The sequence below is a fragment of the Mauremys reevesii genome, linkage group 5 (genome assembly GCF_016161935.1).
Source record: "Mauremys reevesii isolate NIE-2019 linkage group 5, ASM1616193v1, whole genome shotgun sequence".
NCBI lineage: Eukaryota > Metazoa > Chordata > Testudines > Geoemydidae > Mauremys > Mauremys reevesii.
This window is the reverse complement of record NC_052627.1, coordinates 8,118,713-8,695,428: the sequence shown is the minus strand read 5'-3', so window position 1 is coordinate 8,695,428 and position 576,716 is coordinate 8,118,713. Positions and strand designations below refer to the sequence as shown.

Sequence of the window (576,716 nt, the reverse complement as noted above, 5' to 3'; positions counted from 1 at the left end):
GAGGTATATATTGTGATCAAATTTGAAATAGTTGTGTATGAGGATAAAGGCACAGAGCTCAGCAACCAGTTGTGCTGTGGCATCATCAGGGATATTGTTCCTGACAGCTTGTATTTCATTTGTGTGTGGGATGTTTGTGTAGAAAGCCTCTACATCCATGGTGGCTAGGATGGTGTTTTCTGGAAGGTCACCAATGCATTGTAGTTTCCTCAGGAAATCAGTGGTGTCACGGAGATAGGTGGGAGTGCTGGTTGCATAGGGTCTGAGTAGAAAGTCCACGTATGCAGACAGTCCTTCAGTGAGAGTGCCTATGCCCGAGATGATGGGGTGTCCAGGATTTCCAGGTTTGTGGATCTTGGGTAGTAGATAGAATAACCCTGGTCAGGGCTCTAAGGGTATGTTGATTTGTTCCGGTGTGAGTGTAGGGAGTGGCCTGTGTAGATGGTGCAGTTTCTTAGTGTATTCCTCAGTGGGATCTGAGGGAAGTGGCCTGTAGAATTTGGTGTTGGAGAGTTGTCTGGTGGCCTCCTTTTGGTAGTCAGACCTGTTCATGATGACAACATCACCTCCTTTCTCAGCCTCTTTGATTATAATGTCAGGGTGGCTTCTGAGGCTGTGGATGGCATTGCGTTCTGCACGACTTAGGTTATGAGGCAATCGATGTTGTTTTCCCACAATTTCTGCCTGTGCACGTCAGCGGAAGCATTCTATGTATAGGTCCAGACTGTCATTTCGACCCTCAGGAGGAATCCATGTGGAGTTTTTCTTCTTGTGCTGTTGGTGGGAGGGTAACTGTGTATCAGTGGGCTGTTCAGTGTTATCGAAAGTATTCTTTAAGTCAGAGACAGCGAAAAGACGGTTACTCACCGTTGTAACTGTTGTTCTTCGAGATGTGTTGCTCATATCCATTCCAGTTAGGTGTGCGTGCGCCACGTGCACGCTCGTCGGAAGATTTTTACCCTAGCAACACTCGGTGGGTCGGCTGGGTGCCCCCTGGAGTGGCGCCGCTATAGCGCTAGATATATACCCCAGCCGACCCATCCGCTCCTCAGTTCCTTCTTGCCGGCTACTCCGACAGTGGGGAAGGAGGGCGGGTCTGGAATGGTTATGAGCAACACATCTCGAAGAACAACAGTTACAACGGTGAGTAACCGTCTTTTCTTCTTCGAGTGATTGCTCCTATGCATTCCAGTTAGGTCATTCCCAAGCCTTACCTAGGCGGTGGGGTTGGAGTGAGACGTGGCAGAATGCAAGACTGCTGAGCCAAAGGCTGCATCGTCTCTGGATTGTTGCACCAATGCGTAGTGGGAAGCAAAGGTGTGAATTGACGACCAGGTCGCCGCCCGACAGATGTCCTGAATGGGGACATGGGCCAGGAAGGCGGCAGAAGAGGCTTGCGCTCTTGTAGAGTGAGCGGAGAGATGACCAGCCGGGACCTGAGCAAGCTCGTAGCATGTCCTGATACATGACGTCACCCAGGCCGAAATCCGCTGGGAAGAGACTGGCATGCCCTTCATGCGATCTGCTACCGCCACAAAGAGCTGGGGCAAACGGCGGAAAGGCTTCGTTCGCTCTATGTAAAAAGCGAGGGCCCTATGCACGTCGAGGCTATGAAGCTGTTGTTCCTTACGGGATGCATGCGGCTTCGGGAAGAAGACCGGGAGGAAGATGTCCTGGTTCACATGGAAAGCCGACACCACCTTAGGCAGGAAGGCGGGGTGTGGCCGAAGCTGCACTTTGTCCTTATGGAAGATAGTATACAGCGGGTCAGCCGTTAGGGCACGAAGCTCAGAGACTCGTCTCGCCGAAGTAATAGCGACGAGGAAGGCCGTTTTCCAGGACAAGTAGAGAAGGGAACACATGGCCAAGGGCTCAAAGGGGGCTCCCATAAGCTTGGCTAAGACCAAGTTCAAATCCCAGGTAGGAGTTGGGCGTTCCCCTATGCTGGGCCTAAAGGTGGAAATTGCCGCCAGGTGCACTTTCAAGGAGGAGATTGCGAGGCCTTGTTCCTCGAGGGACCAGAGATAGTCCAGGATCTTGGGAATAGGTATCAGGAGAGGGTTGAGACCTTTCTGATCGCACCAGTGTGTGAAACGTTTCCACTTGGCGAGGTAAGTCGACCGAGTGGAAGGCTTCCTGCTCTCCAGCAGCACCTGCTGCACTGCAGCGGAACAGTCCCGCTCCGCTCGGGTTAGCCACGCAGGAGCCAAGCCGTCAGGTGGAGGGACTGCAGGTCCTGGTGGCGAAGCCTGCCGAAGTCCTGCGTTATGAGGTCCGGCCATAACGGGAGGGGAATAGGATCCGCTACTGAGACATCGAACAGCAGGGTGTACCAGTGCTGTCTCGGCCACGCTGGGGCAATGAGAATGCGGCGGGCCCTATCCCTCCGGAGCTTGAGCAGGACCCGATGTACGAGGGGGAATGTAGGGAAGGCATACAGTAGGTGATCCGTCCATGGGAGGAGGAATGCGTCCGAGAGGGAGCCCTGGGAGCTGCCCTGGTAAGAGTAGAACAGATGGCATTTCCTGTTCTCTCTGGAGGCAAAGAGGTCTATTCGGGAAAAGCCCCACCTCTGGAAAATTGTGTGGACCACATCGGGACGAATCGACCACTCGTGGGAGAGGAAAGACCTGCTGAGACGGTCTGCCAGCGTGTTCTGCACTCCCGGGAGAAATGATGCTACTATGTGTATGGAGTGGGCTATGCAAAATTCCCACAGTTTCATCGCTTCCATGCAAAGCAGGGAGGAACGTGCACCGCCCTGCTTGTTGATGTAGAACATCGCTGTCATGTTGTCTGTGAAGACGGACACTCAGCGACCTTGGAGGTGGGAGCGAAAGGTTTGGCACGCCAAGCGAACCGCTCGCAGTTCCCTGACGTTGATGTGGAGGGTCAGCTCGCGGGGTGACCAAAGGCCCTGGGTGTGTAGGCTGCCGAGGTGTGCACCCCACCCCATGGCCGAGGCGTCCATAGTTAGAGTGATGGAAGGGTGAGGGGGGCGGAACGGGACCCCGGCACACACTACCCCTGGGTCCAACCACCAGTTGAGCGACTCGAGGGCCAATTTCGGGATCGTGACCACCGTGTCTATAGGGTCCCTGTGCGGGCAGTAAACCAATGCCAGCCAAGTTTGAAAAGTGCGAAGGCAGAGCTTCGCGTATAGGGTCATGAAAGTTGACGCTGCCATGTGGCCTAGGAGCCTGAGGCAGGTGTGCACCATTGTCATCGGGAAGGACTGCAGGCTTCAGATGATGGAAGCCATGGCCTGGTGCCGAGGCAGAGGGAAGCAGGCCCTGGCTAGATTGGAGTCCAGGACCGCGCCGATGAATTCTATCCTCTGCGTTGGAGTCAAGGTAGACTTCTCGGCGTTGATCATAAGGCCTAGGTGTTGAAACAGGCCTATGACCTCGGCCATTTGTTGTGCTACGAGCTGCTGGGATGTTCCGCGGACCAGCCAGTCGTCGAGATACGGGTAAACATGTATCCAATGATGGCGAAGGGTCGCGGCGACCACTGCCATGCACTTGGTGAAGACCCTCGGTGCCGTGGAGAGGCCGAAGGGGAGCACCGTAAACTGGTAGTGCTGGTGGTTAACGACAAAGCGCAGGTAGCGTCGATGAGGCGGGTAAATCGTGATATGGAAATACGCGTCCTTCATGTCGAGGGCGGCAAACCAGTCTCCCAGATCCAGGGAGGGAATAATGGTCCCCAGGGTCACCATGCGGAACTTGAGCTTGACCAGAAATCTGTTGAGCTCTCGGAGGTCCAGGATTGGTCACAGACCTCCTTTTGCCTTGGGGATTAGGAAACATCGGGAATAAAACCTCCTGCCCCGCATGCCGTCTGACACCTCCTCTATCGCACCCAAACTCAACAAAGTCTCGACCTCTTGCAAGAGGAATTGCTCGTGAGAGGGGTCCCTGAAGAGGGACGGGTAGGGTGGGTGGGGGGGAGAAACAAATTGGAGGCGGTAACCAGACTCCACCGTGCGAAGTACCCAGCTGTTGGATGTTATCTGGGACCAAGCCGGTAGGAATTGGGAGAGATGGTTGGAAAACAACAGGGAAGGATCCGGTAATGAAACTGGTGGTCCATCCTCGGGCGTCCCATCAAAAGTTCTGTTTGGGCCCTGAAGTAAGCTTCGAGGGAGGTTGGGACTGGTTTCCCTGATTGCCCGACTGTCTGCGCCGGTTCACTCTGCCCCGGCGTCTGTTATCCGGCTGCGGTCTGGGCTGGTTGTACGGGCAGTATGGCTGTGGCCGGAAGGACCTCCTCTGGGTAACCGCCGTGTTCATGCCCAGGGAGCGAATCGTGACGCGACCATCCTTAAGGGTCTGCAACCTTGAGTCTGTCTTCTCAGAGAAGAGACCCTGGCCATCAAAGGGCAAGTCCTGGATGGTGTGTTGGACCTCCGGCGGCAGCGTCGAGGCCTGAAGCCACAAAATTCGCCTCATGGTCACCCCAGAGGCCAAGGTCCTGGCTCCCAAATCTGCGGAGTCCAGAGAGGCTTGGAGGGCCGACCGGGACGCTTTCTTACCCTCCTCAACAAGGGCCGTGAACTCAGGCCGGGAGTCCGGTGGCACAAGCTCCGAGAATTTTGACAGCGACACCAAGGTGTTATAGGTGTACCTGCTGAGGAGAGCCAGTTGGTTGGCCACCCGTAACTGCAGGCCCCCGGCCGAGTAGACCTTGCGGCCCAAAAGGTCCATGCGCCGCGCTTCCTTGGATTTAGGCGCTGGTGCTTGTTGGCCATGTCGCTCACAGTCGTTAACCGACTGGACCACCAATGAGCATGGAGCAGGGTGAGTATAGAGGTACTCGTATCCCTTGGATGGGACCGAGTACTTCCTTTCCACTCCCCGGGTGGTCGGAGGGATGGAAGCTGGTGACTGCCAGATGGTGTCCGCATTCCGCTGGATCGTGCGGATAAACGGCAGGGCCACTCGAAGAGGCGCATCCGCCGAGATGATATTGACGATGGGGTCGTCGTCTTCCGCCACCTCCTCAACTGGCAGGTTTATGTTTTGGGCCACCTGTCGCAACAAGTCCTGATGGGCCCGAAGGTCAATCGGAGGAGGGCCCGAGGCGGACGCCCCTGCCACCGCCTCATCTGGGGAGGAAGAGGATGACAGGCCCGGGACCAGAGTGTCCTGCGGGGGTTCAGCGAGCTGCTGCGGGGCCTCGTCGACGGGGGGATGCTCCGCATCGATGGATGCCAGCAGCCCCTCTTCCACGGCTGTGGGAGTAGGCCTGCTGACTGTGGTCTCACGCGCCCTGTGGTCGGAGGGCCTGGAGCACTGAGTGGGAAAGGGGGCTCCTTGCGCCTCATGGTACGCCCATGGAGTCCAGAAGACCCATTGAGGAGGACCCTGGTCTTGGCCTTGAGGCTCGGTGCGCTGGTCAGCTGCGCTATCAGCCTGGGAGGAGACAGATGGCTGCCTCGAAGGCCACGGCGGTGCTGAAAGACGTTGTGACTGCGCCATCGATGCCGCCGGTCTGTCCCTGGACAGTGCCGGGGAACGGTGCCGGTCTTCGCGGTGCCGGGAATGAGACTGGGACCATCTACCGCACCGGTGCCAGGAGGTCGACCGGGATCTCGAGTCCCGACAGTGGGAATGGCTGCGTGAGGACCGGTGCCGGGAATGGTACCGAGAGCCGGATCGGTGCCGATAGCGCCTGTCAGGAGACCGGGGCCGGGATCATCTCTGCGAGTACGCCCGGTACCGCAATGGAGAGCGGTACCAGGACTGCGACCGGTGCCGAGATCTGGAGCGGCGAGAACGGGAACGTCTCCGGGACCGGGACCTGGAGTAACGCCTGTCCTGCCTGTCAGGGGAAGGAGGCCTCATTATAGCCGGCTTGCCCACTGACTTAATAACCCGCACCGGCGGTGCCGGGGGTTGAGGATGCGTTGGCTCCATCAACGCTATCAGCTCTCTCGCCGTCGAAAAGGTCTCAGGCGTCGACGGGAGAGCGAGCTCGACTGCGGTGCGCACCGGGGAGCAAGGAGGTACCGGACTCGACAGCCCTTGCGGCGCTGGAGTCAACGGTACAGCGCATGGTTGATGCGCCGTCGGTGTCAGTGCCGGTGGTGCCGGTGCCGGTGCCGGAGGCCGGGCGACAGGTCCAGGGGCAGAGACCTTGGAGGAAGTCTGTGCCGTCTTCCGTTTCCTCGATGGAGAGAGGGAACGGTGCCGGGGGGCCGGTGCCGGCTGCTGCTTCTTCGAGGCCTCGGTACCGGAACGGACGGGAACCGCTGGAGCGCTCCATACCGAAGGTGTCTGTGGAGCGGCTGGTGCCGGTGCCGCAGGGCTAAGTGCCGACTCCATTAGGAGCTGCTTCAAACGAAAGTCCCGCTCCTTCTTTGTCCTTGGCTTGAAGGACTTGCAAATGCGGCACTTATCTGTAAGGTGAGACTCTCCTAAGCACCGCAGGCACGAATCGTGAGGGTCTCCAATCGGCATCGGCCTCTGGCAGGCCGAGCACGGCTTAAATCCCGGTGCCTTGGGCATGAGCCCGCACCGGGTTGGGAAAAAGAAGGGCTAGCCCCTCAATTTCCCCTAAGTAACTAACCACTAACTACAACAAACTAGTAAACTAATCTAACTATATTCTATGAACTATATACAACAACTATGAGAAACAACAAGTGAGAAGCTAGGGCTGTGGAGGTCAGCAATGCCGCACTCCACTGTTCCAACGACCGTCACGGGCGGTAAGAAGGAACTGAGGAGCGGACGGGTCGGCAGGGGTATATATCTAGCGCTATAGAGGCGCCACTCCAGGGGGTGCCCAGCCGACCCACTGAGTGTTGCTAGGGTAAAAATCTTCCGACGAGCGTGCACGCGGCGCGCGCACACCTAACTGGAATGCATATGAGCAATCACTCGAAGAAGAAAGTAGGCTTCCAGATCACCGCAGGACTGTATCATGTTAGTGGGGGTGGCAGGGCAGAGAGAGAGTCCCCGAGATAGGACAGACTTTTCTTCTGGGCTGAGTGTGTGGTTGGATAGATTGACGATTTTGCTAGGTGGGTTAGGGGTACCATAGTTGTGGCCCCATGTGGCAGGTAGGAGTTTAGACAGCTTACAGTTCTTTTTCCTTTGTAGAGAGGTGAAGTAAGTAATGTAGATCTCCTGTCTTATTTTAGTGAAGTCCGTTTGTATGGAAGTTTGGTTATTTATGAGAGTCTTCAGGTTGGAGAGCTCTTTTTTGATGTTTTCCTGTTTGCTGTATAGGATGCTGATCAGGTGGTTCCTCAGATTCTTTGATAGAGTATGGCATAATCTCTCACTGTGGTCTGTGTAGTATGTAGATAGCAGTGGATTTTTTACCTTTAGTCCATTTGGTATGATGTCCATCCGTTTGCATTTGGAAAGGAAGATGATATCTGTCTGTATTTGTGCAAGTTTCTTCATGAGGTTGATAGATTTCCACTCCATACGGCTAAAGGGTATCTTTAAGGCTTGGCAGATGTCATGTCAGAGAAACCCATGGACCCACAGAGCCTGAATTTCAGCTGAATCTCCTGACCTGCTCTCCAAGTCCACCTCCTTCTCTGGTTAGGCAGAAGCTAGCTAGCACTACCAAATGCCGGAGGCCTGGCATCTGCCTTGGTGCCTATTCCACAGCCACCCTGCCCTGCCCATCAGAGCTATAGAAACCTATGTTATACTGGGTGAATGTCACCTTAGGTGTACTCTGCTTGACATTGAGTTAAGGGCAGAGACATGATATGTGACCTGTGCTGCTTTACTCTGCGTCCCCTCAAGTGAGAGAGAATTTCAGTTTTTTCCTATTCAGCAATTTTTCCACTCACACTCAGCTGGATGGTATTTCACAAGGGTCCAGAAATGAAATAAGTACTGCACTAAAATGCACTCCAAAAAGTAGATGTTGGCAAAATCGGCAGGTATGACAAAATGAGCAGAAGTGGTTTGTTGTTCTCCCTTATTTGGAGAAGGGGGGTGGACAGTGAGGAGGCAAAATAGTGACTAGTACCAAATAATTCCCATAGGAAAGACTGTGAGGAACTCCAGAGGGACTGAACAAAGCGAGACAACCAGGCAACGGGATGGCCGAGGGAATCCAGTGAAGACAAGAGCTAGGTTCTGCATGTTGGAAGGAATGATTTGAAGCCCTCATACAGCTCATTTGGAAGTCATCTCTGAGTAACGGGGAAAAAGACTGAGGAATCCATGTGAACAACTCAGTACAAACTTCGGCAGTGGTGCAGCAGCAGTCGTGAAAACAAATGGGATGTATTCAGAACCAGAGCCACAAAAATGAAGGAAATATTGTTTAAATCCATGGTATGGCCTCTTAACTGGAAAGCTGCATTCAGTGTCTATAAAAGGATATAGGAGGAATGAGGAAGGCCCAGAGAAGGCAATGAAACTGGAGAGAGGCCTGGACAGACTTTCATATGGGGAGAGATTGCAAAGAGGAAGAATATTTACTTTAGAGAGGAGATGACAAAGAGGGGACACGACAGGAGTTTTATTGCTGGAGCCTCCTGCAAGGCTGTCTGAGTGCTTCCAGCCAGATGGCTTATCACATTCCCAATCTTTTGCCTTTGGCTCTGGCGTAAATGGCCCAGGCCAGGCACTGGGGATCAGGGTTCCTGGGAGGTTCTGAGTGGGATTTTCAGAAGCACCTAATGATCTAGGAATAGAACTGGTCAGAATGCGAGAGAGAGGGAAGGCGCATGGAAAGTTTTGACTTTTTGTCAAAAACCCAGAAATTGCAGGTTTTGGCCCACACCGTCTTGGTTTTCAGGTATTTGGGGTGTTTTTCAGCAGAAAGTGGCCATTTTCCATGATTGTTTTGTGTCTAATCGCAAAGTCAATTTTCCATCAAAACCTGTTTTGACTGAAAACTTGCAGGCTCCCCTAGTGAGGCGCCTACCTCCTATTGACGTTCAGTGGGACGTGTGTGCCTATGTCATTTAGGTGCTTCCGGAAATCCTGCCCTGTGCTCCCCAAGCAGGAATACCCTGTGAGGATACTGGAGAAGGAGCTTCTACGGGCATCCTGCTTGCAGCTAGGCTCCCGTGGGAGCTTCAGAGAGCCTCTCTGCTGCATGGAGAGGGGATGCCAGGCTGCTCTGTTTTCAACAGGACAGGAGGGAGTTGGAGCTCAAAGCCCCAGTACCCCTTTTGTCTGTGCCTCGCCCTGCTCCACATCCCTCCCCTAACCCACCCCCAAGGCGGTGCATGCAGGATACCCAGAGCCACCCCCAATGGCAGAGGTGTGGTCAATGGTGGATGCCTTCCCTTTCCTTCTGGGTATCTTGGGGGCAGGGGAAAAGCTCGCTGGCCCTACCATGGCAGCTGCTGGCCTTCCTGGCCCCTGCTGCCACCAAGAAAGAGCCCTAGGGGGTCCATCTCAGCCAAAGGCAGGGCTCCTTGCTGCCACACGGAAACTCTCCCCGGAGCCGCCACCCAATGTGATCGATCCCCGCTGGAAAGTCAGTGCTCCTAACACTCGTGTTTTCCTTGTCAAGCAAGTGCCTACCTTCCCCAACCCACCGATTCTTCTTTATTTATTTTATTAGCTGGTAGTTTTATTTTTTTATCTTTATTTTTTTGGGGGGCTGATCCTCTTTTTCATTGTTTGCTCTTTCCTGAGCTAGTAGACATATTTTATGAATTGGTTTTGTGATCATGTTAGGCCTTGCCAGGCCTCACCGCACAAAGCAAACCTCTCAGGAGGAGGCAACAGCAGATGCACAGTGGAGAAAGAGAAGCACAGATGAACACAGGTATCGCCTGTTCCAGGTGTGCCACTCAAGCAATGCCTGTCTCACCTGCCTTCCTGACTCCTCCCATGGCTTGCCTGTTTGTGTTTGATCAGACAGGGACGTCCTGAGCTCAGCGATGCCATAAGGCACAGCAGTCAAAAGATGATGGGGAAGGTCACGTTGCCTGTGGAAGCTCTTGGAGCTACGTCAGTCGAGCTGAAACTTTTTTCTTCTTTTCAGTTTTGCCACTGAACTGAAAAACTGGTTATTCTCAGAGCTCTACTCCAAACACGCCTGTGGTTGTCAGGTTTCTGAAGGCCACTGAATAAGTCTGGTCTGATCAAAAGTGGGTGATGGTTGGCCTGAGGTTCATCTGCTATGAACAAGCCTGGTGACACTGGAGCCAATGCTGATCTAGACTGTGGCCACAATGCTAAGCTGTATCCCACCCGCAGAAAGAAAGGGGGAGTGGGATCAGGAAGGAATGTTTGGAGCATAAATTAACGTCTATCGCTAGTCAGCATCTGCCCATGTGTAGTCACAAAGGACTAGTCTGGCTTCATGCGTGTTGTTGTTTTTATCTTTCACATCTGTCAGCTAAATCAGGGATCCAAATGCAAAATGGAGCATGCGGGAAAATTATGTGTGTTTGTGACACTCCCTGGAGGGCTTTGGGTCCATAAAGCAATGAATGGATTATAATGAGGCATAAATATAGTACTTTCATCTGTAACAAATAGAATCTTGTGCTGCTATTCATGTAATGTATGCCCATTTTCTCCAGCCCAGTAATCTGGAATTTCAAAGGGGAAAAGAAAGGGGAGGGAGGAGCATCCCTAAGCATGAACAAGCCGAGAAATATATGAGACAATGAATTTGGTACCATCTTTGAAAACTTCAGATTCTTCCGATGAGAAAAATGGGTGCAGTTGTTTTTGGAATTATCCTCAATTCGGTGTGCAAACGAATACACCAGAATGGAAACAACTGATTCAAAACAGGAGATGAAGATACAGTGTTCAATGTGATCGCTCTTCATTTTACTGTGTAGCATGTTTTGCTTTATTATAACCACATGCAGAGTTTTCATATGTGCAGCGTTTTCAGACCTGGTACATTACAGCTTGTGTCTCTACCTAGCCACGTTCAGATCAGCTCAGATGAACACTGCTTCTCACACAGCTCTGATTCATCTTCATTATTCTGAGTGATTATCCTGGGAACTGGGGCTGTATTTGCATTATCTACTCATCTTCAAAACTACCGCTGTCTGCCTACCTGCTTCAGCTGATGCCATCAGCTACTGTTACTTCTGTGCTATATTCAGCAGAGATCTTTCCCATCCAAACTGGTCCCCAGATTTACAGGCAATCTGCTGTGCTTTGTGTCTCATGGAGCTGGAGGCATTTGGATAAACCAGATGCCCCCACCCTCTGAAAGCAAACCCACAGCAGTGAGCTCACATGGCAACTTTGCATGGGTGCAGTGGAACTACTGACACTCCTGATCTGGAGTATTTTGGGAGGCATCTTTCTTTGCCCACTTTTGTTTTGCTCTAAAGGGGTGACTGGACCCCATAGCTGTCTGCTCAGTGGCACCATACAAGACCCTTTTCCTTCTCTGGGCAGAGCGAAATCCTGGCATCTTTGCGCACAGAGCTGCCCTATCCTGACACACTTGTGGAAATTCCATAGCATCATCTCTGCAGCCATGCTGAGAAGGAGGGATTGCTCAGTGGTTTGAGCATTGGCTTGCTCAACCCAGAGTTGTGAGTTCAATCCTTGAGGGGGCCATTTAGGGAACTGGGGCAAAAATCTGTCTGGGGATTGGTCCAGCTTTGAGCAGGGGGTTGGACTAGATGATCTTCTGAGGTCCCTTCCAACCCTGAGATTCTATGCCCAGAGGCAAATAAAGAATGACACCCCCAATGCTTGCTTGCTGTGCCATTTGCAAGCTGCAACAGCCAGCCAGAAGAGAGCAAAGGACTGCAGGGTGGAGAGGTCTGGACACTTCACAAGGAAAGTGCCCAGAGACCCAGGCTCAGATTGCACTGCAAGAGGGACAGAGGGGGTGGAGAACTCTGCAGGGATCCACTAACTGAGTTCCTCCCACATTTTTATTTTAGGTGGGTGGGCTGGACCTGCCCCCGCCCCCAGAATAGGCTGGGAGGCCTCCCTAAAACCCTTCTCTTTGCATGAGCCGGGCGGGGGGGTGTCTTCCCTGTCCTTGGCAGAGCAGTTTCACAGGAGCTGTGCAACCTGGAACTCCTCTGGCCCCACTGCAGAAGGATCACAGCAGAAGAGGTAACACAGCTCCAGGAATGTTCACGTGGGCCCATGGGGTGGGGGGAGAGGGGCCCCAAGAACATTCTGCCAGCCCGCTCTGCCCCACAGCCCTCCAAATCCATGCCTGCTCCCCCCGTGGAGCTCCCCCTACCTGACGGGCCCCTCTGAGTCTGCTCAGAAAGATACGTGAGGGGATGCATTGTTCGAAACATGTATTATGCTGGCCACGTAGCGTTCAAAAAATGCAGGGTGTCCATGTGTGTCAACTTACCCCCCCCAGGGCCGGAGGCATGTTTGATAACAGACGTGCGTCAGTTTGAGCACCGGAGTACTGCCGTTGAACCACAGCCAATCGGGCGTATGTCTACACCGCGTTCTGAAACCGGCAGCAGCGAGCCTCAGAGCCTGGCTCTACAGATGTGGGCTCCTGGGGCTTCCCGTGTAACGCTAAAACCAGCTGTGCAGACACTGTCGCTCAGCTCTGAAACCTGCCTCTCCCCAGGCTTCAGAGGCTGAGCTCCAGCCTCCCTTGGTTTAGCACCTAACACAAGCCCCAGTCTGTAGACCCAAACGCGAAGGGTTTTAAAATACAGTGTAGACATATCCTTAGGGGCTTGATCCAAAATCCATTAGTGTCAATAGAGTCAAAGTCGACCTCCAGGGCCTTTGGGTCAGGCCTCTGAGGTGCACCTGATGCGCAGAATGTAAAGAAGAGTTCTGCTCCAATGACAGAACCAAAAAACATGAGATATTAGCATATGTATTGTGCCCATGTGACTTTGGGCTGCATCTGAATTGCCCTAATGAGTGTGAACTTTGAGCAGAGAGAATTATGCAAGGATGTTAATGCAGTCGTGATTACCAAGGTTAGCAAGGAAACTCCCTGTCTTGACCTTTTTCTCAGTCATTGACAAGTTTCCTGTAGCCTGGTGCACAAAACAAATGCATTGGTGAGTCTGTATGCAGAAATTATCCAGCCAAGCTGACTGGCTGAAGTGGAGCCGTATTTGGGGACTGGCTTAGATAAGGAGATACGAGGTTGATCAGTGAAAAGCAGCATCCAGGATTGTCAAAAACAGGTGCCCACCATAAAGTTGGGTTTTGCATCAAGAGGAGCTGCTGAGTGCCCAACAAAATTGAAAATCAAGCTACTTATTTCAATGCTTAGATGTGGACTTTGGGGTGGGGGATGATTAACAAATTCCCACATTAACTTCTTTGCGAGAGAAAATTAGGTTTTAGACTAAAATGAAAATTTTCATGGAAAATGAGCAAAAAATAATTTTTTTTTCCACATGAAAATTTTCAGGTTTTGGCAGTTTCCAGCTGAAACTGGTTTGGATTTTAGCCAAAACTTTGAATTTTGAAGTTGGTGGATGTTTCTTTGTTTTTTGTTTTTTGTTTTTTTTGAAGAAAAGTCAAAATTTTCTATGGAAAGAAAGTTCTGCACAGCTTAGGAGCCGACCTTTAGACTCTCATTTTTATGATTTTAGCCTATATATTGTAACAAATTGATAGCATTCCCATGTGCCAATATCTGGAAGCAGATCATAATTGTTGTGATAGCTCCTCAATTTCTACAGCTGGCGTTTTCAAAAGAGCCTATGGGAGTTGGGTACCTAACCCCCTTAAGTAGTTGGGCAGTAGTTGAGTGCTTAATTCTCTTAAGCACCTTTGAGAATCCCAGCCTGGATGGATAGAAGAAACAGTTCTGCAGAAATGTAGAATTGTGCTCTACCAATGAGCTCCTTAAATAGCAATCACCACCAGGGCCCTGGTTCAGCAAGATACTTGAGCACGTGTTTAAGTACATAACTAATCTCACTGACTTCATTGGGACTGCTCTGATGCTTGAAGTTAGGCACTTGCATAATAAATAATAATAATAATAACGATGATAATAATAAAAATAACTAGTTCTTATATAGTGTTTTTAACCCATAGCTCTCAAAGTACTTTACAAAGGAGGTCAATAACATTATCCCCCTTTACAGATGGGGAAAGTGAGGCACAGACTGGGAAAGTGACTAGCCCAAGGTTGCCAGGCAGGTCAGTGGCAGTGCTGAATGAGGGTTGAGGAGCATTAGTTATCTGCCTACTCTTATAACGATTAATGACGGGGGATTCCGTTCATAAGAACATTTATGAAATTTAATCTATTTCCCTGGTATCCCTTTGTTGTATCTGGATTCTAACCCGTTGACTAATCTTCATTCAGCCCCTGTGCCATCGCATGAAAGATAACTAAGGAGATGAGAAGAAGTATATTTACACAGCTAAGGAGGGATTTACATAGCTGGTTCCTTAGGAGCTTTTACCATGTACTGGATCAAAAATCAATTTGAAAGAAATTGCCTAAATAAATACATATTTGCCTGATAGAGTGTAATAGCTGATTCTGAGCCCTGACGGTGCAGTGACACAATAAAACGCATTCCCAGACTTGAATACAAGCCGCTAACATCTCCAGGCATGTGGGCCATCCATTGACCACAACGGGAGTTCCGACTGCAGACGGCTTTGCTTGGTCCACAAAACTGACCCAAGTTAGGAAATGAAGCCACTTGTGGCACTGCAGTTCTTACCTCGGCCTGTGGCCCTTTTCATTTATACATTGTTTCCCCACCGCCAGGTGAGCTGTGGGTTGTCTGCAGACATTAACTTGGAATTTTCAGTGTTAAAGCTATGACCACACTATTTACATGCAGTTTGCTTTGTGTTTCATCTATTTTCTCTGGAATAAATAAGCTCCTAAGGTGCTGGGAAAACACCAATGGCATGTGTGTACTGAAAAGCTGAAGGCTCCCTTCTCTCCAAGCAATAGGGTGCTCAGATCGCTATAATCCACTTTCCTTTTCTATAATAGAAAGGCCCTGTTTATCTAAGATTCATTTCATCCTCCATTGTCACATGATAAAATTTACTTTGTCATTGCAAATGAAGTTGTGTCAGTCCCCTGCACTTCTGGACAATGAGAAAGTAGCAGGCTGAGCAGCAAATGTCTGTTCTTGGCATGACATTTGCTTTCCATTTCCTTTAATATGCACTGGTGCGATATTACTGAATGTTGTAGTTTTGGCAGAGTCGATACCATAGAGCTTTCTGTCTCTTTAATTATTCTTTGGTTGGGATTTTTTTTGCTGATTATCTTTAAATGGATTGTTTTATTTTTGTCTCTAAAGGATTTGGCATATTTTCATCTCTGTGTATAGCAGACGTGCCCAAATAGCCTCCTATTAGCACTATGGGAGTTGTTTGACTAAAGCTCCCAATAAATTCTTCTCTTTTCTGCCTCTGTGTCCTGGTTCTCCTTTGCCTTCAGCCCAGTGGGTCAAAGGCTTTGTTGCTTGCACCTTGTGTAGTTGCTTAAACCAGTGCAATGTGTGTAAAGTGGGTGTAAAATGCTATCAACTCATAATGGCAACAATTTGCAATCAGTTTGCACTGGTGTGAATGACTACACCAGGTGCAGGGCACTGGAGAATCTGCCCTCTGTAATTCCCTATACCTCTGTTTCGTGGGTATAAGATACCAAATTAACATTCACTATTCACTTATGTCAGTAATGGCACTTTACATCCTCTTTGCACTGGTTTCAAGGACTACACAAGGTGCAGGGTAACAGAGAATCAGACCACAGTCTTTTTTACACATGAGGTATTTATTAAAGAAAATATCTACACTACAGATGCAAATAAGTAGGTCTCAACACAGCTCCAGTTCTAATTGTGTTTGGGATTCTACATAGCATGCAGGGACAGCTAGTGGCTGCAGAATATGCGGTTAGTAAACATATCACATAAATGACTACACAAGGTTCAAGGAAAGAGAGAGTCAGGCCTCTAGTGGATAATCTACAACTCCCATGGTTTTGAAACCAGCTCAGCCCACCTGAAGCCTACTTTATACTACAACTCAAAACAAATTTTTAACCAATTAACAGTGGGTGGCGGCAGCATGTGTGTAATTTTCCCCATGTTTAACTAGGCCGCCGAATCAAGCTGACATCTGGCATCAAGGCAAGTCAATAAACTACATATTTTTTTTCTGAAATCCCCCATCTTTTATCAAGGAGGTAATAAGAGGCAGGGTTTTCTCTTTGGTCACACTGTACATTGTGGCTCCATTTACAGATAGTTTATAAAGCGTTAATACATGATGAATAGACTATAAAATTTTGTCACTACTAGTAGTCTCTTGTACAGGCAAAACAAATTGATCAGAAGGACAATAAAACTGTAAATCACCCTCATAAGATCTTGTTGTCATGCTCTACTCTGTATTTTCTCAAGGCTATGAATGCACTTGTTTATAATGGACTGATGTTCTTTACAGAGAATGTTCTCATTTTCTCATTATTCCATCACCTGAAAGGCAGCTCAGTTAAAATGGCTAAAAGGAAGCAGTTTTTCCACACAGTGAACAAACCACCCATGGGGCTTAGCAGGATTCATATGAGAATCGGACATTTGCAGCCAGTAGGAATGATTAAAAACCAAACAACAGTTAGAGGAGCAATATAAACCCTCATGCTTCGGGGCATAAGACAGGCTGAAATTAGTGATGGGGGCCATGCGATCCAGTGGCTGGGGTGTTAACCTGGGACTCAGGAGACGGGGGTTCTAATTCTGACTGATACGGACGTGCTGAGGAACTTCTCTTGAGAGTGTGAGCTCTTTGGAGCAGGGACTCTCTCTCACGATGTGGTTGTACAGCGCCTTGTACGTTGGGGCCCTGGACTGGGGATGATCAACCCCCATACTGAGCACAGGTAGAAGGGAGAGACGAGTCTTCTCTGCTTACAGTCAGGCAGGCTGAGCACACACCAGCACAGCTGCCAGAACTGCCAATGGCAGAGGCACGCACCCACCGCTGGGCCCAATAAGGAAAACAAGCCCAGCTATAAAGGCAGGAGAACAGAGAAAGACCAGGAGGCAGAAAGACCTGGGACAGCAGAGGGAGAAGAACCCCCACACCAGGCTGCCTGTAAGAAACTGACAAGGAGACAAAGGTCTGGTCTACACTAGAGACCTAGGTCGGGATAAGTACATCACCCGGGGGTGTGAAAAATCCACATCTCTAAGCGACGCAGTTATACCAACCTAACACCCCCCCTACCCAGGTGGACAGCACTATGTCAGCGGAAGAGCGTCTCCCACTGACAAAACTCGGGGAGGTGGATTAAGTACGCCAGCAGGAGAGCTCTCTCCCTTCAGCGAAAAGTGTCTTCATTAAAGTGCTGCAGCTGCATGAGTGCAGCTGTGCCAATGCAGTGTTTTAAGTGTAGACTTGCCCAGAGGAAGCCCGCAAGCCCTGGAGTGTAAGAACTGATTGACTCATTTTAGGTCAAGTTGATGGACTGGGCTTATTGGAGATGAATAGAGGAAGGCCAGGTGAGAAAATCTGAGACCTCTAAAGAGCCTGCCCCAAGAGCAGTTGGCCTGCCCTGGATCTCAGTAGATGCCTCTAGATGCTACTGTAATACAAGTAATAATACGAATGGGTGTTAGGAGAGGATTCCCCTGAGGACTAGCTCTTCCATAATAGCTGTTGGACAGATTTTTCCTCTGAAGTAGCTGGTACTGGTTGCTGTTAGAAACAGGATACTGCGTTAGATGGACCATTGGTCTGATACAGCGTGGCATTCCCTATGTTTTTACTGCATTCAAGATGGGCAGCACATTTCTCCCATATATATAGTGACAAGTCCAATTATTGCTTAAGCTTGAGTTGACAGCCTTCGATCCGTGGTTTTGGGTACAATCAAATACAACCAACATGTGCTCCCCTCTGGTCTCCTTTTAATCCATGTGGGGATGAGACCATGTAGAGGGAAATGGGAGCAGAGGTACAGAAGACATGAGAGAGAGAGAGGAAATATCTATACTCCCCCATGATCTTTCTGTTTTTTACACCTTAGCAAAATAAATCAATGATTCTTCCCCTGTTGAGCCGACTGTGTTGTGTGTCAGGGAAAATAAGATTTAAAATGGATGAGCAGTATTGAATTTTCTTCATGGAAGACATCAGTATTTCAGTATTAACCCATCTATCTCAGAAAGAAATGCTGTGCCACTGGTCTTCTTCTTTCCCCAGAGAGACATTCTATAAGGGGAAATGCATTTGTTTGTATCCTTTCATTGATTATGAAATAGAGGAATGAAAACAAATTTGCATACCAGGTGATCTGTGAATCATTGGCTTGCTGCAGTTATTTCACTTGAGATAAAAAGCAGTATTTGCTGGGGTACCACAGACTGGCAGCTCTGGCTACTAGAATTCCAGAGCTATCTCTTAACACGCCAGGGACTAAATGTGGAAAGCAATGTGTGAGAAAGACCCCCAAAGAGGGGCCACATCAAAAGCATTTTGCTTCTCTTAGGGACATATCTGGCCCCATTACTCCAGTATCTACGCACCTCAAAGTTTGTAATAAAGTTAGCCTGTGAGTTAGGGGATTGCTATGTCCCCATTATACAGATGGGAAATGAAAGGCCAGAGAGGCTAAGTGATTTGCCCAATGAAGTCTAGCAGAATAGGGACTTGAATCCAGGTCTCCCAAATCCTAGGCCGGTGCCTTAAGCACTGGGTCACCCCGCCTCTCTATGTAGTTGTGCCCTTCTTATTCATGCTGGAAACTTAGAATATCAGGGGATTGCTTGGTGTAAGTCATGTTTTCTATCACTTCAGTGCCCTGATTCTTTATTTCTGAGGTAAATCATTTGTAACAATTAAAGTGGGAGGGCATCAAACTGGGGTGGGACGTCTGTAACTTTGGGAATTAAATGAACGACATCCCCTGAGAAAGTAGGACGTGGGAGAGGCACGCCTTCAGGGAAGTGAAGGGATAGCTGTGCTCCCTCACCCTGCCCCCTGGCTGGAAGGGACCATGACAAGAGAGAAGGAGCATCATTTGATCTCCATGCCACCTCAGTCCTGAGCTTCTGTCCTGAAAGTGGTGACAGTGCTGCCCCTTTTGAAGATGGTTTTTGCTCTAGGGACTCATTTGTCCACTGATATGTGTTGGTGGTGGATAGGGTAGCTAACAAATCGTGGGGTGGTCTCTCTAGTAAATTTGTTGCTATTAGTTCCTGGAGAACGATTGCGTACTATTCTGTGTTGCTGTTTGTGTCGCAGAGTTGGCCAACAAATACTATTGCTACAGTTTCCTGGCAGCAGTGGTAGGCATCTCCCTCCATTCACAGATGGCGCAGGAGATCATCGCTTGATGCTGTGTTGTGCAGTCTGGGTTGGAGATAACAACAACAACAACAACAACAGACGTTTACCCAGAAGCCTCCTGCTGCAAGACAAGTCCAAGAAAGAAACCAACAGAACTCCACTGGCCATCACCTACAGTCCTCAGCTAAAACCTCTCCAACACATCATCAGGGATCTACAACCCATCCTGGACAATGACCCCTTGCTTTCACAGGCCTTGGGTGGCAGGCCAGTCCTCGCCCACAGACAACCCGCCAACCTTAAGCATAGTCTCACCAACAACCACACACCACACCATTGTAACTAACTCAGGAACCAATCCATGCAACAAACCTCGATGCCAACTCTGCCCACATATCTACACCAGTGACACCATCACAGGACCTAACCAGATCAGCCACACCATCACCGGTTCATTCACCTGCACGTCCACCAATGTAATATACACCATCGTGTGCCAGCAATACCCCTCTGCTATGTACATCAGCCAAACTGGACAATCCCTATGTAAAAGGATTAACGGACACAAGTCAGATATTAGGAATGGCAATATACAAAAACCTGTAGGAGAACATTTCAACCTCACTGGAAACACAATAGCAGATTTAAAGGTAGCCATCCTGCAGCAAAAAAACTTCAGGACGAGACTCCAAAGAGAAACTGCTAAACTTCAGTTCATCTGCAAATTTGACACCATCAGCTCAGGATTAAACAAAGACTGTGAGTGGCTAGCCAACTACAAAACCAGTTTCTCCTCCCTTGGTGTTCACACCTCATCTGCTAGAAGAGGGCCTCATCCTCCCTGATTGAACTAACCTCGTTATCTCTAGCCTGATTCTTGCCTGCATATTTATATCTGCCTCTGGAAATTTCCACCACATGCATTTGACGAAGTGGGTATTCACCCACGAAAGCTCATGCTCCAATACTTCTGTTAGTCTATAAGGTGCCACAGGACTCTTTGTCACTAACAACAACGGTAGCTGCAAATATTCTTTGTGTGAATTAGGTGAGGAATATGGGGGCGGTGTTTGGATGCACAGTTCCATCTGCATTCTCCTTTCACGGTTTGGCTCTGAGAGTGCTCAGGGTGATGGACTGTCAGCACAGGGCGGGCGGTGGACTGGTGATGGGGGATGGAGGATCATTATTAGTGTTACAGGAGCATTTGGAGGTCTCAGCTGAGATCACAGCCCCATTGGGCTAATCATTGTTCATGCTCAGTGAGAGGACCTCCCCAAAAGAGCTTATACACAGAGAAAGGGGGCAGGAGGGAAAGAGAAGAGCCTGCTGAGGCTACCCCCTCTCTGCAACATGCCTGCAGTCCCAAAATTGTGCAAGGGAGACATCCCCTTTGAGGCCAGCTGGTCTCATGTAGTCCTACCCATCCCCCCACTCATGGCAGCTTGGGTAAGGGAAACACCCCAAGTAGGAGTCACACAGGCATGGAAGCAGGTAGGAGCAGCTGGAATAAGAGATCACAGGAACCCCTAAAAAAGTGCCTTTATCCTGCTTCTGCCAGACCTAAGTTTTGATTGTGTGCCTCAGTTTCCCCATCTATCAACCCAGGGAGGTAACATTTACTTTCTTTTCTGACAACACATGGCTGTTGACATCTTTGTTCCTGTATCTTGTGGTAGAAACACTCAGGTCATGACTTCTGGGCTAGGTGCTGGGATCGTCAATGGCCTCTGACAGGCTAGAACATTGCTGAGTACAGGGTGGTTGCAGCCATATTGGTCTCAGGATATTAAAGAGACAAAGTGGGTGAAGTACTATTGTTTACTGGACCAACTTCTGTTGGAGAGAGAGAGAGAGAGAGAGAGAGAGACTTTCAAGCTACACAGACCTGGAGGAGAACTCTGTGTGGCTAAAAAGCTTGTGTCTCTCACCCACAGAATTTGGTCCAATAAAAGATATCACCTCCCCCACCTTGTCCGTCTAGAACGTTATCAGCCATGTATGTGCCTGCTGTGAATGACTCTGAGGGCAGGGCATGCTCCATGCAGCTCTGTGCAAGTGACACAATTATCCAATATTGTGGAGATCCCCTGGCTGGAAAGGAAGGGCTGGACGTGTGCCAGTCTACATGGGCTCAGGGTGGTGGCTCTTACAGCTCCCAGAGCAAAGTTCTGGGACTGGAGTAGCACCTTACAGACAGAAATCAATAGGACTATGCCTATAGTGTGTCAAAGAGGAAAGATGGGCCAGTAATTAAGGACTAGGTCAGCACATGGAAAACTCAAGTTTAAGCCCTTGTTCGGCCACAGACTTGTGTGATTTTAGATAAGTCACATAGTCTCTCCGGCCCAGATCCACAAAGGGGTTTAGGCTCCTAAACTGAGCTGAAATTAATGGAAATTTGTGGCTCTGGGCCCCTGGGCTTTTGTAGTCAGAGACTATGGCTACACTGGACAACTTACAGCAGCGCAGCTTCGCTGCTGCAGCTGCTCCACTGTAAACTCTCGCTGTAGCTGTTCTAAGCCGATGGGACAGCGCTCGCCCGTCAGCTTAACTACTCCAGCCCTGGCAAGCAGTGCTAGCTATGTTGGCAGGAGAAGCTCTGCCCCGACCCAGCGCTGTCCACCCCGGCACTTAAATTGGTATAAATTATGTCGCTTGGGGGCATAGCTAATTCACACCCCTGAGCGACATAATTTATGTCTACTTAAGCTGTAGTGTAGCCATAGCAATAGGATTTACCACACTCAGAGTGTTGGGAAGATACATTATGAGGCGTGAGACAGATGCATATTCTTACCTCAGAGTCCTTCTCAGTCTTAGGAGTTGGATGTCAGGTTCAATAGTATAACCCATACCTCTGTCATTGTATCATGGACCAGTGCAGAAGTAATCTAAGGGTTAATTGGTTGGCTTATTTCATTGTAACAAAAAATAAAATAAGCTGGTATAAGAAGTAGTTTATTGGAAAATCTAATCATATCAGGTGCAAGACACATTTTTAAGTGGTCATAGATAATGCAAAGAAGCATTAAAATAAGGGCTATGGAGCAGCGCTGTACTAAGCCTGGTGTTGACATTATCTCTGATCTGGGAGTTAAATGCAATAAACTACTCATTTTACTTTTTAAGGATTCAATCGCTCGACAGTGGAACAACAAAAGAAATACATTTTTAATGAACTCTTCCCTACAGAGCGAAATACGGCAGAGAGCGGAACCCAAAATAACTAACAATGCTAGCAGGAATAAATTATTCAATTTAATAAAAAGGCAGTTGTGCAAAAGCTTGTTTGGCCATAATGGGAAAATTGCTGTGTTTTGTTTTCTTTTCATATTAGTTATACAAAATAAGGGTAAACAATGCCATGCTTCAAAGCTGGTCATGCAAAGAGTCAAGAAGAAAATACCCCCATAAAGAGTATTGAAAACTTGGCAAAGTGAATTGAAGAGCAAGAACACCTTCCTCTGAGTTTTCTATTGCAGTTACGGTGCCTGATCCTGCTTCACTAAGCTTTACCATGCACTTCAAAGGGTGCAGGACCATGCTCATTATAATCATTCAGGTGACAATAGTATTCATATTATAGTAGCACATAGAAATCTCCTCCAAGATGTTCTTGTCTAGCTGTACATATAAATAATACCTGGCTCTTATCAGAGAATGTCAAAGAACTTTACAAAGGAGGTAGCTTCACTGTCCCCATTTTAAATAGCAGGAGACCCACCCTACCTCAAAGAGATTACAATGGAAACAGATGAGAGGTAGAAAGGCAAACAGAGTGGAAGTGACTTGTCTAATGTGACAAAGCAGATCAATAGCAACACCAACAATAGAACCCAGATTGCTAATCCAGCACATTAGTCATTGGACCATCCAACCTCTCCAGACCAGAACCGTTAATGTGATAGACAAATGGTCTGATCTAATACGGCAAATCCCATATTCCTATTTGTTTGAAAAAGGTATTCTATTTTCCTCCCCTCACCCCCAAATCCTGATCTCTTGCTATCATGATCCCCCAGAAACAATAGCATTGGATAAATCATGCAAAGAAAAATATGCACCAATATGCATTGGCATTTTTTAGATCATAAGAACGGCCACACTGGGTCAGACCAAAGGTCCATCTAGCCCAGTATCCTGTCTTCTGATAGTGGCCAGTGCCAGGTGCTTTAGAGGGAATGAACAGAACAGGTAATCGTCAAGTGATCCATCCCCTGTCATCCACTCCCATCTTCTGGCAAACAGAGGCGAGGGACATTTCAGAGCATGGTTTTACATCTGTGCCCATCCTGGCTAATAGCCATTGATAGACCAATCCTCTACGAATTTATCTAGTTCTTTTTTGAACCCTATTATAGTCTTGGCCTTCACAACATCCTCTGGCAAGGAGTTCCACAGACTGTCTGTGCACTCGCTGAAGAAATACTTTCTTTTGTTTGTTTTAAACCTGCTGCCTATTAATTTCATTTGATGACCCCTAGTTCTTGTGTTATGAGAAGTAAATAACACTTCGTTATTCATTTTCTTCAAACCAGTCATGATTTTACAGATCTCTATCATATCCCACCTTAGTTGTCTCTTTTTTCAAGCTGAAAAGTCCCAGACTTATTAATCTCTCCTCACATGAAAGCTGTTCCATATCCCTAATCATTTTTGTTGCCCTTTTCTGAACCTCTTGCAAGTCCAATATATCTTTTTTGAGATAGGACGACCATATCTGCACGCAATATTCAAGGTGTGGGCGTACCATGGATTTATAGAGAGGCAATATGATATTTTCTGTCTTATTACCTATCCTTTTCCTCATGATTCCCATCCTTCTGTTCACTTTTTTGACTGCTGCTGCACAACGAATGGATGGATTTGTTTTTTCTATATTAACTTCCCTTTCATGTGTGCTTTCTGAAAACATTTGAATGATTGAGTTTTTCTGGCAAAGATATTCACCAAAACCAAATTTTAAATTCATACAAACCAGTATTTGCACAAGATGTATTTGTGCACGTATCCAATCAGGGAGCAGAGACAATACTAAGTGACTTTTCTGACCAGTCACAACAAAGCTCCATAGCTGAGATTTAGTTATGATTCCATGGAATCAAATAATAAAAAAGTGAAAATTTATCACATACATTTGAATAACAAATCAGATTGTGGAACTCTTTGCAAGCAGAAAAAGGCTAAACTCCTTGAATAAATTATTTATTGCAAATTATTCATTCAGCTCTAATAAATAGGTGTCTCTTTCTGGCTGAAAATGTTCTGTAATGTTCCTCAAAAGCCAAAAGGAAATTCAAGAATATGATTGTGATGTTGCACTCCATATGCTTTATGAAAATATGCTTATGAATATGATATAACTGGAATATGCTTTATGCAAAAGGTCTCTTGTAAGCTATCGTTACAAATCCTGTAATCTACTGAGTGTGTTCATCCTATATGTTTGCATGTATTATTTCTGTGTCTGAAGTTAGGAGAATAAGATATAAACTTGTATTACTGAAGTAAACATATTAAGTGGAAGCCATTAAGGGACCTTCAGAATCAGTGACCTGTAAATGGCTCCGTTTACTTGCAGATCTTCCTGTGCACCTGTGGGCCAGCCCAGGAAGAATGGAGGCTGGGGTCTCACAGGACATGTGACCATGTCACCTGATACTGGAATCCATCTTAAATCTGGTACTTTTCCATGTAGAAGGAGGGCTGGGGACCCAGAGAGACAAAAGATTCCCACCTTGTGCCAAAGCTATAACAGGGGGTGGAGCAGGACAAAGGGGGCCAGTCATGAGAAAACCCCTGCTTACCACCTAAGAAGTCTACTGGAGCTAACAAGAACTGTACCAGTGGAAAGGATGGGGCCCAGACTAGGAAGGAGTCTAGTCTGTGAAAGAAGCTTATTGGAACATCTCTGAGGGTGAGATATTACCTGTAATCAGTTTCTTAATGTATTAGGCTTAGACTTGCATGTTTTGTTTTATTTTGCTTGGTGACTTACTTTGTTCTGTCTGTTATTACTTGAAACCACTTAAATACTACTTTTTATACTTAATAAAATTACTTTGGCTTATTAATTAACCCAAGTGATTAATACCTGGGGGAGCAAACAGCTGTGCATCTCTCTCTATCAGTGTTATAGAGGGCGGACAATTTATGAGTTTACCCTGCATAAGCTTATGCAGAGTAAAATGGATTTCTTTGGGGTTTGGATCCCATTGGGAGCTCGGTGTCTGGGTGCTGGAGATAGGTGACCTGCTCAGCAGTTTTCGGTTAAAGTCTGAAGCTTTGGGGGCGTGGTCCAGACCCTGGGTCTGTGTTGCAGCAGGCTAGCATGTCTGGCTCAACAAGGCAGGGTTCTGAAGTCCCAAGCTGGCAGGGAGAGTGGGCTCAGAGGTAATTTCAGCACATCCGGTGACTGTCCCAAGGGGATCTCTGTGTGACCAAACCCATCACAACAATTTACACTGAAGAACAGAAAGGATTATTCACAGGGTGCTCAAAACAACCTATGCAACCGACAAAGAATACATTGTGCTTTTGAACAGCCAGATTCTCAAAAAGGCTCCACACCCAGTAGCCACTGAGGACAATGGAAGCTGCCAGGTTCCTGAGCTGTTTTGAAAACCAAACATCTTCGATGAGGTGCCTCAATGGAGCTGAGCTCCTTTGAAAATCTGCCCCTGGATTCTTTGCTTATGCACTATAGATTTTACACTTCACCGTAAGCGCTGCTATCCACTCACTCATAGCATGATGCTGTCTTTGCTTGGAGTGTCATTAACGGGTGGAGGGGAAAGGCAACCTGGAGTACAGTCAAACGTAGCGCTCTGTGGAGAGTGAAAAAAGAAACCTCCTGCATCCTTTCTGCCTCTCCGCCTTCCTTTCCAGGTTCCCCAGCTGGAGCCAAGCAGTCGTCATCAGACACATCTGAGTGCCTGGTGAGGCTGAAGTAGCAAGGCCCAGCCGTACACTTTATGCTTTAATAAAGCTGTCAGGGTTGACATGCCAGTATCCACCACTTCTCCCTTTTTCTCCATCTCAAGCAGGATGGAGGGATTATGCAGATGAGCCGCTACATTGTGTCTGGCTGGGAAACATTGTCCTGCATGCTTGGCATAGCCTGAATTTGTTTCTATACCCCTGAATGCCCACAGCTATGAACCGTCTTGAAGGGATAAACACCTTAACAAAGCTGTTTAGCAGATGCACTAAATGGTTCTGGCAGGCACAGACGTTTCACTGGATGGGAGAATGTGCACTTGCTCTTTTTTTCCACCCCCTCTGCCTTCAAACCTTTGAAGTTTTATTCATGCTGTGTGCAAAAATAAGACGCTTGATTAGAGCTCATGGTCTCTTAAAGCTACACTGCTCCTCTCATGCAAGCAACTGATTTCAGGCCTTGGAAAGCCAAATCTCCCATTTGCCAATGACATAATGAATCATTGCGCTTTACGCCTCTCGTTTGTCTCAGTGTGAGCACGTAGGAAAAAAGAAAAATAGACGTGCTTTGTAGCCGGGTTCAGTATGGCAGCTCCGTTCTGCTGGGCGGAGGACTCGTCTGGCCCTCTCTGCAAAACCCCTTGAATTTAGCGCTCTCTCAGTGCATTGTGTCAGGGCACATCGTTCGAGCTAGACTGGCTGACACCAACGTAACCCAACACAGAGAGAGGAAAAATCTCATTCAGTGGATGCAGCATGTCAGCTTCTTGTTTGAGATGGTCTGAACATCAGTCCAGCACTAGGAACCTGCAGTTTGGGGCCTTTCTCTCACCTCAGGTCTGATCAGGCCAATGGACAAAAAGGCTCACACCAGACATGTTAACAGAGGAGGGCAGCATCAGAGAGTGGCTAGTATTTCCCCTGTCTGAATAATGAGTGCAGAATGGGCCCTTGAAATAGTAATAGTCTTTAGCACTTATCTAGTGTTTTTCATCTGTCGCTCTCAAAGCGAGTCAAGTATCATTATTCCCATTTTACAGATGGGGAAACTGAGGCACATAGTGGCAAATGGGGCCAGGTTGTCTTTTGTTGATGGCACTTAGCCTTTGGTGACAGCACCTGCAGTCAGTTTTCCAGAATCTTTACCTTAAACACTAGAGGACAAATTCTGCTTCCAGCCCTGTTACCTATGGGCCACTCCAGCAGTGTACAGTGACTGACACTGTGCCACAGAGAGGTGGGATAGGACTGCCCTAGTGCAGGCACAGCAGAGTGCTGAGGTAAGCAGGCATGAACAGGTCCTCTTGCAAGCCTCAGTGCCAGGAGCTTGCTGGAGGTGGGTCTGAGAACAGGAGAAGGTGTTTTAGGCTGGGTGGAGGAGTCTCCCTTACCCTGTGCTGGGTGGAGATTCTGGACTGCTTCCAACGCTGAAGCGGCCCTTAGATAGCCATTGGGAAGCTGCCATAAATCAGAGCAATCCCAAGGCTGCTCTAATTGACACTAGGGGCTGTTTTAGCCCCAAGAGTATCCCCCAGAATACTGAAAGCTCCAAGGAGTGACACAAACTTCTTTACCCATCTGAGACAGTTACCTTGAGATGATTACAAGTGTAGTCAGGGGAAAGTCCTGAAAACACATACCGATAGTTCTTCCACCCGTGACTAGCTTTTATTCAGCTGAGAAGTCTCTTTGACTAGGGGCTAGGCTGTGACCAAGAGGTGGTGTGTCAGGCACTCTCGCATAGGAATAGCTCTGGGAAACTTCACGTCTCAGATGTCCAGGAATGAGACTTTTTTTTATTTTAAATTTTTTTTACAATGATTTTTACAACACTTACTAACTTTTACTGAACTATTTTTTGGAATTTATAAACAAATGAAAACATTGGGGCAAACGTATACATATTTTGGGATAAAACTACAGCAGCACGATACAAACTGTCATCTAAATACAGTTCACGCAGGAACACTACGGCCCATATTCTGCAAACGTTTACACATCTGAGGAGCTTTACCCTGCTGTGCAGGCCCATTGAACTCAACGGTGCTGCATTAGTCTGGTGCAGAAGGCTGTTCATGTAGATAAGTATGTATCAGATCTGGGTCTTAAACTGCTGCAGGTCATCTCCATTTAAACAGGCTTAGCCTTGCCATCACCTGAATAATACAAATGCAGTGGGAAATAAATCAAATCTCTAAATGATCACCAACAAGCAGCCATTATATGGTAGTGTGGCCATGTGCACCAGGCACTGGCTTGAGACATGGGAGACTTGGGGTCTAGTCCCAGCTCTGCCAATGACCTACTCGGTTACCTTGGGCAAGTCACTTCATCTCAGTTTCCCCTCCTATCTTTCGTGTGTCTGGGCTACTTAGACCATAGATTCTTCAGGACAGATACTGATTCTCACTATGTATTTCCATGGTCCCTAGCACAATGGAGTCCGGGTTTCACTAGAGAATTACACATCATTATGCTTGGGAGGATTCAATTTTTATCAGTAAATGTTGGTGAACGACAATGTCACTGTACTCACACAAACCGATGGAAAAAATATTTCCATTGATAATAATCAAAATTCACAGATAGGCAAGGGAAGAAAAATATTGCTGGAATAGATCTTAGAGTTTGATTTAAGGATATTAATTTTACATATTTTTATGTGCGGTGATGACACTGTGTTTTAACAGCTACAGAGCTTTAACTTTTTGAATCTCAGCGTCTACTGCCATTAAATAATGATTGTCTGACCCCCCCACACCCATACTGATTGGAACAAACTGATAAATTAAACAATATTAAGTTACCAGGGCCAGATGGTATCACCCAACAGTTCTGAAGGAACTCAAATGTGAAATTGCAGAACTACTAAGTGTGGTATATAACCTATCGCTTAAATCAGCTTCTGTATCAGATGGCTGGAGGATAGCTAATGTGATACCAATTTTTAAAAAAAAAGGCTCCAGAGGCGATCCTGGCAATAACAGGCCAGTAAGCCTAACTTCAGTACTGGCAAATTGGTTGAAATGATAGTACAGAAAAGAATTATCAGACACATAGATGAACATGATTTGTTGAGGAAGATTCAAACACGGCTTTTCTAAAGGCTTTTCATGCCTTACCAATCTGTTAGAATTCTTTGAGGAGGTCAACAAACATGTGGACAAGGGTTATCCAGTGGATAAAGTGTACTTGGACTTTCAGAAAGCTTTTGAAAAGGTCCCTCATCAAAGGCTCTTAAGCAAAGTAAGCAGTTATGGAATAAAATAAAAGTTCCTCTCATGGATCGGTAACTGATTAAAAGACAGGAAACAAATGGTAGGAATAAATACTTTTCAGAATGAAGAGAGTTTAATAGTGGTGTCCTCCAGGGATCTGAATTGGGACCAGTGCTGTTCAACATATGCATAACTGTTCTGGGAAAAGGGGTAAACAGTGAAGTGGGAAAATTTGCAGGTGACATAAAACTGCTCAAGATAGTTAAGTCCAAAGCAGACTGTGGAGAATTACAAAGAGATCTCACAAAACTGGGTGACTGAGCAACAAAATGGCTGATGAAATTCTATTTTGATAAATACAAAGCAATGCACATTGGAAAACATAATCCCAACTATACATATAAAATGATGGGGTCTAAATTAGCTGTTACCACTCAAGAAAGATCTTGGAGTCATCATGGATAGTTCTATGAAAACATCTGTTGAACATGCAGCAGCAGTCAAAAAAACAAACAGAATATCAGGAATCATTAGGAAAGGCAGAAAAATATCATGATGTCATTAAATAAATCCATGGTATGACCACACTTTGAATACTGTATGCATTTCTGGTCACTCCTTCTAAATATATATATATATTAGAATTGGAAAAGTTACAGAGAAGGGTAACAAAAATGATAAAGTGTATAGAACGGCTTTCACATGAGGAAAGATTAAAAGGACTGGGACTTTTCAAATACGAAAAGAGACGACTAAGAAGGTCTATAAAATCAAGAATGGTGTGGAGAAAGTGAATAAGGAAATGTTATTTTCTCCTTTGCATAACACAAGAACCTGGGGTCTCCCAATGAAATCAATAGGTAGCAAATTTAAAAACAAAAAAAAGGAAGTATTTCTTCACACAATGCACAGTCAACTTGGAGTTCATTGCCACAAGCTGTTATGAAGGCCAAAACTATAACTGGGTCCAAAAAAAGAATTAGGTATGTTCCTGGAGGACAGGTCCATCAATGGCTATTAACCAAGATGGTCAGGGATGCAACCCCATGCTCTGGGTTTCCCTAGCCTCTGACTGCCAGAAGCTGAGAGTAGACCAGTGGTTCTCGACTAGGGGTACGTGTACCCCTGGGGGTACGCAGAGAGTGTATCAACTCATCTAGATATTTGCCTAGATTTACAACACGTTACATAAAAAGCACTCGAGAAGCCAGTACAACCTAAAATTTCATACTGAGTGACTTGTTTACACTGCTCTACGCTGAAATGTAAGTACAATAGCTACATTCCAATTGATTTATTTTATAATTATATGGTGAAAATGAGAATGTCAGCAATTTTTCAGTAATAGTGTGTTGTGACACTTGTGTATTTTTATGTCTGATTTTGTAAGCAAGTAGTTTTTAAATGAGGTAAAAGTTGGGATACATGAGACAAATCAGACTTGTGAAAGGGGTACAGTGCTTGGGAAAGTTTGAGAGCCATTGGAGTAGACGACAGGGGATGAATCATGAGATAATTGCCTGTACAGTTCATTCCCTTTGAAGCACATGGTGGCAGCCACTGTCGGAAGACAGAATACTGGTCTGGATGGACCATTGGTCTGATCCAATATGGCTGTTCTTCTTATGCTCTTCCCTCATAATTTTTCACAACTGAAAAAATGTAAAATCAATAAAAATAGGGAAAAAATGCTTAAAATCCATAATTTTGCACAACTGTGAAAATTTAAATAAGTAAAAATTTTAAAATGCTTAAAAATAAACATTGGTATTATCCATCAAAATTAGATTAAAAATCCTAATTCTGCTGATCCTACACATAATTAATAATAAGGTATAAATATATATGATAACTATTATAACTGCTTAGCTTCATTTCCTTTTTTCTGTACTACTTGAAGATCAGAAAAAGTATATGTTCTTCTCTGGTCTCTAAATTAAGCTGTTTAATCATAAAATATCAGGGTTGGAAGGGACCTCAGGAGGTATCTAGTCCAACCCCCTGCTCAAAGCAGGACCAATCCCCAGACAGATTTTTGCCCCAGATCCCTAAATGGCCCCCTCAAGGATTGAATTCACAACCCTGGGTTTAGCAGGCCAATGTTCAAATCACTGAGCTATCCCTGCCCCACAATGACTTGTAATTTATTTTCAAACCCCTTGTATGGAACAGTTATAGAGAAAGAAATGACACAGATTTACCTACTGTAATTGTTCTGTGAAACTGTACAAACAATTCTATACTATCCACCTTCTTTATAAGTCAAGTCCTGCCCCTGCTATAGTTTGCCGGGGTGTATATTTTTCTTATCCAGACCCAGGCTTTGTCTGTACCATATTCTAGTACAATGTGGGTTTTGTGAAACTGAGGTTTGGTGCATTGTAATTTCACTGCAGCTAGTAAGGGGCTGCCAAGGGAACACATCTTCTACTGATCTTTGTAAAGCAAGCAGGGACCTAGTGTACCTGAACTGTTAACTAAGTAGCCATGCTATCAGAAAAGCTAGGGCAAGATCATGCCGGACTAGACTAGAACTAGACACGCCAGACTGAATTTGTATCAATGTACCTTGATTTCTCTTCTGCATTAGGAATATTCATGTTGATTACAATGAATCCAAACTATGTGGACCACTTAAAAAAAAGTCTTTGCAGTTTTGATTGCAGGTCTGGCATCTGTATTCTCTCTCTTTTGAATGTATTTGCAGAGAGAAGAATATGAAGTAATAATACATCAAAATAGACGGCTTTAAATATCACACTAAATGCACGGCCTTGTCTTCTATCTATTGTTAGTGTTTTGAGGATGAATAGGTAGATATGACAAGACAAATATCAAAAGAATGTGAAACAATATCAGAGCCATAGCATCTAATCAAGACAGATTATACCACCAGCCTGGGAGAGGAGAAAACGCTGTGCATAGGCAGGTGGTCTGAATACCAAAACTCAAAAGAAAGGGGTGTAGCGTAAGGTCTTATAGCTGTTTTTAGAGAAAGTGTTTCATCGTATGGCTCAGCCTATCAAAGATCCAGAAAAGTTCCTTCCCCTAGGCTTAGCTTTCCTTTTTCAGGAAGGCCCCTGACTTGATCAGGGTCTATAGCCCTGTGTTTAAACAGGCACAGTTGTGACTGATGGCACAGCTTTGTCATGCTAGGCATGAAGGCAAAAGACCAATATCTGCAATACATCTGAAGCAACAACGACTATTCATAGTACACTGCCCTTACTCCAATTATAAAATAGCCTGGGATCTGTTTTATCTTAACTTTGGTTTATGACTCGTTAGCTTACTTAATTTAGTTTATTACACAAACAAAAGCGCAAGGATGGGGAGGTGCAGAGCTTTCTGAGTCAGTAGCCTGTTTCTTGTAAGGGTGCCTTAGAAGTGCCCAAGATGCAGTGACGTGGTCAGTGGTGTTTCCAAATAAATCTCTCATTGTTTCTTGGTGTGCTTGGTTTTATTATGGATTTACTCTGGTAAGCATAGCAAGGAAAGGAAAGGTGGGTGAGGGTAGAGAGAGAAGGCCACTGGCTCAGTTTCTGATGGGCTGCTCCTGGGTCAGTAAATGGAGGTCATCAGATCACTAGGTCCCTGTCTCAGGAAAGCACATATGCGTGTGTTTAACTCCAAGCCCCACTGTTGTACTTAAATCCCACCGACATGCTTAAGTGCTCTCCTCAACAGGGATGCTTGGCTGAGTTGGGGCCATGGTGCCCATTTCCTGACTGCCTCCCTGTTTCCCATTCCCCTCTGTGGCATCTCTCCATCCTTCTGTCAACCTCTTTCTATTTTCCCCAGCCGTCTCCTTTTAGCCTCTGTTTTCTACTTTTCCCTCCTCAGTCAGTCAGGATCTACATTATTCTTTCTCCTCCTATATCCTTATGATCCCTCCCTCTAATGACCCATACCCACCCTCTTTCCTCTCCCATATCCCCCATAAATCCTCCTGCACCTGTACCTCCTCCCCCAGCCCCCCAGTACAGCCACATCTTTGCCTCCCTCCCTCTCAGCATCTCCATCTGGGCCACCTCCCCTAGGCTGCCTTCTGTCAGAGCCCTCCTCCCCCTTAGAATACCTCTCTCTGACTCCCTGTCCCAGTATCCTCCTCTGGGCCAACACCTTCATTTGCATGTCCCTTACCCAATAGGTTGATGAAATTGTCTAGAAACCAATGGCTCTGGTTTTTAGACAGCACCCTTTCAGGTAGTTGAAAGCAACTATCAAATCCCCCCTCATTCTTCTCTTCTGCAGGCTAAACAATCCCAGTTCCCTCAGCCTCTCCTCATAAATCATGTGCTCCAGCCCCCTAATAATTTTTGTTGCCCTCTGCTGGACTCTTTCCAATTTTTCCACATCCTTCTTGTATTGTGGGGCCCAAAACTGGACACAGTACTCCAGATGAGGCCTCACCAATGCTGACTACAGGGGAATGATCATGTCCCTCACTCTGCTGACTGCACCTATACAGTCCAAAATGCTGTTAACCTTCTTGGCAACAAGGGCACATTGACAACTCGTATCCAGCTTTTTGTCCACTGTAACCCCTAGGTCCTTTTCTGCAGAACTGCTGCCTAACCACTCGGTTCCTAGTCTGTAGAAGTGCATGGGATTCTTCTGTCCTAAGTGCAGGACTCTGCACTTGTCCTTGTTGAACCTCATCAGATTTCTTTTGGCCCAATCCTCCAATTTGTCTAGGTCCCTCTGTATCCTATCCCTACCCTCCAGCGTATCTACCACTCCTCCCAGTTTAGTGTCATCTGAAAACTTGCTGAGGGTGCAATCCACGCCATCCTCCAGATCATTAATGAAGATATTGAATAAAACTGGCCCCAGGACCGACCCTTGGGGCACTCCACTTGTTCTTAAAAGCCTCCCATGGCAAGGATCCTCTATGGACATCCAGGATCCACTCTGCTGGCTGGGTGTTGTTTTGGAGGCTTACTTAAAGAGCACATATTTTTGTCTGTTAAGTAAGCCTCCAAATCAACACCCAGCCAGCAGAGTGACTAGTTTCCTTAATGTTCTAAGAGGAATGCAGATTTCCTCCCTTAGGCATCAGGTCAGGGGAAGACCCACTTTACCTAGTTCATAAGGCCCTTAGCTTAAAGTCCTGAACCAGAACAACCCTCCTTCCAGTTAGAAAAACAGACTCTCTAAGGCCCAGGTTAGGCTAGCAACCTGAGGCCTGGAACCTGTAGCAGCCAACATGGCTTCTGGTCCCCCTTGCTCAGTCAGCTTCCTTTTTCCCATTTCTATAGCCTAGCCCAACAGTGTGGCAGGGCTCCCAGGCTGTTACAGCCATAAGCTCCAGACTACCCCTTAAAAGGACACTTCAGGCTAGGATGGAATCCAGTTTCATCTGGACGAGGGCATAGTCTATGTTCAACTCTCCTAACTGCTTGCCTGTCTTTTTATTGTTCCTTGTTTTTAGTCCCCATGCAGGTTAATAATATGCCAAATGAGGAGGGTTTAATTGGAAGGTCATTCTGAAACATTACATATGCTAAACAATTCCTACAAGATTAAATCTGACTAAGCAGAATTCAGGACTTGTTACCTGCCTAGCACTTTAACATGTAATTTAGCTCTAAGTGCATAGGAAATTATTCCTTCAGGCAGATTAGTCCTTAAACAAGCATTTATTTCAGCAGGATTCACCGCCTTCTTCTAAACCTGAAGATATTAGGGTTTGACTAAGGGATATATTCTTTACTATAGTCCCACAAGGTGGTCTTTATTTCAGTGCGCTTTACTGCATGGGGGACTGGAAAGCAGGTTTTACAGCTTAGCAGTAGTTAGTTCTGACAGTATTGGCAAAAATCCATTATTTAACATTTAATGAACATTGCTTAAAAGTCAGAAACTCTCTCACAGCTTTCTCCCGGGGCTGGATTTACCCATCTCCAAAATAGTTGATTGAACCTGGGTTTGTATTTTTCACATTGTCTTTCAGTAATTTCTGCCATTGCAGCGTGCGGGAGTTGAATCCGGAAGCAGAGATGCCTATCAAAAAGAGTTGCCGTTTTCTATGCGCTATCGTGTCCCTCCTCTTGATTTCCATAAAATCCCTGTACCTACTGGGTTTCTGGGAAATGCCTTCCCCAGAGTAGAAGGTTTCAAGGCTGGGGCAGGAGAAACAAAGCTGCAAAGGGAGATGGGCGGGGCAGGCAAACAAACCGAAGCTGGGGGGGGGGGGCGGCAAAGGCTACGAGGGGCGAACGGGGCAGGCAACAAGGGGCAAAGCCAGGGGGCTTGTTGCAGAGGGGAAGGGGTCAGTCCGGGGAAGGGGGGGGTGCGTGCACCCACGAGCACTTGTGCAAAGTCAATGGCTGGCTGGCTGCTGCCGGAGGCCCAAACGGTGGCAATAGGGCATGGCAGGCCAGGCGAGCAGCTGAGTCCCAGAGGCAGGAACCGAGGCAGATGGTAAGTGGCCTGCGGGGGTGGTGGAGGGGGCAGCGGTGGTGGTGGGGGTTGGGTGGGGGACACAGATGGACCAGGGGGCAGGCTCCACGCCACACCCCCTGTGTCCCCACAAACACAGTCTAAACCCCCACCACTAGAGCACAGTTGTCTTCAGAGTTCTGTGCACTCCCCAGCAGCTGGTGGTCTTCTCAGTCCTCTTCTTCCTCCTCCAGAGTAGAGCAGCTCTCCGGGACAAACACAGCTCCAGCAGCAGCAGCTCCTCCGCCAGCAGCCCTGGTGGTCAGGCAGGAAGGACCCCCCACAGGTGGTAGTTGTAGTGGTGGTGGTGGGGTCCTGGCTTCTGTCTCCAGAGATGGGGGAGTGGGGGCTGGCCAGCAAACCCCCCCCACCCCTCACTCACTCGCTCAGCAGCAGTCCAGGGAAGGAGCACTCCAGCCAGCAGCAGCCCAAGAAGGGAGAAGGGGCTCCAGCCAGCAAGGCAGCTAGAGAAGGGGGAGCACTCCAGCCAGCAGGGCAGCCCAAGCAGACAGAGCGGTCCTGGTAGTAGTGGGACCCCTGCTCCTGCCCTGAGGGGTTTAAAAAGCGGCCTGGGAGGGCTTGAAAGCTGCAGCTCTAAAAGCTGGGCTGATTGGGGAAGCAGCCACAGCTGGGCCACACCCCATCAGGCCACAGCTGGCCTGTATAAAAAGGCAGTGAGCCAGGAGCCCAAACAGTCTCCCTCTGCCTGTAGAGGGAGAAGGGCCTGGCTGTGTAGATGCTAGAGACAAGGTGCCTAGAGTGGTGCTAGGCTGTGGCCTTGATAAAGGCCAGGACAGGTACTGGGGCTATAGAGGGGTAGCCAAGAGTAGGCAAAGGCAGCAGGTCCAAACCCCTTTTTGCCAGTGATGAATGGTGTGTATACTGCAGTCTGCCCCAGGGAGCGGGGGCTAGATGGTGACTGGCAGTACCCATATTCTGAGGGGAAGTGGGGATAGTGGGTTGGGGGTTCCCCAGGGAGGGGAGACCCAGATTGGTGGGGTACTGCCAGGGGGCAGCACCCCAGTTAAAAAGTGCCAGGGAGGGACACGGGGGCCAAGAGGACAGGTGGATTACCAGCCTGCAGAGGGCGCTCCTGGCTAGATAAAGAGAGCTAATTCCCAGGAGTCACCAGCAGGAGGCACCACAGGGGTGAGTCCACAGGTCTACAATCCCTATGAGCACTTCTGCGTGTGATGGCTTGTTCAACAAACACTCAGTAGATTCAGATTATCCAAGAAAGAGTCCAAATAGCACAGGTTGAAGGAAGCTATGCCCCCTCTGCTGTGCATTTACTGTGTAATGCAATGATGGGTAACCAGTTCTTTAGCTATATAGTAATTCTTGATGGTCTGCATTTCTTTTTCCAGAAAAGGGCAGGTTCTTTCCACTGTGTGTTACATTGTTAAAGCATTGGAAGTGTTTTAAAAAATGAAAAATTGAGTGGGCAGCGATAGAAGAAGCAGCAGCAGATAAAAATGAAAAGATCTAGAGCCAGGTATCTATTTTAAGGATAGGAGAATTTTCATCTTATTTGTTGCTTGCAGGGATGATAAAGGACACATTTACATTTACGATAAGCATCTACTCCATTTCAACCCCGTTAGCTCCCATATTCATTCTGCAATGACATTTGCCTTATAAAATAATTACCACAGGATGCTGCATTAGTGTCCCCAAAGCACTGCAGGCCAAATTCTGTTCATTTACACTGGGATAAATCTGGAGTCACTAGTGGACTTTCCTTAACTGTACGGTGCTGTAAATGAGATCAGAATCTGGCCTGATACGTTACATAGCACCACAACAACTTTCTGGGTTATTACTGTACCCAGGACTTGTCGAGAAGGGTGGAGGATGCCCTGATCCCTCAAGGTAGATATGTGTGTAGCTCCAATTGAAATCAATAGGAATTAGGTGCCTGTAAAGGGCTCCACTCACCGCAGGTGCACCTCCTTGTGGCTAGGTTTGGGAATTAGTTTTCACCCCATCTGGCGCTTCCTATCATCGTGGGCTCACGCTGCGGTCCCTCTCTCTTTTTACGACTCACAATGTTCCCTCTTCGTGATTCAACCTTCTGGCCAGGTCACTATACAGTCCCCCTTTGCAGGGTATCAAAGTCCCCCCAGACAAGCTGCCCAGAGGCCATCTCACATGGTCTGTTTCACCTCAAGGTCCTGTGCCACCTCCCAGGGGCTGGTAGGGGAAACTGGTCCAACCCAGAACTCATGGTTCCAGACTAGGGCCTCTATGATTAGCAAACCACGTCTGTTCAGTCTCAGTCCCTGTTGCTGTTTCCCTCGTCACCTCCTTGCATTACTTCTCTGCCTCCTGGTCCATCTCTGGGTTCGTCACCAAAGCTTCCTCTGCTCCCCATGGCTACTTCACCCCTCTCGGCCGATTGTCAGACTCCCTAGTCCAGGGCAGGATCCCTGGACTTACTCTCCCCCTAGGCTTCCCCCTTGTCCCTGATCTACTCCCTTTCCCTCTGGAGAGTGACTCCAAACCCCTTCCCCGCAGCCTTCTCCTGTTCTCATGTCCTAGCTTTATAATCCTATCCCAGCCCCTCCCCGAGCTGGGCTTCATATGCAGCTTGGTTTTATCAATCCCTGGCTTCCCTCCAGGTGTGGCATATAAGGTTAATTAGCTGCTTCTGGCCCATATTAACCCCCTCTGGATTTGTGTGGCACGAACACCCCATCACGGTGCCTAAACACCATTGTGGATCCTATTTCTCCATTGCCCTGCCCTTTGTATAGTAGTGGGTATAACCATACTTCCAAATCAGAAAAGAGAATTTTACACCTACTTTGCTCTCAGTTTTCCTTGTGTAGAAAATGACTACACAAGGTACAAAGCAATGGAGAATTAGGCACCTAATATTTGAATGTGGGGGCCTAAGTTGCAACACAAATATTTGACCTTGACCCGTAAAGAACCTTTTTTGCATGATAAATGGATAATTAGCATATTTTGTCAAAATGTCATACATTTTCAAAAATGTTTTGTTTAAAAAAAAAATAGTCCCCCTTTTTCAGGTGGCTGTAGAAATGTGGGTGTAGGTACAATGCAAAACCAGGACTTGTAAAAGTTTGAATGTTTTAACTAATTCTAGCAATGTGGACTGGCACAGCTCTTCCTGGGCTGTTTCCCTACAAGCAGGGGCAGATGTTGAAAAGGCCAACATGCTGGGTACACGTCGGGTGTTGAGTTTGGTGAAATATGGAGTTTTGCCAAAGCTGAAACAATTTTTGGAGACATACTGATTTTGACTAAGTTTCTGACTAGAAGGTTTCTGAGTCCAGGGCACTCTGGTCACATCTGACCAGAGGGAGAGAGAGACCCAACTCAAAAACTTGAGCTTATCAGACTGACAATTGCTGTTTTGACTCAATTCTGTTTTGAAAGGTTTGGGATTTAGTCCAATGTGAAATGGAAACTAATTTCAAACCCTCCAAAGTTGTCGTGAAATGGAATTCTTATCCTGGACAGCTGTAGTGCTCAGCTCCTTTCACTATTTGGCTACTGATTTTAGGGCCTAAACAGGAGCTGAGCTCTGTTACAGTTTTCCATAGAATATTTCAAAATTAATCAAAATAAACATTTTTGTTTTGAGGTGACACTTCTAAATGAAAAATCAATTTGACTCAAAATATGGGTTTGATTTTTGGAAAACCAAAACATTTTGATTTCTCCTTGAATTTTCCCCTTTCTCTACCTTTGTTTTACTCCAACCTCTTTTTACCTTCTGGGAAATAGTTGGAAAATAGGGAGAACTGAGCATTTGCACCCCCATTTTTAAGTCAAAATGAACATTTAAGTTCACTTGGAATTTTCCAGTTGGAAAATTGAAAGCTTTCATTGGAACTGATATTTTCACATGGAAAATTTCAACAAAACTACATTTTCCAACAAGAATTTTTTTTCTTTGAAATATTTCAATGACTTCTGAAGCATAGCTGCATGTATGGGTGCTAACCACTAGGAACTGCTGGCTCTACATATACAGGGAATAGTTCTCTAACCAGTGAATTCTTTCAGTGCTCTACACTTGCAAATTTGGGTGGTGAAATGTAGACGACACCACCTGAATTTTGGCTTTTTATTAAAGGAACCATCTGAAATGTTGACTCTTGTTTTGTCCAGCAGCTCTATTACCAATTTTACCAGTAAACTGGCAAGCTCAGAGTGATCGGAAAGGGAACATCACATGGTTTAAATGCACTTCTATCTTTTCTCTACAAAACATTGTGACCTAAGACTGACTCAGAAAATGGGACAATGAATAAAACCAAATTGAGCCTCCCTCACTCCCAAACAAAACAAGCAAGAATTGGTACGGCAAAGTCTTGGCCCCTGTGAGATCAATAACAAAAGTTCCCATTGCCTCCATTGCCCACGAAAGCAGAAAGTAAGTAGTTAGATTGTGATTTTTAAAGGGGTCTATGGGAGCTGGGCATCCATCTCGCACTGAATTTCAGTTCCTTTGAAAATCTCAGCCACAATGGTTGTAACTCACAACTTCCATCCCTGCTCTGGTATTGATTTCAGCAGAAATACAAATCCACTCTCTCTTGGAGTATTCTACCCACCAAGGGCTGTGCATGGGCTAGTCTGGATCCAGTTAGTATGATAACAACTGCAGTTAAAACAATGTGGGTGAATGAGGGTCCATATTGGGCTTGTATTACCCATGCTAAAGTCCATGCTGTGCTGTCTTCATTGTTATTGTTATCTCATAGACTTTAAGGTCAGAAGGGACCATTATGATCATCTAGTCTGACCTCCTGCACAACGCAGGGCACAGAATCTCACCCACCCACTCCTGTAACAAACCCCTAACCTATGTCTGAGTTATTGAAGTCCTCAAATTGTGGTTTGAAGACCTCAAGCTGCAGAGAATCCTCCAGCAAGTGACCCGTGCCCCATGCTGCAGAGGAACGTGAAAAACCTCCAAGGGCCTCTGCCAATCTGCCCTGGAGGAAAATTCCTTCCCAACCCCAAATATGGTTATCAGCTAAACCCTGAGCATGTGGGCAAGACTCACCAGCCAGACACCCAGAAAAGAATTCTCTGTAGTAACTCAGAGCCCACCCCATCTAACATCCTATCATAGACCATTGGACATATTTACCGCTAATAATCAAAGATCAATTTGCCAAAATTAGGCTATCCCATCATACCATCCCGTCCATAAACTTATCAAGATTAGTCTTGAAGCCAGATATGTCTTTTGACCCCACTACTCCCCTTGGAAGGCTGTTCAAGAACTTCACTCCTCTGATGGTTAGAAACCTTTGTCTAATTTCAAGTTTAAATTTCCTAATGTCCAGTTTATATCCATTTGTTCTTGTGTCCACATTGGTACTGAGCTTAAATAATTCCTCTCCCTCCCTAATATTTATCCCTCTGATATATTTATAGAGAGCAATCATATCTCCCCTTGGCCTTCTTTTGGTTAGGCTAAACAAGCCAAGCTCTTTGAGTCTCCTTTCATAAGACAGGTTTTCCATTCCTCGGATCATCCTAGTAGCCCTTCTCTGTACCTGTTCGAGTTTGAATTCATCCTTCTTAAACATGGGAGACCAGAACTGTACACAATATTCCAGATGAGGTCTCACCAGTGCCTTGTATAACGGTACTAACACCTCCTTATCTTTACTGGAAATACCTCTCCTGATGCATCCCAAGACCACATTAGCTTTTTTAACGGCCATATCACATTGGTGGCTCATAGTCATCCTGTGATCAACCAATACTCCGAGGTCCTTCTCCTCCTCTGTTACTTCCAACTGATGCATCCCCAGTTTATAACAAAAATTCTTATTAATCTAAATGCATGACCTTGCACTTTTCACTATTAAATTTCATCCTATTACTATTACTCTAGTTTACAAGGTCATCCAGATCTTCCTGTATGATATACCAGTCCTTCTCTATATTGGCAATACCTCCCAGCTTTGTGTCATCCACAAACTTTATTAGCACATTTCCACTTTTTGTGCCAAGGTCAGTAATAAAAAGATTAAACAAGATTGGTCCCAAAACTGATCCCCGAGGAACTCCACTAGTAACCTCTTTCCAGCCTGACAGTTCACCTTTCAATATGACCCGTTGTAGTCTCCCCTTTAACCAGTTCCTTATCCACCTTTCAATTTTCATATTGATCCCCATCTTTTCCAATTTAGCTAATAATTCCCCATGTGGAACAGTATCAAATGTCTTACTGAAATCGAGGTTAATTAGATCCATTGTGTTTCCTTTGTCTAAAAAATCTATTACCTTCTCAAAGAAGGAGATCAGGATGGTTTGGCACGATCTACCTTTGGTAAAACCATGTTGTATTTTGTCCCAATTACCGTTAACCTCAATGTCCTTAACTACTTTCTCCTTCAAATTTTTTTTTAAGACCTTCAATACTACAGTTGTCAAACTAACAGGCCTATAGTTACCTGGATCACTTTTTTCCCCTTTCTTAAAAATAGGAACTATGTTAGCAATTCTCCAGTCATACAGTACAACCCCTGAGTTACAGATTCATTAAAAATTCTTGCTAATGGGCTTGCAATTTCATGTGCCAGTTCCTTTAATATTTTTGGATGAAGATTATCTGGGCCCCCCGACTTAGTCCCATTAAGCTGTTTGAGTTTGGCTTCGACCTCGGATGTGGTAATATCTACCTCCATATCCTCATTCCCATTTGTCATCCTACCATTATCCCTAAGCTCCTCATTAGCCTCATTAAAGACTGAGGCAAAGTATTTGTTTAGATATTGGGCCATGCCTAGATTATCCTTAACCTCCACTCCATCCTCAGTGTTTAGCGGTCCACTTCTTCTTTCTCTGTTTTCTTCTTATTTATATGGCTATAGAACCTTTTACTACTGGTTTTAATTCACTTTGCAAGGTCCAACTCTACATGGCTTTTGGCCTTTCTCACTTTATCCCTACATGTTCTGACCTCACTAAGGTAGCTTTCCTTGCTGATCCCTCCCATCTTCCACTCCTTGCAGGCTTTCTGCCTTTTCTTTATCACCTCTCTGAGATGCTTGCTTATCCAGCTTGGTCTACACCTCCTGCCTGTGGATTTTTTCCCCTTTCTTGGGATGCAGGCTTCTGATAGTTTCTGCAACTTTGACTTGAAGTAATTCCAGGCCTCCTCGGCCCAAGTTCTTCAGTCCAATCCACTTCCCTAACTAATTTCCTTAATTCTTTAAAGTTAGACCTTTTGAAATAAAAAACCCTAGTCCCAGATCTATTTTTGTTTATCCTTCCATCTAGTTTGAACTGAATTAGCTCATGATAACTCGAACCAAGGTTGTCCCCTACAACCATTTCTTCTATGAGGTCCTCACTACTCACCAAAACTAAATCTAAAATGGCATCCCCTCTTATTGGTTCTTCAACTACTTGGAGAAGGAATCCATAAAATATCACATCCAGTAAAATCTGAGCCCTATTATTATTACTAGCACTTGTCCTCCAGTCTATATCTGGGAAGTTAAAGTCTCCTGTGATCTCACAATACCCATTCGTGTTTACTTCATTAAAAACATTCATATCCATATCCAAATCAGATCCCAGTGGTCTATAGCTCACCCTAAGCACTATTTCAGGGGCGGCTCTAGTAGCTTTCTTTCCCAATGTGATTTTTCACAGACAGACTCTGTCTTATCCATTCCATCACCTCTTATTTCTTTACAGTTAACCTCATCATTGACATACAGTGCTACTCCACCACCTTTGCCTTTATTTCTGTCTTTCCTAAACAGCACATACCCTTCTATACCTGTATTCCAGTCATGATTACTATTCCACCATGTTTCTGTTATCCCTATAATATCTGGTTTCACTTCCTGCACCAGTAGCTCTAATTCCTCCATTTTGTTACCTAGGCTCCTCACATTAGTGTACAAACATCTTAATTTTTGACGTTTGGCTTCACTGACATTCTTTACCCAGTTAGGCACAGACATTCTACCACCAGTATCACCTATTAGACTGGTATCTACACTACCCTTCCTCCTTATGTCCATTCTCATACCCACGGCTGTATCTTTTCTTACTTTGTTTTCTTCCCTCTCAGTGTTAAATTCCAGCGTGGAGATTACCTGGACATCTCCCAACCATCTCTCCCAAATTCCTAGTTTAAAGCTCTCTGAGTCCGTTGTGCCAGCCTCCATCCCAGAAGTCTATTTCTCTCCTTATTCAGGTGAAGTCCATCCTGAGAGAACAGTCAGAGTTCTTTGGTCCTGCTTCCATCTGCAAGTCGGAGCTTTTCCCTTCAGCCTCCTCATGTCTTTGCTCCATCATCTGCTCGAACACCCTTCTAAACTCAGAGTTTCCACCTGCATCTCCAGTCCTCGGATCTTTTCTTCCATCAGCTCTATCAAGCGGCACTTCATGCAGATGAAACTCTTTTCAGGTACCCCCTCCAGGATCATGTACATGCCGCAGCTTCCACATCCAGTCATCCTCATTGTGTCTTCCACTGCTGCCTTTGTATCGGTCACAGCCTTCCCACCTACAACCTGTTAGTCTGGGAAACACAAACCAAACCAAAACGCCACCCACAGCAAAACAACCCCCCAACGGGCACCAGAACACTGGAAGAACAGTGGTTTCAAGCTAGTTTAGGTATGCCAGTTCAGGGATGCTCCCTTTTGCCCAGCTTTTTGCTGTATAGACATTCCCTACAATACTGGCTCGAGTTTGCATTTTGCTGGGTAGCAGGAGCAATACTGACAAATGTTTGCTAATATTTGCCAGTGTTTGCTCATACAGCTGTTTTTTTTTATTCCCCCTTCCTCTTGGTATCCATTTTAGATTATTGCTGCCAGGTTTCTCTGATCCCATTGGGCTGATGACCGAAATTAACAATCTGCCCATCAGTCCTGAGTTTCATACAAAATGTGCACGGAGTACAGAGGCTTAGGCAGTGTTGTTTCAGATGTGGCTGTAAAAATCAGATCTAGATTAAATTTAGTGTTAGACATTTGCTGCCTATAAAATGCCAGCTACAAACTCCTACCTGTAATTTCTACAGTCTCCCCACTGTGAGATTATGCATGAATTCTAATGTGCCACAGGTTGAAAAGGGCAGATATTTTGGTTGATTTCCATTGTTTTTGCCTCACCATTTTAGAAGCTAGCAAATAACATGTCTCCCTGCCAGTATTTCTTTTCCCATTTGGCAAACATTGCTTATTTCCACCCTACTGTATTTTCATCTGAGCCAAAATTAAGATGGCATTGCAACTGCTTGTTTTTGATTACTTTCTTGTTTCTGTATTAGCAGAGTCCATATCAGCAGAGCCCTGGGAACATGGCTAAACTTGAATAGCTATCTGATGGCTCATTGGCGTGACAGCCGTGTAAAAATTGTGTTACTCACAGGCAATTTTTGAAATAATTTTTTTGATGAGTGGAGGATGTAACTGGGGATGGGCCAACCTTTCTGGTGAAAGTCCAAGACAGATACGTTTTAGTTCATAGGACTGAACCCAGAAGTCTGTGAACTTCGTTTTGGCAGACATAATATTCCAACATTCCATTACAGTGGGACTGTCGCCTTGCACTGCACGCAGAGACCCCACCCAAGCATGCAGGCTTAGCTAGTGTTTCTACTTTAAATTTCTTTTCCCCAAGCAAAATCACCACATCAAAATGTTGCAACACAACTCTGGGGCCTGAATCTAGTCCCTTTGGATTCAAAGCCTGGACACCCATCTCCTGCCTAAGCCCCAGAGCAATTCACAAACCGGGGAGACAGGTATTCAGCTGTTCAAGTCGTGTGCAGGGCCTGATCCGGTAGGCGCCCCTTGGGCCGGTCTGCTGGGTTGGGCCCCTCAGGCAAGTTCACACAAAGCAGCCTGGGTGCGAGGGGGTAAGGATGTGGAAGACCCTGGGTTCAAGTCCCCCCTCTGCCTGAGGAGGAGGCTATAAGTTAGGAGGGAGAGCCTCCTCCCCCAGCCTCTTAGTTACACAGCATCGGCGCCTAACACCAAAGAGGGATCACGGCCAAGAATTTCTAGCTGCGCAAGGCACCTCCCCGGCCTGGACTTACGCACCTAGCTGAGTCAGAGGAGTGGGGCTTAGTACACCCATCTCTGGTCAGCATCTCCCGTCGGCTAGCTTAGCCGGGAAGCTGCCTAGGGTAGCGGTGGTTGGGAATCGCAGTCTAAGGCAGTGTTTCTCAAATGCCACGACCATGAGCTTTTCTTGTGGCCACAGCTCCTGGGTAGTGATGGGGGCGGTGGGGGGGGGGCGGGAGAGGGGGACACAAAGAATTGGTCCCTTCCTGAGGGCAACCAGCAGGGGTTGGACCCTGCCCCACTCTGGAGAGACAAATGCTGGAGGAGCAGGCAGCTAGTGCGTTCCCCACCTTCCTGGGGATGGAGAGGGGCAGGCTCCAGCCCTGGCGTGGTGGGCAGCAGGCTCTAGCCACGGGGCTCCAACCCTTGGCTGGGGGGTTCACCCCCCCATTGCCCCTGGCTCCCACTGCCTCCACCAGCCCGTCATGCATCCCCCACTTTCCCCTACCGTCCTCCCCATCCAAGGCTTAATGTGTCCCCAGGTTTGCCAGGACTGAGTAAATCTGCTGCTGTGAAAAGTGATATTTGTATGTTTGTTAATATCACTTTTCCCAGCAGCAGACTTACTAGCTCACAAGTCTTTTTTAAAAAAGCAACCAAAAAAGCAAAAGAAGCAACAACAAAAAAAGACAAGAACTTGCAGAGCTCCTTATTTGTGCTTCTATGCTGTTTAGGTCCAGTAAAGAAGAGAGACAACTGTACGTTATTTTTATTATTGAGTCTGCAAAAAGATTCAATAAATAACGATTTGCACATGTGTATGTGCATATTTATTTGTTTTTTCCTAAAGTTAATTAACTATTTTAGGAAAACTTGTCAGCATGGCCACCAGCAAGAGTTGGTGGCCGCACTTCGAGGCCACCAAAAAATGTATTGTGAGAACCACTGCCTGGTCTAAGGTGCCTGTTTCTCCCCATTCATTGTACAGGGAGCCTAAGCACCAAACTCTGGCTTTGTGACTCGCCGTGAGGTGCCTACAGGTTGGGTGCTGAGATGCCCAGTATTGCCATGCCTGACGCTTTGAATGCACTCAGGCCTGAGTGCCCAGTTTTAGGCACTCTCTAAGGCCAGCCTAAGCCCCTGCTGCCCCATTGACACCTCCTACTTGGCTTGGTCCGGCTGTTTGTACAATACTTTTAACTGAATTGGATTTCGAGCTGTTATTCAGAGCCCCAACTGTCTCACTGAGGTGGGGATGAAGACAGGATAGGGCGCATCTTATAGATATTAGCGATACAGATTATTGAGCATCAGACCCAACCAAAATCTGGGCACTGTCCAGCCACATAAGAGAGAGGCCCTGCCCTGTAGCGTTTGCTATTGGAATAGACCAGCCTGCTAAAGGAAGCTGTATTATGCCCACTTTAGCAATGGGGAACTGAGGTACAGAGCTTTGCCTGCAGTCACATAAGGAGTTTGCAACAGAGCTAAGAACGGAGCCCACCGCTCTCAGTTTTAATGCCTCGCTCACATGGTCCTGTCTGAGTTGGCTGCTTTTAATTCTTCAAGGTGCAAATTAGTCACCAATCAGCCAGCACAGAGGAAGAGGGATTGCAATTTCCTTGCAGGTTCCAAGCGATTCTCCTTAAAGACTTGCAAGCAATAGACACCTGTGATTTATCTATTCAGAAACTGCTTATCCAAGTGCTTGGCTAGAAGAAGTGTGTGTTCACATGAATTCCAGGACACTCTCATTCAAGTTTCCACTAGGGAGGGAAAGCAATGAAAAATCCTGGAAAACAGTCAATACATCACTCGAGACAACAATAAACCTGCACCGTAATCTATCTCCTTATCTCTCTGTTTTACACACAGGCAGGGAGTAGGATGTCCAGACATCCCAGATTGACCGTGACAGTAATGGACTTGTAAAGTCTGCAAGGAAACATAAAAATCCCATTATTATTGTAACCCAGCCCAGTGCCCACCATGTTGTTCAGCTTTAAGTACGTATTGACCTCAGGATCCTCTGGGTTGGAGAATCACCATGTACTTGCCCAGGGCCAAAATTCCCAAGCTGTTACCTCAATCCTATGTCCATCACCTTTAAGATTAAAGGTCCTTCTCCCCTTTCTCTCAAGAGTGCCTTCACTCCATCAGTGCTCCCAGCCTTTAAAAACTATGTCTTCAAACACCTCAGCCCTTTCTCCCATGCTGCCCCATATACATAAGAAAAACTCCCCCAACATGTATAAAGCCACAACCTTATCCTCTTCTGCTGCGAGGTTTACCAATCCTGCCAACTGACCAGAATTAGGCAGGTATTGATCTGTGACTACTACCTACTTTGCAAAACTTGCACAGTTCACCATTGCGTCATGCCCCTTACTTTTCCATTACATGCCATTGTTTCATCCACTTGTTATGTCTAGTCATGAACCAAGATTGCAAGTTCTTTGCAGGGAGGAGAGGAGGGCAAAAACAGTCTTTGGGCCAGTTTGTCCAAAAGTGCTCAGCACCCACAACAGGGGGCCAGTTTTCCAAAGAGCTCAGTTCTGATTTAGACACTTGCATGAAACGGCTTGATTTTCAAAGTCCTTAGCAGATGCTAGTGTTTTCAGTGGGAGCTGATGGGGTGCTGGAATTTTTTTTCATATCTGGGCCTAAACAGGAGCTGTTGGGTGCTGACCCCTTTTGAAAACCTGGATCTTAAAGTGTTTCCTCCATGTGACACCTGTGTTTAAATTATGACATGATAGAGGCGTCTCACTGATTGTTCTAGTCGAGTGGTTTACTTCTGGTTCTTTCCCGCTGGTTTACTGATTGGTAAAGCTCAATGAAAATTGGAATATACATCCTCTGGGAAATTCTAATATTTCTGCATTTGTTTCCATCCCTAATTGAGAGAAAAAGTTGAAATATCAATTTTTCACAGAACAAAAAGTTTGCAAACATTTGATTTGGAAATATCATTTTTTTGACATTTTCAATGAAAATGAGATATTTCAACATTCCTGCATAAAAAAAAATTAATTTCAGTTTGTTAAACCAAACAGACATTTCAAGTCAGTCCAACTGCATCTGTCTCTAGTACCATGATGTGCCTACAGGGAGATATAATTCAGATGCCTCATGGCCTCATTTTTCTAAATGACTTGGCCTCTCTGGCTAGAGTATATCTCCCATAATGCACCTGCAGTCATCTGACTCCCATGATGCACCATGCAGGTCATTTATAGGGGAGATCCTGGTGCATCATGGGAGATGTAGTCTGTCCAGGGCACCAGCCCATAGAGGAGAATGTGGAAATGAAGCTCCTGAACTACAACTCCCATGAAGCATCTTAGACAGCTGCCGCCTAAAGTCAAACTGATTTTAAATAAAATGTTTCAGCTCGGTTCAACAAACCAAAATATTCTGATTCAGATCAAACTGACCTGAAATGAAATATTTTGTTTCAATTTTCCCAATGAGCAATCTAAAAATGTCTGTAAAATTGAAATTTTCCCATAGAAAACTTTTTGCAGAAACTGCTTTTTCCAACTGAAAGTTCCCAACCAGCTCTGCCGGTTTGTGTTAAATTGTATGATCTCATTGGCTGTATCTGGCCATCAGAAACTCACTTATAAGATCATCCATGCATCGTGTCCCTTTGTTCCTCTTGGGAGATAATGATTTGTTAAGATAGGAATAAAAATATCCCCTTATTTCCAGGTGGTCATACAGAACACTGGGTCAAACTCCTCCAGGACTTAGAGAGCTGAAAGAGTTCATATGGGGCCCGATCCAAAGCCTAGTGAAGGACATTTGTGCCCTTCCTCCCCTACCAAGCAATTCATTAGTATGTTCAAAACCCACCTCAGCATTTGGCTGCTTCCAAAGCACAGGGGCCAGGCAGCTAATGCAGCCAGCAGCATGCACCAAAGAGAAGTGCGGATGGGCAGGGAGGGGGTGTCACACAGTCATAGAGTTTAAGGCTAGAAGGGACCGCCAGATCATCCAGTCTGACCCCCTGCATATCACAGGCCACCAACGCCACCTGCGCACTAATAACCAACAACTGCAATGAGACCAAAGCGAATGAGACCCGCAGGAGACTCGGTTATTCTGTGCCACAGGCAGTGAATAAATGGGACCGAGGTGCACTGGTGCTTGAATCCATCACGATGACAGGGAAATGATCAAATGAGATATACCCAAGTAATCCTGGGAAGTGACCCTCACCCACCCACTGCAGAGAAGGTGACCTCTTCCCCGCCCCCTAGGTCACTGCCAATCTGACCTCCATCTCTCCATGCTCTGAACAGCACTGAAAGGGCTGTGCTGGGACCAGGACCGGCTCCAGACCCCAGCGCGGCAAGCACGCGTGTGGGGCGGCCCTTTCCCGGGGGGGGCGGCAGGCTGGGCCAGCGGACCTGCCGCAGTCATGCCTGCGGGAGGTCCACCGGAGCCCCGGGACGACCGGACATGCCGCAGGCATGACTGCGGACGGTTTGCTGGTTCCGCGGCTCGGCTGGACCTCCCGCAGGTGTGCCTGCGGCAGCTCAAGCAGAACCGCCGGACCTGCGAACCGTCCGCAGCCGCGGGAGGTCCAGCCGAGCCGCGGAACCAGCGAACCGTCCGCAGTCATGCCCGCGGGAGGTCCGCTGCTCCCGCGGCTCCGGGGCGCCTCCCGCGTATGACTGCTTGGGGCGGCCAAAAAGGTAGAGCCGCCCCTGGCTGGGACAGTAAGTGTAGGAAGTTTTGCAGGTGAGCACGGCCATCCTGTCCGCTGCTGTGCCCTCACTAGCACTCACCCTGCCCCGTGCAGCCATAAGAGGCAGGGAAGTTCTAAGTCCTCAGCGTAGGCCTAACCCTGTTCCCATGGAAATTGGTGGGAGTTTCACCGCTGACTCCAATGGCAGCAGAGTTAGGCCCACCCAGAGCACTTTGGAAAATCCTACCCAGTACTTCCAGGCATGTAGGCCACACACCTCCAACCCCCACCCCAGCGCTGCTCTGGCTGTAAAAGCCTCGAATTGGCCACAGAGCAATCACTGCAGCAAGCGTGGCCACAATTGAATTAGTCTCTCTAATCCACATGAAAGTCCTTTTATTAAAACAAAATCAAATCTTGTAATCTTGTTTCGCTCAGGCCCCTCTCCCCCGACTGGTTTTGTTTGAAAGGGCATGAGTATTAGATCTTAGAACGTTTAGTATTACAGAACAGCATGGATGTTGGCTACATTCTGGAAGGGGGAAAGGGTCCCAAACCTACGTAACACTCTCCCAATACAGATAGGACAGATTCCCCAGTGGTGTGAATCAGCAGTGTCCTTTAAGTCAATGGGCCGGATCCCTCACTGGGGAAAATTGCTGTAGCTGTAATAAAGTAAATAGAGTTATTCCATTTTACATCAGCTGGAAGTTGGAACTACAGAAACAAATTCCCTTTGATTTTTCCAAACAGGCAAATCGCCGAAGGGGATAAAGACACATATTCCTACTTTGTCCATTAAAATAACATCCAGAGGGTGACGAGCTGATCCTTCCATCAAATGCTCGTTGCTCCTCCGCTACACATGGGTTTACCGCGCCTGTATAACTGATTCTAATGCGGATGTCACAAGAAACCTAGCTAGCTAACCAGCTATGTATATACTTACACGGTTCCCATCTGTGGGGAATCTGAGCACCTCATTAACCCCTAAATAGCTGTGGTAAGTGATGAAGCTGTGTTGCCCTTGGGAGCTACCATTCCATGGCACATCTGTTGTCTGCCCCTGTTTATTGTAACATATAAATATTAAGGGTCAGGTTTGAGAAGCGCTCAGCATCCAGCAGTTCCCCAGTGTTTCTAGCTTGACCTACTCTCCACACAGGGGAATGAAAGGGCACGAGATTCTCTACTGTCATGCTAGGGCTGGTCCAAACACATCCACCAACCTTCGGTTTTGGCAGGTATTTGGGGTTTCCACTAAACAGAGCTGTGCACAGAAAACGTCTGATTTCTGTGTGTGTCGGGGGGGGGGAGTGGGAAGAGGGAGTCAATTTTTTGTTTGAAAACTGAAAATCTTCTGCGAAAATTGGAACTTCATCAGTTTTGGACCAAACAATATGTACCTGGGGGGGAGAGGGGGACAGGCAGTTTTTGGCTGAAAATTTAGTGGTTTTGGTTGCTGAAAAAAATGTCAGTTTGTCGGTGTGGGGGATTTAAAAAAAGGGTCAAAGTTTCCCACTGATGGGGGAGGAGGGGGGAGAAAACTGACCAGCGCTAGGTAATGCCCTTGCAGGGGCTCTTCTACATTTCTGCCAGGCAGCTACTCCCACACAGAGAGGCAGGTGGGCAGGGAATGGGTGGAGCTTTGATTCCACCCCCCACACCAATGCCGTGGCTAGCGGGGCTCAGCTGGCTCGGAGCGGGAAGCAAGCTACTGGTCAGGGGAGCTGCTGCTAGGTGAGGGGACTGTTGTACTCAGCCTCCTGCTCTGTTCCTGGGGCAGTGAAGCTACACAAAGCCCTTTGTGAAGCACTAGACCAGGCCTGCACAATTCGTAAAGCGGCGAGGGCCATATTACTCCAAAGAAAACAGCTGAGGGCCAAAACCCCCTGCCCCGCCGAAACACCCTCCCAGCACCGCCCAACCCCGCCGAAACACCCTCCCAGCACCGCCCAACCCCGCCGAAACACCCTCCCAGCACCGCCCAACCCCGCCGAAACACCCCCCAGTGCCGCCTAGCCCAGCTGAAACACCCTCCCAGCACCGCCCAACCCCCAAACACCACCCCCAGCCCCGCCGAAACACCCTCCCAGCACCGCCCAACCCCGCCAAACACCCTCCCAGCACCGCCCAACCCCAAAACACCCCCAGTGCCGCCAACCCCAGCTGAAACACCACCACCTCCAGCCCCGCCCAACCCCACCGAAACACCACCCCTCAGCCCCCAAACACCACCATCCCCAGCCCCGCCAACCCCACCAAACACCACCCCCAGCCCCGAAACACCACCATCCCCAGTGCCGCCCAGCCCCGCCAAAACACCATCACCCCAGCCCCGCCCAACCCCACCAAAACACCACCACCCCAGCCCCGCCCAACCCCACCAAACACCACCCCTAGCCCCGAAACACCATCACCCCCAGCTCCGCCCAACCCCACCGAAACACCCCCAGTGCCGCCTAGCCCAGCTGAAACACCACCACCTCCAGCCCCGCCCAACCCCACCAAACACCACCCCCAGCCCCGCAAAACACCACCACCCCAGCCCCGCCCAACCCCACCAAACACCACCCCTCAGCCCCCGAACACCACCATCCCCAGCCCCGCCCAACCCCACCAAACACCACCCCCAGCCCCGCCAAAACACCACCACCCCAGCCCCGCCCAACCCCACCAAACACCACCCCCAGCCCCGCCAAACACCACCACCCCAGCCCCGCCCAACCCCACCGAAACACCACCCCAGCCCCGCCCAACCCCACCGAAACACCACCCCCAGCCCCGCCAAAACACCACCACCCCAGCCCCGCCCAACCCCACCAAACACCACCACCCCAGCCCCGCCTAACCCCACCAAACACCACACCCCAGCCCCGCCAAACACCATCACCCCAGCCCCGCCTAACCCCACCAAACACCACCCCAGCCCCGAAACACCACCACCCCAGCCCCGCCAAAACACCACCACCCCAGCCCCGCCAACCCCACCAAACACCACCCCCAGCCCCACCAAAACACCACCACCCCAGCCCCGCCCAACCCCACCGAAACACCACCCCCAGCCCCCAAACACCACCATCCCCAGTGCCGCCCAGCCCCGCCAAAACACCATCACCCCCAGCCCCGCCAAACCACCATCACCCCCGCCCCGCCAACCCCCCGAAACACATCCCCCGCCCAACATGAACACAAGGGCCGCAGGGAGCCTGGAGCAGGGGCAGTGTGATAGGGGCTGGGGAGAGGGAAGGTCCCTGGACCAGGGAAGGGGGCAGCAGTGGAGACAGGGCAGGTGCAACACACACACACACACACACACACACACACCCCTCCCCCCAGGGATTTCCTGGCTGCCCACAGACAGTTCAAATACCCCCCCACTCCCCAAATCACTACGGAGGCCACCCTGGGACCAACCAGCACAGTAGCTGCTCCGCCTCCAACTGAAGGGGAGGTTTGGGGGGGGTCTCGTCGCAGTCCCCCCCCTCCCTGAGCTGCAGCTTGAGCCCAGGCAGGGTGCCCCTCCCCTCGCTCGGCACTTACCGGCTCTGCCCCGTGCCCAGCGCTTCCCGCCTCAGTGGGCCCGGAAGTGACGCACCCGCTGTATGGCAGGTGGGGGCAGCGGGAGACGGAGACATGTGCGGTTCTGGCCATTAGGGCGGTTGGAGCCCAGCGCGTGCGGGGCTGTGAGGCGGGGCCCCCCCTGGGCAGGGGGTGAACCCAGCAGCCCTACCCTGCCGCTTGCCTGCAGGCCGCACAGTGAGCCCACACAGGTTGCATGTTGTGCAGGCCTGCACTAGAAGAAAGGTGACAGGCAAGCTGGTGGGGGGGAACAGGAGCACCCCCATCCGACTCCCCTCAGCATAAGTGCCTATGCATCCCCTTGGCCTTCCCTTCCCCAGCAGGTACCTTTTTGTCCCAGCCCTCCAAGTGTTTCTTGCAACTCAGCTCCAGGCTGATTCTGCAATTAGCAGTGTTAGTGCAATAATATGTCACCCAAACACATCATGCAGTGAGCACAGTAATCATAAAGATATTATATTTCGCATTGCCTTACAAGTGCTATTAAATCTTCACAAGATACATTTCTCTGACTCAGGGTAACCACAAAATACACTATTTAAATTGCAAATTGCACCCTTTTACAGCATTGGAAAGCCTGAACTTTGCACACACTACATTATTTCTATCTAATTGCCAAAGAGATTAAAGTATTTAAAAATAAATTTTCTCAAGAACCTTTCCCATTAGGATTAGCTGGAAATGAACTATCACCAAACGAATAGATCTCCTCTATCATTAAAATGTGAGATCAATACAATGAAGATGAATATCTTACCAGTGTTGAATTATCTTTTTCATGTCTCCCCATTAGAAGCTATTCCAAACAGAGAATATGGATGTTTCTTTCTCGCTATACAGAGGGCTCCATAATCACGAAATGCATTAGGTGAAATCAGAAGACGATTGTATGATTCCCTGTCTATGAATGAAAGGGCTTGTGCAATAAATGGAGGTGAATCATGAGGATGGCTTGATATGCAGTCAGACAAGGTGTATGATTAAAAAGAGGGAGGGAAAATTTCAATATTTTCCCTTGTTTTTTGGCATTCAAATTTTTCATCATTTTGAAGAAATGTTGACCCATTCCGTAATGTGTTGAAAAACCAGAGGGAAAAAAAATCATGCCAGTTTTGTCAAAAAAAATTCACATTTTCAGCCCCAAATATTGACATTTCTAAAAATGTCAAGATATAAAAAAATCCAACTAGTTCTAGATGGGAGTTATCCTAGGGCTTGTGTGCATCACCTGCCATGAATGAGGCATGAGAGAGAGGAGATTGTTGGGCTGCTAAGTAGTGGCCAAAAAGACTACAGCAGATGGAACCAGTTATCAGAGTTCTCTGGCTGGAGCCACCTGTCTGTCTGAAACCGGTGTCATGCTATTCACTTCTACAGCGCTACTCACTCTTGATTCAGAGAGGTGACTCAGACTCACTGGGTGAGCATCCAGCTCATCGCTCCAGGTGAGTCTCAAACTCAGTACTTGTGGGGTGTAGAACATACCTCCATGTCAGTCCCCTCTAGCCAGTCCAAAGGAACTGTACTAAGTCTGATACATTGCATGTCTTAAAGGTGAAGAAAGGGTGTGGATCCCAGGAATTTCAAAGAACATCAAAGAAAATAAGCAAGGAGGTTAACATGAAATTTTCTAAGGCCGAGATTGCTGATAATGTGACCATAGTTAGGCTGCTGGTGTGGAGATACCACTGCCTATCATGCTGACCAATGTGGTCTCATTGTTTGCTTGTATTCCCTCATTCCTTCCATTGTCTCTTGTTTTATACTGAGATTGTAAGCCCCTTGGGGCTGGGACCATCTTTGCGTTCTGTGTTTGTGCAGCACCTGGCACAATGGGGTCCTGGTGCATAGCTAGGGCTCCTAGCTACAATAGTATCAACAACAAATACAAATAATGAATCATGGGCATCTAGTCCAACACTCAGTAGGGTCAAAGGCAAGTTCATAAAGTGTGCCCTGAAGAGGAGAGTTGTCTCAGGACTTTGGATGCTTTGTCCTTCAAACTGGAGGCAGGAACTCCAGGATGAATGCTGTTTTGCCACATGCAACTAGAGCATGTATAAGGTCCTTTCTGCTTATCTAGGGAGCCCTTGTGACCCTGGCTGACCATCTGCTCAGCAGACTAGAGGGGTGCAAAGCACCCTCTCGCTCCCTGGAATGGGCGACTGCCCAGAAGGTAGGTGGGGAGTGGCCAGAGATTTGTCTCTGCCCACCCCACCCCACAACATGCTGGCTGCTGATGCTGGGAAGACAGGAAGGCAATCTGTGCCCGCTATAGTCCTGGTGCGCAGTGCTTACATTGGGAGCAAGAGTGGAACCGAGTGTGGTTCCCCAAGTCACAATCTGGTCCCTGCTCTGCTCCTGGGGCAGCTCAGCTGTGCGCTGCCCCTTAACTCAGTGCTTTTGGCAAAACCACAACTGAGCCCTTAATGGGTACCCAGTAATACAAGTGCACAGACAGGAAACTGGCTCACACCTTCTCCCCTGACCCCCCTCCACCTGCCCTGCAGCAAACAAAAAACCTTGACGGTTCTCTGACTCTGAAGTCTTTCATTACTGGACAGCAGCACAGAGAAAGCCAGGGCATCACTGAATAAAACAGCCTGTTGCTTTTCTATTGGGCAACTGGGGGTCGGTTCCGAAAGTTGGGCCCTAGGTGGCTGCCTATTCTTTAGAGAAGGCTTATTATAAAAGTGAGTAACCTGTAAAGAAAACCCACTGTCCAAACACCAGCTGCGCACTTCCAAACCAAAACTGAATCCACGAATAGAGCACCTCTCACCTACCTTTTCCCCTTCTCTGACGAAGTCACAACTAATAAGCTTCTTGCTGTGATCCCAACGCCTGGTGAAAAATCAAAGGCAAATCCCTTCAAGAGGATGCAGCTTGGTATAAAAGACCTTCTAATAATGAACTGACACTGAAAATGTAAAGCTTTCATTCCCTGCGGGGTGACCACTGGAAGGGAGCAGTCATGTATTCTCTAAATGTTAAAGTCGTTCCTTTTTGTTCAGAGACATGGTCTCAGCAGAGCGGCGAGGCAACTGGAAAATGAGGTTTCCTCGCAGTCCAAATATAACAAACAATGAGGGAGTCCCATTAGCTCGAAAACTCAGCCAGCGGCATAAGATAAGTGATGTTGGAGCACTGGGAAAGTCAGTGGTGTTCAAACAGTCCCCAGAATGCTTAGCGGTCATTATTCCCGAAGTAGGTAGCTGCAACAGTTCCTTTCTATCACTAATATAGCCATGATGTCTCGCATTTATAGAGCTCCTTTCATGCAGAAGGACTGCAGAACCAGGTGCTTTTCCAGATTGCATGGAGCCGGCTAAACCAAGAGATAGCTGGAGAGGTGATAGAAAGAAATCAAGGGGAAATATAGACAGGTGAATGACTATTGTTATAAAAATAAGGAGAAAATCTGGAGAGGTCACATTCTCCTTTTCTTCATGTGCCTGTCTCTCCCCTTATATGTGGAGGTGAATGTGCATGGCCAGTCAGAATATCTCCCAAGTACACCAAAATTTACCTGTACTCTCTAGTCAGTCTGGAGGGGGAAAAAAATCATTCTAAGCAGTTGTCTACAGGCTTGTTTGCACCAATGTTTGCTGCACGGATGTAGCCAGGCCTGGGCGAGCCTGTGGGAAGATGCACTGCACTGGTGTGAGATCGGGTTTGTACTGGGGCTGTTTACCGTGGCAAGCTGGTCAGGCAAGCATGGCCGCCCATAGGATTCAGAGCACTTCGGCGGCAGGTCCTGCTTTGGTGGTAATTCAGCAGTTGGGGGCCCCCGCCACTGGTCTTCGGGGCACTTCGGTGGTGGGTCCGGGAGCGGACGGATCCCCGCCGCCGAATTACCGCCGAAGCGGGGGCCCCCCGCCGCCGAAGACCCGGAGCGGAAGAAGCTCCTGGGGCCCGGGCCCCGCGAGAGTTTTCCAGGGCCCTCAGAGCAAGTGAAGGACCCTGCTCCAGGGGCCCTGAAAAACTCTCATGAGGGCCCCTGCGGGGCCCGGAGCCTGGGGCAAATTGCCCCACTTGCCTCCCTCCCCCCCCAGGCGGCCCTGCAGGCAAGTCACATTTCGTAGCAGAGCAATGTGCCTACATCAGGGCATAGCTCAGATGAGTGTAGTTACACCAGTGCACATTTCCCTACTTTAGAGAAGGCCTGAGAGTTCCAGCTGGGTTTTCTGGCAATCAGACCGGGTTGTCTCAATTTTCTGCTATCTCATCCTACCACGTCATTTAAAATGAACTGTCATGGCTGCTGTGATTGTGCGAGGTCCCATGCTAGGCTGGCATCCCTGTAACTTATGCCATGGTGTAAGATCCCTCCATGACTTTATGCCAGTGGAGGATCAGGGCGTAGCACAACCTGCTAAATCACTCGAATCACCTTGCTTTCCCCATGGAGGTCAGCTAAGTGCTAACGAGACCTGCCGCTGCTTAATTGTAACATACAGGGAGATCACTGCCCAAGACAGCATAGCTACAGGAACTAGAGTGGCTCAGAATGAATGAGACTTACAAGTCAGGGGCTTCCCACTGCAAATGTTTGTTTTTAAATCTCTCTGCCCTCCTAGCAAGTGACTAGAATCCCTTTTATTTTTTTATAGGCTATCACAGCATCACGTTGCTCACGCAGTTTAAAAAAAATCCCTCCCCTTAGGTCAATAAGGCTCTTGTTTCTTTGCATCCCAGCTCCGTATTGCCTCACTGACATGCTTTATATGGCAGCACAGGGCTGTGAAATTCAGCGTGTTTTCTTCCTTTCAGGTTTGCCTTGTTTTATTTGCCAACAAATGGGGGATGGGTCAACCCCTCTCCCATGAGGTCTGTCCAAATATTGCTTTTCTTTGAGGCTTTCTAAAACCCTGCGGTTTCCTTTTGCAGCGCGTTGCACATGGCGGGGATTGTTCTGTGGTTGTAAAGCACCTAATTTGCAAAAGGAGGCTGTTGTGATTAGTGGTGTGAACTTCAAGCTGGGGATCAGCAGACTTCAGTTGTAAGCCCAGCTGTGCCACTGGTTTGCTGAGTGACCTGGTGTCAGTAACTTCTGCAAGCTGGATTCATCCATGTGGCCAGGAGAGGGACCGAGGAAAGGTGGCATGTTCCTCTCCTATTTTGGGGTTGGTTTGATCCCCTGAAGTCCTCAGGGCTCCCTTGTTCCATAGGGGCCTTGAGGAAACCAAGGTGTAGCAATGCCTGGCTGTGTCTCCTCCTGGCTTGATGCTGTCTGTCGGTGGCACGAGTCCTGTCCTTGAGGAGCACATGGGTGGTGCGGTCGCTGCAGCACAGGGTGAATTCTCTGAATGTTCTGCAGTTATCCCTCTATAAAAGTAGGAGAACCGTGCTTTCTTGGGTATGTACGGTACATTGAGGTCTGTGGATGGAATTGCTACATGCGTGCAAAGTCTTACTGATAATACTCTGCTGCAGCAAGACATCTCAGCTGTTGCTCTTCACCATTCTAAGCACCACTTTTAGGCTTCGAAGTCCTAAGTAAGAAAGCTGACTGAGGCTATGTCTACGTTGTAGCTTATGCCGCATATTTTATGTTGCTCAAGGGTGTGATTAAACCACACCCCAAAGCGACATAAATTATGCTAGCATAAATGCTCATGTATACGTTATGTCGGCAGGAGAGTGTCTCCTGCCGGTGTAGCTTCTGCCACTCATAGAGGTGTTGTTTTATGCCAGTCGGCCTAGAGCGTCTTCACCACCTGCGTTGCACTAGCACAACTGTACAGCGGTGGCAATGCTGGATGTATAGAACATGACTTAGCTGACCTTAGCTCAGTGGTTCTCAAACTAGGGCTGCCGCTAGTTCAGGGAAAGTCTCTGGTGGGCCGGGCCGGTGTGTTTACTTGCTGCATCCACGGGTTTGGCCAATCGCGGCTCCCACTGGTTCGCTGCTCCGGGCCAATGGGGGCTGCAGGAAGGGCGGCCAGCACGTCCCTCAGCCTGTGCCGCTTCCTGCAGCCCCCATTGGCCTGGAGCAGTGAACCGCGGCCAGTGGGAGCTGCGATTGGCCGAACCTGCAGACGTGGCAGGTAAACAAACCGGCCTGGCCCACCAGGGGCTTTCCCTGAACAAGTGACGGCCCTAGCTTGAGAGCCACTGTCTTAAATGATTTCCTTTGGTGAGCAGGCTGAGTCCATGTGACTCTCACCCTCTCTGAATGAAGCCCTGTCATATTATTCTCACCTACTACAGGTCATCACCACTAATGACGCCTCTTACTCCACTAACTGCTCTGTCCACAAGTCACGTTTAGCATACATGACATCATCCCTTGAGTAGTGTTACCTACCTATGCCAAATGGGTCATAGAGAAAGGGCTCAAAAAGTGCTTATTTCTGCCCCCCCCAAAAAAAAATTGGATGAAAAATTTTCTTTTGAACTTTTTATTTTTCACAGCAAAATTTCAAAACAAAATGAAAATTTTCATTATAATTTGTTTGAATTGAAGTGTTTGTTCTGATTTTTTAAACCCCAACTTTTGGGGGTTTTCAGAACCAAACAAATGAAAAATATCATTTGAATCCCAACACATTTTATTTTGCTTTAAAAATTTCCCATTGAACAAAACAAAAAAAAATAATAATGAAAAAGCCCAATTAATTGAAAATGCCTTTTTCTTGGACAAAAATTTAATTTTTGCCAAACCATTTTCCAGTGGGAAAATGTTTCACTTGAAAATGTTTGACTAATTCTAAAGTCATATAGATGCCTAGCCCAGAAGGGACCATTGTAATAATCCAGTCTGAAGTCCTGCTTAACACAGGCCAGAGAACTTCCCTGAATTAATTCCTGTGTATGAGCTAGCAGGTTCTCCCTTCAAGGCTCCTGTGTTCCCACAGCAGGTATTTGGGAATGGTAGGGTACCGTGACATTGCTCCACTCATGCAGGGTGTTGATAGCTGGAGAGGAAGAGAGTGAGATAGTGGTTGTTTAATCATGCTGCATAGTTGATGTTAAACTGACACATTTTTATGATATAAATATATTAAATTAAAGTACCATTACTTAATAGTAATGCACATGCCTTAGCATATTCAATTATGTGCTAAACAACCTTTCCCTCTTCTTCCATATTGGTGCTTAGAGGATTACTGGAGCTATGTATCAAACAGTCATTCATATTTTTGTGCCGGGCTCCAATAACATGTTATGCTTACAGAACACAAGAGGTAATAATAGTTGTATTCAGCCAGGTCTGAATACTCTCTTAATAGCTGTGCAATAGGCTTAGCGAGGCTGACAAAGTGGCCCCTTTTTCATGTCTGTTCAATTAGAGATAATAGTTGAAGGCATTAATCACACACATTTTCAACAAAACTTTCCTCGGCTAAAGACACCCTGCAAATGATGTGGTCCAATGCACATCCGCCCATTGCCGTTGCTATGGCTCTAGGGTGCCTGATCTGAAAGACAGGATACAATCAGAACCGAGACAATGAGTGGATTTTCATATTTAATGGGGTGGGTTTTCGGGTTGGCGCAGCAAACTCAATGGCACTGACCTTTGTCTGACCTTGCATTTTCCCCTCATGGCTGCAACTAGGGGGGGGAAGGAGGGGGCTTCCTCCCAGGAATCTTGGAAGCACGCCTGACAGTAAAAATAAGACCACGATGGGGCTTTTCTCAGCTGCCCTATTCATTACAAAGTAGATTAGATGGTTATAATTGATGTGGAATCGTCCCTTACTATTGATTCATCCCTGGTTCTTGAGACTGTATTTTTTGGACTGTTGAATCAGTTTGAACCTGGAATTTATTGAAACCTAGTCAGCAAAGTTTGGATGATTAGAACTTCTAAACACACGGGCAACCAAAAGCCAAGGGACAGTTCCACCTTCAGGCTCCACAAGGGAGACAATGAGGCCTAGACTGTCATGTTCAAATGAGCCTAAGGGAGTTAGGAACCTCGATTCCATTGAATTCCAATGGGATTTGGTTGCCTATTTCCCTTAGACTTCTTTGAGATCCACTCTAATGGTTAGATGAGGGGACTGAGAACCAGGGCAGAAGCCAGAGTTTTGTGTTCGATGCTCACCTTGGGCAATACACTCAAGCCAAAATGTTCAGAAAAAAGTCCCCTCACTGTGGCTGCCTCTCCTTTTCAGTGCCCAGCTTTGGGACAGCTTTCAAAGGCACCGAGCAAAGCTAGTCAGAAGCGTCTCATGCTGGGTATCCAAGAATAGAAGGACCCAATTGAGCAGATAGATTAAAAATTCAAGCCATGGCCTTTCTACCCCTCAGTTTACCCCACTGATAAAGCAAAGAGTATTACAATACAGGGAAGATCATTATAATGTACTTTGATGTGCCGAATAAGGCCCTGATCCAAAGCCAGCGTAAGCAATCCTATTGACTTCAACCTGTTTTGGATCAGGCCCTAACTGCAAGGCATTACAAGTGTTCAGCAGATGACCATCGCTATCCTGGAAGCCATGACTGCTACAGTGTCACACGAGCTATTGGTACTTCTGTGAGTGGTCAAACAATACAAGTGTAACCCTTCCAGAACCCACGTTTCCATTGTATTCACAGGGAGAATGGGGTGAGATACAGCTGGCACACAGCAGATGAGCAAATCAGATGTTTAGGACCTGATCCAAAGCCCTATGCAGTCAATGGAAAGATTCTCATTGTCTTCCATCGGCTTTGGTTCAGGTCCTCAAGTGACAATTTCCATTGGAGGTTCGAAGCACTTGATAACTAATTCCCCTTGCTATAGTTGCTATAGAAAAGGCTCCTTGGAAGGGTATTCGCTTAACTGCAGTGGAGATAATAGTTGTCTCTAGGTTAATGGTAGATGCCACCACACAGTTTGCTGTGGAATTTCAGAAATCTTCTAAGTGTCCAAACATCCTTTTACAGGATAGGAAAAGCCACTGGACTCATACCATTTCCTCAGGCAAAGCTGTTTTGTCTAGTATTGTACAACAGGTGATGTTAGGCACCAACCAGAAAACATTCTTAAGATAAGATGGGAGTAGGAGGAGGAAGAAGTGGGCAACTTCCATTGAAATCCTTGGGAACTTCCTGAAAGTTTCTCTGTAGTCAGATGAAAACTGACAGAATAACGCTGAACGTGACTTAATTGGGAAAGCATTTGTTACAAGCTGTCACCCATCGCATAAGAAATTATAAACACTGTGTGCCAAACAGGAACAGCCGCAGCGCTTACCACTGCATAGCAAGGTTACAGTTGTATCCTATATTACCTTCTGTCATTAGGACAGACCTTCATGAATTACAGAGTGTCTTTTCCTTCCTTAGCCCTACAGTAGTAACATGGCTTGCTAAGTACATTGTCATGGCAAAAAATGTTTGCTCTTCTTTTAGTTTTTAAATAGTTATTATAGCAGGCAACAGTTAAAGCTACAAAACCTCAGTGTTGTCAGCTCTCATGAATTTACAGCTGCTATTCATGATATCTGGAGATTTCATAAAGTCCCAGCTCCTGGACTCCATTGATTAAGGGAAAAATCTCAGCTTTCCTTAAAAAATAAAATAAAATAACCTTAGGTTTGCAGGTCTTGTGCCTACAAAGAAAAGTTTGAAAACATGACCTGAGTGTAACTTAGATGCTCAAAAAAAAAATAATAATCCAGAAGGTAAATTAATACTCAATATATTATTTTTCAAAAATTTCATGATTTTGAGGTTTCCAATTCATGATATTTCAAACAGTAATAATCTTACAGGTGTTACTACCGTTTTCAGGTATTCACAAAATTAGGAAACATTCCCCCGTTTTACTGAAATTTTCCATGGTGAAAAGTTTTTGGACAGTAAGCTCTTTTTAGGCTGTGTTATCACAGCACAATGGGGTCCATGACTAGAGCTTGTAGACTTTATGGTAGTCATTTTTTTTAATCAATGGGTGATGAAAGCACTTCTCCCGTTAGTAAAAAGCTTCTTGCAACTTTTGCTGAATAGTGATACACAGAAAAAGGCTGACGTCTGAAGATTGCCAGGTGGCTGAAAGACAGCCCTAACTCACAACTGATGCCTGGACAGGTTCTGGCTGAAAATGGTTTTGTTTAGATAAAGTTACAAACAGAGGCAAATCTCTTTGCTATCCAATCTGAGGAAAGGGCTGTTTGTTGCTGCATTGTAGCAGCCTGCATGGAACCAGCATAGGAGGAGCACAGGTTGCAAGAGGGAAGCCTTTGGAGGAAGCAACGATGGTCAGCCTGTGCGCACATGGTTGGAATGCCAGATGCAGTTGCAGCGTCTCTGTAAAGAGGTCTCATAAGCTACATCTACACTGCACATCACTTGCAGTGGTGTGTCGGATATGTGTAGCTACACTCCCCAGTGAAAAGTGGGCTGCATCCACACTATGATGTGTAGCTGCATGTCAGTGAAAGGCTCTGGCAGGGGGAGGCAGCGGGGAAAGGCTCCAACAGCTTCCCACTGCCAGAGCCTTTCACTGCAGCTAGGAAAGATTCTGGCAGGGGCAGAGGGGAGCTTCCGAAGCCATATACTGCTGCCACAGGGAAACACTCCAGCACAAGTGTAAATAGCAGTGTAGCTGGGGAAAGCACGACTTGGGCAAGCAAAGTACCGTGTAAGGGATACACCCGGATGCATACCCACAAGGTTCAGGCCTGTCTACACCGCTATTTATACGCGTGCTGGGAAGGGAGGTGGGTATGTACTCTGTGTGCTGCTGAAAGCAGCACGCAGTGTAGACTCACCTTTACTGAAGAGCCAGTTTAGTTTTTGAAACCTGGAGACCTCATGCTATGACCCAGCCTGTGGCATAGGAAGCACGCATTGCCTAAGGAGCAGGGACTCCCACACCAGCCCCTGCTTCCCCCCTTTACTCCAGGAGGGGAAGGAGAAGGGATCTGCACCAGCAAACAGCTGGAGCATTCTACCTTCCTTTGCTGTGCCAGCTCAGCTGGACGGGCTGCTGTGTTGCAGGAGGTGGAGTTCATGTTCCAACCACTCTCCACCTGCATGAGAGGGGAAGGGGCAAGCCAGGGGTGTCTACACTCCCACCCCACGCAGGCTCTTGTGACAGCAGCAGTCCATGCAGAGGAGCGAATCCTGCAGCTCATCCTAAAGGAGTGACAATAGAACCTTTATCCAGCCCCACACCATCATGTACTCGGCACATTACATACTAACTATTTGACAAGCTTTATGGACAGGCCCAAGGCCCTGATTTAAAACTATTTTAACGCCAGGTACCACATGTAAGAGTATCTGTCTAGGAGATTTTGACACATCTTTTGCATTAAACTCATAGACATTAAGGCCAGAAGAGACCATCATGATCATCTAGTCAGGCCACAGAACCTCACCCACCCACTCCTGTAATAGATGCCTAGCTGCTGGCTGAGTTACTGAGGTCCTCAAATCATGGTTTAAAGACATCAATTTACAGAGAAACCATCATTTACAGTAGTTTAAACTAGCAAGTGGCCTCTTTCACCAAACAAACTTGGTCCAAGAAAATATATTACCTTAACCGTTTCTTCTCTCTAAACTGAAACATGGACTTTTTCAGACTTTTTCTTTTGTCATGAACAATTTGGCGAAACTAACAGTTTTCATGTCACTGAATCTGCATTTTTTATTGAAAAATTTTATCCAGCTCTATTGTGAAGTAGTTCGTAACAGCCACTGGTGGAGATGGGATATTGTGTTAGAGGGACCACCGCTCTGATCCATAATGATAATTCCTATGTTCTTTTGACAGAGTGAGTTTATAGGGTTCTTTAAAAGCTTTTGGGATTTGTAAAAGCAGATCAAATTTCGATTCAAGTATTCCTGACAATGAAGATAATTTGTTAGGGAGATTAACCCTTTCTCAGCTTTCTAACAACTTCATATCAGATGGCTGGATGGGTTTTCAGTTGTCTGTTTGCCTCTTCCTAAAAGGGTTATCCTCTATCAAGACTCCAGTAAGACTTGTTGAGCTTTCATGATGCAAAGAAAAATCAGATATTTTTTCTTCTATGTTTTAATAGGCTCTTCTACAGAAGCCTTCTTAGTACTAAATGTCTGTCTCACTTTCAGTGATTCAAAACACAACACTAAAGTCTATAGCGAAAGGCTGTTAGAGGCACTTAGATAGAACAGAACAGAGAATTTATCTACGGACTCTTCTACGTTCATTGCTATTGTTATGGCCAAAGGAGAATTCAAGAGGCTGGATGAACTGAATAGTAGTGGCGAGGGGTGTGCGTGTGTGTGTAAACAAAACAGAATTTTTGTCCACTGGGTCAAATGAAAGATTTCATTTCAATGTGGAGCACTTTTTAAAATATTTTGCATTATTTAAAAATAAAATGGAAGGAAATTTCCAGATAAAATGTTGTTTTCAACTGAACATTGAAATGTTTAATTTTGAAACTGTCAAAATGAAGTACTTTGACTTTTCCAGATGCCCCCCCTTTCCCCAGCATGAACAATTTGGCAAAAGACACAAATTCACAACATGTTTCGGGGTTGCCAAATCTGCGTTTCCCCCCCAAAAAGGTCTGGGCCAAAAATTTCGACACATCTCTACTCAGCACCCTGGCCGTTGAGAACAGCGCAGATGTGGTGGGATGGTCACCCGCTCCGGCCCTGAAGGGAGTAAACCAGGCCGGGGAGGGGGCTGAGGCTGTGAGAGGGCTGCTGCTGGGGTAAGCGGAAACAGCCACAGCTGGGGCCAGGCCCCAATCAGGGCCCAGCTGGCCCTTCTAAGAGGGCAGTGGGCCAGGAGCTCAGAGTCAGAGTCTCTCTCTAGCTGTGGAGAGAGAGGGGCCTGGCAGCAGGGCGCTGAGCAAGGCACCTGGAGTGGAGCAGGGCTGGGGAAAGGCCAGAGGAGCCGGGGAGCTCCCACCTGGAAAGCCCCAGGCTGCAGGCCTTGACAAAGGCCGGAAGGGGTACTGGGGTTGCAGAGGTGCAGCCCTAGGGTCAGGCCTTCGGCGGCTTGCCTGCGGGAGGTCCCCGGTCCCGCGGATTTGGCGGCACGCCTGCAGGAGGTCCACCGAAGCTGCAGGACCAGCGGACCCTCCGCAGGCATGCCGCCGAAGGCAACCTGCCTGCCACCCTCGCGGCAACCGGCAGAGCGCCCCCTGTGGCTTGCCACCCCAGGCACGCGCTTGGCATGCTGGTGCCTGGAGCCGCCCCTGCCAAGGGTAGGCAGAGGCAGCGGGTCCAACCCTCCCTTGCCGATGATGAGCGGCTTGTACACTGCAGTCTGCCCCAGTGAGCAGGGGCAAGACGGTGACTGGCAGTAGCCCAAGACTGAGGTGAGGTGGGGATAGGGGGTTGGCGGTACCCCTGGGAGGAGAGACCCGGAGAGCTGAAGGGGTACTGCCAGGGGGCAGCACCCAAGGGAATGGGGCACCAGGGTCTGGGAGGGACATGGGGCCAGCGACAGGCGAGACTCAGGCCTGCAGAGGGCGCTCCAAAAGCTGGAGAGCTAATTCTTAGGATGACCAGCAGGAGGCGCCGCAGGGTGAGTCGTAGCCCCTTTACAGCAGAACTCTCCTGCCATCCTCCCCATTGAGTACAAGGATTCAGGACTTTTGAAAAAAAATCTAGCCTTTTATATAAAAATATTTAATGACATCGGCTATAAATAAGCTTAAAACTTAGATGATAAAAATAGAATAAAATGTGCACACTGTTCTCCCCAGCTACCTATTGCCCAATGTATCCTGTGCTCTGTGTACCTACATATTAGTGCTATTGCTATTCTGGGGAGGACGAGTCTTCGCTGGTTTGTATTTTACATTGACAAACACGTCAACAGCAACAGTCAAAATAAATTGATCAGACTATGTAATGCAAAAAATGAGCCGGCCAAGATTTTCCAGAAGTGACTAGTGATTTGGGGTGTCCAACTTGACATCCTGAATGGGTCCTATTTGCAGAGGCGGGATGCTCAACGCTTTATGAAAATCAAGCCCTTTTAAAGTGTCGCAAGTTGCACACCCCAAAATTAAGGTTTCTAAATTCACGCCACTTTTGAAAATCTTGGCAAATTATGCTGAATGAAATTCAGCTGGCAGCTGAAAAAGTAGCCCCTAACCTTGTGTCAGTCAATGCTGTTGCCCTGAGTTGGGAATACATCTGTGACTGACACATACACCAATGCCTTTTGGAATAAACTTGGAAGCTAGTTTCAGCCCTTTCTCCCCCACAAAGGGAACTTTCCTTTAGCATCATGTAGAAGCAGTGATTTCCCTCTGCAGTACATTTGCAGAAAATCCACTTGTTTAATTAAGCTTTGCGATGTGAGCCCTCTGTTCATTCATTTTAATAGAGAGATATACAAGTACAGTGTCTGCCGGTCTTATATTTCATGTCAGCAGGTTGTTGACTTCTTAACCAGACTACTAGTCGCAGTGGGTTTAGCAAGGGGCTAGTCAGGCCAAGTTAAAGGTGGCAAATCCAGTCTGTCTTTAGATAGAATGACAACAGCCTCATGTTTTTATTGAGCTGGGGAATCAAGCCACAGTAGTTTTCCCCCAAAGGGATGCCCTCGTGCATAGGGCTGGAGGAGACCTCAGATTACATCTATAGAAAGAAAATCCTAGCTCTCCATTCCAGTAACCCTTAACAGCAACAAGCCATCTCACTTACCCCAGCCTTAATATCCACTGCATCCAGCTGTGAGACATAGATAAACAGCAGTAGCTGAATGCTCCTTCCAAAGAATGCAAGTGAAAAAGTCAATATTGCAACATACGCCATCATTAGGTTTCAGAGTTAACAGTTTCATTGGAACGGTTCTTTTCAAATTGTCTACAGGCTCAGTCATTATATTATTGTATCACCTATTGTACTAGGAGTTATACAAACATGGCAATAAATCATCCCTAGCACAAAGAGTTCACAATCTAGCACACAAGACAAAAGCATGAAGTGACTTGCCCAAAGTCACACACAGCAGATCAATAGCAGAGCCAGGAATAGAAGCCAGTGTTGCATTCACTGGACCCCACTGCCTCACAGGAAGAGGCTACTGCTTTCATACCACACCATGACCAGACTGCCTCTCCAACTTATTTCAATTCTATTTTATTATTAAATATTAAATGAAGTTCTCTTTTAACTAAAGTACAAAAAAAGAGTTTTTTTCTTTTTTCTTTTTAACTTCAAGAACTGTTTGAAAAAAAAAAGTTGCCTACTTGCGACCCCATTATTTATGTCTCTGAATTAGGCTGTAACTCAGCTCTCACTTAGACTGTAAAGTCTATGGGGCAGAGACCATCTTTGTTTTGTGTTTGTACCACGCCTGTCACAATGGGATCCTGTCCCATAACTGGGGAATCGAGATGCTACAGCAACACAAATAATAATCAGGGGCTTCTAATGCAAGGAAACACTCAGCAGGGTCAAAGGCAAGTGAATAAAGTGCATGGTGAAGAGTAGTTTTGAATCAGGCTGATTCGTTCATGCAGTGACTGTACACGTCTGTTGTCAATCAGTTAAGCATGTCCCATTCGGTTAGCCATCATATCTCCCCTCCCCCAGCTGTGACTCAATAGTCCAAGAATATAAACAAAAAGCTTCAATTGCCCTAGTCCTAATCTTATAGGGGAGTTAACACCAATGGCCAAGTTTTTCTGTTTGTTTGTTTTAAGTCTAGGCCTCTTATCTCACTGGTCTTTGATCTGATCTAAGAGCCAGGCCGGCACTCATCACATTTACTATTCAATACCGGGAAATTGCCACTCTCTCATTCATTTAATGGTGACAATGAGCAATCACACACTAGCCATACAGGAAGAAAAAGAAACATAATTGCTCCATAATGCTGCAGAGAGAGACAAAGAGGATAATTAGCATTATAACACAGCTTCTGAGTAGCTGAGAGAACCTGATTGGTCACTAAGCGTCCCAAGCCATGCCATTGTCAGACAGCAATCCACACTATAGTCCTTTGTGTATGAAATGTCAAAGAAACGTATTATTATGTGTATCACACAGAGACCTCAACATTCACTGAGCTAGAATCACGCAGAACAAGAGCCAGCCCCTGTCTGCCAAGAGGTCACGATCTAAAGAGACATAGAAGCATTATTGCTCCTGTTTTGCACATGGGAAACTGAGGCACAGAATGAGTAAGCAACTTGCTTAAGTCTTAGAGAAAGCCTCTGGCAATGAGGATTGAATCCAGATCTCTGGATACTTTAAATCTGCCCTAAGAGCAGAGGTGAAAGTAAGCCAGTCCCCTCCGGTACGGCATACCGGCAAGAGCCAGTACGTGGTGCCGGACGGCACCGGCTTCCGTGGTGGGGATTTAAAGGGCTCTGGGCTCCCCACCGCAGCAGGCAGCCCAGAGCCCTTTGAATCCCGCCCGCGGCTTGGATGGCTGGGCTGGAGCCGGATTTAAAAGGCTCTGGGCTGCTGCGGCTGCAGTCAGCCCAGAGCCCTTTAACCCGCCCCTCCCAACGCCGCAGCTCCTGCGGCTGGGCTGGGGCCGGATTTAAAAGGCTCCGGGTTGCCATGGCTGCGGTCAGCCCAGAGCCCTTTAAAGCCCCCGCCCGCGGCTCCGGCGGCTGCGCTGGGGCCAGATTTAAAGGGCGCTGGGCTGCCGTGGCTGCGGTCAGCCCAGAGCCCTTTAAAGCCCCCGCCCGCGGCTCCGGCGGCTGCGCTGGGGCCAGATTTAAAGGGCGCTGGGCTGCTGCGGCTGCGGGCAGCCCAGAGCCCTTTAACACCCCCTCTCCCCTTCCCTCCCTCCACTGCCACAGCTCCGGCGGCTGGGCTGGGGCCGGATTTAAAGGGCTCTGGGTTGCTGCGGCTGCAGAAGCCCAGAGCCCTTTGAATCCCACCCGCGCCTCTGGCAACTGGAGCTGCGGTGGGGATTTAAAGGTTCTGGAGCTCCGCGGCGGCCAGAGCCCTGGGCTCTTTAATTTGCCCCTGCGCCCCGGGGGGCTCCCAGCCACCTCTGCAGCTGGGATCCCCGGGTTGATTTAAAGGCCCTGGGGCTCCGAGCCACAGTCAGTGCCCCAGGGCCTTTAAAGCTTGAGAGGCCACGCCTCTTCCGGTTGAGGCCACGCATCTTCCGGTTGAGGCCACACCTCCTTCAGGACTCTGGCAGTACCATTAAGTCCTGTAAGTTACTTTCACCCCTGCCTAAGAGAAAGAGAAACAAAGTGGGGGAGGTAATATCTTTTATTGAACCAACTTTAGTTGGTAAGAGACAAGTTTCCGAGCCACACAGAGCTCTTCTTCAGGTCTGGGAAATTTACTCTCAGCCTCACAGCAAATTCAAGGATGAACAGATAGTTTAGCATAAGCAGTTAGCACATGTTGTAAGGGACCATTCAAGATGGAGTGGCCCGTTAACATTTCTGCAGTCACAGGACAAAAGGAGGTGGTTAGTGGGTTACAGTTTGTTGTAATCAGCCAAAAATCCAGTGTTCCTGTTCAGTTCATGATTGTTGCGTCTAGTAGAGTTATTACTTCACCCACCTAGTCTCTCTAATATCCTGGGGCCATGACTAAATGACAGAGTTAAGTGGACGATCATAAACCGCTGTAATTCCACTGCTTGTAAATGTTTGCACAACGCTCCTTGTGTCGGAGCAGCACCTCCACAGTTGGTGCTCTTGCACTGACAGAGAGCAGTGCGCCATGGGTAGTTATCCCATTGTGCATATTGTCATCTTCTCCAGCTAGGAGTTTTGGGAATGGATCACAGTGCATCATGGGGGCAGAATCAGCTCCACCATTGCATCAACTATGTATCCTTCACCCACTGTAGGTGTAATTCTAGCAAGGAAAAAGAGCAAGCAAGTGATTCTGGCAAGATCGTGCAGACCGTCCTGTTTATTGCTCATGGTTTCATTATGCTGTAGTGGTGGCGGGTTTTTATTTGTTTGTTTAAAAGTAAATACTGTTACTATTTCTTCTGTAATTTTTATTAGGGAAAGCTTGAAAACCTGACCTAACTGTAACCTAAAGGCTCAAAACAGATGGTGAATTCCCCCACCCCTAAAAGATCTCAATTTATAAGCCACTCTAGATTTTGAGGGTCCTGAGTCATGAGTTTTCAAACAGTTTGCACAGTACCAACCTTCCGATTCTAACGACTGCTCTCAGATGTTCACAACTTTGGTAATCATTCCTGTTTTCCATGCTTCACCTTTCTTCCAAGCTTAAGTGTTTTGGGGACAGTTTGAACAAGATCCCTTAGACTGTAAGCTCTTTGCTTCTGCTTTGTGCTTGTACAGCACCTAGGGCTCTGGGCTTCTAAGTGGCGGTGCTACCACAGTACAAACTCTAAAACCTTCAAAACAAACAGAACAACAACAACAAAACCCTGTGTAACTATTAATCAAACACCTCCATCAAAATAACCTTGCAGGGATTGCTACACTGGATCTGGTCCATCTAGCTCAGATCCTGTCTCTGACAGCATCTAATACCATGTACTTTATAGGAAGATGCAAAATATTTAATGAGAGATAAATGGGATGACCTGGGGTAGGGGTATATACCCGGGATATGATAGAAGCCACTTCAAGCCAGGATGTGCAGCAGCACCCCCAGCACCCCTAGTTTCAGCACCTGGGGAAACTATAGGTCAATTAGCATGATATCGACCATGGGCAAAAAAAGAAAAAAAAGAAAAAAGAAAAAAAAGTCACAGAAAACAGATATGGGATGCAATTGGTAAAGAATTAATAGATGGTAGTGTAATTAATGGCAATCAGTTTTATAAAAAAGTAGAACTCACCAAACAAACTTATGGTGTTTGATGAAATCACAAGTTTGGTTAATAAAGGTTACTGCAGTGACTTCATATATTTACACTTCTGAAGGAGATTTGACTTAGTCCAACATAGTGTTCTGCTAAAAAAAAACTGAGCACTATACAAAAATCAATGCAGCCCATATTAAATGGATTAGAAACTGATTAGCTAATAGATAGCAAAAAAAGGAATCATAAAGAGGAATCATCATCTAGTGGGTTTGCTTATAGTGGGGACCTGCAAGGATCTGTTCTTGGCCCAGTGGAATTTGATCTTTCTAGCATTAGTAAAATTTATACTAACACAAAAATTGGTGGAAATGATAAATAATGATGGGTACAACCAACTATACAGACCAACCTGGATCACTTGGTAAGGTGGGCTTGTTTTAACATGTGTTTTAATACACCCAAATGCAAAGTCATATCCAGGAACCAAGACCATATAAAGCATGAACTTCTAAAATGGGGGTTATATACTGGAATGCTGTGATCCTGCAAAGGACTTAAGTGGTTATGGTAGTTAGCCAACTAAACATGAACTTCCAATGCAAAGTTAAGAGGATGAACACTAACCTTGGATTCATCAGATGGAAAAAACAAATAGGAGTAAGGAGATGGTATTAGTGAGACCATTCTGGAATACTGTGTCCAGTTCAGGTGTCCACACTTCTAGAAGGATGCTGAAAAATTGGAAAGGATTTGGAAGAGAGCTACAAGAACAAGTCACAGTCTGGAAAACCTGCTTTATAGTGAGAGACTAAAGAAGCTCAATCGATTTAGATTATCAAAGAGAAAATTAAGAGGTGACTTGACCATAGTTTACAAGTAACCACACGTGGAAAAGATTTCTGATAGTAGATGGCTCTTTAATCTAGCAGAAATAGATACAACAAGATCCAGTGGTTTGAAGTGGAAGCTAGACAAATTCAGTCTAGAAATAAAGGTATATATATATATTTAAACAGACAGTGTGGATAATTAACCATAGAAACAGCTTACCTTGGGATGTGGTAAATTCATTGTCATTCAAAATGTTTAAATTAAGACTTGGTATCTTTCTAAAAGATGTATTATAACTCAAACAGAAGTTATGGATTAACGTATAAAGTATTGGCTTAGGTTCTTTGCCCTATTTTATGGAAGAGAATAGATTAGAGGATCACAATAGTCTCTTCTGACCTTAAAACCCTGTGAATCTATGAAATCCTGCAGTTGACAGTTATGGGATAAAATATCCAAAAGGAAAGTTTCTGCCTAGCCCCCATTAGTTAGATCTTCAGGGCATGACCCAACTTCTAGATCCCTTCCAAAACTCCTGGGGTTTTAATCTTTACTGTTATAAAAGTTGTATTTGTAAACGGGGAAATCACCACCCAATGGGTGTGTGTGTGTGTGTGTGTGTCTGTCTCTAATTGATGCCTACAGGGATCTGTTCTTGGCCAAAGTGATTCAATATCTTTATCAATCATCTGGAAGAAAATATAAAATCATTGCTGGGAAAATTGGCACAAACAAAAAATGAGTGGTGTGGGAAACAACAATGGCATCAGGTCATCGCTACAAATTGACCTGCTTCCTTCATAAGGTGGGCTCATTTGAATAACATGTTTTAATACAGGAACAAGCAGGGTCATATTTCTAGGAACAAAGATTTGATAATGAATGCACTTATAAGATGGGGACTGTATCCTGGAATGCAGTGACCATGCAAAGGCCTTAAAGAGTAAAGATAGACCACTAACTAAACATGAGCTCCCAGTGCAATGCTGTAGATCCAAGAATCATGTTAGTCCTCTTAAATCTACAAGCAGGGAAATATCAAGTCAGAGTAGGGAGGTGGTATTACTTCTGCATACATCAATAGAGAGACTATTACTGGAATCCTGTGTTCAGGTCTAGTATCCACACTTCAAAAAGGATGTTTAAAAACTGGAAGGGGATTAAAAAAGAGCCACAGGAATGAGATGAGATCTGGAGAATATGACTTATACTGAAAGATTAAAGAAGCTCAATCTGTTTAGTTTATACAAGACAAGGTTTAAGGTGACAATCTCTTTCCCATGTAGTTACTTGTAGACTGAGATTTCTAATAGTAGATTGCTCTTTAATCTAGGCATAAAAGGTCATAATGTGATCCAATGGTTGGAAATGGAAGCTAGACAAATTCAGACTGGCAATAAGGTGCACATTTTTAACAATGAGGGAAATTAACCACTACAACAATTTACCTCAGGGTGTATTGTCCATCAAGGCTTGATACCTTTCTAAAATGATATGTTATAGCTCAAAAGGAAGTTTATTGGTTCATGCAGAAATTACAAGGTGAGGTTTTTGGGGCCCTATGATGCAGGAAGTCAGACTAGATCATACTGATCTCTTCTGGCCTCAAAACCTGTGAATCCATGAAATCCTGCAGTAGGCAGTTATAGAATAACCTGTCCTTTCTCATATGCTGCCAGTTTCTTGCCCTAAATTATATCCTGTGGCAATGAGTATCACAAGCTAATTGTGCATTATATGAAACATTGTTTTCAAGTTCACTCATCTCTCCTTTTTTCAAACACTTGTTTCTCCATTAGCGTTTTTCCAGTTGAATGACACCTCCCCAGTAGTCTCCAGTGTTACAAAAGGGATCACTAGGTTATTGGAGGTTTGTTTTACATGTCAGTAATTTGGTTCTGTCATTACAGGCCTTTCATGTTTGCGTTTCATGACTTGAATTCTTTCCTTGTAAAATATTAAGTAGTAATGTCAACCCTATTATAAAAAATCAATTACTTCAGGCTTATTCTTACAGTAAATTGTTATACATGATATTCCATAATTTTGTAGACCTGTCATACCTTTGTGCATTAGCAGGACCTGATCCTCAGCTCATGAAAATCACTGTACCTCCATCAAAATCAATAAATAGTGTCATTTAAGTCAATAGAGCTATACTGATTTATACCAGCTCAGGAATAGTCTTAGGAGTCAAATCCTCCTCACTTGACTCATCCAGAACCTTATCAAAAGCCCACTGAAGTCAACAGACAGCGCCATGAGATATGGAATTACAACCATTTCTAAACAAAAGAGCTTTGTTAAAGAAAATTGTGGAGAAAACAAAGAGGTTTTCACAGAGTTCGAGTTCCTTCTGTCCCCATCCCCCCCACAAATTGGCAGGCACAGGTCATCTCTGACCCAAAGAATCGTTTCATTTAGAGAAAGTGGAACAGCTTCCACCGAAGAGATTGAGAGAGACCCATCCTGTGTAACGAATGACCTGATGGTACAGGTGTTCCCCTAGGAGGTAGGGGATCTAAGTTAAAGTCTCCTGCTCCAAAAGAGGGCAGGGATTAGAAAATGAGTCCCCCTATCTATTGGGCTATACCGGGGTGAGAGCGGCTCTCTTTTTTGGTAGAAGGTGCCTAAGTCAGGTCAGCCTTTAACTACAAGAGAGGGTTCATGGCTCATAATCCCCTAGCAGAAGGGTTGGCTTCCATTCAGCCTGGAGTTAGGTGCCTAACTAACTATGAAGGGTGGGCTTAGGCATAGGTGCCAACTTCCCCTCTTTCCCATGGGTGCTCGATCTTCCCTCTGCCACCGGCCCTGCCCCCACCGCACCCCTTCCATGAGGCCTCGCCCCTACCTTGACCCCATTCCCACCCCTTCCCCAAAGTCTCCACCCCAACTCCGCCCCCTCCCTGCCTCTATTCCAACCCCTTCCCCAAATCCCCACCCCAGCCCCACCTCTTCCCTGCCTCCTCCCCTGAGCGTGCTACGTTCCCACTCCTCCCCCCATCCCTGGAGCATGCCATGTTCCTGCTCCTCCCCCGCTCCCCGGAGCGTGCTAATGCTGCCAAACAGCTTGCTGTCAATGGGTGCAGAGCACCCACTAATTTTTCCCCCATGGGTGCTCCAGTCCCAGAGCACCCACGGAGTCAGCGCCTATGGGCTTAGGCTCTTCTCCTTGACATTTCTAACTGCCTAGTTTAGGAGGCTCCCAATTCAGTTTCCTGGCTTCAGTTGAATACCCTTTCTGAAGTGTCTAATTCTCCCCATACAATGCACAGTAAGCTGGACTCTCATCTGGGGGCTGTGAATTCCCCTGCATGGTAGGGCACCAAAGAATTAAGTGTGAATTTAACCCTTAATAGTTCTATTGTTCAGTTTCACTGTCTGTAAAATGGGTATGAGAATATTGTTATGTTAAATAATGCTAATGGCTGCCATCAGGCAAGTCTGGGATCCCAAGACAATCACAGACCTTGTGAAAGCTCATGGGGGCCAAGCACTCCCTTTCAAGCTCAACAGAAGGAACAATGCCTTTATGTAATCAAGACAGCTGTAGAGGGTGGCCTCAGCAAGGTGCTAAACTGCATGGCAGGTTGCATCTAAACTGTGTGGATTCCAGAGTTTTCCTGCTTGCAAACACAAGATTGCAACCTGTGTGTGTTAGAGGAGAAATGCAAAAGGAGTTGTGTGCGCGTCACCCTGAGGGTAAGCAGAGAGCCAGCTTCTTGGGCACAGAGCTCACTGTAGCAAGAAACTTGGGGATTTCAGAGCAAGGAACCAGACCGCTGTCTGTTTTTACTAGAACTGGTCAAAACTTTTACAACTAAACAGTATTACATCAGCAAGTGCAGTTTCACTGAAATTAAAATATTTCCTGGGAACATATCAATTACAACTAAATTTTCAGTGGAAAAATTTCTAAATAATTTATTGACTTTCTTTGTTGAAGCATTTCATTTTGACTTTCAATTGTTTAATTTCATTTGAATTTATATTAGAATCTTCATTTATATACAGACACACTGAATATTAAATTACAATGCTTTGATGTTAACTAAATGGAATTATACCATCAAAGCATAAATGTTGTGAGGTTTCCAAATCAAATTTTTACAGAATTTCCATTATATTTTTTATCATATTAACTTTTTAAATCACTACTCCAGATGAACATTTATTGTGAAATGTCAGAATTTCCCATGGAACTGAAATTCCATTTCCCAACCAGCTCTGGTTTTACTGTATTCTGGCAACAAGGCCTTTTTTTATTGACAAAATGTACACAAAGATTACCCCAAGAATCTACTTGAATCATATCATTGATTTCCTATCCTAGTGGAAACAACCATGCAATGTCTCAAATACTGTCTAACTGCTCATTTCAAAATGGGCAAAAATGCTTATTCGCTTTACAATGCAGATTCTGAAACTCAATTCATTACTATTTCTAAAGTGCTTTGAAAGCCTTGTCTGGAAGATGGTACATAAATGGAAGTACAAAACCCCAGAACAATAGATTTGGCTATATTTGCTGCTAGAGCTGGTAGGGAATGGGTTTTTTTTCCCCCCGGAAAAAGAAAAAATCTTGTTTTTGCAAAAAGTGTTCAGGTTTCATGAAATACCAACAAATTTTGGTCATTTCATCAAAAATATGGTAGGCTGTTTTTTTTTTAATTGGGCTCTTGTGAAAATATTCATTTAATCAAAAAATAAAATTTCCAGCCACCGTTATGTGTTATGCATTTGTGTCAGTGCATCTGTTACTCACTCTGCTCCAGTGCTTTCATTCATGCTTTACCCTGACCATTGGCAGTGCTACACCACAATTTGTGTGCACTGGCTTTTTCCTGCCACCTGCCTTTAAGTAAGTGCTTGAGGCTGACTACATCTGACCCCTGTCTTTCAACAAGCTTGAATGGATTCCAGCATCCAGTCCCTTTTCTTCTTTTCAGAAAGGCTTGCAATATTTACCCTAGTAACAGTCCTTAAACCTAGGTCATCTTAGACAAAGCAATGCTTATGAGAAACTCAGCTGAGTGTCATCGGCCTAGATCGGCTTTACAAGTATTAGACTGTCTACCCTCTATCAGGGAAAGACCTTTATGTGACCTCTCCTTGGATGTTCATAGATCCACTTGGCCAGGGTCCTGTAGTGGAGTCGGTCCCTCGCTTACCTTGCTCTGTGACAGCCTCTTTCAAGCCACCTCTCTCTCTCATTGGCTAGTTTTCAGAAATAAAACCTTTTGGCAGAGTGGTGATACCCATCAAATCCATTTAGTTAGTGACTTCTATTTAGCCCGTGAATAAGCTCCTGTTTGTACCTCCTTTCCTTGAAAGTGGAAGCTAAGATTTATGCAAACTAGAGACTCAAAGTTAGGATACTAGGGTGGAATATTCAAAAGTGCCTAAATTTAGGAACACAAATCCCACCAGACGTTCATTTAGACTCCTCAAGACCTGATTTTAAAAACTGCTGAGCGCCCAATCTCACACTGTAGCAAGCGGGAACTGCTGGGCGCTCAGCACGTTTGAGAATCAGGTGAGTTACGTAGACACTGAAACATGAACTTGGATGCCAAATTTTTAGGCCCTTATTTCAACGTCTCAGCTGGAATCTTTAGCTGCAAGTTTAATAGCTTTCCTTTAGCACTATCGGGACTGTCTGCTCAACATCTCAGACGGGATTTTCGCCTGTGCACATATTGTGTTAGCCGCATGCTCCAATCGTCTCCAGTCCAAGTTTATATCGACGTTATATGGAAATACACAAGCACCACACAAAATTGCTCACTCATCTTAATACGACTTGCTAAAATGGACAGTAATTCAGACTATTACTTGTACGACTACGTATAGACACAGTAAAATGCAAACTACTAGGACACAGCAACATTTTAATTACATTTAAAAAAATGCCAAGAACTGCAACAGTTAAGTGGCCAGATCCTCAGCAAGCATACAGCTCTGTGGAAGTCAAAGGAGCTACGCCAATTTATACCAGCAAAAATCTGGCCCAGGATACAGCAACATGGTGTGTATATCATATTTCCGATTCCTTTTTTCTGGTGTCACTTAATACACTTCTCTTTGTGCCATAACACAGAGAACGTGCAACATGGCCCAATACGTGTTGACCGAGGAACCTTGATTTTTGCATTTCCTGACTTTATTTTAACGATTATTTTAAAAGTGCAACCAACCCGAGCGAAAACCACCACCACACTCAAGTTAAGGGTTTGTGGGTGTGGAGGGGGATTGCAGCTGGGGCCACACTCGTTAACTTTGCAGTGAAGACGAACCCTTCGCAGCTGTTAGATCGAGCTAGCTAACGTGATCGACCAGCACACCTAGCCTACACAAAGACTAAATGGAATGTAAGGCTTTAGAATAGGGTAGACAGTCTAATGGGACCTTTCCACAGAGTTTCAGCGGCATTTGATTCCCATCCTACTGGCACCACCAGAAAGCAGCTTGACCTCCTTCCACTCTTCTTCCTCCACTGACCCAATCAAACTGGTTTGGCCAGATCTTGTAACCAGAATAAATAATTATCAGCTTTACAGCTTTTCCTACTTGGAACATGAATTTTTAATCACTTAAGTGGAACTCGGCATAATGAGTGAACATATGCCTGCCTTTTGGAGGGAAAAAAAATGATTGGAATCATTGCTCCCAACAGGATTGTCTTTAGTAAAAAAATAAATAAATTAAAAATACACCCGCTCTAGTCTTGTAAGGATGGGAGCCATCCTAGCCAGCCACACAGAGTCAGGTGTTGCACTCAACTCTACAGGCAAAAAGACATGCAAGGAGTTACTGAGGTTACTGCAGGTAACAAACTTTCCTGTTTGCCTGATTCATTGATTGATTAATTGAATAAATCAATTGTAGAAAGGCATAGGCTGTATTGGTGCTGTGTGTTCTGCAATGGTTTTTGACAGAATACACTGTACTAAACCTCATGCCCCTAAGAGAGACTTTTAAAGTGGTCATGAAAGGAAGATTCAGCTGTCAAGTTCCAGCTGCCTTCCCCCACTATCTGTGGTAAGGTCAGGGGCTTGATTTTGAAGTTTTGCCTTGCGTGGATTCTTCACTGCTTTAAACCCATGACAACAATCCCTTTCTCTACCTCTCAGCAATTAGAATGGCTTCTGCTGCTCTGGCATTGTTGCATATGGTTCCAAGGAGCCAATTAGCTTCCTCTGTACAACAGATTTATACAAACATGTCATTGTATGTCCTTTGTCATCCATCGCAAATTGGGTTTCAGTCCGTTTTTTAAACGTTGCCGTCCTTTTGTCTGTGCTATCAAACGCCACGCTGATGAATTTGCTTCTGCTCAGCCCTTTATTAATTCTTGCATGCTAGAAAAGTTCTCACAGTTTCACACCTTCCCGTTCATTCATTATTGCCTGAAGTGACACATCCCAAGTGTTCTTTTACACAGGAGAAGCAGTTTTAGTCTGACAAGGTCTTTTTATCAAGCACCAATGTTTTTCTTCTCTTTTTCTTTTTTTTTTTTTTAAAAAGCATTCTAATTTAAACCATTATCATGGCCTATGGTTAGATGACATTATGTTGCTAATGGATCCACAGTGGAATATGACACGAGGTTGTGTCGTCTACTGGGACTTAGAGACACATAATACACATGTTTATTTCAACTCTAAAAGGCTATACTAATGGTTTCAGCACTTTTGTGTTAAGTAATTGACTTTGCCCCCCTTAGGTAGGGAATAGGTGTGTAATGCAATCCATGTTTTCCTGGGATAATGGGTTCTCTTTTCCTCCATCAGAGCTATGATGAAATTCCAGATTAGATTCCTGTGTTAGAAAAGGCAGTTAGATTTGCCTTTAGGTTTGTGTTTTTTGGGCAATTCCTGGAAGAATAAAACAGAGTTTTTTTCCTATTTTCCCCCCACACAATACTATTCTTCCTTTGTAGGATTGTGTCAGAGGATAAAGTCACAATGGGAATGCTTGGATTCCTGCAGAGATTGCATCTCCTCTTTATCAAAGCTACTGTAATGTATGAAAGTTCACTGCATTGGGGTGATAGCTATTTCAGATAGTAATGTTGCCCATGGTTCAGTCTACAATAGCTCAGTGGAAAACACTTCCAATGAATGATTAGGTTACATGCTACTTCTTGCAATGTACTGTTAAACTAGCACAGTATAAAAATGCAAATGATTATTTTAGCTACGATCTTGGTATTCCAACATACAACTACACATCTACTGATGAGGCTGAAGACGGTCCAGCAGAAAGTTCAGTGCTCTGTCTATTGGACCACATTGCTTAGGACTCAGGAGTAGAGCTGGGCAGGAAAAGATTTTCCTGTCTTGAGAAACTTTTCAAAGTTTTTCCGTTTTGTGCATGGAGATTAAATAGATTTTTAGACGTTTTTCTATGAAAAGCCAGAGAGAAAGGCCTCCTGCCCCATTCCCCAGAATGCCAATAACCTGGTAGTTAGGGCCTTCACCCGGGATGTGGAAGAACCATGTTTAAGTCCTTCCTCTACCCAATTCAGATTAGGGACCAAAACGGGATGCTTCCACATCCAGGTAAAGGCCCTGACAATCAGGTTAATGGCTATTCTGGCATATAGAACTTTCTGTTTTTGTGATACGCCATTGTGGACCTGAGAAGTATTTCCCAAAGGAAGATTTGTGGAGGTTAACATGTTCCTGAAGAAAGTTTTGCTTTCAGTGGAGTGACATTTACCAATAAAAAAAAAAAAAGTTCCACTGAAAGATTCCCAACCAGCTGTACCCAGGAGTTGTGGATTCTAACCCCAGATCTGCCAGTGACTTGCTGTGTGACCTTGGACAAGTTTGTCTACATTTTTTGGGTCTCCATTTCGGGGCTCACTCACCCTCAGAGTGCCCCCTTACATCAGTCCAGAAGGTTGCCCCTATCTTCGACTTCAAAGCCTCCTGCTGCCTGCCTCTGACTCCTGATCTTCTGTTCCTCAGCCCTCTGGCTAAGCCACAAAGCTCAAACCCCTTCTGGGGTATCATGGAGAAGTCCAAATGAATCTGAGTAATTCCTGTGGGCTACTGAAGTCTTCTCCTTGTACTTACACAAACCCTCTCTCAGGTTTTCCCTTGCAGGAGCCTAGGCTGCCCCTGTTACCTCTCAGTTACTAGAAACCTGTTCTTCTCTCAGCCAGAGACACCTGCCCCCTTTGCAATCTCTCCCCCAGCTGAGCTACCTCAGTCTACATCAGATGTGGGCAAACTACGGCCCGCGGGACCATCCTGTCCGGCCCCTAAGCACCTGGCCGAGGAGACTAGTCCCTGGCCCCTCCTCCCCGCCACCCCTCCCCCACATCTGGGCCGCGCTCTGACCCGCCACTCCTGCTGGACAGTGTGGGGAGCGCAGCTGGCTCTGGCCAGGTGTCACGGCTGCGAGCTCCTGCTGCTTGTAAGGGGGTGGGGAGCAGGGGGTCCTGGGGGACAATCAGGGAGCAGGGGGCAGTTGGATGGGGCAGAGGTTCTGGGAGGGCAGTCAGGGGATGGGGAACAGGGGGGTTGGATCCCGGGGGGGCAGTTAGGGGCGGGGGGTGACGGGAGGGGGCGGTCAGGGAACGAGGAGCAGAGGGTGGTTGGATAGAGGGTGGGAGTCCTGGGGGCTGTCAGGGGTGGGGATGTGGATAGGGTCGGGGGCTTGGAGAGGGTGCAGGGGTCCCAGGAGGGGGCGGTCAGGGGACGAGGAGCAGAGGGTGGTTGGATAGAGGGTGGGAGTCCTGGGGGGCTGTCAGGGGGTGGGGGTGTGGCTAGGGGTCGGGGCAGTTAGGGGACAGGGAGCAGGGGATTGGATAGGGGCGGGGTCCCAGGAGGGGGAGGTCAGGGGATGTGGAGCGGGGGGGTTGGATGGGTCAGGAGTTCTGAGGGGGGCAGTCAGGGGGTGGATAGGGGGTGGGGGCCAGGCTGTTTGGGGAGGCACAGCCTTCCCTACAATTGCGCAACCCCAATGTGGCCCTCGGGCCAAAAAAAAAAAAAAGTTTGCCCACCTCTGGTCTACATAGTACATCTTAGCTCCATCCCCTCTGGCCAGGAGCTAGTTAGCGCCTCATCTCCCCAGGTGCAGAGCAGGATTAATTGGTTGTATTCGCTACCCTTGCAGGCAATGGGGGTTGAACCTCATCACACCCTCCTACCCTTTGTCTTTTCTATTTATATTCTAAGATCTTCCAAGCAGAGGATGTACTTTGTGTTGCGCCTAGCATCTGGCCTAGCGAAGTTCTGATCTCAGCTGGCACTTCGAGGTGGTTCTGTAATACAAGTAATAGTCCAGGTGACACTGTTTCAGATCCAGGTGAACCCAGGATCTTTCTTGAGGACAGGCAGGCATACCAACATGTCAGCACGCCCACAGGTTTCCACATCCAGCAGACACCTGAGGATACCATCGTGGAGATCCTACAAGATGTGGCCAGGATCAACTCCTCCCTACTGGTACCACGGCAGAAGATCAACACCTTCCTGATCCCCTGTATCTCATTTGTCACGGGGATCTGCCGTGGAGAAGGCACCTCTGAACAAGGCAGACAGCACTATCAGGCAGCTAGTGAATAAGCGCATGTTTCTTCCCCAGAGAACCAGGAATGAACTGGTGTACATCTCGCACAAGCAGGATGGCGTCAACGTCCCTCAAATGGGTGATCTGTGTGACTCTGCAGTGATCACTCATGCCTTCCTCCTTCTGACGTGCCCAGGCGCCACGGTGAGGAACATTGCAGAAAGTGCTATGTAGGATGCCATCAAGAAGCAAATCGCCAGGATCCCCTCCAACCAAGATGTCACCACCTACCTGAGTGGCTCACTGGAAGGCAAATTTGGAAGAGACAGAGGAGACTTCACTTCACACTGGACTCATGCCTGCAATGCTACGCTGCAACTGGAGAAGTGTATCGGCTGCCGCTGGATGTGGTGTAAGGAATGCCAGGAGCTGGGAGTCCTGATGCCACAGGTGAAGAATGCAGAGCACACAGTCATCACTCCAAGAGCTAGAACCATGCTGGAAAGGATCCTGAAGGAAGCCATCCACTGCCATTATATGGAAAACCTGAAATGGAAAGTAGACCAAGGCAAGGTGTTCGAGGTGATGTGCAAGTGGGAAGCCAGCAACCACTTCCTCTCTGGGGGCAGCTTCACCCAATTTTCCAACTGGAGATTCATCCACACGGCCCGGCTCAACTGTGTTCCGCTGAACGGAGCCATCTGCCATGGAAATCGTGACAAGCGATGCAGGAAGTGCAGCTATGCCAACGAGATGCTACCCCATATCCTGTGTAGCTGTAAGCCCCATACCAGAGCCTGGCAGCTGAGACACAACACCATCCAAGACCAACTGGTCAGAGTCATCCCACCAGCCATGGGGAATGTTGTCATGAATTCCACCATCCCCGGAATGGATACCCAACTGCAATCAGACATCATCATCAATGAGGAATGGAAGAAGATCATGGTGGACGTCACGGTTCCCTTTGAAGAGAGGACCCCGGCCTTCTGCGATGCCTGAACTCGAAAGCTGGAGAAATACGTCCCTCTGGCTGACACCTTGAGAGCTAAGGGCTATGAGGTTCAAACTCACACACTGATCATCGGAGACCCTGGCACATGGGACCCCAGTAACAAGTGAGCATTGCAGGAATGCAGAATCGATCAACATTACACTTTGTATTCGTGAATAATCTAAGCACTATACCCAGATGTACAGAAACTCTTTTCTTAACCTGTGTATTATATACGTTAACATTAGCTTTAACAACATTTTTTAATTTGTTCTTATATAAAAAATAATGAACAATCCCAAACAAAGTGGGTAAGCTGATGATGCCTATCCATTGTTCCAGGGTAGGGAGTGTGAAAATCCTGAGACTAGATGCATTTTAACCCAGGTTAATAAGGAATCTAAAAATCAAATGCCTTTTTTAATTAACCTTATGCTATAAGTGTAACCTTTGACTTGTGACACTGACTCAACATCCTATCAGGCTCTGTTGATTGAAATGCAGAGCTGGCCAGAAAACATTTGCCAGAAATCCAACTCCCCATGGAACTAGACTTGGCTGGAAAGCAAAGCTTTCTACTTTGCTATATTCTATATTCTACTTTCCGGGGAGAGGGAGAATTCATTCCATGCCAAGGCGAATAGCAAAGAGATGAGTGGGAAGGAAGAATTCCTTTGCGGGACACCCAAAATAGGAGCAAGCCAGAAACATCTGACTGCCTGACTCCCCAGGCAGCTCCTGTCTCCCTCCCTACAGAGTTGGAGGCCTGGTGTGTCGGGGCATTCTCAGGAGGCATCTGCTTGAGATTCAGGGAACTGGTTTCCTGAGCAGCTGCTTTCCTGTACTGCCCAAATCCCTAGTGATCTGGCTGCCCAGGGAGCTGGGGAGCCCAGGCTGACAGGCACATAGCTTTGGGAATGCATGGAACTTGGTGGTCACCCTGCATGTAGTAACCAAGGCTGCTGGAGGTGTGACTGGGGTTAGAGTTGCTGGACCAGGGCTGCAGTTATGCACAGATGTGACTTGCATGCTTCTTGAGGATTGTGAAGGTCCCCGGCAGGGAGTTACAGTAGCAAAGCATTTGAGGCACTTGGGATTACGGTCAGACAGTGACAACCCTTCATTGGTCTGAATTGCACCCTAGAATTTACACCCAGTGTGACCTGCAGAAGAACATTGTGTAGCTAGAAAGCTTGTCTCCTTCATCTACAGAAGTTGCTTCAATCAAAGATATTGCCTCACCCACCTGGTCTCTCATGGGATCACCATGGCTACAACAACGTTGGCTGGTGAATTTTTGGCACTGAAGTCAGGAGGAGTTTTGCTATTGACCCGAAGGGGGCCTGGATTTCACCAGATGTGTTATTGGGTAACATGCATGTGATGTTTGCTCTCTTGGCCAGCACACTGGGGATTGAACCGAGAACCTCCAGAGCTACAAGCATGAGCTGCTACAGCTGGAGCTAGAGAACCAGGCCTACGTAGTGAGGGGCTGTAACAGCTCATATCTTTGTGGAATGGCTCTGAGGGGGACCTGTAACACACACTCACCAGTGGGATATGTGTGTGCATGTACACATAAACCCAGAGAAAAAGAATAGTTGCCTTTAGCTAAACATGTTGCTGAATTCCACAGAGCTCCTCATGAACCTGACACAACACAGCAAGTTGCAATCCTATACTGAGCACCATCTTGCAGAGTTTGACCAAAGCTGCAGTATACACAGACACTTATGTGCACTAACTTTCCATGAAGGATACGACAACTGAAGTTGGATGGGAAACCTACCTCCAGATCTGATACATGCTACATAAAAGTCCTGAATAATATCTAGATCAAACTGGTGACCAATCTAAGATAACAAAGGAGCCCATGCTGGATGAACAGAGTTTGGCATTGAAAGACGCTGGAAGGAATGTTCTCTCTCTCTCTCTGTGTCCCATAGAGCAGTCTATTGCCAAGTACTGGAATTTGCAGTTTTTCCTAGCTGCACCGTGATAGCATGTATGCCTAGTAGGCAGCTGGCATATGAAAGTCACCAAGTGACTATTACATAGCACAGGAGGAGCGGGAGTGTAATCCTATACTACTATTAATTAGATTCCAACCAAGGTAACTCCTACCAGGGATTTGTAAGATTTGTCAGCTTGTAACTAGTAACATTTCAGCACCGCCTAGGGATCAGAGCTACAGGCGGCTCAGTTTTCACCCCTAAGGTCACCTTTAGCTAAACATAATTGATGGGGGGTGGGAAGAAGCCCAAGTACAAAATGTAAGATTTAAATCAAAACATCTGATCAGGTAGGTGTCTCTTCCATTTTCGCTGGCTCAGATGAAGTGAGAGGGGTCTAATTTACATAGCTTTTTATTTTTGATGGGTATGAGGTGTCCAATTTAAACATCTCACATTTGATGTTTCCTATTTAGTAGCACGACGCTGCCACCTGGCCTGGAAGCTTCCAGCTGGCCAATCTTGATGAAGAATGACAGTATTAAATCTTACCACTGTCTGCTATTGGCGATGGGCATGGTCCAGCAGAGTGCTGAGGGCCTGTTGAAAGGTGCTGAGTGCCCATAATGTACTTTGGAGACAATGGGCCACATCAGCAGCATGGCTCCGTTGACTCCAATTTATACCAGCTGAGGATCTGCCCCACCGGCACTGAGCACCCACACAGGATCAGACCCGGACAATTTAACATCATAAAACGTAACAATTCACAGCCTCAGAACAAATGCTGCTTCAAATCCACATAAGCCATCTGCAATCCACACCAGCAGTCAAAGCAGAATGTAAATGATTTGATGCTTTTAACAGAATTAAGAAGCCTCGACAAAAGCAGGTCTATTTATTAGCTACAGATGTAGCTAAGCCTTTTCAAGCTTTAAAGGACTTGAAATGGTGATATAAAATAAAAATAGCACTAGTCGGGATTAAATATGGTGTTGGCAAAAGTAAAGCTACTACCTGGCTAAATAAGGGAGAGGAGAGTGCCATACATTATGCTTTGTTGCTTACGTGAAAAAGGTTATATATCCTTTGAAAGCATGGCAGTTACACTACAAAGCTATTAGCGATTCATAAATACTGCCTACTCGCAATGTGGTCTTACGAGCCATACATATCAAACTTCCAGGCGAAAATTTCATTCAATAGCTAAAAAAAATATCCTGTCAAAGCAGTGAGGTGCCTTCTGTGAACCATGTTCTCATCCCCTTTTCATAAAAGCAACAAGTGTTAGAAATCGGTTTAAACTTAGATGAAAACTGATAAGAGAGGAGAGACTAATGCCAAGCATCACGGAACTATTGTGCCAGCAGTTGGAATGGCATATGGAAAAACGCAGCCTACGTTCATAACCAGGATGGAGAAAAATCTGCCCGGAGAGTTATTTTTGTTGCATGTTCATGCCTTAATAAATTGCCTTAATTGGGTAAAAGAATGAGGAGTCAACCAAGAATGAATGTATTGTGTGGAGTATGGGGCATGGGAGAATAGAAAATCATGTTTCTAAACCATCTCTTGATGGAAATCCATTTCTCCCTCCCTTCTCCTATTCCTGGCCGGCAGGACAGAGGAAGAAAATAAGATGGAGAAGTGGAATGTGACTGTATTAAAATGTCTTTGGATTTCCACTAACTGAATGTCTGCATCAGAAAGCCACATCTTTTGTAGCTACCGCATTCTATGCAGCCTAGGCTGCGTTTTAGCAATGGAAACAGGCAGGAACTAGTATTTGAAAATAGGAATGTGAGGTAGATTCCATATTACCTGTTCACTCCAATTTTCAAATATTCTAGCCGTTTGCGCAAGGAGTAGATACTCCCAGACCTCACCCCACTGTCCCAAAGTTTCAGATGCACTGTGCTATACTCTGTTTTGGCAGACAATTCATTGGAAGCCCTGGGGGTCCCTTCCAGTTTATGTCTTATGTCCCTAAAGCTCATGCTTCAAGGCATCAACCAGTCACCTGCAGAGGTCAGGAAGGGATTCCTCCCCACCCCCCGCAGTGTCCTTTTTTTTTTTTTTTTGGGTCTCTCTTCTCTGAAGCATCAGGAATGACCACCGTTGGAGTCGGGGCACCAACTGAGGAGGAACAGTGCTCTGAGGTGGCACGGAGCATTCTCTCTCTTTCTCTCTCAGGTGTTCGGCTGGCTGGTTCTTTCTCACCTGCTCAGGGTCTAACTGATCATCATGTGGTGTCAAAGAAAATTTCCCCCAGGTCAGATTGGCAATGATCTTGGGTTTTTTTTTTCGCCTTCCTTTGCAGCATGGAGTGTGGGTGATTTGGCAGGATTATCTGGCTATATCTCAGATAACTCCTTGCCTTTGCAGGGGGGCTTGGGCACCGGGGCACCTCAGTCCCTCCTATTCTCTGTCTGGGAGACAGAACAGTTTAATCTCCTGAGGGCTGCACCATGTTGGTCTGATTTCAGTTGTTGGGTTTGGTGGTTGGGTGCTGGGTGGGGTTGGTGGCCTGGGATATACAGGAGGTCAAGCTAGATGATTTGGTGGTCTTTTCTAGCCCCAACTCCGACTGTAACACATGAAATTGTGCAACAAGTTGTAGAGGGGTTTTAACACCCATGTCAGCTGTCTGGAGCGGTTCATGACCACAAGCACCAACCCCATGGCAGACATCCCAAACTGGTTGTGTGTTCTCCCGTTAGATTTCACCAACCCAGTAACAAAGGTGAGCTCCTAACACACTGTAACAGTCTTACCATGGAATCACTAACAGTCTATCTTGCCACCCAGGCAAAATGGACTATGAGAGATGGTCACTTTTTACCCAAAAATCACAATAATATTCAGGTTAATCCCAGTCCCAAAGGACCAGTCACTAGCCCCAGATAAATTGTACTCAGATCTCAAACCAAAAGACAATGCAGCCAATCCTTTAACAAACAAAGGATTTATTAGCTACAACATGAAATGAGATTTAATTGCAAGGTTAAAAGGGGAAACACACACCCAAATGAGTTACAGTCTTAGATTTAAAATGGCGATATGAGCTTCTATAATAAGGTGCTCGCTCTATACGTCGTCTAGGGCTGACCCATGCCAAGCACCATAGGGATCTCTGGCTTATGTTTAGGAATTGTTATGCTCAGAGTCCAGACATCTGTGACCTAGTTTCTCCCTCTCAGGGGATTTTTTTATCCCCGCCACCCCAGAATCAAAGCCGATGGCATGAGTTTATGCGCTGGTTTCCCCTTCTTCGAGGGAGTTAGGAATGCAGTCAACAAGGTCTGTCCTTTGATGCTACACAATAGCCTCATTTGCCTTCAATTGGCCATCCTGTGTGCAGGACAAACACTTCACCTTAATTAACGCTTCTTTTCTTGTTTGGCGAGTTACACGATTACAGGGGTTTACAATGCAGACACTCAATGTAACTTCATACCAAGGGATACAGATATTACAAAGTAGGATTTGCATGCAGTTTCCTACAAGCATTCCAGGAAGTCTAAATACCAAACACATGCTTACAACCCTAATATCTACTTTACCGAGACTAACCCTTAGGTAAGCCTGACTAGTTTCCAGCTGTGCATTTCTCAGCATTCATTAAGGCCCAGGACATCGTCATGAGCTGGCACCTGCTCTGGCCGTATGAGAGCCCATTTGGGCTTTTCTTATGGAGAGAGAAGAGATACCAGGAGGAGAAAGTCAAACCAAAATGCTTTGCGTCTGTAGAATAAAAATCAAGACCTAGAAGTTTTGAAAGTGGCGATTCTGGATGCCTTCATCTTTAGGTATCAAATTTGAGATGCCTTAGAGACCTGATTTTCAGAAGGCAGGTGCACAGCACTTTCTGAAAATCAGACCCTTTTAAAGGTACCTCAGGCTGGACACACAAAGGAAAAAGAGTCACCAATCGATTTTGAAAATGCAGGCTCCTATGCGTTGCTGTTTGCCCATCTTTAACTTATATCTTCCAGAATTACCCAATCACTACTCTGGGAGAAAAGTATTGCCCTTGTTCTGTTCCTATTAGACGTCATTCTGGGGAATTTTTCTCTCATTATTAGAGAGAGGCCCCCTCCAAGAACATGCTGGGTGTGTCTTTCAGCACTTGTTGATCAGTTAGCTGCAGCCTGACCTGGTCCTATTTCCATTTAGAAATGTACAAACACTGATTTAACACGCTGGTGCCAAGATGCCATTTTCACCCAAACTTCCCTCTCTAATTATCATTCTCATTTAAAAAACAATGAAAGGGGCTTTCCCCTGACAAATGAAAAACAATTTGTTGATGCCCCTTTGAAGATCAATTCGAATTAAATTCACTGTATAATTCAAAACAACAACCCAGCTAAATGTACACACATAATTTACTTAACCCTCAACAGAGATTCAGGGAGCTTGCACTGGCCTGCGATAACAAGAGGACACAAAGTAGATTACGGATTAAATGGGGCTTTTAGTCACCATAATGATACAGGGCTGCTCAGTAACTGGCAGTTCTCTCCTCACAATCAGCAATCCAAAAACTCTTCCCCACCTTGTGTGTGTGTGTGTGTGTGTGTGTGTGTGTGAGAGAGAGAGAGAGAGAAATCCTGGTGACACTGAAGTCAATGGGAGTTTGGTATTCCTCACTCTGGGATCCCTTCTGCGTACATTACTGGAGTGTGAAGGAGAGCAGGGTTCAGAGATTGGATTGCTTACAGGGGTCTGAGGTCACTAACACATGATAATGTCAGTGCTGCAAACGCCAATCACTGGCACATTAATGACTAAAGCCAGGTGTCATTCATCAAGTGAGTTGGCCAAGATCTGACTCCTAATTCTGATTACTGCTACTGCTGTTGATGGCAGATCTGGTCTAGTCTCTGATTTTTCTCCACACCAGGATGCAGGTTGTTTAGTGATCTGGAAAAGGGGGTCAGCCATGAAATGGCAAACTTAGCAGAAGATGTAAAGTTATCAGGGTGGTCAAGACCAGAGAAGACCATGAGCAGCTTCAGAGGTAGGTGAATGGGCAACATGCTGGCGGATGAAAAAATTACAAATAGAAAGTAATGCACGTTGGAGGATAATTTGAAATAATCATATGACTTACTGGGTTCTAACTTACTGTATTAATTCAGAGAGAAGATGGGGCATTACTATGGACAGCTCCCTGACTCTGTCCTGTGTGTAGCAGCGATCAATAAAACACAATGTTTAAAGGTATAAAGAACGGAATTGAGAATAATGGCAAAGATAGCAAAGTGTTATACAGGTCTAAGGTACTCTCTCCACCGCAATCCTGGTGTTCAGTTCTGGTCACACCTGTCCAAAAAGATATAGCAGAAATAAAAGGGGTTCACAGATGGGGAATGAAAGTGATTAGGGGGCATGAAAAAATAAAAAACCTCATATGATGAGAGATTAAAAAAAGAAAGGGAAAAAAAGTGATCTGGGTAACTACAGGCCCCTTAGTTTGACATCTGTAGTATGTAAGGTCTTGGAAAAAAAATTGAAGGAGAAAGTAGTTAAGGACATTGAGGTCAATGATAATTGGGACAAAATACAACATGGTTTTACAAAAGGTAGATCGTGCCAAACCATCCTGATCTTCTTTGAGAAGGTAACAGATTTTTTAGACAAAGGAAATTCAGGGGATCTAATTTACCTCGATTTCAGTAAGGCATTTGATACAGTTCCACATGGGGAATTATTAGCTAAATTGGAAAAGATGGGGATCAATATGAAAATTGAAAGGTGGATAAGGAACTGGTTAAAGGGGAGACTACAACAGGTCATACTGAAAGGTGAACTGTCAGGCAGGAGGGAGGTTACTAGTGGAGCTCCTCAGGGGTTGGTTTGGGGACTAATCTTATTTAATCTTTTTATTACGGACCTTAGCACAAAAAATGGGAATGTGCTAATAAAGTTTGTGGATGACACAAAGCTGGGAGGTATTGCCAATACAGAGAAGGACTGGGATATCATACAGGAAGATATGGATGACCTTGTAAATTGGAGTAATAGTAATAGGATGAAATTGAATAATGAAAAGTGCAAGATCATGCATTTAGGGAGTAATAACAAGAATTTTTGTTATAAACTGGGGATGCATCAGTTGAAAGTAACAGAGGAGGAGAAGGACCTCGGGGTATTGGTTGATCACAGGATGACTATGAGCCGCCAATGTGATATGGCTGTTAAAAAAGCTAATGCGGTCTTGGGATGCATCAGGCGAGGTATTTCCAGTAGAGATAAGGAGGTGTTAGTACCGTTATATAAGCCACTGGTGAGACTTCATCTGGAATAGCGTGTACAGTTCTGGTCTCCCATGTTTAAGAAGAATGAATTCAAACTGGAACAGATTCAGAGAAGGGTGATGACCCCTAGGATGATCTGAGGAATGGAAACCCTGTCTTATGAAAGGAGACTCAAAGAGCTTGGCTTGTTTAGCCTAACCAAAAGAAGGCCAAGGGGAGATATGATTGCTCTCTATAAATATATCAGAGGGATAAATATCAGGGAGGGAGAGGAATTAATTAAGCTTAGTACCAATGTGGACACAAGAACAAATGCATATAAACTGGACACTAGGAAGTTTAGGCTTGAAAGTAGACGAAGGTTTCTAACCATCAGAGGAGTGAAGTTCTGGAATAGCCTTCCAAGGGGAGTAGTGGGGGCAAAAGACATATCTGGCTTCAACACTGAGCTTGATAAGTTTATGGAGGAGATGGTATGATGGGATAGCCAATGTCAATTAATTGATCTTTGATTATTAGCAGGTTAATGTTACCCAATGGCCTGTGATGGGATGTTAAATGGGGTGGGATCTGAGTTACTACACATAATTCTTTTCTGGGTGTCTGGCTGGTGAATCTTGCTCACATGCTCAGGGTTTAGCTGATCGCCATATTTGGGGTCGGGAAGGAATTTTCCTCCAGGGCAGATTGGCAGAGGCCCTGGGGGGTTTTCGCCTTCCTCTGCAGCATGGGGCACGGGTCATTTGCTGGAGGATTCTCTGCACCTTGAAGTCTTTAAACCATGATATGAGGACTTCAGTAGTTCAGCCATAGGTTAGGGTTTGTTACAGGAGTGGGTGGGTGAGATTCTGTGGCCTGCATTGTGCAGGAGGTCAGACTAGATAATCATAATGGTCCCTTCTGACCTTAAAGTCTATAAGTCTATGCCTCTATGAGAGATTAAAAAAAGACCATGACGGTTTACCATGGTGGGGAGACAAATGAAAAAGGACATGACAAAAATTGATACCGAAAGAGTAGATCAGGAATTTCTATGTACCCTCTCCCCACAATACAAGGGCTAGGGGCATTCCATGAAATCAAAAGATGGCAAATTCATAAAAGCTGATGAAACAACATACTTTCACACAATGGCCTGTGGAACTCATGGTCACAAGCTGATTGAGTCCAAGATTTGAGGACGGTTCTAGAAAGGATTAAACATTTATACAGTTCACAAAGACATTCAGAGTTTAGTAATTAGTAGCAAGAGAGTAACGTTTGGGAAGAGTTAGCCACCTGCTTAAACCAATCTCTAACAGAGATCAGGAGGATACACTCTGTGGCAGTAGCTTATCCCATAAATGTCTAAATCAGTTTTTCTTACACCTTCCTCTGATATGTGACAACAGGTGCTACACACATCATCGAGATACCACAGATTTCCCCTGCCCTAAGAACTACAAATAGAACAGCCCATTTGGGTAAAGGGTTCAGAAGCATTTGAGTGATTTGGGAGCTGAAGTCACATTGACTTTCAATTGGATTTAGGGCCAGTTTTCCAAAGGTACCAAAAGATGCAGATAAACAGCTAAGCAGGTTAGGTACCTAACTCTCAATGACTTCAATGGGAGTTTAGTTCTTGGGAGCTCTTGAAAAGCCTGTTTACATCTTTAAGTGCCTACAGACCTTTAAACATCTGCCCTTAAGTAACTTAAGAGCCTAAGTCCCATCCCAAGTCAAAAATGTCACTCCTAATTCCCTTAGGTCCCTTTGAAATTTCCAGTTGCTAATAGCATCTCAGATACTACTGTGTAGTAATTGTAGAGAAATGTTGACTTTTTAACAGTGGCTGCTATGTTCACCCTTCTTAACAGGAACTTGTAAATAAGATGCAACAGGATATTGATCAGTCTCATTTGTTAACTAACTATTTGTCATATCAAAAACTAATGGAATGGTCATAGCAGATTAATACTGGAAGGTGACCATATCTCCTGCTGACAGCAAGGTGTTACCAGTAACAAGCAATCTGCTCTGCTAATGACTTCTTCTATAACCTGGAGCGAGTCACTTATGGCCAGATTTCAAAAGAACTCAACACTTATTGTGGCATTTATAGGAAGTAGCTAGATTTTCAGAATTGTTCAGCTCCCATTTCCTCTCCTGGTTCCCAAAGGAGCTGCTGAGTGCTAAGCTCTTCTGAAAAAGCCAATCCTAATTGTGGGTGCTAAGCACTTTTGCAAGTCTGGCCCGGAGCTTCGGTGCCTCAGTCTCCCCATCTCCAAAATGGCAATACCTACTGTACCGGAGTGTTAGACTGAGTTGTTTTTGTGCTTTGACAGCTTTAAAATAAAAATTGTAGCTGTCGTACGTAGTTCATAACACACCAGTCCATAAAATGGGTACAATTCATCCTGAATGTAAACCCATTGACATCACTGGAGATACATTAGTGATGAATCTGACCCAACGAGTTTGTACAGTACTTATTAAAGACCACAGCAATCACCTTTTTAATTACTTAACTGAATGCATGAGAGACTGAGAAAAATCCTTTCTGAAGCTTGACTGTTCAGAAGCACGTGATGTTGTTGCTGCTGAAATTTCAACATTCGATTAAAAAAATGGGGAAAAAAGTGAGTTCACACTGCCTGGAATCTCAGTATTTGACACTTAAATCATTTCAGTGGTTTGCAGTAGAATTTAAATTCATTGCTTGCCTAGGTTTTGAACATGGTGCTAGGAAAAAAATGTCCATATGGTTAATAAAATGTGTATAGTTATTACTCCACTGGGAGGTTTTCTGATGCTAGCTAAATGTGCAGAACCAACACTCAAATAAAAAGAATGAAGACAGGGAGTCTTTGAACTGTCATTGAGGACTCTATAAAATGACCTTGAAAGGAACAGAATAATAGTAATACACAGCTTTTATGTAGCACTTTTCATCAGTAGATCTCAAAGGACTGTACTAAGGAGAATCATTGTCCCGTTTTATAGATGGGGAAATCGACACACAAACAGGTGAAGTGACTTGCCCAAGGTCACCCAGCAGGTCAGTGGCAGACTCAAACGGATCCCAGATCACCCTGAGTCCCAGTCCAGTGCTTTATCAATCAGGCCATGCCACCTTTCACTCTACATCACCACTGCCCAGTAGAGGCTGACACATTTTTCCTGACTTCTACTGTGCCTCCAGTTACAGCTGGAAGCAACCACAGCGCAAGAACTAGCACCACTATTCTATAGCCCAGTGCTAGGTTTCCTATTTGCAAATCCTAGAGAAATATTCCCATTTACGTGAGGACGGAGAGAATTCCCTGGCTTGTTTTCTAGCCATTAACCTGTCAAACAAGAGCTTGATAGAAATGTGGTCAGGTTCAGCCAACAAGATAATAAGAAGGTATCATCCAGTGGGAGGAAAAAACATGATGCATCTATAATGACTCATTGCACTAAGAACTTAAAAAATTATTTCTTAACAATAAAGGAAGACTTTCAATTAAAAAGATCAGTGAGATGAATTTCTAGGGCATCATATTACAGTGCAAAAATGCTCGGACCAGAGCGGTCACTGGGATTCTCTCTTCTAACCCTGCCGACCAGCAAAAATTGCAAAATCCCTTCTGGGGTGTGGTCTTCAGGGACAGAAGACCCTAGAGTATTTTATTTGCAGCTTTGAGAATGCTCCTCCCAGAGAGGGGAAACCTCAGAAGAACTGTGGCACAGAATGATGGGAAAGGACTAAATCTCTCCTCCCAGTGATCTTTTCAATCAGTGAGTTTTCGTTTCTCGTCAGCCAGGAAGACAGGGTAATGGAGGCACCGGAACAGATTTTTAAAGGAGGTCAGTTCCCACATAGGCACCTACATGAAGCAGCTGCATTTTCCAAAGTGCTCAGCACCCACCATCTCCCACTGAGAACAATGGGACCTGCTGGATGCCAAGTATTTGTGAAGGGAAAAAAATCTGGTAAGTTATTTAGGTTTTGATTCCTATTTCTGAACATCTTGACTGAGGCACCTCTAGGTACTCAGTCAGTAGAGCATCAGGCTTTTAATCTGAAGGAGCAGGATTCAAGTTCCTGTTTGGACAGCCGTGGCTTTTGGGAGTTAGAAGCAAACTTTCTCTGGAGTCCAATTAGCCTGTGACTGTCCACACTACCAGGGTGCCTGTTTCTGCCACCTGCTGGAGACAAACTGGCTGGGCCAGGCACTGGCTTGACCCAGAACACTCTGAAGAGGGTGCAGGATGACCAGCCTCGTATGTGATTAAGTGTTGTTCATAACTCTAAAAGATCTCACCCCTCTCCCCCCCCCCCCACAGTCCAGATTTTCACACAAGCTGTTACTGTGCCCAAAATGTGACAAACAATCTGTTACGGCGCTCACTTGAAAAAAAAGAAAACTTGAGAATTCGTTCTATTCCCATTAGGGAGAGTGGAAGCTGCCAATAACTCAGGGTTTTATTTTGAAGTGGGATTGGATTCTATTTCTGAGCGAGACCAGTAGAAAACTGAGCTTGTGAGCCCAGGAAATTAAAGAAAATATAGGCTCTTCTCCCTTGGAAATGTCTCCAAGGACATTAATTACACTCTCCGAAGGTTTACAAGCTTGGAGAGTTTGCTGGGGAGGCATATTTTACCAGTCTCTCGCAGTTATAGATTAAAGTAAAACAAAAGAGAAACCCAGAAATGAAGAATCTCTGATGCTTTGGTTCCATGCGACATGGAAGAGGAAATCCTTGCAAACAGTGCTATGCAGTTGTCCCCGTTACAAAGTCAATATTTTCCATAAGATTACATACAGTTGCCATAGCTGATTTAGTTGGGGATTGGTCCTGCTTTGAGCAGGGGGTTGGACTAGATGACCTCCTGAGGTCCCTTCCAACCTTGATATTCTATGATAGTTAGGTCTTGACTCCGAGTACGGTGAAAGCCATAGAATCTCAGATACCGACCACCCTGAGGTAACAGTCAGCATTTGCCCACAGTTCAGTGGGGACCTGGGTACTAACACATACAGTAGAGCTCATTTTTATTTTGTTCCAAGTTATTTTCTATTACAGAAGAGCCCCAACCAAGGTCCCGGCTAGGTGCTGTACAAACACATAGTGAGAGATAGTCTCTGCCCCTGACAGCCTACAATCTAAATAGACAAGGCAGACACACACACAGTGGGAGAGGGGAAATATCTTAGCTCCAGGGGCTGGGGCCTCCCCTATGTAGAAAGTGAGTGTGTGGGGAGGTGACATTTCTCAAGGCACCCTGGGCTGAGAGTCACGCTTTTCCTTCCTGCCTCCAGCACGAGGGAGTCTTGCCCATGCTAGCTGGGTGTTGTCTCCCTAACACAACCAGCCTGTCAGCCACTCAAGCCCTCTCCTCTGGGCTACACACCCCCTGCCAGTAGACCACAGAAGCACCCTAGTCTCATAGTCCCTTGAAAGTGTCCCCCTGAGGTAACCAGCCCCTGGTTATTGGACACCCAAAGAAACCCCAGATCCTCCATTCCCAGGGGACCAGTGTATAGCGCTTGAGTTCAAGTCCAGTAAAAAAAGGGAAATCTATTGTAAGACATGAAGATTCAAACGGAAACAGTGAGTGATGGAAACAAGTGGTTACATCCAAAACAAAAGTCATAAAACATGAGCTAGGTCCTACCCTTATTGATAGTTACCCTGTGTTAGCTAGGGTAATAGGGTAACAAGGCTGACTCAGGCTTGCAGGACCCAGGCTAAGGGGCTGTTTAATTGCAGTGTAGACATTTGGGCTTGGGCTGCAGCCTGGTCTTAGGACTTTGAGAGGTGGGAGAGGCCCAGAGCTTGGGCTGCAGGCTGATCATAGACATCTACACTACAATGAAACAGCCCCTTAGCACGAGCCAACTGGCAGCGGCCAGGCACGGGTGTCTAATTGCAGCGTAGACATACCCAACATCAGTGGTGGATTAATGCACAGCCTCATGCCCACATGGGCCCTGGGCAATTTGGGTGCCTGTGCAGAAGCACCGGAACCTGCGTAGAAGTGGGGGGAGCTACCGGTGTTGGAACTGTGGTCCCGCTCCCTGCTCCGCCTGTTTCCCCTGGGGCCCCTGACCCCTGGCCAGGCCATGGTAAGAGCTATCCAGGGGGCCTGGACTGCTGTGGGGAGCCCCAGACCCTCCACCTGCCCTGGACAGGGGGCCCGAGAGCAGCTCCTGGCTAGTGTCCCTAGCCCCCCCCCCGGGGTGCACAACCCAGGGCAGGTGGAGGATCCAGGGCTCCCCACGGTGGCCCAGGCTCCCTGGGTGGACCACCTGGGTGACTGTCCAGGGCACCATGGCCCAGGCGGGGGTGGGGCGTGCAGAGGTGTGACACACAGATACTGCTCACTCCTCCATTCCTCTGCACCCCCTAGAGGGCTCGGAGGAGAGGAGCGAGGCGCCACACCAGGGATCCCTGCATGCAGGGGCACCATTGCAGTGGGAGATCCTGGGAAGAAGTGTCCCTCAGGGACACAGCACTACCACCGAGCTCTCATATCGTGCTTTTCACCGGCAGAACTCAGCACTTCGGACAAAGGAGGAGGGTCTGATTTTACCCGGGGGAGGGGGGGACAGAGAACTGATGCAAGGTGAACCCAGGTCCTTGGAGTTGTAGTATAGTGCTCTATTCACTAGACCACACTGCCTGGCAAGGACACGACCTTGGGCCAATGCACCTACGTGCTGCCCTTTTACCAAGGCTGTGTCAGGCTAGTGCTCAGTGAGTTGTATAAATCATGCCAAGTTCAATGTATCAAATACATAGCTTTGGGGGATGGGGGATTTTTTTTTTTGGAGCAAAAATATTCTGATCTATTTTTCACATTCAGACATTTTTCACTTAATTGAAAAGTGACAACTCATTTTGCTCAAACTTAAAAAAAATCCACCCTTAGTGCTGAGGCAAGCATGAAAAATGTCAACCCAAAAATAATTTGTTTGGAAAAAACACACGGGGGGGGGGGGAGGAATGGGGGCTGGAAGGGACCTTGGAGCTCAACCGCAATTATCTTGAGCACTATTGAGCCCACTGCAATATAGGATATTTCACCCTGGTTTTCATGTACTATTGGTGACTGTTGTAATGACTGTTGCAGATGACACTAAGCTGGGGGGAGAGGTAGATATGCTGGAGGGTAGGGATAGGATACACAGGAACCTAGACAAATTGGAAGATTGGGCCAAAAGAAAACTGAGAAGATTCAACAAGGACAAGTGCAGAGTCCTGCACTTGGGACAAAAGAATCCCATGCACTGCTACAGACTAGGGACCGAGTGGCTAGGCAGCAGTTCTGCAGAAAAGGACCTGGGGGTTACAGTGGACGAGAAGCTGGATATGAGTCAACAGTGTGCCCTTGTTGCCAAGAAGGCTAATGGCATTTTGGGCTGTATAAGCAGAACCACTGCCAGCAGATTGAGGGACGTGATCATTCCCTGACTGGTCTGTAGTTCCCTGGATCCTCCTTCTTCCCTTTTTTAAAGATGGGAACTACATTAGCCCATTGTATTGTTACTTTTATTAGTAACAACAGCAGGTTGAAAATTTTCTGAGGCGATATCATTTCATTGGAAAACGCCAGTTTGTCAAAATCCAAACTGCATGTGGGAAGATGATGATATCAAAATAATTTTATTTTCCCCCTCTACCCCAAAAAAGGCATTTCCATGGGGTTGGCTCTGGACCATTTTGATGTTATCGGAAAGGAACATTTTTTTATTTCAAAGCAACTTTTGGTTTCAAATTTTTATCTTTGTTTTAAAGAAATATATTGAAACATTTCACTCTGATTTCAACTTTATCAAAATGGAACATCTTGGTTGACTGGAAATATTTGTTTTTGAAAGTTATTTAATGGGAAATTCCAATTTTTATGGGTTCTTTGGTTCCTATTTGGAATGAAAAGTTCTTAAAATGTCAGAATTTCCCCGGATCAGAAAGTCTGAGTTTCAACTGCTCTAGTAGTAATTCTAAAGAGCAGTTAAAGTTTTTGAACAACAATTTTTGTTCAAGATGGCATTTTTTCACAACTGGGACAGTTCGTTCCATCTAACACAGTTGACTGATTCTGATTCAGGCTTTCAGAGCGGAGCTGACATTACACACCTCCTTTTCAGATACAGTAGACTTGTGTATCTGAAAAAGTAACACGCTTTAGGGAGACTGACAGCATTGCAGAGCTACGTAATGGAACCTTCCATGGTCCAGCTGGGCTCCTTAGCTTTCATGTCTCTGGGGTAGAGACCCCCGTGTCTCTTTCTCCAGCTGCACAGTTCCCTTTCTACATTGCGTTATTCCCAGCAAGCAAGACTGCTAAAAGAGGCCAACATCTGCACTTTGCTCTCTCTTTAGAGGCTACAAACAGCATAATTACCATGGTTATAAGGTACTACCCAGCTCTTTCCAAACAAGCACATTTATTCTTAAGGGGAAAGCATTACAATGAAAATTATAAAAGAACTCACACTCATGCTATTAAGCATACTAGAGATGATCCCCTCCTCCCCACACATCCAATTCCAGCAGGGGCCCTGGTAGGAGTCATCCCTTCAAACCCCATCAACGGGTCTTTCTGTGGTTACAAGTTCATACCAGTTTAGCTCTGAACAAGCACACCCATGCATAGGTTAGTCTTTACTTTATGCAGCTTAGGCTGTTGATCTCCAGAGCTTGGGAACAGGTAACCAGAAGACAAAAGTCCTTTCCTTAGACCATCGCTTCCGAATGCTGGAGTTTTGCATAACTGGGGATGGAGACTTTGCATTCACCTCATAGATAATTAGGGTTGGAAGGGACCTCAAGAGATCATCTAGTCCAACCCCCTGCTCAAAGCAGGACCAATCCCCAAATGGCCCCCTCAAGGATTGAACTCACAACCCCGGGTTTAGCAGGCCAATGCTCAAACCACTGAGCTATCCCTCCCCCTAGATGCCTAACACGAACCCCTTCACACATACTGTCTTGTCTGCCACATTGAAAGACTATATTAAACAATCATCCAGATCCACAATAGTACATAATCTTTGCATTTAATGCAATGGACCCCAGAGATACGTCTACTTAATTCAATAAGCCTTGTCCAAGGATATTGCAGGGAATCACCACAGCTGTCACAGGCAGTATATCACTGAAGCAGCTGCTGAGTTCAGAGGTGGAAGATGTAGCTTCTGCGACAAATAGATGACTTTCTGTCAAGACAACGTGTTTGGACCCAAAATTAGAAGTGAAATCCTAGAGACGGGTTCACAACAAGATGGACTTGATTATCATATCTTAGTTATTTATATGGTTCCACATCACTGAAGTATCTCAGCACTCAAACAACTTCTCACGTAAATCCATAATTCCCCTGTGAGGAAGGCAAGTCCTATTATTCCTCTTTCACAGATGGAGAACAGACAGACTCAGTGATCTGCCCAAGGTCTCACAGGAAGTGAGGTCAGAGCCAAGAAATGAACTTTGGTGTCCCAAGTCCCAGACTATCACCCTACCCATAGCACCACCCTTCCTCACCTTATAAATATGCAGAAAATGAACTGTGTCCTCAAAGATTAACTGCTGTCATTTTTGGGAGGATAAACAAACTAAGGGAATGTGGTCTAGATTAAATTACTATAAGATGGGTGCACAATTGGTTGAAAGACTATACTCAGTGGTTATCAATGGTTCACTGTCATACTGGAAGGTGTGTCTGGGGAGATCCCACAGGGGGATGTCCTGGGTCCAGTATTACTCAGTATTTTCATTCATGACTTGGATAATGGAGGGGAGACTTCGCTTATAAAATTTGTGGATGACACCAAGCTAGAAAGGATCTGTGACGTTGCATTCCATAATGGTTTATATTTTCATGTATGATGTAACTGGAATATGCTTTATGCAAAAGGTCTCTTGTAAGGTATCATAACAAAGCTTATAATCTACTGAGTATGTTCATCCTATCTGTATGAATGTATCAGTCTTGTATCTGAAACTAGGAATATGAAGTATAACTCTGAGGTCCTATTGTAATTATGCAAAGCGTGGGCCATTAATGGTGGTTTGGAATCTTGATGGCTCCCACTGACTAGGACAATTGGTTGTAAATGGCTCTGTTTACCTGCAAACCTTCCTGTGTATGTGTCGGCCGGCCCAGCATGAATGGAGGCCGGGGGTCTCACGGGACATGTAACCATGTCACCTGATACTGGAATCCATCTTAAATCTGGTGCTTTTCCATTTAGAAGGAGGGGTGGGGACCCAGAGAGAAAAAAAAGATTCCCACCTTTTGCCAAAGCTATAAAAGGGGGTAGAACAGAATAAAGGGGGCTGCAGTCATGAGAACACCCCCGCTTACCATCTGAGATGTCTGCTGGAACTAACAAGGACTGTACCAGGGGAAAGGATGGGGCCCAGATTAGGAAGGAGTCTAGTCTGTGAAAGAAGCTTATTGGAACATCTCTGAGGGTGAGATTTTACCTGTAAACAGTTTCTTAATGTATTAGGCTTAGACTTGTGTGTTTTGTTTTATTTTGCTTGGTAACTTATTTTGTTCTGTCTGTTATTACTTGGAACCACTTAAATCCTACTTTTTATACTTAATAAAATCACTTTTGTTCATTAATTAACCCAGAGTAAGTGATTAATACCTGGGGGAGCAAACAGCTGTGCATATCTCTCTATCAGTGTTATAGAGGGTGAACAATTTATGAGTTTACCCTGTATACGCTTTATCAGAGTAAAACGGATTTATTTGGGGTTTGGATCCCATTGGTAGTTGGGTATCTGGGTGCTGGAGACACAGGACCTGCTGAGCAGTTTTTGGTAAACATCTGCAGCTTTGGGGGCGTGGACTGAGGCTGGGGGACCTGATATTAGTCTTCAGGTATGCTAAGGGCTGTTAAAAAGAGGACTGTGATCAGTTGTTCTCCATGTCCGCTGAAGGTAGGACAAGTAACGGGCTTCACCTGCAGCAAGGGACATTTAGGTTAGACAGTATGCAAAAATTTCTAAAGGAAAGGATAGTTAAGCTCTGGAATCAGTTTTCAAGGGAGGCTGTGGAATCCCCATCACCGTAAGGCTTTAAAAACAGGTTGGACAGACACCTGTCAGGGATGGTCTAGGTTCAATTGGTCCTGCCTCAGCGCAGGGAGCTGGGCTTCATGACTTTGAGGTCCCTTCCAGTCCCTCATTTCAATGATTCTGTGCAGTATCCCTCAAACCTAAAAGTGCAAAACTCACCTCAGCCCCTAATATGGATTTGCGCCAAGTGCCTCTAATGATTGAGGCGGCACCTAGAGGTCTCAACCGTCAAAACCACTGTAGAGATACGTAGCACCATGACTATCCACGCCCCTGAATCTCTCTGGGTTCCCCGGTCATTCCTGCATGTGTTGAACTTTGGTAATTTGCATTTTGCATAATCTGCATCCGTAATAATTTACAAAGAAATATTCCCATTGCTGAGCAGTGGGATGAGCCCAAAGATTTAATAGCAAAATGCTCTAGTGATGTCTCTGGGTACTAGTGTTTTTTTTACTTATCCAGATATATTACATTACATTTACTAGTAGTGCGCTATGAAGTATTGTCATAAATAACATAAACGACAATTGTCAAAACAAATGGGTGAAGTACATTTTGTGATGTACTGTCCTTGTTTGCATATGTGTGCCGCTTTGCTTGCTTGCTAATTTGCAGTAGCTAGTCACCGGCAGAAGGTTTCCTGGCCATTAATGTGAATTAGTGTGGTCCTACAGTATGTTATACTGTTGCAGTTTGCCATATCCTTGACAAATAGAATAAAACTGGATTTTTTATTTCACACTTCTATGCAAATCCTGGGCAGATGTCCAAGCAAGTAAGGAACGGCTAACAGAGTCATTCCAGGCCATACAAACTAAATTAAAAAACTGTTTTGGTCAGCAGCTGCAGCTATCACTGGGGCAAATCAATTTACTGCAGCTGTGATCCGCTATTTAAGGCTGGGGCCTTAAGCAGATTAATCGAGGAAGCATGTTAAAGGTTATAAAAGTCAGCGTCACTAAGTTCATGAATGGTTTTTTCTAGTGCAAATCCATAACGTTACATTCTGCAGCTCAAAACCTATCACATAAGCCTCTTCATTAAGCCAGGGTATGCCTATACCTTGGTATTTAAACCAGCATGAAGGTCCTAGCTCGTTACTTGAAGCCTCTCTTATGCTCTAATACAGTGGTTCCCAAACTGAGGTTCGCGAAATGTTACAGGGGTTTCTCGGGAAAAAATTCCCTAATGACGGACAAAGCTGTCCCTAGGGACCCCGGGCGTCACGGGGCCAGCAGCCCAGAGCCCCTGGACTTCCAAGAGCTAAGCAGATCAAAGCAAGCATCTCTATCACACTGAGGAGATTTAAACTTCAAGACTTCTTACGAGAAATGGAAAGGGAGGTGGATATTTTTTGCTGTTTTTTAAATTAAATAGGCAGCTAGTATTGTTTTTAAAATTATTATGAAGAACAAGTTGTTTGCCTGGACTGCTCAAGACCTGAATGCTTGTGTAGGAGGAGCTCTTTGAGTTGGCTTCTTAGATACCTTCATGCTGGTTCACATCTGATACTCCTTGATGAAACATAGGAGCCTTGTCTTATAACAGGCTTATTCAAAGTGATACAAGCTACGAAAGTGAGGTCTTGGAAGAGCGTTGCTGTTTTCATAATGTAATAAAAATACTGTAATGATAATTAATAGTAAATAGTGTGTAATAAGCATGCTTGTATAATTTATACTCAGGTAAAGGAGAAAATCCCTGGAAATATTCATTTTTAGGAGAGGGTTCGCGAGACTTGACATTGTAGTGAAAGGGGTTCACAGGTTGTTAAAGTTTGGGAACCACTGCTCTAATAAAACGTTTAAAGGGTGAAATGTCACAAAGGAGAAAAGAACGGTGCTATATTGATGAAGGAAACTTAGGAATTCCATCACGGGGTCTTTAACTGAGATGGTGACTTAAATCAAGAAGCTAATGCCGAACCAATATTCTCCCACCCAGCCAATCTGTAACTGTGAATCAGTTTGCTGTAATAAAAAAAGATTCCTGGGGTGCAGTATAACTCATCTCTATAGATCAGTCATGGCTGAATATTGATTGGTCCTAAGACTGGCTTTGGATAGAAGTAACCAACTGTGGATGCTGAGTTATTGGGCAATAACAAATAGGTTCTAATCCAGAGCTCATTGAAATCAGGCTCCCATTGACTTGGCTGTGATAGCCTAGCAGCATATTCAGCTGAAGTGGGAGGGAGGTGAAGACATTCTAGGAAGTATCAGGTGTATCCTTCATTGGGGAAAAAATAACTAAGAACATAAGAACAGCCGTACTGAGTCAGACCAAGGTCCATCTAGCCCAGTATCCTGTCTACCGACAGTGGCCAATGCCAGGAGCCCCAAAGGGAGTGGACCTAACAGGCAATGATCAAGTGATCTCTCTCCTGCCATCCATCTCCACCCTCTGACAAACAGAGGCTAGGGACACCATTCCTTACCCATCCTGGCTAATAGCCATTAATGGACTTAACCTCCATGAATTTATCCAGTTCTCTTTTAAATGCTGTTATAGTCAAATTAAATAACCCTTGGAAAAATGAATAAAAGTTTTGCCAAGGGCAAAAAAATGTGCTCTCCAAAATATTTTAGTGAGCTCCACAGCCATCATCTTTTGCAGATTGACTCAACCTACCTCTGTGTATTTCCCAATCAAAGACAGGGACAATCACACTGAACTGCCTTGGACTGGTGGCAGAATTGTAATGAAGGATTTAAAGAATTTTTAACTCATGATCCCTCTGCAATCCCATCACCGGAGTCCTTATCTAATTGAAACCAAACCACTTGGTTGGGTTTATAAAAAACGCTTCAGTGGGAAATCTCACAAGAAGAGGACCTTTTGCCAAGACTGCCATTTCTTCCTTCGTTCCTTACCCAGGTGAGAGATTCCTCAGGGCAGAAAGGTCTCTTCCCCATTTGCATTCCTCTGATGCTCAAGACCCACGTGTACCGTTTCTCAATATACTTTAATCAAACATGCATAAGGAGAAAGAAAATGGCCCTGTGACGAATCTTGGGATCCAGGAGACAAACCCACAGCTCCATTGTCCAAGGGTGACTGTGGCCAAGCCATTTTAGGCCAGATTTTTAAGAGGTATTTAGGCGCCTACTGAGAGCATCCAAACAAGTTGACCTTCGTTTAAAAAAAAAATATTACCCTTAGTCCTCTCCCTGCCTCAGTTGCCCGTCTCTAAAGTAAAACCTCCTTTCTCCTACCTTTATCTATTTAAATTCTTCAGCTCAGATGCTATTTCTTACTGTGCTTGTAATGCACCTAACACAGTGGGGTCCTGATTTTGGTCAGAGCCTGTGTGCTACAGTGATCCAAATGATTATTAGTATATTTCTAGGGAAATGAATCTGAGTTCTCTATGTTCTGCATTGTATAGATCAGATTTGAATAAGCAGCCATATATATTTTTGGCAGTCAATACACAATTGAGAAAAAGGTACCCTCTCCTGAAATATGCTCACCTAAGAAAAAGGGATCCGTTTGACAGGTAATTTCTAATCAAGAAGATAAACTGGGCATGGCACTGCTTCTGAGGCCAGCAGACAGTATTGTATTTAATTCATATCCCAGTGAATTGTCAGCACTTATTTTAGCCTCTGTGTAGTGCAGCTTTCAGCACTATTGATCATGAAATTTTAATATAATGCTTGGAAACGTATGCTGGTATTTCAAGAACAGCAGCAGATTGATTTAGATCTTAGCTGCCCGACAGGGACTAGTCCTTATTGTCTAGTGCATTCCCCCTCCCACTTCAGCCCAGCAGGCTACTGCACAGGGAAATGTTCCAAGCCTGAGTTTACTCAGAATCTATAGGCCATGCTGCCCTTTATGCTATTATCCATTACAGAACGTCAGCGTCTCTCAGCTGCTCTCCGTTGCGCTATAGATTTATTTTGCTTTTACCTCTTTTGATGCTGCCTACCCTGGGCTGCTGCTTCTTCCTCCAGCTCCGCTTGACGTCGAAAACTACATGTAATCAAGTCTCCCACAATTAAATGCACCGAAACTTGAAATTATGATGCTTAACCACCTAACCAGGCTCATAATTAACAGCCATTTCCATTTGCTTTTGACAGACACCTTTTTGATCAAATCTCAGCTTCCAGATTAATTTGGACCGGGGCTGGCCTTTTGAATCATACCCCATCGCCATCCCCCTCCCCGTCCCTCCCAGCTCCATCTCAGGAGTGCTGTCTGTCTGTGCTTGTGTTTGTCTCGTAATAAGATTGAAATCCTGGTTTGCACATTGATTTCTCTTCCCCCTCGCTCCCCCCCCCCAAACAACTTGATTACTGCAATTCCCTCTTAGCTGGCCTCTCTTCAGCTACTGTATCAAATTGCAATATGTGCAAAGCTAGGGCTGCTAGACGCCTGACCTACATCAGGTCACAGGGATATACCAGCCTTGCTCTGCTTTCATTCAGTTGGCTCTATGTCAAATTTCACATTTTGCTCGAGATTACTAGCGCACGCTATTAGAGCCTGCTCCAAAAGCCACTGAAATCAGTGGAAAGGCTTTGGATCAGGTCTTTAAAGCGTCACTTCATTTTGAGCCTTCACATTTGAGAAATGTATTTATTCCTTAGCCCCTGATTCCCAGTCCTCCTTACCAGATTGTGTCCAACAGAGAGCCACCGGAGCCATGCCAAACAGGCCCAGGTTAAAATTAGACTGAGCTAGCCTGTGAAATAGGTACCAAAGTTCCCTCGATTGGTCTCAAGACAGTGATGGAGCGCCCCAAGAAATTGATACTGGGACCAAGTGGAGTCTTTGAACCACAACATTCAAACAGAGATCACGGTGTTATCGGGAGATTTATGTGCTACGTTTATAGGGTGGATGATTTTTCAAAAGCACCGGAGGGTTTAAGGGGCAGGAGGCCCATGAAAAGTCAGTGGCTCTCCAGGCAAGAGGAAGGAGCTCTTCATGAGCACACAGAGTAAGGAAGAAAGCAGATTAATAAATCTAAAAGAGAAAAAGCAGAGGTCCTCAAACACACTAAAGGATTAGTCTGCAGAAGTGAGTGAGCACTGAATGCAGCCGGGAGACCGTCTGGAGACTCTGGAGTTTCACCAATAAAAGCCCTAGTATGGATGCAGCTATACTAGCATAAAAGGGCTTAACCTGGTGTCACTGCCTCCAGCCCAGAGGGGTTTTGCCACTTTAACGCCACTAGTATAAAGTGACAAAACGTTTAAGCGTAGAAAAGCCCTCGAGGAGTCTGGGTCTTATTTTTAAAAGGCTTCGGCACTAAGCAGCCTACATTTCTCGAAAACTCAGTGGGATGCCCGTGCTCCTAAGCCATGGAGGGCTGGATGTGTAAAAGTATTTAAATGCCTGAAGACGCAGATAGATGCAAAAGCATCGAGACACCCAACTCCCACTGAAACCTGGAGCTAGGGACGTAGGCTCAAAGAAACTCCGGTTCCTAAAGCACAAGTCCAGGAACCCCGCACTGGGCTGCGGCTCAGCACTGCAGGTGCAGAAACCTGCTCGGCACCTATTTGTTTGCTGTACAAGTCCCCCAGGCACCTAAGGTTCTGCCTCTGGGCATGTGCTTGGCTACCTCCCTGTTGGCACCTCTCAGAGTGACACCTAAGCTGCAGCGTGCTCTGAAGCCACGTGAAGAAAGGCATTCTCCCAGCTCTCTCACCTGCAGGCTCCCGTCCAGTTAGGCAAGCTGCAAGCATGCCTACCTCCACATGAAATGGCAGTGATGGAGGAATTTACCCCGCACATGGGAGACCCCAGTTCAATCCCTACCCCACTGGGAGAAAGGACCTGAATAGGGGTCTCCTACGTCTCAGGAGAGTGCACTCACCACTGGGCTGTAGGATACTCTGATGTGGGGTCTCTCTCAGTTTTGCCTGTCGCAGCTGTTCCACTTTGTATAAATAGGGCATGGTTATTCTGTTTGTGAAAGAACAGTGCTATAGAGTTACATTACAAATCTGGGTCTAACATTGCAAGTTAAAGACAAGGGTCTAACATGAGGCTCCTATGGCAAATTTTCAGATGTGTTCAACACCTGGTAGCTCCCACTGAGAACAATGAATGTTGAGCACACTTGAAAGTCTGGTTGCTTCCTTTAGGTGCCTAAATGGATGCTGAACACTTATGAAGATCTGGCTACTTACTTCAATGCCTAGACAGGGTCAGATTAAGGCTCCAGCCCCTGGAGTCACTCGATCAAACTCAGCTTGTCTTTTGACAAATGTGTTCCTAGCTATATGGATACACAGAAGACCTTGAGAACATGTTCCAAGTAAATTGATGCCTGCCTGAGTTTGAAGACAGCCTGATACAATAGCTCAAAGGCTGATCATCAAGGAGGGGAAATGCAGCATTCATGAGGCAAGATTGCCCGTGCCATTCCCCCACCTAAGCAAACATGCAGAGAGCCAGCCCTCATCTACACAATGTGGATTCTTCACCTTCACTGCCCCTCGGCCCTCTTCACAGATGTGCATTAGTAAGGACTGCTCGACTGTGCTCATTATCAACAAAACTGGGCCATTAAAGGCTTAGCTCAGACAAAGCAATACAAACAAGCCAGAGTCGATTACAGAGGGGGTGAGCAATTATCCCCATGGTGCAACTGCTGCCACTATCACCTCCCCACTGGGCCCTGATATAGGTATTGCAGTCCCAGGCACATGGCCTGCAAAGCGTCTGCTAGTCCCCATGCACCAGCTGGGCTCAGTGGCGTGACAGGCATGAATGGCTGGATTGTGCTTGGGCCGGCATAGGTATAGAGACGGGGAGAGAGGATTCCCGTCAGACAGGAGCAGCAGCTGGGCACAGACTTGTCATTGCACTGCCCGTAGCAGAGGGATTTCTGAGGCTGGTGCCCACAGCTCCCCCCCAGAAGGTTTGATGGATTTCTTGGGGACAGGGTGGGGGAGACTGCAGGGTTGAGAGAGGAGTGGAGAGCAAGGGAGTCCCTTGTTAAAATGTTGGCAGCACATCAATCACTGACACAGAAGTACAAAATACCCTCAGCAGCTTCCCCCTACTGCCCAGGCAGGCTGCCATGAGCAGCAGCAACCAAGCAGGAGACAGAGTCCCTGTCACAGCATAGGGGCACACGGCATTTTAAATATTCAAAGAGGTAAGTGCTCTATTTGCAAAGGAAAACGCCTGCCACCCTCAACAAACCACCGGCCAGCACTCCAGGGAGGACTAAGAACGCTCTCCTGAATCAGCTCTAGGATTACTCACAAGCCTTTAGGAAGTGAAGTAAAGCCCAAAGAAAGCCAGTTCCTGATGGATTATCCTTCAGAGAGGATCACCAGAAGTTCTCGTGCTTGCTCTGCTTTTCTGTAGAGTTCAGTTTTGTAAAATAACTGTTAATAATGGTAGAAGAGTGACTCACCGGCCAGCATGCATCTAGGTGAGGCACAGCAGACTGATCCACGCTGAGCTGCGATGGTCCTGGGGTGATGTGTGTGTCTCTCTTTCAGCCCCCCAGCTAGATCCATCACTTCCAGGGGGTATCAACGTTCCATACAAAGAACATCCCCCACAACTCTCATCAATAGGACATCTTCCAACCAGGCCGAGCACCTTGGCAGTCCCACTCCTTTCTCAGAGCAGCAGGTTCCCCACCCCAGTGTCCCCCAACAGTAGGGTGACCAGATGTGCCAATTTTATAGGGACAGTCCCGATTTTGGGGTCTTTTTCTTATATAGGCTCCTATTACCCCCCACCCCCTGTCCCGATTTTTCACATTTGCTGTCTGGTCACCCTACCCCACAGAATACAGAAAACCCCAAATGAAACAAACCCAACTTAAGCAACTTCTGCCTGTCTGGGCTTGAGCTTTCAGTCCCACTGGGATCTCCTCAGTAACTCGTTCATGCTGCCGAGCACCAACCCCCAAGGATACTCCCCTGGAGCCTGGCCCCTTTGCCAGAGTCAGCCACCAGGGTTGTTTCTTAATCTACAGCATCTCCACAGCTCCTTTCCCAGAGCAAGGGAATTCTAACCCTCTCTCTGTCCTGGGTCCTTGGCCTAGGATTTGCTCTGTAGTTTTCACTTCCTCCCCAGCTGGGTCTGATCACCCTCCCAGTGCAGCAAGGTGGGCTAAATGAGCTCTCAGGCTCCTGTTAATCTTTGATTCACCAACGCGGGGTTTGCACGCCATCACAGTGTTATTGAACAGGTTAGGTGCAAATACCCAGTATTACAGCTGGTGAGCAGAATTCAAAGGAAGCATTTTTTCATTGGACTTTTGCCAATTCATTGAAATCAAAACATTTCGCGGAGACTGTTCAATTTCAGCAGAGCTGGAAATCTGTCCTATTTCCTGCAGCCGGGCGGCCTTGCAGTTAGCGACCCTCGGGTCTCCACGCTCCATAGCACAAGGGCGTCCTGCCAGGCTCTCCTAGAGCCAGGGCTCCTTTTCCTTTTGCAGAACATTTTGGAATGTTTAGGTTTCATTCCATATCGGGATGAGCCCAAATTTTGAAATGCTTTGCAAAACAGCCCCAACCCCCTTGCTCTCCTCAGTACATTGCAGCTACCAAAAGGCCTTCATTCGTAGCTTTCCAGGTCAAAGGGACCATTCTCATGATTTAGTCTGACTTCCTGCCGGAAAATGTCACTCAGCAATTCCTGCCTCACACCCAGGAACATCTTGTGGTTGAGGTACAGCCTCAAAGCTTTCCCCTCAACAGCAAGAGGTGCCTTCTTTCAAAAAAATCCAACTAGGTCAAAGGTCCACAAATGGACTGGGTTTAGTGCCTAAGTCCCTTTGTGGATCTGGACCTAGACACTTATCTGCATCTTTAGGTGACTAAATACTTTCAAAAGTGTGGCCCCAACCAGGGCCGGCTCCAGGCATCAGCTTAGCAAGCAGGTGCTTGGGGCAGCCACTCCAGAGCGGAGCGGCACGTTCAGGTATTCGGTGGCAGTTCGGCGGAGAGTCCCTCACTCCTGCTCAGAGCAAAGGACCTCCCGCTGAATTGATGGAGATCGCGATCACGGCTTTTTTTTTTTTTGGCTGATTGAAGCGGCAAAAGCCCTGGCCCCAACGCCTGTTGTCTCTGTTAAAACCCCTCGCCCCTGCCTTAATGAATAGAACTGACCCTGTGCATTATTTGATGTAAGGATGTGTTTGGAGGCAGAAATTGACCTTTAAGTTTTTGGGAAAACTTAAGCATCTTTTCTGTAAAGAAGCTCCACCAGAATGTCTTTCCACGTACAGAAATGCACATAATCGTTAAAGCAAAAAATGTGGAATTAAAGCATCATCACAAAGATTCTCAGGTGAGTAAGCCAGCAGGGCTAATGACTTTTTAATATCCTTTTATGCCTTTAGGAAGTCTGCTAGCATATAAGGAGCATTATTTTGTTTTCAGGTTCTATTAATACATTTGTTTTTCTCTTTCATTCCACAGAGTCCCTCCAGAGCAACTACCCAGTTGGGCTTATTTTGTATTTGCTGAAACATATTCAGGTAAATCACAGATGTGTCTACTGGCTTAGTAACAGGGTTGAAAGTCAGTGAGTATAATCCCTTCCTATTCACGCAAAGCAGCTTTATCCTGACTAACCTGCTCTTTTTATGACTCAGAAGAAATTGTGTGATCATTGAGTTAATTTTCCTCCAGTAAAACCCCTCAAAATGAAATTAAGCTACAGGGAATTGCGTGAAATAAAATAAAAGCAGAGTAATATGCTCATTTTAAGTAACTATTTCTGCCTGTAACTGAGCAGAGTAAATTACCTTGTTCTTTTCATTCTTGCGGTTGAACATTAGAGGGATATTACAGCACTAGTTGGAAGAGTTCAGCATTGTTGTTTTTTTTAAATGGGAATATGCCTGAGTTTTGACACACCATTACCACCAAATATAAGAGGTACCTTTTTTACCTGTAGATTCACCTTTATTTTATTCTAACAATTTTTTAAAAATCATTGTTGCAGACACCAGACAAAACTTGTGCTATTGTAAAAGACACAAACTTGTGCTGATACAGAACAGTGAATGAATTGATGGGATTAGATGAATCCATTGGATTCAAAACTGTAAACCCTCCTAGACATTCCAGCAGGAGATTGCTCAGTATTATCTTGTATGAAAATATCCTTTTTTCATATGACAATCCCTGCATCATTGGACATGACAGGTATTCTAAAATGCCACACATTCAAGGGTGGATTACAGATATCTTGCAATGTAATGTCACCAAAGAATTGGGCTAAAAAATGAGCAATAACCAGGAAACATAAGCTTTGGAATCGCTGCTTGAATTCAGTGTTTTAAGGTGTTTATATTTCACTCCCTAAGTACAATGGTGCAGCCGCTAGCATGGAGTGGAAAATGGTTTTCCCAGCCCAGGATCATTTTCAAAATTTTTCCTCTCCCCCATCTCAACCACGAACCAGAAGTTTCAGATTGGGTCAAGTGAAACGTGGTGTCTGAGTGGCTCTGCTCCTGCGAGTCCCCTTCCAGCCCCACTCCATCCCACTCTCTGGCTGCAGGGCTCATCGCTGCAGGGCCATCTCTGTGTTGGCCTGTATCCAGTGGCTGCTGCAGCTCCCGCAAGGAGCCGTCCACCCTCATGCCATGCCCTATTCTCCTTCCTAGGCTCCCTCCTGCTTCAGGCTCCCCAAACAACCACCAACTCCTTTCCCAGGACAGATCCTTTCAAAGGGTCTCCCCCCCACCCCCCACCCAACTGGCCAAGAGAGGAACCTGAGTCTGATTTCCCCACTCCTGCTGACCCATCACCCTCTGGAAGTGGAAGGCGAATAGTGAATCTGCTGCACAATGGATTCTTCCCACCTGCCACCCATTGAGAAGCTGCTCTGTTTGGCACGGGACACTTCCGGCTTTGTGCTGGGTCCTAGCATCCCAGGACGGTTGGGCACAGCACGCAGACGCACTCCTGTTCCGTAAGCTTATGACGACGGCAGGGGGAAACGTTTATGTCAGAGGATTTCAAATGCGGGTGGCCCGACTTCTCTATTGCCCTGCACCTGGTTTAGCCATTTAAGCTGTGCAGAGTCGGTGTAAAATGCTTTGAATCAGAAGGACGTTGTTTTACACTCCCTCGGCACTCAGCTCACCCCGTGGTAAATAATTCCACAAGGTGCAAATCAAGAGAAAATAAGGCTCATTGTTCCAGTAGTCCCAGGCACCTGCCCGGCCCTGTTTTAAGGTGGGAGGGAAAGCCCCCCTGCCCCGATCATTATGGAAAATGATGTCAAAAGTAGGTACAATATTAAATTGTTTTGTCTTTAAAATGTTTCACTTCAAGTGCATTACAGATTTTATGGTTAGCATTTACTTTGATTAATTTTCTGAGGACGTGCCTGGGCCATCATTCCCTTCCATCTGAGTCTAGACCAGAGGTGGGCAAACTACAGCCCGCGGGACCATCCTGCCCGGTCCCTGAGCTCCTGGCCTGGGATGCTTGCCCCGGCCCCTCCCCCGCTGTCCTCCATCCCCTGCAGCCTCAGCTCTCTCGCTCTGCCACCGGTGCAATGCTCCAGGCGGCGGGGCTGTGAGCTCCTGGGGCAGCGCAGCTGCAGAGCCTGGCCTGCCCCACTCTCTGTGCTGCGTGGTGGCGGCGCTGTGACCCAACTCCAGCCGGGTAGCGCGGCTGTAGCATCGCCACCCACCGGTGCTCCAGGCAGCACGGTAAGGGGGCAAGGAATGGGGTGGGGTTGGGCAGAGGAGTTCAGGGTGGTGGTCGGGGGTGGATGGTGGCTGGGGGGGAAACAGGGGGGTTGAATGGGGGCAGGGGTCCTGGAGGGCAGTCAGGTAGGAGTGGGGTGTTGGATGGGGCAGCAGGGGGAAGTCAGGGAAAGGGGTTCCAGGGGCAGTTAGGGGACAGGGAGAAGGGGTGGTTGGATGGGGCAGGGGGGCGGTTATCAGGAATGAGAGGAGGGGTTGGATGGGATGGCAGGGGTCCAGGGGCGGTCAGAAGACAGGGAGAAGGAGTGGTTGGATGAGGCAGGGGTCCCGGGAGGCTATCAGGAATGAGAGGAGGGGTTAAATGGGGTGGCAGGAGTCCAGGGGTGGTCAGAGGAGAGGGAGAGGGGATGGTTGGATGAGGCAGGGGTCCCGGGGGGCCATCAGGAATGAGAGGAGGGGTTGGATGGGGCGGAGGGTGTCCGGGGGCGGTCAGGGGACAGGAAGTGGGGGTGTGTAGATGAGGCAGGGGTCCCAGAGGGGCCATCAGGGAACAGGGGGGGTTGGATGGGTCAGGAGTCCTGAGGGGAAAGATAGGAGGTGGAAGCCGAGCCACAACCCCCTCCCCTAACTAGCCCTCCATACAATTTACGAAACCCAATGCGGCCCTCAGGCCAAAAAGTTTGCCCGTCCCTGGTCTAGACATTATTTTTATGATGTGGCCAGCTCCTAAGTGTACTTACATTGCAACATGTTCTAGAAGAACCATCAATTCCAATTAGATTACCCTGTATTAGGAAGTAAAAGTCCCCAGTCTCGTCATTTTGTGATTTGGTGCAGTGATGAAAACACTGAGGGGGTGACATTAAAGAAAAATGACTTTGAGCTACCCTAATCTATAGCATAATGATCACATTACCACTAATAAGATTAATGCTCACTTTTAGATCTGTAGCCTCATAAACAGGGTCCTTACAATTTTCCAGCCACACACAAAGAATCCTCCAAGGCTACGAGAAAGGTGGAATGCATCCTACAAAAATCCTATTGCGGTCTCCTATACCTTTTAGTGTTTCTTTTTAAAAATGCTTTCACCTCCCCCCTGCAGAGTTTGCCAAAATAGCTGTGTAAATAGCATGCACCTCTAAAATTAGCTTCCGCCTCCATGATTTATTCAGCGATAATGTAAGCCAGGCACTGTCACAACTTGATCACCTCAGAGGTATTAAATCATGGCATTAGTGAAAAGTCTGGGTTGGGGCTGAAGGAAGGGACTAACTCTAGGGAAAGTTGCTTAGTGAGGAGGGATGGTCGAGTGGTTTGGACACTAACCTAGGACTTGGCTGAGTCACTTAGGACCAGATTTTTAAAGCTAAATAGGTTCCTAAAGAAGCAGTCAGCCACTTAGTGATATTTTCAAAAGCACCAGTTGCTGGCTGGGACCAGAAGGGAGACAGGTGCTGATGCCGTGGGTGCTCTGGGGCTGGAAAACCCACGGAAAAAAATTGTGGGTGCTCAGCATCTACCGATGGGCCCTGCTGATCAGCTCCCTCCCTCCCCCCACCGGGGAAATCAGAAAGCTGGCACCTATCCGAGGAAGGACTAAAAGGCTGTGAAACTCCACAGGTAAAGAGTCTGGGGAGAAACCCTGAAGAAACAGAGATAGGCTGGAGAAGTTCTACAGGCCTGGAGGGAGAGCCCTGACTAAAAGGAGGCCAAGACTGTTACAAGCTCTCCAGGCAATGAGGCCTGAGAGGGACCTGAAGAAACCAGGACAGAGACTGAGAAACTCTCCAGGCAAGGAGGCCTGGGAGAGACCCTGCTCTACCAGGGAACAGGCAGAGCAACCAGGAAGGTGATGGGACAGAGTGGGAAGCAGCCCAGGGAATGCAGCAGCAGCAGCAGCTATTAAAGAAAGCAGCACGGGGTTGCTATCTGTAGGGTTCCTGGGTGGGGATCCAGAGTAGTGGGCGGGCCGCTGGGGAAGAGGCCTAAGCCCCAAGAAGGGGAGAAGAGTCCGCACTAAGAGAAAGAGGCTAGAATGGAAATAGGCCCAGAGACGAGGCTGAAGACCCGGGCAAGGGCTGACCATTTGTTGGACTTTGTTATCCTGAAAGATTTTGTACGACTCAGCCGGTGGGCTGAGCCACTGAAGACCCGCCTGATGAGGGCAACAGCCGACAGGGGGCATCACAGAGAGAGAGAAAGTGTACAGCCTTGCACCCACCCAACGGGAGGCGCTCATGAGAGGTGAATGCACACCATCACACTGCATCTTTAGGTGACTCAATATCTTAAAACCTGGCTCTTAGCCTCTCTAGGCCTCAGTTTTCCATCTGTACAATGGGGAAAATAGCACTGCCCTGCCTCCGAGGAGTGTTGTGAGGATAAATACAATAAAGAAACCAGGTGAGGTGTGCAGATCCTACAGCACTGGGGGCCATCCAAGTAGGTTAGATCACTGTCCTACATAGACCATTCGTGAGAAGAGCAAACTGGTCGCCCTGAGTTGTGAAAAGCTGGGGTGTTCTCCAGAGATAGGTATGAAGGTCCCACGAGGCCTTGTCTGGTGCAACCAAGCTTTTAATTAACCTTGGCTTCTCGGGGGAGGGAGCAGGCCCATTGCTGCAGGGAGGTGAGTGGTGATGCCATCGGCTTCCTGCCTCCCCTGTCAGGTGGCTGCTCTGCCCTTTAGCAGTGCCGCCCGGAGACTGAAAGGCTGCAGTAAAGTGGCCATTTTTCTGATTTTCTCCAAGCAAAGATGTACGTGGCCTTGGCAAACCAGGGAAATGTTGGGCTGTTTGCACGGCCATTTAACCTGTGTGGACAGACCTTAGCTTTATTCCCAGCTCTACCACTGCCGGTGGTCACTCCGCAAGTCACCTCCCCTCTGTGTGCCGCTCTCCACTAGCTGTTAGGCTACAGGGGTGAAATTTCATGGCTTGGGCTCTAGAGGAGGCTAGGCCAGATGATCAAAATGGCCTCTTCTGCCCTGCAATGGGGTGTACAAACACTTCCCTGGAAAAGAAGGGGTTAAAGAGCGAGACTGGGCTCACCTGCAAAGCATGTAGGGCTGGAGGAGGAGCATAAAAGGACAGAACAGAACAGCTCAGCCAGAGGTGGAGATAAATATCCTAGCTCCTTAGAAGGAAGCACTGCTAAGGGTCCAGTTGCCCGGGACCTCTGGCTATTGGGATTCTACCAGATCTGTTGAAGGAAAAATGGACGCTTGACACTCTGAATGTATGAGATTAACCTTGGCCTCATTTTGTGTAATGTCTTCCCTTTGCCCTTTGGGAGCAGGGGGGCTGGTAGGAAGTAACCCAGGGAAGCAGCACCTTTGGGAACAGACCTTTGTCGTCTCTCCCATGGCCCTTGATTGGAACCTGGTGGAGAGGACAAGCTGGGTTCCCTTACACACACCGAGGGCCGTGAGCCCACCTTGTACAAGAGAATCTGAATGGAGAAAATCTCCCTAAAACAAAGGAAGCAGGAGCCTTGAGACATAGACTCAGAGGAGGCTCAGAGACCTCTTGACTGATCCAGGCTATTCACTGCAGCAATCTTTGCATATCCCAAGAGAGGTACATGACTCGCTTGTCAAGCCTCTGGAGCTAGCATCCTCCATGTGAGGCCCGAACCTGACAGCAGGCGACCAGCTCAGGGCAGACTCGTCACAGTGCTGCGTCCAGACTTCAGGGGGTGTGTTGCACTGGTTGTGATTGGCCTCCTACATGCCCTTAAAATCTAGGATTAAATATTCACGGTGGACCCCCAAACGCAACATCACAGCTAGTGTTCTTGGCGGGATTCTCTGCTGGGAGCTCAGGAGATGAGTGGATAGGCAGAATGAAAGGCCTTCCTCCTTTCAGGTTAGAATTGAGAGATACTTCGCTCCTTCTTCCCATATTGCACTGATTCTGTGGATACTTGAAAACTTCTTTCTCCAGGGCTCTTAATTCAGCACCTACAAATTTTACATTCAAATACTACCCATGGTGGAGGTATGTTGCTAACTATTACATTTTGAATCATTTAATATATAAATTGCTTACTGGGTCTGTTCGGTCCTCAGTCTGTGGCTGGTGTCTCTTCACCACTTTATCTAAGAGATGTTTTCAAATGTTCTAGCATGGGATTTTTTATTTTTTATTTTTTTTGGCACTAATATTTTTTTTCTGGCCTTGAGCCACAGACAGAAAGATATCCCTGCAACTAAAAGTTTTCTATTTTTTTGTGGTGTCAGTTTTCTATAGATAGTACTTGAGTAACTTTTGGAGACTGCAATTTATTTCTGCATGTGTGTGTGTGCGCGCATCACACATAATCTGCTAATGAGGTCTCAATATGGATTGTGTACTGAAATAGCTGGAAAGTGTACACATTTTCAAATGTGGTTGGTCTAAAAATTGTGCATGCAATGTGGAGCCTTTGCTCTGACATAAATCGGGTGTTAGTGTTTCTACACACGTATTCAGCTATTGATTTTCCATATGTGCATTTGCACTGCAGCAAATATAAGTTACCTTGCATATCTCAGAATTGCTTTTTTGCATTAGCAGCAGAGCACACTTGGCTGAGATTGTTCCGTGGTAGCATTTACTTCAGCAGAGTCCGTATTGTACTGGATTGAAGGGCAGGATATGAGGCATGTTTATTTGTTGCTACAGAAGGAAAAGATGTGGAGTGTCTCTTTCATTGAATTTTTTGAGTCTATGCAGCAGTGAGTATCTGCCCAATGGGTAGCTCTACTGTGTATAGATTGGCTTAGTTTTTAAAATCATTTTGAAGTGCAAAGACAGTTCTGGAAGAAGCAGAGAAGTGGACAAGAGGAATGGGCCAATGTAAGAGACATGAGCAGATCTGCAGGGAGAGGCAGAGCTGTGAAGGGCCTTGAAGGTGAGATCTGGAACGATGAGCAATGAAGACTCCTTTAATTTTTGGAGCCCTCACTCCCTTTACACCCTGCCACAGACAGCTGTCAAAACGCATTCCAAAGGCTAGGTTGGCTAAGGATTGCCTGAGAGTGCCACCAGCAGTGTCGAGCTACATTTATAGTGCCAGAGCCCTTCAGACATGCATCCGCCATGCATGCGCTCTTCCTCCCTCTCCATTCTCTTCACCCACACGTACTGCACATATGCCCTCCCTTCCGTGCTGCAGGGCAGAGGTGAGGCTGTTCTTTCTGTTGCTGTCACAACGCTCTAGCCTTGCAATCGGATGCACTGCTCCAGGGCTGGGAAGTGGAAGTGGATGTTGCAAATTGCTCCGGGAGCTGCGGGGAGTGGCATGGACCTAACCCTGACTCTACTCCACTGCTGGCCCAGTGCCTGGCTACTGCTCCCTGTCACAGGCCAAGACTACTGCAGCGAGATGGGAGGCAGCGGGGAAAGCAGGCTTGGTGGTGCGATGGGGAGGGGAGCAACAAGCGATGAATTGAGGGAGCAGGAGAAGGATGGTGGTATGGGGGGTGGGCTCATGCTAGCACAGTAAAAATAGCAGCGTGGATGTCATAGCATGGGCTAGCCAGCCGAGTCCATGCCCGTCCAGTCCCCTGGGCTGGCTTGGGCCACGGCCCATGTCACAACAGCCACGTGCTAGTTTTAGCACACGCCCTGGAGCTGAACTAGGGCGAGGCTGTCGACTGGCACTGGGGATCACACCTTCCCGCTGCACGGTGTACACAGACCCTGCGGCTCAGCAAACGACAAGGCAGAGCTGCCTGAGCGTAGCTCTCTGAAAGGCCAGAGCGTAGCCCCGTCCTGGATTTCAGGCGCTTGTGTGGTGGTCCGGACAGCTCTGGCAACACTCCGCCCCGGGGTGTGACTCCAGTGAAGCCACGCTGTTAGGGAGCCCGAGTGGTCCCAGAACCAAGGCAGAGGGAAAGGGCCTTTGATATTCCAAGAGAAGCAAGTTGTAGTTAATACAGCTCCTTGGAATTCAATGGGAGCTGGGTGCCTAACTCCCTTAGGTGCCTTGAAAAAGCCAAAAGCAGTGCTGCCCAGGTCGCTTGCTGTGTGGCTCGGAGTGTCAGGAACATGTCTTGCAATGCAAAGTGTATCGTTTTGTTTAAGAGTTGGATTCATTCTGCAGTTCTGGTTTTGGAAGCAGCAGCATGGGCTTTGCCCAGGTCATTGGAGTTGAGCTTGGTCAATAAGTTGGTAGATTATGTTCGTCTACAGGGACACCTGCAACTACTAAGGGATCAGGAACTTTAGAGGCATTTACAGCATGACTGCAGAGCCATAACCAGGGAAGTGACAATCAATCCACGGCCTATATGTATATTTGCACATATGGGGGACACTTCTCCCATTGCACCCCACCTCTGCAATCCTACTACAGAGCACAGGCACAGCTCCCCTCTCATGCTCCAGAGGCCACTAGTCACCTGAGGGGGGCCCAGCTGCACCACGGCACCTTCTGCACCCAGGCAAAGGATGGCAGAGCTGTCACAAGAGCATGCCTGCCCTGCTGCCCCCAGCGGAGATCTTAAAACATGCAGAGGGAGATTTTTTTTTTCAAAAGCACCTAAAAGATTTAGGTGCATAAATCCCATTGTAAGTCAGTGGGACTTGTGCTCCTAAATCCTATAGGTGCTTTTAAAAATCTGGCAAATATGAAACACCAGAAATGCACAAAGGATTCAGACTGTCATGAGGGCAGGGAGGTGCGTGGAGACTGACCAAGAAAGGCAGTCGTCTGTCGCCATTGTTCCATACGTAGAACACTGATGGGACCAATGCAAAATCCGGCGAAGTCACGGTAAAGATTCCCTTTGACTTGAATGGACATGGATCAGGCCCTAAAAGTGTAATAAAATGCTACAGATGGATGTCACTGTGGGACCAGTGCGGGGGTAGAATTTCTAAGGCAGCTAATAAAAAGCTCAGTAACATGCTCGGTAGGGCACCAGAAGGAGGCCATCCCTGTGTCTGTGCCTTTAATTTCCCTCTGAGGACACTCTGCTCAGCAGATCACCTACTAGCCTGATCTCTCACGTACTACTCCCTCTCTTCCAACACAGGAATAAACAGGACTTCCCAGAAACAGACCCCTGCTTTCATTCCTTTCTCTCATGTACAAAATGTAGGCTGAGCAAATTCCATTTTTTTCTTCCTGGACTGTCTCTCTTTTGAAAACATTCTGGGCTTTCTATGGAAAGTAAGTTTCATCCTTCTGCTAAACCAATCGAAACACTAGTACTCCACTGAGAAGCCTCCTCCCAGCTACATACTGCTCCAAACAATGATTTGTATTGGTTAGTAAGAGTATTATAGAAGCACCTACAGGCCAGGGCCAAGATCAGGGCCCCAGTTTTGCTGGCCACTGTCCATACATACAATACAAGAAAATTCTTGCCGTGTAGAGCTTACAATCTAAATAGACAATGGGTATGAGTGGTCCCATTGTCCCCATTTTTCAGATGGGAAACTGAGGCACAAAGAAACTAAGGCCCAGGTCCTCCAGTGGGCATTAGGCGTCCATGGGGATTCTGGATCTAAGTGACTTGCCTCAGGTCAGACAGGAAGTCTGTGGCAGAGCCAGGAAATGAATCAGATCTCAGAGTATCTGTCCTGTGCCTTGATCCATTCTCTCTCTCTGCCAAATACTGAGTGGGTGCTGGGCACTAGTCAAAAATGAAAACAGAGTCTGCACCAAAGAGTTTAGGATAAGGTTTTAAAAGAGACAATTGCTATGAGCTCTACATGGGGCTCCACCAAAAAACCACGGACAGGCTGAAGCTGGTGCAGAGTGCTGCAGCTTGCTAATGGAGCCTCTAGGACACAGAATACGGCATCCAGTTCTTCTCTTCCCATTGTTAAAAGGATGTCAGAGAACTGGAGGGTGCAGGAAAGAGTCACAGATGACTTGACGGCTGGAGAAAATGCCTTCCAGGGAGAGTCTTGAAGAGCTCAATCTGTTTAGCTTATCAAAAAACGATTGAGAGGTGACTTGATTACAGTGTACAAGAACTGTCCTGGGGAGAGTGGCAGGGGACTAAAGGTCTCTTTAATCTAGCGGGGAAAGACATAACAAGCCCCCGTGGCTGGATGCTGAAGCCAGACAAATTCAAATAAGAAATAAGGCGAGTGTTCTGAACAGCGAAAGTGATTAACCCTTGGTACAAACTACCAAGGAAAGTGGTAGATTCTCCATCTCTTCAGATCTTCAAATCAAGGCTGATTAAAGACTATCTTCCAGAAAGGCACCCAAACACAGTTGTTGGGCTCTAGCCGTGTTGGTCCTAGCATATTAGAGAGAGAAGGTGGTGAGGTAAATCTTTTATTGGACCAAGTTCTGCTGGTGAGAGAAACAAGCTTTTGGGCTTAAACAGAGCTCTCCTCCAGGTCTGCAAAGGTCACTCAGAGGGTCACAAGGTGGAACAAGATTATTTAGCATAAATAGTTAACATGTATTGTAAGAGACCATTCGAGGTGAAGTGGCCTGTGATATACAAGTGGTCAGACTAGATAATATAATGATGCCTTCTGGCCTTAAAATCTAGGAATCAGTGGGCATCTTAGGTCTCCTTAAAGTGTTGATTATGATCTATGATCTTCTCCTTGGGCTGCCACCTTGAAATGGTGTAAAAGCTTGTGTAAACTTAAGAGCCTAGGAACGATGCCGTCAGGAATCCGGTATGCCCAGTAGGGTCACCCATTGCGGTAAAGTCGAAGGCGAGGTACCAGACAAAGTGCAGCCAAATGCAACCCAACCCAGTATCAGACCTTAACAGCAGAGCAAGCAAACAAAGCAGGATCACCTCTCAACGACTGTGAAGGCGGATGGAGGCTACAGTGGAGGAGAACCCCACTGTCATCTCAGACCTCCTTGCCATCGGACACCAAGATTTACGTGGCTGATGGTGCGCAACAGCTCCCCCATGTGAAACTACTCACATGCGGGCTTCTCTCACAGGAAGAACTTTTTACCCACCCCTACCCATAAAAGTAATAATTGGAGATATGCCAATCTCCTAGAACTGGAAGGGACCTTGAAAGGTCATTGAGTCCAGCCCCCTGCCTTCACTAGCAGGACCAATTTTTGCCCCAGATCCCTAAGTGGCTCCCTCAAGGATTGAACTCACAACCCTGGGTTTAGCAGGCCAATGCTCAAACCACTGAGCTATCCCTCCCCCCATCCACTGAGCTATCCTGCAGTGATGGGTGAATGGTGAAGGGAATAGGTGAAGTGATCACCCGGAGTCCCTAGTCACAAACCCACACGCAGGCGGTGACTGCAAGATGGTCGTCATGCGCCCCTAGACTGGGGTAGGGGGGCATTTTCGGCTGCAGTGGTCACAACTGAGCAGATCTTTTTAGGAACCCTTCTGCTCACTGCAGATGAGGAAGGGGCTACAAAAGGTGTCCCAAATACAGACTATCTCACCATACCTGACTGGATAACCATGTCCAAAGGGATCACTCCCAATGCAGTCAAAAACCAAAACTGTCTCTTACAACTTGGCATGTCCGTACCCTATTAGACAACTCAAAAAGTAAAAGAACCAAAGGCAGAACAGCAATTGTTGCCCGGAAACTCTCGAGGTACAACATCGACATCGCTGCTCTCAGTGAGACAAGACGTGCTGATGAAGGCCACTTGCGGGAAGAGGGCGGCGGTTACACTTTCCTCTATTGTGGCCAAACCCGGACTTCTAACACCGCCTGCAATGTCTGCCAATGAGCCTGTGGCTCAAGGATCGGACTCTTCAGTCACCAAAGGACCCATAAAACATAAAACCTGTGAAAGAGATCGTCCTCGGTCTGGAGGGATTGCCAATGGTGATCTATGAATCCCTGAGGTTGGCCTATCTGAGGGACCACCTCACTCCCTGTGCCATTTTGCCCCACCTGTGGTCAGCAGGGGAGATCATGCTGGACCCCACTCAGTATTATACAAGAAGGTGTGGAGGCCAGCTGGTAGGGTGTTCTCTGTTAGGCTCAGACTCTGGCACTTGCTCCACCACCCCTTAGACCAAAATAACTGAATACAGTGATCTTCTCAGCACACTGCAATAACATCTCTTTGGTAGAGATGGCATGTGAACCACAACAATGACAGGGCTGAAGAGAGTCTCTGGAGGTAGGTGGCTGGCTGTGTTCCTACTGAAATGATTACTTCAGTGCTGCTGGGATTATGTTGTATTAATAATAGAAGATCAGGGTTGGAAGGAACCTCAGGAGGTCATCTAGTCCAACCCCCTGCTCAAAGCAGGACCAATCCCCAACTAAATCCCCAAATGGCCCCCTCAAGGATTGAGCTCACAACCCTGGGTTTAGCAGGCTAATGCTCAAACCACTGAGCTATCCTTCCCCCCCATCATTTAGGGGCACCTAGTGCATTGGATAGGCGTGTCTTTAAATCATTCTACATGTATAAGTAAATTTGGCTGACCAAATTTTGGTCCCTAGCTCTATTTAGGCTCTTTTGCAAATCGCAAGCACTACTGACTTCCATGAAAGCTGCTGCTGGGCACACAATGGCTAAATTTAGCTTATAACTAGGATTCCAGCACTCTTCCTACACCAGCTGAATCATAGCGATATTGACACCTCTGCATGCTTTAGTAATGCTGATTTTTTTCTTTAAACTGATGTGAATAGAAAGAGATTAACTGCCCTGGAGCACAATTAATCTTGGCAGCCAGACATCTTGTCTTTCTTTTTTAAACTTCAGTTTATAAAGGCTTAAAATTGTGATGAATGGCTTCCAAACAATAACGTTAATTCATAGGCTTGTCTGCATCTCTGCTTCTATTATACCACATAATGAGGACATCTTATTAAAGTGATTTAAGTAACATACCCAAATGCAATGTGGTGGTATGTAAGTGCCTTACACGTTACCATATATTTCTCTCGCTCACCACTCAACCTGATATGGTGTCAGTTTAAAAAAAAACAGGGTTTGCAGTGGTTTTTCATCTCTAATGTTTATACACTGCACATAGACAAATGGCACAATTCCACTAAAGATGGTCTTTAAATGATTCTAGTGGAAAACATTGAGTGAAAGCCTTGTAAATAATTTAACTTCATCGCATTAACCTTTTGGAGTAGTAGAAAATCATCTGCATGTGCTTACATTTAAGCATGCATGTAAGTGCTTTGCTGGATAAGGACAGCCTGCTGAATCGAGGCTATAATGAATCTGTCTCTTTAAGGCGGCTACATTCCAGCTGTTCCAGCATTCCATTACCATATGGGCAGTAGCTGCTGAGTTCAAGTACGAGATCTCTCCCTCCTGTAGTGTGTCATTGTCTCCTCAGTGGAATATGGGAATCTTCAGCACTATCAGACAGACCTTTGGAGATACTTAGGTGCCTAGAGATGCAGATCAGTGCCTAGGCCCAGATCCTCAAAGGGAGTTAGGAACCTAAATAGCTTTGAGGATCTTGGCCTTCATGGAATTTTAACCTGATTAGGTGCCTAACTCCCATTGAAACTCATTGCCTAACTCTTTGTAACTCCCACCAGGCACCTATCTGCGTCTTTACGTGCCTAAATTCTTTTCAAAATCTGGCCCTAGATCTCTCTTACTGGGTATCCATTCAAATAGCAAACAGTAAGGGATAAATACTCACCATTAATGATGATGATCTCTACAGATTAATGCCTGGCTGTGAATTAAGTACATCAGCTGAGGTCGTAAAACAGGCTTTCCACCGTGTAAACCCATTTTAATAAAGCTAAACTTTCCTCTTTGATGCCTACCAAAGTAAGAACAGCAATTGTGTGGTGAGGTTTTCCTCCTTAAAAGGCCTAACTACAAATAGAGAATCCCCAAGCAATAAGCACAATTGCATGGGACCTCATAAATTCACTAACAGTGCCATTGGGAGACAATGTGGTCTTTTGGTTTAAGCACTGCCTTATTAGCCAACTGACGTGGGTTTAAATCCTGACTCAGCCACACACAGTCTAGTAGAGAGGGTGGTGAAGCTGGAACATGGGCTCTAGCTCTGCCATTATCCTGCTGCAAGATCTTGGGCAACTATCTTCACCACCCACCTTTTGTTTGTCCAGTCTATTGAGACTGTAGGCTCTTTGGGGACTGTCTTACTATCAGCACCATGGGGTGCTGATCTTGGCTGGAGTTTACAGGTGCTTCTGTAATAGCCTGGAATATGAGTGATCCAAGCCCCCTCCAGACTTCAATAGGTGTGTCAGGGTTCCCTCCCAACTCTGGACTCTGGGGTACAGATGTGGGGACCTGCATGAAAGACCCCCTAAGCTTATTTCTACCAGCTTAGGCTAAAAATGTCCCCAAAGCACAAATCCTTCCTTGTCCTTGGATGGGTACTGCTGCCACCACCAAGTGAGTTAGACAAAGATTCAGGAAAGGACCACTTTGAGTTCCTGTTTCCCCAAAATATCCCCCCAAGCCTCTTCACCCCCTTTCCTGGGGAGGCTTGGGAATAATATACCAACCAAATAGATAACCAAGGTGAGTACAGACCAGACCCTTAGGTTTCTAGAACACTAAAAACCCAATCAGATTCTTTAAAAAAAAAACAAAAACAAAAACCCAAACCAGAACTTTATCAAGAAAAAAGTAAAAGAAGCACCTCTGTAAAATCAGGATGGAAGGTACCTTTACAGGGTAATAAGATTTAAACACAGAGGATTTCCCTCTAGGCAAAACTTTAAAGTTCCAAAAACAAACAAACAAATCAAACCAGAAATAAACCTCCCTCTTAGCACAGGAAAAATTCACAAGCTAAAATAAAAGATAATCTAACACATTTCCTTGCTATTACTTACTATTTCTGTAATATTAGATGTATCATTTCAGTAGGAGCTGGATTACTTGCTTGGTCTCTCTCTTTGTCCCAGAGAGAACATGCAACACCCACAGCACAAAGCAAAAACCTTCCCCCACAGATTTGAAAGTATCTTCTTCCCTTATTGGTCCTTTTAGTCAGGTGCCAACCAGGTTATTTGAGCTTCTTAACCCTTTACAGGTAAAGGAGGGATTTTATACTACCCTTAGCTGTATGTTCATGACAAGGTGTCTTTCCATTTCCTACCATGGCTATGCCTGGGGCCTTTACGTACTATGAAATGGGTGAGGGACATTCCGGGATCACTTCACCTAGCACTAGCGTGAAACATGACTGGTAGTAATTAGAGCTGTGCAAATAATTCACATCTGAGAATTTATTTGATCAATTTACTCTCTTTTCCCCCAGTTGTGAATTGTCTGGCGAAAGAGTGATTTTTCTCATTTATCCATTCCACACGATTCACTGATTAACCTCTGCAAATAATTCTTGGGCTGTAGTTTGGTTTTGATCAAAATCTGCTACCAGTGCTGTATTTGATGTTAAAAATGCAAGCAGTGCAATTAATTGCCAAAGTCATGGGGTACATCTTTGTTCCCTCTTTGGATTAGTGTCACTCTTGCAATCAGATTGATAGTGGGAACGCTCAGAGTAGGAAATTTAACATGAAATTCCCCCATATATTCTCCAATGCGACCCCCTATTTCTCTGACTGTTCCTCAGTTAATTTATCCTCTAAAGTTTTGTGCAATGTGAATATGAAGGGGGTGTGACACAATCCAATGAAGGGGGTGTTCACAGACTGGAACAGACATTTGAAAGACATTTTTTGAACTACATATTACGAAAGTCACAGCCAAGTTCAGGGCCCTATAGTATTAACCATTGTACAGCACATAGTAAGAGACAGTGCGGGGCCCAGATAGCTTACAGTATGAAAGATGGAGAAAATAAATATTATGAATCCCATTTTACAGAAGGGAAACTGAGGCACACAGATTCAGAGGTTTGCCCAATGAACTGAATCCAGATTTTCTGAGTCTGAGCCCAAGCCCAGGGTCTTAACTTTAATGATTAATTAACTAGTAGCTGAAAGCCCATGATGTCAGGGAGGTGTGGCAGTTGGACCAAGGAATCCACCAGCTGTGCAGTCTTCATACAACCAATTAAATTGGTGCATATAAATCAGCTGTCGAGCAAGGGTTGTGACCGGTTGAGTTAACTGACATCACAATAGCCTAGGATTCTAGGCATGCAATAGTAGATACATGCCTTACGTAGCTGTTCACCACACAGGTGTGATTTGTGAAGTCAAAATGGCTGAAAACTTAAAAATTGGATGATAGACCACAAAACCCAGTAATGATTTAACCTGGTGATATTCTAAATTAAGAGAGCTCTCAACCATTCTTGTAGTTGTTTCCATCACTTCACACGGACTCAGACATTTTAGGCTACAGTGTGACAATCCTAGTCTCTCATTATGTAGTTTTGTTTGCAGCATTTGCCAAGATCTACCAGTAAAATCATAGTCCACATTCTCCTACTCTAGAACTTCCTATCTCCTAAAGAATTGTGCTGCACTCTCAGTAGGTTGCTATCAGTGGCATCTGAACTATCTAAACATGCCGAGTACTTTCTTCATTCCTTGTCTCTTTCAGCTTCAGAGAGGCGAAAGGCATTGCTTCCTGTTTCTAAACTGGTGCCCAGAAACCACTGCAAAATATTTCTTTCCATTTGGTGAGCTATCTTGTGGGACTAATCCAGGGGCGGCTCTAGGGATTTTGCCGCCCCAAGCACAGAAGGCAGGCTGCCTCCGGCGGTTTGCCTGCAGAGGGTCCACTGGTCCCGTGGCTTCGAAGCCGCGAGACCAGCGGACCTTCTGCAGGCACGCCTGCGGGAGGTCCATCGAAGCCATGGGACCAGCGGACCCTCCACAGACAAGCCGCCGAGGGCAGCCTGCCTGCCACCCTCGCGGTGCTGGCAGAGCGCCCCCCGCGGCTTGCCGCCCCAAGCACACGCTTGGCGTCCTGGGGCCTGGAGCCGCCCCTGGACTAATCTAAATGTGATGACACTTTAGTTATCATAGAGATCAATGTTTTATTGAGAATCCAGTGAGGGATGGGAATAACCCTTCTGATGCAGTGAAGTGGTTAAGAAGGCCTCCCATTATTTAAGCTTCCAAGTGTACCTTTGGAACTTATTTGAAGTCATGAGCCAGTTGTAAGAGGCGTGACTCCAGATCAAGCCCACACACTGGACTAACTCTAGGCATAAGAGCTTTTCATATTCTTATGGAAGAGACACATTTGCCAGAAGAGACAGAACAATATTGTACTGTGTTAATGGTCAGCTTGGCTCTTTTTGGTGAGAACATAAACCATTCACCATAGAAAGGAAGAAATGAAGGTCAGACTAGATGATTATAATGGTCTCTTCTGGCCTTAAAATCTATTTTAAAAAAATTCAAAACATATGATTCCACTTATTTAAAGTTTTGCAAAAATAGAGAGGGTGGCTGGTTTTTGTTGCGGGCATGAGCCAGGTCTCCTTTTCAGAAGGAAAGGATATTATATTTTGCTGTAATTTGCTAACCAAAAAATGGATACATATTTTTTCACTTATTCCATTAATAACAGAAGCACTAAGAAGTGGTCTGAAGAACCCTGCTAAAACAGCAATAATTGAGCTATTATTTTGAAAATAGCCACACTTTCCAATTCCGTTTGGACTTTTGACATTAAAAAAAAAAAAAGTCAGTCAGTTGCCAATAAGTCCAAGGAAACCATGAGACCCAGTTGTTGTGCTCTGTTAATATCATGTTGCTGCTAACCAGCTGGCAGCTTTCAGTATTTTGGCTGTTTTATGAGTGTCATTCACAATGTATTTCAACAAATGCCTTACATGCTAGGTTGGGGGAAGTAAATGATATAGTGAAATCTAAAGCAGAATAGTCTCGACTTTAAACTTTTCCTCTTGGTATCTGGCATGCACTATGGCCCAGTGGTTAGGACAATAGCCTGGAATTCAGACTCAGTGTCAAGTCCCTGATTTGTCAGACTCCTTGTGTTAACTTGGGTGTCACTTAGGCTCAGATCCACAAAGGGATGCAGCGTTGTGTCACGGTGCCTGCAAAAATCACAGAAACAGCAGCGAGATCCAAGAAGCCTGAGTTAGGTGCCTCGGCTCTTGTACAATAAACGCAGAAAGATGAACACCTTGCAATAGGATCCACAAAAGCCAGATGCTTTTCAAGTCATTGGGCCAGAGAGAGAGTGAGAATAACCCTGTGGCCTGGTGAGATGCAGAGTCCAGTGCCTCTGCACCAGTGATTTTATTTCTACAAAGCAGAAGAGCTTCAATAGGAGAGAGCAAGGGAGCTGTGCGTCATGATGTTCCTTCCATAGCTTAGTGCTTGGAGCTCTCTTCTGAGAGGATTTGAACATAAGAACATAAGAACGGCCGTACCGAGTCAGACCAAACAGGGGCGGCTCTAGGTATTTTGCTGCCCCAAGCATGGCAGGCAGGCTGCCTTCGGTGGCTTGCTGCAGGAGGTCCCCATTCCTGCGGATTTGGCGGCAGCCTGTGGGAGGTCCGCCGAAGCCGCGGGACCAGCGGACCCTCCGCAGGCACGCCGCCGAAGGCACCCTGCCTGCTGCCCTCGCGGCGACCGGCAGAGCGCCCCCCGTGGCTTGCCACCCCAGGCACGCGCTTGGCGTGCTGGTGCCTGGAGCCGCCCCTGAGACCAAAGGTCCATCTAGCCCAGTATCTCTCTACTCACTCACTCATGCCCGTCACCCCAGTCGGGGTATGGGCCGCCAGCCACAGATCTCCAGAGTCCTCTATCCTGGGCCATTTGCTCTAACTGGTTCCAGGTATAGCCCATTTTTGTGCAATCAGCCTGAAGGTTGCGTCGCCAGGTGTTTCTTGGACGGCCTCTTTTCCGCTTGCCTTGGGGGTTCCACCGCAATGCCTGTCTGGTGATGTTGGTTGGCTGCTTGCGTTGTGTGTGTCCTATCCAGCCCCACCTTCTTCTTCTAATTTCTTCCTCTGCTGGAGGTATCTCTCTACTGACAGTGCCAATGCCAGGTGCCCCAGAGGGAGTGAACCTAACAGGCAATGATCAAGTGATCTCTCTCCTGCCATCCATCTCCATCCTCTGACAAACAGAGGCTAGGGACACCATTCCTTACCCATCCTGGCTAATAGCCATTTATGGACTTAACCACCATGAATTTATCCAGTCCTCTTTTAAACATTGTTATAGTCCTAGCCTTCACAACCTCCTCAGATAAGGAGTTCCACAAGTTGACTGTGCGCTGCGTGAAGAAGAACTTCCTTTTATTTGTTTTAAACCTGCTGCCTATTAATTTCATTTGGTGTCCCCTAGTTCTTGTATTATGGGAATAAGTAAATAACTTTTCCTTATCCACTTTTTCCACATCACTCATGATTTTATATACCTCTATCATGTCCCCCCTTAGTCTCCTCTTTTTGAACGGGTATCTCCCTCTTTCTCCCCCTCAGGCTGAAGCCTATGTCTCCCACTGCAAGATAAGTGAGGCACTCTAATACTGTGCTGACGGGGGTTGGGAGAATTTTGTATCTAGCTAGATACGAAGGGGAAGGTGACCCTGTGCTCAGGTTTCTTGGAGTTCTGCTTCCTGAGATGGGGAGAAAGGGCAGAGATGAAATTAACACTAAACTTCCAGTAACCATGAAGCACCAAGCCCCCTTCTTTGTGCAAGAGATATTGGGTGGGGATGAATGGAAGGGAAAGGCAAACGAGAAAAAGTCTCATAAGCAAATAGGAGTAATGTAGAAGTTACTGGGTGAGGTTCTATTGCTTGTGTTTTCCAGGAGGTCAGATCAGATTAGATCCCACCACTTGGGGTCTCAGAACCCAGGCTCCAGCCTGAGCCCAAACGTCTACACTGAAATTTTATAGGTCATAGAATCTCAGGGTTGGAAGGGACCTCAGGAGGTCATCTAGTCCAACCCCCTGCTCAAAGCAGGATCAAACCCAACTAAATCATCCCAGCCAGGGCTTTGTCAAGCCTGACCTTAAAAACCTCTAAGGAAGGAGATTCCACCACCTCCCTAGGTAACCCATTCCAGTGCTTCACCACCCTACTAGTGAAAAAGATTTTCCTAATGTCCAACCTAAACCTCCCCCTCTGCAACTTGAGACCATTACTCCTTGTTCTGTCATCTTCTACCACTGAGAACAGTCTAGATCCATCCTCTTTGGAACCCCCTTTCAGGTAGTTGAAAGCAGCTATCAAATCCCCCCTCATTCTTCTCTTCTGCAGACTAAACAATCCCACTTCCCTCAGCCTCTCCTCATAAGTCATGTGCTCCAGCCCCCTAAGCATTTTTGTTGCCCTCCGCAGGACTCTCTCCAATTTATCCACATCCTTCTTGTAGTGTGGGGCCCAAAACTGGACACAGTACTCCAAATGAGGCCTCACCAGTGCTGAATAGAGGGGAATGATCACATCCCTCGATCTGTTGGAAATGCCCCTATTTATACAACCCAAAATGCCATTAGCCTTCTTGGCAACAAGGGCACACTGTTGACTCATATTCAGCTTTTCGTCCACTGTAACCCCTAGGTCCCTTTCTGCAGAACTGCTGCCCAGCCATTCGGTCCCTAGTCTATAGCAGTGCACAGGTCCACAGCTTAAGCCCCACGAGCCCAAATCAGCCCACCCAGGCCAGCTGCGGGTCTTTTAAGGGTCTAGATGTGCCCATAATTGTCCCTTCTGGCCTTAAATCTATAAATAATGGATACATTCATATAAGGGAAAGCTGTGCTGATAATATTCAGTTTGGGGTCACATGCTATCACCTTGATTTGCACCACTCTGCACAAGAAGTCAGAGCAAGACACTACTCAAGATGAGTGAGTGTATGAGTGTCTGGCCATAGAATAAAGAATTTGTTCTCCCTTACTGGGGGAGGGGAGTGGTCTATCCTACTTATTGCCTGTACCAGAAATCTGTAAAAACTGCTCATAGTATCAAATAAAAAGGAAAGTAGTGGGAGAGAAACTCATGAAACAGATGAAGACTATTCATTTGTTTAGAAAAAACGATCTGTCTGCTCTTCACATGATATACTATGGACCAACTTCTGGCCTTTTGCAGCCAAGGCAACCATTGAGGCCTAAATTCAATGGACTTTCATATCTTAAAATGAAGAGAACATTTAGATTAACCCTGTGTGTGTAGATAAAATGAACTGGATTCTACACTCATTGAACACACAGGCCAAGATTTTTTTTTAAATGGGTGTCTAAAGTCACCCTGTTAAGATTATGCCCAGACACCTGAATAAGTGACCTGACTTTCAAAAGTATTAACTCTCACTGACTTGGGTAGGGCTGCTGGGTTCTCAGAACTTTTGAAAATCAGCCACTAAGTTTAGGCACCTGACTATTAGACTTAGGCAGGAAAAAAATCTGCAAAACAATCCAATGAGAACACTTCCAAAGGAATTTTTCAGATTTTTAGACACTTATTTTTAAAATTTTGGCCATATTAAATGGCCAGTCACATCCATAGAACTTACAGGTGGGATTTTCAAAAGCATACAGCATTGGTCAAATTCTGCTCCCATTGAAATCAACAAGAGCTTTACCATTGATTTCATTGGGAGCTGATGTAGGCCAATGCTGGATGCTTTTAAAATTCCCACCCCCCATTAGGTATATAATTATTAACAGACTAGCCAAGGTTGCAGTCGACATTTTTTTTAAAAGCAAGACAAAGGATAAACAGCAATATCTCTGCAATACAACATTAACGCCAGTGATTCATTCCAGCCTCAGATTTCATAACAGACCTATTAAATAGGAATGTGAACTGCTGTGTGAGCCCTTGCAGGATCTCATGAAATGTGTGAAGTGATCCCTTGCCTCCAGTGAACCACAGACCAACAGCAACGAAAACCAGGGAGAAGGAATACACAATAGCTGGTTTGAGGCCCTTCCAAAGATCTCTGATTGCCCACTCTTCAGGTTTATTATGAAAGTATGTTCCTTTGTGAAAATGAACTATTATTGCTTGGTTGTGCCAGCAATATACTGTCACTCTGACATTAGCTATAACATGATCTCCATTCCTCCTGTATAGCTATAGCACTTTGCATTGAAAAAATGTTTGTCCGAGCAACTGAAGAGGCATTATCTGAGACATGAAAATCACTGGCCCAGTCAAAAGACCTGGTGCAGTAAAACTAACATAACCTGATCTTCCTTACATTAAAAAAAAAAGATACTAATTTGTACCAACCAGTGGCTTGGTTTCCCTCTGCTACTCGTGAGCAATCCATTTGGGAAGTTATAAATGTCACATTGTCCATGGGTTTAATTTTTCATGCAAGATCATGTTCTGTTCTCTGTTTATAGAGTGCCAGCCATTCCAAAGTAAAGTGCTCCAGCAGAAAGCAGCAGTTTTATCCCTATTTAATGATGCAGGAGGGATTTACACTATCTCGGTGGGTGTTTAGACGAAGTTGTGTGTGGGATTAAGCCATTACAGAACAAGAATGTTAATTAGTTACAAAGAAATAAAAGGAGAGGCTGAGATAGAGGTATGGTATAATTCTATTATACATGCCCTGTCCCTGGGAAGGCTGGCCAGAAAGCAAGCAATTGTCATGAAATGGAACTGAGGTATCAGAATTTGGTTTTGTTCTGATGCAGAATGAAACCGACTTGCTGTAGAAATGGCTGAGAGACAGCCTGACCACCCCACCCCAGAACAGCAGTGGCCTTAGAAACCCATGCTCAAGTCCCTGCTCTAAATCAGATCCTGGGTCTCCTGTGTTCCAGGCCAGCCCCCTAACCATTGGGCTACAGTGTCAGTCTTTATTTAATGATGTAGACAAATGGAAGGTGACTAGGGCTCCGAGTTGGCATGTGGGAGACATATGGGCAAGTTCCTTATATGGAGCAGGGACTTGAACCTGTGTTGCCATTGTCCTAACCACTGTCTTACTAGCTGTTCAGGGCTGAATGTCTGAAATTGAAATTAGTACACTTTCATGAAATAAATGTATGGAGATGTACCTATCTCAGAGAACTGGAAGGGACCCTGAAAGGTCATTGAGTCCAGCCCCCTGCCTTCACTAGCAGGACCAAGTTCTGATTTTGCCCCAGATCCCTAAGTGGCCCCTCAAGGATTAAACTCACAACCCTGGGTTTAGCAGGCCAATGCTCAAACCACTGAGCTATCCCTGCCCCCAAGGAAACAGCTTTGTCTACAAGTTTTTGATGTGCTCTAGTCTGTGGGACTGATCGTGGCAGTTAGGTCGAGCCACGCCTGACGGGAGCTGTGCTGCAGAAGTAGTAGAGCCAGTTGATATATTTTCACCACTTATTTTTTAACAGAGATTTTTCACCAAAAGAACTTTTTCTCCCCAAAACATTAATTTTAGTCAACATTTTCCAGTTTATGTCCCCCCCCGTCCCAGTTTTTCAATGGAAAACCATTTTCTTCCAGCAAATATTTTCAGTTAAAATTCAGGTTTTTGTTTTCTAAAGTGATTTGTTAGTAAAAGTTCTTGAATTTTTACTGAAACATTTCCCAAAATGGAACTTTTTAGCAAAAGCCAACTTTTTAAAACTGAAAACAGGTTTCGAAAACCAAACACTCTGGGAGCTTTGTCAAAAAAACAAACAAACAAAAAAAAACCCTTGCACTTTTCATCTGAATTTTAAAAAAAAACCTAAGTTTTCAAAATTCCCCTTGTGAAATACGTGCCACTTTTTGACCAGCTCTTAGCAAGAGGCATTCTGCCTCGGACACAGAATGCCTCCCACAGCTCACCAGTCTGCAGGAGTCATCATATGTGTATTACTTTATAAACCTCACAGATTTTAACCCGGTCTCCTGCTTTTCATGGCGTCTCAGAGCCCAGGCTCTGGCCTGAGCACAAATGTCTATGCTGCAATTATATAGCCCCACCGGCCAAACCCTGTGAGCACAGGTGCTAGCACTAGGGGTGTGGGGGTTTCCATTGTACACAGGATTTACAGTTTGGTTCCATGACTCTTAGCACCCCCACTCCACAAATTGTTCCAGCACCCCTGCCTGTGAGCCCAAATCAGCTGACCTGGGCCAGCTGTGGGTTTTTTATCACAGTGTAGACTCACCGGTGTGGCTGAAATCAGCCAGCCAGTTGCTTGCTGTGATTCCAGTCCAGCACAGCACTTAAGGCCTTTACTTAAGAGAAAGCACACGGGTAGCCTCCTTTCAGCCAATGGGAGCACTCACATGCTTATGCAATGGCCACCATCTTGGCCGAAACCCAGGAATGAATTGGGGTTCTCCAGAGCTAAAAGCATGAGCTGTTATAGCCTGAGCTAAAGAGCAAGGCTTGCTAGCTGAGAGATGTAGCCCATTCGTGTCCTCTGTTGAGTGGGCGCAGAGGATGGCACCTTGCACACACTGACCAATGGGTTATGCTTACAGTTAAGAAAGTGCTTTGCAGGATATGGTGGGGGCTCTGGTCCACAAACACAATGCAAACATTTTTACTGACAAGGGAAAGGAAATAGTCAAACTTGGTCCCAGGCTTAAACGTTGTTTCAACCTGCGTGTGAGGTGACTCACAGCGTGCTTTGCAAAAGAGTATCTAGCCCCACTCCCATACAAAAGGTCATGAAAGGTAGGCTCAGTTCTGTTCGGAGAGGTACCGGCGAACGGGTGATAGGGGTGGGGACTTTCCAAAGCACTCAGAGTTGGTCCAACATGGCTCCCACTGAAATCAATGGTAAAGCTCCCACTGACTGCAATGAGAGCAGTGTTAGACCAATGCTGAGTGGTGTTGCAAATTCCCATTACATGTCCAAACCTCCCTGCAGCACTCCAGAAGACTCATTGCTTCTGGCCCTGTTCCCAGCTACTGGGTGCCCAGCACATGCTATTGAAGCTCTAGTAGAAAGGAATCCCATACATAACAGTAGCACAGAAGCAGAAAGTTGGGTATCCAAGGGATCACAAGGTATCCCCAGGGCAGCCCCTATCCTTCCCCACCCAAGGGTGATCTTCCTGTAATCTGGCCACCCCTAGAGAACAGAGTAAAGATCCACCCTTGAAATGCTAAACGTGATTTGATGAAGCAAAGCCATGCTTGCTGTCTGTCCCACGGATTTGTATTCTGTAGGCAGCAGGAGTTTTTTCCTTCAACCTTTCTAAAATAGCGAGTTATCTGACAAGATCTTTTATTTCAGCTGTTGAATAGGAGTTCTAAATACCAGACTGAATTACAAACACAAACATTGCCCCTGAAGGAATAGTTGGTGTAGTTGTAGTTCTTCATGATATACCTTCTGCACACATCTCTACCCTGTCTTATCTCCGGCCCTCATCTGTTTCTCACTTCATTCTCCCGCCCTCTGCTTCTCTAAGTGTCTCCTGGGGGAGGGAAAATCAATAGAGAGGTCATAACTGGAACAAAGCTTCACACGCCAATGCATGCAGACTGGGGCACTTAGGCACCAATTCAGTGTCTGAGACTTCCAAGCGTCCTTTTGAATACACTTGATTGTCACCTGTCACTATATCCACAGAGACTTTATTGCTGTGTGTAGGCGTGACAGCTATATTGGGAAATAGCTTGCTGAGAGTTAGCAAGCAATCAGTTTCCACTCACTTGCCTTGGAGAATGCCCCAATCTCCAAACTATACCAGAGCAGTGAAAGGCTGACCTTGCTGTTTGCAGGCCCCAAGGCAAGACGTGAGACACCGAAGAGACCTTTAAAATAACGGCAGACCCAACCAGCCATTTGTCTGGTTTGTGTTGCACACCTTCCCCTCTGATCACCCTGCCTGTGGCATATGGAAACCTGTTAAAACTACAAGCCAAGGCTTTAATTTATACAGGTTTACTGGTCCTGCTTGCAGGCAGGGGCCTCTGTAGGGGAACGTGCAGTGAAAGTCAGGCTGCAGAGATAGGGTGACCAGACAGCAAGTGTGAAAAATCGGGACAGGGGGTGGGGGGTGGGGTAACAGAAGCCTATATAAGAAAAAGATCCCAAGATCAGGAGTGTCCCTATAAAATCGGGACATCTGGTCACCCTATGCAGAAAGCCAATTTACAGGAAGATGGGTTGAGTTCTGCCAGATCTTAGGGAGCAGTCTGCTTTGTCTCTCTCTAGTTTGGGGTTTGTGTGTGTTATCAAGTCTAAGCAAAAAAGTCATGTTATGTTGCAATCTTCCAGCAAGAATATTTTAGATTTTATCAACTTCTTTGTGTATGCCCTGGGCATAACCCAGTCCCCTACCCTGGCAGTGTTGTGAGTTGCTGTGGATAATCAGCTCCCAACCTAGTGCCCCAAGTAATTGCTTGTCTTCCTTATGCTCCCAGAGGAGTTCAAGTTGAGTTGTCAGTGAATTCTGAAGGCCTTATTTTGACAGGCTGCTAGGTAAACTCCAAGGGAAAGCACACCAGGACCCTTCCTTCTTCCCCCATGGTGAACCATGCAAGGTCCTTTACAGTTGCACTCCCTGTCCACCAGTGTTCCTGAAGAAAGCCAGTTACCCCCGGGGGTAGGGAGAATGAAAAGCCTTGGCTGCACTGGGTGAGCAAGCTAAACATCTTGCTGGCTTCAACTAGCACAAACGGTGGATTCTCTGTAACGTGAAGTTAAATTATGATCTGAGAACTTCAGTAAATCAACCAGAGGCTAGGGGGCTATTTCAGGAAGGGATGGGTGAAGTTCTGTGGCCTGCGTTGTGCAGGAGGTCCGACTAGATGATCACAATGGTCCTTTCTGACCTTAAAGTCTGAGTCTGTGTCTATCTTCACGGACAGTAGAGCCAGCACCCTCCCTTTTCACATGGGGCCACTTGGAGAAGGATTTTCTTTTCACAGGCACAGTCCCCTCCCAAGTTCCTCAGAGGGGGATGTGGCTCTCAGTCACCCCTTACTAGGGCCACAGATGGCCCCTGCATTTTCTTGCTATTGCTGTAATTCTGCCAACCTTGGGCAATTGCTTTAAATTATTCCCTGATGGTTCCCAGTGCAATTTTGTTCATGCTGTCTTTAAAGACTGACCACTCACAACCTTTGCTAGTGCTTGGTCACTGAGGACAAAGTTCACTGTCTTGTCCAGGATGGATAAGCATAATCAGTCCTCATGTAAAGCAACCCACTGCTTGTTGGGATGATGGATATATTTCAGCACAGCAGTGTTACACGACACGCTTTCATTTCCCATGCCCTTCACTGCTAAATAGTGAGTCCCGATTCATAGATTGAAGGGCCGAAATCCATTATGATAATCTAGTCTGACCTCCTGTAGAATTCACAGCCATGAAAAACGCATCACAGACTGTGAAATCTGGTCTTTTGTGTGCTTTTACCCTATATGATACAGATTTCGCAGGGGAAACCAGCATTTCTCAAACTGGCCAAATTTTGGGTCAATTTCTCTTGACCCAAAAAGGAGTTGCCGGGAGGTCACAACATTATTTTAGGAGGGGCTGTAGTATTGCCACCCTTACTTCTGTGCCAGCAGCAGCGCAGAAGTAAGCGTGGCAATACCATCCCATGCCATCCTTACTTCTGCGCTGCTGCTGGCGGCAGCTCTGCCTGCAGAGCTGAGATCCCAGCCAACAGCCACTGCTCTCCAGCTGCCCAGCTATGAAGGCAGAGCCACCACCAGCAGCACAGAAGTAAGGGTAGCAGTATTAGCAGTACTACTGCACTCTGCAGCATGGTATGGGGAGGAGGTGACCAGCTCTCTGTGGAGAAAGAAGTAGTTTGGGACTATTTAGAAAAGCTGGACGAGCACAAGTCCATGGGGCTGGATGCGCTGCATCCGAGGGTGCTAAAGGAGTTGGCCGATGAGATTGCAGAGCCATTGGCCATTATCTTTGAAAAATCATGGCGATCGGGGGAGGTCCCAGATGACTGGAAAAAAGCTAATGTAGTGCCCATCTTTAAAAAAGGGAAGAAGGAAGATCCAGGGAACTACAGGCCAGTCAGTCTCACCTCAGTCCCTGGAAAAATCATGGAACAGGTCATCCATCTCCATCCTCTGACGAACAGAGCTAGGGACACCATTCTTACCCATCCTGGCTAATAGCCATTTATGGTTTTAAACCTGCTGCCTATTAATTTCATTTGGTGACCCTAGTTCTTGTATATGGGAATAAGTAAATAACTTTTCCTTATCCACTTTTCCACATCACTCATGATTTTATATAAACTGAAGAGTCCTAGCCTCTTTAATCTTTCCTCATATGGACCCTCTCCAAACCCCTAATCATTTTAGTTGCTCTTTTCTGAACCTTTCTAGTGCTAGAATATCTTTTATATTCTCAGTCTTATTCTCAATGATTCCTAACATCCTGTTTGCTCCAATGTGCATTACTTTACATTTATCCACATTAAATTTCATTTGCCATTTTGTTGCCCAATCACTTAGTTTTGTGAGATCTTTTGAGTTCTTCACAATCTGCTTTGGTCTTAACTATCTTGAGCAGTTTAGTATCATCTGCAAAGATCATTTATGAATAAATTGAATAGGATTGGTCCTAGGACTGACCCCTGGGGACACCACCAGTTACCCCCTCTCCATTCTGAGAAATTATATTAAATCCCTACCCTTTGTTCCTGTCCTACCCAGTTTTCTCAATCCATGAAAGTACTCCTTTTATCCCATGACAGCTTGTCCACATGTTTGTTGACCCTTCAAAGAACTCTAATAGATTAGTAAGACACGATTTCCCTTTACAGAAACCATGTTGACTATTGCTCAAGAGTTTATGTTTTTCTATGTGTCTGACAATTTTATTCTTTACTATTGTTTCAACTAATTTAGAGCCCTTTTTAAATAATGGCGTTACATTAGCTAACTTCCAGTCATTTTGAGTTCTTTCAGAACTCTTGGGTGAATGCCATCTGGGTCGTGACTTGTTAATAATGTTGTTTTATCAAATAATTCAAAACCTCCTCTAGTGACACTTCAATCTGTGACAGTTCCTCAGATTTGTCACCTACAAAGCCAGCTCAGGTTTGGGAATCTCCTAACATCCTCAGCCGTGAAGACTGAAGCAAAGAATCCATTTAGTTTCGCAGGCTTCTGCTTCTGATGTACTTAAAAACATTTAAACTCCTCTTTTTTTTTTTCTTATTACCTCTTTGCTTAAGTTGGCAGTGTTTGTGCTCCTTTCTATTTGCTCACTGGGATTGACTTCACTTTTAAAAGGAGTCTTTTTATCTCTCACTGCTTCTTTTACATGGTTGTTAAGTTCTTTTACTGTTTTTCTTAATTTGGGGTATACATTGAAGTTGGGCTCTATTATGGTGTCTTTAAAATTTCACTTTAGTCACTGTACTTTTTTTTTTCTTCTAACTACCCCCTCTTTTTTTGTATAGTCCCCCTTTTGAAATTAAAGGCCACAGTGTTGGGCAGTTGAGATGTTCTTCCATGTTGAATGCTATTGTATTATGGTCACTATTTCCCAGCGGTCCTGCATAGTTACCTCTTGGACCAGCCCAGATAGGGGAAATTGGAAATCCCCCACTATATTTGGGTTCTTAATTTTGATAGCCTCTCTAATTTCTGGTCAGTGGTCGATAATAGATCCCTACTGTTATATTTTTACTAGAGCATGAAATTTCTATCCAGATTTTTACTTCATTTGAATCTACACTGCCTGTTCTGTCCTTCTGATATATTTTGTACCCGTCCCGGAATGATTGTGTCCCATTTATTGGTCTCAGTCCACCAGGTTTCTGTGATGCCTATTATATCTATATCCTCCTTTGTCACAAGGCACTCTAGTTCACCCATCTTATTATTTAGACTTCTGGCATTTGTGTACAAGCACTTTAAAAACTCGTCCCTGTTTATTAGCCTGCCTTTTCTGATGTGCCAGATTCTTTTTTATGTGACTGTTTATCATCTGATCCGGCCCTTACATTATACTTCTCATTCCTCTGCTCCTGACTATAACCTGGAGATTCTCTATCATCAGACTCTCCCCTAAGAGAAGTCTGTGTCCGATCCACACGCTCCTCTGCAGCAGTCGGCTTTCCCCATCTCCTAGTTTAAAAACTGCTCTACAACCTTTTTAATGTTTAGTGCCAGCAGTCTGGTTCCACTTTCCCATCCCAGAAGTTTCCCAGTTCCTAATGAACGTGAACCCTCCTCTCTACACCATCGTCTCATCCACGCATTGAGACTCTGAAGCTCTGCCTGCCTACCTGGCCGGAACTGGGAGCATTTCTGAAAATGCCACCATAGAGGTCCTGGATTTCAGTCTCTTCCCTAGCAGCCTAAATTTGGCTTCCAGGACGTCTCTCCTACCCTTCCCTATGTCATTGGTACCTATGTACCACGACCACCGGCCCTCCCCAGCACTACACATAAGTCTATCTAGATGCCTCGAGAGATCGCACCAGGCAGGCAAGTCACCATACGGTTCTCCCGGTCATCACAGACCCAGCTAGCTACATTTCTAATAATCGAATCTCCCATTACTAACACCTGCCTTTTCCTAGAAACTGGAGTTCCTTCCAGCACCATCTGGAAGGAGGGTCCCAACTACGGGAAGGCTTCCTCTGCTCCCATTGACTGCTCTACTTTCCTGGGCCCTTCTTCCTCCTCAACAGCACAGGAGCTGTCTAAAGCCTCATCAACATACCTCTCTGCCTCTCTCAGCTCCTCCAGTTCCGCCACCCTGGCCTCCAAAGTCCGCCACCCGCCCACAGGGCAGGTAATCATACATGCGACACTCAGTGCAATAAACTGGATAGCCCCCACTCTGCTGCTGGGCTTCTGCCTGCATTGTCTCCTAGTTAGTGAAAGGGTGGTTTACGGAACATAGTTTTGGACTGTGGTTCGGTTTATAGGTTTTAGGGGAGGCCACGGGGAAGGGGTTAGGAGAGGTCCTCAAGGAATCAATTCTGAACCACTTAAAGGAGGGGAAAGTGATCAGGAACAGTCAGCATAGATTCACCAAGGGCAAGTCATGCCTGACTAACTTAATTGCCTTCTATGATGAGATAACCGGCTCTGTGGATGAGGAGAAAGCAGTGGATGTGCTATTTCTGGACTTTAGAAAAGCTTTTGATACAGTCTCCCACAGTATTCTTGCCAGCAAGTTAAAGAAGTCTGGGCTGGATGAATGGACGGTAAGGTGGATAAAAAACTGGCTAGATGGTCGGGCTCAACGGGTAGTGATCAATGGTTCCATGTCTAGTTGTCAGCCGGTATCAAGTGGAGTGCCCCAAGGATCGGTGCTGGGGCCAGTTTTGTTCAATATCTTCATTAACGATCTGGAGGATGGTGTGGACTGCACCCTTAGCAAGTTTGCAGATGACACTAAACTGGGAGGAGTGGTTGATATGCTGGAGGGTAGGGGTAGGATACAGAGGGACCTAGACAAATTGGAGGATTGGGCCAAAAGAAATATGATGAGGTTCAACAAGGACAAGTGCAGAGTCCTGCACATAGGACGGAAGAATCCCATGCACTGCTACAGACTAGGGACCTAATGGCTGGGCAGCAGTTCTGCAGAAAAGGACCTAGGGGTTACGGTGGATGAAAAGCTGAATATGAGTCAACAGTGTGCCCTTGTTGCCAAGAAGGCTAATGGCATTTTGGGTTGTATAAGTAGGGGCAGTTCCAACAGATTGAAGGATGTGATCATTCCCCTCTATTCAGCACTGGTGAGGCCTCATTTGGAGTACTGTGTCCAGTTTTGGGCCCCACACTACAAGAAGGATGTGGATAAATTGGAGAGAGTCCAGCGGAGGGCAACAAAAATGATTAGGGGGCTGGAGCACATGACTTATGAGGAGAGGCTGAGGGAACTGGGATTGTTTAGTCTGCAGAAGAGAAGAATGAGGGGGGATTTGATAGCTGCTTTCAACTACCTGAAAGGGGGTTCCAAAGAGGATGGATCTAGACTGTTCTCAGTGGTAGAAGATAACAGAACAAGGAGTAATGGTCTCAAGTTGCAGAGGGGGAGGTTTAGGTTGGACATTAGGAAAAACTTTTTCACTAGTAGGGTGGTGAAGCACTGGAATGGGTTACCTAGGGAGGTGGTGGAATCTCCTTCCTTAGAGGTTTTGGTCCAGGCTTGACAAAGCCCTGGCTGGGATGATTTAGTTGGGTTTGGTCCTGCTTTGAGCAGGGGGTTGGACTAGATGACCTCCTGAGGTCCCTTCCAACCCTGAGATTCTATGATTCTATGATACTGCAGCCCCCCTTACAATAACTATGCAACCCTCCCACAACTCCTTTTTGGGTCAGGACCCCTACAATTACAACACCATGAAATTTCAGATTTAAATAGCTGAAATCATGAATCTTTTAAAATCCTATGACTGTGAAATTGACCAAAATGGACCGTGAATTTGGTAAGGCCCTATGTATAGCACAGGTCAGAGAACCTCGCCCACTGATTCCGGCAACAAGCCCACAACACTGTGGGGAGCTAGAGCACCTCTACTAGAAAAAATATCTGGTCCAGTTCCACAGACTACCAGTGATGGAGACACCATCACATCGCTAGCTAAATTGCCCCAAGGGTGAAGGACCCTCACAGTTAGTGACTTTTTTTGTCCATCTTCAGCTTCCAACCCAAGGATCTCATTACAAAATCATAGAAATTGTGACAGGGTCAGGCCAGATGGCTACAGGAGAGTGCTAGAAGGCAGATATATTAGCCCCAGATTAAGTAGATCCCTTTTCCCTGGGTAAGGTAACACGGGCAGTTCCAGAACAAGGAGGAACTTGCTGGAACCAATTAAGGCAGGCAGGCTAATTAGGACACCTGGAGCCAATTAAGAAAAAAACTGCTAGAATAATCATAGAATCATAGAATCATAGAATTCAAGATCAGAAGGGACCATTATGATCATCTAGTCTGACCTCCTGCAAGATGCAGGCCACATAAGCCGATCCACCCACCCTCCAGGGCCACTGCCAATCTACCCTGGAGGAGCATGCGGGCAAGACTCTCCAGCCATACCCTCTGGAAAAGGCTAACAATATCCTATCATTGACCCATTGTACTAATTACCAGTGTGGCACTTAATTGACCTATTGACTAAGCCCGTTATCCTATCATACCATCTCCTCCATAAACTTATCTAGCTTAATCTTAAAGTCATGGAGGTCCTGGCTGTTCCAGAATTGCACTCCTCTGATGGTTAGAAACTAAATTTCCTGACTGACAATTTATATCCGTTTGTCCTCGTGTCTACATTAGCACTGAGCTGAAATAATTCCTCTCCTTCCCTGGTATTTATCCTCTGATATATTTAAAGAGTGCAATCATATCTCCTCTTATCCTTCTTTGGTTAAGGAAAAACAAACTGAGCTCCTCAAGTCTCCTTTCATACGACAGGCTTTCCATTCCTCGGATCATTCTAGTGGCCCTTCTTAGTTTGAATTCATCCTTCTTAAACATGGGAGACCAAAACTGCACACAATACTCCAAATGAGGTCTGACTAGCACCTCCTTATCCCTACTAGAATAATGCATCCCAAGACTGCATTAGCTTTCCACATCACATTGCCTACTCATAGTCATCCTACGATCAACCAGGACTCCTAGGTCCTTCTCCTCCTCCGTTACTTCCAACTGGTGCGTCCCCAGCTTATAACTAAAGTTCTTGTTAGTCATCCCTAAATGCATAACCTTACACTTCTCACTATTGAATTTCATCCTGTTTCTAATACTCCAGTTTACAAGGTCATCCAAATCTCCCTGGAGGATATCCCAATCCTTTTCCGAATTTGCAATACCTCCCAACTTGGTGTCATCCGCAGACTTTATCAGCCCACTCCTACTCTTGGTTCCCAGGTCAGCGATAATTCCCAGGTCAGCGATAAGGGTCCTGGATAATAAATTAGGCCAGGCTGGCTAATCAGGGCACCTGAGTTTAAAAAGAACCTCATTTCAGTTGCTGGAGGACTGAGGAGTACAAGCATTATCAGACACCAGGAGAAAGGTCCTGTGGTGAGGATAAAGAAGGTGTTTGGAGGAGGCCCTGGGGAAGTAGCCCAGGGAGTTGTAGCTGTTGCACAGCTGTACCAGGAGGCACTCTAGACAGCTGCAGTCCACAGGGTCCTGGGCTGGAACCCGGAGTAGAGGGTGGGCCCAGGTTCCCCCCAAACCTCCCTACTCCTGATCAAACACAGCAGGAATTGACCTGGACTGTGGGTTCTACCAGAGAGGAAGGTCTCTGGGCTGTTCCCTTACCCACATGGTGAATCTCTGAGGCGAACAAATCTGCCAGTAAGTGCAGGACCCACCAAGATAGAAGAGGAGCTTTGTCACAAAATGTATGGCTGGAAGGCACCCCAGGAACTCTTTGATGGGACCAAGTCCACCTAGACCATCCCTGACAGGTATTTGTCTAACCTGTTCTTAAAAACCTCTTGACGATGGGGATTCCATGATCTCCCTTGGAAGCCTATTCCAGTATTTAACTATCTTTATAGTTAGTTTGTCCTAATATCTAACTTAAATTTCCCTTATTGCTGATTGAGCCCATTAATGCTTGACCTACCTTCAGTAGACACAGACAACAACTGATCCCCGTCCTCTGTATAAAAGCATTTAACATATTTGCAGATTGAAATCAGCTTTCCACTTGGTCTTCTTTTCTCAAGACCAATTATGCTTCTTTCTGCAAATTAAAAAGCCTTCTACTACCAGAAATCTTTTTCTCATGTAGGTAGTTGTAGACCAGGATCAGGTCAACCTTCAACCTTTTCTTGAATAAACTGAACAGACTGAGCTTCCTAAACCTCTCATTATAAAGCACATTTCCCAGGCCTGGATTCATTGGTATAATTCTTTTCTGCACTGTTTTCAATGTTTCAGCATCCTTGCTTATGAAGAAAGTTACTATTTCAGTTATGAGGGCTGGGGAGGGGGAGGGCATGAGGAGAAAAGAGGACATATCTGGCCTTCAGTGCAGCTTCAAAGCAGCAGGAAGGGAGGGCTGGTGGATCCTCTTTTGATCTCAAGTATCAGAGGGGTAGCTGTGTTAGTCTGGATCTGTAAAAAGCAACAAAGAGTCCTGTGGCACCTTATAGACTAACAGGATCTCTGCACTCTTGGGTTGCTGTCCTGGGATGGGAGCTCTTCAGAGCAGCCAGCACCATTAGCCATAAACTTGTGCTTTGCGAATGACTTCAAAGTTCACTGAAAGAATCCCATTGACTTCAATGGTATCTGGATCAGGCCCTCTGCCTGTGGGACCCTTAAAACATGGAGCCCTGTGGAGTAGAAATTCCACATATGCCTTGGTCCAGCCCTGCTTCTTAGATATTCTAGCATTCTTGCCCCAGCACTAGCATTCATGTCTGAGCAGTTCCCATTCTTACTTAGTCCTTTCATTGCTTGTCCATGGGGCACTCAGTAATGACATGACTGATTTCCTACCCTCTGCAAAGTTACAATAAAAAAGCAGGTAGTCAAGGCTATAGTCAAGTGTGATTGTGCACAGCTCTTCTGGTGTCGAACTCATGATGTTTATAAATTAAATAAATTTAGTGCTGGGGGAAAGGCCTATTTATCTTCAGGCAGGGGAAAGCAGGCAAGACCCCTGAAAGACACCCCATCCAAAACTAACTGGGGCCATCCCTCAATTAAAGGGACCAAAACGAGTCAGATGGAAAAAGTGAGGAGGCAAAAGAACGAAAGGGGTGTGTCTGCCTGAAAACCTTAGACTAAGGAGTCTTCCAGCTGAGCACAGCAAAGGAAGCAATGATGCAAACCCTGCCAACTTGTCTCGGACTTGACCTTCAGAGGCTACTCCATTCCCATGCTGGTAGAGTCTTTGGCTTCCCTGCTGGCAGTGCCAACATGGGCAGTTCATGTAGAGGAGAACCCCATAGTCACCAGGAACTCACACGGGTTTACTGACTCAGGGCACGTATCCAGACCACCAGTGAGGCTTGTGGTTACTACCAGGCTTGATGTGTGTGAAGCCTATTACCAGTCCTCTGAGCCATCCCATCCCTCTGAAGAAACATTTGAGGGCCCTTGTGGAACCACTTTCATCTGAGCAATGTATAAGACCCATAAGCTTGCCTAGCAGCTCAGAAGCCACATTTCACAGCAGCTCTTCAGTGTTTTATTTCTGAATCCAGCTAAACAACAAGATGTTTCCTTGGATGAGAAGAAATAATACATTGTCCTAACAGTAAACATGAGTTGGTTACTTGAGGAATAAATAGAGCACAGGGAGGAAACAAGACAGATCAGATCTGTCTCAGCAAGCCCATGACTTCAGTGGAGCTATGCTGATTTACAGCAGCCAAAGACCCATGCTTGGAGCTATTGAGAGTCTCTTTTGATTGGCTACTTATGTTTTGCATTAATCCCTGTATATTGTAACTGTTACACTCAGCCCGAAGCCTGTGATAGGGAAGGGGGACAGGAGGTATCAAGGAAGGGAGTATTGTAGTGGAGAAGATGGGATCAGGGATGCAACAGGGAGCAGATTAAAAAGAAAGGAAGGGAAAAAAAGCCCTGTAACTAACAACACTTGAGTCAAGTTTCACTTCAGTCACTTTATTTGTACTCTGTGTACTTTCCCCCTGTCTTCTGCGTGGCTATGTGTACTAAGACAGAAAGCTCTTTGGATCAAAGACCACCCTCGTGAAATTGTAGCATACTGCCATTACTCAGGAGGCTTTTGGCCACTTGACAAAGAACAAATATGTATCATAACCATCGCATCCATCTATTACTCCAGTGACTTAAAAGTAGAGCTGGGCAGGAAATAGTTTTCCCATCCGAGGAAAACTGGAGACTTAAAAAAAAGTTCCCATCTCCAAAACCAGGACAAAATGTCACTCAATTTTTTGCAAACCAAGAAAGCCCTTCAATTCATTGAATCATTTTATTTTGATGAGTTCAAAGCCTTTTGATTTTGACCTCTACATTTTTACTATAATTTAAGTTAAAATTTGAAACAAAATTGTGGCAAACAACAACAAGAAGCAGCTTTTCATTTCAAGGATGTCAAAGCAGGACATTTCAACAATTTCAGAAGTTTTCTAAACAGGAAATTCATCAAAACTGATCCTTTTCTGCAAAAAATTTTGGACTCAACAAATCGATCCCTTGAGAAACATTTTCTCAAAATTCCCAACAACCTCCACTTAAGATATCCTAACACTGTAACTACAGGTTAAGGATTGCAAAAATAGAAAGCTGTACTTAGGATTCTAAAGCCTTATTTAGGTGTGTGAATTCACGGCCTGATTTGAGGTCAGTTGGAGCTGCTGAATGATAAGTATGTTCTAAAATCAGCTCTGTTTAAGTATAGAGCTAGATTAATTTTTTTGGCAAAAAAATGCAGGTTCATTGACACAAACATTTCATAATTAATGTAGTTTCACTGATTGGGTGCAGGGCAGTGCTGAGGAGGAGCCAGTGGTCATGTAGATGTAGGTACCAGTGACATAGGGAATGGTAAAAGAAAAGTCCTGGAGACCAAATTTAGACTGCCAGGTAAAATATTAGAATCCAAGACCTCCACGGGAGTATTCTCTGAAAAGCTTCCAGTTCCACCTGCAGGGCCAGTTAGACAAACAGAACTGCACCTGTGGTATGTAACCTATCACTTAAATCAGCCTCTGTACCCAATGACTGGCAGATAGCTAATGTGATACCAATTTTTTAAAAAAGCTCCAGAGGTGATCCTGGCAATTACAGGCCAGGAAGCCTAACTTCAGCACCAGGCAAATAGGTTGAAACTATAGTAAAGAACAGAATTATCAGAAAAATAGATGAATACGATATGTTGGGGGAGAGTCAACAAGGCTTTTGTAAAGGGAAATCACACCTCTGGAATCCATTAGAATTTTTTTAGGGGATCAACAAACATATGGACATGGGTAACCCAATGGATATAGTGTACTTGGACTTTCAAGAAGCCTTTGACAAGGTTCCTCATCAAAGGCTCTTAAGCAAAGTAAGCAATCATGGGATAAGAGAGAAGGTGCTGTCAGGGATCAGTAACTGGTTAAAAGCCAGGAAACAAAGAGCAGAAATAAACGGTCAGTTTTCACAGTGGAGAAAGATTAATAGCAGGGTCCCCCAAGGATTTGTACTGTGACCAGTGCTGCTCATCATACTCATAACTGATCTGGAAAAGGGGATAAACAGTGAGGTGGCAAATTTTGCAGAGTATACTAAAATGCTCAAGGATAACCAAATACAGAGCAGACTGCAAAGAGTTACAAAGGGATCTCACGTGACTGGATGACAAAATGGGAGATGAAACTCAAAGTTGATAGATGGAAAGCAATGCACATTGGAAAACATAATCCCAACAAAATGATGAGGTCTAAATTAGCTATTACCACCCTCCAAAAAAAGAGATTTTGGCATCGCTGTGGATAGTTCTCTGAAAACATCTGCTCAATGTGCAGCAGCAGTCGAACAAACAAAAAAACTAACATTAGGAACCATTAGGAAAGGAATAGGTAATAAGACAGAAAATATCATAATGTCACTATCTAAATCCTTGGTGTACCCACCCCTGGAATACTGCATTCATTTCTGGTCACCCCAGCTCAAAAAGAGTTATTAGAATTAGATACACAGAAAAGGGAACAAAAATGATTAGGGGTATGGAACACCTTTCATATGAAGAGAGGTTTAAAAAAACAGGACTTTTCAGCTTGGAAAAGAGACTACTAAGGGCATATGATAGAGGTCTGTAAAACCATAAATGATGTGGAGAAAGTGAATAAGGAAATGTTATTTTAACACAAGAACCATGGGTCTCCCAATGAAATGAACAGGCAGCAGGTTTAAAACAAACAAAAGAAAATACTTCTTCACACAATGCACAGTCAACCTATGGAACTCATTGCCAGAGGATGCTGTGAAGGCCAAAAGTACAACTGGGTTCAGAAAATAATGAGGTTCCTGGAGGACAGGTTCATTAATGGCTATTAGCCAAGATGGTCAGAGATGCAATTCCCTGCTCCGGTTGTCCCTAAGCCCCTGATTGCCAGAAGCTGGGATGGTTGGTAGGAGATGGACCACTCAATGATTGCCTTTTTTGTTCATTCTCTCTGAAGCATCTGGCACTGGCCACTATTGGAAGACAGGATTCTGGGCTAGATGGGTCATTGGTCTGACCCAATATGGCCCTTCCTATCTTCTTAAAACAAAATTCAGAAGGAAAAAAAAACTTAAATGGTTTGGTTTGATACTTTCTAAACATATTTCAATTTCTTCAGTTTAAAATGAAATTTCATTTCAAAATTTTCATCTTAATAATAACATTGTTCAAATTGAAAATGTTTTAACTAAGCAAAAATTTTCTTCCCCTTGATTTTTCAGAATTGCCAGTGAAGTGAAAATCCGTTATTCACACAGCTGTATTTAGGAGCCTAAAGAAGGATTTAGGGCCCCAGCTTTAGACTCTTATTACTGTTAATCTTGGCCTGGAAGGTCCCTTTGCAGGAATCCAGACCTGCAGCTCCGTTATCCTCACAGCTCTTGCCTGATTAAAGACTTGCTGCCATCTGAGGCCATACCTCTACAGACTCTTTTGAAGGGGGAAAAAATGAAATTCCCCAATTTTTTCTTCAGCCCACATCATATTTCAAGTTAATCTCCATTATCCACCTTGATTCGGCTGCCAATCCAACCTTGTTTCTATATTCCAGGGGAAAATGGGGTGGAATTGTGACATGATATCAACTCACTGTCTTGTAAAGATCTCAATGTCCAAGGACAGCTCTATTTAAAACAGAAAAGTGATGTAACACACACACACACACACATCCATCCTCAGGGCCGGTGCAAGGATGTTTTGCGCCCTAGGCAAAACTTCCACCTTGCGCCCTCCCACCACATGCCCCTGCCCCGAGGCGCCCCCCCCGCGGCAGCTCCCCCCCTCTGCCCTGAGGCGCCCCCCAGCTCCAACTCACCCCTGCTCTGCGCATGAGCACGAGCACCCCGAGCACGCCGTCACTGCTTCACCTCTCCTGCTTCCCAGGCTTGCAGTGCCAATCAGCTTAGGCGCCGTAAGCCTGGGAGGCAGGAGAAGTGAAGCGGCCAGGCGTACTCGGGGAGGAGGAGGGGCAGGGGTGAGCTGGGGCGGGGAGTTCCCCTGTGTGCCTCCCCCCCTTACTTGCTGCAGGCGGCCCTCCCCGCGCTCCCCTGCCCCAGCTCCTTCGCCTAAATGCCGGCGGCGACTGGGGCGGCCAAAGATCCGGCTGCCGCGGTTGCTTCAGAAGAAAATGCCGCCCTGCAAAACCTAGCGCCCTAGACGACCACCTAAATAGTTGCACCGGCCCTGCACATCCTCATTCTTATTTCCAGTCTGCACAGTGGACAGGTGCCTGCTACCACAGTTTAACATGAAAACCCAAAAAAGGGGCAGAAGAAAAACAAACAAAGTAAAGCCCACCTTGAAGAATTCATTGGCCAAATTTCTAGCCTACGACTGTCATCTTCCCATCCCTTACAAACTCATCCTGGCTTGAAATCAAGTTAACTGGTCTGCAAAACTAATTTGAACTCAAACGCAACTCTAATTCATCATATTCCTTACTAAGATCAGATCTCTTCTGCATTTTTCCCCCAAAAGTTTTCCAGCACAGTAAGTACTGTAGCTGCATGAAAAAAGCAGATTCATTTTTTTAGTTTATGGAAACCATCTTCATAAAGGCAAAATAACTGTGTTTATGAAGTTGTATTATGAAATTGAGTCTTTGTAGTGGCCATTGATATTCTCATCTGTTCTCACAAAAGCTGGCAAAAAAATGTATTCCCAGTAAGTCAGACATTGCTTGCATGATCTTGTTTTTAATGTTCTGAAATGACGAGACTGTTCAGTAGATGACAAGTTGCAGCAAGCAAGAGGACTATAATTTAATATATTAACACTTTGCTAAAGCTTGAAGATACTTGAAACATTGGCTGGTGTATTTGATGGGACCAGTGTGTTGATCAATGCACTGTTTCTGCAGTATTCTGAATTATTTTTGTCTCATTGTGGCTGACAGCCAAAAAGTAAAGCAGGAGAGGACCCAGGAAATTTGCCTCAGATGCTGCAATGTGTGAAATAAATTGTAATGCATCATAAATAGCCCTATGGCTCTTAGTGTGCTGATGTTTTAGGTCACAAGGCTCTGTCTCAGCCAATGGTTAGCTGCTCAGTATATCATCTTAGTTTTCAAAAGGCCTTAGAAGTTCATGGGATCCAGAATGTCTTTGGGGTACTTGTGCATTTGGATAGACATAGGGAATACGTGATGGAGTGGTGTGTTAAAGATTTTGTGTGGGATTTTCAAAAGTCTGAGTGAGTTGGGGGCCCTATTCCCATTGAATTTCAATGGGATTTTGGTGCCCAGGGCCAGCTCTAGACACCAGCATTCCAAGGATGTGCTTCGGGTGGCACTTTTCAAGGGGTGGCCTTTTGGCCTTTTGGGGGCAGCACTTTTCAACGGGTGGCACTCTGGCTTTTTTTTTTTTTGCTTTGGCAATAAACCTGGAGCCGACCCTGTTGGTGCCTAACTCCACTGATCCCCTTGGAAATCCCAGCCTGTATTAACACCAGACAGTGCTGCTAGTTGCCTGAGGTGAGGTTCTGGTACCTGGTACTCACTCTTGAGTCACTTAAATTCACTCATTGCACTGGTCTGGTACATTTGAAAAAGCACCAGCTTCTTTGCTATTTGCCAGTACAGTAACACTTATTGAAGTCTCACTTTTGCTGGCCTTGCACCAGAGATTTACCAAAAATCAGGCTGTGCTCCTATAACTACGAAGCAGCATGTTTTGCAAAAAGGCTTGTTCAGTTCAGTCTCCATTGCAAACACAGAAGGCTCTCTGATGGTATGTTTGCAACTCAGTGGTCAGAAGACAACAGAAGGGCTAATGCTGCCTCACTGAGCTGCTGCAGTACACCAAGTATGGGTGCTTATGTTTTCAACAGAGTAGATTTAAAACTCTTGGGAGGACAAAAGTGTGGGGCCCTGTAGCCATGTTGACCCTTTTATATGGTTTTGATATATTTTGTATAAAGTAGGCTGTGAGATATCATTTGAAAACTCATAATCTGCTGAACATCATTGTCCTGTTTAGATGCGTATAATAACACTGGGTAAAGCTATGAGATTTTACTGTACAATTGTTACTGAAATGTTGTAAGTCTGGGTGACATCCACAAACCACATTCCAGAGACAAAGAACACTGGCAAGCCCAGAGAGGTATCAACAAAAAGTCAAGTAGAGTATCAGACATTTTCCAACTGGGAGGGTTGTTATTAACAAGCAAATGACAATTCATCTGAAGGACAGTTTGGAGCTCATGTACACAATGGAACTGCCTGCTCCCATGACCCAGCAAGGATTTTTCCTAGCACAAAGTATGAGTATAAGAAAGGGGGAGGGGCAAATGTCTCTAGACATCTCTCTCTCCTCCTTTCATCTCTCTGCTCATGACAAGAAGGACTCTAAAAGAACTAAACAAAGGAGGGAGTAGTCCCAGGATGGAAATGTATTGCAGCTCTTGGTGAGAAAACCTTTTGCTTGTAAGCCTATTATCTTGGTCAGGTTAGGAATTAGCTTGCATTTTTACCTTTATTTCTTTTGTAACCAATTCTGACTTTTATGCCCTACCACTTATAAACACTTACAACCTCTCTCTCTAGTTAAACATGTTTTATTGTTTTATCTAAACCAGGGTGTTTTGATGTATTTGGGAAATCTCTACTTGGGTCAACAAGCCTGGTGCATAATCATTACTCATTGTTGGAATGACAAACTATATATGAGCTTGTATCATCTAGTGGGTTACTGAGCAGTACAAGAAGCACATTTCTGGGGAGCCAGGCTGGGGCTGAGGGATAGGCAGGTACCATCCTGTATCTATTCTTGGATGGCTGGGCACGGCATTCATGTATTCCGGTAGAAGTGACTTTGCAAGCTGGTGGCTGTGAGTGAGCAGAGCCTGGAGGGGCTGCTGCTTATCGGCCAAGCCCTGTAAAAAAGCATCCCCATCTGGAGAGCTAAGGGAGACAGCAGTCCTGCTTGCACCCTGGAGTATGTCACAAAAGGAAATGAGCCCATGGAATTGTGGGATTTTTTTTGAAAGACTCCCAGAACCTGAGTCAAGCAGGGCTGTGTCTACATTGTAAAGCAGTAGGGCTCAACCCCTGAGTTAAGGGTTGACCTGCGCTCAGAACCTGCAGCCCCACAGGGTCCTGGCACCCTAGGGCAGCACATATTTTTGTGTGGAAAGGGAGTTAGGCTTCAGCCTGAGCCAAGGCTTACACTTCAGGGTAGGCATACCTAGAGAGGCTAAACAAATTACTCAAAGTCATACAGGAAGTCTGTAGCAGAGCAGGGAGTTGAACCTGGGTCTTGAGTCCTAGGCTAGTACCCTAACCATTGAACAAACCCTGCCTCACTAGTATTGACTATTGAAATAAATATAACCTCACATCATTGTAAGGATGACAACATTTTTAGATCAAAAGATGATGTCAGCAAAAATAGACAAATCATTCGTCCCTCAGTAGCTAAATTATGAATCACTGATTGTTTCAGTGTCCAATTTCTTTTAGTCAAAGCATTTCCCTTTGTCCAGTCTTTAAAATTTGGAAGAATTGACATTTCAGAAGGTGAACAAACATGGAGAAATTGCATCTTGCTGTCTTATAACTAGGCGTTCCAAACTAGAGAAATGCAACCTAGATGGAGCTACTATAAGGTGGGTGCATAACTGGTTGGGAAACTGTTCCGAGAGAGTAGTTATCAGTGGTTCACAGTCATGCTGGAAGGGCGTAACAAGTAGGGTCCCGCAGGGATGAGTTCTGGGTCTGGTTCTGTTCAATATCTTCATCAATGATTTAGATAATGGCATAGAGAGTACACTTATAAAGTTTGTGGATGATACTAAGCTGGGAGGGTTTGCAAGCACTTTGGAGGACAGGCTTAAAATTCAAAATGATCTGGACAAACTGGAGAAATGGTCTGAAGTAAATAGCATGAAATTCAATCAGGACAAATGCAAAGTACTCCACTTCGGAAGGAACAATCAGTGACACACATACAAAAATGGGAAATGGCTGCCTAGGAAGGAGTACTGCAGAAAGGGATCTGGGGATCACCATGGACCATAAGCTAAATATGAGTCAATAGTGTAACGCTGTTGCCAAAAAAAGCAAACATCCTTCTGGGATGTATTAGCAGGAGTATTGTAAGCAGGACATGAGAAGTAATTCTTCCGCTCTGCACCGCGCTGATTAGGCCTCAGCTGGAGTATTGTGTCCAGTTCTGGGCATCACATTTCAGGAAAGATGTGGACAAATCGGAGAAAGTCCAGGGAAGAGCAACAAAAATGATTAAAGGTCTAGAAAACATGGCCTATGAGGGAAGTTTGAAAAACTTGGGTTTGTTTAGCCTGGAGAAGACAAGACACACAGGGGACATAACAGTTTTCAAGTACATAAAAATTGTTACAAGGAGGAGGGAGAAAAACTGTTGTTCTTAACCTCTGAGGACAGGACAAGAAGCAATGGGCTTAAATTGCAGCAAGGGCAGTTTAGGTTGGACATTAGGAAAAACTTCCTAACAGCCAGGGTGGTTAAGCACACGAATAAATTGCCCAGGGAGGTTGTGGAATCTCCATCACTGGAGATTTTTAAGATCAGGTTAGACAAACACCTGTCAGAGATGGTCTAGGTAATACTCGCTCCTGACATGAGTGTAGGGGACTGGACTAGATGACCTCTTGAGTTCCCTTCCAGTCCTATTTTTCTATAATCAGTTGCATTTCAGAGGGACAATAAGAAAGAAAGATAGGATGAGAGCCTTTTCTCCAGGTTTGTTGGCCAGTATGTTTTAGCTACTTATTGTATAGTTGAGATAATCACTATTTTAAATATTTTCAGAATGAATAAAATGCCTATTTCCAAGCAAATTGTACTGCAGAAGTAGATAATCCTGCAAAGATTAGGGAGAGAGCTGATGCTTAAATAGGAAATGCATTCATCCCACTCAGTCCAGGCAGGGAGCTCTTCCTCCAAAAGAAACGAGAGATTGCTCAGGGGACCACTACCAGGGTATCAGAATGAGTGATGTGAAGCTGTAAATAATCGATTCTCCCAAGCAGCGTGCCGTTCCAGCACAAGCCTCTCTTAGTGAAGCCCAGGGCTGCTATCCCTAGTGCAGCTGAGGGAGGAGTAACACTTGTAGACGGCAGGGTGGAGAATTGGAAGAGTAAAGGCATCTCCTCATAGCACATCATAAAGCCTTGCTCCCACTCCGGCTGAGTCCCGGTATTCCTGCTTGCTGGCTCCCCTGTCTGCCCTCAGTGAGAGGTAGTGTGCGGCTGCCCCAGGAGCAGAGACGTGAATGAAATGCGGCTCAGTGTCCCCAGTTGCTCCTTTGCTTCCGCCTTGCTGGATGGGGAGGGTAGAAGGGCAGTCAGTTACTTCTCTGGCCCCTTATTACCATACCCAAAACAGCTACGCTGGTGGATGTGTGGGGTGGAGGCAGAGATGAAGCTCCTGCCACCCCATACATGCCCACTGGCTCCAAGCAAGGAGAGTCAGATGGGTACCCCTTGATCTTCACCTTACAGAGCAGAGGGGTGAGCTTTAAGACCCAGATTCAAAAGGGTAGTTAGGCTCCTACCGTCCACTGATTTCAATGGAAGTTAGAAGTCTAAAAACCTTTGTGACTCTGGGCCCAACTGACTTCAGGGGGAGCAGCTGCATGCGGAGCCGTTAAAAACAAAATCACACTAGATATTTAGGTGTTTAACTTGAGGTTTCTGCTTTTGGAAATGTTGGCCCAAATGTGCTGCAATAATCTCTCTCCCCTCGAGGCGGGGGCATAGGCAGGACTGAATGGAAACACCAAGCCAATGTTAGTAATCAATAAGCCACTTTTATAAGAATTCTTTCTGGAAAGTTATTAAAGCCAGATGCCTACAATTTCCTGAAAGACATTCTGCTCAACATAAAACAAAACCTTAGTGGGTATAAATCAGTATAGCTTGGTGAACTTCAGAGGAGTGACCCAATATAGAGTGGGTGAAGATCTGGTCCCATAGAACAAAGTTATATCCCAATAACATGAACATTAATCCTACCTATGTTACTTATGTGGCCTGCATTCCTGTAGTGTCTGAGCACCTAACACTTAATGAGGTAGGGGGGTGCTGTTATCCCTGTTTTAATGATGGGGAGCGAGGCAAAGACTAAATTATTTGCCCAGGGTCACACAGAGAGTCTGGCGAAGCAGGAACTTGAATGCAGGTCTGAGTCCTAGACTAGTGCCCTAAGCAGGGGGCAATCCTTCACCGCGTAAGAAAAGCAGTTATTTTAGTTAGCCTGTCTGAGGAGGAGTGTAGGCTTAGCTCCCTTTGGGAGCTGGGGGGACAGGCCCTAAGACAGGCGACTAGGCTCCTATGGAACTTTACACACAAGCCTTTTTAAAAGGCCATGTTTCATACCCTTTTGGAACACAGTTAAAAGGTCGACAAAAGACTGACAGATCATGTTGCATGCTTGTTCAGCGGCAATGATCTGCATGCAGATCATGGGTTTGGACTGCAGATGTGAGAGTGCCCCATTCCTAACAGATGTATAATCTGATTAAATATGCAAGGCAATGATATTGTCAAAACCCATTAATCACTTGTTCAGGATACATTAGTGTAGGCTTTACTGACAGCTGTGCTGATTATATTGGCCATGCAGGTACTGTTGCTCTTCAAAGTTACCAGCAGGGTCTCAAAGAGAAAGAGCTACAGTATGGAAAATGTACGTAAAACGCATGGTGCAGATATTTGTCAGAGAGCCTATACATGACATACTTCTGCAGCCTGCACTGGGCTATCGGTCTGATTTTATTTTAACCCTCTCTACTTCATAGTTCTTTGTGCAGATACGTTGGGGCCAGTCAAAGTTTAGGGCTTGGAGATGATCCAAAAGCACAGATGCATAATGCATTAGAATACAGTCCATGAGTAACAACTTTAGGAACTCCCCAAAGAGTCTGCACACTTCCCATCTATTGAATTCAGGGGAACTGAGGGCTCTCAGCACCTCACAGCACTAGGTCTTAAACACACGGGCCAAGAGTTTCAAAAAATACCTAAAAGGTTGGACTCCTACAGCCATATTTAGATCCCTAAATAAGTGTTGAGAGCTTTCAACAGTGTTGAGAATCCATTGGCATTTATGGAAGCTGCTCGGTGCTCAGGATCTCTTGGTGGGTGAAGGAGGGAGGTGTCAGACCACTTAGATCTGACTGACTGCCAGAAGGGGAAGATGGTGTGGATCTCTCCAAAGCTACCTTGTTCTGTACACTCCTTCGGAAGCTCTGGAACTGGCCACTGCTGGAGACAGGATACTGGGCTAGATGGATCTTTGGTCTGGTGCAGATGGCAGTTCTTATCTAGGTGCCTAAATCTGGACTCTGGAAGAGCCTAGTTATAGGTACCTATTTTTGAAACTCTTTGGCCATAGCGTAATTGAGGCAGGAATTTTCAAAAAAAAGTGTTTAAATGACAAGTCCCACTGAAGGTCAGTGTTCTAGAAACTAAAATCTCACCCAACTCAGAGCTGGCGCTCTGGAGAGATCATTGAGAGCTTGCAAAGATCTGCAGAACAACACAACACTGTCATTAGTTGCTGATGTAGAAACAACTGGAAAGAGACATTGAGGACAACGACAATAAATTATTTCCTCTAGACAATGTTATCTCCTACAGTTATAAGCAAGACCTATGAGACTAATACATATTTTTCCATCTTTTCCCAATTTTGTCCATTTGTTAGCACTATGAATATTGTTACTTCCTATTTCTTCTCAGTGGCTCTTTACTGCTCATAAATCAGTTTCTCCTCTGATGGAAAGACTTCTGGGCAAAGTTTTTCCTCTGTAACTTTTTTCAGCAAACCATGTTTCTTCTGAGACACCCAAATGTTTTGCAAATTCAAATGTTTCACTCAACAGTTGATTTTGAAAACAAAACACCAGTCTGAAGATGCTAATATTGTTCTGACATTTTCTTAAGTGAAATATTTTGATCTGATTGATGTGACTTTTCAGTTTGAAATTTCCTTCAGTTTATTAAAAACCGGAAGTGTTCCATGCTCAGTTAAAATGAATAATTCCCGATGGCATGAAACACTTCGTTTGACCTGAAATATTTTTTCATCTTTTCAATTCACTGAAAATGTTAAAGAAATTATTTTCAGAAAACCCAAAACAGATTTCTGAAAATATGGGAATCACCAATGAACCAAATAAATAAGTGCATCAATAAATAAAAAATTCCGCTATTTGCTCATCTCTATTGTACTTATTAGATGATTAGAAAATCTTAATACCTAAGGGCATGTCTACGCGTACAGCGCTGCAGTACACCTGCAGTGCATCTGGTGAAGATGCTGTGTGCCACCGGGACAGAGCTCTCCCACCAACATAGCGCTTTCCCCACTGGTGCTTATCTCAGTGTAACTTATGCTGCTCGGGTGGTTCTTTATTCATACCCCCCCCCCCCCGAGCGACATAGCTTAAGGCTATGGCAGCGGAACTAAGTAAAACACACATTTTGTATCCTGGAACAAACATTTGGGACGGTCCACACTTATTTTTACAAGTTTATTTACTACCTGGAGTTAACAGGCAATCAGTTCATTCAAGGTAAGAGGGTGGGGATAGGTATTTGTACCTGGTGGTATAGGGGCCCCATTCAAGGGTCTTAGACACCATTTGACCCATCCTCTCTCCAGCTAATTTAGACTCAATTGAGAGTCTTGTTACATGTGGCAGCGCTGAAATCACTGATGCCTCGGTCTAAGTATTAGACCTACTTTGGAACAGTGTCTCTATTGCAAGAGACTGCCCAGTGTGCACTGGGAGTAAGGCTCCCCCACTAGCAGCAGAAATCACTGAGAGCCATGTTAAGTGTAGGGTGTGTGTGGGGTGGGGGGAGCCTGAAGACATCTTGGTGAGTGGGCAGCTGGTGGAGAGGCGTGGCAAGCAGCCAGCAGGGCGGCTGGTGTAGAGGCGTGGCAAGTGGCCAGCAGGGAAGCTGGGCCAGTTATTGTTTTGGGGCAAGGGAGGGATAGCTCAATGGTTTGAGCATTGGCCTGCTAAATCCAATGTTGTGAGTTCAATCCTTGAGGGGGCCAGTTAAGGATCTGGGGCAAAAATCTATCTGGGGATTGGTCCTACTTTGAGCTGGAGGCTGGACTAGATGACCTCTTGAGGTCCCTTCCAACCCTGATAGTCTAGTGCAGACAAATAGTAGTGTTACTCCAAGGGTGTGAGGTGCCACCCTAGAAGGCCTTGACCACTATTTGCAAACAGACTAATTGCTCTTCAGAATCTGAACTTTCATTAAAGTCTCTAGGTCAGTGGTTTTCAACCTGTGGTCCACAGACCCCTGGGGATCCACAGGTGAAAAAAGGTTGAAAACCACTGCTCTAGGTGCTAGGACTGCAAAGAAACATTCAGAGCACATGTTGGAGGTTAACTGATGCAGCAATGTCTGTGTTTGCAGAAAGCCTGAAACACAGAGGTGTGAGCTGCCCCACTTATGCAATGGGTGCTAACTCACTTGCCAATGATACTTTCAATGTCAACATGATTATCTATTTCACTGCTCACCAACGTGTTGAAGGAAGAGGAAGAATCTTACTATGAAGCTCTGCAGCAGCTTTTCCCAAAGGTGAGAAATAAAAGACTAAGGACCAGGCAGGGAGGCACAGGAGATGGAACAATTGTGATGTGTAGGTCTTTAATGCCACATGGCAGGAATGCGGTTTCATTTTGATGAAGGAGAGGCCTCACCTTTCAGGGGCATGAGAAACCCTGCCGTTAATATCAGAGCATCCCTTCAGAGTGCTCAATCCTGCTGTTTCCACAACATCGAGGGTAAAATCCTGGCCTCACTGAAGTCAGTGGGAGCTTTGTCATTGACTTCAGGGGGGCCAAGTTTTCACCCCAACTGTATTACTCTGGCATCCTCTCCCACCAGCTAACGTAATACCCACCCGTCACTCCCAGGGAGGTCAGCAACACCTTTGAGATTTATAGGAGAATATGTGTCAACCTAGACTGATCTAGACTCCTTTTGATTCCCACTAGCTGGACAGTAACTTATGATCCTTGTGCACCATCCCCTCTGATTCTGTCCCACTCAGTCTAAGCTACCTCTGTTCATTCATCAAGTCCACAAGAGAAGAGGATAGCAGGAAAAGGAATTAACAGGAGAAGGTATGAATGTGTAAATTAAAGTGCCCTTGCCTAGCTGATCATACGCCCTCTCGCCACTCTTTGGCATGTAAATGACACCAACATAGGTGCCCTTACACCAGTGGTCCCCAACATTTTTTGTCTGGTGGGCTCCAGACGACGAGCCACGGAGGACCATGGTGGCGGACAAGCATCCGTCGAAATGCCGCCAAGCAGCAACGTCAATAGGCGTCGCCGCCGAAATGCCGGTGACAAGCAGCGTCATCCAGAGGCGTTGCCGCTGAAATGCCAGCGGCATTGCCTCTGGATGCTGCTGCTTGTCAGTGGCATTTCGGTGGATGCTCGTCCACCGGTCAGTACGTGGGCGCACTTAGACGCCCCAGAGGGCGCCATGGCACCTGTGGGCACTGTGTTGGGGACCCCTGCCTTACACTGTGTACATACATCTAAGAGTATGTCTACATTGCAATAAAAAAGGTGCAATTTATAGCTCATGTAGACATACCTGAACTGGCTTTAGTCCAGCTATCTTGGGTCCTGGAGCAATGAAGCTGCATGTGATGGGGTAACACAGGGTTAATGTAGGCTCAGGTAGCCCTGCCCCATCACACCTGTGAGATGGCAGAATTGGAGGGAGGAGCTTAAAAGGGAGAAACTGGCTCAGTTGACAACAGACCTTCAGTCATCTGCTCCTGGAGCGAGGACCTGCTGAAGGGAGGAGCTCCTCGGACAACTGCTGCCCCTACCTGGAGGAAAGGAGGGCCAGTGCTGACTTCCCTTGAGAGGAGACTGTTCTTCTGGATTTGTGAGCTCAGTTGAGGGCCATAGCCTGATGCATGCCCCCTGAAGGAGGAGAGCCTTAACCCAGCATGGGGATGATTCCTGGGTGTTAAATTCTGTTCAACCACCCTGTCGGTGCAGCTCTCTGGGGCCCAGCCAGAGGGCTGAGCCTCTTAAGACTGAACTGGAGTGGGAAAGCCACCCAGACCTAGCAGAGCACCCACCTGTGAGAGTGCTAGGGCTCTATCCAGAGCCGAGGGGGTGCCCGGGGGAAGTAACTCTGGCGACATGTGGCACCACAGACTAGCTGCACGAGTAGTTACCCAGAGTTCGAACAACCTCTGTGGAAGCCACAATTTTACTGCTCCACTCCGCAAGCTAGTGCCATTAAAACGAGGGTGGAGCTGGCTAGGCAAGCTGCAAATCACACTGCATGATTGTAGTGGAGACATCCTGTGTGAATGATTAACGTACACCACCTACAAATCCCGATTTGGGCCCCGGTGCCACTAATTCACTTAGTATTCTTAGCCAACTGCTGCCAACAATCTCTCCCCTACGATGCATTATTTACCAGGGTGTACTTCTCAATCTGCCCATCATTTTCTTGAGAGAATTTAGTTGCTTTCAACCATGTTATACAGCTTCCTGGACCCTTAATTTACCTTGGCTCCCGTATAAGATGAATAGCTGCTCTCAGGTCCAGCAGCCATGAGGAATATCAGTAGGCGGCATCCATGGGTAATGCTTCCCCCAGAGAAAGAGGGAAAGCGCCTGTTGAGGGGAGTGCCTGAAACAGGCAGACATGCCTCAAAGTTGTGGAGAGTCTGAGGGTGGTTAGGTGCAAGAGAAAACAAGAAAAAAGCCAACACTCTTTCCTGCTAAGAGAGTGGAAGGTAGGTGTGTGGTGGGGGTGGGAGTGGGGGAGCTATAGTTGCTGGTTAGCACAAAGAGTGGCATATCTGATCTTTGAGGATCCTGGCATTGTATAGGGAAGGTATGCGGTAACGAATGGCAAGCAGAAAACCACAGCAACAGAGCCTGGTAAGTGTTCATGGGAAACTAAAGTGCACTAGGACAAGGATAAGAGTGCGCAGTATTTCTCCCACCCTTTGTCTTGGCTGGTTGGGGCCCTCTAGCTGCTACAATTCAAATGATAAATAACCAGAAGGGGGGAAAAAAGTGTTCAAATATTTGAGAAGTTATTAAAAAAAAGTCTGAGGTATTATGCAATGTGCTAAAACGAGTGTGAAAAATCCTAGAATGGCTCTTGGGTGAGGGGAAGGAGGTAATAAGGTGTTCAAGTGTATTCTAGAAAGTGTGCTGGAGATTTGGGTTTTATTATTGACACAGGTATGGGAGTTGTACAAAAAAGCAGCATCTGTATCTGTTTATAGTTAGCATCTACAAAGTCACTAAATAGAGGCGTAAGAATAATACTTCTATTCAGCCTACAAATTATGCAGGGCAAGTGGCTTCCTGGGTACAGCTCTTAACATGAGGGGCTGAGAACGAAAGGGACACTCCATTGTAGAATAGGTGGTGGTGGTGGAGTGGCTATATGGAGATGATCTCGAGTAGCGCAGAGGAGATGTTGTTCAGGGTGGAAAGCACCGATGGTTGTCACTTCCATTTAAAGCCCTGTCCAGGCATGGAGATTTCTATGGGGATCTCAATAACAGGAAGATTGGAGTCTGGGGCTCTAAACCTGCCTTTCTGAAAGAGTGAGCTAAACTGTGCTTTGTTCGCACAATTGCTGATCTTTGCAGAGATCAGGTTTTTTGTTGCAGGGGGAGGGGAGGGTTGTTGCTGAAAATCTGGCAGGTAAAATGACACCGCAACATAATGGGTGACCCCTTCCACATGCAAACCTATGCAATTACTGCACCACAAGTCCCAAACCATGGGAGGGTCCAATGCTAACAAACCTCCACTGGGATAAACCTTAACATCCATTTTGTGCTAAACTCATTTGATTTTTAAGTTCCTGTTTCCCTAGTTGTTAGGAATATTTTCTGGACTGCAGTTGAAAAAAAAAATCACCATAGAAACTGCTCCACAACATACTGTAGCCTGAGGAAATTATGAAGTGCCCTTCTTACTAAACTCTGCAAAGATGCTTTATAAAAACAAACTGAAATACAGCTACAGCAAGCAGCAGCTGTAAAAAAATCATTGAATAGGGCAGGCTGAAGAAATTGGAACAAAACATTTTCCTTTGGAAAAAGAGGCTTTGTTGAACTTTTTGGGGGAAGATCAGTTTTGGTGAATTTTACATTGGGAAAAATTGAAACAGATGATTTCATTTTGGCTTGGGCTATTAATCTGTCTGCATGAGCTTCTGCAGTGCCTCATGGGAGTTGTAATTTGGGTCCTTGTACTGCCATCCTCCCCCCGGACTACATCTCCCATCTCCACAATCACAACCTTGTACATGGTGTGGGGGAAAAAAAACAAACATACTTCCGTGTGCTACTAACAACTTATATTAATAAATCTGGGGCCCAACTTCTCCTCCTAATAGTACTGATTTAAATAAATACTGAAGAGGATGATGCATCTGCGATCAAGAGGGAGAGTTCTCCAGAGTCCTGGGCTGCATTAAATTCCAATTCAATAAGACGTCAGACCTGAATTCCACAAGAGGGATGCTGTCCACCAAAGTATTATTTTTTTTAAAACCTACTTTTGATTGATTGAATGCCTGTTTTTAGAACTTCCAAAAAATCAGTACAAATGCATCCCAAAAAGCAAATGTTACTCAGTCTTGGAGTAATGAAAGTGGGGCATTTATAATGGGTATTAATAAAGTCAAGTAGCTGCTTTTTGAATTAACTGGAGACTTTAAACAGAGGTCTGCAAAAGATGTATTCACAAGGAATGGTAGTAATTTAGCCTGGAGCTGAGAATATAAGGTAGGTGCAGGTGTCAAAACATCTTATGGCAAAACAACAATCCACCAATATTTCATATAGTAAAAATCTTTGTATTGATAGAAATCTGGAACTTGTGACAGCTAGGAATTCAAATCAACACTGGCGGTGTAAAGCAGGATGGGGAGTGGTGGTATGAACTTGTCAAAAGATTCAGATCAGTGAATTTGACAAGGTTGCTTTTACAGCTAGTAGGTGCTTTCACCTCAGCACATGGGATGGAAGCCAGATTATTATCGTTGTGTGTAGACAAAGAACAAACAGGCAGAAGGGGATGATACCATGCTGCTGCTGACTCGGACAAAACAAAATATGAGGCCAGATTTTCAAGGGTGTGCAGGACCCATGACTAGGGACAGATTTTCAGAAGTGCCAGTTCTCATGTAAAAAGAACGAGGAGTATTTGTGGCACCTTAGAGACTAACAAATTTATTTGGGCATAAGCTTCCATGGGCTAAAGCATCTGATAAAGTGGGCTTTAGCACACAAAAGCATATGCTCAAATAATTTGTTAGTCTCTAAGGTGCCACAAGTCCTCCTCGTTCTTTTTGCTGATACAGATGAACACGGCTACCACTCTGAAACCAGTTCTCATGTAGGCACTTAAATGATGTGCCCACATTTTCAGCCATGCTCAGCATGCATTGGAGATACTAAGTATTTTGCCTTTCTGAAAAATTGGCCCTTATATTTAGTCAATGCTCAGGAAAGATTCTACTTCCTTGGAACGTAGGTGATGGTCTTCATTTCTTGTTGGTATCTCGATTCTGCTGTAACACTACTGCTCTACTATTTGGACTGACTGAGAACGGGTGCTTAGGAAAAAGGTTTCTCCCAAGCTTAATAAAGCCGTTTAAGAAGTTTTCCACTGAACTTTTGATTGAAAAAAAGTGGCTTGGGGACCAAATGGAAGTTTTCCCAAGGAAGTTTCTATTTTTGTAGATTTTTTGGGGGGCAGGGGAAGGGAGATGTTATAGTGCAAAAAAACTTGACAAAATTCAGCGAAAATGTTGACCAAACAAACGTTTCCTTTGTTCTTCATGGGGAAAAATATTTCTCAACCAGCTCACATGACAGTCACAGAAAGTAAAATTTCCCCTTGTGTGTTGGGCAGAACATGTTTGATTTGTGTTTTGAATGCATATGGAAACAGTTAGGTAATCATATGGGGTGCTGTAGCCATTTTGGTCCCTAGCATTTGGCCAGATAAGGTTGGTGAGGGAACATCTTTTATTGAACCAACTTCTGTTGGAAAGAGAAGCTTTTGTGCTTACACAGAGCTTGTGCAGAGGTGAGAGGTGGTGGGGAATCAGTAGTATAGCCTAGTGGATAGAGCACTGTACTAGGACTCAGAAAACCTGAATTCTAGTCCCAGCATTGCAACTGACTTGCTGGGTGACCTTGGGCAAATCGTTTGCTTCTCTGCCTCAGTTCCCCATCTGTAGAACAGGGATAGTAATATTGACCTCATGTTGCAAAGCACTTTGAGAGCTAAAGATAAGACCTAGGTCTTACTACAAGTTACTACCGGCTTTGTCTCTCCATCCTGAGGGTTTACAGTGGGGCAGCTAAAGGGGGCTAACCCAGGGCACAGCCCCCATGTAGACAAGGCAAACAGCTTACAGCAAACAGAACCCAGAGAAGATTGAGACACAAGAGAAAATGTGGGCACCAAGTCACTAGAAAGTTTCCCCTCTTAGCACAACTGTCGTCCTCCTTGATCAGCAGCTATTCAGAGCATTGGTCTTAAACCGGTTCCATGAGAAGTTTCCGGAATGAGTGGATTTCCCAATGTAGAGTATCACAATTAGGTAAGATTTACTGAATTTTTTTACCACAATACCAAAAAAACCAAAACAGTTTCCATGATGTGATATTTTAATGCAATCGATACATGGAAAATATGAGACTGGGGCAGGCCTTATCGAAAGCCCATTGAAGTCAATGAAAAGATCCCCATTGACTTCAATAGACTTTGGCTCAGGATCAGAGGGAAGAGGAGGAGTCTTTACACCAAGTTTGCCTTCACAGCAGAGTCAAAAAATACTGAGTTCTCAATGTAATTTGTACAGTCTATACAAGTAAGTCTAAGTCTAGATTCGGGGGAGTAATGGGAAATTTATGCCATTCTCCAGGAAATAAAACACTTTACCTTTTTCTGCTAATACAAAGGAGATTGTATGTAACATGCTTGGTTCTTACTGTGTTGAAGCAGAGATGTTCTAGTCCTTTTAGAAAGAAGCTGAAGCAAAGAGCGGGTCAGCTCCAGAGCACAAGTCATTCATTAAGTGATCCAAAACAGATGAGGTGTTAAAGTTATGGAAAGTCCTTCAATCCAAATAGGCATTTCATTGTAATATATATGAGAGAGAGAGAGAGAGATTACACACACACCCACCCACACACACACACACCTACCTACCTATGCTACTTCAAAAATGGTGGAATATTTAAATGTATGAACCGAAAGCAATGGGATACTGATAGCATGTTGTAATTGGCAATTAGCAGCACTGTCTGACCCCAGAGGGAGATTTGATCTCCGTATTCACATCTATTGAATGGTACATTTGTTCACCTTTTTTAGGGCTTTCAGGCAAAAAAAAAAAAAAAAAGTTGAATGCGTGACATCCTAGAGTCCCAGTAGCAAGGCAGTTACTGTTCCCGCTAGTGGCCAGCCATGAACATTACTAGGCAGGTGATCCTGAAAGAGGGTGGGAAGTGAGAATTTTAGATCAGCTGTTCCTAAAGTTGTAACTTTTCCTCCAGCAGCATTTGGAGGGTTGGAAGGAGAGCGTCAGGTGGACCCAAACATCTAGAAGAGGGTAACATTTCTCGATTAAAGTTTCCAGCTTTCTTGTACGGCAGTGAGTCGTGGGCCCTGGGGAAGGCCGGAGAGTGATTATTGACATTTGATTCTCAATGCAGAGCAGCTGGGGAAAAAGACTACGTGGCAAAACAAGATGAGACTGAGAAAATGTGTAGCTGAACCTACCAGTTGCCTTCCTCACCAGTGGTTTGGTTATAGATGCTTCCTTAGAATGGACATGAGAAGGTAAGACCAATGAATGACAAAGCATGTTTCTCAAGGAAGGAATGCCGAGGTAATCACCTCCTCACCAAAGCTTCAGCGTCATAATAAGGTCCAAGGACTGAGACCGTCTAAGGATCTAGCAAGAGAACAATCCGGGTGGTGCTCAGTACTTGAGAAGGTTACGTCCCTTGGGATTTGCCTTGATGAGGAATGTTTTCAGCTGTTGGACAACAAATCGAGGCCCTATCTACATTAAGGAAATTCACAGTAGTGTGATTAATATTAAAGTCAGTGGGACAACTCACATGCTAGCACTTTGCTGGACCAGAGTTATGGTGCTCAGCACCTACATGAGGAAAAAATGGGTTTCCAGAATTGGATCCTCATTTATTGCAGGTAATCACTTGGGGCTAGATCCTACAAAGCTAAGAACATGCCTACTTTACACACATACACCTCTACCCCGATAGAACGCAACCCGATATAACACGAATTCGGATATAAAGCGGTAAAGCAGCGCTCCGGGGTGTGTGGGTGGGGTGGGGGGGTGCACTCCAGTGGATCAAAGCAAGTTTGATATAACACTTATAACGCGGTAAGATTTTTTTTAGCTCCCGAGGACAGCGTTATATCAGGGTAGAGGTGTACTTAGTTCCATTTTCTTCAATGGGACTGCTCACATGTGCAGAGTTAAGCACATGCATAAGCCTTTGCAGGATCAAAGTTGCATTTATGTTCATAAAACCAGGCAGCATTTTCTATTGAAAGAGTTGTGTTGGATTATTCTTCCAATTTCTTCTAATATCCCATTTCTGATTTTCGTGATCAATATCCTGAATAGTCAATTCAAGATATAAAGCCCTACAAACACTGCCAAATAGAACACCACATTTTTCATGCTTGTCAGTAAGATTTCTGTACACTTTTTTTTTATTGAAGCCCAAGATCGAATATCACCAAATATACTCATCAAGAAAGTTGGCTTTACTGTTAATTTTAATACTATATGGCATAAGAGATTTGCATTGGGGAAAAATAAGTCAATTGCCTGCTTTCAGTCAAAAAGTTTGGTAACAAGGAGTTCGAAAAGTATTGTTCCACATTTAAAGCCCTCTGAAGTGAATAGAAGCCTTTCCATTCGCATCAGAAATACCCATTGACTAAATTAGCCTCTGGATCAGGCTCTGTCAAAGCTATTTATTTAAATCGATCTCTGAAAGTTTCTCATTCCTCTGAGAGTATAGGAATATTCCATTCATATGTCAATTTCCCCTCTATCTGCAATTCTGTGGAAGGTACTCACTGTATAGAAATCCAGGAAAACAAAACCACTCTGGAGAGCCAGTGTTTCCTTCAGGCCTGTGTAAGATCAAGAAAAAGCAGGTTCTCTCCCTCCCCATCGCAAACATATTTCTTTCTTTCCACAGTCTAATGGTGCTGAGACTATTATAGTAGACGAATGGAGGAGACATGACAGACTGATCTGAGGTAATGAGCCTTTTTCTTAGGCATCCTAAAGCATTCAGTATGTGGAGGGGAAGATGACACTAAAGAGGATATAAAGAAAACTTTTATCCTTATTTCCCTTCTCCTCCAGATCTCCTTGGAAAGCCCCATACCCTGTCAGCAGCTTTTGACTAGTTTGTCAAAAAAATTATTTTTTTTCTATGTAGAAGCGTGTTGTCCTGTAAGAAGGATCTCAAACTCGAATCACCACAAGGGCCACATGAGGACTAGTACATTGGCTGAGGGCCGCATCACTGACACCTTTTCATATAAATGTACACCCCACCCCCACTCCCCTTCCATGAGGCCCCACCCCTTCCCTGCCCCCATTCCAACCCCTTCCCCAAATCTCTGCCCCGCCTCTTCTCCGCCTCCTCTCCTGAGCGCACGGCTTCCCGCTCCTCCCCCTCCCTCCTGGAAAACGCGAAGCGCCTGGAGGTGGGCAGAGAAGTGGGGATGCGGCACACTGGGGGGAAGAGGGAATGGGGGGAGGGGAGTTTGGCAGCCCTCAGGAAATAACTCGGGGGCCCATGTGTGTGAGACCCCTGTCCTATAAGGTAATCATATGGGGTGCTGTAGCCAGATAGTAACAAAGCCACCTGATAGCAGCCCCATAAGGTCTAAGCCCCATAGCAGTTCAGACAGCCAATAGTTTAACAATGCCAAGACAGATGCTGTGATCTGTCTCTTGGAGGAGATCAACCAGTGCAACTACAGTACCCAGGCTGACAAGGGATAAGGGAATCCAAATGCCAGGCTGCAAGGGGGGCGGGGTTCACTCCCTGTGCCCCATGAAGTATTGCCTCCAGGCACTCTGTCCCCTGGAAACAGGGACAGGTGGTGCGGCTTAGGAAAGCCACATATTCGGGTCTGAGACACTCATGTTTATTAATTGAAAACATTATTGGAACCAAAAGCATGCATTGCCATTACAGTTATTAAAGAAGGAAACGGATGCACAGAAAAAGAAAATGGCCAGATACTGTTCATAGGTGGATCATGCTGGATTTCTCCTGTGAAGCTCTATCTCCTCACATTAAGACGTATATACACCTCCAATTTACTAGCAGTCTTCCAATCACCATTAAGTTTCCTGAATATTATGCATCTTGTGCAATTCCTATAAAAGGCACGTGTGGGCTTCAGTTTACATAATATGAAAATAACTTGGACAGCAAAACTTCTCTCTTTTCTAATTGGTTTATTACCAACAACACACTGATCGTGCATTCTTGACCAGATCACTTTTACTCTTTACCACATGTTAGAGAAAAATGAAAGTCCTTACTTTCCCCTTAGCAACACATTGTGTGTATGTTGTCCTCCAACACTACACATGTCAAAGCTGAAGCCAACCAGGTCAATGTCATCTTAATCTGTCCAAACATTTGTTCTGAATGACCCATATTGACAATTCCCAATAGTGGGAAGATATAGAAAGGTTGGCCTGGAAGGGACATCAAGATCCAGCCCCCTGTACTGATGCAGAACTAAGTAAACCTGGACCATCCCTGAGAGGTATTTGTCCAACCTGTTCTTAACCTTGCACAACCTCCCTTAAAAGTCAATTCCAGAGCTTAACTAACCTTCTAGCTAGAAAGTTCCACCACTGAACCACTTTTCCAGTTACTCCCCATTTTGTAGTTGTGCATTTGATTTTTCCTTCTTAAATGAAGTACTTTGCACTTCTCCATATTGAATTTCATCCTGATTAATTCAGACCAATTCTCTAATTTGTTTTGGATTCTAATCCTGTCCTCCAAAGTGCTTGCAACCCCTCCTGGTTTGGCATCACCACCTACAAAAGTTTTATAAGCAGACTTTGTACTCCATTATCCAAAGTTATTAGTGAAAGTATTGACTAGTACTGGACCAGGACTGACCCCTGTGGGGCCCTACTGGATACACACTGCCAAACTGGGAGGGAACTATTGGTAACTACTTTGAGTATGGTCTTGCAACCAGGTGTTCACTCGCCTCATAGTAGTTTAATCTAGACTGCATTTCCCTAGTTTGTTTGTGACAATGTCATATGGGCCTATCAAAAACCGTACTTAAAAAAGATGTCTATTGTTTTCCCCTATCCACTAGGCCAGTAATCCTGTCAGAGAGAAATTAGGATGGTTTCACATGATTTGGCCTTGACAAATTTATACTGGCTATTCATTATAATCCTATTATCCTCTAGGCACTTACAAAATAGATTTTTGATACCTAGAAAAATACTAGAACAAGTTATTAAACTTAGGCTGATTGGTCTATATTTCCCCAAGTCCTCTTGCAACTTGTCTTTTAAAACGGGGAAACAATGTTTCCCCTTCTCTGATCCTCACCAGTCCTCATGAATTCTCAAAGTAATTGCTTCGGCAAAGTACCTTACAATGAATTTCCTCAGATCCCAATGACTTGGATACATCCAGCCCTATTTCAATATTCTTTAACCTGTTTTCCCTATTTTGGAATATTTTCTTTCCCGCTTGTAATTATGTTGAGTTGCTTGTCACCTAGGGTGACCAGACAGCAAGTGTGAAAAATTAGGATATCGGTGGGGGGTAATAGGAGCCTATATAAGAAAAAGACCCCAAAAATCGGGACTGTCCCTATAAAATCGGGACATCTGGTCACCCTATTGTCACCATTAACCTTTTCAGTGAAGACCGAAGCAAAATAAGCATTAAAACACCTCTGTCTTGATATCATCACTTATTAGTTCTCCTTCCCTGCTAAGTAGACAACCTACACTTTCTCTTGATCCGAAGAAAGATGGATCAGCTACCGCAGACCAGTGGCAAAAGTTCTCCCTCGAGTCTGGTGGTGGCTGCATCTCCCAGGGAGCTCAGAACAGCTGTACTGCTAGTCTGTAGGCAGAGGTGGGAATTCTGACCCTTCTCCTCACCCAGTCCCTCCACAGCCATGCCCATGCAGAGTTGCAGGATTTTAAGACAGCTATTATACTGCTGTAGTTTATTGGCTGACTTGAAATTTTCATTTTAATGTAGCATTTAGGGGATTGCGAGAACCATAAATGATGAGGCGTTCAGGAGAAAATATTCCTCAATTACCCCTCCCTGTCAACATGAATTATAAACCTCACTTTAATAGTCTATAATTCAAACTTCAGAGCTTCTCCCGAAATCGTCGCTAAGAACCAAATATTCCACGCTCCGTAATCGTGTCCCTTGTGAGATAGTTAAAAATTACATAAAAGCAGTGCAAGAGTTGGAAGAAAATGCATGTCAAGCGTTGGCACTGGTGGGATACTGTTTCCTGGAATAGCATGGCATAAGTAGAATTACTCACAAAGAATAACCTGGTTTAAACTGTCACTAAGCTGAAAGCCACTGAATCGCACAGCTTGGAGACAAGGAATCAGGCCCTTTGTGTGTGACTTTCAACAGCATCAGCTCCACACCTCCATAGAAGGAGCGTCATTTATAATTAGAAGCCAACTATCAAGCATGCTGATACAGAATCTTAGCGCTTCGGCAGCTCTTAATCAAAGATTGGAAAAAATGATCAGGTGATCCAGAGTGCATGCACTATGCTTGTGTCAAGAGGCTAATTGTGTGCCTCAAGCACATGCCTATCTTAGAACAGGAACACCGTAATCTGCACTTGAAGTGTCATTGCTGACAGCATCTGCAAGTATTTTGTGTTGCCTTATTTGCTACATATCCACCTGATTTCCCGGTTTCATGCCACTGCCCCCATCTCATCACCACATGAATTAGCTAGAGGACCTCTCTTAGCCCGCTTGAAATGAAAATTGTCATTTGCAGGAGAAAATAGCTGCTCTGAATATCGGCAAGGAGTGGAGGGGCTGATAGAGCCTCTATGTTTTCCTCCAGCATAAAGATTCATATATCAGAACTTAATTTTGTCTTATATTCATCACTGTCCACAGACGAGTCTTCCCATGAAAAGAGGGCATTCAAATCCCTAGGTTTTTTTATGCTTGCATTTAATTGTTTATGAACATAATACAGAAACAAACTCTGGATATCATGCAGGAAAAAGGTATTGCTGAAACAGAGCTGAAATTAACATTTGTTACAGAATCGGTGCCCCTAGATCAGTGTGATAGGGTGTGTTTAGATAAAAATGTAGTTTAGATGTGTAGCAGCTATATCAATGCTTCTTTGCTCCTACGAGCAATTATTCTAAGAATGCATTAAGACTAAGGCAGAATGCACAGCATACACTGGGAGTGGTAAATTCAATCCAAACTTGGAACAAGGGAGCTATTGAAAGAAGGAATATTATTGAAATGAAGACACGGCAGGTGAAAGAATTAGGAGTTTAATAGACCAGGTGGGAGGCCACAAATACAGAAGACGAGCAGTTCTCTCACTCCTGATAAATGTGAGCCCCCTGAAAAGGTTAGTTTAGAAAAGAGAGCTTCCAGTCCCTGCTAGAAAGACTGCTATGCCCTCATGATAGCAATATAGTGGTCAAAATGTAGCCTTTATTCTGAAATAAAGTTTCATGGATAGCTATGTTTTCTGGCTTTTCAACAAAAACTGGGAAAGGGCTGGAAACATTTCAGCTTTGGGAAAATCAAAGCATTGTTACTTTTGGAAATTTTCAAATAAAATGCTATTTTCTGACCACCGAATGCATTTGTCCCAAGGCAGTAGCTCTTCTGTAGGTAACTTGGGTGTTCATTATATGGGGGCCCTGTTAATACTGAGGGTGGATCACAGCTTAATGGAGAGACTGTCCTGTGGATGCTTCCCATCCCATATATTATTACCCTGGCCACTTCCCTTGGCATCCAGTCACACAACTCTCCTGTGAGAACTATTTTTCCATTTATGCAATTGCTGTCCCATAAAGGTCTGAATTTGTGCATGAAGGAGGGGGTAACAGGGCTGTGATGTGTCAGGCATTTCCTTGCTTCTCATTGGATGACCAATATGTCCATCAACCCAAATATTACTCCTTTGAATGTTAATATCACATAACCCGCCCTAACCTGAAAAGGAAGCTGATGAGAAGAGAGGAGAAAGTTAACATTTCAGCCAACAGAATTCTGAAGAGAAAAAAAGGAGGACCCAGAGAGGGAATTACAAGTGTTGGGACATTATCTGAGCTAAGCTCCTTGGAGGCCCAGTGAAGAGAAAAGCAGAAGGTTAGAAGAGTAGAGGCTAGAAAGTCTGTCAGCTAAGGGCCAACTTCACTTGCACCTGCAGTTGATGGGAGCAGCTCAAGTATTTGACCCTAATAATAATAATAATAAAGATGAAACAGCTTAAAGGCAAAAAAAAATGAGCCTAAACTGTATCTGTAACAAAGCCTGAGGTGTCAACTGGAGGATTAATGCCCCCTCATTTCAAATCTAGTGTAAGGCTTAAAGGGCCCTCTCCGCTTCTGGAAGAGTGGCCTTGCTGGAGCCTACTGTCTGAGAGACTCACTATCAAGCCTGCTCACCTTACAGACAAGCGTCAGAGATTATTCACATTACAGTAACACCTGAAAAGCCCCACGTGAGATCAGGGCCCCATTGTGCTTGTGCCGTACAAACACAGGAGAGATCCGTGCCCTGAGGAGCTAAACAGACAAGGCGGACAGAGTGTGGGAGGGGAAAACAGAAGTGAAGTGACGTGCCACAGGCTGAACTGGGAATAAAACATCTCTCTCCAGAACCCTAGTACAGTGGCCACTCCACTGGAGCGCATTGCCTCTCAAGCTACAGCCAAGCTCAGTTCTTTTCTTCATGCTCCATCATCAGTAATGATTTAAGCCCTCAGTCACACACCTGAGCAATGCTATTGTCCTCATGGGGTTGCCCAGGGGTAGCTCATTGGAAGCTAGTAGCCCATCTCATTGATTTAAATAAATAAATAAAACAAATAATTGGAGATATACCAATCTCCTAGAACTGGAAGGGACCTTGAAAGGTCATTGAGTCCAGCCCCCATAAGCAGGTCCTGTGTGGAAGATTAGAGAGAACAGCCCCAAACCGGGCCCACCTTCACTCAGGGGGATTTGGGGGCTTTAGCTCTCTCATGGGAGCTGGGTCCCAGCCAGCCCATCCTTTGGGAAGCTTGCACTCTCCCTCCCAACTGAGCTAACTCTTTCAACTGCTCCCTCCAAGCCTGACAGCTCTTGCAGGTGTAGCAGGGTGGGGCTGATTGTGTTCAGAGCAGTGTATTAGCCCTTCCTGGACCAGAGTGAGGTTTCTACATCCACCCCCCTCACAAAGCACAAGAATAGGACTTGGGCTTATTCCCAGCATTGCAGAGCAAACCCAGCTAGTGGGAGTCAAGGGCAGCAAGTCGTGTTTTTGGCATTCAAGTGAGTAGCGAGAAGGGATTAGCTCTGTTGGGTAAGAAGCAGCCATTTGTCAGAGTAGAACCACGCTTCACAGTTAATTGAAACAAGGGGGGCTGATTTTCAATTGCCTTGTGCAGTCACCGACACCTGTGGACACACACCCTCCAGGGCTTGCAATGAGCTCAAACTCATTTCAGGTACACCTCTGAGAAGCCATCAGAAAGCAATGACTTTCCTCACTGCTGATGTGACCTGGATTTGAACCAACCACCTTGATGCTCTTTACAGATTCCCAGGCACCAGAACAGATTCATATTTGGAGCAAGCAGAACAGCAGGTTCTGCAAAGCACTGGGAAACAGGAGGAGGGAAGAGTGAGGTCACTAAGTATATTGCAGTAGAGTAGACAATTCAGCTTTGGTGGCTGAATCTTTCCAGGTGGTCGGCAGTGTGCAGAGCCACAGAGGGGAGAGGTTAGCAAGCAAAAAGAATGAATTGGAGAATCAGAGAAGCTCTGAGAAATGTTTGGAAAATTCACAGATTGCAAAAAAATCCATTTCTTCATCCAGCTTCTACCCCGTTCTGAGTAGGAAGGTTATTTCTATTTGCTGGAGGAGAGGGGAACCATACAGCAGACTGCCAGACATGGGGTTTGCCCCTGGAGTCCCCATCACCAATTAGAGGAGCCTCCCAGCCAAGCCCAGAAGAAGGGGTGGATCACCCAGCACACCCAATCTGGGGAGAGAGGGTGTTCAAGCCTCTCACATGCCAGGCAAATTCTAGATACTGATCCCATAGCAAAGGCTAAGATTTTGTCATAGATATTTTTAGTAAAAGTCACGGACAGGTCATGGGCCAAAAAAGAAAAAATTCATGGAAGCCATGACCTGTCCGTGACCTTTACTAAAAATGTCTGGGAAAAATGGGGATCTGCAGGTCCTCACACCACCTGAAGAAGGACAGCTGCGCAGGGGCTAGGAGCTGCCTGCAGCAACTGGGAGCTGCTGGGTACACCTGCCACCTGCAGCTCTGGGGGTTCCCCCGCTGCCACTGGTGGATGGTAGCTCGGGGGTTCCCCTGCCACTGGCAGCTCCGGGGGCCCCTGCCGGCCGTGGCGGAGAGGAGCTGCGGAGGGCACCAGAGGGGATATGGGTACCTTGCAGCTCCCTGCCCCTGTGGGTGGTGGGGATCATGCAGCTCCTGATTAGCACATGCTGAAGTCATGGAGGTCGCTGGAAGTCACAGATTTCATGACTTCTGTAACTTCCATGCCCTCTATGATTAAGTCGTAGCCTTACCCATAGCCCATTCTTCTCCCCACTGGGGAAAGTATGCAGCAGCGCAACATGAAGCCATGACAATGAAAGTGGAACGCATCCTTCTGTTAAAGCAGAGGCTGGAGAGGCAACCTCTAAGATGCTATTACTCAGAGCAACTTTGTGGGAAAGCATGCAAAAAAATAAATCCTAAGGACATTTCAGGACAGGAGCATCTTTTTGTTGTGTTTCTACAGCATGAGTCCCATTGTGCTAGATGCATCTAGGTCCTACTCCAATGTCAGTCCTATTAGATATCACCACACTGTGTCAAGGAATTTAAAAGCTGTTACACTTGGGGTGATAGAACCACAAGAACTTAAAATGCTTCTCCAGGAAGGTATGTTTATCATCTACAGCTCTGATTCAGGAAAGCACTTCAGCACGTAGTTTAGGTCTGTCCATGTTCAGAAAAGCCCTGAGGCCCAGATACTCAAAAAGGTATTTTTGGCTCCTAGCTTGCATGGATTTCAATGCAAATTAGGAGCCTAATACCTTTGAGGATCTGGGCCTAAGAATGTGCTTAAAGTCAAGCACGTTTAAACTCTTTCCCAAGTAGGAATGGCTACTTGGGCTGCAGCCTGAGAAAGAAAGAAGATAAAGTAACTAGTTGTGGTGTTAGTCCTGCACTAACTCCTTACATGACTCCCATCTCCATCAATATCTTTATGGTGGGGCCCATGGGCCAATGGGGCTTATGCACCTAAATTCCTTGGGCACTTCTAAAAACCTCCCCCTGAATGCAATGAGGTCATTTTGCATATAGTTCAGATTAGGGAAACCATCTCCTGGAGGAATCTGGAAGGAGCCCTGGGACAGGGCAAAGTGAATCCTGCTGTTCTGTGACAAAGCATCCAGATATCAGAAAAGTTTGTTTCACCTGCTGGCACAACCAGGCCAACTCAGTCATGAGGCAGTAGACTAAATAGAGGAATAAACAGTTTTTTCCCCTATGATGGTGCAAGGGCTTTTCCTTAGAGTTCAGACCATTGGCGAACAGCTCACAGCAGCCTCCAAAGAGGAAAGATGTGTGAGCTGAAGCAGAATTTCCAATCTCTTAGGAGATATCACAGAGGATGGGAAAAGATATTATTATAATTTTTTTTCTTAACCGTTATCCCATTGGGGGGATATTGCTTGATTGCCTGTAATCCCTCTGCATTTGCCATTTCTGTTTATTAGCTCCCGATGTGTATTTAAAGATGTCCAGGTTTCAAATTGAATAGGGGAATTCAACTGACCAAATATCCTGTAGCTCTTTTAGTTTAATAACCTCACATGGGCAGATTATGCACTTATCACCCCTTCAGAAACTGATTTTTCATCATGCAGATGGTAACATTTCTCTTTAGGGGGTCAAGACTGAAGCTAATGCAAGTGACCATGTAACTTGAAGAAAATGGCTATTACTATGTAGCTGGAAGAGATCTATAATATTTTTAAAAAACAACTGCAGTTTGGTGTCTCAAATACAGCCCCGAGGAACCGAAATATTAATAAACTAGGAAATCCATAATAAAATGGTGTCAAATGCTCTATACAGTAACCAAGCAATTTATAAACAAGCTACATCCTGTCCCTTGCCATCTGACATACTCATAAGCCAACACCCCGCAAAAAGCCTCAACTCTGCCCCCTTAGTAACACCAGCCTATGATCTTCATTTATTTGTTCCGTCCTTCATTAGATCCTTGCTTTAAGAAGACATTGTTTGCACAATTAAGGAATTACATGATTCTTGCCCTGCCTTTAAAAATTTGGGTTTTTTTGGATCTAGTAATTTTTCCTGAAGTGTGGAAGACTAAGGCACTTGAGGTATTAGTAGAGAGAATATACCACTGCCATACTTCTATCTTCCTTCAGAGCTATGCTGAATTCCATTGGGGCCATAGCTAGCCAGAGGGCCGCTATACTACCCAGGGATTGCTGGAGCACAGGGACATTCCAGCTATCCCATGACCATGGGCCCAGTGCCAAAAGCTAGCAGAGGAGAGGGGCCCAGTATGCCAGACTTATACTGTGCAAGGTAGCGAGATGTAATTTAGATAAGAACAGTTCATGGTCCAAAGATGAATGTATTCTCCCACTAAATGTTATAAGCTAATGTTATTTTTTCCTTTTCAGACAGTATAAGTTACTACTTTATGTAACTGGTGCAGGTTACATAAAGTAGAAAGGTTTTTTTCCATCAGCGTTCCTGATTTAGTCCTGGTATTTAAACACTCCCCAGCTCTAATGATAGTGCATTGTTAAATACAGAAATAAAGTGAAGCACGAGGCTGACTCCATAAGACACTAGACTCATCCGACTGAGGGGAGTAAATATGTTAAGGGCATATGGAATTTTTTAAAAAAGAAATTAGGGGCTTAAAATATCTTCATCTCAATAAAATGCAATTCTGTCATTTAGACACCTTCCCACCAAATTTATATACGTACAAAATGTACAAAAATAAGGAAATTCCACTTTTTGGTATTAAACCAAAGATCTTTCTCTTTCCTGTTCATGTGGTTAGCACTTCATTTTACCTAGGGGCATGTGCATGCTTAACAAGTGTAGCCAGCTGAAAAGGTATACCCTGCTCATGCAAGCAAACTAGGACTACCAAAGAGAAAGCCCCATCGGGCATTGGTCATTAAAAATTGAATTAACAAGGCGTTCTGCAATCCTGCTGCCAAATTATTATTTTTTAAACGTAGGATTTAAAGGAAGCATAATGTTCCAAATCCAGTAAGAGGGAAGCTGCAGTGGTAAGCTTTCTAGAAGCACATCATGCCATAATAGGCAAACAGCAGACACCACCATTTGGTCAACCTCACGTACCTTCTTTACACACATGCACTTCATATATAAACTTGAAAGTGTCTGTCTACTTTGAGATGACAGTGTCACATCATAGCTCAAGTAGTGTTACCACCATAGGAATGGGCACAAACAATGACACTCTCAACATTTTAAAATGACCCCTTTGATATATTAAGGTTGGTTGGCTTAATGAGTAATTGAGACAAAATTAGATTTGTGACCTCCAAGCGTCACAATCATCTAAAGGGTAAAACAAAATTAATAAATTGGTCCAGGTTTCATTGAAAGGTAACAGGACTAGAGACGTTTCTAGTCAACATAGTCCTCTTGTTCATAGTATTGGTCTGAGAGCAGGTGGGTGACTACAATCTTCAGTGTGTACACAGTTCTGAAGACAGAGTTATTTGGATAGCAACCCCTACTGGTACAGGCACAGATAAGGTCTTGTAGAAGCTCAGATGCCACTGAAGAATCCAGGAAATAGTTCATCCACAATCCCAATCCATGCTGCAATGGTGACCCAATATCTGGTTTACCAATGTGCGAAGACATCCACGTCTTTCTTTGTAAAGATTCTCTTTCGACTTGCTTTTCGTAAGTGGCCTCACATGGGGGAGTTTGGCTGACAAACAAGGTAAAATACACTTTTTTCTTACATTAATGTATCTGAATATGGCTTAAAATTGGGAAGCTTTTTCTATCTTGAAAGCATTTCATATTTAATAACCACTTTAGTATTTAGTCCTTTTTGATGGCTACATTGAGATGCAAGCACTTCAGGTCTCGGCGGGTCTCCCTTCCTCGCGTGCTGTGGTCAGATTGCACTGCTACCAGCTTCTTTGCTGCAGACATGGCAGCCTGCCTTTTTGGAGCAGGATCACAAGCAGCAAGATCCCTTTGTTTTGACTGTCTCGTCCTGTTAACGTGTGTCCTGCAGGAAGTATGTTGCAGAAGTCAGGAATGGAGTGCATCACCAGTTGCATGCACATGTATGAAGCAACACTTGTCAGTTGTGCTGGTAAGGTGCCTGTTTCAGTCCATGTTATCTGTGTTCCATTTTTTGAAATTATGAAGCCACAAGGATCAAAACAGTTGCATCACATGACCTTTGACACCGAGGCCCAAAAGCTATATTGGCACATACAGCATGCAGAAACATCCTCATGCCAGCTTCCTCTTCAGTGCACTTGAATCATATATTCACAGGGGACTTTTACAAGTGAGTGCATGTTCCATCACCTGGTATGCCTTGCATCTAACTTCAGAGACTGTCCGGAGCTGTATTTCTGCAGTTTTCCCAATTGCTGTGGTCATATCTGTTAGAGAGACTGATCGCAGAATTCGCTTTGTCGAACCTTTTTAGGATTCCTCAAGTACTCAGCAACCAAACTGAATGGGTCGAATTGATCATACAGATAATGGCTGAAAACAGCCATGGCATCTCTGATGTGCGCTGTGGTTTCTTCGTTGGGTGCTCTTAGCTCATGGATTCATTCAGCCTGAGCTTCCAGCTGATGCCCAAATTCAGCCTTGTCTGGTCTTTCTCTTTCCACCAGCATGGAAAAGGGACATAGGCACAGGCTCCATTGGGTGACTGAGATCAGTTGCCACTAAAACATCTCTTTCATTAAGGACAGGGCTCTGAGGAACACAATTTCCGGACTGATTGCTGTTGTGATTGTCCCACCCTTGCCAGACTTAAGTTTGATCTTCCTGGCCATCTTAGCAAGTGTTTTGATCCCAGAAGAAGCTACTCTCCCACTTCCCCACCATCAGAATCAAGTGCATCTCGCAAATCTCTCCATTTGTTCTTCGCCAACATCTATTTTCAGTCAAGACTCTTGTATATCTGATGTTACATGTGGTCCAGTAGATTGTTGTAGGCACCTCCAAACGTGATTCAGGATCAAATGGGTTCCTCATATGGTTGAGAACCCTCTTCATCCCTCTACAGTGCAGAGGCAAAGACTTGTTTGTGGAGTTCATCTTCACCACTTCTCTCTCTCTCGTAGCTTTTGCAAATTCATAGTATGAAGCTGCATACTGTCATCTAACACTAATGCTGACCTATTCATAAGTGTCACTGAATCAGAAAGCTAGTTTTAGAATATTTCAAGGGCTGGTGCTGCATGCATAGAGAATAAAAAATTAAAACCTTCTGCCGGCAGACTGGATGCTACACTGTAAGCTTTTATACGTATAAATAGAGAAATGTTGCATAGCCAGTAGATATAAATGTACATGAATTCTGAATGTAGTACAATGTATAGACATGCAATCTAATGCTACTGGTGCACAACCTTCACTGGGAAACTGTCCTGGTCAGCAAATTTCTATTGAAAAATATAGGAAACTATCGCTTGATACATTGCATATTCTTAATTGTCGAGGTGAAAAGAATTCATGTTAGTATATTGCAAAGTGTTCAGATTTGCCATTTTTGCCACATGCCAAACAGCTTCATCATTTCTAAAAAAATTCTTGACCATGCAAAAAAAATGAAAATAAAAAAAGAGGCAATACAAATCTTTTAGCTTTGACCAATGAACACCACACTGAGGTGCTGAAATTAACTTAAATAGTAAGAACTGTGGTCAGTGATTTGCAGTGTTTCTGGAACTGTGCCAAAAAAAAAAAAGACTCTGGGTACCATTGATTCACTTTTCCTACAGCACCACTTGACAGATCCCTATCATTCCTCGTCTAAACATACATAAAATAAGGTTTCAAATGCTGTTTGATGTGTGTGTGTGTGGGGGGGTGGTAAGTGTGGCTACATTAAACTGCAAAGATATGGCCTTTTTTGGAGAATTGCCACACCTGTAAGTGTTAGACTAGCAACATGATGCAAGCACATTGAAGCAATCATGATCCTGCAGAGGTATTGGGGAAAGGTCAGAACTTTCATTATGCCTTTAGAATTCTCCATGCAAATTGGATATTAATTTGATCACTGACATATATTGAGTCTCCATTTTTGAACAGCCAAAGTGGCATTATACAGGAGGGAATTGCTTTCAGACACACTGCTAGCACCACGGGTGTACTCTGGTTCCCACACAATATGCATTAAAGGTGGAATCACTACTCAGTTTGGCAAAATGCTAGCTAGCAGCTCTGTGGATGATCTGAAACACTTTTTCCATAGGATGGAATACTTGAAACAGTACTGCTAAGACCTTGGGGTGATAGAGGCCAGTAAGTTAGACAGGAGTTTGTAGGGTGACATGACAACTTAAAAAATGTAGCCCAAAACTCAACTGAGAAGCCTGAAAAACAGGGCAATGAGGTAATCATCCCTCTTTCTATGGCTCTGGCATGAGCACACCTACAATACTGAGGTTCCCAGAAATGAATGCGTAACCCACAGAGGACTGTGTGCTACAGGTCCCTTCTCTGTGCCCAGTCCACCAAGGATACAAGTCTGTTACAGCCTCAGCTGTAGCAGCTAATACTTTTAACTTTAGAGATCCCGAGTTTCATGGGACCATGGCTCTGGAGCAGCCTGCTATGTGGACAGCCTTCGAGGTCAGGGAGACCAGGGTCCATAACTCCAAGACAGCCTGCCATGTGGCCTGCCCCAGTACCCAGGCTCTCTTCCCTTTCACAAGGAATTTTGAAGTTTTGGGAGTTTTGTTCCAAATCTGAACAGAACCAAATTGCTTCTCTTCTCTGTTATAATGAAGATACTGAAAATTGTGAGAGTTGGCCATACAGGTTGTGTTACCAGATGAGCAAAATTTACTTTTCTACCATCAGAAGAAAGACAGTCAATTGTTATTGAATAGAACATCTCAAAAGCACAAGAGGCATAAAAATACTGTCTTCTGGACAGTACCTTTGGTCTCAGAGAAATTTGTGTCGTGTGTTCTTGGAAAACATTTAATTGCTACATGTTGCTTGCTCCAGCAGAATATGGGGATGGACCCAAAGCCCATTGAAATCAATGGAAGTTGACTTCAGTGGAATTTGGACCAGCCCCAGGTAGTTCTTCAGTTGAGCTGGTCCGGTCCCTTTTTTCCTTTTTGTTCACTCCCAGCTGGAAACTGCCAAAGGAGCGGTGCTGGGAGTCAGAATGCTCCTTCTGGCTGGAAGACAGCTTGAAGCTGATGCTGTACAGTGTCTACTGTGCTTCCACCAGCATATCACGGTAGGACATACAAGTCCCCTCCCCATGAGGACTGTCCCCCTTTCAGTGGTTCATGCCTAGCTTACTCCATTATAGAAAGTCAATGGGACTTGGATCTTGCATCATTTAGGCCCAGATCCTTAAAGGTATTTAGACACCTAGGTGGGAGTTGGGCACCTAAATACCTTTCCGGGGGGCTGCAGAGCCCTGTGGCTGAAACCCGGTGCCCCGAGCCCCACTGCTGAAGCTGGGAGCGGCGCGGGGCTGAAGCCCCCCCGCCCTGCCCCAGGTGATAACGGTACGGGGCTGAAGCCAGCTGCCCCCCGCCCCAAAGCCGGAAGTGGTGAGGGGCTGAAGCCGGCAACCTCCCCCCCAAAAGCCAAGAGCCCCAGCATGCACACACACACACCCCAAGCTGGGAGCCCCCCCTCACCCATACACAATCTTTAACTACCCCCTGCCTGCACCCTGAGTTACCCCCCTCACTTCACACAGCCCCTAGTATCCCTCTTCCTCCACCCTGAGCTACCCCCTGCCTGCACACAGCCCCTAGCTACCCCCTGCCTGCACCCTGAGCTACCCCCCTCACTTCACAAAGCCACTAGCTACCCTGCCTGCACCCTGAGCTACCCCCTCCCTGCACACAGCCCCGAGTACCCCTCTTCCTCCATCCCGAGCTACCCCCCACCCGCACACAGCCCCAGCTACCCCCTCCTGCAGCCGGAGCTACCCCCTGCCCGCACACAGCCCCTAGATACCCCTGCCTGCACCCTCAGCTACCCCCTGCACACACAGCCCCAGCTACCCCCTCCTGCACCCTGAGCTACCCCTGCCCGCACACAGCCCCAGCTACCCCTGCCTGCAGCCTAAGCTACCCCCTGCCCGCACACAGCCCCAGCTACCCCTGCCTGCACCCTGAGCTACCCCTCCTGCACCCAGCCCCTAGTACCCCTCTTCCTCCATCCTGAGCTACCCCCCACCCGCACACAGCCCCAGCTACCCCCTGCCTGCAGCCGTAGCTACCCCCCACCCGCACACAGCCCCAGCTACCTCCTGCCTGCAGCCTTAGCTACCCCCCACCCGCACACAGCCCCAGCTACCCCCTCCCTGCAGCCTTAGCGACCCCCTGCCCGCACACAGCCCCAGCTACCCCCTGCCTGCACCCTGAGCTACCCCCCGGCCGGCACACAGCCCGAGCTACCCCTCCTGCACCCTGAGCTACCCCCTCCTGCACACAGCCCCAGCTACCCCTGCCTGCACCTGAGCTACCCCTCACTGCACACAGCCCTAGTATCCTCTTCCTCCACCCTGAGCTACCCCCGACCCGCACACAGCCCCAGCTACCCCTGCCTGCACCCTGAGCTAGCCCCCGGCCCGCCCACAGCCCCCGCTACCCCTGCCTGCACCTGAGCTACCCCTCACTTCACACAGCCCCTAGTATCCCTCTTCCTCCACCCTGAGCTACCCCCCACCTGCACACAGCCCCAGCTACCCCCTCCCTGCACCCTGAGCTACCCCCCACCCGCACACAGCCCCAGCTACCCCCTGCCTCCACCCTGAGCTACCCCCCTGCCCGCACACAGCCCTAACTACCCCCTCCCTGCACCCTAAGCTATCCCCCGGCCCGCACACAGCCCCAGCTACCCCTGCCTGCACCCTGACCTACCCCTGCCCACACACAGCCCCAGCTACCCCTGCCTGCAGCCAGAGCTACCCCCTGCCCGCACACAGCCCCTAGATACCCGCTGCCTGCACCTCAGCTACCCCCTGCACACACAGCCCCAGCTACCCCTGCCTGCATCCGGGCTACCCCTCCTGCACACAGCCCCTAGCTACCCGTGCCTGCACCTGAGCTACCCCCTGCCCGCACACAGCCCCAGCGACCCCTGCCTGCACCTGAGCTACCCCTGCCTGCACACAGCCCCAGCTACCCCTGCCTGCACACAGCCCCAGCTACCCCTGCCTGCACCTGAGCTACCCCCACCGCACACAGCCCCAGCTACCCCCTCCCTGCACCTGAGCTACCCCCTCCTGCACACAGCCCCAGCTACCCCTGCCTGCACCCTGAGCTACCCCCTCACTGCACACAGCCCCTAGTATCCCTCTTCCTCCACCTGAGCTACCCCGACCCGCACACAGCCCCAGCTATCCCCTGCCTGCACCCTGAGCTACCCCCCTGCCCGCACACAGCCCCAGCTACCCCCTGCCTGCACCCGGAGCTACCCCCGCCCCGCACACACCCCCAGCTACCCCTGCCTGCACCCTGAGCTACCCCTCACTTCACACAGCCCCAGCTACCCCATCCCTGCACCCTGAGATACCCCACCCGCAGAAAGCCCCAGCTACCACATCCCTGCACCCTGAGCTACCCCCTGCCTGCGCCCTGAGCTACCCCCTGCCCGCACACAGCCCCAGCTACCCCCACCCTGCCCCCAGAGCTACCCCTGCCTGCACCCTGAGCTACCCCTGCCCGCACAGCCCCAGCTACCCCTGCCTGCACCCTGAGCTACCCCTGCCTGCACACAGCCCCAGCTACCCTGCCTGCACCCTGAGCTACCCCTCCTGCACCCTGAGCTACCCCCACCCGCACACAGCCCCAGCTACCCCATCCCTGCACCTGAGCTACCCCTGCCTGCACCCTGAGCTACCCCTGCCCGCACACAGCCCCAGCTACCCCCTCCCTGCACCCTGAGGTACCCCTGCCCGCACACAGCCCCAGTTACCCCTGCCTGCACCCTGAGCTACCCCTCCTGCACACAGCCCAGTACCCCTCTTCCTCCATCCCGAGCTACCCCCACCGCACACAGCCCCAGCTACCCCTGCCTGCAGCCTTAGCTACCCCCTACCCGCACAAAGACCCAGCTACTCCTGCCTGCACCCTGAGCTACCCCCCTTCCCGCACACCGCCCCAGCTACCCCCTGCCTGCACCCTGAGCTTCCCCCTCACTGCACCAAGCCACTAGTATCCCTCTTCATCACCCCTGAGCTACCCCCGACACGCACACAGCCCCAGATAGCCCCTCCCTGCACCCTGAGCTACCCCCCACCCGCACACAGCCCCAGCTACCCCCTCCCTGCACCCTGAGCTACCCCCCTGCCCACACACAGCCCCAGCTACCCCCTGCCTGCAGCCTAAGCTATCCCCCTGCCCGCACACAGCCCCAGCTACCCCCTGCCTGCACCCTGAGCTACCCCCTCACTGCACACAGCCCCTAGTACCCCTCTTCCTCCACCCTGAGCTACCCCCCACCCGCACACAGCCCCAGCTACCCCCTGCCTGCAGCCTTAGCTACCCCCACCCGCACACAGCCCCAGCTACCTCCTGCCTGCAGCCTTAGCTACCCCCCACCCGCACACAGCCCCAGCTACCCTCCCTGCAGCCTTAGCTACCCCCTGCCCGCACACAGCCCCAGCTACCCCTGCCTGCACCCTGAGCTACCCCACCCGCACACAGCCCCAGCTACCCCTCCCTGCACCCTGAGCTACCCCCTCCTGCACACAGCCCCAGCTACCCCTGCCTGCACCCTGATCTACCCCCTCACTGGACCCATCCCCTAGTTTCCCTCTTCCTGCACCCTGAGCTACCCCCGACCCGCACACAGCCCCTGCTACCCCATGCCTGCACCCTGAGCTACCCCCCTGCCTGCACACAGCCCCAGCTACCCCCTGCCTGCACCCTGAGCTACCCCCTCACTTCACACAGCCCCTAGTATCCCTCTTCCTCCACCCTGAGCGACCCCCACCTGCACACAGCCCCAGCTACCCCCTCCTGCACCCTGAGCTACCCCCACCCGCACACAGCCCCAGCTACCCCATCCCTGCACCTGAGCTACCCCCTGCCTGCACACAGCCCTAGCTACCCCTCCCTGCACCCTGAGCTAACCCCCAGCCCGCACACACCCCCAGCAACCCCTGCCTGCACCCTGAGCTACCCCTGCCCACACACAGCCCCAGCTACTCCCTTCCTGCAGCCAGAGCTACCCCCCTGCCCGCACACAGCCCCTAGATACCCCCTGCCTGCACCCTCAGCTACCCCCCTGCACACACACAGCCCCAGCTACCCCCTGCCTGCATCCGGAGCTACCCCCTCCCTGCACACAGCCCCTAGCTACCCCGTGCCTGCACCCTGAGCTACCCCCCTGCCCGCACACAGCCCCAGCTACCCCATCCCTGCACCCTGAGCTACCCCCCTGCCCGCACACAGCCCCAGCTACCCCATCCCTGCACACAGCCCCAGCTACCCCCTCCCTGCACGCTGAGCTACCCCCAACCACACACAGCCCCTAGCTACCCCCTCCCTGCACCCTGTGCTACCCCCCCACCGCACACAGCCCCAGCTACCCCCTCCCTGCACCCTGAGCTACCCCCTCTCCCTGCACACAGCCCCTAGTATCCCTCTTCATCCAGCCTGAGCGACCCCAGTTCCGAACAGTGCCCCAGCTACCCCCTGCCTGCACCCTGAGCTACCCCCCTGCCTGCACACAGCCCCAGCTACCCCTGCCTGCACCCTGAGCTACCCCCTGCCCGCACACAGCCCCAACTACCCCTGCCTGCACCCTGAGCTACCCCCTCACTTCACACAGCCCCAGCTACCCCATCCCAGCACCCGGAGCGACCCCCCACCCGCCCACAGCCCCATCTACCTCCCTGCACCCTGAGCTACCCCCCCCCCGCACACAGCCCCAGCTGCCCCTGCCTGCACCCTGAGCTACCCCCTGCCTGCACCCTGAGCTACCCCCTGCCTGCACACAGCCGCCAGCTGCCCCTGCCTGCACCCTGAGATACCCCTCTCTGCACACAGACACAACTACCCCCGTCTGCACCCTGAGCTACCCCCTGCCTGCACACAGCCCCAGCTACCCCCTCCCTGCACACAGCCCCAGCTACCCCCAGCCTGCACCCAGAGCTACCCCCACCCAGCACACAGCCCCAGTACCTCTTCCTCCATCCCGAGCTACCCCCACCGCACACAGCCCCAGCTACCCCTGCCTGCAGCCTTAGCTACCCCCCACCCGCACACAGCCCCAGCTACTCCCTGCCTGCACCCTGAGCTACCCCCCTTCCCGCACACAGCCCCAGCTACCCCCTGCCTGCACCCTGAGCTACCCCCTCACTTCACAAAGCCCCTAGTATCCCTCTTCCTGCACCCTGAGCTACCCCCACCTGCACACAGCCCCAGCTACCCCCTCCTGCACCCTGAGCTACCCCCACCCCCACACAGCCCCCAGCTACCCCCTCCCTGCACCCTGAGCTACCCCCTGGCTGCACACAGCCCTAGCTACCCCTCCCTGCACCCTGAGCTAACCCCTGCCCGCACACAGCCCCAGCTACCCCTGCCTGCACCCTGAGCTACCCCCTGCCCACACACAGCCCCAGCTACCCCTGCCTGCAGCCAGAGCTACCCCTGCCCGCACACAGCCCTAGATACCCCTGCCTGCACCCTCAGCTACCCCCCTGCCCACACACAGCCCCAGCTACCCCCTGCCTGCACCCTGAGCTACCCCCTCCCTGCACACAGCCCCTAGCTACCCCCTGCCTGCACCCTGAGCTACCCCCCTGCCCGCACACAGCCCTAGCTACCCCCTCCCTGCACCCTGAGCTATCCCCCTGCCCGCACACAGCCCCAGCTACCCCTGCCTGCACACAGCCCCAGCTACCCCCTGCCTGCACCCTGAGCTACCCCCACCGCACACAGCCCCAGCTACCCCTCCCTCCACCTGAGCTACCCCCTCCTGCACACAGCCCCAGCTACCCCTGCCTGCACCCTGAGCTACCCCTCACTGCACACAGCCACTAGTATCCTCTTCCTCCACCCTGAGCTACCCCGACCCGCACACAGCCCCAGCTATCCCCTGCCTGCACCCTGAGCTACCCCTGCCCGCACACAGCCCCAGCTACCCCCTCCCTGCACCCAGAGCTACCCCCTGCCCGCACACAGCCCCAGCTACCCCTGCCTGCACCTGAGCTACCCCTCACTTCACACAGCCCCAGCTACCCCATCCCTGCACCCTGAGCTACCCCCACCCGCACACAGCCCCATCTACCCCCTCCTGCACCCTGAGCTACCCCCACCCGCACACAGCCCCAGCTACCCCATCCCTGCACCCTGAGCTACCCCTGCCTGCACCCTGAGCTACCCCCTGCCCGCACACAGCCCCAGCTACCCCTCCTGCACCCTGAGCTACCCCTGCCCGCACACAGCCCTAGCTAGCCCCTGCCTGCACCCTGAGCTACCCCCCTGCCCACACACTGCCCCAGCTACCCCCTCCCTGCACACAGCCCCAGCTACCCCCTGCCTGCACCCTGAGCTACCCTCCTGCACACAGCCCCAGTACCTCTTCCTCCATCCCGAGCTACCCCCACCCGCACACAGCCCCAGCTACCCCTGCCTGCAGCCTGAGCTACCCCCCTACCCGCACAAAGCCCCAGCTACGCCCTGCCTGCACCCTGAGCTACCCCCCTGCCCGCACAGCCCCAGCTACCCCTGCCTGCACCCTGAGCTACCCCCTCACTTCACAAAGCCCTAGTATCCTCTTCCTCCACCCTGAGCTACCCCCACCCGCACACAGCCCCAGCTACCCCTCCCTGCACCCTGAGCTACCCCCACCCGCACACAGCCCCAGCTACCCCATCCCTGTACCCTGAGCTACCCCCTGCACACACACAGCCCCAGCTACCCGCGGCCTGCACCCTGAGCTACCCCCCTGCCCGCCCACAGCCCCGAGATACCCCCGGCCGGCAGCCGGAGCTACCCCTCCTGCACACAGCCCCAGCTACCCCTGCCTGCACCCTGAGCTACCCCCTGCCCGCACACAGCCCCAGCTACCCCTCCTGAACCCTGAGCTACCCCCACCCGCACACAGCCCCAGCTACCCCCGCCCTGCACCCTGAGCGACCCCCCTCCCTGCACACAGCCCCAGCTACCCCCTCCCTGCACCCTGAGCTACCCCCCTGCCCCCACACAGCCCCAGCTACCCCCTCCCTGCACCCTGAGCTACCCCCCTGCCCGCACACGGCCCCTAGATACCCCCTCCCTGAACCCTGAGCTACCCCCCTGCCCGCACACAGCCCCTAGATACCCCCTGCCTGCAGCCTGAGCTACCCCCCTGCCCGCACACAGCCCCAGCTACCCCCTCCCTGCACCCTGAGCTACCCCCCTGCCCACACACAGCCCCAGCTACCCTCCTGAACCTGAGCTACCCCCTGCCTGCACACAGCCCCAGCTACCCCTCCCTGCACCCTGAACTACCCCCTGCCCCCACACAGCCCCAGCTACCCCTCCCTGCACCCTGACCTACCCCCAGCCTGCACACAGCCCCAGCTACCCCTGCCTGCACCCTGAGCTACCCCCCTGCCCACACACAGCCCCAGCTACCCCCTGCCTGCACCCTGAGCTACCTCCTCCCTGCACACAGCCCCAGTACTCCTCTTCCTCCATCCTGAGCTACCCCCACCCGCACACAGCCCCAGCTACCCCTGCCTGCAGCCTTAGCTACTCCCCTGCCCGCACACAGCCCCAGCTACCCCCTGCCTGCACCCTGAGCTACCCCCCTGCCCGCACACAGCCCCAGCAACCCCCTGCCTGCAGCCTGAGCTACCCCTGCCTGCACACAGCCCCAGCTACCCCCTGCCTGCACCCTGAGCTACCCCCACCCGCACACAGCCCCAGCTACCCCTGCCTGCACCCTGAGCTACCCCCACCCGCACACAGCCCCAGCTACCCCCTCCCTGCACCCTGAGCTACCCCCCACCCGCACACAGCCCCAGCTACCGCATCATTTATGACTTTGTGGAAGCACCAAAAATGCAGAATCAGGATCATGCATCATTTTGATGCTCTTGCCCAAGCAGGTCAAGTGACATCAGAAGTGAGCAAGTATGAAATGTAGGCATTTGGGGGGGGGGATTTTCCAGAGCACCTAAGCTCTTTAGGAGTGCCAGTCCCATTGATAGTCAGAGGGACTGGTGCTCCTGAACCCCCTAGGAATTATTGGAAGTCTCCCCTTTTGTGTGAAAATATTAGGCCTTCAATGGAGCTATGCCAGTTTACACCAGCTAGGGATCTGGCCCATTGGATCTTGAGCTTGAAATATGATGGCCCTGAATGTTAGACTCAGTCATTTCTACCAGCATTCTCCATTACGCAGTCGGGGATTTAGATTTAGCCTGGGTGCAGCTAGGGTTCCCACACTTCTAACGTGCTCGGTTTGTGTGATTTGTTTTGCATTTAGTTACAGTAATGAGATTGTTCCATTGATTTTAGCAACGATTAAGTAATTAATGATCCGTTTTTAGCATTTTATCGGCTATGTTCTGTTGGTGGGATGGGTTGTATCTTGGCTGAGTTCTAACAGAAAATTGAATAAATGATTAGTGGGGAAGTAGATTACATGGATCATGAATAACCCTTCATCATGGGGGCAGCAGGCCACAGCAATGGCAACTGAGAGACAAAGTCAACCTCCCTTTGGTATTTCTCTCTCATTATAGTATCTAGATGTTGAAAATGCAATTTTAAAAGGAAGACTGGGGGAGATGGGGAGCCAAGAGGGGGAAATGCAGGATTTGGTAAGTGAGGAGACAGGGACTGAGACAAGTAGGATGAAATAGGACTGGGCTGGGGACAGGACAGAAGGGGTGAGGCTTGGGGAAGAACAGGAGCAAAGGGGTTTGTGGCCACTGAAATACTCCCCTCCAGTGGCTGGAAGGGAACTCAAGATTCCTGTGTGACCCTTCTTCATCCGTCAGGAGATGTCTGTGAGCCACCCTGGCAGAGCACGCAGCTCATCCCTCTTCAGTGGCCGGTGCACATAGAGGATGGCAGCCTATTAGTGTTGGCAGTGACTCCATTAACTCAAGTGGCAGGTAGCCATGCTCTGGCTCTCATAAGTCCAACTCTTCTGGTAAGCCAGACAGTGGGATGTGTTTTCTCAGGTTGCTTGTTTTAAAAAGCTAGCAAATTCTACATGGAACTACGGTACAAGAACATGAAGGTTGCAAAGCCAAGCACTCAAGTTAAGGAGTGCCAGCATTAAGGCCACCCCTGCAATCTTAGTTCCACTCCCTTATGGGTCTGCATTACAATACGGTCTTTATTTGCAGGATTACATATACAACTCCCCTTGCCTCCAGTTACAGCAGGGAGTGCCCAGCATTTCCGCAAATCAGGCCCCATTTTACACCCCCATCCCCAAATCTTTTACACTACTACAGATGTCGTTTCTCTTCTTCAGGGAAGACACAAACGCAAGAAAATATTATGTTTACTACACTTTTGAGAGTGTTATATTTACCTTTATCTGTAAAATTGCTAGCGGCCTGGGGGCTGCCAATCTACCAGCATAACCATCATTTATCTGTGTCACAACCACATTTTGCTCCTTCGTGCATGTTACACATTTGCCCTGCAGAGTGGAGCCCAGAATCAAACCCTTGAAATGTAGCTCTCTCCTTTTAATCCTGAGAGCTGTAGGAATTGCGTGCACTATGCAGCAAGCCAGGATTCAGTTCCTTTTACTCTGCCTACAGTAATTATTCCTAATTAGATGCAAAATCCACTGCTAAAGGAACGACTGCCTGCAAGGATATATAGTGAGATGCACTACAGTTAGGATGCACCCTATCTGGTCCCAACCTTGCCCCCTCAGTGGGAGCCGAGTCAGAAACCAAGTGCCTGTCTCCTTACCTGTGGCAATGTAATTGTGTGATGTAGTTATGAATTAAACAGTCACTGTTATATCTATGCTGTAGTTTATGTAAGGATCATTTGTACTTCCAAGTGGGAAAAGGTTCTTGTTTTTCAAGCCAACAAGTGCCTTCAGAGTGCACTCATTGCCCACTGCATTGCTGGTCAATAACCCACAGTTTACACCATTATGTAATACAGGGCCAGCTCCAGGTACCAGTTTAGCAAGCAGGTGCTTGGGGCGGCCACTCCAGAGTGGGGCGGCACGTTCAGGTATTCGGCAGCAATTCGACGGAGGGTTCCTCACTTCCAATCGGAGCGAAGGACCTCCTGCTGAATTGCCGCAGACTGCGATCGTGGCTTTTTTTTTTTTGGCTGCTTGGGGCGGCAAAACCCCTGGATCCGGCCCTGATGTAATATCCAGAGACCATGGATTCTGCTGTTATGTCAATAATTCACAGATTAAACATCCTACTCCGAATACGCATCTTGACATGATAGTTTGAAGGAACCATTAGAGTTTATTGTGTCAATGTTATGAGATAAGAGGTTGATTGGAAGTTTAACTCTGACATGTTCCATGATGTTGTGCTTTGTATGGAAGACCAGCAAAAATGCCATCAGCATTCTACCTTGCTGTCAGCACTAGGGTTTTGATATGACTTTCATACGCGCTTTCCTTTGTGTAATATACAAAAATGAACGTAAGGGTCAGATGTTGACTGAAGCACAAGTCTCTGCTACCTCAGCGGGAAAGGAAGGATAGTTCAGTGATTAGGGTACTAGACTGAGACTGGAGTTGACTTCTCTACTCTGCACCACAGTTCCTTGACCAAGTCACACAGGCTGTGACTCAGTTTCCCCCTCTGTACAATTCACAGAATGGCACTGCCCTACGTCGCAGGGGTGTTGAGAGGGAACAGAGCATTGTGCCAAGGGAGGTGCTCACATATTATGGTGGTGGGGGGTCCAGATAATCCCTGAACAGACAGAAGGAAGCTGTTGCCTGCACAAACTTCATGTGCCTGGGGGACTATAATCTAGGCAGGGCTGGGCGGTGGACCTGCCGGATCATGCCCGCCGGGGGTCCACCCGAACATGGCGGACGACGCCGCGCGGCATGACTGCGGAGCGGGGCTGTGCCTCGGCGCGGCCTGGGCCTCCGCTCGCATGGCAGCGGCAGCCGGAGCCGGCCGCGGGCCCCGCGAACCCTCCGCCGCCGTCCGCGCGCCGCTGTTCCGGTCCCCGCGGTCCGTGCTCCTCCCGACGCCTGGCGGGCGGTTCACTGGGTCGTCCCCCGCCCCGGTGGACTCGAGCTCAACCGAGCCCCGGAGCAGCGGGGGGACGGCCGTGAGGAAGAAGGAAGAGGCGGCGGCGCAGCTGCCGCTGCCTGGGCTATTTTCTAGAGCCGCCCCTGGAAGGAAGTGGTTAGAGTTTCAAGAGGTATCTGAACCCAGCAGCTGCTGTTAGTCTCAGGCCTGCCTGGGAGGGCTGAGCACTTTTAAAAGATCTGATCTGTTCATCTTGGGGCACCTAGGACTACTATTTCCCTTCCCCCCCGCCCCCGCAGACACACCCCAGAAGGTAGGAACAGCAGCAGGGACTCTTCTACTGCTGGAAAGAGTAGCAGCTAGTGCAGATCAGCCAGGCACAAACTCAACCAACAGCCAAGACCAGGGGGCTAGGACGTGACATTGCATGAAAGACATGGCTGTTGCTCGAAAGACATGATGCTAGAAGTGCCCAGAGTCAGTTGCTCCTCCTGAGAACACTGGCATTAGGACATAGCTCCCTGTCAGATGGTACAGTGCTAGCAGCTGCCCTCTGAGCATGACAGAGCCCATGCAGCTAGCCAGCAGTTGAAAACAAAAACAAAACAAAAAAAAAACATACAACTGAGCAGGATGGAGCTATTTTTATAGCATCATTTTCCCACTGCAGATCCAGTGAGGAGTGGCTACATCCTCCTTTTATCTGAAGTGACCATGGGTGAAATCCTGGCAGGGGTGAAAGTAAGTCCTTTAAGTTACTGGTACTCCAGAGTCCTGCGGAGGGGGAGGGGCCTCAACTGGAAGAGGCGTGGCCTCTATCGGAAGAGGTGGGGCCTTTAAATCCTGGGGCTTTTAAATCAGGATTTAAAGGGCTCAGGGATTCAGCTGAAGCTAGGAGCCAGGCCCTTTAAATTAACCCCGGAGCTACCAGATGCAGAGGCGGCTGGGAGCCTTGGGGTTTGGGCAGGGGTGAAAGTAATTTACATTTCTTACCCATATGGTCCAATCGCAAGCAACCCACCCACCTCTCCTACGTACTTCATGGATCCCTCCCATTGCATGACATAGATAGAGAAAATAAAGCTACTATTACTACTACCAGTACTGTCTGTAATAAAACTTTACTATTGGAATAAGCCTGAAAAGGGATAGGATACAGAGGGACCTAGACAAATGAGAGGATTGGGCCAAAAGAAATCTGATGAGGTTCAACAAGGACAAGTGCAGAGTCCTGCACTTAGGACGGAAGAATCCCATGCACTGCTACAGACTAGGGACCGAATGGCTAGGCAGCAGTTCTATAGAAAAGGACCTAGGGGTTACGGTGGACGAAAAGCTGAATATGAGTCAACAGTGTACCCTTGTTGCCAAGAAGGCTAATGGAATTTTGGGTTGTATAAGTAGGGGCATTTCCAGGAGATCAAGGGATGTGATCATTCCCCTCTACTCAGCACTGGTGAGGCCTCATCTGGAGTACTGTGTCCAGTTTTGGGCCCCACACTACAAGAAGGATGTGGATAAACTGGAGAGAGTCCAGCGGAGGGCAACAAAAATGATTAGGGGTCTGGAACACATGACTTATGAGGAGAGGCTGAGGGAACTGAGATTGTTTAGCCTGCAGAAGAGAAGAATGAGGGGGGATTTGATGGTTGCTTTCAACTACCTGAAAGGGGGTTCCAAAGAGGATGGATCTAGACTGTTCTCAGTGGTAGAAGATGACAGAACAAGGAGTAATGGTCTCAAGTTGCAGAGGGGGAGGTTTAGGTTGGACATTAGGAAAAACTTTTTCACTCAGAAAGTGGTGAAGTACTGGAATGGGTTACCTAGGGAGGTGGTGGAATCTCCTTCCTTAGAGGTTTTTAAGGTCAGGCTTGACAAAGCCCTGGCTGGGATGATTTAGTTGGGTTTGGTCCTGCTTTGAGCAGGGGGTTGGACTAGATGACCTCCTGAGGTCCCTTCCAACCCTGAGATTCTATGATTCTATGATTCCCTCCTCCTCCTCCAGCCAGGCTGCCGAGGCTAGGCTCTGTGCTTTCTCCCTGCCTGGCACTCAGCAGCTGCTGCAGAGGCTTCCTTCTAGCTTGCTGCAGCGAGACTGCCTCCTGCATAAGAACAGTTTAAACTCAGTTGTTCCCTGATGGTTCAGCCCCCAGGGTTAAGAGAGGTTTCTGGCATCTTTGTTAATTTCACTCCCAGTTGTTGGGGAGGGGGGAGAGGGAAACTGTGTGTGACCATGGCAGGGGCAGTTCTTTTCTGCCCCCTGGATGAGGGGATCTCCAATACTACTAAAATACAGTAGTAGGGGCCGGTTGCTGGGGTCGGGGCAGTCGGCGGCAGGCTGCAGCTGCATTGTTTGTGACACACACATTCATACATACACATACATACTGTATGTATGTGTATGAATGTGTCACAAACAATGCAGCTGCAGCCTGCCACCGACCAGCAGCGACCCCAGCGACCAGCCCCTGTGGGCTGCTGCCTGCAGAGAGCCAGCAGGTGCCGCTGGGCTGGGTCTGCCAAGGAGTAACCAACCAAGGCAAAAGACACAGCCAGCCAGCCAGGGAGGGAGCCCGGGGGAGGGGGGGGGAGGAGGAGAGGAAGGGAAAGTCAGGGGTGAATGAAGGACCACTGGAATAGCCTTCATGAAATATACAAGATATTTAAAGAAAGTTTTATCAATTTCAGCCTCTGCACTCTGCAGGCAAGACAAAACAAAAAGAGATCTGAGATTGCACCCGCTGTCCTAAGGACATTTCAGGTGTTTAAATCAATATAGAAAGAGGGTGGATTGGAATGAAAACTACTATTTCTTTCAAAGGAGGCACAATAATTTTGCTGAATTTTCAGTTTTCCCCTCCAATCCCTTTGTGGTTTTGTCTATGGTGGCTATTTGCTTTCCCTGTAAATCTTTAGTTGCTTTAGCAAAATTGCTTTGCCCAAAATAAACCCTAATCATCATGACACATCTTTCCACCATGTTCTCCATGGTTTTTGTGTTTTTTTTTTAAACAGTAACATTTCAAAGAGGATCTGAAAGCAGTTTGGACATCACAACCATGATCCTCTGCTGGGGAGGGAATGGGATAGATTTGAACTTGGAAATGGTTCCTGATTTTGATTGTGTTTATGAGATCCCCTCATCCCAGGAGCAGAAAAGAACTGCCCCTGCCATGGTGACACACACCCAACAACAACTGGGAGTGAAATTAACAAGGATGCCAGAAAGGGCTCCTAACTCTGGGCACTGAACTGCACAGGGAACAGCTGAGTTTAAACTGTTCTTTTGCAGTCAGCAATAGCAGGCATCTCAGCCAGTCTACTACAAGCTAGAGCCTAGAGGAAAACCCCTGCTGGGGGGAATGGGGAGGAATTCAGAGCCTTGTCTGCAGCCTGGCTGGAGGACGGGGAGGGAGGAGATGAGAAACCAATGTGACAGTGAGTTTTCCCCTTCCACCTGCTTTTATTAGCTCAGGATTTAAGCTGTGCAGCTAAATGCTTGTATTTGTTGTGTATATTAGTAGGAGAGATCCCCTCATCCCCGGGGGCAGACAGGGACTGCCCCTGCCATGGTCAAACATACCCTCCCCTCAACCCCCTCCTCCCAGCTACTGTGAGTGAAATTAACAAGGAGTCCAGAAACCTAGCCCTGGAGGCTGAACCATCAGCGAACAGCTGAGTTTAAACTATTCTTATGCAGGGAGCAGGCTTCTCTTTCCCTCCCTCAGTCAGTCTCCTTTTCTTACTGGTCCTCCATACCAGCGCGTACCAGCTTAGTTTCACTTCTGAATCCTGGTCCTCTCAGAGTCAGTGACAAACCTCCCATTGACTTCTAGGGGGCCAAGACTTCACTCCATAGGAGTCAGCATTGTTGGACAGTCCTGATTTTCCATATGATGAAGTGGGATCCCAGGAACTTTGGAGACCTCTTGATGTTCTAGTTTTTAACTGAATCAATTCAAACAGACTGTAGTTACAAAATTGAGTTGTTTGTTCTGTATATAATCGCAAGATGTAATGGTGTATCCAGTAGAATCTGCTGTGTGGTTATTAACAACAAACTGTCCAGTGGCACAAGCCTTCAGTGTGATAAACAGTGTGTTGAGTAAGAAATTGGACACTCAGCTGTTTTGCTAAGAGGGAAGGTAAGATTCTCAGGCAGTGTTTTGTGATCACCTCATTCAGAACATAGACCCTGGCAAAGAGCTCTGGGCAAGCAAAGCCAGAGGGTTTGTGTGGGCCCAGAGACCTTCCCCCTTACATGGAGCTCATTGCAAGATCAGTACCTGAATTACAGGAAACTTCCTCCCTCATTCTATGGGAACAATGTATGGACCTGTCACTACTGCCAGCTTCTGACTCAGCAGCAACACCACCACACATTAAAAAGAGGGTAGTTGTGTCCTGTGTCTGATTTTTCAACCCTAAAGTGTTGCCACAAATGTCTCCTGATTTTTTATTTTGAAAATAGCACCCTGGTTGGTATTTTCAAAACCAAATGCAGGAGTTAAGCTCCAAATCCCTCCAATTCAATGGGAGCTGGAGCCTACATTTTCATAAATGCCTTGGGACAGATTTTGAAAGGTATCTATGCACCTAATGATGCAGATGAGGGCTTTTAAAAATTCTGCTATCTACGTCGGTGTCAAATACCCTTAAAAATCTGTCCTAGTGATTTTGGGTGTCCATGTTGAGACTCTGGGGGGAAAAAAAAAACCAGGCCCCCTTGAGGTGGCTAAAGTAAAATCCCAACTCAATGCTAAGCACTTACAGAGGCTGGAATTCAAAAGGAGTGAGGTGCTAACTCCCCAGGACAGCTCCCAGCCCTTGTCTCTGCCAGGGACATGGGGCGGAAAGTGAAAACACACAGCCACAGCAGCAGCCTGCTCCTGGGCTGCTGGGCCAGTCTTTTCATGCCAAGAGCAAGGACAGTGCCTCTCACACCACTGCAAGGCTTACCATGCAGCTACTGGAGAGCCAGAAGCACGAGTTCTGCAGCTCCTCGCTCTTCCACCAATGCTGGAGGACACTAGCTTTGGGGTACAAGTGCACTTTCTATGCCTGAATTTGAGAGCCCCTTAATATCAGCCTTTTCTAAGAGAGAGGTGCTTTGTGCTCCCCAGAGGGTTGGAGAGGGAATTAACAAGGAGACGGCGAACGCTGGGTGACATTCGCAGTACACCTGATCTCTGGGCCAGTGTGAATTCCCTACAGGCCCTGCTCAGTTGCCAGTGTTTCTGCAGCCTACCCCTCCTTCGGGGAGTGTTAGGCTAGTACCACTGCAGGGCCAATGCATGGTCCTGTTTTCATATGCGCCCACCCCCACAAAGGGCAAGATCATGGCACGTAGGCCACTGCCCCGCTGAGCTATGGATAGGCAGAAGGCATTTGCCTTCAGTGGTTTCTCCAGGCCTCTGTGGCCCCAGCAACACAAGTCAACAATGGTCTGTCTGCTTCTGATGTCACTGCTCCTCTTGTTCAGTCTGTTCCAGGCAGGAGTAGTGTGAAGCATGGGGTGACAGCACCACTATGACCTGAGGGACCCAGTGTCGGTCCAGTTGGGATAAAGAAGCCCTTAGACATCTAAGCACCCAGAGTTAACTCAACACCCCCTTACTTCACCTCCAGGCTGTCCCAGGCTCCTTGAGTGAGCATGGAGGCCAGTATAGTGGAGAGGAGTTGAGGGCTGGAACCAGAGGACTACCAAGGGCAAGGACACAGTTGTGAAGAGCTAAACCACAGTCCCCCTGCCACAAATCCAGAAGCAGCAGCCAGCCATGCAGCCCTTTAATAACAAAGGGCTCCAGCAACTGTCCCCTGAGCCCCTCGGAACTTGGCAGCTGTGGAAATAGCAAATAATGCTTCCTTAGGCCCAGCCTTTGTCATCGACGGAGTGCTTCATCCACCATCTCTCACCATTTCTCTGCAGCACCCACTGCAGCCCAGGGCCGCAACTGTAACAGCTAATAATGGAAGTCCACGGGAGTTTGGTCTGAGTAAGAATACAGGATTTGGTCCTTAATAGGTAATTAATTGAATTAAAGGTCTTGTGTTTAAATTTTCTATGCTGAGATGAAACATGATCGTATTAGTCGATAAAATACTCCTAGTGGAGGAAAATCAATCGCTCCCAGAACAGACAAGATGAGCGATGCTGTAGGATTCGAGCCTGCCTTCTACAGCTGTAGATCTAAAGTAAAGTTAATATATTGATTATTTTTCATTAGTGTAGCCATCTGGAAGCTGCTGATTGAAATAAGCCTGTTGCTGGGATGATTATGGAAGGTAATTGCAATTACACAGGCAAAGCATAATGGGCCAAAAACTTTTCAGAAGTGATTTTGCTTACTTGGATTCCTAAACGGCGACCTTTTCAAGAGGCCTGACTTTGAGGGTGGATGTTCAGCACTTCTTGGAGAGGAGAAAAAATAAAATAAAACCAGGCCCTTTATCTAATACGGACCCACTTACAGTTACATTTGAGTGCCTCACAACATCTGGGAGATGGAATCATGCTATTATCCCAATTTTAGAGATGGGAAACTGAGGCACAGAGAGGCTAAATGACTTGTCCAAGGTCACACAGGAACTCTGTTGCAGAGCAAGGACATTAGCCCAGGCCACTAGAGTCAGTGAAGGGTTCTAGTCCTTGGACAATCTTTCCTCATTATCTGAAAACGAGAGATTTTGGGTGTGTCAGTCTCAAGAATCTCAGCCAGAGCTTGTGTATTTGTCTTTCCAAATCCTTTATCAGGATCACAACCATAGGTACTGGAGCACCCACTGGAAGCTCCCCTATCAGTTCCCCCCACCCCACCCACAGTGCCTCCTGCTCACTGGTGGGCCCCACTGATCAGCACCTCCCCCTCTCTCCCCATGCCTCCTGCCATCAGCTGTTTAGCTGGGGGGGGGGGGAATGAGTGAGGACACACCACACTCAGGGGTGGGGGGGAAGAACGGGGCAGGAAGAGGCGGGGTGGGGGCAGGGCCTTAGGGAGAAGGGGGGATGGGGCAGGGCCAGGGGTCAAGCATCACCTGACACTTTGAAAAAAAGAAAAAAAAACAGTCAGCGTCTTTGTTCACAACCATGTTCAGGATATCCCGTGTACCTCGGTCCTCTGCAAGGCTCAGAGTGCAAGTGGATTGTTATGTACAGGTTTGCCCTGATGGGGTTTTACCTCGCAATCCTTGACTTCCAGTTCAGCACATTTCTCACACGTTTAGCCACTCTCGAAGAAACGCTCCCAAGGCCCTGCTCATTGAGTTGCATTTTGTGCCTAATTCTACATGGACACTGCCCTAAGAAGTCAAAGATTATATTCTCCATAGGCGCCAACTTTTCCTGGGGCTGGTGGGTGCTCGACCCTCCCCCATCCATCCCAACTCCACCCCCTCCCTGCCCCATTGGACTCCTTCCCCAAATCCCTACCTCTTCCCCGAGCGTGCCCCATTCCCTCTCATCCCCCCTCCCTCCAAGCGCTGGGAGGAAAGTGCTGGGAGCTAGAGGGAGAAGCGGGGATGCGGCACGCTCAGGGAGGAGGCAGAGCAGAAGCGGAGGTGAGCTGGAGCGGGGGGGCAGGGCAGGGAGCTGCCGGTGGGTGCAGATCATCCGCCAATTTTTCCCTGTGGGTGCTCGAACCCCAGAGCACCTACGGAGTCAGTGCCTATGATATTCTCACTCCCTTTGCAGCTGAGTCAAAAGGGCTGGAATGGAATAGGGAGAGAGTCTGAAAGCCCTGGACTGGGCCAGGAGAGGATGCACCCAGCTCAGGGACGGTGGAAGGATCCCACACTTAAGGCCTGGTCTACACTAGGAGGTTATGTCGAATTTAGCAGCGTTAAAACGAATTAACCCTACACCTGTCCACACAACAAAGCTATTTAGTTCGACATGCAGGTCGCTTTAGTTCGATTTCTGTACTCCTCCCCGACGAGGGAAATAGCGCTAAATTCGACATGGCCATGTGGTGTGGATGGAATTCGACGCTAATAGCTCCAGGAGCTATCCCACAGCGCACCACTCTGACGCTCTGGACAGCAGTCCAAGCTCGGATGCTCTGACCAGCCACACAGGAAATGCCCCAGGAAAATTTGAATTCCTTTTCCTGTCTGGCCAGTTTGAATCTCATTTCCTGTTTGGACATCGTGGCGAGCTCAGCAGCACTGGCAGCGATGCAGAGCTCTCCAGCAGAGGTGTCCATGCAATCTCAGAATAGAAAGAGGGCCCCAGCATGGACTGACCGGGAAGTCTTGGATCTGATCGCTGTGTGGGGCGATGAGTCTCTGCTTTCGGAGCTGCGCTCCAAAAAACAGAATGCGAAGATCTACGAGAAGATCTCCAAAGCCATTACAGAGAGCGGATACAGCCAGGATGCAACGCAGTGCCACGTGAAAATCAAGGACCTGAGACAAGGCTACCAGAAGACCAAAGCGGCAAACGGACGCTCCAGATCCCAGCCCCAGACATGCCGTTTCTACGAGGCACTGCATTCCATTCCAGGTGCGGCCGCCACCACTACCCCACCACTGACCGTGGACTCTGAGGATGGGATAGTGTCGACGGTCGGTTCCTCGGAGATGTTCGCGGACGGGGAAGATGAGGAAGGAGATGAGGAGGACGAGGCAGTCGACAGCGCTTACAACGCTGATTTCCCCGACAGCCAGGATCTCTTCATCACCCTCATGGAGATCCCCTACCAACCCTCCCCAGCCGTTAACCTGGACCCTGAATCAGGGGAAGGATCAGTCGGTAAGTGCTTTAAAGCTGTAAACATTTATTTTTAACAGAACAGGAATACTAACTATGTGAAAAGAAGGTCAATACGTATGGGGATAGAAAAGAAATCCTCCTGGGAGATCTCCACGAAGCTCTCCTGGAGCTAATTGAAAAGCCTCTGCATGAGGTTCCTGGGGAGAGCGGCCTTATTGCATCCTCCGTGGTAGCACACTTTTCCGCGCCAGGCTATCATCAGGTACTCGGGTATCATTGCCTCGCAGAGCATGGCGGCATAGGGCCCTGGTTTTTGCTGGCTTTCACACAGCATGCGGTCTTTATCTGTGTCACTGATCCTCATCAGGGTGATCTCGCTCATGGTGGCCTGCTTTGAATTAGGGGAATGTTAGTATTGGGACTGCTTGCCTGTTACTTTACATAACTGTAACCGGCGGTTTACAGCCATGCGGTGGAGGCGGGACAGGGGCAGCATACAGGGATCTTTCCCGTGGACAGCCGCGAGGGGGTGGGATAGGGGCAGAGTGCATGCTTTCCGGATTGCCGGCAGCAGGAACTTGCAAACGCTATGACCATTGCTTTGACCGTGAAAGGAGGGCACTGCTATAAATTAAGTTTTAAGCAGCCAAAAGTCTATGGCTTACCATGTGTGCCTGCTACACGAATTCTGCTGTCCTGCCCCGCTTGTCTGATCTCCAGTGCAAGACCCCAGGCACTGAATGCGAAGGCCGAAAAGTTTGCCTTGTCCTGAGTGCGCATGAGATAGGTGCTGTGCATGGTCTTGTTCAGAGACAGACTAGACTATGTTCATTGTTCGCAAAAATGTATCTTTGCAAGGAATTCACTCCCTTTTTCCCCCATCACACAGCTGCGACTGTCTCCCAACCTACCCCAGCATCCCCCTCAGAGGCTGGTGCAGATTAGGTGGCGAAAGAAAAGGACACGGGACGAGATGTTCTCAGAACTTATGGGCTGCTCCTGAGCCGAGGTGGCCCAGCAGAGCCAGTGGAGGGAGAACATGTCGCAGTACCAGCGCTCAAACAGCGAACAGGAGGACAGGTGGCAGCAGGAAGACCAGCAGGCGACTCAAACGCTGCTTGGACTAATGAGAGAGCAAACGGACACGTTCCGGCACCTTGTGGCAGGCAGGAGGACAGAGCCCCCCTTCAGTGTATCTGCAACCGCCCTCCCCCGCCACAAAGTCCCATACCCCCGTCACCCAAAGTACCAAGAAGGAGGGGCAGCAGGAGCCGTGAAAACTATCACTCCACCCCTGCAGAGTGCTCAAGTACAAGGCGGCTCTCATCAAAATTTTGGGAATAAGTCCTTTCCTTCCCTTCCCGCCTCACCCAAGCCCCCATCCCAGTTTCATCCCCTAACTGTCTAGGTGATAATAAAAAATACTTTTCTGTTAATTACTGTTTCTGTCATGTTCTTTTAGAAGAGACTGTGTTTGAAGGGGGGGAATGGGGTTGGTAATTGGACAGGACAGTCACCTTTACCAGGGTACAGACATGGGGGCAGGTTCAGCAGCAGGTCACACACACAGTGCAGTCACTAGGCACCCGGGTCAGTCTGGGAGGTGGTTTTCATGTTCGGGGGGGGGGGCTATGTGACTTTGTGGCAGGGGAGAGTGGTTAGAGATATTATGCTGCGGTCTTTATCCTGGATCACAGAGCCACGCAGCAGGGGATCTGTAACCGTCCTCCCCCGCCACAAAGTCACATAGCCCCCCCCCCAGAGTCCCAAAAAGGAGGGGTGGCAGGCTCCGTTGAAACAACCAGTCCGCCACTGCGGACCGCTCTAGGAGCAGGAGCCTGTCATTCCTCCAGTTTAGAAGCGGTCTTTACATCACTACACACCCTACCCACCACAGTCTGCGTCCCAGTTTCAACCCTTTACTGCGAAATCAGTAATAAAGAAAACGGTGTTAATTAACAAAGTTCCATGTATTTTATTTTTAAGCGTGCATTGGAAGGGGCGGGGGAATGGGGTATGTAACTGCAGAGGATAGTCAACATTAGCTGGGTAAAGAAACGGGGGCAGGTTCAACTTCTCTGTAAACAAACTTAATAGTCACAGGTTACCCTGCTCACTGAGGAACCTAGCTTTCAAAGCCTCCCGGATGCACAGCGCTTCCCGCTGGGATCTTCTAATAGCACGGCTGTCTGGCTGGGCGTAATCAGCAGCCAGGCTATTTGCCTCAACCTCCCATCCCGCCATAAAGGTCTCCCCCTTGCTCTCACAAAGATTGTGGAGCACACAGCAAGCTGCAATAACAATGGGGATATTGGTTTCGCTGAGATCTGAGCGAGTCAGTAAGCGTCTCCATCTCCCCTTGAGACGTCCAAAAGCACACTCCACCACCATTCTGCACTTGCTCAGCCGGTAGTTGAAGAGTTCTTTGTCACTGTCCATGGCGCCTGTATAGGGCTTCATGAGCCAGGGCATTAGTGGGTAGGCTGGGTCCCCGAGGATCACTATAGGCATCTCCACATCCCCAACAGTTATTTTGTGGTCCGGGAAGAAAATACCTTCCTGCAGGCGTCTAAACAGACCAGAGTTCCTGAAAACACGCGCGTCATGAACCTTGCCTGGCCATCCGACGTTGATGTTGGTAAAACGTCCCCTATGGTCCACCAGTGCTTGCAGCACCATTGAAAAGTAGCCCTTTCGGTTAATATACTGGCTGGCCTGGTGGGCCGGTCCCAGGATAGGGATGTGAGTCCCATCTATAGCCCCACTGCAGTTTGGGAATCCCATCGCGGCGAAGCCATCTATGATGACCTGAACGTTTCCGAGGGTCACTACCTTTGAGAGCAGTAGCTCAATGACTGCATTGGCTACTTGCATCACAGCAACCCCCACGGTAGATTTGCCCACGCCAAAGTGGTTCACTACTGACCGGTAACTGTCTGGTGTTGCAAGTTTCCAGAGGGCTATGGCCACTCGCTTCTGCACAGTCAGGACTCAGGGCTGCTCGCATCCGGGTGTCCTTGCGCTTCAGGGCAGGGGACAGCAACTCACACAGTTCAAGGAAAGTTCCCTTACGCATCCTAAAGTTTTGCAGCCACTGTGATTCATCCCAGACCTTCAGCACTATGCGGTCCCACCAGTCCGTGCTTGTTTCCCGGGCCCAGAATCGCCGTTCCACAGCATAAACATGACCCATTGCCACCATGATGTCCACAGCACGGGGTCCCGTGCTTTGTGAGAGGTCTGTGCCACTTTCAGACTTCATGTCCTCACCACGCTGCCATAGCCTCCTCGCCCGATTTCTCAGCATCTGACTGTGAAAAAGGTGGACGATAAGGTGCGAGGAGTTGACAACGGCCATAACTGCAGCGATGATCGCAGCGGGCTCTATGCTCGCAGTGCTGTGGCGTCCGCGCTGTCACTCACCAGAAAAGTGTGCGAATTGATTGCCCACCAGCGCTTTCAGGGAGGGAGGGCGGGAGTGACGGCTGAATGAGGACAGTTACCCAAAACCACCCTCGACACATTTTTTCCCTCAGCAGGCATTGGGGGCTCGACCCAGAATTCCAATGGGCAGCGGGGACTGCGGGAACTGTGGGATAGCTGCCCACAGTGCACCGCTTCCAATGTCTACGCTTGCCCCGTTAGTGTGGACTCACAAAGTCAAATTACTGTCCTTAGTGTGGATACACACGTTTGACTTTGTAATATCAGTTCCACAAATTCGATTTAAGTAGAATCGAACTACGCTGGTAGTGTAGACATACCCTTAGAGGGCATGCTAGGGGTGGGTCTGCAGCACAGTGCTGAGCATATTCCAGGCAGCAGTGTTTGCTCAGCAGCATATAGGCACAGGCTGATGCAACTTAAGCCCCCAAGGACTGCACCTAAAGAGATCTACGGACCGGCTTGCCCCAGTTGTCTTTTCTACAGGGCTTGATCCCTGTCCTCTGAGCACAGCCATGGATTGGGCCCTGCTGGGGAGATTGGTGGGATTCTCCAACTAGCCTGCCTCCCACCGGGGCTGGAGCTTGAGCTCAGGCGCCAAGCAGCTTGTTAGCTGTGCGGCATCACCAAGACTTAAACAGCTCTGTATGTGCCCACTGGTGGAAACGCCAGCACCCATGGGGAATTAGGCACCTACAGGATCAGGTTTTGAGAGTGACAGTAGTACCTAAAGGGACTTAGGGGCTGTCCAAACATTATGTGATGCTTTTCGGGTGATTTTCAAGACCCACTAACCTCTTAACACTGACACACTATTAAGGTCCTGCCCACCGCCTCATACATTACATAATTTATGGGCAGCCCTCGAGGTGCTGAAGTTTGCTATTGGTGACTCTAGCTCTGTGTCCCTGCATGGTGCACCCTGCAGGACCAGGCCCTTGGAGAGATCTGTTTGCTGCACCAGTACTCAAACTACACACTTGCTAACTACACAGAACAAGGAGTAATGGTCTCAAGTTGCAGCAGGGGAGGTTTAGGTTGGATATTAGGAAACACTATTTCACTAGTAGGGTGGTGAAGCACTGGAATGGGTTACCTAGGGAGGTGGTGGAATCTCCTTCCTTAGAGGTTTTTAAGGTCAGGCTTGACAAAGCCCTGGGGCTGGGATGATTTAGTTGGGGTTGGTCCTGCTTTGAGCAGGGGGTTGGACTAGATGACCTCCTGAGGTCCCTTCCAACCCTGAGATTCTATGATTCTACCTTGTGTCTGATTCTTCAGTGTCTCAAGTACATGGGTAAAATCCCAGCCACATTGAAATCAATAGCAAAACTCCCATTGAATTCAATAGGGGCAATATTTTCCTCCCAGGTTAGTGTGATTTAAAGAGGATTGGCAGGTCAGAGGTTTGTAGCACTATCCTCCCTCCAGAGGAATGGGCAAGTAGCATGGATTTGGTTCGATGCCAAGAATTTCTGGTCACCCTTAATATTAAGGGTCCATCATATGGAGCCTATAAAGGGTTAATAAGTCAATAGATGTTAATTGTTATTGAGGTCAGATTGCTTTTAAATTATGGTTTATAGCCATCTATATTACCTTCTACTGCTCTGCTTATCACAGCTACTCCTCATGTCCAACAGGCTTATACCATCTATTGATCATTTATTAACCCTTTATAAATGGTTAATATAAAGGTTTCATTTATAAAAAAAAAGTGTGATTATTTCCCCTGAAGGAACCCACATTGAATGCTTTAGGAGTGCCCTTGGCACGTCATTAGAAATGTAGACGTTAAAACAATAGTATTGTTCCTAGATTTTGTGTAGTCCGTGGGAAAAGAGAAAAAAAGACTGAGAATAATGTTCAGTGACTAACACAAACTCCAAAATTCAGAATGAGATGGAAGCTATTAACAGTTTCTATCACAGGAGAAAGTCTCTATAATCTTTGAAAATTAGTTTTAGTTGGAACTATAGAAGGGAACTGATCTTTCTCTAGTCTCATACCCATAGTTAAGAGGGGATTGAAATTGAGAGAGATACTATTCGGAAAGATGACAGGGTTTTCCCAATTCCTTTCAGGTTGGTGCTAATGCCAATTCACTCTGTATTAGCTGGCTTTAGTTTTTACATTAGAAAGAGTTTGGTAAGAAGGTTTATACATCCTCTTTTTAGTCTAGGGAAAGAAACAGCTATTTTATCCTAAAGAAAAATTCTCAACATAGCTGATACTCAAGGAGACTTGAGGAGCTCGGTTTGTTTTCCTTAACCAAAAGAAGGTTGAGAGGAGATACGATTGCTCTCTTTAAATATATCAGAGGGATAAATACCAGGGAGGGAGAGGAATTATTTCAGCTCAGTACTAATGTGGACACGAGAACAAATGGATATAAATTGGCAGTCAGGAAGTTTAGGCTTGAAATTAGACGAAGGTTTCTAATCATCAGGGGAGTGAAATTCTGGAACAGCCTACCGAGGGAAATAGTGGGGATGAAGGACCTCTCTGGCTTTATGATTAAGCTTGATAAGTTTATGGAGGGAATGGTTTGATAGGATAACGTGATTTAGTCAATAGGTCAATAACGTGCGACCACTGGTAATTAGTGCCGAGGGTCAATGTTGGGATATTGAAAGTCTTTTTCCTGAGTGTCTGGCTGGAGAGTCTTGCCCGCATGCTCGGGGTTCAGCGGATCGCCATATTTGGGGTCGGGAAGGAATTTTCCTCCAGGGTAGATTTGCAGTGGCCCTGGAGGTTTTTCGCCTTCCTCCGCAGCATGGGGCAGGGGTCGCTTGCTGGAGGATTATCTGCTACTTGAAGTCTTTAAAACAGGATTTGGGGACTTCAACAGCTGAGTCAAGGGAGAGAATTATTTCAGGAGTGGGTGGGTCAGCTTTTGTGGCCTGCATCTTGCGGGAGGTCAGACTAGATAATCATAATGGTCCCTTCTGATCTTAAGTTCTATGATACCAAGGCTGGATGTAAAATGGGAGTAGTTTAAAAAAAAAAAATCACATCTGGGTGCTACCGTAATGCTGAATGAAGAGTCAGATCAAGATTGCAGCCCCATGGTGATAGGCATGGTGCAACACACATAGTAAGAGATGGTCCCTGGTTCAAAGAAAGGATGGGAATGGAAATAGGCATGGGGAAGTGGCTTGTCCCAGGTCACATGGCGAAGTCTGTGGCAGAGCGAGGTATAGAACCTCAGACAGCTTGGGGTAAATTGACTCCCGTGAAGTTATGACTATTTACACCAGCTGAGGACTAGGACTCAACTGCTAAGTGAGTATCCTATGTACTGAACCCGCTGCCTCTCAGTTATGTCTACCACTAAGGTCTCCAGCTTGAGGAGACCTATCCGCCCTAGCTTTGGGGATGTCCAGACTACCCACTGGATCGGCGGGTAGCGATCAATTTATGGGGGATCGATATATCGTGTCTCCTCTAGACGTGATACATCGATCCCCAAATGCACTTCCATCGACTCTGGAACTCCACCTGGGCCAGCGACGGCAGCGGAGTCAACGAGGGAGCCGCAGCCGTCGATCCCGCACTGTGAGGACGGGAGGTAAGTCGAAATAACATATGTTGACTTCACCTATGCTATTCCCATAGCTGAAGTTGCATATATCTTACATCGACACACCCTCCCCAGTGTAGACCAGACCTTTGAACACACACACACACACACACACCCCATGGCCACCAGGGCATGATTGACATACTAGGGCGGCTACCCCCTCCCACAGCTCATGTTGCCATGATTATATTCTAATTTTTAGCATGATACTTAGACTAGAGTTAGCATGGGTATGTCTCCTTGAGCTAGGAATTCCTACCCATACAAAGTGTAGGCACGACCATAGCTGGTTAACAGCTTCCTGCTCAGTAATTACTATTAGAACTGTAGTTAGGGTAGGTCAGTGGGATAGAAAAATAGCTTGATCAGCTGGCAAGAGATGTAGTTGACTTTCACAGCTCCCACCTCATCCTCCGTGATTCTGCTCATTTTAGTCTAGCTCTCTACTGTATTCAGTGCCAGAAAGGTAATGTCTTCTTCTAGAAAGAAGAATGAAAGTATTGAGACCATAAAGAGGTTGTTACCTGGCACCTGAGTCACTACCTCTTAGTGTAAAGTGAACACATCACATCACATCTATTGGTCTCAGACTCAGGATCCTGATTCCATGAACAAACACAACTCACTTATCTTGCATAATGGAATGGTGTATTTTCCAGCTTGCCAACAGCCCAGCACATTTGGAGTTGTGGTAAGTAGTAATGCCTGCATTTTTACTGGCTATTGTTACACAGAGTGGCATCTGCCATCACCTTCAGATATACTCACCACTGCAACAGCATCTGTTCCATCATTGTTCGTAATTCTCTGTCTCACACACTGAGCTAGAGAGGAACAGATCTGTTCTATTTTAAAATAAAGATCTCAGTGTTTCAAAATGAGAGCTGTGTCATTAAGAGGCTCACAGCTTTTGCATACGTTTATTTTTAGGCCAGATCTTTAGAACGGGGCTATTTTACAGAAGTCCAAGCATATCAATTTTTAGTGCCAGAAGGGACTACTCTAGCCAACAAGTTCCGTGTGAGGTCAGACCTCACCCAATATCATCAAGCCCATTGTGACAGGTCAGACCCCCCTGGGCTGTCACCGGGTGTGCTGGGACGCCACTGAGGCAGACTGTTCTGCCAGCCTGGGCCCCCGTTTACCTTGTCTTTCTGGGCTAGGGTCCCCAGCTTTTCCAGCCAAGCACACAGGCAGGGCCACACCCAGCTGCACAGAGAGACAGGCAGCAAAGAGAACAAGGCAGATTACTAAGAAAATGAAACAGAGCTCGCAAACTAAGCTTAATACACTAAAGAAACTGGTTACATGCAAGTTCTCACCCTATATGCAGTTCTAATAATCTTCACATGCCAGACGCCCTTCCAGCCTGGGTCCAGTTCTTACCCCCAGTTCAGTCTTAGGAACGCCGTACACTGGAGAGCGCTCCCAGCGCTGGGGGCTTGCCAGCACACACGCTTTGCAGGTTTTCACACCCTGCTGCAGCACTGCAAATTTGCAAGTGTAGCCAAGGCCTTAGTTGTTTCCACCAGTCACCTTGGGTGGGGTAGCTGGGGAGAACTGATGACCTGGATTACCTCACTCCCCACCCTTAAATAAGATTTGCATAAGGCAAGAGTCCTTTGTTTCCTAGTTTGACCCCCCTTCCCTTACAGTGGAAAGTTACAAGTCACCCCACATAATGTTTTAGTATCAAGTGACAAGACAACTGACTCAGTAGGATCACAGCATCCAGGAGTCAGTGGCAATATGGAGCATCCACAGTAAGGCCAGAAATTTCACAGTCCATTGTCCTCACTGATGGGCCATCCGCCCTGTCTGGCTTGTCCATCGTTGTACCTGAAGTGTTAGCAGTGGGTGTCACCCAAAGTAATGTAGTTGAAATACAGATACATAGTCCATATTCCTAATTTCAGATACAGAAATGATACCTGCGTACAAATTGGATAATCATATTCAGTAAATCATAACCTTTCCAATGAGATCTCACATGAGCCATCTTGCATAAAGTATCTCAGTTATGTCATTCATATCATAAACATTTTCATAAATATGGAATGACATCTCACCCATCCTTATGGAAATCCAAGGATGTCATGTTTCATAATGCATTTTTTAGACTGCATTCAGAGCAGAGCATCAAGTTTTAGTCATCCTATTGGAGGCAAGGCATTAATGATAAACAGAATGGAGGGGCTTATGATAGGTCAATGGGAAACAAGTTTGTTTTGTTGCCAAAGAGGCCAATTAAGAGGCAACAAGACTGAAGTGTGAGCTCAAAGTTATTGCAAAAATTAAGACTGACCTAGTGGAGAGCTGACAACACAAATGCACAAGGGACCTGACATGTACAGTAGAGGCCTCAGTGAAGAGCAGAGTCCCAGTGTGCTATGTGCTAAGACCATCCATGCCCTGAAGACTCAATAGGCAAGACAGACAAAGTATTATCCCTAGTTTACAGATGGAGAACCGAGCCCCAAGAGATTGAGAAACCTACTCAAGATCACAGAGGGCACGGCACGCCTGTGGAAGAGTAAGGAACTGAATGCAGATCACCCAATCACAGGCCAATGGAAGAGCAGAATTGGATAATTAAATGGAATTTGCAACACTAAGGGCCATATTTTCCTCCGAGTCTCCCAGCAGCTCCCATTGTTCTCAGTGGAAGCCTGGCTGCTTTGTTTAGGAGCCTAACCTACTCTATATAGGTTTTGACCACTCATCCGAGCACTGGCAGCAATGCAGTAAGCAATGTGACTAGCATCTGTCCCATTTGTTCTCTCATCCTCTCCCTGGGGGAGCAGTGTGCAGGGGAGTGTTTTGGAATATTTTTAGAATACATACGTGTTGCTACCTTTTCACGTAGGAGAAGGCAGGGCCAAAGAAATGCACCTTGCCCTTACAGCGGAAGGTGGGGAGATTTGTGATAGTTCTTAACTCCTGTCATGGCCCAGCTCCCAAAGAGGACTTTGCCCTGCCTAGATGCGAGTAGAGCTTGTTTTAAGAGCCCAACTCAGAGGTAATGGGCAGCTTTTTGTGGGAGTAAGTAGCAGTTCTATGGTGGCCCAAAGGGATATTTTGTTGTCTGTGGATTTCCCCCTCAATATTAGCAATGGTTGGGGGGGAGGGGAGAGCAGGGGCGGAGGCACTAGAGTATGTTTGCCGGCTTCTTGCAAACAAATGGCCTTTTAAAATTCGTCTATTATATAGGTCTAGAAAGAGGTTCAGAAGCTTGAAGAGTTAGTGGTTTTAAACGTTAGATAGGCTAGAGATGTCATTTCCTGGAATCATTGGACAAGACAGCCTACTTCTGGTCACCACCACTGTGGCTAAATGCAGGCCTGATAACAAAACTGCAGCAATGTCACTACCCTGATTGGATAGGTAAGTCTCACTGTGGATGCAGAAGTGTTGATCCTGAAGCCTAGTGATGGTAGTTTGTCACTGTTAACTATTTCACTGCTGATTATTTCAGCAGAAACCACCAACAGACCCAAACCAATTCCTATATCTTTCCAGGCACCAAAAGCCTCAAGCATCTACACATCTACCCCTTCCAGTTCTGCCCAGTGAGCTCTGCAATGCAGCTATGTAGAATCATTCCTGGAGGAGTGGTAGATGAGGTTCAACAAGGACAAATGCAGAGTCCTGCATTTAGGACGGAAGAATCCCATGCACTGTTACAGACTAGGGACCGAATGGCTGGGCAGCAGTTCTGCAGAAAAAGGCCTAGGGGTTACAGTGGACGAGAAACTGGATATGAGTCAGTGTGCCTTTGTTGCCAAGAAGGCTAATGGCATTTTGGGCTGTATAAGTAGGGGCATTGCCAGCGGATCGAGGGATGTGATCATTCCCCTCTACTCAGCACTGGTGAGGCCTCATCTCGAGTACTGTGTCCAGTTTTGGGCCCCACACTACAAGAAGGATGTGGAAAAATTGGAAAGAGTCCAGTGGAGGGCAACAAAAATGATTAGGGGGCTGGAGCATATGACTTATGAGGAGAGGCTGAGGGAACTGAAATTGTTTAGCCTGCAGAAGAGAAGAATGAGGGGGGATTTGAAAGCTGCTTTCAACTACCTGAAAGGGGGTTCCAAAGAGGATGGATCTAGACTGTTCTCAGTGGTACCAGATGACAGAACAAGGAGTAATGGTCTCAAGTTGCAGTGGGGGAGGTTTAGGTTGGATATTAGGAAAAACTTATTCTGTGTGTCCACACACTGAGTTATAGCATAATTATACCAGTAGAGTTGTATTGCTGGTATAGGAATGCTGGTTATTTCCCCATGTAGACAAGATCAAAGGCCCAGATTTTCAAAGATAGTTAGGTATTGCTCTGCCTAACCCTAGCTTATTGCACAAGAGCTTCCCATGAAGCCCTAAAGTGTTTAAATAGAGACTCAGATTTGAGAATTTGTGCTATTAACTGGATGCCTCTGCTAAGATGATCTGCAATGAATGGTAAACAATGGCACGTATTGTCATTAGATTTCAGAATCACCACCCCCACCTTGAAATTGAATGGAGGGATTCATACCTCCTATGCAGCTATTGTCTGAAGCTGTTTGCACATTCAAGATAACATTAAAGTCAATAGCAATAGTCTCATTGCATCAGTGGAGCCAGGATTTCACCCTTTGTTTTAAATACTAAGCTTAGATATTGCAGCAATATAGCAAAAGGTGAACTCTGCAGCCAATTTTCTAGGGGGATGAGTCCTATACCATTTTAAGTGTCATGCACAGTTCGTGAATCCTTCATTTCAAATCTTTCACACATGTCCCAGATGCTACCTATGCCACTGAGGGCTAAATTTAAAAAAAAAGTCTTTTCTTTAGTTTTGTTCATTAGAGACAGTGATCTGTATAATCGAAGATGGTACAGGACTGTCGCTTTTTACAGATCCAGACTAACATGGCTACCCCTCTGATGAGTGATCTGTATAGCACATCATGTATTTCTAATAATGGTGAACCTTTTTGAACAGTTAAAAAACAACTTTAAAAAGGTTATTCCAACAGGTTTTGGAACTGGCTAGAGTAGAAAGATGTTGAGAAAAATACTGATGGCATCTATTCAATATGTAAATGGGGTGATTTGTATTTGAAAAGATGAGTGGTTATTTTAAACAAGTTTCACTGCAGAAAGGATCCTGTACAAGTCAGTGGACCCAAAATGGATTTAACTGTTTTAAATAAATGCTGAACAAGAAAATGTCTATGATGTGACCTGGACCAGAAACCCATTACAGATATAGACTAGATTTTGTCATCTGGTTGCCACTTCTTCCATATATTGTGCTTATGCCCGCATCTCCTTCACCTCTTGATTGAGTGAAATTGTAATCACCCACTCTTCTGTTTAGCTGGGGGGCAGAATTTTGAAAGGCAAGAAGAAGGATCAGCCTGAGCTGAAAGGTGTCTGTGTTGTACAGGAACAGGGCTGGTGCAAGGATGTTTTGCGCCCTAGGCTAAACTTCCACCTTGCACCCTCCCCTATCCCCGAGCCCCCACCCTGAGCTCCACCCCTGCAGCAGCTCCCCACCTTCTGCCCTGAGGGCCCCCGCCCCAGCTTACCCCTGCTCCACCTCCTCCCCGAGCACACCGTCGCTGCTTCACGCCTCCCAGGCTTGCAGCGCCAATCAGCTTAGGCGCCGCAAGCCTGGGAGGCAGGAGAAGTGAAGCAGCCACGGCGTGCTCGGGGAGGAGACGGGGCGGGGGTGAGCTGGGGCGGGGAGTTCCCCTGCGTGCCGCCCCCCCTTACTTGCTGCAGGCTGCCCTCCCCGTGCTCCCCTGCCCCAGCTTCCTCCACCTAAATGCTGGCAGCGACCAGGGCGGCCGAAGATCCGGCCGCCGCAGTCGCTGCCAAAGAAAATGCCGCCCCCCCAAATCCCAGCGCCCTAGGTGACTGCCTAGGTTACCTAAATGGTTGCACGGGCCCTGCACAGGAAGGAGAGATGTACAAAGAGGAAGAGCTGAAGGAGGCTGAACCTGAGAGATCTCAGCAGACGAAGTGATGTTTGGATGGCAAAGAAAAGCCAGAGGGAAACTACAAGAGGGGAGTTTAACCATTTAGATTTTCATCATCCAGATCATGTGCTTTACATATCACTGATCTAGAGCACAAAGTATATTTCACGGATGTCAAATGGCCAGTGTTCTCTCTAGTACCTGGGAAGTCCTATGCAGCGTCTGTATCAGAAGGGCAGGGGAGTGGGTGCTTTTTAACAATGTTGGCTATATCTACACTACAGGCACAGTTGTATCACTCTCCCATTGGCATAATTTAACCAAGGCCAATGAGTGGCAATGGCTGTGTCTCACCAATATAGGGCTGTCCACACCACTGCTTCTGTCGTGAAGCTTATGTAGGTCAAGGGGTTCCCCTCCGCGCACACACACACCCTGACTGACAAGTTCTACCGACGAGAGTGCCAGTGTAGACATAGCCTGTGTTTCCCTTCCAAACTTTGTCTCCATCTTTGAAACCCCAGGCTGTTAATACCACTCAAGCAAAAGAAAAAAAAAATAGACTGACACCACAAAGTTCTCGTTTAATCATGGAATGCTTCTGTGCCAAGATTTACCCCTGGGCTGTTTGTCCCAGGACATTTGGCCCAGATGTTAGCTTGTTAAACAACTGAGGGTGACAATGCATAGAGAAAACCCCAATATTTTATTCCCAAAGAACTTTCTGCATGAGTAGACACTGGAGTCACACACTGGAGTTAAGCACTTCCTTAAGTGTTTGGAAGACTGGGACTATCTAATAGTGTAATTTGAGCACTGCAGAGGAAGGAGAAAAGTTAAACATGCAACTGTCTTCAAAATGCAGGAGCAATCAACCAGACAGAAGTGACTCGGGGGCTATTGCAGCAACCCAGATGTCCCTTGACAAGAGCAAAGAGGAATGCAATTCCAGCGGCAAGTATGAGAGATACGAAGTGACTCACAATTCCGTGATTCAGTTAAGAAAGCACAATAGGGTGAATGACAGGCGAGCATCGGACATGCCCCCCTGAATGCGCTGGGAGAAGCCACACTGGAGTGCTGTCCACCACACACGAGGCATAGAAACTGGTGGGCCCAGAGTAGCAGCTGGTGGTTCCCATTAATAAAAATGGAGCTATCCAGGCAGACTGCTCTTAGCCTTAGTGACCTCAGTAAGAGGTTCAAAAGGGACCATCGCTCTGGACATTGACAGCAGAGATTGTGAAGTTATGATTGCATCGGCATCTTAAGAGTCAAGGACAAGAACTGACTGCCTGCTCACACCAGCAGCTGAAACTTAAGCACACTAAAAGCTTGAGCTACAGTGTGGAAAGAGTTACTGGACAGCAGAAAAACAGAGAGACTGTCCACGGGTTATGGCACTAGCCAACAGCTTGGGAGACATGGCTCAATTTTCAGCTCTGCCACTGATTCCATGTACAACTCTGGGAAAGTCACTTAGTCTCTGCACCCTGACGGCACCATCTGTAAAATGGGGGATAATCACACAACCTCACAGGGTTGCGAGGATGAAAACAGTGAAAGTCATGAGGTGTTCAGACACTAGTGACCAGGCCCGGTCACTACTTTAAAATGAGAAATCCAGATTAGCCACATTACTACACATGATCATATACATTTAGCCTTCACACTGTCTCCCATGCTGCTCCTTTTCCATGAGGGAGCTCCCCAAATTTACCTCATAGTCCTCTGCTAGGATGTCTACAAAAATCTCACCTTAATCAGGCAGCTGGCGTTCTGAGAGTGCTGCTTATCATACTGGCAAGCGATATTTCATTGTTGCTTTGGGCTCCCTACATGCATTTGCTGTATCCACCTGTTGTCATCTACTCTCATACTTGGATTAAGAGACTAATCTAGATTTTTATTTTTTTTTTAAATGGAAGCTACAATATGCCGAGCTCTTTGGGGCAGGGACTGTTTTATATTTCTACAATGCCTGGCACTGTAAGGCTCTGGACTTGAAGCGCTACCAGAATACAAACAGTGAGAATGCTGCCATCACCAAGTTGCCTTAGGGAATTAACTAGCAGGAGGACCAAGTGAGGATGACAAGATGGTCCCCAGCAAGCTGTGCCAGGCTGAAGTGTCACCCTACCTTCAAAGCATTCTCATTAAAACAGTCGTTTTCTACACAGTGGGCCAAAATTCCAAGAGAGCTTGGCTCTCAGTGAAGATCCTAAGTTAAGTGGTCAAGTTTTCAAAGCGTTTCAGCACCCACCACCTCCCACTGAAAATTCTGGCAGCTCATGTTCTCATGGGAATGCAACTATTTCCCATCCGTGCATTTCCACTAGGTACCCTTGTTTCTGTTCCCAAGTATTGTTTGCTTGGATCCTTTTTGCAGTCTTTGCCAAGGTGAATATCAAATATGCTGTACTCAGCAATGATTGACAGGGGTAATCGTTGCTATGCCTTGTCAGGCCAGAAGGGGGCACAACTGCACTGACAACTCCTTCCTCCTCAATACATAGTTACACTGGTGAAGATTTTCTCTAGCAGTTTGGGAGGAGGAAGGGTTTAAGATCATTTCAGTTTCCATTGGCCTAGCTGGATTTCCATTCTTTCTGAATCCCACTACGTACCAGATATTTGTGTTAACGCTAGAGGTTGCATTTTTGGAAGCTGACTGGAAAGAGACATTACAAAAACAAATACAATCGTGCCTTCGAATTATGGATGTGTACTGTGCAAATGTGGTCAAATACATCAGACCTCTGAGACAAACAGCAGATGCAAGCAGGAATCAGACAAGGGTCTTCATTCAATTTTAATATGCACTTGGCTCCTGGCCAAGTAATGACTTTTTTGAGGTGGTTGGGGCCTTAAGAAGGAACTAGAAAGAAAGGTAATGAAGCTAGATAAGGCAGTTTCTTGGGGTTCTCTAGTTAGTGTAATATTGTGACTGTTTAAGAAAAAGTTACAGATGGCAGGTGTGGAACTCCTTCTGTCATTAGTTTATAGCATGCCTATAACTATGACTGGATCAGGGCCTCTGTGGAGTGGAAGATGGCAGCCTTCACGGGGCCCACTCTGTTAAGTGAGAATTCACAACGAATGCCATCAACTCAGCGACCGAACATCGCTCTGCGATCTCCCGGTCATCAGAGCAGCTCAACAAATCCTAAAGTTCCTCCTCTGGGCCATACAACAGGACTCCCGAAGGAGCCATTTGGCTGGATCAACTTCAGGTGACATTGTAGTTGCTGCTCCCTCTATACCAGCCATACAAAAGAAGGGACTCTGTCCTATACATGCAATGAAAACAGGACTTCAATGGGCACAATGGTGGGAGGGCTAGCTCAGTGGTTTGAGCATTGGCCTGCTAAACCCAGGGTTGAGAGTTCAATCCTTGAAGGGACCATCTAGGGAGCTGAGGCAAAAAATCTGACTGGGGATGGGTCCTGCTTTGAGCAGGGGCTTGGACTAGATGACCTCCTGAGGTCCCTTCCACCCCTGATATTCTATAATCTGGTTAAATTTAAGTATATGCTTAATTATTTTGCTGATGGGACTTTAGTGGGGGGAGGGAGGAGGAGGAGATGCCACATCATTTAGATTTTAGTAAGGAATAATGGTAAAGGGCAATGTATCTAGTTGCAGAAGGCAGGTTACTGAAGGAATCTGCAAGGGTGAATCTTATTTAACATCCTAATCTGTCATCTGAATGGTGGAATAAACACATTAATAAAATTAACAGATGATACTGAAGAGTTAGGAGGAGTTGCTACCACCACCCAGGACATAGAAATAACACTGGAAACTAGAGAAAAGATGGCATGTGCAGAGAAATAAAGTGTAATTCAGCTTGGAACCCCCCACCACACACGCATGCTAACATAGCTAAGAAAAATAAACTGAAACATCAGCTCAATCAGAAGGAGACACTTGGTAAGTAGCAATACTGAAAGATCTGTCTAACGTGCTGTCTGTCACCTCATAGGAGTTGGCAGTGGCCCATGGTGCAAAAAAAGGCCAATCCAATTTCAGGCCTCAGACAAAGGTATCATGACAGAGCTGGGATGGGTTTGAGGCGACAGTAGGTAGAAATTTCTGCTCCATTCTGGCCAAGCATTACCAGAAAGACATTGGCAAGCTGGAGGGAGCATAGAGAACAGCAATCAATATAATCCAAGTCTGGAGGATTGACTTGTGAGAAAAGAGCTAAATATACTTAACTTGGCTAAGCAGTGACTAAGTGAGGATGTGATACTCTGCAAATTTGAGGGGCGTAACACCAAGGAAGGAGAGGAATTTGTGCGTGTGACCGTGCAGGACATAGCTGGGGTAATGGGAAGAAACGGAGAAAATAAAACATAGGTGGAATATCAGATGTGCCATGACTGCGAGATGAATTAGATGCATCAGTAGTATCAAGGGGAATTTTATAGCTGGTCTGGACAATACATTACAAAATATACTCCCTGGTTTTGCAGGGAGATAGGAGTCCCTCACCCTACTCCCTATCTGATCATCTGATTTCTCTGGCTTCTGTGATTCAGTCTGTTGAATTCGTCTCTGATTCTCAGCAGTGCTGTATGTTTTCTTTGAGAGCAGTGTTCATTCCTCATGTCAGGCTTAGGGATGCTGCTTTGTCTCAGGCAAGGGCAGCACTAAGAAAGGGCTGGTCCACACTAAGAAGCGGGGTCGAACTAGGGTACGCAAATTCAGCTACGTGAATAGCGTAGCTGAATTCGAAGTACCCTAGTTCGAACTACTCACCCATCCAGACGCCGCGGAATCGAAGTCCGCAGCTCCAAGGTCGACTCCGCCACCGCCGTTTGCAGTGTTGGAGTACCGGAGTCGACCGCGGCGCTTCCAGAGTTCGAACTATCGCGTCCACATTAGACGCGATACTTTGAACTCCGAGAAGTCGAACTCACCGCGCCGACCCGGCTGGTAAGTGTAGACTAGCCCTTAGAGACAGCAACAAAAGGTGCCTACTATATTAAGTAGCATCTAGAAGACAACCAGGGCCAGAGACTCATTGCACAAAACATCGCCCAAGCACATAGTGAGAGACAGTCCCTGCCTCAAAGAACTTACCCTCGAAGGGCTGGTCACTCTAGAGAGATCAACCTAGCTACATTCCTCTGGGGTGTGACAATCCACACCCCTGAGCAGCATAGCTCAGCAGACTTAAGTCTGCACATAGACAGTGCTACGTAAACAAAAGACTTCTTCTGTCAACCTAGCTACTACTTCTCAGGCAACTGGATTACCTACACCAGTGGGAGAACCTCACCAATCTGATTGCCTTCTATGATGAGATAACTGGCTCTGTAGATATGGGGAAAGCAGTGGCAGTGATCTATCTTGACTTTAGCAAAGCTTTTGATACGTCTCCCAGAATATTCTTGCCAGCAAGTTAAAAAAAGTATGGCTTGGATGAATGGACTATAACGTGGATAGAAAGCTGACTAGATCATCAGGCTTAACAGCTCATGATCTACAGCTAAATGTCAGCCAGTATCAAGCGGAGTGCCCCAGAGGTCGGTCCTGGGGCCGGTTTTGTTCAACATCTTCATTAATGATCTGGATGATGGCATGGACTGCACCCTCAGCAAGTTTGCAGATGACACTAAGCTGGGGGAGAGGTAGATACACTGGAGAGTAGGGATAAGGTCCAGAGTGACCTAGACAAATAGAGGATTGGGCCAAAAGAAATCTGATGAGGTTCAACAAGGACAAGTGCAGAGTCCTGCACTTAGGATGGACGAATCCCATGCACTGCTTACAGGCTGGGGATCGACCGGCTAAGCAGCAGTTCTGCAGAAAAGGACCTAGGGGCTACAGTGGACAAGAAGTTGGATACGAGTCAACTGTGTGCCCTTGTTGCCAAGAAGGCTAACGGCATACTGGGCTGCATTAGTAGGAGGATTGCCAGCAGATCAGGGACGTGATTATTCCCCCCTATTCGGCACTGGTGAGGCCACACCTGAAGTATTGCATCCAGTTTTGGGCCCCACACTACAGAAAGTGTGTGGACAAATTGGAAAGAGTCCAGCAGGAGGCAACAAAATGATCAGGGTGCTGGGGCACAACCTCCTTAGAGGCTGAGAGAACTAGGCTTGTTTAGTCTGCAGAAGAGAAGAGTGAGGGGGGATTTGATCACTGCCTTCAACCACAGGTGCCAACTTTCATTGTTACCAGTGGGTGCTTGTGCCCCCTGCACCCAGCCCTGCCCCCTGGCCCCACCCCAACTCACCCCCACCCTTCTCCATTGGACCCCTCCCTAAATCCCCACCCTTTCCCTGAGCACTCTGTGTTCCTCCTCCTCCTCCTCCCCCGCCCAGCATTTGCCATGTGAAACAGCTGTTTTTTAGTGTAAGTGCTCGGGGCAGTGGGGAGAAGCAGGATGCAGTGGCATGCTCAGGGGAGGAGGCGCAGCCAAGGGGGGAGGTGACCTGGGGGGGGAAGCTGCCGGTGGGTGCAGAGCACCCACGGAGTCGGCACCTATGCCTTCAACTACCTGAAGCGGGGTTCCAAAGAGACTGGAGCTCAGCTGTTCTTAGTGATAGCAGATGACAGAACAAGGAGCAATGGTCTCAAGTTGCAGTGGGGGAGGTTTAGGTTGGATATTAGGAAACACTATTTCACTAGTAGGGTGGTGAAGCACTGGAATGGGTTACCTAGGGAGGTGGTGGAATCTCTTTCTTTAGAGGTTTTTAAGGTCAGGCTTGACAAAGCCCTGGCTGGGATGATTTAGTTGGGGATTGGGTCCTGCTTTGAGTAGGGGGTTAGACTAGATGACTTCCTGAGGTCCCTTCTAACCCTCATAATCTAGGATTCTCCTAACCCCCTACCCCTGAAGGGTAGGTAGTGTCTACACTTGAAATGCTAGAGTGCTTCAAGTGTAGACAAGCCCTTAATTCACAAGGCAGATGGTGGGACGAGATGCAGCTAGCTTTACTGAGCAGATCAATGGCAAGTCTTCCAGTAGAACCATCAGAGTCTGCAGAATCCAAGTCTTGCACCCTTTTTACTAGGCCCCACGGCCTCTCAACCGAGCACCCGTGGAATAAGGGTGTGACTCCTCAAACGTGCCACGGGTGAGCTTTTTCTGAACACCATGCACTGAGGGTCAGTGCCAGCCTGTGAGAGGAGACTGGAGTCACTTTTCAAGTTTGGTCTCACGGAGTACGTCTACACTGCAGTTAAAAAACCCCAGCTGGCCCATGCCAGCAGGCACAGGCTCCCGGGGCTCAGGTTAAGGTGCTGTTTAATTGCAGCATAAATGTTTGGGCTGATGTGGGAGCCCAGGCTCTAGGACCCTGTGAGGTGGGAAGAATCCGAAAGCTCAGGCTGCAGCCTGAGCCCAAACATCTACACTGCAACTAAACAGGTGGCAGGGGCCAGCCACAGCTTTTTAATTGCAGTGTAGACATTCCACAGTGAAAGAGCTGGTTTTGCTACAGCTTGGCTAAGCCTGTTTATACTGTGCACTCACTTTCAAGTGCCATTTGGGATAGAGATCTAGATAGAGCCAAGTTAAGCATATTTAACAGGTATCTTTCTGAACACATCTCTCAACTCCTATGTCTGCTGGCACAGATACTCTTTAAGAAAAAGGCTCCTATAGAGTTTCTTATTAAATACAGCAGCCAGTACCTAGGTCACAAGGAGGCAATATGAGAATGTCTGAAGTGACAAATATACACACACAGTGGTAAAATCTGGACTATCGTTGCTGTTCTTAACTAGCTCATAACATATACAAAAAAAAACCCTCATTTTCTTCTCTTAGAAAATTAAGGTGTCCCTCATAGACCAGCTGTAGTTTCTCCATTTTACAGAGAAGCCAGCCCACAGAGACACCCAATTACCAAATATTAGATGAAAACAGAAAACATTTTATACTACCAATTTCTATGAAGGAGACTTACCCATCCTACCACACCAGTTCCTGTCTCTCAGTAGATGGAAGACTCAGAGCAGCTGGGTTGTTTTGCCACATAAGCCATCCTCTGTATCATGATGGAACGGTAGCAAGGTGCTGCTTGACCAGATTTTCTTTCTTGCTTCTCCCACCTTTCTGGAGCTCTCTAAGGGATGACTCACTAGTGCCTCTTTAGAGGCAGAGCAATCAGAGAAGTGAATAACTCTGAAGAGCTGCTGACCTACCTTTCTAGCTAGCAAGTACTAACACCATTCCCAAAGTCTGGTCAAGGCCTTCCACAAGGGCACAGTTCATTCTTCAAACCCCTGACTCACAAAGTAACACCACAATAAAGCTGCTTACCTGATCAAAGCAGAAACCCAGGAGTAAGTTCTATTCTATTGCAGAACAAGCCACAAAACCCTTCCTATTACTTTTCTTCTAAGCTGTGCGCTCTGCCCCCTTTATAGAATCCCCGACCCCCTTCCCAGCTGTGTCAGACAGTCCCCTCCCCCTAGGCCAAACCACCTGTTGGGGAAAGGGCTCTGTCCCCAAACAGGGCTGGCCGGCCCTTGGGCCTTAAAGGGACAGACCACCGCACATTGTTACAACCCTTCATTGCACTGTCCTCAGTCTAAATCTGTGTGATCCAGAGACTGGGGGGAGACTTGTAATGTAAATATGTGGGTGAAATCCTGGCCCACAGAGATGTCAGTGACAAAACTCCCATTAACTTCACTAGGGCCAGGATTTCATCCATTGAAATCAATGGGTTTTGCATCATTGATTTAACTGGGAGTCAAGTTAGGCCAGTGCTGAGAGCATGTGAAAGTCCCACCCACAGGATACACAGGGGGTGTGACATACAGGCAGAATCATGTTAATCAAAGAACCATTTTTGTGACTATTGTTTAGCTTCAGGCTAGTGTACCTACAAGGCTTATGGGGCTTTATTTTGTTATTTTATTTACTGATTTTTTAATATTTTTTTTTTGGTCTCCTAATTGAGATATAAAGTCAAACCTTTGATCTCTTTGTGGGCTTTTTGCCAAAGCAAAGAACTGCCATAGGTGAGTAAACCTGGTGGATCAATTGCTGGTGCTCTGTTTCAGAAATGTAAAATGTTACACCTGGGCTGGGTCATTCAGAGAAATAAAAGGTGGGAAATAAACATTGGAATGAAACAAACAGTAGGAGTTGAATTCAAAGCCGTGCTTCTGGTGCCAATATCTTGGGAAGATTAAAAAATAAAATCTGGGCATCCATCTTCACTAGCTTCGTCAAATTAGCAGCCACACCTCTTTCCCTATTAACCATTAAAATTGAAGGGAAAAGTAAATATACTGCAGGAGGTCAGGTGAGATGATCACCATGGTCCCTTCTAGACTTACAATTCACAAAGCTTTATTAAATGCATCAGAATTAGACACAGTATCCGATGTTTATCAGCATGACTGGGATGATTTGGCATATGACCAATGGGTAACAAATGGACCTTTGAAAATCAAACCCAGATCTTTGGTGTAGTTATTTTGTATTTCAGGCTGTCAGACGGTGGCCTGCCCCTTTAAGGGCCAGTCAGCCTACTTGTGCCATAATTAGCTGCATCTTAGTCAGAGGAGGCAGGGGACAGCTGGTGAAACACCTGGTTGTGTGAAAGGGTTGAGAAGAGTAAATTTGAGGGAGGAGTGTTGGGAGGGTCTGAGGGGATTATAGGAGATTATTCTAGAGCTATTGGGTGATTTAAATGAAGGCAAGAAGGGGTGAGGAAATGAGCCTGGAGGATTGGTTGAAAAGCCAATACAGGATGGGGAAATCTCTTGTTTGTGTGAATTTTTGTTACCCTAGAAGGGACTCTAGACTAGATGTGACTTCACAGTTAAGTTCTCAAGTTGACAGAAAGAGCTATTGTAGGGCCACTGATGCTCAACAAGGGGTACTAGTGGCAAAGACCTGCCTGCAATGCTATGGCTTGAGGACAGAGTGGGGAGTGGAATTGCTTCTACAGGAGCTCCTACGCTTTTTGTCATAGCAACACTGACCATATTTTACTAACAGTGTCTCATGGGCCTACCTTCCCATCCCTTTGCAATTGCGTGCCTTCCCTTCCTTCTCAGCTGTGTTCATATAACACCTCTGTTGCAACTACACCATTAATTTACATGCAAAAGGGATGCTCGGGAAGTATTTAATGCATTCTCTGTTGTCTTTAATGCAATTTGTTAGCTAATAACGGGGCCGGTAAGTTAACAACTCTCCTGTTTTTACTGCAAGTCTTGTGATATTTGATGTTTCACTTAAAGCTCCAGGTTGTGCAGACAAGTGATCGTGTGAGACTCTCAGCTATTTTTTTTGTGTTAGCCTTTTAATAGTTGCAGATTTCTAGTCCTTACTTTTGTGGAAAAAAGCTTGAAAATGTGACCCGAGTGTACCCGAAAAGCTCAAAGGAAAAGAACCCCAAATGTATCATTTAAAAAGCCTCATTTTATGCCAATCTTTGACTGGGGAGGGGGCAGGGAACTAGACTTGTGACTCTTGAGCATCCTTGTCATATTGGGTTGGTAAAACTGCCATCTAGCTTTCTACTGCCCACCATCAAGTGCTCTGTAGACCATGAGTGTGTGCCATAGGCAATGTTGTGAGAACCACTGATCTATTTGACTTCATTGATACCCTTTTATTTTAAATCCCTCACTGTTGCAGCCACCTCTGGTTCCAGTCACTACCAATGCCAGTGTGAGGTGGGAGATGATTCTTCATGACACAGTGGAGGTGGGGGGAAGGAAGGAGAAGAAATGTCAAAGGAGAACATGAGTCAGAGGGGCCAGAAAGCCCTGATGGCATTCTTTGTTACAGGAATTTCCAGCAGGGGAAGAGAGTGTGATATAAGCGGTTGGTCTGGTGCCAAAAGGACCTGGCCAAATTGGCCAGATATAGCCACTGAGTCAAGGCTTTCTGGAGTCCAGCAGAGCTCTTGTGAAATGCTGCAACCCTCCCTTTTGAAAATCCAGGGAGGGCAGTGGCAAACATCCTGCTGTGTGTGAGGCTGAATCTCCCTGCGGTGCAAGGAGCTCTGCTAGCAAAACGAGGCACATGTTACACACGGCTCCTTGCACTGGGTTTGCTGAACTCATCTCAATGTTTTTAATTCATTTTTATTGGGTGTGCCTAGAGACTCCAGCTGAGAGCAGGCCCCCCCTCAGGTGCTGTATGCACATGGTCCCTACCTAGAAGAGCTTCAGTCTAAGCCAGAGAGAATGTGAGAAATAATGATTTATTATCCCCATTTTACAGGGGAGAACTGAGGCACCGAAAGTTTAGGTTCCTTAATCTCTGCGGTCACAGAGGAAGTCTGTGGAAAAGCTAAGGAGGGAACCCAGATGTCCTGAGTCCTAAGCCTCAACTTCAACCCCATCCTCCCTCTTCACCTGTAGGCAGCAGATGACTCCCATGTTATTACCCTTTGGCTACCAGTTTAAGAATTTGGGATCCTGCAACTCCTTACTTGGCTGAGTCACCTAGACTTGAAGACAGAGCCATTGCTGGCAGGAGGGGGGAGAAGCCACTTGTCTAAAGGTTAAGATGAACACCTAGGGTGAAATCCTGGTTCCACTGGAGTCAGGGACAACACTCTCATTCGCTTCCGTAGGATCAGGCTTTTTGCCCATACCGCACACTTACTTCACGTAGGGCAGTTAGCCAACTATCTCCAGTCCTTCTGGAAGGTGATTGCTCCTGGCTTACCTTGGCATGACACAAAATAACTGAATACCAAGTACAGTGACACGAGCAAGCAAGCGCTAAGGTACTTTAAATACCAAATAGATCCAGGCCAGCAAAGCCTAGCCACGACTCCCCACTTAGAAATACAGGCATGGGGGGGGAGGTCTACAGGGAGCTGGAAAGTCCCGTTCTCCCCCCGTTTCCCAGCTAAACAATCCCAGGGAAGGGAAGGGTGCAGGGTGAGGAGAGAGGGTACCAGGCACTGCCTCCTTCCCGCGGTGTGTGCGCGTAAGGGAGCTGCTGGGGAGGATGGGCTGTGGGCATCGGGCATCCTTCCAGCTCCAATGCCCAGAGGGCCAGAGCGGAGGCAGGCGCTGGGTGGTGTCTTAGCTGGCCCCTCACTCTCCCGCCTGTGTCTCCCTGGCGCTCCGGGGGAGGGCCGAGCCCCAGTTCGCGGCTGGCGCTGCTCCCAGCAGCCGGGCAGGGGAGCTCTGTGGCGCGTCTCATCCCCGCTTGCACGTAGAGCGGAGCTGGTCGGGCGAGGACGGGGGCGGATTCACACACGCAGCAGGAGCAGCAGCAGCAGCCGCCGGTGCAGTTTCAGGCGCTCTGTCCATCTAGGGCGCACATCTCCATCTCCCCCCTTCTCCTCCTCCAGGGCTGCTCTGGCGGTGCCTCCCCCTCGCCAAGCCTCCATCTGCGGCTGGGGCTGCCCCGCTCCTCCCCAGCGCGCGTTGCTGGGCTCCGGAGCGCAACCCGGGTCGGGCAGAGCGCGGCTGCCCCAGCTCCGGAGCGGGGAGCGCCGAGAGCCCCGGCCCGCCAGCGCGCACCCATGCGCTAAGGGAGCGGAGCGCACAGCAGCCGCAGCGGGGAGGCAGGCGACGGCACCGGCTGCGGAGGAGGATGCGGGGCTCGGGCGCCCGGGCAGGGGCAGCGGGGCTCGGCTGCAGCGGCGGCGGCTCGCCGGCTCCCTTCTGGACTTGCCTCCTGCTGTGCGGGGCGCTGAGGAGCCTGCTGGCCAGCCCCAGCAACGAAGGTGAGAGACCTGCCCCGGGGCTGCGGGAGCCGGGGAAGGACTCGGGCTCTCTCGCGCTGGGTTTGGGGGGAAGGAAGCATCCCCCCCCCCCCGGTGCCTGTGTGCCTGGGGGAGCACCTGGTCCGCTCCCGGGAGCGGGCGGCTGCGCCCCCTTAGCGCTCTCCAGCCCCCTGGTCCCTCTGTCCAGCCCCCGAGCCCCCCACAGCCTCCTGCCCACCGCTCCCTACCCTGCCCCTCGTCGTCTCCAGGTCCCCTTCGCCCCGTGCCCACAACCTGCCCTGCCACTCTCCGGGTCTCCCCATAGCTACCTTCCCACAGTCCCCCCCCCCCCAGACACCGACAGCGTCCTGCCCCGTGCCCACAACCCACCCTGCCCCTCCACTCCCCGGGTCCCCCCCATAGCTCCCAGCACCCCCCCCCCCGCCACACCCAGCGCCCTGCCCCGTGCTCAGAACCCGCCCTGCCCCTCCACTCCCGGGGTCCCCCCATAGCTCCCAGCACCCCCCCCAGACACACACAGCGCCCTGCCCTGTGCCCACAACCCGCCCTGCCCCTCCACTCACCGGGTCTCCCCATAGCTCCCAGCCCTCAGCCCCCAGACACACAGCGCCCTGCCCCGTGCCCACAACCCGCCCTGCCCCTCCACTCCCGGGTCTCCCCATAGCTCCCAGCCCCCGACACAGCGCCCTGCCCCGTGCCCACAACCCGCCCTGCCCCTCCACTCCCGGGTCCCCATAGCTCCCAGCCCCCGACACAGCGCCCTGCCCCGTGCCCACAACCCGCCCTGCCCCTCCACTCCCGGGTCCCCCCATAGCTCCCAGACACACACAGCGCCCTGCCCCGTGTCCTACCCCTCCGGCCCGTCCGCCCAGTGCCCGAGCCCCCGGCCCGCAGCTCCCCGAGGCTCGCTCCGCTCTTCCCGGCTGCAGGTTCCCGAGGCGGGCAGCCACCTTCCCCGCTGAGCGGCTGCGGCGGGGAGTCGCGGGGCGCCCCGCGGGGTGCAGGGCTCCGGGCGCTCCTGTGCGCGGGGCGGCGCGTGTGGCGGGGCAGGGGTGCAAGGCCGGGGTTGTGTGTCTGCGTCCTGCCGTGGTGGCGTGTGTGTGCGGTTGTGTGCATGTTTTGTCTTTTGTGTGACGCTGTATGTGATTGTGTGTGTGCGTCGGGCTGTATGGTGTGTATTGGGGTAACGTGTGTGTTTTGTGCTGTGCTGTGCCTGTATTTGGATTGGGTTGTGCTGTGTGTGTGTATTTGCCGTTGGGCTTGTGTGGCGGTACTGTGCGCTTGTGTGGTGTGGTTGGACTGGATTGTGTGCTTCCAGCCAGACGCGTAAAATCTCTCCTTAGTGTCGCACCTGAATTGCTCCAGCTCCAGAGCCTCGGAATTAGCCCCTGAATAAGGCTCTGAGACCCCAGAGCCCAAACAGAGCTACCAGGAGCAGGACAACACAAATCCAAACCCAAATTAAAGCTAACCATACGCAGGAGGAGAGAGGCTGGGACTAGGGAATACCTCCCCCCCCCCGCCCCCGCAACGATATTTATTTATTTCTGGCGCATTTCAAACGCTGTCCAAAGTTTATTTCCTTTAAAAAAAAAAAAGGTGCTTTGTGCGAGAAGGAAAAAAAACTCGGAGAAAAGAGAACATAAGAATTGTTACTCCACAACACTGCAACAAGCAGAGTGGAGACTTGTGCTGATTATTGCTGACAATTTAAAAGTTTCCTCTGTTTAAAGTCAATATGTAAAGACATCTGACAAGGTTTCCCGATTGGCTGGGATGCTTCCCAGTTTTTCTGAAGCCTGGTATTTTTTTAATTGACAAGGTAGATAATATTGAGGTTTTTTTGTTGTTGTTTTTTAGATCCACATGCAAGTTGTAATACACAAACTTTCAGGCCAAGAAGCTGCTTATAAACCAAGCTTATTACACACACTGATTTATTAATGAAATTCCTACAAGGTGGGAGGAGGGGAAAAGGCACAGGGAGGTTTCAAAGCTATGGCCTGAGGTAAATAGCTTGTCATAATATGTTTTAGAAAATGAGACTAATGCAAATCACAGAAAAATATATAGAGGAAGGGACAAATGCATTCCCGTGGCTGTGAAGTTACTGAGTGCTCAGGGCTGGAGGATGCATAGATTAGGGGAGGGTGAATGTTTCCTTAGATTTCTCTTCTACAAATCGATCATTATGGATCCAGTCTGCAAACACATCCATGCTTGTGAATAAGTTCATTGGGACTACTCACTCCAGTAAAGTCAGTCGGATTGCTCCCAGGAGTGAGCTACTCACTGGGTGTTTATATGAGCAGTTTCTAAATTGGGAGTATGTTGTTTTTGTGCTGGTTTATCCTGATTTGCACGGATCTATTAATAAACAGAGACAGACACTTTGCACCTGCAATCTCTTACTCACACGTGGTCCTTACTCATGTGAGTATGTCCCACTGGAGTCAAAGGGACTGCTGCAAGTGAGTAAAGCCCACTTGTGCACAAAAACTTACAGGATCGGGCCTCTGTTGTATGATAGAATACTGGAATTTTTTAAACAAAATCGCCTTGTTAAATGGTTCAGTGAGATCTTTAGAGAAAGAAGAGATGGGGGAATATTACAATAACTATTGACAGCACATGGGTTGGCTTTATACTCTCTCACTCTCTTCCCCCTTTTATTCACAATCTTCAACTTTTATCCTTTTCATAAGCCCAGGGCAGGAAGTGAAGTCCAGAGATGGATCTGAACTTATTCAGTAACAGCCACTCTTTATCATTTGTAGATTTATTTGTAAACAAGCATTATCTGACAAGTGCTTTTCACAGCATGGCTTCTTGGCCAATTACTGCGGAACAGTTCTACTTTGAAAATGATTCACCCTGCAGTGAATCAAGGCTAATTCATTAGAGCCTCCGTTGCTAAAGCCCCTGTGCCATATGCTGTTGACACTTGTCAACAGTTTGGTTTTGAAAAGTTCAGTTTTGCTTCTCTCAGCATTCAAGGTGCATTCTGGGGGACAGAGCCTCAGCTGGTGGGAATTGCCATCAGTAGCTCAGTTGACTTCGATAGAGATGTGAAAATTTACACTAGCTGAGAGATCATAGGTTTATTTGTAGCCACCTGGTGGGGGAGGGGTTGGACTTCTTGAAGATGGGAGAATTAAAAAGTGAGTCAACTTTTCCTTGGTGTTTTTGTTTTGGTTTGGTTTGGTTGTTGTTCCCATTGTAATTTTGTTTCTGCTGTGCTTAAAAATAACTTGGTCAGCAAAGAACTTGGCTGTGTTAGCTTAATAGCTTTTCTTTTCCAGTAACAATTGTGAGAATTTTATTTCCACTTATATTATGACTCAAATGTTAGTACCGAGTGAATCTTAAACTCAACTTTTGTTTTAACTGCGGTGGTATTGCTAGGTAGGAGATGTGAAATCCATGTCCTGCAGTGTGGATCATGTTAGGCAGAGCTATAGAGGTGGAAGGCTTGTGAACATTTTGTTTGAAATATAGGCCAATTTAAAAAATAATAATAATTGAAGCCTAAAATTAGGCTCCTAAATCCATATTTGGGCACCTTGCTCTATGGCTAGATTGTCAAAACAGCTGAGCAGCGAACAACTTCCATTGTTTTCAACAGGAGCTGGTTGGGTGCTAAACACACTTTCTAATATGCCTAAATATGGGTTTAGGAGGATCAAAGTAGACACCTGGTTTAAAAATATTGGCCACAGTTTCTGTTATAAGGGGAAAACCATTTTAGTAGCAATCACACTATATCTGAATCTATAACATGCAGTAAAGGAAAAGGGCTCAGTACAATGGCATCTGTGAGTCACCGTTTAACTATTAGTATTGAACTTCTTTGTAAATTTCACTAATTAGAATCCTAGTATTTGTTCCCTCCTAATAATACACAATCAGAAATTCAACTCTATTGAGAATATTCAAAGGCCAGTATTTCAAAAGCAGTCCTTTACATTAAACGCATTACCCAGGCCATATCCTTAGAGAAATGACTTGCCCTGAGTTACAGTCACGCATGTTTTATTTTTATTGACGGAATGAACATACTGGGCTGGAGTTATTTTGCACAGCAAAGAATATTGATAGCAATTAATCAGAAATATGTTGCTTGAGGCTGTAAGACAACAATGTTAACACAGTAATTGCCTGAGTTACGTTTTTCTGGAAGCTGCTTGATGTCAAAGTTGCTTCGTGATTGAGATACCATGTTGGGAGGCACAGTATATGAACCCAAGTAGATTATGTTCCTGTGTAGGCTGCATCTCCTCTTTTTTTCCCTTGGTAGTAACTTCTGAACCCTTGCTTGACATTAGGGATTGCATTGTATTAGACTTTATTTCTTGCACATCCTTAATGTTAAAAGTGCGCACAATTTAAATTCTGTCATAAGCTTTAAGGTTTTTGGAAGTGACTTCTAAAAATTATTTATGTAAAGCTTACAATGTAAGAAGGCTTTTTTTTTAAAGGAATGATTTGGTTCACATTTTCTGTAAATTTGGATTGATTTGGAGATCTCATCAGGAAATAACCCAGTTGACATTAAAGTGTCTTATTGGTAGATTTTCAAAAGACTTGTATATATTTTCTGATTGTTTTTAATAATAGATCACAGCTACCTTATTTGCATAATTTCTACTAAAATAAAGAATAAATTAGAACTACTCAGCAGAAATAAGTGCTGATCGGGTAGTACTGTAATGACTGCTAAGTAGATTGTTAAACAAATGAAAAGAAAAAAACAAAACCACTTCTTTGAAATAATGACGTGTCTTAAACAGACAAAAGTAGAAAATTCAAGATTAAAGTCGACTCTTCATCCTTAACTCATCTCTGTCTGTTATTTCAGTAATTTAAGAACAGATTAATAGTGTTAACTTCGAATTTCCAGGGATTTGTCCATTTTAACTAACTGTGGTTTGGAGGATTTATCTGGCTGGATTATTTAATTGATTTATTTATAGTTTAATTTTATTTATTTATAGGGACAGCAGGAGCAGGCAGAGTTAGATGAAGGTTATAAAATGCAGGTTGCTTACTCCAGAGACTGGAATGGTTCTAGCTGTTCTAATGTCTTAATGGAGTATGTATTTATCTGATAGTGGCAGAACTCCCACTGACCTGGCCTATTGGGTAAATAAATATTTGGGTATGTTATCAAAACATGTATATTTAACCAGTTAGAACTGTCTTTTAATGAGCTTAAAAAGCAACCTAAATCTGTATTGTATACTTCCATTTGAAACTATTCCAATCTATTGGGTAAAAAAAAAAAAAAGGATGTAACCAGGTTTCTTAAAAAGGTATTATTTACATAGCCAGTACGGGCTCAGCTTCATAAATCACATATTCAGACAGCTCTTACATTATTTTAACAAGGCTATAGATTGGGGAAACTATGCAAGCTGGCGATATTTTAATGTGTGTTGTGTAAAAATAGATATCTAACTTTGGAGCCATTCCAGTCTATTAATAAAGTACATATTACAAGCTTTTAAAAAGTAATAAACTCTTCAGTGGATGGCATTGGTACAGTTTTTTTCCTTTCTTTCCACGGTAACAATTTTGGGCCCAATCTTTGCTTATACAAGTAATCCTGTTGACTTTCAATTGAATTCAATGGGACCGCTGATATGAGTCAGAGGAAATAGAGTTTTCAGAATCAGGTCTTTAAACATCTCTGTCAGTTTTAGCTTTTTCTTTTCAAAATATTCAAAGCAATTATACCTTGTTTAGTAAGAATCAAATACTGGTTTCAGTTTTAAATCAAATCTTTTTTTTTTTTTTGCTTTAGCTATACAAAAAGCAATTTAAACATAGCTTTTAAATATGACTTTAAAATGAGGCAACTTATGAATGATGTATTATGTATTTTTTAAATACATAACAATTGACCCCAAGACTGCATCTAAGCCAAGTTACATCTTAAAGCACATTATCACAATGATTATAAATAGGCAAAGCATCTTATAATAGAAACATTGACAGACCTTCCTCCTATAGTATCATAAATGTTGACACCATAATTTGATGTATAAAGCAGCTATTAGCAAATCAAGTTACAGTTGGCTAAACTGACAGGTATTCCCAGTGGGAAACGGCAGAGTTAGTATGGTTGGCCTTCATCCCCTCCTCAGTAACATTTAAAACTGTAATATACTATTCATCTGCATGCCTTCAATTTCCTTTGTGTGGTGCAAATCATTAAATTTTAGGTCAGCCAAGGAAGTGTTTCTGTAATTATATTTTGCATTGTTTGCAAAATGCTTTTAAAAATATTTTAATTCTCTGAAAAAAAGAACAACTTTCAACAAGTGTTCAAGAAGCTGCAAAAAAACAGATCAGTTTATTTTATGCCATGAGCCAAATCATGTTAATTTTTAAAGCGCAGCCGAATAAAGTTGTGGTAAGTTAAATAAAAAGCCAGTGCCCAATGTTTGATATGATTCATGCATATGGTGTGTTTCTGCGACATTAGTTAATGAATTAAATCTTAGGGCCTCATTCTCCTTTTGTAGCAGTTTTCCACCAGTGCCACTCCAATGGCTTTGAACTGAAGTGACTCCGCTGCAGCCCTAATCCTGCAATGTGGTTTGCTAGCACAGAGCCCTGCAACGGAGTCGTTGGGAGTCTACAAAGGCACAGAAAGGGGTCTATGCCAGTGTACCACACTGCAGGATTGGGACAGAAGTGACTGGAGAATCAGGTCCATCAAAGTCAATATATGTGGTTTTTGAATTGAAGCTTGAAGAGGTTTACTTCTTTTCTCAGAGTTCAAGACATTTGAAGCCTGATTCCCTTCTTTGCACCAGTGTAAATCCATTAACCTCTGCGAGGATTTACTCCTGAATTAGACCTTGTCTACATACAGACTTGCACCAATTTATTTAAACTGTAAACCTCTGTGTGGGCACTTTCTTAGATTTAAGAGTGACTTAGTTTGGTTTAGCTTAAACTTGCTCCTGATTGACTTAAGCTAAACAAAGCTAAGCCACTCCTAAACCTAAATAAGAGTGTCCACATGGGTTTACAGAATCAGTTTACATTCCCACATCTAGTTCAATTGGTGCATCTCTCACTCTATGAGGCCCCGAGTCAGCAGTTCATCCCTGTACAGCAAAGCACTTAAGCACGTGTTTAAAGTTCACGTTTGTACCTGCTTGAGTGCTTCACTGAATAGGGAGGGACTTAAGCACATGCTTAGGTGTTTTATTGAAATAGAGCCTCACGTTTCCTTAGAGTGTTGAGTCCTGAACATTTTCTTAACTATACTATAGGGCTATGTCTCAGGGCAAGAGTGCTGTTTAGAGTTCCTCTTCAATCAATGCTTCACCTTTGTGACCCTTATCAGTAGGCTTGGAAGGATTCGATTTTTATTGGTAAGTGTCGATAAATGTTGATTTCACCGCACACACACAAACTGATGAAAAAGTATTTCCATCTATGGCTGAAATTTACAGACAGGCAATGTAAGAAATATGCTGCTTGAGAACTTAGTGTGGGATGTCTGGATATTTACTTTGTATATTATGGGTATTTACTCTATATATTTTGATAGGTTATGTTGGCAGTTTGTGTTTCAATGGTTATAAAGCTTTAACATTTTGAATCTCAGCATCTACTGTCATTAAATAATGGTCTGACCCCAGATATAATTTCTTGCAAGTGTAAAAATTTACATTGATATAAATAGAGAAAAATGCTTAAAAATAAATTATAAAATTAAATAAAATGCTATCCAGTGAAATTATCTATAAAAAGAAAATTCTGCCAGGCCTACTTATTGGGTAAGCAAGGAATTCACAAACCTGACAATTTCCTGTACTTACCCCAAATTCATTTTTTGAAATCATTTTTTAATCTGAGTGTGGCTTTCTCATTAGCAATGTGTGCCTGATCCTTGTTTAGCGAGAGCCGGAGTTGACTCATACATAGGAGAACTTGACCAGCAAGCCATTGTCTGGACTCAAATTGTTACTTTTTTTTTCTCCTCACAAATGAACTGGGAGAAGTGGCGGGGTTCTTCATTTGCTCATACCACTCTTGTCCCCATCCTGCCCTGCTGTTTGTGTGCCCAGCTGAACAGCTGGATGGCAAGCTTTGCAGAAGAGAACACGTTTGGCTTTTCAGCAGCTTTCGCAAGCAGTTGCATTGGCAGACGTAAGAGTTGGCCTTCAGTGTCTGAGATCTTTAGTTCTACTGCTTGTTGGCTTTCTTTGACTAACTTTTGACTTAGCTATTTATTTTCTGGGCATGCAGGGCGAGTGTTTAGTGAAATAGCTGTGGAATGTAAACCAGAAATCAGCAGTCCTATTTGTTTCTTAAGCAAATCACAGCTGAGGGCAGTCACTGATCTGAAGTAATTACGTGACCCCCTTACTGCAGAATCTGAGCACCTTACAATCTCTCAGAATATTTACCCTCACAACACCCCTATGGGGTAGGGCAGTGCTGTTTTTCCCATTGTACAGATGGAGAACTGAGGCAGAGAGAGGATAAGTGACTTGCCCCAGGTCACACATGGAGCCTGCAGCAGAGCAGAGAATTGAATCCAGGTCTCTTGAGTTGCAGGTTGGTCTCATAAACACGAGACTTTCCTTCCTCTCTGTAAGTCTCACCATTGACATTCTCAAGGGGCTAGAGAGCTTCACAAGCCACCCACCTTTAAGGCTAGTCTGGTGATCTCACGGGGTTTGGTGTTCTGTGCTAATCTTTCATGAGTTCCGCAGTAAGTCCAGAAACACAGCCAAGCCATGACTGCTCTGCACCTCTTGCTGACACAAAGTGATGCTACATTTGGTGGATGGGGGCAGTGGAGAATGTCCCTCTGTGCAGGGAAGGCTCTAGTGGCCCCGGGCTGCTATAGCCGCTACTTCTCCTGGCAGCTGGCATGGGGCTGTGGCCAGGCAAGAAGGGGTGCGGCTGAGACACTGCTGCATCTGTCTGATCCAGGGCTGCCAGACCATCCTCTTGGTGCCCTCAGGTTGCTCTAACATACAATAGGGACAGGATCGGGTCCCTTGTAGTCAGAGGTGAAAGTAAGCCGGTCCGGTCCGGCACAGTGGCAAGAACCAGTACGCCGTGCCGGACTGGACCGGCTTCTGCGGAAGTGATTTAAAGGGCCCAGGGCTCCAGCCGCTGCGGGGATCCCCGGGCCCTTTAAATCTCCACCGGAGCTCCGGCAGCCGGGCTCCCGCAATGATTTAAAGGGCCCAGAGCTCCGCGGTGGCGGGAGCCCCCAGCCCTTTAATTCACCCCTGAGCCCTGGGGCTCCCAGCCGCCTCTTCAGCTGGTAGCACTGGGGTGATTTTAAAGGCTCTGGGGCTCCCAGCTGGGGCCCTCCCTTTGAGGCCATGCCCCCGCTCAGGACTCTGGCATACCAGTAAGTCCTTTAAGTTACTTTCACCCCTGCTTGTAGTCCCAGGATTGTGTGTGTGTGTAGGGGGGAAAGGGGTGGGACACAAAAGGATCTTAGAGCCACCTTTCCCGCCTTCTCACTAGGCTTGTGCAAGGTCCAATAACATTTTGTTTTTCCTTTGAAGAATTGAGTTGTTTCCTTTAACTGTGTTGATGCTCTCAGTTGTTGTTCCCACATCCAGTATGCATCCACTTTATTATACCAGTCTGCATGAAGGCCCTCTGCAGCCATGCCGAGTCCCATACAGCAGGCTAGCCTGCGCTCTCAGGTATGCCTACACTGCAATAAAAGCCTGGGGCTGTGGGGCTATAAAATTGCAGCATAGATGTTCGGGCTCATGCTATTCCCCCAAGAAAAATTGTCCGGATGCTATAATGTTCACTGGGATCCATTTTCTTCTATGTTGCACATGCAAAATGGGTAAAATTACTTGCCGCTATCTTCTACGTCGCTTTTCTTTACATGCCGTCAGTTTTACATATGAACAATCAAGCAGCTTAGGCTTCTATTATCATTACTGGCTTTTCCCAAGTTATTTTTATGTGTTTCCCTACTAAAAGTGTATTTTCAGAAGGCAATGGGAGAAAAATATTTTTGTTTTTCCACCAACCACACACACGCACAAAGGTATAAACTGTCAAACATTAGAAAAGCCAATAAATCATCCTAACCGTTCTTTGCTCCCAAGAGCCATCCAAACATAATGTCAGTTACACTTTTCTACTTGAATGAATTCAAAGGCAGCAAAATGGTCATTATTGTGGATTGGAAGGCTCTGTTGGTGGTGGATAGGCTGGACAGCTGAAATCTTGTGAGTCTACTGAAAATGAGATCTGTCAGGGTAAGTTGACAACTATAGTTATGTCTGTGCTGTGTCTCTTTTTATCTCTGTCCAGTTTAATAGTATGTGTAACATAATTTGATATTCACATTGTAGGGGGAAAAATGCCTGTAAAGGATATTTGATGGGTGGACTTTTTAGGAGAAGTCTCCCCCCCACACACACACACACTTTTGAATTATAAGTATTTTAAAGCAGAAGTGAGATTTCTTTTTAGTCACTAAGGCCCTGATTCAGGAAAGCACCCAAGTACGTGCTGAACTTTAATCATGCAGTTAAATTCCATCAGCTCTGAACAGGGATGATCAGTTGATTCAGGCCCTGAAGTTTATCTACAGCTCTCAGTCTGTCATGGAACTCCCAGTGCTGCAAGTGGATAGAAAGCAGTCTGTGGCATTGTCTACGCTAGAGTCCTGGAGGACATCTCCCACTGTTGGTGAGCGCACTAATGTACGCAGGGCTCAGTGCAGTTGCTGGCATTTTTACCACTGTGTCATCCAGGCCAGCACAGAGCAGGGATAGCTGACACAGTGTTAAAAATGCTGGTGTCCTGTCATGTTCCCATCATTGTTACCAGCTCTGGGAACCAGTGGCAGGAGATTTCCCCTAAAGCTTAGTGCCAAGTGCAACTTATGGGGTTTACTGTCATGTCAGTATGGTGTGGAGTTCCCACTTTGAGCCTCATAGATAGAGCTGGTCTTTTGAACCTCTTTTTTAAATGAAAAATGGCTTTTTTAGATTAAATGGAAATCATAGTGGGAAAATGTCTGTTGTCAAAAGTTTTGGGGGTTTTCATAGAAAAACCAAAATGTTTTGGTTTCAAACTCTTCTGTTTTCATTTCGTCAATGAAAACCCAGAACATCCCAAAGAAAACCGTACATGAAAATTGTAGTTTTTGTCTACATTTTTTCATGGCTGAAAGAACAAAAAAATTCCTGACTAGCTCTTCTTATAGGAATGATACAAATGTATCCTAGGAAGAACTGATTACCCAGTTCCTGGTCTTGAAACTGGATCAGATGAAGCCCCCTATTTGTGTCACTGAGGCTACTACCCACTGTGGCGTGGATCCAGTGACATAACTGGGGCCTTTTTATCTGACTCACTGATCAGTGCTGTACATAAACAAACAAACCCACACACTATCTGGAGAAAGGTTAACAGAATGGGTGGCATCACACCCATCCTAAGCAATAAGATCCAACAGAAGTTACAGGCTTAATGCAGAAATTATTGGGTGAAATTCTGTTGTTTGTGTTCTTGTCAGAATCCTAGAAACGTCAGGCTGGAGAGGACCTCGAGAAGTCATCAAGTACTGCCCTCTGTACTGAGGCAGGACACAGATTATCTCTGACAGGCATTTGTCCCACCTGTTCTTAAAAACCTCCAGTGACGGGGATTCCACAACCTCCCTTGGATGCCTGTTCCGAAACGTAACTACCCTTACTGCTAGAAAGAGTTTCCTAATATCTAACCAACATCTCCCTTGCTGCAGATTAAGCTCCTTTCTTCTCGTCCTACCTTCAGTGGACATGGAGAACAACTGATCACCATTCTCTTTTCTAACAGCCCTTAATATATTTAGAGACTATTTTCAAGTCCCCCCTCAGTCTTCTTTTATCAAAACCAACCTTTCCCCATAGGTCAGGTTTTCTAAAACTTTTGTCACTTTTGTTGCTCTCCACTGGACACTCTCCAGTTTCTCCACAACTTTCCTAAAGTGTGGTGCCCAGAAGTGGACACTCTACTGCAGCTGAGTAGAGCAGGACAGTTACCTCCAGTCCTTTATATAGGACACTCCTTTTAAGGCACCCCAGAATATTTGTGTTTTTTTGTTGTTTGTTTTTTGCAACGATATCACATTGTCTATTTATATTCAATTTGTGATCCACTATAAACCTCAGATCTTTTTCAGCAGTACTACCACCTAGCCAGTTACTCCCCGTTTTTCTAGTTATGTATTTGATTTTTCCTTTCTCAATGATGTAATCTGCATTTATCTGTATTGAATTTCATTTTGTTGAATTCAGATCAATTCTCCAATTTCTCAAGGTTGTTTTGAATTCAAATCCTGTTTTCCAAGTTGCTTGCAATCCCTCCCAGTTTGGTGTCATTTGCAAATTTTGTAAGCATACTGTTCACTCCATTATCCAAGTCATTAATAAAAATGTTGAATAGTAATGGCTCTAGGACTGACCCCTGCAGCACCCCAATAGATACGCTCTCCCAGTATGACAGCGAATCATTGATAACTACTCTTTGAGTCTGGTCTTTCAACCAGTTCTGCACCCACCTAATAGTAATTTCATCTAGACCAAGTTTCCCTAGTTTGCTTATGAGAATGGCACATGGGACTATGTCAGAAGCTTTAGTAATATCAAGATATAGCACATCTACTGCTTCCCCACAATCCTCTAGGCTAGTAATGCTGTCAAAGAAGAACATTAGGTTGATTTGCTATGATTTCTTCTTGACAAATCCATGCTGGCTGGTCCTTACAACCCTATTATCTTCTAGGTGCTCACAAACTGATTGTTTAATAATTTGTTTCAGTATCTTTCCAGGTATCGAAGTTAGATTGACTAGTCTGTAATTCCTTGGGTCCTTTTGTTCCCCTTTTTAAAACCAGTTACTGTGTTTGCTCTTCTCCAGTTCTCTGGCACCTTGCATGTCCTCCAGGATTTCTCAAAGATAATTGTTAATGGTCCCGAGATTGCTTCAGCCAGTTTAAGTATCCTAGGGTGAATTTCATCAGGCCCTGCTGACTTGAATACATCCAACTTATCTAAATATTCTTTATGGTCCCTTCTGGCCTTAAAATCTATGATGCAGACTCTAGCATCTTGGCGCTTACTATAAAGGAGATTATAGAAAACCTACAGCAGAAGTGAGTCGTCATAATAAAATATCAATCTGTAGCTAATATCATTTTGTGGGTTCATTAAATTGTGTGTATTTTCTTCCTCTATTGGCCTATAAATAATAGGTGCTCTTCATAACTTATGTTTCTCTGGAATTGGTCTCCACTAGCATATAAATAGATATTTCCCAATTTTTGCATGGTATTTTTTTGGTCTTAATTCAAGGCAAATAATAAAAAACATCTGCTCCATAATGGCTTTGATTTCTTTTGGGGGTTTAGTCTTTCATTTGTTTTTGATTTCCTGGATTATTTTTGACTGTCACTTGTTTTAGGAGCACTTTTGGATTTACAACTTTGTAGAAATATTTAGCACAACAGGGAAAACAGCAGGAAAATGAATAGCAGAAGTGGTGCAATAAAACGGATAGAGATTGGTGAGGAAGAAAAGGTTTGACTGTGATGATGGAGGGGCCTTGCTATTCAGAATGTCTTGGTAGTGCTGTGAACTCTCATAAGAGGGAGGTGGGACTGTGGTGTAACTCTGGTTTCTTGCTGTGCAGTGTATTATTTATCATATGCTTTGCCAATATCTTCCCCACCTTGAGCACAGGGGAAACTGGAGGAGAGAATGGAATACTACTTACTGGCTGATTCACAGAGTGGTGGTGTCCCCATTGTTGCTGGAGGCTTCGGTGGCTGGAGGAATTGCACTTCCAGAGCTATTGGGGGATGGAATCATAGAATATCAGGGTTGGAAGGGATCTCAGGAGGTCATCTAGTCCAACCCCCTGCTCAAAGCAAGACCAATCCCCAGGCAGATTTTTGCCCCAGATCCCTAAGTGGCCCCTCAAGGATTGAGCTCACAACCCTGGGGTTAGCAGGCCAATGCTCAAACCACTGAGCTATCCCTCCCCATAAAATAAAATGTTGGTTCCTGTAAAGAAAATTGGGGGATCCTGACACCTATGTCTATCATATCAAACTTGGGCTTGCACATCACTTTTTCAGTTGCTTGGAAACTTAAAGAATGATGGAAGCGTATAATCCCATTCAAACGAACTGCCCGGGAAAGGATTGTAATGTAACTCAGTACCTTCCTTTTTATTTTTTCCTCCATGTCCTCAGTCAGGGCTCGATCCTGCAAAGTGCTGAGCACTCTGGCCCCAGTCCAATGAAGCACTTAACCACGTGCTTCGTTTCACGCATGTGAATGTTCCTATTGCCTTGTGTGAGATTTCTCATGTGCTTCAATGTCAGCATTTGCTTATGTGTTCTGCTGGATTTGAGTTGGAGTGCTCAGCACTGTGCAAGACCCAGCCAGTCCTGGAGGAGGGGAAGCTGGATCAGAGGGAGGCTGAGAATCCTGGTGGGTGGAGCCCTCAAAATGTGGGGAGACTTAATACTATGCAGGGAAAACAGAGAGGAAGCAGAATGGAAGAAAATAACTTCCTGAGGCACGTCACACTGTTAAAGGGGTGAGCTGACTGGAAGATTTCTTGACAAATTGTGGATGGATGGGTCTCTCATCTTAGATAGGAGGTCAGTTAGAGGGGGGCTTGTATATTTAACCCACAAGCTTCTCCATCTCTCTAGCAAGTGCCCATCACCATGGTATCAGTGCTTGGTCTCACTTTGTCCGCAATGCATGTATTGATGTGAGCTGGTACGCTGCCCCACATCCCGTTTATCCGAAAATGCCTCTTCAAAATCCACATTCTGTGACTGTCTCTACAATGCTGGCCCATGCTCCTCCATCAAAGTAATTAGACCATTAAAATATTAATTATACATTAAAAAGCAGAGCTTACACGGTGGGTGGGTAACCACTGACTTCAATGAGAGCAGAGTGAAGTCAATGCTGAGCACTCTTAAAAATCCAGCCATATAAAACCATGTAATCTCATGACTGTATTTGGCATAATCCTCATCATCTTTCCCTAACCCAGCCTTCTTGTCTCCTGTCCTAGCTCTCTGTATTGTTGCAAACTCTTCAGGGTAGTGACTGTCTTGCTTTTTTGTCTGTAACTTGCCAATCACATTTTATGCCCCCTCATGACCAATAATTAATATATTAGAATATCCATAACAGAGGGAGTGGCAGCAGGATCGGTGAGTGGCATTTTCAAAAGTGTCAGCATGGGGTAGAGGGTAGAGCATTGGACTGGGACTCAGGAGACTGGGATTATATTCCCAGGTCTATCTCTGGCCCGTTGGTTGACCTGGGGCCCATCATTTCACTGCCCTGTGTCTCAATTTCCCATTTGTGAAAAATGGGATTAATGATGGCTTTAAATGAGCTGTTACCGCTCAAGAAAGATCGCGCAGTCTTCGTGAATAGTTCTCTGAAAACATCCGCTGAGTGTGCAGCAGCAGTCAACAAAGCGAACAGAATGTTAGGAACCATTGGGAAAGGGATTGATATTTACGGTCTTCTTATCTTAGTGCCACTACATAAATCCGTGCCCACCCATTGAATACTGTGTGCTGTTCTGGTTGCCCCGTCTCAAAAAATAAATTAATATTAGAATTGTAAAAAGTACAGAGAAGGGCAATAAAAATAATTAGAGGTATGGAACCACTTCCATACGAGGAGAGATTAAAAAGACTGAGACTGTTCCGCTTAGAAAAGAGACGGTTAAGGGGAGATATGATAGAGGTCAATACAATTATGAATGGTGTGGAAAAAGTAAATAGGGAAGTGTTATTTACCCCTTCACATAACACAAGAACCAGGTGTCACCCAACGAAATTAGGCAGCAGGCAGCAGGTTTAAAACAAACAAAAGGAAGTAGTTCTTCACACAACGCGCCATCAACCTGGGGAATTTATTGCCAGGGGATGTTGTGAAGGCCAAAAATATAAGTGGGTTAAAAAAGAATTTTATAGGTTCCTGAGGACAGGTCTATCAATAGCTATTAGCCAACATGGTCACTGGCACAACCCCATGCTCAGTGTGTCCCTAAACCTCGGTTTGCCAGAAGCTGGGAATGAGTCACAGGGGATAGATCACCTGTTCTGTTCATTCCCTCTGAAGCACCTGACATTGATCACTGTTGGAAGACAGGATACTGGGCTATATGGACCATCGGTCTGGCTCTGTATGGATGTTCTTATGATACTGACCTCCTTTGCATAGAGCTTTGAGATGTACTCATGAGATGAAAAGGACTGTATAACAGCTGGGTATTATTAAATGCTCAGGTTTGGTCCAATTCTGTTCCTGTGAAGTCCATGGTTAAACTCCCATTGCTGTCGATAGCCCATTGAAAAATCCCATCTTGTGTCTCTTGTGTCTGTTCTTACTTCCAGCAAAGATCTCTACGCTGTCATATTGAAGGGATTGAGAGAGGCCAGTCTATGTGGGGGTTGAAGACTTGGAATAGAGGACCTGGTCCAATCTCCATCTATGGGAAACAGTTTGTGTTCCGGGCAAAGATTCGTATCACTTCTCATTTGGTCCAAACCGATCACTCATCACTAGTAAATAGAGCCCATCTGAGAATGTGCAGTTTGATCATATGCAAACCTCCCCGTGTGTTGTCCTAAAAAAATAACAGGCTCTGGTGTGAGTTTAGACTTCATCACCATTTATCCTACCCGGAAGGCATGAAAGCTAATGATTATATAGATCCTGTGCAGTTTGGTATGTTTCTTTCGATCGAGCATTAGAGATAATTAGGGCTTGCAGGAGGGCTGCGCTTATGGTGAAGATGAGAAGTTTTGCATTTATTTGCTCTTTCATGTTCTCTGTTTTGAAGTTTGTTGGCAAAAATGTCTGAGAGTAAGTGAGTGCGCCTATGGGCTGTGTGGGTTCTTGCTGCTTCTTTGAGACACTCAGTACATTCTTCTAGCTGATGCTGAGTAGTAGTGGTATGAATAAATCACTCCTATTTAAATGCTGTTAGACTTACGGAGGCCCAGTACCTCTACACATCAGGCATTAGTGATGGTCGCTAGTGATTTTGGGAGTTCCATCAGTGGAAGAACTCCTCAAGTTGCAAAAAAACTACAGGGCACAAACGTGGGCATCAGATTTCTGAGCACTTAGAGCCTAGGACCCTAATTCAGGAAATTTTCCCTGCTAAGGATAGTACTGATGCACATGCTTAACTTTAGGCACATGATTAAACATGGACTGAAATCCTGTTGACTTCAGTGGGAAAGTTAAGCACATGATCAAGTGCTGTCCTGAACAGGGATGAATTTAAGCACATTTTAGGATGGGGGGGGCCTAATTTGGGATCATTCCTCCCATGCAAACTCCTAAGTTTGATTTTAATTGGTTCTGGTGAAAGCCTGGCTAAATGAGCATTGGTGGTTAGTCTGAATAACGTGGGATGTCGCCAAATTGAGGCCTGAAGTAGTGTGTGTAAGGTGTTGGTTAAAAGGTGTGTTGCACTGATGACTGTGGGATGGAATATCATACCTGCTCAGATGTGTGTCATGAGACAAGCCCAAGGACTGCTCTATGTAAAGGAGAGTTCTCTTTAGTTAAAACAGCAGGAACATCTAGTTTCTCGGAGCAAAAGGATGACTGCTCTATCCTGGCTTCTGAGTATGAAACAGGGTAGTAAGAAGGTCTGATGCTTATATAGGTAGAAGGGAGCAAGCCAAACCAATTGATAAATGGGCACAAGGTGAAAATAAGTGCATTTATTTCACATCTGCCTGGAATGGTTACAATCAGTGCTTACATAAGCCATTTTGTTTGCAGTATTTTTGCCTTTTCAGGCAATGTAGACTGATTATTGATTAAAAGTATTCTTTGAAGTAGATCAGTGTATCACAGCATTTTGGAAGATATACAGTGAAAGTGTAGGGATCATTATTAGATAAGCAGCCCTCTTCATGCAGGTTTGTCTGCCACACAATTTTTCTGCTAGTTTATCCAAAACTCGGGTGGAAATCCTTACCCCCAGGCTGACCCTTTTATGCTGGGTAAAAGAGCCATGGCACCATAGACGAGCCCTAAAATCCTGGGTGGGGACATGGGATGACTCCCGCACAGTGCTGGCACTGCAGAAGACTGCCATAAAGCTGTGAGGACCCCATCACAAGCCTTGGTGTAGATAGCGTGCTGGAGGCCAGAGTGCGCACAGCTGCAGAAATCTGGGGCAGTTCCCGAAAGCACAGCCAGGAGAGTCTGGGACCTCAGAGCTGTCTAAATTAGGCCAGGCCCCTATCCATACCCTGAAGCAGCCCAGAATCAGGAGGGCACAGAAAGGCAGCTTAAAGCCACCATGCCCCCCCTCTCCCACCCCCGGTTGTGCATTCTGCACTGTGCCATAATTTCAGTGGAATCATGGGCCAAATTCTGGAGATTTTGCTCATTTTTTACTTCAGTGGGAGTTGTATCTGCGGAAGGACTGAGCAGGGTTTTAAGATTTGGTTTCATTCATTTACCTCTCTAGTAGAAAGATTCACATTGACTTCAGTGGGAGTTGGGTGAGCTCTTGTCATTCTGTATGGAAACTTATTTTTTTATTGCGGTTGATAACCGCCTAGAAAGCTATTACACCTAACCGCCATATCACATTCCTCTTAGAAATTGATGTTGGATTAAAAACACCTTTTCCTACCATTTTTTTTTTTGGATATTTAATTCATGTCTTACAAAGCAACTGTGTGGTATCAAACATTCCATCTAATTACACTCATTAGTGGCTTCTCCAGGACAAGTAAGTTTTAATTAAGTTGTACAATGTAAATCAATAGTCATTGTGCCTCCATTGCAATTTACAACAAGAATATACTGTTCTGAACAATTTAATTACAGCAATTGTGGTAGTGGGAATTACTGGTGACTCTGCCATTTTGTTTCAACAATCCTCTTTGACAATTTGCAACCATATAATTGGGAGAGTTACTTAAAACGTTCATATTTATGTGTATTCTTTGTGTAAGCTTGCTGGGTATTATGAGCGCAGACGCTGCACCACTGTATAACAGTACCTGGGTACTGGACTTTCTGTTCCAGGTGTATCCCACTTCCACTGAAGTCAACGGGAGGATTTTTCCCATTGAATTCAGTGGCAGCAGAATCTGACTCTTATACAATAACATCCAGAGCAGTGGAGAATAATTGGGTTAAATCATTTAGTGGGTTAAAGAGTCAGCCAAGGAGGGGCTGGATCCTGACTATACCCCAGCATCCTCCAGGAAGCCATTCCTGGTCTTATGGTGCTCCAGACTGGCAGAAGAGCAAAGTCCCAATTTTGCCTTTGTTTAACCGGAAGGAATAAACTTGGATGCAGCCCAGCCACCCAGCAGCTGAGGTGCTGAAAGGGGCTAGAGAATTCTTGTTACACACTCATGGAGATGTATTAGCTTAGACACAATCTAGGTGCCTGCTCTTGTGAGAAGGCACCCAGGTACCATGGTGATGAGCACTGTATGAATGTCTAGCTAAGCAGCTAGTTTATAGGTACTCACTGTGGCTCCAGAGTTAAGGTTGGGGTCATTTTTTTTTCACTTCAAGTAGGGGACTTTAAACTCCTTGTTTAAAAAAAGCCATAGCAGGCCTCCCCCCAGTTTACAGCACATAATCTATGAGCAAAGACTGAATTTGCTGGGGATTTGTTTCAGTTAAATCTGTATTTCAGTAATTTAAAAGTCTCCTCTGACTTTTTTTTTTTTAATTCTTTTTATTTTAATCTCATTTTTTTCACACCCTTCTAGTTAACAAATGGCTTGTTACTAAACCTTCAAGCTTCTCGTTGACTGATCTGTGAATAATAGGCGTATTTGAAAAACTAGGTTCTAATGAAAATAAATTATTAATGATAGGATGTAAACAATTGTAATTGCTGACCAGCCAAGTACAGCTGATCAGGTCATTTGCAAGTAGTGGCATTGACATAAAAGGTGCTCAACCAATCCTCAGTATTCCTCTCACATTAATTTGCGTACTGCAGTCCAATTGGCTGAACTGAGTGTGTGTATGTGGGGGGCTATACACATGTCAAGAGTTTTCATTGGTCCACTTGATTATCTGTGTGCAGACAGAAAGTGCAAAGGATTGATGGGAAAGCTATGGAGATAATGTAGCATATTATGACATGCTTAATGTTACATACACATTATGTTAGTTCCCCTTCGGAGTGAATGTTTAGACTCCAAATAAGTGACCTAATTTTCAAAGGGTGCTGAGAGCACAGCTGTTCCCATTGTCCACAAGAGGTTCTTTTGAGTGCTCAGTACCTTTTGAAAATCGGCCTTGTTTATTTAAATGCCTAACCAATGACTTAGGATCCTAATTTTAGGTACCCAGTTTTGAAAATTGTGGTCTGAGTTTATTTTTATAATCAGTGTGGTGGCCAGAAATGAAAGGCTGACTGAAAGAAGTGGCTTTGAGGAGGGATTTGAACGAGGAAAGTGAGGTTGTGTGGCATAAATATAAAATCTATTGTGAAAAGGACATCTGTTCATGGAAGAGAAGTGATTCTCTCTTCCATTAAGAGAGAAGTTTCCTCTTTGTCTGCAACTTTGTATGACAAGTTTCAGTCCCGAGACCATTAGTATCTGACAGTTTTACCGCTCTAAAAACAGATCTAGTAATGCAAAGCACAACAGACTCTTAACTACAGAGACAGCACCAAGAGCTGCTGCAATTTTTTTTAGCTTGGCTAAGTGTGTGTAGATTTATTTTTTAATTACACTCACTATTTGGACTACAGATTTTAGGGAATTCATGAAAAAATGTTATAAGCTTGGGAATAGTTTATTGCTGTTTAATGTAAATTGTTTTTTTAATTGCTCGTGTGGCTTGCCAGGGCAAAATTCAGTGAATTTAGCCACAGTCAAGCAGCCTGCAATTTACTCCAGAGATGCACAGTCTTTAGTGAAGAAATAGGCTGGAACTTTTTCCGACAGCGTTGTGTAAGGACTGCTTCCTGCCCACCACCATGTTTTACAAAATAACAAAAGGGGCCCACTCATTAATTTTTAAAGTGAGCTGCAACTTTATATTAACAGAAACATTTGCACTCTTTGTTCCATTTATAAATTACTGGTTGTTTGCTCTTTATACTGCCGTAATCCAATTGGGGCATCAAGGCCCCACCACGCTAGGGACTGTACACACCTCATAAAAATGACTGACTTGTGCCCCAAAGAACTTCGTCTGAAGCCCCAATCTTGCAAAGAGTTACATGGACGTGTCTGGATTTGTACAGCACCTAGCACCACAGGATCCTGGCCCACAGCTGGGACTCCCAGGTGCTATGGTAATACACTGCTTACCTGAGTGACGTTAGGATTCTAGTCTAAACATTGCAATAAGTTGTCTTGATTGTATTTTCTTTTAACAGCAATCAGATTCCCTTTCTGCTAATTGCCAAGTGCCCTTACCAGGGCCAGCAAAGCCTCATGTGTTTACTGACGCTTGTATCCATGCAGCCTCATTAAGGCTTTCTTCTTCTCGTTTCTGTTTAGTGAATTTACTGGACTCGCGCACCGTCATGGGGGATCTGGGATGGATAGCCTACCCGAAAAATGGGGTAAGTCTCAGACGTTTGCTTTCTGAAGCCAAGAGCAGCACTAATAGTTTCCATTTTGAATGTAGATTTCTGTGTTGAAAATTCCCCCAAGGGAATTGCTGGCAATAGGAGGGAAAAGAAACAAACCAAAACAACAAGCTCTGACTGGAAAAAATGGAGCTGCATGGTCAGGGATTGATTTATTTCTGCAGCATTGCCAGCCCCACGTGTTCAAAAATCATGAGTCAGACCTCCACTCCCCCCTCCCCATCATGACGTTTTTTAAAAGTGATAAACTCCGAGTTCTTTTTCCTTCTCTTTTTAGAGCCGTTAGAATGCACGTGGGTCATGTTTACATGCTGTTCTCTGCAGTTGTGGTGGGCCAGAAACTTACTCTTTGTTTTAAATGAAAGCTGAGGAGCTCACATGACTCCAGGAGCTGGCACTTCAAAAAACCAAACTTCAAACAGTTTTGTGATAAATTTCCAAGCGTTGGCAACAGTGTAATGTCTTTATTTATATGTGGCCTTATTCTGCATCTTGTGAGCAGCCATAGTGAAAACTATGGGCTCACCCGTGAGAGTGAGGAATGCAAGTAAGGGCTTTTTTTGTGATTCTAAGAGACCCATCATCCCCAGGGGTTCTTTGCTGTGGTTTTGGCTTGTATGGATGGGGTTGATACTGCGATTGCACAGAGAATTTTGATGAAACAATGTGGGGCTTAATCCTGCACAGCGCTGAGTGTTCCTGTGAATTGCTGGGAATCCCCAGCTCCCGCACCCATTGCTGAGTGGGACTGATAGGAGTCTTTAATCAGGAGTGGGTTCTGAAATACCATACCTGGAGTTGTAGACAGTCAGCAGCTGTAAATGACTGCAGAGTCATCTTGGAATCGAATTTTGATTGGCTACTGATTGTCATGCAAATGACAATAATTTATATATGGAAACAGAGGCCTAATTTGGACTGGTTGTACGCCAGCAGTCACTGATAGCCAAAAGCTGACTGTAGTTGTCTTTGACTTCAGACATGTAAGAGATTGTAGAGAATGGAGAGTTTCTCTTGAACTGCACTAGGGGCCTGATCCAATTCTTTCCATTGATGTTAATAGAAATTGGATCAGGCAGAGTTCCCCTTTGAGATGTGCATGGAGGATTTTGACTGTTGTACTGTGCTCTCTCTACATGAGGGCAATGACACTGACCTCCTTTGTGGATCGCTTGGAGATAGACAGATGAAAAGTGCTATATAAGCTAGGTATTATTATTACACGTGTGAGCATCTTAATGATCACATGCCAGCAGAACAACATATAGAGTTAAGATCAGCTGTGAAGATCTGAGTGGAGAATGTCCCGCTAACAAAAGATTTTTTTAGGTACTGGATGATGTATTATTTTCTATGGTGCCAACTCTTTCTAGTATTTCCCTCCGCAGCATAAGACAGCAGTATTGTATTTTCAGCAATACTAAAACACTGTTACAGACGTAAGTGCAGAAATCATAACAGCCCGAATGTCCCGTAGATTTGTATGTGCATGTGCAATCCAGAGCAGGGAAGACGCTAACTGTTCTAAGCATAGGCCTCAGCTTTCTTTTGCCATTCCCCAGAGAAGCTTTATATATTTACAGATTTACTTTCCAACTACCTCCCTTGGCTTAAAATCATAACCTAGACCCATGAATACCAAATCAACTTGTAATTGAGTCAATAGAGAAGGATTTGTTTCTTAAATTAACTTGCCCAAATCAATAAAAAGCGAATCAGGCAGTCAGAATTGGTTTTTGAATTGCCAGAAGTCCCTAAATTTCCTTCGTTTTCATGGGGCTTCATAAAAATTCATGAGGTCCAATTAGCCCAATTGTCTGTTTGGCCTAACATATTGGCAGTATTTTTCAAGTGGTGAGAAGTATCTTTCTGATCTGCCTCCCCGACCCATTTATCACCTCTACAATCAGCAAAGCTCCAATCCTCTCGTTTGTGTAATATTTCTTTTAAAGATCAGCCTGATGTAAATATTTAAAATAACGCTCAGCTTGGCATACAGATTTGGAAGTGGGGAGCTTTAATTTTAAAATAAGATCCGAGGAAGGTGGGCTATTCCTTGGGAAGCCAGGTTTCTCAAGACAAATTTGTTGTTCTCAGGACATCCTTTGAGGGGAAGGTTCAGGGAATGGACACATACACATCTCTGCAGGAAGCAAAGGAGAAACCTTTCCGCATGCAACACTTCCTGTCAGTGAGAACTGTGTCTGGATATAGTATATGTACTGGAATAACCCCTTTGCATCATATTTCTCCCCCTATCTAATACCATCCTTCAGTTTCTATTCACTTCAAGAATTTTATGGCTACATTTATTATACGACTGTTGCAGGGATACTACAGTTACTATTATGATAATATATCCTCCTGAAACTCCTCCTTTCAGTAATTCATACAGTGTTGCTGGTTCTCATGATTTTATCATGAGTCTCGTGAAATTTAGTATTTTGTTAAAGCTACAGCTGTTAGAATCAAGAGATTGCATGAGAATCTCATCTTTCCTACAAAAGTAAACCTCTAGTCCTCATGGTTGCATAGGAAAGCGTGGGAATGTTAAGTGAATGCACCCTAAAAGCCAGCTCAGATACCAGAAGGCAAATAAAAATAGGACACACATTTATTAGTTTAAAAAAAAAACCTTCATGATATTTAAGCTGATTTCATGATTTTTGGACTGGACACATGATTTTTATGAACACTTATGATTTTCAGGGCAGCATTAGACTCAGATTGAAATTCTCAACACTTGTCTTCAGTATAAAGATGAATAATTTTAGGGTGGTTTAGCAAAATATTAAGTTATCCTGAGAATGACACATGGTAATTTTCATGTTTTGAAATCAATTGGGTTCCATGGGGTGGTCAGTATAGGCAGTAATTTTGTCTACATCCTATTACTGCAAATGATGATAACTTATTATTTATATTGTGGTAGCAGCCTCAGTTTTGCTAAGCTGTTTCCAAATATACAGGAAGAAAATTCCTGTTTGGCCTTAATTCAGTCTGCTCCTGATCTCACCATCACCAGTGAAATGCAGAGTAGCGCCACTGGTGAAAACCACTCCACCTGCAAGCAGCTTGAGAAAGGAAATCTATGAAGGTGGAGGGGCAATCCAATCCAACCTGGAGCCAGGGCTCAGGGCTGTGCATGCCCTTCCCACAGCTATGTCTCCAGATACAAATAAGCCATTTTTGCCGTTTCTTAATTAATTACAGTGGGTCAGACCCACAGCTGGTGTCAATCAGTGGAACTTTATTAAAGCTATGTCAATTTACACCAGCTCAGGTTCTGGCCCATTGACTTTGTGGTTCTTGGGGAAAGCACTGGAGGTTAGAACTGTCTGTCCAGTGGCCCAATCTATTTAGCTGCTTACCTATGGCACCTGGTAAAGTCTGGATGGGTAGCAACCCTCCCTGGGTCGTATCACTGGGCACCTGGCAGTCATGGATGGATTTTATTCTCTGAACACCCTGGAAGGTAAGGAAGTTTTATCTCCATTTTACAGGTGGGAAATGAGGCCTGGAGTAGATTGTGACTTACCCAAGGCTACGTAGGCAGTCTGTGACAGAGCTGGGAATTGGACCCACATCTCCAGACTCATAATCCAATGCCCGATCCCCTGGACTATCCTTCCTGCTATGTATGGTGCTATATTCTCCTCCTGGTTTCCCTGCTCTGCTCCTGGTACCTGGTAGCATAGCTCTCCCACTGTCCGCTATCCCTGGAGCCCCCTCCTGAACAGAGCACAGGGCCTGTGCGGAGCATTTCCCATGCTTGTATCTGTTAAAATCCTCACAAAGGTTGTGGAGGGGTAAAGCACAGGAAGTACCCACCCACAACCTGCCGTCTGCTGAACTCTGGATCAGGATCCCAGGGGGCCATCTGCAGAGTATGGGTTAAAGAATCATAAAATCATAGAATATCAGGGTTGGAAGGGACCTTAGGTGGTCATCTAGTCCAACCCCCTGCTTAAAGCAGGACCAATTCCCAACTAAATCATCCCAGCCAGGGCTTCATCAAGCCTGACCTTAAAAACCTCTAAGGAAGAAGATTCCACCACCTCCCTAGGTAACCCATTCCAGTTCTTCACCACCCTCCTAGTGAAAAAGTGTTTCCTAATATCCAACCTAAACCTCCCCCACTGCAACTTGAGACCATTACTCCTTGTTATGTCATCTGCCACCACTGAGAATAGTCTAGATCTTTGGAACCCCCTTTCAGGTAGTTGAAAGCAGCTATCAAATCCCCCCTCATTCTTCTCTTCTGCAGACTAAACAATCCCAGTTCCTTCAGCCTCTCCTCGTAGGTCATGTTCTCCAGCCCCCTAATCATTTTTGTTGCCCTCCGCTGGACTCTTTCCATTTTTTCCCCATCCTTCTTGTAGTGTGGGGCCCAAAACTGGACACAGTACTCCAGATGAGGTGTCACCAATGTCGAATAGAGGGGAATGATCACGTCCCTCGATCTGCTGGCAATGCCCCTACTTATACAACCCAAAATGCCATTAGCCTTCTTGGCAACAAGGGCACACTGTTGACTCATATCCAGCTTCTCATCCACTCTAACCCCTAGGTCCTTTTTCTGCCGAACTGCTGCCTAGCCATTCGGTCCCTAGTCTGTAGCAGCGTATGGAATTCTTCCATCCTAAGTGGTCCTAAAGGGTTGATGATGCCTCAGGTGCCCCTTTATGCAGCACCTGGGCAAGGTTTTTATCCTATCGCCACTACTGGCAGAGGGGACAATTTTGCCTTCAGCTCTCAGTTGCTGTAAATCTGGTTTCACTTCACTGAATTACCCTAGAGTCACCTGAGAGCAGAATTATGCATGTAGTTGTGATCACGAGCTAAAAGACGTTGAGATAAACAAAAAACCCCAACATATGTGGCTGGGCTTTCTTTGTTAAAAATGGGGCATGACTAGCATGCTTGCACTTTATACCCCTCCTGGCTCATTTCCTAGGGTACTTGGTAGATTTCAATACAGCGAGCCACATTAGAAATGTATGTAGATGTGGCTATGACAGTGATTAAGCTTGACAAGCAGCAACTGCACTTGCTTTTACTAAACATCCCCTTTTATCACATATCAAACCCACAGACATCGAAACAATGGGAAATGGTGTAAGAGAAATATTTATACCAGATCCAGACAGGATTTCTATACTAAGCAGCCTTATTTCCTCTTTTCTTTTGATTTCCTAGAGAGGGGCAGAATCAGGGTAGGACACCCTGCAAGGCTCTTAGGTCTGGGTACACCCCACCCAGAACTCCCTGCAGACACATGCTTTACATCTTGTTTGATTTGGCCGTACAGAAACGCATGTGCTTGTAATTACATCCGGCTAATTGCAACAATTGCCTTTTAAAGTAAACACTGGGGTTTAGTTGGCTCTATTTGTTCAGCAATTATGTCTGATATTTTTGTTTCGGTAGTTACAATCAGTTGGGTTAGTGTTTTTAGAACTTTCCCTCTTGTGGGTTTTTTTTAAACTTCCTTGCAAACACCTCTTAGGACTTTTTTTTTCCAAATTAGAGCCTGACACACCTGCTGTACTTTTGTATAACCAGTCTCTTTTGTTCCCTGTTGATTTCTCTGAACTTCCTGCAGCATACAGCAGGAAACCCTCGATGGTCCTTTGAGACTTGGCTGTTTGCTGGGGCTCACTGCACAGCTACATGTTCTGGGTTTTTTTTAAGCTGAGAGAGGAAAACAAACATGCACTAAGGAACCTTGTCTTGTGGAGATGTTGAGGATACTGGGTTTGCTCATAATTGTTTATTCATTGCAGCAGATACTAAAGAGTTGACTAATTAATTACATTTGTTCTGAAAGAGAGAAAACAGTTGCCCCTGCCGATGAAAGCAAACCAGGGCAAAATGCACATGTCAGTGGGGAAATTCAGCAGAGTTGACCTTGCAGATGTCTGTTGTCTGGGTACGGGGGAGTGCTTGGTTTTTGATGAGCAGTGTTTCTGGTTCGTTCTTCTGAGAGAGCTTCCCTTACGTGTGTGTCTTTTGAAGTTAAAAATAACTAAGGGTTAGATTAGTCAGCATGGTTCATGAATATATTAGAGTTGCTCTTTCTTGTTCTGAGTGGAGCCTGAGATTTTGCATTGAAATCCCTGCACTGTTGACTGATTTTAGGGTAGATATAATAATAATTTTCAAAAAAAGCAGGGATGGAAGAACAAGGAGGATTTTGGCACCATTGAGCCATGTCATGTAGCTTTGATTGTAACTGGCATATTTAGGGCACCACAGTTGGAAACCTGTGTTGTTTCCAGTGAATGCGGCTGTTAAGTTGTGAACAATGTTGAAGGCAGAACAGAGAGAGACACTAAAAGGGTGAGGCTAGAATTCATGCTAGCAGTGGGGAGTCTAGTAAGGATGAAAATAATACTGAAAATATACATTAGCACTTCTCCGCCCTTAATTTGGCTAGGAATGCAAAAAGAATTATGCTACAAGGGGAACAAATATGATAAGTTGCACACATCTTTGGAGGAAAATTGAGGCAATCTGAAGCAACATTTTAATAATTTAAAAGGAATATTTTAAGTTTAATAGGGGCAAAATACGACCTACCATTTTCACAAGATTACATGTTATATCCTTTGGGAACGATAGCCCTGATCTTTTACATACTTACTCGCTTAACTTTACACACATGATTGGTTCCCTTGACATCAGCTGGGCTGCACATATGTGGTAAGTTAGACTCGTATATAAGAGTTTCCAGCATTGGGTCCTGGTGCCTTAGCAATGGAAGAGATCATATAGCCAACGTCTGTCACCCCATTCTCTTGCCTAATGGCCATGGTAGCATCATTTTCTTTTTGGCATCACCTTTTTTAAGGACCAATGTGCTTGGTCTACATAGGCCCAGTGCTATCTTTTTGCAACAAAGTTTGCAATCTTGTATTGCATGGTAATGATGACAAACATTAATCACATGTTTGTTATGCGACACCATTGTGATTATTTAAATAAACTGCTGGGCCCATTGTGAGTGTGTGGTTTTCTCTCTCTCTCTCTCTCTCTCTCTCTCATATATACAAACAAATGATAGTAGCTTTATATATATCTATATATCTTACACACTGATTCTGATCTCACTTACATATCTCTAACTGTAGACTTGAGTAGAGTTACTCTGACATACAGTTGTATACCTGAGGGTCACATGTAGCCACTGGTGTCTAGCTGAAGTAACATTATTGACTTTAACAGAGTTGTGCCCCCTTACACTAGGGCTGAATTTGGACAAATAACAAATTATATGCATAAATAAACCATCATTTCCAGTTTGTTAAAATTAGGCCTAACGTAAGTGGGCACGACTCTGTTAAAGTCAATGACGTTGCCTCAGCTTACATACCTGCGTTTGTCCCACAGGCTTTCCTGTCAAACGAACCTAATAGCATTCTTTGGCAAGGTAACAAGCCTTGTGGATGGGGGGAAGTGGTAGATGTGGTATATCTTGACCGTGTTGACCATTAGTAAAAATAGGATGACGTTTAATAAGGACAAATGCAAAGTACTCCACGTAGGAAGGAACAATCAGTTGCGCACATACACAATGAGAAATGGCTGCCTAGAAAGGAGTACTGTGAAAAGAGATCTTGTAATGCTGTGGCAAAAAAGCAAACATCATTCTGGGATGTATTAGCAGGAGTGTTTGCTTTTTTTGCAACAGCGTTACAAGATCCCTTTCCACAGTACTCCTTTAGTACTTCTTGCGTAATTCTTCTGTTTTACTCTGCACTGATACGGCCTTAGCTGGAATAGTGTGTCCAGTTCTGGCCACCACATTTCAGGAAAGATGTGAACAAACTGGAGAAAGTCCAGAAAAGAGCAACAAATATGATTAAAGGTCTAGAAAATACGACCTATGAAGGAAGATTGAAAAAATTAGGTTTGTTTCGTCTGGAGAAGAGAAAACCAGGGGCCATGTATTCAAATACACCTCTACCCCGATATAACGTAGTCCTTGGGAGCCAAAAATTCTTACCGCATTATAGATGAAACCGCGTTATATTGGGTAGGGAAGGCTTCTGGTCCCCTGACCTCCCCCCGAGACCCTCTGCCCCTTATCCAACCCTTCGGCTCCGGCCCAGCACCCTCAGAGCAACGTGTCAGAGCTGTCCCTAGAGAGGTGCGGGGCTCAGGACAAATCAGCCTCCCCGCTAGTCTTCTCACCATCTGCCCAGTGCTCCTGCCTCCCGGGCCGCCGCTCGCCTCCTCACCCTACCTACCCACCCGCCTGCCTGCCGCTCGCCTCCCCACTAGTCTCCTCACCATCCGTCCAGTGCTCCTGCCCTGCCCGTCTGCCACTTGCCTCCTCACCCCATCTACCCACCTGCCTGCCTGCCGCTCGCCTCCCTGCTAGTCTCCTCACCATCTGTCCAGTGCGCCTCCCTGCATCCACCATCCCGCCGCTCTCCTGCTTGCTGTCTTCCTGCCTGCCTGCCTCCTCACCCCCCTCCTGCCTGCTGCTCACCTCCCCATTCGCCTCCTCACCCCGCTTGCCCGCCCGTCTGCCTCTCACCCTTAACATGCCGCTCAGAGCAGCATGTCAGAGCCTGACACGCTGATCCGCCAGAGCATGCGGCCCCACTCCCCAGAGTGCTGCTTTACTGCATTATATCCGAATTTGTTATATCGGGTCATGTTATACCGGGGTAGAGGTGTACAGAAAAGGTTGTTACAAAGAGGAGGGAGAAAAATTGTTCCTTTTAACCTCTGAGAATAGGACGAGAAGCAATGGGCTTAAATTGCAGCAAGGGAGGTTTAGGTTGGACATTAGGAAAAACTTCCTGTCAGGATAGTTAAGCACTTGAATAAATTGCCTAGGGAGGTGGTGGTACATCACTGGACATTTTTAAGAGCAGGTTAGACAAACACCTGGCAGGGATGGTCTAGATAATACTTAGTCCTGCTGTGAGTGCAGGGGACTGGACTAGATGACCTCTCAATGTCCCATCCAGTCCTACGATTCTATGATATACCAGTGCATGGCAGAGTAACTGCGAAGTCTACAGCTGAAGAGGTGCACATGAGATCAGAATCAGTGTGTGGTTATAGCCCCAGGCTGAATCTTGGCCCCACCTAAATACACCTGCCTTGTGTGAGATCCCCCACACCCCGCCCAACTTATTTATTCTGAGCTTGTTCAAAAAGCCACTTTCTCCTCATTAAAAATCCCTCAAGACCCATTTCTTCTGTGATGCCTACAAGAAATTAGCTACCTCAGAAATTAAATACATGTCTATTTGCCATTATTTAAAAATAATCGTTTCTACATCATGCTACAGAGCACTCCTCACTATGTAGCCTTATAATGTTATTGATGACCTTCCTCTCTAACCCCTTCTTTCCATCTGGTTATCGCCGCTAATTGCATGCTGCCTGAAATTAGGGCCCGATCCTTCCCCATGCTCGTGGACCTCCGAAGCTGTGCGGCGTCATTGAAAGCAATGGGCTGTCACCCAAGCAGAGCAGCTTGTAGGGAGATGCCTTAGGGCCTTGATCTTGCCAAAACTTATGGACGTGAACTGGGGGCCTGATCCAATGCCCGTTGAAGTAACTGGAAAGGTTTCCATGTTTTCAGTGGACATTGGATCACGTCAGAGAATAGCTGAGTTCAATGGGACTGTTACAGTGTGTAAAGTTAAGCAGATGTATGAGTCCTTGTAGATTTGGGCCTTCATCTGTTGACAGCTTGGGGGAAAGGATCGTAAATGGTTAACTGTGTGTGAAGTGCCGAGTATACTCTCAGGTGCTATAAAATAAATGACTATTAATAGTAATGTGAAAACAAATCTTTTTCGTTACTAGCCTTATATGTTAATTTATTGAGCTGATATCATAGAAGAACTTGATGCATCTCAGTAAGGGTAGTTGTCAGAATTAGGTTCCTCTGTATGGGCACATTGAATAAACAATCTCATATCATGCTGAAACACATTCGTTTTTCTCCAGCATCCAGGAATTAAAATTCAGGAATCAAAGCGCTTTGAATGACTTTATCTTCGAAGAGCGTTGTGTTCTCTTTGTCTCATGCACAACTTCAGGCATTTTTTAATCTAATTTTTTTTAGTAATGACATTCTAACAATATATATAGTTAGTGTGATCCTGAATAATATTAAATCTTTCTGGATTAAATACCACAGTTACAGCATTCACATGAGAAAATGCAGGTCTTTAAAACCTGAATTAGAGTTTATAGTTTGTGTTGCCCCGTTTAAAGCATGTACTTATCTCTACCGGGCATTCCACCTAACGTGTATATCACTTAACCACATAAGCCATTTGTATGGCTAAGAAACACATAGTCCTGGTCTTGTTCCGTTAGCTTGCATGTGTTTTTGCTCTGGATACCTGCATTGTGGCTAACAATCAATTCAAGATTGCAGTAACTTTTCGTTTTTTATAATGGAGGCAATTGGTGGATTTTTTTTAAATTTAATTAATTAATTAATTAATTAATTAATTTTTGCTGACTAGCTCTGAAAAGCTCTGATCCAAAGCCCACTGAAGTCAATTGGAGTCCTTCCACTGACTTCACCGAGCTTTGGATCAAGACCAAAAAACAACTGGACTATTTTTTTTGCTCAGATTTTAAACCCTGACAACTGCAGACAGGGACAAACCCTGTAAAGTTCAGCCTGGAAGGTGAAAGTTCTGGAATATTATAAACTTTTGGAAAAAAAAGGTGCGAGAATAGAAACCGTGAGAAGTGGGATTTTCTGGAGCTGTGACCATTAGCCTAACCCTGCTCCCCTTCAAGTCAGTGGGAGTGGAGTTAGTTCAATGCTTAGTGTTTCTGAACTCTCCCCTGCCCACCCCCCACATGTGTAAGAGGAGTGAGCCCTTGGAGAGAGAGAGGTTTTCAGTTGACTGTCTTTCAATAACTGCAAACTCCAGCTATGTGACTGATCAAGCGAGGCATATCCTTGTCATTAAGTGCCTCTAATAAACTTTCTGCTTCAGCTTCATATTGCTTAGCAGAGCTGGTCACAGCGTAGATTGTTTTAAATCTGCAATTCAAGTAATGATTTTAATCACCAGGTGGAAAGCCTTGATTTAAATCATTTATTTTAATCAACTTTTCTATTTGTACTTCAGTTATTTCCTAAAGAGAGATGGATTCTCATTGGTTGATATAACCATTAAAACATGTTGATTTGCAACTAAATAGAACCTTTAGACTAGATTTGGTACATATTTCTGCTACCTAGGAGTGTATACTGCAACTATATACATTTATTTAAGCAATTATATAGCTTCATTTTCTTATTGATTTCATTTTCTTATTGATTCTACATTTTATTATGTTAGAAAGTAGTCAAAATATTTACTAGATAACTTTTTGCTCATTTGCATCAAGATGCATTGGATGATAACTGGAATTTAATTAGAACAACAATAAAGGGTTTATTTTAAAAAAAGAAAAACTTATTATAAACTTATTATAATTTCAAATAATGAAATCAAAACAACTCCAATTCAAATATATATATATATATATATATATATATATATATATATATATCCCCCACAAATACTTTTTTCTTACTCACCCTGACTAGCCTGGAAATCCCCACTCCCCCTGTGAAAAACGGGTGGGCTTTCCCCCCCAGAAAACTGAAGGTTTTTGTTTCAAATGCTGAAATCCAAAAATCTGTTGGTTTGGGGGTTTCTTTCAATGAAAACTCAAATGGCTTAGTTGAAAACACTTCTTTCCCTCCAAAAAAAAATTGTTTGCAACAAAACCTCATTTTTGATTGAAAAAAATGATGGTCTAGCTCTATTATCTAGTGTATGGTCTCCATCTTCTACTGGGACAAAACGTTATAACGGTACAACGTTATTGTTGCTTCTTACCGTTCAAGGTATAGAAACAGTCTGACATTAAGTACAAGTTACACAAGGAATAACAAATATCCACTTTTGGTGGTCCTGTGTTTTTTTTTTTTTTTTATTTCAAAGCACCCACCAGAGCTATAGGCTCCCATCACTTCCAATGCCACAAGGAAAATTGGTAGGGTTACTAACTAGTATTTAAATGGAACCAAATTTGCACAGAGAGGTATCACTGTAGCTACATTGCTGACACCACTGCTGTCAATCCTCTCTGCTTGTACTGCTGTGACATCACATGCTGAGATGCCCCTGGGATTTATTGTAAGCCTGCCATGAGCTGTATGGTGAGTATAAAAGAATTAAAGAGCACCACGGGGCTCAGGTTGCTGCTGCAGCTTGCTGTGCCCTGTCAGGTAACAGTGTGCTTTAAAAAAAAACAAAAAAAACCTACTGCTGCAGACCTGGAAGAGTTCTTAGCATTTGCTGGACGAGAATCTACAGACTTCCATACGTATAATTAAGCTTGAAATTACTCTTCTACTTTTATTTAAAATACAAAATACGGTTAAGTGAACGTGTCCCCTGTGGCTGAGCTCAAGGTTGGATTCAGAGGTGAATGAGGGCTAGAGACATGAGAGAACAATCTTTTTTCAATGTGGGTGAAGTTCATAGCTGGTCTATATTGACACATGAATTTGTATGCTTGTGGCCGCCACTCCTGCCATCCAGGGAGGGCAACTGCTACCTAAGGGCTCAAGACCGCTCTCATTGCAGGAATGAATGGCCATTCTGCCTCGGCCTTTGGATCAAGCCCTAAAAGTGAGGAAGAACGGTAGCCCAGAATATATATGTGTGTGGGGGGGTGGGGGAATAGCATCATGTCACCTGACTTGCCATAATATAATTTATCACTATTTAAGAGTCCAATCCTTCAAATGCTTGAGCATGTTGGTAGCATTACTCAGGCGAGTAGCCCAAATGAACTCAGAGGGATTGCTCACCTGGATACAGTTACTCGTGTGTGTGTCTCTGCAGGGCCAGGCCATAAAGATAGTGAAATCCCTAAGCCTTACCCCCTGTTGACTGACTGTTAAGTGGGGCGATAGAGGGGTCTGGAGCTTTTGTTCTTTTGCAGATGGAACCGAGTTTTTGTTCAGTCTGTGCCTCATCCCCAGGCTGTCAGCCAACGCTTCATTCTGTGATGGCAACTTCCTCCCACGATGGGCCCGGTTCTCTCTACTTCTCTGAGGCCCCTTGTGGCGTGTGCCTGAACACAGCAGTTTGGGGCGCTAATTACATGACACTAACATGTCTACACTGCTGCTGCAGGTATCATTTCCAGCTCGAGGAGACATACCTGCAAGAGCTCTGATCAAGCTAGCATGGTAAAAATAGCAGAGTAGCCACTGCGTTATGAGACCAGAGGTATGTGCTTGGGGTAGTTAGTTGTTTGCGACCTGTGGCTAGGATGCTCTTTTTGCCATGCTTTCTCAATCAGAGCTAGCCTGGGTATGGCTCCTTGAACTCGAAATTACATTTCCAGCTCCAGTGGAGACGTGCCCTGACTCTGTTACATCCGGGACTCTCTTGGCTGCTACTAGCCTGATGTGTGAACATCTCAAGATCATTCTGGAAGTGGGGCCATCAGTTCAGTAACTTGCTACCTTGCCAGAGGGCTAGCAGAATGGTCCCCAGAGACACGGCACTTGGTCTGTTTGCTCCCATGTCCTCACTTAATCACAGCAAAAATTCAGTCCTGGATGTTTTGTTCAATATACACATTGTTGTTCGGTTTTATTTCATTAGCTTTATTTTCGCGAGGAGCTGAAACGATGAACACTTCAGATTTTTCAGGTTTCAGACCTCCAAGCTGTTTATGGTTGGCCAGCTATCAAAGCTCATTGCAAGAGGTATAATTTTAAGTGTTGTTATGAATTGTAGGGCGTGCACTGCCTATTCCTGCTGATTATAACATGCAAATATACAATAAGCTAGTAAATCATAGCCAGTGCTATGATTACAAATCATTACAATAATGCAAGATTAGTCAGTTTATGTCACAAATCCTTCTCGATTGTACAATTAAAGCCATAGCCACAAGTATAATTCTGTGAGATAAAGTCACTTCATTACCAAACCGTCTCCTGGTTTATGGTTTGCTTTATTCTGCTGCCAGATTGAATAACTGGATGGGCTTGTGCAATTAACCTTAATGGTGGCATATCTGCTTTTTGTCTCTCCACTAATTCTGGAGTTTATTTTACATCTTTAAAAATATGGATTATGGTTAAGATAATAATCAGGCAAAGCCCTGATGATTTCAATCCCAGCAGCAGGAAAATCAATACAAATGATTTTTAAGGAAAGTATAAGGGAGCATAATTAGTCACTGGTGCCCATCAAAATAAATGTATTGTCAGGTGATTTAAAAAAAAAAACGACTTGCAATTTTCCGTACATAATACTAATTTGCTAGGATACGTGACTGCGGACAGATCAATGCTTTCATGAGAGGGGGTGGGGGTGGGGAGAGGATGTATAATTCGGGATAGGCAAACCACTCCAGATAAATCAAGACCAACCCCCTTCACTCCAGACTCTGCCTGATCCCAGACTAAACCTTTTCAGGCTTGGAAATACTTGAGTAATCCCCATGCCCATGGCCTCCTTGTATTTTTCACTGTTGCGTAGCTCTGGATTTCCTAGTCCCATGTGAGAACAGAAGCCGGAGAGCCAAAGCAGTGTGAGAAGTTATTCCCCTGTAAGGTTCAGCCTAGGCTGGGTGATGATAGGGGTTTGAGTGCTTCTCATAAACATCCAGAATGGGATGATCAGAGTTGCCATGGGGATATGGATGAGACAAGGTGGGTGAGGGAATATCTGTTGGTCAGAGAGACACGCTCCCTTACACAGAGCTCTTCTTCAGGTCTGGGAAACGTACTCAGAGAATCACAGCTAAATACGTATCCTGAGAGCGACACAGTTACAACAACACTGCATACAACAGGGGATTTGGATGTCTAATTCCTGTTAACTTTAATGGGATTTGAGCAACCAAATCCAGTCGGTAGGATGGAAAGCTCACAGCTCCTAGCTTACAAGGCCATGTGACAATCCGCCAGTAACAGCTCCTGGTGTTTCAGCCGCCTTGGGACAAATATAAATCAAAGTTCCCACCTGCCATACATACACATTTATTTAAGAATGTTTCATTTACTCAGAACACAGGGAATGATGTCGTCTTCTCCTGGGAATGCTCATATTTACTTGTGTCGATGTGACATTTTCAGTTATTTTTAGAGGCTGCTAAGACCCCAGCTCAGTGTATATGTTTTAACCCAGAGAAGGTTTGCTGCTCTTAATGAATTTGTTTATGATGCTGAATATATAAAAGCGGTGAAAGGCCAGCACTGTCCAGAGTACTGAAGAGAGACCAGGTTCTCCAGCGTGTGACAAGTATAAATGGCCCAAGCTGATGTTCAATTGACAGAGCAAAATACTCTTTGCACGACCTCAGCATTCACCCTGTTTTACTGTCAGCTAGACCAGTTCCAACAGCTGACTGGAACTCTGTACCCCAGCAGGAAACAATAACTGGGTCCAGAAAACCTGGAACAGAAAAACAGACTTTTCTTAAGAGAAGAAACCTGCAGCGTTACCATGAGAATTGGCAACACCTTTTGGACTCTACTGAAAATGTCCAGCTTAAAAAATAAAAAATTCTAATTTGCTGGCCTTGGTTTTGCCGGCGTAGAACTCTCTGTATTGTATAGTATATTTTCTTTATATAGAGAGCAGTGAGAACGATAGCCCTATGCCACACCCTCCTTTTGTCTTAAAGAGTAGACCAAGAATAAATTATAAGACACTTTCCCTTTACATATTGTTATAAAACTGCACTGCTACCACACCCTTACGCTAGGCTGCTATTGGCGGGTGAGCTGTTGTTTTTTGTTGTTTTTATTTACTGGAGTACCCGTGAGAGTTGAGTAGTGATCAGTATCCCAGCGTTTCAGGCGCAGTACAGACAGACTATCAGACAGCCCGTGCCCCAATAAGTGAACAGCGTAAATAGACAAGACAGGAAAAGGAAGCAAGTGTGATTACACCTATTTTGTAGATCTGGAACTAAGACACGGCCAGGGGAAGTGACTTACAGAGATCACACAGGGAATCTGTGGCAAAGCCAGGAATTAAACCGTAATCTTCTGAGACCTGGTTTCAGTCCCATAAACACAAGATTGTCCTCCCTACAACCTTTTCTGTGAGTTCTATTTTTAGTCTTTTGAAATTACTTACTTGTGCTTTGCTTTATCTGTTCTTCAAAACCAGAAATCAACATTCCTACTAATAGAGACAGGAGTCTGAGTCAGTCACTGCTGACACATTTCCTTTCACTGTAGCCCAGTCCTTCCCTGCCAGGCATACGTCTTTACATTTCTAAGCACCTAACTATTTTGTTGCTCTAATTGTGTTTTTTTTCCCCTTCATTATGAATGAAATCAAGAAAAGTGTAATCAAAATAATAATAATAAAAAAGAAACTCAGCAACCCCACACTGTTTAAAATTGCTAATTAAAAATAATTGTTAATTAAAAATCAACATTCTTGACATGCTGTTAATTTCTGAATTATAATTCCATGTTCCTACTTGGGTAAATCAGTAAAATAAAATAAAAATAATAGTTTGTTAAGCAAGAGCACGTGTCTGGTTTTTATTTCCATTTCAAAGTAAGGGCTGGGTTGAAGGTTGCTGCTTTCGTAGATTTGTAGGTTTTAAGGCCGGAAGGCACTATTATAATTATTTGATCTATCCTCCCGCATAACACACTGAGTGGCTCTAGAATAAAACCAGTCACTTCAGTTTGAGCTATCGCTCGTCATTTAGATATAGTAGTAACACTGAGGTAGTGCTTTTCATCAGGAGATCTTAAAGTGCTTTACAAAGGAAGTTAGGATCATTGCCATTAGAAAGACATCCCATTTTGGTTTAAAGATTTCAGATAATGGGGAATCCCTCACATCCCTAGGGATTCCAGTGTTTAATGACCTTCCACTGGAAGAAGTTTGCACCTTGCTTCTAGTCTGAATATGTCTAGCTTCAGCTTCCAGCCACTGGTTCTTATTATGCCTTTTTCCTGCTAGATGAAAGAGCCCGCCACTCTCAGCATTCTCCTCCCCACATAGGTACTTATAGACTGTGAGAGGCTACCTCTGAACCCTCTCTTCTTTAGTCTCATGGCCGGTCAGATTTTCCAAGTCTTGAATCATTGCAGCTCTTTTCTGAACCTTTTTCAATTTTTAATATCCTAGTTGAAATATGGAGACCCCAACTGGACGCAGTGTTCCAGTGGCCTTTGCAAAGGATTGCATTTGCTCCCTTAGCCGCCTAATCATTCTACAGGCTCCTGTTGATTTGGTTCTTTAAATAATGTTAGAGACACCAAAGGGGAGCTGAGGACAAGGAAAAGGGAGCAGAACATTCCCATTGCAGTGGAAACCAGCTAGGTGGCTTAGGGTACTTTATTACCTTCTTGCCTCAACATGACAGGGGTGCATATTGCTGTTTTGGAAGAAGATAGGGAGCCAGTTGCTGCTTGGGCATGTACGGGAAGAGAAACAATATCACGAGCCTATTGGTGAGTGTGGAAGAGAGAAGACAACTGAGGGTATGTCTACATTGTTTAAAAAAAACCATGGCGGTGAGTCTCAGAGCCTGTATCAACTGACTTGAGTTCCTGGAACTCATGCTATGGGGCTAAAATTAGCAGTGTACACGTTCCTCCTCCTCAGGCTGGAGCCTGGGCTCTGAAACCCAGCCACGGGGGTGGTCTCAGAGTCTGGGTGCCAGCCTGCATGGGAATGTCTGACACTGCTAGACCACAGTGTGAGCAGGTGACCTGGGCTCTGTCACTTGCTGCCATGTTTTTTCAGTGTTGGCGTACTCTGACATTGCTCATGGGGAGAAGGGTGAAGGAGAAGAGTAGCTAGGAGGGGAGACTATTCATGGTTCGGAAAAGCTGATCCACCCTACGTACAGAATGGTCAAACACAGAGGCACAGATGTCCCAAGTGGTGCAGCAAGGACTGGAATCCTTCAGTCCTGCGGGGAGCACCTCGCCCCACTCTCTCAGCCCAGGCACAGTGCTGTACTCTCCAGAGACAGCCACTGCCCTCCTTAGCTGGGAGCACCCTGATGGGGTGAGAGGGACAAATAATGGAGGAAAATGGATAAGTATCCTGGAGGGCCCTTCCTTGATGCTCACATCTTCCGAAAGCCCAGGAATGGCAATGTTCAATCCTGGGCCAGCAACGGCTTTAATAGATATAAAAGCATCATGTCTGTAAAGTCGTTACAGACATGATGCTTTTTACTCCTGGGGGAATTCTGCGCTGCCACGGGGATGCAGAATTCATACCATCTGCAGATTTCTTGGCTCCCCCGCAGAAAAATGGGAGAGCAAAGAAATCTGTGGGGAACACACTCCCCTTCCCTAGCAGTTGCCAGCAGAGAGCAGATCACCGCTGGGGGGAGCAGGGAGGCTGGGCGTGCCTGCATCCCTAGAGACACATTAAGGGAGTGGGGCTGGGCGTGTGCCTGCCTATGAAGGAGTGAGAGAGACTCACTCTGTCCCTCTCCTCCCTGTTGCTGCATCCCGGGGCTTGGAGGCATAGGGCTGTGTGAAGCAGGCTCTGTCCCTGAGGCAGAGCGGAAATGTAACAGCTAAGCAGCCTGCTAATGTTCCCATTGTTGGTTAATTGTTCCCATTCTTAGTCAATTCAGGCTCCTTTACCTTGCCAGAGTGGTGTAAAGGAGTCTTATTGTAAATGACAGAAAGGGAATCCTCAGCTGGGAGGGTCTGTGAGATTTCTCACTTTTTTTCCTGTGCCATGGGGGCACAATGGGGTTATTACAGCTTAGGGTCTATTTTACTTATCCATTTAAAAAAATGCAGGACAATGATTAGCAAAATTGTATGACTTTCATGGGTGAAAATCTGAGCAATTTAAAGCAACATTCTACCTTGTAGAACACCAAACACCAAAGAAAAAGTAATGTAATTTAAATGAAAATCCAGGGTCATAAACTGGAATGCAGGGTATTGGTTACCAAGTGTTTGTAACTTAACTTTCATGTGTTTAGGAAATGCTGAACAGTTATTGTGATTTTTTTTTCCTGTCTGGTAGTTTAAAGAAATTACCAAAATAAGTGAAACTGGTGTGATTCTATTGCATTATTTTGAAAAATAAAATATGCAGAATTTTGCAGAATTTGGGATTTTTTTTGGCGCAGAATTTGAGATTTCTTGGCACAGAATTCCCCCAGGAGTAGCTTCTATATCTCATGACACGTTTGGGGTCAGAAATGGGATCTTCATACCACTGAGAAGGGGAGACTCCAAGTTTCCCAAAGGGACCCACCGCTCACTTCCTGCCTAGGAGGATCCATAAAGGTATCCCTTCTGTCTCCACATTATCACACAGATATAAGAAACTCACCTTTGAGTATGTCTGCATACACAGAATAGAAATAAGGCAAAAGAGTATAGCATAGCCTTCCTGGAAAGCTGTGTGATTATAACATAGAGCATAAGAGTCCAATCACACAACCCCTTATCCAAAAAGTAATCATTGCCTGGATATGTAGTACCCTTGATTTATGAGACTGTTTAGGGCCTGATCCTGCAAAGGATTTTTATGGGCAAACAGTTATGCCCTCATGGAGACCCATCTGTGTCTGTGGAACTCTGTGCAGGCGTCTGTGTCCGTCCATGCAGGTCCCTTTGCAGGGTTGAGACCTAAAAGCCTGATCCAAAACTCATTGAAGTCAGTGGAAAGACTCCCATTGACTTCAGTGGGCTTTGGATCAGGCCTTAAGTGAGGAAGCCGCTGAGGAAGGGTTTGAAGATTTGGACTCACGGGGCTTGTGTACAGCTGAATAGAACCACCAGGAGTGGACAACGCAGGTGGCTCAAATGAGTGCAAATGGTGACGTTGGTGTGACTGTGTTCAATGTACCATCTGTATCGTATCATATCCACCTAGGCGATGCAGATAGACGGCTTGGGAATAGATCTGGGAACATAATTACTGTAGAAATAAATTAGCGATGAGATAACGACTGTTGGAATAAATCAATAGATTAATTATTCTCTACTTAAAATGGTGCAAAAGGTACCTATAGATGTCTATACGTTCACACAGACACATGCTGCAGAAGGTCAAGTGACAGCTTTAAAATGTCTGATATGATAAACAGGCAATTTGAGGGGGAAAAACTAGACAGATGCAACAACAGGGTTTTCTTTGTGTGGCTTTCTCCTGAGCAGTTTATTGTTTTATTTAGTATGAAATTTCTTCCACAGCTTAGCACTTGAAGTTCCCTTTGTGTTCAATAATTTATGGATGAGAGCACACATTATTAGAAAGCTTTATGTATTATACACCATGGAGGCAACTTTTCAACATCTGAATACCATTTCTTTAGTCCCCTAATCGAAATGTTCACTGGATATGTATTTCAGTAAGAAGAATACCGATTATGGTATCTTGTTTAATTGACAGTGCTGGTATTGCCTATGTTAATTAGTTCTTTGGACCAGAATGGTATTTTTTTATATTTAAATTTCCCCCCAGTATGTTTATACACCTCCTTTGATAACAAAGTAAACATTTCAGCATTTTATTGGGATCATTTTGGTGAAAGGATCTGAAGTTTGAACAGACATCAAAGATTGATTTCCTAGGGGTAAATATGCTGCTTAATAATAATAAACCCAACTTCTGACTTATGTGTATTCAGCAAATTGGCAACCCATCTGTTCATTTCTGGAGTGAATCAGAAAAGAATTTGGTCTGGTAAATAAGTGTCATTTGTATCTGGTAATGCCTTTCCTACAACAGACTCCTGCAGATTTTAAAATCTTAATCTGAGATACAGTCTAAAGATAGGGATCGCCCTACCCACCAATGAAATGCTGCCACATTGATGTTGAGATGATGCAACTGTTTGACAGCACAGAGCCACACAAGATGGCTTAGATTTTGCATTAGGACCCCTTCTCCATGTAGAGTTACAAAATTGCATTGGGATTCTGGGTGGGTGGGGCATGCTCGTGGATCCCAACACAATGTCAAGCCCAGTATAGGAGAGGTAATGAAGAGTCCAAATGGAACTCCAACTGGAAGTGAAGAAGGTGGAGTGATTAACTGAGCTGGAGCTCTGCCAGAGATTAACATCCCTTCTTTTCTGAGTCTTGTGACCAGTACTAGGGAGTTCTCAGTGACCACATGTGGTCAGGAGCAAGGTATCATGTCTTCTCTGGAAGATGGCACATCCTGCAGCATGGTGCTTGTTGCAATTCTGGGGAATTGGTTTAATTTTGGTTCACGAGGACAAATTCTTTCTAGTGAATCATCAGCACCATTTGCCTGCCAAACCTATGTGCTTCTTGGATCCAACCACGGATCCAGACTAGCTTGTGAGATTTCCTGGGATTGCAACACATAGTGGCAGGGCTCTTAACTGCCAAACGTTCAGATAGGCCCTGAGAAGTCTCCCTTCACTGCTCAACCCAACCAGATTCTTCTTCTTTCCCCTAGACCCACCATCCCTTTTTTCTGCTGTCTGAACTCCTCTGCACTCCCAGAAACACCGACACTGAGCTCCTGCAGTTCTTTCTCTTAAACACACACCTCCAAGCTGCTGCCCTAGTCACCGGCCCAGTGTTGGTCCAAGTGGAAAGGAATCTTTGACCTATTTCATCCCTGGAGTTACCACATCCCCCTGATATTTCTCGTCCAGTATGTTAGCCTCTTGAGCATGAACATAAGAACATAAGAAAGGCCGTACCGGGTCAGACCAAAGGTCCATCTAGCCCAGTATCTGTCTACTGACAGTGGCCAATGCCAGGTGCCCCTGAGGGAGTGAACCTAACAGGCAATGATCAAGTGATCTCTCTCCTGCCATCCATCTCCATCCTCTGACGAACAGAGGCTAGGGACACCATTCTTACCCATCCTGGCTAATAGCCATTTATGGACTTAGCCACCATGAATTTATCCAGTCCCCTTTTAAACATTGTTATAGTCCTAGCCTTCACAACCTCCTCAGGTAAGGAGTTCCACAAGTTGACTGTGCGCTGCGTGAAGAAGAACTTCCTTTTATTTGTTTTAAACCTGCTGCCTATTAATTTCATTTGGTGACCCCTAGCATGGTAGAGGCACCTACTGATGGCTCATTATTAGAGAGGAGAATAGAAGTTTCTGTTATATCTTAGGGTAGGTCTACACTGACCTGCCGGGTCGACGGGCGGCATTCGACTTCTCGGAGTTCGAACTATCGCGTCTAATCTAGACGCGATAGTTCGAACTCCAGACGCGCTCCCGTCGACTCCGGAACTCCACCACCGCGAACGGCGGTGGCGGAGTCGATGGGGGAGCCATGGACTTCGTTCCCGCGGCGTCTGGACGGGTGAGTAGCCCGAACTAAGGTACTTCGACTTCAGCTACGCTATTTGCGTAGCTGAAGTCACGTACCTTAGTTCGACCCCCCTCCTTAGTGTAGACCAGGCCTCAGTCAACATTGACACTATGGGTGCTACAGTGGCACAGATACAGTGTGGTAGTACTGTAGAGTAGACACTTCCTATGGTGAGGAAAGGGGCTTTTCTGTCACTGCAGTTTATCCACCTCTCCAAGCAGAAGCATCCTTCTGTTGACCTTTCCGCATCTACACCAGGGGTTAGAGTGACTTAACTACCACTCCTTGGCAGTGTGAATTGTCCACACTGCCGAGTGACATCACTTGATCAATCCAAATTTTAAGTGTAAACTAGGCCTAACGTTCTTCCCCATCATTATTTTGTTAGCCCAGCAGGAGAGTGGCCAGGTAGAGAGAAGTGTCAGTGTGACTCAAATGCCACTGAAAATAGGAGTGTATTGTAATAAAAACATGCACCTTTAATAAACTACTTTGGACACCACTCTGACAAGATTGGGGGGAGGAAGACGAGAGGGGTGGTAGAAGAAATTGAAATACAAAAATGAATGAAGTTAAAACTCTCAGAAATTGGCAGCACCAGGCATGTATTGATTTAAAGGTAACAAACACATAGCGAGCATGATCATCCCTCCCTCTGATGATCATACCAGCCGGAGGGGTAGGGAAAAGGTTAGTATGTCAGGGCTTTCCCTAATTGTTTTATAGGTGGGTGGGTTATTTTCACGTCTCCTGTACACAACAAACAGGGAACAGCCCTTTTCTATGCAAAAATTCACAGGCCCTTGGCGGGGAGCATGCTTACCTACATGCCGGGGAGCGAGCATGCATACATACACACACACACAACTGTAAACGGTTAAGAGAGCAGTGCCGTACGAGTGGGAGTTACTCATGTAACGTAAGCCCCCTATGCATATGTTCCCATCTCCAAGAAACAAATGTGTAGGACTTGACATAGCCATTTTTGATCAAATAAATAAAAGACTATAAGGTTAATAGATTTATGGTTTTTAAGGCCAGAAGAGGGACCATTATATCGTCTGTTCTGACCTCCTGTATGCCAGGGGCCAGAGAATTTCACCCAGTGATTTCTGCATGAAGTTCATTATCTTGCAGTTGGTTAAAGCATCTCTGTTAGAGACATCCAATCTTCATGTAAAGATTTCAAGTGATAGAGAATGCACCACACCCCTAGGGAAATTGTTCCAATGGTTAATTACCCTCTCTAAAAATCCGCACCTTATGTCCTGTTTGAATTGGTCTTGCTTCAGCTTCCTGCCACTGGATCTTGTTATGTCTTTGTCTTCTAGATTAAAGAGCCACCTATTATCAGTAAGCTTATGATTCTGTCCCAGGTGCTTTTAGTAAAAGTCCAGGACAGGTCACGAGCAGTAAACAAAAATTCATGGAAGTCCACAACCTGTCCCTGATATTTACTAAAAATACCCTGTGGGGAGGGGACGACAGTCAGAGCACTGCTGGTGGCTTGCAGCTGCTCCTGAAGCAGGGGCTGACCCAACCCTGGCCACTGCGCCAGTGGCCTGGGGACCACTGTTCTGGTGGCCCTGGAACCAGCCACTGCTCTGGTGACTCTTCCGGGCCCACTGCTCCTGCTCTAGCGGCACCGGGCCTGACTGCCAACGGCTGCTCCAGTCCTGCGGGAAGGGCTGACCACTGCTCCTCCAGCCAGAGGGATGCTGACCCGCCCCCAGCTGCTACTCCAGTGGCCCTGGGACTGCTGCCCCAGAAGAAGTCCTGGAGGTCATGGAATCCAGGACCTCTGTGACAGAATCGTATCCTTAATTAGCAGAGATCTTCCCTCCATGTAGGTACTTATAGACTGTGATCGAGTCACCCCCGAACCTACTCTTTGCTTAACTAACTAGACTGAGATTCTTCAGTATCTCCCTGTAAGGCAGGTTTCCCAGATCTTGCATCACCGTAGATCTTTTCTGAACCCTTTCCAATGTTCATTGTCCCTTTTAAAATGTGGACACCTGACCCGGACGTAGCATTCCAGTAACAATGTTAGCAAAGGATTTGCATTTGTTCTTTTAGCCACTGCATCACACACAAAGCTCATGTTCAGTTGGTTCTTTAAATAACATTTTAGACGAAAGGGGGGCAGAGGAAATTGTATTCAATTGCAGGTCAGGAAAAATAACTGTTATGATATCAAACATCTCATAAATACAGGCTTACTCTGATGGGTTAGTGGATAAAGTGCCCATCATCAAATAAAATATCCCAGTGTTTCTTCACATCCATATTTAGAGAGGCATTTAAGGCCAGATTCACAACTGCATTACTTCTTTTACACCAGTGTAACTCCACTGATTTCACTGGTGCGCTGCAATGGTGAATTAGGCTTCAAATAATGAAAAAGCAACTAGATTGTGGAATAACAGTAATACATACTCATATATAATTTATCACCTGTATTAGATAAGTACTTAACAGCAGTCATAACAAACTCATTCGTTTTCAGATATTATTCAGTACAGTGAATCAACTCTTTACTGAAAGACAATGTACAGTCACTGTGAGGCCTTTTATATCAGTTAAATAATATAAGACTACTGAGGATCTTTTAATTAAATAATTGCTCTTAGTTCTATTAAGATGGATTGCTTCATTATTGGGATCACAGGAAAGAACATGCAAAACCCATCCTGAACTATTCATGCTTTAGCTACATACAACCTTTGGTAAGTGCTAATCTCCTGTGTCGCACCTATGAAGTGGGGGCAATCCAGAAAGGAAGTGCAGAGTTAGCCATTAAAAATATAATACCCTGTACTAAGCTGATCAGAGAAAGCCACGTGGGACCAGATTCAAAGGTGGTGTGAACAAATTACAGCTGCCTGACAGGTTTTGAGGGTAGCTTTTCGAAAAAGCTACGCACCCAACAGTTGCCATTGTTCTCAATAGCAGCTGCAGGGTGTTGAGCCCTTTTGAAAACATGCCCTCCTCATTTAGCTGCCTAAATGGGAGCTGAGCTCTTTAGAAAATCCAGCCCTTGCTTTTCTTCTGACATCCTCTGGTGATAAAGCTGTGGCACTCAGGACTGCTAGGAAGAGACTGAACTTGGTGTCACTGTCTGTACAGCACCAGGCACCTGATCCATGAGCAGGGCCCCTCGGCGCATGGTGGTAATACTAATACTAATGACTAACATTTCTGTTCCTTCCCACGGTTGCGTGACATTGGCAGATTACTAAAGGTCAAGATTCCTGTACCATTGCAAGGGTCATTCTCTACTGTCTGAGTCATTTTACACCTGCACCCCTAAAGGGATACAGAGGGATTTGCAAGCGCCTCCTGCCCCCTTCCAATACACTGATGGCCCTGGCAAGGGGAGTAGGAACAGGCGTACATTTCAGTACCCATTGGAGGTGGGCATGGTTCTGCCCTGCTCCCAACCCAGGGTATGTCTGTGCTGTAGTCACCGGGGTAATTGCAGCTTGAGCTGACATGCCCGAGCTAGCTTTAAGGTCGCTAGCTTGGTGAGCTAGCAGGGTGAGCTTCAGCTGCCCAGGACCCTGGGTAGCTAGTTGTGGAGCTGGCCTGCCCTGACAGTCACACTGCCACGGCTTTACTTTGCCAGGCCCCACGCGAGCTGCAATCATACTCCATGATTGCAGTAAAGAGAGACCCTCTACCAAGCAGCTACGCCAGAGCAAACCCCTAGGATCGATGCACTACACTCATGTAAAAGGCTGCGTGCACTAGTGTGAATTACTGCCCGTAAATCAGTGCATTAAACCGCAGAGCCCATTTTTGCACTTGTGACTACATTGGGGGTGGGGGGCGGTGCGGGGGGAGTGAATCATGCACTGAGACTCCATTGCAAGTTTCCCTTATCTATGCAGGCCCATATTGGCACAATATCGCCCCGAACGTTTGTCACCATGTGCATGCAGATCACACAGGCACAGACCCACACAAGTGTGCATGTGCCCACGCACACGTACGCAGCCGCTGTCTGGGAATATCAGAAAAGTCTCCCAGTGGCTCGCTGTGCCGGCACCTGGTATTGGCTGCACACAATGTGACTTTCCAAGGCCTCTGCTTCTGCCGAATGTCGTTAATGCAGCTCACGGCAAGCGGACTGAGCGGACTTCACCGTTTATTAGGGGAATATAATCATTTAAGCCTGAATAAGCTTCGAGGCCTAATGTGGCTGTTTGGCCAACAGAAATGAGATGTAGATTTGTGCTGAATAGCTCCTGATTACAGGAAGATGATTAATGCAAGATCTGAAATTGATTTATGGGTGCGGTTGTTGAGGCCTAAGCCATGAATGTAATATTGTGTATGTGAAAAGCTTTGGGCAGATTAGAGAGCAGGGGTAAAATAGTACATTCTCTGCAAGGTCTGATACATTGTATAGGCTGGCTATAATCTGGCACTGCAGATTGTATACGGTGACATTTGTTTGGCCAGTGTATGTATAATTGTATCTGCAGCATAAGGAGAACTAAACAGTTAATCTGTTTTATTTTCATTTACTGCACTCTTCGGTCAAATCATTTTTCTCACTGGAAACTTTTAAACTCTGGGTTTTTTTTATTTCGCTCTAAGAGAATATGAGGTAGCTGATGATAATTATTTAGAACTTGAGTTGAGCTAATTAGCAAGAGCTCAAGGTTGGAGAAATAAGGCTTATTCTGGCTGGGGGGGGAAGTATCTTTCCCAACATAAGCTTTACAAAGGCCCCAAAGATTTAATATTAAAAAGATTAAAATACAGATTTATTTACTCAAATGTCAGAATATATATTAGAAAAATAGATTTATTTGCTAAATTTCAGTTTTTAGGCATTATGGCCCAGATTTTCAAACGTGCTCAACAGCCACCAATTAGGAGGCAGATTTTTAAGAGCACAGCTCCCATTTAGGTGTGTACGTGAAATGGCTGATTTTCAAAATGCCCAGTATTCAGCAGCTTCCCTTATTTCCAATAGGAGCTGATGGGTGCTGAGCGCTTTTGAAAAACTGGCCATTTTAGATTTTCAAAGCCTAAGGGAGTTATATGCTTAAATCCCATTGAATTTTGATGAGCTTTTCAAAGACACAGCCAGGAGTTAGGTACCTATCCTGCTGAAATACTTTTAAAAGTCCCACTAGGCACCTATTTGCATCTTTAGGTATATTTGAAAATCTGGCCCTAAGACCTTTTGAAAATCCAGGCACTTGTTTAGATGCCTAAAATAGGCATTGCTGTGTGGCTGAGCTCTTTTGAAAATCTGGTTTTATGAGTCTTTGTGTATTAATCTGTCAGGTGTATGCAACACATTCACTCTGTCATGTATTTAATTGTTCTGCAATGATCTTTATAATAAGCAACAAAAAGTAACATGCTTGTGCTGTCTTTCCGACTGTGTCTCTCATGCTGATCACCATGGTAGTGGAGCCCTGGGTGCTGAATTGTTAGGATTGTACCTTTAATCCAAAGAAGGTGCACACCGGTTTTCAACCCCTTTCTCTTTTTTTTTAAAGCTTGGGTTGACAATAATGTACTCAGCATGCTTTGTTCTTGGTCTAGCTCAGAGCCTTCTCTGATTAGAGATCTGGCACTTCTTTTGTTTTGATTACAGTAACCTCCAACCGGGTTCACCTCCCATTTGGATGATGGTTCTGACAACGCTGATTGCACATATAAGTAAGCAAAGTGCGAGCAAAGCTTTCGGTCTCAGGACTAAAGCACCAGAAGAAACTTCTGGGAAAAAATGCATTGTTAACACCTGGGTGTAACGTTACTGAGCACGTATCTCCCAGATGTTATAGCTTAGGGTGAAGGTGCCTTAAAAAAACATTGAGGTTGTACACCTGTCCTTTCTTCTTGTGGGATTTTTGGGGGGCTAATTATTATTGTTTGTTATCTACATTGACGTCTAGAATCTGCAAGTATTTGTATTGGTTGTTATCTATTCCGGGGTGGCCAAACCATGGCTCGTGAGCCACATTTGTCTCTTCTACAGTTAAAGCACAGCTCACACAGCCCCCCACGCCTCCACTCCACCCCATTCTCCACCTACCAGACTGCAGCAGGGGGAACTCAGGGCTTCTGCCCTGAAGCAGTGTGGTGGGGTAGGGGCTTCTGCTCTGCCTGGAGGAGGGTCTTGGGGCTTCAGCCCCGTGGGAGCTGCCTGCTGGAACTCGGGACTTCAGCAGGAAGCAGGCTGAAGCTCCGAGCTCTGGCAGGCATGCTCGACTCTCGAACTTCTGAAGATCATTGTATGCAGCTCGGAGGGTCAGTAAGTTTGGCCACTCCTGATCTATTCAATGACACTAATTAGTTTCAGTAGCTGTCCAAATTTCTGTTCCATTCTACATGTCTTACTTTCACCCTCAGTAGTACTCACATGAGGAGAACCTCTGACCTCAATGGAAATTCTTGCATGAGCAAGTGCTACTCAGTGTGAATAGGTGTTGCAAGATCATCCATAACATGAGTTGGTAATCTCTGGGTGCCAGCTTTGCAGACACATTAGTCTAATAATATTTTTGCTGGTCTTGTGGCTCTTGAGTTACTCAGTTGGCATCACTACAGATGCATATGATTTGCTGTAACATTTTCCCTTGGTTCAGGTGTTTGATCAGATTTTGTGACAGAAAGGTTGTAAGACAGTCCCCCAGATGGCAAACTTGGGAGCTACGGAGAGGAACTGCTGGCTCCCTGCTCATCCCTGCCAGCAACCAACAAGGCCAAGGATGAAGAGAGAAAGGAAACATCTCTTGGAGAAGCCAGGAAGAGGGCAAGGAAGGAGAAGGAAAAGAAATGTCTCCTGCTCCCTTCCAGCAGTCAGAATGAGGGGGAAAAACAAAGATTTTGGCCTGGATTCTTCACTGTTCCCTTCCAGGGTGTAGTCGAGGAACGGAGGGCAGTGGGCACAAGGAAATAAATGTCTATAATTGCATTTAAAAAAAAACAACAGCCAGCACAACCCAGTGTATTAGAAGAATATTTAGTTTATAAAATCAAGCACTCAGTGGCTAGATTTAGAGTTGCCTGTGCAACCTTAATGCTTCCATTCTGTGGACTGAGAAACATAGAGGCAGTGTTGCCAATTGCCATTTTTTTGGTGAATTTTGTGATATTTTGTATTTTTAAACCCCCAGCTCCTGGTATCATGTGATTATGAGAAATTCCCATCTTACATTGCAAAGAAGTAAGTGTCTAGTCCTCATGGTTGTGGAGAAAAGCTTTAAAAATGTGACCCAAGTGCATCATAAAGACTCAAAAATCAGAAGGCAAAGAAAAAGAACCCCACATTTCAGGGCGTTTGTGCAGAGTGTGTGTGTGTTAATCTCATGATTTTAAAGCTAAGGGCATGATTTTTGGAGGACCTGATTCACAGTACTTGAACATTTGAGGATGGTGATATCGTAAAGGTCTTGTGGAAAAAATGCAAGTGGTCATGTAATTAAAGACTGTGTAATGCACATGCCCAGAGAGGGGCGAGTGGGTTGGTGCCATCCAACTCACATACAACATGGTTCCATTTTGTAGTGGAAATGGGACATGAACCATTCCCCAAGCCTGTGCTAAATCTTCGGTTTGTCCAAAGGTTCAGCATCATGTAGGGACATAAAAGAAGGTCTCCGGTTAAAACCTGCCTTGATAAATCTCAGTGTGGGGTTGGGTAGCCTTTAATGTGGATTAAATCTTGTTTTCTTGGCCACCTACTTTGCCACCCTTCTGTTGCAGATGTTTTTTTCAGATGCACTTATGTAGTTAGAGCCCCTGAAAGCAGCCTCAGTGAGAATTTACTCAGGAACTTGAAATATATTCTTCTCTTTATTTATTTAAGCCTGCTCTCCGCCAGGCAAGCCTTTTCCCTTTGAAACCTAGCACACAAAAGATGGCAGGGAATATGTGAGCATTCGTTCGCTAATATAGATATCAGCTCTGAGGCTGACAAACTGAATCTGAGGGAATGGTGAAACCCAAGGCACCATCATCAGGCAGTAGCGTTGGCTTTCTTTGTAGCTGCAACTTTGTCTTTCCTGCTGGCAGGATCCCGTGCCCAGCCTGTAAATCATGTTGTGTGCATCTCCTCGTCGGAACGTGCAAAAGAAATAGCGTGGTTGTGTTAGCCATGACCTTTTTATCCACACTGGGCTCTAAGAAGCAGCTAGGGAGCAAAGGACAAGCGTACCACCAAGGCAGCTGCCGAAATGGCAGGCATGTCTGAAGGTGTCAGTCTTGTGGGAGTATTGGTAATTGCTGAAGTGATTACACAAAAATAGGAATCTCCTGCTGAAAGAGCAGTGTGGGGGATGGCAGGGGAAGGGTAATGAGAATCCGAAGCTGCAGGCTGTTTCAGCATCCTTCTGAGTCCTGACTGAAATGCTAAACTCCTTCCCTGGATGATTTTTGATATGCCACTGGCGTGCCATGAAATTATAAATGGAACAAAAGTTTTATCAAGCACTTAGGATTGGTTCTGACTTACCAGATTTTTTTTTTTTTTTAAAAAAAACCTTTTGGAGAAGATGAATCCAAATTAAAAAAAAATATATCGCCTGAGCTTTTGTAATTCTTTTATTTGTTTTAAATTGTATCTATTCCAACTGTTTAATAGCTTAGAGTTTTTTGTTATGACTCTCGGTGTGCTGGATGTGAAAATATTATGCAACCCAAATCGAGTGGATTTCAAGCTAGCGTTTTAGAGTCCCAATTCATTATGCGCCTCCTCCCTTCCCCCTCTTTCAATTTAAAGATTTTGTGTCCGATTTGTTTCATTAGGAAAAATAATCTTTTGAGGCCTGATCCAAGCCACGGTGAAGATAATGGAAAGATTCCCATTGACTTCTGTGGGCTATGGATTAGGTCCTACCTGGTTTTGAGTAGAGTATGTACTACACATGCTTTGTTTCTTTGACTATAAACAGAGTGGCTCTAATGAAAGCCATCAGAAAAGTGCAACCAGGCAGAAAAGGGTTAGGAAAATAGCTTAATTTTTTTATATTCTCTTCTTTTAAACTAGAGAAATCCAGGAGAATGTGCCAAACCACCATAAAATATTCTGCTGCTGACTATTTGTCTTTACACACTTTTTTTTTAATTAGGCCAAATTCTTACCTGAGTCAAAAAATTGGTTAGGTGCTTTCTTTACTGTATGCCTTTTGTGCATTGTGTCCCTTTGCCTTAACTAAGAGTTGTCAGCAAGAAAAGATAAGAAAGTTAATTCCTGAGTTCTAAAGTTTTTTCCTCAATATCAGACCTTGGAAAAAATGTTTGGAAGCTGATCGACTTTAGGGTTGAAAGGATTCGATTTTAACCAGTAGATGTTGATTTCACTTTGCACACACAGATAGGCAGCTCCAGAAACTCTTTATATACTTCATATAAACTCTGTAGATCTGTTTACGTGTGGTTTTGACAATTGGTGTTTTAATGGTTATAAAGCATTAACTTTGTGGATCTTAGTATCTACTGTCATTACATAATTATTGTCTGACCCCACCAAACTCATTTTTTTTTCAATCTTCCCTCAGAGCTCATGTTTTCTAGACCTCTCATCATTTTTGTTGCTCTTCTCTGGACTTTTTCCAATTTGTCCACATCCTTCCTGAAATGTGGTGCTGGACACAATATACTCCCCTTCCAGTGCAAAGTTGTTCCGGCTCGACCTCAGGCTGCTGTAGATCTGTATCTTTAAGGAAGCCATTAGTCCCCGTGGCTAGTCCTGTTTAGCAGAACCCTTCCACAGAAGTTTAACTTTAAGCACAAGCAGTCCCATCGATATAAATGGGATCTATGTGCTTAAAGCTAAGTACATGCCTAAGTTGTTCTGAACTGGGCTGGTGACCAGTGAGCGAGTGGTAGCTCAGAAATGGAAGGGAGAGGTGGCCAACGTGTTTTCACCTTGCCTCGGAATCTACGTAGGATGGCCCTGTTTATCTTGCAGATCTTCAAGCCAACTGCATCTGTGCTCCTTGCGATCCGGGCAGCCTTGCAACCCTGTGATTGGCCACCACGCTTCCATCCATCACCTCCGCAGTGCCTAGAAACCACACATGGGACATTACTGCTATCCAGAGTGTTTTCCAGCTTTGGCAGCACACTTCCTTGTAGAGGGGAAATGGCCCCCAACCCCAACATTCAAAAATGATGACTCAGGACCCCCAAATCATGAGATGTATACGTAGGATAAATGTCAGGTTCTTTTTATTTGCCGCCTAGTTTTTGAGCCTATTTTGAAGTTTTTCTCCCAAACCAGGAGGGATAGAATCTCTCTTTTAAAAAAAAAAAAAAAGTTGAGATTTTCACATAATCACATGACCTAAGAACTGGGGCTTTAAGAATAGCATTAACTCTCCTTAACCTCATGATAAAAATGGCAAAACACGACAGCGCTGCACATTGGCATCTGACTGAATAGCGGAGTGGCAAAGCAACCTCCATGTGGCTATGCCTATGCATTGCTGCAGCCAATGAGAGCACATAGAAACAATTGTGTTATCACTTCCACAGGCTTCTGCAGTGCAGGAGACTATGCATTATTCTTTTTTTCAATAAAGATTTCCCCTCATCTAATCCCAGTGAGGTTGCACAGGGTATACACTGGAGGAGAATCTGCTTGGACAGATTTCCCATTCTTTAAACTTTCTAATACAGTAGCTGGAGGCAAGTTTGCAGATGGCTGAAAAGGTACATTTTTGCTTTTGATTCTGGAAGACATGGTCAGTGAAAGTAACATTAGAGCTATGTTGCTGGTAGCAGGAATAGGTGGTACACCTGGTAGGGTAACCAAGGTCCAGGCCATTTTCAAATGACTCTCAAGAGACAGAGGAATGCCAGACTAAATTGCCTTACAGTGAAGTCACTGAGAACTAATGAAAGAATGATTCGGGGATACCCACACCTTATTTGGAAGACACTGCTGGCCATTTAACAATAATTGCGAGACGTAGGATTGTCACGTGCCTTCCCTAGTGTGATGTTCTGGAAGTGATGTACACTGTCCTCATAACAATGTTCACAGTGTCCCAAACTGGAATTAATCCACGATCCCAAAGGGGAAAGGAGCAGTTTGCCTGAGAGAAGTTCTGCTCTAGGAAGCAGTGCTTGCCTCTTGCCAGTGTTGAGCTGGAGGCTATTGATCGGTAGCCAGCTCCTAAGGAAATGACAGAGATTGCCCTATGTTATATGCCTGAAAGCGCAGAACTGTGGGGAGGGAATGGGTTTGCTGTTTGTTTCGAGTGCAGGAATTCACAAGTACCCAAATTCTGCTCTCATTTGCATCAGTGCAAGCTCTCTGGAGTCACTGTGGCTGCATTGCTATAACTCAGGGCAGAATTTGCCTCACTCTAGGGTGGGTATGAACATGTGGGTTATCTCTGCGGCTTTCAAATGTTCAAAGCAAGGGATGTGAGCTTGGACTGGATCCTCCTTTGCAATGGAGAGAACCTCAGGAATGGCTGGGGTGCAAGAGTTCCCGTGGAGCTTCCTTTGTCAGCAGCTCTTCCATCTTAGGCAGGAGAAGATGGGGTTGGGTGGGAGAGGTTAGATCCTAGGGATCAGTAGGAAAGGAGAGTCCCAAGCTGGCATGTGCAGAACTGGCCTCTCGTTGTCATCCCTATGCTCCTTATTCCTCGTGGCCCCTTTATAAGCTTGATGGATCGTGACATGTCAGCCGCAGAGAGTGGAACCACTCCCAACTCAATCATGACTCAGATATCCTCAGGTTCAGCAAGGGACAATGGGGAGAGGAATGTCTAGTGCCCTGCTCCAACCCACCCTGCACCCTACATCCCATGGGGCTCCAACCCCACAGATCTCCAGTGGAGGTGAGGGCCCTCACTTACCATGGATGACCAAGATCTGCTGCAGGATTGCTGCTGGCACAGTTGACTGAGTATACACGGTGCAGAGGGAGGCGAGTGGGAGCCTAGGAACATAGTAATTGCTTTACCAGATCAGAACAGTGGTCCATGTCGGCCAATATCTGAAACTGATGGAAGTGATCCAGCTGCAGCTGCTTGGTTGTAAATTAACAGGGCACTCTGTGTGTGTTAGCCTTCCAAGCAGGTTGCAAGGCCCAGAGGGAGTTGGAGGTTGGTTTTAGGGAGGAATCTGCTGGGTTATGTGGAATGCCTTTGGTTTCTATGCGGGAGTATATGATAACTGGATGGCTGAGAATATTGTCCTGATAAATGTGAGGTTTTCTCATGGTGTGTGTTACAGCTTGGGAGGAAACTGTAGCTCCCTCTGAGTATGTACCAAACATATGGAAAAAATAATAATTTATTAGCCCTTTTGTATTTAAGGCAGGCTGCACCCCGGGCCTGTGACTGAGAGCCAGCAGGATGGGGTGGGAGTGGAAGCAGACCCGTCCATGGAAATGGAATGCCCAGGGTGGGAGGGAAACATGCATCAGGAAAGGATGCGGGCGAGGGGAGAGGGATCAAGTGACAAAGTAATGTGTGCAAAGGGGTAAGGTGAGAGAGAGATGGACAGAACAGATGGGAGAGGGAGAGACAATGAAGTGGGAATAGAGACACTGTGATGAATTATTTTTCCAAATGGACTAAACCCTGATCCCATAAGACTCAGTTTAAATACATCAGTACTTCCCTAATGTTACATTTCCATGTAAGCAAGTCACGGGTGGTCACATGAACGTGGCATAATCACTACGTGGGAACTTAGATGGTCCACGCAGCAGCCAGTGGGAGGGGAGGGGAGGTAATCAATGGGGAAGATTTGTATGGTCACCAGTGGGAGGGGAGATGGTCCATAAGATAGCCCATAGGAGGAGAGGTGTCTATGGGGATGTGGTCCATACTCTGAAAAAGTTTGAGATCCCCTGTCCCATCTTATTGTCCTTGATGCTTATATGGCACCCCTCCCCCGACAGTGGTAAAATGTTTCAGGTTCTTATTTTAGCTTCTCACTTATCACCATCAAGTAATATGGAGTCGTGCCATGTGCCCCTTGATAGTTTTAAATGAAGAACCTAAGGGACCAGTGTCTAAGTTTCTTGTGATAGTTTTCTTGTTGTAACTGAAATTTTGAACCCTTCTCTCACTCTGTAATTTTTTTTTTTTAAAGTAACAACCCGTAGGAGTTCATCATCAAGTGGTGACTCCTGAAATGGCACAGACTGAAAGAGGTATTGCCTGTTTGTGTATGTAGTTTAAAACTAGCACTTGAACATGAGGCTGAACTGTCCTGAGGTCTTTGGATTGTAGTTTGACTTGGAGCCATGGTATCTTTTGGCCTTTTCCTTGGCAGTCTGTGTGAACTGAATGTCCCCATATTGATGGAGGAAAGGGAACTCTAGCTTCTGTTGACTCACTAGCTGAAGCCTACTGAACATTTCTGATTCAGAAACAGGCCTTCTATAAATGATTTAACATGAGGCCACTGAAGTGTGTTTGTGTTTTCCTTCTTAAGGCTATTAAAGACTTAGAAGAAACATTTAGCACCAAATTAATGTTGCATTTTTGTTTTAATCCTGCAGATAGCATTGATTTATATCTCAAAAACGTGTGCTGCAGAGAGGAATTAAAATGCGTAATGCAATTTTTCAGTTCTGCTGTACTTAATTTTTTCATGCAAATACGTTCAGCTAGATGTTGTCATATTAATATGGCAAGTTTTCTTTTTCATGAACCATTACGGCACATATTTCATCAGCTAGGGCTTCTAGTTTGTGTTTATTCCTTTGCTGTTTGAAGTGCTTTGTATAATGTCTAAAATATTAATCAAGAAAGTCAAGACCAGGCTGAAAAGATGGTGATTAGCCCCTTAGGCTTTTTCAGGGATAGATGTAAGAACCAGAACAGTAACAGAATGATTAGAGTCTCTAGAGTAAGAAAAACAAACAAAAAAAAGTGGTTCACCTAATCGGAGGAGAAATAAAGGGTGCTCTTCTCCATGAAGATAGGAATGAAGAAGATCAGATTAAACGGCAGGACAGAGTGGAGTGTGAAAGGTGGGAGGCCTTGATAAGATCTGGATGCTTTTCCCTTGTGGATGTACAGAGATAAGCAGCCTTAACTCATTAGCACTTCCTTTTCCTTTCCATCTCTGATGACAGCTCTATTTTTGATGGCAGGTGGGACTGATGCCACAGATTCTGATCTCAGCTGCAATGCTGTAAATTGGCATATCCTGACTGCAGCCAATGGAGTTATGCTCCATTTACTTTGCTGCAACTGAGATCAGAATCTGGCTCAATTAATCTATTTCTGCTTGTATCTGCTGTCTTATGTTGTGTTAGCACGTGGAGGAAACAGGAAATATTGCTGGATTTAATTTTATTTCTGTATATTCCCACAACCACAAATCCTAGATTTGTGTTATGAAAATCAGCTTAATTTCGCAACAGCAGAAAGCCTGAGACTTGGGTTTTCTGAACATGAGTCTTGTGCAGATAGACAATAAGCAACATCATTCTGCAAATTTTCAACACTCCTTTAAGTAGAGCAGGGGCAGGCAACCTGTGGCATGTGTGCCGAAGGCGGCACACAAGCTGATTTTCAATGGCACTCACACTGCGCGGGTCCTGGCCACTGGTCCGGGGGGCTCTGCATTTTAATTTAATTTTAAATGAAGCTTCTTAAACATTTTAAAAACCTTATTTGCTTTACATACAACAATAGTTTAGTTATATATTATAGACTTATAGAAAGAGACCTTCTAAAAATGTTAAAATGTATTACTGGCACGCGAAATCTTAAATTAGAGTGAATACATGAAGACTCGGCACACCACTTCTGAAAGGTTGCCGACCCCTGAAGTAGAGCAATTATTAGAAATTGTCAGATGGTGTAACGGTCAACTGTAGCAAAGTGTAATTACTTGGAGCAAATTATATGGAGGGTCAGATGCACTCTAAATATCATATTCGGGCCTCTACCATGCATCCACTGAAGTAAAATGCCTTGCTCTTCTCTATCACTTTTCATCAGTAGTTCTCAAAGTTCATGCTTCACAAAGGAGGTCAGAACTAGTGCACCTCCTGGAAAGGGGCATCCTGAGGCCCAAAGAAGCTTATTGAAGGTCACTGGCAGAGCTGCGAATAGAACATAGGTCTTCTAAGTCCCAGTCTAGTGTGCTAGCCCCTAGGCATCACTGCCTCCCCAGCTTCAATGAGCATTGTCTTCACAAAGTGTAAGGTCGGCCCTTTACAGCTCCTGCTCCGGGTCAAGGGAACAGTAAAACTTTCACTGATTTCCTTGGTACAGGAGCTGACCCATAGAGCACCATGCATTCTCAGACATTCTCGCATGGGCATGCACACATAGAGTGACCATTCGTTGTCATTAACAGTCTTGTCTATGTATAAACCGGATTAAATGAAAGGGACATCATCAACTCGAAAATCGCACCTTTATCGGCTGCAGTGCCAAGTCACACCTGATTTACTAGTGCTGAGAGAAGGTGGTGAAAAATCTCACTTTAATCATACATCACGCACGTGTAAGGCTTTGTCAGATAGGGGCCTTATTTAGGGGGGCTGCTTCCAGAGTGAGGTGCTATGCACTGAGAGAAAAGGGGCTGACGCTGGCCCTTTAAGAGTAGATTTGATTGTGTCATGACAGCCACACCCTCACCAGGACAGGGGGCCCCAGTTTGCAGCTCCATGTGCCCAGGAGGGTGAAGCAAGCCCTTCATTCACGTTGCCAGCGTTCCAGCCTTTCCTTCCAGATCGGTTCTGACATGCAGTGTAACCCAAAATAAATCCCCCTGATTCTAGGGGAGACTGTCAACCGGTAGGGAGAGGAGCGGGGCCAGGAGGTGAGGGGAAGGCCAGAGTGAACCGAACAAGAAGAGAAAGTGGAGCAAGAGTGGGTATGTCTACACTGCAGTTGGGAGGTGTGACTCCAGCATGGGCAGAGTCCGCTCAGGGATGTACTCAGGGCCCCAGGTGGGCTTTGCAGCTGTTATTACCCAACCTAACTTTCATCTAGCTGGACTAAAGCCAGCTTGGGTCTATCCACACCTGCTGTACTCGCTCACTGGACTGCCGCATAGACATAGCCAGGGAGGGAGTGGTGGACGGAGGGGACAAAAGGCTTCTTCTTTCTACAGCTTCTTCTTTCAGCAGTCTGGCAGCCCGTTGTGTTTTCCTGTTGTGTATTTTCTCCTCTTTCATTTAAAATGTGTGTCAGAAATTTCATGAAAAAAATCAGCCTGGTGATACTAACTTGAGAGTGGTTTCTGTCACCTCTGCCCTGAAATAATACCCTGATGCTGAAGGCTTCAGACAATATTTGCTATAAACAGGCCTTTAGCCTTAGAGTGTATTCAGCCCAGGAAGTGGCTATTACTTGTTACCAGGGTCTGCCTCATGTTCCCATTATACTCAATGTACTTTGATTTCTTGCAATGAGGCATTGGCCAATATAGTCAGAAGCAAACATCAAAACTGAACAACCCTGAGAGTAGATGAAAGAGATCTTAGGAATTAGATCCTTCCAGGTGAACAGATCAAAAGTAGGAGAAATGAGCAACACTGAAAACATCGCTAGCTCTTCGAAGGCTCCCGTCTGCAACACTGTATCACTTAGTGGGTTGATTGGGTCTTTAAATGTGACACTTCAGTTGTGAAAAGCAGAGAGAACTTGGATGCTAGCGGAAAGCAGATTTCAGCGTTGCAGAGTGTTATTCTAGGTGCTATCTCTGTGCTGCTTGCAGCTGTGCAGTTGACTAACATTCCTGCAAAGTGGTATATTTAAAAATAATTTGAAATCAGAAACGTTGCTAGACAATCCTCATTAATGGCTTGATTGTGACTATACCCGGTGCCCTGCATAAGAAGCAATGTGTAGTGCACAATCCCTGGAGTAGTCCAGCGGTCACAATTCATCCCGTTTTGCTCTAGGGGAAGTAATCTGCTATGGATTTATATTGATAGCAGATTCCTTCTCTCTTTGCTCTGACTTGCCAAAGCCCCCCATATTCCATGCCCCTCTCTGCCCATTCCCTGCCTACCTGTATGGAGGGGAAGAGTGGCCCTGAGGAATCTGCTATTCTTCCTGTGCGCTGGTCAGTGATGCTATGGGATCATGCAGTGAATAAATGGGGGACCCTTATACACCTTCACTCCACTGCCTGGATGCATAGAGCAAGCCATAGTCTTGCCTTAAATACTGCAACTCTCTTAGTTGCTTAACAAACCAATACTTAACAAAAGCAACAGTAAAAAAAGAATTTTTGACCAGATCTCACATGTTTCCAAACGGAAGGCCTTACTCAGGGCTTGGCTACACTTGTGAGTTAGAGCACATTAAAGCAGCCCCAGTCACCCTAACTCACCAACCGTCCACACTGGCAAGTCACTTAGAGTGCTCTGACTCCATGGCTAGAGTGCTCCTGAAAATCCACCCTGGCGAGAAGCATCACGCTTGGTGAGCGTCGAGAGAAACGCCTGGGCAACAGTGTGAACGGGGTGTTGCATTACTGCGCTCTGATCGGCCTCCGGAAACATCCTATAATCCCCTGAAATCAAGTGGCCACTCTTGTTATTGTTTTGGAATCGCTGCAGGAAAGTGGATATCAAAGCAAACCATGACTGTGGAATGCTGTGTGTAAAAGAGAGAGAGATGGGGGGTGATGGGGGATCTGCTGCTGTCTGAACTTAAAAGACAGCATGCTGACATGCTCTCAGCCCCCCCAAAACCTACTCTCTCTCCTCCCACATACACACAACACACTCCCTGTCACACTCCACCCCATCCCACCCCGATTTGAAAACCACACTGCAGCCACTTGCATGCTGGGATAGCTACCACAATGCACTGCTTTCTCTGGCCACTGTAGGTGCTGCAAATGTGGCCACGCCAGTGCGCTTGTAGCTGTCAGTGTGGACAGACTGCAGTACTTTCCCCAGTGCGCTCTACGAAGGCTGGTTTAACTCAAAACACTCTACATCTGCAAGTGTAGCCATGCCCTCAGTGGCCTTTATGTTCAGTAGGAATCTTTCCTCTGGCTTTGTGGGGCATTGGGTCAGGCCTCGGGTATGGAAGTCTCTGTCATTTTAACATTCTCATTTCTTCCAGCAGTACAGCTCTCTTGCAAGAAAGTTAAGATTTTTAGGGATTTGTGGCTTGCTTGCTTTTTTTTGTTTGTTTTTTTAAGTAATCCTCTCTCTTTTTGCACAGTGGGAAGAAATTGGTGAGGTGGATGAAAATTATGCTCCAATACACACATATCAAGTGTGCAAAGTAATGGAACAGAATCAGAACAACTGGCTTCTGACTAGCTGGATCTCCAATGAAGGAGCCTCCCGGATCTTCATTGAACTCAAGTTCACTCTGAGGGACTGTAACAGTCTTCCAGGAGGACTCGGGACTTGCAAAGAGACTTTCAATGTGTATTACTTTGAATCAGACGACGAAGACGGGAGGAACATCAAAGAAAACCAGTACATCAAGATCGACACCATTGCCGCGGATGAGAGCTTCACAGAGCTCGACCTTGGAGACCGAGTCATGAAGCTGAACACTGAGGTCAGAGATGTTGGGCCTCTGACCAAAAAGGGATTTTACTTGGCTTTCCAGGATGTGGGTGCCTGCATCGCCCTGGTGTCCGTGCGAGTGTATTACAAAAAGTGCCCTTCCATTATCCGTAACCTGGCCCTCTTTCCCGATACCATCACTGGGGCAGATTCCTCCCAGCTGCTGGAAGTGTCTGGCTCGTGTGTGAACCACTCTGTGACCGATGAGCCTCCAAAGATGCACTGCAGTGCCGAAGGGGAATGGCTGGTGCCCATTGGAAAGTGCATGTGTAAGGCAGGGTACGAGGAGAAGAACAGCACCTGTCAAGGTAAGAATTTGCAAGGGAAACCGGTGCTCTGGTTTTGCATGACACACATCTTGGGCCATGTTCGGGTACGCTCCTTCACGCTGTACAGTACCATATGCCATAGATAGTCTCACCGAAGTCAATGGACCTGGTTCTCATTCACCAGAGCCGTGGAAAGAGGCTGTAATTTACTCCTCGTTAAAGGCTCTTTCCACTTCCAGAGCGTTGAGAATCTGCCCAGTGGCGGTACTTGTGGCGTAACGTGCTATTCAGTGTGAACGAGGGGATCGGAATCTGGCTCATTATATATATATAGAACGTTGGCATTTTCGGATGATAAAATGTTTCTATATTTTGAACTTTGGCATTTTCGGATGATAAAATGTTTAAAGGTTTGTTTTCTCCCTTCTGGACATTTGGCACAGGAGGAACCAAGCAGCACCAGCCAAAATGGAGGAAATCTTGATTGCTGCAGGCAAGGGAATGTAGCCAGACATACTGGCAAGAACCTGCCGGCCTGCTGAACATAAATGGCCCCAGCACTGACTGGGCATCACGTGATGGTAACCCAGAGCAGTTGGGCACTTCTGCTGGTTACTGAGCCGTCAATTCCCCTCCCCTCCAGCACTCACTGCTCCATTGGCTGCCAGAGCCGCTGCTCTGTTCTGCTTTGCCTTTATTGGCTCTTTCTGGGCTGCTCTCGTCAGCAGCAGCCATGAAGATTATCCAGACTAACAGCCACCGACTTTAAATAAACTGAAATCTCGTCACTGGCCTTGGAAAGCTGGCCAGGGCCACAGAGGGGCTGTAGACCAGGTTAACCTCTTGTGTGGGTGCAGTAGAACAGTATCTGTATGATGGGGCCCCTTCCCGTGGGAGAATAGCTATGCCAGAATGAACACTTTTATGCCAGTGTAACTGTGTCGCAGTAAGGAGGTGGCACTGCTTTAACTATACTGGTATAATTAAGCTGTCAACTCTTGGGTGTAGTGCTAAGTTCTTAATTCCCTTGCAAGTCAGAGGCATTTGGGATCCTGGGGCCCAGATCCTCACAGTTATGTAGGTGCCCAACTCCTGTTGAACCCAAAGGGAGTTTGGTGCCTAAATATCTCAGAGGATCTGGGCCTGAGCTTTAATTTAGGCTTGAGCTACATAATACAGATTATTTTGCAGCTATACTCTGCACTGGGACAATACCCTGGTGTGTTTCTACCACAGAAGAACCTGAATTTGTTTATTGGCATTTCCCCTCCAAAGATAACGTTCACTGAGTCATAACATCTTGTCTGGCCCATAGCAGACTCCATTCTTGTGTTAGCGATGATGCAAATGTCACTCACCCTCACAAACATGAGGGAACAATTGAAATCCCTTCTGTCTAAAAATCATGAATTGGCAATATCATCTTCAATTCATCATCTTGTCATCAGGGTGCTTTATGAAGGAGGCACCGACAGCAGCAGCCGAGCAATTTGTATCACTTGGGACATTCAGGCGACACATCTGACATGGCTTAATCTCGTTATATAATTCAGTTATTATTTCAGTTAACATGGGCAGTCAAATGGTATTTATCTAACAAACAAAACTTCTTGTATTTTATACCTCTTTCTGCAACTCAGCCACTTTATCATCAGCTGTCATGAGATAACCTGTGATAAACTGTCACCATGTGGGAAAATGCTAGTGAAAAATCCTGTGCACAAGGCTTATTATTATTCACATGAATAAATTCCTGCACATACTAATAATAAAAATGAAAGGTAGCACTCCCCATGTAGGTACACTGCTTTCCACAGTATTGATTGGGCACAGTATCCTGTTATTTTTGGCTCGGTTATGTTAGCCCTGGTTCAATGGGTTCTTAAAAGCATCTCTGACAATATTCACTTGTCTGTCGTACCAAGTTTCAGTTTTGGTTGGTGATATTTAGCCACTCTTGTGCAGACCGCATCAGGGAGTGCATTTCAGTTGGCAAAGGGCCAGATACTAAGCTGCTATAAATTGATGGTAGCTCCACTGAAATCAATGGAGCTTTGATGATTTACACAATCTTAGGATCTGGCCCAAATGACACTTTCTAATCTTTTTTTTTTTCTTATCTGCTTCCTGCATCTGAATATCTGTATTTTTTACTGTGACTGCAATTTTGGATATATTTACTGCACACATCTGGGCTCCCTATTGGGGAGTTACATAAGGAGCTGATATTCCTTGAAAAGTGATTATGTAAAAAGGGCACCTTCTGGTTCAGCAGATCTGTTCCCTGCATGTATTCAGCTTTATCGTTCCATTTTAGAAACAAGCAATATGGTTTTGCTACTTTTTACTGCATTAAACACTGCAGAACCAACACAGCTAAAAGGGAGGGAGCTTCTTTCCTGTCTTCCTTCTGTGCTGTCAGTAGAATTGTCTACCAATTTCCAGTTATGCAGCCTGCCAGTTAAACCTGTGTTATCCTACTGGCAACAATGGGGTTATGCAACTGTAATTGAGGACATGGTCCCAAATCCTCAAAGGTATTTAGGTGATCTACCACTGAGGGTTGAGCACCTAAATACATTTGAAAATCTAGGCTTTAATCTGGTCTACAGAACCTTTTTTTCTGGTACACATGATGGAGAGAAAACCCAGCTTGACTTTCAGATCCCATGTTAAATTTGCAAGGCTGCTAGGTAGAAAAGACATATTTTTTACCAGTAAACCCTGAGTAACCAGAATGGAAATGATTGGAATGCAGTGAACACAAGCCCTGCAATGCCATTTTCTTATAATCAGTTTTCAGAGTAGAGTCACAAATATTTGAGAATTAAAGAAGTGAAATGAATTAGAAACTGAACTACACCAGGGAACAATAATGAATTCAGAGGAACACAATGACCTCTTTTCCAGTTTCCAGCTCTAGGTGGCATGAGGCAGTGGTAAAAGTAGGAAGCCAATTTTAGCCAACTTGAAACAGGAATGCACTGTAATTATACAGGATCCTGCAAAATAATGGAAGAAAATTTAAGCCAAATCTTATTTTAATGCCAGTCTTTACAAGAGAAGAACTTCTTTGGAAATGACTGGGGGACAATGTGTGTGCTTTCGAAAAGAATTGCCAACTGAAGAAATATTTTGTAGTTTATTTTTTTTACAACTAGGAATGTTTAAACAGCTTTATTTTCTTGAAATATGATCTAACCCAATTATTATTTCATTGTTTCTAAGTCAACTTGCTGAAGAAGTATTTTTCATCCAAACTTTTTTCTTTGCTTACTGTTCATTATTTCTGTTGAAATTCCTGCTAGTTATTGCCAAGAAAGAAGTGGATTCTTAGTCAGAAACAAAGTCCTCAGCAAAAAAAAAAAAATCCATGTTGACAAATTTCTGCTTTGGATTTAATTAAAAGTCATTGACAAAGGTATCCAAGTTCCTATAGTTCAAAAGTTTACCTGCTGAATCAACTCCCAGGTGATTTTGTTGCTGGTTTACTCAGAGGCAAAGCAAAGTTACTAATCTTCAGCAGACAGTGCTGCAATTGAGGAGCTGTTTGAAATGACTTCTCCGTGCCTTGCTTGCTTATCAAGTAGTGGAAAGAGATTTAGCCAGAGACTGTGGCTTTGCAGCTGTGTTGGAAGGGAATTGGTGCAAAGCGGCATGGCTGCAGTGGTATCAGAGGGCGCAGTGCCTGGGGAAGGCTGAGGCAGACAGCACGCATGTAGAGGCGTGTGTGTTCAGTGTGCGCACTTCCCATTACGGCTGAAGCTGGATTGCTAATGAGCATGACCCTCTACAGCTAGGTTGTCTTTGGGTGTAGGCCACCCATGTTGAGCTCAGTGTGTGGAAACAGGATATTCTGGGTAAAATCCAGGCCCCATTAAAATCAGTGGGAATTTTGCCCCAGATCAGATTGGCAGAGACCCTGGGCGTTTTGCCTTCCTCTGTAGCATGGGGCAGGGTCACCTGCTGGTTTAAACTAGTGTAAAAGGTAGATTCTTTAAATCATTAAATTAAATTAAAGTCTTTAAATCATGTTTTGAGGATCTCGGTCACTCAGGCAGAGGTTAGGGGTCTATTACAGGAGCGGGTTGGTGAGGTTCTGTGGCCTGCAATGTGCAGGAGGTCTCACCACTTCCAGTGCAGGAGTGGGTATAGAAGGGGAAGAGAGGGATAGCTCAGTGGTTTGGGCATTGGCCTGCTATACCCAGGGTTGTGAGTTCAATCCTTGAGGGGGCCATTTAAGGTTCTGAGGCAGAAATCTGTCTGGGGGTTGGTCTTGCTTTGAGCAGGGGGTTGGACTTAGATACCTCCTGAGCTCCCTTCCAACCCTGATATTCTAAGGGAAAAGCATTTTCCCTCTCTTGCACCACACATATAAGAGCTGCTACATTCTGGCTTTAAAGTTTAAACGGTGGATCATTGTCAAAGCTAAAAACACTGAAGAATATGGGAGTATTCCCATTTGGGACAACTCACGTGAGAAAGGCAAGCAAGATTTCCCCCTAGAGGTATAATGGATAGCAAGCAAAGTCCAGTGGATTTTAAAAAAACCAACCTGTTTTAATTGTTCTACTGGGAGGTGATTGCATAGCAAGGAAAAACAGTGATGGAAATACACAGTACATGGAAAATACTGAATTCAGAAATATAGTGCCAAGACTACAGGGATTTCTGTGCTTATCATTCATACTTCTGGAGCATTTTTGTGATTAAAACAAAATTGGCTGGGAGTGCAGCATATTAGGTGTTCATATAATTATGAGCTGAAGAGCCTAGTTAATTTTAATTAGGCACACTACCAACCAACATCAAAGTAGCTGAGCTTTTGGCTGTGTTGTGTGTTTTAGTTTTTTTAAACATGAAGAAAATGACATGACTCTCGCTTTTCAGCAAAGTGGCGATTATCGCTGAAGTGGGAATGGTTTGTTCTGTAGAGTTTGTGTGTTCTGGGGTTGATATATTCAGTAAAAAGCAGTTGAGTGTTTTCCTGAAATCAAACTCGTATCACAGCAGGATTGATTAAATATTGCTTTATTCTTTGTTTTATTCTGCCATGAATAGGGCTTAGTTATAGGAAACGTGATTGGAGTATACACACTATACCACATAGTATGTGGTAATACTATGTAATACATTAGTATGGTAATGACTCCTAATGACTTTGAAGATCTCTTTCTCATTCTGTAGCAGCACACCCTAGTAGAGGAGATTTGGAACCATTATTTTGTCGGATTTAACCTTATTGTTCCATGCAATCTGATTTACTATGCAACCACCTCCCGGTAGGACAATTAGCCCCCTGCCCCCACCTTGTTGTTATCCCTTGGATTATATTGTAAACAATAAGATTACAATAGGTGAAATGAAGGATCAAAATTTGCTCTGCAAGTTTGAAGTGCAAATGTCATATTTACTTATAAACCAAAAGACAATTTACAATCCTCAAATTGGGGCAGATTCCAGGTTATGTGTATATGTTTGTTCCCAGAAAAACTGCTTAGTTTTAGTAGAATACAGATCTTCGAGAAGACTTGAATGAAGGCCTCCTTGTAGCAAAGCAAAATTCTTTAGAGCGTATTATGGCATAGGGAGAGGCGATGTCAGTCATGGTGCCTCCCAGTTCATATGGCTGTGGTCTTCCTTGACTTTTCAGCTGCTTTTTCAGTTACAGTTTTCAAGAACAATCTGACTCCACAAACTTTACATCAGGTATTAAAATCAGGGGTACTATTGTATGTTGTGTTCCTCATGAAGCAGGTTTTCAGTTTTGTGCGTCTTATTATAGTAGTGCTTAGCAGTAGTTAATGACGTGTTGACATTTCGACTATAAAACTTCCTCTTTGCAGGGCTTTATATCTTGGCCATTTTAACATGCATTGGGCACACATTGGTGCTGGAATTCTGGCTCTGTTGATGTCAATCGGAGTTTTGCATCTGTGACGAAGTGGGAATATTCATAATGTTTTTTCTGAATACTGTGTGGGTGCCTCAGTTTCCCCTATGCAGTTCTTAAGTATCTAGGTGGTGGGAGAAGGGGGTGTGATTGTTGCAGAGCCCTAGAGGGCAGATGTGATGCTGGCTGGACAGAAAATGGCTGACACTCTGTCTCCTGGCAACTAATGATCTGGGCCCCTCTTCTACAAAGGTGCCAGCTGAAGGTGTTGGAGAACAAAGAGATCAGGTGACCTCCTGGCCCAGGGAAGGGACAAAGCCCAGAGGAGGAGGAGCTGGAGAGTTTTTCAGTTGGGAGCAGGGTGGAGACATGGAGTGAGTGCGGACGTGGGTGTCTGGCTCACTGCCCCCCAAAATGGACCCGGCTGAGGGGTCGTGTTCTCTGTGCCTACAAGCTCCGTTTTAGATCATGTTCCTGTCATCTAATAAACCTCTGTTTTACTGGCTGGCTGAGAGTCACGTCTGACTGCAAAGTGGGGGTGCAGGACCCTGTGGCTTCCCCGGGACTCTGCCTGGGTGGACTCGCTGTGGGAAGCGCATGGAGGGGCAGAGGATGCTGAATGCTCCGAGGTCAGACGCAGGCAAATGAAGCCATGTGAGCTTCTTGCCCTGAAGACAGTCTGCTCACAGAGAGGAGACTTCACCAGAGTCCTGACTGGATTCATAGGGAGCAGTTCCATCGCCCGTGACACCATCGACTTCATTGGAGGCAGGATTTTGCCCTAAGTGTAGAATTTTGCAGCTCGCATTTTATTTTGTTTCATTGCACAAATACTGCCTTAAACAAGTGACACTGTTTTATAGGATGAACTTGTAATATAGACACTCTCAGCACATAATGGGGCAAATTGTCCTCTGATGTAAACAGGCATAATTCCAGTGACTTCACTAGAGTTTTGGCCTTTTTGATCATCAGAGAAGTTATCGCTACATAAACATGGAGTAATGATAGACAGCTCAGAGCTAAGGTTTCATTGAGAGTGGCACTTATTTCACATGTTGACGACTGAATTTAGTCTCTGACTTTATCACAGTAGCTCTTCAGAGGACAATTGAAATTTTCTGTGTAAGTTTTTAGAAGCATCTTTACTAACTTGGGCACTGGAAAATTTAAACACAATTCCCTTATAAACTTGGGCCCAGACCACGTTTCTTTGGCTCCCTGTAATTAACAAAAATAGTCGCCACAAATTCTAAACATCATACCTCAAGACATGCCGACCATTTCAAATGTGAAAATTCAACACAAGAAATGGCATTCCCCTGATTTATTAGTATTTTTTCACTTGTATTGCAGCAACGCCTCTGAGCCCCAGTCCTGGGCCAGGACCTCATGGCTGAGGTGCTATGCAAACACAAAACATATACCTAAAATGGACCTAAAAACGGAAACTGATGCAACCGGCCAGATCCACGAGCTACTTCCCCTTTCCAATCCCCCCCACCCCGAGCCTGCCTCTATAGATGTTTATTCAGGGAAAAAAGGGGTTAGGATGTGAGGAGGCCACATCTAGCAGGAAGAAAGTACGATGAAGTACAGATGAGAAGACAATAGAGGGACAAGGTGGGTGAAGTAATATCTTTTATTAGACCAAATAATTGTATAAATAGAGAAGCAGGCACAATAGAATTACAGGTCATATATCAGAGCTGTTAGCAGGCAGATTTCTAGACCAGGTGATATGGGAGAAAATAAAGGGCTGATAAAGTCAAAGCAAAGATGAGATGTATGTTGAATAGGTGCTAACTGTGGGCCTTGGTTGAGAATGATCTTTGAGTTATTTAATAGCCTGTTGGCATTTTAGATTAGTGACATTTCAATGTAACTTGAGAAACAGTTAATACAGACTGTGAAAAAAATCTTGCTAGTTAACATAAATCAAGTCACATATACTCTGTGTACCACGTGTGACTGCAATAGAGGGCATTTTCATAAGTGCCTAAGAAAGTAAAATCCCTTCAGTGCTGAAACTTGGACTGCAGTTAACCATATTGGAGAATTTTCTAGCTTTTGAAAGTTTAACTGTTCCAGTATTTTAATAGGTTTTTTTTTTAAACTGCATAATGTGTGCTTAAGGGTATAGTCAAGCAAAGTGTGACGGAAGCAGAAGATTTTCTAAAAATAGGAGCCTAAAGCTGGGTTCTTAAATCTTTACATAGGGCTTGTCTACGCTGCCACTTACAGCACTGCAACTTTCCTCGCTCGGGGGGGTGAACCCCCTTCCCCCCCCACCCCGAGTGATGTGAGTTTCAGCTCTGTAAAGCGACAGAGTAGACAGTGCACCAGCTACTCCCCTAACGGCAGCGCTGTAACATCGGCTGTGTAGACATATCCTTAGGTCTAAACTTGATCTTCCAGATGTGCCAAACACCCAGTAGCGCCCGCTGATGTCAATGGGAGCTGTTGGGAGCTCGGCACTTCTGAAAATCGAGCCATTTACATGCCTGAAATCAGGCTCCTATTTTTGAAAATCTTACCCTAGATGTGCATATTCCGAGACTGTCTCATTTACACGAAAGCCCGTTTATAGCACTCTGGCAGTATAAAGGCATCTGCACTGCCGGAGCGATAGAAAGAGGCCTGAGGGTAACAGAGAGTCAGGTGGTTAGTGTATATATGCAAATATAGATCCTAAATGAATCATAGAATCATAGAATCTCAGGGTTGGAAGGGACCACAGGAGGTCATCTAGTCCAACCCCCTGCTCAAAGCAGGACCAACCCCAACTAAATCATCCCAGCCAGGGCTTTGTCAAGCCTGACCTTAAAAACCTCTAAGGAAGGAGATTCCTCCACCTCTCTTGCTTTCTACTATATAGGTTATATCTGTGCACAGGTAGTAAATGACTGATACAGACTGCGTGAAATGGGTGTCCATAGGAAGGCAATGATGTGCTTATTGTACTTGTGAGTCAAGGTTACTGTTCACTGAGTGAAGGGCATGCCTGCCATGTGGTCCTAGGGTCCCTTTGCGATAATGCAGTCCACTAATGATATATTAGATGTATTACATGGGGCTGGAATGGTCTGTCATCCATTTGCAAGTACGGTGACCAGATGTCCCGATTTTATAGGGACAGTCCCGATTTTGGGGTCTTTTTCTTATATAGAGTCCTATTACCCCCGTCCCAATTTTTCACACTTGCTGTCTGGTCACCCTAGTCACAAGCAGTAATGGAGATCGCTATCATGTTCCAAAGCCATCTGGAAGGGAAGTGTTTTAATTACTGCAGAGTGAATGGAAAAGCTGCTCCCTAGGACAGGGAGGGGGATGTGACAATTTGGCATTCGGTGAAAGTACCCTGCGGGTCGCAGCTTCCCAGCTCTGAGTGGCTTTGCAGATAGCCGACTGCCCAGATCGCATTAGAGGCATGACTATGGACTTCCAGATAACAGGAGCGCTGTGCCAAATCAATGATCTGTGTTTGTTAAAGGGATGCCAAGGAGCCTAGAGCATGGGCAGAGGCCTTTGTTACATTAGTGGAAATCAGAATCAATGCCTCACATTAATTACTATAAGAAATCCATCCGGTGGGGTGGGGTGGGGGGAATTCAAGGTGATGCATGCAACTGAAGGATGGGTGGGACTGTGATTATTAATTGTGAGGTCCTTGAATACTGTGATACTGTATCTCTGCATATGTTTGCACGTCGCAGAGCATGCTGTCTGCACTGGATAGATAACAAATAAACACAACCATTCTGAGCAGCAAGCCTGTGTAAAAGTTACCAGGAAACTCATCAGTGACCATGACAAAAGTGAAATCAGATTAATTTCCAGTGTACCCTGATGTATATTCCAGGTCTCATGGTTGTACAAAGGTATATGAAAGTCTGGTAAATGTGTTTTTAATGCAGCACGAGGCGATTTTTGGACAATAGACGTCTCCTTGAATTCTATGGAAATTGTTACAATTTTACTTTTCCCCCACAGCCCATTCTATTTTATTTTGATCTGAGCATCCGTGCCATTTCTCTGCTGGCCTTTATTATTTATTTATTTCTGTAAGACTTTTTAGAAGAGTTTTTACATTCTTTTGTGCCCTCACAGTTCAAGCATGATTTAATATGTCAAAACTGGTTTGCTTAACTGGGCTTGATTGTTTTACACACTTCCACCAAAGCTGGGCGGTCGGCTTTCCAGGCATACTCTGCTGCCCAGACAAATGACGTGTCACAGCTGCTAGGGCTTGCGCTTGTATTGTGACAGCAGTAGCTTCCCCTGACAAAGCTGGCAGCAGGGAGTTTAGACAGTGGTAATACCAACGGACAGATCTCAGGTCAGGGCAGTGTGGCCCCCCCGCCCACCATCAATCACCACCAGGCGCACAGGCAAGCTTATGCTTGAGAGCCTTAATCGGTCATTCATGTGAAAAAGGAATTTAGGCCAGGAAGGAGAATTTTGATCGCACCCGAGAAAAAAGAGACTTGCCCATTGGTGCCTGCCCACATACAGCCCCGCAGGATTAACACGGGGAGTGTGTACCTCAGATGCATGCGGCGATAGGCACACCCCAACCCCTGACCTCTCCAAAGTCCCCCTGGAGCATCCGGCCCTTGTTCCATTGGTCTCTCACAGTGTTCACAGATTGGGGGCTTCCAAGGAAGTAATATACCCAGCACACCAGGAGCACCTCCGCTTAGCACCCAGCACCGAGATATGTTTAGAGTGAAAACCGGTATAACAAAGTAGAGGGAGACTCTTGGTAAAGGCAAGTGGAAATATTGGAAACAAATGGCTGCACATAAATAAATTCTAGAGCAGGCGTAGGCAACCTATGGCATGTGTGGCGAAGGCAGCACGTGAGCTGATTTTCAGTGGCACTCACACTGCCTGGGTCCTGGCCACCGGTCCGGGGGGCTCTGCATTTTAATTTAATTTTAAATGAAGCTTCTTAAACATTTTTAAAACCTTATTTTCTTTACATACAACAATAGTTTAGTTATATATTATAGACTTATAGAAAGAGATCTTCTAAAAACGTTAAAATGTATTACTGGCACGCGAAACCTTACATTAGAGTGAATAAATGAAGACTCAGCACACCGCTTCTGAAAGGTTGCTGACCCCTGTTCTAGAGCCTAGACTTAATTAATTGCTCTCATGTCGGGTAGAGCAATACTCACCCAAAGTCCTTTACAGACAGGCTGGCTTGGACCAGCTTCATTCGTGAGACAAACACGTTGTCTGCTTGGCTCTTCAGTGAATGATCCCAGTCTGTCTGCATCCTTTGATAGATCAGATCAATCCATTGTTCTTTTTCATGGACAAGGCACCTCCCTGCTCTGTATATCCTTCTCTTGTAGATTTTGCACTTTCTTGATTAACCCTTGGCTCAGTATGCAAATAGCACATATTCAGGGCCGGCGCTTCCACTAGGTGACCCTAGGCAGTCGCCTAGGGCAGCAGGATTTGTGGGGTAGCTTTTTGCCACACTTGGCAGAAATTCGGCGGCAGGGGGTCCTTCCGCTCTGAGTCTTCGGCGGAAATTTGGCGGCAGGTCCCGGAGCGAGTGAAGGACCCACCACTGAAGTGCCCCAAAGATGCGGAGCGGAAGGACCCCCCGCCACCGAATGCTCAGAGGAGGAGCGCTGCCGCCTAGGGCGGCAAAAACCCTGGCGCTGCTTCTGCACATATTGCATTGTGAGGCACACACTACACCATATCCATATGACGAGACAGAGAGATTGGCGTCTGTTACCTCAGCAATGTTCCTTGGAGGCAGGGGGTATATCATCTCCTCGTGTCCTGGTTTCAAGACCTTAAGAATGTAATTTTCAGTATAGACACATATGTCCTTCAATATTAGCCATACACACATTTCACAGTGATGGTGATGACCAGTGGACTACTGGTTCTAGTTAGAGATCTCACCTGCCCCCTTTGGTGAACTATAATTCATGCATCTGACACAGGGGATCCCTGAAAAACCCTATGCACTCCCTGTGCCCTCTGCCAGTTGTCACCAAGAGATCCCTGGATCACACTCTTCTATATATGCACGCTAAATCTCATGTAGGCCACATGTAGTTCTTCATTCTGCTCCACAGATGTGGTATGAGAGGTATTTCTTCACACTGCTCTTAAGACTAAATACAGGTGCAAATCCTGGACCCTGTGCATATCCAGAGTAAGTGGACTTGGATGTAGGAGTGCTCTGAAGGGGCGTGAGTCCTTCCCTAGGCTGTGGAGCAGCTGTTTACTCTCTTCCCCTCTCCCCCTTGGCATCTGCTTTTCTCTTGCACACACACATGTTTGTTGGGAGCGATTGGAATAGCTGCAGATCTACTGGCCTCATCCCCAGAATCCACCTCCATAGTGGTAAGGACAGAATCCCTGCGTAACATAGCTCCACAACATGGATCTCTTGCACGGGGGCTTCCAACCTGCCCCTCCACTATGGAGCAGACCCACAAAACTGGCCATGCTTCTTGTTGGTCTTTCTATTTCTGTGAAGGTGGGCACTGGGCAAAGGGCTGAGTTTTTAGGTAATAAAGGTAATAATTGGAGATATACCAATCTCCTAGAGCTGGAAGGGACCTTGAAAGGTCATTGAGTCCAGCCCCCTGCCTTCACTAGCAGGATCAATTTTTGCCCCAGATCCCTAAGTGGCCTCCTCAAGGATTGAACTCACAACCCTGGGTTTAGCAGGCCAATGCTCAAGCCACTGAGCTATCCCTTTTAAAGAAGCCTCCTAAATTTGGACCATCAATATTATCCCATGTGTGTTTGCTTGCTCAGAATCTCATATTTCTTTTGTGCCTAAATGCATGTTTACATGTACAAATAGGCACTCGTGCTTGTAATTAGCCATTATGCATAACTAGACATATAACTGCAGGAGGAAGAAAGTAGAAAGGAGCACAAGTCAAGTGTAAAAGTATAATTAGGCAGACCAAAAAAGAATTTGAAGAGCAACTAGCAAAACACACAAAACCTGAAAGCAATATTTTAAGTAGGTCAGAAACTGCAAGCCTGTCAAACAATCAGTGGGGCCACTGGACAATCAAGATGTAAAAGAAGCACTCAAGGAAGATAAGGCCATTGCAGAGAACCTAAATAAATTCTTTGCAGCGGTCTTCACTGCAGAGGATGTGTGGGAGATTCCCACACCTGAACCCCATTCTTTTTAGGTGACAAATCTGAGGAACTGTCCCAGATTGAGGTGCCAGTAGAGGAGGTTTGGGCACAAAGTCTTAAATTAAACAGCAATAAGTTATCAGGACCAGATGGCATTCACCCAAGAGTTATGAAGGAACTCAAATATGAAATTGCAGAACTGCTAACTGTGGTGTGTATCCTATCACTTAAATCAGCTTCCATACCAGATGACTGGAGGATAGCTAGGTAATGCCAATTTTTCAAAAAAGGGTCCAGAGGCGATCCTGGCAATTACACGCTGGTAAGCCTGACTTAAATACCAGGCAAATTGGTTGGAACTATAGTAAAGGACAGAATTATCAGAGACACAGATGAATACAATATGTTGGGGAAGATTCAACACAGCTTTTGTAAGTTGAAATCATGCTTCACCAATCTATTAATGTTTTGAGGGGGTCAACAAGCATGTGGAGAAGGGTGATCCAATGGATATAGGGTATTTGGACTTTGAGAAAGCCTTTTCAGAGAGCCTCACAAAGGATCTTATGCAAATTCAGCTGTCATGGGATAAGAGGGAGGGTCCTCTCAGGGACCAGTAACTGGTTAAAATAAAGGAAACAAAGGGTTGGAAAAAATGGACAGTTTTCACAGTGAGAGAGGTAAATAGCAGGGTCCCCCAAGGATCTGCACTGCGAAGAGTGCTGTTCAAGATAGTCATAAATGATCTGATAAAAGGAGTAAATAATGAGGTGGCAAAGTTTGCAGATGATACAGAATTGATGCTGATGGATTAGTCCAAAGCAGACTGCGAAGAGTTTCAAAGGGATCTCACAAAACTGGGTGACTGGGCAACAAAATTGCAGAAGAAATTCAGTGTTGAGAAGTGCACACTGGAAAATATAATCCCAACTATATATATAAAATGATGGGGTCTAAATTAGTTGTTACCACTCAAGAAAGATCTTGGAGTCATTGTGGAGAGTTCTCTGAAAACATCCACTCAGTGTGCAGCAGCAGTCAAAAAAACTAACAGTATGTTAGGAATCATGAGGAAAGGGATAGATAATAAGTCAGTAAATATCATAATGCCACCATATAAATCCATGATCGCCCACACTCTGAATACTGAGTGCAGTTGTGGTCACCTGTATCAAAAAAATATATTAGAATTGGAAAACAGTACAGAGATGGGCATAACAACGATTAAGGGCATGGAAAATCTTCCAGATGAGGAGAGATTAAAAAGGACTGGGACATTCAGTTTAGAAAAGAGATGATTAAGGGAGGATATGATAGAGGTCTATAAATTCATGAATGTTGTGGAGAAAGTGAATAAGTAAGTGTTAACACAAGAACCAGCAGTCACCCAGTGAAATTAATAGACCACAAACATAAGAAAGTACTTCTTCACATGGTGCACAGTCAACCTGCACAACAGGGTTCAAAAAAGAACTAGATACATTCCTGGAGAATAAGTCCATCAATGGCTATTAGCCAGGATGGTCAGGGATGCAACTCCATGCTCTGGGTGTCTCCAAACCTCTGACTGCCAGAAGCTGGGACTGGATGATAGGTCATGGATCACTGGATAATTGCCCTGTTCTGTTCATTCCCTCTGAAGTATCTGTCAGTGGCCACTGTTGGAAGGAGGATACTGGGCTAGATGGACCATTGGTTTGATGCAGCATTTCCATTCTCATGTTCTTAGAAGAGATGGTCTTTGGGTGTGCAAGTCAGGTGGGAGGCTGCTTTGAAAATTTGGTAGTCAATCCATTTGTATTGGATTTATATTTTTAAAATTGGGTTTATTTTGCTTTTTAGTTTGGTACTAGTGTGGTTTTTTTAATGAGTTTATCCATGTACATTTGATAGATTAGTCATGAGATAAATGTTGTACAAAACCCAGAAAGAACTGAGAATACTACAGTGGAAAGTTGGGCACTTAAGTTCACATATTTTGTCCCAGGGTTTCATACAGTTGTTTTGATCAGCCAGTTGCAAACATTCTGCCAGTCAGTTCAGTGTAAAAGGAAAATGATGTCAGCGGAGGCAGGAGAAAGGCTCCCAGACAGTCTCTTTGTCACTGTTGAAAGATTTTGTTTTTTAAACTAAAGGACAAATTCTGCCCCCAGACGTGTATGTGACTCCCATTGAAGCTGCATGGCTCCTAGACATGCCATCTCTGAGGGCAGAATCCGGCTCTGTAGCACTCATCTGATCTGAATTCAACAAACAGTTGAAAATAAAGCAACAGCAATACAATACTTTGAGGATACTTTGTAAAGTACTAATGGCTGCGGTAGGCTCGGTGCTGCATTTAAAGGATGTTCCTGAGAGCAGCTTGTGCTTCATCTAGTGGCCACTGCCGATGGCATAAGGGACAGCACTATAGCATGTTGAGCCAAATCCTGGAAGCCGGACCATAGCCCCAGAGACTGAGAGAGATGCTGTGGGGAAGGGGCCTTCACTCCCAGAGGACACAGAGCCAGTGGAATCACTCCATAGGTATACCCAGCAGAGCCAGGGCTCGCCCTCAGCTGAGGGCAGTACCCAGTGGGTTCATGTAATTTCTCCCATTCCTCCAGTGGCTCACCTTTGCTGTTGTGAGTGGACACAGACCCAAGATCTACGTTGGATCTACTTGTATAGCCAGGGGTGGCTCCAGGCACCATCACACCAAGCGCATGTCTGGGGTGGCAAGCCACAGAGGGTGCTCTGCCAGGCACCGCGAGGGCAGCAGGCAGGTTGCCTTCAGCGGAATGCCTGTGGAGGGTCCACTGGTCCTGCGGCTTCGGCGGACCTCCTGCAGGCATGCTGCCGAATCCGCGGGACCGGGTACCTCCCGCAGGCAAGCCGCCGAAGGCAGCCTGCCTGCCGTGCTTGGGGCAGCAAAATACCTAGAGCCGCCCCTACGTACAGCATAATGGGCTGGATTTAGTCTGTAGATACACCGTAAAAATGCTTAGGCATGGACAGACCAGATCAAAGCAGAGGTCCACTTCACCCAGTATCTCCTTTGACAGTGGCCAGATGCTTCAGAGGAAGGTGCAAGAAGGTTTCCTGCAAAGGTTCACTTTTTGAAAGATACAATCTGACCCCTGAGCAAATATTGGCATGCTTCTCGTTTGCTTAACTCTTAACTTGATTGACTCCAGACACATATACCGAACTCTGTAGAAATGTGGCTGGATTGAGTCAAATGTGCATCTTCTCTGCCTCTGTCCCTGGGTGTGCACATGAGGGCATGTGAAAAGCAGGTCTGACAGTTTTGCTTGTCTAATAGCTTATGAGTTTTCTATCCTGTATATATGTACAGCAAACAATTTGTACAGAACATGTGAGAAATATACAAAAAAGTATGAGTTACTGAGCAAATCTTCCTTGTTTAATAGACTCAGTTTTTCCATATTCCACAGTGTGATTGCCAGATGCCACTGGGAAAAGTGTCGGGACACTTTCAAATTGGCCTTATTGTTCCATAATTTCTTACTGGAGTACAAGGTTAATTAGTACCATAGGCAATATGCATTATTCATCACAGTAATCAAGCTTTTATTCTGCTGGGCCTTTATCTGCAGCAAATGGTTTCACTTCCAATAACAAAACCTTGATATACGATTGTCATATTTAATCCTGCTGAATTATATTTATGATATACTGCTTACATCGTGTGCTTCACGTAGTCTGAAAAGAGTGTTTCAGATATCAACAAGGGGCTGTGGTTTTAGATTAGAATACTGATTTATTTATTATTTTTGGTTGGGGCAAATGCCTCCTAGAGAGTGTAAAATACAAGATTACTTATTTAATTCAGTACTGCTCCACAGAAGTCAGTGGGGCAATGTCTGTTTACACCAGTGGCAGATCTAGTGCTGTGTTTTCAGGAGCATCTTCCTGAAGGTGTAAGCTGTGAAATTCATGCTGTTACTGGTGCATTTCAGCTGCATATGGCATCGCCGCCTGATTTAAAGCTTGCTTTTCTCTCCCTGCGTGTGGGGGGGGGGGGGCAATCACACTCACTTTCTCTCTCTTTAGGTAACATAAACACATTCTTAGTTCAGAGGTCTGGTAATTAGCATTCCCTGACACCAGTATAGCATTATGAGTCATCCAGCAGCAGGAGTTTTACTATATTGTGATTCATCTGATCCTTCCTTCCTCCAGAGGAAAAGCACTTTACCTCTGTACTATTCTGCGACCTTCACTGAACCGGTGTTCAAGAATCTGAATCATTTCCTGCACCCATAGGGTTCAGTGCTGCAAGATTTGGAGTCCCTGGGACTCCTGTTTGAGTCTGTGGCATCTGAGAGTGCTCCTTGTCTCGCGGAATCAGGCCCTGTGCTTCTAAGCTGCAGCCTGAAGCTCTCTCTGTACCATGAGGCTGGCCTGAAATCAGTTTTTTGTTTGGTTTGGTTTTGTAAGGAAAAAACTTGGAAAGTCTTTTGGGAGATGTTTATTCTTTGAGTTATATTTCTGACATTTCACTTTAAGTTGCTTTTCTGACTGAAACCTGCACATAGTAAACTGTAGTCAATGTAGTTTATACACTCCTGGCATTTCCATGTGCAAGCGAGTGGCAGGAGGTTACTTCTTATGGGGACTAGTATTGTTATTATTTGTATTGTGGTAGCACCTAGAGGCTCCAACTGAGATCAGGGCTTCATTGTGCTAGGTGTGGTACATCCAGATAGAGAGTGACCCTCCTTGTCCCAAAGAACTGACAGTCTAAAGAGATAAAGTGTGTAGGGGTAACTGAGGCACAGAGAGGGGATGTGAGGTGTCCCACATCACACAACAGGTCAGTGGAGGAGCTGAGAATAGAATCCAGGTCTCTTACGCATATGATCTTCACTCCAAACAGAAACAAGTGCTTCACTAGGCTCCTTTTGTGTTTTCAACATGAATTTGGTTCTGCAGTCTTCTTGTATCACTCTGAATGCAAAACAGGCATATACAGCAGACACCATTGCAAAGCGTTGCTATGCCATCAAGGGATCTGGGAAGACGTTTCCACTGACGTCTCTGGAAGTTTGGGAAAAGTAAGGACCACAGAATTTATAGAATCATAGAATCATAGAATTCAAGATCAGAAGGGACCATTATGATCATCTAGTCTGACCTCCTGCAAGATGCAGACCACATAAGCCGATCCACCCACTCCTGAAATAATTCTCTCCCTTGACTCTGCTGTTGAATGCTCCAAATCATGATTTAAAGACTTCTAGTAGCAGATAATCCACCAGCAAGCGACCCCTGCCCCATGCTTAGGAAGAAGGAGAAAAACCTCCAGGGCCACTGCCAATCTACCCTGGAGGAAAATTCCTTCCCGACCCCAAATACAGCTGAACCCCGAGCATGCGGGCAAGACTCTCCAGCCAGACCCTCTGGAAAAAGGCTAACAATATCCTATCATTGACCCTTTGTACTAATTACCATTGTGGCACGTTATTGACCTATTGACTAAACCCGTTATCCTATCATACCATCCCCTCCATAAACTTATCTAGCTTAATCTTAAAGTCATGGAGGTCCTTCGCCCCCACTGTTTCCCTCGGTAGGCTGTTCCAGAATTGCACTCCTCTGATGGTTAGAAACCTTCGTCTAATTTCAAGCCTAAATTTCCTGACTGACAATTTATATCCGTTTGTCCTCGTGTCCACATTAGCACTGGGCTGAAATAATTCCTCTCCTTCCCTGGTATTTATCCCTCTGATATATTTAAAGAGTGCAATCATATCTCCTCTTATCCTTCTTTTGGTTAAGGAAAACAAACCGAGCTCCTCAAATCTCCTTTCATACGACAGGCTTTCCATTCCTCGGATCATTCTAGTGGCCCTTCTTTGTACCCGTTCCAGTTTGAATTCATCCTTCTTAAACATGGGAGACCAAAACTGCACACAATACTCCAAATGAGGTCTCACCAACGCCTTATATAACGGGACTAGCACCTCCTTATCTCTACTAGAAATACCTCGACTAATGCATCCCAAGACCGCATTAGCTTTTTTAGCGGCCACATCACATTGCCTACTCATAGTCATCCTACAATCAACCAGGACTCCTAGGTCCTTCTCCTCCTCCGTTACTTCCAACTGGTGCGTCCCCAGCTTATAACTAAAATTCTTGTTAGTCATCCCTAAATGCATAACCTTACACTTCTCACTATTGTATTTCATACTGTTACTAATACTCCAGTTTACAAGGTCATCCAAATCTCCCTGGAGGATATCCCGATCCTTTTCCGAATTGTCAATACCTCCCAACTTTTTGTCATCCGCAAACTTTATCAGCCCACTCCTACTTTTGGTTCCGAGGTCAGCGATAAATAGATTGAATAAAATCGGACCCAAAACCGAACCTTGAGGAACTCCACTGGTAACCCCCCTCCAACCCGATAGATCACCCTTCAATACGACCCTCTGCAATCTCCCCTTTAACCAGCTCCTTATCCACCTCTGGATTGTCATTTCGATCCCCATCTTTTCCAATTTAACCAGTAATTCCTCATGCGGTACCGTATCAAACGCCTTACTGAAATCAAGATATATTAGATCCACCGCATTTCCCTTGTCTAAAAAATCTGTTACTTTCTCAAAGAAGGAGATCAGGTTGGTTTGGCACGATCTACCTTTCGTAAAATCATGCTGTAATTTGTCCCAGTTGCCATCAGCCTCAAGGTCCGTAACCACTCTCTCCTTTAAAATTTTTTCCATGACTTTGCATACTACAGATGTTAAACTAACAAGCCTGTAGTTACCCGGGTCACTTTTTTTCCCCTTCTTGAATATAGGAACTATATTAGCTAATCTCCAGTCAAACGGTACAACCCCCGAGTTTAGAGATTTATTAAAAATCATCGCTAACGGGCTTGCAATTTCACTCGCCAATTCCCTTAATATTCTAGGATGAAGATTATCCGGGCTCCCCGATTTACTTCCGTTAAGCTGTTCAAGTTTGGCTTCCACCTCAGATACCGTAATGTCTACCCCCATATCTTCATTCCCATCGGTCCCTCTATCACTATTCCTTAGCCCTTCATTAGCCTCATTAAAGACCGAGGCAAACTATTCGTTCAGATATTGTGCCATGCCAAGATTATCCCTAATCTCCACTCCGTTTAAAGTTTTAAGCGGTCCCACTTCTTCCTTCTTGGTTTTCTTCCTATTTATATGTCTAAAAAACCTTTTGCTATTGGTTTTAATCCCCTTCGCTAGGTCCATCTCCACCCGGCTCTTTGCCTTTCTCACTGCTTCCCTACACCCTCTGACCTCAATAAGGTAGGTTTCTTTGCTGATCCCTCCCATTTTCCACTCCTTGTACGCTTTCTGTTTTTTCTTAATCACTCCTCTAAGACACTTGCTCATCGAGCTCGGTCTAAAACTGCTACCTACGAACCGTTTTCCCTTTCTCGGGATACATGCCTCTGACAGCTCCTGTAACTTCAACCTGAAATAACCCCAGGCATCATCCGCCTTTAGATCCCTAAATATGTTAGTCCAATCTACTTCCCTAACTAGTCGCCTCAATTTAGTAAAGTTAGCCCTTTTGAAATCGTAAACCTTAGTCTCAGATGCAATTTTGTTTATCCTTCCATTTATTTTGAAACGAATTAGCTCATGATCACTCGAGCCAAGGTTGTCCCCTACAACTATTTCCTCAACAAGGTCCTCGTTACTTACCAAAATCAGATCTAAAATGGCATCCCCCCTCGTCAGTTCAGCAACTACTTGATGAAGGAATTCATCAGCTATCACGTCTAGGAAAAGCTGAGCCCTATTATTATTACTAGCATTTGTTTCCCAATCTATATCCGGGAAGTTAAAATCTCCCATGATCATACAGTTCCTATTAGTATTTACCTCCTTAAAAACATTAAAGAGCTCTCTATCCATATCCAGGCTAGATCCCGGCAGTCTATAGCACACCCCAATCACTATCCCAGGGGACGCTCTAGTAGTTTTCTTCCCCAGTGTGACCATTGCCCAAACAGACTCCGTATTATCCATTGCATTGCTAGTTATTTCGTTACTTTTCACTTTATTATTGACATACAATGCTACTCCCCCACCTTTACCTTTGTATCGGTCTTTCCTAAACAGCACATACCCTTCCATACCTGTACTCCAGTCATGGCTACCGTTCCACCATGTTTCGGTTATTCCTACGATATCCGGTTTCAATTCTCGGACCAGGAGCTCTAGTTCCTCCATTTTGTTACCTAAGCTTCTCGCATTGGTGAACAAACATCCTAATTTTTGCTGTTTGGCTACTCTCACCCTTTTCACCCAACTTGGTAGGGACACAGTACTACCAGTATGACCTGTCGGTCTAGTATCCGTCCCCCCGCTCTTCCTTATACCTAACCGTCCCCCTCTGGCTATATCTGTTGTTATCCTGTTGTTCTCACTCTCAACGTATAAATTTGGCGTGGAGAGTACCTGGACCTCTCCCAACCGTCTCCCCCCAATGTCTAGTTTAAAGCTCTTTTAATCAGATGAGCCAGCCTCCCTCCTAGAATTCGACTTCCTTCCCTACTTAGGTGGAGCCCATCCCGTGAGAACAGTTCTCTGTCCCCAAAAGCCTCCCAGTGCCCATACATCCCAAAGCCCTCCTTGTAACACCACTCCCTCAGCCAACTATTTATCGCCACGATCCTGTCACCCCTTTGGTGCCCTTCCCTAGGGACAGGTAGAATCCCACTGAAGATCACCTGAGCCTCAATTTCCTTGAGCGTCTTACCCAACCTGGCATAGTCTCCCTTGATTCTCTCTAGCGAGAATCTAGCCGTGTCATTCGTTCCTACATGAAGGATGATCAAAGGGTTCTTACCTGCTCCTCTCAGGATCCTTTTCAACTGCAGGTCCACATCCCGTATTTTAGCGCCCGGTAGACAGCACACCCTTCTGTTCTCTGGATCAGCCCTGGTCACAGGCCTGTCCAACCTTCTCAGTATAGAATCCCCAATCTGATAGACCTGCCTTTGCCTGGTGACAGTGCGGTCCTCTAACCTATCCTCCGTCCCCCCTGGTTGCAAGCTCCTTCCATTCCTATCATCCCTTGTGGTTCCCCTTAAGCCATCCTGTATCCTCCCTGGGCCCAAACTTGGTGCTGCCTCCATGGACTCCTCCCCTCTTTCTATTGGACTAGCCGCTCTTCTCTTTTTCCTTTCCCTCCCACCGTCAGCTACCACCTGCTGTACCCCTTCCTCATTCTCCAAACCTTCAAACCTGTTCCTTAGCTCTATTTCTCCCTCACTGGCTCTCCTTTTCCCCTGCCTGCTTCTCATGGTCACATGCTGCCACCGCCCATATTCCTCATCTGGCAGTCCCCCCTCACTGGCCTTAGCCCCTGCTTCCCCCTGTACTCCTGGGCATTCCCCTTCAGCCACTGCTTGCCATTGCTCCATCAGCTGCTCGAACCCCCTTCTATGCTCTACCAGTGTTTCAACCTGCAACTCTAGACCCTGGATCTTTTCCTCCAGCAGCTCTATTAGGCGGCACTTCATGCATACATAATTTGACCGTATGTAGCCTATATTAACTAGCCCTCTTCTGCAAGTCTCTCTGAAATCATTATGGTGGAATTTTCAAGATTTCTGCATATTCAAAGCTGCAAGTAAATATTTTCCAGAAATCTTGACTTATTTCCTTACTGCCCATCTTGTTTTGCATATGTACTATTTCCATTTGCTGAGTTTCCTTCTAGTGGAAATTAAGCTCTCCTATGAAATGGGACTGGGAGGCTGCGGTTTTGGTGTGTGTGTATGGGAGGGTGGAATTTCAAACACACAACTTAATCTAACACACAGTGTAACTTGGGTTTTCCATGTTAGATGATAATAAAAACGTACTCTGATGAAAGCTAGTATCATGACATGTCTGGAGGTCATTAGAGGATTTAGGGATGTATTCTCAGTGAGTGCAGGGATCCAGCAGAAAGAAAGGGTATATGCATTATTTATTGAAAGGGATAGCTAGAATTGTAATAACAACAACAATATATGTAGTCCCAGAAGTATACGTGGTGCATTGCAGACTCATCAAAGACACGGGGCCAGATTCTGCCTGTAAATACCCAGAGAAGAATGCCTGTGGTGGATGGGAACTCCCTGCTGGTATAAAGCCAACAAAGCCAGTGCACATGCCATCTGTTTCCTTGTAATGGGTGGGCCAGGATAAGGAGAGGGCTGCCAGAGATGGGGAAAAGAGCATGATAGAGTTCTCTGTTACTCCACTGCTCCTTCCTGTGACCTTGCACCAAGTGAGGTAAATGAGAGCAGCCCCTAGGCTGCTGTAACTCATGCCAAGGCAATGTAGAACCAGAGACTTGTAATTAGCTCCCTGATGGCCCATGCCCCATCTGATGTGCCAAGCAGAATATTAAGAAGTACTGTACCTGATTCCTCCAGCAGTCCAGAAGTGAGTATGGATATCAGACTCTGTGCTGATAGTTAAGATATAGCGTGCAGGGATCAACTTTATCTTATATGTGTAGCTCCCCCCCTTCACTGGCCCAGCACGAGGTTGTTCAGGATAGGGGAAATCTGCCTTGTGACTTTTCACACAACTTTGTGGAACTGGGGCTGGGGCTCCTTTGTCTGTTCTGTGTTGTGTGTCAGTGTCAGTGTGTGTTCATCTCAGACCAGACCCACTCAGACAAATCACCAGGAACAAGCATGTAAAATGTAAAATGACTAGCATGACAGGGCTGGGAACCTCCAGGGGCTACCCCAGAACAAACAATAAATAACAATAGTGAAAAGCTAGGGGTTTAGTTCCAACAGTGATTCATAACCTTTCCAGTGAGAGCCATACAAAGACCCAACCCTTTAAAGGTAACTTTCCAGGCAAACACACAGGTGTGTTGTGGGTACAGTGCTCCCTGCTCCCGCTGCCCCAGGCAAAAACATAGCAGCACAGATGAATAATAGACTCTTCACTTGCAATTGCAAATTATAGCCCTTTGGCTTTCTAAGGGTGCCAAGATTTTAGGAAAAGAACTGAAGATGATGTTTTACATTTGCTATTATGCACTCAGTTTAAAGAGGTAGTTTAGCTGCCTTTCGGCGGGCCCTGGTGCTCCAGTCATACATTAAATTGTGTTATGTAAGTAATTTAATCTGCTCCAATTAAAGAATAATGCTATGCATTCGGTGTTTGCTTCAAAGTTGTTTAAAGGCAATGGAATAATAAGTACATTGTACTTAAATTGTAACTGTGTGAATGATCAGAAGTGGAATGGGTTTGTCTTCTATGTCTTAAGCATCTCATCAGTTACTTATGACCCTCAGTAAATGTGTGCTAACCTATTTCATACGCTTCTTTGTCTTAAAGCAAGTGTTCTGTTAGCTTTGTACATAGGGACGGTGCCGTTCAAATTGATGGGCATAAGTAGCAAACTAAAGGTGTCGTGTGTTTGCATCAGTCATTGGGTTGCAATATGAATTCCCAGTTCTCTCTCTGCATTGGAGTTTATGTACATGTGACCAAGGGGATGTGCTCTTGCTTATTCTTCTCTGAAATGGATTCACTTTTAGCAATAAAACTGATGGATCTGCGGCAGGTTGATCCCAGGGGGAAAAGTCTCCCTTCCCAGTCTCCAGTTCCATAAAAAAATAATGATAATTTACTATGTTATAGTACTCAAAAGTGGACTCATAAACATGTAAGCAGGCAGATCCTTGTCTCAAAGCGCTTACAGCCTGAATAAACAGAGATGGGTTAGAGTACACACCGGCCAAGAGATTGACGTGATGTTTGGCAGGCATGTGGCCTCCACAATTTTTGTAGCTTTATTCCTTAAGCCTATTGCATAGATTGAGCCAAAAACAAAGGTTGATTATTAATGGTGAGATTTCCAAAAACACCAGGAGCACAACTCCCATTGACTTCCAATGAACCACTCAGGGGATTTTGAAAATCCCCATCCTTACAAATATCAAATTTTCATACTTGGGCGCAAAAAATAAACCTCTAAAATCCATATTTGGGCATTGAAATACAAGCGTTTATGAGTTTATAAGTCTAGCTTTGGACACCTAAACTGGAAAATGTTAATCTGTAATAATAATGTCAGAGCAGTGTCACAATGTATTTACGAGCGGGATGATTTTACCGTTCCAAAGACCCAGCCCTGCTCCTCCTGAAGTTCATGGGAATTTTACTATTGACATTGAGGGTGCTAGGATCAAGCCTTTAACCTTATCTTGTCACACAGTTGTTATTATTTTTCATTGCTTTGGAGACTGGGACGGGAGACTTTCCCCTCTTGGATAGATCAACTTGCCAGAGATCCATCATTTTGATTGCTAAAAGAGAATCCACTTCAGAGACGAATGAGCAATAGTATATCCCCCTGTCACGCAGTTCCCTTTTTAGGATGGATTAATTAGACTTATTCTTATATGATTAGGTAGCCCTTTTCATCAGCTGATCTCCATTACTGTACAAAGGAGGTCAGTATCATAGAGATGTCTAGCTGGTAGGGACCTCAAGAGGCCCTGAAGACCAGCCTCCTGCGCTGAGGCAGAGCAAAGTCAACCTAGACCATCCCTGACAGGTGTTTGTCCAACTTGTTCTTCAAAACCTACCATGATGGGGATTCCACAGTCTGGGAAACTTTCCCAGACCTGAAGGAGAGCTCTGTGTGAGCTCGAAAGCTTGTCTCTCTCACCAACCGAAGGTAGTCCCATAAAAGATATTACCTCCCCCACCTTGTTTCTCTAATATCCTGGGACCAACACAGCTACAACACCACTGCATATATCAGGTGTCCCCTCAGTTATCTTTTCTCAAGGCTAAATGTGCCCTGCTCCCTCAACCTTTCCTCATAGGGTAGGTTTCTCCTTATCTTTTATTATTTTTGTTGCTGAGGCTTCAGCAGTGCCGAGCAGAATGGGACAGTCACCTCTCATGCCCTACATACAGGGCTTCTGTTAATACACCCCAGAATGATTTTAGCCTCTTTCACCACTGCATTACGCCATTGACTCATATTCAATCTGTGGCCTTTTCTGTTATCCTGATTGTACACATAGGGACATTGAGGCACAGAGAAGGGAAGTGACTCGCCCACAGTCACTTTGCAGGTCAATTGGAGAACCAGGAATAGACCACTGGTCTCTCAAGTCCCAGTTTGGTGCCGTATCCACTGGGCCATAACTGCCTCATATATAACATATGCACACTGGCTATTGTTCTAGCCTCCATGTTAGGGAGTCTACCGGGGTGGATCAGTGTATTTGCTCTTCTTAAGTGATTCATTATCTTAAGGTGCAGTTGGTTACAATAAGAATAGAAATAATGTAAATTGTGATTTATAGGCACCTCTCAGCAAATGCATATTTTTTATACATAATTTTTGTGTGAATTTAAGGAGATGGATTTTCAAAGGTACAAATAGTAGTTGGACACCTAACAGTCATTTGTGCCATTAAAAATCCCTCACTTAATGCTCACAAAAGATGAATTATCAGCCGTGGAGACCAAAGTCCTTTGTTTATCCACAGAACAGGCAGCTGAGCAGTTTCCTTGCACTGTCCTATCACAGCACCTCCCTCCTGACTGCCTCTGGGGATGAGACAGCAGTTCAGTGTCTATGCCCATTAAATCCTCATTCTCTGAGCTGAATTTGTATGCAAATGGGGTGGTGGGTTTGGCCGGGTGGGCACCTGTCTACTGGAAGCTGGACTGGGGTCAAGGTGTGACAATAAGCAGAGGTGCATAATGTGTGGATTGGCAATTCCTGCATTTTCTAAAATTGTATTTGTAACTGTTCAAGGGAAAAGACTCACTGGCCAGGATGTCTGATACCTTACAAATCTGAGTACACAGTTCTTCCCTCTGGTCACACAGTGAACTTCTGTGTGACATTTCTTCTCTAATCCCTACAAAGACAGAACTCTCGTTAGTGCCAGTGGGGGTTCTGCACTCATTGGGAAGACAGAATAGCCTTGAAAATATCACCTGGATACACACAGGGACTTGAGTGTTGCAATGCTCAGCATGATGCAACCCTCAAACCAACACCCCCTGCCCTCTCCTCCCCGACCCCCTCTGGGCTGTTTGGTGTGGAGTTAGGCATGCTCAGAGCAAACCTACTGAATCAGATGGCATAGGTGGTGCGATACTTATCTTCACCTGGGTTGTGGGTTGCAGACTGGAGCTTAGGCGTGAGATGGACGTCCGGGCGCCTGCCTGAGGCACTGGTGCACATGCTCGGAGGCAGAAATGTAGGCGCCTAGTGAACATCTACAGCAGAAATGTAGGCACGGGGTGAGTTTAGCTTACTGGGTGAGTTGGGCACCTACGGGGTTAGATGGCAACTGAGTGGGGATCTCAGTAGTGCCTAAATCTGGAACTTAGTGACCTAAGTCCCTTTGTGGATCTGATCTTTCCCTTATCTATCTTTCCGTTAGTTTTTCAAATCAGTCATTTTACTCAGTGAAAATATTTATGTAATAAAATGTGCTCTTGCTCTATGCCCCTTCCCTTCTGCTTGGTCATGTACAAGAGTAAATAACCTTGCTATGTGCACTGTATGATCCAGCCAAGAGGACATAAGCAGGGACAAGCAAAGTGCCTTCTGCTGTTAAATATTTTACATAATTAGTGACACAGTATGAGCACTGTCAATACAGAGACAAACAGGAAGTTGTTTGGTTTCAAATTGACCTGGTTTGTGCTTGTCTTCTAACCCTTTCCAAGTAGTGGTATTCTTCATTTGTTCCCTGGTGATAAAATAATAGTAATATGCCTCCTTAGGACTGACACAGCTCATTGTAGTGTTGGGCACCTGTCCAACAACCTACTTAAACACATGGGTCGTCCTGTGCCTATGGTTCACTTTAGCCGTGCTTAAATATTTTGCTGAATTGGGGCCTTTGGGGAACTGGGAGAAGTCTTGAGCTGAAGGTTGTGAGGGAGAACAGAAGAAATTGTTGTGACAATGACAAAGAAATAAGTGAGTGAAATTCCTTAGCGTGGAACGGAGCACGTACCGTGAAATCCTGGCCCCACTGATGTCGATGAGAGTTCTGCCATTGACTTCAATATGGCCAGGATTTCCTGGGTAGTTCCATGGAACATTTCATTGAATTTTGTATGGCATGAGACTGCAGTCCAGGGGATATTTTCTACCGGGTTAGCAAAGCAAGAGGCAGAAGAATAACGTAGATTTATTACATAGGTATCTCATTTGTAATGTCCTGAGATGTTTGAGAAATGGAGTGTATTCAATGTCCTATGTAAATTCCACCACAAAGGGAGTACACCATGGTACCAAGCTACAGACTCCATCCTCCACCTTTGAGAAAGGATTGTTAGGCCTTTTCTTCTGTGCTGAGTTCTTAAAAACTAGAAAGGATTATTTGAAACCTGTTTTTCTGTTTTGTTGAACCACCAGTGCTCCATGCTCCAATGTTTGGTTTAGAATAATGTGTTACTGTGGGTAAATATTCTCTCTATTTAATTCCATCTCATTAAAGAAAAAGAAAGAAAGTGGATCAGTCCTTTACAAAGCAATAGGCCTCAATCTTTACATCCTGCAGTAAAATGGCTAGACCTTCCCTTTAAGGTTGGGGGGGGGGGGGGAAAGTACTTAGTACCTTCATGCAAAATGGACAATCTACCGTTTAAACAAAACCTCTCAGACTTACTGCTTGTACAGTCAAAAGACAAAAGAGCTAAGACACAGCATGACTGTAGTCTGGGTACAAGCAGTGCATGTCATGAGCTTCAGTTCAAGCACCTTAGATTTAACTGTTTTATCGTGTTATGTTACCTAGGAACGTCATTTTGGGAGACAAGAGAATACTAATCAGACGATGCAGGCGAACATTCACGTCTGCTGGTGGGTTTCTTTAATTTTTCAGGCTTCCTGGTGCTGAAACTATCAACAAAATAATCTTCAGTGATTTAATTATGCTCTGACAGAGTTGTGCTTTTTTTTTAAAACCACAGATTGAATTTGCTAGCCATAACTGTTGTTAATTTGTTGAAATAAAAATATTGTCACCTTCAATTTTTTTTAAATACCTTGGAATAGATTTAGCACTGAAGACAGGTGATGCAAATCTGCCGTACTGTTCTGGAACTATAACTCTGAAGTGTATCTTGTTTCAAGGACCATCACTTACTTTAGTCCTGGAGTTACTTTAAATCCCATACAGATTAGGTGTTCCCTCACTGGTATTTCTCAAAATTATTTACATCAGAAATAAAGAACCAGGAAACTGAGGTGACCTTTACATTATTATTGTTTGTTGTATGTATTGAGGTAGCTTCTGTGAGCCCCAGTCACGGACCAGGACCCTGTGGTGCTAGGTGCTGTACGAACACAGAGCAAAGAGACAGTCCCCAACCCAAAGAACTCACAACATTGAACCATGAATCCTGCATGAAGAATTCCTTTGTGCCCCACATTTCAAGTCTTTGTCACATGTTGTGGCCCATCTTTGAGCCTTGACAGGTTGATAGATCTATTTGTAACATTCCATGCTATTGTGGATGAGTTTTCAGGTTGTTTCCTCACTCTTGCGGATTTGTTCTCTTGGGCCTTTCACACAGATTTCTAACAGTGCTGAAATGTGTGATGGTTTTTCCTAAACAGCCGTCAGCTTCTGTTGTGGTACATCATCTCTTTCCTCTTTATAGGCAATCTACTCTAACTAGCATGTTTTAGATAAACAGTCAAAGAGCTTACAACTCTTCTGTATCTGTTTCAATATGCAAGCATTGGATTGGTATTATTATTAGGAGAATACTTATATGGAGTCATTTTTGGCTTTTTGATTAAATTTATGTTTATATAGGGACAAATTTTCCATTTCTCTGCACTTTGTATTGTAAAAGTGAGAACAATTTATCATTCTGCAGAAGTGATTTTCTGCACTATGTAAGGTGCATGGCAACTGAAAAATCTGCCCCATAGTTTCCAAATGGGTCTACATTAATAGTGAGTATTGTGTTTATCTATATTAATAGTAAATATTGCATGGAGATGCCATTGTATCCAGTGGGGAACTGAAACACTGTAATCACTTTAGAATCATAGAATATCAGGGTTGGAAGGGACCTCAGGAGGTGATCCAGTCCAACCCCATGCTCAAAGCAGGACCAATCCCCAACTAAATCATCCCAGCCAGGGCTTTGTCAAGCCTGGCCTTAAAAACCTCGAAGGAGGGAGATTCCATCACCTCCCTAGGTAACCCATTCCAGTGCTTCACCACCGTCCTAGTGAGAAAGTTTTTCCTAATATCCAACCTAAACCTTCCCCACTGCAACTTGAGACCATTACTCCTTGTTTTGTCATCTGGTGCCACTCAGAACAGTCTAGATCCAGCCTCTTTGGAACCCCCCTTCAGGTAGTTGAAAGCAGCTATCAAATCCCCACTCATTCTTCTCTTCTGCAGGCTAAACAATCCCAGTTCCCTCAGCCTCTCCTCATAAGTCATGTGCTCCAGCCCCCTAATCATTTTTGTTGCCCTCCGCTGGACTCTTTTTCCAATTTTTCCACATCCTTCTTGTAGTGTGGGGCACAAAACTGGACACAGTACTCCAGATGAGGCCTCACCAATGTCGAATAGAGGGGAATGATCACGTCCCTCGATCTGCTGGCAATGCCCCTACTTATACAGCCCAAAATGCCATTAGCCTTCTTGGCGACAAGGGCACACTGTGGATTCATATCCAGCTTCTCGTCCACTATAACCCCTAGGTCCTTTTCTGCAGAACTTCTGCCAGCCACTCGGTCCCCAGCCTGTAGCAGTGCATGGGATTCTTCCATCCTAAGTGCAGGACTCTGCACTTGTCCTTGTTGAACAAGAAAAAGAGGGAACAGTATAAATTTCTAATTGAATAGGTTCTGTAGTAGTTTAAAATCTTTCATAGTTTCCAACTTCAACTTTGGAGTCAGGATTTTTTTTTTCTTTGAGATTTTTTGAAGTCTGTTAATTTAAAAACAAAACAAAAAACCAACTGTCCCACCTTCTTGTCTTGGAGACTGATGCAAATCCCAACTATATTGTTCATCTCTATATCAGATGTTACCCAGGAGTCAAACACTGGCCTAAAGGTAACCATGACTTCTAAGCATAAAACTAAGATCTAGAGAAACCTGAGTTCTAACACCTACTCCTTGCCCTGGCAACCCACTGATAAGCTTCTAGGCCCCAGTTTAGCAATCTATAAATTGAAGGTAATTTTATTGTACCTCACAAATGGATAGTCTGGGACTTGCTATCTCACCCTGTGTCTCCAAGGAAGGGATTTGACTCTGAGATTGTAAAATGGGCTAGATGGACGATTGGTCTGACCAGTATGGTTGTTCTTATGTTCACTATATGTTTTAGATACAGATTACAACAACAGTGAGTTGGGACAAAGTATATGCTAGGGCAGATGAGAGTTATGATATGGTAAGCCAGTTTGCATTGAGGGGTTTTCTGGGTCACAGGAACTCTATTTTCTTTGAATGATGCCCTTTGTTGCCATTTCATATGCTAAGACATTTTGTAGGAGATCCATCTATAATTATCAAGTACCCATCTGCTCTCGTTCCCTCCTACTCGCCCTCTGTCTCCTAGTCTGTGCCCCAACATCTCCACCAAACCACTTCACTTGTTTCTTTCTATCCTTTTCTCCTTCTGTTCCTCTTTCATACTACCCCCCTTGCTTTGGAATACTCTCCTTCTTCTGCATCAAACAACCACCTCCTTTCCATTCAAATCCCACCTCAAAGTGCCCTCTTTCTGCTAAAACTCTCTGTGATATTACTCCTGGGGGAATTCTGCATCATTGCATGCATGCAGAATTCATGTCCCCCACAGATTTATTTGATTTCCTGCAGAAAAATGACTTTCTGACAGGGAAGCAAAGGGAAGTTGCAAGAACAGTCACATGCCCCTCCCTAGCAGCACGGGTATGTCCTTTTGGGTGCTGAAGGATCAGGGAAGCACCTGGGGATGACCTGGCTGGTGCTGGGTCAGACCCACCCCCTGTCCACCTAACCTCCGTGAATCCCAGAACCCCCTGCTGATAACTGGCCAGCTTGCCAAACTAAAATTTCTAGAAATGACAGTTCATATACTTTGTGGCTGGCACCTTTATAAAAACAAAACAAAAGCACAAACAATCAAAACACCATGCACTGATGTGGATAAATTGGAGAGAGTCCAGCGGAGGGCAACAAAAATGATTAGGGGTCTGGAACACATGACGTCTGAGGAGAGGCTGAGGGAACTGGGATTGTTTAGTCTGCAGAAGAGAAGAATGAGGGGGGATTTGATAGCTGCTTTCAACTACCTGAAAGGGGGTTCCAAAGAGGATGGATCTAGACTGTTCTCAGTGGTAGAAGATGACAGAACAAGGAGTAATGGTCTCAAGTTGCAGAGGGGGAGGTTTAGGTTGGACATTAGGAAAAACTTTTTCACTAGTAGGGTGGTGAAGAACTGGAATGGGTTACCTAGGGAGGTAGTGGAATCTCCTTCCTTAGAGGTTTTTAAGGTCAGGCTTGACAAAGCCCTGGCTGGGATGATTTAGTTGGGTTTGGTCCTGCTTTGAGCAGGGGGTTGGACTAGATGACCTCCTGAGGTCCCTTCCAATCCTGAGATTCTATGATTCTATGATTAAATCAGTTCTTTTGTCTCATTGGCAGAAGAGAGTCATTCTAGAACAAATATGCAAAACTCCTTTTCTATCCTGATTGTAATAAAATTTGTAAAAGAGCTATGGACTATAAACTGTTTTCTTAATCTCTTGGCAAGTTTGTGGAAAACGAAAGAGAGATTATTTTGTTTGTTATCAGGGCTAAAGACAACCCACTTGAGAGATTATTTTATCCATTATGGCTGCATTTCTGCTTAGAAATAAAAGTCTAGCAGAAATAACCAAATGTGCCTGGTACACCAAAAACAAGAGTCATGATACTGGTTTGAATAATACAGTACTGTGAGGTTTTGTTGGAGGTGAAATACAATATAGCATGGATAAATCAAAATTGATTTATGAATGTTGAAAACAAGAAGGGAGGCAGGGTAAGATGTATAATTGTATAAGAATATTTTAGTTCATCTTATCAGAAGGCTTCCCTAGATCAGAATCTCACCTGATCCATTTCTAAAAGCAGTGCTTGTCTTTCTCTTTGTTTCCATGGGAAGTAATGAACTGAACACAAGCTGATTTGTTTCAAGAAAGCGTCTATGCAGTTAACTAGGGACATAAAGAATTTATGCTGAAAATATGTTATGAGCCAGAATTGTGTACAACTCCCACTTTTCCTATTAACCCATCCCTCAACTTCAGCTTTTCTCCGGTGCAGCGCATGGGGGAGGGAGGCGAAAGAAGTTTACATCTGTAAAAGGAATATTAGGTGTTCATAAGAGGAAAATAATAGTCTGTTTGAAAAGCTATCTATTAAACAGAATGTTAGTAGGTGTTGAGTCAGTAAGACATTACACATCTGGGCATAAGGGAGATACTGAGAGGATCTATGCTGTGGGTTGAGTTGTACTAAGGAGGAAGAGGTTTAATTTCTTCGTTAATACAGACAAACCCCAGGAAGGGGATGAGTGTTTGACTTTATTCATTGGCTGGACTTTGTTTTAGAGCAGGTTGGGAAAGGCACCTAAACACAATGATGTAAGTAAGCCCTTCTCCCCTTTCCTTTGAGTATGGCTTGTGTTCTAGAAAATGAACTCTAATCCTGGTCTACACTGGGGGGCGGGGATCAATCTAAGATATGCAACTTCAGCTACAAGAATAGCGTAGGTGAAGTCAACGTATCTTAGATTGACTTAGACTCACTTACTTTGCGTCCTCGCGGCGCAGGATCGACCGCAGCCGCTCCCCCATCTACTTTGCTTCTGCCTCTCACCGAGCTGGAGTTCAGCAGTCAATGGGTGAGCGATCAGGGATCGATTTATTGCGTCTACGCTACACGTGATAAATCGATCCCCGATAGATCGATCACTACCCGCCGATCCGGCGGGTAGTGTAGATGTATCCTGAGTGGTTCAGGTGATTGGTGATGTGAAACTGAGCTTTTCCATTCTGGACTGATGAGTTCAATTTCTCTCAAGCCAGCAGTGACCAGAAGTTGTTACCATTTGGTGGACTATGTAAAATTATTTTTGTGTGTGAATGGGGTTGGTGGTTTCTTAGTTCTTTTCCTAGTTGATGGATGTCAACATTACAATATTGTTAAGCCCAAATGTGCACAGATCATGTGTCAGACCCTCCCTGGGTTAAAAGTCTCAAAGTTTTAAAAACTAGTAAATGTTAGATTCTTTCTATTTGCCTTCTGCTTTGGGGGCCTTTAAGGCATCACATTTTCAAGCTTTTCTCTGAAACCAGGAGGGCTAGAAACTTATATTTCTTTTTAAATGAAAGCGGAGAGTCTCTATAATCACATAGTTCCCGGAACTTGTTCATTAGGAAAAACACCAAATAAGGCAAGACTTGGGAGAATGGGCAACAGTGATAACTTATGTAACCACAAGTTATTGGGCTTCATGTGAGAATTATTGGTATATATTCTCTGGCCTGTGTTATGCAGGAGGTCAGACTAGATGACCATAATGGTCCCTTATGGCCTTAAAATCTATAAATAATTGGTATCCTTGATATCACTGAGAAGACAGGCTAAGGAACTGAATGAGCCTGAAGACTAAACTAACTTCCCACTTCTAGAAGTAGTCCTCGGAAGAGTGTTTCGATAGGAGGGTAGGGTTTAGAAATCTGCACTGCTATTACCTATATCCTATGCTATATATGTTTTCCTTGGACAGTGGAATTCAGCCTCCAGGACTGCCAATCTGCTTTTTTTTTTTTTTTTTTTTTTTTGCCAGCTCTAAATAAATAAGTAAAAATAAGATCTTACCCGGGCTCTGGTAAATTATTTAAGAGCAATACACTGTGCATATTCTTATTTTGTTAGAGATGCTTAAGATGAAACATTGCACGATATTACACACAAACTACTCATTAAGCTGTGCTTCACAGATGACATACCTCCTAACACATTAGTGGGTGTTTGTGTGTAAGCAAATCCATAAAGTTCCCAAGACTCAGCGATTATTTTGTCAGGGAAGGGTGACTGATTAAAATAGGAGACCTTCTTTCACAAAGCCAGTCCACAAGTCCTGAAGGAGAAACCAAAGAAAAGGGGACGCCATGGCACAGAAGTGAGTTGTACTGCAAATGCAGAATTACAAAGGACGAGGGAATTGGGTTACTGTTGGCAAGTGAGTATGGATCTCATAGCACTTTAGGTCCAGGCTAGGTTTGTGGATTTCACTGATAGCATTATGTGTCCAAATCACTTAGGCACGTGCTTATGTGAGCAGTCCCATTGACTTCAGTGGAATTACACATGCTTAATGTTAAACATAGGCTTAAGTGCTTTGCTGAATCAGAGCCTATGTGTGGATGTTAGCCCCTTCACTGTGATTCTCAGAAAGATCCTCATTGGAAAATTTTTTGCAGCGCTCACTTCCCAGTAGCTATTGCTATCCCCGATGGGGGATTTCAGGGATATTTGTATTGTCACAAGGAAATTCTTACCCTGAGATGAAGCAGAATTGTCACCTCACACATGGTTTAGAATGAATCCAGTGTGTATTAGTCCACTGCATGGGTGGTACTTTGGATTTGCACGTGTGATCCTATCTCCTTTTGGAGGCTGACTTCAGTGAGGATAAGAGCCTGCTATTTCCTGACAGCAGTAGAGTGGCTCCTTGAACTTAGGTGGTAATGGCTGGGACTTCTGCAGCTGAAGGTCCCAAGTCAGATCTCAGCCTACAGCTATGGAATGTGCCTGTACATACCCGCAATTCATTTTACAAGCATAGCCGAGAATAGCTTTCGGAATGTCTGAATGGGATCATCTACTCAGTCCGATCTGAGTGCTGCTGATGCAGGGGTGGGCAAACTTTTTGGGCCGAGGGCCACATCTGGGTGGGGAAATTGTATGCGGGGTTGGGGGTGCAGGAAGGAGTGCGGGGTGTGGGAGGGGTGCAGGAAGGGGCTCAGGGTAAGGGATTGGGGTAGAGGAGGGGTGCGAGGTGTATGAGGGGGCTCAGGGAAGGGGGTTGGGGTGCAGGAGGGATGTGGAGTGCAGGAGGGGGCTCAGGACAGGGGGTTGGGGTGCACAGGGATGCAGGGTGTACAAGAGGGCTCAGGGCAGGGGGTTGGGGTGCAGGAGGAGTGCGGAGTGCAGGAAGGGGTTCAGGGCAGGGGTGTGGACTGCGGGAGGGGGCTCAGGGCAGGGAGTTGGGGTGCAGGAGGAGTGCGAGGTGCAGGCAGATGGCTTAGGGCAGGGAGTTGCAGGGCAGGGTGCAGGCAGGGTTTGGGCTCCGGGGTGGCAGCGGCACACACCGGGGCCAGGGCAGTCTCCCTGCCTGCCTGCCCTGTCCCCAGCCCTGCACCACTCCAGGAAGCGCCTGGGGGTGGGGGTGGGGGCACAGAGATCCACATGCGCTGCCCTTGCCATGCCTCCAGGTACCTTCCCTGAAGCTCCCATTGGCCAGGACTCCCTGTTCCTGGCCAATGGGAGCTGCGGGGGGCGGTACCTGGAGGCAACCCATGGAGCCCTCTGCCCCCCTGCCTGGGGGCTGCAGGGACGTGGTGCCAGCCACTTCTGAGAGCAGCACGGGGCCCACGGGGTCACAGGGGGCAATCCCGTGTGCTGCATCCAAAGCCCTGCGGGGCCGGCTCTGGTCCGTGGGCTGTAGCTTGCCCACCCTTGTGCTGATGAAATGGTGAAGGTTATCCCCGGGACCGTGGCGCCTGGTATATTCAATGTGTATTGGGGGTGGGGCAGGTGGGATGCATGTGTGTCAAACACAAATTCTTCAGCTGGTACTCCCTGTTATTGAAAGAAACAAAGCTACAGCTTACACGTAGTAGGTGGCTGAATGTTTCATTACTAGGGGGAATGATGAGGGCATGCCGATTATAATAATCTGGTGTGACCATTATAATACACGCTTACAAAAGGACCTTTGTGTATTCTTTGCAGTAAAATGTATAGAGGAAGAAAAATATCCCACTGATCTTACTAGTGTTGTCTACTCTTGAGGTGTTATTGCAAATCTTGTGATATTTTGTCTGGGGATTTTTTAGCCCCAGCTCCTGGAGTCATGCTATTATGTAAGAGTTCCAGTTTTGTTTAAAAAAAAGTTGATTCTTCTTTGTATGACTGTCCACACAGATTCCATTCTTGGTGCACATATGCCCCATGCACATGAGATTGGATTCTTTTGAACAGCACTGTCTGTTGGGGCCTCACCTGCCCCCTGGTGCTCTCCACCAGGCAAGAATCCGTATGTCTGTGGGATTAGTGTATGTGTTATCAGGTCACACTGGTGGCCTTTCAGCTTCCTGGCCTGCAGAATACCCTGACAGACATATTCAATGTAGTTAAGTCCAAAGCTGACTGCGAAGAGTTACAAGGGATCTCACGAAACTGGGTAACTGGGCAACAAAATGGCAGATGAAATTCATTGTTGATAAATGCAAAGTAATGCTCATTGGAAAGCATAATTGCAACTAGATATACAAACCGATGGGGTCTAAATTAGCTGTTACCACTCAAGAAAGAGATCTTGGTGTCATTGTGGATCGTTCTAACAATGTTAGGAACAAGTTAGAAAAGGGATAGATGATCAATAAATGCCATAATGCTGCTATATAAATCTATGGTACGCCCACCTCTTGGATACTGTGTGCGGTTCTGGTAGACCCATCTCAAAAAGATACATTAGATTTGGAAAAAGTACAGAGAAGGGCAACAAAAATGATTAGGGGTATGGAACCGCTTTCCTATGGGGAGGGATTAAAAAGACTAGCACTGTTCAGTTTAGAGAAGAGATAACTAGCTGGGGGCATATGATAGAGGTCTATAAAATCATGACTGGCATAGAGAAAGTGAATCAGAAAATATGATTTACTCCTTCACATAACACAAGAACTAGGGGCCACCAAATGAAATTAATAGGCAGCAGGTTTAAAGCAAACAAAAAGAAGTATTTCTTCACAGAGCACACAACAAACCTGTGGAACTCATAGTCAGGGGATGTTGTGAAAGCTAAAAGTATAACTGTTCATGAAGCATAGGTCCATCAATGGCTATTAGCCGAGATGCTCAGGGAGGCAACCCCATGCTCTGGGTGTCCCTATACCTCTAATTGCCAGAAGTTGGGACTGGAAAACGGGATGGATCACTTGATCAGTTGCCCTGTTCTGTTCACCCCCTGAAGTATCTGGTGCTGGCCATCAGAAGACAGGATATTGGGCTAGATGGACCAATAGTCTGACCCCTTATGGCTATTTTTATATTCTTACATCTTCAGCAGAGATTTATCCAAAATCATGACTTGCACCATCCAGACCCCAGTTTTCCACATCATCTTTTGCAGATGGGGGTTCCCACAAGTAACACTTGTTTCTGACATGTCACAACAACAAATGTTCCAGAGGAGGCAGGAGCACAGGATTCTTCTCAGATGCACCTGGACAAGCATCCTTGCACCCAACAGCCTGGATGATGGATACAGAGAGAAGCAGTTCTGTAGCAGATCAGGACATCCTGATACAGAACAGAAAACCTGTGACTAGGCTGATCTGCTAGGCCAAATGGAAGAGGTTTTCTATCTGGGCAGTTCAGTGACCTCGCTCACCTTGACACCTCTAATTTCCACAATACTGGCCTATACTTCCCCTGAAACAAAAGGGATTGTTCCTCAGCTCCATACACGTGCACCTGAGGTGGCCTCTACTCATCATCCACCCATTTAAGGCCATACTATCTCCTTGCATGTGACAGTGGTGGAGTTTCTAAAAAAGCTCACCCATGTTTTCTCACTGGTCAGGGAACCCCCTCCTTCATGAGATCTTCACCAGGTTTTGCCTGAACTGATGGATTCCCCATTCGAGTCAGTAGCTATCTGCATTCTTTACGAGCTGCCTATGGAAATAGCCTTTCTGGTAGCGATCACATCAGGAAGGACAATGGGGAGATCCAGGCCCTCATAATGGGCTTATCTGCACGGTGTTTCATGAAAACAAAGTCACCCTGAGTGCTCACCTGAAGTTTCTGCCCTAGGTAACCACTGACTGCCACATCCATCGGTCTGTTCACCTCCTGGTTATCTTCCCTAAGCCACACTCTGCCCTGAGTGAAGTGAAACTCCACTGGCTGGATGTTAGATAGCCGTGTCTTTTTATTTATAGCTAGGACCACGCCTTTCAGGTGCACGCCTCGACTCTGTGCCGTTTGCTGAGAGAGCTAAGGGACCATCCGTATTACCTCAGAGGCTGTACAAATGGGCCTCAGGCTGTATTAAAGCTTGTTATGATTTAGCTAAGAAAGATCTGTCCCAGGACAGATTAGGGCTCATTCCACTAGGGCTCAAACAGCCTGTCTCTGTAGCATCTCCATATCAGAGAGATATAACCTGGAGCTCTCTCCATACATTTACCACTCACTGTTTCTTGGTTAAAGCATCCAGGCCAGACGCTAGCTTTGCTAGGGGGGTCCTGCAATCTCTAGCCAACTTAGATTCCTTTTGCCTCCCTCTCGGTGAATGGGCCACTGCTTGTGAATTGCCCAGAGTGGAATCTGTGGGGGCAATCACGCAAAGACTAGAGAATGGTTACTTGCCCTACAAAAATTGTCATTCTTTGAGATGTGTTGTCCACACATTCCACAACCCGCTGTCCATTCCCTCTAGTCAAAGTCCTGTTCTTGTGGGATATTTATTGACAAAGGGACTGAGTGCAGGTTGAGGCCACCCCACCTATGGCTACAGGAAGTGAGAGCGTGGCCATGGTGCAGGTTGCACTGCTATTCATAAGAATCTGATCTTGCCTACTTTGGGGTGCATGAGTACCAAGAGCAGAATCCATGTGGACATCACATCGCAAAGGACCACAGTTACTATAGAGTAAGTAACCTTTCTTTCTTAGTCTTCATAGTTGTGGAGGAAAGCTTGAAAATGTGACCTCTAATTGCTCAAATATTTGAAGGCTAATAAAAAAAGACCTCCCCAAATCTACTGTTTATTAAACTCATGATTTTAAAGACAATATCATGAATTTTTGGGATCTGACTCATGATTTTCCAATGATTATGGATGGCAATACTGTGTTACTAAAACTCTGATTCTTAAGAGAGCAGCTGCACTTGGTTAGCTCGGTGCAAGCATATGAAAAAGTACATATAGAGAACAGTTATTTTTGATTTTTGTAAGGGCTTGTCTACATGGGGACACTCACAAAATTTCCTCTGAATTAACTTTCACAATTGATTAGTTAAACCACCTTAAACCTCTGTATGGATACTCTAATTCAGAATTAAAGCAACCTTATTTTGGTTTAATTTAGTTATGTTTAAATAATCTAACGTAAATTAAGGTGAAAAGTGAATAAGGAAGTGCTATTTAACCCTTCATATAACACAAGAATCAGAAGTCACCCAATGAAATAAACGGGCAGATGGTTTAAAACAAACATTAGGAAGTACTTCTTCACACAATTCAGTCAACCTGTAGAACTGGTTACCAGAGGATCTTGTGAAGGCTAAAAGTATAACAGGGTTCAAAAAAGAATTAGATAAGTTCATGGAGGGAAGGTCCATCAGTGGCTATTAGCCAAGCTGGTCAGGGATGCAACCCCATGCCCCGGATGTCCCTAAACCTCTGATAGAAGATGGGACGGGAACAGGGGATGGATTGCTTGATAATTGCCTTGTTCTGTTCATTCCCTGTGAAGCATCTCACATTGGTTACTGTTCAAAGACCGGATACTGAGCTACATAGACCATTGGTGTGACCCAATATGGTCATTCTTATGTTCTAAGGCCACTTTAATTCTGAATAAGAGCATCCACAAGGGTTTAATGCAATTTATCAAATCCACTTTATCTTCACACTTTTAATTAATTTGGATTAACTTTCCTGAGTGTCTCCATGTAGACAAACCTTAAGAGCGTACTGCAAGCAGTGGAGAATGGAAACTATTAAAAAACACCTTAATATGTTGAATGAGCCAATTTATTACCTGGATTAGTCTTTGTGAGTAGAATGATTCACAGTAATTAGTCCTGCTGTCAACTGCAATGGAGTTTGTTCAAGCTAAGCGGTAGTAAACAATGCTTCTGCGACTGACGAGCCTGGGCATTGCTCACTGGCAGATGTTCCTAGCCACTGCGGTGGCACAGGGCTCCCTATGCCCCCCTTCACTGCTGTGAATTAAATTGGAGTAGCACTGCACACTCTATCAAGATTTCAGTCAAAAAATAGGAGCTGATAATTGTGTTAAATTGATTCTGCAAACATTAAGAAATGCACAAATGTCATTTTCCACATTCTTCGCTCCACATTTTTCCTGTGGCTGATGCTTCTATTACGCAGCCTTCTGGATAACTGGGATTCCTGCTAGAAGATTTACTGAAATCCTACGGGATGCCACCCGATGCATTGTAGCTGGAGGGGCGGCACGTTTCACAGAACCCTATGTTACATCTAAGTAAATCTGCCTGAGAGTATTATGTGTTTAACAGTTTAATACACACTGCAATCTAATCCATTTAGACTGTTGGTATATTGTGACATGTCTGCTCTTTGTCTGCTTGGCAGGAATAGAATGGCCAAACAGATTGTTTTGGATGCTGTGCTTTCATGAGAAAGAGTTGCAAGGTTTGAATTACTACATTTAGATCTTTTAATAGGTGTTGAAGAGTCACACAGATCTTTCTCTAATGGAAGAGAACCCTTTGGAGCATTTTCTTTTTCAGGATAAAGCTAGAAAAGTTTTTAATGAAGCTCAAGGTAAATACAAAAAGTACAGTAAAAGTCAGTGCGCTAGACTCCAATTTCAATTTAATCAGTGGAAATCAGCAGTAACCTCATTAAAGCCAGTGGAGTCACTCTAAATCAGTGGTTCCCAAACTGGTGTTCACAAAATGTTACAGGGGGTTCTCGGGAAAAAATTCCCTAATGGCAGACAGAGCTGTCCCTAGGGATCCTGGGCAGCACGTGGCCAGCAGCCCGGAGCCCCTGGACTTCCAAGGGCTAAGCAGATCAAAGCAAGCATCTCTATCACACTGAGGAGATTTAAACTTCAAGACTCCTTATAAGAAGTGGAAAGGGAGGTGGGTATTTTTTGCTGGTTTTTATATTAAATAGGCAGCTAGTATTGTTCTAAAAATTATTATGAAGAACAAGTTTAAGCTTTGTTGTAACGTATGTTGTTTGCCTGGACTGCTCAAGATCTAAATGCTTGTGTAGGAGGAGCTCTTTGAGGTGGCTTCTTAAATACCTTCATGCTGTTTCACATCTGATGCTCCTTGATGAAACATAGGAGCTTTGTCTTATAACAGCTTATTCAAAGTGATACAAGCTACGAAAGTGAGATCTTAGAAGAGTGTTGCCGTTTTCGTAATGTAATAAAAATACTGTAATTATAAAAAATAATAATAAATAGTGTGTAATAAGCATGTCCTAAAAACAAATTTTATATTTCCAAGATCAAGGCTTTTATAATTTATACTCAGATAAAGGAAAATATCCCTGGAAATATTCATTTTTAGGAGGGGGTTGGCGAGACTTGAAATTGTAATGAAAGGGGTTCATGTGTTGTTAAAGTTTGGGAATCACTGCTCTAAATTTACCATGGTGTAACTGAATTACCCAACTAATCTTGAGTACTTTTTTATTTAGTTTGGGAGAGGGAGGGAGGAGGAGAGGAAGGAAATATTCCAACTGAAATTGTAAAACTCTAGAAAAATAACACAATCCTCAAAATAAAACCACCAGCAGCTTTGTTTCTCCCTTTATAAAAAAGATCACGTGTAATCAATGTGTTCTTCACTTCAGATGTCATCCTCTCACCCTCTGGAACTATAGTGTAATAATGCTAAACTGTACGTATGAATAATAATGAATGTGCCCAAGATCCCGTCACAGAGAGTGCACTGTATATAGATCTCCCCCTCCCACACCGCTTTGGCAGTGCTTCCCTTTCCAGCAGACCCCCTCCCAGGTTTTATTTTGGCACTGATGTTTGGGCCTATTTAATCTAGAAAGGCTTGTCTTCACCGAGGATAACACAACATTATTATTAATGTCAGTGTTATTATTAGTATTTAACAATAAACATTTATATCGAGACATAAATTCACATAAGGATTTACAGAGATTTAAAAAAGCAATAATAAGTACCCTGCCAAAAAAGTCTTCAACTCTAATAGCAAACATAGGAAATGGAGGTAGCCTAGCAAGGAAGGGGACCAGGGAGGAGATGAAATGTAAAGGTGATGCAAGTCATTGTGAATGGAGTGTATACATTCTGGTATTTTGAGGCCTGAGGCAGGAATCACTGGGTGAAACTCTGTGGCCTGTGTGGAGCAGGAGGTCAGAGTTAGATGGGTGTAGTCAACCTCTCTGGTCTTAAAATCTATGAATCCATGAACTTTTTAAAACAGAGACAGAAGTAGGATGGAAGGGGCAGGGCAACCAGAGCAGGAAGGGGAATGTGAGGCGGAAAGCCAGGGAGAGAAGTGGGTTTTGAGGAGAGAGTTAGAAGAGTGGGGATAGTCTCAGAGGACTTAATCCAAAGCCCAGTAAGTCAGCCAGAACACTTCCATGGCATCAGTGATGTTTGGAGCTAGCCTTGGGTAAGAATAGAGGACATCATGAAAAAACGTGAAGATGACCGTGTGAGGAGGCTGAGGTAAAAGTCTCCTGGTGTTGTGTTACAGGCCTTATGAGATGTGTGTGGATGTGCATGGCCCCAGTGGGAGCACCAGGAAGCCCAGATTGGGTACATTGTGTGCTTCTTGAAAGGTATGTCTACATTACAGGAGTTTTTTCTGTGGGCCTAGGGAAAACAGCTCCCCAAGTGACGGTAGCTATATCGATGGACACATTCTTCCATCAGCATTGCTGAGTCTACAATGGGGGTGAGGCTGACATAGCTATATAAGTCAGGAGTATGTGGGTCTTTTCACACCCTGAACAATGGAAATATGCCAATAAAACTTTTCAGTGGAGACCATGCCTCAATGGTCTGTCATCTCCATAGGCCAGTGCAAAGTCCTGTCTCCTCCTGGCCCCTCTCAGCACGCCTAGCACTGTCAATGACCATTGCACAACTGTGGCCAGCTCCTGCAGTTGGTGCTAAGTAGAGGAGTGCGTGGTCTAGCCCAGAGCAAGAGCACAGTAGGGCAAGGAGGGACTCTATTAACAAAAATCTGGATGCCTCTCGGTAGCAGAGCTCTTGCTGAGCTCTGTGCAACCGTGCATGTATCTGTCCAGAATGTATCCTTTGACTAAAGAGCACTTTATGAAGAGGATTTGTGAAAACAAAGAGAACCCACCTTTTATGAGGAAAGCAAGAGGACTCTATCTTGTCCATTAAAACATGCATTGCATTATCTCCTGTTACTTGCATCTCTGGCTTCTCTTTACTGCATTGGTACATTTTAAATTAAAATACAAGAACAGTCATGAATGCAACCCTGCAAAATTGTCGTGACCGTTTACCAGCAAAATCTACTCATGTATTCTTATAATTATACTGCTGATCATAATGATAAAAACTAATGTTATTTTAGGCTTTGTAAAATAATATGCTTGCCCTATATGAGTGGGAAAGTAATATTTTACAAGGCTACATCAGTGAAGTGTTAGGGTTTTCAATGTCAAGTCTGAGAAGTCAGAAAATGAAAAAGTGGAGGTTGAACAAATAACCTTAACCCTGCCCCCTTTTGCATAGGTATTACAATACAGTCTTTAATTACATGATGATACACTAATTTTTTACATAGTACAGCATAGTGTCTTACTGTTTTTTTCCACATGGGAAGGTCATAGTTAAGGTTCCAGAAACAACCTTAACTTTGATCCTGTCTCCATGTTCACCATGTGCTCATCTTGTGGTGAAATATCTGAGTAATATCACAAGACAAAAAATTGATATCATAATCAATGTATACTTTAGAAAGTGGCTGAAGTCTGTGCTTTTTGGCTCATAGTAGAATGGGGGCTATGAGACAGTCAGCCAGATCTTGGCCACCACTGTGACTGCTTTGTGATGCTGTCTGCATAAAGCATCTACAAAGTCAACTTAGGCAATTCTCCATAGATCCCCATCCCAAAGGGAATCCCTGGATAGCTAGGAGCTGCTTTTGCTTCTTTCCCTGACCAGGCCTTCGTAGATTCACGGATTCTGAGGCCAGAAGGAGCTATTGGGATCATCTAGTCTGATCTCCTGTATAGTTCAGGCTAGAGAATTGCCCCAAAATAATTGCTAGAGAAGATCTTTCAAAAAAGCACCCAATCTTGATTTAAAAATTGCTAGTGATGGAGACACCGCCTGGGTAAATTTTTCCAATGGTAAATTATTTTCACTGTTAAAAATGTACATTTTATTTCCACTTTCAATTTGTGCAGCTTCAACGGCCAGCCGTTTGAGCATGTTGTTATACCTTTCTCTGCTAAATTAAAGAGACCATTATTAAATATTTGTTCCCTGTGTAGACACTTATAGACAGTAATCAAGCCACCCCTTAACCATCTCTTTGTTAAAATAAATAGATTGAGCACCTTGAACCTATCGCTATCAGGCAGGTTTTCTAATCTTTGAATCATCCTCATGGCTCTTCTCTGAAACCGCTTCAATTTGTCAACATCCTTCTCGAATTGTGGGCACCAGAACTGGATGCAATGTTCCAGCAGTGGTCTCACCTGTGCCAACTACAGAAGTAAAATAACCTCTCTACTCCTACTCGAGAATCCCTGTTGATACATTCCAGGATCTCATTAGCACTTTTCACTGCAGCATTACACTGGGAGCTCATGTTCTCCTGATTATCCACCACCAGCTCCAAGTCTTTTCCAGATCCCTGCTTCCCAGGATAACATCCCCCACCCTGTAAATATGGCCTGCATTCTTTGTTCCTTCTTCAGACCCTGCACCTAGTGGAGTTCAGGATCCATTCCAGTGCTACAGAAGGGTTTTGTATGGCAAGATAAAGGAGATGACATTGGTGTTTCCTGAATTCAGTGGGTGGTTGATCTAGAAGAGAGCCATGTTCATTTGCTACCCGGTGTGTGATGGGAGGCACTGGTGTGGAGTTATGTAACTACATCATGATGATTGATCGTGTTTTTAATATGAACGTGACCCAAAATCAAATAACTCTAGTACTAAGATAATCCCCCTGACTACATTTAATGTGCTTCCAGTATGGTAATTGAGTGGGTTTTGCTCCATATTGGAAATTGGTGGGGGGAAAGGGGGAAGGAAATGGGTCCCTAACTTGAGAACGCTTAAAAGAAGCCTGATTTTCAGAAAGTGCTGAGCAGCCATCCTCTTAAAACCAGGCCCCTTTCAAGCTGGGCACCTGAAAATGCAGCCAATCACTAGTTACCTCTGAAAATCCCCTGCCCTTCAGTTTTTGAAAGTTCCTTATAATAAAAGGCGTTATAAACCTCCACATTTTCCCTGTATTCCTCTCCAGCTACAGCCCACCCATGCAGAATTTCAGGCAGAAAGATTTCTTTCTCTCTCTGCCCTCTCGGGTGGAAGTTGGCAGAGGAGGGGGTGTCCAAATTAGGGGTCAGATTTTCTAAAGTGCTCAGTGCCCAGTATCTCTGCCCATTGAGAATGAGATTTCATTTTGTGGCCTGAGAGCCAGGGACTTTTGAAGATCCTGCCACTTATTTAGGTGCCTAAGCAGAAGCTGTTGAGTGCTGAGTGGTTCCGATCACCTGAATCTAGGTGTATACTGTAACTGTTGAGTAAATACTGCACTTCCAAGCCAAGGGCCTCTGTCCTTGTGTGTTTCTCCATTGATCTCCGTAGCAGTTTTACGTATGACTCAAAGGCAAAACATAGTCCTTTTTAAGGCCTAAGCATGCCCTCAGATGTGTAGAAGACACCTAGTGAATTCAATACAAGTGTGCCTGCTCATCCTGTTTATAAAGGTGTATTTAAAGTCGCTTGTTTCCTGTCAAGGTGCAGCAAATGAAGTCGGGTTAGAAAACTGAGGACGGCGGGGAGTGAAAAGAAAAGGCTTTCTATTCCGGCCATTAAATATGCAGTGTTTCCACACGCTGAGATTGAAAGGGTATTTAAAGAACTAAAAGCTAATTATAGCAGGTGCAAACATTCTTCTCTCCTCATACCGCTATTATGAGCTATTTGACGAAATTGCTAAAATAGTCAGAACAGATCTTGGTGTAAAGATCAAGGTCAAGAGTTTTGAATCCAAGAGTAGGGGGTCCCAAATCCATACTGAGGGTCCTCAATAAGTGGCCCGATTTTGAAAAGTGCTGAGCATCCTGCAGCAGCTCCCGGTGAAGTCAGCAGAGGCTGCAGGGTGCTGAGCACTTCTGAAAATCAGGTTACTTACCTGGGCACTCACATGAGAGTGTAACAGATTAACTTTAGGCACCTAAGGTGAGATTTTAAAAAAGAGTTTAAAGGAGTTAGGTCCCACTTCCCACTGAAAAACCCAATCCTAGTTTTTAAATGCCCAAATTTTAAGCCCAAATTCCCTAATTGAAAGTAAGGGGAAGTTTTAGGAAGACCGAAAGCATTTCATTACAGAGGCTGTGAGGTAGAAAATTTTCAGTATTTATCAACAGCTGCCTTCCCTCCCAATATAGCTAAGAGTTCAAAGGAAATTCAGAATGAACATTTTAAAGTCTGGAAGTATATTTTGGGTATAAAACAAGACATTATTTGACTCCTGAAGGAGGAGGCATTGCAACAAACCATGAAGGTATATATGTAAACCTACAGGATACTTTAGCATGGAGGCCATGTGACCAAGTGGATAAGACCCTGGGCTGGGATGCAGGAGATTAATTCATAGCTCTGCCACTGACTTACTATATGACCTTGGTCAAGTCACTTCCTCTGTGCCTTTGTTTCCTTTCCCACTCTTTGTTCATCATGTGTATGTAGAATGTAATCTCTTGGGGCAGGAGCTTGTGTATGCACAGTCATAGCAGAGTGAGTTCCCAACCTCAGTTGCGGCCAATAAGCATTCCCATAATGCACAGAACACTGATAATGGGCATTTGCTTTTCTCTCTTGTGCCCATGCTTCCTGATCAATGTTGATCATTGATCTAGAGGCCAAGTGTGCTTTTGCTGCCATCTGGGCATTCACATCTGTAAAGATATCAGCAGTACAAAAGAAACCTGTCAGCGGTTAGGAAATTGGTTTGTAATTAGTATTTCGTGGCTGTAAGGTATGAATAAATTGAGTCTGGAATTTGCTGAAGCTGCTGGGAGAGACGCACATGCATACATGGATGCATGCAGACTGGGGATGCTGCACAGACGGCTGCTATTTATTGAAAATGAACAGCCTGTGAAATCACTGTGAAAACAATGCATTGTTGGGGGACCACAGAAGGACCTCAGGGCTGCTGTAAAGACAAGACATTGTGGATGCTCCTTTTGAAAGAAATGATTTGCTGCTGAAGAGCAGCAGGCTCATTTGTGGTGTGTGCCCTCCAAGCTTCCCAAACAGAAAATCCATTGTAGTCTTTGCCTGTGTTACAGCTGCAGAGAGCTGACAAGTTAAGTGTTTCCCTCTGAGTTTTTACAATAGGACTTTCAAATGCTTCCACACAATGTAGAGTCGGTGAGCTGAGGATAATAATTTCCATAACCTCTGCATTATGTAACTGCACATTGTCACCGGTGTATACCTGCTCGGCCCTGATCCTGTATTTTGCTGTATTTCTGGACCGGAGGCGGGGAGCGATTGACCTTTTCTAGATGGATTGGCTGATTCTAGAGCAATAGTGAGAATTTTGCCCTGGTGAAAAAATAACAAATGCATTCTGGGGGGTATATCACAGCTTCAATAGAAATACTGTTTTAAGTGTTTTTATAGCTGCTTCTTCCTTGTGTTAATCCCATCAAATGGGGTCCACTATCTAAGTCCTCTCTCTCCAGTGAGTGGGGAGGGTTTCAGGGCCTCGGTCCCAGCCTGAACCCGAATGCTCACACTGCTATTTTTAGCCCCGCAGTGTAAGCCCTGCAAGACCTAGTCTGAGTCTTGTTGCTGCAGGGTTGTTGTGTTTTTTTGCTGTGTATCATAGAATATTGGGGTTAGAAGGGATCTTAGGAGGTCATCTAGTCCAACCCCCTGCTCAAAGCAGGACCAATCCCCAGACAGAATTTTACCCCAGTTCCCTATGTGGCCCCCTCAATGATTGAGCTCACAACCCTGGGTTTAGCAGGCCAATGCTCAAACCACTGAGCTATCCCTCCCCTTATCCCCCCCCGCCTCATGCTAACCTCTTCCTTTATGATCTCCCACCATTTCGTCTTGTGTTGGCCTCTCTGTCTTTTCCCTTCAGCTATGAGCCACTGGACTCATAGTTGTCAGGATTGTGCTTTACATGACCAAATCTCTGAGCCTGCATTCCCTCATTTTTCTGTTCATGGGTTTTACTTTGAGCGTGTCTCTAACACACACTTTCCTTGTGCGGTCTCTTTTGCTGACACCACTCATCCGTCTCAGCATTCACACTTCTGTGGAGCAGATCATTGATTTCCGGGGGAGTTGGCACCTTTGAGGATCTGAGCACTGCGTTCCTAAGTCACTTTCCTAATGGGATCCTGAGTCACCTAGGCATTAGTGAAAATTATATCCCAAGCATTTAATTGGCCATTATGGTCTGACTGCTTTGCACTGCTCCAGTGTAGCACAAGCAGAGAGAATCTACTGGTGAATCTGGCACCAAAAGTTTCTTACCCATCGTTACTGGCTTTTACTCTGAACCTTAATTCCAGCTTAATATTATATTTTCTCTGGGGATTTTTCAGTGCCTACAATAGAAGAGATACTGGTCTGAGACTAAATAAAAATATGGATTGTGATATTTGGTTGCACCTATGGGTAGGTGTAATATGATCTTTAAAATCAGGTCAGCTAGGGCTCAGAAATATACTACCACAACTTTTTACTCTGGTAATTTTGACACATAAGGGGTATCAAGATTTCCTCCCCCACTCTGAACTTTAGGGTACAGATGTGGGGACCTGCATGGACCCTTCTAAGTTTAATTCCTAGCTTAGATCTGGTAACGCAGCCACCAGCCAGAAATTCAGTGTCTGGCGCACTCCCTGTTCCCCCAAAACCTTCCCCTCCCTGGGCTGCCTTGAGGAACTTCACCAATTTTCTGGTGAACACAGGTCCAGACCCCTTGGATCTTAAAACAAGGAGAAATTAACCATTCCCCCTCCTTTCCCCCCACCAACTCCTGGTGAGTCCCGATCCAATCCCCTTGGATCTCAAAACAAGGAAAATCAATCAGGTTCTAAAAAAAACCTTTTAATTAAAGGAAGAAAGGTAAAAATTATCTTTGTAAAATCAGGATGGAAAATACTTTACAGGGTACTTAGATTTATATAGCCCAGAGAAAACCCCTCTAGCCTTAGGTTCAAAGTTACAGCAATCAGAGGTAAAATCCTCTCAGCAAAAAGGAACATTTACAGGTTGAGAAAACAAACATAAGACTAACACGCCTTGCCGGTGCTACTTACAAGTTTGAAACACAAGAGACTGATTCAGAGAGATTTGGAGAGCCTGGATTGATGTCTGGTCCCTCTCAGTCCCGAGAACGAACAATCCCTAAAACAAAGAGCACAAACAAAAGACTTCCCTCCACCAAGATTTGAAAGTATCTTGTCCCCTTATTGGTCCTCTGGTCAGGTGTCAGCCAGGTTTACTGAGCTTCTTAACCCTTTACAGGTAAAAGAGACATTAACCCTTAACTATCTGTTTATGACAAGGGGACTTTTCTGAAAACAGCTGTCTAGCCTTTTCAACAAGCTTGTAACTCGCTAATATCAAGCACAGCTGCTTTGTTTTTCCCATCTTTGGATTGCTGTAATAAAAAATAAAATAAATCAGCCTGGCATGGCAAAAGAGATCGTCTGGTCTTTGCAGCTCAATGCCTGTCATATGAGCTAGACTGGCTGACATATGGAATACATGGGACAGAGGAATAAACTTCATTTTGTACTTTTACAAAATCCTTAGATCCCGTTGGGGACCATAGAGCTTTGTATTCTAATATTACTCATGAGAGGGTGACCTGTCCTTGTGAGGTACAAAAAATAGTGGGTTGGGGGATGAGGGAAGGATCCTGTATCTGTAACAAATTGTGGTGACATATATATATATATATATATATATATATATATATATATAGATATATATATAGATATATATAGATATAGATATAGACACCATGGTCATCAGTGGGGATGTATCTCAGAACCTTGAGCCCCAGGACTTTGCCACATGGACTGAGTAGCTGTAAGGATGTCACAGACTTTTATAATCAGTAGGACCGGGCAGCCATTATCCTGTGCACTGAGGCTTGGTCTATACTGTGGTGGGTGGATTGACTAAGAAACGCAACTTCAGCTATGAGAATAACGTAGCTGAAGTCGATGTATCTTAGGTCGACTTACCTCGCATCCTCATGGCGTGGGGTTGACGGCCGCCGCTCCCTGGTCAACTCCACTTCCGCCTCTCGTCTCAGTGGAGAACAGGAGTCAACGGCAGAGCGATTGGGGATCGATTTATCGCGTCTACACTAGATGCGATAAATTGATCCCTGATAAGATCGATCACTACCTGCCGATCCGGCGGGTAGTGTAGACGTACCCTAAGCAAGAGTACATTAAGAACAGAACATCAGAAGACAGCCCTCAAGGTTTAGGCTAACAAAGCAACCAACAACAGCAAAATACCCCAACAACAACCCACCACTACCAACGACACCACTATGCTCGAGCCAGCGCCAATGCTCTAGTGAAGGATTACCAATGTATTTGTCTAGGGGGAGATTTTTCTAAAGCATCTCCAGGATTTACGAACACAAGTGCCTTTGAGATGACACGGACACTTTTGAAAATCTCCCCCTTAACTTTATAAGGTCCCCAAGACAGAGATTACTTTGCTTCTCCCTTCTGTGTTGAGTACAGTTGTAATCACGCCAGCACCTAACAATTATTATCATCATCAGTTCAGGGAGACCTCAGAAACCAGCTTCTCTATTTTTGTGTGGGATGCAACATGGTGTAAGCAGAATGACTAGAACCTTTAGTGTAAGATAGGCTTTGATGTATCTGCCTACCTCTTTATATGGCCTCTCTCACTTGCAGCGTCTGAGCGTCTCATGTACAAGACTTTTCTCCTACCAGTCCTGCGTATCACACCAAGTGATTAAAAAGATTCTGTACTATAAAGCTCTAAGACTTGTATATTAATATCCTGTTGAATGAAAATGCAGCCCTATGGATCTTTCTCATTTCCTTCCAGTTGTAATGCCTAAGATATACTTTATACAATTTCATTTTATTTTATTTTATTACCTTACTCTTTTTTATTATTTTTGTTCATAATGAAAATATAGCATACGCATTGCAGATCGTGATCAAATATAAGCCTTACGACAGAGAACTTTTTAACATGAAAAAGGAAATTTCAAGCTAGTAATATTAAATTACATGGTGGGGAAGAGAGATTTTTTTTTAATCATTATTAGTATAAATGTAGGAAATGGACAAGGCGGGGGAAGCTTTCTGATTGGCTGATGAGGGTTTCAACTCATATGGTTCTGCGACAACATCTACACAGCTAGGAATCAGCTTTACCCACATTTATCACCACTGTAAAAGTAAATTATCCTGTTTTGTAAGTGGAGTAACACGTGGCAGGTCTTGTGATTGTTGAGTCAAGTGCTTGAGGAATTTAGCCTTTGGCCTCCTATCTCACCACAAATCCAGGGAATGAGCTTCTCTCTCAACAACTGCACAAACTGCTGTATCTCATCCCTTACTCATCAGTAATCTCCTAACTGGGATATGGGCTCTACAAAGTTGCATAAACACAGCATCCGTTGTTGTTTGGTCTTTAAAGGTGTGCGGGCATAGCACGATCAAATAGTGGAAAGGCATATTTTGTCACAGTTTGAGATACACATTGCATTATTTTATTTTGTTTTGTTTTTCTAATCTGGGCACAACATGCCCAATTCCTGAAGAGCAAAGTTAAAATTTTATTTTTGCAACCTCCTTTTGCTGTCTCCTGGCCAGATCGCGTCCAATTTTGGGTGGGTGTGTAGAGGGTCACAGAGGATCTCCCTTCACTCTTCCCTCAAGGCAGAATCTAGGCACATTGCAATTGGGAAGTGGTAGGCACTGTGTCCAGCGAATGCCACTGCTTGTGTTAGCCACCCAAAAGGGGATGGAGAGGGGCTATGGCTTTTGTCACTTAGCACTGGGCAAAAGAGCTAGCTAAGCACAGGGAAAGCACACGCTGCACCTGTTGCAAAGATAGCAGAGCTGCCACTGTTTGTCCCCCACAGCATCCCGTCCAATGCACCTCTGTTTGCAAGAGCCAGAACCCGTCCCTTAGGATTTAGCAATTCACAGTCAGGCCAGAAGAGAGAGCAGGGGGGCGTCTTTTAGTTCTTTGTTTACACAGCACATAGTCCCGGAGTAGGGCCCTATGTGTTCCAGTGATACTGATGGAAAAAAACCAGTGAAATGTCAAAGAGGAGATTTTCACAAACACCCAATGAATCAACCCTCTGCTGAGAAGAGATGGATTTCCAGAGCGTTGTTGGGACTTTGTATTTTGTGTTAACCAGAAGCCAACTTTCTGTGCCATGAGTCTGAAATACTGGGACCATTCAATGTTTCCATGAAACTTGTCTTAATCAAGATACAATGCAGAAAAATAAAGAAGGATCTGAATATTAAGGTGGGGTATTTTGTTCTGAAAATCGGGAGTGGTTTTGTAGGGGTGGAGGGGCAGTCAAAGGCTGTGAAGCTGTGAATGGCTGTGAATGGGGATACAGTGACTCTACTTACTTTGCATCTTGTTGTAGAAAACCTGGTGAAGCTGCAGACACAGTTTATTTTCAAGTTGCTCAGCATGGGAAGGGAATGGATAGCCTTTCCACCGCTCTATAGCATAGGCTGCTGGGTAAAAGAGCAAGGAATTCTCTTTTTCTCTTGATCTAAATCCCAATGAATGGCATTGTTAATAATCTTTAGAGCTGCACACAGCTGAGCCATCTGTCAACATCAATCTGGGAATCGGTGTTTTTGCAGTAATCTTTTGTCTCGGTTTGCATAATGTACTTTTCATTTGGATGGACTGCGGGACTCTGAATGAATTCCTTGGCTCGTGTCACGTGGTGGTGCAGACAGGAGCAAGGAACGTACAGAGGTGAGTCTGGTGGTTTCAAGAAGGAAAGGTGTTTGTTAGTAATCCCATATGGCAGTGATACAACGGAGTCAGTACTAAATTGTTCACTTCTGATCAGCACCATTAGTAGCCATGTCGCCTGACCCTGTGGGGATGGGAGGAGGAATGGCAGGGGGTGTGGGCAGGGAGCAACTGCTCTTTTCCTTGACATGCTCCTTTAGGGATGTCAAAGTGGGGGGATAATCCTTCCTCGAGGAATCAGATTAACGCCTGACCCTGCACCCCACTGTGGAGAGGAAGGCTTTGCAGGTGTGGGCAAAGAAGCCAGTTAAATCACATGTCCTTTTGGTTCTAGGGCTTGGGTGTGGGGATTGCAGAACAGTGTAAAAGGGGCACATGGGTCCTCTGCGAACCAAGAGATTAGGAGCAGCATTCCCAGTAGATCCACTGGATCAACTTATTCAGACGTCCACACCCCTCCCTGGCCTCCCCAGTGCCTGAGGGAAGATGCTGTAGACTAAGCTCTGGTCTCCCTTCCATGGCTGTATGTCAGCAGTGACCCACAGAAGTCAGTGGAGTTAGAGCAGAGTCGTACCTGGATAAGTGGGAAGGCCTTGTGTGAGGTGAACTTCATGGAATTTCCTGGTCACTCCACGCCCATCCAGGGGGTTTTGTCATGAGGAGATATGATACTCCCCTTTGAGGAGAATCTCTGGCTACTCTAGACACAATAGGTTGTCTGTGGGAGATGGTGACTTTATCAGATGACAGTAATACACACCCTTCGCGAGTTCTTAGGGTGTGATCCAAAGCCCATTGAAGTCAACGGGAGCCTTTCCACTGATGTTCAGCTGATGCTGGATCAGATCCTTAAAGCTCTTGATTTTGCACTTCTGCTGAGCTCAGAATTAAACAACTTGCATGTTTCTTCTTCTTCTTCTTACTTGAATGTGACAAGGTATTACGATTAAACTCCTGCAGGATTTCAGCTTTTAAAATGATTCTGTCTCTTAGGCGCAACTGTTCAAAGTAATGCTTTTTTGACTGCTGACACCTTAAAATTGGCTAAATTACATTAAGGTATTGTTGCAGAAGGGGGGAAATCAGCTCTGGGCCAACAGCTTGTATGTCAAGTCTTGAGTGAAAACAGTTCTGGAAAATATGGCTAATTATGGGAATGTCTGTTGACCCTGCAGGTTGCTAATGGGCACAGAGCCAGTAGGAAATTTCTTTGCCGGGCAGCAAGCTCTCTAAAATCTCTGCGGTATCTTATATTCTGTGTTGCTCATTCTCTTCTTGTTACCAATGTGTTTTTCTCTCCTGAACTTGGTTGGTTTAATTTAAACAGCTCTAATGTACACACTTTACTGAAGCTCTTGAAGTCATTAAGTTGAGTGATCTATGCAAAGTGTAGTACCAGTGGAGGAGCTGACTGACATCCAGAGGGGTGTTTTTCACAGGCTCCTGTCTCCGCACTGTTTGACATGCTGTAATCCATTTTAGTACTTTACTAGTTTATTTCATTAGCTTGGCACTCCTAGTTGAAATATAAAAGTGCATGCTAAAAAATCGATTACTGTCAATTGCCAGTGCGCTCCAATTACACTACCTCTTACATGCTTGGGGATAATTGCCAGTCACTGAAAAGTTGGTAGGATGCCTTGGGCAATCAGATACACTTCCCATCTTGACTCCTTTTCCCATTTATATGGGGTCAGAGGTGCCCATGGTTCTTTGCCAGTCTATAGCACAGATTCATAGGTCTTGGAGTTTCAGTCCTTTTCTCTTCAAACTCCTGACAGAGTCTTCCCATCATATTCTCGGTCTTCCACATCCTTTCTGGCTGTCCTCTTCCTCCCATGCTTTCCTTGCTGGTCATTCTCCCATTCTTATCCCATGTCCAGCCCATCTCAAACATGTACTCTCCAGGCTATCTGACACTGAGAGTGCCAAGTTCACATTCCCTTTAATAATGTCTTAATTTCTACATTCCACTTGCTTTCTGGTCTCAGTATATTATTTTCCACTACCAGTATCTTCTTTTCTTCCATTTCCATATGACCCACCATTTCCAAACCACAGAGCGGGCAGAGGCAAACACACACAGCACAGGGCATCCAGATAGTCAAAGTGAAGATCTGTGGTTCTTGTGGTGGTGGTGGCAGTGGACAATTTTGGTGGAGTGCCAGAGAGGTGCATTACAGAAGGGCTTTGGCATGCAGCTGGATAGAGGGAGAGAAGAGTGCCCTTTGCACACCCGTCTGTCCTCAGGGAAGCACTCCCTCTTGCCTCTCTTCTTCCATCATCCCTTCCCTTTTTCAGAATAAAAACAAGGGCACACAATTCTCTCTGATTCCAGCTGGATAAATCCAATTCTTAAACAGTTGCCAAAGCAACCTCTTGGGCTTTGTTTGGGAGCTGACCCAGGACATAATTGCACAAGTGATGCCATAACATTTTCTTCAAAGATATGTGCATTTGAGAAGGACAGTGTGTGGATATTTCCAGCTGGAGATCCTGCCTTCCCCATCCTTCACTTACTACCTATATGCATGGGCTGTTTTTAACCTTCGCTCATATTCATCTATTTCTAGGTAAGTCCTTCACCCAGATTTCACATAATGAACAGTCGTTTACAGTAAACCTTGCCTGGGGCACAATGACTGTCAAATATACGAACAGTTCCCCCAAGAGGTACTAATAAAACAGGGCAGCTGTGTTGCAGAGTGGATGTACTTTCGTCTTGACTGGGGCCTTCACATCCAGAGATTTGGCTTTAGGCACATGAGTGGGGAGAAGTATTAAACAATTGTAGTTTTCTTTTGGCCTCTGTTGGCCTACTTTGGCCTCCCAGTTTACAATATTTTCAAATGGTTGAGATTTTCTCCTTTTGTTTTGGTGCAGTCAGCATTAGATATAACAATCACCACAAGCATTATTTCAAAAACCTTAGTGTTGGGCACTGCCGATTACCTGCTGTTTTGATGCCTGTGTAATTCCTGAGTAAATGCTACCAGCATAATAACCAACATAAATCTCATGAAATCAATGGTCCAGGTTCTGTAATAACATGAATCAGAGTAGTTCAGTCAATGGGCCGACGTCCTCCGCGAAGGTAATTCATTGTAGCTGAATCAATTGTTGCTTTATGCCAGCTGAGAATCTGGCCTATAATGATGATTGCAGAACATCAATCTTGTTCATAACTTTTAAAAACAGATTGGACAAACACCTGTCAGGGCTGCTCTAGGTTTACAAAGTCTTATCTCAGTGCAGGGGGCTGAACTAGATGGCTTTTTGAGGTCCCTTCCAACTTTACTTTTCTGTGATTTGATAATAATTAATAACAGTAGTCTGGATATACATTGGAAATTCACTCTTTTGAGGTTTGCCCATAAATAATATACAGTTTGGAATCTTTTCTGTTTTTTAACAAGTGATTTCAGCAGTGAATACTGCACTGACATTCTGGGAACATAATGAACTGTATAAAGATTATCACAAGTTAAAAGTGAAGCGGTCATTTAAACAAGCATAAAAATAATTGCCCTTGAAAGTATTACTTAGATGTCTCTTTTCTGGGCTTAGTTAAAAATGCAAAAAGCCAGTGCAGTACTTTTATCTTCTGCTAAGTACAATAGAAAATAGCCAACAATACACAGGGAGAAAAGCACTTCCATTTTAGCATTGTTTTAAAGAAACAAAACGAACGTCCAGAGCTGACACTGAGAGACAAACTAACTATTTACATCTATTTTTGCCTCTCTGTGCAAATTAATTACTAATTGCCCTTTACGTGATGTGTTTAAATTAGTTCTTTCTTGCTCGTCATTGCCTTAGACATCTTGCCTCCCACTTCTTAAGGAGGTCAGGGCTTCGGCCGCCACTTGAATCCCAAATGAGGTTTGTCAGTCAAGCGAAGCAAAATCTAATCTCATCCAGAGAAAAAGAAGAAAACAGACCAGAAAATGATCTGATTTTCCAATTTCATGGCCAAGGTTACCCTGGGAAGTGCCGAAAGTGGCATTTAGAGCCCGTAACTAAGGTGGCATGCCAAACGAAGCACTAATAACGGCGCAGCCGTGCGGAAAGCGACTGCTTTAACCATTTTACAGTTGCTAAGTGTGAAAACTGTAGTGTGGGCAAGCAGCTGAAATCGGCGGCAATTGGTTAAAAGAGCTGGAACTGATGCTCAACGAGAAAACATTCTCAGCCTCTGTAACTCTTAACCACTGATGAAGCCGGCGTCTGCTTTCACTGTTCAGACATAAGGCTGAACAGCTTCATTAAAGATGGAGCTTTTTGGGGGGGGGAATAAAAACCAAGCCACTGCTGCACTGCGAGAGTGGTGTCCTGGTGGACGGGTGTTGTTGATGTGATGGCTTGTCATACGGCTCTAAAGGAAGGGGAGAAATAAGTAACTGACTGTGGTTTAGTAATGATACAGTTCCCTTCATAATGAGGAAAAACTAGGGAAATACTTGAGAGTCCTATACCGGATGAAGAGATACTGTGGTGATTAAAATTGTTTATATAGATCTGTGTAACAGGCCACAGGCTCCCAAGCAGCCACCACTGGGCAGCTCATCCAGAACTCCTAGAAGAGAGGGGGTAGCAGAACGCTGTCTCCTTCCAGAGGTACCATCTACGAGGATCCTGATTGGAAGGATGATGACCACCCCCAGGGAGTGGCCACGCCAGACTGGTTAAGCCAGAAGGAGGCACAGGAAGTTGTCCGAGCGACTGGGAGACTTCCTGACTGGCTGTTGTAGAGGCCCTGACTCTTGCTGTTTCCTGGTTTCCGATTCTGGCTCTTACCGAGGCTTGGGTCCTGGACTCTGATTCTGGCTGTCACCGCTGGCTTGGACTCTGGCTCTGACCGCAAGGGCTGAGTGCTCCTGTGCCAACCACTAGGTCAGACTGCCCATGTCCCAGTCCTGGCAATCAGTTGTTTTCCAGCCTTGTCATGTGGTGGGCTACTCCTTAAGGGAGAGGATTTCCCTCAAAAGCTACTTTCCCCTTCCAGTCAACATCCCTGCACATACAGGCCCTGATCCCGCAAAGGCTTAGGCCCATGTTTAACATTACACATGGCAAATAGTTCAACTGAAGTGCATATAGTTAAGCATGTGCATAAAGCTTTGCAGGAGCGGGGGCTTAAAGCACTCGATCACATGACAAAAGCAGTATGAAGGACAGTATTGAAAAACAAGCTGGAGATAAGGTGTTTGAACACAGTGGGTGTAATTTCTCTAGGCTGCTTTGCACTAGAGCTGGTGAAAGATTTTTATTTTCCTAAATCTGTTTCATTTATTCAATGAATATTATTGTCTTTTGTCAAACAAATTGATGTCTCGTATGTGACCACGTATGGAGCCAGTCGAACCCCACCACAAAGATTAATCAAATAAATTATTCAATAACCTCCCCATCCCAAATGGCCAGGTCATCTCGTCCTGTGTTAAAGCCCAGCACAGGGGGTTTTGGTAGGAGGAAATCTCCTTACACAGATACCCTTCTTCCCACATTGTTTCATCAATGGGCTGGAGTTTGCTCCATCCCACAGAAAATACAGCAGACCCATCCTGAAGCCATGAAATTGCCACATGATACCAGGATTATCTGCTCAGAGGCCCTGTGCCCAGGGCCGGTGCAACCATTTAGGCAAACTAGGCGGCCGCCTAGGGCGCCTAGTGGTTGGGGGCGCCTAAAAGTCCCCTCAGGCGAGGAGGTGGAGTGGAGGTGAGCTGGGTGGGGGGTGCATGGGGAGGGCTGCCCGCAGTAATGGGGGCGGGGGATGCGCACAGAGGAACAGCTCCCCGCCCCAGATCACCTCCACTCTGCCTCCTCCGCTGAGCACACAGCCCAGCTCTAAGTCTCCTCCAATCCGCGCCGCAAGCCTGGGCGGGGAGGAGAATTAGAGCAGCGCCAGCGTGCTCAGTGGAGGAGGCGGAGCCAAAGTGAGCTGGGGCGAGCTCCCCGGGTGGGGTTAGCTGCTGCGGGGGGGCGGGGAGTCTCCCCAGGCAGGGTTAGCTGCTGCGGGGGGGGGGGGGCTTCTCCCCAGGCAGGGTTAGCTGATGCGGGGGTCTCCCAGGCAGGGTTAGCTGCTGCGGGGATGGGGAGAGTCTCCCCGGGTGGGGTTAGCTGCCATGGGGGGACGGGGGAGCGTCTCCCTGGGTGGGGTTAGCTGCCGTGGGGGGACAGGGGGAGTCTCCCTGGGCGGGGTTAGTTGCCATGGGGAGGACGGGGAGAGGGGTTAGCTGTTGCGGTTGGGGGTAGCTGCTGCGGGAGGCTCCCGGGTGGGGCTGAATTAGCTGCCGTGGGGGAGGGGCGGGGTTAGCTGGGTGGGGGGTGCAAGGTGGAAGTTTCACCTAGGGCACGAAACTTCCTTGCACCGGCCCTGCCTGTGCCTGCAGAACACCTCAAGCGCCCAGTCGGCCCCATTGAAGGCTGGCATACAGGCCTCCATCTTGACTGAAGCAGCATTGCAGAACTCCTGCAAGTTCTGGAGACACAGGTTTGAGTACTGCTGCCACAAACTGCAATGGACATATTTTGACTTCAGATGACACGTCCCTGTGCTGCCCCGGGGGAACACATTCCATTTCATACTGCTGCTGTTGTAGTTGGTTAATGGGCCAGAGGCAGGGCTCACTGGATGAAATTCTGTGGCCTGCATTGTGTTGGAGTTCAGACTAGATGATCATGAGAGCCCCTGCTGGCCTTAGGAGGGAGAAGAGCTTCTTGAAGCTAAAGAACAATCTTGGCAAAAGAACAAAAGGGGATAAACTGGCCATGTAGGCTGGCAATTAGAAGGAGGAGGGAGGATCTGGAACAACCTCCCAATAGGAATACTGAGGACAAACAACCTCACTAGCTTTAAAATTGATTTTGTTTCTGTGTGGGATTATATGACGGGGCTGCCTGTGATAGCAGGGGACTGGAGTCCATGATCCAGGAGGTCCCACCCAGTGCTATATTCCTTACAGCCTATGCCCATATGAAACCTTTGGGCATAAGGCACCATAGGTCTGATCCAAGACTCACTGAAGTCAAGGGTAGTGGCTGCATGCTCAGCAGATTTTGAAAATCAGATAATTTAAGTGCCTAAGTATGGACTTAAGAGCCTAACTTCACGTACCTATTTTTGAAAATCTTGCCCTTGTTGTATTGCTGTGCATCTTGGTAAATTAGTACTGCAGATCACGGACGATGTGGTGTTGGAGGCGATGAGCCCTAACTGTATTTGAACATTTGTTTCTAACCTCTGGTTTAAAGGAGAGTACTATGGACCAAGCACACCTAGGGAACTCTCAAGAGTTAGGATAATTTTTTTGTTGACATTTCTATTTATGGATTTTTAATGCATTTCTGCCATCACATCTTTTCTCCCAACGGCTCAGAGTCTTGCCTTTTAAATATGAAAATTCAAATGTAATAACTTGAGAGAGACAAAATGCTGAGTTGCCAGCAAAGCAATAAATCACATTTGCACAAATTCCTTGCGTAGAAATAATCACATGCAGTGTCAATGTGTCATGTTTGCAAAAAGAGAAATGTACTGTGTCACCTTCCTTAATGTGGATTTTAACAGAAGAATGAAAATTGGCATACTCTGACACCATGCCATGCTCTCTGTCTCAAGGGAAATCAGAATAGATCTCCCAACACATAGCAACACATGCCAGAGCATCCATCATAAAGCCTGAGTGGAGTCTGGAGCAGCAGTGCAGGTGATGTACATTGTCATAGTAACTGCATCTTTCTGTTCCAATTGTGAATGGGACTCATACAATTATGAAGGAGATCTGTGTAAATGCCCCGACTTGTCCCCTTCAACGTTTCCATTGTGGTCTTCCACGGTGGGCTGAAGCAGATACCTGTGCTGGGGCGGAGGGGGGTTACTCGACTACATAGTCTACACACCGCCAAAAGAAGTTTGCAGTGTAGACATAGCCAAAGGAGTATGTCTACATTGCAAATTAAGGTGTAGCACAGTTAGGCATTTGCATGCTAGTGCAGGTAACAGTAGCAGTGAAGACATATTCATGATGTTAGCCCATCTGAAGCACATGGTGCTGTGTCTTCATTGCTATTGTTACCAGTGCTAGCCAGCAAAATTAACCTCGCAGGGGTATGCCTACTCATGCTACAACCACACTTTCATATGCAGTGTAGATCTACCCTTAGTGCCTGATCCTATCTCTCCTAAATGTGCAGAGCGCCCAGTGAAATGTACAGGAGTTGTGTGTGTATAGAAGTTGCAGAATCGGCTCCTGCTGTAGGTGACTCTACAACAAAACAATCTCATCCCTTGCCGGTTTTGAAGAATGATGGACCATATTCTGCTGCTACCTGTGTGCCAAAAATTGCAGAAACTTGCTGGGAGACCTGCTTCTAAATTCTACACACATGTTAAAGCCTCTTCCAGGGTATGCTGTGCTACCAGCTTAAAACTGGAAAACAACTGTCCCACAGAGAAGATGGGCCACCCATTCCCCCCAAAGAAGTCCAAGGTCTGCAGAAATCTGGGAGGAGTCAAGTCAAAACCAAAGTACTATGCATGCTGCCCTGGAGGAGCAACACTGGCCACTTCTGAAGACCTCTAGAAAACATTTTTTTTGCTTTCCTTTGCAGTATGGGGCATGGATCACTTGCAAGTTTAAATAGTGTAAATGGTGGAATCTCTGTAACTAGAAGTCTTTAAATTATGATTTGAGGACTTCAGTAACTCAGCCACAGATTAGGTGTCTATTACAGGAGGGTGTGGGTGAGGTTCTGGGGCCTGCAATGTGCAGGAGGTCAGACTAGATGATCATGATGGTCCCTTTTGATCTTAAAGTCTATGGCAATATCAGGATTTCAGAATCTGTCTGCAAAGGTCTGTGGGCTGCTTTTGGATTTTGTCTTCCATCACAAGGGGTTTGGAAAGGTTTCCTGCATGTCTCCATTCACCATGTCTCCATGTGTCCATTCTCCATTTGTAATGAAGCCCCTGCATCTTGCCCAACAAGAAGTTTCTAAGACCTAGTCCAAAGTCTGCTGTTGTCAACCGAAAAACTATCACTAGTTCAGTGGGCTTAGTATCAGAGTCATAAGGGTTAGCATGAGTGTTTCTAGCCATGTCCATGGTCAGCTACTGCAAACATTTTTCTCATGTCTAGATAGTGTGATATGTATTAGCTGGCACAGCTTTGTTTTTCTGACCAGCTTCTTCAAGCTACCTGATTTACTTAGTTAATGTTGTCATACATTGAATGGGCCATGAGAATCAATCAGGATGTGATTTTGGCATCCTGACCAATGGACTGTGGTGTTCCTACAAGAGGAGCAGCCAATGACAAAGGAGGAGACTTTTCCCGGCATTTGAATATCTTGTGTCCACCCTTTGAAAGCCCCCAGGGGAGGGTGAACCTGAAGTTCAGAAGGGGGTTCAGTGAGTTTCCTGAGGGTGAAGAGGACACAGATTCCATGAGCCAGCTGAACCCCACAGGAAAAGATGCGTCTGCCTTGCAGATCCCAGAGCAGCCATGCAGAGAGCCACGGCTCTGGGTGTTCTTCAGAACCCTTCCTCCTGGCAGTTCCCTCGCAAGCTGGGGGCCACTGCCTGACTGCAGTGTACCTGACCCTCCACGGGGAGGGGATCAGGTGGGACAGAAGTCAATGCTGCTTTGACGAGCGTTCGTTGAAACTGATAATTCTGGTGGAGGTATTGCGTTCAGACAGGATCAAGCAACACTGTTCTCCAAATCCACCCTCCTTCATGGCCAGTGGTAATTTAATCTGTTCTCCGCATGGATTCAATGCCCCACCATGGAAGCAGCAGTGTAACTGTTTAAATGATACCCCAGCTCAGGGGTCTCATAGCGCTGGTTCTCCCAGGGTGGAACGTGCTGTGCATACTTGGGAGTGTGTTGAGTTTAGCTGTTTGTCCATATTTTATAATGCTGTGGTGGTCAAAGCATCTTGTTTTGAAATTCCCAGATTCCTTGAAATCATGAGTCCCAGCCCTAGCAGGGCTAACTCAGCCCTTCATCATTCGGACATAAGTTGATTGGGCTCCATGCAGTTTATCCTGTGCGTTGCCCTTCCGATGACAGCTTTACAGAACGAACCCCTTCCTGTTTGTTCTGGGTAGATGAGGAGGAGGAGATTTTTCAAAAGCTCTCAGCACTGCCCTCGCGCTGCTCCCACTGAAGTCCATTTTCCACTTGTGTCATTGCAGAGCAGCACATCCAAGATCCAGCAGAGCTTTTTAGGAAAGCACTGGCTTGCTTTGTGCCCTAGGGGAAAAAAATCCCCTGCCCTCTGCTATTGTGTATTCACTGTGCTGGCACTGCTTTGGCTGCTACCTGCCTCCTTCCCTGGGAAGGACTGCATGGCGGTAGTGTGGACAGTGTATGCTCTGCAAAATGCTCGGGGATGACAGGTATTGTATGCAAGTAAAATGTCACCACTTCCACGCTCTAAAATTAGCACCCTAGAGCTTTAGATTGTGAAACCTTTTCTTGAGCAGCCACCCCAGAAAAGAGCAAAAATAAATCAGGTGGGATGAAATTGTACGAAACACTGTGGGTACTTCACTTGACCATATGTTTACAATGTGGGGAGAGTTGCCAAGGGCCATTCTTAGTGCAGGTTTCTCTGTGTTATTTGTCTGCGATATTATAATTAATCATTTCATTTGTATGACCTTAGTGCCTATGCGCCCCAGTCATGGGCCAGGGGCCCATCGTGCTAGGGACTGTACAAATGCAGAACAAAGAGACAGTCCCTGCCCTAAATAGCTTACACTCTAAATAAGCTTGTTTGTTTAAAAAAATCCTTCTGACACCACAGCCTGCTGAGATTGTCAAAGTCAAATATCACTAAGCGTTGACTAGGTGTTACATTTTCAAAAGTTCCTAAGTGGTTTCATAGAATCATAGAATATCAGGGTCGGAAGGGACCTCAGGAGGTATCTAGTCCAACCCTCTGCTCAAAGCAGGACCAATTCCCAGACAGATTTTTGCCCTACCTCCCTAAATGGCCCCCTCAAGGATTGAACTCATAACCCTGGGTTTAGCAGGCCAATGCTCAAACCACTGAGCTATCCCTCCCCCCAAAGCCCAAGGATTTAGGGACTTAAGCTCCTAAGTGAGTTAGGTGCTTTTGAAAAAATTGCTCTTGGTTGGTACAATATTAGAGTAGCTCTCTGCAGAGTCAAAAAAAAAAAAAAAAAGGAAGTGGAAATGTGTTAATAGTACTGATTTTCCAGGGACACATTCACTATTAAAACCCCTTGCCCTGCAAAATTTATATTTGCAGATAAATTAAGGAAAAGCTTCTGAAGCCCAGAGGAGAGACCTTCAACTCCCTCAGGGAACTGATGGGCAAGGTCCCCTGGGAGAATAACATGACAGGGAAAGGAGTCGAGGAAAGCTGGCTGTATTTTAAAGAAACCTTATTGAGGTTGCAGGAACAAACCATCCCGATGTGTAGGAAGAAAAGTAAATATGGCAGGCGACCAGCTTGGCTTAACAGTGAAATCCTTGCTCGTCTTAAACACAAAAAAACAGCTTACAAGAAGTGGAAGATTGGACAAATAACCAGGGAGGAGTATAAAAGTATTGCTCAGGCATGCAGGAGTGAAATTAGGAAGGCCAAATCACACTTGGAGTTGCAGCTAGCCGGAGATGTTAGGAGTAACAAGAAGGGTTTCTTTAGGTATGTTAGCAACAAGAAGAAAGTCAAGGAAAGTGTGGGCCCCTTGCTGAATGAGGGAGGGAACCTAGTGACAGAGGATTTGGAGAAAGCTAGTGTACTCAATGCTTTTTTTGCCTCTGTCTTCACAGACAAGGTCAGCTCCCAGACAGCTGCACTCTGCAGCACGGTATGGAGAGGAGGTGACCAGCTCTCTGTGGAGAAAGAAGTAGTTTGGGGCTATTTAGGAAAGCTGGACGAGCACAAGTCCATGGGGCCGGATGCGCTGCATCCGAGGGTGCTAAAGGAGTTGGCCGATGAGATTGCAGAGCCATTGGCCATTATCTTTGAAAAATCATGGCGATCGGGGGACGTCCCGGATGACTGGAAAAAAGCTAATGTAGTGCCCATCTTTAAAAAAGGGAAGAAGGAAGATCCAGGGAACTACAGGCCAGTCAGTCTCACCTCAGTCCCTGGAAAAATCATGGAACAGGTCCTCAAGGAATCAATTCTGAACCACTTAAAGGAGGGGAAAGTGATCAGGAACAGTCAGCATGGATTCACCAAGGGCAAGTCATGCCTGACTAACCTAATTGCCTTCTATGATGAGATAACCGGCTCTGTGGATGAGGGGAAAGCAGTGGATGTGCTATTTCTGGACTTTAGCAAAGCTTTTGATACAGTCTCCCACAGTATTCTTGCCAGCAAGTTAAAGAAGTCTGGGCTGGATGAATGGATGGTAAGGTGGATAGAAAACTGGCTAGATGGTCGGGCTCAATGGGTAGTGATCAATGGTTCCATGTCTAGTTGGCAGCCGGTATCAAGTGGAGTGCCCCAAGGGTCGGTGCTGGGGCCGGTTTTGTTCAATATCTTCATTAACGATCTGGAGGATGGTGTGGACTGCACTCTTAGCAAGTTTGCAGATGATACTAAACTGGGAGGAGTGGTTGATACGCTGGAGGGTAGGGATAGGATACAGAGGGACTTAGACAAATTAGAGGATTGGGCCAAAAGAAATCTGATGAGGTTCAACAAGGACAAGTGCAGAGTCCTGCATTTAGGATGGAAGAATCCCATGCACTGCTATAGACTAGGGACCGAATGGCTGGGCAGCAGTTCTGCAAAAAGGGACCTAGGGGTTACAGTGGACGAAAAGCTGAATATGAGTCAACAGTGTGCCCTTGTTGCCAAGAAGGCTAATGGCATTTTGGGTTGTATAAGTAGGGGCATTTCCAGCAGATCGAGGGATGTGATTATTCCCCTCTATTCAGCACTGGTGAGGCCTCATCTGGAGTACTGTGTCCAGTTTTGGGCCCCACAGTACAAGAAGGATGTGGATAAATTGGAGAGAGTCCAGCGGAGGGCAACAAAAATGATTAGGGGGCTGGAGCACATGACTTATGAGGAGAGGCTGAGGGAACTGAGATTGTTTAGCCTGCAGAAGAGAAGATTGAGGGGGGATTTGATAGCTGCTTTCAACTACCTGAAAGGGGGTTCCAAAGAGGATGGATCTAGACTGTTCTCAGTGGTAGAAGATGACAGAACAAGGAGTAATGGTCTCAAGTTGCAGAGGGGGAGGTTTAGGTTGGATATTAGGAAAAACTTTTTCACTAGTAGGGTGGTGAAGCACTGAAATGGGTTACCTAGGGGGGTGGTGGAATCTCCTTCCTTAGAGGTTTTTAAGGTCAGGCTTGACAAAGCCCTGGCTGGGATGATTTAGTTGGGTTTGGTCCTGCTTTGAGCAGGGGGTTGGACTAGATGACCTCCTGAGGCCCCTTCCAACCCTGAGATTCTATGATGCTATGATTCTATGATTCTATCTTGCAGCACTGAAGTGGTCCTAGCATGACCCTCATGGACAGAGATGCAGACTTCAGGAACGGAGTCGTTTGTCGTAGTCTCTTTGTCTGGGTTGACTTCGTGTGACTGTGATCATGCAATGAGCACGGGACACATGAGTAACAACAACCCTTTAGAAAATATTCTCAAATAATGAGAGGTTAGCGCCTAAACCACCTAGAGAAGCAGCATCTGTCCATTAAGACTCATGCACCTGAATTCAATACAACAACATAAAAAGACCTGGCAAGCACTAATTAAGAAGCCTGTTAATAATAAAATTTGACTCCTCTATAGAAATAAAATTGATCCATGCTGCAAATAAAGTGTATTTATTTTTAAGAACAAATTGTATTCCTCTGAATGTTGAGTTCTCTAGCAAAGAGTGCCTGTTAAAAGGTCAGTTTGTACATTATTTGTTATATAAAAAAAAGTCTATTGGTTTCTTTGAACAGGTGCTGTATTGTCACATTCACTTAATTTCAGACACGCTCAGTAAGGTATTGTATGGACCCAGGGCCAGCTCCAGGCCCCAGCACGCCAAGCGCGTGCTTGCGGCGGCATGCCACGGGGGGCGCTCCGCCAGTCGCCGGGAGGGCGGCAGGCGGCTCCGGTGGACCACCCGCAGGCGTGTCTGTGGGAGGGTCCACTGGTCCGCAGCTCCGGTGGACCTCCCGCAGGCATGCCTGCGGATGCTCCACCGGAGCCGCGGGACCAGCGGACCCTCCGCAGGCACGTCTGCAGGAGGTCCACCGGAGCCGTGGGACCGGCGTCCGCCAGAGCGCCCCCTGCGGCGTGCCGCCCTGCTTGGGGCGGTGAAATTGCTAGAGCCGTCCCTGTATGGACCCTCTTGAAGATTTTATCCAGTCAGCAATTAATCTTGTGTTCTGAACAGGGCTGGATTTATACCTTACACACCCCTAGGCACAGCATCTTCAGCACTGCCCCTGCCTATAGCTGACATTTATGTTGCACACAGTTTTAGAGCGGTAAGATGCTCCTAGAATGCACGTGCCCCTGGGCATGCACTTACTGTGCCTAACTGGAAATCTGGCCCTGGGTCTGAACCCACTTTACGAGAGTCCTTTCCCTGGGTAAGAGAATCCCTGGTTACCAGGAACATTGGACTTTTGATTTTGTATTTCTGGACATTTTTCAAACTGATGGAGCACCTCTGGCAGGGAATAAAAAAATGTTTGATCAGTCTGGGAAAAATATTTAAAAATGAAGCTAGCTGATATTTAATACATGACACACTTGAATAGCCTCTCACTGCTAGGGGATGAGATGAGGGTCAGAATATATGTATGTGGATGATATAAATAAATGCACATCTCACAGAAATGACAGAGCAGCACCATCTGGTTAATACTCTGTGTTAGGAAAGGACGGATTTCAGTACTGCAGCATTTTGCCCTACTTATTTCACATTTTTCCTTGACAGTGATTGTTAAGTTTCGAGCTTCAAGCATCCCATTGCTCCTTGACATTCTTTCTAAGGGTTTTCAAGGGTTTCTCCTGGTATCTATGTTGTTAAACTCTGCATGATCGTGGTGTCTTGAAATAAGGGTCTGATGAGTGCCTATACTGGCTACCTTCTGCCTCTTTGCACATTTCTTCATAACCATTTGGCTAGAATCACCCAAGGAATAAGCAAGCACAATTCACGTAATGGCTTGCTTTCACTAATGAGAGGGGTGAATTTAGTCCATTGACTTCAGTGTGGTTGTACAAGAGTAACTCTTGGCTCAATGTATTGCAGTCTGGTGTTCAGACATTCTAGGCTCATTTGTATAACTTCATAATTGCTTGTTAAAGAAAGGTTAACAACAACTTTCAATTCCGGCACTATCTGAATGTAGTATGTCATTATATTGCTGTTCAGTTATGGTTTGACTTTGTTCTGTGTCCTGGGCACAGACATTTCCCTTTCAGCTGTCTGACCAAGAGCCAAAGAAGAAGCTGCCCTCAGTTAATCTCAAGTAGGTTTTGCACTAAGGTCACTGCATGATCGGACAGGATTTTTGGAGGTTAATGTTGTGAGTATATGAAAAAAGTTCATGCATCATCAGTAACACTCATAGCATGTATGTTGTTACTACAGCAAGTCAGAGAATGAATGAAAGAAATACAGACTTAGTACATATTTTTGGTAAAAATTTCCCCAAACCCCCTGTATTTTGATACTTGTTTTTGGTGTTTTAACAAACTGGAAATTTTCAATCAAAATTAACATTAGGGCAAAAATGTTCATTTCGAAAAAAAATAATGGTAAGTTTTCAACCAACCATAGTTATTGTTGAGTCTTGGTGCTTTGATAGGAGATCCAAGTAGCCCCTGACCCAAAAGAGACAACAGTTCCATCACCATCAGCTGATAGGTTCCTCCTCCTTGTTCCTCACCTGACATGTAGCATTTCCAGTAATTGACTTTTGGGGACACTTACCTCTTGCAGTCAGGGCATCTCTCTGCTGAGCGGATCCTTATTTCCTTTGGACTTTTCATTACAAGTTGTTTTCCTGAGTTGCCTCTCCTAGTTTCACCAAGGGTAAGATGACAAGGTGAAAGGTGTAGACTCCTACTGCAACCAGCTGTAGTGCAGCCAACGTCATCTTGACAAGAAAGGGATTACAGAACTGGGTATTTTGCTGTTACAGTTAGCAAAGCCAAAGGAGAAATGTACGTTGAGGATGTTGTGGGTAATGGTTTCCTTGCCTTTCTTGCCTCTAAAGACCATGAACTAAATGTAGAGATGACACTTTCTAATGACGATGTAACTGTCATGAGGCATAGATGTGAGAGAAATGTTCTCTCTAGCCAGAGTCAGTTCAGTTCCTATGGCGACAGGTGAAATCTCATCTAATTGGTCACCCAGTACACCAGCTCTGAAGGAAGCAGAGAGAAAATTCAAATTTGCTTTCTGTATGCCTCATGCAAATATGCAGTTTCCTCCTATCAGCACAAAGACACATTGCACAGATTGCAGGAGATACTCAGGACTTTTCAGCCATCTCTGCAACAGAATTGCTGATTAGTTCCTTTTCTGTAAGTACAGATGCAGGGTTTCCATCCCTGACAATGCCCACCAGTTGCATCATCTATCCAGAGACAATCTGTTGATGTGAACTGATCAATTCACACCAGGGTCCCTAAAATCCCCCCATGTCACTATGGTCAATAGATTACTGGGAGCCCCAGGCTGGAATATAGATGGAAAATGTGCAGGTTCTAATTTGTTTTCGGATATAGGCACATCTGCTTGTTCTTGAGTGCTAGATGTGTCTGTCTCACGGTTACAGCATGCTCAGAAGAGCAGTCCAAAACTGAGGTCTCAACGTGTTTTGCTGTCTGTGCATCTCACTTGAAGCTCACTCCCCCTCCCCCAACCACTCAGGTTTTACTTTGATGAGAGCAGTCACTCCAGTTCCCAGCCCCAAGAGGATTCAAGGTAACTGTCCTTTTTAGGTGAACAGGAGACTCTCCCATGGCTACATGAAAGAGCTGTAACACTGTGAAGACAAAAGACATTCCAAAATGGATTCTAATTGGCCTTTTGTTTTGGCCAGTAGCCAGTGGGATCCCCAGCGTCTCCAGACCTGCAGGGCATGTCTCTTGTGGGATAATGCACTGACCACCAAATGAATTCTGGTTGCTGCTGTAATCTCTGCTTCTTTCTTTATCTTCTGCTCCCAAATGTGGCCATCTCCATTCTTCTCCTTGTGTCATGCACTCAACACCTGCAAAATGAATGGAGTAAAAGGTTTTCTCATCTCCTTTGTAACAGCAGGCTCACCTCTGGCTCATTATATGGTAATTTGCTGGTACTGCATCAAAGATATGCTCACAGCAACATACAGAAACTGCTACAATGGCTATTTACTGCACTGCATATCCCAATCGTAGAGGCTTGCACACTGGATTTTAGTATGTTTATTTGCTTCAAGAACATCAGGCAAATTTAACTATTGGATTTTAAAAATCTGTAAGCAAACTACCAAATGAAGGGACTTTTATCTGCATGGGGGTCCTCCTGCTTAAGTCCACCAGCTGCACAGGTCACAGTTGTTATAGAAGGTCAGGGACATGTTTGGCATTTGCCACCCATGCACACAAAACTTCCACTGAGGGAGGGATTCAGTATGTTTTTTTTTTCTCTTTTGAAGACCTTGTTAGAGACCGTGATTGCCTTGCCACCCAGTAACAGGCCAATAACGAGAGGCTTTTGATGGCTGTCATTCTGCGAGAGAAGTGAATGAAGTTAGACGACAGTGATAAATTGCTTGCCATGTTAGCTGTGGAAAGGGTTAGGACAGGGCAATTGTCTGCCTGAAGCAATGTGGAGCAGGTGCACATCCACCTTCATGCAGTAATAGGAAGTGTATTATATTGCTCTTAATCCGTGCATCTGGGTGTGAGCGCGTGCAAGCTGCCAAGTGTAGCTGGCTGATTCTCATGTAATGGAAATCCTTGGAAGGTGCCATGTTTGGAACATGCAGCAATATGTTAATTTCTCCAGGAAACAGTGTAGGGCCAGACTCCCAGATGATGGAAGTCAGTGTCAAAACAATAGAATTGTGTTTTATTTGCCACAGCTAAGTGTCTGGCTCCGTATTTCTTCCTCCACTCCCATCTCCCCTCAATTCCTTCCCCCTTCCCCTAATTCTTGCGTGCGCCTGCACACACACACACACACACACACACACACACACACACACACACTCTTTCTCTCTCTCTCTCTCTCTTCCCCTCCAATTCTGTTCCAGCGTTTCCTCATAGTCCTCATGCTCTTTCTGTTCCCTACTCCCACTCTAGTCCTGTCTTTTTTATGTTGATGATTTATTATTTCTTTCAACTACAACAAATATAGCCCAATACAAGGTTAATTGTAATACAGAAATTAAGTAAAGATGGTTAGACTAAAGGAAGGGGGAGGGGAAGCGACGTATCTCTCCTCTGTATCTGTATTACTCATGGGCCTCTAAAAAGTCAGCCCTAATTGCTTTGAAATTTTTGATTAGTCCCTTTCTGAGAAATGCCAATCATTCTTAGCTGTGAGGTCAGCCATCCCACTGAGCCAGGGATCAATATTGGGTAGGGATAGACTTTTCCATTTTTGCAGGATTCATTTTTTAGCGACCAGCATTGGAACCAAGCTGCCTTGCTACTAGGTAACCTCCAGGTGTCAGGAATGTGTCCAAGAACAAAACTTAAGAGGGAGGGCTCCGACTTAGCATCCAGTATCAGATTGGTCCTTTGGCCCACCTTATTCCAGAAATTCTCGATACAGGGGTACTCCCAAAACAGCTAATGTAGCGTCAAGGGAGTGACATTTCCAACAGCGGTCAGCATTTATGAGATCAATTACCATTAGCCTATGCAGGGACCAGTATATTTGAAAAGGTGCCTTTTGGTGAATAAGTCATGGTCTCAGGTCTGTAGTTGCTTTTTAAATATTAGATTAAATTGTAATTCCATTGGGTCAGAGATAGTTGTGTATTCAAATCTGTATTCCATGCGACTCTCAAATTATCAATCTTTGGCGGAGTTAGTTGGGCCAGAAAATGGTAAAAGGATTCTGCTGGCCAAGTAAATCCAGGAAGTTCCTCCCAAAATAATAAAAGTTCTGGAGGTTCTGGAGCTCCCAGTGCCTCTGGTCCAAATACATTTGTAATTAAATGTTTTAATTGGAGATATTTCCATGCTCCAGAGCAGGGCAAGCCAAATTCTTGCTGAAGATCTACAAATGGTTTATTATGGTGTTGCAGCTAGTTGACAATCAAAATTCCCCTCTCCATCCAATCCCTCCAAGTCAAGGTTTTGCCACCAAATTTAAGAAAAGGCTTGCTCCATTGAACCACCTCTACATGGGAGAATGGATGGAAGCAGGACTTTCTAGATAAGTTTGACCAAGCTTGCCACACAGTTGTTATTGTGGGAACTCTGGAGCCATTATATCTATAATAATTTGATCCTACAATGCCTGAAAGTGGGAGAGGGTTTACCAGTTCTCATTCAATGTGAACCCAGGTGGGGTCTGCATGGTCATATCTAACAGTCACAAAGATGCTTGGCTTAACAAAAAGGAGATATGATAACTTTTCAAGTTGGAAAATGAAATCTACCTAGAGCTAGGGGGAGCTGAAATTTGTTCAGAGCCAGTCTAGGTTTCTTACCTGCGCCCCAAAGGGACATTCTAAAAATATTTCTGAATTTCTTAAAATAATTTTGAGGAATATAAATAGGGGGACACCTCAGGACATACGGTAGAACCTCAGAATTATGAACACCAGTGTTACGAGCTAACCAGTCAACCACACACCTCATTTAGAACCAGAAGTACACAATCAGGCAGCAACAGACACACACACACACACACACACACACAGCAAATACAGTTCAGTACTGTGTTAGTGGTTAGATGATCTGTAGTAGACCCCTACCATGACATCACCCTTGTTTTTCACCCCTTTTATCCTTACCACCCAGAGACTTGCAACAGGTCTGTCTCCTATTTTCATCTCAGCCTCAGTACAAGTGTATACATCTGATTTACAAGACAACACCTCCTCCCTTTCCCCCCTGCCTGTCCTTCCTGACCAAGCTGTACCCTTCTATACCAATAGTCCAGTCGTGTATTATCCCACCAAGTCTCTGTGATGCCAACTATGTCATTGAAATAACTACATAGTTCTATTTCTTCCTGTTTATTCCCCATACTTCTTGCATTGGTATACAGACATCTAAGATACTGATTTGATTCACCCTATGTTTCCTCTTGTCTCTCCTCTGTCCCTGCTATAATTCTTCCCCCAGATTCCAACCCTTCACCCAATTCTCCATGTTTTGGACTCACCTGTGGACTTTTGTCTCCTGCCCCCATCAAACCTAATTTAAAGCCAGCCACACGAGGTTAGCAGTCTGTATCCAAAGATACTCTCCATTTTCCTCATTAGCTGGATCCCATCTCCACTTAGCATTCCCTCCCAGAACAGCATCATCCGAAGTCTTGGCCAGGTTTAGGAATAACTGAAGTTCCAGCTTCCCTTAGAATAGGCGAGACAGTTTGCTCATTGTTGGCCTCATTGACCATATTTGATAATCTCGGCGTTAAAGTTCCAGAGAACTTTTTATAAAATTCAGTGGGGAACCCATCTGCACCAGGAGTGTTTCTGACCTTCATTTCTTTTACAGCCCGAGTCAGTTCTGCAATTTCTAGAGGAGCATCTAAGAGGTCCTTCTGAGAGTCAGAGATCTGTGGCAGAGACAATCCACTAAAAAAGTTACCTGGGTCATCTTTACGGATTACCTCTCTAGTTAAATATAGTTTTGAATAAAAATGCTGAAATTGTTTATTAATATCTGACTGTGCTGCGTATAATTTATTGCTACTATCATGAATAGCAGCAATCTTATTTCTGTTAGCATTTGGCTTAAGTCTGTATGCCAACAGCTTGGCTCTCTCGCCAGATTCCCAGTAGTTTTGCTTCAAACAGAATAAAGCAAACTCAGCCTTTTGGGAAAGAAGCTTGTTGATTTAATAACGTAGACTGATGTGGGTTATGAGTTTCTCTGGGGAGGAGGTAGAAGCCTAGTCTACGTCAAAAGTCTTACTTTCCTTTGCAAGGATATCAATTCTCTGTCCTCTCCGTTTCTTTTTTAAAGATGGAATAAGAGATAATACAGCCTATGATGAAGGCTTTAAAAGCTTCCCAAAGTGTGGCAGCTGATGAAACCAGTGGGAGCATTTGTTTTGTTTTTTAAATCCAACTTCTGCAGGATGGAGTTAACAAACGATGTATCAAACTGCAGAGAGGTATTTAATCTCCACATTTTAGTTGGGGGTGCATACCCTGGGGACCTAAATGCCATATGCATGAGTCTGGGCAGATGTAGCAACAGTACCAATGCCACAATCACTGACAGAATTGATCAAGTCTTAAGACACTAAGAAATAGTCCAATCTTGAAAGAATTGTAGGAAAACCAAATCAAACTTATAGTCTCTGACCATAGGATCACCTGATTTCCACACATCTTATAAGCCTAAATCAGCCATGTATGTTTGAAGTACTAGATGAGTATTGGTGGTTTTTTTTGTAGAGATGGAGAAGATTGATCAAGGGCTGGGTCTAGAGTTTTGTTAATGTCTCCAGCTATAATAATAGGATGGTAGCTCATGTCTTTATGATCATCCTGATTTGGTCCCCAGAGATTGGCAACCGGGATTATAGAATTGCTAGTTTCAGCCTGGAGTTCAATAAAGCTGCCCTCATTTTCAGACCTTGTGCTCAATATACATCTCTACCCCAATATAACGCTGTCCTTGGGAGCCAAAAAATCTTACCACGTTATAGGTGAAACCGTGTTATACTGAACTTGCTTTGATCTGCCGGAGTGCGCAGCCCCGCCCCCCCAGAGCACTCCTTTACCGCGTTATATCCGAATTCGTGTTATAACGGGGGGCGTTATATCGAGGTAGCGGTGTATGAATAATTAGGCTACTATGTATTAGTATAGCAATGCCCCTTGCTTTACCCCATCTCTGTTCCAGTGACAAGCTTCAAGTTCTGTCAGATGTATCTCCCGTAGCACAGTGATGTCAACATTCTCTCTTTTAAGCACTGGGTACATATTTTTTTCCTTTTAATAGCTTTATTACAACCCTTTAGATTCCAGGAAACACCTTGAATTACCTGAGCCATCATTTTAAAAAGTATACACGCTAAAATAGAAGGTTGCTTTGTCAATAAATGAGAAATGGCAAATTTTCCTGAGCGGCATACAAGTTATATAATGCAGGGTAGGGTGTTCCTTGCTGGTACATATTCTACCCAGTGGGAAGAAAATTCCCAGCATAGGAAGGCAATGAGAAGGGGGCAGAAAGTGAAAATAACAAAAGTGAAAAGATAGTGGAGAGAACAATACACAGTAGTACCATACAATCAGAAAGAAGAATCTGTTTAAATAGTCCAACCCCACCCCTGACATTTGACACACGAAAGGGGGTGGGTGGGAAGAAATCAGGTGAAACTTGGAGATCCTTATAATCCCTGGGGCCCCAAACATTTCAACTATAGTTAATCATCTATTAGCAATAGACCTTGATACATTAGTCCATAAGGACACACCATCTAATAAGGCAAGGACTGAAAACATAATTACTAATCAAATGATTGATTTTACATTCATGCTCCTTTCCCATGAGTTAAGGCAATAGGAAGTAATTGATAACTCTTTAACCCTTCAAGGCCAGTGGTTGGGGAGAAGAAAAGAAACTAACACATCAATGTGAACTAGTGCCCATCAACTTGTTTTGAGGGGCTATATCAGCACTCCAAAAGCAGTACATAAATTCCTTCCATAGATGTCTCCTCTTACGAAGGAGGAGTCTGCAGATTTTTGAAGTATATTTCTGCCTCCTGAGGAGAACTGAATGAAACTATCTTCTCACCATTCTTAATAGGCAGTGTCTCCACGTATTTTATAAAATATTTCAAGTCCATCTTCCTGGCCAATTGTTTTGCTTGATTAAATGTTGCCCTCATTGCAACCACCTCATTGGCATGAGCTTGAAAGAGCAGTTTTAATTGCTAGCTATCTGCATAACATCTCCTTTTATTTCCTCCGGATTTCTGCAGTATAAGCTCCTTGAGGGTAAACTTCAGGACCTTCACAAGCAATGCTCTAGGCTGACCTCCTGGAGCTGGCTTGGGGCAAGGACCAATATGCCTGCTGTGTATCAAAACAAAAATCTACCAGCAGATCCAATAACTTACTTAGCAGTTTGTGGCCAAATTCAGACTTTTTACTTTTCTCTGTTCCCACAGGGACACCCACAATCCTAATGTTACATCATTGTGAGCAGCTTTCTAGATCATTTACTTTGATCTTAATAGTCTTGATATCATTACAGTTCTTCATATCTTGTGATTTGTTCGCTCTGAGATCATCTTCCATTTCAGAAAGTATGTGTTCTGATTCACACACCCATCTGGATAGAGCTTGCAGGGCATTCTGAATCTCAGTCATGGTGGTCTGTAAGGTGGAAATCGTAGATTTAATTCCAACAGTCTCTGCAGCCACCTGCTGTATTTCAGCTATCAGCTGCATTCCACCAGACCCAGGCACCATTTTGTTTGTAGAAGCGGGGAAGCAGATCTCCTCTGGTTTTGTGGTGATCTCAGGTTTAGAGAGGAAGGTACAGACCTAGAGGGCATCTTGGGGGGGGTCCATAGTCAGGCACAATATTTCTCCAGGTTGATGGTGGGATGATGTTTGGGGATTGCCTATGGGCTGCTTCAGAGTTTAAGTAACCTCCATCCATGTTGGTTGCAGCGCCCTTTGGTGTCATCCTGTTCTCATCTTTCTGCTCTCTCTATTTGCCTTGTCTCTGGGGCTACACCCAAGCTGCCTTTTGCCGTATGCTGCCAAACAAGAGATGCTGGTAATTGAGGGGAGAGAATTTGTGATAGGAGGAAGCAGAAGAAGGGTGTAGAACAGACAGCTGTCAACTCTACAGCCCCCCACAGAGAGATCAGAAAGATGGTGCAATGTTCTGGAGGAGTATGGTACTCCTTGGTAGGGGCACAGCATACCATGGACTACAGCTTTAGGAGATGCAATATTCTGTGGAGTATGGTACTCCGTGGTAGGGGAACAGCATACCATGGACTACAGCTTTAGGAGGTGCATATTCAGTGGAGTATGGCACTCCTTGGTATGGGCGGGCATATCCCATTCACTGGAATTTTAGGACTTGACCCATGAAAATAACCTGACATTCCCATAGTGATCACTCTTTGTGTTAGAAGGCGGGCTGAATGCATATTGCGTATCATCACAAAATCGTGTCAGATATGCAGAACCAAACTCCTTTAATGGAATCTGTTTCTTGTAACCTCACAGCATTTACATTTGTCTCTTTCCCTGCTTTCTTCACTAGCCAATGCGCCGTCACTCCCTTTGAGCTTGTAACTGTAGCATGTAACCAAGTGACAGGGTTTTGAGCTACATCCATCTACCAACAAAAGATGACGGAGTTAAACATTTTCCCAGTTCCAATCAGCATTTGACTAGACTGTTCTCAGTGGTGGATCTAGACTGTTCTCAGTGGTAGAAGATGACAGAACAAGGAGTAATGGTCTCAAGTTGCACAGGGGAAGGTTTAGGCTGGATATTAGGAAAAACTTTTTCACTAGTAGGGTGGTGAAGAACTGGAATGGGTTACCTAGGGAGGTGGTGGAATCTCCTTCCTTAGAGGTTTTTAAGGTCAGGCTTGACAAAGCCCTGGCTGGGATGATTTAGTTGGGTTTGGTCCTGCTTTGAGCAGGGGGTTGGACTAGATGACCTCCCGAGGTCCCTTCCAACCCTGAGATTCTATGATTCTATGATTTGAAATTTGGAGAATGCAAGTGTTTCTTTGTTTTCTGTTTGGTTTTCAACAGAAAGTTAGCGGTTGGTCAAGTGCAGTTCTAATACAAGTGTTAGAAAATAGACACCGTGTTGAAACTAACCTGACTGGTTAGGAGTGTGTTTTAAGTACAACGCCTCGCTGTTTAGTGGTTATCACACCGGCTTAGGATATAGCAAACCAAAGTTCAAGTCCCTGCTCTTCCATAGACTTCCTATGTGTCTTTGGCAAGTCACTTAAGGTATGTCTACACGGCAAAGAAAAACCCATGGAACCAAGTCTCAGAGCCTGGCTCAACTGACTTGGGCTGCAGAGCTAATACTAGCCATGTAGACGTTCCTACCTGGGCTCTGAGACCCTCACCAGGTTTCTGAGCCTGGCTGCAGGTCAAGCTGGAACATTTCCACTGCTATTTTTAGTCCCGCTGGCCTGAGTTCATTGAGCCAGGCACTGCAATTTGGTGCCGCGGCTTTGTCCTTGCCGTGTAGACATACTTCATCTCTCTGTGCCTCAGTTCCCTATCTGTAAAATGGGGATGATAATGGAGCCCTACCTCACGGACATTGTGAAGATACATACATTAAAAAATAAGGAAGTGCCTTGTGATCTACTGATAAAAAGTGCCTGTGGCGGGGCAAAGACTCACTGGTGTGGCACCTCCTGCTGGTCGTCCTGGGAATTAGCTCTTCAAGCCCAGAGCACCCTCTGTAGACTGGTGTTTTGCCTGCCGCTGGCCCCCGTGTCCCTCCCGGATCCCGGTGCCCTTTACATCAGGGTTCTGCCTCCCAGCAGTAGCCCATGGTCTGGGTCTCCGCACCCAGGGGAACCCCCAACTCTCTATCTCCACCTTGCCTCAGTGGCTACAGCCAGTCTCCAATTAGCCCCGCTCCCTGGGGCAGACGGCAGTCTGTAAACCACTCATCATCGGCAAGGGGGCGTTGGAACAGACGCCTCTGCCTATCTCTGGGCTGCCGCTCTGCAGCCCCAGTGCCTTCTTGTGGGCCCTTAGCAAGGCCTGCAGCCTGGGGCTTTACCAGGCTGGAGCTCCCCATCTCCCTCTGCCCTTCCCCAGCACTGCTGCACCCTCGGTACCCTCCTCAGCTCCCAGGAAGCCAGGTCCTTCTCTCTCATGCAGCTAGAGAGAGAGTCTCTGTCTCTGTCTCTGGCCCTCAGCCGTGGCCTCACCTGTGGCTGCTTCCCCAATCAGCCTTTCTTTCTCCGCCGCTACAGCCCTCTCCCAGGGCTGTTTTAAGCCCTTCAGGGCAGGAGCGGGGTGACCACCCTGCTACAGTGCCATATAAGAAATAGGCAGTTCAATGATTATTAACTAACGTTGGTTACAAAGCTAAGGCCCCACAAGCTGGGCTAAACATTTAAGCCAAGATTTTGAAAGCCAGGAGCCTAAAGCCCTATGGCACCTAAATGAGAACCTGGGGTAAAATCCTGCTCCCACTGAAGTCAATGGCAAAATTTCAACAGGGCTACAATTTCACCACTGACTTTCAAAAGTGCTGGCTCCTGGCAGCTTGTATAGAAGTCAGTGGGAGCTGTTGGGTGTTTGGCACTTTTGAAAATCAGGTTACTTGCTAAGAGATGGGCTTTTAAAAAATGTCTCACATTACTTGGGAGCACAAGTCGCACTGAGTCAATTGGACCTATGCTCCTGAGTCACTGAGGACCACCTTTTTAAAGGTATTTAGGTGCCTAACTCCCAGTGATTTCAAATCTGGCCCTTAGGCACTTCTGATAACTTTTTCTCATACTCTGTTACTTGCATACTGCCATAAATAGGATGATTTAATGTAGTGCCTTCTGTTATTAGCTAGCTAGCGTTTTCTTTTGACTCTAAAATAAAACCAGCTCAGGTAACAATTCAGGAGCATTCCTAGCTTTGACTAAAAAGGAAACAGATACTGGAGCTGGTTAGGGAACTAAAGAAATACCTGCTCAGGTTATGTTATTTACTACATTTGAATTTGTAACATGGGATGAAAAATAGATCCCTTTCTCAATGATTCCCTTATAAATGTCACTTCAGCCATGATGGAGGGTTTTAAGTTTATCATATACTTGGAAATCAGGCATGAGCCTGGGACAAACTTATGCACTGAATGATTCCAACTGCTGGAATTTCACTATGCCTCTATTTCATGAAGTTGTGATAGCACCATTCACCTGTATTCCTGCAGCAGCAGTAAGTGCTAGCATGGAATGGAAGTGATCTGTATAATCATTCCTACATGTTAACTCTTTAATAAATATTAATTGTTTCTAAAGTAAAACAAAATAATAGCGTCAGGCAAACAATTCACCTAAGCAAGGCAGGTTTGTATCATCCTGCTAAAGTCCAACACCAGGGGATTGAGCCAGATACACACAAACCCACAACCCTGGGGAGAGTTTGTGCCATGATATCAGGATGTTGTCACTGCAATGTCAGCTGCAAAGAGGGATAAATAGACTTACCTGTTCTGGGAGCAAGGTGAGGATGTGTATTTGTAAAGGCTGGTGATGAGAGGTGCCATGAAAAGGCAAGTGTATGTTATGGAACTCCCTGGGATTGAAGTCAATCCAGTGCTCCGGTGCCAGAACAGGTGCTCCCAGGTTAACCAGATAAGACGGTGGTTCGGCACCCCAGGGCTGTAAAGGATCAGGGCACCTGGGTCCTAGAGAGAGGACAGAAGAGAGCAGGGTCAGAGGGGGACCCAGCAAGTGGGAGAGACCTGGTGAGCTGAGTAGCCTGGGTCAGTCATGGGAGAACAGGAGCTGAGAGCTGCCAAAGCCTCGAGACTATATGGTTCCTGGGAGAAGGCTGAAGGTTGAGAGCAACAAGTCGGGGTTGCTGCCTGGGGTCCCTAAGCCAGAAAGCCAGGGCTGAAGGCTAGGGAGCAGCAGAGGGAGTTGCCTGCATGCTCTGGGCCAGAGAGGCCTGAAGGCAGGGGAGCTCCAGAGGGGCTTACCTGATGGTCGCTCTTCCTGAAGAGCAGGAGCCTGAGGGACAGTGAGAGAGCCAGGAGGAATGAGGGGTGCTCTCCTGGTGAGGGTGATCTCGCAGGAGAGAGGCTGTGGAGGTTCCCATGGGAAGATCGAGGCTCTCCTTCAGCTGGAAGGGCTGGGGTGGCTACCCTGGCACAGGGGCAGAAAAGGACTGGCAGAGAGCCCAGGTGTGGCCGAAGGCACCAGTGTGGGTATGTGAGAAACTGAGGGACAAGATGTCTTGAGTTTTAATGACTGCTTGCAGTAGGTGTGGGAAATGGATTATGCTGGGGATTAAATGACCTGTGTTTTTGTAATAAACTAGGCCAAGGAAGGGTATTATTCAAGCAGGTGAGCCTGGTGCAGAGTCCTTGGGGTACTTGAAAGGGGAAACTGAGGCATGTGCACCTATCATGCGATGGCCTGCAGCTGGGGAGTGCTTCAGTCAGGACTGTGCTCTGAAGCTGCTCCAGAGAAGCACATGTCTGCAAGCTTATTCCCACAGTATAGGTAGCAGGAAAGAGTCGAGTCCTCAAGGAGCAGTCAGCTCTCAAAAGCCCTGCCCTGTGGGAGCTAGGGTGGCACCTATATGTCACAACTGAAGCCTGGTCTACACTACGCGTTTATACCGAATTTAGCAGTGTTAAACCAAATTAACCCCGCACCCGTCCACACAACGAAGCCCTTTATTTCGATATAAAGGGTTCTTAATACGAATATCTGTACTCCTCCCCAATGAGGGGAGTAGCGCTGAAATCGGTATTGCCATGTCAGATTAGGGTTAGTGTGGCCGCAATTTGACGGTATTGGCCTCCAGGCGCTATCCCATAGTGCACCATTGTGACCGCTCTGGACAACAATCTGAACTCGGATGCACTGGTCAGGTAGACAGGAAAAGCCCCGCGAAATTTTGAATTTCATTTCCTGTTTGCCCAGCGTGACGCGCTGATCAGCATGGACTGTACGGTAGATACTGGATCTGATCGCTTTATGGGGAGACAAATCTGTTCTATCAGAGCTCCGTTCCAAAAGACGAAATGCCAAAGCATTTGAAAAAATCTCCAGGCTATGATAGACAGAGGCCACAGCAGGGACTCAGCACAGTGCTGCGTGACAAGCGTAACAGAAAGCCAAAGAATCAAATGGAAGCTCATGGAGGGAGGGAGGGGGTACTGAGGACTCCAGCTATCCCACAGTCCCCACCGTCTCCGAAAAGCATTTGCATTCTTGGTTGAGCTCCCAATGCCTGAAGGGTCAAAAACATTGTCCCGGGTGGTTCAGGGTATATGTCGTCAATTTACCCCCCAACCCCCTGTGAAAGAAAAGGGAAAAAAATAGTTTCTCGCCTTTTTTCAATGTCACCGTATGTCTACTGCATGCTGCTGGTAGACGCGGTGCTGCGGCGCTGAACAGCAGCATCCCCTCCCCTTCCTTTCCTGATGGCAGACGGTACAAAAGGGTTGAAAACCGTCCTCATCATCCCGTGAGTGCTCCTGGCTGGCCTCGGTGAAGTCGGCCGGGGGCACCTGGGCAAAAACGGGAATGACTCCCGGTCATTCCCTTCTTTAAGCTTTGTCTCCTGGAGAGGCAGACGGTGCAATAGGCTTGGTAACTGTCCTCATCATAGCAGCTGGAGGCTGAACTCCTCTCCCCCCACCCTTTCATGTCTAATGAAGATTCTGTACTGCCTGGACTATCATAGCAGCGGGAGGCTGCGCTTCTCTCTCCCCCACCCTTTAATGAGTAATGGAGATTCTGTCCTGCCTGGAATATCATAGCAGCTGGAGGCTGCCTCCCCCTCATTTTATCTCACTAAAAAGTCAGTGTTTCTTATTCCTGCATTCTTTATTACTTCATCACACAAATGGGGGGACACTGCCACGGTAACCTAGGAGGGGTGTGGAAGGAGGGAAGCAACGGGTGGAGGTTGCAGAGGCACCCCCTAGAATGGCATGCAGTTCATCATTTTTGCGGCATATCTGGGGCTCTGACCCGGAGCGGCTGTGCTCTCTGTTTCTCTAGTAGACTTGCCCCATATTCTAGGCAGGACTGACTCTATTTTTAGACAAAACATAAAGAAGGGAATGACCTGGGGAGTCATTCCCATTTTTGTCCATGTGCCCCCGGCTGACCTCAGTGAGGCCAGCCAGGAGCACCCATGACAGCAGCAGATGGTACAATAGGACTGGTAACCATCATTGCCAATTTCCAAAGCAGCAGATAGTGCAATAGGGCTGGTAACCATCTCTGCTACCTTGCAAAGGCAAATGAATGCTGCTGTGTAGCACTGCAGTACCGCCTCTGTCAGCAGCATCCAGTACACATACGGTGACAGTGACAAAGGGCTAAACGGGCTCCATGATTGCCATGCTATGGCGTCTGCCAGGACAATCCAAGGAAAAAGGGTGCTAAATGATTGTCTGCCGTTGCTTTCACGGAGGAAGGATTGAGTGACGACATTTACCCAGAATCACCCGCGACACTGTTTTTGCATTGGGATCTCAACCCAGAATTCCAATGGGCGGGGCAGACTGTGGGAACTATGGGATAGCTACCCACAGTGCAACGCTCCAGAAATCCATGCTAGCCTCGGTACATGGACGCACACCGCCGAATTAATGTGCTTAGTGTGGCCGTGTGCACTCAACTTTATACAATCTGTTTCAAAAAACCGGTTTCTGTAAAATCGGAATAATCCCGTAGTGTAGACATATCCTGAGAGAGGGCCCCATTGTACCAGGCACCGGGAGGACATATATTGAGGGCCTGTCCCAGCACTGAAGAGTCCTATGGCACCTTATAGACTAACAGACATATTGGAGCATGAGCTTTCGTGGGTGAATACCCACTTTGTCAGATGCATGTCCCAGTACTGAAGAGCTTAGAGGTGTCAGGTGAAGGGTGGGAGGGAAAGTGACTTGCCCAGAGTCACACAGCAGGTCAGCAGCAGATGCAGGAACAGAACCCATATGTCCTTCTCAAGTGATCATGCTGCCTGGCTTGGCCACCTTGCTTCACCCCAGTACTGGAGGAATGTCAGGAACATTGTAGCGCAATCACAGTTACAATCAAAGCCTAGGCCAGATTTTCTAAAGAGTTCAGCAACCCACAGCTCCTATTTCAATTTTAAGGAACAGTGTCAATGGACGCTTGCAGAGCGCTGAGGCCTTTTGAAAATCTGGCCAGTTCATTTTGGTATCTAAATGGGAACTGAGCTGTTTTGAAAATCTGCCCCCAACTTTGTGTGTGGAATTCTCTGGACAATCTGGTCCCTAAATAATATCCTGTGTGGCTCGAGGTGCAGTGGCGAGATCCTGAATCTGAGCCAGTGTCTATTTTGATTCGTGCATCCCAGTGGTACGTAATTTGGTAGCCTGGGCTTGCCTCAGACCTCTCGTGAGCATCGCATGGACTCCATCTTCTCCTTGATTTAAAAACCATCAAATTGAGAATTTGATAGGGGAGGGAAGGCAGTGGATGTGATGGAAACAGGCAAATATTTAGGAGATCAAATATTAAACCAGTGGTTGCATGAGAGACTAATAAAGTATAATGTTGATCATTGAAGGTGATCCATAAAGTATGTAATATAAACATTTTTTTGCATAAAACATGGAATATGCTGTCTATGGACTTGATCCCACAGACCGCTGGAGATGACATTACTCACATGATTACTTTGACATTTGTGTTTGTAGCATTGGGTCCTGTAAGACCTGAATGTTTCCTTTGGATTTTACTGTGTCTTGTTGTGACCATACCTTAAAAATATGCTACTGCTATAGTAACATTTTAAACAGTCAATACATTTTAATAAATGCTTTGGCGTCTGAATTATTGCCTCATATTAAAGTTAGCATTGCTTAGAACTACAGTTAGAATACAAGGATGGTCACAGAAAATCTCTCAACACACACAGACCAATAGCACTTTCTGGGCAGGCACACGCAAAATTAAACAATCATTTTTCCCAATAGACCTTTCTGGTGTCTAGCTTGTTACCTCAAGTGTTTAACAGAATAATAAAGAAAACAAAACAATTTTCCTCCACAGTCCCATTGACTATATCTTAGCGTTCAAACTTTGTATTAATCAGTAAACAATGTTTTCATCCTCTAGATTGCCTTATGCTACACAGACAAAATAAATAAATGACTTACTGTTTATAAATAACCCCCAAACAAATACTTCCAACTAAACGAAGAGGGGTAGAAGGCAGTTATTGGATATATATTTATAGTGTTTTGAGGAGTACATTATTGCTGATTCAATGAAATAAGAAAATTGTTTAGGCCTGCCTGAATGAACATTACTTTATCTAATCAACCTTTTCTAAATTGGTCTTAATGTACTTCTATAAATACACGATTTCCAAACTCCGGGTTGCGTGGGCCATGTCACTATTACTCTTTCTGTCTTGGTGCCAAAAAGGTGCCTTTCTAGTTTATCAGGCTTGCAAAGGGGTTTATGTTCTTTAAAGAAATTAATATATTCATCCCTCTCAATGTGAAGGTGGAATTTATTACTCATGATCAACAACATAGTTTGGTGTTCTAACTGGGGTACTGAAGTACTGCCCCAGGAAGTCAGTTGACCCAGTGAAGTCCTTATGTCTTCTTCAGGGGCTAAGCTAATCGGCTGGCTCACTCTCACATCCCTACTGTGGTCCTTGATTCCCCATTCTGGAACACTAAGGCTGTGCTAAGGCCCTGCTGGTCTGGGGTTTAAGTGCTAAGAGAACTCTAGCATTACAGGGCTGTTCAGAATCCATGCGCTCTTGCAAAGGGAAGACCCGAAGATGGAAGGAGCAGCAGGTTTCAGGGCCTTCCTCTCAAAAAGACCTCATTTTCAAAAAATGTAAGGATCAAGGGGGGGGGGGGGAGGGTTTATTTGGGGGGGGAGGAGGCTGGGGAGGAAGTATCATGTGATTTGGGGGAGGGATCACACAAAAGATTAGGATAGCTTAGATCGGGGTTGTATAGGACCAGCTCATTGTGACATGGAGAGAGAGAGGTTTCAGGATTCCATTTTGTGCTCCAAAATCTGAGCTTCCATTTAAAAGAAATATGCATGTCTAGCCCTTGGAGATGCAACAAAAGCTCCAAAACATGAACAAAGGGTAAACCAAGGTGCTGGACGGAGAAAGGAAAGAGGCACAGTCATAACGAGAAGATCTAAAAAGTCTGCTCTGAGCTGAGCCTAGTGTTACAAGCCTCCAGGGAGAGGAGCCTGGGTTGATGGCTGGATAGTCCCTCTCCCTGATCGGTAGTTTAAATAATTTTTGCATAAGCATGTGCACGTTGGAGGTTTATCTGAACCAAACCTAGGCGTCAGCTCTTTTGAACTTTGTCAGTGACTAGCATGAGACCAGGAAAACCCCCCAAAGAGTCTGTATTATGAATTAAGCCATTAATAAACCCAGGATTTTTCCCCCATGGACTGGTTCAGTGATTATTATGTTGTGTCTTGGGGCAAAGAGCTGAAGGTGTTTGTACATGGGCCATGAAAAATCAAAGTAACATTACAGGGTTATGATGCAACATACAGTGTTTTCATGTGAAAAAAAAATAACAAAACAAAAAGAAAATCCAACTTGTCAGTTTTGCCTTTGATAACTATTTAGTTGTACCTTAGAATTGGCAGGATCCTCTGTACTTGGCATAGGAGATTCCTATGGTATACTGCAAACATCAAAGTAATGCTGTTTAGTTTTCTCAGGCAACTGACAAGTTTTTAAGCATGACTACTGCATGGGAATCTAAATTCCAGAAGAGATTAAATCCAGATATTGTATAACAGCACGGGCTGATGCGTGGATGTATTACAGAACAGCAGAACAAATGAACAGCAGAATTATTTTCGTTTCTGTTTAGTTTAAAAAAGAGGTACTCATGTAGTTTACAGATTTGAATTTTTAGACTTATTCCAGTTAATCAAATACACTGTTGACACAGAATCACAGTATGTTACATAACTTTGAGTCTCTGCAATTGTTTTTAACTCTCTGTTTGCAAGATAGTATTCTTTTATCTGATAGACATGTCCATTTTTTCCTGGATTCATCTTTCTTTGTAAAATGTGCCATTGCTACAATGCTGCGTTTTTAGGATACCTTTGTTGATTTACTATCCTGCAAACAGGTTCAAACAGAAGACATGCTATTTAGAGTACTGTCAGTGGGTTGACATTATGTCTTTAAAAATATAGTTTGAAAAAGGGACTTTTTCATAAAACACATTACTGAAATTTTCCACTAACATTTTGGATAACATTTGCAATTAAAACATAAATCACATTTTTAAAAGGGTCTGTTTCACACCCGGTGAAAGAGAAATAACCAATTCACACCTCCCACCAAGCTCTATTTGGGGCCATGTTTTCAAGAGTTTTTTCATAACCACAAAGGCTAGAAACTTTTTTTTAACATAAAAGAACGCAAGCTGAGCATCTCATGTAATCACGTGACTCCAGGAGTTGGGGCTTTAAGAAAAACACTGAATGACCACAAGACTGATGATAAGATTGCCAGAGTCAGCAACAGTCACATCATTCCTATTATATGAAAAGGGAAAAAAATAAAGCCCAATGAGAGGATAAAAGAAGGCAAACGTATAGTTTTCTTCCCTGGTAAAGGTTTGAAAGTTCTTTGTGGCTTCCCTCTATGACCTTCTGATGATATCAATATGGAGACTTATGGATAAGATGAGTTCTGTTTTCTAGAAATTAAATTATTGTGTGATAATATGTCCTGTGAGGAAAAGAAGGTCATGTGGGGCTAGACACTAAATCTGTTGTGCTTCATTAGCACAGTTGACAATGTTTTGCATACGACCATATATTTTTAAGGGGGGCAGGCATGGAATTAGGTTCACAGCTAGCGCTCAGACAGGGTGCTAATCTTCACAGCTAGATCAGGACCTCCCAGAGGAATCTGATCTTGTATTCCTTGTTCTCGCCAAACTCCAAGGATGCATAAAGAAATGTGTGCAGTGGACAAAGATTAAAATCCAGGTAAAAAGAACAAAACAGTCACAGCCTATTTGTATGCACAATTTCCATTCCACTCAGGCAATTTTAGACAAGTGAAGCACAAAACTAAGCAAAATTAAATCTATTATAATGTTATAAATTACAGCAGGTAGGCCTGAGACTATCAATTTTAGCTGTTAAAACGCCCGTGGAGTGGGGCATTAGAAGCAGGAGAGAGATTTATGAGGATCAAGAGGCAAGAGCTCATGGGCGCATCCTGACATGTAGGGAAATAGTCACTATAACATTCTGGGTTTTGGAGAAGCGTCAGCTGGAGATAATCTGACAACAAACAGACCATATTGGATCCCTGTAAGAAGATTTGAGAAGTTAAATGCATAGTATCCCGTAAAGGCTAAAACATCGTAATTTATAACCTTTTAAGCAACAACCTCATTGAACAGAACTGATAGATAGCAATCTAGTGATTGACTGATTTGACATGTTTAAAAATTTAGAAGTAGCCTCTCTGTATTTACTGTCCTTAAAACGACATCCCAAGGTAAGAGTAAACCACATATGGGTTTCAGAGACCATGAGGCCATATTTTGGTTTTAAGAGCTGTCAGTAGATAATTTGCTCAGCTTGAAAATGACAAACCTACAGGCATGTGAAAGCCATTCCTTTTTCTACAATTGAAATGGAAAGAATAGAGGATATGTCATGATTAGAATTCATGAGCAACATTCCTATAATCAATCATTTAGAATAAATTGCTTGAATGCAGGATTTGTTTGTTTTGGTTTTTTTGTTTAAAAGCAAGGTGAAACAGGTGTTTGAAATATATGTAGATACTAATGCATGATAATACAAAATATTATGTATATATGTTAGTTGTTTTTATGAATATAGGTTAATTGTAATTGTGTTTAGGGTGATTTAGCTAGTAAAATAATTCAGTACCCTCTGTGAACATGTATTACAACACGCTGTGGAAGAAGAACCTAGAGATTTCTTACAGGCCATAAGGATTATGGACCGGATCCCGAGCTGGCGTAAATCAGTGTTGCTCTATTGATGTCAATGGGCTGGATCCCCAGATGGTGTAAATCGGCATAGCTGGAGCTACGCCAGTTTACACCAGCTGAGGATGTGGTGTCTGCGGGCTCAGTCCTGTATGAGATTTTGGGCACACGGAAGTGGAGGTGAAAACATGCTGTACCGTAAAGGTGAGCTCAGCACCTCACAGCACTGATCTGCTCCCTGCAGGATCCAGCTGAGAGGACATGTAAATAAAACTTCCCACTACAAACCTTTGGAGAAGTTTCTGTGGGACGTGGGTGTCTAGGAAGTGCCCGGCTTGCTTGTAATTGGTGATTGGAATTTGCAATGATGTATATTCAGCTCTTCCAATACCTAGCTAAGTTTTTTGAAAACAGTGCAGTCATTTCAGGCATGTGACTAATACACCAGCATTTTGAATAGTTACTGAGGACAGCATGGATTCAGTGACTGCCCATTTGTTGAGGGCGTAATGTTTTGTGGTTTTTTAGGCTTGACATTCTCGTCTTGTAAGAGAAAGCCAATACCCAGAGGCAGCATTGCTGCATTGCAGCATTGCTCAAAGGGGAAGCCCCAACAGTTCAGTGATGATCCCCTCATCTTCCTTTGATGAAACGTTTGGGGCTAGCTTGTGCCGCTACGTGCAGCCCTGAAGAAGGAGTGGTCACTGTAGCGAATGCTGCAATTCCTTTGGGCCACGGTCTGTCTGCTGCTTCCTCCTTGGTGCGACAGCTCCTGCAATAGCTCCACTGTGCTGACCAGTGGGCAGGTCGCTGGAACACAGGCTCCACCTACTGCTTGCCTACCCCTCACCCACCCGCTCTGGGGAGTGAAAGAGCTGGCGAATAGCCCTGCTCAGTCCTTTTGTATCCAGACCCGAGCTCTGAGTGTGTGTGGGGGGGCGGGGGGGGGAGGTCTTACTCCTTTTTATCACCCCAGGCAAGCCCTTGGAGACTGGAGCGTAATCTTCATTATTATGACTTTGTATTATCCTAGCCCCTAGAGTCCCAGTGGAGAGTCAGCGCCCCATGGTCTTAGGGGCAGTACAAACACAGAACAAAGAGATGGCCCCTGCCTTTGTGTAAATCATGATTTCACGCACTGCATGGAATACTGTGATTCCCCCCTTCCCCTGCGCCGCCAATGGGGAGGCAGGATCAAGAATTGGGCGAATTCAGCTGCTAAATCACAGTATTGGGCTAATTGGCTGCTCACAGTGGGTGGTGTTGGCCATCGGGTCCGGCCCCATCTGGGGAGCAGGGATTGGGGCCTGGCTCGCTCCCCTGCTACGTTCTGGGGGGGTGGGTGGCACGGACAAAGTGTTGTGATTTGGAGCTGAGCCCCTGCTCCAGCAGGGAGATCAGGGTGTGTTTGGGGAGGAATAGATCCTGGACTCAACCGGATGCAGGGCAAGGCCCCCATATACGCCTGCTTGTGCTCCAAGCGGCGGATCCCGGTCTCAGCTCCTCGCCAGCCAGCACTGCACTGTGTCTCTCGGCTCTGCCGGGGGCTGCTATGGGACGGACTGGGCTGCTCCTGGGTTTCAAATTGCCACACGCCCCCATCGCCTCACCAGCCTCCCTGCTACTGGAAAAATCGCAGCAGCTCAGGTGAAGGGAGGGGTCTTGGTGACCATGAATATCCCGTGAAATTAAAACACTTAACTAGGACTCCGCTGGAATTGTTTTGTGGGAAAAAAACCCCCATGATTTACACAGGACCTTAAGCATAAGACAAGAGACAACAGGTGGATATAGACCGGAATGCACCAAGAAAACAAGGAGATGATATTGGTCACTGTCCCAGTATACATATCAACAAAGACTCCATAATATTTTGTGCAATATGAACGTTTTAGCCTGTTCTTTATCATGGATGAATTACAAGGGATCTGGCCTGGCTTGCTGAGACATATGGCCATTTGGAACATTAGGCCTTTTTTGATTACAGCACTCTAGCAGTATGAGACTTTGCAAGGCAACTCTCAGAATATTTCAAGTGCTGTGCATACATCTTGCTGCTAGGAAGCTGACAGTGTGTAGCTGTGCCTGTGTGCTTATTGGCAGGGATTATTAATTTCTTTTGGATACAAAACTAAAATTAGTGTCCCTTGGCTTTTTCCTAACTGGAAATTGCTTTTTAAATATGTAAGAATCAGAAATCATTTCCCCGATACCTGGGTGCTTTGCTGAGTCTATCATTCAAATGATCGTTTATCATTAGGCACAGTGGGTAGGAGGTTAATTGTAATTGCACGGTCACCTGGACTATTGTGTGATTGAAGCAGAGTCTCTCTGCTGTGTCAGATCCGACAGTATATTATTTCAAAGTGTTAGTGCCAGGATGCTCTTTAAATCTGCCATGGAACTGAGGAAGAAGTAATTTAAGTGTTTGATTTAGCGCTCCCTTCTTGCTGTCTGCTTCAGGCCACTTTACTAGCAGTAGCAGAATGTGAACTGAATTAAAATACAGATGCTTTGGAAAAGAAGTAGAAATCATAAGCCACAAATGGGAACTTAGAAGCCTTCACCTTTGTAACTCAATACGATGCATCTTTGTTGGTAAGTCTATCGGTAAATCATTAATTATTCTCAACTGTTCATTTCCCCTCAAGGAAATCCAGAATGTAACATTAAAGGCTAGCTATAATGAATGAAAGCCTTAAATAGATTCCTGACAGGTTTTATTAAGCTGCAGAGAAAAGCCAAGGTTCTTTTGCAGCATGAATAAGAGGGATAGAGAGGGACAGAGGGGTCAGTGATTTACCTACAGCCCTGGATTTTATCTAGCTTTGAGAGGTAACAGTAAACACTTTAAGCCTTCAGAGATAATGAGTTTCCTACTTCTGGAAGAACTAGTAAGAGAGAAAGGGCCTGATTCTGAATGACGCTAAGGCCTCTTTGCACATCTCTGGCAATGTAAAGGTAAATTATAAATGCCAGAGTAGTGTGAAGAGGTCTTAGTGTAAATGTGACTCAGACCCAATGTCTCTCTCCCTTTCTCTCTGCCTTCTCTCTTCTGAGGTAGTGGCTCATTCTGGAAGCTGCATGGTTCTTGGAAATGGGTTTTGGATGTTCAGCTGTGGTTCAGTCCTCATCTTGGCTTGCCAGAGATTATTCCAAACAACAAGACTTAAAACTCTAACCCAAGCAGCTTCATGCCGTTCTTTGTCAGGTGAGTCTCTGGTGTCAATTAAACTGAAATCAAGCTTCTTGATGACACCAAAATTGGAGGAGTAACAAACACACAGGAAGATAGAATCTGTCTGATTATATCAGGAGGTTCTGAGACTCATCTTCTGTGGGATGTCCACATTCATGTTGGTATTCTGTTGCTAGTACAGTAGAAACCCTATTTTACTAACTAATTGGAAACTGAGGCGTTCATAAAATTGAAAACTTTATCAAATTGAACACCTCAAAATTACAGTAGATGAAGTGCGTGAATTGCAGTACGGGGCACTGCACTGCTTTCTTCTTGTCCTTAAAATCATGGCAAAGCAATTCCCAATGCACGGAAGGCATTGAAATGTGAAAGGCTGTCAACATGTTCTTCATCGAAATCACTTTCATTATGTGATTTTTCCCTCCTGCCCAATCAGGAAAAATGGTTTGTACAACTGGTCATTCGTAAGATCGGTATTCATAAAATCAAGGTTCTACTGTATTTGCTTTATGACCTTTTAGATCAGTGCATGTGTTGCTGCACATTGCTCCATCTTTCTGTGATAGGGCCAGATTCTCGTACCTTTAGTGGGGCTGAATACTACTTTTTTATTCCATGGTTGGTGCCATTCATGTCAACATGGAATAAGGTGCTATGCAGTGTGAGAAAGGGGATCAGAATCTAGCTCAGAGGGTCTTCATTTCTGTGTTGGCTGCTACTCATCAGTTATCCCTGCTAAGAGTATCTTCCACCTGGCATGGTTTTATATTTAATCAATAGACTGTATTTGCATCCAACCATACTGGGTCAGACCAAAGGTCCATCTAGCTCAGTATCCTGTCTTCCGACAGTGGCCAATGCCAGGTGCCCCAGAGGGAATGAACAGAACAGGTGATCATCAAGTGACCCATCCCGTCACCCATTCCCAGCTTCTGGCAAACAGGCTAGGGACACCGTCCCTGCCTACCCTGGCTAATAGATTGTGATATGGACTACATGTTCATGCCAAAAGGGAGGAAGACCTCCCCTTATGCTCCTAGGGTGCACAGGAGTGAGCAGGTGGTAGTGTGAATGGGTGAAGAGTAGCCAAATGGGTGTGATGGGGAAAGGAGTATTGTATTGGCAGCTACAATGGTACAAAGTCTTCTAGGGCTAACCTTGGTGCTGTGTAGTTGACTCACTTCCCCTCGATTGGGGCTGAGCCTAAAGTCACAAAGTAGCCATGAGAGATGTGTTATGACCAAGCTTCATGTGGTGCTCAGACTGCAAACATCTTCACTTGTAGCATGGAGCTATCTAGAGAAGCCACATTTCCTTATTGCAACCAGAGAAGATGCTGCTACTGGCACTCACTGTATCTCAGATGTGTTCAGTGGATCTCCTTGGAAGGGTTTCACCCTTACGTGTTTGCTCATCAGCACAGGAATGCTTTTGCAAAACTTCATTGGAAGGCATGTTCCTTTACCCAGATCCTGCCATGACCATTTAGCTTTCACATTACTGTTATTCTCAGCCAACCCCAAAATTCCCAAGAAGCTGTGATGTAAAATTAATAATGCTGAATTATCCTGGGGGTGGGGGTAGGGTCTTAGTTTTGACTCCTTGTTAAAGCCTGCAGCTGGATTAAAATACCTCTGTTTAAGACCTTTGTGAGAGAACTTAGTCTCTAAATTTGACATGAATTATGAGTTTGCGATGCTGGTGCAACTTCAGGACCTTTTCCTTTTGAAAGTATTCTTGCTGAAATTACAGGAGAAGAGAATCCTTCAGGCTGTCAAAATCAGAGATGTAGGGCTAGAAGGGACCTTGAGAGGTCATGAAGTCCAGCCCCCTGGGCTGAGACAGGACCAAGTCAACCTAGACAGTTTCTGTCAGGTGTTTGTCCAACCTGTTCTTAAAAGCCTCCAATGACGGGGATTCTACAGCCTCCCTTGGAAGCCTGTTCCCTAAAAAAAAAAAGAAGGTGAATCACTAACCTCCCATTATTGTCAGTTACTTAAACACAAGATTTATTTTCTGTTTCATCCCTTCTGCTGTTGAGCTCTGTATTTTACTCCATCTTCCTGGAGGTGAAGCTCTGCATGGTTTTAAGCCATGATTTCTACGGAGAGGCTCCGTCCGTCATTCCTGCTTCTGCCAGTAAATCCCTCTGCCATCATTTTAATCATTTTCATAGATCCCTGAAGCCCATCTAGCTGGTTTGAATTAAATCCAGGTTCTTTGAGAGAGAGATTTTTGAAGGGCTCAATACCCAGGGCACTCACTTGCATCACTCCTGGGAGAGGAGACTCCGCCACCCTTTCCTTCACTTATCTGAGGCCGTACAGAGTACTCTTTTGAAGGTAAAACCAACGAGGAATCCTTGTGGCACCTTAGAAACTAACACATTTATTTGGGCATAAGCTTTCGTGGGCTAAAACCCACTCCATGCATCTGATGAAGTGGGTTTTAGCCCACGAAGGCTTATGCCCAAATCAATTTGTTAGTCTCTAAGGTGCCACAAGGACTCCTTGTTGTTTTTGCTGATACAGACTAACACGGCTACCACTCTGTAACCCATCTTTTGAAGGTAGAATCTTGCCTTTGGGCATCTTATGTGTATGGATCCCTGTATCTTATTCTTCAGGAGTGAGAGAGAGAGCTTAAAAAAAACAGCCCTCCCCCCTCCAAAAAAAAAGTTTAAAAATTCCTGCAGGTGAATGTATAGCTAACATTTCGCTGCCTGTTCCACCCACTCTTTATATTGTTCTTGGTCACTTTCCTTTAGGGAGATATTGATTAAAATTTGCAATTCAAGCTGCATTTGAAGCTGCTCTCTTTATAAGCCATTCAGTATGTGAAGAGCATCCATTTTTGCACTGCACTGCAGCTTTCCCAGATACTTGGTCTTCCCGCCCCCACGTTAAATGGACATCTTGTCAAATAGTGTTTGCACAGGCTGACAGAAATAGAGGTCTTGGAGAGAAAGCCAGATCCCTGCGCATACATTCTAACAAACAGACTCAAAATGTCAGACACGAGTGAAATGTATCGCTGCGCTCTCCTGTCAGACTTTGCTAATATCACCCAGATAAAATGACAATGCAACACCTGCCTGATGTTAACCTATTTTTATCAGAGATTGTTTCACATATTTATAGTTAGTTAGAAGCAATGGGCTATCAGAGAGAAAGCTTTCAATTATGATGTTTTTTTTATGCTGGAATGAAATGCCCACACTTCGTCATACAGTAAAAAGTCCAGGGCAGGGAAGTCATTTCCAAATAGCAGAGCAATTAATAAAGAAAGAAAAAATAATTTCACAGTCCATTGTTAAATTAGCAATTCTTCAGAGTGTCTATAGTTCCTGGCAGAATTAATATGCACTTTGAAGCCTTGGGCAGCAGTACATGTGTATATTTCATTTACTCTAGCAGCCTTAAGACTGAAATGTAGGGGAAGAAAAAATCTTGAAATAGCAAAGGAAATGCACCAGTTCTTCTATATCTGTCATTCAACTGCTACCTAGCTTACAAATGATCAATGCAAACATAAACATTGGCTTTAGATTACAGCCGTGATTTTTTAAAGCTGAAGTAGCAGAGACAGTTGTTGTAAAATGATGAGCATTAAGTAATGCAGGAAAAAATAGGGTAGCCAGCATTGACAACATAAATCTGTGAACGGGGAGAAAGTGTCTGATAAAAGTGCAGTATATTCTCACCGCGCTGAAGGGAAATATTTTACAGAAGCATTTTGTAAATTGAATGCATCTACATAATGTAGCAACAAATTTAATTGCCACTGTTTTTGTTTTTAAAGTTGGCTGGATGACAGGAGAATTTGCATTCAAAATAATAAATCCTATGGTTTTTTTTACCACTTATCCATATGCTTTTAAAAAAAGTTATGTAGAACTGAGTTAAGTTGCATGACCTTAGACATTCCGATTCGACATTTCACACATCTCATTCTCTCTCTCTCTCTCTCTCTCTCTCGGTCTCTCTTTAAAAACAAAAGCACCTACATATCTTAGTCATTTGTAGGTGTTGGAGAAGCAAATGGATGCAGTCGGTGATTAAAACTCAGGTCTGGGAATCCAGTGAGCTGGTGCTACTGCAGGCTTGCTATGAGATGACTGGGACAGAAGGGGGAATAGCAAGGACACAGGAAAGTGGAAAGGAAGATGAGGAGGGAATGATTCACAGGAGAAACAGATGCAGTGGAAAGAGACAGGCAGGCATAGGAGCAGGGAGAAAGTTTGGAGCCTTCCTATCTTGTGTCCACTCTTCAGATGCTTGCCACAGTCCCAGTCCTTGGTCTTGCTTGAGCACAAGGACCATGCAGGACTAGAGATACTAGTATACAGAGCTGCTGAAATACTGAGGCACAAGGACTGTGTGGGACTAGCCTAGCATCACTAGTGAGGAGAATGCAGAGATGCAAGGATAGTGGCACAAAGGCTGCACTGATGGGCAGAGTGCAGGTGGGTTAGTCAAATATGCCTTGAAAATGCAATAGATTCCATTGCTCATTCACATGTGTCATGGATATCAAAATCATGTCCGTGGCATGTGTGTGTCTGGGTGTGCAGGCATCTTAAAAACACAACAATAAGGAACCGCAGTGCTGTTTCTGCATGTTCTATGGCTTTTTATGACGTACATTCTACAACATCAGAAACAATTATGTACACCAAAGAAACACATTTCATGAGATTTCTAGAAAACAATATTGCCTATTTCGGTCACTCAAAAATCATGAGGTTGACTCAAAAAAACCCATAAGATTTTGAAGAAAATAAGCAAAGAACCCAACATGTGACTCGTCTTCTGGTTTTTGAACCTTTAGAACTTGTGGTATCAAGCACTTCTGTAAAACCAGGGTGGCTAGAAAGTTACTTTTTTTTAATGAAAGCTGAGATCCTCCTACAAGTTACGAGTTATAGGACTCCAGGGGCTACAGCTTTAAAAAAACACACCAGGTACCCATAGAAGTTGTGATCAGATCATGAGCGTTGGCAACACTGGAGAACATTCATCCATGGGACAGAATTCACAATGGCAAGTTTTTATGTGGGGGAGGAGAAATGCTGGTCGCTGTCCTTTCAAGACATTCCCAGAGGTCATCACTTGCCTCTCCCACCTGGAGTAGCATGCCATTCCCTATTATTATTCTGACGATTCTAGTTTGATGCATTTATGGGCATACTCTGCCTTCCACTTTGTCACAGACCTCTCATTTACTTTAGTGAGTAGTATTCCACACATGCAACAAAGGAAGAAGATGGTCTTTGATTACCAGTGCCTAACTTGGCACATACATGTTTTGTTTGAAACGGAACCCCTTACCCTGTAACATGAAGTAATTAATAAGGGGAAGAATTTGTAAGTTAATACAAGGAAGAAGAGAGGAGTGGTAATCTTAATAAGATGTTATATGTTTCCAACATAAATATGTGCTTGTGGACACTAGTTATTTTTCTGGGTATAGCTGGAGAACCAATTACATTTAAGATGAGCAATAGTAATCCCTTCTAATAGTTTGGGAATGAAACCTTCATAAATCAAGCTTTGAGAGCTCTAAATCTGACGAACTGCCAGAACCAGCAGAACAGCTGCTGCTAGATGCGCTGCAGGCTAGTGCTTGATGATATGTTGAAGTCTGGCAGTGGGAACTGGGTTTGTCAGGGAAGGAAGGCTAGTCAGGTTATGTGTGTAGGGAAAGAAAAGAAACCTTTACTTTGCTTCTCTTCTCCTCCTCCAAAGTTTTGGAACAGCTGCACCTGCTAAGAGACCAATTCCAGAGCACAGCTAAGTGTAGGGCAGGTGAATTCTAATCGACCTTGGACACGGGCAGTAGGAGAACAGTCCCAAAACACGAAAGCATCTTCAGTGTTTCTATTCCAAATAATACCCACCAAAGTGCCAATCAGAATCTAAAGGCAAAATTCTCCACTCTGGACTCATCCCTCATGTGTCCTTAGGCCTGAGGTGCTTGTGACTGGGTACTCGGTGTTCCTCACTAACACATAAGCAGGGCTGTCAGCCCCAGGCACTCAGAAGTCATGAGCCAGCCCCCTCCAAAATCCTGAGATTGTCTTTAAAATCATGAGTGATTTTTTAAAAAGTAAATAACGGGGCTCTTTTTATTGGCCACCTTGTTTCTAAGCCGTTAGGGTTCATATATCTAAGCTTTTCCCCACCCAAAGTGAAAATTGAGAGTCTCAGATAATCACATGACTCCAGGAGATGGGGCTTTTAGAAAACCCCCAAATGTTGTGGGACTGTCAGTAACACTGTTAGAGTTGCAACAATGCATAATTCCATGTGTTCAGAACTCCATTCATTTTGTGTAGTTTGTAAAGGGGGCTCTATTTGGTACAGCTGTTTGGAAGAAAGCTGGGGGGTTATAGTATTCACTTAATTGTAATTGTCATGGGATCTCACCCCCACTTTGAGCTTGTGGGTTCAAAGATGGGGATCCGCATGTATTCCTCCCCCACCCTAACCCTTAGGGTAGGATTCCTCTCGCTGCCACCACCCGATTATTCGGTGGGACACCTCCCCCCTCCCCCCCCCCCTCTCCCTTCTCTCCCTGGGGGGACACAGATCCACACAAGAGAGGGAGAACCCTCCTCCTCTCCCCCTAGCCACTCTGGGGAGATTTCTGATTCAACTGCCTGAATCACCCAGGAGGACTGTCTCTCCCTCCTCCCCCCCCTTTCCCCAAGAAGGGAAGAATTAAGTCAAAAAAAAAAAAAAAGAATTTTAAGAGAAGAAAAAAAGAAAGAGAAGAATCTCTATGAGCCCAGGCTGGACACTCTCAGGGAATATATATAATCTGTGGTGATCCCCCCCCCCCCCTTTCTTCTCAAAAAAAGCAATCAGCAAACAGGAATAAAGCATTTCCTTTAGCAAACACACACAACAAAAAATAAAAAAAAATCATCATAGACTAATCGCTCTTCTAATTAATATCACTATTTAATTAGTAGAAACTACTCAGGAGAACTTGGAGACATGACTGTCCTCTTTTAGAAAAAAGAGTTCTACAAAAGACACAGACAAAGGCTTCCTCCACAGAGATTTGAAATTATCTCGTCTCTGATTGGTCCTTTGGTCAGGTGGTCACCAGGTACTGCATGTTAACCCTTTACAGGTAAAACAGACTTTAACCCTTAACTATCTGTTTATGACAGTAATGGACTAAGGTAATCAGCTTTCCCATATTCTGATACCATGTTAGTTTAACAGAAGCCCCAGGAGGGCTGGCAGGAGGGAAAGAGAGAGACTCATCACTGTTTTTTTAAGTCTGTGTGTATGCGTTTGGATACACTATCACGCCTTAGATAGTGGACACTGTTGCACCCACTAGAGCAGGGGTGGGCAAACTTTTTGGCCCGAGGGCCACATCGGGCTTGCGAAATTGTATGGAGGGCCACGTAGGGAAGGCTGTGCCTCCCAAAACAGCCTGTCCCCCACCCCTTTTCCACCCCCTCCCCTTCCCGACCCCCTCAGAATCCCCAACCCATCCAACTCCCCATGCTCCTTGTCCCCTGACCACCACCTCCTGGGACCCCACGCCCTATCCATCCCCCCCATTCCCTGTCCCCGACTGCCCTGACCTATCCACACCCCCACTCCCTGATAGGCCCCCCAGAACTCCCACACTTATCCAACCCCCTCTATTCCCCATCCCCTGACCACCCCCTGAACCTCTGTCCCATCCAACCCCCCCATTCCCCATCCCCTGACCGCCCCCCCGAACCTTCACCCCATCCAACGCCCCTGCTCCTTGTCCCCTGACCACCCCCTCCCAGGATCCCGCACCCCTAACCACCCCCGGGATCCCATCCCCTATCCAACCCCCACATCCAACACCTCCTGCTCCCTTCTCCTGACTGGCCCCCTGGGACCCCACTCCCCATCCAACCGCCCCTGCTCCCTGTCCCCTGACTGCCCCTGGGGGCTCTCTGCCCCTTATCCAACCCCACCCCCCACTTCCTGCCCTCTTACCATGGCACTCAGAGTGGCAGGACTAGAAGCCGCGCTCCCTGGCCAGAGCCAGCCACACCACCGCACTGTCTGGCAGGAGCTCTCAGCCCCTCCACCCAGAGCGCTGCCCGCGCGGCAGCATAGCTGTGGGGGAGGGGGGACAGCAGGGGAGGGGCCGGGGGCTAGCCTCCCTGGCCGGGAGTTCAAGGGCTGGGCAGGACGGTCCCACGGGCTGGATGTGGCCTGTGGGCTGTAGTTTGCCCACCCCTGCATTAGTGTGAGTGAGTCACTCTGGGTTCCCCTGTAAAGTGTCCTGGGGCACTCGTACATGCTCTTGGGGAGGATCCCCCCCGTCCATTCTTTAATTTGTTTGACTTCACTGAACTGAGTGCAATTGCCTGGGTTGTAAATCAGGGCAGAATCTGGCCCAATGGGAGTTGCATCACTGGAAGTGAGGGCAGAATTGGATTGTGATGTCTTGCCACAGGATTTTTGAGGAAAGGAGCATAGTCAAAAGGGAAAGCCACACAATAGATTTGAGTGTTGCTTTAGCGTGACAGTCAGTGCCAGGGCCGGCTCCAGACCCCAGCGCGCCAAGCGCGCGCTTGGGGCGGCATTTTGCCGGCAGGGCGGCAGGCGGCTCCAGCGGACCTTCCGCAGTCATGCCTGCGGGAGGTCCACCGGTGCCGCGGGACCAGCGCACCCTCCACAGGCATGTCTGCAAGAGGTCCCCCGCAGCCGCGGGACTGGCGACCGACAGCGTGCCCCCTGTGGCATGCCGCCGTGCTTGGGGCGGCGGAATTCCTAGAGCCGCCCCTGGTCAGTGCCCAGCCTCTCTGATAGGAATGTCACCTGCAGCAGAACTACTAGGGAGTTTCATTATCCAGTGCTGTTTCTGGGGTTTAATGAAATAGGGTCCGGACTTGCAAATGCTTCTGCACTTTGCTCTCATGAGTAGCCCACCTGACTTCAGGTTTATTCCCTTGTGTGTGTGTTTGCACTGAGGGCCCAGAGACTGTGGACTGTACAAGGTGTGTCTGAACCGTCCTCAGAGGGAATTTGAATAGAGGTGTTCTGCAGGATGCATATTAATCCATTCCATTTGATTAAGCTGATTTAAAATTAAATTACACGCTACAGAGCAAGTTCTACAGAGACAGATGATTGTAAGTCTAAAAACAAAAAGAAAGTAAGATTTAGGTTGGATATTAGGAAACAAACATTGTAACTCGGATATGTAACCTGTTCCAGCGTGCTGCCTACGGAGGTTGTGGAATCCCCCTCACTGGAGGTTTTGAGACCGGATGAGACAAATGCCTGTCAGAGATGGCCTAGGTTTACTTAATCCTGCATGGACTAGATGACCTCTCAAGGTTCCTTCTGGCCTTACATTTGTACCAGTCTATGAAAGTGTGTGTGTGTGTGTGTGTGTGTGTGTGTGTGTGTGTGTGTGTGTGTGTGTGTGTGTGTGTGTGTGTGTGTGTGTGTGTGTGTGTGTGTGTGTGTGTGTGTGTGTATCAAGCTTTTTAAATAATAATTTTTGATGCCCTAACCCTCCTGCAGAATGACTAGTGAGGCTCATTTTGGACCCATATGCCAAATGACATCAGTGGAGGAGATGCCAATTTGCACTAGCTGAGGATCAGGCCCAAAAGGGTTTAAAATACAATAATCCTGTATTTCTTTATCCCCGAAGGACTCTTGTTGTCACTAGAAGTACTCCAGAACTGGCATGCCCACATCTCCAACAGGTGAAGTCGTACAACCAGGGGCGGCTCTAGACATTTCGCCACCCCAAGCAGGGCGGCATGCTGCGGGAGGCGCTCTGCCGGTCACTGGTCCCGTGGCTCCGGTGGACCTCCCGCAGGTTTGCCTGCGGAGGGTCCGCTGGTCCCGCGTGGCTTCGGTGGCCGCGTGGGACCAGCGGACCCTCCGCAGGCACACCTGCGGGAGGTCCACTAGAGCCGCCTGCTGCCCTCCTGGCAACCGGCAGAGCGCCCCCCGTGGCATGCCGCCCCAAGCACGCGCTTGGCATGCTGGGGTCTGGAGCCGCCCCTGCGTACAACATAAGATCATCTAGACTGTTGCATCTCAAGAATATTTAGTTGTTGCTTAAGGCAACACATGTACAGTGCATTAGTTTAGGCGAAAGCCCTGAAATGCTAGTTGAGCAAACATCTATGACATAAATCATCAACATAAATCCTCCCAAATGTCATATTTCTTAACCACAATTGGCTGCAATTTTCTAAACCACAGCATAATTAGAGAATCTTTCTGTCTTTGCTGGCTAGGATCCAAATCTATATGGCAGGCTGAATCAGAGAACTAGATCCTTTTTGCAATATTGTGCCAGCAAACATCTGGCTTTGGGAAAGTTAGTCCATTTTCCAGTGGATTTTATCAATTGATTATTTTTACATGAATAGAGACACAGATGTCTGTGCTAACATATAGGGAACTTCAGGCATGATTGCTTCATCCTACTCCCATTAAATTCAGTGAGAGTTGGGCCACTGATTTTAATGGGAGTAGAACTGAACCTTGTGGACCGAATCCTTCTATTCCTACTCAGGCCTTGTCTACACTAGGGGGAGGAAGGATCGATCTAAGTTATGCAATTTCAGCTACATGAATAACGTAGCTGAAGTCGACGTCCTTAGATCTACTCATCGCGGTGTTTTCACTACAGTGAGTCAACTGCTGACGCTTCCCCGTCGACTCTGCCTGCACCTCTCACGGCGGTGGAGTATAGGAGTCGATGGGAGAGCACTCAGCAGTCGATTTATCGCATCTAGACTAGACGCGATAAATCAACCCCCGCTGGATCGATTGCTGCCCGTTGATCCTGTGAGTAGTGTAGACAAGCCCTAAGTCACTATTCAGGCAAAACTCCCACTGAACTCCTGGGGAGTTCTCCCTGAATAAGGACTGAAGCATCTGGCCTATTGCTGTTCCTCTTACTTGGCACATAGATTCACAGAGTCCCAGGCCAGAAAGGACCATTGTGATCATAGAATTTCCCCAAAATAATTCGCACAGCATATCTTTTAGAAAAGCATGCAGTCTTGGTTTAAAAATTGTAGTAATGATGCTGACCTGACATTTTAAGTAAAAATGATGTAGTAAAGAGAGAATAAAGTAGAACAATAACACTAGAGTATTTGTAGATGCAAAAAAAAATATGCCTACAATCCTGTGGCTGATATTTTACTCATATAAACATCAAGAAATTTAAAGTCATGCTTATTGGCACATGTTCTCATGTCATATATGAAGCCATGTTCTACTCTTAGTTACACCAGCGTATACCATGGATAACTTGAAATGAATGAAGTTATTCCAGTTCACTCCTATGAAAGTGAGTGCAAAATTTGGCTACTTCTACTTTGGAATAAATTGTTGCGAATTCTCATGAGTCTCATTGCATTTCATGTTTGTTTTTTAAAACTCCAGCTCCTGGAGGCATGTGACTGTATGAAAATCTCAACTTTCTTTTAAAAAATGGTTTTGCACCAAAACTTAAAAATGTGACCCAGGTGCATCCTAAAGGCTCAAAGGTCACAAAGCAAATGAAAGAATCCAGCGCTGCTTATTTTTCCTTTTTAAAATCTCTCTCTCTATACAAAAATCTTACAGATATATAATGCCTTACTATCAGGACTCCATGTATTCTGCAGCTGTGAAATTCACCCCAGGCAGCAGAAATGATCTACAGGATCTCAGCTTTCATTAAATATATGTTTCTAGCCTGCCTACCTGAGTCTGCAGAGAGCCTATAATAATTGTTCTGAGATGTGTAAACAGCTTTTTTAATCTCGATCAGGACTCCATGTAGTCTGTGGCTGCAGAATTTGGCTTTTTCCCGACATGCCGCAGAATTTGGAATTTTTGCTGTGGAATTTGCCCTTTCGCTGCAGCCAAGCCCGGGCATTTCTGGGTCCTGTCTCCCTGCCCTGCTGGGACCTGCCTCTTGCTCCCCAGCTTTCCCCACAAGGAGGAGCGGATTGGATTACAGCACATGCTCCCTGCATTTTTCAATGAAGCCAGGCAGTAGGGGGCTGGGAAGCCAGAACTGGAGTCCACCTTGCAGTTGGGGAATGGGGATAGCCAAAAATGTAGGCTGCTGAGTGGGACTGCATGGAAAACAGGGCAGCAGCTGAAGCCTGTAGGAGCTGGGGAGATGAGGCCAGCTAGAGGCGCCCCCTTTCCCTGGAAGTGTCTGACCTGGCTCAAGGGAACAGTGTTGGAGCTGGGCTGGTAGTACAGCAGAGCCAAAAACCCTTCTCAGAAATCCTCAGCTGAAAACAGTCACTGAGAAATTGTACATGAACGAGTTCCTGTCACCATGGTGGGGGGGATGGGATGATGGAAACAAAGCCTGGCTCTCAGCAATAGAATACATGAAAGCTGATGTGGGACTTATACACTCATCGATCCCCAGGCCAGATGGGACCACTGTGATCATCTCATCTGAGCTCCTGAATAACAGGCCAGAGACCTTCCCCCGGATACATCATGTTTGAGCTAGAGCAGATATTTTAGGGAAACATCCCATTTTGATTTAAACATTGCTAGGGACGGAGACTCCACCACAGCCCTTGGTTAGTTGTTCCAATGGTTAAATACCCTCACTTTTAAAAATGCCTCATTTCCAGTCTGAATTTGTCTGGCTCTGGACAGTTTAGAGGCTGATACCCTGGCATTTGGTCTCATGGTGCCACGGAGAACAGGGGGATCTGCTGACTGTTTGATCGGGGGTGGTTTGGAGAGGGTGGAGGGTACTCATCCCTCAGTGGTGAAGCAGGGGAGAGGGGCTGGTTTGGCAGGCAGAGTGCCTGTTTGAATGGTCATTGTAACACAGCTGGGTGGGTTTGGTTGTAATACTAATGCACGGTAGAGTCTTGTATAGGTGTCTTCTTATTGAAATCAAAACAAACAAGTATATGCAATGGGATCGAGCTATAGATGCTGCGGGAGCCAGAACTGTGTTTAGTATCTGAGCCCATTCACGGAGATTGCAGCTTTCCCTCTTCAAGAAAAAAAAAAAGAAAAAGGAGAAGCCCAGTGTGCCACGGATTCAAACAAGCTTTTGCTTTTCTGAGGCTGTGCACACATGATTAACGTTCCCTGGTGGGTACCCCCGTGCCCGGACGGGCACCTTCTAATGCTGTCTGAAAGGGAGTGGGCTCCCAGAGGGTAGGGAATTTGAATTCAGTGTGCAAACAAACGACAGGGCTGCCACATGGCACTCATCCCACCTGGCAACCCTGGCCCACCTGCCCGCAGCCCAGCCTCCATCGCTCACCCTTGGCTGACTGGCAGGCAGAAGCTGTGGTTGTGCCATCTGGAGGCTCCTCTCTCACTGCCCCCACTCCCCTCACGTGCAGCTGGGAAGGGGCAGTGGGGTGTGGCAGCCAGAGGGAGGGGTCTCAGCAAGGTAAGGGGCCCTGGCTCCTTCCCTTCCCCCCACAGCCAGCTGCACTAGGTTTTACAAGGCCACCAGAGCCACCCCCAGCACCCACATTAACCCCAGTACCTAGGCACCCACCAGCCACCCCAACAGTACTCAGCACCCAGTCAGTCCCCCCGCCCCTACAGTATGCCACCACCACAGAGCCCGCATCCTATCATAATTAATAACGGCAATAACCCCTCTTAATTAGTGGTTTTCATCAGCAGATCTCCAAGCACTTTACAAAGGAGGTCAGAATCATTATCCCCGTTTTAAAGATGGGGAAACTGAGGCATAGGGAGGGGACACAACTTGCCCAGCGTCACCCAGCAGACCAGTGGCACAGCCAGGAATAAAGCCCAGGCCTCCTGAGTCCCAGTTCAGTGCTCTCTCCACTAGGCCACTCTGCCTTCCTATATGTTGTATCCTAGATCTCTTTATGGATTGCAGACCTAGCTGATTTGGGGGTCTGGTGACATGTTCAGAACAATGCCTGTAATGAAATGTTGATGAGGTTTTATTCTGTTTAGAAGACCCTCGTTAGTTCATTAATAGTTGTTAATTCTTGGTTTCCCAGATGGTGCACTCCTGTCATAAATTGCTGTCTGACAGTTTAGTGATTCACATGGTGAAGAAGTGATATTTCAGGGGGAGGAAGTGGAAGCTCTAACTTATTTATACTCTAGTTTCCAAGGTTGCTTTCTTATTCAGAAGCTGGAGATGATTTCAGTGCACAATGCCTACGTAACCCTTAAACCTGGATTGAAGTGAGGTTGGACAGATTAGCATAAAAATACATGATATTCCCTAAGAACATGCCCTCTATAAAAGAATGTTCCCATTTTGGATGTGCTTACCTTCAAGATAAGTTTCTGTGCCTTCTTCTTTAAGGTGCAAATCAGTCAGAGGACCCATTTATTCAACAACTGCATGCAACTACCTAAAAGGCCTGTTCAACAGATCTTGAGCTGCAGCAAAGGTGCTTGAGCTGCCTGAGGATTCTGGGAAGACTCAGGGCATCAGAGAAACTGACAGCTTTGCCTTATAGTGTTTTATTAGTGGATATTTATTTAATTCCCTTCAGCTCCCCAAGGTATGCCGAGAGAGAGAACGACACACACACTAACATAGATAGCTGAACCAAAAAGGAGACATTATCAGGGAAGTCTATATGTTTCCTGCGGCAGTATATTCTTGGCAGCAGTTTGAGTTACCCTGCAGTTCAAGGACAGTTGTTAGGAAGTACAGGATTAATTCTTAACAACCTGCTTGAAAAATCCTGCAGGAACAGATTTGATTTTCCTGTGGAGTCCTTTTGCACTATTTAAAAGGGCTTAGAGATCATCTGTTTTATATTTTTGGTTATAAGACAACCATGATAATTTGCTTCATCTGGCTTTTTTAAGTAGAAATGTATGTCATTATCACAAATCAAGGTTCAGAACAACTCGGTTGCTTAAACTGATTCCATACTTCAAAATTTGTTCAAAAACAAAGGGCCAGGCAATGCTTTTTTGGAGTTAGTGAGATAATGGTTTAAATGCTTGAAGGCACAGTAACTCTGGAGACTCCGAATTGGATCTGATTTATTTGTAACTCTTTTTTGCCTAGTCTCAAAGTGTATTCCCTTTGCTAGAGCAATGTGCTAATGAAGGCAGAGTTGATTAGCAGCTGTTTTCTTACTGCTGAATATAGACAACAGACTCTTTACCTGTGCTTGGGCCTAGCTCCTGTTTCTTTGAGGGGCTTAAGGTCATATCCTGTAAGTGGAGGATGTATCAGGTCCAGACAAGCTGGAGCACTTTTGATAAGAATCAGAGATACGTAGGACTAAAAAGGGACCTCAAAAGGCCATCAAGTCCTGCCCGCTGTGCTGATGCAGGACCAAGTAAACCTAGACCATCCCTAACAGGTGTTTGTCCAACCTGTTCTTAGAAACCTCCAGTGATGGGGATACCACAGCCTCCCTAGGTCACCTGTTCTGGTACATACCCACCTGTGAATTAGACAGCTTCTCCTAAATCGAACCTGAATCTCCCTGGCTGCAAACTGTCAATTCGTGCTACTATATTTTGTTTGACTCAACACTGACATTTAACAGTCAGCCAAATTGTGGCGGAATGACCAGGGAAGACTTGTGCCAGTTGCCTTTGCCGTAGGAGAGAGGTGGTGTGGAGTTGCATCAGCCCACGAGAGCATGGGAAGGCGTTGTGCCTCAGAGAAAGGCTGCACCTCTGAGGGCTCTCCTCACCACAGGGAGAGTGTGCCTTCTGCACCAGCCTCTAGCAGGGGCTCGCTTGCTTTTATCTTGGGTGCTTGGTGGTGAGGAAGGAAGTGTCTTGCCTCTTCTTTTTCCCTTTTGTACGCCCAAGGGTGAGCATTGGCTGGGAGCACTCACGGGAGCACAGAGGCTCCTGTTGTATGCAGGGCACAAGGGAGAGAAGGCTCCATCTGCCTTCTCTTCTAGGTACCCAGGCACTTTTTTCTTTTTTTACACTAAGCACTCCCACTCACTTCATTGGACCTCGGCTCAGGCCCTGTGGTGGTGCAGATCCCTCCTCATGCTCAGGAAGGGGTAAAGAGCTCCTCTGGGCACAGTCAGCCTCAACCCCGCACATGTGTGAGGCTTGTCAAGCCTGGAGAAAGGCAGGTCCTTAAAAGGGGCGCCAGAGAGTGAGGGCCTATTGCAGGCCGCTATAAAACATAGAATAGTCGTAGAGGATAAAGGCTCCAAAAACCTCTGCACAGGGAAAATTCCCAGGTTGCCAGATCAGCCAGCTTTGTGGCCTTTTTGAGCCAGCGGAGTAGCGGAAAGAGGTTGTAAAAATTGGGCCCAGGTAATTTATGGTTCTAGTCATGTAATGTTAAGAAAATCCAGGGATTGTTCGGCCTCAGTTCAGCTGTTACATGAGTTTGGTATTTGTCTGGTTTGCTTTGCTTCTGTCTTCGGTGTTTGCTACCGTGTTTTGCTGCCTCAGGTACTTACATTGCACTGGAAGTTCAGCTGTATCACTGCAAAAGGCCAGTGTGAAACCCTCCCAATACCTTTTTCCCCAACCCCTGATCTCAGGGACAATTTCCAGCCATGGATCTTCTCTGCCAGTTGTAGGGTGACCAGATGTCCTGATTTTATAGGGACAGTCCCGATTTTGGGGTCTTTTTCTTATAAAGGCTCCTGTAACCCCTGTGGCAGAGCTTTGACCTTGCTCCCGTGGGTCCTGCGCTTCTAGGAGGTCTATGCCAGCCTCAGTGGCTCACTGTGACCCTCCACGTAGCCCTTCTCTCTCTAGGGCCAGGGGTACAGTCTACTGAGCCCTTTTCATCATAGGCCTGCAAGGAGGTTGGTGAGAGAACTCCCACAGTCTCTGTTCAGCCTCTTGTCCTGACAGGGGCCTGACTTCCCCTTCCAGGAGATGTTCCTGTAGTGGTGGGTTGGGGGGAACCCGGGCCCGCCCTCTACTCCGGGTTCCAGCCCAGGGACCCTAATGGTAGCAGTTGTTGGCAGCCAACCTTTCACTGCCAGAGTTGCTACATTTCCCTGGGCCACTTCCCCACAGCTCTCCTGCTTCTCCCTTCTTCACCCTTACCTTAGGGCTCCTTTAACGATGGTCTGAGGGTGTCTTCAGTAACCAGCCCTTCAGCCGCACTTCCTCGCCCCTGGCTCTTCCCTGCCTGACTGGAGTGAGCCCTTTTTATAGTATCAGCAGGGCCTTAATTAGAGTCAGGTGGTCACATTAACTGAATGGCCTCACCTGACTCTTTGCAGGTTAATTAGAGTCAGGTGTTCTCATTAGCCTGGAGCAGCCACTGCTCTGGTCAGTCAGGGAACAGAAAACTGTTAATCCAGTGGCCAGTATATCTGCCTTCTGCTACTCTGCTGTACCCAACTGGCCTGGGTCTATCACACCCCCCACTCCCATCCTGATTTTTCACACTTGCTGTCTGGTCATCCTAGCCTCTTGCAAAGCTTCACTTCCTAATCCAGCTGCCAGTTTGAGGAATCAGTCCACAAGATTCCAGATCCAATAGGCTCGTCCTGCTGTCCTCCCTCACATTGACCTCTATTGCTAATCCAGCACTGAATCACGCACAGAATAAGCTATAGCGAGCTATTATTAGTCCATGCAGAAATTTTTCCTTTTTTTCCCTAAAACTGAAAAAGGCCAAACTTTGACTTGCTAATAATGGATGTTCCACTGACGGAAACAAATCCTTGTTTGTGTCTGACTCCACCATATTGTTCCTGGACTCTGGCATATTCGCTGTGTCTAAAACAACCTTTTTCTTTAGCATCATTTGTACTTAAAGAATATTTTCACACATTGGTTAACCAGCGAAGTGGGCAGCAATTTTAATTTTAGGAACAAAGAGCTGGATGTCATTGACAGCTCCAAACTTTATTTGAATTCTTGTAGCTGTCTTGTCGCAAATGAGAGAGAATCCTAGAGGTCATCACTACTGGTTTTTCTCCTCTCTTGAAATGAGAGGGGCTGCCATGAAAACGAATCTGTATGTCAGGCTGGAGATAGGTACCTTTTCAAAAGCTGTTGAATAAGAAATAATAAGATAAAGTAAAGAGGAATAAGGTAAGATTTTATTAGAAATTAAACCCCAGAGAGCTGGGTAATTTTAAGTAAAGTCGTGTATACTGCATAAAGTGCTTTTCAGAGGGAATGGCAGCAGAGAACCTGTGAAATAATAGACCAGATCTCAAGGTATGTTTAAATATCCCATAGGGGAGGTTGTGGTAGAGGCCCCCTCTGTGCCCAATCCCTGGAGAAGATGAGTTGTTACAGCTGCAGCTATGGTGGTTTGGCTGTTTAGCTCAGGCAACTTATGCTTTAGCTCTGGAGGTCCCAGACTCAGTGTCCAGCATGTTGGTCGTGACGGCAGCCATCCTACTAAATATACAGTAATTTATGAATGTTGTTGCATTTAATAATTATGGCTGGGATCTACATGAGTTAGGTGCCCAACTTCCACTGAAATTCAGTGGGCGGTAGGTGTCTAACTCCTTTAGGCTCCTTTAAAAATCCCACCCAGTGCCTGGATTAAAGAAAACCTGCTCAGGTTAGTTGCGAGGGTGTCTTGTTGAGGTTCTAGTAGGAACAGGCTTTACTTTGCTCATGTTAGGAAGGGAAAAGCTCATGTGGTCAGAAGGGCTGGGCTCTGTGGGCCAGATGCTCCTTTACAGCCGCGAGAAGTGCATGTCATTGGGGCCCATTTTCCACTAGGGTCGTGGGCCTTGGTGTCTGTGGCTGGGGAGGTGTGTAACCAGAGTGGCGCTGAGATCACACACAGACACACACACTGCCTGTCCTCTAGCCACAAGCATTTTTGCTTTGCAGCATGCAACACAGCATGTGCAACTTATTTTAAGGATCCCTCAGAAGACAGTACTTCTATCCTGGCCATTTTTGCACTGTTCCATCCCGGCCTGTGAGTCACTGAGTCCTCAGGACAAGCCCATCTTGGTCATTCCCTGAAGCTCTCCTTTCCCATCTCTGTGGCGAGTTCCCTCTTTGAGCTGGAACTCATTGCACCTCCACTAGGTGGCTCAGACTCTGTTCCGTTGTGAGGCTTTACATGGGCTGAGCTTTGCCCTAGGTGTGATACCCACAATTGCTGCAGTCATGTATATTCTTCTGAGACGCCTGTGGACCTCCTCTTCCATGTGTTTTAGCTTAGCCATCAGAATTCAGGCAGGCAGTTCAGTCGGCACAATGTCTGGGATACGTGCGTTTTAAATTACATCAATTGTTCCTTTTCCCTGAAGAGTGGAACTTGTGTAAGACTCATGCGGACGGTGACATGTTTATAAAGAAAAGGGTTTTAATTAAAACTCCAGTTTCTGAGCTTCCCATTGGCAGGTGTCATCTTGATGAAAGTGACATAATCAGAATCAAGTGGGAGCTCAGACTGCAGGTGAGTGTGCATTTTGTTACTGTACTAATACTGTCCTATGGATTCTTCGTGCTTAAACAAGTGCCTGACTTTAATCATGTGACTAGTCCCATTGGAGTCCATGGGGTGTTTGTAAGCACCTGACTGAATCCAGACTTTGGTCCAGAAATTAAGTGGATGGAAACTGGCTTATTGTCCTCAATGCCGATTACTGCCGCGGTCACAAACGACATTGCTTAACGAGATGGCCATAAGTAGCAGGTGATTATGGGGTGGCAGTCAGTATTGGCAATCAGATGAGTAAGTGGAGGTAGCGTCTTAGAAGGGCACAGCAAGCTCCCATGTGCTGTGCAATGAGTGAGGGGTACAAGAAGAATACCTCCACAACAAACATCCTGCTTTGCGCCATGATTTCATTGTTCAGCCCCTGACACGGTGTAACGCACAAATTCCCCGATTCTTCTTCGCAGTGATATGGCGGGAACAGTCAAGGATAAAAATACTTGCATCATAAATTGCCCCTGGATGCGTGGGCACAAAAAAGCATCTCATGTTAAGGTTGCCAAGTGCAGCAGTAACTTATGACAGGCACTTTGCTCCACAGAAGGGTGTCACACAGCCTGAGTGGGCATTCAAATTGCTGTGAAAAAGGATACAGCTTTTATATTCATTTAATGTTCATTATTAAAATATTATGTGAATATCCTGGGATGCAAGCATCAGGGCATATTTGTTAGCATCGTGTTTATTCATGAAAACAAAACATTCTATTCAAGCCGAGCTATATATCGCACTGTCATTGGCAAATTGTGCCTTGTTGAAAATCTATCAGAGAAAGCTGACTTATCTTGCATGTGCTGCTTCACAGAAAATAGAACCACAGCAAACTCTTGTGCCATAATGATTTTCTGTCTTTCTTGATGAGACATAATGAGATAAATTCAAGACCTTTTTGAAGGCTAATTACATATTGTACACTCTAGACATCAGTTGTCCTTGTTAGATGATGTGCATTTTTTTGCTTTCATTTCATCTTCTCTGTTGTCTGCGTCTGCATGTGAATTAGGCTTAGCTATGAAATACAAATTGGGATTAGGGAGGAACTGGGTGTATTTTTTCTCTCCCAAATCTTTGCAGATATTCTACAGTAACACAATGCATAATTAGAGATAAGACAAAACTTGGAGGTAGATGTGAAGTAAATAGAAGGCCTGAATTTCAGGCGTGGAGCTGGGCATGGTGCCGGGCATGGTGCCATAAATCATGCCAGTTCTTGAACAACCCTCCAGAATAAATTCAAAGCTGAGCGTGCTATAAGGCTACTTGTTTTTGTTATTTATACGGATGGTTATGGCCAGATTTTCAAAAGTTCTCAGCACCCATCACTGGGAGCAGTTTTTAAATACAGTTTAGCCCCAACTTATTTAGGTGCCTAACCGGAAATAGCTCGGTGCTGAGCTCTTTTGGATATTGAGCCCTTAAATGTTCATTTTAAATGTAAAGGTGTAGCCAATGATTTTTGTTTCTTGTTAATCTATTGTGTGATGTTATAACTAGCTAACATGTTATGTCAGATATAATCATTGTATGCTAAATAGAGTTAAGTTATAGGATTATTAAAGTACAAGATTGATCAGTATGTAGAGGGAATAATCATGTATTAGGTTTCTAAGTAAATAGGGCTGAAATGCAAGACCTGTAGGCTGAGGCCTGTAAGATTTTAGCTTAGCCATACATAAGCCATAGAGTTAAGGAACGCTGATATAAGTAAGTGACCAAAGAATAACCCGATGCCCTAAGATTACTGGAAAAGATATACCAATGGGTGATATTGCAAAGATACCTGGTAATCACATTTTTCTAACACATGCCCTAACCGCAGAGTGCACTATGTGCAGAAATGCTAATGACGGATAGTCAGAATCACATTATGAAAGAGGGTGCCTAGATTAGGAAAATTGAGCTCCCTATGGGAAACTCCAGCAGGAACCATCCCTCTACTGATGATCAGTCCCTGAGAGACCCATCAGACCCTAACACTATTGTGAAGGACGTGAGTAGAACTATATTTGTAACTTGTGCCTAGGTCTGTATAGAATTTCTACATGCCTGGGTAATCATCACTTTAACTGTAACTTTAATAAAATTGTAGAACAGACCAGACCTTGTACTTGTGAATGACAGTGGGGTCACTACCCTTAGTCTTTGTGTGTCCTTAGAGACTCTACATCTAAAGCAAGTAGCAGAGGTGACTTTCACTGTCTTAAGCTTGAAACTGTAGCCCCCAAAGTCGAACCCGTGGTGGTGTAAAACCACATTACAAAATTCACATTAAATACAATAAAAGGCTACAAAGGTTACCCCTTAGCCTTTTTGAAAAGCTAAAATTCCTTGTCAATATCATGGGCCAAGTATAATGATTGCCCTTAAACACTTTCCCATTGTCTTCACTATATAACATTCCCTAAGGGTATGCACCAATCCCTTTTCGAAGTGTAAGGAAGATTAAGAACTACTGCCGCTGCTAAAGTGACCATGTCTAAGGTCGCTGTTCATTGGTTGGTCTCTCTCTTGTCTTGTCCATCTTGTAATCATTGTATTCACTCTGTCTCCTCCTCTCCAGAAGTAAGAACTGTCAATCACCCATGGTATATAGACCAGGGACATATGGAGGATTTCTGTGTATTCTTACCACACTGCCATGTTTCTTGTTTGTTTCTGAATTGCAGCCACATTTGCAGGAGCTGCAGTTTTAATCTAGGGTGCCTGGTTGATTTCAACAGCACTGTTTGTCCCTATCGGGAGTGGAGGGAGGAACTGAAATCAGAGTAGCTTTTGCATCACCCTGTTGTCATGATAACTTCTTAAGGTATTGTGCTATCGTGTCCAATCAGAAGAAGCCAATGTACAGGAGGTGTGATAGAAGAAGAGTTGTGTGAAATCTTTCTTATGTCCAGATTCTAGAAATTGTCTAACTGCATAATTTACCCTGATCCACTAAAAAAGAACAAAAAAAAATCCACATTTCATCCAACATGATGGCAACATTTTGATCTCAGATCCATGCAGCAGATCTTAAAAACTGACACTGTAGTTGTACATCATGTTGTTGTGGTGGTAGTGAGGATTTTAATAGTTGCCAATACACTGGATTTTCTTTGCACAATATTTGCCAGGCAAGGACTTTGAATGACAGATTGAAAGCCTTTTTAATTTCCATGTACCTTCTGTAAGTATGTCTGAATGCCTACGTATCATTAGTAACAGGATGGTCATAATTATTTTACAGTGATTCTCAAGGAATCAGAAAAGTAACAGCATTTTTGAGCTGGCAAACTGGATGTGTGTGTCTCTTTTAGATTTCAGAAATGGCAGGAAATCAACTTCCCAAAAGGGTCTATCTGAACTTTAATTTTCCTTGTACTGGTGATTGTAGATCCAGCAATTAAAGAGCTAATTTGTTTTCTTTTAAAGACCAGAGACGTGCAAAACTGTACATACATTTATCATGGTTGAGTGTGAAACTGAGGTGCATGAGTGCAGAAAAATGATCAGATTTTTCTAAAGAGCCCAGCACCAGTAGCTCCAAGTTACACTTATGTGGACTGGCCAGATTTCTAAAACGGCGGAGGACCGAGCCTTCCCCATTGATCTCAAGAGGCACTGCTGTAAACTGAGCTCTTTAGAAAATCTAGCCCTTAAGCTCCAAGGATCTGAGCCTGCAAGGTGCTGAGCACCTCCTGTGAAGTCGAGGATGCTCAGCACCTTGCTGGAAGAGCAACCAATGAGCTTTGAGCCTGTGCTGACAGTTCTTTGAAATTGGACACAATGAATGTATGCACTTCAAATTACCAAAGGGGGGAAAAGAATCCCCAACCCAACCTCGTGCGGTGTATGGGGAAAAAAGAGAACAAAAATAATAGCTCTCAGTCTGTAAGGCCCATCATACATATACATTACAGCTAGAGGGAATGCATTATACAGTGGGCATGTCTGGTTCAGGGGGTACCCAGAGATAGCTGTCTTATATGGAGCGGTTCAAAATTCTTCACAGGTTTTCTGGAAGAAACCCTGGGGAAACAGTCTTATTAGAATGTCTTAAAGCTGTCTGTACAGATATCCCGTCCTCTCCAGGATGGCATGATTATTTTATTTGCTGAGACATTGATTTCTGAGCATGAGACATCTTAAACGAAAACCACAAAATGTATTTTACTGCTCTCCTAAGCTGTGTCTAAGAGCGAGTGAAAAAGCAATACTTTGATGGTTTCCAAAGCAGAGAGAGAAGCCAGAAGATCGGTTAGGTCTAATACATCCAGCAAGGAAAATAACTATCTGACCAAGGCAGCTGCTAGAGAAATCAATGGCCAAAATGGCCTCATTCTTTTCTGCACAAATATTTTAAACGTGTGCCACATATTAGCATGAAAATCTCCCATCTCCCTCTTGTGTTTTTTTAAATAATTCATGAGAAAATAGCTCATGAGTGTTTGTTGTTGTCTCTCTCACTGAGGCTATGTCTACCCTGCAGCGGGGGCAATTTCCAGCTAGAGGAGCCATACCGGCACTAGCTCTGCTCAAGCTGACAGGCTAAAAATAGCAGCGTGGCCAAGGCGGAGTGGGCTGTGGCTCGGGCTACCTGCCCAGGTTCAGTCCCATCTGAGATCCCAGCTGCGGCCAATGCGGCCCTGGCCACGCTGCTGTTTCTAGCACACTGGCTTGAGCAGAGCTAGCTCATGAATGTCTAGCTGAGCCGGGAATCCCACCTCCCCGCTGCAGTGAAGAGGGCCTCTAAAGATGTGTGTTAAAAAGAAATGGGAAGGGGACGAATATTTGCTGGAAGAATTTAGTCTCCGGTTCCTCTCTTGCAGTCTGCAGACCTGGATTCTTCAAGGCCTCTCCCCAGAGCCCATCCTGCAGTAAATGCCCCCCTCACAGCTACACGCACGAGGAAGCATCCACCTCCTGTCTGTGTGAAGAACACTATTTCAGAAGGGAGTCGGACCCACCCACCATGGCCTGTACAAGTAAGCACACACTGTGTATCTTTTAATCCGTTTGCGCTGTTACACACAAGGAATGGGCACAATGACAACAAAGAAAGTGCTTTTACAGGCTTTGGGCCTGATCCTGACCTGACTTGTGCTAGTTTTACACTGCTGTAATCCACTGGCTTCATCTAAATTACTCCGGATTTACACCACTGGACTTGAGAGCAGAATCAGGGCTCTTGGCCTCTAAAGTAGGGATTTGATCCAGTAGGTGTTTGTGGAGTTTAGCATGTGGAACTGAACGTGCAGCATCTAGAATTGTACGCTGCTGGTGTGTGTGTGTGTGTGTGTGTGTGTGTGTGTGTGTGTGTGTGTGTGTGTGTGTGTGTGTGTTAAAATATAGTTATTTAGCTATAGATCTAGGTAGACACACTATATATGGGTGCCACTTAGTGTCACGAGTTATTCTATTTCCCAATAGTCAGCTTGAGCAACCAGAGAAATAATGAGGTGTCTAGCACTCCTAGCTACTTCGGGATAGTGATATTGGTGGGAGCTACTGACTGTCCAAAGCTACCGCAAAGAAAGAAATCCTTTGTTCACAATATTCAGTGGATGGGGGAGGCAAATATTGTAGGGGGAGAAATAACAAGCAGTTTGGTATGTTGGGAGCTGGAGACAGAGGAGAGGGAGGGGGCAAATGATAGTTTTCAATCACTCTTTTCCCCACAGAGTATGAAGCCACCCTTTCATCTGCAGCTTGTAGACCTGTAACTGCATCTTGGCCACTTCCTCTTCTAAATACTTTGACCCTGGTCCTGCAAAGACTTACACTTACACACATGCATAACCTCACCCTGTCAGAAGTCCCACTGAAGTCAGCTTACCACAGTGCATAAGGTTAGGAATGTGCACACATCTTTGCAGGATGAGGGCCTTCACTGGGAACTGGGCAATATTCCAGATGGGATTTTATAGTAGAAAGGGAGTTGAAAGGAACTGAAAAAGTACCTGAGCTTCTATGGATGGGAACAGGCAGAAGTGACCCTCCGAGACAGAAGAGGGATAATAAAAAGCCAATATATTCAGAACAGCTGGGACAAGGTGAAGAAGGAGCTTCTGCTTTCCATTTTTTCTCCTCTCCTTCTATTAGGGACTGTTTTCAGCAGTAGAAGGTTAGATGTCATGATGGCCCTAGAAGAGCTGTGCACCAGTCAGCACCCTACTGATCTATACCGTGTCACCATGGTTATTTGACTAGCACCCTCGCTGCAGAAAACAGGACAGGGCAGCAGTTCCCAGGGCAGGTTCTAAGCTAAGCTGGATAAATTGACAGAAGCACCTTGGGAGAGAGGTGCTAGGGGCTGCGGGGAGAAGTGGGAATAAGTAAGGGCCCGGGGTGGGGGCACCAAGAGTGCTTCCCACCCATGTCTCCCAATGAACCCTGCTGCTCTTTCTGGCCACTTCCAATTCGCTCTCGATCCTGTCAGCTGCTGCACGCCGATGAGCCCCTTTGCCTCCAGGGGGCTCCAGGCACTGGAAGGGATGGCTCACGCAGAACAGCCAGAGGATCAGGGTCTGACTTGGGATCACTGAACGTCTCTCCACTTGGTTTTCACAGTAGAAGGTGACTTGAAACGTGCTGCTCTCTTGAAAGGGCCATGCGACTACAGGGCGGGAAGGGGGAGCCTCACATCGTTTGTGATAGGCAATGCTGCCTAAAGGTAACAGGCAGATAGATGGAAGAAGAGTCCAGCTAGTGAAGTCCTGGTGTTGTCGGGGGGGAGGGGAGAAAAAATATCTTTTAAAATAAAGATGTTCCAAACATAGATAAAAAGCTAGTTATACGCGTAGGCCGGTTCGCAAAGGGGCTTCAGGCAAGTTAGCTGCCCAGCTTCCATTGCAAGTCAGTGGCCAGTGAGTGGCTGATTCCCTTGGGTTTCTGTGACAATCCCAGCTGTATAGTGGAAGAGTACATATGTTAAATAGGTCCTATTCTGCCAACAGAATAAGGCATGCCAGGATGTGCGTTAGTAGGGTTTGGGGGTATTTCTTGGGCAGATGAAAGTTACAACACCCATAATCTGCAACAAACCCCCTACCAACACACACCAATTTGTGGCTCATTGCTCTGTGTTACTGTAGTGTGAGGACACAGATACAAAGAACCAGGCCTTAAGCAGCAACTAGAGAACTCGGTCACCAGGAAGTTCCCACCTTTTTATTAAGCTCCCTCCTAAAACACATCCTGGGCCTCTCTGGTGAAACTGTGGACCTCGATGACCACTCCACAGTTACATACAGGAAAAAAAAATCCTGCATCATGTTTGATTGACAAGAGTCATTTGTTAGGCCTGGTCTACATTGGTGGTGGTGGGGAGGGTCGATGTAAGATACGCAACTTCAGCTACAGGAATAGAGTAGCTGAAGTCGACGTATCTTATTTCGACTTATCTCCAGTCCTCATGGCGCGGGATTGATGGCTGTGGCTCCTCCGTTGACTCCACTACCGCCACTTGCCTTGGTGGAGTTCTGGAGTCAACGAGAGTACGTTCGGGGATCGATATATCACGTCTAGATGAGACACGATATATATCGATCCCCGATAAATCGATCGCTACCGGCCGATCTGGCGGGTAGTCTGGACATACCGTCAGAGCCACTACGTTTCTGTTGTTTACTTCTTCAAAAGTTAATAAAATCATCAAAATGTAGGGCCTCAAGAGGTCATCTAGTCTAGCCCTCTGCACTAAGAGATTTCATCAACTTGAAATCTAGTAAAAGGGGTCTTAAAATTAGTTTTAAGTATTACATTGCCAAGTCTCCCTGCCAGTATTTATGGTTTTATAATGATGCTTTCCTGGCTTTTTTCAAAATGCTTGTCAGTTCCATGTTGCTATGTGAAAGACCCACACAAACAGGGGAAACTGATTAACTCACTAGAAAAGCGAAACAGAAACTGATCATATATGAAGGGCTGTCAAATGCTCAAAGGAATAACAAAAAAGGAGTTGCGAAAGATGTTTTGTTCTTTAATTTCTTTAAGTTTTAGTTTCTTAGAACCGGAATTTGTAACAATAAGTAATAATTTTTTAATGTGATTTTAAAATCGATGATACCCTGTTAAATTTTGGAAAAATGTCCTCAGTCAGACTCAGTGTCTTTTTCTCAGGGAATTTTGTGAAAATTATTATTCACTTCCCAGAAGATAAATAGCTTTTAAAAATAAAATGATAGCTTTCTGTCCTCTTTGGGACATCAATTTAAAGGGAAATAAAAATAAAAAAACAATGGTATAAAATATAACATAAAACAGAAGTTTCTGATGAGAACATTTCAGGGAATATTTTGCCCTCAGAAAAAAGTTCACAATTCCCTTTAATGTGCATTGTGCGTAAGTATCAGAGAGCAGAATTTGTCTCTGAGAATGTATTTAAAAACACACACACATTGATTCAATATTTCAGATTTATTGTCCATGAAAGAAAATCTGGACTTTGTCTTCAGCCAGTTTCCTTTTGAGTCAGTAAATCATGATCTGGGGTGGGTAAGTCAGTATGTGCTTAATATACAAGTTAGCTATCTTTTTTATTATGATTATTTTGGTAAACTAACTTCTTTGTCCTTGACAAAGAGAGGTCATAAATAAAAATGTACCATCTGAGCAGATATCAGGTTCCCTGATCCTCAGAAAATAAAATAGCATTTTGTTCTCACCACTGTGATTTTTTTCAAAGTTTTAGTGGAGCACAGTTTCAAGATTCTTCAAATAGTACTTGTTAGATTTCTGCAAACTACTAAAGATCATTCGTAGAGCTCCTTTGAGAAGGCCAGTTTTATGGGTTATGGAGTGCCGGTGACTTCAAAGCATTGCTATTGAAATTGATGGTTTTAAGCCTTCCAGAAGAGCAGCTGACTCTTCTGTACAGAGCGAGTAAAAACTTTAGTAAAGCAATAATTTACCTATGGTTAAAGACACATTGTCCAATAAGTGTTTCTTGTGCTTGACTTCCCCCTCCCGCACCCTACATTCCCTCTTAGTTTATTAGTATACGCGAAGAGTCATCACATAGTGGAAAGAAAAACTGGGCAATTTAACCGGTCAAAGGTACTTGTGTGCAATGCATTTAACTCAGCACAACACCAGGCCTGAATTTCTGTAGCTTCCGTTGTATCGGTCTGATGGGGCTGAAAGTTGTTTTAACTGTTCATGTGCTATGGTGCCATTAGCTAAACCAATGCTGGATACCTGTGGGGTGGTTTGTGAGCGTTAGAGTGGAATCCATAAAGATTCTCAGATACTTTTTGGGGAGCCCTCACTGCCAATTGCCAGTTTGTGTGAGTTCCTTCTTTGCATCGGTTTAATTTTTGTTTTCTGGTTTGAATAATACACAATATTTATCATTAGAATGACTGTTGTTCATATGCATGAAAAACTCCCTTTGGCTACTGTAGGAGTTGCACACAGGGCCGCCCAGAGGATTCAGGGGGCCTGGGGCAAAGTGGGGGAGCTGCGGTGTTTGTACTCACCCGGCGGCGGTCCGGGTCTTCGGCAGCATTTAGGCAGTGGGGGGCCCTTCAGTCGCTCTGTGTCTTCGGCAGCACTGAAGGGCCCCCTGCCACTGAAATGCCGCCTAAGACCCGGACCACCGCTGGGCCAGGGCTCACAGGGGCCCTGTGGGGCCCGGGACCTGGGGCAAATTGCCCCACTTGCCCCCGCCCCCATGGGTGGCCCTGGTTGCACGTATGCTGCAGTTCATTCTATACACTTCTGTCCTGCAACGACTTGAGCATATGCTTTATTTTAAGATGCCATTGGCTTAAATGGGACCACTCACGTGCTTAAAGCTATGTGTGTGCATAAACATTTGCAGGATTCAGTTGTTACTGGCCTCTTCAACTCCACCTCTTTGGACTCTGAGAGCAGATACCCAAAGACAAATTTTCACCAATGGCTCCTTCAATTGAATGCACAAATAGGTGCTTAGATGCTCAACTACCTGCCTGTGTGTGCAGTTAAGGCAGTCTGTTTTAAAAACATGATCCACAGAACTGAATATATAACTCCGAAAAAGCTGAGTTGAACTTTCCGAAGCCATTCTTTTTGTTTTAATTTTACATCAAGGGTTTTTTTTTTTGTTTTGTTTTGTTTTGGTGAGGGCAAATTTCTCTTAGAATTGGCTAAAATGTTATCTCCTAGGAGAATCAGAGCAGCTTGAGCTGAAATAGCTCACATGCTGCAAATTGCTACAAGGTTTCACAATGAGTTTTATCAATTTTACAGACATAAAAAAAGAAAATAGGAAAAAGTAGCTAGGGAAAAAGTTTATTGTTTACAAAATAATTGCAATTTCACAGAATTACCTATTTGAAATATTTAAATATTATAGCCATATGACCAGAATCACATAGAGTCAGGAAATGCAGTTAAATAAATCTGCATACACTTTCTGGGGAGAGGAGGCGGCATGTTGGAGCTGGTTTTCAAGGAGGCATTCACGGATTTTAGCACCTACAGGAATTTTGCACCCAGTTTCCATTCAGACTGAATGGGAATTAGGTGCCTAACTCCCTTAGGCTTTTGAAAATCCCAGTGACACCATGACTCAAAACCAGCGAAACTCTTTCATAAATGTCCCTTTCTTCCTCCTGCATCACAATGCAGTCAAGGTACAATGTGCAGATCCATTGTTAAGATCACCAACATGTTGTATGCTACTGCCATCCTTCTGTACAAAATTACCCTTTCCCATCACATCAAAGGAGAATTTTGTCCTCAGTCTCCAAGACAAATTTATACAAAAATATTTCCTAAAACAGGGTTTGGCTGGTATTTTCCCTCCTCCAAAATCATTATCTGTTGACAACTCAATCGGATTTGAAAAAGAAAATTTGATCTTGCGATTGTTATAACCTGGCCAGAAAAAGGGCCATATGTCCTGCATTTCATGCATTGCCCTTAGCCCATGGGTGACAGTCCCATTGGCTTCACTGGGAGTTCCACCATAGAGTGTAGCCAAGAATTTCATAAGTAACTAGGGATTACTTATGAATCCCACTTGATCCCCCTGATGTCCCACTTGATCCTCCTGAAAGGGGTCTGATTTTCAGAGGGCACAAACCCAGCACCTCCTACTAATCAGCGTCTCTGAGAGTGTCTCAAGCCGGACACCCAAAAATGGAGGCATCCAGAATCATTAGTCACTTTTGAAAATCTTGGCTTGAATGTCTGATATGGCCCATGGCAAAGAAGTACCATTCTTATGGGAGCTGTGAAAAGCTGCATCAGCACTTTTTAACCCTTGAACACCCTTCCCCGGGCTGGGCAGACATCCTAAGCGTGGACACTCTGCAAAATAAAAAACTGGAGAGTAGCCATTCAGACATCTTACCATGCAACGCTTTGTTGAAGCGGAGGAAAAGGCTGCTGTTTAGTACATGGATGCAGTAATATCACTTACAGTCTGGGTAGGCTATTTCTTTGGCGTGTGTTGTTCTCCAGGATCTGGAGCTAGATCCACACAGGGTGTGTCTAGACCGGAGTTAGATCCACACAGGGTGTGTCTAGGCCGAAGCTAGATCCACACAGGGTGTGTCTAGGCCGGAGTTAAATCCACACAGGGTGTGTCTAGGCCAAAGCTAGATCCACACAGGGTGTGTCTAGGCCGGAGTTAAATCCACACAGGGTGTGTCTAGATTGGAGCTAGATCCACACAGGGTGTGTCTAGGCCGGAGCTAGATCCACACAGGGTGTGTCTAGGCCGAAGCTAGATCCACACAGGGTGTGTCTAGACTGGAGTTAGATCCACACAGGGTGTGTCTAGATTGGAGCTAGATCCACACAGGGTGTGTCTAGGCCGGAGCTAGATCCACACAGGGTGTGTCTAGGCCGGAGCTAGATCCACACAGGGTGTGTCTAGGTCGGAGCTAGATCCACACAGGGTGTGTCTAGGCCGGAGTTAAATCCACACAGGGTGTGTCTAGGTCGGAGCTAGATCCACACAGGGTGTGTCTAGGCCGGAGTTAAATCCACACAGGGTGTGTCTAGGTCAGAGCTAGATCCACACAGGGTGTGTCTAGGCCAGAGCTATATCCACACAGGGTATGTCTAGGTCGGAGCTAGATCCACACAGGGTGTGTCTAGGCCGGAGTTAAATCCACACAGGGTGTGTCTAGGTCGGAGCTAGATCCACACAGGGTGTGTCTAGGCCAGAGTTAGATCCACAAGGGTATGTCTAGGCCGAAGCTAGATCCACACAGGGTGTGTCTAGACCGGAGCTGGATCCACACGGGGTATGTCTAGGCCGGAGCTGGATCCACACGGGGTATGTCTAGGCTGGAGCTAGATCCACACGGGGTGTGTCTAGGCCAGAGCTAGATCCACACAGGGTATGTCTAGGCCGGAGCTAGATCCACACAGGGTGTGTCTAGGCCGGAGCTAGATCCACACGGGGTATGTCTAGGCCGGAGCTGGATCCACACAGGGTGTGTCTAGATTGGAGCTAGATCCACACTGGGTATGTCTAGGCCGGAGCTAGATCCACACTGGGTATGTCTAGACCGAAGCTGGATCCATACAGGGTATGTCTAGACCGAAGCTGGATCCACACAGGGTATGTCTAGACCGAAGCTGGATCCACACAGGGTATGTCTAGACCGAAGCTGGATCCACACAGGGTATGTCTAGACCAGAGCTAGATCCACACAGGGTGTGTCTAGACCAGAGCTAGATCCACACAGGGTGTGTCTAGGCTGGAGCTAGATCCACACGGGGTATGTCTAGACAGGAGCTGGATCCACACGGGGTGTGTCTACACTGCAACTGGACGGTTCTTCACAGCTCGGCTTGACGGACATGTGCTGGCTTTGATTGAGCTAGTGCACTGAAATCAGCAGCGTGGACATGGAGACGCGGACAGCGCAGCGGACTAGCCGCCCAACTACAGGCCTGTTCAAGGTCTGCATTCAGGCAGCAATCTGAGCCCCTTCCCGTGCTGTCGCCACCCTGCTGCTATATTTAGCATGTTCATCATCGTCTCTCTCTCCCCAAGCTGGGAACTGCAGCTCCCAGCTGCCGTGCAAACGTACCTTTAGGGTGAAACCTTGACCCCACTGAAATCAATGGCAAAACCCTCATTGACTTCCGTGGGGCCAGGATTTCAGCCTTGATGCCTGCTCCCTTGCTCTCTTGGCTGGCAGGGGCTTGGAGCACACCCAAGGGAACGCGCTTGGTAGGATACTCCTCCCTGTCTTCCTGGATCAGATGGGTGGGTGGGTCCCAACACACACACTTCAAAGCGAGGAGGGACAGCTAAGAGTGACCCCCCATTGCCCTGCCAGCCCTTCAGCTGCTGCTGTGCACTGGCTGTGGGTGCCCCATGGCATGCAAGCAGTGCAGCCCCTCTTTTCAGCCTAGAGAGTAGAGCAGAGCAGGATGGACAAGAATGCTATTTTCACCCTGTGTTTTTCTCACTTTACTTTACAAACCAGGACCCCCCTCAGCTCCTCGGAATGCCATCTCAAATGTTAACGAGACTAGTGTCTTCCTGGAATGGATTCCCCCGGCTGACACTGGTGGAAGGAAAGATGTGTCTTATTATATTGCATGCAAGAAGTGCAGCTCCCACTCGGGGCTGTGTGAGGCGTGTGGCAGTCATGTCAGGTACCTCCCCCAGCAAATCGGCCTGAAAAACACCTCTGTCATGATGGTGGACCTGCTTGCTCACACAAACTATACCTTTGAAATTGAGGCAGTGAACGGAGTGTCCGACCAGAGCCCTGCAGCGCGGCAGTATGTAGCTGTAAATGTAACCACAAATCAGGCAGGTAAGTGGAACTTCAAAAGGGGCTAAGATTCTGGGGTGGGGGGCCCTGGCCATTCCGTGGGGTGGAACCAGGGCTGACGAGAGGGGGGGAAACATGTACAAATTACCGGGGCCCGGAAGTCCGGAAGGGGGCCCGGGGCCCAGGTTCCCTGACTTCGTCGGCCCTGTTTAGCCGGCCTGCCCTTGCTGAGGGGCCCAAACAAATTTTTTCACCAGGGCCTGAACCCGCTCTCGGCCACCCTGGGTGGAACTCCCATTGAAATAAGTGGAAGTAGCAAGACTGGGCCTTGAATCCTTTCCTATGCAGGCGGTTGTGGTTCCCCCCCTTCCCCCTCCCTCATTTCACGGTATAATTATTGCAGCCTTGGAACACCAGGAATGTTCCCTCTCAGCAGGGTGCATTTTGGTCGGGTTTTTTGTTTTTAATTAAGCACGGAGAATCCTTCATAGCCTAACATTTCCACGTCTTCACCCACAAGAGCAACGTAATTGTCTCCCTTATTGGCGGAGGGACGTTATAGCGGGAACCTTTAGATTTCAGGTGTAGTGCAGTTTAAATGGACTCGCTGGTTTAGCAAATGGCTAATTGATCTTGGAGCGGCAGCTGGAGTGGAAGTGAAAAGACGGAGGCCGCCCCAGTGCCCCTTTCTCATCGCAGTGAAAACCCGAAAGGATTCGGGATGGGGAGGTGTTGCTGGCTCAGGTCAGGGATGTCACTGCTCATTGTCTCATTTCAGTTTTGCATCATGCAGATGAAGATAGTAGGGAATTATTTTCCCCTTACCCAGAGCTAGGCTCTGTGCACAGACAGGGAACAGAGGGAATAAAGAGCCTGACCCACCTCGCACAGCCCATGTAAAGCCCAAGCAGATTTACATTGTTTGCACTCAGGGAGCACAGACACGCCAAGGGGATCAAGGAAGGGGGAGCCACGGTTATGCCCCGTACACAGGATGCAGCACCATGTGCACCCTTCTCTGCATCTCACACACCCTGGTAGGCACTGTGGTCAGAGCCCTCAAAAGCCCTACCATGTTCTGCGTCTTTTCACTCTCCCTCCCTTAAAGCTGCTGTACTACAAATGATCTTCCTTAGTGGAGGGCTGAATGTGGAACCCACGCAGTCAGCTTCCTGCAAGGGCTTAGTACCCTGCTCCTCAAGCACAGCCGGCTAATGGCATTTGGGAGCATGGACCCAGACTTAAGATCCACACTCAGAGCTCTTGCAAATACAGTGCATTGCTCTGCTGCCGGATTCCCAAGCCAGCCTTTCCTGCTCCTTTTAAAGGAAATGCTCTTATTGGAGAAATCTGGCACGAGCTACCGAGTGACAAACAAATTTCAGAGTCCTGGCTGCAAAGCAGAAAGACGCAAGGCTGAGCGGGATTAAATTTCATTAGAACAGCACAGGTACACGTTTGTAGGTTCAGCAGCCACCCGAGAGGCCATTGATGTGTTGTAACTAATCAAGTCCGTGCCCCAGTAATTAATTTGGATTGCTGATGTGTCAGGCAAAGCATGCGAATGTAGCTCGAGGAGAGGAAATAAAAGAACTATTGGGTTACTGCTCACTGCAGATTGATGTGGCAGGAAGCCTTCAAGGGTAGCACTGGCAGATGTCAGCATGACACCTGCAAAAACACCTGTTTTATTCAAATAAACAAGTGTCATGGCCCTTAACGAAGTTTGCCATTGTCCCCATCACAAAGGCTGCTGCCAGCAGTTCTCTTCTTGGGCGAAATAGGTTATTGGGTTGACTCTAGCATTTCATAAACAGCAGTGGAGGTTTCCCTGATGCGCTGAGCTAAATGCACATAAAGATCAATAAATGTAGCAGTAGGTGAGAAGATCAGATATGGACGATCCCCACTTTCTGTAAACAAACACTTCCACCTTGTGAATTATGCCCAGATCTCCCACTAGTTGTATTAGGAGTTATATGCATAGCTGACTCTCTGTGCACTGAGATAAGAATGTACCCACTATACAGTTATTACCAGATCTTTTGTGGGGAAATCATAGCCTGTTGGGTTTGGATGATAAATGCAGCTCATGTCAAAAAATAATGGAAGTTATAGCCCTGATTCACCAGTGTGATATTCTGGATTTACACCAGCATAACTGCATTGTGATCAGTGGAATCACACTGTAGCAGAACTGGAGTAACGTAATGGTAAAATGGGCCTTATGTGTTTATTTTATTGTGCAGTCTTGAAGCGACATCTTTATGCTTCCTCTGTTTGATTCAGTATGTGACGTTTGCACAATCCATTACGCATCCACATAGACATTGTACAGCCCTGTCCAAATTAAATAATAGCGCCAGGAGAATGCACTATTTCTGGTTCAACCTTCAGTCCTTATTCAGAAGATGAGCAAGAGTTATTTGCATGAGCTAAAAGTAGCTGGATTTATGTATCAAACATTCCCCTGAAAGAGCCTGGAAGTTTAGGTTGCTCCCTGCTGCTTTAGATACCATTAGATGTCAAAGGTTAGAGGATCCTTTGCACTGGGAGATAGAGCTAGAGGGGGGGATTTTACAAGTGGGAATTACTCACCTTGACTTTCCATGGGAATTGGACATCTGACTGCTCTTCGTGCCTTTGAAAACCTCCTTTGTGGCTACCAAACAAGATGTGCGCACATAGGAGCCTGTAGTTGTCTTCCCGCCACCACAACTGCAGTATACCAGCCGCTCACCCCGAGAGCGAAAACGTGTGACCCACACAGAGATGCTGTAGGCTTTACACACCTCCAGCTCCCACTGAACTCAGTGAGAGCTCTCTGTGCCTTAAGATGGCATGGCTGGACACAGTCAGAGATCAAGGGCCTAATTCTCCATTCTATGACACCCATTGCATGCCAACATGGAACTATGCTTGCATGAAACTGGCGGAGTGGGTTAGAGAATCAGACTCCTACTGGATTGGTATAAGGACTGAACTGGGGAAAAAAGAACCCTTGCTATAAGAAATACTGGCCCATGGAAATTAAAAATGGCACGTTATGTTGATAGATACTTACTAAGCAGCATCACAGATGGATCGCCTGGTTTTGTTCTTTCATTTTTGCTATGTCAATCCCAAGACCTTGCTAATTTCAGAACTTTAAAAAATGCACAAACAGCAGGACATTGGCCGCACCAGATGTTTTTTATATATGAAATCTTTGGCAACAAACAGTGTGTATCTGGTTTTGGATTCCTGTAGGGATTGCTTCCTGAAAAATTTGTTTGTTTCTGAAGTAATTTCTCTCTCTCTCTTTCTTTTTTTCTTTCTTTTTTTTTTATTTTAAACTGGCACCAGTAGTCAGTCTAGCATTTTCAGACTGATGTAATTTTCCTTTCTGACTGCAAGACATGTGTGAATCGTCTCGATTCAAAATTAGATTTGATAGTACAAGAAAAATAGCTAGTTCTGTGTGCAATATGAAAAAAATATTACAGTAAGCTGGGAGATGAAACTGATTAGCTAACTCTGCTGATCAGTGTATGGAATCCAATAATGATTTTCTGCTGAAGAAGTTGAGTGATTAAATGATTAATTTATGACTGTCTATCAGTATTAAAAACATTGTCACAAACACAATACTAATGCAGTCTCTAGGAGAAGGATAATAAAGGATCGTGCTTTCATGAAACTGTTTCTAAGAACTGCTGTACTGGGTCAAACCACTGGTCCGTCTAGCCCCATGTTCTGTCTTTGACAGTGGCCAGTACCAGAGCTTCAAGGGGAGCATAGAGAGCAGGGCCATTGGAGTGATCAGAGGATTAGGGTCACCCGGAGCATGAGGTTGCATCTCTGGCCATCTTAGCTAACAGTAATTGATGGAGCTATCCTGCATAAACTTCCCTAGTTCTTTTTTGAACCCTGTTATATTTTTGGCCATCATAACATCCAATGGCAATAAGTTCCCCAGGTTAATTGCATGTGGGGTGAAGAAGTACTTCCTCTTGTTTGAATTAAACCTGTCGCCTATTAATGGTGGGAAAGGGTAAATAACACTTCTCCATTCACTTTTTCCACATCCTTCATGATTTTATAGACCTCTATCATATCTCTGCCCTCTTTAGCATCTCTTTTCTAACCTGAACAGCCCTAATCTTTTTTTAGTCTCTCCTCATACAGAAGCCATTCCATGCCCTTGATCATCTTTGTTGCCTTTCTCTGAACCTTTTCCAGTTCTCCTATATCCTTTTTGAGAGGGGGCAACAAGAACTGGGCACAGTATTCAAGGTGTGAGCATACGATGGATTTATATAGTGGCAGTATGATATTTTCCTAAGACTCCTTAACATTTGGTTAGCCTTTTTGACTGCTGCTGTGCATTCAGCTGAAGTTTTCAGAGAACCACTCATAATGACTCCAAGATTTCTTTCTTGGTAACGCCTAATTTAAACCCCACCATTATATATGTACAGTTGGGATTATTTTTTCCAGTGTGCATTATTTTGCACTTATCAACACTGAATTTCACCAGCCATTTTATTACCCAAGCACCCAGTTTTGTGAGATCCTCCTACAACTCCTCACAGACAGCTTTGGACTTAACTATATTGAATAATTTTGTATCATCTGCACACTTTGCCACCTCACTGTTCACGCCCTTTTCCAGATCACTAATGAGTATGTTGAACAGCACCGGTTCAAGATATTAAAAAATAGGAGCCTAAAATTAGGTTCTTAAATCCCTTTTTAGAGTCCTACATAAAAGCCTGGTTTTCCGAAGTGCTGAGCACCCTGCTCCTGGAGGAGGCAGCAGAGGAAGAAGGAGTGTAGGGGGGAAGGAGGTGGCAGAGGACATTAACCATTCAAAGGGAACATGCAGAGTCAGAGGGGTAGAATCATAGAATATCAGGGTTGGAAGGGACCTCAGGAGGTATCTAGTTCAACCCCCTGCTCAAAGCAGGAACAATCCCCAGACAGATTTTTGCCCCAGATCCCTAAATGGCCCCCTCAAGGATTGAGCTCATAACTGTGGGTTTAGCAGGCCACTGCTCAAACCACTGAGCTATCCCTCCTCCCCGAGGGAGAAGGATAATCTGTAAAAAGCAAACTGGGCCCAAAGTTAGTATTGAAGCACCTTAGGCCCAGACTTTTCATTCCCTGGAGTGCCCTGCCTCATCCTGTAGACGCGGCCTTCTAGAGTGGATGAGGTGGGGTCCTTCAGCAGGGGTGGGCACCACCATGTGGCGCGACGGACACTTGATAAAATGACTGTCCTTAGTGACGGACTTTGGGGGGTGAGGTATGTCATTCAGTCATTCCATTTTTGGAAAAATTACCATGGACCTCAGAATTTTTACCACGGATTCTTGTGTCCGTGTACGGACACGTTGCTGGCCCTGTCCTTCAGAGAACAGTCTTTTTCACTGCACAGTTCCGATCCATTCCCTGGGTGAGGCAGGGGTCCACAGTGGGGGGGAAACTACTTGTGGTCGTGTAATTAAAGGTGGTGTCATAACGCATTTGCCCAAGCATCTGAATTAAGGTTGCATGGACAGATTGTGCATCATGTATCTAGGTCAGGCAGGACTTGTGCAGAGAACATCTACAATCTACTTTGAGTATTCAGTGTTTTTGGTGAGAACCAAACTAGTATGGAGCCTGTGTGTTTTTACTCCACATTGTGGGATTTTCTTGTGGGAGGGGTGTATTAGCATGGCTCTTCCGTAGGGGCTGCAGCTAGCTAACCCTGATTACAGAACGAGCTATATCAGGGGGATTGTCCCATAAGGAGCAGCAGAAGGCTATGGTTTTGTGTGTGTGTGTGTGTGTGTGTGTGTGAATGGCGGAGAGGCTACAGAGTGTGAAAGGTTCCTGCAGGGAAAACCCTGAGACCAAGGGAGCTGTGACACAGAAGAGCCGCTGTGAGCTGAAGGCTCCTGCTAGAGACCCCACCTGAAAGACGAATTTCGGCTTGGAAGCCAGAACCAGACTGTTGAGGAAGCTTCAGCCAGGTACAGCCTGGGAGTCCTGGGCCTAGCTCCTGCTAGAGACCCAAGGACTTGGGGCCTGGAAACCAGAGGGGCCGAGGAAGTCTGAGCTCCAGCCAGGTAAAGCTGGAGAGACTTTGAGCTGGGACCTAGCTCTGGGAAAAGGGCTGGGGGCTCCTTATCTGAAGGGGGAGAGCCGGGGTTGGAGCTGGAGGGTTAGTACATAAAGACTCGATAAATGGGACTCTAGGAGGGGACTGTGGTAGTTACCTGTGGACTGTGAGGTATTCAGGGGCCCTGGGAGGAAATGGTAGCAGGGCACTGCAGAGGCACCTCTGGCCATGAGTGGGTGCTCGGGAGGTGGGCGGCCCTGTTACAGAGGGATATTTAAAGTTAGGAACATTGCAACAAAAAAAACCTAACCCGACCAGACTGCTGTATGAGAATCCCTTTGCGCCAATTCAGAGAAATCAGAACCTCTTAACTCACTTTGAACTGGACGGTCCTCGCCTGCGCTGATTGTTTGCTATGGCAGTCGGACAGTTGGTACAACTTCAGTCCAATCGCTCTCAGAGCCGAAATGTGCCTGACAAGCACTGCCCTGCAGAGGGACACCACCCCAATGGGTGTTTGGGGTTTGTGTGTGCCTCAGGGATGACATATGGTCTTTCCCCAAACTCCCTGTGGCCCAGTCTGCAGGCTGCACTGTCGCCAGCTTGCTCACTGGGCAGATGGGGAAGGGAGTGGGGCCACAGTCTGACACCCCGCAGAGAGGAACAGCACCTGTGCTCCCCTGAGCAGTTGTGGCTGCTTGTTACACAAGCTGCACCAGATGAGAAGTTTCCTTGTTCTCCCAGCAGGTCTGAGTAAGGCCCAGCCCCCATGACACCTCAGTGTATCCCACACACCCTCAGACATGCTGGTGGGTATTTGCTGCTTGGGCCCTGGGGCAGGCTGGGCCAACTCAGATATAATTCCTCTGGATGGCTCTGGGGTGTCACTTGCCCTACAGAGGTTGCCCTGCCATCCTTTCCACGGGCTGCTTCTCACTCACGTTCCCGTCCCATCCCTCCCACTTTCAGCCTGGAAGCAGCGACTCCGCTCCCCAGGGAGGCTCTGGTGCATGGGTGCAAGAGCCGGAGGATTGTTTTGGCGCCCTCCCTCCACCAATGCACCAACTCCAGGCTGGCCAAAGTTTCTTCTACAGTGGGTAAAGCTGTAAAAGCTGTACCCGGCACCATCTCCCTGGCCACAGATGCGGTGCAGTGCCCCTCAGTCAGCCGGTGCACTGGAAGGTGTGCTGCACCTGATGACAGGGTCCAGCTTAGGGAATAATTCAGAGCACATCACTATTTGAGGAATTTAGCCTCTTCCTTATTCACAAATGGTCTGTGGGCAGCTTATGATTGTCTCATGAATATTCATTCTGCGAAACGCTTTGGCAAATTGTCCCTGCGGTGCATTCGTGGCCTGTAGATTGACCATGAGCAGTTAGTTGCCTGTTTTCTATATATATAAAATTCAGCTGTAATAATAATTGGAGATATACCAATCTCCTAGAACTGGAAGGGACCTTGAAAGGTCATTGAGTCCAGCCCCCTGCCTTCACTAGCAGAACCAAGTACTGATTTTTGCCCCAGATCCCTAAGTGGCCTCCTCAAGGATTGAACTCACAGCCCTGGGTTTAACAGGCCAATACTCAAACCACTGAGCTAGCCCCCTAAGGCCTAACCTTGTAAGCTGTTACTCAGCTGAGCAGCCCCACTGAAACTAATGTTCGCAGTAAGACACTGATGAATAAGGTCTGGGAATATTAGGTCCTTGTTGCGTGATGACCGGTCAACTAGGTTATACTGTCTTTGTTCCCTGATGGCACAAATGTAACTCATGGCATCAGGTTTCAGTGTGAATACTCATGCTTGCAAGTTCAAAATTCGCTTTCCAGAAATAGTCTGTGTTGATCACTGTTTCAGTGCACATTCCTGCCAGTAGACTGGCTTGCGAGAATATTCACAGAACGCAAACCCGAAAAGGAGAGCACTGCTGTAATTAATTCCTTTTGCTGCCCAAGCAAATATTGGGTGAAATTATTCTGAGTTCTTCTCCAAGCTTTATGATTAAATAGCACTGTAACTATTAATCCTGATATCTGAGTCCCCCGAGGTCTTCTGCCTCCTCTAATCTTTGCACAGACAGTTATTGCCCTGAATTTTTATATAGAGACCTATCATTTGTGATATGTATGACCAGGACTCCAGGCAGCTCACGGGTTTTGACATACATACCGAGTGACACACATATTGACAGGGATCAACTAAAATGGCTTAAAATCGTGCTTGCATTTATCACAGGTGGATTGTTACAAACTTCAAAGCTGTTTTTGTTGTCATGAAAAGTCCTTGCTTTTTGGGGGGAAGTTTTAATACCAGTACAATCAGTTATCCACTGGTAATGAGCACTGGCACATTTCAAGATGTTACTGACCAAAAAAAAAAGGAAAAATATGAAAATTCCTGCTTGTGTTAGTGACAGCTTAGATGGACCTGTGACATCTGATCTTGATTGTTGTTCTGATTGTCCAGTGTGTGACAATCCTACTGCAGACTGGTTCGTTTGCTTACATAAAGTACAAGGCATATGGATGGAATGTCTTTTTGGTCAAAACATGGAAAAGGTCAGAATGGTCATGGACAGAGGTGAAAGTAAGCCGGTATGGTCTGGTACGGCATCCTGCCAAGAGCCGGCACTCCGGACCGGACCGGTTTCCCCAGGCCAGCGGTTTAAAGGGCCTGGGGCTCCCGGCAGTGGCTGGAGCCCCGGGTCCTTTAAATCACCACCCAAGCCCGGCTGCCAGAGCCCTGGGGTAGCAGCGGCAGGGCTCTGGTGGTGATTTAAAGGGCCAGGGGCTCCAGGCGCCGCTACCACAGTGAAACCCTGGGCCCTTTAAATCTCTGCCAGACCCCCAAGCCCTGGGGTGGCGGCAGCAGCCAAGAGCCCCCGCAGCTCCGTCGGTGATTTAAAGGACCAGGGGCTCTGCTGCGGTAGCGGTGGCTGGAGTCCCAGGCCCTTTAAATCACCCCCGAGCCCTGGGATTCCCAGCCGCCTCTGCAGCTGGTAGCTCCGGCCGTGATTTAAAGGGCCCGAGGCTCCCAGCTGCTGCTACTGCAGCAGAGCCCCAGGTCCTTTAAATCACCAACAGAGCCCTGGGGACTCCCAGCTGCCACCACAACCCCAGGGCTTGGGGCTCTGGCGGAGATTTAAAGGGCCCGGGGATTTAAAGGACCGTCTCTTCTGGTTGAGGCCACGCCCCTTCTGGTTGAGGCCCCGCCCCCCTGCTCAGGATTCCGGCGTACCGGTAAGTCCTTTGAGTTACTTTCAGCTCCGGTCATGGAAGATTGGAAATCCTATGTGCCCCATGTTTCAGCCTTATTTGTTATTGATTTCCCTTATCTGTAAGAAAGAAATAGAGAGCTTATTTACTCTTCATGCCTAGAAAGCCAGAGGATTTAACACATATTGAAAACTGCCGTTTAGTTACCTATTCAAACAATGAATTGTGTTGGGCTAGTGGGTATGACTCAAATGAAAGGTTCTATCTATCTGGCATTGCATCGTAGCCGTTATCACTTCCCAACTAAAGTAAATGAATGGTTCCTGCTTTTTTTTTTGTTTGTTTAGTGTTATCCAAAGTTAAACCCGATAAGTATCTTTGAAGATGGAGAAATTCTCGTTATTTTATAAATTAATCCTACAGCTTTTCTCCCCTCTTATCTGTGACACTGGCTGCATGTCTCCATGGTTTTTAACCTTTTGGAGACTGCATTGCAAATACTGTACGTCTTCTATCGGTACTATGGGAAGGCGCAGGGCATTATAAAGGAGGAATGTCTGTCTGTATAAATATTCTCTATAGCTTCCCTCAAACACAGTATCTAAGCACTTTCAGGTAAAATAGATTTGCATGGTGAGATCTCTAGTGGGCTTCATGGAGTCTTCTGATCTTCTCCTTTCCCTGGCAGAAGAAAATTCTTCTTAGAAATGTGCCAGCTTGTCATGGTCACCACTGTAGTGGATCAGGATTTAACCATACCCAGCTGGATGCAATGTTAACACAACTGGTTCACCTGCAAGGTCATGGCAGACATCAAGCCATCTCACTTGACTTTTCAACGTCATGTTGTAACATGACGTGGCTTTGCAATGACGAGAGATACTGAAAGGGTTACATGTACTTTATTGATATTAATGGCTACATTTCTCCACCATTGTTAGTGACAGGTAGTGGGCATGCCGGATTGAACACTTGCAAAGCACATTCTGGAATAGGTCAGCTGTTCCAAAGGCCATGCTAGTCTTGAGCTTCAGAGCACCAAGCTGCACTTGAGGTCAGGCTGATAACAGGTTCAGCCTTATGAGGGGGCGGGGGGCATATGCGTGGTGGATTGGTAGGTCCCCACCAGCCTCCTGCTGCAGAAGTGGATGCCACTCTGAATCCGACTGTTCAGCCTTTGTTGCTTTGCGTTTTCAAAGCTGTTTTTTTCAAGAAAAAGATCTGGATGCTTTTCGTACTTAACAAAAGCAGAGTTTCTCTTTTACTGTTCTAGTACCCCATATGAGAGGGGCCTGAGACCATGGGCTTCTTGGCACCCCAGTACTGGCTCTGGCTGCTTAAAGGGGGAGAACAGGGCCACCCCAAGATACAGGAGAATTTGATTTTCTGTGATTTGTTTCTGCCCCTTCGAGGCCAGGATAATGATGAGAACTTTGTCCTAGCTGATGTGGATGAAAGCCAAGTAGCCACATTAGCTGAGGGATCCAGCAGCCAGCACAGCCAGTCTGGAAATCTGGCCAGGTCACTGCTGAGCACTGTGTCTTTCTGTATCTGAAAAAAATATGAGATGCAGTATCAACTGGGCTGCTGGCAAGAGTCCTGATCCTCTGTCCCAACTCCAACAGCATAGACTGGGCAACGTGGCTGGGGAAAGAGGGAGTTTCAGCATGTTTATCCTTGGTTGTTAGGCTTTTCTTGGCTATGAAAACCAACCCAGCACAGGTTGGTGAGGAGGCACCTACAATGTACATCTTGTTATAATCTTATGTCAAAAACCTTGTGCACTTAGAGTGAGTAGACACCATGTAGAGGGCTGCAGCCCTGTGAAAATTATACTACATGGGGAAACGTGTTTGTAATGGTGATGAAGGCAGCATCCTCATCCATGTGGGTGTGGCTGTGTGCGCACACAAGTCTAGTGTGTTTATTTTCTGACTTTGCCACTGAAAAACGTCTAGGTGAAGTCCAGTAAAGTTCAGGGATTGCTTGCCTTGCATGCCTGAATGTCTTCACTCAGCCTGGCAGGGAATTTCAAACAGGGAATCATCTCTAAGTAGAGTGTATAGCATAAGCACTCTACCCGAAGGTCTCAGACAAGAAACAAGACCTGGATTTGCGTCTTTCTATGTTTTTAAATGCAACCACTCTTGCTCATTTCACCCACCACCAGAAAGTGGCAGTTGTTTCACCAGTGCTAGACTTGGTGGGGAAATGATCTGACACCAGTAAAAGGGATGATATTCCCTTCCATTCTCACATCATTTTTGTTTTTATTTTCCCCACTTTTCTTTCATTTTAATAATGAGGCACAGTTGTGTGGCATAAACATCTCTGAGCCAACAGTGCTTTACACTTGTTTCAAAAAAAAAGGTGTTGGAGAAGGACTTTTCACCCAAGTGGAAGTGTGCATTTATATTTCTGCAGAAACACCTGATGGTTCCCATTGTCCCAGTTGCTGGGTGTCTATCACTACAAAGAGCTGGGACTGATTCTTATTTACACTAAAGTTCTTTCTCCAGTGCAGGGGTGTAAAAAAGCCTTACTGGAAATGAGAAACCGACCCCGCTGTTAAATTCAGCCACAGTGTCCCTTCTAGTTTTGGCTGCACTCTGGATGCAAATTGGTCAGAATTCAGGTGTAACTAGCACTTACTTGGTTTGTAACTCTTCATTTTACCAGCTTATTGCTTCCCCTTCCTCCTCCCTCCCCTCCCCACCCACGACTAGGGTGACCAGACAGCAAGTGTGAAAAATCGGGATGGGGTGGGGGGTAATAGGAGCCTATAGGAGAAAAAGACCCAAAAATCGGGACTGTCCCTATAAAATTGGGATATCTGGTCACCCTATCTGTGACCGTGAAGAATTTCTATGCTTTCGCTTTAATTTTCTTAGCTATATGAACAGATTATTTTTTTTAAAGTAGACTAATGGAGGAAGATGAAATAAAGTACACAAACATCCTTAAGGATGGAGCTCAGTTGTTGTGTTTTTCCAGCAATAACTTTGCTTTTCTTTTCCAATGAGAATGATATGGTCATTTACTCTCTGGATGGGATTTTCAGAAGCGCTCAGCATTGGCTTCATTGTTCCCATGGAGGTCAGTGGGAGTTTTCCCATTAACTTTAGTGAGAACAGTTACGGCAGCACGGAGTGCTTTTGAAAATAGCCTCCTGTCATCTTCACACTTTGCTTGTGGCTCGATCCAAGCCTCAGTGAAGATAAGGGAAAGATTCTTATTGATGTCAGTGTTCTTAGGATCAAGCCCTTAGTCCCTGTATTTTTAAGTGGGGTGGGGGAGGAGAAGATATTTTCATTTATAGATTGAATTGTGCATGTTGATATTTAACCTCAATGAACACAGTTTAAAAATAGACATAAACCCACAGAATCCCATATTATTAAGCTGCGCACACAAACACATGCACAACAGAAATAGAAACATACATATATGAGGTAAAATCCTGACTCCACTGAAGTCAATGGCAAAACTCGCATTGACTTCAATGAGGCCAGGATTTCATTTGTGATTTTTATGAAGGCTTATCCCATATAATCAGAGGAATAGAGAAATGGAGGTACCGACTGTGTAAAACAAAGCCTAAAATCTATCGACACACAAAGTTACAATGACTGTATCCATTCCGTACATAAAATCCTCATCACCAGCCATCCTATTCCTAAGTCGCATGTTTATCCCAGCCCAGATGGCTGGATGTCTGCTACCAAATGAATTATGGATCAGTTGCATATTTTATAGTTTTATTTATAACTCCCTCGTGGGTAATTGTTGCTTTCTCTTAGTTTGTTATCAGGCTCTCTATAATATTCAGAATGGTAGAAACATGTAATGCATTTTAACAGTAAAAGAATTCCTCGGAATGGGGGAACTTTCTCTCTGATCAGAATATTATCACCAGTTTAGATCATTTTTATTCTTACAGTAGGTGATTCTCCGCACTCATTGATATATGAACACATTAAAGGATAAAATAAAAATGTTGCATATATCTGCAGAAAGACTATTTAATTATGACATGAAATTAAAATGTCTTATTTACAGCTATAAATAAACACAGCATGTAACCAAAAAAAAAAAAGACATCAAAGTTCCCAGCCCTACAATTAGACACTAGTGATTAGATTCAATTTATGACTTAAATCCTGCGTTGTGCGATATTATATGAATTCTATTCCCTCTTTCCTCTCCTGCTAGTTATATCCCACGCTCCGGGAGGGAAGGGGCCTGACCTAAAGCCAAGGGAAGTCAATGACTTCCATTGACTTCAATGACTTTTGGGTCAGGCCCTAAATGAAGAGGCCCTAATCCTGCAACTTGTTGCACATGGACGGACTCCTGTGTAGAACAGGCTACGCCACTGAAGTTAGTGAGCCTCTGCCCAGGCCTTAAAGCTTGGTTTGTAACTCTTCTTTTTACCAGTTTATTGCTCCGTTCCTCTAGCAACCACTCTCTCACTTTCTCATAGGGCTGTATCGATCTCTGTTGCTGTGTCTTGTTTGAGCCTGGTATCAATCAGGGCACCTCAAAAATTAGTAAAGTGATGGGTGGAAGTGGCAGGTATAAGAGCAGATTGCAGTTGACTTAGGAAAAATAGAAACATGCCGTGTACCACGTCCATGCAAAGCTTGATACGTCTGAGTATAGCTGTAGCTTCTGTGATTGCTTGTGGAATAGGAGACTAACCATGGCACCAGTCTCTGTGTGCAGCCTGTGTGAACTCTGTCTCCCTCTGCTGGTGATGCTGCTGACAACTTATCAAACAGAGAATGGTCCTGATTCTGTGTAAGGTACCTAAGCACAAGCGTAACGTTCAGCACATGAGTAGCATTGACTTCAATAGAACTACTGACAGGTTTAAAATTATGCATGTGCTTTAGTATCTTGTTGAATCAGGGACCAACTCTCCTGGTCATTATCTACCATTTACTTTTTTCCACCGAGATACACTTAATCTTTAAGAGTCTTTTAGAGTGTTAGAAAAATGATATTGGATGATCCTTTATTTTCCTCCCTACTCTGACATTCCCTTTCTTGGAGAGTCATGTTTCAGCTCAACTGTAAAGGTTTAAAGATGCCTGTTCCACAGAAGTACATTGATACTACAGTATACTACCCCCCGCCAAAACAAAAAAACAAACCTTCTGAAATACTCTTTGTGCCATTGGTATTTATCCATGAGTTTCCAGCAAAGGATCAGTACAATGGATAAGCAGGTGCCAGTTAATATTTTATTTGAACATGCTGCCCCTCATCCGTTCAATTGGAAGGCCTGAAACAAATCATTTCAAAGTTTGGAAAAAACAGCAAAATGAGAATGAGCCAGGAAACAAACAAGTATATTTCATTCACGGCTGCATTTCCACAGAGCAGGATTGCGTACTATGTGCAGATCGGCTACGCCTACATCTGTACAGCTGAGATCAGTGGGAATGCTCATGTGCGTAGCTAAGCAAGAGCGTAAGTGCTTTACTGGATCAGGTCAGAACATGCAGCATCTTGCACTTTTAAGCCAAATTTTACAGCTGGCTTTAAACAGGGTACAAGAAGAAGGGTTGAGACCGCCACCTGGTTCCCATGTAGATACACTTGTGTCCTTCCAGAGAGACAAGACAGCATGGCTGTGGGAAATACAGAAGGGCTCAGCATTACCCTCGCCCTCAATTCTGTGGAAGCAATGGGACACTTCCCGTTGACTTCAGCGGGAGCAGAAATCCCACGCCAGCCACCAGATGTTCAAAGGTGCTTGCCCGCAACTGGGGCCAGATTTTCAGAAGAGCTCAGCACCCAAACAGTGTCCCAGTGAGAGCTGCTGGGTGCTGAGACATTTTGAAAATCTGGTCCCAGTTTTGATGCTGAACACCTGAAAATTTGGCCCTGAACTGTGTGGTGGAGAGGAGTGGAGTGGAGTGGAGGCTGCCTGCTCTCCCAGGCTCTCTCAGGCAGCTGTGCACCGCAGAAGGATATATACATTAGCATGGTTTTGGTTTGCTTTCCCCTGTGCTGCGTAATGCAGAGCCCTGCGTTGTCTTTGGCAGAGAGAACCAAAGCTGCCACTGTGACGCTTCTTGGCACACCCAGGGCTTTGAGTCATCGTGTTGTCACCTCCCTGCAGCGTGACGGAGTCTTGCTCTTGTCAGCTGGGTGTTTGCCCCCTCTCGCCACCAGCCTGTCAGCTTCTCAAGCACTCTCCTCTGGGCTACACCAGCCCTGCCTCTTGACAATAGATGTGCCCCAGCCCCCAACTCCTTTCAGAGTGTTCCCATGGATACCCACAGAATCCCAGATCCTCCGTGCCCAAGGGAGCATCGTCCCCCAGTTTAACCGTGTCCTCTGTCACACACAGCTCTTGAGTTCAACTATGAGAAAACAAAAGGAAATCTGTTTGAGGAAAGAACAGTGATTCAAATAGAAACAAGTGAGTGATGGAAACAAATGGTTACATCCAAAACAAAATCACAAACCACAGCCTAGGCCCTACCCTTTCCTAGCTAAGGAAGTAGGTTAACTATCCCAAAGTTCAGTCTTTTGCCGCATTTTCTAGCCCCAAGGAGCCAGGGCCCAGTCTTTCCTGGATCCTCCCTGCTCATTAAGGTTCCTCCTCAGTAGATGGATGCACAGGTCTTTTCCCACCCTGTGCCCTACTGAATCAGTCTTTTGTCTCGATTCACTGATGGCAATCCCCTTGCTGCCCTGTTGTTCCTCCTCGCTTCCAAGGGGTTTCGGTGGTCTTAGTTTTGTGGATAGTTTTCCACTGACTTCTGGGAGTTGGTGCAAAGGTGGACATGATGTGCTAGCCGGGGAGGGGTGACAACTCCCTCACACTTGAGTGGGCCATCGCTGAGTGATATGATTCACTAGTGACTCACTTTCACTCCAAGAGCATACGGCACAGTTTTCAATATAGTTACATTATTCCTTCAATATTACCCACACACACATCTCACAATGATAACGAGTATTGGAAAGCTACAGGCTTTCATCAGAGGCCTCTCATGCTGCCCTTTCTGAATAAGGACCACGAAAGTAGTGTATTAGGTGTAGTGAGTTTGTTATGTCTGAGCTAGGAGTTGCTGGTAAAGAACAGTGAACCCTTTGCTAGTTGGCACCAGTGGCTCTGTGCCACAGCATCAAAAGGAAAATCACAGGATTTTGGTGGTGAATACCATGGAGCTGCAATGCAGGGCACCGGCAATGAAGCTGAAATCCTCTTCCTCTATACACACTTGTACCCATTAACAGGAATTTCCTTTCTTGCTGTGCCAGGTTGGTATTGGCGTTGCTAAGACAGTCAACTTCACTGTCACTGCCTTCAAGGGAATTTGCATAGCAATTACTCATCTTGCCAGTTAAATATTTGGAAGAATATTCTTGCAAACACTATTAGAATTGTATCTCCACTCAGTCGAGCTCATGACTCATTCCAGTAGGTGAGAGCAGGGCGACTGCTCCATTCGGTGTTCCTGAAAGAGATGAAAGGAGAGAATGTTGAACTAACATCAAAGAAAGGATCTGGGCTTCCCCTGCCCCTTTTGGTCTCTGTGGCTTTTCAGGGCGCTAAGTGAAACTTGTTAATCGTTCACATCTTTCCAGCTGTTCCAAACCACGGATAGAAATGTGTGCTCGGCTGAGCGGATTATTAATTGCACTGACACCACAGTCATTTTTCATACTGTTAGTTTGGGTTGTTACTGTGGTCACGTCTGCGCTTCCAACCTCTCTCTCTGTCATGTCCAGGACTATATATTTTCCAAAAATATGCTCCTGCCTTGCATATTCCAGACATGCTGCTGTGTGCTTGGTTCAGTTTGAAGGTATTTGTGAATGCTTGCAAGGGGTAGCATTTAAGGTCCAGATTTCTGAAGGTATTTAGGCATTGCTGCCCCAACATTGCAATGCCTGATATAGGAGCCTAAATCTCATTTTCAAAGGGGTTTTAGCTGCTTAGAAGCCAAAATCCCATTGACAGTTGATGGGATTTAGGCTCCTAAGTGCATAAATCTTTTTGAAAATGAGATTTGGGCTCCTAAATTAGTGAGGTGTTTCAATGCCAAGCACAGCAATGCCTAAATACTGTAAAAAACCTGGGCCTAAGAGCATAAAACCAGAGAGCAAAAACAGGTGTGCAGGCATGGCGTGCCAGCCTTCTAAATAAGCAGGCAGAGGCATTGGCAGCATAGAGACCCAACTCTACTCTGAAACTCCGGTGACATATGCAGCCTCCTCCATAGTACCTCTACTAAAAAAACCCCACATCAAGTAGCCACTGATGATGTACATTATAGATCATACAGAAGGGGGTGAATCAGGCTGAAAACAGAGCAGACACATTGTTTCCAGGTCTGATCCACTGGCACGTGTTGTATATTTGAGCTGTGTGGCATTCACCAAACGTAGCAGGGCTGCCCCAGTTACACAACATGGAGAATGGCAGATTCAGAACAGGTGCATAGGGGCATTTGCACACCCTGCACACCATGGAGATGGGCTTTGCAGAGCTCAGCATGTAGGAGGACCTGGGAGAAGGCATGTGGATGGTCACTACCATGGATTCAGGGCCTAGCTTTCCTGGGGAAATTTTCTGACCAGTTTTCAAAGTAGTTAAGCTAAGCTGATTTCAAAGCAGGTTACAGCCACAGCTCAGATCTGGTTTAATGCAGCCAGAGCTGTTTTTACTGAACTGGTTTCAAGGTCACCACAAGGGTAAAAATAAAAAATGGTCTGCTACTAAAAACCCAGTCTAATGGATGAGGCACTGGACTTGGGTTTAGGACATCTGGATTCTATTTCCAGCTCTGCCCCTGATCTACCGTATGATCTTAGGCAAGTCACTTCACTTCTCTGTGCCTTGATTTTTCTGTCTGCCTTGCCTGTTCACACTGTAAGCTCTCCGGCTAGGACTTTCTCTTGCTATAAATTTGAACAGTCCCGTGCACAAAGGGTCCGCTCGCTGCTACTAGAATACAGTTCGTCATAATAGTTTCATTTATAGTGTTTGTTGGACTAAAGCAATGTAAATAGATTATGGAAAATATTTTACAGGGAACATTTGTACAGTAGCTCTCTGCACAGCTGCCTACCAGCTCTCCTGACCCTCCCTTTTAAGGCATTGGAATGACAAGAAAGTGTTTATTGAAAGTAAAGTCTCTGTCCTTCATAACCAGAGTGGAGTGTACTGAATGTCAAATGTTTGGTTGATTAACTCTGCCTCATCTGCAAAAAACAGATCCATTACCCGTTAGAACTGTGTTCATTCCAGGGCTTGCAAACTCCCGCGCTTTGATGATGAAGTGTAACTCAATGCCAACGATATGATCTCCTACCCAAAGAGAGAGTGTTTTGCTACTGTGTCAGTGAATACATTCACTTTATTCTGCCTTTGGCAGTAATAGTATTCAGAACATCCTGGCAACAGTTCATCCGTGAGGGGCCAAAAACAGCACTTAACAAAATCAAAAGATAAGCAGTAATGAAGTGCTGAAGACTCGGACGCTGTTTACTCTAGAGAGCTTCCCAAAGATTTCAGTTGCTTCTGGTATTTTTAAACTTTTGAACCCTGATAACGGGCTCCGAAACGGTCTGTACCAGGAGAAAGGAGAGGAAGGCTGGTCCAGGGGTTAGAGGGCTAACCTGGAACTTGGGAGACCTAGGATAAATTCATGTCATGGTTGTGAGCTGCTCAGATACTATGGTAATAGGGCCACATACCTTCCATGGGAAGCCTTTTCTACAGTGCACTGGTTTCACTCGAGCACAGATCCCTTTACCTTTCTTAAAAGATGAGAGTGACATGACTGGTGACAGTGGTATCTTGTCACCAGAAATCATCCCGTGCTTCATAGGCCAGAGTGTGGCAGCTAAGGTCCTGGCTCCATTGTAGTCTCTCGGTGTGGCATTAAAACGGCAGCATCAGAATTACTGCACACACCATTTATTTTGGACTGGACTGTGAGTTGGGCTAAACAGCTGTGCAGGGCAGAACGAGAGAGGGAAAAAATCCCCTCCTCTCTTAGGGTGGGATGCCCAGAGCTGGCACTGGGCCCCGACGGCTGAGAAGGTGCTGTGTTCCCACCCTCCCCCATGCACCAGCTAGTTCAGCTGAGCTGGCACATTGCAGGGTGCCAGAACTTGTTGCCGGTGAGGTCTGTACCAGCAGCAGATTACAATCCCAAAGGCTCAAAGAGCAAGGCAGGGGGAATGACATCTCTGAAGGGAGTCACCAAGTCACAATGGTCCCCTAGGGTTGCCAACTTTCTAATTGCACAAAACTGAACACCCTCGCCCCTCCCCTTCCCTGTGGCCACACCCCCTGCCCTGCCCCTTCCCCGAGGCCCTGCCCACCACTCACTACGTTTCCCCTCCCTTGGTGGCTCGCTCTCCCCCACCCTCACTCACGTTCACTAGGCTGGGGCAGGGGGTTGGGGTGTGGGAGGGGGTGAGGGCTCTGGGGTGAGGCCAGGAATGAGGGGTTTGGGGTGCAGGAGGGGGCTCCAGGTTTGAGGGGGGCTCAGGGCTGGGATAGGGGGTTGGAGCTCAAGGTTGGGGCATGGGCTTATCTTGGGTAGTTCCCGGTCAGCGGTGCAGTGGCGGGGGCTAAGGCACAAGTTCTGCCTGTCCTGGCTCTGCACTGTGCCCCAGAAGCGGCCAGCAGGTCCGGCTCCCAGGCGGAGGCGCTGCAGGCCGCTCTGTGCACTGCTCTCACCAGCAGGCACCACCCCCACAGCTCCCATTGGCTGCAGTTCCCGGCCACTGGGAGTGCAGAGTTGGTGCTCCTGCTGACAGCTTCCAGGGCACAGTGTGGTGCCAGGATATATAGAGACTAGCCTGCCTTAGCTCTGCAGCACTACCGACTGGACTTTTAATGGTCCGGTTGGCCATGCTGACCGGAGCCGCCAAGGTCCCTTTTTGACCGGGTGTTCCAGTTGAAAACCGGACACCTAGTCCCCCTATCCCTCGGGGCTATTCCTGGGATACTGCAGCTCACACAGGGCTGTGCCTGAGGGTACAATGTAGCCATTTATATGAAGGGGTTTTATCACTTGTCTTTATGAGAGCGAGAGAGAGTTAAGCACCCTAAAGTTCATTCCACACCCTGTGGCGGCTAAATGATTGTGAATCTCAAGATGTGCCTCAGTCGAACTTTTCCATTGCTGCCATTTGGCGTAGTCAGGAGCACTTGCCTCACAAAGAGAAGCAGGTACTTCTCATAGACCAAAGGCTGGAGGCCAGCTGTTCTGTTTACAGGGCCTCCTTTCAGTCCCTGGGCACCCCTCCACACCCTCTAGGGCCCAGCAAAGTCTTTGAAGTACCATTAGAGGGTCTTTGGTATGGGATTGAGTTTCATTGTTCAGGTCTCAGTCATTTACACTCAATGGAAAAGAATTTTTCTCACATGCATGAATAAGCTCTCTAGATTGCACCAAATAATCCTCCTTAAAGGCAGGTAAAGGTGCTCTTATTTCAATACAAGACGGAAGGCAGAAAGAAGCAAAAACGAAACCTGGCAGCTACAATATCGAACTCTACCCAGAACTGCACTGACTTTATTTGAGTGCTGAGTTTTGTTCAGAGATTAGAAAATGGATAAATCAGATGAAAGAAATGAGTAGATTGTGGGAAGAAGTGTAAGGGTGGGGGGAAGGGGTGACTTTAATTTTGTTCAAGACAGAAAGACAGATTAATTTCTCAATCACGAACCATGTGCGAATAGATATTTTAGTTCATATTCCATCAAGGTTTGATGAGATCTGCTTGAAGATTTTAATAGTTAGTTGGGGGGAAAAGGTGCACTTGCTGGCAATATTTATGAGCTCTTTAATTACATTTCACAGGCTGAGTTCCAATTATAAAAAAAAATAAAAAAGATGTACTGTGTGTGTTAAAAGCATGGTGATAAATCTGGGGCTAAGGAGTATGGTAAACAATCTTGCTACTCATAATGGCATCATTTGCACACTTCTATTTTTAGGTGTTTATTTCCTTTTATCCTCCCCAAGAGCAAGTTGCTCATAAAGGGGTCAGACGCAAGCTTTCTTTATTCATTTTAAAAGAGTCAGGGAAAGATCATTTGCAGTCACCACGCTACGGTGCTACTACTTTCTGTGCTGTAAAATTGCAGTCCAGAAAAGGCAGACACAGACATATCACAACATCTGTCTCCCCACTTGCATGGCTGGTGTCAATATATTGTCATTATTGGGGTATTTGTGATTCATTAGAACAGTTTTAACACTATGGTTTCCCTGTCCTGGACATTGGTTACCTTGTTATAACCTCATGCAGTAGGTTTCTTACCCATATGCTATGAGAGCTTATCATTTAAATGTCAGGAAGTAACTTTGGGATGGGATCTTAAAAAAACGTCCAGGGTTTGTGTAACTTTGCTCCCATTGGAATCAAGGTGAGCTTTATTGTTGGCATCAGTGGCGAGTGGCGTTAGGGTAATATCAATTTCTTTTTTGAAAAATCTACCTTTTGCTTCCTTTCCTGTAGAGCTCAGTGACTGACTGAAGATTCTTTATTGTATTATAACTTTTACACTTACAGTGGCTGCTGTTAAAATCTCCATAGTTGAGGTGTGTAATTGATTCACTATGCCTCATTACTTTGGTATTCTGTGTATTAGTAATACCCAGCTCATATGTAACACTTTTCAATTCTGTAGACCTCACAGTGCTTTCCAAAGGAGGTCATTGGCATTACCCCCATTTTACAGATGGGGAAACTGAGGCAAATAGCAGGGATATCACTTGTCCATCATCACTCAGTAGACCAGTGGCAGAGCTGGGGATAGAACCTGGGTCTCCAGATTCCCAGTCCACTGTTAGGGAATACTCCAAATACTGCAATATCCTTCATTAGAGTAAAGGTAAAACTGGAAACCATTGAATGACACACATTGAAACACTAGCTGTGCAGTAACAGGAATTAGCTACTGAGGTAAAGCAATGTTACTTCTCTTTCAGATAACATCACTCAACTGTCTGTAATTGGCCACTCTCTTACCACTTCAAACGTTATTTTTCCTCCCTCGGTATCCTGCTGTTAACTGATTTATCTCATTAGACTGACCTCACATTTGGTAAAGCAACCCCCATCCTTTCATGTATTTATACCTGCTCCTGTATTTTCCACTGCATGCATCTGATGAATGGGCTCTAGCCCACGAAAGCTTATGCCCAAATAAATGTTATTAGTCTCTAAGGTGCCACAAGAACTCCTCGTTGTTTGTCCGTTCAGTCGTTGGGGATCTGGAGGAGGTGGTACACTCTAGCATTGATTAAGAGAAAGGATAGCAGCATAATTTAATAGCAGTTCAACAGTTTGGGTGAAATCCTGGCCCCATTGAAATAAGTGGGAATGTATCTATTAACTTCAATGGAGCCAAGAACTCACCTCTGAATCTAAGCAGCAACTCCCTTTTCTTTGGTACAGTCAAACCCATAATCTTTGTTTATTGAAAAGAATGTCTGTAGTAAGATAAAATGGAGTATAACTACCAGGTTCTCATCTGGCAGTTACTATAATGGGCCATTAAAGAAAAAGGCCTAGCCGTGTGTAGGAAGTGTATATTGATCATGGAACCTGGCACCGTAGGCTGTTAAAAACCCCTCCCTTTTTGCTGCATGTTGCACATAGATTACTCTAGTTTAGAATATGTATAAGCCTGTCAGAATGGTGTTCCTTTGATCTGGGCAGATGTCTGAAGAAGTGATAGGAGAGGGTTCACATAGGCAATAAACATCTGCCAGAGCACTGCTGAATTTGAAGGCTGCTGGCTCACGAGCTATGGTGTTTATGCAGTTCGGTGGTTTCCCCTCATTTTGCTGCAGTATTCGCTACTGTATGTTTTATAAACAGAAACAATTCAGTCAGGGTTCGGGTAGGGGAGGAGCCAAGTTCACTTCCATTTGAGCTCTGTTGTGCATGATATTCCCACACACCATAATCAGTGGATACAAACATCGACTGCTGGGCATGATTTGTGTGTAAGAAACGCACCTATCAAATAATTCAGATCACATGAGGAAGGCATAAAACACCACACACATGAAAGGAGAGGATTGAAGATAGGGATTATCTAAATTTTATTGTCAGTGGATTGAACCATGAATGAAAGAAGCTTATTAGAGAAATAGGCAAGACTGAAACCTGTGGGCTAGGAGTAATAGAGAAGCAACTGGACAGTGGCGAGGAATTTTCTATAAAAGAATCGCATTCGCATCAGTAATTCAGCAGCAGGGAGAGTTTTATTTTTAAAAAAATCTGTTTAATTAATATCTCAGAGAGTTACGGGTTTAGCTAGAGGATAGGAAGGTGACAACAAATGTAACATCCGGTGGCGATAACCTGTGCCTGCCCATGCATATCTGAGTCTTATGGAGCACTTAACATTCATAGATCGTGAAGTGCTTTGCTAGAGAAGCAAGTGCTATCATCCACATTTTATATATAGGGAAACTGAAGCACGGAGCAGTGAAGTGACTTGCCTAAGGTCATCCAGCAAAGCAGTGGCAGAGCAGGGAAGAGAATCTAGATCTACCGACTCTCAGTTTTGTGCCCTACCCACAGGAACCAAAATGCCTCTGAAATTAAGTTTCCACCATATAGTTACCCCAGTTTCTTTGTTGCATCACATCTTCCATGACCCATCATGTGCCTGCTGCACCTTGGAAATACCTACGCAGCTGCTGGTAGTTTGTTTACATACTTGCACACACGTGCACTCACACAGTCTCCTGAATATTCTGAAAACAGGAGTTTAATGTGGGCATGAAGCCAAGTCTTCCTACCTCATCAAGGTGAGGAGATGGTATATGCTTTATTCCGACTGTACAAGTCTTTCAGGACTCAGTTCAGAAAGGGCAAAGACAACTACTTGTACATTAATTGAGGCCAGGGAAATTGGTTTTGGTGGCCTTTTGTGGACATTTTGTTTGTTATTTAGGCTGATTTACTACCCAGAGGTATATATTACACTACACTTTTTCAAAATGGACGAAATTCTTCTCAGTTACATGGTGGCTGCTCCCGCTGAAATGAGTAAGAGTTGCCACCCTTGGAAGAGAAAGGAGGATACGGCCTACTGTCTAAAGTTGATTTAAAATCATCTCTGACATTTTCTCAATGCCTGCACAGCTGTTTGCTCACATTCCAGTGGTCCTGGAAGTTTTTTCTTCCATAGTCTTCTTTATTGCTTCTCATGGACTTTCATAAACTGCCCCAGCCTGGTTTACCAAAGTATGTTGCTTTTGATTTTCACTCCTTTTTTATTTCAATTCCTGTGGTCAGGCTGCTTTTTGCCACAATTTCACGAGAATCCATTTGCAGCTGTTTTGTTACTTGGACACACAGAGTGTATGGGCACCTCATCTTGCTGTGAGGGAGAGCAGTGAACTCAGGATACCCAGTCACTGAAGTACTTTTAGTCCCTGCAGCTTAATACAGTAACTATCTTGGTCTAGTTAGTGAACAAACTGGTCCAAAGAATTAAAACAGCGAGACAGCTATATACCAAGACAGCTATGTACCAGTGAGAGAGTCGCATTCATTGCCAAGAGAAGACAACAGGAAAGATATAAAGTGCAACCATCATTTTAAATGCTGCACCCAGACATGAAAAGCCCTGCTCCCAATTCACATGAAAGACACCACCACCTTTTCAGTAGTTCCAGCAGCTTTAAAATGAAAGCAGCACCCAGTGGTACCACTTGGAAACTCTGCTTTATGGTCCAAATTTACATAGGAGCAGCCATTGGTGAACAACACAGTGATTGTAATAGCACTTTCCTTGAAATATACGGCAAGATGTGCCATCTAATTAGGGGGTGGAGATGTTTTGACAGGATAAATCGGTAGGCAACTTGAAGTTCATGACAGATCAATAAACAAGAAGCTTGATAAGCACTAATGGCCTGAGCAATTTTAAATTCTTGCTTGGAGTACAGTAAGTATGGTGCTCCAAATGAAATAATATACAGCTTGGAAAACAATTGTTTGGTAGCTTGTAGGATTGAGTGGAATTTGTTTTATGCTTGGCTGAGTAATACACTGAGCTGGACTCTAAGAGAGGAGGAAAAATATGGTATATATTCAATGGATCTCATTTTTCTTTTACACGCTAATCACTGATAGAAAAGCTCCTTGTGAAGATAATCCACAGAACTGAATTCTAACCATTGTGTTTTTTAAAAAGTATATAGCACTGAATGCATGGGAGATCATACAGACTGAATATGATGGTTTGATACTTGCACATCATTACAATATTTTAAACTGTGACCGTGAGCATACTATTTATTAGACTGATAAATGTTGCAAAATTCTGTGGCATTTGTCTGACAGTCTTAGAGGGACACTGATCTTAAATGGTGACAGGTTTCAGAGTGGTAGCCGTGTTAGTCTGTATCAGCAAAAACAACGAAGAGTCCTTGTGGCACCTTAGAGACTAACAAATTTATTTGGGCTTAAGCCTTCGTGATTAGCCCACAAAAGCTTATGCCCAAATAAATCTGTTAGTCTCTAAGGTGCCACAAGGACTCCTCCTTGTTTTTAGACATTTTAAAAATCATATTTTAAACATATATTCATACCTGTGTTCCAATACAACCTTTGATTATGAAAATGGAAAATTTCCATTTTGTTTTGCACTTTCAGGTTCTCAATAAAGTCAGATTTGGGTTTCAGATGTTGTGGCAGCATGGTCATTTGAATAAAAATATTTTTTAATTTTTAAAGAGATACTAATCAAAGCATTTTTATTGGTCTTAGGTTTTACAAAAATCTGTTTTGTACAAGAGCTAAGTTTTAAAACATATTTGAGTTGACATTCTCTCTTTAAATTACACACACGAGCTGGGCAAACACTGGTTTTTCAGTTTGATGGGTGTTCTGGGGAAAAGTAAAAACAAGTTTAGTTTGATCCAAACTGAAAATGAAAATCAAAGAAGTCGACAATTATTGTTTCGGGTCAAACAAGCCATTTCCTTCAATCCCAAAATGAACTATTTCATGGCACTTGAAATGAAGGGCTAAATTCACAAAATGGCAGCATAGGGAGGTTGAAAATGACTTCCTGACCCTTACGGCACTCATCTTACGCCCTGAAGCATGAAAATTACTGTTCCCTTTTTAACTAGGAGTGTTCTGCTCTTTGAGGTGCACTTTTCTTATCTGAAACACATGGATAGTAGTCACTCAGCATGGAAAGGAGACATTAATGCATCTATAAAGAGTAAATGGAAAAATGCATTCTTCATATTGTGCTGGACAAATGGAATGTGTTGTAGCATCATTGTGAAATAGTTTGCAAAAGGGAGGGTGATAAGCATTTCTGGAAATAGCCGTGTGACATTTCACTCCATATTCTTTATGGTATATGCTTATGATATGAATATGACATAACTGATATATACTTTATGCAAGATGGGTCTTGTAAGATATCACTGGAAATGTTATGATTTACTGAATGCGATTATCCAATTTGTATGCATGTATCATTTCTGTATCTAAAGTTAGAAATATGGACTATGTAACAATTACAACTGGGTGTGTATTGGGAAGACACCCACCAGACGACAGGCCATCAGTTTGATGAGCCATCAGGAAGGAACAACAAAACCATGAAGATACTAATCTCTCTCCCTCCTGGGAGGCATCCCGGGACCTAACTGTGACACTACTAGATCAGGTGGTCTTGTCACCTTAAACTAAACTTCATATAACTTCATGTAACTTTCCACTGGAAGGGAAAGGGAGTCAAGTTTGGGAAACAAAGGATTCCCGCCTAATGTAAATCCTATTTAAGTATGGGGAGGAAGGCAAACAGGACTGCGCCTCTCCATGGCCTGTCTGCCCCAAAAGAAAGACTGCTAAAGCCACCTGAAGAGAAGGCGGGGGGAGTCCAGACTGAGACAGCAGTCCAGTCTGAAAAGAAATATAACCAGAACTCTGAACCACAGAAACTTTGCAACCTGCCTAAAATGATATTTAGGGTAAGAAATTACATTTTGTAACCTGTTGCTTAAGTATATTGAGCTTAGCTGGTGAACTTTGTTTTATTTAAGAACATAAGAATGGCCCTACTGGGTCAGACTAAAGGTCTATCTAGCCCAGTGTCCTGTCCTCCGACATAGGCCAGTGCCAGGTGCCCCAGAGGGAATGAACAGAACAGGGAATCATCAAGTGATCCATCCCCAGTCGCCCATTCCCAGCTTCTGGCAAACAGGCTAGGGACGCCATCCCTGCCCATCCTGGTTAATAGCCATTGATGGACCTATCCTCCAGGAACTTATCTAGTTCTTTTTTGAATGATGTTATGGTCTTAGCCTTCACAACATTCTCTAGCAAGGAGTTCCACAGGTTGACTGTGCGCTGTGTGAAGAAATACTTCCTTTTATTTGTTTTAAACCTGCTGCCTATTAATTTCATTTGGTGACCCCTAGTTCTTGTGTTATGAGAAGTAGTAAACAACACTTCCTTATTTACTTTCTCTACACCAGTCATGATTTTATAGACTTCAGTCATATCTCCCCTTAACCATCTCTCTTCCAAGCTGAAAAGTCCCGGTCTTATTAATCTCTCCTCATACGGAAGCCGTTCCATACCCCTAATCATTTTTTGTTGCCCTTTTTGAACCTTTTCCAATTCCAATGTATCTTTTTCGAGATGGGGTGACCACATCTGCACACAGTATTCAAGATGTGGGCGTACCATGGATTTATATAGAGGCAACGTGATATTTTCTGTCCTATTTTCTATTCCTTTCTTAATTATTCCCAGCATTCTGTTCACTTTTTTGACTGCCACTGCACATTAAGTGGATTTTTTCAGAGAACTCTCCACAATGACTCCAAGATCTCTTTCTTGAGTGGTAACAGCTAATTTAGACTCCATCATTTTATATGTATAGTTCGGATTGTGCTTTCGAATGTGCATTACTTTGCATTTATCAACATTACATTTCATCTGCCATTTTGTTGCCCAGTCACCCAGTTTTTGAGAGATCCTTTTGTAGCTCTTTGCAGTCTGCCTGGGACTTAACTATCTTCAGTAATTTTGTATCATCTGCAAATTTTGCCACCTCACTGTTTACCCCTTATTCCAGGTCATTTATGAATATGTTGAATAGGACTTGGCCCAGAACAGACCCCTTGGGGACAGCACTATTTATCTCCCTCCATTCTTAAAACTGACCATTTATACCTACCCTTTGTTTCCTATCTTTTATCCAGTTACCAATCCATGATAGCACCTTCCCTCTTATCCTGTGGCAGCTTACTTTGCATAAGAACCTTTGGTAAGGGACCTTATCAAAGGCTTTCTGAAAATCTAAGTACACTATATCCACTGGATCTCCTTGGTCCACATTCTTCTTGATCCCTTCAAAGAATTCTAGTAGATTGGTGAGACATGATTTTCCTTTACTGAAACCATGCTGCCTCTTCCTCAACAAATTATGTTCATCTGTGTGTCTGACAATATTGTTCTTTATTATATTTTCAACCAGTTTGCCCGGTATTGAAGTCAGGCTTACCGGTCTGTAATTGCCGGGATCACCTCTGGAGCCCTTTTTAAAAATTGGCGTCACATTAGCTGTCCTCCAGTCATCTGTTACAGAAACTGATTTAAATGATAGGCTACAGACTACAGTTAGTAGTTCTGCAATTTCACATTTGAGTTTCTTCAGAACTCTTGGGTGAATACCATCTGGTCCTGGTAACTTATTGATGTTTAATTTATCAATTTGTTCCAAAAGCTCCTCTAGTGACACCTCAATCTGGGACAGTTCCTCAGATCTGTCACCTAAAAAGAATGGCTCAGGTTTGGGAATCTCCCTCACATCCTCAGCTGTGAAGACCGATGCAAAGAATTCATTTATTTTCTCCACAATGGCCTTATCGTCCTTGAGTGCTCCTTTAGCACCTCAATCATCCTGTGGCCCCACTGGTTGTTTAGCAGGCTTCTTTTTTCTGAGGTACTTAAAAAAAATTGCTATTACTTTTTGAGTTTTTGGCTGACTGTTCCTCAACTTCTTTTTTGGCCTTCCTAATTGTATTTTTATATTTCATTTGCCAGAGTTTATGCTCCTTTCTATTTTCCTCCCTAGGATTTAACTTCCACTTTTTAAAGGATGCCTTTTTGCCTCTCACTGCTTCTTTTATGTTATTTGGTCAGTAATCTGCTTTGTTCTGTCTGTTATCTCTTATATTCACTTAAAATTCACCCTTTGTAGTTAATAAACTTATTTCTTGTTTATAATATAACCCAGTATAAGTAATTTCTAAGTGAGGGTGGGGGCAAGAAGTTGTACATATCTCCCTCCACATTGAGGGAGGGGGCGAATTTTATGAGCTTGCGCTGTACAAATATTTCTATACAGTGCAAGACAGTAGTAGTTTGGGTTTGTCTCCCAAAAGGGGTGGGCATGTGAGTGGTGGGTGAATCCTCTCACACAGAGCTGACTTCAATCTGTGTCTGCAGCTGGGTGTGGTCTTACCTGTGTGTGTGTGCTGCAAGAGGCTAGAGAGCCTAATTCAGCAAAGCAGTAAGAGGGAACCTAGGCTGATTGAACAGGGGAGGCTCAGTTAAACCCCAGCACATCAGGTGGCATCCCAGAAAGGGGGTCCGACCCGTGACAAGCCGTACTTTTCCATGATGTAGAAGATTTTCAGTTACCATCAGGATTACGCATTATGAAGTCAGTACTGTAGGGGTTATGAAAGTTAGGAAGAACTATTGAAGTGTGAGGCCTTAAATAAAGACTGGATATTTGAAAAAATATGCTCTAGCTCACCAAAAGTTATAGGCTTGTGCAGGAAATACTAGGAGAAATTCTCTGGTCTCTGTTCTGCAGGAGGTTAGACTAGATGATCACAATGGTCCTTTCTGGCTTTAAACTATAGAAACACTGGTTTAAAACTGGTTATATTGATTTGGCTCGTATTTGTGGACAGAAGCTAAACTGGCATATGCCAGGTTTAGATTGAGTTAAAAGTTTCCAGGCAGGATTTTACCTAAACTGGTTTGAAAATGAAACACCTTTTTTGTTAAACCAACATAATTATGTGCCTAGACCTGGCCTAAAGCTCTCACACTTGATTTTTCTTTTTTGGCCACGTGTTAAGAGCAACCTTTCTAAATGAAAACATATTTTTTCTGTATCGCTGTGTTCACTGCAGTAACCCTTGATAATGTGGACACTTAGATCACCTGGACTACTCCCCAAAAAGTCGCAGCCGATATTTTTTTAAAAAATGGAATCAGTTGCACGAACTGTTAGGATGCAGTTTTCAATGCTGCTGAACTAAGAACAGTCAGACCTAGTTAATGCGCTTTACTTTTGTATAAATGGTTGGGGGGGGGGGGGGACTCATCAGTGGGAGCAGAAAATGGATTGCTAAAAGGTGGTAATCTGTGTTTTGTTTTTGGCATAGATTAGGAACCATCAATTGTCACTGTCAGCAGGCAAATAGATGAATATTTCCCATATCTACAGTTACTGTTGTTTAATTACTCTGCCTGATTAATTGTATTCATTAATCACATTTTTAATGCCAATTAGTGTCAGCATCTCACATTTATACAGATTATACAGGGCAGATTTGGGGAGAAAAGATTAATTCTGATAGAGAAAATCCTGTAGAATTTACTAGAGGTGGAACCCAGGGGGTTCTGTAGAGATTTGAAAGGTTTGTATGAGTAGGTGGCATTCTAGCCATGTTCCAAATAAGGTGTATGTGAGCTGTATAACATCAAAATGGACCTTTTCCCAGGGTCTGGCTTTTTTGGTAGCTCAGATAATGTTAATATTGCAATTGAAATACAAACCCAGCCAGATATCTGCCCCCAGCTCTGCATTCCCTGACAGATCATTAGAAGGACAGTCCGCCCTGGAGGAGCCACCCAGCATCAAACCTCCTCCCTCCCCCCACAGCAAAGCCAAGTTACCTTGACCAGCTAGTAATTTGAAGCAGCAGAATTCATTCCAGTCTCCAACCAAACTTTATCGCACCCATATTCTCAACCCTCGACAAAGGCATATCCCACAGGGTGAAATCCTGGCCCCGGTGAAGTCAGGGTTTTTTTACCCATGGTCTTTCCAGTGTGTGCATTTGGGCTATGTTTGAACTAGAGAGAGTGCAAGGACCCAGAGCCAAGAGGCCCTTGTGGAGAACATCCTGCCAGCAGCTACCTCTCTTCTACCCTAAAGAAGCTCCTGCATGAGGACCTCAGTTGACCACAGCCACGATAGAATGTCATAGGGGTGCCCCAGGCCTCTGAGAGCTTTGTAGGTCAGAACCAATACCTTAAACTCCAACTGGAGACCAGTAAGCCACCAGGACCAATCAGGGAGCAGAGCACTGGTTCCCATGAGATACTTTGCTTAGTAAGGCAGCTGTTCAGTTTCCAGGTGGGTTTGAGGCATAGGCCCATGCAGATGCAGCACTGTTGTGCTCTAATCATGAGCTAACAGACCCGTGGAGGACAGTAGCAAGGCCTGCATCTGAGGGGAAAGATTGCAACCTCCTGCCCAGGTGGGGATGGGAACATATAGGCCACTTTGGAATGGCAGCATGGTGACCCCAAGTTTTCTGCCATTGCAACAGAGGGAGCCACCTCCCAGCAGAAAAGATTTAAGAGATTTCTTGTGCGGTTCTTATTAATTATTGTTTGCAGTGCCTAGAGGTTCCCAAAGCAAAATTGAGGTCCCCTGGTATGAGGCACTGCACAGACTCCTAGTACGAGAGTTGCTGCCCCACATAGCTAGCAGTCAAAATAGGCAAGACAGACAAAGTAAGCTTAGCAGAAAGGGAGTTAAGTGACTTGCACAAAGTCACACTGGAAGTCTCTGGCAGAGCCAGGAAATGAACTGCTACCTCCTGAGTCTGTCTTTTCCCAGTGCTTTAACCTTAATACCCTCCCTCTTTGATGATGGGGCATCTTCAAGATTCAGGTATGACAGACAATCTCTTCTTCTTTCACCTGGCTGTAACGTAAAGCCTGGTCAACACGGTGAAATACACATCTTCCCACCTCCTTGCTTCTGTGCAACCACCACCATAATTACATGTGTAGTCTGGTCTGAGGGACATACAGCCCTCTCCAGGGCCCACTGAGTGCTGCTGAGAGTCTGGACTGGGCACTCTTCTCTGGAGAAGTGCTGCTGAGAGTCTGGATTGGGCACTCTTCTCTGGAGAAGGAATGTATAACATCTGCAGTGTGAGGAAGTGCCACAATAGCCTGGGGAACAAGGGATCTTGAGGGAACTCTTAAAACTAGACTCATACAGGGTCTGGTCTTGCATCATTAAAGCCAATGGGAGTTTTACCATTGATGTCAGTGAGAGAAGGATTGGGACCATAATGAAACATGCCGCCATTAATCTAGCAGGCCTGCAGCAATGTCTCTCTTAATCCATACCCCAAATGTTGAAAAGATTAATCTCGACTCCAGATGTATGAAATCAAAGGTGCAGAAACTTGCCCTGGCAATTCTGATAGTCCATTGTTGCTTGAGCACCTGTATTGTATTTTGACCTGCACTTAATTTGCTAATAAGTTACATTTTAACAGCCGGTATTAAAACTTGCAAGGGCCACCAGGTACCATGGGAATTGAAAGCTGCTATCAAAAAGCTAAATAATTAATATCCTGTAGGTGGTCTGTCTTGCTATGGGCTAATGCAATATTGCATTTGTGTTCCTATGAGTATTTATGTACTGGGATCAAGGAGAGAGTGATGGTACGAGGGGATGGAACACTATACGTACAAGACATCTCTGTTCCATAACTTGCTACAATTCTTGTGAAGAATTCCGCCCCCAACACACCCTATTAGCATGTTGTATTAGGGCATGTCTACACTGGCACTTTACAGCACTGCAACTTTCTCGCTCAGGGGGGTGAAAAAACACCCCCCTGAGCTCAGCAAATTTCAGCGCTGTAAAGGACCCATGTAGACAGTGCACCAGCGCCGGGAGCTGCGCCCCTCATGGAGGTGGTGTTTTTTCTGCCATGACTACACAAGCCAGTGTATTTACCAGTGCAGACTAGCCCTAAGTATGGTAGTTGTTGCTCAAACTGAAATGTAAAGACTTTACATGGCTGCCTGTGATTCAGCCAGAGTGTTTAGTAATTTGGTTTTAATATCAGAATTCATCAACAAGATTGATTGGTGTATCACAGAGAGCGGCAGGCATGGCACCGGAGGAAATTTCCCACACCGTTTAAAAATGGGCCACAAACTTGGCATGTTTATTGGGGTTTGCATTTAATAACAGCTGAGAGAACAATGCAATGGGTCTTGTTGAAGGAAGGTGTTTGTCTAGAGAGGAAGAATAATATATTTTGTGCATTTCATTCGCTGGCTGAAGATTTTTTTGTAATAGTCCCTGGTTTTTAGAAGCAAGTTTTTGTTTAAATGCAAATGAGATAATTCAACTACTAAGGACAGATAAGTAAGCAAGCTATAGAAGAGGTATTCTTTGTGCTGAAAGATACCTTGATTAGAATCTTTGATAGTTTAGGTTTCAGTGCTGCAAGATGATGAGTGCTCTGGCCATGATCCAGGAAAGCAGTTGAACGCACTAACTTCTGACTATTCACACGCTTAAAGTTCAGCACATGCTGCTTAAGACTCTGAAGTTTTACCACAAAACCACTAATGCAATGTAGATCGTTTAGGGAAATCACAGGCATTTGCAGGCGTGAAGAAACCAAACTCTGGTTTTAACTATCAAGTGTTCCCCATCTTTTAAAGGAGTTTAACAGCCTGCTTTCCTGAGGCGCTGAGAGTCTGAAACTCCCGTCTAAGGTTACATCTACATTTGAACTGGGAGGCGCAATTCCCAGCTTGCATAGCCGGACTGGCACGAGCTCTAAAAAGAGCACTGTGTCCATGGTGGCATGGGCAGCATCTGAGACTCGCTGCCCAAATACATACCCTGGAAGATGAGCAGGAATTTTCTTGGGGCAGCTAGCCATGGGGCTGTGGCCACCCTGCCATTTTTCGGTGCTGGCTTGAGCAGAACTAGCACTGATACATCACACCTCGCAGCTCCAGTGCAGACAGACCCAAAGTCAGCTGGAGTTGCTGATGCTGAGCAGCTCACAGAATCAGACCATTTATTTAAGTGGCTGGTCATGGGTTTAGGTGCCTAATTGCAGACATCCCAGCTGGAAAGCTTTGACCTAAAGTAATCGTTTTCCCGTGATACTGGCCCCCTCCAGAGTCAATACCTCAAAGTCAGGGGTGGCCAACTTGGGGCTCCGGAGCCACACGTGGCTCTTCAGAAGTTAATATGCGGCTCCTTGTACAGGCACCGACTCCGGGGCTGGAGCTACAGGCACCAACTTTCCAATGTGCCAGGAGTGCTCACTGCTCAGCCCCTGGCTCTGCCACAGGCCCTGCCCCCACTCCACCCCTTCCCACCCCCTCTTCTGACCCTGCCCTCGCTCCTCCCCCAGCCCCAGCCTCCTGCATGCCACGAACCAGCTGATCGGGAGGTGCGGGTAGGGAGGGGAGGTGCTGATCGACGGAGCTGCCAGTGGCGGGAGGTGCTGGGACCGGAGCTGATGAGGGGCTGCTGATATATTACTGTGGCTCTTTGGCAATGTATATTGGTAAATTCTGGCTCCGACTCAGGCTCGGGTTGGCCACCCCTGCTCAAAGGTATCTGATTTGATATTTGACATAGGACAGGGATTGGCAACCTCTGGCACGCGGCTCGCCAGACCCTCCTATAGTCTGACAAACCCCCATAATTTCCTGCAACTGTGAACATTTAAATGGAGAAAAGTTGAAAAAAAATGCTTAAAAATAAACATGAATATTATCCGTCAAATTTATAAAATATTAATAAGCAAATTCTGCTATGCCTACTTCCTATGTCAGGGATCGACAAGCTTTGGCACGTGGCCCACCAGAGTTTGTTTACCTGCCGCATCCACAGGTTCGGCCGATCGCGGCTCCTTCTGGCCACGGTCCGCTGCTCCAGGCCAATGGGGGATGCGGGAAGTGGCACGGGCCGAGGGATGTACGAAGGGAGGGGTAACATTCTCAAAGGTGCCTCGGTGACTTAGGAATTGAATTCTCACTGAAAGTCAAAGCAGCCTTTGGAAATTGGACTTTGGCTCCTAAATCACTTAGGGTCTTCGGAGACTGTTACCTGACATGCAGAGTTCCCTTTGCATGCTCCTCTTCTGTTCCTGCACGAGCAGTAGTGAGCCTGCAAGACAACCTGGGCAAAGCTCCTCCCATGTCTTCGGGGTGGCAGGAGGGGCTGAACAGAGGGCAGCGGCTGGTGCTGAATTGCTATGGGAGCTGGCCACTGAAGAGTGGCATGGTAGGAGGATGTGCTGGTGAGCCTGGGTAGTGGAAGCCGGGGCCTGAGCAGGCCATGTGGGAAGAGGCTAGCATGGAGTGATGACCTCAGCGGGTGATAGGAGCTGGCAGGAGGTAGGGTGAGGAGTGGAGATTGGTGCCAACCAGTTCAGCGGTCGTCCTGGGTGCTGCTGATGTGGTGGGGAGAGAGTTGGGGGAAAGGGCCACAGGAGTGGGAATGGGAGGTCAGAGGTACAGAGGCCAATGCAGGCAGCTGCTTCTAGTCAGCAATGATGTTGTGGTAGGAGGCCTGCCATTCCGTGTGGGCCATGACAGATCCACTTGTGGCTGATTCATCTTAAAGGGAAATCAGTGTATTGCAGTAGCCAGCCACTGGGAACAGAAAACAGCCCTGCCCACAGCCTTGTCCCAGGACCTCCTCCACAGGTGGGTCTTGGGGGCCCCATCCAGCCGAATGTGGGCATTCCTGGCTTGACATGCCCTTAAAATTCTGGTAACTGGGTGCTTTTAACATAATATTGACCATATCTGTTCAGCATATGTACAATATACGCTTCAGGTAAGCCCTGGGAGAGCTGTGTGTGTGGCCAGCATGTAGGGACTGTTTGCATGAATCCTCTGTGAATCCTGCTGGGATGGTTGGAGCAATGTTGCCAACGCTCATAATTTTATCATGAGTCTCATGATATCTGGTGTTTTTCTTAAAGCCCCAGCACTTGGAGTCATGTGATTGTGAGAACTTCAGCTTTCATTGCTTTTAAAATGTAAATTTCTTGCCGCCATGGTTGCAGAGTAGAGTTTGAAAACATGAACCCTAAAGGCTCAGTAACCAGAAGTTAATTTACAAGAACCCAGTATGTGTCATGAGTAAGCCAGTGTTAAGAGTTTTGAGGGCCTTACTCAGGATTTTGCAATGCCTGGAGCTGTCAAGGCTCTAGCAGTAAGGAGTTAAGATTGTTGCCCCAGTGCGCTAGGCACAGTGCGCGCGCGCGCACACACACACACAGACACACTCTGAAAATATGGCTCCTACCCAAATGAACCTATAATTTAGGGCCCTGACCCGGCAAAGATGTATGCATATGCCTAACTTTATGCATTGTGAGCAATCCCAGGTTGGGTCATTACACAGTGCCCAATGCATGTGCCAAAGTCCTTGCAGGATCAGGGCTGAAGTGTATTGTTTATAAGTACTTTTTAGAAGTAAGTTAAAAAATGGAGCATCGTGTTGTGAATTTGGAAGCAAGTATGCAGCCAACCAAGCCAACGAGCCAGTGCGGGGATTGGGGTGAAGCCACTGCCTTCCCTAATGTTCCCCTCTCCCTATCCCATTGGGGTGCTGTGCAGCTCTCGGCAGCGTTTCATGGGCCATGCAACGTGGGGAGCATCTTACTGCTTTCCCAATGCCCATAACCCCCATGTAAGAATTAGGCAGGACCGAGGCCTTCTCCTGCCAAGCTCACTGCTTTAGGGACTCTACGTTGTGTTGCTTTGCCATTACTTTTTTACCTGGTGCTGCCTCTCTCTGTCGGCTGTATCTGTATCTCTTGCCATGTGTTTACTGCAAAGTCCAGGATCATCCTTTCATTTTGGGTGTGCACAGCTCCTAGCACAATAGGTCCATCTACACAGCCTCCAACAGTGAGCCTCCCAACCCAGGTCGATAGACAAGGGCTCGCTCTGGTGCCCTAAGAATAGCTGCACAGATAGCGCGTTGACGTTGCGGCTGGGGCTGGAGCCGAGGGAGAGAAGGATGTTTGCTGCAGCGGGCTGTGGAGACATAACCGTGGAGCTGCAATCCCTGATGGGGGTCTATAGGCACTACCGCCACTCAAATAATAATACCATCCAGTGGTCGAACTAGTGCATCAATTTGTGGCCCCATATGTAAAATTCAGCTTAAATGATGATTTGAATTAATAATGTTAGCCAGAGAGAACACATGGAAAAAACAGACAGGCTGCAGCTCTTCCATATACTGCTTCCCTTCACTCCGATTCTTTAAGGAGAAGCTGTGTGAAATCCTGGCTCCTTTGAATAGGGTGACCAGATGTCCTGATTTTATAGGGACAGTCCCAATATTTGGAGCTTTTTCTTATATAGGCTCCTATTACACCCCCACCCCCTCTCCCCCGTCCCGATTTTTCACACTTGCTGTCTGGTCAGTCTATCTTTGAAGCCAGTAGCAAAACTCCCGTAGACTTCAACGGAGCTGGAATTGCAACGGCTATCTTTTAAGATCTAAGTGTCTAGCACTGCTTTAATTCAGATTAGGTCTGTACTTTGATTAAGAGAAAGATATTGAACTTAAACATTTCAAAGCTATACTTTTTCTAATATCTTAATAATACATACATCAGTAAGTGATGGAAAATCTCAATAAAATGAACATATTTCATGGATATATTTTTATAACACACATTAAGGTATTAATGATTTGAGTAGTAATTTTGTACGTGCATTAATATGGCTCCCATGCTATTTTGTTTTAGTTTTACACTGATAACTAAATATTATGACCAAACTATTTTATTAAATGGATAGGGCCTTACCAAATTCACAATCTATTTTGGTCAATTTCATGGTCATAGGATCATAAATGTCATGATTTCAGCTACTTGAATCTGAAATTTCATGTTGTTGTAGGGCTCCTGACCCAAAAAGGAGTTGTGGGGTTGTCACAAGATTTTTATAGAGGGGGTTGTGGTACAATTACCCTTACTTCTGCGCTGCTGCTGGTGGCGACACTGCCTTCAGAGATGGGCAGCTGGAGCGGGTCAGCTGCTGGCCGGGAGCCCAGCTCTGAAGGCAGAGCCACTGCCAGCGGCAGCACAGAAGTAAGGATGGCATGGGATGGCATTGTCACCCGTACTTCTGCAATGCTGCCTGCAGGCTGGGCCCTCAGTCAGCTCTGAAGGCAGCAGCTCAGAAGTAAGGATGGCATATATGGTATTGCCACCCTTGCTTCTGCGCTGCTGCTGACGGGGCACTGCCTTCAGAGCTGGGCACCCAGCCAACAGCCGCCGCTTTCCACCCACCCAGTTCTGAAGTAGTGCAGAAGTAAGGGTGGCAATACCACTACCCTCCTAAAATAACCTTGTGACCCCCCATAACTCAAGGCCCCCAATTTGAGCAACACTGGTCTCTCCCGCGAAATCTGTATAGAATAGGGTAAAAGCACACAAAAGACCAGATTTCACAGTGGGAGCCCAGATTTCATGGTCCATGATGCATTTTTCATGGCCGTGAATTTGGTAGGCCATGAAAAATGCATCATGGACCATGAAATTGGACCGTGAATTTGGTAGGGCCCTATAAATGGGTCTGCAGCAAAAGGCAATTAGAACTTCGTAGATGATTTGGTTGTAGTTTGGTAGTAGTCCTACAACAGAAAGTAGTTAGTTTCTATGAAATTCTGTGTGTATATATATATATATATATATATATAATTTTATTTTAAATGTAGAGCTAAATTCTTCCTGATGGTCATTCCATGCAATCTCATTGGAGTCAGTGGGTTGCGTGGAGTGGAAGTCAGCACAGAACTAGAGGGTGTCTTTACAATGGCGCCATGGTCTTGTTAAAGCACTAGACTGATGTACATGACCACAGGTTTTCTGGGTGGCCTGTGTCACTTACAGCCATATCTTCAGACATGCTCGGGGATGTTGAGAGTATTTGGAGCTGCTGAGACCTGAGCTTTTTTAGAAAATCTAGCTCTGAATCTCTCTCTTTGTCCTAGTTTCCCATCCGTAAAGGAGGATAATTATACCTCTTTTCTCTGCCACGTCAGTTTAGGCCCTGATCTTGCAAAGATTTACATATCTGCTTAACTTTGATCAAAGTTTGATTAACTTAAATCCAACCATATGCAACAGTGCATAAAGTTGAACCCATGAGTAAGTCTTTGCAAGACTGGACCCTCTGTGTGTGTCTACACCACCAGTGAAGGTGGGACTGCAGTGCGGGTAAGAGTAACCATGCTAGCTTTACCTTAGCTGGGGAGGTAGTAGTGAAGAAATGGTGGCATAGGCTAGTTGCCCCAGTACAGTCCTGCCAGGTATCAGGCCATTAGCCCATGCCATGGTCCATGCTGCTGCATCTTCACTGCCGTTATTACAAGTGCTAGCTAGACTAAAGCTGGCGTACACCTTCATTTGCAATGTAGCCGTACCCTTAGACTGCAAACTCTTCAAGCAGGGAATGTCTCTTCCTATGCATCTGCCCAGCACCTAACACAGTGAGGTCCCAATCTCGACTGGCTCTGAAAGCACTGCTGTAATATAAAAAAGAAGAAAAATTAGTCCCATGCTGTCAAGTGACTTCGTAAACTGTTATTATTGGAACGAGAGAGTGAAGCTTTAATTTTGACTTATAAAGCCCAAACCTTATCTGCAGGGGATTTGCTGTCACTTAAAAACAAAAGGATGTTGGTGCTCGTAACCCAGTCCTGTCTGTCAACTGTAGCTTTTCCCAGCCATCTTTGGGATAGCATAGGGGAAGTAAAGTGGTGGGGAGTGAACTCATGAAAGACAACAGGGATCTCCAACGGAAGAGAGAAAAACCAAACCCCATTTCTCCGTCTCCATGTGCAATGTGCTTGGATTGATTCAAAACCCCCATATGGTCCAGAGGTGCAGATTCCTGGTGGGCTCTGTGCCTCGTGATCTGAGCTGGCTCCTGCTTCATCTTGGTGTCTGCTTCATGGAGAGAGAGGAGCCATCCCTGGGCCTGAGCTGGTGAGTGTTCTGAGCCTAAGGAGTCATCCCTGCAAGTCTGATGATAGGCCCATGCCAACCAGAGCCCATCCAATCCACAACCAAGGGCCTGACCAGGTGCCCCCAAGGCAGGTATACAGGTTCCTAAGAGATGCAGCCACTCCAGTCTGCTCAGTGATGCTACCTTGTGGGGAGAATTCCCAGCTGGCTCCTCCAGCCTCTGCCTGTTCCTGCTCCAACCTCAGCCACCATCCCCATTCTGGCTGATAGCCTGACATGAAGCTGGTTTTAATTGTTAAAACTCAGAAGAGTTGGGGTGGCAGCTACCTGAGAGAGAGCCCTTCTCCTTAGGAGGGGCTAAAACAGCTAAGATTAATTGGGCTGTTTTCCTTAGTCATGCCCAGGACTACTGAGATGGGGAGCCCATCTTCAGCGAGGGTCCCTAGACTCTGGAACTGGCAACTCCCATTGGTTTGAGAGAACCTGAGTCTGCTGAATTTCAGGGCAGGCAAGGGCCCTCTCTGTTTTCTGCGGCTTTCAGAGTGGGGGTGGGGGAGGGAAGCTGGGGGTCAGTTTGAGGCCTGGCATTTATTTATGAACTCCGGCAGGTAGAAGTTCTAAGGAAATGACATCGTTTTATAGAGGATGTGTTCATGTTTTAATGTAAACAGGCGAAGTTTTGCCCCTGTGTAGATGGCTAGCACAAAGAAGACCTTAGTCATTCAAGGAGCCCCATTGACTTAGGACGACTCAGATGTCACAGGAGTGGGACCCTATTTTGCATAATGTACAGAATTTAATCATGTGTGGTAATAGTCACCCCCTTATAATGGGCCAGGGCAGGATCTCAAAATAGAGTTGCAGTGGCACCGAAGTGGTGTATCGCTCAGGTGAATTTCACCTCATAGACTAGATTCTCAAAAGTGCTCTCAGGCAACAGCTGATTGAGATGCTGGTGGGTTCTGAGTTCTTTTAAAAGCATGACCCAAGGTGCCTGAGGTAAAAGGATAGGTGTATTATCTAGCAATCCAAGCAGAGAAGACAATAAAGTCACTAACATTTTCCCCACTGTCCCTTTTAACTTCATATTTCTGTTTTTCTAAACCATTATCATTAAAAACAAATAAATCCACTGCTGTGGGAAGTTTACTGTAATTTCTCATTACCTGGAAATATATGTCGTTTCATTCAAATTGAGCAACACTCATGTAGCTTCCACATTCGGCAATAACTAAAGACCTTAAGGAAAAAATCCAATAATGCCATTAATTAGAAACAGAATGAAAAATTGCAATAAACTAGGCTTTTGAAATGTGGACAGTGTTAACTAGGAAACAAGTAACATTAATTTACCAGTAGACTCTGCATTCCTTTTCTCCCGTTACAGCCAGTCTCCTGTGCTACCGTGTGTTAATGATACTGTGGGTTTTTTGGTTCTGTGATGACAGTTGATGGATTTGATCTAATCTTAAGCATGAGTTTGACTTTTGTGCCATTTGCCGTGATTTCCGACTGCAAGGCAACGTTGGCACAAGAGCTAGGAAAGAATGCCAAGGTGTTTAGGAGGTTGAAATTCTAGACCCTAGCATGTTTACACATAGAGAAATGTAATCGGATTCAGTAAATTGCCGGCAGATATAAAACACTACTAAAATAAGCTAAGGTCCATAGCATAGCTGCAGGTATGGTACAGATCACTGTGGCTTTCAATGCTAAGACAGCAAGAGCAGAATCTTTTTCTTTGCTGATACTTTAATCTTCTTTTAAAAGGAAATTGAAGCCCAAGTGGTTGGAGAGCTGACAACAAGGAGAAGTGGGGCCAGCTCCTCAGCTGGTGTAAATTGGCATGCATCTGTTGACTTGAGAGGAGTGTGATGATTTACTCCAAGTGACAATCTGGCCCCATGGAGATCAGGGGTGGATTGAGGGTCTTGGCTTGGGGAAAATAGCTTACTTAGTGCAATGAGAATGAGCCAAACTTGTATTTTTCTCCCAGCCGTCCCTACTGGTTAATCTAAAACTGCACCAGATTTGGGTTTGGGGAGTGAGATGAAGAAACATTAGCTGCTGTCTGTGCCAAAGTGAAATATACAAAGGCAAAATTAATTGGGCCAGGGATAGCATTATCTAGAATATGACTTGTAGAGTCTGGATTAATTATTTTATCTTGATGCAGTGGTCATTTACCTGATAACATTAGTTTGTCTTAAAATACAATTAAGATTTTATTCCCATAAACTTTGTTGTACATTAGATTTTACTAAGGCTCAGTGCAGTACTTCTTGGATACTGTGTTTGGCGCCTCACTGGCTAATTCAGTGCTAATGTCATTATAAACGGTTGCAGAGGAAAAATGTTCTAAAAGGTCTTTTTCTTATGAAATCCTGTTCTGTAGTTATTCAGATGTGAATAATGATGGGTAATTGGCAGTGACTTTTATTTATTTAGTCTGGCCATTTAAAGCTATTAAGGAAATGTTACAAACAGCATAAAAAGTAAGACCAATTTTCAGAGATGTTATTTGGTTTATGATTAGGTTTAGTGTCAGGAAAGCAAAATGTACATTAGCAATTTCACACCTTGTCACATTTTCTGTTTGTCTTCATCACGTTCACAATTGTTTTGGTGAACAGCGACCGTAAATGCAAATAATGTAATCTCCCACTTTCATTTTACAAATTTTGTTTGAAGTTAGCATGAATGTGCAGATTCACTTGTAAACAGCATCAGAAGGAAATATTATTTACATCCACTCCTTTGACATCAAGGCAAAGATTTAAATAAGAATTTCCTTCCTACCCACTCACCCCTTTGTGCAAAAATTATTATATTTTCTACACATCCTGAATTTTATACTCTAAATGGAACTTTTCAGTGGATGGGCTCCCTTTTATTAAAAGGATAATGCCCTTGTAGAACCAGTGACCTTTAAAAAGCAAGTTTCAATATAATCCTTTTATTTTCCTGAGATCATATAGCACAGTATTCAGTTGCAGGCTTTTAAGATGGAATGATTGCAGACTTTGTCTGACGGCTCAGATTGAATTACATTTTGTTTGATAAAGAAAACTCTAAAATACTTAATACTTTCCTTCAGTTCAGAACATTGTAACTTCAATGTGTTGAGGATGCAGAGAAGCTGCGGTATCATTCCAGCACCACTGGGATTGATTAAATATACTTAATTGGTCTTTATCTTATGATTACACTTTAACACTTCTTAGGAAGAAGATCCAAAATGGATACAGTTACTGCCTCTCTAATTTACTTTGGGAGTTCACTTACCCATTTTCTTATCTTGCTTCTCTTTCCCGGTAGAGTTCAGCATTCTGCCTGGCTGCAGCCGAACGTGCAGGCTACTTATGCAGCCAGAAATTAAAGTTTGTAAGCTTGCAAAGGCAGAGCTATGTCTTAAGGCCATTAGAAGTGAGACACTCAAAAAAGTCAAAGTCTGCCCTGAGCCAGGTGGTTCAGCAGGCAGGCATGTCAGTTTCCATAGCCAATGGTACACAAAGAGGTGATGTGGCTAGCATCACATCTGACTCCTTTTAGCTTCCCTAACCCCACAGACTGGGCTCTACTTTGGGGCTGGCCTTTCAGTGTGAGTTTGAGCAAGACTCAAACCCATGACCTTTGGGATTGCAGTTGAGCACGTGACCAGTTGGCCACATGAGATGCTTGGGAAATTTAATCCTGGCTCTTCCACTGGATTGCATGGTCTTGGGCAAGATACTTCAACTCCACTTTTGTTTTCATATTATTAAAATGGGGCTAAACATACTCCTCCCTCCCCCATGTCATGGTGAGGATTAGTGTTTGCACGGTAATTTGAATATGCTTATTACTATACCCCTGCTATGTTTATCTTTCTCTATAATTGGAGCAGTGATGGTACATTTTCCGTTACACGTGTTCTCAGAAAGGAGATTGGTGTCCTGATTTCTGTGCTATAGGAGATGTACTGAACTGCCTTTAAGATCTTAGAGGGAGATTTTCAAAAGTGTTGATGGGATTGAAGAGCACAAGCTGCGTTGTTTGAATGGGACTTGCACTCCTAAATCTCTTTGACAAATTAGAAAATCTACCACATAGCAAATGAAAGGTCTTTTATCTGGTAAAGCATTCTTGATGCTAAGTCGCTTCTATTGAGGCTTTGTCTTCTGGTGGAAAGCTTGAGATGCATGGACACAGAAAGGAAGAGCTGAAATTCAGCTGAGCTGCAGAACATGCACTGTAAATCTTATGGTCTGATGTTTCCCTGATTCATTAGGGTTAGGGTACAAACTTGAGAAATAATTTCAGATTTCTCTCTCTTTTCTTTTTAAACATATGTTCCACAGCCTTCCTTTTTGTGAAGGGAACTTTGAAAGTGCAAAGCAGCGTAACGGGACATAAACGCATTGCAAAGCTTGCAGTCTTTTAAAGATCACATTGGCTACCCCTGATGCCCTTTGAGACTCTGTAGGCACCAGGGCCGGCTCCAGGCACCAGCAAAGGAAGCACATGACTGGGGTGGCACATGCTAAGGGGCGGCATTCCAGCCATTCTTGGGGCAGCACAGTCTGAGTGTTTTTTGGGGTGGCAAAAATGGTAGAGCCAGCCCTGGTAGGCACAGCTCTAGATCCCCAGATCTGGGGAGAAGCCGAGAGAAGAAAAGTAAAGAACGAGTTATGTTTTGGCCCAGTTGTTTCCAAACACACCATTTCCCAAAGGGCGGTGTTGATTGTATGACATGTGACCAGCTCCTCAATGGCTGAGGAGACAGCTTGGCTTCCTTAAGCTCTCAATTTCATGTGGATCATGAGAGGAGCTTGCTCTGAGCATCTTCTTCCTATTGTGTGAGACTTCACCACTGCCCCCTCTCTATTGGCTAATATTTCCCCATCACACACACACGTCTCACATGCACACAACTCACATGTCACATACACATGTCTGATACATCACACCCGGTCATTCACGTGTCGGGGGAGGAGGGAGATCAGTACCAATGGAGATTCCTGTGTGATGATGTAAATCCATCAGAAGAACAGCACTAGCCATAATGTGGCTGCATAAGAGTTTATGAAGGACGATTCTTCCCCCCCTTCCCCTCCATGCCTTGTCCATCTGTTTTGGGGCTGTCCAGGCCAGAGCTGCTGGGGGCTGGGTGGGGGCTACATGCCAGATGGTCTGTCCAGGAAGCAAGTGGATAGAGAGGAAGGAAGGAGTAGACAAAACCATGGCATCTCCCTCCTCTCTCCCCTTTCCATGCTTGTCTGGTTGCACAAAGACAGGGAGTAGCCTGCACCTGAAAACAGCTGTAGTAGATTACTGCCCCGTTCCCCATGCAGCCCGGGTCCTCTGGGAGGTATTGTGCTTCTCGGAGTTCCAGCTTCTGAGGTGCTTGGATGGGTAATACAGAAGCTAGCTCTAGGTGTGAGAGACAGCGTAAGCCCCACTTGCACACGCAGAGTCCTATTTAACTCCAGGGAGGCACTCTCATGTGTCCGAGGTGGGAGTCTCATCACTTGAATTCTTTAAATCAAACTGGGGTGCCTTTCTACACATATCCTCTAGCTCAACCATCAGATTGGGCTTGATGTAAATGGTGAAAATCTATAGCTTGGTTATGCAGGAGGTCAGACTGAATGATGATAGTGGTCCTTTCTGTCTACAAGTTCAAGGCCTTTCACACTTCTCTGGCTTATACCCTCTCAGCAGTTCAATTCTGGGCACCCTGGAGTGTGTGCTGTGACTGTGAAGCTGAGGCCTGCTCTTCCGAAAAGACCATGCAGGAAAGAGTAGTATTCTCCAGTGTCCTCAGAAAGCCAAAGGGATGAGAGATTAGTAGACAGCAGGTGAATATGTTTACCTGGAAGAGGTTCAGATTTAGGGTCCTGATTTAAAAAACACAAGCTTTCCAACAGTGTCCAATCCAGGAATAAACATTTGGAAGATTTCCCATATTCCTTCTGGCTGAAGATCGGAGTTGGCAAAATGAGTTTGTTTGTTGTCTTTGTTATTTAACTGGGATTTTTTTTTGGTAGCATGTTAATTAGTTCCTCTTGCCTACAAAAAGTAATATTTTTATGGTTCCGTGAAATTTTGTAAGATAAATATGTTTGAATTGAGGATTATCATTTGTACAGCAAACACAAAATGCTATTTGTTTGATGGGCAGCAGAGAGAGGTGCAGAGCTGAATGGAGAAGATCTGCGATCTCAGCTATAAAAGAAAGGATGGTATGGTGGGTAGGACACCAGCTTCAGGTGAAGCTGGGTGGAAAGGTTCAATTCCCTGCCCTGCCTTGGGCAAGTCACATAGTCTTTGCGTATGTTACGCCCTGATGGGTGAAATGGGATAAGTGTCGTCCTCCTACTTCACAGCGTGTTGTGAGAATAAACACATTGTCGTGTGAGGTGCTCAAATACTGTGGTACTGGAGTTCATATAGGTATCTCAAAAAACAACAAGGAGTCTAGGTGCCTAGACAGACGTGTGTTGCCCCGATGCTCTCATATCTCCTTGTTGTCATTTTTAGACCTGTGGGATTTGCCATCGATTTAAAAAACACTGGAATTATTTAGCTTGTGCATCATTCTCTTTCTGACGCCCTTCCAAATTTCTATGTGTGATCCCTGGAGACCCCCACAGCCCCAGTCAGCTCTGCACAGATGCACCAAGGACTCAGGAGAGCATTAAAAGCACCACGTTTTATTTTCCACGGGACATTCTGCGAGGGAGCTGGTAGCGGTTGTAAAAAACATAACTTTAAAAGTTGTTTAGGTCTCTGAGTTGAAAATGAACCATCAAATATATCTGCAGTGCATGTGTGAGCTGGAAAGATAGCAAATAGCCTGGGAAGGCTGAATAGTAAAATTATATAGTTCCTTTAATTCTGCAGGTTCCCAGAGGCCGGCACAAAGTCCAATATACAAACCGCACACTGGGCTTGCTGCCTAGTGGTCACCATTAAAATCGTTACAATTTCCATTTGCAAGGAATTGATGTCACGGTGGCATCTGGGGTATCATCTCAGCAATGTTAATTAGAAAAACAAGGAAATGGTAAAGATTCTAACGGCAGCCATTGTATTCAGCACTGAAGTTTAGCTGCCTCGGGAGCAGCAGATGGAGCTATTTTAACCAGTGCGCAGTAGTGCCTGTGCTAGCAAAGGACACGGGCTCTTTCTGCCAGGACACTGTCTGCATTGCAATAGAAAAATCCGCAGCAGTGAGTCTCCGAGCCCACGTCAGCTGACTCAGGCTCTCGGGGCTCAGGCTGCTGGGCAAAAAATAGCAGTAGACATTCGGCTCAGGCTGAAACCCGGTGAGGGGGAGGGTCTCAGTGCTTGGGCTGCAGCCTGAGCTCCAGCATCTACACTGGCAGTATTTAGCCCTGCAGCCTGTGCCCTGTGAGCCCAAGTCAGGTGATCTGGGCTCTGAGATTTGCTGCTGCAGGGTTTTCTATTGCAGTGCATGCTGGCATACCCTAAGTCAGGACTGACTAATGAGCCAAGGGACTTATTGAATGCCAACACCATTTCCTGCCACCCTTAGGTGACAGCTGCCAGGGCAGCCCAAAGGGGCTGGAGTGGACCCAAGAATCAGCCTCCACATGCTTAGCTAGACTCCCAGCGCAGCACGCTGCCCTGTTGGTGTCTCCGGGTTTATCTTCACTGCAGTGTTACCTGGAGGGATAACTTACACTCCTGTCCACACACACCAATCTCTAGCTTGACTGAAGGGAAGCTTTAAACTCAAGTTACCCTGACCCTTTGAGTGGTACATGTTGCAGCTGGAGCGCTGCTGGTGCAGGGCTGCCGCCGCTACTCTGTACTACTAATACAATCACCGTGCTGCCGGTGTGCTTGTCCTCACTCAGGCTAGACTAACAGGGGGGAAGCCTTCCTAGCTTGATCTAACAGTGCAGTAAAGACAAGCCCTGAATGCATTCCTTGAGACATCCCAAACTTGCCCATTGTTTCTGGAGCTCTTCTGGACAGAGAACCTACAATGTCCCCTATAGAGGCAAATTTAATGAGGATGAAAATATATGAAAAAATAGAACTTAAATGATCAGGCACTATGCTTCCATCCCAACGGCCTGCGAGCAAAGCCGGACAACACACTCTCTCAGTAACCACACTGCAGTAAAGCAGACTCAGATACAGAGGAAACAACTGTGTTATAAAGTTTGAGGTTAGCTAGGTACAACAGGTGGATCAGCAGGCAGATCGATAGAGGTGTTCCCTGGCTTGAAATAACACCAATCATTTTGAAAAATAAGGCACCGTCACACTGTGCTGACTTTCCTTCCACATGCAGCATTGACAGCAAATTTAAATGCCAAACAAACGCTGATTTTTAAAGTACTTCAGTGGCCTCCAGGGGTGTAAAATTTCCTTGAGTCATTATCTACACTGAACAACACTGCCAACCCCTAGCTGCCCCCAGCACCTGCTGCCCCCAGTCCTGATCCCCGCACTGATGGGGAGCTCTGGCAGAGGTACTGTGCCCACATTGACTTGCCCTGCTGCAAATTCTCTCTCCTCCCCACGCCCTGCCATCTGCCTGGCCATGCAGCAGTACTCCTCTGCTCTCATAGACTCCTGGGCTCACACTCCTTATCCCTTGTGCGTCACTTCTGACTCCCTCTGAGCACCCGCCTCCCCACTCCAGATCTTGCCTGTTGCTAGAGCTGGTTAGATAATGGGATGGATTTTCTTTGCAAACATTTTGTGAAAAGAATGCCCTCCCTTTCTCTTTGCCTTCGGAAAACGTAGAATTTTGACAATCTCTCCTGCTCTGCCTTACCCAGCCTCATAACAATTCTTTGAAAACAACATTAAGTTTTTGTAACAGCAGCTGGACTGAGACCACAGTTCAGAATTCATTAGAAATCATCAATGGGATCAGTGCCTCACCTAGTGAAAATCACATAGTTCCACTGAGGCCAAAGGGTCAGATCCCAACTGATATAAATCCACACTGAAGTCAAAGTGCACTACACGGATTTACATCAGTGGACTGTACGTAGTAGCATCTGCAATGTTGAATTTAAATTAGGAAACAAGATACTGTCCTACTAACTATTGGCTTGTTCTGTTTTTCTCTTCTCTTGCAGCACCTTCTCCAATCAGTATTGTGAAAAAAGGCAAGATAGCTAAAAATAGCATCTCCCTTTCCTGGCAGGAGCCGGATCGACCCAACGGCATCATCCTGGAGTATGAAATCAAATATTTTGAAAAGGTGTGACTGCCTGATTGCAAAGCGTCCTAAGTACCTTCTCTTTGCTGTCCTTCTCTTTTAGTTATAATTATCCTATGCGTGGAAGGGAATGAAGCAATTTTATGCATAAATCAATGTCAGATTGATTCTGCAGTAAATGATTAGGAAGACTTGAAATGTGTGTGTTGTTTTCCATTAGTGTGCCACTTCTGTTGAACAAATACATTAAAACTGCATGTCAGTTTCATCTCCAGTCTTATCACATTAAATTAAAGTATACTAATTTGTTATGAATCAAAGGAGCTTGGGAACTAGCATCCGTCTTCTCACACAGAGCATCGGGCAATCCCCAATCTTTTAATTTTACACTTGAGCTTTGGTTTTAAGGATCAGCTGGCATTGATTCCAGTGCTCAGCGAACCGTCTGCCAGGGCATGTTGGTGTTCTGATTGTATCTCTGCAATAGGTTGTTGTTGTTATGATTTATTTGCATTATGGTAGCACATAGGAGCTCCAGTCCTGGACCAGAACCCTCCTGTGGTAGGCATGGTACAAAGTCAGAACAAAAAGACAGTCCCTGCCCCAAGGGACTTCCAGTGGAGGTGGCCACATCCTGAAGCACTGGGCAGTCTTCCTTCAGGTAGAGTTCTCACTGAAGTCCATAGGAGGCTTGTCAGAACAAGGACAAAGAACTGACCTTGGGCAAGTTCCTTCCCTCTCTCTTCCTCTGTTTCCCCTTCCTCACTTCATCTGTCTTGTTCGTTAGAGAGTGAGCTCTTTGGGGCAGGGACTGTCTCTTGTGGTGTGTGTGTGTGTGTGTACATAGGGCCTGGCACAATGGGGCCCTGATCTGCCTGGGAGCATCTAGGCACTATGGTAGGCACAAAATACTTTAAAATGGCGAGTGTCATTGCACCACATAGGCATGGGGCATAGCGGAGCTGCCGTGCTCCAAGGAGAGCATCAGGGAGCTTCAAGTCTCAGAAAGGCAGGATGTCTGCTGATAGAAGCAGCATCCCCACAACCTTCTCTTTCATGGGGTGCAACCTACTACTTTATGCAAGCAGGCCAGCTCAGTTTTCCTGTAGGGTGACCAGATGTCCAGATTTTATAGGGACAGTCCCCATTCTGGGGTCTTTTTCTTATATAGGCTCCTGTTGCCCCCTCCCCCCGTCCCGATTTTTCACATTTGCTGTCTGGTCACCCTAGTTTTCCAGTGTAACAGAGGGAGTGACCTAGAGCACAGGGCCTTCAAATCTGCTTGCATTGGCCTGGGCAGCACAAGGTGGGGACGGTTCGTTTGTGCTCTGCACCCACATAAAGGACAGCCTGAGTAGGGACATCGGTACCTGGCCCAAGACATTTAGGGACAAGTTGTGCCCCCGGAAATGCATGCAGCTCCCACTGGCTTCAGTTGGAATTGCTTCTTGGGTCTGAGGGCAGAAATTTAGCCCTCGGTCTTCAAAATAAACAGTGGCTCAAAGGTGCTAAGAATCCGGACAACTTTCCATGTCATTCAACACAGGCACATTCATTTAGATACAGTCGGCACCCCCTGAGTGTTTGTCCAAATCTCCAACTGGAACCTTTTTGTGCTTTCCAGAAAGTTTGGGATGTTTGTTTTCTTTTGCATAGTTCTCTTGTTCCAGTGCCTCTGGGCCCCGATAAACCCACTGAGCAAGGCTTTTCTGGTGCTTCTTACCTGTCTGGAACAGGATATATCTCACAAGGGTGCTGGGTGTGATATAACTCCTAGCCCGGTTTTCTAAACACAAAGAATCTGGATAAACTGCAAATGAGCATCTGAACTTGTCAGTGTTGAGCCAAATTGGACGCTTGATTCTTTTGCTATTAGCTCTTCACTGCTCCCAATACATACAACACCCTGTCTCCCACCCAGAGTGCCATAAATGAATAAAATGTTTAACAGCTTACTAATATTTGTACATATTTGATTAGTTCATAAGTGTCAAACCTCTTTTACACAATGTTATTTATTCTTTACTTTAAAAAAAATTAAGACATTACAATACACATTATAACAAATACAATTGTGTAAATAATGTGTGAGAGTTATGCATCTAAGCCAAGATTTTCAAAAGTGACTAGTGATGGGGGTGCTTTGATTTTTGGCTGCACAGCCTGGGACACCTTAAAAGGGTCTGGTTTTCAAAAAATGCTGTGTACCCAACCTCTGAAAATCAGGACCTTTAAAAGTGTCTCAAGTTAAGAATCAAAAAATTGAAGCACTCAAAATCACTAGTTACTTTTGTAAATCTTGACCATGCTATATAGTAATTTTCAAGGCTATGTGAGGTTTACAATTCCTAGAAACAACAGGAGTTAATCATATAAAATATAATCCTGTGAAATGCTGAATGTCCTCAATTCCCAATGAAGTCAACAAGTGCTGAGGGTGCATGGCTACTGAGCTGGTTGGAAAATGGCAGGGAGGGGGTTCCCTTGGAAAATCCCAACTATTTGGTGAAATAATTCAAAATAAATGTTTTGATTCTGAAATGCCCCTTTTGTGGGAGTTGTAGTTCAGGTTCCTCACTCTCCCATTCTCTTCTATAGGCCAGGCTCCTTGTTCAGAATACATCTCCCATGATGCACAACAATCTCCCCTCTGATACATCAAGGGAGCCCCTGGCCATGGTGAATCATGGGAGATAAAGTCTGGCTGGGGAGCTCGGCCCACAGAGAAGAAGGGACAAGAGAAAACCAAACAACAACTCCCATGAGGCACCAGGATAAATAGCCAAATAAAAATATTTCAGTTTTCATCTGAAAAAAATATTTTGGTTTTGGAGCATTTGTATTTTTTTTAATGAAAAATCTAAACTTTCTGAAGAAAGCACTTTTCAGCAAAAAAATAAGTTTAGTTGAAAACTCAGTTTTCTGTTGAAAAAAAAAATAGAAAAATTTAGACCAGTCCTACTCAGCTCCTTCCAGGATTGGGTCCTTAATCCCTTGGAAAAGACTTGATTCATTTTAGAGCCGTATATGCGAAATGTATGTCCACTGCTAAATGTGGATGGTTAGTGAAATAGAATGTAAGAATGTATCACACAAGAGAAGCCTGGTAATTGAGGTTATATTTCTCAAATTGTGTAAAGTACATTAGATGAATGCAACAAGCTGTGTTTAGAGAACAGTGAAAACAAGAAGGTTGGCCTTTAACCCTTTCACTGATTGTTCTCCAGCAAACCAGCTGTGCTGCCATTGTCCACAGAATCAGTGCTGTGTGAGGCCATAGCTGATACAGTCAGCTGCACAACTGTTCCCCCCTCGCTCCCTCCCACCCTAGAGATCCCTAGGACACTCAGCAATGATCAGTCAAGTAACAATGAAATATGCCAAAGTTTCTTAACTATGTAGGCATAACAGCGTGCAGTAACGATGTAGTTAGAGTGCTTAGAACATAGTTTTCACCCAGAAAAGCCCTTGCTGATACTGATGCCTACGGCATCTTTGAAAGTCCTTTAACAAAGCTTCAGGTGAATGGATTTTTGCTCCATTTTTTCAAAAAGATTCAAGTCAGTTGTTCCCATAAAAGGAGAGAACAATGTTTTATTCTGAATGACATCTGGGCGCTAATACACTGCATTGAAAATAAACCGGTTAGTTCACAACTACAATGTTGTTCATGTACCAAAATGCACATACACCAAAAGTCATGGTTTCAGTATAAACTAACCCCATTCTTTTATTATCTCCACCCCTTCTTCCAATAAACCTCTCAGGGACAGATTTTCTGAAGCACTCAACATACACAAGTGGGGTCACATTTTTGCTCAATACCCAGTGGTTCTCAGTGAGAGATTCTGGGTGCTGAAACCTTTTGAAAAGCTGACTCTCAGTTTAACTTGTCCATATGTGCCAGCCCAGGTTTCTCGCTTTGTCCTGGGTTACTTTATAAGGCAAGCAATGGGCAGTCCGAACATCGGGCTGGATTGTACTGTAGGGTATAGCTCGTCTCTGGGGGAGGGATTGTGTCTCAGCTTCGCAGGGCTGCCAGGGGGTATGCAATGCATTTCAGGATAGGACCCAATACCACTGCTCCAGTGAGTCCAAGTAACACTGACATTGTAGAGAGAAAAGACTTTTGGTTGATCAGTTTCTTTTGATTTAGGCATAGTTCCAGGAAAGATTTGCTCTGAAGAATTGCTCACCTTCTTTGTCTCCATATTCAGTAGATAAAGTGCGTTAAGATTTGTTTCAGAGTAGCAGCCGTGTTAGTCTGTATCCGCAAAAAGAACAGGAGTACTTGTGGCACCTTAGAGACTAACAAATTTATTTCAGCCTAAGCTTTCGTGGGCTGCAGCCCACTTCATCGGATGCATAGAATGGAACACACAGACAGGAGATATTTATAAATACAGAGAACATGAAAAGGTGGAAGTAGCTATACCAACTGGAAGAGTCCAATCAATTCAGATGAGCTACCATCAGCAGGAGAAAAAAAACTTTTGAAGTGATAATTGAGATGACCCATAGAATGTGTGAGGAGAACTTAACGTAGAGAAGATTTGTGTGCACATTTGAAGTGTCCCTGTTATTTTTGAAGTGTCGATTGAAATTGAACTTTCCTCGGCATTGGAAATGTAGCTATTTCAAAATGGTGATTTTGTGATGAGATATGAAGCAAGGAACTAGAATTTATCTTTGCTTGAAATAAACAATCATTAATTCTTTTGTTACATGTGTCACAAACCTTACGCTGTGGTACATTTCGCACTTCCCTTTGACTAGACTGGGGTAAATTATCTCCAAAGTTTTAGCCTACTATCATCACCATTAATGATGAGCCAGTAATTAACAATGAAAAACGCATGATTATTTTTTTTCTTTTGTTGTGTTTGCAAATTGTCTTTAAATAGTTCACAAGTTTTATTCAAATTATTCTCAAATATCTTCATCAAATAGTTCTTAGTCTGCAAATTGTTCATAAATAGCTGTTGCAACCATTCATAATGTATGCTGTCTTGGTCATTTACATAAGTCATGTGATATTGTTTCTGTTATCTGATTGGGGGACACTGAATCCACAACATACTTAAGCATGTTCTTAGTTTTCCACGTGTGTAGTCCCATTGACTTCAAAGAGAGTATGGAGAAGCTTAAAGTTAGGTATGTGTCTAAATGCCTTGATGAATTGGAGGCTAGGTTTTTCATGTAACTAAACAATATAAATGTAAATTATAAAACTGAATATATAGTGTGAAATTTGCTTTTGGCTAATATTGAAGCTTGGTATTTTCAATAGTAAAGCTCATGCACTCAAAAGTTTGCAGAAAGCAAACATGAATGAGATGTGAATGTAATCGGATTGAAATGCAAGTCAGAATTTGAACTAATATTAACATCCCATTTTCCCCACTATTCATTCAACTAATTGCTATGTCATCCTTAGCACTTCTCATTTGTCATTAACTTAATTTGCATTCTCTTGCCATACAACCCTGTACAATAATAAATTAAGAAAGCATGTCCCCGTGTTATAAGAATTATTTGTCTTGAGAGTCTGAGAAAATTAAGGCTTGAATCACATTCTTTTAAGAGAAATCACTTCCTAAAAGTAAACAGAACAGCTTTTTCCATTTTTTGTCCAACCCAGGCACATTAGTTGGGCAGGCAAATTTTCCATGGTTTAGTTAGAAAATGGAATACCCTAAGTTTGGAGTTTTCTGGTGATCGCTCGGGTGCTTGATCCACAGCTCATTAAAGTTAGTGGGGCTGGTGGCCTGTCTCCCTCAGCCCAGGAAGGGCTAATACCATATCCAAAGTCTGCTCAGGGCACTGTTGTCTCCTTTGAACATCAGACTCAGAAGTTAACACCAAGCAAAGCTATTCCCTGAACAGGCTGCAGAGACCTAGAAGCCATTCCTTACACATGGCCTGCTCCCTCGCTTAGGCCCAGCCACAGGAGTGCACCACTCCTCCCACAACTCTCTCATACTTGCTGGCATTTAGACTCACTTGCTCGGTCACAGGTAAGGCTCGGACCAACTCCCCTTAAAGGTCAGCCCTCCTGTGACAGACGCCCATTGACTTCAAGAGACTTTGCATCAGACCTTAAAAGATCTGCCTCGAAATCATGTGTTTACCTTAAAATACCATTATGGAGATCTGAAGGGATATAGTAATTAAAAAACAAAACTGTGTTCAATGCTGTTGCCCTTAATTTACATGATCAGATGCTGATTGTTTAGTAAGTAAATATTTCTAGTGGCAATTACCAAACATTTGAGTCTGATGTTAAATCAAAGATGACCACAAGCTGCTCATTTACACTCAAAACTTATTTACTTGCAGATTATTTAAGCAAATGTATTTACAAGGTCCTCACCACATACAAAAAGAGTGTGTGTCATTATATCTGTATATAATACGTGTGTGTGTGTGTGTGTGTGTAGATAGCTATATCTGTTTGTGTGTATTTGATTTTCAGTATTTTTGGTTAGTATTTCTAACCAAGCATAAAATCTAGATAATAGTGCTGATTTTCGTTTTCACTCTGGCCACTGGCAAGGTGCACTGTGTCATATGAAGGGGCTCACTTTAAGGCATCTTTATATTGCCAGAAAGATGTAAAGTGGCCTTAGTGTGAATCAGGGACTGATTTTTCCATCTCCCTACACTTTGGCCCTGATTCTTATTTACATTATTCTGGCAGTGTAAATATAACCTCTGCTCACTTTGTGGTCCCTTTGCACTGCCTGAGCAGTGTAAAGTGGCTGAATAGAAATGAGGATCAGGCCCTTCAAGTTGTGGGTTGACACTTGTGCAAAGTGAATTTAAAATGCTATGTCCTGAGTCAGTGGCGTTTGACGAGAAAACACAACTTCTGTTTCATTAACGATTGTGAGGTTTTGAGTTTTGTTTAAATTCTGCAGCAGAATGAAAATTTGACCTTGGGAATTTTTGTGGGGGAAAAAAATACTAACAAGAGAAAGAGAGAGTGAGTCACCCCATTGATTAGGGCACTTCCCTAGGACATAGGAGAACCAGGTTCAAGTCCCTGCTGTATATAGAAAGTGTCAGTCTCTTTGTCCCACTGGAGGTCTTCCAATTTTGGGCAAATAATTAAATATTCATTCAACTTGTGGAACTTGTTGCCAGGGGATGTTGTGAAGGCCAAAACTATAACAGGGTTCAAAAAAGACTAGATAAGTTCATGGAGAATAGGTCCATCAATGGCTATTAGCCAGAATGGGCAAGAATGCAACACCATGCTCAGAATGTTCCTAGCCTCTGAGGGCCAGAAGCTGGGACTGGATGACAGGGGAGGAATCACTTGATAATTGCCATGTTCTGTTCATTCCCTCTGAAGCACCCAGCATTGACCACTGTCAAAAGACAGGACACTGGGCTAGATGGATCAGTGATCTGACCAAGCATAGCCATTCTTTTGTTCTTATTGGGCCAGAGTGGGTGCCCTAACCACTGGGCCATTGTCTATTCTGGGGGATGGATGTCTCTCATGTTCTCTGGCCAAAATCAGAAATTCCATCCTGGACCAGATTTGTGCCAACAAATCACCAATTAACCCCCCACCACCACCATTTTATGGAAAAATTCCTGACCTGTTATATTTTACATCCACTTCACTCTAGAGTAAATGACTATATAAAGTGACAGGCAATAGAGAATTGGACCCCATGTCTTTGCAGTATGTAGTCTTTGTATAGATTTTTGTGGGGTAGAGAGTCTTAATACATGTTTAGTTATTCTTTCTAGACATGTTGGTATAGTCATTATTAGTACTATTGCTGCTGTGTTAATTAGCAATTTGTATTTTGCTAGTGTTTTTGTTTACATGCTTGAACTCTGCATTTTTTGTGTGTGTGTGGGGGGAAGGATCAAGAGACCAGCTACACCATCATCAAATCGAAAGAGACGAAGATCATGGTGAATGGCTTGAAACCAGCGTCGACATATATCTTCCAAATCCGAGCGCGCACGGCAGCAGGATATGGTGGCTTCAGTCGAAGATTTGAGTTTGAAACCAGCCCAGTGTGTAAGTCATTTTAATTACTGTCAGCTCATGTCTCCGAAATGATTACCAGAAAAGAGTTAGTGGATCAATATCTTTGCAAGGGACTCTGTCAGTCTCCCTATCATCCTCTTTCTCTCTTTGACTTGATCCATTTAGTGAAGAAGTATCAGTCATGTCATTGCTGCGGGTTGGACAGGTGAACATATATTGGTCCCTGTTTCCTCATTTCATTTAATCTAGAGAGAGATGAAAAATCAGGAAATCTTTAAACTTAGGAAATTTATAAAGCTTGCTGGTCAGAAAATGTCTGTTTACTGCTGTCTCCCTTGCATTGAAATGTTGCAATTTACTCATTACTGTGTCTTTGGATTTTTACTGCATTCTTCTTCCCATAGTCTGGAATTCCCTATGGAACCCTTGAAAGTTAGTGCCAGGGCGGAAGGGAGGCTGGCGTACATGTCAGCAGGCTCTTGTACTGTTGCACACCTCTTAATGTGGTCTGTGGAGGATTCTGAGACATCTCTTAAATATCTTCTGAGCATATTGCTAGAAAAAGGTTCTAATAGAAAAACCTCCCAACATCACTTGTGATGCATCTATAAGAGAAAGAGCTTTGACATCAAAGAGATCGTTGAACATTAGAATCTTTCTGCAGCAAGCACTGTAGTTAAAGTTGCAAAAACTGCTTCCAACCCCATCCCAGTGCTCCTAATTTTTCCAAAATGTCACCTTTTGATCTGAAATTTAGGGGAGAGGGAGGGTTGGTTAGGAGAAGAGGAATCCTTTCATGTGTTTTTGAGTTTACTGAAAGTGAAAAGATGCAGTTTACAACTTACTACAACAACATAGTCAAGCAAAACTTTTTTTTTTTTTTTTTTTTTTTGGAAGGGCTATAACAAAAGGTCTGAAATGTGAGCCTTGGCCCGGGGCAGGGAAAAGTCCTTGAAGACTAATTATTCTGTTTGGTTTATAAAAAAAAATGTTTCTGAGTATCTAAAGTTTGAGCATTTGAAGATTATGTCCTGAGCGTGAATGACAGATCATTTCCTTGGGCTATTTTCTGCCCTCTTGCACAGCCCTAGTGACTTCAGTGTTTGTACAACACCTAGCCCAACAGGGTCCTGGTCCATGACTGAAGTTCCCAGGTGGTATCGAAATTCTCCCAATAATAACAGTACAGATAAAATAGAGGGCAAAATTTGGCCTATTAAGGACTCACTCCTATATACACTTTACACACACACTTAACTTTTAGCATAACTTCAATGGAGCAACACATGTGCTTAAGGGTCACACTTGCATGTTTGCGGGTTTGGGACCTAAATCTGTTGGTGCGTATTTAGAGATGCCATTGTGTAAATTCATAGCCAGTTAAATCGACTAATTTAAAGCCATGAAATACCCTTTACCCCCACTCCCCACCCTGCTGCCTGGCTCGATGTAATGGTGCAGGAAGCATGCCCTGTAGCCCCGTTAGCTCCCTCCTCTAGCTGGAGAGCAAGAGGCAAATGCAGACAGGTCCAGGGAGGGCAAGGACATAGAAAACAAAGTGCTGGGCATCTGACTGCAGCAAACTGGCCAATTCTCTGAGGAAATGCTTACTTCTGTGGTACAGTGGGCAGATGCTAAATTCCATAGGGGCAAAGTCATAGAGCAACCGATTCAGGCTGCCTGCATGCTCAGGTGGGTGACACTGCATCACTTTGCACCCGTTCACGTTTTCAAGCAACCATAAGGGCTGAACACATTTTTTTTAAAACAGAAGCTCAGGTTCCAGAGCGTAATTCTGTGGCAGGGGTGAATTCCATGGACATGTGGAGTGTGTGGGCCCTGATTATATTTAAAGGATCAGTTTTAAGCTGTTTGCCATGTAGACAAAGTCCTAAGCACTTTAATTTAGTGTACAGCTAGCCAGGGGTGTGTTTTTTTACACCCCTGACTGACAAAAATGTTACTGACAAAAGTGCAGTGTAGTCATAGCCTCAGTTGCTTTTATAGACTATGGTGGAGACATACTTTTTGTCCCTTGCTTACCTATTCTTTGCAGTGGTGTCATTGATAATTTTCACTGTCATAAAATATGTACTCTGTGTACCTATTTCAATTTGTACAAGTGACATTTATTAATCTTGTATACTATTTGTATGCAAGAGAGGTTTCATCACTGTTCATTCCTTTGGTGAATAGCAAGTCATGCTGTATGTTTTCCTTATACATTTACATTCATCAGCTGTTTAATTACTGCTTCCTTGGTTCATTTAAAAGTCATCATCAGTTCTTTAAAAAAGATACAATGTTGTCATTTCAATGAGAGTTCCCTTTCACGTCCTAGCTCTGGAGTCAGTGGCAAAGCTAACATAGTGTAAATAGCATAGTGATGCAAACATTAATGCAATAAGCCTTTTCTATTGAATGTATTTCTTATTGCATTAACCACTATAATCAGGTCCTATAAGTAGAAACCAAACCATATTATGCTGGAAAATAATTCTGTATTATGATAGGCAAGGTCTGGATGCAGTAGAAAAATTTCTAATTTAGAGTAGTTCAGTAATCATGTTTGAGAATATTAATAAGTAATATAGTGGCACTTATTGCACATTTGGTCCATTGCCACCATGACCTAATATCACAAGCCAAAATAATAGTTTTGAACGACTTATTATGTAAATCTTGGAAATGCTCATTGTAGCTCTCAAAACAATAATAATAATATTTTACAAGGCATAGCATCATAATGTTTCAAAGTACTTTACAACCACTAATTAATTAATTGATTTTTGCAAACCCCTCTGTTTGAATATTCCCAGTTTGCAGCTAGAGAAACTGAGGCACAAAGATTAAGCGTCTGATACAAAACTCACTGAAGTCAATGGAATGGCTCCAATTCAGCATTGCACCCCTATGCAGCAAAGCACTTCAGCATTGACTTAAGCACACGCTTAAAAGCTTTGCAGAATAGGGATGGGTTTTAAGCGTGTGCTTAAATGTTTTGCTCAACTGCAGCTCCATTGACTTCAGTGGGCTTTGGAAATACAGTTCATATTGGCAGCTCTCAGGCCTGTGTTTTCATGTTGATCATGCCGCGCAGGAAGCAGAGCTCTAGCTGACGCTGTATTATTTTGACAGACATGTAAAAGGGAAACCCTGCTCTTGCTCTGAGTGGGGCACAGGGGGGAAAGTGCATTGGCAGGCCCTATACTGCACACAGTCTTAGCCGCTCTCACACTGAGTTGCTAGTGTCCGTCCGTCCATAGCACGCAGGAGCATTGGGAGAGATGAGCTGCTACCACCCTGCAGGGTGTATCACACGCTCAAGAGGCTTGATTTGTGTGGGAAAGGAGTGCGGCTGGCTGGCTAGAGCGCACCAACAGAAGCTGCCAGCTCTAGTACTGAGCAGTATGTTCCAGCTGAATGGAGCAGCAATGAATGTCCCACCTGGGCAATGTTAGCCAGCCGTTTGGAATCCTGCCATCTGCCAACAGAGCTCCTTGTAACACAGAACATCTGGCAGCTTCTCTGCTTCCCCTCCCAATGCAACCCTTAGTTTTTACGGACAGGATTCTGCGATCGGCACGTATCGTGCTTCCTGTCACCTGTCACTCCAGTGACTCTGTTATGTGCCAGTCAAAGGTTTGCAGGATTGGGCCCTACAGTGGTCAGCGCAATAAACTCAGCGTGGTTATTTGCAGCGTATAAGCCAAACGTTGTCAACTTGCAGATATTAGCGACAGGGCAAGAGGGCAGTGGGGGCACATCCTAACCTGAATTACTTTTTAATTAGGGTTCTATGTTCTCATCTACTGGTGCTAACTGTCTTGTCTCTCCAGCAGCCTGGCTCACTACTACCCAGCTGCTCCCCTTCCCCGTCATACACCTAACTCTCCAGCCCTCCACTGCAGTTACACCCCACCCCTGCCTCTCCCCCACCATGCAGGTCCCCCTCTCTCTGCTACTCATCCCCTTTAGTTGGGGTTGGTCCTGCTTTGAGCAGGGGGTTGGACTAGATGACCTCTTGAGGACTCTTCCAACCCTGATATTTCGATATTAGGAAACACTTTTTCACTAGGAGTGTGGTGAGCACTGGAATGGGTTACCTAGAGAGGTGATGGAATCTCCATCCTTAGAGGTTTTTAAGGACAGCCTTGACAAAGCCCTGACTGGGATGATTTAGTTGGTGTTGGTCCTGCTTTGAGCAGGGGGTTGGACTAGATGACCTCCTGAGGTCTCTTCCAACCCTGATATTCTATGATTCCTAACATCTGAGCTATCCCCTGCTGCATGGGAGCCCCCAACATCTCCCAGCAAGCTTGGCCTTATTTCTCCATCCCCCAGCAAATAGTAATAACATTACAAATGGAACTGCTATACATTTGTGATGCTAGTAAAATCACTAGGTGATGGTATAGGTTTTCAGTAGTTAGACAATAACAATGTTCTGGCCCAATCATTGTGAAATCATCAACTGTACTTTAGCTGGGCCCTACTACATGTAATGAATTGCCAATCAGAGAGTTACCATATAAAGTGCTGCTTGGAAACCTATTGCAAAATCGATATTTAATACATTATGGGTTTTTTAACGTTTAATATTGGCCCTTATTCAATTATTTTATAGCTTCCATAAAATTAAGGACTCACTTCCCCTTCCATCTTTTAATTGAAGGCCTGCTTGACTACAATCAGTTTCTGCTGATCCTTTGCGGGGAAAGTGCTAACGTGTCCCCCATGTCATACCCTACTTGTGGTTGTAATGAAGCCTATCACCCAAAATAACTGTGAGTCTGACCCTGATCAGCCATGTTCCAAGGAGACCTCTACATGCCAATATCCCCTGCCCTTGAAATTAAGGGGCATAGTTACCTCTGCTTCAGCTCCTCCCTTTTCCAAGGCACAGTGGAAAGCACTTTTTCGACCCAGTTTGCAGAACTGCCAACCCCAAGAGTTCCCAAAAATTATGTGATTGTCTTAAAATTAGGCTTGGAAGGTTTAGATTGCTATCGGTGAATGTTGGTAAACGTTGATCTCACCGAACACACACAAACAGACAGAGCATGTTTCCATCTATGACCAGTGAAATCAGAGTCAGGAAAATGCCGCTGGAGAACTTAGAATTTGATGTAAGGATATATGCTTATTGCTTATATGCTTTGTATATTTTGACATATGCTATTGATAATTTGTGTTTAATGGTTATCAAGCTTTAACTTTTTGAATCTCGGTGTCTATTCTCACTAAATAATTATTGTTTGACACCCTACCCCTACTGCTTGACCACCCCCAGGATTTCCCACAAATGGATAAAAATGTAAACAAAATTCTTGAACATTTATATTGTCCATCAACATTATGTATAGAAATCAAATTCTGCCAAGCCCTGTTCAAATTCATGCAATTTTTTAAAACACCAAATTTGGGCTAATTTTTCTTTGCTTTGTGGTATTGCAGCCCTTAGAGTTCACATTTTCAAGCTTTTCTCTGCAACCATGAAGGCTAGAATGCCAACTATTACTGCAGAGATTCTACAGATATCTCTATCCCAAGGAGATAGAAGCACTGTGGTAATCTCAAAAAACAATGCATGTTAAGTGCTGGCAATTTTTGATTTTTTTTTAAATAGTGACCATTGTCTATAACATTTATACTAAACTATGTCTGGGACAATCTACTGTGGTGAGTGATTCTGATTATCTATTGGAACCATGACATTTTAGTGAAAATGTAAATATGGTTCAGATAACATTTATCCCCAGTTAGGAGGATGATTAATGTTTTCTAGGCAAGCAGTTCACTAGGAAGGTCATATGATTTAAGGCCAAAATGAGACAGCTTGAATTAATTTTAAAATGCTTGCATTTAACCTCCAGTATGAGCCTAGCTGCTGGTTGAACACTGACACTGTGGTTCTAAAGAGTTGACAGTTTTTTGTTATCGATTATAAAAGTGCTGAGAGGCCCTAGCCAAGACCAGGGCCTGATGGTGCTAGATTCTGTACAAACACATAGTGAGACAGTTCCTGCACCAAAGAGTTTACAATTTAAACAGACAAGGCAGAGATTAAGTGCTATTATAATCTCCATTTTACGGACAGGGGACTGAGGCACAGACATATTAAGTCTGTTATTAAAGGTCTAACAGGAAGCTGCTGGTAGAGCCAGGTATTGAACTGAGGTCTCCTTAGTCTTAATCATGCAACAATCCTTCCTCTCAAGCAATCTGCAGAGGGGGATTTTTGAAAGGACACAATCTGGAAGCAATTCTGCTTTCCTTACAGTAAACAGACATCAACCAAAAGATTAGTCTTCAGCACAACTTTATTCCAAAGAGCACCAGCTGGTCTTACGCTGGAGGTGCTACAAAGAGTTAATGCATGAGCCTCAGAAGACTCCTAAGGCTGAGGTAATTTTATTCAGCCTTGTCATGGGCATTATATCTGCCTTTTATTTAAGAGACCTTCGTTATGTCACATCTTCCAGCTAATAGGAATTCAATCCGTGAACTTTGTCTTTAAATAGTCACACACACACACACAAAAAGGAACTTTCTTTGGTGTCCATCTCCTCCCTGACTGATTTCTAGTGCTGCAGAACCAGGAAAACAGCTTCCATTTGGAAAGGTAAATTCTGTGACATTTTGATGAGGATGAGGATGAGGATGGTAAATTAAAGTTTCCAAAAACTGAACCCTTCCCCCCACCCTCCATTTTTCTTTCAAAAAAGAATAGATGAGGAAAAACCAACCAACCAACCTGTGAAACAATTAATGAATCGGTGAAACTGCAATGTCTCTGGCAGCCTTGAAATAAAGTTTCTTATGAGTGTTGGCTATAATTTTAACCTTAATCTCCATTTTTTGTTTCTCATCTCAGCAGTAGCTGCATCCAGTGATCAGAGCCAGATTCCTATAATTGCTGTGTCAGTAACAGTGGGAGTTATCCTGTTGGCGGTTGTTATTGGTTTCCTTCTCAGTGGAAGGTAAGAGAAGAAGCTGTGCATTTATACTTTTTCAACCTATTTAGATATATATATTTTGGTGGAGGCCAGAAAATGCATGAATGCTGTCATGTAACAGTGCAGTATGTGGACATCCTGATTTTATGAATATGTTGAAATCAGAAACACACGTTTTCTGTTCATATATGTGTAACCCGCAAAGAGATTACATAGATTCCTGGAGCTCTGTCTGCTGGCAGCTCAGGGAGGAGGAGCCAAGGCAAACTCAGAGTCTGCCCAGCAACCAACAGGGAGCGGAGATGCCCCTCCCAGGGAGTGGAGGAGAGGGAGAAGCCATTTTGAGGAGAGGCTGGAGCCAGCCAGGGCAAGGGCCGGACTGGCTGTGAGGGGAGCTGGTGAGTCCCAGGCCTGCAGGCAGGGTTCCCCCTGAGAACTGGCCTCTAGGGACCTGACACCAGATCCCCCAGCTGGGTTTTCCTTCCTCACGGATGATTCCCAATTGTTACGTTTGCTGAGAAATTTCCCCAGCCAGGCTGGGTTCGCCTCCAGCTCCCCTGGTGAGACCAGTCCCCACATGGTCAGCGCTGCTAGTCCAGGGCTGCTGCCTGCCTGCGGAGTGTGTGACTGGAGGCTGGCGAGGAGGCTACAGTTTGGATGTGAGGGTAGTTGTATAACCTACACCTTGAGCCCTGCACCCCTTTGTGGTGAGGGGAGATCCTGGGACCAACGCAGCCTGATTCCTGCCTGAGGAGGATCCCTGACCGCAGACAGGGGCCCCTGTGCCGTGACTGAGGAGTCCTCAACCCTGAAGATCATCGTGAGTGCCTTGCCTTTAGTTAGTTAGTCAGGGAATTTGTTTTGGGGACCCTCTACTCCCTGAACTGTGTCCTCAAGCCAGGGAGTGCGGGTTTGAGAATTTTATAACCTACCGCTTATCACACCTGTGGAGGGATTCACCACCTCCTCCCATCTGTGGGTCTTTTGGGCTGTACTGAACCCAGTCAGCCACACTGCTACACCTCTGCAGAGAATTGTATAGGTCATCAAGGGCCCCAGCAAGGTACGCGTACCAACAGGACACTAGTATTACATTTGTTACATCCAGACACGGGTATTTTGAGTGTGGGCACCGATGACCCTAAAAATAGTGTTTCCCCTGTTATGTTGTATTTGTTGCCTGTTTAATATAATTGTTGTGTTAAATATATTTTTATGTGTTGTGTTATTTCTTGGAAGTCTCCAACTATCTGGCAAATAAGTGGGGATTCCTCTGTAGTTAAAATTTTCCACCCAAGCTGCCCTGGTGACCCTGCCAGGAAGGAGCGAGGGGGGTGGAGGCACCGCCAACTAATTTCATAACCAAAAAAAGAACAAAGATTCACCCTGCTGAGTGGGTGGCGGGATCCAAAAGAACCCAGACCTGCCCATCAGAACATGTCAGCGGATTGCCATTAAAGGAGGTAATCAGGTAGAGAGGGGCGCTACATATGTAGTTTACTTCCCAGTGATTTTCATCTCTATCTAGATCAGTGGCCCCCAAACTGTGGGACACAGAGAAACATTCGGTGGGGCACATGGCAGGTCGGGGGGGGGTGCGGGGAAGGAGCGTCACCGAGCCCCACTCCGCCCCCAGTCACAGCTCCACTCCACTCCCTGGTCCGTCCTCTGTCCGGCTCCAGCCCCGCTGCAGTGCTGCTCCGTCCTCAGCTCCTCCCCCAGTCCAGCTGCAGCTCTACTCCACCTCTGCTCCATCCCCAGCCTAGCTCCGCCCTCATTCCCTCTAGCCCCAGCTTCTCCCCCCTCCTCACTTCAGCTCCCAGCTCTGTCTTCAGCCCAAGCTCCGTTGCTGAGTAAGCCTCGTCTGTGAAGTACTGGAGAGGGGGGCGCGGACAGAGAAAGTTGGGGCACTACTGATATACATGGACCCTGTTTCATTATTAGGTTTCTTTCGTACCAGAGTGTTTTCTCATTTGTTTAAAAATAAGCAGAATTTGTGTTGTACAAAAGGTCCCCTGATGCACTGTGGAATCAAGTACCTTTATACACAGTCACTCTCATTAGACTTGCTAACAAAAGGTCAAATCCAGATGTTCTAATTCGGCTTACACTCATATTTTGCTAATTGGCCTTTCTCGGGAAAACTCCCTGGGTGGTGGTATAAAACATGAATACAGACAAGAAGTGAAATCTTGGCCCAGTGGCAAATTTGCCACTGACTTCAGTAGGGTCTGGATTTCACCCCCGGTGTCAGGGGCGGCTCTAGGAATTTGGTCGCCCCAAGCACAGCGGCATGCCGCAGGGGGCGCGCTGCCGGTCGCTGGTCCCATGGCTCCGGTGGAGCATCCACAGGCATGCCTGCGGGAAGTCCACCCGAGCCGCGGGACCAACGGACCCTCCGCAGTCATGCCTGCAGGAGGTCCGCTGGTCCCGCAGCTCCGGTGGACCTCCCGCAGGCATGACTGCGGAAGGTCCGCCGGAGCCGCCTGCCGCCCTCCCGGCAAAATGCCGCCCCAAGCGCGCGCTTGGCGCGCTGGGGTCTGGAGCCGGCCCTGCCCGGTGTTCAGGGTTTGGGCCATAAAAAATTAAGTACACACTGAATATGAGTAAATTCAGTAGTTAGCTACCCTCTGATGGAGGGTCCATCCTTAGGGCCTGAGTCACTGAGGTTTTTCAGCATGTGTCTAACTTGAACCAAGGGAGTAGTCCCATTGACTTCAATGACTTGAACTGACTTCAGCGGGACTACTCATGTGATTAAATGTAGGCAGATGCTTCAGTACCTGACTGTATTGGAGCCGTACAGTTCTTGACAACTCCAGCTGAAGTCAATAGAAGTTTTCAATGCAAAATGAACAGCAGGATTGGAAAAATCTATGATTTCTGTCTATATCCGTTTTTATTGTGCCACTAATTTTTCATAGATGCCAATATACAGGATATGAGACATTTGTTCCTATACTACATATTCCCAATAGAGGATGAAATATCTTTTTAATGAACACCTATCAAAGCACAATGCAAATTATTTTTTATGGCAGCTGTCAAACCAGTCCAGCGTCCTTCGTACAAACTAACAGAAAACACCGTGCCAACATCTGTACATTTCACTGTTTCTCCCCATTCCTCCCCACCACACAAAGGGAAGTAGATGTTTTCCCCTTTGATCACTGTGTATTGTTGTGTGCGTGGTATACTGGATATACCTCACAGCTGTATAATGGTGACCGATTGTAGGGATAGCTGAGAGATGGCAACAGAGCAACTGGAAAGTTACTGGCTGGATCAGGATATTATTTCACTAAAGAGACTGGCTTCTTTTGACACAAAGCTGTCTGTGCCGAGGCCAGCCAGCCTGAGCAGCATGATTGCAGGCCGAGGGCAGCTGTAAGGTTATGCTGGTTTGTTTCCTGTCCACAGAGGTACGGGTAGCATGCCTGGGCAACTCTCCTCAAGGCCAGGCTCATGGACACCCTCAAAGCTTCCATGTAATTGAGTTCAGGGGACTTACTGAGCTAACTACTGCCAATGGATTCTGGGATAGCTGCAAGGAAAGCCAATCCCTCCCTGGGGGGCCTCCTGCCCCTTCCATTGTCTCCTTCTAATACACCTTTGCCCACCCAACGCTGAATTCTGTGCTGGTGTTTGCTCAGTGTTGTGCTTAGCATGCCACAGAGAACGCCTCTTTGCCATCTCTCTCCCCTCCCAGCGCTGACATTCCTACCACCCACACACGCAGATCCCCAACCGTGTGTGGGTGTGGGCAGGGGCAGACTGGAGCTCCGACAGGCTCCTGGCAAGGGGCAAGCACATGCTCTGGAGCCCACTTTTGCTGCCTGAATGCTCATTTGGGTGGCCATTCTGCTCCTTCCCTCTATGGCATGGCACCGAAGGCCCAAGAGAGCCCCAAGCCGCAGAGTTTCGGTGTCTTCGCTGTTTTGTAATCCTCATTCATTTAATCGTCCTGGCTTCTGTTAATATTTCCTCTTGAGCAGTATCCCTTGATATATTTGTAAAAACTCATTATGTTACCCATAACTCCTCTGGCTAATGTTAACACCCTCTGCTAGTTTGCCACCCTTAACGTCCCTAGTGACCAGGGATGTTTCTTTTTGGGGCCCCATGCTCCCATCCCTGTCCACTGATAGGGACACAGAAGACATTCCCAAGTCCCGGGATCAGCTTGTGTGTGTAGGAGGGGACAGAGCAATTGGCCAGGCTTCTCCCCACCCCCTGCGCTGTCTGGAGGGAGAACCAGCCAAAATACACCTACAGAGAGATTTTCAGAGGTGAGCAGTGGTCTGTGGCACCCACCTTGAGATACCTGCAAGGGGCCTGGATTTCAGCAGGCAGGTGCTCCACACTAATGAAAAGCAGGCCTCTTTCAGATCCCTCAAGTCAGGCACCCCAAAATTGAGGCACTAAATGCTAGTCACTTTTGAAAGAATTGGCCGCAGCCTGGTGGGAGTGAGCCAGATCAGTAGTTAAGGAAGGTAGAACCTCTGGCTTCTTCTGTAGAAGCTGCCTCTCCCACCTCAACAGAACATTTCTGGGAAATGCCATGAATTAAAACTCCCGGGGGCCAATGCTCAACTGGTGTAAATTCCAAATGGCATTCCACAGACATCAGCAGAGCTATGACAGTTTGCACCAGCTGAGGAGCTTTGTTTTCCCCACACAGAGAGTTACAACGCGAGGCAGAACTGGTACTCCCCCACTGTCCCATAAACTCTGGATAAACGCTGTTTTCAAAGGCTTCTCGCTCAACTCTGAAAGTCTGGGATGAAATGTGGTTTGCTAGGTAGTAGATGCAGATTCAGCCCCCAGATCAAGGGGAGACCAGTCAGCTCCTCAGCTGTGATTGGTGCAGGAGCCTTGAGCAGCTTTGTAATTGTCACGAATTCCCCTCCATCGTTAGCAAAATGGCTTCAGAATTGCAGGGCTTTTTTAGAAGTTTCTTTCCCTTGCAAATTGTAAAGCTTGACTGGTATTTTGAGTGTCTCTTAACAACAGAAAAATAAAACAACACCACAGAAACCCTAAAGCTGGCAGACAGTTTTAAAATTAAATAAAGTAAATAAAAAAAAGGCACTGCTGAAGCAGAAATGCCACTAAAATATTTCAGTCATGCTGCTCTGTCTTGGAGATGATTTCAAGACAATTCCTGGAGTGAGTATCATGCTGTGACAGTACCAGGATGAGAAATGTATGCCAAGTCACGGTGTAATCCCTTTTAGGATCTGGGTCTGTAAGATGCTCTGTCTGTTGAGCATTTACACATTCCAGTGCCTGGCACCAAAGGTCAGACATTTCCTTTTCAAATGCTTTCCCGTTCGTGATTTCCAGCGAGACAGACAGTTTGAACTCCAGGATCCGATTCAGCTGGACTGATCCACTGCACAAGGCTGTGGTTACGCTCTTGCTGCTTCAGGCAAACAGGGGAAAGATCAACCCGCAGCAGAACCAACAATGGAAAAACCCTCTAGGTTGGGGGCTAAAAGCAGTACAGCAGCCGGAGGGTAGGACAGCTCAGGCAGCTGAGCTCCTTGCCTCAGGCTCTCTGCTACTCCCAGTTCAGAGTATCGGCCATGCTCCCTCCCTGTGGCTGTGCAGCCCATAAGAATTGCAGTAGACCGGGCTCCCCATGCAGCTGCCAGATGGAGAGGGTTTGTGTCTGGCTTTCAATCAGCCAGGTTAAATCATGAATGTAAAAGAGCACGTTGGGATATTTTGGGGGGAGGGAGGGAGGAGGTGGAGGACAACACCTCCCTCAGTTGCTAGGCTGGGAAAGGAGATCTGATCTGAGCCTTTCGGGAGAAGGGTCTCAACAAATATCTAATCCCTCAACTGGTCCTAGGTGGGGAAGGATAGAGGGTCCATAGGAAATCACTTCCACATCTGGACCAGCCTCTGGGTATTGTGAAGGGCTGTAGAGTTTCTTTTCTGCTGGGTCCCTTAAGGTAGATGTTTCCACACCTCCTTTTATTTGCCTTCCAGTGTTTCTGCAGTTCCTCTTGTCTTTCCAGTGAATGTAAATAACAGCTTGGCTCTTCCCATTGGCAGCCGGCCCTAACCCAAAGGTCAGCTGAACCATTAGTCACTGTGGCATTTCCGCACACCAGCATCCATCTGTAGAAACACAGTTTGTTCCTGAAGCGGGAGGTTCCTGGGAATTTGAAACTGTGTGCGCTTTACCCGCAACAATTAAGCTGCATTGCAGACCTGTTCTACTTGCTCGAGGAAACTCTTTGCAACTAATCTGTCCTCTGAACAAGGTCAAAGAGTTGCTGAGCAAAATGTCTGATAATTATTTTAATGAACTGCTCTTTTATTTTGATAAAGTGACATAGAATAATTTATTAGCCATTGCATAACAATCCGACCTGAAAATTAAAATGGAAGCTCGTTAAATTAAACCTTTGTTGTTAATGAGTTAGAAAGAGGGTTGTCTTAGAAAAACCACTGTGAAGCCAGGCATAAGCATTGATTTACACAATATATAGTTGCTATCATTATGGGTTTCTTATGGTTACCTGCTCTCCTCAGAAACCTGAGCCATTTTACAATTACCAGTCATGCTAAATTTTGCTGTCCTAGCAGTGTTTGTATGGGTACTGCACGCATTCTCATTACTGATTGAAATGTATGAATTACAAAACAAAAACAATCCACCGCCCCACAAACAACCAACAATCCCTTTTGGAATTTCAGTGTCTCACAATCCTTCCAAGATCCATTCAGAGCTGCTCACCATGTGTCATTTCTAACCAGGGTGAAGAAGTTACTGAAAACACGGTCTCCCCCCTCCATGGTCTCCTGCAGTGCTGTGGTACCAGCCCTTGCTGTCAGATAATCCCAGGTAGCATGGCATGGGCTGGTACCACAGCACAGGTGCACCATGGCTGAGGCCAGCCCTTGAAATGCGCTAAGATCGGGTGGGTTCCAATACATGCCAGCTGACTTCAACACTAGGGCCTCCCAGGGCCCCAGACACCCTGCCTGCTCCTATTCCCAGCCCAACTCATTCCCATGGGACCTTCCCTTGCTGGCCACTCATCACCCGCCTGAGCAGGAGGCAAAGATCAGCAGCAGATTGTCCCTGAGCAGACCCACCATGCTGCCCTGCGCTACCCCATTGCTACTCCACTGGTTCATTGTGTCTGTTTCCCCACTGGTGCCAAGTGGGAGCAAGGGGGGCAGAAGCCAATCCTTCTGCAGCTCTGGGGCCCTCTGCCCTTTTCTGCCCCTCTCAGCCTCCCTGATCCCGTCCCCTCAGCCACAGCGGCTACCACCATCTCCTCTCAGTTGCTCCATGTTGGGCTCAGATCCACCCAGGGAAGCAGTGAAAGCAGGAGGAGACAGCTTGATGTCTCACTATCCCTTTGCCCCAGAGACCCTGCTGGCCCAGAGGAAGATCTATAAGAGAATCACAGGAGCCTCGCTGGGTGCATGACATGCCAGCCGTGTTGCAGGAATGTGTCATGAGGTAGCCAAATGTGAAAGCATCACGTGAGACAAATTATACTTTGGTAATTCTGTGGTTCGTTACAGAGCCCCGGACACAGTGCATAGGCTCAAAGTAATATAATTTCAAGCCTGCTATATATCACTGGCCCTTAAGGAGTTACAGAGCTGCCAAAATAGGCCTCTCACTTGACATGTATGTGTAGGTGTGTGTAGATCTAAATAAGTGTACATAATAATGTAGAGCACATGATGCTACCAGGCTTGATTCTTATTTTCATTAAGGCTCTTTTGTAACACCGTATGAATCTTAAGGTGGGTGTAAAGAGACTTTTTAAAAAAAGTTTTATAGCATTATAGCATGAACAAGGGGTGGGATTTTATTGAGTTCAGTGGGTGTAGAGTTAGAACAACGTGTTTGGAAATCCCACTCAAAATAGCTAACGCATGGGGTGTGGACGTGTCGTGTATGCACCGCTGATTATTGATGACCTTTTCATCTAAAGTGAGCTGCCAAAGAATCCAAGAGAGTCTGTTACGGACCTTCGGAAAGATACATTTGAAACAATGAAAACTGCCCCTTGCCCTCAATGATCCATACAGTAACTCCTCACTTAAAGTCGTCCCGGTTAACGTTGTTTCGTTGTGACGTGGCTGATCAATTAGGGAACGTGCTCATTTAAAGTTGTGCAATGCTCCCTTATAAGGTTGTTTGGCAGCTGCCTGCTTTGTCCACTGCTTGCAGAAAGAGCAGCCCGTTGCCGCTAACTGGTGGGGGCTTGGAACCAGGGTGGGCCAACAGCCCTCCATTGGCTGCCCACTCCCCTAAGTTCCCTGTGCAGCAGCTGCCCAACAGGCTATCAATTGCCGGGAGTTCAGCTGTCCCTCCCCCCACTGCCATGTGCTGCTTCTGCACTCTGCCTTGGAGCTGTTTCCCAGAGCCTCCTGCTTGCTGTGCAGGGGAGGGGGGAAGAGGGAGGCTAATGTCAGGGTATCCCCCTCCCCCCTACTCCTCCTGCCCCGCGCTTACCCCTTCTCCATATAGAGCAGGGTGGGGACAGAACAGGACTCAGGAAAGAGGGAGCTTGCTGGCCACAGCTGATGTCTCAACTGCCTGATCTTTTTAAAGGCAGTGTACTTAGAGTGGGGTCAGTGTACTTAAAGGAGCAATACACATCTCTCTCACACACACACAGGGTGTGTGTCTCTGTCTCTGTTTGCCATGCTGTCTCCCCTCCCTCTATTTGTGCTGACTTGTTGAATGTGAGACTACATTAACAATGTGTTAACCCTTGAGGGCTCGGCCGAGTGCTAGTTCATCATTTAGCAGTAAGGCATTCCCTGGGAAATATCCCATCCTCTTCTTCCACCCTCTAACTTCACCACCTCAACCAAGCTTCACAATCATAATTGTTGTGTACAGTATTAAATTGTTTGTTTAAAACTTATGCTGTGTCTGTGTGTGTGTGTGTGTATATATATATATATATATATATATATATATATATATATATATATATATATATATATATATATATATATATATATAATATACACAGCATAAGTTTTAAACAAACAATTTATAATATGTTTTTTTATCTGGTGAAAAAAACTTCCCTGGAACCTAACTCCCCCATTCACGTTAATTCTAATGGGGAAATTGGATTTGCTTAAGATCATTTCACTTAAAGTTGCATTTTTCAGGAATATAACTACAACATTAAGTGAGGAGTTACTGTATATAGAATTTCTCCTTTGGCAAGGAATCAGCCTTCAAAAGGCAAAGCAAAGGTAATTTTGCCAGTTGGGTATTGGCAGTTGCTGGCTTCTGCAGCTTATCCAACCTTGACCTCAGTTGATTTAGCCTTTTAAATATTAGCCCCCGCAGCTGCAGAGGGCTAGTTTCTGGACACAAATGTACATCTCTTTAAAAGACGACTTTCGCAGTGCAGAGAGGTTTGGGGTGAGTGAGTTGTGTACAGGAGGTGCTGAGCCAAGATTTGCAACCTTCTATGACGTGGAAGGTCACAACAGATGAGTTTTTCCACTAAGAAAATTACTGTTACAGTATGTGCCGGAGCTTTAAAATAGTTCACTTTTCTTGATATTTCCGTAGGAAACATGGGAGACAGTTTGTAGATAATGCTTTTCAAAAGTAGTGACAGATTTTCATGGCATGAGTCATGACTTGTTGTGCCATTTTAAAGGACATATGTATCTGTATATTTCTGCCCGCTTTCCTCTAGGGCATCTTAGGTGATTTATGGCTGTTTCCTAGTACAGTGCATTACACCTCACCCCCAAGATACACTTGATAACAAGTAGGACTTTGGGGGAACAGGCCCCACTTTTGTCAAGAATCACAGCCAATCACAGGAAGGGCAATCCTGCTTTCATTTACGTCAATGGACGCTGATCCAAGAGCTACAGCATCCTGCCCCAGGTCATCACCCCAATGGCCACTCAGCTCTTTGGCAACGCCCTCTCACTCAGAGTGAATTTGGCTACTGTCAGTAGAATGAAACTTGATCCGCCCTATGAAAGAAGAGTTCTGGTCACTCTCCCAACTCTTCTGGATGAGATAACGCCTCTCCCAATCCGAGGGGCCCAGTCTTGCCAGCCTGCAGGCCACAATCACTGTCTCAACTGTATCTTCCCTCTCCCTAGAACTAACCTCCCTGGCACCTTGTTGATCAACTCACCTGGTTCTGCCACCTCGACAACCAAAACAAAACCAACCACCCTGCCTTAGAAATACCTCAGGGCAGTGCACAGATGTGCAATGCCTCAAAAGACAGGCAGAAACCACCTGCTTTCAGGGATTAATTGCCACCTTCTGCCTATTTGTCCTTTTAGAGGCCTAGCTAGGAAAATGGGATATTTAGAGGGTCAGCCGATCCAAGTACTCTTCACTCTGCTCATGTTGCCTTGCTCAGACAGTGAGCTGAATGCTCCCCACTTGGGCCAGGGCCATTATTAAGCACTAAGACCCACAGACCGACCCCTAGAGAAAGTAGTGATTTTCAGGATGTCATTTTAGCATCAGGCAGGGAACTGGGCAGGTGTGAGGACCTTGAAGAATGGCTAACAGTAGGTATGCATTTAGCATGTCCAAACCTTGTCGCATATTTAGTCAAAGTTCCTAATAGGAGGGTGGGAGGGAAGGATATGGCAAACCATGGTGAGGGGTTGTCACCCATCATGAAGTACATCATGCAGAACACTTCACTAAAATCAACACAGAAGTTCTGCTTAACAGATGATGTCACCATATAGTCCTGTGTTAGTTGAGGGGATGCAGTGAATACTGTGATATTCATGAAATAAAGATTTAGGGTGGGACTGTAAAAAAATGTTTTGCATTAGCCTAACTCTGCTCCCACTGAAGTTAGCAGGAATTCCATTCACCTCAGAGGGAGCAGTGTTAGGCCCCTGGTTCACACTGTTGAACATCCCACTCTTAATACTTTGTAGAATTCACAAAGTCTCTTCTTGGCTATAGAATGGATAAAGCACAGGGGACAAGCTCTCAGCTCTTCAAATACTATGTTGTTGGGTGCTCTTTGAGAAGATGGAAGATAAACTCCATTGGATATACACCGGGGGTGTAGAATTTGTCTATTGTCTAGGGGAAAAAATCAGTTGGGGCTTATTTGTATCTCATAGACTTTAAGACCTTAGGAGACCATTGTGATCATATATTCTGACTTCCTGAACATTGCAAGCCATAGTACCTCACCCACTCACTCCTGTAACAGACCTAGGCATAACCTAGGCATAAGATGATGTTTTCTGCAAGCACATGTTTCCAAGTGGTCTTTTTCAAATACAATGTCTTTCCTAGAAAGTTGTTCTCTCTCTCTCTGACTGCATACACATCATCTGCTCAATCTTTTGTTCTTATCAGTTACTGTAAAAAAAAAACTTGGTGACATGTTTGAACATGTAAACTGGGTAAGCCCTAGCAGGTAGTGCTAAAGGGATCACATATACCCATAGTAGGAAAGTTATAAGGATAGCAATAAAACTGAGTATTGAAATAAGACAAGCTGGACATATTTTCCCAACAGCTTGCAATATGTAATGTTGTTCTTCTCATGTTTGAGAGAAGTGTATCATCTCAGTGGGAGCTAGGTTACCATGTTGGCCTTCTGCTATACAGATATATGGAATAATCACCCCCCATCTTAGGGCTGGGTACAATGTTAGAAAAAAGTCTTCCATTAACATTAGAATCTTGTCTTCTCCAGTTGTAGGCTTCAGAAAAATAGCTTGTGAAAACTAAGAACAACGCTTTTGATTCTCATGATCAATTCCTTAACGTATAACTCGGAGTGACCTGAATTGTGTACAGCACATGCTCATAGTTGCATCTGTGGTCACCACAAATATACAAGGTGCAAAACAAACAGGCTTTGCGTTATCTGTCAGTTTTCGGTTCTCTAGCTGCATTGATTAATAGCTATAACACATTGGTTGGTAGCTGCAATATGTGGGCTCATTAATGAAGTAGGCGGACTCACTGGTTTGTAACAAATCAGAGCACGTCTGATATAGAAGTATTCCTAGAGCAATTGTCTTCATTTGTTGCCTAGACAATGCAATTTGTTTGTATTATATTGACATGCTATATGTTGGTAGCACAGCATTCTCTTTTCTGAAACTTGAGGATCATAAGTTTTGCCATCTAATGCACGTAAGAACTGCTGCTCAACTAGCCAAGATGGAAGGGATGCTTATTGCCTGGGGGAAGCATCTAGCAACATTAATGATGGTCTCTGTGTGTGTATATCCTGCTCCCACCAAAAAGATTCACAGGGCCCTCCATAGTGCATCCATGCTCCTGGGTTCCCAGGTAGCATCAATGGCTTGTATTGCCTTTTACCATCTGCCTCTAGAGAGGAGGTAGTGGCCATTCCTCCAAAGTAGGCGCTTTGGATCATCCACACCTGTGTTACCATCAAGTGTAGTAGGACTAACCAGGTGTGGGTTTGGGCCCTGCCTCAGCTTCCCCATTTAAGAAAAGGTCACTCAGCACTTGTTGTCTCAATAACTCCCCCACCTTTTGGAGTCCATCTTATTAATATCACCTTGATCGATCGGTCCATCATCCCTCGCAGAGAGAGTACTGATCAGAACACGTCGTCCGTGTTGTTCTAGCCAGTCCTTCAGCCACCTGCTGGCCAGGCTGTCAGTGGCACCGAACACCTGATCGGCATAGCGCACCGTAGCCCAGAACCCCTGAGCGATCCGCCAGCCTCAGCCTCCCACGTAGCTGGGATTACAGGCACACACCACGTCCTTATTAATATCACATTAAAAAAACACCACCCCAGGAACTTCAAATGGACTTTCCTAGCTGGCCCACCATCCTCGGTGCAGGCTTCTTAGTCCTGTCCCCACCAGGGCTTTCTGGCAGTAAGCGCCCCTACACTCCAGCCTTGTAGCTGGCTTCCGCTCTCTGCAGATCTGCACTCCCCAGGGCCCCTGCCTGGGAGCAATGGAGACTCTCGCTGTATGGCATACCCCACTGTCACCAGGGGGCCGCCGCTGTACCCCATCCTCAAGATTGTGATGCCACATCCAGGCCCAGTCAAGGTTTATTCTTTTATAACAGACCAGCAGAAGGCAGTCTTAACTCAATACCTGGCCCCCAGGCTTCGAGTCCACCCCTCTCAGGGGTGTGTGGCTCTCTGCTCCTGGCAGCTTCCTTGACTCCTCCAGCTCTGCTCCCCTCTTGGAGCCCCAGGGTTCCCTCCTTGAGCCCCCTTGCTCTAAGGACCCACCACAGGAGTTAGCTTTACTCCAGTGTGGCCTCCGCCGACCAGGGCTCAACCTGTCTCATTCCTTCTTCCTCAGCTGCCTGCTAGTAGCCCTTTATAGGCCCAGGTGTAGCCCCGCCCTCTTTAATTAGCTGGATTAGGCTCCCTTGCTCTAGTCCAGGGGTGCTGGGCTCAATCTGTTCACAGAGACCAACTACCCAGTGACAGCCTCTCAACCCTTCCCCTCTCAGGCCCTGAGTCTCTCTCTGAACGCTCCTGATGGCTGCCCTTCTCTCTCCCAGCAGGCCTGGTTCTTCATTAGATGCTCCCCATGTGACCCTTGTTTCCAATCCCTCCATCTGGAGAGGTTGGCAGAGCCCCGTTAAAGGGCCAGCTCAGCCTGTGGCATCAGGCTGTAATATGCTCTGCTAAGGCAGCCTCTGAAGTCCGTTTGGGAGGTCCAGCTAATAGAGAAGACAGCTGCTCTAATATCTGCTTTTCAAGTGTGTCACCACCAAAATGATGGGTACTGTAGTAAACATTAGCAATCACAAAACCTGCTTTTGCGTTAACTGCCCTAGTGCAAGCATCTGTTTCTTTGCCATCAAGACATTTTGATTTCTAGCATCCAGGGGTTAATTCTGTTTTCCCATGAATCAATTTAATTTACCTGTAAAACAGATGTGTGTTTTCTGTAAGGTATAGGTACTATTCTGAGCCTATTGGATTCTCATTTATTTAAAAAAGCTTGTGCAACACAGATCTAGAAAAATAACTGTTTAGCTTGCCTGTAAATTTCAGATTTTAAGTGTATAAAACATTGAGACGCAAGTTCTGCCTTCACTGACACCTGAACAACTCCACTGAAACAGGGGGCCAATTTTTCCAAAGAACTCAGGGTGAGCTTTACACGTATTCAGTGTCTGCAGTTGGGGCGAGATTTTCAGAAGAGCTCAGCTCCCATTTAGGCACCTAAAGAAGGGCCAGATTGTCATAAAAAATCAGCACCTAGCACCGTGGTTCTTTTGAGAATCTGGCAGGTTTTTTTGGCATCTAAAGGTGTGTGTGCACCGCAATGAGACATCCCCTTGTGTCAGCTGACTTGGGCTAAGGGGCTGTTTAATTTTAGGGTAGATGTTCAGATTCAGGGCGCAGCCCAAGCTCTCGGACCCTCCTATTTTGCAGAGTCCTGTAGCCCAGACTTCAGAACTAGCCCAAATGTCTACGCTGCAACTAAACAGCCGTTAGCCTGAGCCCTATGAGTTGGAGTGAACTGGCATGGGCCAGCCACAGGTTTTTAATTGCAGTGTAGACATGTCCCAAGAGGTAACTGAACTGATTTGAAAATCTGATCCTGATTCTGGCTGCTGAAGACTTTAGAAAATTCTGGCTAGAGTGTCACTATTTTAGAACAATAGATTTCATTCGTGTGTGTGTGTGTGTGTGTGTGTGTGTGTGTGTGTGTGTGTGTGTGTGTGTGTGTGTGTGAGAGAGAGAGAGTTATTACAGCCTAGAGTGGGCTACATAGGTCTTATCTAGCCTTGCTTACTCCAAATGTTCAAAGATTGTGAGCCATGACCTAAAAATCATTTAAATATTGGGTTCTTCTTATTAATTTACTACATATGCATTTCTTTTAATGAAAGCTGAGAGTCTCACCTAATCGCCTGACTCCAGGAGTTGGGGATTTAAGAAAAACACCAAATATTGTAGGCGTCATAATAAAATTGCAAAAGTTGGCAATGCTGTGTGAAAGTTGTTTTACTGGTAGAACATTTATAAGAAGTTCTATTAGACTTTACTTTAAAAATCTGAAGAGGGAATAATTTTTTAAAATGAAGTTCACATTATGATAATTTTGCTAGAAATATTGGGCCTAGCTCTGCTAAAGAAAATGGAACTATACTGACTTATCCCAGCTGAACCTCTGACACATTATTTATTTCTCCTGCACTGTATTTCTGGGATACACAACTTTAATATTATGTGAAGCTTGGCAACAAAGGGCATCTTCTGTGCTAGTGGATAAAAGCCGCTGACAGAGTTACATCCTGCTTCACAGAATTGACTGATGCCAGGTGAACTGTTTAGCCTGGAATAATTCCTCACCAATCTTCTTAAAATGAGCAGTGGCTTCACACAATGTCCTTTTAATACACAGTCTGTGCAAATCACTAAGGAGAAGGGATACCCCAGAATATTCACTCATGCAAATGCCCCAATCCTGCAAACACTTATTGCATGTGCATAGCTTTGCTCACATGAATAGTCCCATGGAGGTCAATGGGAGTGTGTAAAGTTACGCATTTGTGTAAGGGCTTGTGTACATGGTGTGTAAGTGAGCAGCAGATGGGGTATTAATTCTAATGTGCACCAGCGTGTTGTACACTAACTGGCCCATGTGGACCCTGCTGGCATGCATTAACAGTTCCCTAGTGCGTGTTCCTGGAGTCCTGTTTTCAAACAGGACTAGAGTACCTCCGTGTGCACCAGGGAATTTTTAGTGTGTGCCACCAGGATCTGCACAGACAGTTAGTGCACTGCATACTAGGACAGACTAGAAGTCTCAACCCCAGCCGGGGTGCACAAATGCTCTTTGTACACCATTCCTAAGTTTGCAAAATAAGGACCCAGGTTCATACCCCTTTGAACATGATATTAATAGATAACTGCATGATCATCCTGAACACATTCTGTGTGTCATAAAATCACTTAAGCACCTGCATCCCAGGCACCTGTTTAACTTGAAGCACATGAGTAGCCCCACTTACTCCAGTGGGAATATTTACATAAGTAAAATAAAGTCCTTAAATGCTTCAGAGGTTCGGGGCCCGTACATTTCATAGCTTCTGCAATGACAATCTTGAAGCCCACTTTTTCAGGGTTCAAATGCAGACAGTGCATATGCAAATGTTGCAAATATATTTGCACATTACCAGGGCAGTGGGATTTATGCCTTATCCTGGGCCTTTTTGTTTGCTTTTCAGTTGCTGCGATCATGGCTGTGGGTGGGCTTCTTCCCTGCGTGCTGTTGCGTATCCAAGCCTAATATGGTCAGTGTTCCCACCTGCTGTATTTGATGTCCTGCCTCAGTGTTTTCTGTGCTTAGCCTGGCTTTATCTTCCTTTCTTGTATTGGCCTGGATTCGCTTTCTCATCTGAACTCAGCACCCAGCTTGTCTGTCTCAACAACAGGAAATAGCCCCATATATGTCTCCAGAAAGAACGGGGTCCCCGTGGAGAATCTGACCTATTATTCCATGATGGATTGACCCAGACAGCATACCAAAAATGTCATGTGTCATCATTAAAACCAAAGATCATATAACTCATGTGCTGGACACTTCCTGCTTATCATCACTAAGGGGTTATTTTCCAAAAGACAGGGGTAAAGGTTGCGGCGTTTCATGGCGTGTAGCATGCATGACAGTGAAGGGAAGTGTGTGTTGTTTTCTGCGGTGTCGTGCCACTACTAGCAATGCTCCTTTGTGCTGAGCCCTAGTCGCCTGCCCCACAAGCTACCTGATCCCTCTCCAAGTTGCATAAGCAATGTCCATTCCGATGCGGTCTCTCACACTGCTGACTGATAAAATGGGAGGTGCTTTTACTATACACTTCTACCCCGATATAACGCTGTCCTTGGGAGCCAAAAAATCTTACCGCGTTATAGGTGAAACCGTGTTACATTGAACTTGCTTTGATCCACCGGAGTGTGCCCCCCGCCTCCCCCCGAAGCACTGCTTTATCGCATTGTATCCAAATTTGTGTTATATCGGGTGGCGTTATATCGAGGTCTCGGTGTATTTAGATTAGACTTGGATCGTTTGAGAAGCAAAATCTATTTTGTATTTTAGGTTTCTGAATCAGCTGATGGGGGTGCAGGCAGACAGCTCCCAGTTGGCTAAGCCTGGAGAGCAACTCGTAAAATCACACTCAGGAAGTGTCCATCTGAGTTCATAGGATATAAATAACTGAAACAGAGAGCTAAGACCTCCCACTTTTGCTCATGCCAGGCCTTGCTGTGAAAACACAATGGAAATACACATAGTGGAGCATTGAGATTCTGCAGAGCTACAGTTTAGTCATTGTGTAGTCTTCTGTGTGGAACATAAGAATTGCTAGAGTGGATCAGACACATGATCCATCTAGCCCAGTGTCCTGTCTCTGACCATGGCCACTCCAGATGCTTCAGGGGAAGGTGAAAGTACCCTACAGTAGCGTTTATAGGCTAACATTCCTCCAAGAGTGTTTCCATCTGACCTCGATTGGCTCATGCCCTGTGACAGGAGAGTTTGCAGCCCTTCCAAAACTCCTGTATTGTGATGATGTTTTAATATTTTCATGTTCCTTAAACACAAATTATTCCAGTTTATGGCAATACAGATATTCATATCTGAGGAAAGGATCAGGTCTGTCGAGCTTACACAGGTACAAGAAACAGAAAACATCTTTTTCTGTTTTGTTTTCTTGCCAATTCTCATGATTTTATTGCCAGTCTATCCATGCTGGGTGTTTTTCTTAAAGCCCCAGCTCCTGGAGTCATGTGATTATGTGAGACTCTTGAGTTTCCTAGCCCTCTTGGTTGCAGTGCAGATCTTGAAAACATGAATCTGACAGGCTCAAGAACCAGAAGGGAAATAGAAAGAATCCCAATTGTATTATTTTTAACACATCATGATTTTTGATGAAGCCTTATGATTCTTGAATGCTTGGCATTGAAATACTGGACTCAGCAGCTCAGTCTGAAGCGTTTGGCTGCCACGTGTTCTGTGGGTATATTTAGTTATTGTTTGAACTTGTCAGTTTTGCCATGATGATGTCAAAAGAAAAATTCCAATAGGTTGATGGCCCATCTGTACCCAGAAATGCAGGTACTATTGTTTCATGCTTTGAGCCCTGATTTCCTCAATGAGGCATAAAATAAATCCATGGTACGCCCACATCTCGAATACTGTGTACAGAGGTGGTCTCCTCACCTCAAAAAAGATATACTGGCACTAGAAAAGGTTCAGAAAAGGGCAACTAAAATTATTAGGGGTTTGGAGAGGGTCTCATATGAAGAGAGATTAAAGAGGCTAGGACTTTTCAGCTTGGAAAAGAGGAGACTAAGGGGGGATATGATAGAGGTATATACAATCATGAGTGATGTGGAGAAAGTGGATAAGGAAAAGTTATTTACTTATTCCCATAATACAAGAACTAGGGGTCACCAAATGAAATTAATAGGCAGCAGGTTTAAAACAAATAAAAGGAAGTTCTTCTTCACGCAGTGCACAGTCAACTTGTGGAACTCCTTACCTGAGGAGGTTGTGAAGGCTAGGACTATAACAGCGTTTAAAAGAGAACTGGATAAATTCATGGTGCTTAAGTCCATAAATGGCTATTAGCCAGGATGGGTAAGGAATGGTGTCCCTAGCCTCTGTTTGTCAGAGGATGGAGATGGATGGCAGGAGAGAGATCACTTGATCATTGCCTGTTAGGTTCACTCCCTCTGGGGCATCTGGCATTGGCCACTGTCGGTAGACAGATACTGGGCTAGATGGACCTTTGGTCTGACCCGGTACGGCCTTTCTTATGTTCTTATGTTAAAGGGTTGCCAGTGATTGGAAGCTCTGAACATGCCTATTCAGAAGGGTAGAAGGTGCTCAAGAGCCCGGAAAATCAGAATGATCATGCCCATTTTGTTTACCAGAGCATATGGGTGGGAAGAAAAAAAGAAAGAGGTCCAAGAGATGTAGAGGAGAGACTGGCTGAGCTGGAAAGTGCTATCTCTAAATCATCCCGTAGTTTGCTACTGCACTGTAGGGAGAATAATGTAGCAGCAAGATGGTGTTCTGCAAAGGGGGCAACGGGAGAAGTGGTTTCCAGGCATAGATACAATCAACTGTGCTATAGGAAGGCAGGGCAACCTCTTTCAAGAGATCACTTCAGAGGCAGCTTCCTGCAAAGGAGGAGAGATGGTCTCTTGTTTAAATTATTTGTAGTTCTTGCAGAAGGCAAGGAGCCATCCAAAGCAATGAGAGGGAAAGAATAAAAGCTAAAAATACTTCTGCTGCATTTTCAAAACTTCCTTTGTAAGACTTCCCAGTCAATCTGAGGTCAAAGGCAGCATAGTAGGGTATGGAGTGGGCCAATGCAGGTGGAAAAATTGCTGAGAAAGCCAGTGAGTCTGCAGTTAGCAGCAGGGCGCAGCACAGGCACCATTTCAGCTATTAGCATTGAAGTTTACAAACTGCGCCAGGTTAGTGAAGTGAAAACCTGGAGAAATTTGCCCGGTGCTTCAGACAGCCTCCACTTGCAGGGAAAGCCGCGTATTTGCTCTGTGAATGAGTTGAGCCACAGATCAAACTATGCTGTTTCTCAGCCCCACCGTTTAGCCACCCTCAAGAACTGAGAAAAAAACGAATGTCCTCTTCTGATGCCACTATCCAGGCGGGAGCACTTCTAGAGCAGTATGAAGGGGGAGAGGGTTCAGAGTACATGTAATGGGCCAGATTCTCAGCTGATATGAACTACATCACTTTACACCAGATTCCCCTGGGAATCTGACCCAGTGGAACAAAAATGACTTCTTGTGGGTGCTCCTCCCAAGGGATGGGCTGAATGCAAGACGGAAAGGAGGAAAGTGGGTGGGAAGATGGAGAGCACCTTTCAGTCAGAGGAGCATGCATTTTAGACAAGGATGAATAATAATAACAGGAGGATCCTCTGTGTTTTTAAGGTAGTAACTACATCAGGGGCTTCTAAACACCAGGGAGTTTTGCCATTGACCTCAGCGGAGCCTTTCTCTGGCCTTTCAATCTCTGGGTGTGTTTAGCCCAGCATAAAGTCGTTGTCACATAAGCAGGGAAACCCCTCCACTGATCATCTCTATGTACAGCCAGAGCTCCCAAGCTGAAGCCAAGGGCTTCAAACCAAGCAGACAAAGCCCTGATTGTTGTGTCACTGGGTGTGGAATGCATTATGTTGGGTTTGTGGCTTGACACCTTATATAAAGGTTTCTACTTGAGCATTATCCCCGTGTACACAATAATTCCTTGGTCCTTAATAAAAACCCACTTACAAAATGACAACTCAACATTGTTTAGGCCCAATCCTACAAAGACTTATGCACTGAGGTCAATGGGACTACTGACAAGGTGAAATTCTAGCTCCGTCCAAGTCAGTGGGAGATGCCATTGACTTCAAGTCAGTGCCTAAAGTAAAGCATGCACATAAGTCTTTGCAAGATCAAGGCCATAGACCGTATGCTCTTTGGGACAGGAACTGTCTTTTTATTATAGGCACCTAGTACCTTCCACAACAGGGTCCCAGTCCATAACTGGCACCTTTAAGGGCTACCACGGTACAAATATTAACTCACAATAATCTGCCCTACAGAGAAAAATACTTGAAAGATGGCACAGTCTGAAATAACCTCAACTTTTAAAAGAAAGTGACACCGTGAATGATAGTAGTTGGCTCGCTGTTCTTCAAATTCTTTTTTGGCCTACTTAATTATATTTTTACATTTCATTTGCCAGAGTTTATGCTCCCTTCTATTTTCCTCACTAGGATTTAACTTCCACTTTTTAAAGGATGCCCTTTTGCCTTTCACTGCTTCTTTTACTTTGTTGTTTAGCTACGTGGCACTTTTTTGGTTCTCTTACTGTGTTTCTTAATTTGGGGTATACATTTAATTTGAGCCTCTATTATCGTGTCTTTCAAAAGTTTCCATGCAGCTTGCAGGGATTTCACTTTTGGTACTGTACCTTTTAATTTCTGTTTAACTAACCTCCTCATTTTTGAGTAGTTCCCTTTTCTGAAATTAAATGCTACAGTGTTGGGCTGTTGTGGTGTTTCCCCCGCCACAGGGATGTTAAATTTAGTTATATTATGGTCACTATTACCAAGCGGTCCAGCTATATTCACCTCTTGGACCAGGTCCTGTGCTCCACTTAGGACTAAATCAAGAATTGTCTCTCCTCTTGTGGGTTCCAGGACTAGCTGCTCCAAGAAGCAGTCATTTAAGGTGTCAAGAAACTTTATCTCTGCATCTCATCCTGAAGTGACATGTACCCAATCAATATGGGGATGGTCGAAATCCCCCATTATTATTGAGTTGTTGTTTTTTTTATTTTAATAGCCCCTCTAATCTCCCTGAGCATTTCACAGTCACTATCACCATCCTAGTCAGGTGGTCGGTAATATATCCCTACTGCTATATTCTTATTATTCAAGCATGGAATTACTATGCATAGAGATTCTGTGGTAGAGTTTGGTTCATTTAAGCTTTTTACTTCATTTGATTCTACAATTTCTTTCACATATAGTGGCACTCCCCCACCAGCACCACCTATTCTGTCCTTCTGATATATTTGGTACCCTGGTATTACTGTGTCCCAATGATTATCCTCATTCCTCCAAGTTTCTGTGATGCTTATTATATCAATATCCTCATTTAATACTAGGCACTCTAGATCACCCATCTTATTATTTAGACTTCTAGCATTGGTATATAAGCACTTTAAAAACTTGTCACTTTTTAGCTGTCTGCCATTACATAATGTAATTGAATGGGACTTTTTTTCATTTGACTGTTTCTTATCAGATTGTACCTGTATTTTACCATCTTCCATCCTCTCCTTCTTACCAAGACATAGACAATCTCCATTAGTAGATCCTCCCCTAAGGGATGTCTCTCTCCAAACCACTTTCTCCTCTGCACCTGTCGGCTTTCCCCCAGCCCTTAGTTTAAAAACTTAGTTTATGACCTTTTTAATTTTAAGTGCCAGTAATCTGGTTCCATTTTGGTTTAGGTGGAGCCCGTCCTTCCTGTATAGGCTCCAACTTTCCCAAAAGTTTCCCCAGTTCCTAATAAATCTAAACCCTCCTCCGTACACCATCGTCTCATCCATGCATTGAGACCCTGCAGTGCTGCCTGTCTAACTGACCCTGCGTGTGGAACTGGAAGCATTTTAGAGAATGCAACCATGGAGGTCCTGGACTTCAATCTCTTGCCTAAATTTGGCCTCCAGGACCTCTCTCCTATCCTTCCCTATGTCATTAGTACCTACATGTACCATGACCACCGGCTCCTCCCCAGCACTACACATAAGTCTATCTAGATGTCTCGAGAGATCCGCAACCTTCACACCAGGCTGGCAAGTCACCATGCGGTTCTCCCGGTCATCACAAACCCAACTATCTATGTTTCTAATGATTGAATCGCCCATTACCAATACCTGTCTCTTCCTAATAACTGGAGTTCCCTCACCTGGAGAGGTAACCTCAGTGCGAGAGGACACCACAACATCATCTGGAAGAAGGGTCCCAACTATGGGATAATTTCTCTCTGCTCCAGTTGGATGTTCTTTTTTCTGAGACTTTTCTCCTCCTGAACAGCACAGAGTCTGTCAGACTGGAGGTGAGACCATTCTAGTGTGTCACGGAAAGTCTCATCTATGTACCTCTCTGTCTCCCTTAGCTCCTTCAGTTCAGCCACTCTGGTCTCCAAAGCCCGAAAGCGGTCTCCAAGGGCCAGGAGCTCCCTGGAACCGAATGCAGACATACCCCACCAGCCCATAGGGCAGGTAATCATACATGCTGCATTGGGTGCAATAAACTGGATAGCCTCCACTCTGTTGCTGGATTTCTGCCTGCATTCTCCTTTTACTCCTGCAGCTTGTTCCTTTGTTGTTTTGTTTTTATCAGGGGGTGCTTGACTTTAAGTTTAAAGAATGTTGAGTGTATCTAGCCCCCCGGCTCAGGCTCCCACCTCTAAAATCCCTTACGAAACTCCCCTGTTATCCACTTCTGTTCACTAGTTCCTCTGGTCACTTAGGAGCGGGCTTTTTAAAGTCCTGGTCTTACAGAGTAGCCACACCCTCTGCTTAAGGATTAATGGGGGCTAAAGTGCTTAGGGATCAAAGCCTCCTTAAGAAGCTCTCAGCTTTGCCTAGGAGGCTGCTAGACTCAGCACACACACGGTCAGCACACGGGTCCCCCAACCAACAGACCACACTGTATATTTCAGTCAAGCAGCAAGTACACCACAAACACACACACTACAGACAACAAATTTAGACCAGTAAGTTATCCCAATCTCTCCGTTTTTGCTCTTGTGAAGTGACTTACGTTATGCTAGGTAACGTTCAGTCCCACCTTTTGCCAATCAGATTCTTCATCTTTCTTCCATTCCACTTTATGTTATAAACCCATATACGGATCATTTTACAACCTCACTTTTATAATCTGCCCAATAAATATTTTATGAGCTGCTTGCCAGTGTGGAAGCAGGTTTTATATCAGACACAATGCCATAAGAATATTTAAAATCTAAATGTCTTTTTTCCTCTCTTATACTTTTATTAAAAAACACCACAAGCTATGATTGAGGTCTTACTCTTCAGTGTGATGGGCCCTACCGACATAATGTTGCAGGGGGGACATTGCTTTCAAGATACTGAAACAGATCCAGATCCTCAGCAAATGTAAATCAGTGGAGATTCAGGAGCTTTACAGATTTACTGAGTTTCTTGTCCAATTTCTTCAGAGCAGTGGGAGAGAAAGCGGGTAGCAACGTCTTTATATCTTCACAATATGTGATATAGAAAAGATATACAAAATCTATATTATCTACAGCCGCCATCAAATTACAGTGATGACGGTCCATTGGGCATCTTTGCTTTGCATCTTTTACAATCAATATTAAAAATAAATGCACATGTGAAAATCAAATTATACAACAAAGTGGAACCATTCCCGTCACCCCCTCCTCCACCAATGTCTTTTAAAAGCAGAATATTTGGATACTTTTACTTGCCAATAACACCACATATGTGGGAGAAGATCACTATTGAAAGGCATGTTATATGCCTGATAATCCTGAAATCACATATTTTTGGATGGAATAGATCAAATATAATTTCAATAGAAAGGTGGGGAGAAGTAAAGAAAGAACACTATGCCTCTTCCTTGTGAAAAAAATAAACTGTTAAAATTCCAGAAGAGAAGAAGTACAATTTAAGCCAGGAACGGGGTTTTTATTGCTTATTTATCGCATTGGTTAAGACTGTGTATCGGTGACAGAGACAGAAGATAACATGTAATGGACAGGTTTCCTACATTGGTTTGTTAGCAATTCTGAACTGTTACTTGAGACCCAGTTGTACACCAGCTGTAGTTTTACTTGTTTTAATTGTGCTTTCAGGGGTTCCGGAGCCTGATTTTATATGTTAATGTGACCTGCTGCTGCATATGTTATAGAACTCCAGAGATGGCCACAACCAAAAACGACTCTCTGAATATCACCCTAGCTAGTAAAACATTAACCACTTTGCACCAATGTATTCTTAGAGCACGCTTTGTGAGGGATTATTTCCAATTTTATAGGAGGCATCTCCATACAATTAAATTTTCAGGAGCCCCGTTTAATGAGAAAGGTAATGTTAGGAAAGAGTACTTACAGAAGAGGGATTCAGATGAGAGATTTGAGTGTGACAGAGAGAGGAGCATGTTTGCTTTAAAAGGTAAACAGGAGAAGGGTCTGCACATGCTTTTCCTAGAAATAGAACTTGTTGAAAAACAGCCCTTTTTTAAAATGGACAATTGGGGTTTTGATTTGGGTAGTTTTCAGTTTTGGGTGTTTCACGTTTTGACAAGGAATTTAAATTTTCTGTGGGGACAATACCCAACATTTTTCAACCAGCTCTGCTCTAGATCTGGTGAACCCAAAACTCCCACTGAAGTATGGAGTTCACCCACTTGGTGGAGTTTGGAGCCTGCAAGAAATGCAGGATTTGATTAACTTTCTTATGAAACGAAAGGCTTGTCTACACTAGAAAATTGAACAATTGCTGGTTGAATAAGTGGACAACCACCATTGTAAGCCCAAAAGCAAGATCGGCCATGCTGTCCTGAGCTAAAGACCATTTCAGTTTTGCCTCATGTCCACACTGCTCCTGTACTACACTACTACAGTTTCACTGCCTTCGGGTAACTGTCTCACATCTCTTGGACAGCACCCCTAAGCAGGTGATTCTAGGAAATTTCAAAGGGCCTTTTAGGATACTTTGGGGAGCCCAGGGGAACTGTTGGAGACTAAGTTAAACTCCCATAATTCCCTAGCAGAAGCTCAACTAAGCCAGCTAGCCAGAGAATACCTGAGGGTACCATGTGGCATGTGATTGGATGTTAAAATAAACAGCTGACAATATGTGGATCTTTAGGAAAATACAAATGGTTAATTTTGATTTCACCTATAAAAGAGGACAAAGGATTTTAGGATATTTTAATGAGGCTGGCACAGCATGCCCAGTGCTCTCAAAAACAATGTCAGCATATTGTTTACCGGTAGATAGACTGCAGGCATGGACCTAGGCCTCTCCCTGCTGTGTCCAGCCTAAGGCAGGTTATAATGACTCACCAACCAACAGGAAAGTGCTTCGGCCTATATCCATTACCAGCAGACCCAGGAGGGAATGCAGAGGCTTCTGCCCCTATCAGAGAGACTAGCCACTGCTGCCCTAGACATACGTAGCCAGGGCTGCCCCCAAACCACCCTACCCCATACACATCCTAGCACAAGGTTATAAAGGCCCTTGCCACTGGTTAGTGCCTCATGCTGCAGCCACCAGCAACAGAGCCAAGGCACCAGAAAAAGCGACTCCCTGCTGCCCAGGACTCCACGTCACAGTGACTCCCACCCGGCTACCAAATTACCCTCTGATTTCAGTGCTAGCTGCTCTCTGCTGGTGACAGTTCCCTGACCATTGCCATGGTCATGCTCTGCACTGTGGGCTTTGTTGCTTACTGAAGACTCCCCCTGTCACCTGCCAGCCCCACCACCCTCAGCTCACTCGAACCATAGTCTCTCAACATCCCTTTCCCCCACACTCTCTAGCATCTTCTCTTCTCTGCCTCTCTTTTGTTTCCATGAGCTCTACAATCTCCTTCCTTCCTTCCTTCCCCCAACTCTCCCACTAGCCTCCTTACAATACTCTTAGGCCCTGATGTGGCGATTGGGTCTGTGGCTTGGACCCTGGCAACCATGTAGATTGACTTCCGTGGGACACCACATGGACGGGGTGTGTTTCACAGCTCCTTCCTTGCTCTGAGTGCTGGTTTTTTGGCCTGTTAATCTACTGTGGGTCTCACGGGTCAGCAACCTTTCAGAAGTGGGGTGCCGAGTCTTCATTTATTCACTCTAATTCAAGGATTCGCATGCCAGTAATACATTTTAACATTTTTAGAAGGTGTCTTTCTATAAGTCTATAACATATAACTAAACTATTGTTGTATGTAAAGTAAATAAGGTTTTTAAAATGTTTAAGAAGCGTCATTTAAAATTAAATTAAAATGCAGAGCCCCCTGGACCGCTGGCCAGGACCCGGGCAGTGTGAGTGCCACTGAAAATCAGCTCACGTGCCACCTTTGGCACATGAGCCATAGGTTGCCTACCCCTGCACTAGACTGCTGCCACCATGTTTCGTGTGTCGTGTGCTGGATGATAGCAGGACTCCATGTTTCTAAAGCTAAACTGTCTGTTTATTAAGAACCGTTAATAGAGGTTGTCAGGGTGCAGAACATGGATGGTCTGACCTAGAGGTCAGAGCCTAAAGTAGAGTCAGGGTCAGGAGTCAGGCCACAGCTGGAGGAAGAGTCAGAAGCCATGCCTGAGGGTTAAACTGGAGCCAGAAGTCACACCAAGGGTCAAAGCCAAGGCCAGTAACTGGAGAGCAAGGAAACAGGAGCGAGAACCAGGCAAGGAGGCAGGAACTTGGTCTCAGCAGTCTAGGCGGCATCAGGAGACCAGGCTAGCAACTAGTTGCTCAGACAAGGGGTGGGAAAGGAACAGGAAGCTTTATAGCCGGTGGTGTCCAATCAGCAGTCCACTGCTAGTCACCTGACCCTGCTGAGTCAGAGGGTGGAGCCTTTGGCAGTGGGGTGCTAGCTGCGGTTGCCTCATCAAACCTTGCAGTACGGTGGTACAGAGGGTCAGGCTTTTGCTTGGCTCCCACGTAGGTTTGAGACCCAGGGTGCCTGCCAGAGGTGCTACAGCTGTGGTAAGCATGCTGGCCTTATACCTGTAGCCTTCCTTCCTCCTGCAGCCTGTGCTCCGCCTTACAGGCAGATTTGTATAGGGAGGATCCACCCACATGGATCAGATCCTTGGTCCATAAGTGATGAGTTTGAAAAATTCTGGTACCATCTAGATACGGTATGTGCAGAATACATCCTGCCGTCCACCGTGCCCCCTTGTGCCCATGTCGTGCTCCACTGATTACATCTTAGGTATCCGCATAATCTTAGTGCACTAACACCAGCTAGAGGGAGGGGGAGCAGCACAAGCAAGTGATGGTCATGCCGAGGCAGAAGCAGCCAAACACTTATCTCAAGATTTGGACGGGTAAGGTGACTAACACGCAAGAGGGGAATGCATGTATGATGGCGCCCGTGCATAAAGGCTGGAGCTGCCCAGAAAGCACACTACATCCTGGGAATGCATGAACCATCTGTGAAGGTTGTGAGGTTTTTCTGGACAAGTCCCATTCCCTTTATGCTCCCTCCTTTTGGCCTATCTGTAAGATGGAGATAATGGCAGCTGGTTTCCCTTGTAAAGAGTTTGAGATCTAAAAGTGCTGTATAAATGCTAACTAGGATTGTTGTGTTTTATTATATTCCTGGCAGGTGTCTTTCCCTGTTTCTCCTTATTCCTTTATTTTTAATAATAGCAAAACTAACAATATTTTTGGCTGGGATTTAAAAAAAAAAGCCAAAGGATTTAGGAGCACACTTCCAGTTGAAAGTCAGTGGGCCATGTAGATGGAGTCAGTGTTGCCTAATGGCTAGTGCATAATGTTGGGACTCAGGAGAATAACATTCTGTTCCTGGCTCTGCCACTGGCTTGCTGGGTCACCCTGGGCAAATCATTTCATCACTCTGTGCCTCAGTTTCCCCATCTGTGGAATGGATATAGTGACACTGCTCTCCTTTGTAAAGCATTTTGAGATCTGCTGCCAGTAAGAGCCAGGGAGTGTCCTTCTGACAAATTCAAATAACCTCCTTCTCAATAAATAAAAGACTAAGGGGAATATTTTGATGACATAACACTGGCATAGCATTTCTGCAGCAAGACATAGGTATATTGACTCCCTGTGAATCTGTTCTGGGTTCTCGTGCTTCATATGATTCACTTAATGAAATGATTTCTGATATCTGACTGATCGAAGCTTATTCTGTTCCAGGCGATGTGGATACAGCAAAGCTAAACAAGATCCAGAAGAAGAAAAGATGCACTTTCATAATGGCCACAGTAAGTGAAGATTTAAAATATGTATATGCATTTGTGGCTCAGCTTTTATTTCTGGCTTTGCATGGTACTAAGAATAATGAATAACAATCGAGATTTCTTTCAGCAAATTGTAAGTTGGTATCCAGTAGAAAAAGAGATCAGTTGATTCTGTTATGCAATAAGGTCCCAATCCTGCAAAGACTTAAGAACTTGGTTAACTTTATGCATAAAATAGTCCCATTGACTTCAGTGGGAGTACTCGTGTGTAAAGTTAAGCATATGCATAAATCTTTGCAGGATTGAGGCCCAAATGAGTGAGTTAAGTATAACTTACCTTTTTAGTCTGTAATATCTCAACAATTTTATTGCATTCCTCAGTCCTCTACTACATGATGCACATAATTTTTAATCTTGCTTGGTTAATCCATTGCAGCCAGACACTTTTGTAGTTTGGATGAATGAGCACAAGCTTTGGAACCTAAAGATTTTTCTCTTTGCTAACAATGTGGACTTAGTCCACCTCAGCTCTCTTCCTCAGTTTCCTCAGCTGTATAATACTTCTCCTTCCACACTCGGGTGTTGTGAGAATTAGTTAGTTAACAATTGTAGGTAGACTTGAACATGTGAAGTACTACTATAGCCTTCTATAAATCTAGGGTCAGATTTTACAAAACTTTTGTCAAGTGCTGTGGGATCTATAGATGACAAGTGCTTCTGTATAAGAGCTGGGTGTTACTTATCCAAAGCATTTTTACCTTGTCTGCATTAGAGTATATTCTAATCTCTATCACTGCTATTTAATGCAGGCAGCAGGAAGCCAATCAATTCAAGGACTGCATTGTGAACCTCTTACTCAAACTGATGAGTAGTTACTCTGCCAGTAGCTTTAATGCTTCTCAAGCAAACTTACAATAATAGTAACAATAATTCTTGTGAAAGTACCTTCCCCCTCCTGAGTCCCATGGAAAAAGACAATTATTATTATTATTATTATTACATAGGAGTGCAACCATGAAGATGTGTTGTACTGCAAACATGTGATCTGGGCAGCTTTTAATTCATGATAACGCTATTTGAACTAATGTAGTTGATTAGGTGATAGGTATAATTCAGGGGTCGGCAACCTTTCAGAAGTGCTGTGCCAAATCTTCATTTATTCACTCTAATTTAAGGTTTCACATGCCAATAATACATTTTAATGTTTTTAGATCTCTTTCTACAAGTCTATAATATAGAACTAAACTATTGTTATATGTAAAATAAATACGGTTTTTAAAACGTTTAAGAAGCTTAATTTAAAATTAAATTAAAATGCAGAGCGCCCTGGTCCGGTGGTAGTGCGAGTGCCACTGAAAATCAGCTCGCATGCCGCCTTCGGCACGCGTGCCATAGGTTGCCTACCCCTGGTATAATTCATTGCAGCTCCACAGCCTGACAGTGATGGTTTCTTTGGGCCAGATTTTCAAACGGACTCAGCACACAGCAACTCCTGTTGTTCTCAATTAGAGAGGAGATTTTCAAAGATTAGGAGCACAAATCACTTGGAAAAAATTTCCTCCCATGTGTCTAAATGGGAACTGAGCTCTTTTGAAAATCTGGTTCTTCGTATTTCTTCCCTGTTGGTCTTTCGCATTCAGTTCATCTTTCCCCTGGCTGGGTTGTCCACCTAGGCTGTCTTCTCTCTATGGTCCTTATTCCATAACATTGAGTACCTCACAGACTTTAGTCATTACATACCTGTGAGGTGGGGCAGGATTATCAAGTTTTACAGATGGGGATCTGAGAATAAGATCCAGTTTTGTGAAGGTAATTAAGCATTGATGTGCTCAGCGTTGCAGCGCCTAATGGATTTAGGAACCCACATCTCATGTTTCAAAAGTGATTTAAGCACTTAGGAGTCTAAATTCCATAGACTGTCAACGGGATGGTGGCTCCTGAAGGTCTAAACCCCTTTTGAAAATAGAGTTAGGCTCCTAAATTGGTAGATTTTGCCACACTGAGTGCAGCAGTGCCTAAATACCTTCAAAATCTGTTGTATGTAGTGTTGCTGTAGCTGTGTTGGTCCCAGGATATTAGAGAGGCAAGGAGGGTGAGGTCATATCTTTTATTGGACCAACTTCTGTTGGTGAGAGAGACCAGCTTTTGAGCTCACACAGAGCTCTCCTCCTGGTGTGGGAGAAGACCCGAAGAGCTCTGTAAAACCTTGAAAGCTCATCTCTCTCACCAACAGAAGTTGGTCCAATAAAAGATATGACCTCACCCTCCTTGTCTCTTTAAAAATCTGGACCTACATAACTGGCCCAAGCCACACAAGGGTCTGTGGCGGTGCAGAGGAATGAACCCAGATCTACTAACCCAGGCTAACACTCTAACCACTGTCTCCAGCCAGCACTTATATAGCCTATAAGTCTGCATATGATTTTAGCTGAACACCACCCCAGTGGTTTTGAATGTAGTAAGGAAAGTTATGGGTGTACCGTATTCTTCTTGAATAATACAATGTAACATTTTTCCAGCAGTGTGTTCCTGCCTTGCATTTCAAGATACAAAGTATTAAAAAAGTGTCCAGCTATTAATTTTTGCATGAAAATTGGTTTTCCTCGACAGTGTTCTCCAGTGTGTGTAAAGTCGGCACAAGAGATAAACTTAGTATTATCCTCACCCATCACTACATGTGCCATTTAAATTTTAATTTATGTTTAAAAAAACACATTGGAAAAAATAACCCCAACTATACATACAACATGATGGGGGCTAATTTAGCTACAACGAGTCAGGAAAAAGATCTTGGAGTTATCGTGGATAGTTCTCTGAAGATGTCCACGCAGTGTGCAGAGCCGGTCAAAAAAGCAAACAGGATGTTAGGAATAATTAAAAAGGGGATAGAGAATAAGACTGAGAATATTTATATAAATCCATGGTACCACCACATCTCGAATACTGTACAGATGTGGTCTCTCACTCCAAAAAAATATTCTTCTACTACTAAAAGGTTAGAAAAAGAGCAAAAAAAATGATTAGGGGTTTAGAAAGATTAAAGCTAGGACTCTCAGTTTTGAAAAAGGAGAGAGAGGGGGGACATGATAGAGTATAATAAAATAATGAATGTGATGATTGAGAAAGAAAAAAAAAAAAGTTATTTACTTATTCCCATAGACAACTAGGGGGGTCACCAAAAAAAAAAAATAGGCAGCAGGTAAAAAAAAAAAAAAAAAAAGTTCTTCTTCACATCACGCACAGTCAACTTGTGGAACTCCTACCCTGAGGGAGGTTGTGAGGCTAGGACTATAACAATGTTTAAAAGGGACTGGATAAATTCATGGTGGCTAGTCCATAAATGGCTATTAGCCAGGATGGGTAAGAATGGTGTCCGAGGATGGAGATGGATGGCAGGAGAGAGATCACTTGATCATTGCCTGTTAGGTTCACTCCCTCAGGGGCACCTGGCATTGGCCACTGTCGGTAGACAGATACTGGGCTAGATGGACCTTTGGTCTGACCCAGTACGGCCTTTCTTATGTTCTTATGTTCTTATGTTCTTATGTTTACAGTTAAATTGCCTGGAGTAAGGACTTATATTGACCCACATACCTATGAAGACCCCAATCAAGCCGTCCATGAATTTGCCAAGGAAATTGAAGCTTCATGCATAACAATTGAAAGAGTTATCGGAGCCGGTATGGAGCTATCTTTAATCACTATCTTCTAACTGCCATTAACATCCTGGAGGAACTTATCACATTGCTGTTCAAAATCACAGAACAGGCCGGTCAAATATTTGTATTGTGTATGCCCATTGTGAGTGCTTACCTTAGTGTACAGTACTTGCGAGACCACTATTGGAATACCATGTCCAGTTTTGAGGTCCACACTTTAAAAAGGTTGTTGAAAAATGGGAACGGGTTCAGAGAAGAACTTTGAGAATGAATTGTGGTGCAGAAAACACACTTTCCAATGTTGTTTGCCGCATTGCTGTAGGCATATTGATCCCAGGATATGAGAGAGACAAGATAGGTGAGGTGTTTGGGTTTTTTTCTATCATTTTTATGTGAGTTCATCTGAGAACATAGTGATTGAAAAGACAAAGACGCCCTATCACCCATGGGCAAACACTTTTCACAAAGCTCCATATCTTATATTTCATTATTAATCTTCAAAGGAAACATGCACAATACCTCAAAAAGACAGGCTTGGGAACTTAATTTCATAACTCTGCTAGACACCAAAGCCCACTGACTTGACAGGGACACTGGTTTTATGTCTCATGACAACAATTTGTAACACACCAGACTGCCCGCTCCCCTTAACTGCCCACTTCAAACCTTTTCTGTATAACAATCTAACCCTCAAATGTCCACTTCCTTTCAGGTGACCACCTATAACATGTTACCCCTTATGCTTAACAATCTATTTCAAGTTCAATTTAGCTCAGACGTTCTGATTTCCTTCCCCAGACCTGAAGATCTCAGTGTAGCACTAAAGCTGTACTTTCCACCAACAGAAGTTGGTCCGTTAAAAGATATTATCTGACCTCAACTGCCTTGTCTCACACCTTACAATGAAGACTAAAGGAGCTCTGTCTATTTAACTTACCAGAGACAGGGTTCAGAGGTGACTTGATCATGGTCTCTAATTACCTACACAGGAAGATCATAGATCATAGAATCTTAGGACTGGAAGGGACTTTGAGAGGTCATCTAGTCCAGTCCCCTGCATTCCTGTCAGGACTAAGTATTATCTAGATCATCCCTGACAGGTGTTTGTCCAACCTGCTCTTAAAAATCTTCAATGATGGAGAGTCCACAACCGCCCTAGGCAATTTATTCCAGTGATGTCTGATACTGGAGGATTCTTTAATCCAACAGACAAAGGCATAACCTGATCTGATGGCTGGAAGTTGAAGTTAGGAAAATTCAATTTGGAAACAAGGCAGCTTTTTAAGTGTGAGGATCATTAACCATTGGAACAACTTACCTAGGAATATGGTAGATTCTCCATCACTTGGAGTCTGTAAAACGAGGCTGGGTGTCTTTCTAAAAGATGTTTCATGTTCAGCCACAAGATTCTGGCCTCTATAACAATCTTGAGTGCGTGGAATTCCATGGCTTGTGTTACACAGGCGGTCAGCCTAGATCATTGTAGTTGTCCCTTCTTGTGTTACTATGTCATCCTTGTTTATCATTAACCATCATTTACTGTTGCTAATGTACTGAAATGTCCACAAACGTGCAAGGTGCTTTTCAGACATACAATAATTATTTACTTTGTTCTCTTCAGGTGAATTTGGAGAAGTTTGTAGTGGGCGTCTGAAACTGCCTGGAAAACGCGAGTTTCCAGTGGCCATAAAAACCCTCAAAGTGGGCTATACTGAAAAGCAAAGACGAGATTTCCTGGGGGAAGCAAGCATCATGGGACAGTTCGACCATCCCAATATCATTCACTTGGAAGGTGTTGTCACAAAAAGTACGTACCCGCTGCTGTCTGCTCATTGATGAAGCAAATAGGCTGATCTTCGTTATAATCCCCGGGAGTCAGGAGAACTTGTTCAACTTTAAAGTGAAGGTTGCTAAACTTGTCATCTCTCACAAAAACAGCCAGGAAGGAACATTGTAGTTACTAAAACTGCAAACTAAAAAATGCACAGTGTGCCCCCATTGTGTTAAGTCCTGTACACACACAATGAGAGGTACTTTCTATCCTGAAGAGTTTGCAAGCTATTCAGACAAGACAAAGCATAATGAGGTGAAGTGACTTGCCCAAGATCATCCAGCCACTTAGTGACCAGAGCTGGGAAAAGAACACAGGTCTTCTAAGTTGTAGTGTTTCTGTAAATTTGTCATGACTGGATTAGCTGGGTTACCCAGAACACTATGGGATGGTGCCATGCTGCACCTTTCCCTTCCTCCCTCCCACTCTGTTGTGATGCAGTTAAATAATGCAGCAAGTTCCCAGCCTGCAGTGCTGCGAGTAGACTTATGTTTGTTGCACTGAGTGGCCCCTTTACTGAGGATAAAAGATGCCAGTAGGAACTTTGGTAGCAGGGCAGTGGGGCAGAAGCACATCTGAACAGGGTAGGACTATGAATGACCTTAACTAATGGCATGTCTACATTATAATGAGAACCGTAGCACTGGAGCTGTGGCAGCATGAGCAGCATCACAGACTGGTCACTCAAATACATACCCAGGGTCCCAGGTGGTCTTGTACAACCTGTGCTACGACCCGGCTTCACTGCTATTGTTACGCAAGCTAGCGCCATCAAAGCTAGCTCAGGTGTGCCTACACATTCTGCAGTCACACCTCTGATTGCAATATAGATATACTGTAACACAAGCTCCCTCTAGAACTGCCAGGAGTAATAGAAATCCCCCTTGCTGGGAGCGGGAGTGTGTGGGGTTCCTGGGGAAAGGTTAACTGTCAAATCATTGACTACATATCCCGGTACCAATGCCCCTGGAGTCTAACAGGTGGGTTAGCATAACCTTAAATAATTTCTTCAGACCAGTTTTGTTCCAGACTCTAGATTTTAAGATGGACTGAATGGATGAGACCTCTGAGCGTGTACAACCAGCCCATATGGGAGCTGTAGATACACACAAAAGGGTTGTGCTTGTTTGTCTTTTGCAAATATCAGAAAGATGTTAAGTTTTTATTGTCTTTTCACTCCAAAACAGCTTGAATGGTTTGTTTCAGACAAATTGTTTCTGGTCTGAGAATAAGCATGGAAATTTTCAAGTCCAAACGAAGTTTTGGAACAAAACTGAGATTATAGGGTTAAAGATGTTGAGCCAGATCCCCCAGCTGGTGTAAACCAGCTTTATCTGGCGCTTTGCAGATTTACAATGGTGGGGGGCGGGGGGCGGAATCAGGCATCTGGTTTTAATCATTTGCAGGATTTTTTGGCTGTTTCCAGCAAAAATTGAGCTTCATTAAAGGAAGCTATTTCTAGCCTTTTTTTGTTGCAAAGGGCCTTAACAATATTAGCCAATTTAGTTTTAACTCAGCATTGGAGGGAAAAAAAATCTTCAGCTGAGAAATGCCCACTTTAGTCTACCCATCTTAATGAGGGATAACTCCAAAGGTTGGTTGGAACCATTTAAATATCAACTTTATTGGTATTGTGGCAAAATTCCTACGATAGCCCACAGTCACCAGAGATAGCTTCGCAAATGTTATGGTTCTTTTTATTTAAAGCAATGAGGTATTTTAATTGGGATTTGCAAAACAAAAGCCCATAAAAAGTTCTAGCCACTCACTTTGTCTTTGCTTATCTACATTATCTGCAGTATTTTGAGAAGTGGTGTTTGTTTGCAGTCGAGTCTTTTTATTGTGTTTGTACTAGATTTAATTTCCTAAAAGATTTAGGAAAAAAATAAAATAATGAAAAATATCCTATGGCTTTGGGGGTACACGCAGCCTGCACTTGCATGTGCAAATCACGTAATTTGGTGTCTAACCTAACCCTCCGAATTTGCCCATTCCATTTCTGAGTTTTGCCTATCGAAAAATTTAGATAGGAAAAATAGTAGGCACCATTTTTTTTACTATTCTTTATATTACTATTTACAAAGTATATAACTAGTGCAACTTTAAAATATGTTACTTAACAGCTAAAATCCAGTGAACAATTCTATCTGACTAACTATGGAATACATGGTTGTGATGCATAGCGTAGAGGTTTTACCAGTATGAGTCTGGGATGAGAAGCCTTGTGCCTTAGGTACCATGAGTTCAACACTACAGAACTCAGAGCAAGGGAACATCGAACACTCTCAGCGTTAACCTTATGCCTTTCTAGGCATAAAACCAACATGATGAGAATACCTAGCTCTTATGTAGCACTTTCGTCAGTACAGCTCAAAGTACTTTACAAAGGAGGTCAGTATCATTATTACAAATGGGGAAACTGAGACAGAGAGCCATTAAAGTGGCTAGCCCAAAGTCACTGACCAAGTTGGGAACAGAACCACAGTCTCAGGCCAATGCACGATCTGCCAGGTCATATGATTGCTATGACCCTTCTATGGTTCTTGGTGGAAAACGCCTATGTCCAGCCCTACAGGGGTGTGTAATATTGGACTTTAATCATAGAATCATAGAAACACAGGGTTGGAAGGGACCTCAGGAGGTCATCTAGTCCAACCCCCTGCCTAAAGCAGGACCAATCCCCAACTAAATCAAGCTGTGACTTTTTTTTTGTCTAATCCAGGCCCGAGTCTTGTGCATCCTGGGCCTTGGGTAGTGTTACTTGTGGGACAGAATTCCACATTTAGAGAAGGAAGGTTGATTTTTCTTAGAGCAATGCTGTTTGAAGGTCTGATCCCAAACTCATTGAAATCTGCACAAGTCTTCCATTTACTTCAAATCCTTGAAGCTGCTCAGGGGATTGGATGTGAGATTAAATCTCAGGGAGAGGGATTGGGGGACAGGTAATGCAGTCATAGGCAAGTTATCATGTGTTCACCAATTTCCTGACTGCAGATCTATCACCTCCATCTATATGGTACTTATATCAGTTACATCATATATTATAATTCCTACGAGAGTAAGAAAATCACCACTAAAGAAGCAGAAAATACTAGCCCTGCCCACTCCCCCTCATAACTTCTTGAACTTTGTCTTGTTTGCTTCTGACACTGACACATACCATACAATCAATAGCATCCCTTCGTATGCCATAGAGCCTAGAAAATAAGTTGTCTGCACTAAAAATTGCTTTTAAAAAATGTTTAAAAATCGCTTTAGAAGAGTTAGCTGATCTTGGTCAGCCCTGGGCTCCCCCAAGTCTATTTCCGTTGCTGAGTTCTGTCCCTTCAAGCTGATCTGCATGGGTGGATAAGAGCTGTCACTGGTACTGCACTTCAGCCACTGAGTCCCTTGGGCTTCTGGTCCATTGTGAACTGCCTCCACTTGTATTAAGGCCTTAGCTACGGTCCTTTCTGGATATGCCTTTTCCTTGCCACTATTCCTGCAAATATTCAGGAGAGAGCAGACTATTTTACAGGCATAGTTTTTAATTCAGTGCCCTTGGCTCACATGTAATCAAGATTCAAACTAAAAAAAACAGAGTTGCACTGCCTTATGTTAAGAGTCTGCTTCTTTAAGAAGAGGGAGGATCCTGAATGAAGTAGCTCTGATTAATCTAATAAATTCTGGATCACCTGTTGCTTTCTACATTCCCCTGCCCCTTGGTAACGTCATACTCACTCTTGGCATAAGCCCGTTTGTTCACTTCAGTTGAAATTTTATATATAAAGTCTGTTTGGGTCCCAAACCCCAACATTTTCAAGGGCTGGAGGGAAAATAATTAATTTAAATTCAAATTCAAAATTTAAGTAACGTAAAACCGTGTTTCCCTTCTCTTTCAATAGTCCGTCCAAAATTGTAGCCACTGACCCCTTTCTTGATTTTTTTCAGGCTAAAATTCCATTTTTAAAGAAAACCAAATTTTTAAATATAAACACCAAACCCCAACAAAGTCCTGGATTGTTTACGTAATTAGCACATGGTCATCTGAAAAATAGTGACTGCTGGATAATAAATATGGGGAGATTTTTCAGGTGTGCCTAAGAGTTTTAGGAGCCCAAGCCCTATTGGAAGTCAATGAGAGGCCCTGAATCCTGTAAGTGCCTAGCTAAATCAATGGAGTGACATTTTACCCTGTGCAAATGCGAGGGAGGCAGGAGGAATGGTTATGTGTTAGCCTGGGACTGGGGGGACCTGCGTTCCATTCTGTGTTCTATCAAGGCTTGTTGTGTGACCTTGCATAAGTCACATCGTTTCTCTGCACCTCACTTTCTCATCAGTAAAAAATTCTCTGAAGGGTTCAATTCCCTACTTTGCCGCAGGCTTCTCACTTCATCTCTCGGAGCCACAAAGAGACAAGTCTGCGTCACAAAGCTGATCAGGGCCCGAGCTACATTCATGCCCCTTCTCACTGATCTACCAGTATATGCTTGACATTTGTGTAAATGACTAGGGTGACCAGATGTCCCGATTTTATAGGGACAGTCCCAATTTGGGTTTTTTTTTCTTATATAGGCTCCTATGACCCCCCACCATCTGTCCTGGTTTTTCACATTTGCTGTCTGGTCACCCTAGTAAAAGACATTCACACCCACTCCAAGTCCCCTTCCTACTGCCAGAAAGAAGCCAGAGTGCAAATAAGAATCAGGCCAGTTGGTCAGGAAAGCCGGCACTTGTTGAATCTCACTCTGTTTGTAATTTTGGTTTCATGCTGTCTAGTATGATACTAATTTATTCTACAGTTACTCTCCGTTTGCAGCACACTGATAATGAAACATAAGTGCTAGGGAATCTTCTAATTGAGACTGAAGTTGGGACCCTGATTAGTACTCCTCAGGGTGGTATCAGATTGAGCTGCTATCTTTGCTCTAACACTGCCTGGTAGTGTCAGAGGTAAGGGACCCAACTTTGCAGTCCTTTGCGATCTGTCCTTAAACGGGGCACACCATAAAGGCAGTGATGTCTGCAGAGATTTGATGACTGAAGAGCCTGTCTTTTACCTTCAATTACTCATTTATGATGCACAGAGACATCTTGCTGTAATGCACGCACACACGCACAGCGGGGGCTTTGGGGAGTTTCACAGGCTCTTTTTATTTAAAAGACTGACTTTTTTCACATTAAAAACCAACAACCTTCCAAAGAATAGCAGAATGGAAATATACCAGGCCCTGAGCAAGTTCTGGAAGAAAGAAACCCCAGCCCTGGTCCTGCAGGGTGCTGAGTACTTCCTCTATAGGATGTTGTGCTCTGCCAGCTCTTCCTTGAATGGGAGGAAAGACCACTCTACACTCTTCTGCTTTTCTGGGCAAAAAAAGCTGCCCCACTCCTCCAGAAGAAGTAGGAGAGCAGAACAGAAATCCAGTTACGTTTTTACAGCAGATGCTGCTACGTCACCAGTGGTACTGATTTAAAGGCGAACAGGATCAGATCTACACAGGGACTTAGGCATTGCAGAGCTTCCCCCATAACCCTTAGCCCAGTGGTTAGGGCACATACCTGGGATATAGGGGACCCATTTCAATGCCCCACTCTGCCTGAGGAGGAGAAGGGATTTGCACAGATATCTCCCCTCTCTGAGTGCTCTGACTATGGGATATTATGTTATGGGACTCCCTCAGTCTCCCTTGTTCAAGCCATCCCACTCTAATTAAATATGAATTGGGCCAGAGGACAATTGAGGATCGCTCTATAGACCAGTGGTTAGAGCAGTCCCCGAGAGGTAATCATGCATCATTCTACTTCAGGGGTGGCAGACCTGCCAGGTCAGAGTTTCTCCCAGAAAACAGTCTTAGGGCTTTATTGTGAACTTTGACTCGGGGAAGCCAAACGGGGCCAGTGAATAGGGAGGCCACAGAGCTCAGTTCCAAGTTCAATCACAGACTTGCTACGTGATGTTGGGCAAGTCACTTCACCTATCGATCTTGCAAACGGAGATTACAATACACACCCTCCTTCCCGAAGCACCTAAGATTGACAGAGGACAAACACCAAATGTCATTATAATGGCAATAGCGATACCAATGTTGCGGGAGTGGCAGTGGCAAGGGGTTGATGGCTCAAGCACAAAAGAGCTGAGTTCTGTTCCTAGTTTTGCCACTGATCATCCGGTGACCACACTTCTGTTTCCTCTCCTGTCCTTATTTGTTTAGATTGTTAGATCTTTTGTGGTAGAGACTATGTTTGCACTGGGTCCTGATCTCATGTAGAGCCCTGAGCTGCCACAGTAATATGAATAATAATACAGCTGCCAAATCTTTAACTCATACAAGGGGGTAACTCCAATGCTCATTAAGAAATTTAAAAAATGCAAACCCACAATGCTCCAGGGTCGTATCTGCACGGCACTCAGCGTTTTGATTGATGAATACACAATTATGTTTATTTACATAGATTATTAAACCATAAATTAGTCAAACAATTAACATGACAGGAATGTACAAAGGTTAAGATCAACTTAAACAGCAAAATAGGAAATTATTTTAAGAGCAGTTACCTTTATAATCATGTTATGACATGCAGCAGCTTTAGCTGATCATTTCAATGCGAGTCATTGTAATGCAGTTTAGAAATAATTGATGGTTTCTCTTTTGTCTGTGCTTCATGCTAGTTAATGGAAATTGATTTAAATAAAAAATAATGTACATGTTCTTTATAAGATTTCATTGACTGTATAAGGCCTGGAGCAAGCCACACTGATTAGTGCTATGTCGTTGTAGCAAGCTAGTGAGAAATGAGATATAAAAACTGAGCAAAAACTATATATAATTACCATTAAAATGACTCGGGCATGAAAATTAATCAAATGGAGTTGGAAAAACATTCTTACCCCTACCAACTGTTGGAGGCCACAGTCTTCTTTGAACTTTTGTTTGGATCATCTTTTTTCTTCTCCCTGAATTAGGCCATATTTTCAGTACACGTATCTGGAGAAAAACCTTCCTTTTTCGGTTACTATATTTAGTAGAGAGTATACTTAACATCCACAGCCAAAGTTTGGCTCTAATTGCAACTCCAGAAGGGTTCCTGGGTGTAATTGGGTGCACTTCTTTTTAAACATAGAAACTGGTGTACTGAGTCAGCTTGTCCATCCTATAGTCCAGTGTTTCCCAAACTTGGGATGCCGCTTGTGTAGGGAAAGCCCCTGGCAGGCCAGGCAGGTTTGTCTACCTGCCACGTCCGCAGGTCCAGCTGATCGCGGCTCCCACTGGCCGCGGTTCACTGCTCCAGGCCAATGGGAGCTGCGGGAAGTGGCACGAGCCAAGGGCCATACTGGCCTCTGCTTCCAGCAGCCCCCATTGGCCGGGAGCAGCGAACCGCAGCCAGTGGGAGCCGCAAGTGGCCGAACCTGTGGATGCGGCAGGTAAACAAAACGGCCCGGCCCGCCAGGGGCTTTCCCTACACAAGCGGCATCCCAAGTTTGGGAAACACTGCTCTAGTCTAACGCATCATGGTCCATCTACTTCAGTATTTTATCTTTAACAGTGGGCAGCACCTGGCACTTCAGAAGAAGGTGCAAAAAACAAACAAGCAAACAAAAAACCCTCAGTAGGCAGTTATGATGGTCTGTCTCCAATAGTTAGAGATTGGTTTAAACCCTAAAGCGTAGGGTATTCACTTCCAAAGGATTTTTTAAATGTAGTTGCTATTTTAACTTTGGATATTGTTGTTATCCATAGAAGTGTCTAATCCTTCTTTGAATCCCACCAAGTTCCTGGCATCAAAATCATGTGGCAATGAGTTCCATAGGCTTCATGATGAAGCACAAATCATTGGGCCAAATTTATCCCCCCAGCATCACTGGAATGACACCTGGAATGAATATCGCCCATTTGTACGAGAGGTCACGTCATTTAGACCTCACGTGTGTGTGATGACATTCCTTCGCACAGCCCTGGGTTGGTGGTTGGAGAGGGTTTGGGGGTTGTGATTGGAAGTTCTACTTCCTCCCTTTTGTGCCAGTTTTGGTAGGTCTTTGCAGAGGTTCTTCATTACCTCATACAGTTCAACATCCGCAAGAGTGGCCACTCTGCTTCCTTCTCCTCCTCCATCGATTTAGCTCCCCACAATGGTTGGGAAGTTTCATCTGGTGCAATGGAACCTGGGTTCCTTTGGGCAGAGCACGTTTCACAGGCTTTCAGCTCACTCAAGGAGAAAAGACGAAGCTGAGTTGGTGGTTAAGGCCCTGGGCTGGTCTCATCATCTGGTTCAATTTCTGGCCCTTCTCCTGAATCCCTGTGTGATGTTATCACCCAACCTGGCTGTGACTCAGTTCCCCATCTCTAATATGAGGATAACAATATTTCCTTTATCCCACCCATTGCAAGTCTTATCTAATTAGACTGGAAGCTCTTTGGGGCAGGGACTGTCTCTCACTGTGGATCTGTACATGTTTGTGACTGACAGATGGGTTCAACATGGCTGTGTGTGCACATTAAGAATCAGAGTGGACAAACTCGGGGGGCGGGTTCTTTTAGATGAATTGCAGCTAATAAACTTGCGATCTTCCTTTTTTCAGGTAAGCCAGTAATGATAGTGACAGAGTACATGGAGAATGGCTCTCTCGATACATTTTTAAAGGTAAGATTCAAAATGCTCAGATGGTTTTTCTTGGAGGACAATGGGGTGTCCTGTAAAGGTCATTCCCCCTGGGAAATACTGTGAAGTGCTGGTGGAGTTACAGCTCCCCAAGTCCTCGCTCCATCTACCACAATACAAATAAATAAAATAACAACAAAATGCAAAGCGCCTTTTCCTTTCTGTGAGGAGCGCTGCATCGAAAAGCACCGGTTTTCATGCCGCCCTTTACACAACTGCATTTTGGCACCAACCCTCCAAATGACCCTGTGGAGTAAAGATTTACATGTGTTTGATGATACTTTGTCAGTAGTGAGGATTAGATGATGTGGGCAAGACACACGGGGGCGGGAAGGGGGTTTGCATGTGACCTGTGTTGTTTACAACCTTGACTCGGAGGGATAGTCATCTGTGGGGTTTTTACATATGTTACCCTTCTGCCAGGTGGAGCCAGCAGCAACCAGGGCCGGTTCAATATCGATGGGTTCCTTTTCAACCATACAACACAGAACCGGCTCGAGCCCCCACCCAGTAACCTGGGAAAATTACACACCACCCTGGGCGCCTCTGAGAACCAATACTCCCCCACTCACAAGAACAGAGTCTGAGTGTAGAAAAGAAACTTTTAATGAAAGGAGAGAAGTTACCCGAGATTAATTAGGGAAAATGACACAAGCAGGATTCATAACCATAAAACTGTGAGCAGGACACCCACCCCTTCCGCCTCATGTTCTTGCGTTATACAACCAAAAGTCTCTTTACTATGCCCCACTAACAGTGGCTTTCCTTGGTCAGTGAGGACCCAGGGTTCAGAGGTGCATCTGTGTGAGCTCACCTCCTACCCAGGGAAGAAGGCACTTTCCTTCCTCCCCCATCTGAGCACTTGCTCTGGCTGGCTGCCCTGCCAGCCACTCACTCTGCAGGCCACCCTGCAAGCTGCTTGTTCTGCTGGCCGCCTCGTGAGCCACCTGCTCACCGCTCTCACAGGCCGCTCCTGCCGGCCGCCCGTCAGCCAGTCAACTTCTGTTGCTACCTGCTACTGTGACCTCTGCAGGTTAGTCTCTTAGGGCACGGCTTCACTACCAATGTTAAAATGCTGGTCGTGGCAGCGCTTTAACATGGCTTGTGTAGTTGTGGCACCAGTGCTGGGAGAGAGCTATCTCAGCACTATAAAAAAACCCACCTCCACGAGGGGTGCGGGGACCCAGCGCTGGGGCACTGTCTACACTGGCACTCTACAGAGCTGAAATTTGCAGCGCTCAGGGGGTGTTGTTTCACCCCCTGAGCGAGAAAGTTGCAATGCTGTAAAGTGCCAGTGTAGACAAGCCCCTAGTGATTTTTTGCTCTTAGCAGGCTGGGCAGACACACAGTTCCACCTCAACTGATTTCAGCTCTGATTGAGCATTTAAAGTAACAAAGAGGCTCCCAATGAAGCCTGTTTAGCCTTTTCTTTGAACACTGGGGAGAAACAGGTTAAATCAGACTGGGGACCCTTGAGGAGAGTCCTCACCCCTCTTACTTTCACAGGGGTCTGGCATTTGAGCCCCTGGCTTACTGGGGTCCTTTCAACTGAGGGTGACCCCCTCATTTGGGACAGGGTAAGCACAGTTCTCCTCCCCTTTATTCATACCATAATGACAGCACCATTGATAACAGCATTTCATTACCCCTGCATTCACTACTAAAGTGAATTGTAACCCAACACCAGCCAAAGTTGATTACTTTGAGCAACACTGTTCTATCTGCTGGATATTTAAGCAGAGTAGGTGTGTTCATGTAAATACAGTTTGCTCCTGAAGTCTCTCCCCTTCCTAGCTAGCTGCCAGGGGAGAATTCATTCTGACCCTACTTACATAGATATGTGTGTACACTATATGTGTTACATTAGAAAATTCTCTAATCATGAGTTAAGAACTCTGTTGTCTCAGATTAGTCTTTAGAGATCACTATTCCAAACAATGACACCTTCAGGAGCCTCTGGGCCGGAGCATCATGGTCATTAATTATGAATTCCCCTATTTGCCTTTGCATGAGACTTGCCCCTGACTCGTTATTTGTGCATGTATGTAACTTAGGGTGTGAAGAACACTGCACAATGTGATTGAAATCCCCCCTTATCTTTGCAGAAGAACGATGGGCAGTTCACTGTCATTCAGCTGGTTGGGATGCTGAGAGGCATTGCGTCAGGCATGAAGTACCTGTCAGACATGGGTTACGTACATAGAGACCTTGCTGCCAGAAACATCCTCATCAACAGCAATTTAGTGTGCAAAGTGTCTGACTTCGGACTCTCCAGAGTCCTAGAAGATGACCCTGAAGCAGCGTACACAACAAGGGTAGGTTCTGGGGATACTGGACCATTGAACTAAAGGAAATGAGGGAGATGGCCAAGTGGCATTTTCAAAAGTGCTCACGCTTGCAGTTGGAGCCGGATTTTGAAAAGGACTCAGTGTCCATCAGTTGTCATTTCGCTTAGGTGCCTACATTGGCCATGTGACTGACAGGCTAAGAGTGCTGCCCATCCCATGTTTCGGGAGGTCCAGAGTAGACTTGCTCATCGAGACAGAACTTGTTAGAGGCAGGCAGCTCGAACCCAGGCAACAAAAATCAAGAACAGACCGCTGAAAGAAATCCCACAGAGCTTCATGCAAACAGGCTAGGGCGTCCATAAACTCTGATACAGGGAGACCTATTCATCATATCTATCAAATATATTAATATATACCGCCGGTATTGAAAATGTACTGGAAACATTGTGAGAATGAGACCTTTGGTAATAGTGACAGTTGGATGGAATCCTCTTATCATAGCTTCAGCTCATATTCACCAATATATACATGTAATTTTTGTTACACATATGATTAAAGTATCATATTGTATGTAACATAAATTTACCATCTGTGCTCAGATCCCTCCAGTAACTCAGAGCCACCACCTTATCTGGAGATTTCACCCTAGAAAAATGTTGGCAACTGGAGCCTACCTGTCCACTGGAGGATCAGAACCTAGTTAGGCATATAAGGGTTCCTTGGAGCCAGATCTTCATCTGGGATAAACAGTTATGATATGCTGAGTGGCATTAGCTAAGAATCTGGTCCCCACTGGCTTAAGGTTTGAACTAATAATGCTTCACTGAAGAAAAATTGTGAGAATAAGGTTTTCTAAAAATATACCTGAAATTTTACTGTTTTTGCAGAGGTAAAAATTGTTTGAAGAGGTTCCCTGAATATCCCCTAGCCTTGCATGTAGCTCATTTCTGGGAGCAAGGGCTTTCAAAGGGGGGCCTATTTTGATATAATTCAAGGAAAACAATTCTTTAAATCCTGACTAATATCCTCTTTTTAATCCTGAAAATCTTAGGGATGATTTATATTATCATTAAAGTATTATTATAATTTGCATAAAGTTAAACACCTAAAAATTAGAAAGCAGGGAGAAAACCCTAAATCTGAAATCCCTAGATGTATGCAGGGAGACGTTAGTTATGCAAGAAATATTACAAAAAATCAATAATAATCAAAGAGAGAAGGAATCATTGATGGTTTTGTCACTCATCTGGCCTCCCCATCTCTTACGTAGGCCTCTGTCTTGCAATCAAGTTTGCACTGGCTGACGTTGCATTCATGTGGAACCTTGTTGATTTCAGTGGCCCACCTACCTGGATCCAACTGCAGGATTGGGGTCAAAGATCTGTAAAATAAAATCCAGCCCCCTGCCCTGTAATTTGCATGAAGTTCACATTACACCAGAGTCACCTAGAGCTTTTAAGATGTTTGTTCCATCCCCATTTGCTGTCAGAAACTCTTGAAAGTTCACTGTATCGATTGCTTGAGTGCTTAGCTTTTCCTCCTACCACCCAGCGCAACATAACAGAGATGTGGCTGCTAAACGTGTTCCAGCATTCAAATGGAATTTAAACAACAACCCTTCAGGTCAGCCAATTAGTAGTCAGCTCCAAATGCTTATGGGCTGAGATAATATGGAGAAGGGTCTCATGCTGTCAAGCAGATTTACTTTACAATTCTACATCTCTTTCCAGCATCATTCAGGAATAGAAAAAAAAACCTCCCTCGATGCTCTAAGAAATGTTGCTTTTCTCTCCCCCTCCCCCTTCTGTTTTTTGCACACAAGGGAGGGAAGATCCCGATCAGATGGACAGCCCCAGAAGCCATCGCCTTCCGCAAATTCACCTCGGCCAGTGACGTCTGGAGCTATGGGATAGTGATGTGGGAAGTAGTGTCTTATGGAGAGAGACCCTACTGGGAGATGACCAATCAAGATGTAAGTACTTGCCAAAGCCACTGTATGACAAGTCTCTTGCTATCAGAGACAGAACTGGCGCAGTGCTTTCAGTCTGAAAGTGACAGCTGCTTTTAAAAAGCCCAGTGAAATGATTTTGCTTTCCCCCTGAAATTTCTTTTATTGAATGCCCTTTTATGCCGCAGCTCAAAACAAGCTTTGCATAAAGAGAAGTAAGTCTGCACGGAGTAAAGACTGTCTCCCTTGGCAGACTGCTGTAGTGCAACTGATGCGGTTATTATCAGAGTCCATCAGTATTATGTTTAAAGATGAAGGTCTGCCAAAGGATGCATATTGATAAATGACATAATTTCAGCTACATTTACAAACTCATCCAGTCAACTATAGCAAAAGCCCTTTGGGTTCCATTTTTATTTCATTTAAAATTTACTGGGAATGTATCAGTGTTTATTATAAAAATTAAAAAATGAGTAAAAATCAGTACGAAAAATTAACTTCACGGTTTTCTGGGTAAATATTGAGGTTAATATTGGGGGACAGGAGGAGAGGAAAAAAGCAACAAATAGATAAAAGTGAGAGTATTTAAAATAAAAGCAGTGTAAGCTGTGGTTTATTTCATGAACTGTACATGAATAGTACATATACATGTGTATTGTGGCAAAGTTCCTCCTCTCCTCTAGTAGGTCCTGCGCTTATTGGCGGATTTCCTCCCCTCAGTGGTCTTCCCCTTGGATGAAACCCACAGTCTGGATCACCTCCTCCTATGTCTGATTAGGAGTAGCGAGGCTTGGGGGGAACCCGGACCCGCCGTCTACTCCGGGTTCCAGCCCAGGGCCCTGTGAATTGCAGCAGTCTCTATAGTGCTACTTGTAACCGCTGCTTGACCGCTACAGCTCCCTGGGCTACTTCCCCATAGCCTCCTTCAAACACCTTTCTTATCCTCACCATAGGATCCTCCTGGTGTCTGATACTGCTAGATTGTATGGTGTTTCCTCAATCCTCCAGTAGTACCCCCTCTCAGTTCTTAGTTCCTTGTGTCTCTGGCTCCCAGCTCCTCATACGCCCTTCCTTCCTCTGGCTCCTCCTCCTTGACTGGAGTGAGCTCCCCTTTTTATACCAGGTGCCCTGATTAGCCTGCCCTGATTGGCTGAAGGTGCTCCAATCAATGTAGCTCTTTCCGGTGCCTTCTAGAAAGTTCTTAATTGGCTCCAGGTGCCTTAATTACCCTGGAGCAACTGCCATTTTGATTCCCATGGTACTAGGGATTTGCTTAGCCTGGGGCTAACATACCTGTTCCTGAGTACTTTCCTGTAGCCATCCTTCCTTGCTCCATCACAGTATGCATATGTATTTTCTACTACCTTGCCTTACTTTAGCAGCCAGCTCACATTTACACTTAGACTAATTTATCAGTAACATAAACACATCTACTTAATGTCATGGATTGGATTTTCTTAACATAATCCATATTTCCATATACTTGAATGGTCCGAAATTTGGGTGAAAAAATCAGCAAAAACTGAAAACAAAGTTACCCAAGTATAGCTTAATTTTCGAGATCCGTCTGTATTAGTGAGAGCTTGCTTCCTTGAGAGAAAGGGAGGTGATGTGGTATAATGGACAGGGCTCTTTACCTAGATCCTCTTCCTGCCTCTGCCATTGACCGTGAGCATGACACTTCATCACTTTTTCCCCTCCAACCCTTTGTCTTGTTTGCTTTGAAGAGTTTGAAGTCTAAGGACTGGGCTACACTAGCGGCGGTGGCGGGGGGGAGTTTGAACTAAGATACACAACTTCAGCTACACTATTTGCGTAGCTAAAATCAAAATATCTTAGTTCGACTTACCTGGCTCCCCTCACGGCGACGAGTTGACTGCTGTAGCTCCCCCATCGACTCCGCTTACTCCTCCTGCCGAGGTGGAGTACGGGCGTCGATTCGGGGATCGATTTATCACGTCTAGACAAGACGTGATAAATCGATCCCCGATACATTGAACACTACCCGCCAATCCGGCGGGTAATATAGACGTACCCTAAATAAGGATGGTCTCTCATCGTATGTAGACATTGCCTAGCACAATAGGGCAGTACACTCTTTGCTAGGGCTATACGTGCCCACATGCTCAGGGTTTAGCTGATCGCCATATATGGGGTCGGGAAGGAATTTTCCTCCAGGGCAGATTGGCAGAGCCCTGGGGGATTTTTCGCCTTCCTCTGCAGCGTGGGGCATGGGTCACTTGCTGGAGGATTCTCTGCACCTTGAAGTCTTTAAACCACAAGCTGAGGACTTTAATAGCTCAGACATAGGTCAGGGGTTTGATACAGGAGTGGGTGGGTGTGATTCTGTGGCCTGTGTTGTGCAGGAGGTCAGACCAGATGATCATAATGGTCCCTTCTGACCTTAAAGTCTATGAGTCTACTTAGATTTGGAGCAGGCCCTGTCTTTGTGTTCTGTTTGTACAGCACCTAGCACAGAAGGGTCCTGGACCATGGCTGGGTTCTTAGGAACTAGGGTAACACAAATAAATAATAATAATGGAACAGATGCTTGGGCCTGTGAGGTGCTGAGCGTCTACCAAGAATGCGCAGTATCCTGCAAGGTTGTGTTTTAAATCAATGTACCATCAGATTGGCACATTTTAGTCGCTGCAGAACGTATGCCAGCTGTAGCACCATAATTTTATCCCTGTGATGAGAGAGATGAGTAAAACTAAAGCAAACAAAATGTTTCAGTTAAATGCTGCAAACTCAAGTCCTGTCGTTTTTAGCGAGTTCAAAGAAAAGTCCGGGGATATCAATCCAAGGGACCAATCCAACTGCTGGTTAAGTCAAGGAAACTTGAATAAATGGGAGTTGCATCAGACCCAAGATGGTTACCTTGTTTCACTTTTACTGCAGTAGCTTGCCTGTATAATAGAGCTTTTTTTAATTCTAAAGTAACTCAAACCACTCTGCAGACTTGGGGCAAGAGTCAGCAGGGCCAGCTCCAGACACCAGCTTAGCAAGCAGGTGCTTGGGGCAGCCACTCCGGAGCGGGGCGGCATGTTCAGCTATTCGGCGGCAATTCAGCGGAGGGTCCCTCACTCCCGCTCGGAGCGAAGGACCTCCCGCTGAATTGCCGCAGATCGCGATCGCCGCTTTTTTTTTTTTTTAATAGCTGCTTGGGGCGGCAAAACCCCTGGAGCCAGCCCTGAGAAACCACCCATGTGCAGAGAGCCGCAACAAGGCCTGCCTGTCACATCAGTCCCACTGTGAGCAGGTGTGTGTATCTCTCTGGCAGCTGGAAGCATGTGTGCTGCAGTGTCACTAAGAACAGCAGGCTTTCACAAGCTGGTCAAAACACAAGGTGCTACCAGGGACTAAGAAGTCTTAAGCAAAATTTGTCCTTTCACCCCATTGCTGCTGGGGTTCAAGCCAGCCCCGCCACCCCTGGAGTGAAGAGTTTTCCCTCCCCGCCTTCGGGTTGCACAGCTTCTCTTGCCCTGGTTGCCTTCACACTCAGCAGCCCACAGACAACAGCAGCAGCTGCTCCCCTCAGCACACAGAGGGCTGTATGTAACCTGCTGCTCCCAGAAGCCCTTGCTTGCTCCCCGCTGGATGCCTTAACTCAGTCAGGTGCTCTCCCTCAGGACTACAAAGCACCCTGAATGCCTGGCCTTACAACAGTAATTTAGACCAGGTTATATCCTTAAGGGGCCTGTATACCCTGGATTTTGATTGTGCACTGGCTCCGTTGAGACATCTGACTGGGAGTGAGCAAGGGCTTCTGGGAGAAGCATGAAGATCTCTGTGCTCTGTGGGGAGCGGCTGCACGGGAATGAATTCAGTGTGCAAGTCAGACAGTGGGTGAGGTCCTCAGGTAATGCAAATCAGCAATGCTTTATTGACTTCCCTGGTGCTATGCTGATATAACACCCAGGAGTTGATCCAGTCCACAGTGAATGGAGGGGGCGGGGTAGTATTCAGCGAAGATTAAAAAACAATGTAATAAAATATAGTATGGTGCAATTAATCAATGTGATGGATAGATAGAATATCAATTTAATTTTCATCGGGGAAATAAATGATTTTATATCGCGAAGTGACAGCAGCAATTTTGCTGTGTGCTGCTGTCCTCTTCGGCCTTAGTAAGTTGTTTAAAAATAAGTTGGTGCATCCTGCCTCACTCTGTGCACACACTCCAGCCTGCACATTGAACCAAGCAGGAAAAGCATGCGGTCAAGTGATTAATGACTGTAAGGTAATGCATAGACACTACGGGGTCTTTCATGACAATTGCATGCTTCACTTAACCTTACGTTCTCAAAAGTGCTCAGAACCCACAAGTGGAGACAGATTTTCAGAAGGGCTCAGCTTCCATTTCGGTATGTAGCTAAAGGAGGGGACAAGCTTTCGAGACGGTTCAGCGCCCGTCATTATCTTCCAAGGGAGCTGCTTTAGAAAAGTTGGCCCCGTTACTTCGGTGCCTAACCGAGAGCTGAGCTTTTGTGAAAATCTGGCCCTACATGACTCTCACTATAGGCATGATTGAGTAGTGACTGGTCACTAGAATACCAGACCATTTCTCATAATTCTGCTGCTGAGCGGCTTTCTTATTGTCTCATGAGTTAGATTTTGGCTTTTTTCTGACATAAGATTTTCAGTCAATAGCAAATTCCCATTTCCTTGCATAGAGAGCGGAATGAATAGGATCCAAAGCTGGTTGCACTGTATTACTTTTAATGGGACAGTATTACTTTTAAGGCCAGCATTGTAAGAAATGCAGGGTACCATCCTACCTCCAAGCAAGGATAATCACTGTAGTGGAAAGAGAAGCCTGGGAAACCTAATTCATAGAGTTCCCTTTGAATTCTGCCCTGGTCTGAACCCCATAGCCCAGGAAGAAGCTGCACTCCATTCATCCACAAATGCTCCAAGATACACATGGGTCCCAGGGGCCTGCAGAAGGTATTCATTCCAATTCCCCTTGCCTACTCTTTGCTGCCTGGTTCCTACATATCCCTGGACAGTACCGAATGCAGGAGCTAGGCTTCAAAGGCAGTTCTAAAGTGTGCTTCACAACATGGAAAAAGAATACAGCTCCTCTGGCTCTAGGAACTTCGTGAGACAGGTTGGGAAGACTCTAGCAGAGACCAGCAGGCATTTGATCACTGCCCCTTTCTACCTGCTCCACCTCTGCAGAGAGACTTCTGGGATGAAGGGAGCATGTCACATGGGCAAAACTCCCCTTCTCCATGGCGGCAACCTCTCCCCAACACACACAGGGGAGCAGGAGACCCAATGTTTAAAATAAAATGGTCTTGTCCTTTTGGTGTTAGCAATTACCTTGACCATAAAAGTTCCTTTGGAGACTCCTGCTTCTCCCTTATTTTATCTAGCGCCTCTGTCACCATAAGCGACTGTGTGATCACCTGCTGCATGGAACAATCCTATCTGTCCTTCCTGCTCAGCAGTAACATCCAAGCAAAGACAGTATCTTACCGTCACACATAGCATAAAGGGCAGAGAAAGCATTCAGCCAGGCAGACAGATGTGCTATTTTGCTGACTCAGAGCAACCATGCCCCTAAGTCTCCCCATCTCAGTTGCTACCTTACTTAAAGGAAGTTTACCATGAAGAACATAAGAGTGGCCATGGTCCATCTAGCCCAGTATCCTGTCTTCTGACAGTGGCCAAAGCCAGATGCCCCAGAGAGAATGAGCAGAATAGGTAAATCATTGAGTGATCCATCCCCTGTCGCCCATTCCCAGCTTCTGGCAAACAGAGACTAGGAACACCATCCCTGCCCATCCTGACTAATAGCCATTGATGGACCGATCCACCATCAACTTACCTAGTTCTTTTTTGAACCCTGTAATAGTGTTGGCCTTCATACCTCTGGCAAGGAGTTCCACAGGTTGGCTGTGCTTTGTGTGAAAAATACTTCCTTTTGTTTGTTTTAAACCTGCTGCCTATTAATTTCATTTGGTAACCCCGAGATTTTGTGTTATAAAAAGGAGTAAATAACATTTCCTTATTTACTTTCTCCACACCGGTCATGATTGTATAGGCGTCTATCGTATCCCCTCTTAGTCGTCTCTTAAGACGCTACATACACCTACCAGGGGATTATCCCAATCTAATCACAAACTTTCTGCCATGCCCAATACAGAGAATGCAGAAATTTGGTCCCAAGTTTGTCTCTTCTGCCATTGCAGTAAGCAGCTCTAACTCGTTTTAATACAAATGCACTGAGATGCCACAGATGTTAGGTAAATGCCTAGCTATAAACTAGGATTCAATATGGAGTCAGCAAGATAACACCCCACCGCCAGAGGAATCACTCTTGTGGATAGTGAACATTTCAGACATGGACATTTTCTAGAACCCTTTATAAAAAAAAAAGGAGAAAATTAATGTAGCTACATCCTGCTGGACATTGAATGAATTTCACAAATGCATCTTGGAAAAGAGGTGCATGAGTCTGGCTCTTCAAAACATGCAGATTAGAGAATTAATAAGAGATTTAGCTCTTGAAATTAGCATTGGTTCCTGTCCAAGCTTTGCTTGGATTACCTCTGCGCCTATATTGCATATACTTGGCAACTGAATGGATCATAGTAAACAAACAAATTTAACTCAAGGGTGTTTCCCACTGTGGTATGTGACTGTTCCCAGAGTGTTTTCTGCCTCCTCTCTTCCATATACTCAACTCCCACCCCTGTTGGCCAAAGAGTCAGAGGTTGCTGACGTTGATGGTAGATGTTATGTGGTAAACCATGGTGCTCTGATTGCATGGATTTCAACTCGTGAAAGAGTTCCCATCATTCTTACTCGGTGTGTGACTTATAATTACAGCCAGTTAAAACACATTGTTTGAAAATATAGTCAGTGGTTAGCAAAATTGTTCTCCTAATTGTAATTCAGTTTGTTTTTTTTCCTTGTTAACAGCAGTATAGGGAGAATCAATATGCGCAGTCACTGTTATTCAGAAGGCTACAAATCAAGTCTTTAAATCAAAATTGGATGTCTTTCTAAAAACCATGCTCTAGGTCAACCACAAGATGTGGACTTGATGCAGAAATTGTTGGGTGGAATTCTCTGGTCTGTGTTATGCAGGTTATCAGACTAAATGATTGTAGTGGTTGCTTCTGACTTTAAAATTAGTGAAACCATTGGGTTAAATATATTACCTGTGTTAGCACAAGCCATTTCAGTTCATTCTCCACCAAGCAGCCCTGAGCCAACTGGCATTGCTCTGTAAATGGACAGCAATGATTACAGGGTGTCTTAGGGCCCTCAAGTCTTCTCTCAGCTCAAATGTTTGGCCCATCAAAGGGTGCATGTGTTAGCGAACAAACTTGTGTGATGCCCCCATACAGTGGTTGCTTCCAGAGCCTTGCTAGCTGCTGCTGCTTTCTCATATTGGATGCCTGAGAACATCTGCATGTGAAAAGAAGATGCCGTAGCATCATGGCATCTTACAGGTTTGTGATACCATTTACATTGTATTGCCAGAATGAACAACATCCTTTAAATTGAGTTTGCTTTATTGATGTTAGTGCCAGAAATATAAAATGTACCTAGCCTCACTGCAGATGTGGTTCAGATCTATTCTGTACTGGTTCCAGCTTGTCTGCTACCCATCTTGCTACTATATTCTTGTTGGTGTATCTTGGAGGAGGAGCCCTCTGAGTTATAAATACACGTGCAGGTAGAGTACTTAGGCACTACATGATCCTTTGCCCATGCCACATGGGATGATTTTATTTGATGGTTGCAAATTTGGTCTCAGGCTACGTCTTCACTACCCGCCGTATCAGCGGGTAGCAATCGATTTCTCGGGGATCGATATATCGCGTCTCATCTAGATGCGATATATCGATCCCCGAACGCGTTCCCGTCGACTCCAGAACTCCACCAACCCGAACGGTGGTAGCAGAGTCGACATGGGGGGCCGCAGACATTGATCCCGCGCGTGAGGACGGTAGGTAATTCGATATAAGATACTTCGACTTCAGCTACGTTATTCACGTAGCTGAAGTTGCATATCTTATATCGATTTTCCCCCATAGTGTAGACCTGCCCTTAAGGAGAGACTAGAAACATGATGCAAAAAGCAGAGAATCTGGATAACAGAAGTAGGTCGGGCCTACTTACTGTGCTGTGAACAAAACCATTATCACAGAACAAGACCACTCACTAATTCTGGCCTAAATGGGATAGAAGAACCACGGGCCTGCTCCAATGGCCATTGAAGTCAATAGGAGTCTTTCTATTGACATCAGAGGGCTTTGGATGGGGCTTCATTTGGGCTCAAAAGGTCTACTTGATGTAGACACTGCGGCTGCATTTTCAGAAGTGCTCAGTACCCACCAGCACCCAATGAAAATACAATGCACCATGTAATTTTGTTCACTAGGATGTGTCCTTAGAAGTCTTGATAGCACCAAATTTTCGGCTGATAGAAGCTTTGATGGCCTCATTCCCCTCCTGGGTCAGTGCTGCCAATGAAAGGGGCTATTCCAATTGGTGCAGGACTAGGTTCTAGCTGGTATAAAAAAATTCCAATTCCTGAAAAAATTGAGGTTTCAGCATTTGTTTCTGTTCTGATGTGGCCCAAATCCAAGACATTTCAAATTTTGTCATGAAATAACAAAAAAGAGAGCCCCAGAATCCCAGTGGTTAGAGCAGCTGGAGTGTGGGAGAGCCATGTTTAAGGCCCTGGTCTGGATTAGCAAGAGCACAGTCCTGTAGCTGGATCTCTAACATCCAAGCAGAGTTCCCTAACCACCAGGCTGTTGGCTATTCTTAAAGTCTTTCCCCTTCTCTCTCTGGTTTTACCATTAATTCCATGCTGGATATGAGAAACCTTCCTGACATGTTGAAATCGATACCTTTCTGCAAAAAGTGTTGGTCTCGACAGCATTTTCCCATAAAAAATCAGTTAGTCAAAAAGTTCCCAACCAGCTGTAGACAGGGTTCCCTGATGGAGGGCAATGTGAGACGACTTGTATCAGCAAACTCAGGTATTATAGCTGACCTGCATTTTGTAACCTTCTTAATAATAATGATTGCCTGTAGTGGGTCTGCCTGATTGCCTTTACCACAGATGAACGCAGTCTGGACTAAGATTACAAGAACAATTTTGCTAACTACTGACTGTATTTGAAAACAATGGTGTTAGATGTCTGTAATTATAAGTCATGCAGGGCGTTAAAATGACAGAGACTCTTTTGCAAGGTATTCTTTGAAATCCGTGCAATCAGAGCACCATGGTTTATCACATAACATTCACCATCAATGGCAGCAACTTCTGACCTCATTGAGTCAACAGGACTAGGAGCACAGAGTATGCAGGAAGGGACGTTAAGACTATCTTGGAATAGTCACATACCATATGTGCCTAAATAAAAGATGAACTCTTCTGAAAATCCAGTGATTGGATTAGATACCTAATTAGGAACTGCTGGGTCTGACCTCTTTTAAAAATCTACCTCATAACTTTCAATTAATAAATGCATCAAAATGGTGAAAGTAAATTGTTTTGTAATCAGAATGGATTTGCTTACTTTCTGTCTTCATTTAAAAAAAAAAAAAAAAAAGGTCTGTTCTGCACTCAGTGTATGTTGTTCTCATGTCTTTTCACTCTAAAGGAAACAAGAAAGCACACATTTGTAACTGTTCTTTTAGCAACAGAGCCATGTTATGAAAATATCATATTTTTCTACATTTCCATTTAAAATCAATGGATTTTAATCCTACTCTGCTTTTATTGGCCGGGTACCATCATGCAGGCATTTTCATTTCCTGGTAGAAATTTGTACACAATAACAAATGACTAGACCCCAACATTATTGAATGATGTATGAGATGGCCATGCTGCCTCCACCTTGAATCTATCCATCATTTAGCATTCAAAGTCTGGTTTGAAATAAAGGTGGACTTTTATTGTTGCAAAACAAATGTGTGGTCCAGCGCATGCCTTTAAATTAAAAAATATATTTTTTCTTTTCCGAGAAATTGCTAAAAAGAGCATATGCTGCTGTTCTCAGAATTCAAGAACAGATAAACATGATGGATTACAGATTCTCAACTGGTGTAAACTGAGGTAGGTCCATTGACTTCAACGAAGCGATTGCCTTCCTTCACTGGAATTCTGGCAACGTACACCAGCTGAATCTCAGGCCTATAGATTTAAACGGAGCGGAGGATTTGGTCCATTGACTTCAGTGATTCTATGGCAATTTACATCAGCTGAGGATCTTCATCAAATTTCTTTCAGTTAATGGAAATTAATTTTTCAACCCCTCCTTTCCTGATTAATAAAGATACAGGGGGCAGTGACATGTTTGACAGAGATCTGTGGTGTGTTTTGGTAAGAAATGATGGATGAATTGATGGGCATGAAGCGTTTTAGTTAAAACAATTTGCATTTGGCACAAGAAAACAACCCACCCTCTTGTTTTGTCTCCCCTAGGTGATAAAAGCTGTGGAGGAGGGCTACCGTTTGCCAAGTCCCATGGACTGCCCGGCTGCTCTTTACCAGCTAATGCTCGACTGCTGGCAGAAAGATCGGAACAGCAGGCCCAAATTTGACGAAATTGTCAGCATGTTGGACAAGCTCATCCGTAACCCGAGCAGCTTGAAGACACTGGTTAATGCGTCGAGCAGGTATAAATCCAGGCCATTTCCGTTTCTCCATGCATGATTCATGTCATAATACCCTGGCACTGAAATAGCTCTCACTCTCCGATCTGTGCAGACCCTGGAGGATGTACCGCAAGCTTCATTGTGTCCAGAATAGTTTTCCCAAATCATCTCTTTCTGTTTAAATTGGCAGATACGTGACCAATTCAATCACGTTATAAATGCATCCATTCTGAAATTATCATGATCTGTCTTGGAGAAGCTTGAGTTTCAGCTATGTTTATAGCTACAGAATGGAGTTACTTGTGATTTACACCCAGGGAAAGGGAGGGCAGGATTTGGCCTGTACAGTATATAAGAAACATCACTCAAATTATCTCTCTGTTGACTTTATCCTGGTAATATGAATAGGAAAGAAATCCTTTAGGGCAAATTCTGGAGATTAGTAAAACCAGATGCATTCCTACCCTGATATAACCTACCACAATCATTCGGAAGTCCATTAGTGTTTACTTCCATTTCTAACAGATTTTCAAACATTAATAAATCCATGTGGTTTCCAAAAAAAAAGTGCACAATTTTATAAAAAACATGAAGAGCCAGCATGCAATATTAGTATGAAACATGATAAATGCAAGCCTACAATTAAGGTCGACGTGGTAGGAAATAGAAGTATAAATATTTGGTAAATTCCTGCCGGCCAGTCATCTCAGATAACAATTTTGCCACCATGGCAGAAGCCAGGGAAGAATAACTTTTAATTATGGGTGCACAGCATTTTTCCTCTGCAGCCTTATATTACTTCTTAATTATACTGCTACACTGATCTACACCAGCTGAGGATTTGGCCCTGGCTTTATAAGAGTTGAATTTTCGACCCGGGGAGGATATTACACAAGTACCTTACCTAGGGAGGTGGTGGAATCTCCTTCCTTGGAGGTTTTTAAGGTCAGGCTTGACAAAGCCCTGGCTGGGATGATTTAGTTGGGTTTGGTCCTGCTTTGAGCAGGGGGTTGGACTAGATGACCTCCTGAGGTCCCTTCCAACCCTAAGATTCTATGATTCTATGATTCTATTGATATAGACGAGACTAACTGTAGCAACAGTCTAGAAATAAGCAATATGTTGGGAAGAGTTCAGTTGGCACCATAGCCCAAATCCTAAAAGTTAGACACAGAACTCCAGGAGTTAGGTTCCTAAATACATTTGAAGATATGGACCTATGAGGCAATATTTGTTTATTGGGGTACATGTCATTTTTAAATACAAAGTAGGCATGATTCTTCAGGCCTCTTCCCATAAATCATTAACTTTCTGAGGAAGCTATTGGAGAATGAATCTTATTAGCAATCAGTTGTAATGTCATTCCTAGCTCATCTGCATAAAAAGGTTTATGGTAGCATAAAATGTGGATCTCTTCTCTTTCATTTTCAGTTTGGAATAATCATTTTGGGGCATGTTGTGTAGTGATTCATGCACTGCTCTATCAGAGTGTACTAGAGAAAGTAAAAATTGTCAGTAAACCATTTCTTATAGGTGCTAAGCACTTTGCTGATATGTTAATGCATTTACAGTTTCAAACAATTCCTAATGTCTACTAATGTGAGTATTGCCAAAGAGAATGGTGTATCCGAACAGCCATTTTTTTTGTGGTCAAGTTCCCTTTACCCATATCATTCTGTATCCATAACAGAACATTGCTGAATCAATCCTTAGTTAAATGCAATACAGAACTAAATGATGTTTTCAAACATAACATATTCTGTATTAAAAATGTCCCATTAATACAAATACAAGAGGAAACAGTGACATTACAATGTGTGCACAGCAGTAGATTCCTCCTGGCTTTAATACTGAGAATCCACTTTTTTGTTCTGATTAGTAAGGAAGTTTGAATCCCTTCTGTGTTTAAAACATTATGTGAAAGCATTATGCTGTTGTTACTGGCAATATTTACATTTTATTGGACCCTTCAGTATAGCCATTAAGTTAACAAATAATACTAATGTGATCATAAAATATATGAAGATTCTTGAAGTGCTAAATAATATAATATCCTGGATGTTCTTCCAGTCAGGTACACTTGAATTGAATTTACATATTCAGGGCTCAACCCTGCAAATGCTGATACCTGTGGATAGCATTCCACAGGGCTGTATTATTATTAGGCAGCGTGGCTTAGTGGATAAATCACTAACCTGTATTTGGAAAGCATGAGTTCCATCCCCAGCTCACCTGGATGACTTTGGGCAGTCCTTTCACCCCACTGTGCCTCAGTTTCCCCATCCGTAACATGGGAATAATGATACTGGTGTCCTTTTGAGGTCCACTGTTGAAAAGTGCTGTATAAGAGCTAGGGATTATCATTTATATTGCAGTAGTACCTAGCGACCAACCAAGAATGGGACCTCACTGTGATAGACACAGTACAAATAGTTCTGTTGACTTCAGAGGAACAACTCCCATGACCTAAGCTACTTGAATCATAGGCCAAGATTATTATTATTTTTTTTGTTTGTTTGTTTTAAATGGGTGCCTAAAGCCAACCTCCTGAGTCCATGGCCTGATTTAATCAATTGCTGAAATCACTGGGAGTGCTGGGTGCTGAGCACTTTTTGAGAATCTTGTCTAAGTTTGCAGAATCAAGCATTTATATTCTAACCACAGACCAGTCTGGTTTCTCCGTACTGGGGAATATGATTTGTGTTTGCCTTCCTCCTCCTGATGTGCTTAGAAATAGATTTTGGCTTCCGGGCTCTGAACGCTTTGATTTAGGAGAATGACAAAACTGAGGTCCTGAAGGTATGCAGTCTCGAGCAGTTTACTCCTAGGAGCCGGGACCACATAGAAAGGCAGCCTCCTTACAAATGAGCAGTACTACTGAGGAGTGCTAACAGCATTGTTCTGCTGAGGCCTTCTCCTCTGTGCTCTTGAAAGCAGAAGAATGGTGCAAAGAGTAATGCTGCAGTGAATAATGTAAACAGATAAAGAGGCAGGTTGGATCTGTGCAAATTCTTGCTTATCGGGTCCTCTGTGATACTTTCATCTCTTCTTTTTGCTGGTAAAATAGTTTAAAGGGCAGGATTTTCAAAAGCTTTCAGCGTTGGCCTAACTGATCACACCAAAGTCAATGGGAAAACTCCCATTGACAGGAGTAGTTAGACGACCCTTGGTACCCTTACTCATATTGAGCAATACTTATTCCCATGTGTAAGTAAGCAGACTAATGCAACTGATTCTATGACTAAGCAACTCTTGATGTAATTAAGGGCACAAGTATCCGGTTTATCTAGGAAAGTACAATCTAAAAACATTGTAAGTGAATGATTGGTGTTGGGTACATCTTCAAACTGACCTTTTTGTTTGTTTTAGAGTGTCAAATTTATTAGTAGAACATAGCCCCTTGGGAAGTGGCACCTACAGATCCGTAGGTGAATGGCTGGAAGCCATCAAAATGGGACGGTACACGGAGATCTTCATGGAAAATGGATACAGTTCAATGGATGCCGTGGCTCAGGTGACCTTGGAGTGAGTAGTTTTCTGATCGTTTTCACCGGCTTTGTTGGAGTTGGGGAGAAGACACATTGATTTAAATGTAGTAGAGAGATCTGGGGGAGGGGAAAAGAAGAAGGGAAGCAATTAACTGTTGTGCACAGTCAGCAGTTTCCAAGGAAGCCTCATCTTTTATAGCCTGTGTCGATGATAACAAATGCATGAGAGGGTTGAACTTACGGTCACTGTGCTTGCAGCCAATACCTTGGCTCCTTTACTGAAATAAATTTACACTTGAGTTTGAATAACTGACAAACCATTCTCTGGCATAATAGCAATGGGATTATTATGGGTTGCTTTTTAAAAAAAAAAAAGTTCTGTTGCTGGCACAGTTTTATACAAGTAAATACAGTGGGGCAAGAATGTCCTCTCGCTGAGTGTGCTTTCACACTGGTCTGACTGGCTGCAGCAGAGTTCCTCCTCACTTACACCACTGTGAGTGGGGAGTCAGGCGCAGGAAGTGATGTCATAGCATATGATTTTTTTTTACCTAGAAAAGATACAAATAAATTTAGGTACAATTGATATGGCTGATTTTGCAACAGTGACAAACTGAGAAACATCAGTCAAATCTAGTTCTGTGTAATAAATGCCCACAGCTGGATTCTGAGTTCTGAATCCTGGCGCAGTAAAGAGGTTTTACATTGGCCATAAATTACATTTAAACTGCCAGAGGCCTTAGCGTAAATAAGAATCAGGCCCAGAGTGTGCATGAAAAACATCCAGTCCTTAACAAAGCTGTTAGTAGGAGAATTAGGATCATTTTGATCATTAATTGTACTTCTGTATCGTATATAATGTTGCAAGGACAACTCAGATCCTACACTAGAGCCCAGCCCAAAGCTCAGCTCCTGCAGGAGGTGTCAGAGCTCTGCCCTCAGAAGAAGCCATCTCCACCATGCAGAATTAGGCCCTGGGTGAACAGTTTTGGGGACCTTTTATGTGTGTATGTGTATATACTTCTGAGATCAGCTTGATCGGCTCAGACTGAATCCACAGCATTACAGTCATGTGGTAAATGCCTTAGGGCTATTGGTGAACTGTGTGCTATTTTTTTAAATGGCGGGTATTGTTTGTGTAATGATGTCTATGTCTTATCCTGTCACTTATTCAAACTGAGCGTAGAGAGTGTGTTTCCAGCGGGATTAAATTGAAGTCAGGTTATCACAGATGTTGAATTAGAATGTAAAGGAATATGACCCCTTGTGATCCAAGGGTGTGTGCGTACACACACACACACAGAGACACACACACACTCTCTCTCTCTCTCTCGCTGCCGGCCAATATGCCTATTGCATCAATTTAAAATAAAATAAAAACCCTACTTTCCCAGAACCTTAACATTTTTCCTACCCTGCAGCAGGGGAGTCGCTTTGTCACAGGAACTCAGTTTTGCTCAGTGGAATTCACCCCGCAGGGTAGAAAATCCCCCCACAATGTAGGTAGGATTTTAAGCCTCCATGAGAGTTAAAATAACATTAAAGAGCAGAGGTCAAAATGTAGCAGCCTCTCTCCTCTCACTCAGGCCCTACTTGCCATGTCCACAGTCCTAACATTCCTCACTTACCACCCCTGCAATCTCGAACCCCAGTCCTGCAAGCACGCTCCTGTTTAACTTTGTGCACTGTGAGGTAGCATCAGCATCTTATTTATTTGATTATTTGTATTTCCGGAGCACCTTAGGAACCTCAGTCCAGGATCAGGTGCAGGGGATGGGACTAGATCACCTCCTGAGGTCCCTTTCAGCCTGACATTTCTATGCTTCTGTGATGATTTCGTTATGCCCACCACTGCACAGACATAGATCAAAGATTACAGTTCCTGCCCTGGAGAGCTCGCAATCTACACGGCAGAGGGGACATGCCAAGAGCACCAGACAGAAATAGGGTCGGGAAAGGATGACTAGATTTGAGCAGAAAAGTGGAAGCTGCTTGGATTATTCCCAATGCTTAAAGTTAAGCACATGCCTAAGACGTCCAGGTGTGGTGGTTTCCCCGCTCACTAAACCCACAATCCCAAGATACCCCGCTCTCACCATCCCTGCTTTCCACCACTCACCATGTTAAGTTCTTCCATATTTCTTCAACATCGTGTCATATGAAATGGATGTAAAACCACATCCCACACTGGTTTGTATTTGCACCTAATCAGGGTTTAATTCATCAGAAATATTTGATCACCGCTACATAATTACGTGATCATGGCCCACTCTAACATCTATTAAAATGAAAGGGGTAGATAGTTCTCCGCCCAAAAGGAATTATTTGTAAATATAAAATCAACAAAGTAAATGAAGCCTGCCTATTTTTTCTTTGATGAGCAGTGACCCCACTCTATGTCTCTATCCTCCCCAAGTTCTCTGTGCTGTTTCCCCATGTCTTTTTCACTTCCCCCCGCTGCATGTATGCGGCCAGCTTCTAAGACTGGATTTTGCATCCTTGAAGCCAATGGGAGTTTTGCAAAGACTTCACTGAGTTCAGGATCTACCCCTAGAGCTGATTAGAAGACATATTTCATTTTACATGAAATATGGCAAAGCAAGAGATTTTTAAAAAATTGTTTTGTGGAATTTTTTATCAAAAGCCTGCGACGTTTTCACTCGGTTGGAAATTTCCTCACAAAAATCCCATTGTGCCAAAATGTCATTAATTTCATGGAGAAAAGTTACAGCAGATCATTTTCACCCTGCTCCACTATTTGCCATCACAGGGTCACCACCTCCTGCATGCTTTCCTCTCTACTTCTTGCTGCACATGGTGTTTTCCTGCTTATATCCATCCTTTCTGTTTGTGATTGCTGTCTCCTTTGATCTGATCCCTTTCCTTTCTTGTATTTCCTTTCACCTCTTCTCCTTTCTTTTTTTCTCCCTTCCTCTTTCACTTCTTTCTCTCTGAGTTTGTTCCCTTTCTTGTTCTCCACTTTCCCCCCTCTTCCACTTTTCCTTTCCCCTCCTTCCTGCTTCAGTTTCCTCCTTGCCTCCCTCTACCAATCTCTTGCTGCTTCCCCAGCCTTTCCTCCTCCTGGTTCAGCTCCTCCATTCCTTGCCTCTGCCCTGCTCCACTTCGCTGCTGCTGCAAACAGAGGTGCCAGAAATTAACAAGATCGATGGAGCACTGTTGCTTCAATGGATCTCACAGACACCTTGTTAAATTCATTAGCTGTTCTGCCCGTGCATGTAGCAGAGCAGCACAGGGCACAGACGTAGAGGTTAGAAGAATGTGCCAGGGCATCAGCCAGATGTAAACCAGCCCTGTCCAACCCCCAAGTAAAGAGCATCTGATGCTTCATGGATAACTCTGGAAAATGTTCCACTGTGGGTGGCAGCCTTTATCTCTGATATTTCTGTGTTCCTCTCTTCTCGTTCCTGAAAATGTTTATGGGGCTTTTTCTTATATAGGCACCTATTACCCCCCACCCCCATCCCAATTTTTCACGCTTGCTGTCTGGTCACCGTAGCACCAGGATTTGTTCGGAATATGGAAGCTGGGGAAAACAATTGTGGCTCCCTGATACACTGACCTGATCTGCCCTGGGAAGTCACTCACTGAGTTTATAGCAAGCTTGGAAATGCTCTAAACTCTGCCCGCTGGTAACAGTATCCAAGGGCCCCGTACCAACACTGTGTTGGGATGGGACAGTATCAGGGTCTGTTGTCCCTTTACTAGCACTGCCACAATGGGTTACTGCTCAGCTGACCAAATCCAGCTGCCTTGAAATCCCTTCACAACCCCAGAGCAGTGCAAAGGGGCTGGAACCCTGGAGAATATCGCAGGCTTTTTAATTCTGTTTTCCTGTGTTTGACTTTTTAAACTGAAAAGAAAGATCCATGTTATATTCTGAAGTCATGTTTTTGTAAATAGCAACTACTTGGCCATTCTTCCAAACTGTAATGATATATTTCAAACTATATCCACACTGCTCCTCCATATATTCTTTAAAGCCCTTAACCCAGGAGTTCTCAAACTGGGGGGTCGTGACCCCTCAGGGGGTCACGAGGTTATTACATGGGGGGTCGCAAGCTGTCAGTCTCCACCCCAAACACCACTTCACCTCCAGTATTTATAATAGTGTTAAATATTTGTTAAAAGTGTTTTTAATGTATAAGGGGCTTGCTATGTGAAAGGGGTCCCCAGTACAAAAGTTTGAGAACCACTGCCTTAAACAAAACAACGAGCCCTTTCTCACGCATGTAATTCCAATGAAGTCAATGAGACTATGTGCCCGATCGATTGCTAACCAATGTGAATAAGGCTTACACAACGGAGCCCTAAGAAATATCCATATAGTGTACTCTTCATTAAAATCAATGGGGAGTTTCCTTTACAATTGAGTGGCATACTATTTCTGTGCTTAGTTTCCATGAATCACATCATCAGCTGGTATAAATCGGTAAAGGTCCCGTGACTTCAGTGTAACTACACCAGTTTATGCCTGCTCAGGATCAGGCCCTATCAAGGTATTTTTGTGAGCAAATAAAAGGCAGGGAATCTAGGTGCTCTCACAGGTCATGCTGGGTTCTGAGACAGCTTCTGCCATTGTACAATCTCACTTTACAGTTAGAACACAGGCTACCTTGGTTTGGTCAGATAATCTGCACGCAAGTCAATGGTGTTCGTGAGAAAATTATAACAGGCTAATTGGAAAAAAAAAAACAAAAATAAAGCAAAACTCTGTGATACCCTTTATATATGTTAAAAACACAGATGGCCAGATCCTCAGCTGATGTCAATTAGCAAATCTCCATTGACTTTAATAGTCCAAAATGAAAATTGTCAAAGACCGAGGTTAGATCCTCGGCTGGTGTAAACCAGCATTACTCCTTTGAAGTCAACAAAGCTAGGCTGAATGACACCAGCTGAGGATCCGAGACGTTGTTTCTCAAATAAGGAAAGAAATGCTTTTCTGGCTACTAATGTGGATCCATCCTAAAATTCTATAGGTTCTTTAATTGCTATTAGGAAAAAAAAATGAACCTGGGAACACACAGCATTATTTACTGATTAAAAAGGTTTGTTTGTTTTTTTCGTAAAAGGGGACAACAAAATATTTTGTACAGTGCAAATAAGAATTCAGGTTAAATGTTACATGTCATTGTCAATATAGGCAACTGTTCAATATATTTCAGAGCTGGGACTTGGGGGGATCAGGTGAAAACAAGAACATTTGAAAGTAGTTTTCATTTCCCAAATTGCACCAGCAAAACATCCTTTAAAATACATGAGGTCTTCTCCAAACACTATGTAAGACTGTAGATGCAAAATTCAACCTGTATGGCGACAGAGGTGGAGGTTAGATAGAAAGAGGAGAGCTGGACCATCCCAGCCCAATAATACAGAATAAATTAATTAATGTGAAATAAAGAGAACTGTTCTACATTCCACTGGAAAAATATATTAAGCCCCCTCAAAGACTATGGCCAAAATTTTTGAAAGTGACTAGTGAGTTTGGGTGCCCAACTAGAGTCATCTTAAAAGGGTCTGATTTTCAGAGAGCAGCTGCTCAGAGCTTTCTGAAAACTAGGCCTAGTTAAGACATCACAAGTTGGACACCCAAAAATGGAGGCCCCTGAAATCACTGGTTACTTTTGAAAATCCTGTTCTGTCCTCTCACCAATCAAATAAAAATCCCAACTGCCACCAATGGCAGGTTCAAATGAATGCATGTGTCCCAGAAATGACTCCCTGGTAGCAACAAATGGAAAATTAAAAAATAAAAGGCTAATGTGAATATCGCCCCAAGTCCTGAGCTCTGCCTGCTTAAGCAAAGACCTGAAAATGAATGTGTTCAAAGAGTGATGTCTACATTTAGTTCTAATTCTTGCAAAGGGATGAATCACCTTGTGAAAGGTGGAGCCTCACCCACCAGCCCCTGTTTCCGAATGGATATCAGACTTGAAGGAAACTGTGCGGATTGGAGAAGGCCTGCTCTTTAAACTTGTGGACCAGCTAGTGACTTTGAGTGTGTCTGGAGCTCTTTCATTACACAACAAGAATAACCTGACCAGGACAACACTCAAGAATAGATAGACCATGACTTGACTCTCAGTCTGGCACTTGATTGGACCTATTACTAATGAAATGTGGACTACTATCCCATACCTTTTGAAAAACCTGTATTTACTGAATCTCAGGACACCTGGGGGGTTGTTATTAATTGAACAGCTATGAATATTTGTAATGATATATGTTGTGTTGCTTTGCATTGTAATTTTTCTTATACAATAAAATTAATTATTTATTAATTTTTTAAAAAAATAATTTGAATGACAAATATTCAAGGATTCACCTGCTCTTGCTGCTTATTCTTACCCTAAAACCCCAATCCTCAGTTTGTGACATCACGGTTATTTCCAGAGGAACCAGCTCTGACCGTGTGATGATGCAGGGAGGGAATAATGAACAAGAGCAGATGAACTCTTAAAAAAACAAAGATGCTTATTTCATTCACAAGTCTCTAGTAAGTGAGTGCCTAGTTCCCTTATATCCTCTGAAAATCCCAGCCTAAGGAACCAATCCGTACACTCTCACTCAAGTTGAGTGGTACCTGGAGCAGTCGCATTGATTCCATAGGACTAAGGTACCATGCAACCTGAGTAAGAGTGGCAGAATCTGGCTCTGAAATGGGAAATGGAAAACAGCTGATCTATGCGGCCAGGTTGTGAGATGCTGGGTGCTGAACATTTCTGGAAATCTGCCTTCTTTACTTAGTTGCTTAAATGGAAGCTCAGCTCTTTCGCCCTGAATTTGAAAATCTGGTCCATGGTGTATAAGCAGAACTGTTGCTCAATAAAGTGTTTTAAAGATTTTTCTTGCCCAATCTTTAAGGATAAGAATTCGGTTAATGGAAGTATAAGCTATAGCACAGTGAAAGAGACCACCGCATTGTCCCGAACTATGTTTGGAGCTGGGCTTTCAGGACAGTGTCTATTCCTGAAGCACATGCCATCTGTGGTGGTGTAAGGAATGAGCTCCATGGAAACAACTAAGGACAAAACAGCAATTTTTGCTCTGATTTCCTTGGCTTTGGTCTGTTGATGTCAGATCATTAACACGGCTGTAGCACACAGCTTTGAACTCATGTTTATTTTCATTTTCAACTATAGACCAAAGAAAGGAAACGAAGAAGGAGAGAACTCTTAACGGTGTAGACATGGCAGTTGCATTGATACTCCGGGGCACCTATTTTAACAAATGGAGGCTCAGTGCTTTTGCGCTTGCACAGATTCTTAGATTCATAGATTCTAGGACTGGAAGGGACCTCGAGAGGTCATTGAGTCCAGTCCCCTGCCCTCATGGCAGGACCAAATACTGTCTAGACCATCCTGGATAGAAGTTTATCTAACCTACTCTTAAATATCTCCAGAGATGGAGATTCCACAACCTCCCTAGGCAATTTATTCCAGTGTTTAACCACCCTGACAGTTAGGAACTTTTTCCTAATGTTCAGCCTAAACCTCCCTTGCTGCACCCACGATCCGCAGGATCCTGTGTGCCATTCCTGCACACAAGTGAATAACTTGACTTGCAAATGGTTAGGCAGCCATTTTTACACATTCAGTTGCCTGATGCCTGTGCCCAGTGGTAGGTGCCTGGGTGAGTAGGGGAGAAGGTAAAGTACCTTTTAAAGATTTGGGGAAATATTTTCAAAAATGACTCAGTCCCATTTTCAAAAGCAACTTAGACCCTTAGGAACTCGGAAGGGCCTAACTCATTTATGAAAATGGGACTTCTAGGGTATGTCTACACTGCAATAAAAAACCTGCGGCACTGTGTCTCAGAACCCAGGTCAATTGACTCAGACTCATGGGGCTTGGGCTGCAGGGCTAAAAAGTGCCATCTAGATGTTTACACTCAGGCTAGAGCCCAGGCGCAAGTCCCTGCCCCCCACAGGGTTTCAGATCCTAGACTTCAGCCTGCTCCTGAACATCTACACTGCAATTTTTAGCCCCCAAGCCTCAGCTGTGCCACAGGTCTTGTATCGCACTGTAGAGATACCTCTAAGCTTCTTAGGCCTTGTCTATACTTTAAACGCTACAGCAGTGCCACTGCAGCTACGTCACTGTAGCACTCCAGTATAGACCATACCTGTGCCAATGGGAGGGATTCTCCCATCGGCCTAGGTAATCCACCTCTCTGAGAGGCGGTAGTTATGTCAATGGAAGAATTCTTCTGTCAACCCAGAGTTGTCTACACTGGAGGTTAGGTCGATATAGATACATCTCACAGGGGTGTGGATTTTTGACGTTTCTGAAAGACGTAACTATGGTGATGGAAGTTCATAGTGTAGACCAACCCTTAGGTGTTTTTGAGAATGTCACCACTTCCCTTCTAATGTACAAGGCAATATTAAATAAGGCAAAGATGTTCTTCTTCAAGTGATAGTCCCTATTGTATTCCACTGAGGGTTTATGCATGTACACCATAAGTCCGGAGCTGGAGAATTTGAAAGTAGTGGTGTCTGTTGGTCTGCACATGAGCCCTTGCTTCACCTCATTGTTTCATCCGAGGTAATAAAGGGCGGGTGGACCGATTGCATTTCCGGTTCCTTCTCACTGATGCATGGTCCAAGTCAGAGCTGCTAGTGTCCTCTTATCTCTAACAAACCCAGTTTATAGTTAGTTTTCTAGTTTTTGCTGTTTTTAAAAGAGTTTAGTTTTTAGTAGTAGTTTTAGTAGAAGGGAGGCCATTGGGGAATTTGTTTACTAGTTCCCCCTGGGGTCAGAGTTTCTTTTCTCCCCCCCAATCCCCTCCCCCCAATTCCTTCTTGTGTAAGCAGTAATAGAATGGTGTAGACAGCAACAGCCACACTCCACCCCATCGGATAAGGAGGGCAAACACACAAACTTTCTGGGACGCAAGGTCTTCCCTCTAGACTTCAATTTTGAATTTCAAACTACCAGGCCTTGCTGGCCAAATATGACTTCCTCAACTACAGACAGTTGGAGGACTTTACTGAAAAGCTACCTCAGCAAGATCAAATGTGTTTCCAATCTATCCTGGAGGAGGGCAAACTGATGGCAAACCACTGCAGTCAGCTGTAGATGCTGCGGATACCTAGTTGTATTCTATAGCCATGGGCATTGTCATGCAGAGGGAATCCTGGCTGCCCTCATCCTGTTTCCCCATAGAGGTGCAAAATACCATTGAGGATCTCCCTTTCAATCATAGAATCATAGAATATCAGGGTTGGAAGGAACCTCAGGAGGTATCTAGTCCAACCTCCTGCTCAAAGCAGGACCAATTCCCAACTAAATCATCCCAGCCAGGGCTTTGTCAAGCCTGACCTTAAAAACCTCTAAGGAAGGAGATTCCACCACTTCCCTAGGTAACCCATTCCAGTGCTTCACCACCCTCCTAGTGAAAAAGTTTTTCCTAATATCCAACCTAAACCTCTTCCACTGCAACTGGAGACCATTACTCCTTGTTCTATCATCTGCTACCAGTGAGAACAGTCTAGATCCATCCTCTTTGGAACCCCCTTTCAGATAGTTGAAAGCAGCTATCAAATCCCCCCTCATTCTTCTCTTCTGCAGACTAAACAATCGCAGTTCCCTCAATCGCTCCTCATAAGTCATGTGCTCCAGCCCCCTAATCATTTTTGTTGCCTTCCGCTGGACTCGTTCCAATTTTTCCACATCTTTCTTGTAGTATGGGGCCCAAAACTGGACATGAGTCGCACCAGTTTAATCTGAAGACTCATGATTCCCTCCACTCCCTCAAGGATTTAAGAGCCACACTTCAATTGCTGGGTATCCATACATCTGCATCCAAGCAGAAATTCTACCACATGCCACCTACTCAGCAGTTCAGGACTCCCCAGTTCTTCCACCAAAGACCATACGCATCTCCTCATAAGTGCCGAAAGACCCAACGATCCCGCCCTCCAGACTCCCCTTCGCAGTCTTCATCATCTCATGTTAACAATATTTCTGAAAGCTGTTAGAAAGCCATCAACCACCATGCAACAAATACTGCCAGGCAACAAACACGTCCCCTTTGGGGGTCACCTAGCTCTCTTTTTACCAGCTTCAAGAGCAATAACAATGGACAAGTGGGTCCTGGATATCATCCAGTATGGCTAAACAATCAAGTTCATCATGCTATCTCATACACATCCTCTACTCCAATCCCTTTTCAGGGACCACTCTCATGGCAGCATCTTTGCTCTAGAAGTAGATTCCTTACTGCAAAGGGGAGCAATAGAGTGTGTTCCTCCAGCTATCAGGGAACAGGGTTCTATTCGACTTACTTCCTGGTACCCAAGAAGAAGGGCAGGTGGAGACCAATCCTGGATCTACCATCACCTCAACTGCTTCATCCACAACCCCAACTTTCATATAGTCACGTTAGAGGCCATCATACCATCACTAGAAAAAAGGCATATGGTTTATGACTCTCAATATGTGGGCCACCTGTTTTCATATAGACATACATCCAACCCACAAACATTCCTGAGGTTCATGGTGGGTCCTTACCATTTTCAGTACAGGGTCCATTTGGACTCACTACTGCTCACCGGGTCTTCAACAAAGTTCACTTCAGGCACTCCAGGGTATTTATTTTTCCCTATCTCAGCGACTGGTTACTAGCAGCATGATCCAGATGAAACTCGAATCTGGACCTCCATGTTGCTCAGATTTCTTTCTTTCCTGAGAGTCAAATGTCAAAAAATCAACTTTGATTCTCACACAGTCCTTGGACTTCGTAGGAGCCTCCATCAATTCAGTCACAGCCTGAGCTTAGGTATCAAGGGACAGATTCCAGACTCTGCAGGAACTCGTTGACCAAGTAGTCAACAGTCTGTCCCAGTCAGGACTTGCTAATCCCTCCTTGAGCACATAGCAGCCTGCACATACATCACCTCCTTCGCTCACCTCCAACTCCACTGCCTACAGATGTGGTTTGAGCATGTTTACTCACCTATGTGATGTGCCATGGACCTTATGCTGTCAGTCACTCCATGAGGTGCTATCTTCCCTTCAGTAGTGGACCCCGGAAGGTCTGTACAGGGATCCCCTTCCTCCCATCCTCCCAGGACAGGACGATCCTCATAGATACATCCCTCAAAGGATCGGGAGCGCACATGGGAGACCACATGATGCAAGGGACATGGACCCCTCGGGATTTCAGGATGTGCATCAACATTCTGGAACTCTGGTTGGTCTGAACATGTCAAGCATTTCTCCCATCCATTTGCTCCTATCATGTTTTTAGGAAGTTGGACAACACTACCACCATTTATTACATCAACAAACAAGTTGGCACGAGGTTGCGGAAGCAGTCAATCTCTGGGATTGGTGCATTGCCCATAAGATCCTGTTGTCGGCAACCTATTTTTCAGGGACTCAGAATGTGATTGCAGTCTCTCTCAGCAGAAGATTTGTCACCAAACAGGAGCTTCATGACTCCATGCTAAATGACCTCTTCAGCTAATGGGGGTCTCCAACCAGAGACCTCTTTGCCTACCATGTCAACAACAAATGCAGTACATGCTGCTAAAGGCAGGGTGTCAGTATCCATTCTCAGGGTGATGTCTTCATCCTCCATTGATCGGACCAGATCAGCTATGCCTTCCCGCCTCTTCTACTGCTCCCACAAGTCCTCCACAAGAACAGGTGGCAGAGAGCCACAGTTCTTCTGATCACCCCATTTTGGTCGCTCCAGTTTTGGTTTCCCAACCTTCTCCACATGTTGGCCCATCCACCACTACCCCTACCCACTTTCCAGGAGCTGCTCATGCAGCACAACGGCAAGATTAGACATCCCAATGCGCAGATGTTTCACCTCAGAGCTTGGTATTTGGAAGGGCATCTTCTCTAGAATGGGAGTATTCATCGGCAGTGCAAGACATCCTTTCGAGCTGCAGGAAAGAGACAAGTCAAGAATCCCAATTGGGCCAAGTGGAAACACATCACTTTCTGGGCCCAGCAGAAAGGTCTTTCCCCCAGGAAAGTGGACATTCCTCTTCTTTTGGACTACCTCCTGTCCTGGAAGACATCAGGGCTCTCCATCAATTCTCTCAAGCTCCACATAGCAGCTATCAGTGTCTTCCACTCTCCCATGGAAGGACACTCCATATTTACACAACTGTTGACTACCATGTTTTGAAAAGGTCTCCTCAGGACTTTCCCACCCATACCACCTATCACTCCCCAGTGGAACCTCAACCTCGTTCTATCAGCATTAATGAAACTGCCCGTAGAGCCTCTGGCTTCTTGCTCTATGTACCTCCTTTCCATGAAAGTCACCTTCCTACTGGCTATTACTTTGGCAAGAGCGGTAGGTGAACTTGGGGCCATAATGGCAGATCCCCCTTTCACCATGTTTCATAAGGACAAAGTCTCCCTGTGCCTACACCCCAAGTTTCTACCAAAGGTCATATCCTGGTTTCATGTTAACTAACCCATACACTTATCTTCTTTCTTTCCAAAGTCTCATGCCTCAGTGGAGGAGCGACGCTTTCTGTTAGCAGGGCCATGGCCTTCTACCTATAGAGGACAGGGCCAATCAGGAAGTCCCCTAGACTATTGATTGCTATAACTGAGAAGATTAAGGAGCAGGCAATCTCCACACAGAGGATTTCCAAATGGATTTTGGGGTGTATTACACTCTGCCAGTTGTCGCAACTGCATGTACCCCTTGGAGTGAGAGCACATTCTGCAAGAGCCCAAGCATTGACTACAGCCACCCTCTACAATCTCTTGCTTCCAGACATATGCTGAGCAGCCATGTAGTGTTCGGTGAATACCTTTGCTTTACACGATGCCTTGGTGCAGAACTCTGCAATGGATGCCTCATTTGGCCTGGCTGTCCCCCATTCAACTGTTTCATCCTCTTCCTCACACTTTTCTCTGAATTAGGTACTGCTTGTCAGTCACCTCAGTGGAATACAATAGGGACCATCTTTCGAAGAAGAAGAAGAAGAAGAGGAAGTTACTTACCTGTAACTGGAGGTTCTTCCAAGATGTGTGGTTTCTATCTGTATTCCAGTCCCACCCTCCTTCCCCTCTGCTGTAGATCTGTTTGATTTGCAGTGGAGAAGGAACCGTAGATGTGGTCAGTCCACCCTGCCCTTTATCGCCTCAGATGGAACCATGAGGTGAAGAAAGGGTGCGTGCATGGACTAACAGACACGACTACTTTCAAATTCTCTGGCTCTGGATGCATGGGCACATGCATAAACCCTCTGTGGAATACAGATAGGGACTACACATCCCTCCAGTTACAGGTAAGTAACCCTTCTCTTCCCCTGCTCCGCCTTACTGCTGCCCTTCTTTATAACCTTTCAGATAGCTAGCACCCACTGGGGCACTAGGAAGGAAAACTTCCGTGGAAGCTAGGGTGATTTGTAAAGATGATCATGGACTGCTTTCCCCAGAGGGCTTGTGGCCACACCCTGTGCAGATGGAGGAGCACCATGACATCTCTCCCCTGCGCCGGTACCATCCACAATCATGTCCAATGGCTTCATATATAACAGGATCAGGACCCTTCACTCCAATATTTGATTAATACAGTAGATCCCCTGGTGACAGCTTATAGTCCGAAACTGGAAACTTCTGTATTTTTCCCAGTCTCTCTCTCTCTCTCTCTCTTTTTAATCAAGAGGTATATTGGGTTATGGAGGGCATGTTATGGCAAGGGAAAAGAGCAGGGTAGTAAGTATCAAAAATTCTGGATTGGCTTTGGGAAGAGGAAACCAACTGCTACTCTAGTTTATGAGGGAGTTTTAATATTGGATTAATAGAATTGCATATGGAATGCAAACACCCACTAGCGTTTCAGGCTGGCTGGTCTGCATTGCATGGCTGGAGCAGAGTGATTCCATCAGAGAAACTATGAATGTATTAAATATTTGGGGCCAGGTTTCCAGAAAAGCTAAGCTCCCATTTTAGGTACTTTAAGTGAAGGGTCTGGATTTTCAAATGAGCTCGTCCCCCAACTGAAAAAAAATGGGGGGAGGGTTTTGACCCTTTTTAAAAATCTGACCCTGCCATCCTATTTCTGGTATACATTACCAGCTGTGCTGTGTACTGAAAATAAATAACCTATTGCAATGGCATTCCCACCTGTTTCTTCATTATTAAGATTGCTGTATCACTTGCTGAACCATTTTCACAATTCAGTGGAGGCCAAAATGAAAGGTCTGTCTCAGAAAAAGTTAGAGACTTTTGCAGCCATTAAAAGTCCTTTGTTCCAAATAGCGAGCATGCAGTTGTGGTTCCCTGACCTCTGTCGCACGCAGGTTGTGACTTCCTTTATGCATCTCATGCACCAGCTGAAAGGTGGCAGTGTAACTAAACAAAGCAGGCATGTTCCAACCCAAAAGGCTGAAAATTTGTCAGTCTGTGGAGGAGAAATCTAGCTTTCCCTTGGACAGGATTACTTGTTAAAATACCCGTGTCAGTCCTGCTCGTTTTGTATACAAAACAGTTTTTGAGATACAGTCTGATGATTGAACACAGAATCCCTTAGGTCAGATTTTCAAAATAACTCTGCTCCCATTTAGACACCTGAAGGAAGTAGCCAGATTTTGGGACCTGCTGGGTGCCGAGCAATTTGGAGAAACTGGCCCCCACAGTGATCAGTATTCTTCTAGAGGGGAGGGATTTTCAGAAGTTCCTGAGCACAAGTCCCAATGATTTTCAGTGCTCCTAAATTACTTGGCCACTTTCGAAAATCCCACCCAATGTGCTCATGAAACTCCCATTGGCATCAATTGGAGTTATGTGCATGTAGGAAAAAGGAGATTAGAACCCTTATATCGTAAAAATTGCTACATTAATTACTCCAGACCTGATTTAGAAGGCACTTCACAGGTGGAATTCTAGAGTTCCTCGCATAGAAAGGCTTCAGGACGGGGCCCCTCATCCCTTCAGAATCATTGATAGGTATTCTAACAATCATGTCATCTTATGTCAGAAACATAAATACACATGACTGGATCCTTCCCTCCCAAACATTAGCATAAATAATAGCCCTAAAGCCATATTATGGCATAATTTTTACAGCAAAATTCCCCATTCAAATTGTTCTCCTTAAGAAAATATGACGTCCTAATAGGATCTTTAATATTTAATTCACTTTTAGGTAAAAGAGCACTTTCTTCAGCTTAACGCTGGCACCTACTGGTGGAGACAAGCAACAAAATCTTTATACATTCTACAGAATTTCCCAAGAATCAAGCATGGTTCATTTAACAGCCTCCAACCCAATAAACTGCCAGCAGATTATCTTGAGTCTTGTAGTTTATATCCACATAACCCATTAAGATAATTACACTGAGCCCCAAAAGTCTGTCGCCCAGACTGGGAGGTGTTTCTCAAGGAGTGGGAAGTCCGAACTGGACGTCCCTAGTGTGCCGAATTGCCCCTGTGGTATAAACGAGCCCACTTGGGGTTTGACTAACACACATATCGAGCAAAACAGCTTGATTAAGAGGCTGATTTTCATACTAGTGCAGCCCCCAGCGCTCTCACTGCAACCAGACGTTTCTGTATGTGTTTGATAAAAGGAATAAAGCTTTGGCTCTCCAATCTGATGAGAAAATTAAAGCCAGAGGCTATGCCATCATTTTGATGTATTCACTGTAATCTGCTCAGAACATCAGCCGAAGGAAATAGTTTCGTCTGGTGCGATGTTCAGATCAGATGTTTCACATTTACACAGTTAGGTCCAACATTTTCAGAATGAGGAGATCAAAGTTTGGCTCCTAGCTCCTTATTTAAGCTCTGGCCTGCTATATGTTCCTGGCAAATTACTTCACTTCTCAGGGCCTGAGATTTCCCCATCTGTTTAAAAAAAAAAAAAAAAAAAAGGATGATGCTACCTCCTTTGTAAAGCAGTCTGAGATCCATGTACGGTAAGCGTGAGGTGTTAGTATCACTATCATTTACAGCACCTAAAAGTTCTTACATACTGAGATCTGCCCACAGTAATCTAGAGAACCTACATGTGCTTTCTCCACACAGGGATTTGAGGCGGCTCGGAGTGACACTTGTTGGTCACCAGAAGAAGATAATGAGCAGCCTTCAAGAGATGAAGGTCCAGTTGGTGAATGGGATGGTGCCATTGTAACTTGGTTTTAAAGTCACTTTCTCAAGTGATCGACCCTGCACTTTGTAAACTAGCCCTGAGATTTATTATAAGAAAAAAAGAAAAAAAAAGGGAAAGTCGGTTATTTCTATAACTGAAGGACATTGGCTGGCCTCTGCCACATAATTTATAATCAGTGTTTGACTAAAATTTTCCTTTCCTTCCTATTTGTGTCTTCATATTCATGAAGTAAATGTAACATGCATGGAAATGGATCTACTGTACATGAGGTTAACCATTTTCTTATGCTTCAGCAACAACAACAAGAAAAAGCCTTCCCACCACACTTTGTCTGTACATGGAATATATATAGAGCACCTTTATATACTGGATTATGGCAGCACATGTTAATACTTCCAAGGACTTACTTGAATGGAAAAGTTTTGTAGCCATTCATGGGCTAACAAAAGCTGCAGTTTACTGAAGTTTACTTCAAGTCTTAATTGTCTACAGAAGTGTATTGAAGAGCAATATGATTAGATTATTTCTTGATAGATATTTTGTTTTGTAAATTTAAAAAAATGCTGTTACACAGCATTAAGTTATAGAGACTAGTGTAGAAACGTTGCTTGTTCAGTGGCAAATACAATACAGGGTGTATATTTTTCCCCCTCTGTGTTATAAAGTTCCTTTTAATTTGCTCTTCTGGGAGAAGAATACATGATTAATATGTATATACTGTACAGTTTGCTACACACCCAGGTACAAGGATTTTTGGTTAGATTTGGTTTTGGTTGGTTTGGTTTTGGTTGGTTTGTGCTACCACTTTGCTTGTATTTTTGCTGCTCTTTGGTTCAAAAACAATGCTTTCAGAAGTTTGAATTACATATGTGAGGTAACAAGCATGCATTTCAATACAAGTCATTTCTCTCTCTGTTTCTACATGAGCCCTGGATATTAAGGGGCAGGTTTCCAAAGCATAAATGGGAGTTAGCCATCCAACTCACATTGACTTTCAATGGCAGCTTGGTACCTAATTTCTTCTGTACCTTTGAAAGTCTCCCCCTAAAATATCCAGCCTGGCTCAGCACCCCTGTGTAGTGTAACCAGTCTGCTGCAAATGGACTTAATCTCAGGTACCCATGTGCTTCCAAGCCAACTGGGTCTGGGTGGAGACTAGTCACTGTTTTTAGCTCTGGGTCTATAGGGCACACTCCCAGGCTCAGACCTCTTGTCTTGAGCCTTTCCTTGGCTTGTCAGTCCACCACCCTAGTCAACAAAACCAGTGCCTCTGACCACCTGAGCCACACAGTTGCTTACACACGCTTGCCCAGAACTCCACTGAGGCTGTGGGTTCTCTAGGGTATGAGGTTAATGCCTTAAAGGACAACATGGCAGGGAAGCAGGGAGCACAAGCTTAGGCAAGGAATCTCTTCACCACAGACACGTTACTCTTCAAAACATTGCAGTTACAGAGCATAAAAAAATAACAAAAGTCCTGAGTGCTCCATTAGTCTGATCTCACCGCTCTTGTGAGCCTGTGGTCTGGACAAAGTCCCTCCTGCCCTCTTGTTCCACCAAGATGTTAGTTCTGTGGTGACAGTCAGTCCCTGAACTCAGAGCAGCACCCTTCTTAAGTGCAGTCTCTGTCTCCTTCACCCAGGTGCTCCTCTGGAAAGTTTATCCCTCCCCCCCTCAGGCTCCAGTGTAGAAAAACCATAGTTCCATTGAGTCAGCAGTTGGGAGACCATCAAAGTGGATGGCCCTAGACTGCCATATTGATGCTTTCTCCTGATGTCCCTTCAGTGAGATGTCAAGCAGCTTTCTTGGGTAGGGTGTCTATCTGCAAAACAATTCAATAACCTTCCCTTGATTAAGGTTAGGCTTGTGTTCGGCACATCATACAAAATGGAGTTCCTAACACAAGATGGAGGTTTGATTCTTTGCAGTGTGGTAGCCATATTGATCCCAGGATCTGAGAGCCAAGGGGGGATGAGGTAATCGTTTAATGGACCAACTTCAATTTGTGGATGAGACCAGCTTTCGAGCTACATAAAGCCAGACCTGAAGAAGAGCTCTGTGTAGCTCAATAGCGCATCTCTCTCACCAACCAAAGTTGGTCCATTAAAAAATATTACCTCCCCCACCTTGTTCCAGTTTGATACAGACATGTCCCACTCTGTCCCAAATCATATGGGAGGAGAAGAGGAACTGTGCTCAATTTGATACATGCAGTGGAATCCTATAGTAATGGAGTCATTTGTTTGAACATGCACATTGTAAAGCACGGGTGCTGGGATTTTCAAAGGAACCTTTGGGAATTAGGCACCCAGCTGCCATTGAATCCCATCTTGAAACAATGAGGGACTTTGATTGTATTTCTGTATAGGTGGAATTCTCCAATTGTCCATAGTAGGCCTCATAGTTTGTTTTAAGAAAAAAAAGGCTCTGATAAAGATAGGGATTGAAAGACTTGCTCAAATAATGGCAAATATTTTTCATTATTCTACGGAATATTCGTTGTTTATATGGGTTGGATAGCATCTTGCAGCATTCTTTCTTGAAGATGATATCCTGTCTCTTCTTCACCTCTGGCAAAAAAGAGCACCTAATCTGTTGCTTAAATTATTCATTCCTCTCACTCAGAGGCCACTTTAGTTGTTCTTAAACATTTCTTCTTTTTATAGTTCCTCAACCCGCCAAATACAAATAGCAGCTTCTAATAAAACAAAATCTCTCACAAAGAAAGATTTTCTATGGGGCTTGTGCTTCTAAATCCCTTTGGTGCATCTGCGAGTTTCCTGCAAACTTGTTTAGTAAAAGCATACACCTAAAAACCCATCTTCCTTCTAGAACTGTTAGTTACTTCTCAGTCAGATATGGTACCTTTCCAATTGGTGACAGGTGCAGGGGTGAACAGATGTAGGAAGAAGTCAGATGTGTCTGGAAAGGGAGTAAAGAAATGCCTTCTTGCTACATCTGTTCACCCCTGGACCTGTCACCAATTGGAAAGGTACCAAATTCATCTGCAAATGTGAGAAATGGAAAAAAGAGACAATGTATACAGGGAGCTTTCATGAGATGCAGTGAGGCAGCAAAGCAGAAGGGGAGGTTTGACAAATCTTGATTGTGTGATTTCTTGTCCCATTGTTTTATTTTTGTCAGCCACTGGGCCACAAAGAAAAACAAAAACAAATCAAGACATAACAATTGCCGCACATAAAGGAGATTTGTCAAATAATAAATAACGTTATTAGAGCTGTCGGGGGAACCATTGTGGGATCCTCTGCGTCTTCCTGCCTGCAGTGCTTTGTAAAATAATCCGTAGGAAGACAGACACAACAACTTATTTCTTCTGGAGGAATTCTTCAATTGCCACTTGCATCAATCATCTGTACTTGGAGAGAGTTTTCTTAGCAACTTCCAGCTCTTATCCTCTGCCTTTTCTACCTGTTCTCTTCAGTCACTTGTTAACTGATGGAGTGAATTAGCGCTCTGTGAAAAATGCAAGGGGGAGTTTGGTTTTGTTCTTTTTTGTGGGCTTTTAAAACAAAAGTCCCTTGGCCATTTGTGTTTTTCAAACGCATATACAGTGTTTGGGAGATTTACTACAGGAGGGTGAGAATTACCTTCCAAGAACAGTGTAATCAATTGCCATTTGTTGGACCATCCTTCAGAATATCCTTATGGTTAACTAGTAGAAAAAGGAATGCCCATAACCAGATTGCATTTGTTAACAGACTGGGCACTTTTTCTTAATTATTTAAATACATATACAAACCTTGTTATATTTAATGCCAGCACTTCCGATGCTACAAATCTGTTTATAAGAGACTCTGTATATGAGTGAAAAAACCCATGACCATGATTTTTAAAAAGAGGGGCCTAAATAAGTGCCCTGATTTTCCAAAGTGCAGCCAAGGTTCCTATTGTAGCCAGAGAGGGAGCTGCTGGGTGCTCAGCGTATCGGAAAATCAAGCCATTCATTTAGTTACCTAAATATGGATTTGGGGTCCAATCCTTAGACACCCAGTTTTTAAGCTGGAATTTTCAAAAGAGACCCTGGGACTCAGGTCCAGATCCCCCATGCTATTTAGGCTCCTAACTCCCATTTGATTCCAATGGGAGTAGGCATCTAACTATCTTTGAGGATCTGGCCCTAGGCACCTAGCTCCCTTAGGTCCCTCTGAAAATTGCAGCCTAAAATCTTAGTCAATGAATCGTTATTTTACCTTAGCAGAGTTGGGATATCATACAAAGCACAAGCAGAGAAATTTTCGCTTGGAAGGTATTTTTTGTTATTATACAAGAAAGGGTAGCAAGTAAAATCATATACTGTAGGTTAAAATCAGGTATTAGAAGTGGAATATTGTATATATTGTCATGCAGTAGAATCAGGTCACAATATTTTTCTGGTTTTGCTCTGTCTAAGCATAGAGGGGGGAAAAAGCTAAGTACTATAGTTAGCTGTGCTTACTAGTGGTGTACCAGAAATTAAAACCTGAAAGAAAAATGCAAATGTTACCTACGTTAAGATGGTGAAGTTTGATCCTCAGAATTAAAATATTAGCTGTACTTAGAGTATATAGCTAGGTAAGTCAAAGTGGTTTGCTTTTCCAACTCAGTAGCCCACATGGTTACATAGATTACTTTTTTCCAGTCCATTTTGCTGCTAATTGTAAGGGAATATTTCAAAGGGAATGGTAGATAGGAACATTCTTTTCATAACGTTCTTTTTCATCTCTGAAGGAGGAAGTCTTTCTAGGCGCAGTTCTTGTTTAGAATGACCTCCCTTTATTCTTTGGAGAAGTTATCTAATCATAAAAGAAAAAAAAAGAATACTAATGAAAAAAAGTCAGCTGTAAACTTTATTTATTCCTTCTATATGTTAACAAAAATATGATGAAGGTGAAAAAGTTGTGTCTATTCGGTGTTGAATATAAATATGTAGAAGTCCCAGTGGTCAAAAAAATGTGACTCTTAAGACTGCTGTAGTTTTGAAACTAGTCATTAAGAAGTGTGTGAAATACATTGATAGCAGTCTGAGAGTAACATATAGTTTCGAGTCCTTTATTATTAAGTCCATCTAAACCCCTTAGTGCAGGTGGGTCAGGACTCGGAGCACCTCTATTAAACACTGCCTCAATTGCATTAAACTCAATTTCCTGCATTGGAGTTTTAACTCATAGAAGGCTTAGCATTGCTGTATTTATTTCCTTTTATTTTTATTTTTTTCCTTTGATGCTTTATGTGCATTTTGTTTGTGTACATGTTTTTGTAGTGTAAGATATAAAATTTTATATTTTTTCATAAAAAATAAAAATCTTTGAATAACAGTGACATCCTGATGTGGATCCCGCTCGTGCTGTTGGTACTTTGTACATAATCCCAACTAATCATTCAAAATGATGGGGTCTAAATTAGCAGTTACCACTCAAGAAAGAGATCTTGGAATCATTGTGGATAGTTCTCTGAAAACATCTGCAGCGGCACTCAAAAAAGCTACCAGTATGTTAGGAACCATTAGGAAAATGATCCAGAATAAGATAGTAAATATCATAATGCCACTATATAAATACATGAGACACCCACCCCTTGAATACTGCATGCGGTTCTGGTCGCCCCATCTCAATAAACATATCTTAGAATTGGAAAAGATATAGAGAAGGGCAACAAAAATGATTAGGGGTATGGAAAAGCTTCTGTATGAAGAAAGATTAATAAGACTGAGACTTTTCAGCTTGGAAAAGAGATGACTCAAAATGATGATCGAGGTCTATAAAATCATGACTGGTGTGGAGAAAATAAACAGGGAAGTGTTATTTACCCCTTCACATAACACAAGAACGAGGAGTCACTCAATGAAATGAATAGGCAGCAGGTTTAAACGAAAGGAAGTATTTCTTCACACACACACAGTCAATGTGTAGAACTTGTTGCTAGGGGGTGTTGTGAAGGCCAAAAGTATAACTGGGTTAAAAAAAATAGGTTAGTTCATGGCGTACAGGTCCATCAATGGCTATTAGCCAAGATGGTCAGGGATGCAACCCCATGCTCTGGGTGTCCCTAGCCTCCAAGTGCCAGAAGCTGGGAGTGGACAACAGGGGGTGGATTGCTCAATAATTGCCCTGTTCTGTTCATTCCCTCTGAAACACCTGGTCTTTATGACTGTCAGAAGACAAGATACTGGGCTAGGTGGACCATTGGTCTGACCAATATAGCCATTCCTATGTTCTTATGTTTCTACTCATAAATTCCAATGAGTCTCACAAAATGCTAGACTCTCCTCTCTCTGACTTGCTTACAGTGTTGTGAATTCATGATACTTATCTGAAGCCTCCCAATAATTGTTTTTTTTCTCAAAGCTCCAGCTCCTGGAGTCCCGTGATTCCCTGAGAATCTCAGCCTCCATTTAAAAGAAAAATAAATGTCTAGCCTTTGTGGTTACTGAGAAACATCTGAACAGATGAACGCTAGAGGCTCAGAAACCAGTAAGCAAATATAAAGATCCACACATTTATTGTTTTCTTTTTAAAAAATCTCATGATTTTCAAGACAAGCTCCTTATTTCAAGAGGTACCTGCCTCTTAATTTTTGTAACGTTTACCTTTAGCAATACTGTGCTGTGTATCTGTCTAACTATTTATAACACTCCCACTGACAGTATCTTAGTTCTAAGTAATTCTGTCTGGGATTTGAACCCACTTCCAGTTTAGTCAGGACACTTGATAGTCAAATAGGACCTAAGCCAAGCCCACAGATGTCAGTGGGAGTCTTCAATGGACTCTGAATCAGGCCAATAGCCTTTTTTAGGACACAGCTCTATTAAGCTAATCCAGGAAAAGCCTGTGGCATGCGTGTGAATTCCTGCCATCCTTCAGGCAGCAAGGGGACTCCTTTCCCCCCACCTGCAGCTCCAGTCATGCAAGGTGATATAAAGTTCACACCACACCCACACCCTACCCAGTCGGCAAGGCTACCAGAAGAGATGGCATGGCATGCAACAATCAACTACTTTTGAATCAGTAAAACAGAAATGCTATGGAGATAGCATTTTTTTTTTCAGGGTAAATCATTGTGGTTGTCCTTAAATACAGGAGAATCAGAGCAATTCTTAGGTTGGTGCTTAACGGCCAGGAGACCATCTGTGGACCATCACTAGCTCCTTGCTCTGCTACATGCTTCCTGTGTGCCCGTGGTCAAATGGAAGGAGCCTAAATACTTTTGTGGATGTGGGCCGTACCATCTGTGCCTCAACTCCCTGGAGGTAACAGCACTTCCTTCCTCACACGGGCATTGGAGGATAGACACACTAAACACTGTGAAGGGGCTGGGGGCCAGGCGAGTACCACAGGTATCTAGAGAGAGGGAGATGGGGGGTTCCTGGTGGAGAGAGATGCTTTGGCAAGGCAAGGAAAAGCAGCATAGCCTCCAGCTAAACAACCTGAAGAATGAGGGTGCAATCACCATATAGACTATTGTCACCCTATGGCGTGGAAGAGGGAACACCTTACAAATCTCCTGTGCTCTGAGGCGAATCGTCCCTAGATCCACAGCGTATTGCACCCATCGGTCCCTGCATTCTGCTCCAGTGCACAGCCCTGCAGAGGGTCCTGGCAGCCTGCGCATGGATACCGCTGCAGCCAGCCCATGGGGGAGAGGAGAGAATCAGCCCCCACGTGCCTGTCAATGAACCCCCCAAGCAGCACTGGCCTATGGGTTTGTATCCAATGTGGTTATTCGATTGCAAGAGTAACACACACTGTGTGTGTCTGTGTGTGTGAGACCAGCGGCTCACGCAATACTGTGGGTGGGTGTTTGTGTGAGAGAGAACATTGACTCAAACCACTGTATGTGTGAGAGAGAGAGTGAACAGCAGCTCACGCTGTACAGCATGTGTGTATGTGTAGTTGTGAGTGAGAACAGTGGCTCACGAAGTTCCCGGGGTGGCTGTCCGTGAATGAGAATAACAGACGCCAGCCAGGATTCACAGGGTGTGGGGCAAAACTGAACAGAGATTCCTCCCACCCCAGTTCTGGGGCCCAGCCCCCACCTCTTTCCCAGTCCTTACGTTTCACGTTCCTTGACTCCAACTTGTTTGTTGGACAGAGACATTTCTTCCCCAGAGTTGGAACCAGTAAAATAATAAATCCCGATAGAAAAAAAGAAAAAAATCATGTCAAAGTTCAAAATCATTTTTGTTGCATCAGTTTGGAAAGTGATTATTTTTGTGGGTTTTATTTTTCATTTTTTTGTGATCAATACAGTCCACTGAAAACATACTTTTGCCTCTCCCCATCCCCCCTTTCTTTGCTTTGTTTTGCTACCCTGTAACTTTTGATGGCTATCTTGGTCACCTGGTGAGCGAGATTTTAATTTTTTTTCCAAATCACTATACATTTCCCATTGTTTTTGAAGTCTATTGCGTCCGTCTCTCCACTCAAACGTGCAGCAGAGAGACAGTGAGATGCCAAATAATCACACAGAGATTACTCCCTGTGGGAGCCAGCTCTCTGTTTTGGGCAGAGCAACACAGGCATCGCCAGAGTGGAGCAGGCCGATAGTCCATCTAGCCCAGTATCCTGCCTCTGACCAGGGCCGGTGCAACCATTTAGGCCACCTAGGTGGTCGCCTAGGGCGCTGGGATTTGGGGGGCACCATTTTCTTCGGCAGCGACCATGGCGGCCGGATCTTCGGCCGCCCTGGTCGCTGCCGGCATTTAGGCGGAGGGAGCTGGGGCAGAGGAGCGCGGGGAGGGCCACCTGCAGCAAATAAGGGCGGAGGGGTGGCACGCAGAGGAACTCCCCACCCCAGCTCACCCCTGCCCCGCCTCCTCCCCGAGCACGCCTGGCCGCTTCACTTCTCCTGCCTCCCAGGCTTGCGGCGCCTAAGCTGATTGGTGCCGCAAGCCTGGGAGGTGGGAGAAGTGAAGCAGCAATGGCGTGCTTGGAGTCCTCGTGCGTGGAACAGGGGTGAGCTGAGGCAGGGGTTGCCTCAGGGCGGAGGGTGGGGGGTTGGAGAGCTGCCGCAAGGGGGGCGCCTCAGGGCGGAGGGGGGGAGCTGCCGTGGAGGGGGGGGTGCCTCAGGGCGGGGGCTCGGGGACGGGGGAGGGCGCAAGATGGAAGTTTCGCCTAGGGCGCGAAACATCCTTGCACTGGCCCTGCCTCTGACAGCGTTCGGCGCCAGATGCTTCAAAGGAAGGTGAAACAATTCATAGGTAGGTGGATGTGGGATAGTCTGCACCCCTCCCCCACATACACACCATTAGCCCAAATGCACCTTTGCAGCAGGGCAATAGTATTGTTCAGCGCCCCCTCTGCTCTTCCCCAAATGACTGCATTGGCCTCTCTGCCGGTTTTAACATCACCCATTGTTGGAAGGAAGCCAAATCAGGCTGGGTTTGTGCTTGATGTTTTAGGGCTCCCACCAGCCAAGCCATGAGAATTGCATGAACCTCACTAGAGACATCTGTGTATTTCCCCAGCGTTTTGCATTCTGTCCCCCCTCCCTTGCTGTGGAACAAGGCAGAAGAAGTGAGAATGACTCTCTCCCACACCTGTCTCCCGTCCCCGGCGGGACATTGATAGGGGAAACTTTTCCACGGCTGTTTAAAACCTTCAGTCTGGTCAGTGTCAATGGCCAAATCCTCAAAAGCCAAGTTGTTGTCACTAAATCAAAACTGATGAATTAAGCTAATTAAACCTGCCAGAGCTGCAGTGTGCGGCTTAGGAATTCTGGAGGACCTGGAGCGCTCTGCATGTCTATCTCAGGCTGCAAACTCCATTTTGCTTGTAAGGCTGGGCTTAGCCTTCTTAATCTTTCTCTGCCTCTCCTTTGGGCTAAAATTCCCAGGTGCTGGAGGGCTAACAACAGAGGGCCCTTACATTTGGATGCGCACTGCTTGGACAAAGAAATAGCTACCATCCAGCCCAAACCAGGGTTAAGTCTGAACTCCGCGGGGGGGTGCAACTTAGCAGCTAATGAGGCAGTCACCTGGCAAAGGTTATAAAAGAGGATCTAGCAGTGCCTCTTAAAAGAGCTTAGAAAGACTGAGTTCTGGAGAAGAAGTCATAGCAGGAGGAGAGGAAGGAGCCTACATTCCTTAGAGGATGCTGCCCCAAAAAATGATCCAGAATGGTGAGGAAACTGAGGCAGCGAAACACAGGTAGGTGTTTTATTGTTTTGCCTGGATCTGTGCTTTTTGTGCGCTAAGTGAAGCGAAGCTGTTTAGAAATCTTTGCAAAGTCTGTGTGCCCATTGACTTCACCTCCCCCTAAAGTGTTAAACGTAAACCCAGGGAGATCCCAAGGTTGGGAAGTGTGTATTTAAGTTTGGGGGAAAGGTGGGGAAGCCAATACTGGTTCTGGGGCTTAGGGCATCTGGGCTGTTTGCTCCCTTTTCTGTGAGAGGCTAACAAAATGTCGGAGCAGGAATAACAACACTTACCTGCCTCACCGCCATGTTGTGAGCTTTACAGCCATGAACCCGTGCCTGAAATAATGTGCTCGGGGGCCATTGCCTATAAGATGCGCTCTGAGGCCTGGATCCTTCATCTTTAAAGTTGATGAGGGAGATTCTATTGATTTGAATCAGAGCAGGTTCAGGCTCTAATTGCACTGTATCTGAAGCGCTCTCTTCCCTGCTCTTGGCTTGCTGAGCAAACGGCAGTGTCAGGGAGGAAGCCTTTTTCTGTCACAGAGGAAAATAATTTGGAAGGTTCTGACAGGAATTTCTTCACACTGCTCAGTGCTCCCATGCTATGTAATGGTTTTTACTTAAGTGGAAGCAATTTGAGAAGAAAGATGAAATGAACAGGAATCCAGAGGTTTTTTGTCCCAACACTCCCCTCCCGGTATGCTCCTGCGCTATGGCTCTGAAACAGCCTGGTGCTGAAGACTAGAGGCCAGATTTTCAAAAGTGCTCAGTGCCCTGTAGCTCCCGCTGTACTGGCGGATGCTGCTCCTTTTTGAGAATGGGGCCACTTCATTTTGGGCAAGATTTACAAAAGCGCTCAGGGCCATATTTTCAAGTGCTCAGCACCCACAGCTGGGGGCAGATTTTTCTCAAGAACAGAGCTCCTGTTTAGGCTCTGAAATCAAGGACTGATTTTTCCGAAGAGCTCAGTGCCCGTTCTGTTGATCCCTTTGAAAGGTGACCTGCATGGGGATGTAGGTCAGTTGTACAGCACATACTCAGGGATTAATTTGTGGCATCCCTAGTTTTGAGGAAGTAGCACAGTCTAGTGGGTAGAGCATTGGACTGGGCCTCAGTTTGTCTTCCCTCCTGCGCCTGTTGGATGTGCTGTAGCACAAACAGGAGTTAATTCAGGGAAGTCCTATGGCCTGTGTTGTTCAGGAGGTCAGATTAGGTGATCAAACCGGCCCCTCCTGGCCGTATGATTTATGAAAATTCAGCTGCTTTCTTTCGTGCCTTACGTATCCAAATATCTAGATGATACTTATAGATTGCAACCTTAAAAAAAATTGAGGTCTGTATATATAATAAATGACATGAAGATTAAGTAGGGGAGATGAACCTTGGATAAGAAGAGAGACAAAGAAAGGAAAAATAGTTAAGATTGCAGAAGGTTGCGGGTTTTTTCTTGTCATGTTACAGTGACACTGACCGTGATCCCGTCTTTTCATTGCTGTCATAGATGATCATTCCAATCCCATCTATAAAATCTTCCTCTGACCATTTCAGTGGGCTTTGTATCTCTAGCTATATTTTGTTTACTTGTCAGGGGCAAGGGGAGGGCTATGGTATTTCTTTGGTTCTACTGATTGCCTCTTTGCTCTGTTAGGAGAGTCCTCTCTCTGAGTGCATTTGAAACAATGCTGGAATTCTGTCAAGTGTGCTAGGCAACAGCTCTGCTGAATGCTGTGGGGTTGCCGAGTGACTTTTTTTGGATGCTCTGAATTCACATGCTGGGGCAGATAGCTATCATTCTCATAATGCATTCCCCTGTCCTAAAATGCGGTCAACCAGGTAAATGGAGCCAGATCCTCGACTGATGTAAATTGGTTTAGTCAATAGAGCTACTCCTGATTCACACCAGCCCAGGATCTGGCCCATGGTGTATGATACAGAATAGGGATGATGAAATGGATGGTCCCGGGGTTTAGATATTCCCTTCTGTCTTGTCCCGCTTTGCTGAGATTATAGGAATATGCTAAGACATCGGGGCTCCCAGAGGCACCTGGTAACAGCGTCACCTGGTTGCCTCGAGCATATTATTACGCTGACTCCTCCAATGACTTTTATCCATATCAGGAGGGGGTTGTGCTAACAGATTCCACAACTACATGTACAAATTCGTCATGGTATCAGCTCGGGATTCCCTTCCACTTTTCGTTTTAGAGATGGCCAGATCTCACAATAGGCACGTAACATGTAATCTAGCGACAGCAATCTCATGTGAGTCCCCATTGAGAGGGGAAAGAGCGAATTAACAGCAGGCAGCAGAAATCAGACATTGTAAAGAGAAACTGAAAGATTTAGGGGACAGTTGATTGAGGTTAAGGCACTAGACTGGACTCAGGACACCGGGCTTCAATTCCCCACAGTGCCACATATTTCTGTGCGAAGTCATTTAGATCTGGTTTTTCAAAAGTGTTTAGGGCCAGATTTGAAAGTGCTCAGCCCCCACTCTTGAGCTGCCTGGATATAATCGTGGCCTCAAAGTCAGTGGGCCAGAATTTCACCCTCTGGTTCTGTTCTCCATTTTACAAATGGGAATAAGGCTATTTCCTTTCTTCCAGCATTCTCTGTCTTGTCTGTACCAACTGTAAACTCTTGGGGCGGCGTCTGTCTCTTTCACCCTAGGGCACCTGACACAATGGGGCACTCGTCTCAGTCAGGGCCTCTAGCTGCTATCGTAATATAGATTGATTGAAATTGCAGATCTCAGAGGCGAGAGCGAATGAGTAGATCTGAGAGGAGAATTTGTCCCCAGATCTTTCAGATGAACAAATCCCTTAGCTGTGGGAACAGGTCCGGTGCTGCTGTCCTACGCAATGATACAACACGATGGCCAGGAAATAATTCTCTGGAATTCACTGGAAACCTTGCTGGAATCTAAGTCTGGATCCAGATGGACTAAAGGGTTGACATTCCCCCTTTATTATCATTGTTCAGCTCACATTGCCCAGCATCTGGGAGACGTGCATAAGATCAGGAGGCTTCTAACCATCACTCCCTTGTGGCAAATGACATTAAACGAGTAGATCCAGTTGTCTTCCAGTTGTGGAAAAACTAGAAAGAGTCCAGTGGAGGGCAACAAAAATGATTAGGGGGCTGGAACACATGACTTATGAGGAGATGCTGAGGGAACTGGGATTGTTTAGTCTGCAGAAAAGAAGAATGAGGGGGGATTTGATAGCTGCTTTCAACTACCTGAAAGGGGGTTCCAAAGAGGATGGATCTAGACTGTTCTCAGTGGTACCAGATGACAGAACAAGGAGTAATAGTCTCCAGTTGCAGTGTGGGAGGTTTAGGTTGGATATTAGGAAAAACTTTTTCACTAGGAGGGTGGTGAAGCACTGGAATGGGTTACCTAGGGAAGTGGTG

At 45.3% G+C, this 576,716-nt stretch overlaps 1 protein-coding gene and 1 long non-coding RNA gene across 9 annotated transcripts; both read left to right on the top strand.

Moving 5' to 3' along the window:
• Window positions 1-229,264: 229,264 nt before the first annotated feature.
• Window positions 229,265-563,959, top strand: EPHA5 (EPH receptor A5). Of its 6 annotated transcripts, none has more exons than XM_039540351.1 (19): window positions 229,265-229,711; window positions 230,174-232,229; window positions 253,795-253,859; window positions 294,380-295,043; window positions 412,622-412,777; window positions 421,232-421,567; window positions 471,015-471,139; window positions 478,982-479,141; window positions 485,989-486,094; window positions 502,284-502,349; window positions 514,523-514,590; window positions 518,121-518,246; window positions 519,847-520,032; window positions 528,614-528,675; window positions 530,799-531,008; window positions 532,804-532,953; window positions 543,392-543,585; window positions 546,934-547,089; window positions 563,084-563,959. In XM_039540351.1, exons 2-19 carry the CDS (start codon window positions 232,097-232,099, stop codon window positions 563,187-563,189), a joined length of 3,069 nt encoding a protein of 1,022 aa, XP_039396285.1. In that variant the 5' UTR covers window positions 229,265-229,711; window positions 230,174-232,096; the 3' UTR covers window positions 563,190-563,959. The 6 variants fall into 6 exon arrangements, with proteins under 6 accessions (XP_039396285.1, XP_039396287.1, XP_039396286.1 ...); XM_039540353.1 differs by lacking the exon at window positions 563,084-563,959 and adding an exon at window positions 552,939-553,266 and having other exon boundaries at window positions 485,992-486,094; XM_039540352.1 differs by lacking the exon at window positions 563,084-563,959 and adding an exon at window positions 552,939-553,266.
• On the top strand, window positions 336,744-370,123 carry LOC120406082. 3 transcript variants are annotated; one of them, XR_005599078.1, is made up of 3 exons: window positions 336,744-336,883; window positions 338,815-338,899; window positions 370,026-370,123. It is a non-coding gene; the product is annotated as an uncharacterized LOC120406082 (long non-coding RNA). The 3 variants fall into 3 exon arrangements; XR_005599076.1 differs by lacking the exon at window positions 370,026-370,123 and adding an exon at window positions 342,075-342,186; XR_005599077.1 differs by lacking the exons at window positions 336,744-336,883; window positions 370,026-370,123 and adding exons at window positions 337,170-337,206; window positions 342,075-342,186.
• Window positions 563,960-576,716: the final 12,757 nt, after the last annotated feature.

Coding starts and splice junctions, on each gene's coding strand:
- EPHA5 (XM_039540351.1), top strand. CDS start 232,097: ATGCGGGGCTCGGGCGCCCGGGCAGGGGCAGCGGGGCTCGGCTGCAGC. Junction 528,676..530,798: donor CTCTCGATACATTTTTAAAG/GTAAGATTCAAA, acceptor TTATCTTTGCAG/AAGAACGATGGGCAGTTCAC. Junction 543,586..546,933: donor CTGGTTAATGCGTCGAGCAG/GTATAAATCCAG, acceptor TGTTTGTTTTAG/AGTGTCAAATTTATTAGTAG.